Source organism: Stigmatopora argus, chromosome 6 (genome assembly GCF_051989625.1).
Source record: "Stigmatopora argus isolate UIUO_Sarg chromosome 6, RoL_Sarg_1.0, whole genome shotgun sequence".
NCBI lineage: Eukaryota > Metazoa > Chordata > Actinopteri > Syngnathiformes > Syngnathidae > Stigmatopora > Stigmatopora argus.
Window position 1 is genome coordinate 9,043,307 of NC_135392.1, and position 527,176 is coordinate 9,570,482.

Consider the following 527,176-nt stretch of genomic DNA (forward strand, 5'->3'; position numbering starts at 1 on the left):
TGAGGCAGCCAAGGGGCACATATTTTACATTAGGGAAATAATTCATGGCCCATGGCCGTTCTGGACTGAATGACTCTCTGGGCAGAAAGCCACACTGCTGCTTCCAGTATGTTGAGGGTATTGAGTGGTGATGTCTGTGAGGGTGCCAGTTTGAGTCCTGCCCAGCAGAAGGCGCCATTTATTTGTCATCATTCACTTTGATGTCTTCAAATGATAATGGGATGGGGACTCAGCTGTCCATTATCAAAATAATAAATCAAAGTTTGTTTTTTTTCCTCTGCCACTCGTGCCATCCAGTGGAAAAGTAGATTTTTCCATGACCTCATTTATACTGTCTAAACACTATAAAAATATCATACCTGTCAACTTATATGTTTTTTGATTAGTTCAAATGGTTTACGCCGTATAACAAGAGTGTCAAACTCGGGTTGGTTCGCGGGCCGCATTAATGTCAACTCTATTTCATGTGGGCCGGACCATTTTAGATCTAATATCTAGATTTTTTAAAAATTTGATTAAAAGAACTGGATCAAAAGCCCTAAATAATCCGTTATTATAGATCTAAAGCAATGTTTATTTGAGCTTTTTTTTCTTTGTAATGGAAAATGTCTTTTAATCATGTTTTTTATTTCAAATGGAAAGAAAATATTTTTTTTAAGTGGAAAACAGAAAATATTTGTATATTTATTTTTAGATTTTACAAAATACTTTTTGAACTAAAAACACAAAAGAAAACAATGATTGATTTTAAAAAGGGGAAAATCAGGAAATGTAATGTATATCGATCATCATTTGAATTTGATCCTAAAATAGAAACTCATGGTTTACTTTCTCGGGCCGCACAAAATGATGCAGTGGGCCAGATTTGGCCCCCGGCCCGCCACTTTGACACCTGTGTCGTATAACAACTTTTGTATGGAAATTTCTAAGTACGTTTTTTTGATCATTTCAAATAGTTTTTGCCGTATAACAACTTTTGTACGGATTTTTAAGTAGTTTTTTTGTAAAATTGATTCCGTTTGACCCATTTCGGTCATTGGTAGCAGACAAAAACGTCATCATCAATGACTAATGTTGTCATGCTTTAAGTATGATATGCGCACTTTTCAAATGATTTCATTCCATCTTCCATGCTGCTATTTGGTTGCTTGGGCCTATTTTAGCTTAGAAAGATGGGGGGCACCCTGAATTGTTGCCACACAATCACAAGGCACACGGACACAAACAACCATTCCCAAAACGTTCTACCTACAGACGATTTAGAGTGTTCCATCAACTTACCATGCTTGTTACAGATGTGGATAGGCATGAAATGCATTCAATAATCACACCAATTCTTGATTTCCCCCCCTGCATATCTTGGGAAACAAAACACATTAATTATACATGAAATGTTTGATGGAAAATTAGCATGAATTACATCTCACGCATTTGCGAAGGAACAAGGAGCGAATACACAGTCCATTACGGCATAGCGTCAAACTGTGACTCATCATCGTTCATTAGGCAGACTGTCTCAAAGCTTGTCGTTCTTCCCTGTCATGTTACTGTAATATCATCATAACATTTACAATCATAATCCCAGACATGTGTGATGATCAATTATTTATATATACTAATGACTTTGCTATACATCTATTATTCATCCTAGGCTTTGCTCTGTCCTCCTGGATTGAGGCTGACAGGGGGAAATGGAAGGGCAGATGGGAAGGAGAGCTTCATTGTACACTTATGGACGTTGGGGTCCAACTTGTTGAAGTGCCAAAGGATCATCTCATACCATTTAGGACAGGGGTGTCAGACTCGGGTTGGTTCGCGGGCCGCTTTAACGTCAACTTGATTTCACGTGGGCCGGACCATTTTAGATATCATATTTAGATTTTTTTTATATAAATGGATTAAAAGAACTGGATTAAAAGCCCTGAATATTCAGTTTTTTATAGATCTAAAACAATGTTTATTTTAGCTTTTTTTAAAATATATTTTTAGATTTTACAAAATGATTTTTAAACTAAAAACACAGAAAAAAATGATTAAAAAAATTACAATGACTGATTTAAAAGGGGGGAAATCAGGAAATTTAATATACATCTATACTCTTCATTTTTATTTGATCCTAAAACAAAAGTTTACTTTCCCGGGCCACACAAAATGATGCGGCGGAACAGATTTTGCCCCCGGGCCGCCACTTTGACACGTGATTTAGGAGGAGCATGTTTTAAATGGCTAAGGCAGGGGTGTCCAAACTATTCCACAAAGGGTCGCAGTGAGTGCATGTTTTTTTTACACTGATCCAGCACAGACAGTTTAACCGATGAGGTTTCTTCTGAAACCAGCAGCCCCTGATTGAAATCAACTGATTACACCAGATTGGAATGAAAACCAGCACCCACTTCAGCCCTTTAGGACCAGTTTGGACACCCATGGGCTAAGGTGAACATCTTTAGTGAGATCTCAAAGCCTTTTACTTGGGTGGTTTTACTTATAAATATTTGTATCATACTGTATGTGTGTATATATATATATACTATATATATATATATACTATATATATATATATACTATATATATATATATATATATATATATATATATATATATATATATATATATATATATATATATATATATATATATATATACATATATATATACAAAGTCATCATATCATTAGATTTGGTCTTTTTTTCTATGTATGGGAAATTGTTCAACTGATTCATATGAATGTTCCAGAGACCTTGCACCAACAATGGGCCACTGCACCATATGCCGGGAACTAAATGTAGCCGATAATGTGAAGGGCCTTTAAAAAAATAGGAAGAAAAATACACATTTTGCTGAATGTGTATCATATTCACTTAGTGACCTCAAACATGTAGCAAGGTAAAATAGATTGCAGAAAATATATCCACTTGAAAACCCAACTTTCATTCGGTTCCGTTTGAAGTTACTGTTCATATTCCTAAAATCTGAAAACAATTCACCATGACCATTACTTATGCACAAGCATCATAAGGACTAATGGATTTCGACTGATGCGGTTGAAAAAGCGCTGCCATTAATGGAGTCAGTTTTTTGGGGTTGGATGAAGAACAGGATTTTATCTCCCACACATTCATAACTGATCTGCTTGATGTCATTTTCCTCCTAATATATCAGTTTTGTCATCTTGCACACAACAGAACCTCTCAGTCTCACTAAATTTGTGTGTTTTTGCACCCAGCATGACAACCAACAGCTTGTGGAATTGTTATTGGACCATTTCCAAGAGCCAAAACCCAAGAGATTCAACAATGAAAACACGTAGATTTGTTCAAAGAGGAGAACTTTATTTACAACCCACACAAGCTTCTGGCTGAGTCCCTGCAGCAAAATCAATGTCTCTGCACCGCCTGTTGTTTTTCAATTTGACGTCACTTTCTTCCACGCCTGTCCCCGAGAAACCACGGGTGCTGCCACTAACATCTTCAAATACTCTTACTGTAAAAGCAGATTCTCCCGATTTCTCATATTATGTTTTTTTCTTTTTGTACACAGGGATGACAAGAAAGAAAATATTTCCCCCAACAATTTTCCAACAACTATATTTCTTTCCCTTGATCCGTCACGCCGCTGACCCTCTTCGATCTTCCTAATCACTTCTCCACATGGTCTACCTGCAGATTGCCACCACCTCATTTTTTCTTCTTTTCCTCACTGCTCTCCGGGCGTCTCATTAAAGGCGCTCTATCTAATGAGATTACGCCTTGGGGATTAATGGTGTGGCTAATTGATAGACACGCAGCTAGAGAGGATTTAAAATCCCTTTAAATCCCCACTGGGTTTATGGGCACTTCAGCTGACTAATTGAAATCACAGGAATGGACACAAATATAGTTGTTGACCTCCCACACACTGCAACTTCAGTGCAACTGAGATCCAGTAATCAACTTATTAGGGGGTCATTTCTTTTAAAAAATCAAGTCACAGCCTGCCACAAAGCCGTGACCGGATGTTTGGTCGCCGGACGTTTGGTCGCCCGGACGTTTGGTCGCCCGGATGTTTGGTCGCCCGGACGTTTGGTAGCCGGACGTTTGGTAGCCGGACGTTTGGTCGCCTGGGTGAATATAATTTTGAGAGCTGGTTTCAACAGTAGATATTTAGATATCAAACTCTCACTCTCATGAATATAATTTTGAGAGCTGGTTTCAACAGTAAACTCTCTGTCATGTTGTCAAACGTCCGGCGACCAAACGTCCAGGCGACCAAAGGTCCGGGCGACCAAAGGTCCGGGCGACCAAAGGTCCGGGCGACCAAAGGTCCGGGCGACCAAAGGTCCGGCGACCAAAGGTCCGGCGACCAAAGGTCCGGCGACCAAACGTCCGAGTACCCCACAAAGCAGTCAAGATTCCAATTAATTTGAAAAAAATGCGGTATAACCTGGTACTATCATATTGTTAGAACCACAACAAAAACAACTCTAAAATAGGGTCTGAAAACCATTCTCCAAGTCTATCAAAATGACTGAGAAATTGCAGACAACCCAAAGATGATAGCAATGCAAAAAACAAAGAGTGTCTCTTATTTAAATTTGCATTCTTGACGCCACTCCAAATGTTTTCTGGACAAACTCATGGAGAGACAGGCTAACATCTGACAAGCGAAACTCTTAAAAAAAAAAAGAAAATGCAAAGACCACTGATGGTGTGAATCTCTGCTCTTCCAAATGGTTTCTGAAAACTGACCGTCTGCTTTTTATAAGCAAATCCAGGAATCAGCAGCAGCTCTGTGACAGCTCAGCAGATGCATCCTGTTTGGCCCTAATGGCTATAGTCTCCATTGGAGGTAATATGCAATAAACCAGAATTATCCACTAAACCCATAAAACATAGATATATTCCAAGAATGAACCAGTGCTTTCATTAACCCCCCCACATTTCACAATGGCAATTATCAGCATGTTCAAGATGGTGCCTGTATTTTTCAGTACCCAAAAATTTCCACTGAATTTGATATCACAGTGCACCTTATTTAGGAATTCTCTATGTGCTTAATGACTTCAAATCTATTTTTTTTTTAGAAACAAACATAAGAAGTATATTCATCCATTACCAAAACCCATGAATAAAACAATATAATAAAATTTACATAAATTAAAAAAAACATACCTGTCAACCTCGCCCAATTGCTCCCCTTATTAATGATTGCAGTTCTCCTTACTACATGATCAAAAACCGTACAAATGCAACGTGGCACATATTTACTCATTTAAAACTTAAAACTCCAACATTTTCTCCCGAGTAGACCAGGTGCCCAATCAGTATGCACTAAATTCAAGATTCTGTAGATGTCGCTGTATGACGCTGACAGCTTGACTGTTTAGGTACATTGCTTGCTGACGTGCTATATTTATATAGTGAAAATGCGGACCTGTGAAAGAGGAATGCGAGTGCGCATATCATGCTTATAGCATGACAATATTAGCTGTGGACGGCGACGTTTTTGTCTACTACCAGTGACCAAGACGATACGTATCCGAGATTTACAATAAACATACTTTAAAAAAATCCTGTACAACAGTTGTTATACGGTGTACGCAATTTGAAATGATCAAAAAACGTAAAAAAGTATGAAACCCACCAACCACAATCTTAAAACATAAGACAAAAAACAAAATGCATTGCACTAATGCACATTACAATCGGCTGTATGATGAAAATAAGCTTGTTCATTGATGGTGCGCCTTATAGTACAAAAACATGTCAAAGTTCACAGGAATATCAAGACACGCAGCTCAGAACATAAAAATCTTGACCTTCCGATTGTTATGTACTTCACCTGTTTGCCTTACTGTATCTTTGCAGAGCTTTTGGAGGACGGAAGATATCAGAAGGAAGAAAAGGGAGTGACTTTGTCGAGAAAAGGAGAAAATAACTTGTCCAGGAGAAGCCCAGCATTTGTCAATTTAGCACTAGAAGGAAACAGAAAGTTATTAATTTGCGGTAAACATAAGTTTGAGATTTTTATATCAAGTGAATAGGCCAATAGGTTGGTCTAATTTTCTGAACACAGAGATTTTATTCAACGATAGTATGTGTTTTGGTAAAGAAAACCACATTTTCTAACTACAAAAGCTCTGGCGTATGCTGCGAGAAAATGTTTCAAGGTTCAGTACATTTAACAAATAAATAAAAGATAAATGAAGACTAGGATAGCCAAAAACCAAAAGCAACAAAAGAAGCAGCAAATGCCAGCGACACTTCAAAAATGTGTATGTTACAGTATTTTTATTTTCTCAGTGTCTTTATACAGAGTATATTTATACAGTTTCTGTTGACTATTTGCACATTCTCACCAATTACTAACAAGTGATTTGAGGAAAAGTTTGAAAAAAAAAATCATGCACCTTTCAATATTCTTGTTGGACTGTAAAAAACGGGAATGTTAAAGGTGTCAATAATGTTTCAGGACTTGTCAGAGTCTTTCTTCAGATCATGCCAACAGAAGCTTTACACTGTGGAGAAAGCATCACAACAACCGTACAGGGCAAGCAAAGCATCTCAACATCAAGGCTCCCTAAAACGTATGAGTCGGCGAAAGGAAGGCAAGCATTGTCCACCAATTTACAAATCCCAAAGTATCAAAATGATGTCACTCACTCGATACCAGTTCCTCCCTGTATTTGTGTTAACGTTAGGGAGAGGTTTGTGACGGATAAACCAAACAGTCCTTGGAGAAAACTAAGCCTTTGGGGGAATTTGTCACTCACCCGAGAGCCATAAATGTGCCCTGGTTGTGCTCTTCTGACCAAGGACCACACTGAGGAGAAAAGAACGGTGGGGTTATGTGACAGGCAAGGTGGATTTTGACGGGGAAATGGGAGGCAATGACAGAAAAGGCTTTCTTCCCTGTACTGCATGAATGGCAACCGATCCTGAGATAGCAGGAGTCTGATACAAAAATCACACCACAAAAGGCACTTTATAAAATGACAGTGCTTCTGTTCTAAGGAAATTCAAGTTGATAGAGTAAGAGTCACAGGGCATCTCCCCGAAAGAAACATTCTTTTCAGTGTGAGACTAAAGCAAGACATGGTTTTCTTTTAAACAATCAATCAAAGCATACGTTCAGCGAGTGCGCCTCTCACGACCGCCTTGATTTGTCCCCAGGGAGTTCGGGGTCCAGCACGGTGAGAGAACAACAGCAAGTTAAAAAAAAAGAAGAAAAGAAAAAAAGATTAAAAGAAAAAACACAATACCCGACAGGTTTGCACTTGAAAAGTATAAAGCCAGAATACAGTTGCAGTGGAATTCATGTTTCCAGACTTCCAAGTGAGCATATACAGCCCATATAAGGGTCCATTTCGCACATGTAGAGAGGCCAGGTCAAGTCCCTGGATTCTACCCGTGCTCTTAGGGTCAGCCATCTAAATGACCCTTCTCTCCTGACTCCTAGCAACAACTTAAAGATACCCCCCAGCGCCCCGCACCTTCCTCTAAACCTCTCCTTCGCTCTCAGTCATCTTCCCCTCCCCCGTAGAGGTCAGCCAGCTTCTTGAAGCGAGGCCCCCAGTCGTTGAGGTAGTCGTAATCCTGATCTCCCGAGCTGGTAGAGTTGAGCGAGCTGACTGATCCGGCAGTTGAACCATTGCCTTCGTAGTCAAACACCAGCAAGGAGTCGTAGGGGGGAGCTGTCGGGTCATTGTCTGCCGCCCGAAGACCCTGGAGACGCCAAAGTAATGATTTTATTGATATACTGTATGATAGTGTTTACCTTGGCAATTGCAGGTAATTCTCAAGTAAAACAGATAAAACCACTCGCCATCAACAACAACAAAAACAGTTTCCTATACCCTAGTTTGTCAATTTGATGTGTAAATAACTAGAAGACATTCCTCACTCCTCATGTCAAATTCTTGACCCATGTTAGCCAAAGTACTGCAAACCAAACAACATTTCCCATAATGCCCTTGGCTACGAAACCCTGTTACATGCAAATAGGTGTATTCACACACGAAGCGAACCGCACCGCGGCTCCATTTCAAGCGAACTGAGACCAACTTTGTGGCGCGGTCTCGGATCGGTTGTTTGGTCCACACAGGACTTTGCTGGTTTGTGTCCAAAAGGCGCGCACCACAGTTTTTTAGGTTTGGACCGGACCAGAGAAATCAGGTGTGAATACGCTTTTAAATTCACCACAAATTTTCTGTCTCCTACCACAAATGTGACGCGCACCCTAGTCAATTTCACACTCACGGGCAGTTTGTTTATAAAATGTTATTTGTGTGTAGCTCTAATGCAAAATGAATAATTTGAGCAATGCTGTACAGTATGTAGCAGGGGTCAACAACTCTGGAGAGCCCCTATCCAGTCTGTTTTGTGTATTTCCCTCCTCTAGCACAACTGAAACAAATGGTCAACTTGTCAGCAAGCTGTTCAGAAGCCCTGATCGATCCTGATTATGTTGAAGGAGAAAGACGTGGAAAACAGACTGGATAGGTGTCTTTGAGGACCGGAGTTGGTGAACCCAGTTATACAGCTACATCATTGGAAAACCTGTCTTGTTCGATTTCGTGCTTGAGCATTACAATGAATGTCTCACAATTGTTAGATTTTTTCCTGTTAATTTTTTGGAATGTCCAGCCATACAAAATATAGTCATTAATAATCCTACATTTTTGGTTTGTAAACAAAAAATAAATAAATAAAGTTTTTTTGGTCCTACGTCATGAATGAAATCTCCAATATCTCCAGGGTGCGGCAGACTGGGTCTGACTGGATACTGCGACTCGGGGATGACAGGCCTCTCATCCACTCTGCGTACTCCCGTCGGCTTATTGATGATGTGGTCCAGAGACTCTGGCTGCTGCAGCTGACTCAGGTCATAGTCCTGGATAAAGACCATGGGGAGAAATATGCAATACTTGCATTAAACTGCTTTACAAATCTGCCCCATGCTGAGATGAGCAATGCAATGAGGAGAAAAGTGATGACGGCCGTTCTTCTTGTGTTGTCTTCCTATTTTGCATAATAATGATATCCTCGGCGGCCCGGTAGGGCGAATGGTTAGCGCGTCAGCCTCACAGCTCTGGGATCCTGGGTTCAAGTCTAGGTCGGTCCACCTGAGTGGAGTTTGCATGTTCTCCCCGGGCCTGCGTGGGTTTCCTCTGGGTACGCCGGTTTCCTCCCACATTCCCAAAACATGCATGGTAGGCTGATTGGACACTAAATTGCTCCTAGGTATGGTTGTCCGTCTCTGGGCCGGAGACAGCTGGGATTGGCTCCAGCACCCCCCGCGACCCTAATGAGGATGAAGCGGTTGAAAATGAGAGATGACATGCAAATTACTGTAACACCAAATAAGTGCCAAAGTCATTTTTTACCATTTGTGTTAAGATTAATGAAGACGCTTTTTAAATGAAACAAATCACCGCCTGACATGATGGCTGATCGTCTCTGAGACAAATACAGTCTTCTACATTTGTGAAGGTGAACATCAAACATTACTCATCATATGCATGCACCCACACTCTTTCTTGACTCACAAACAATGTTGAAAGTAATTGTTTGCTACTCATATCATTAGGAATGATCATAAGTTATTGTAAAGTACTTGTTTTTTTCATTATAAGAGTATGCAGCATAAATCTCTGTAAGGCTAGGTTCTTGTATCATATGTCAGTATAAATAACTAGCTTCCATATCATTAATAATCACATTCATGTCCAATTATCACACAGGCGTTTAAAGATAATTATCCTCAAAAGTAGCGAGGAAAAGGGCATAACAAACATTTATTGTTTGAGTTTTACTTTAGAGAAACACAATAGTACTATATAAGGCTAAAGCAGTGGTGCAACACAGCACACTGACAGAAAATAATGTCCCTATGGCAGTCATTTTTTCCACTTTCTCCACTTACAATATCACTTGTTTCTGTGAATTCTTGACCACGGAAAGGATTTGTGAGAGAGAAAAAAAAGCCCAATTCTGGACTAGCAGCCTATATTTGTGCTCAGGGAGCACATTCATCTTTCTATGTAAAAAGCATTTTCTGCTCTACTTAAAGTAAACATGCAGTCTTGCTGACCTCAATTTGCCAAGTCTTGTGCTGATGTACACCACCTGGGAGTTAGCCTCCCGCTTTTATTCGGGAAGTTAATGGGAGTTTTGTGTTCATCATGTCAAAAACGCCCGTGTCTGATAACAGCATTTTGTGATTTTGGCTGGTGGTGAATACATTCACTACGTACCTGATCCTCCTCTCCTCCCCCTTCCTCGTCATATTTGAGGATATTGTCTCTGACATCGTCTTCTGGGTCAATCAGAAGTGGTTTTGCTTGCTTCTCCTTCTCTCTGCGCTTCATCCACACAACAAACAAGAGAACCATGCCTGCAACGAAGAGGCATCCAAATATTAGCGGGTCCGAAGAATATACAAACACCCAATCTTCTGCGTTAGAAAATCGAAAATAGCATGTCAAATCAAGACCGTGGTTTGAAGTTCACTGGCACACTTGCAGTAAGATCCTTAAACAATACATTGCAACTGCTGAATAAATTGTACTTACTGAGTAGAACAATTATACAGATAAGTATGGCGATGATGGCCCCCGTGCCCAATCCGGCGGCCGCTACTGCCCCCGTGGCGCTGCAGTCCCCGTTGTCGTCACAAGGACAGACTTTAATCCTGATCATAGAGCGGTTGGAGAGTTGAGGGTTTCCGGAGTCAGACACAGTAATGGGAATCTCGTACACGCCGGCCTCCAGGTAAGGAATCCTTAACTTCAGCTGAGCATGGTCACCTGGAAAGAGTTTGAGAGGAGATTGTGAATATCAAGGAAGCAACTTCAAGACATGCTGTTCCCCAAATAAAAATATACTCTAGCAGACTTTGTGTGAGAGTTTTCAGAAGTCATTTGGTTATTTATGATTCAAGTCTTTGAGGAAAACTTCTCCAACATCGCAGAAGAAGCCCACGATGCATTATTTGAAGGGGGAAAATATGTGAGCAGAGTAAACATTTGAAAAAAATGACTTTACAAAACTGGCCCACCTATCGTCAGTAGTTGATCATTTTATCAGTCAGTAGTCATTTTATGAACCGCTTTATCCTCATTAGGGTCGCGGCCTGGGCTGGAGCCAATCCCAGCTGTCTTCGGGGCAGAGGCGGGGTACACCAATCACAGGGCCCAAGGAGACCAACAAACATTTTTGCTCACGCTCATAACTAGGGGCAATTTAGAGTGTCCAATCAGCCTGCCATGCATGTTTTTGGAATGTAGGAGGAAACCAGAGTACCCAGAGGGAACCCATGCAGGCCCAGGAAGAACATGCAAACTCCACACAGGTGGACTGACCCTGGATTTGAACCCAGGACCCCAGAGCTGTAAGGCCAACGTGCTAACCACTCGCGCCACCGGGCCGCCAGACTGAAAGATGAATGAACAAATTAATGAACATGGAGACATTAGACCAGGGGTCTCAAACTTGCGGCCCGCGGGCCAACTGCGGCCCTCGGGACGATAATTTGCGGCCCCCGTCTTAATATGAAAGATCGATTTTTTTTTTTTTTTTATTTATTTATTTATTTTTTTTTTTTTTATTTTTTTTTTTTTACCCCTTTCCCCATGATGGCGCCGTTTAAGTGGCAGCCAGTGGCAGTAGCTCTGTCCACTCATGTTTTTCTTGTTTTACAGCATGTTTTACATGAAAAATTAGAGGGAACATTGACATGCACCTGCTTGTGGCAGGTGTGATACTGGTGTGCCGATAGCGAGCAATGATGATGTCGTGACCGGATGATTCGCCTAAAGACGTTTCGCCGACGGACGTTTGACAGACGGACAGGTCGTACTAGTATTTGTTAGTTTAATGATTAAATACAAATACTAGTATTTGTATTTAATCATTAAATGCTGTTTTCAGCTGGATTTGACCGAATTTGAGAGCATTTTGAGCCGTTTGGCGAATGGACGTCTGTAGACGTTTTTTTGCCTCCATCGCGATATCATCCAGTATTTGTATTTAATCATTAAATGCTGTTTTAGGATGGATTTGACCCGATTGCTGTCATTTTACGGCTCGGTTCTGCTACATCTGCCTGCCCAAGAGTGCTTATTCCCGGACTGCCATTGATGGTAGACGAACATTGATTTTTACTATAATTTGGACAACACCGGCGGCGGGCCGGATTAAAAATCCTAACGGGCCGTATATGGCCCGCGGGCCGAGGTTGAAAAACTTGTACACACACGATCCGGCGGGGCGAGCGTTCGAATCCCGTTTCGGCGAAACCTCCGTTCGGCCGAATGAACGTCCATTCGGCGACCTGCCCGTCTGTCAAACGTCCGTCGGCGAACGGTCTTTAGGCGAATCATCCGAGTACCGATGATGTCGCTCACACTGGTACTCAGTGCGCTCAGGGAGGTTGTCTTTCTGCTCAGACCAACAAAAAATTAGAGGGAACTTTGGTTCGGAGATGAATAAACCAATCACGGTGAGGTATACGGCTCTGGAGGGCTGTCCAGTGCCTCGCTCACTCACTCATTCATTCCTCCAATCAGATGGGCGGAGGAGAAGCCGTGAGGCCGATCACTGCGCTCGGCGCGCACACTCCTCCGCTGCTCTCAGCATAGAACTGAATGAGGCGCTATGATCCGTGATCCAGCCTGTGTCAGTGTCTGTAGCCATCTCCGCGATTGAAACGGAGAGCGAAAGTGCACATGCGCCACAAACCCGCGCGACTGAATGTGAAAGATCAACCCGAGACTCATTCCAAGTGGAAAATCATATTACAGAGCCCCAGAGATGTCTCTTTCAAAGCCTGCCGTGAAGAGAAAGGTCGGTGATGAGCACAGACAGTTTCAAGAAAAGTGGGGAGTGCAATATTTCTTTGTTGAACACAGGGGCACCCCGACGTGTCTCATTTACACTGAAAAAGTTGCGGTGCACAAGGAATACAATTTGAAACGTAATTGTACTACGAGACATGCTGAGGGGTACGAAAAATACCAGGGAGATGAGAGAGCCAACCAGGTTGCCAGTCTTAAAACACGTCTTCTGAGGCAACAGGATCTCTTCAAGAAGGCTACCAAAGACAGTAATGCAGCAGTCAAAGCTAGCTACGCCGTTTGTGAGTTGATTGATCCTGTGCTAAGTGATCCCAAATGGCTCATGGACTTGGCTTTTCTTGTTGATATCACACATGAGCTTAATGTACTGAACAAGAAGCTACAAGGCCAGGGGCAACTTGTCAGTGCTGCCTATGACAACGTGAGAGCATTCTGCACTAAACTTGTGTTATGGAAAGCCCAGCTCTCTCAGACAAACCTTTGCCATTTCCCAGCATGCAAGGCTCTCGTGGATGCAGGCACACCATTCAGTGGTGAGAAGTATGTTGAGGCCATTTCGAAGCTACAGGAGGAATTTGATCACAGATTTGCAGACTTCAAGACACACAAAGCCACATTTCAAATTTTTGCGGACCCCTTCTCCTTTGATGTGCAAGATGCCCCTCCTGAGCTTCAAATGGAGCTCATTGACCTGCAGTGCAACTCTGCACTCAAAGCCAAGTTCAGGGAGGTGAGTGGAGAAGCAGACAAGCTTGGGCAATTTTTGAGAGAGTTGACCCCCAGCTTCCCTGAACTTTCCCGAAGGTTCAAGCGGACCATGTGCCTTTTTGGTAGCACATACTTGTGTGAGAAGCTCTTCTCCACTTTGAACTTCAATAAGTCCAAGTACAGGTCCAGACTTACTGATGAGCATCTTCAAGCTCTACTGAGGGTCTCCACTGCTTCCTCCCTCAAGCCAAATGTGACTATGTGAGAAGAAGCGCTGCCAGGTCTCTAGCAGCAAGGAGTAGGCAAGAGAAGCCGTGTTCAGAATATTTCATGTTCAATGTTCCATTCAAGTTCAGAAAGTTAAAGGTTAAAGAGCTGTTAATACAGACATTTGAAACGGAATAAAAATAATTCATTTTCTCTACTTAGCCAGCCAGTCTATATCTACTGTATGCTCATTAGTATTATTTGGTTTTGTATTACTGATTGATTTATTTTTTATTCATCTTTAAGTTAATTTATTTAATTCATTATTTTTTGTTAAAAAATAAAGATATTTGATAACGTTGGAATGTTTTATCAGTGCTTTTCTTGTGGAAATCCTGATGCGGCCCAGTCTCACCCAGACTCGGCCTCTAGCGGCCCCCAGGTAAATTGAGTTCGAGACCCCTGCATTAGACCCAATGGGAGAACAATTCAAGTACGTGATCAGATTTATCCTCACGGCAACTGTTGTGATACACATCCATCTGGGTGGATTACTTGACAGATGGGTTACTCGGGGAAAAAAAGATGTGACTAGAGCTCATTTGTCACAAATGATAGATCATATGTCAGTGTTGGATGCAACCTGTGTCTCTCACAGCGAGACATTTTGCAAAAATCTCACTTGAGAAGCTCAACGCAACACTCTACCATGCAACGGCAACACACATTTCATTAACATTAAAGCTACATTTGTGGATCTATTGCTACCAAAGTAAAGCACAATCTTATACCGCTAAGTCTGGTGATAGTCCAATTGTGGCGCAAACTGGGAGGAGAAGAAGGTAGGTCAAAACCAAAGGGCCCAACATTCGGGTCAGAGTCGGCGTCCGAAGCTGTAATATTGATCCTCGAGTTGGGACGTGGCCGTTGACACACTTGGGATTCCTGGGGTATCAGCACTGGTGGGTTGTCGTTAACGTCAATAAGATAGATTTGCAGGGTTCCTGTTCCGCTGGCTTGAGGCGAACCTGGATGACGGAGAGAAAAGACAATTTGATCTAATGAGGCAGGAAGGTAAACATCAGAGAAGGTGGCATAATGTGAAATACAAAGGGAGGTGACAGGTGAAATGCCGATGGCACAAGAGAGAAGTATAAGGCAGTTTGGCTTTGGAACTGTTCACTAAACGCACAAACTATGACTTGGGGAACATTTCATGATAAAAATAGACCTCTACAATGGAAGAAGCTCTGAAGCCAAAGGTGTGGAATTTGACAATTTTTCACAAAGACTTTTGGACAAAATTAAGAGGCTTTTAGAGAAACTAAAAGAGGAGAAAAGAATGGTCTTAGCTTTTTACCTGCAATGTACCTTTTTGTTCATTTCTTCCCCCCAAAACATTTGACTTCATTGAATAGTAAATAAAAAGGACTGGCTTGTTAGCTCTTTTCTAGCAGAGCCATGAGGTTAAGGTCAGGGCTGTCAAAATCTTGCAATTCAAATTCACTCAGGAATCCCTCAATGGTCCTTGCTTTATGCAAAGGGGGACTCAGTTATGCCGAATTTATGAACATAGAACTGAGAAAGCCTTTAATTCAACCGCTTCTATGGAGAAAACTCGCAGAACTATTTTCATTTTTTGGAAGGGGAAATATGTGAGCAGAGTAAACATTTTGATGGACGTATGCAAAACATGGAGACTTTGCAAGAATTGGCCACCTATTGTCAGTAATTGATGGGTTTCCTTTAACAAATTTAACGGCAATGACAATGGTAAAGGTCAAGCCTGTTTGAACTGGAATGGTTAGCAGTGATTGATCCTGTTTCAGGGCCACTGCCTGCTCCTCGGTATTGGAATACTATCTCTGTCTATGAAAGCCAAAGGCTGGTTTATTAAATGATATGATTGAACAGTTGGAGGTTTGTAGACGTGTTCTTTAGATTCAGTGTTTTAGCTCAAATTAATGCGTATTCAATGTCAAACTTGAGCATTTTGAGAGGAGATCTTGATCGTCTATCCATATCAATGTCAGCCGAGTAATCCCAACTAGCATTGAAATTGCCTTCCTCCTCGTCAACAATACTTTCGACTACATTCATCAATTGGAACTGCTTAACCAGTTGAACGATTACACGCTTTCCTGCCAAATAGACAATTTGTAAACAGACACTTTGATAAAGAAACCTTTATTCTAATCCAACGCTTGTTGACATTGGGTCAGACTTGCTTGGGTGTTAAATTGATCGCAATTCGACTATTTAACAAGGCTTGGTTAGAACATCACTACCCTGAGTTGTTGTGGAAAAATGTGGACAATTTATGCCTCCAAGTTTGAGACACACCCCGAACTCGAATGTTATCTTGCAAAATGACAGTTTTTAGAATGCCATGGAGAGAAGCAGCTGTCTGTCAACAAGAGCCGTCGGGTGGAAACACCTTCATTATTATTCCATTCGGCTGTAGAAAGGCAGTGTGCGGTGCTTCCAGAGCCAGAGTTCATACTATTTGCTGGAGCAAATATATCATTGAGTCTTTTGAACTGGATGGAAGGGTGGCAATATTGGACAAATCATATCCAGTACTTAAAAAGTGACAACTAATAAAAGTCAATTTACTCTGAAGGCCGTGACATTCCAACATCAAGACATGGAAACTGCTATGTGCCACTCTGTTAAACGAAACAGACCACAGTGCATAATGTTGCTTTAAGCAGCTGCAAACACAAACACACACTCACGCACGCACACACACACACACAAACACACTGTCAGGAATCTGAACTAAAGTACTGAAGCGGAAAAGACAAGTTTCCACCAGTAGCTCATCGGTGTTACAATGTTTTCTCTCTGGGACAGCAACTTGGAGCATATTTTTCTGTATGTTAAGGTCTGTTGCCTAAACACCTGGTGCCGTTTGACGGTCTTGTCAATTATGATTCAATTGGTGCTTTGTAGCTTCCTTTTTGTTTGCCGCTCGAGTCAAATAGGTAAAACCAATTCAAGTCAATGTGAGTAATGTAGTCTTGTTGACGCTGAGCAAAACAATCAATAGACAGATGACACTTTTAGCACGAGTCGGTCTGCTTCATTTCCCCCTGGAATAATAACACCTTACAAAGAGCAGGCTGCTCTATGGTAGACATTAGCTTATTGCACAGCGTTGTGGCGAATGCTGGTTGTTTATGATGACATTCATTTTATTCTTATTTGCTCGTCACATATTTAACAAGACTCTCGCCTGGGTAGGTATAAAAAGTACTACCCATCATTCATGACACACCGTGGCAAGAATTTGATGACATTAAGCTTGCGCCAGAACTTTTTACATTTCCATTTTCTAATATTTCAATTTTTTTAGCAAGCCACATTCGGTGCATATGGGGTACTGCTGCATTATTAAAACTGCAGGTTTAAAATTTTAATGTGCCCCGAGACTTTAAAAACGTTTGTAAATGACCCAATTACCAAATGTATTCATGTGAAAGAAGTCAATAGATTCGGTTTATATGCTATGATGTAATCGTGTACTATCGGGAATAGTAGTTTCGATACATTCAATGTCTAGGCGTAGGGGTTTTAATTCATTTTTGCCCTGAGCCACATTCGAGTTACGATGTTCATCAAAGGGCTGTTATGATATAGTACTGTAACTGTATAATCGCCTAATCCTATTATTACATACACACAGCTGCACCTGCATTTAATTCTTTGCATGAAAGTAAATTGCTTTTTAAGTCATGTCAGAATTGCGGCCAGCTGCATCTTTTTTAAGAGTAAAACTATTGTCCAATACTCTGTATTAGTGTAAGGGATTTGGTAACGATAAATTCTTGAAAAAGAGTCCCCAAAAATCAGTATGGACATTTAAAGAAAGGTAAAAATTTAAAAGTAACATTAATTATTAGGAATGTTAACACATATTTGGTAACTGAAGATACGGCCATCCTGACTTACCAGACTTACCATTGTCGAAAGCCAGAAATGTGGCCTCATATATGTTGTTTTTGACGTACATGGACTCTCGATCAAGTAGCGCCATTGTAGTTATTTGCCCATTGGTTCGGTTAATCCTCAACCAGTTTGCGGGATCTGACAGCTTCGAGTACCTTTGTGCACACACACACAAAAAAAAAACAAATTTATCATTTAGATAAAAGCTCTCCAGTTGATCTTTTGATATAGAACCTAAATGTTTTTGGTCAACAACAACAACGACATGAAAACAAAAACAAAAAAACAACAAGAGTCATTATTTCTCACATTTCCCTTCAGATTCGTAAATGTTTGTATTGAAACATGCAGACAAAATTCAAAGCAACTGAACATCACTGTCAAGTTTCCTTCCATTTTTACCCTCAAGCAAAAAAAAAAAAATCATCTTGTGTCATCACCTGCTTGACAATTTCTGGAAAGCTGAACCTGATAACTCAAATTACAGACGACAAATCCAATTAACCGCAGCCACAAACAGAATTGGCATACAGTAATGGCAGCGGCAGGGGGAGGGATGGGGGGGACGGCAGTTATTTATAGCATTGCGACAAGAGAATATTTGAAACAAGACTATAAACCACTTATGATTAAAACTTCTCTCATAACTAGCATTTTTATTGATATCTGTTTCCGTTGATCATTCACCTCACGGATCTAACCAATTCCTTTTCATTACATGACTAAATAAATGCAGAACAATCTTTACGTTTGGCTCGTTAACCGAAAAGGCAGATGGCTAATGGCCTCAAATCTCTTCTTTTCACACAAAGAAAGCCAGAAGTTTAGAAAGCCAATCTGGCCTTCTCGGCTTATACAAGATCTCTTGTGTTTGTGGGGCTACTTTAGAGAAATTTGGAGTCTTTTTTCTGTGTGCATGTGCAGGGGGGGGGGGGGGGGGGGGGGGGTTCATGCAAAGTCATCCAAAGTAGGAGCAGCGGCAGCAGCAGAAACGAGCCCGCCTAAGCATGAGGTGAGCATCTGTTGGCAAGCTGCTTTGGTGGAGACATCAGCTTTGAGCTGGCGTCAATAACAGTAAGATTCTGACAGAAAAGAAAATGGCGGGGTCATTGTGAGCCATCAAAGGCAGCGCCTCACTCGCGGGGGAAGAGTTTGCGCCACGCATATGCATTGAACTAAAGTAAAAGCGCAACACTTTTTAAAATGCCATGGTTTAGAGATCAATTTCTTTTTCTACGCACACAAAAAGCAAATATCTCTCAGCAATTGTCAACAAATGTTCAAATGTGTCTTTGTCCAAGTCCCTCCATCAATTTAATACTTAAGCGTGTTATGAGAGAAAGAAAATATATTAGTTTCCTAGAATTAAGTTCAAATTTCAAATGAAAAGCATCTGATTAGTACACATAAATTAGGTCATAGCATTGGAAAAAAACAAGAGACAAATTATATGATTATATTATTTTTTTAAATGAAAAAAAAAACACCCATGATTTAGCAGTAAAAAGTCAAAACCATTACAAAAATCTAAATGATCTGAAACATTCATCCCTCATCCCAAAAAACAAACTAAACAACATCTTTTTGGAACCTGAAAAAGATGGCCAAATAAAGAGAATAAATACTAAATCCAAAGAAGTATGAATTCTATTGCAAAAAAACCCTCATAAAAATCTAACGAAACTGCATTAAACCCTTTTATAGCTAGATAAACTTTCAAACTAACTCTTCTAAAAGAGTAAATGCAAATGTGAAGCACATTAATAATATTTTTTCCCCCCAAAATTAAATTCCAAAACCAATTGCACTCTCGCGAAATATTTCCAACATCATGTTTGCCTTTATTTTTGTGTTCTGCATCCATGAAGTTCCTGCTCAGGAATAAATGCGTTCAGTTGCATTTCAGCGAGGTTTCTTGTTAGAACAGGTCATCTGACTGACATTAAGAAAAATCAATGGCATTGGACGGAATTCCCTCTGCTATGGAATGAGGCTGCTGGGCCTTTTAGAGGGAATGTGGGAGTGTCTGGTCTACAGGATCGATGCCTAGGTGGCACAAAGCCTTCTGCGTGTTGGCCACGTTATGACAGATGGAGAACAGACTCAATTAGGAGGACGAGTAGAGGAGAAGAGGGTGGGGACCAGAGAAGGCGAGATGGACAATATCTCGCTCATTATATAATGACCGCTTCACACCACGCTGGACAACTCAGAGGGAAAGAGTTTTTAAGTTTGGGAATTGAGGACCAGCAGAGCGTGTACAATGTTGAAGCACAATCAACTTTGGCCAAAGTACTGCCTGTGGTTATCACACCAGCAACAAACTCATTTAAAGAGGGAAAATCAAGTCAGGTTTCAACCTGCAATTTACTTTGAATTAGGGATTTGGGGGGACTGGGGGGGCTAGAATATCGGAAATCAAAGGTTTTAGTCTACCTAATTAAAATTAATGTGGTGTGTACTGAATTTGCATGCTAGTGCTTCTGTTTAGGGATAGGACAACTCTAAATGACTTTGATTTGAACAATTGTGTCATCATTTACTAGACCATAACCCAAGGTGAAGCTCTGTTGCTCTGATTTTTTTGTTATTGTGGGGAAAGAATGGATATAACATTTAAAACAATTATTTCTTTACTTAAATTTTATATATGACAAAAATTGGTAATTTTGGCAGCGTGAAATAAGTAGTTTATAATGCACACAATATTTACGTGAATATAAAATAATTACATTGGGCAACCATCCGCCCTCCATTTTTAGTTTTTCGGTTGCTGATTTTAAATCCGTTTTAATCTATATCATATCGTTTTCATTTTTGTTAACCTTACTTTATATAGATTTTTCAGATATTTTCTCCCAATAAGTTTAACTTTCCAGTCCTTTGCATGGTTACATATATTTTTCTGAATCAATATCAACATTAGCTTGCCTTAGTTGACTGCTTTTCACATATTTAATTACTATATTAAATGCTTTTATTGCTTTTAAAGCATTCAGTACAATACGGCACGTCAAATTGTCCCTCTAAAAGCATGACATTACAGGCATTTTTTTTGGCCACATACTGTTACTTGAGGGCAATTTTTAAGTGCCGGCTATATAGACCCATTTTGTTAAAAGCATTCATTTGTCATTGTACAAAGACATTTCAAACTTGATGTGTTTGAATTGAACCTTTTTTTGACCAGCGTTCTGAACTGTGCTTTTACAAATGACAAATGATTTTCACTAGGGTTCATATGCAATACAAATAGTGAACTTCCCAGACAAAAGTTGACACTCAAAGTATTAAAGTAATCTGAAAGCCTAATGAGCTCACTCAGACACTCCATGTACTCATGTAGTCTTATTCTTGGATTTACTGGGCTTTTGTTGTACAGTTCATCTTAAAGTAAAATGAAAAAGAAACCACCCTAATCATGTCCTCGTCAATTGGCTGTGGATCCTTTTGGTGTATTTTGACTCTCATGTTTTTTGATTATTTCGTGCTTAATATCAAATGTCATCATACGCTTATTCTTCTCACTACCCTTCATTGCACCGGTTGTCTTAGGACCCATTGTTTTTCTCTTAATTCTGCACTGATTAACGCAAAAAACTGGTCAAAAATGCAACCTGTACGCCCAGTGCTAGTAGATATCTTTGCGCAAGGGTAATGCGGCGAAATCTCAAATTTGTCTCGTATCTCAAGGCAAATATCAGCTTGGAATTTTCCTCGCGTCTCGAATGTCTCATATGTTGGGGCACTTGTATGTCAAGGTATTACTGTACTCATTCTACTCTCATGTATGTCAGTATCATTGGAGACCCCAAACTGTCTATTGGTGTAAAATGTGATTTATATCTTTATGCACAGGCACATACTACATACCTGACAATCTGATGGACGAAGTGGTCTGGGTCCTGAGCGGAAAACACCGTAAGAGTCGTCCCCGCCGGAACACCCTCCTCAAAGCGAATCATTTTAGGGTTAACGGGAAAGACGGGAGGCTCGTTCACATCCTGAACGGAGATGGTGACTCCAGCTGTGGACTGAAGTGATGACTGGATGCCGCTGGCCAAGTGGGCTTGGTTGGAGACCACTACAGTCAGCATGAAGGCTCGGTTCATTTCAAAGTCCACTGGCTAGAAAGGCAAGTAAAGAGTTAGACGAGAAGGAAACTGCAGCAACGGGAAGTGAAAGCGAGGGAAGAATCTACTGTAAGATGAAATGTTTTGACACTCGCCTTTATTACAGTCAGCATGCCTTCATTAGTGATAGGGTTAGTGCGGATTGTGAAATGTCCCGAGGGGTCCCCGCTGACAATACGATAGACCGCGTTCCAGTTTGGGCTGTGAGGCTGATCTCTGTCCACGACAGTCAGGTTGGCAACCACCACATTCAACTTGTTCTCTGGCACTTCTCCAGAAAACTGTATGGGATGAGAAATTGGCTTTTTACACAAAAAGTACATTATTTGGTGTTATATGCATTGCATGGATGGTTTGGCGTCAAAGTCATGTTATTCGCAGGACACATCGTACCAGCTCTGATTTCCTTTCAAAAGCCATTGTTTGTTAATTACCAAATAATCAATCAGTTAATAAATGAATTCACCATGAACAGATATTGTTGACTTAAGAATGGTCTGAATAATTTTTTTACACCTCTTAATAGAAAATAGAAAACTTGATTTTACATTTTCCAAAAATCTTAATTTATTTAGATTTTTTTTTTCTTAAGGGTGAAAAAACACTATAAATGCACTCATTTCTGTCGTTCTCATTTTTTTAACACAACCTAATGCTAGACAAAATGATGTTGCTCGGAGCCCTTGAGTTTTGCACCTGTGATTTAGAAGAAGCAAATCAATTATCTATCCAAATATGGAAATTAGTACCATGCTGCAATCATGGCAACTAATTGTTCACTAATGTTCCTCTTCAAACCGCATTTTGAAAGTCCCTTATGAACTAACTGGAGCAAACTTAGCGACTTGAACTTTTACACGAGGACCCTCATTTCCAACGAATAATCCATATTTTCCCCGGTGAAAAGGTAAACATTCTTATAGAGCTGCCAGCTGTTGTTTACTAGTAATGGCTTCGTCTTTATAGAAGGGATGCAGCATCTGAGCTGCCAAATTCCTCATCCTATCTCTTCTTTCCTCTCAATCCTTAACGTCCCGCTCTGGCCCGCAGTATGTCCTGGGTGATAAGCGCGAGAACTAAAATTAAAAATGCACCATCTTTCCCTGGCCTACTGGCACCCCCATTTCATTTCCACCCCAGGCTTTTAGCACACGCAACTAAAAACCTTTCAAGACTGTTTGGCCATGCTGTCAGAGTGCCAAATGGAAGGTTCTTTCTCCGAGGAATAAACAATGACGCTGACTCTAAGTGAGTGTGGCATCCAAAATTGCCACTCTCTCAACAGAATGCGGGAGTTCGCAGAACAGGCTTTGCGCTTAATTGTTACAAGGGACCCCGGGTCCACTTTGCAAATGGAACAGAAAGACCAGCTGAAGCAAAGTAAATAGGTAAACCCTCATTTAAAAAACATGAAATGTACCGGTGCTTAAAAGGAAGCCTTCCTTGGCAATTGGGTTGTATAAAAATAATACACAAAGACTCTAAAAGCCACAAAATTATTGGATTTAGATTCAATAATTAATTTAAAACATGATCCACCAGGTGGTCTAATCATTCAGCGATTGATTTTCTACACAAACTAGTGCCTGTAAGGTGGTCCATGTTCTGGAGGTGCATGTTGTTGGAGGACATTTTAAATCCAATCCAAAATGCAAGTGTAATCAAATTGACCAAGTCAAAAAAATAAAAAAATATGGGCAAAAAAATCTTAGTGGTCTTCATATTCGTAGTTTTGGTTAAATATCACTCTATTCAACCCTAATATGATCAGAATACGGCACTTATTATTAATATTTTGAATTTTTTTTCACTTCTTTGCTTATTTACATAAGTTTGTTCTTTTGGTTAGCAGTAACGGCTAGATTATTAGTTAGCTTCTTCTCCTAAAAATAAGCTAACATTAGTCCTGTTTTACAACCCTGCTATCTGTGATGATGCCAAATAAAAAAATGAATGAATATCAAACAAATCTCATAATGAATTTTTACCATTGTTCTATAAACTGAGTTAATCAAGCACCCTCTAATTCTGGAATGACTCTTAATATAGACTGTACTGTAGAAAACAACAACCCTTAACACTTACATTTATACCATTCCATTAAATACAACGGAAGATAGTCATTATGAAAGGTAATTCAGACCAAGGTATTTCAGTCCAATTTAGACTATTGTGCCTAACAGTGATGTAAAAAAGCCCTAGAACGGAACGTTCAGGAACTATCTTGTACTCCGCATTTTTTTAATATCACACATCATCTTCATTTTCCTGCTGCTTTCAAAACCATCCCAGAGCGGAAAACAACACAGGAAACTGTGGAACAAAATAAATAAATAAAATGTCCTCATCCTCTTTCAGGTATTTAGCTTCCCTGATGAATCATCTTCTGTGGGGTTTTCTGTATTCATTTGAAGGTTTGATTAAAAGCAGTAACATTGACAGGCAATTAAAATACATTTAATGCATCATTTTTATATATATATATATACTTGAGTCTCCCACGCATGCCCTTGTAACCATTCGATTGAATAGATTCACTAAAGGAAGTCGCTGGCGAGTTCATGTTTTACATGTCATAACTGCTAACAAGAAGGTTCTCGAGTGTTTGTCGATGCGCGGCACTCTAGTCGACTGCTGTCGTGAGAACTGCAGTCAGCGGCGTACCACGCAGATGGAGGGCGGGGCAGTTGTGCGAGGAGTCGGCCGCTGTCTTGTTTGGTGAGCTCGAGCGTGGACATCGGGGGAGCTCTTATCAGAGCACGCGGCTGGAACTGTCCTGGCACGCGTGAGCCGACAGTGAAGCCGGGGGGACAAGAATGACAGTGTCCGATGGAGAGGACGCTTTAGTCTGCCTGTGGCTTCTCATGCAGAAAGAAAGTTCTATTGCTTGACTCTCAGAATGCACCCTATATACCATAAGGGCATGGAGTCTCAAACTTTTGGGCTTGAGGCCAAATGAGGACCATGAGAAAACATTTTCTAGCCCCCATTTGACATCGAATGTTAGTATTTGTGTTGCCAGCATGTATTCTGTGATAGGTTTAATTATTAATCTCTCATCTCATTTTCTGAGCCGCTTTATCCTCACTAGGGTCGCGGAGAGTGCTGGAGCCAATCCCAGTTGACTTGGGGCAGATGCAGGAGACACGCTGAATTGGTGGCCAGCCAATCGCAGGGCATAAGCAGACAAACAACCATTTACGCTCATAACTAGGGGCAATTTAAAGTGTCCAATCAGCCTACCATGTATGTCTTTGGAATGTGGGAGGAAACCAGAGTGCCCGGAGGAAACCCACGCAGGCCCGGGGAGAACATGCAAACTCCACACAGGTGGACCGACCTGGACTTGAACCCAGGACCCCAGAGCTGTGAGGCTGACGCTCTAACCACTCACTCCACCGGGCCGCCCTAATTATTAATCCTTTGTACTCTATTTTTATTTTCCATTCATTTTCCTTACAAGGGCAATTGGGGTGCTGTAGCCTATCTTCTATAACATAATTGGCATTGTGGATAAAATGTCCTACTTTTACAAGGTGAATGCTGATCATTGCCTTAAAGGCAATATGAAGCCATTCATTTCGTAACAGTATAACTTTACTGAAATACAAATCCCGCAGGAAATTCAAAATATGATAAGAATCAAAATCATTTTAGTTTTGGACTCACCGTCCTGACTGTCAGTTCCGGGGGATTGTCATTGATATCCGTAATGGAGATCAGAGCTGTGGCTGTGTTGGACAAGCCAAAGTTTAGGTTTCCCTCCATGTCAGTGGCTTGGACAATTATGGTGTACTGGGAGACTTTCTAGAGGGAGAAGGGTGGAGAAACAAAAACAAGGTTATCAGTAAAATGTTAGCAAACTAGTAGATATAACCAGAATTTGACCTGGATTGCAACGAAACAAAACAATCAATTAAACATCATCTCCGGTGGCAGTGTGGTGACTGTCCATGGTGCTGAAAGTTATAGGCTAAACGTCTGTGTATTTTTGGGAAAAACAATGCTGTTGTTCTAGGTCCAAGTGCTGTGTATCACCAATTAATGAGTGCTGAAGGCAAAATGGAACTCACTTTTACTCTTTCAGGGCAAAGATTATCGCTGCAGTATCTATTTCCGATGTTGTCACGACATGCACACAAACTAGCCACATCCTTTGCCCTAACTTAATATAGAGCGAAATGAAAACTGTATTCATGCTTATCTCTTTCTCATTTCATTTTATATCAATATTTAATTAAAAAACGAAAGAAAGCACATTAGTTAAGTACAGCATCGCTCATATGTTTTTAAGAAAACACCATCACATACTGTAGAAAAAAAACCTTCAAAAATCCTGTTATTCTCTTGGTCACGTCAAAAACCTGACGTGATAAAGAGAAACCGAGGCAACTTTTGGATTCCTCACTCAGCTGTCAACAGCTGTCAGTTGGTGAACGAGGCTCTGTGTAGGCACACTAAATAATGCAATGTTATGTTGCAATCGTGTCGCTTTTCATGTGTACAGCAGTATTTCCAAACCATTCCTAAGCCAAGGCACATATTTCACACTAGCAAAATTAAACAGCACACCGCCACTAAACCTAAACATCTGAACTGACTAATGATCACCCCCTATATGGACGTACTCAGTGGGAAACCTAATACTGTTTAATTCACCTCACAGTACTCACAGGGAGCCTTCCCTATAGTTTGGTGTGTAAAAGACAGCAAAGATTTATTTTACCAACTACGAAGGAGACATATAGTTTCTGCATGTCAGTATATGTCACTTATAAAGGTACGTATGTAGGTTGAAAATAGTATTTATATATTGAGTTTCTATTCTGTTCCATATGTCAAAAAATAAAACAATTGCTTTGTGTATAGTGTGTTCCATAGATTTATTCCGACTTAATCCACATGTCAATGTATTTTCCACCCGAGGCAATCTTTACAGTATAAATGGTTACTAAATGTTCTCTTTCTAAGTATATGTGCATCATTCAACCATTTCCGGTTGCTATGAAATAATAGAAAGGACACCACTTATACGTCACTGGTAGCATACTTTGCTTAGTTTCTGTTCATTCTCCCACCTGACTGCTTTTTAAAACTAGTAATTAAAAGATGCAATTTATTATAGATGCATTCATATCACCGAGACAGTTCGAAAACCCAGCTGAGGTCGTTAGGCATCTCCCTGAGTCATTATGAAGTCCACAAATGCTCATTAATCTACACCAAAGTATCATATTAATGATTCTATTTACCAGACAGCAATTAGAGTGATAACGATATACCAATCAAATTCCTACTAGATGACTGTCTTGACAGTCTCATAAAGATCAGGTCAGATATTTTCCAGCCAAAAACAGATTGCGCTTTAAACAGAAAAAAAATTGCTATGGGAATATTTTTGGACGACCGCCACAAGGTGGCGCGCCCTTATAGACTGAAAAGGACACAATCTAACACCTGCAGGGATTTTTTTTGTTTTGTTTTAAATCTCATCAGAGGGGAGTTGGGTGTTTACGGGCCCTTTTAGTGCGCACATGCATATAGACTAATGGAGCAGTGAAATAGAACAGGTGGGAAACACATGCAAGCCCACACACGCATGGGGCCAAGTGCCCGCTGTTGTCCAAAAGTGGCCAAACAAGCCTGTAAGAGGCTCTCTAATGAGCCCTGTAGAAACACTGAGCATTTCAATTAGTCCAAGACTGCTTTCGCTATTAATCCCAAAGCATTTTGCGCACATGCAAACTGCACTTTAAACCACTGAGATCTGACTTTGGAAAACTACCCGAGCTTTGCACTTTTTCAGCTTCCTTATAGGTCAATTTGAAAATGGTTGATTTTTCTGTTTTGATGATTTTTTTTTTTTTTTTAATTATTTAAGTTTAAGTTTTTGCCGTTCCCCTTTTAGTCACAAGAACCAGGCCACTCTTCACATTTCTTAAATTACTGAACTCGATACGAAGCTTAAGAGAAAATCCACTTGTTCCTAGTGAAATAGTCACATAAGAAGCTCTAAACTGTAATTATAATTGCAGACTAGGTTGACGATTTGCTAAAGACAAGGCAACTTTTCTGATTTCTTACATTTAAGAGTGCAGCTGAGGTGCAGTGGGAGGTCAATCAGGAAGTGTAAAAAGAAAAAAACTCCAATCAGAGTGAGTCAGGTTACCTTTATGGATCTGGTGGTGCAGCCAGTATAAACTTGTTGCTCACTATCAATTTCATATTTGGACAATTGAACACTCCTAGGGACTGCTTTTCTTTTTTACTTGACTGTGATTACACCCGAGTGGTAAAAGATTCCGTCTACCAGGAAAGATCAATATGATATCAACAGAATTCACGTTGTAATAGTAACAGTAGCGGCATATAAAACATGCTGGCAAATGCATGAGTATACATTTACTTATTTATCTTCAAATCTGTAAATCTACCAATATAGCCGAAATGTTTACCCAGTCGAGTAGAACCATATTTCTACATCAAACACATCAATCATTAACTAAAACGTCACAGCAGTCAAATCTGACTGTATTATTTTTTTTTAGAATTTCTACATAGACTACTATGAGAAGTTTCCTGTTATTAATAAAAAATATCCTAAGTGACAACAACAGTATCACCGCAAAATTTTGTCATCTCATTATACTTGTATAATGATAATAAAAGATTTCAATTCAATTAAAAATAGTGCGGCTTTGATGATTAGGGTGAAAAGATGCTGCGTTTGCCCACTTCACAGTGCAGATCTGTGATCTCCCTAAACCACATTAAACCAGATTTACATTTATATGGAGGTCTGCTTGCTGTTTCTTTTATACGGAGAAGATAATAAGACCCATTTGGCTGGACACAAAAAAGGACCGGACCTAAAAAAAACCATTATATTAACATGACAAACAGCCCACAATCTTTAAATAGTGAAAATAAATTTATAAATAAATTATAGAAACTGAACAAAAGTGAAGAAACCTTGTGAAACATACAATGCGTGCGTGCTCATCCTCCTTTAATTAAAGAACAAAAAAAGCAGACTACTGAATTACTGAAATTGATCAAAACAGTAAAGAGCATCAGTGAGAGGATTCTAACATCCTGTTCAATAAAAAAAAGCCTTTGGGAATTAATTGCTTTTCTGATCACATCACATCTTAAGAGTGAAGACGGCACAATATGTTGGTTTGACAAATTGATTAACCCAACTTGAAAGGCATTTGGAATAGCCAAGAAGAATTCATTATAAAATGCGCAAGATTCGCTTTGCCAGGAAAGTAAATTTTTAGTTAGCTTCGTCAATAGTTTGTGTTTATCTCCTTTTTTACACGGTAGGTTTATATTTGCAAAGTTAAGTCATTAAAAACATAGAGAGAAAAAAAATCACTTGTGTTTTTGCTGTCAGGTATATTGAAGTAATAACATAAAACACCCTCTGATCTGGAATGTCACTAATTAAACACTGCATCGAGGTGTTAAATCATAAATACCACCAAAACATGTGACCTTGTCTAAAAATAAAATGAGGAATAGAGTGTAAAAAAATGCTTGCAACAAAGGCAGAAGAAAGTGTGGCAACTTCACAGAAGGGAGAAGAAAGTTTCTTAAGAAAGGTTCAACAGAAAGTTCAGACTATATTGAGAACATATTTTTCAGCACTCTTGATGCAGTGTTGGCTCCAAAATGGCCTCATCCACCTCCATGCATCGTTAGTCCTCATTCAGCATCCTGTTCGCAATTCTCCAGTGGATTCGCTGGCTTACTCCCGGAGCTTGGATGCTCAGCCATGAGTTAACATAACTCTGACTCTCGCAGACAAGCCAGCCCACGGCCCATTTTAAGGATGCAGACTCACGGCATTATTCTCTAGGTGCAATCCAACGGCACTAATAGAGCCAAATTGTGGCAACTCATCCCCTGCAGACAGCACAGGCCCAGGATTCTGGAATAGAGCTGGCATCAAAAGAGTGGACAGTCTGGCAACGTGCCAGATCACATTGTTCCACACCAGACAGTTGGAGGCTGGGGCTCATGGGTATTGAGACATTCTGGGAGAATGAAAGACAACATTTGCCTTTGCCAGGGCATCCTCTGCTTACAAACAAGTGCAATCTCGGCAGATGCTGGACCAAAATGCGTCTTAAGTATACAGAGGGTGCCAGTCTTAAGGATTTAAAAAATAATTTCTTGGCTTCTTTGCCACTAAAATAGTTGAAAATCCGGACAGTTTCCAACTAATGAGTAATACAAATTCCAAACAAGCTCAACGGTAAAACTAACAACTCACCAGGACTCATCAATCCTAATTTGGATCAGTACTTTTTTCTACTGGTATCATTCACACATCCCACGATTGGTTTACCTCCACTACGTGACCGCACGCAAGTTGTTAAATTGGCCTCCCAACTATCCAAATCGCCCCCCTATTTCTCCTGGCGTCCCACAGGGTTCTGTCCTCTGGTCGCTCCTCTTTATCATCTACATTCTCCCTCTCGGTTCCATTTCCCGTAAAAATAATATCCAATTCCACTGCTACGCGGATGACACCAAGCTCTGTAATTCCTCAAAACCAACCTCTGTGATGAGACAGAGGCTTGGAAGTCCCAGTTGGTGAATCACTGAATATATCCATCAAGGACTTTGGGTAGCTCAGTTTCCTGTAAACGTGTGAGTAATCTATCGACCTCCCCAATCTTGAGGGAATTTATTCTATGTTCAATTGCTTCCTGTCCCTATTTGTCAAATAAACGAGTAGAGGCAGGTGGCTATGTTTTAGAGCAAAGCGGAACATCTTGAGCTGAACATCTGCTGCCAGTTTCTTTCAAGAAAAACCACACTGACCTCCTGTCTGCGTTTATTTATTTATTTTGGGCAATGCTAGCAGAACATTAGCTCTATGTCTTGTGGTTCTTTGCACGGAAGATATGAAGTGCAGTGGAAAAAAATTAAAAAGCAAAAACAGGATTTCTTTTCAACAGAGAGACAGTGGTCAAGACAAAGGAACGTCTCGTGAAAGCATGCTTAGCTTCATTAGAACAACGGTGGGAAACGAGTAAAAGCCAGTGCTTTTATTACGTCTAAAAATAATGACAGTAGACAGCGTGAAATAAAATAAAGTCTGCATTACTCAATATTTCACATCTCAAACGCACTCATAAGCCGCTTAGGTTTTTTTCCCCTCCATGCCAAATATTAGCAATAATCTTACAGCAACATTTTTGCATGTAAATGATAAAATTTACATGATACACTTGTGACTCCTAGTTTGTATGTAGCCCCAAACACAGAGACAGCACTTTGATTGAAAATGGATGACACTTTCAGCACTGTGACTATTGTATTTTACCCTTTCAGAAGCACATTTTCACTTTGAATAGAAGTGCTAACCTGTACATTAAGTTCATATCTAATTTGATATTAATTCTAGTAAATTGACACATTCTAGTCTTGAGCTTAGAGAATGGCCAGAAGACCTGGATACAACGACCTTGGATATTCGTTGTAAATTGCTATTGGTTCATTACGTCCCTCTATTATTAACAATATAAATAAAATAGGAATGGATCATGATAGACATTAATTACTGTGCAATGGCCCAGAATATGCTTTGTAAGGTTTCTTTGACCTTAAACATTGTCATATTTTTACACTTTTTGTGCCAAATGAAAGTAAGCCCAGTATAACATATAATAAGATTAGGAACGGTTGAAGTCACCTTGACATTTAACCAATCATTTTTTTCAAAATAGAATTTCCGCAGCATTTCTCTCCTGGGTGCTTAATAGAGAGAGAAAAAACGGAAAAGCCTAACTCGATATGATTTCAAATGTAAAAAGTCATCATACAGTGCGGTGGTGTGACGACCACAAACAAAGTGGAACACTTATTGTAAGCCTGTTGAAAGGAACATGCGGAGGCAGGCATTCAGGTTAAGAGGAGAGAGGCTAAGGGAGGTTATTGTTGGAAATGCTTATTACAATAATTGGTGTTTAGTAATGTGCCAGGGGAAGCGATAAACTAGGCTAAACCCCGTGTAACCCCTAGCTCCTTAGGATAAGAGAAATTGCTGCACCTGTTAATTAGCACATGAATATTCCAATTAAACACTACCATGGTGGATGAAGAAAATTTTAAACGCGAGAGTAAGCAATGAAGCGGATATACTGCAAAAGGTGTCTGGATGATGTGCGTGGTTCACACAAAAAGTAGGCAAGATGGAGCCTTTCTCATTGCATAGATGGAGTGTAAAACTAGCATTCATCTTCTCACGTTCATTGCGTGTGAAGATGTGTGTGCAAATATGCCCTTGTGATAGAAGTTGTTTGTGTTAACGAGCTTGACGGAAGAAGCAGAAATGCTCAGTGGCATTGAGTTATCTTTTTTATGGCCAAAAATGTTCACTCGGCGCGAATATTGTTCCAAAAAATGTATGCCAACACTGGACAAGGAATAAGCTTTGAGATGAGATGTTTTGTTGATTAAATTCAAGCTTTGTTCTTCACTTTTAACTGCATTTTTTTTCTAAACGTGCTTACTTTAAAATATTAAATCCTCTTAATTTCAAATGTGTTGCCTCTCTAGGTTTAGTGCTGAGAGGGACGAGTGGGATTTCTCAGAATATAAACATTATGAGATACAATCAATAGTGCTTTTATGTCTGCTGTAAACTCGCCCAAGCAAGTTATGAGATGAAATTACTGTCATTACGAGTTTAAATGTTCCTGAGATTTGCCATTTAGATTTTCATTACGCTTCTTGCAGCGAGTAACATGGATGAACCCTGAGAGAGTCCGAAAATACGGTACCAAATTTGCTATGAATGTCTTAAGTTTGTAATTTTTTGTATCATTTCAGCATGGAAAATTGTGTTAAAAGTCTTGGTCATGGTACCAGTTGAGTGTGACACGCACCTCTCTGTCCAGGCCAGCTGCAACTGTGACAATATCCCCAGTCTCGCTGTTGATGGTGAACATGTTGGGAATGGGGCTGTGGGGGGACTGCGAGAGGATGCGGTAGCGAACCATACCATTAGCTGTGGTGGAGTCATCCGAGTCACTGGCTGTCACTTGCATAACAGAGGAGCCTGTTGAGAAAAAGATCATGTCGTAAACACCGAGAACGTTCAGAAAAATAGTCAATCCCTAACGCAGGCATATGCCACTTGTCAGAGTACATCAAAAAAGAAGAACTCAGTCAGTTTGCTACTTAAAACTGTCATAAATGTATGTGGGCAAAATATCAAAGAGGAGCAAATTCATTGAGAAACCTTGCAAGAAGTCAATCAGACTTTGGAAATTGCACTGACATACTGTGTTATTTAGAGTGGGTGCTAATACGAAGCACCAAAAAAAAACCTCCTATCTCAAACAGTGTAGCTTTGTCCTCTGTTCATAGGCTAGATATAAAGTGGAACAAATTCCCACCTTTCCAAAGTCTATTTAGTAATGAGCAGCGCATATTCATGCCCCGTTCCCAACATCCATTACTTCAAACGCCACTGCCTGCGTGGCGACTCTTAATGCTCCGATGCGCTTAGCAGATTTTTTTTTTCTCGCTGATAAAATAAACACTGCAATTTAACACAGATATCACAGAGGTGATAAGGTGTGCATGTAGGTTTTGTTATTCACCTCATTACAGGCGCACAGTTTCCTTGGTTCACGGTTTAGGAAATCTAGACTGTAGGGATTTAATCAGACTCCTCAGATGAGATAGAATCACACGGCGTTCAGTTGGTAAATAACGACGGCTCATTTTATTATCATAAGCATAATTGGAATGGCTTTAGACCTCATGTGTGTACCTACACGTTTTTCCTGTGAGGGGACTTTTGCTTCTGCAGCCTTCCTGAGGGCAATTATTGATCTACACGTGCTTGTGAATTGGTCCTCTGCTGTGACCAGGCAATTAGAAACACATCGCGCTAGAACAAGGAGAGATTACCTAGACTCTCTGGCACTGTTCTGGGAAAATGTCACTTTGCATCAGGCTGCCATTTGCCGGCTGCTGTCACTGCTGAGAGTAAACAACAAGCGTTCCAAAAAGGGGGGGCAGTGTAAAAACTGGGACCAAGTCCGAGGATACTTGAGTGAGATAGCTTGACTGTGCAACAGAGGGGAAATGCGCCATTTGAATGATAAAACATCAACTAGGTTAGAATATTGATTAAATGCTGTTTGTTTTATTGGCAAAGATTAAATAGGCAGTGAAAGGGCTCCAAATTTATGACACTTTTCTTTCTACTTTTAAGCACTTTTATGCTCTCATTTCTTTAACTCATTCAATCGGTGTGTTGTCCTGATGCAAAAGTAATTGCTCATTCACTCAAAATCATCAGGCTATTCTTTTCTTGTTTGGAATCGTTTAGTATTCCAAAAGCAGGAATTTGTCGAGCGGGATTTGAAGTAAGAACACAGCATATTTCACTAAATCAGAGATATGCAAACTCTATTTTTCTCTGAGGGCCGAATAAAGCAGAATTGAAATTTGATTGTGAACAAAGGAATGATGTGAGCCTTCCCAATCCAAATGGATTGTATTAATGCATTAATAATCATTCCTTACATGCATTCATTTATACGAGACATACAGTACATATTTCAACAAGTGACTGAAAGGTTGAACCAGTTTTCTTTTAGAATCCAGACATTACAGTTGCACAGTTAAAGTAATTGCTTTTCTATTAGAGAGGCTATCATGTATTATGCAAAAATATGTATAGAAAATGCACTTGTCAAGACTGTCAAAGTCAAAGAAAAGTTAACCGCTACAGGTGTGCCCATAATTGCTTCTAAGCGTAATCTTTCCAGTGAGAGTGTAATTGTGGCCAAGAAATCCATTTCAAACCTCATTAAGTTAGAAAGCAGAATCAGTCATATTCAGAAAGAAAAAAAAGTTGATGGTTGAGTGAATGACAAAAGAAGAGAGAAAAAAAACCCATATTTTCTTTAAAAATATTATTGGCCTCTTCACATTTTGGCTGGATTACTTTTCAATATAATGAGGAGGATTCATGATAGTCCCATCTCATATCCAATGTTGACCGCCATGACCAAAAGGGTTAATCTCTCAACCCATTTAATTCTTTAATTTGAATACTAATATCGCCTTAATTGCTTTTTCTCCAAAATTATTGAAGCTGAACATTTTTCCTGATGGCCAATGCAAATATTATTGGTAATTTTGCCCATGTGACCCAACTTCATCAGTTGAGCTTCATGAGCTGCTTCAACCTCGTCAGCTAGAGTCAACTTCATTTTCCAGATTAAAAGAAAAGATTGAAAAATAAGAGGAGGAAAGCTGGTAGGTAGGAAAGTTATGGGATTTCCCAGCAGTAAAAAAATGGAAGAAAGGCAATGAAAAAGCAAGCAGCGATGGACGATTACAAGAGTACAATAACTTGAATATTGGAGAAGTAGAAATTGGGGTTTAGGAGGGAAGGAAGTTAAGAGAAAGTGCTAAAAAAGTGAATCTTTTGGAAACAATGAGTCATAACAACATTCTTAGAAAAATACTTCAAACTTGAAGAGAGTTCAGTATTATATGGCAGATTTTGCAAAGAAAAATATAGTACATTTTACTTCCTCGTTTCTACATTACGGTTAATTGAAACAAAGCCCAAACCTGTAGTTTCTCTCTCCACATTCTAAAAGAATGCTGATTGGTTGCAACCATGAAGAAAAAGATCACCTCTATGTTTCGAAGGATGGATTTACATGATTGCAAGATTACACTTGTTTGGGGAAAAAGCCAAACAATTTTCGGCATGGAATGCTTTGAATAGTTTTTCATTCCAATCAAGGGTTGTGCAACAACTGATTACAAAAAAAACAGTTGCTCAATGGCATCGGCGAAGATTACAGTGTTTCTGTCTCATCTTGTTGTCACAAAATACCAGCACATGTAAATGCTGAAATTTGAATACAAATTCTAACACTTGGAAATATCGTAGAATGTCAGCGTTCAGAATACATTTTGGTCAAAGATATAATCTTTTATTCAATGGAGTAGATTGTATGCCTTCTTAATTAACACCTATACTTTCTCGCTGTTATCATAATTACTGCGGTGACCGCCCTCAACATCCTCCACAATTTTCACACCTTGCACCAAATGTGTCTGCTATTCAAAGCACAATATAATTACTAATAATTACTTTGTCATTATTCATTCATTCATTTTCCGTACCTCCTATCCTCACAAGGGCTGGAGCCTAACGTAGAGAAGCGGGCAGTAAGTGGGGTACACTCTCAAGTGGTTGCCAGCCAATTGCAAAATTCATTATAAGAATAACTAAATAGCAGGGTGACCCTCATATCTTGCATTTTGCAACGTGTAGTACAATGAGTAATTAACAAAGAAAAATGCTACTCATTTGTTTTGATAATTGATCATCGTGTAATATCTCGCAAGATGCAACGCTTTAAATGCATTTAGATGCATTTTTCAAAATATGTCCCATGTTAGCATTGATTAACAATAGTTGATGAAAAATATATGCACATTTAAAATGGAAACATTTGAGATCATGGGTTTTATTAACCCTTGACATTTTGTGTGACAAATGAGAATCCTTTTTTGGATAAAATAATCAACTCAAACCCATTTAAGAATATGTACCTTCATTTTTAAGTGAGATTTTTGATTCAGGTTCCCTCAAATATTGAAAATCAGTGATTTTACGTACTCTAAAGTAGACAAAAATAGATGTATACCGAAATTTCACACTTTACTTATATACGTACAGTACATAACCGTCACTACTGATGGCAGTGTTGCGATGACACAATGTGATGAATAAAGCTGGCTCGAATGAATCTTTTCTAATGTTTGCCTCCCTCAAACCAGCTAACACAAAATATTGTATTTTCCTCAACATCTGGTGACAGTAATGGTTCCCTGGAAATCTCGGTGGTGGCTTTCATGCTACATTAGTTTGGGGCATGTGTTGTGGTGCTTCACTGAACCTGTGATAAGTGTGTTTGCAGATGCACAAGCCAGTGATATTGCTAGTATACTTCTGTATCTTCTCTTTAGTAAGAAATGAATGTAATATTTCAGAAAATATGTGTTGCTTGATGCTTAACGTATGTTTTTCCAATGGCAGCATATTTATGTTTTGATGTGAGAATTATCCTATAATCGCAACATTTTAAATGGACAAATACTTTGAGGTGACTCATGTCCTCATGTACCCATTAAATATTGAAGAAGAACATAATAGTATGAACGAGACTAGTTTGTTTCAATAGAGGATAAAAGAAAAACAAGAAGCACTTATTTTTTTCTTAAGAGATGACAACTGTTTTCAATGTGTTACTAAAATAGACAACTTAACTTAAGGTTTACCTCCACAGTGTTCATTTGTTAACATAATGTTTATGAAGTAAATAGTATTCTATCCGGAAGTAAATTACATCTGATCATTTTTTTCTTATGTGGTCATCAACCTTATTTCTTACTTAAATTGAATCAATTAGGGAAGGAAAAACACACAAAACAAGGTTTTAACACATCAGATAGTCAAAGCCTGACTTTGTAGGAATGGACTGAAGTACCTATTTAAAAAAAACATGTTATGATTATTATGATAAAAAAACACATTCATTGAAAATGCTTTCACTTGCAACACAAAATCCCTTTTTCTCATTTTGAACAAAGCAGCAAGCGTGGCAATGATAAAATGAAAAAAGAAATGTCTGGTTGCTCTCTCTAATTAGGTTTTCTGTATATAGATCCACTCTCTACTGAGAAGCAACCCCCACACATACACACACACGAAGCCTTTCCATATTGTTTACACATTCCCTTGAGGTTAAACTTTGCAAGAGAACAATAACTGAACGCTGAGGAAACAAACATTGGTCCTCCGGGTCCGATTGTTAGAACAAGAGTTTGTCCAGTCGAGACGAGAAATCTACTTAAAAATTCTGCTCTCGCGTTTAGCTTGGTACTGACCACTTGCTGTGGTCCCTAATGCTAGAGGAAGTACTTGATCTCTCCATGGTTTGGAACGTTTATAGATAGTAAATGCATGTTTAAAGTATAAAACAAACAGACGCCAAATATCATAAAACATCATACCTTTTTAAAGGTTTTGAGATGTTAACGCGACCACTACTGAATTGAATGAATCGATTGTATTTCTACCAATTTACCAAGTCCATCATTTGTCTGTCCAAAAAACAAACAAACAAAAAGCAGTTATTTTAGTCCATTTTCTGAACCAAAATAAATTGACTTTGGAAGAAAGAAATGTGTTCTCAAACCAAATAACCTTCTAGTTTCATCAAGTAATTTTAAGAATTCATAAAGCGCAAATTAATGAGTGGCGCAGCCAAAAGAACTACCATGCAATTAGATCCTGTTTGCTGGCATCACAAATTACATTTGAAACACAGTTGCTGTCAATAAAAACAGGCAGCGCTTTTAAGTTCCCAGTTTGAAGTAAATAGGCTAACAGAGTTTGAAAATTGAAAAAAAAACGAACCCAAAAGCACATCTTTAAACCGTATTTTCCCAAATTTCCAAAGAATCACGCAATCTTTATATATTTGTCACTCCCATTGACGTGATATACATGCAATTCAATTGGATTAAACGTCGATCATTGTGGAGTCATAAAGTCAAAAGCCCTTTGATTTTGGGTTTTCACCACTATTCTGGTGATACGAGGACATGGTAAAATATTTAAAAGCCTGAATGTGCTCATTTTTCAAATACAACCTCTGAGTTAACCTTTTTTTTTAAAGTTCTGGCCAAGGACACGGCAATCAGATCTTACCTGGTTTGGATCCTTCAGCCACAGAGCCATTGTAGACCTGATTCTTATACTCAGGCCTATTATCATTCATGTCAATCACGTAAATATACAAATCAATTGGGTTCTCCACTTGATTGCCATTCATGTCCACGGCATGGGCTCGCAGCTGTGAATACACATGCAAACAAACAAAGATGCCATCAATAGAATTCCAAACTTAAACATGAACAGAAACAATTCTCAGTCATCCCTCAACAGTCTGTGACAGCAGACCACTGGGGGATTCACTGAACTGAAACCATGCGTGCCATGTTCTCACTCCAACTTTGACTTGTTAATCGACAGCTTCTTTTAATTGGCTAATGCTTTCTGTATCGCTTTTGTCGATTCCACGTCAATAAACAAAGTGTAGGGAATACAAATCAACGTGGCATATATAATAGAAATGTCATGTATGAATTTGTTGAAACTCACATACAGTGTGCACACGCATGGTGGTGGTATATAGAAATCGGAGGGATTATGCGTGGACTGATGTGACAAAGGTAATCATTCACATGATTTGCCCTAATCTTTAGGGCTCCTTTCACACACTTGCTTCTTTCCCATCCTCACCAATAATATCTGACAAGAATTCATGTCTGCAATAGCCACACAGTAACTAACTTTGCTGTGAAACCCATTCCTCTTAATTTAATTCAACTAGAAATTCAAGTCCTTAGCAGAAATGCTCATTACATAAAATAACTGTTCCCTGAACGATTTAACCAATTTACTGTGGCTGCATATGATTAGCCATAGAAGTGTTATGTTTGGCTTTAATGTGTCTGCAAATTAGAGTGCATTAAAACAGGAATCCCCAAAGACAAAATGATTCATTTATCTTGTGTACCGCATATCCAGACGAGGATACACTGTAAACAGCCTACCTTTAATGATTTGGCAAAAAAAACGGAGCGCCCAGACAAACCCACGCAAGCAAGGGAAGGGAAGAACCCTCGATTTAGAGCGGCCTTTGAGGCACTCACCCATTTTTCTCCAATAATTATATTAGGCTCTTCGTCACTGCCTGGTTGCAAAAAGAAAGCTGCATTTGCAGCAAAGAAAAATGAGAAAATTCCTCCCTAACTTAGCTGCTTTGTGAACTTTGCTGTGCTAAGATAACAAACCCTTGAAACCTTCAAGACTACTTGAGCACATTGAGACAAAACATCCCTACAACTGCCAATAAACAGTTATTGAAGGGTATCAAGAAGTGAACAAGAAAAGTGTCATTGTTAGTTGAAGAACCCATTTCCTATTGGGAACCAACTAATCCTGCCGTATATCAAGGACGTTTAAAGGAAGTGTTCTAGAGAGTCGAGTGAAGAAGATAGCAAACTCTTTCTACTTGTATCAACAAAAGAAATAATGAAATAGTCGAGGACGTTGAGGTGCAGTTGTTAGAAAAGGTACATTGCACTACATAAGACCTTAGTGTGCAAATCTAATGTAGTCACTCTACTTTGTTGGCAATAACACATTTCAAAAGAATCCTCTTTAGGATTCATCATGTACCCAATTTTGGGGGAAAATTCATCACCACTGCAAAGTTTTCAAAACCTTAAGACATAACGAAACTCTTAATAACATTGACTGTTACAAGCAGGAAATGTTCTGGCTGATGTCCAAACATGCATGGCATAGTACAAATTGTCACCGAGAGGGAAATGCTGGAGGCTGAAAAATGCCATTAGAGCTCAGCTGAAGGTTTTTCTTTAGAGAACCGTGCACCTCGAGCAAGTATATGGAACATTTTGAAACTATTTCTTGCTACAAAAAAGTTGCTGACCCAATCTTTGAAACAGAGACAGAATACTAATGCTGATGAGGGAGCCTTCTTGATGACCCCTAAAAACATAATAGGCCTCTCTTGGCTGTACCACAGCAGAAACAACAACAAAACCACCTAATCAGTTTTATCAACAGTGAATATGTCATACTACTAGATGTGTGACTTTTTTGTTGTATTCATTCCTTTCTGACTGTCTCTACTTCATCTGTGTTGCTTGAGTATTAAATGTCTGTTATTCAGCATTTATGCGTCAGTCCTCGTGGCTTGTGTCATCTTCGGAATTTGCCCTGGAGATGGTAAAGTGTAGTATGTCTTTTCTCTGTCTGGTGGAAGAAATGTAAATGTGAGCTGTAAGCCCGAAGGAATAAATGCATTTGTAAGGATTGCAAAAGCATGTGTGAAATAACATCGATATTCTAGAAAACCAGCTTGGTATAAGAGGACCATACACTTGAGGAAAAATCCATCTTATATTTGCTCTTTAAAAAAATACACAGACGCACCTTTAACTGTTTTTCTCTGATGTGCATGTGTCTATACGGCTTGTTTTCCAGAAATATTGAGTGTTTACATTATGCTCGTGTAAGTTATAGTGAGGAGGATAATATAATGCTAAACTTTATCTGAAAATTGTTGTTACATTTTCATGAGAACATGTTTCGCAGATTATTAAAAAACTACACCATGAACCCCACGTCTGTTCTTAAGCCCTAAGATCAGTGAAGTTATCGTTTACTAATTCTCAAGTATTATTTTGTCCTATAGTAAAAAAAGGAGTGGAAATAACACAAAGCAATGTACTGGATTTGAGACTCGGTTACAAGCAGGAAATGTTCTGGCTGATGTCCAAATCAGCTGAGTTGGAAAATTGCGTTTACACATAATGTGTTGTGTAAATACCAGTATCATACCAGACATCATCGCAAGTCTGAAGAGGGCTTTTGTGAGTACTTTAGACTTCTATTTTGAGACCCAGGATGCTGTTCTTATTTAGTTTTATTGTGTTGAAAACCTTTTACCACTTCAAGAGCTGTGCAAAGTAATCCTAGTTTAGGGTCACCCTTTAAAGAAGAAACAGGAAACAAGAGAGAAGAAACTGTTTTCTCCTCTCAAGGTCATTGATTTTTCTTCAGAATAATAAACAAAAGTTAGCTTATCTTTGTTTAGGAACTGTGAAAAGGGAGTATTAGTGGTGGTTAAGGGTTATGAGGGTGATAGGGATGTTTATTTTCCTCACGTCTCTTTCATGTGAGTGGATGCTTAGTGTTTGGCAAAAAAAAAACGGATGGGGTTTTAGAGCAGATACGTATAAGTAGTACATGTAATTGTGGTTTCACAGACTGTCACAGAGTTCTCCGTAACATTAAAACATTCAGTGTGCGCTAAATAATTTCTCTACCCCTGGATCTTTCATTGAGGCCTATGGAAATGTTACATAAATTTGAATTTAGTGTGAAACATGAAGTGGATACGCTTGATCTTTTTTCCTGATGTGTTGGTCCAAATCTGGGCTTGATACTTGTGTTATACATCCATTGGATTTACCTTTTGGTGTTCTTTCCTTCGATATAAAAAAAAATGTGTGTTGCTACAACTCAACCAAGCATGAAGAACTAAATGTCATTTTTGCAGTTTTGCTGACTCAGAGGAGCTTTGGCCCACCAAGCTTAAAGCACAGACGATGATCCACTATCTTTACTTCCCCATGGCTCTAGTCTGTCAAAAACAGCAGGCTCTTCTCTCTTTTCATGCGAGTTGCGAACTAACAAGCAAAGTTTGCCCTATAAGAGCTCAGCTCTGCTCGGAACTTGCTGTCAAGTTGGAATGCGAGAGACGGGATAAATTTCCCCTGGGCCAATCGCTTGCAACGTTCTCTAACCCTAAATCATACATCACATCACAAGCAGCATGAGTCCACACAAGTCTAATTAGGAGCCCCATTCAAGTTGAAGACTCTTCAGCCTAAACCGCTCTCTTCTGAACAGACAGTGTATTGTATAAATACAGGGCGACTATTCTTTCCTGAGACCAATAATCTCGCTGTGTTATTGATCCCAGTTCGCTTGTTGTGTGTCATGATAGAACCCGTGACAGTCGACAAACACACGAGTTAGTTCACTGTCCCAAAACCCATAAGGCGACATGGAACTACTTTTAAAAGAGTATGGAAATACCCTGGAAAGTACAAGACACTTTAATCAAGAAGCCAATTCTCTCAAGATTTGTTCAAACGGCATGAGCCTTATGCGCACACTGCCGTCTACAGTTGACAGAGCTGTTGGAGTGATCAACTCTCCTTTATTCCATCGCTCCTCTGAGACAGGCGCATGGGTTTGAATTATTTCTAACAGCAGCATGGCCATCTATCATGCTGACAGGCACACAGGTACCACAGATATGATTCTCGAGCACACCTTGAATGGAGCTGCACCGCTCTTTGGCGATATGTAGTGAAACCTGCAATGTGTGTATACTGACCAATGACCCATTGCTAAAGGATCTCTCTCATGGTAATTCACACATGCACAAAGCTGTTTTGGAGTGGGCGATTATTTGTCACCATTTCATGGGGGTATGTAATGCAGAACCCTGCAGGTAGCATGAAGGGTTACCAGAAAGCTGCCATTGGCATAGGCGGGGTTGAGTGCTCAATGGGAGGTTGCGGCTCTGTGTAAGTGTGCCTTGTATAACAGGGCAGCTGTTAGCAAAGGTGAAAGGGAGAAATTCAACGAGTGGGGGAGAAAACGCAGGTAGGACCTCGACTGCTTATGCCATAAACAAATACACGACAATCATAGCCCATCACTAAGCCCTTAGAGCAGTTATTCTCAAAGAGTGGTGTTCTCAAAGTGCCACCCGTGGAATCGATCCCACGCTGACTGCACCTAAATTAGGCACACAAAAAAACACGCCACCACCGACAATACCATATACACTGACTTATTTTTCTCGATTTCCAAGTGCATTATTAATGGCCAAACAGTTAAATCTGACGCCCCCTAACTTTGTGTCCTACTACACTAATGAAGCAATTTAACACAGTGACAGTGATAGACACCTGTGAATTACACGCATTAGCGTTCACTGCCAGTCTGCCCAGTCCATATGACTGGTCAGACTGGCAGTGAACGCTTATGCGTGCAATTGACAGCGCTGGACATCCAGTCCATTTTCACTGGGAGGGTTAGCAGCCATTTTCAAATGTATGAAATAAATACTAAACAATTTATATGTTATTAAGTCCTGCAAATGTGCCCCTGTCTTGTAGCTTTGTTTTTCTGTGTATGGACATTAATGATGGAATGAAATACAGACAGGAGACTAAATGTGGGGTGACATTTCCACTGATGATAATTAGCTGACTATATCAGTTTGAGAGGAAAAGTCAGTCTGACAGAAAAGACTATTTATTCCCTTACATGGAAGGAGGCTCGCTCCTCTCTGTCCAGGGGCTGTGTGACAAACATGTTGCCGCTGACGGGGTCAATGTTGTAAATGCCACTGGGGGGCTGATCAGCACCTGCGCCAGTGATGCTGTAGCGAATGCCAACATCTTTGTCCTGGTCTGAGCGAATCTGTGGAAAGAGTCAGATAGGAAAATCAAACGAGGGCATTGTTCTGTTTGCAGGAGGCACTGATGGATGGTGCATTGGTGGATTTGCCTGACTTTGCCTCTACAGGAGGTGATGCAAAATCGACGAGAAGTGGCTCTAGGAATGCCCCCAAATCAACACAAAGTCCCCCAGATATGTCTAAAAATGAATCGGACATAACTCAAAATCAACACAGGGTGACTTAAAATTGAATCAAATCAACTGGCAGTAACCAAATATCAGCAGGAAGAGAGACCTTAATATGAAAAAAAAGTACTAGAAATGAAATTTCGTCATACGCAGCTGGTATGATGACAATTAGGCTTTTGACGAGTCAATGATGATGATAAAGCCAATGTCTGATTAGAAATAAATACTGTAATGTAATTATGAAAGTGTAAATTGAAAAAACAAACAAAATTAATTGCCACCATTGTTAGAAAGTGTTGTACTGAATATATATATATATATATATATATATATATATATATATATATATATATATATATATATATATATATACACACACACATTTTTTATTTTCTATTTTGTAAGGTTGAGGATGCCTTACTTTTACAGAATGATAGCTTAACAGCATGGTGTCAAATTGCCAAGAACCACCCCATTTGTCTCAAGCATAGTCTCACACTGCAATTCAGGTGTCATTTTCTTTATTTAACTTTTGGAGATGCTTCAGGATATTGTATTTAGTATTTGGTTCTACAATAAAAATATCAATACTCGAAGCCTTGTTAAAAAAAGGAGAAGGATTTTTATCACTTCTTTCAGTGAGTGGCATTGATTTTCATTGTGGTCCAATAAGACATTTGAGTCACCGTACCTAATGTGTCAAGATTGAATTTACAGTTACTGATGAAACATTCTCACCTCTGCATCTGTTTCTACTAAAACCAGTGAATGAAATGCATTAAACAACAATAACAGTAAAGGTCAAAAGAAATCCACGCACAATGTATGTAGTTATGTTTCATAAAAAACATTTAAGTAATAAAAAAATATATGCAGTACTTATATCTGGATAGCACATCATTTTATTTTACGGTATAGTGAGCGGATAATTTCCTTTCAATTTTCAGATTTTAGCCTCTGACTCATTCCTGTTCTTATTGAATTGATTCAAAACATGTAGGAAAGGAGTAAAACATTTCAGACGTTTTGGGCTACAAAAAGATTTTTTTTTTACAAACAAGAATGATTTATTTTTGAGTTTGTTTTGAACTATTGAATTCCTCTGGCCCATTATTTTGGCTACAATTCAAAGGGAATAATCACAGATTGGAAAGTGAAAGCTTGAATGGGTTTTTTTTCTCTCTATCTTTCTCTTCCTCTCCTATGCAATTTCCTTGGTCTGTGAGGCTGCAGATCATGCATGAAAATGAAATGACTTCATCCGTTCAAGTTTGACGGCAGCTTCTGCATAAAACATCTCTCTGTTTGAACATGATACCCTCTCCTTTAATTTCCACAGTTGTCTTCACAGCCACAGAGCAGAACTTTGATGAAAACCTTTTACAGGTTACAGCATTCTCTCCTCACTGGAACACCAATCCAGGGCCAGGTGTAATGTAAAGTACACTGTCTATCAATCATAGCACCAAGTCCTGTCAACAAGGGCTGCATATGCTGTATGTCATCTCTGTATGCTTCGATGCTACTGATTATATATGTTTTTAACAATCTAACTGCTAATCCATCACAGGCATTAAGTGTAACAACAATTTGAATAATTTTGAACTCCAATAGAACATTTTGTTTCAGAAGGTCAGGGGGAAAATAAATGAAAGTCCATTCATTGCATTGGGTGTCATTCATTTTACAGGCCATATTTTAGGTAATTCTTGCTGAAATAACAACACATTTTTTACAAGATTTAAGTAAACATCATATTTAATATTTCATATCTTTCCCCGCAATTGGCTGGCAACTGATTCAGGGTGTCTCTCTACCTACTGTGTTGCGAAAAATGAATAAATGAATATTTTTCTCTTTCCTGGTTTAGAAGTGCCATTTTAAGTCTTGCAACTCGCTTGAATGCAGACATCAAAGATAATGCAAAGCATGTCACTATTGGCAAACAGATTTGCAAAAAGAGAGAGACATGCACATATTCAACTCAAATAAAATTTGACACCAAATTTACAAATCTTGATTCATTTTCTTTCAAATTTCAATGAATAAAACACCTGATATTCAACACCTCAAATCTCAGCTTTCATTGGGCTAGCGTCAATAATTTTACATATTTGCTTTTAAATTTTGGGACATCCTATGTTTCAAGGTTGACCTCTAAGTTACAATATGTAGCCCCAAAAAAGAAACATTCTCACTACAATAGTTCAAAATTATTTTTTCCCTTTGACTATGCACAGAGTTACTTGTCATTGCACGTTGCTTGAATTCTAAAGTATCCCCAGCGTAGTTGGCATGTTGACGTAACAGTCCTGACCTGCCACCTGAACTCTTCTGCCAAGCCTGCTTGACATTCCACATTACGGTCGCCTGAGATCACATGTCACATTTTATGCTGTATCTTAATAAGGAGAATTTATAGGAATGAATGGAATAAATGAAAAAGCATGACTTCTCTGGATCCAGGGAATCCCATGAGTGACAAGTCTGCAATTGAACTATTAGAATAGAATGCTAATGACAAAAGATGGGATTTTTTTCTTCTTCTCCCCAAGCACTGCCTTTCTTCCATTCTATCACCACCATCCATCTCGAGTTCTCTTTTTTATTCGAGTTGCTCCCGGTGGAGTGACTGGCTACTAATCACACCAAAAAAAAAATAGCGGAGAAAGGCAGATGTAAGGGACTTAACTTGATGTCTGTCTTCCTCAGATCAGACCAGACATCAGATAAGTGACCTATTTGTAGCTCTTTGAGAGTGATTTCCTTGATTACTGACAACCACTGGGATCCTCTGGGACAAGCTATCAGCGTGAGAAGAAAAATTGCAATGGATGGAGGGATAAAGGCAGAGGAAGTGAACGCAGTAAGGCGTTAGGAAAGATTAGAAGAAAATTTATTGTTCTGTAAAGCTCCTGGGGGTTACACAGGACGGAGTCACGGCGAGATATTCACTGAGCATAACGAATTGCTGCCTAATTAATGTAATACGAATGTTCATTCATCCATCTTCCGAACCGCACATCTTCGTAAGGGTTGCGGGACTTGCTGGAGCCTATCCCAGCTGACCTCGGGCGAAAGGCAGACTACCCCCAAGACTGGTCGCCAGTCGCCATAGGGCGCACAGAGAGACAAACAATCACTCACACTGCCACCTCCTCGCAGCACTGATTGGCCAAGCAATGTCACGTGATCATCTGCAGCCAGTAATGGTCAAGCGGGGCATGTTATCGTGAATAGACATGATGAGTCAATGTGACTTAACCTCCGCGTCAGAGGCTCCACCGAATCCCTGAGACCGACTCATCGAACCCAGGTTAAGAACCATTGCACTACACCTTCAGGTGGCTATGAATGTTCATTTTGTCCAATTTTCCTTTGATTGATCTGACCCTGCATAAAGACCCTTAAAGAAAACGACGCGAAATTCCATCAAACTAATTTTGTTAATTCTGTTATTTTTTTTAATAGTACAATGCTTTCAGAGAGCAAAAATATTTCATCCATATGGTCATTGAGGGGAAAATGTGGCACCTAATGCATTAGAGTATTGCGGTCTAGTGTGGGCTAATGGAACATAATGATGTGAAACTGTGAGTTTACACACTTTGGTCATGTAGCTTGGAGATTTGATCTACTATGTTGTTCATTTCAAATGCGATTAGGATACATGAAACACATCCTGCAGGTTTCTAAAGATAAAATAAGAGGGAAAAGGAACCTATACACAGTAGTGATAGCATTGATTCGGAAAAACCTGCAAGACAGTCAAATTTAAATCTCCAAGGGGCTAATATGCATTTACTTTAGCTGTTTTTATATTTTTATTTCCCGTAATTAAGTGCTAGTACTATATTTTATTGGAGATCAGTTTAAAGCTTCTACAACTCACGTTATTTTTGGATGCTTGACAAAACTTGTGAATGTTTTAAGATCCAGCCTTTAACTTGATTTGAAAACATTGCCTTTTATATGTGGTGCTAGAGCACAATTGCTGAAAACTCCTATTTGTATGAAATAAATAATAATAAAAACCTGTGTGCGCATTGACAAAGTGTGTCTGTTTCGTGTCACGCATGTGTGTGCATCAATAATGTTTGTGTTCATTATAAGACTGTTCTTGCCCCATAAATCTGAAAGCTATAAAAGAAATTAGTCACACAAGCAACAGGTGGAAAAATATAAGATCTGAAATAAAAAGAATGTGCTTAAAAGGTTTTGCTGTAGTGCACTGCTAAAGCTTTAAGGACAAAAAAATATTAGACCACGATAATTGAATTCGGAACATAAAAGAAACTGCTCTAAACCTTAGGATGACCACCATTAATGAATTCGGTGGATTGGAAAATCATATGAGCTTTCTTGGAAAATGGCAGTTTGGTACATAGTGTCTCATTTCTCCCCGCTGCTACATCTGCCTATTCCGTGACAAGCACCACGGAGACTGCGACACAAAACGCTATGGCTCTGAAATTTGAGTTTTGCAATGCTGTGATGCATGCTGCTTTGCCCCTCATGTGAAATGATGTGCTCTCTTTACGATTGATACGAAGCATTCCAGCCTGGTAGGCCATCCACTCAAACGGAACAATATTCCATAAGACAAAACCGTAAAGCTGATGGCATAAAAAGCTCGGTTGACAAAATAGAGATAGCCTTCAGACTTAATTTTCCTTGCGATGCAATGACAACTACACATACATTACAGGAGCTACAAAAACAATCTGGGGAGGTATTTTATTGAAGGGGAATGGTGCGGATCACTTTCAAAATAGTCACAAAGGGCGTTTGTGAGACAAACGCTGCGCAGAGCCTGCTTTAATGACTCTCAAATGATCTGTTGACATCCAACATGCGCAGCCTTTTCTGATACTTGAAAAGCAGCGCATTATGGACCAGGAAGAGAATAGAAAGTGACTAATGCTCCATGCAGCACAGCGATATGAAACGTTTTGGCCTCCATTATTAGATTTAGCTGTAAAAGTTGCCACTTTAATTAATCCCCACATTGTACTGTTCTTTCTTACCTTTCTATCACATTCTTATCCCAAGCCTTTATTGAGCACTCGTTTGCTGCCATTGATGCTGCTAAACATCCAATCCATTTGACTCCCAGTCAGAATTAATTTTTCTAGCTCCAAAAATAGCACTGAAATGTGAGCATTTACACAGCCAGTACTTCTAGTTTAAAAGAAGTGGATGTTGTCAAGGCAGGCAATCTGTTAACAATCAATGTTTTGTTCTGTTATTGTGGGCCATGATTAATTTGTTTCTGTTCTTATTCTTTTAGTCATTAAAATGTTTTGTTAAATTACACCCAAAAATTCACTTTCCCTCTAAAAAAGGTTCAAGCTATGTAATTATCAGTAAAATAAAGCATTGGTAATTTCAGTGTAAATGTAGTTATCATAATACCCAAAGTTAGAGTAATTCTAGACGACCCGCAATACTAGCTCTAAAAAGCCGATGAGCTTGATTTAAATCTCTGGCTCGCAAAACAATTAGTTCATGTTTGTTGTGCAAAAAGAAATATTGAACGTCTACAAAAGCTGTTATTGCCCTGGAGTTAAATGTCAAACTGCAAAATTCTGTCATAGTTTTAGTGAAAGATGGGAAAAAAAAGATTTCTGTGTGGTTAACGTGCTCTATAATTGAGTTTCTCTTAAGTTTTGACATTAAACCTTTCAACTTTTAATGCACCATTAATGATTATTTCATCAGCTCCCTTGTCTTATTTTTGATGAGTTACCCTGAGGAAAGAACAGTTCCACAGGTTTTACATTTTGTAGCTTTAAAAAATAAATGAGATGCTTTCTCAAGCATGGCCTTGTGCTCATACATGCGCGTCACTGCCCCTACCTCAGACCATTAACCAGACGATGGAATGAAATGTACGACTGGTTACAAAAAAAGAACCAATTACAGGGAGAACAAATATTAATGGTAGTTAAGAAATGACGAACAAACCCAATTATGGCATTAGCCAGGCAATTTAGAGGAGCTCTGCAGGATGAGAGAATCCTGTTGAAATGTACCAGCAGTCTCTATGCATTACAATCATGGCATTAATTCCCTGGAATCACAGCATGGAAGAAGAATGAAGAAAATAGTATATCCATTAACCTTCTTCTAAAGCGCAACAGAGACATTCCATGTACAATGGGATGGCAATGGAGGATTCAAAGGCTTGCATTTTCTTGCATATAAGCCGCACCGTTAAAATTGCCTTAAAATCGTTGAATTTGAAAATTTCTCACGTATAAGACGCCCCCTGATTCACAATTTTCACCTCCATATTCCTGGTTTAATAGGGAGTACAAATGTGTTACTTTAAAGGGAAAATATTAAGAAAAATCATCGCACGTGGTATTTCTGAGATACTGTATGAATCCAAAGGATCATCTAATGGATTGCACATCATTTGGGTCAATATCATAAAGAAGGTGGGTTTTCTCCGGGTACTCCGGTTTACTCCAACATTCCAAAGACATGCATGGTAGGCTGATTGGATACTTTAAATTGCCCCTAGGTACGAGTGTGACTGTGAATGGTCGTTTGTCTCCTTGTGCCCTGCGATTGGCTGGCCACCAACTCAGGGTGTTCCCCGCCTCTGGCCCGAAGTCAGCTGGGATAGGCTCCAGCATCCCCCGCCACCCTAGTGAGGTTAAAGCCGTTCAGAAAATAATTTTTGAGCGACAAATATGGCTTATGTGCGAGAATATGGTAGTTACAAATTAGGCTGTAAAGTTGCAGTTTCAATTGTTTGACTGCAATTTTCTCCGAATACAAGACAATAAAAAATAAAGTACTGTAGATCACGGGTCTTCCATGGACAAGATGTGAAGTCCTGGTGGCCTTCATAAAAGAATAACAGGGCTTTTAGGAAGATAGGGGATGCCTTTCTGGTCCTGTGGAGCGTTCTTCTTCTTCTTCAAGCTCCTATTTCCACCATCACCCCGCAATCTTTCAACTCAATCTACTGACGTGTTCCTGCTGGAGCAACAGGGCCTTGAAAGCCTGGCCAGTCAGCCGCAACCTGAGGGCAGTTGCAAGCACTTCTGGCATGCCCAAGGCAGACCCGTTCCAACCAATCTTTTAAAGGCCTTACTTGAAAGGAAGGCTGTGTTTAGATGAGGGAGTTGCTCGAGCTGCCAATGAGAGTCCAGAGGGGAGTCTCGGTGGTACAGAGTTGACGGCCAGTGGGATCAAAGTGGTTGACAGTTATTTAGTGAGAGGCTGAGGTTTCGTGTGGACTGCAAGAGCACACAGCGTATACTGCTGGGTTGATTCCAATGGGACAGTCGCTTATTAATTATCTAAAAGGAAATATTGTGAATGATACCAAAAGAAGCTTACAAAGGGTATGTTTTCACAACTTATACCCGTTCGTGACTTACAGGCAAAATGATGGCTTTAAGAAAGAAATTGTGCCACTCTTTGTCCTATTTTAGTCAAGTGAATCAATCAAATCCATTTACAAGGAAATGGATAAGGGAAGTAGAAATCAGGGAAGAATCAGAGCAGCTATTCCTGGAAAGCTTGTTAGTCTAGATGAGCCGGAATGAATGGCACAGATTCTGGAAGGATAAAAACTGAGAAAATGGAAATGGGGCCTTGTCCTGATTCCTACCTTGAAAGGAAAGCAGTCAACAAACTATCATCTTGAACTGAAAGTCAGAACTAACTCTGAGCTCAAATCACAGTCAGAACACTAAAGTGCATAGTGCAAATGGGTGAATATAAAATAAAATAAAAAAGAATTGTTGAAGTAAAGGTCATTTAAGGAGTTTTGGGGTTATGTATCATCAACCTTCTTTAAGCATATAACTAAAATATTGAAGACCAATTGATAATTGCCATCTTTGGTGTGGTGTAGTAAAATAAGATAATTAAATTTGAACACAGATGTTATCATTAAATTAGATTGAACATTTTTCAGCCATCAGGAACGCAAATGACTGTAAGAATGTCAAAACACGCTTCCCTAATTTTAATAACAAGTGAGGAGCTTGGAAGCTTTAGAGCAGTCCCTGAAAAAGAGTCAAATGATGATACATCACACCATGGTTGAGGCGAAATTGCTATGTAAAATTGCTGTGTATACAACATTACTATTCCGCACTTTTGTTTTAAATAAATAGTCAATACTGAAACTGTCCAGTGCATAAATGCCTTGCGTTTTGAGTGTTAAAGGCTAATTCATATTTCAAACTTTGTTTGAGCATCTGTTTTCTTTTGATTAAATGTCACCACACGGGAAACCATTTATTGTGCCTTTGACCCATTTACACCCCGGTTTCATCTTGCGAAATTGTTTGAGAGTCCAATAGGCTCTTCAAAATAATGAGTTAACACACCATGCTGAGTTGCTGTGCTCCTCCTCAGCTGAAAATGTTCAGTGATTTTCTTCAAAAGTGATGGCATGATCAAAGTCATTCCTGATGGATATCATTACTGTGCAATTGAACTCTACCTGAGGGCACAGTCATGTGCAGCCTTCTGCTCAAGGAAAAAGACACAATCACATTCTTCTATCACTTTTCTCATCTCATCTCATTTTCTGTACCGCTTTATCCTCACTAGGGTCACGGGGGGTGCTGGAGCCTATCCCAGCTGACTTCGGGCCAGAGGCGGGGAACACCCTGAATTGGTGGCCAGCCAATCGGAGGGTACAGGGAGACAAACAACCATTCACGCCCACACTCATACCTAGGGGCAGTTTAGAGTGTCCAATCAGCCTACCATGCACGTCTTTAGAATGTGGAAACCGGAGTACCCGGAGGAAACCCACGCAGGCCCAGGGAGAACATGCAAACTCCACACAGATGGACATGACCACCGGGCCACCCTCTATTACTTTTCCTTTATTTAAAATGCCTCAATTGAGTGTGTGCAATTGTTCTAAGGTGCTTTTTAATCTTTCGAGGCATAGTCAGAAGAATAGAATGCTTCAAACCCCAGTCAAAAGCAAGTGGGGTCTTTTGATCAATTGACTTTCCTTCTATTTTGGTTCATCAGTTCAACATAGCGAAGCTGGGGAACACCATGATTGGCCGGAAATTTACACAGGCTGAATTGCAAACAAGAATTACCAAAAAAATGATGGGGAAAAAATTGGTAAAACTCACAATAGGAAAGAGGATCTTAACGGTCTGGGCATGACAGTTTTAGTCTCCAAAGGAATACCACTTGACATCAAATATAAAAGGCTTGGGTTCCTTGTCCACTTACATGGGATCAAACTTCCATTCAATTTCATCAGCTAAAATGATACTTTCTACTGTGTCATCTTTAATACCTTAAGGCGTCATATCTGTCATTGTGTTTTGTTATTACGGCAAATGTATGAAAGAAAAATCATCACATTTAGAGTGTTCTTAGTCATATCATTGTTTGAGCATGAAAGGCCCACTTGTTCTTCCTTTGGATGTTGATATGCCGAGGGAGCAGAGGATTGAGCTTACATGGTGATTTAATTTGTTAGTAGGAGATAAAGCATTAGGGATTCGTTCAAAGTGTAATGTTTCTCCTATGGTGCCTTTCTCCATTAAAATCATATATCTAGCCGTCCGACCATGTATCGTCCATACCAATTATCCTCTGCAGTATTGAATGAGCTTGCTTCCCCAGCTGACATAAAGAAATGAGCGAGCCACTACACCCCGGATACATCACGGTCTATTACAGGGACAATTATGTGCACTCGCTTTTGCTTTTAAAGATATTGTAGGAGTCGAAAAAAACAGGTTTGATCGAAAATACTGTACTCTCGGCTAATAACCTCCCACCTGACACATCAGGAAAACTGCTTTTCATATCCATCTTGAAAATAGCAGGCTGAGTGGAATAGGGAACAATTTCATTATATGTAATGCATTTCTGCTTGTTTATACAGTGGTACTTCGACATACGATCGTAATCCGTTCCGAGACTGAGATCGTATGTCGAGCTTTTCGTAAATTGAGCGAATGTTTCCCATTGTAATGAATTGAAAACAAATTAATACGTTCCAACCCTCTGAAAAAAACACCAAAAATAGGATATTGGATTGGAAAAAATGTTTTATTTCTTCTAATTCGCCATATATTGACAAAGTAATAAATAACGAGTGGTTTAATAGTAATAAAATGTGTTTAATAGAAGTAAAATTAGATGCATTTCGCGGAGGGTAGAGACAGCGGCATTCACGGAGGCGGGAGGGGGTGCTCGGGGGGACTTTGTCCACGGCACTCGTAAATGAACAAACAAATTTAAATTAACTTGGATTAATATATACAGATACACTCAAACATACGTTTAATGTAACTTTCCACAAAACTGAATTCTAATTTTGTTTTAATCTTTTTTTACCTTCGTTTTCCGGGTTAGCGGTTTGCCACGCCTCCACCCTCACGTTCGCTATCGATGGGCTGTTTGCTGTTGTATTTCCTTCAAAATATTCCGAAAATGATACACACAAATGTCCTCACAATAGGATAACGCATGACTACTTGCCAACGAGAAGTAGTCTTGAATGAGCGATCGCGGGAGCTAACAGGCTAAGGAAGGAATAACAGGAAATGCAATAGCTGAGCTTACCCACGTATTGATTGTGGGTAATGAAGTTTTATTCTGAGGAAGGGTGCCATTGCCTATGGGTGTTCTGTGCACGAGTATACTTCATTACCCAGAAAGCCCTCTTTTTGCCCGCGCATGCGCGTTGTGCGTTTCCTGGTCGAAACTCGTCTGAATAAATCGTTCAGTGCTCGTAGATATCTGTAATACACGAAAGAGATGCAGCAAAAAAAGACAGTGCGCTACAATGATAAACAGCCTCTCATGTCATGGCCACCTGGCTTGGTCGCATCTCGAAATTTTGATCGTATCGCGGGTCGCATCTCAAAATTTTCGTCGTACCATGAGCATGTCCTACCATGAGCTGATCGTAGGTCGAGGTACCACTGTATGAGGGAAAATGCCTCCAATGCTGAAATAACCACGCTTTCATGCTTAAGAGTAACCAGCAATTAATTAATTGCAATTAACACTTGAAAGTCTGACCAACCCCAAAAAACAACATTTAAGTGATAGTCTAAAAATATGGTGATAGGCTTTAATCAAAGACAAAATGAATTCATGTTAATCTCTAACAATGAGATGCACAACTCAATTTACTCTGCCAAACCTCTGCAGCAAAGCCCCCCTTTTTCTGGAAATTGACACACCAACATTCCATCAGCACTATCGAGCGCCTCATAAAATTCTGTCTTTTTGCCCAATTGCTCATCAAGTTTCTGCATGCATGTAAAAATAGAAACCCAAAAAGGGAGCCAGTGGAGGTTAATTCACCTTCAACATCTAATGCTCAGGATGAGAAAAGGAGTTAAGGAGTGCTCATTTCTCTGTGAGGGCAGCACTTTCCGGTTCCTTCGCTGGTACTCCATCTTATGTGTGTTTTGTCTGAGTGAGTGTTGTTGAGCTTTAGTGGAAAAGCTGCCCTCATGCCAACGCACTTGGGAAAGGCGATTTCTGTAATGCGCCAATGTAAGCTTCGCTGTACAAATGGGCGTAAGGGACTTTGTGTGGATATTTGTGTGCGTGCGTGTGTGTTTGTGTTAGAAATGCCAGCAGAAAAGCCGCATGTCTGTGTGGGTGACTGATAAGAGACGGCCAGTAAGGAGAGTTTAGAGCAAAAGCTGTATGCCTTCCACTGAAACTTTTCTTATTGGAACATTATCACCAACAAGCAGCAATCAAAACCAGGTTCGCCAAAATGTAGTCCCTCCAAAATATCCATGGAAATCACCTCTAACTTAGACGATCACTGCAAGACTGCTTTATTTCCTACCAAACACAATGAAGCAGTTCAATTGTGGTTGGCTTCTCTGCCGTGTTTAAAATGAATCAAAGCAGTATAACTGCACATTTGACTATCAGTGAGTCAAAATATGCGAAAAGATTTTCTTGCGTTATCACAAGAACACTTCATTTCAATAGGGACTTTATGCAAAAAATGCAGACATCCACGGGAAGAGAAAACTAATTGAAAGTGAGTTTTGGCTTGCTACACTAGGGAGAATGTGGGCGTTTTGATAACTAAAATAATTAATGTGAAAGCTCTTTTATAAGAGAAGTAAAGAAATGTGAAAAATACGCCATTGACTCAAGATGCAGAGGGAAAAACCATTCATCTATTCCTCTGAGACAAACCATGGTTTGCTTTTTGTACATCTTCTGTTCATTTTTCGCAATATGAAATGGGTAATACTGTAATATGTTTTCTGGCCAAAAATATAAAATAAGCACAATGATTTCATTGTGCCAGCTGTGCTTTCATTACATGGACTTAATAGGCATACTGTGAAATAACATTATTAAGTCAGTCCCTGGTGATAATGAAGTAACTGCATCCTGGAATTTATTTGTATTTTGATTTTGAACTTTTGGTATCTTAAAATAACACTCACCCTGACAAGCATATGAGGAAAGGGTCCACGGGAGTTCTCAGGTACGTTAATGGGCGGTATGACCCAGTCTCTCTTCTGTCGCCTCAGCCCGTTACCATAGGAGCTTCTTTGATGTTTGCGGGGAAACTTGATTACTCTGGATTGGGAATCCAAGGCTCTTGATAGCATTTCGTCAATGCCAACCTGGAGAGAAAAGAAAATATGTCTCATTAGGCTATTTTTTCTTCTTTTAGCGTTAGATTTTGCAAAGGAAGTTTGAAAGTGATTTTCAATGGCTCACTCACACGGCAACAATTACAGCAAAAACACTAGGGAGTTAAAAAAATGCTTGTGAGAGCCACATATCATTTTCAAGTAATGGTGTAATCTATTACATGAAGTTGCTGACAACACAGGTGAACTGCATGAAGGGCGTTTTGCGAGGGTTTTTCTGCAATCTTCTGCAAGACTTTTCATCTTTGTCTTCTATTACATTGCAAAATCCAGTAAACATTGTGACATTTAACTGTCAAGGTTTCATCAGATAAAATGAATATTGATTAAATGCTGCTTGAATAATATAGGAAGGGAATAGAAGAATGACATATCTTTTCAGTAAGATTGCTTGTACTTTGATAAATGGCTGTGCAGTCTTTCCTTCAAAACCTGGTTAAAACTAAGCAATAACCTTTGTGTAATAGTTGTCAGTTGATTAAATTACATTTCATTTTGAGATACAGTTATTGATCTCTAAAGCGCACAACAAATAAAACAACCTGACATGGACTGGTTAGCCTGGGTCTGCTTGCTGACATTTTTCATTTTTGAATGAATAAATTTAGGAACACACTTGCAAAATCCCACATTTGTGCATGTCAATGTATGTGTAAATGTTTATAAAAATGACTTTAGGTATGATAGACTAGATGGTGTTTAGGTCGTCTGCGGCACATTTCTAAGATCAATGTCTTTTCTGTGGCGGATGACAAAAGACATTTTCACTTTTACTGTCCAGCGACTTTAACAATGTTGCACGATTAGTCAAATTTTGTTAAGTAAGCATATATTACTAATTTTGTTTTTATGTTTACCACATAATTTTTCAATTTTATTTATAGAAGAATAATTGGTATATTTAAGAGAGGTCCTCCCTGACCCGACTTCAGATGAAGTGGAAGAAGATGAGATGAACTGATAAACATATTAAAAGCCAGGGTATTCTATTGTATTCAATTCTTCACCTAAATTACACTGCAGCTTGTCTAAATAGTATCTTCCACCAACATGGCCATTTATGGACAAGTGAAACGCCCTAAAACAAGAAAATGGTCTTAGTGTCAGACTGCTCTCTTCAGCAAAAGATTGTGTTTTCATCTGTTGATTGGTCATATAGCTGTAATCCACCTAATCCTATTGTAGTCGTTCATAATACACAAAAGCAAGCACGCACACAAACATAACCTTGTAGAAAGGTTGTCGCCACAAGAGAAATCCTTCAGCTAAGCCCAACAGGACACACCCAACACAGTATTACACGTACATCATCTGTGAATTCATTATTTTACTTATATTAATCCTGCAAACAGAGGCAGCCAATGTGCAAATTCTTCAGCCGCGAGAAACCCAAGACATTGGCCACTTGAGCAAACAGGGAATATGTTGAACTGACTGTAATGTCTCACACATTTAGAGTGCAGAGGATTGGGACATAGGGTCATTGTAGGCCAACTCTCTGGACAACCAAGCAATTGAATTGATAGGACGGAAGCAGAATGTGAGGAGATTGGGGTGTGTGTTTAGACCATCGCACGAGGAGCTAGAGGACCAGATGTGTTTCCCTGATAAGATGAAATTGCAGAGACCTATGTGCCAGTAGAATCACTAGTATTCCCCTTCTGTGAGTGTGTCGTCTTGGCAGAATGTACCTTAGCTTGTTACTGTAAAATAACTACATATTAGGGCATCTTTATGAGAGTTTTAGTGTCCAAAATCAATCCAAGTCTACATATCGTATTTCTATTTATTGCCCTTATTATTGGAAATAACTAAGCTAGGCTAATTTAACTCGCTTTCCTGCCATGACTAAAATATTAATGTATTGCAGGTTACATGGTTAGTACATGGTTAGTATATGAAACCTATTGGCTTTTGTCTTCCTGACTGTATCATACTGCTCTATTAAAGTACTGAAGTTACAAATTCATAATTCATCAGAGCATTAGATGAAACAGTAGAAACAAAAAATAAATACATTCATAAACAAAAGCGATGTTTTATATTCACCCACAGATAAGGCACACAATAAAAAAACATACTCAACAGTCTATTCGTTCATTTGTCATTATAATGCAAGTCATTGTGGGAAATCTATCCATTACTATAAAATATACTTGTAAATCCTTTTTTTCAGATTTTATTCAGCTCAACCAACGTACTACAATATCTACTCTGGTAGATGATGATGAAATAATAATGCGTGTCTTTATAGACAATAATATGGACCTTTAAAACACTCAAGCACAAGTACAATTCCAGTCATTTTTCCCTCCCTTCCAGCATTCTCCTGTGCTAATACTATGGTTGGGCTTTCATCTTGTATCCTACTATCAGTATAAACATACCATGCATGACTAGTTGCTGTCTTAGCCACTCAGCCTGGAAATGCTGACAGCTCAGAAGGCCTGGCAACAATGTATTTTCTTCTGATTGGCTTGGTTGCAAAGTTACTTGAGAAATACTGTAGTAAGGCCAAACTAAGAGATTGCTGAGTCAAAAATATTACGTAGGAAAGCTGGGGAAAGTTTTAGGCTACTGATTCGCCCCATGGGATGGATTCAAGCAAGTGGTTGCTCTGTCAAAATGCTTGTGTGTTATTTCAGAAATGGACAACTACTATTGAGTCTCCAGTCATGTGCATGAGCATATTGCTACGCATACATATTGAAGGGTGCGTATGCATGGTTGTGCACACAAGCCATAGAGCCAAATCGTTTGGCCCGTGTTCTACCAAGGGCTTCAAAAAGCCAGAGGCAGCAGGGCCAGCTGGCAACTCTCTGCTGCGGGGTATGCTGCGCATTGTGCGGGATGTTCTACAGGCATGAAGCCCCCCAAGCTGTGGAGCTGACATCTGGAAGTTCTCAGTCTGACAAACAAGTAGAACAATACCACATGAGCTCATTGCTCATTTGCTGCACTGTGCAATATTTGATCTAAGACTTTTAAATGTTTAATTTTATTTTTTTTGTCTCCCGTGTCTTAGCGACATTTTTTTATTTGCTGTCATGTAGGAAAAATAAAAGATCATAGTACAAGTCCTGACAAAGAACATGTCACCCAGGAGATGCGCGTAATGAGAGAAGTATTGAGTATAAAAGGAATGTTAAATTTGTAGTTGCACTTTAAAACACAGAATTCCAACTGAGGTCTTTGGTGCAGTCTGCGTCCATTATTAAGCATCAGTTTAAGACATTAACATCAAAGGTGCATTCATTTAGCACTACGGATTCTAGCTTTTAGTGACCTTGAACCACAGGGTCCAATGTTTCCCCACCTGCCAGCATTTGTAATCTACTTTGCACAGGTGAGACTATCTTGAACAGAGTGTGGTAAAAATGCAAATCAAATAAGCACCAAAACCTGTTCTGGGAACCAGTGGATTTCAGATCCGATGGTGCATAACTAATAGGCTCTAAGCTGGTGGAGAAAGCGAGCCACCATGCCATGAAATCAGTATGGGTTGGAGAGCATTCAATAAGAGCCCCACCTGTGCGGAGTGTGATAGCATTTGTGCATGTACATGGTAGAAAAAACTCACAGGCCAAAAATGTAGAAATGAACACTGGAAAATGAACATTACCGGTGCTCTATTTTCTTTTTATATAACAGGTAAGCAAGAGTTATTTAAAGCAAATGAATGCACTCTCAAGATAGCTACACAACAAAGCTCTGATGAGATAAATCTCGCATGTAATTGGGATAATGTTTCGCTTCACCTAATAAAATGAATAAGCTAGATGAGGCATCCGTTAGCCTTTGTTTGATCTGAGCACCCTCTCAAAAATGTTTGTTTCTACAAATTGGAAACAAGGTAAAGAACATAATGGCCATAGATTGGCAGGTGTGGTCATTCCAGGCTAGCAATCTTGTTATTAAAAAAGTGTAAGCAAGCCATCAGTGTGTAATGTGCCCTTGTTTTAGGTCTCTCTTTTGGCTTTTACTCTCCATTGATAATTGTTTTTTCCAGCGGGCCAATGGCAGAGTCGCAGTGTCAAAGGGTACTTACTATATCTTTGCAGTCAAGTAAAAGCTAACATATCAACTCCTAGCTAGAGTTTGTTATTCAACCCATCTAAATGTTTGCCCAAATTAATTCATGAAGTGATCTTAATGTTACTTTGTTATGAATAATTTCTGGGGTCCCCTTCCCCATGGGATGTGGACAGTACGCCTCAGTATTGAAGCATTTGAACCAGGCAAGCCACCTCATCTAGCTCCTCTCATTGAGAAAGAGCAGTGGCTTTATTCTTAATCCCCTCCTGTAAAACCAACTTTCTCATCCACTCTCTAAGGGAGAACCCAAACACCACAATGTTGGTGTTTTTGTCGCAAGCTTGTCACGGTAAGTGAGGTTAGAGGGCATACTTCATCTTCATCCTGGGAGAACAATGCTTGCAATGTTTACCACACTGCAGATACAACGATGATTCGCTTGTCATTCTCCACACGTGCTAAAAGCAGAGACACGGTACTACTGGACCAACAAACAACTTGTCAATCCAGTTTAATTTACAGTAGTTTGCTGTAAAGACAATCTATTTTTAGATGTACATCCATATTCAAGATCTTATATATCTCCATCCCTGATATAGCTCACATCCTTTATCAATAATTCATTGGTAAAACTCCCACCTGTCAAAATAGAAAAAAACAACACTGAAGCCTGACATATTTTGGTACGTTCTGCCACCTTTCCAATGTGAGATAATGCACTTGTGTTTTAAACTGAGTTCAGCAAATGGTGTATAGACAGTATGTAAAAGGATGTACATACTGTACATCATACCTTTGTCAGGGGTAAAGGGTGAGGATGTCCTGCCGGTGCCAGTTTAACAGTAGTCTCCCAGATGTGTGGCTCAAAGACCTCTCGGGCAGTCACCATGAACTGGACGGATTCCGAAAGGTTTGCAAACTCCTGCTCAGCATACACGGCCCCGTCGGGCCTCACGCTGAAGTTGGGGTCGCTGCTAACAAAGCCCATCTCTCTGCTGTGCTGGCAGTCTTCAAACTTGACTGCAGGGAAACAGAGAGAAAGAGGTTAGAGAATTAGAGAACATCAAAGTGAGATTTACTTCATGAGGGTTTGGCAAATCCTTGACACATTTTAAGATTAACCTGCACCCATCAAAACATATCTTGAAATATCTCATCCCTTTTGCTGTCACTTCTGATTCCTCACTTTGACATCCCTGGCAAAATGAACTGCTTATCTTTTTCTGAACCAGATACACAGGGGAGACTAATTCTCCTTTGTATCATTCTTCTTTCCAAACTAGACAGATAGCAATGTCAAAACACAATTTCTCTCAACTTCTCTGGGGAAGGCATGAACAGCAGGCCCAATGGATATTAAGCTCACTGGCGTGAATGCAGCTAAAGCTTTGCTGCCAAGCACATTGGTATCATGTTTGTTGAGGCACAAGGGATGCCCCCCAACCAATCTCTGAGGATTTACACTTCACATAGATTTTGCAAGGCAGTCCCAAGGTGTCATATTAATAGTACAATTATGTTCTCATTTAATAATGAGATTTGAATCCTCAAAACTTCTGTGTACTGTATTTTCCGACTATAGGTCACACTTTTCTTTCAGACTTTCACTGGCCCTGCGACTTATACTCAGGTGCGACTTATATATATCTTTTTTTTTCCCCTCTGACCGCCAACCACTTGTTATGCTAAGTATTTTTTAGGCTGTAGTTGTCCACAAAACGGTTAATATGTTACATTGTCAGGTACTCATTTGATTGTTCCCAATTTTTCCATTACTTTAATGTATAATGTTGTATAATTGAGGATAAGTGGCACAGAAAATGAATGAATGTTATTTAACTTACACTCCAGTGGAAGTTGGTCTTGGTAAAATAAAAAAAGAAGGTTTTCAACTATCTCAGCCCTGATTAATTACATCATTACTTATTCTGTCAATACAGTGCATGAGTAAATGTTTCATAAACATTGCAAACACAGACACATGAGTGATGATGAGTGCTTCGGTGCAGCTATGCTCAGTGACAGCTGACATGAATATGCCATTACACTACCCGAACGCAGAACTAATTGACAGCATCAGACAGCCACGTCAGTTTCATCCGAGTGCCAAATTTAATCAATACTCAATGCATCATCATTCCATAATTTAAAGTATGGGGCAATGACATGTGTGGTGAGCATAAAGGATGTCTGTTTTCAGCACGTCTGCCCTGTTAAGACAGACGAACACCAAGATAAAACGCATGTGCTGCGATCATATCTCAAAGTGTGGCTGCTGATAAAAAGACAAATTGATTTCATAAATCACCCAGGCAATAGAGCTACTGTTGTGAGCAATGGCAGAGTGATTTTTCAAAAATCCAGTCTGAAGAATTATACAGCCAGCTTTTTATCAAGCCATCTATTTAATTTATGGATCAGCTTCCTGTCAAAAATAGCTCCCAAACAACAGGCTAATAAAGCAGATCGCCGCCATTTCAGCTTAGCATCAAACAAATGATGTTGCTTGTGTTCACCATCTGAGTAATTGCTGCGAAAATGAGACGGAGATAAACATGGTATTGACAGTGTGGGCCTCTGTCTTTGTTAGCAAATGCCATTCGTGTTTTTATTAAAACAACGCAGGCCATTGAACAATGTCCTTATGGGAGTGAAAAGCCGTGCAAAATTATCACTTGGCTTTGAGCCACACACAAAAGCAGTAGGTAATTTAACAACAGGTTGTGACAAGATAACAAAGACCTGCCGAAATTGGCCACAGATGAATTGTGATGGCAGGCATGCATTATGTAAATGGCTTCAATTTATTTGAACTGAGAAGGCTAATTGTTGTCACTCAGACAAGTCTCTTGTGATGCAGCTGGAGCACAGGCGCGTGTCTCTTAACTTGTGTCTTGTGTGTTTTTTGTGTGTCTGTGTGTGTGGGCTACCAGTTAGGGCGTAGGAGTTAGTTCAGAGTACATAGAGTTTAAGAAGCTGAGCCAGAGCGTGGACTATTTTTGTATTCATTCCTCAATACCACCAGCAAGGTCTCCAAAGGTCTGTTTGAAACCTCTAGAGTGCCTTACGTCTTGCTTGCCAGTTGGTATGAAAATATATACATTTGGTTTATACAATACACTGCATTGTTAATTCATGAAAAAATGACGGAAGGAACCAGACCTAAGTTTTCCTGAAAGAGGTGAATGTCTAAACTGATTTTATATCAAGATCTTCTGCAAAAAAGAGGAATGCATTGCTTTTCGTGATGACGAAGATGAGCAGATTCTACCTAGGATGATGTGTAAGAATGTGTTTGCAGCAGACAGCTTTATAAAAAAAAAAGCAAGATGACAAAATAAGTATAAAAAGAAATGCGTTCAATGTCGAGAAAGATGGCAGAGACGTCAACAGTTTCCAGTTGTTGATTGGCTTACAGCTGACTCTATTGACATGTTTCGCGCTGGAACAAAGAAGCTATTATTCTTGCCCTGTGAGTTATAATGCATTTCCAGTGTTGTCACGGAGCCTGGCTTGTTTTTCATTTCCTGCCTCCCAATATTTGTGTTTCACTCATCCGCATTGTTCAGGTCATGATAACTATGCTCATTGTCAGCCAACGTATTCAGGTGCTGTTTATAAACCTATCCATACTTGAGATGATCTGGCTATGTAGGAAAATCTAAAATTACTATAACTATTGTTCACTGAATGTTTTATTTATTTAGGCATTTTTGTTTGTAGTTTTATGTTTTTGCCTCGAAATCTATATATGCATTTTGTCCCTGAAATAAGTATATATTATGTTTTAAAAGGACATACAATAAGTTTATTAGACTTTTATATTTTGTGGCTCCTAAAAAAATAAAATGTCAATAATTAAAAAAACACAAGAAAATGAAACCCTGTGCTTCCAATTATAAAATCAGCAGTACACAGAGACCTTTTTTAAATGTGAAGGGTGATTTTGGGTCCAAAAAAGCCTTCTACAAAAGACATTTAGAAAAAAAGAAAATGGCAGTTGTTAAATAACTCTGAGAGCACTTTAATGAACACGTTTGTGTTTCCCTCTGTCTTGGCGTGTCACTCAAATCTAGACACATGTAGCGGAAAGAAATGGTGGCCAACAGAGCGACTAGCACATTGCGGAGGGGTCTTGAGCTGAGGAGGACCACTAGAGTATGACAGACAACCACCAACTATAACTATATGAAGTCATGCGTTTGTGCTGTGTCTTTGCACATCATCTGCAGTGACCTTTCACAACTGTAATAAATGTAAGCATTGTGTTCCCACCAACACATTCCTGCAACCACACTGAACTTCCTGTGGGGTCATCGACCACTAAAAGACATAATGAAAAAGATGAAAAGGGCCACTGTTTTTAATAAGAAACTTGATAATGGAAAAGAACCACAATAACAAACACATTTATCAAACACTGTACGTAGTTTGTAAGGTACATGACAAAAACGGAATTTTAATAGTAGCCACTCTTAGGTGGCGTAATGTCACCAAAATATGACATGCTCGTCGATAAACAAGCAAAGTTGACTTCAATTTGAACTTCTGTTGATTCGCGTAATCTTTCACCCGAACTGCACTTAAACTGTATTGAATTTGGATAGTGATTATGCTAATGAAGCATGGAAGGTGAATAGTTCAGTTTTATACACTCACTCTCTCTTGGAGAGGTATTGATTCATAACCTTTGCCAAATGTGTCACAAGTTGATTTTTTAAAAGACCTTTTTCCAGCTATCTCTAACTGCTGATATTTTTGGTGTGTTTATAAAACAGTAAGTGTGTCAGAATAATTTGATGTGAATTCTGGTAGCGACACATACAATTTGAATTACTCTAAAATCATTGCAGCCAACAATACACACCTTTTTTACGGATGAATAAATTGTTTCCTGCTTTGAGAACGTGGAAGGGTGAGTGGGAGGTTGCGACATACTTTGCATGCAATTATTTCAATGATGAACGTACGAGTACTATCAGTGTTAATGGTTTTAGTTCCCATGGATGTGACATGTGTACTATAAAGTTCAAAGGTCTAATAAAGCGCCGTGCGGGAGCATCAGCATGCCTGTTAACTGTTTGTTATTAAACAGACTTATCGCATGAACTTTGTCACATTGGGAGTTCAGTTGCCGTGTCTATGTGGCCAACATCATCCCACACACAAATGGCATCCATACATACGTATATATATATATATATATATATATATATATATATATATATATATATATATATATATATATATATATATATATATATATATATATATATATATATATATATATATATATAGCAGAGCATTACATGGGAACGTGCAGCAGTATTTTCAAGGGTAAAAATGAAGCACAATTTGAAAGCGTTATCACACAGCACAGGAAGGCACTCTGTTACCAGCAGAGCTCCTATTTTTCATTTGACTGTTTCATATTTTTGGTCGACAAGTGTTTTTCATCTCAGTATTTAATAAGTTTTCTTTCGCGAATTGGCAATGTGAGCCTCTGTAGGCAATGATGGTGTAGATAAAGCGCTACATAAGTACATGCTGGTTCCCATTCACTTTGATACAAATTTGGTTTACGCCATGGAAACAGAACGCTACTGGCAACTTTAGGTAGATTAGGATTAGACCAGCCCCGGCTCTCCTGTTTATCTCTGCATTAGCCTTCGCTCATGTGTACATTCATTGAGAGGCATTGGGAATGAAAAACGGGGAAAGGGCTGATAAAATGCCTGAGTGGGAGGAAAGCAGAGCGGATGCAATTAAAAGACTGGGTCACTGATTGTAGTTGCAGGCTTCACTGATTGATCTGTTTCTCGTCTCATTTTGTGGGCACCACGATGAAGATTTTCAAATGTGAGAAACTACGTATGTGATCATTTCCAGAAAAAGATGCACATAGTGAAGTTGGGCAGCAAGTATTTATTTGAGACTTACAGAGCAGTAACAACTGCTTAGCTCTGAAAGAGCAACCATTGGGAATAAAACAGGTTTTATTTTGGTCTATGAATATCTGGTAGGTAAAATGTATTAGAATTTTTCTTCATGGCTTTGTCATGTTATTACATGAACTATTATACAAACTATTGATTTTTTTTTAAATTATAGAGCTTTAGACATGTTTGGAGGTGGATGTATAAGTAAGTAGAGGTTTAACAATGTAATAGTCTTGGTATTAAACAATGTATTTGGTCAATTAAGTCCCTAATGAAGGTGCACATCCCAATGTAACAGCTACCACTGCTATATAATGAAAATTCAGAACCAGAAAATGCATTCTAATGTGATATGCTACACTGTTAAACAGTTGTGAACTTTAATGACCACACACCCCTTGAAATCGAGTCTGCGTGCTGTCACGTCAGCAGCTACCCACGCAGGGTGCAAAATCTCAATCAATCCAGAATGTGCATCAAGGAAACAGACAAAGCCTGAAAAAAATCCCAATCGATCCACTCGCAACGTGTTCTATCATAATGAGAAACATTCCTTTTGAAAAATAGCATACTGCAAAAACTTATTTTTTTTCTTTCTTTTTTTAATGTTTCTTTTTTTCAAAAATCCTAACTGGATACTACTCCTTCGGTGGACCTTGCCCCGCAGGCTTATCAGATGCTTTGGCACAAGCAGAGAAGGAGCACCGCTTATCCGAACAATATCTTTTTTTTAAAGAGGCAAAGCGAGGAAACAGCCACAAGGCAATGTTCGTCCACACACAATGTCTGTTATCTCATTGTATAATGTAATGATTTTAAATAGCCCAAAGCGAGGTGGTGGGACACAATTCAGGCTGAATGAACTTTGGGCTGGGATCAAGGAACAAAAGAGGCGTCTGGATAATATCAATGTCTCTCACTGAGCCATATAATTACTGTGATGAAAAGTCATTATTCTCTTGTAAGTACTTTTTTGGAAGTCTCGCACTGCAAAAAAATGTGAGAAGGAAACTTATTTGAAAGTTCCAAAAAACGTTTTAACTTTATAATAGCTGGCATGAGGCATCGGTGCCTTCCATTATAATGAGAGCGAGGTTTTGGGATGGGTGACTCACATATTTTTATATTTGTTGATGACTGCAGTAGCTTTAAGTAGTTCTGGTCATCCTTAAAAAAAGATCTCTTCAGAGACAAGATAAACATTGAATTTTCTTCCACTTTCCATTACTCTCACCATACTGTGGAATCTGCCTTTGTCTGCGATTTCCACCATTTTGCTCAACATCTCTTCCCCTTATGTGCCATTAGCATAACCGTATTTGAATACTTCCCTGGTGATTGTTTAGCTGCTTTGTTCAACATCTTTATTTGATTCCCAACAATAGCTCTAATTAACATTACAAAAATCCACAGAGAAATGAGCAGACATATCTTATTATGCCTGACAGACTATTTAAGGTTTGAGGTGTGTTTGAGGTTGAGGGAACACTTTTTGATAAAAGATGTATGCATGCATCTGAATGAGCTCATTTTTGCAGATCAAATTAATCTTTGGAGAATCAGCATTTTTGAAGTCTGGATGCAACTCAGTCAATAAGGATTTTGTAAGAAATCAATAATGAAGTAGTCTGAGCAATGAGGCAATAATACCTCGGTGTTAGCATAATCATACATATGAATACATAAACTCATGTTTTATGCACTACTGCAAAATCACACTCAAAAAGCATTTTTGTTCTGTATTTTACAATGTCCCCAGTTGCTAGTTTCTGTGATTATTTATTTAGGGACTGTTCCAAAGAATACAATCTTTTTGGGGGATCATGTAAATTGCTGAGCTATTATTTGTTGCTAATTTGTAAGTGTGACACGAAAAAAATTATATAAATTCTTTAGGCCCTTGGTTTATTTTCCGAGATTGAAGTAAAAACGATCATTAGAACATGATAAAATATGATAGCAGATATGAAAACTAATTTCTTTCATTTCAATTGTACTCATATACTGTATTTATTGTTATACTGCACCACCTGTACACATTTTGTGTGTGTTCTGTTAAAGTAAATTAGGGTTATACGCCAGAAACTACATTACGTCTTATCTTGTTTACCTCTTTACTCCAGATCATGATGCAAAAAGCCTGAGATTAGAGTTCCTATTTGTTATTTTTTGATGTTGTTTTTTTCTCCTACTGTGGTTTACTAATCCAGTCTTTCCTCAACCCCTGTGGGGAAAGTGATAGTCTCAGGCCTCCTGTGACAAGAACACAACTAATCTGCTTATCCTTGAGGCCATTTTGGGGTTTGGGTATTTTGACTGCCATGTAGTGTCAACACATAAACAATGGCTTCAGTCGTTATCAGTCATTTTTGCCTCCCAAAAAGAATAGCTATCTCAGGTAATTTGGAGTACATGGGGAAAATAACAAAGAAAAAAAATCACCCCCCAACACAAGCACAAAAAAACTATAAATTCAGGAGTCTGCTTAAAATTGTGCTTCTTTTTGTTTTATTTTACAAACTCAATCTGATTTCTGTGGTATTAAGATTTTAGTCTTTTGGTGATTCATATTTTGGGTTTATGTAACTAGCTGGATTTGTTATAAAGAAATTAAACAAAATGTCCAGCTCCCGCCTGTTTATATCTTTCTTGGAATTGGCTTTTGAAAGTTATCAGAGAGATCTACAGTGATCCCTCAAGCTGTCAATCCTGTAAGAGAGCTCGGCTAAACTTTATCGTCTGCTATCGATGAAAGTAGCACAATAAGAGAGAAGAGAACAGCTTTCCGTTATACTACGAGGGGGAAAGAGGGAATGGGAGGTTGTTCTCCAATGGGCGATGCAGCTAAACCATTATTCTTATCATCAGTGGACAACTCTCTGTGGGGCAGCAGGAAAAAATTCGGAAAAGGTCAAATGCGAGTGTTTCTTTATGTGTGTGTGTGTCTCTGTGTTTACCTCCTCCAAGCATCTATCAAATCAGACATTTCCCTATTAACTGATAATGCCTCATTCATGACCTTGTGATAAAATGACTGGAGACCGGTCATTAATTGATCCAGAAACATGGCATTTCAGTTATAAGGTGAGGATAAGTAAACATGCTATCACAGCAAGGTTCACCGTGGTTTAAAAAAAGAAAGTAAGAAAACAAGATTATACATCTAGTCACTAATGGTTTAACTGCTTCAATCCTCTGATTTATATATAGACAATGTGGGGTCAATTTCTAGTCACTGTAAATACGAAAGGTTATCGTTCTTTAAACAATAGATTACATCGACATTAATCCTCATTTGTTTAGTTTGTCAATAAATGACTTTAAATGAGGGTTAGGGTATTAATTATAGAATTCTTATAGAATATACTATATAGTATTCTAATGGCTTTACAAGGAGGCTATACAATCGTGCATTAACATGTTCCTTCTGAGAATTATGTTTGATATGCTAAATCTAAAATATGGGGATCATTTAATGTCTGCTATTTTTTTATAATTTAAAATAAATACAGGAAAAAACATTAAAAGTTTTTCTCCCGAATGCATCTTACGCACAGAAAGCGAACGGATACTTTTACATTCAAACAAAGTGTCAGTAATAGCATATTGGTTCACATGCCTCTCTTCAGTTGCCACTCAGTCATGGGCTGAAAGTGTTATTTGTTATCTGTGGCCTGTGATAGAGTGGCAACCAATCCGGGATGTACATTGCCGTTCATCCATTGTCAACCGGGACAGGCTCCCAGTTGGATGAATGGTTCAGATCATGTTCTTATGAAGTGCTAAACTAGTAGAAGAATTTGGCAATTAGCACTTGCATGTTCCTGTTCTGCCTCTTCCTAATTTGTTTTGGAGTGTTTGCACTCAAACCTCAAGGGTGAAAATCATTCCAAACCATTTCCATATTTAAGTTTAAAACATGTAAGATCAAGTTCAAAGTATTGTTGTACATGGAAATCCGTAGAGTGAAGATTGTGGGCAGGATGATCTTCCAACAGAGAGAGGGAGAGAGCTGTATTTACAACGGCAAACTAATTGCACATTTATGCGACAGCCAAGTCACAGCTGGGCCTCATATTCGTGCCAGCGTCGGTTTGTAAGTGTGCAAATCGTGGATGTTTTCGGTGCTTAGCCTATCTCAGCAAGCCAACAGCACTGCTTGTGTCATATCCTAGCTTGCAAACCTATAACATATGCTTCGACTTGAGCTGTCTGCTGTGCATAAATCTCAGTCTTGCTTTTGGCAGAGTGGTGACAAAGAGGGATATGAGGACATTCAGTGCAGAATGAAGGATGATGGTAGCCTTACCCCTTGGGGCCATGGCAATGGCACAGCATTGATCCAGTCACTCGTGTGCCTGAAGAGCAGAGCATTTTGGCTTTGTCAGCACTGTTTAGCTCACAATTGCCTGGAAATGGAACTCTGGAGGGGTGCGGGGCAACAAACTGGAGCACCAAATTGCTGTACCCAGGCAGGTGCATGGACAGTGTGGATGGACTGACTACTTCTATATATTTTTCCGTGTAGATGTTGGCAGTGTCGTTTTGGATGTGGGTTTAGTATTTTTGTTCTGCTTTACGTCGTAATAGAAGCTTGAAGACTATTTACCGAGCCTATAAATAATAGTTAACCACTTTAGTCACTTTTTTTTTACATCACTTCATTTTTATTGTATATAAATCTTTTTATATTTATGTGTGCATTTTATGGGGAAGCTTTAAATCTCATTGTACTTGCAAAATGACAATGAAGGCATTAAATTCAATTCAATTCAAAATGCTCACTTATATTAGGGCTAGGTTTTGTTTGTCAACTATGCAAGAAGCGTTGAGTTATTATAATACATTAGTATTTAATTTTTTGTCTTAAGCAACACAATATTATGGTGTAAGTGGCATGTTGACATGGTTAATTTTTAAATGGAGTGACAAAATGGTTGCAATGAAATGAAAATCCAGAGGTATCAGGAATGAAAGTGAAGGCTCAGTCTCAATCTGTATTTCTAGCTTTGCATGGGAGTCTTACTGCAAGTAGCTGTAAGTAGACAATATCTAGTATCTAGTAAAATGCGGAAAAAAAGTTCAGCTGACATTGATTGACATGACATTTTTTTGCTCCACTGTGCTGCAAGGATAAAGTGTTTCAAATGAGTATATTCAAGCAGTGAAATGTCATGACTGCAGTCATTACAGAAAAGGTGACAAACATTATTTCTTTCTGTAATGTTGCGGCCCACCTCTATGCCGCCCCCTCCAAAAAAAAAGTGGCTGATCTCGAGAGCGGCAAAAGGACAAAAAGCCCCCAAGGTTGCAATTATTCTTCGCTTTGAGTGAAAACAATGCTTTTCTTAGGAGCTTATCTGAGATTGTTATAGATGGTGAAAGTGTTGAAATTTGTGAGAAAGCTGAAGAATACCAGCCTTGAAAATGAGACCGGTGACAGGCTTCGTGTTTGCTCATCTTTCATGTTCTCTCTTAACTACCGTATGTCTGTGAGGGAGATGGCAGGCAGGAAGATGGAGAGGAAGAGAGTGGGCAACAGACAGAAAGGTAGACATGATGGAGTGACAGCAAGGCAGCCGAAGCCGAAGAAAAATGGGAACGACAGAATGAGGTTTACAGAAATCAAACCCATTCCACTGAGCTTACACACTCATACAAATACCTTGCAGAGGGCACTTGTAAAAAAAAAAAAAAACTCACTATGATTGTATGTGTTCAGTGCACCAGGCACCGTTGGAGGTAGCCATCACCACCAAACTTGGAGCTCATGCGAAATGTTTCATGGTGATGTTTTTGGATTGCTGTCACCATGACAATCTTTCCTCTTGAGTTATTTTTCTTATACATGTACAGACCCACAGGGGCATTCTCATAGGGCAACATAAGCAAACATGGGAGCGAAGAAAGAAATTGGTAGAAAATATGAAGAATCTCTAATAAAAATCCTAATAAAAGGAGCATCTTTTGTGTGTTTTTATGCAAATGTGAGAACTCTACTTGCCCGTTTGCTCATTCACTGCTCCGTGGTTACTCATAGATAAAAATAAATTGAAGGACGTGAAGATAATGAAGATATGATGGGAGCGGGGCAGCGAACAGTGATCCAGGAATATTGAAATTTACTTCAGCAGCTATTTCGTTCTCTCTGCTCCAATGGCTAGACGTGCTCATTAAATATTCATCTTTCCACTATCACATGAGCGAAGGTTTTGGTAGAAATAAGATTGAGACAGATGCTGTCTGGACTGACTATTGTATTGGATCTGTCATTCTCTAAAATATACTTGTTCCAGATGAAAATTAGAAGACTGTAAAATAGGAATGAAGCACGGCAGTCTGAAGCGAAACTTTCTTACAGCAAAACAAGCAAAATATTTACATTTTATAGAGAAAATGTCATTTTTGGGCGGTAATTGATGCATATTCTGATTTGTTTTGAATTTGCTCAAGGCATGTATATAATTGCTTTTGCTTTTAACAGAAATCTTCATCATATTATCATACTTTTCTCAGAATCCACTTCCTTAATTGGGGATGATAACACTAATAAAGTGTTATACTTGATATGTTACTGACAGTTTTTAGTTACTAATGTAAGACATTACTGCTACTTGCATAAAGAAGGATGGAACATCAATGACATGCGGGATCAAAATACGAGCTATAAAAGACCATGAAATGGTTAAGGGGAGAAAGAAAATAGGAGGGGAGGATTATCAAGATTAGCAAGTGTGCTACGGAGCTTGTTAGAAGATATAAATAAACCACAGAGCAAGGCAAATGGGTGGAGAGATGAGGCCTTTTCATTAAGAAATGTACTCTTGCAGAGCAACTGTAAATACTTCTCTAAAAGTCAACCACATAATGGAACCAATAGATCACAATATGAGCTTTTTCTTGCTCTTTGTTCACTAAGCAAGTGTTGTCTTTTCATGTAATAAACAGGCACGTGGCAAGAAAGAAAAACATTCTGGATGCCCTCCATGGTCACTCTTTGTTTAATGCATCATCACACTCTGCTTTGTTACATTTTTGGCAGGTTACAACACCCTTGTTTATACGATATTTTCTGCCTTTTTAGCCAGATTAGTGTTCAGTACAAACAACAACGTAAAGGAATAGAGAGGGAACATCATGCACCTTAGGGGGTAACAGTAATCGTAACGGAAGGGGGATTGACACCTGCGTGGAGGGAATACAAGAGGCAGATGTGTCATGATTCACACTATGGACAACTTTCTCCTGCTGTGTTGAAAGCTTTTGTTTGAAAAGTATTTCATATGACAGCACCAAATGTGGTCACGTTTACTGGGACCATGCATACACAGTCGCAGCAAAATATATTGACTGGGTTTTGTGTAAGGATATAATGGCGAATCTAAGGTTGAGTCAACTTGGTTCAATTTCTACATTAAGATTCTACCGTGTCACAAAATTAATATTAATACTATCGTTTTGTAATAGCTCAGGGGCACCAAGAGATTTGTTTAGAATTGGCCAACAGTGACCATTTAAAATTTTATGTCCTCTACCATCAGAAAGATAATTGCCCTGGAAGTACCCTTATAGGAAATGCTACATTTCTCTTAAGTGCAATGATCATTACTGAAAAGAAAAAAAAGAATACCAAGAGTTCATCACTGTTGTTTCAAGTTTGACATGTCATTATCATAACTTTGTCTGAAAATGTGAATATGCTTTGTCATACACTTCCCGGCCCTACCAGCTGTCATATCACTTACGCCAGGTGCCCTGAAAACACCCCATTTTAATTTATGAGGGACAGCGCTGCACTCTGGAGTGAATTGCTTGCTCATCAGAGCCACATGCAGAGCTATAGGTGGAATGAAAGTTCCTGGCAGCTATAATGTATGAACTGTGTGAGCTAATCGCTTAACAGTCCCACAGAGAGAGTGTGCTCGCTGAAATCCTGAACTTAACATAGCCCAGTGTGTGAGAGAAAGTGTGTGCAACTGTGCGCATGCAATGGGTAAGACAGAAGGGTTTTGGCAGAACGAGGTCATTCTGTTCTACCACATGGATGTGTGTGAGGATGAAGAGGATTTGCAGTGTGTCTGTGTGTAGATGTAGCAAGTGACAGAATGGTATTCCACAGTGTTAACCTTGTTACATGCAGCTCAGGGATGGGGAAGAATTGTTGAAGTACACGAAAAAAGATGTAATTCATTTGGTATTAATTAGCGATGCAAGATAGTTTGTTAGCTCAACCTTGCTGAATAGATGCAATTGCATTTTTTTCTCAAAGGAAAGTGGTTGCTTTTTGAATAGCAGCAGATATGAAAGAGTTGTATCTACAAATTGGCTGTCCTGAGAAAATCCTTGTTGCTATGGCAGGATTTACTTTAAACTAGATCACATCAAGCATCTTTGGGATAAACTCCAACATATATTTTGAGCTATCTTTGACTTTACAAGAGATTTTCCTCGATAAAATAATCGGATTTCCGCATAAACACTCATTCAAAAACAGTGGAAGCAGCAGAGGCATCATGGCTGATTGTATCTTTTCTTCCCTATGATATAATATTCAGCAGTCCTTTTGTTGTCACTATCTTAAACACTTAGACTAGTGTGAGAAGCATTTAGAGGAGACCGAGGATTATTAGACGGTTGAACAGACTGTGCCCCATGGGTGTGACTTTTGTTCTTTGAATATTCTGGTTGAAGATGTCTTGGAGGTCTGTTTTTATTTGTTGCCCCACAGGGTGCATTTTATTTTCTGCTCAAACAGCCTTTCATTTATCACATCCGGAGCTGAAAAGACACCTGTCGCGTGGCAGGCAGAGGAAGAAGAAAATCGAGCCTTGGGGGAAAGTAATGTGCAATGCGCTATGTCCTAAATATTAATCAGTTGCCTGCTGCTCTAAAACTGTTGAGCGTAGTCTCTCCTGCAAAGACCACGGAAGGATCCGCCCTCCCAATCTGCCATAGGCCACAGAGCCCTTCTTGTGCGGAGGTGACCCTCGTATGTACTACACAGCTCCAACATTCACTATGGTTATTTATGAGCATAAAAAGGTGTCCTTCTGCTAAGACCCTGTGTGCCACCTGTTTCAGCGGCAGCTTAAAGTGTCAACCAAAGGTGAAACTGCAGGAGGTGGTGTGGGGGTAACCAGCTTAGCAAAATGGAATCGAACTTTTGAAAGATAACGACTGCTTATTTTTTGGTCAGTTGAACAAATACATTGATTTAAGTTTGGAAAGTCAAACAAATGATTGCTAAAAACATATTGCTTGTTACATTGTAATGAAGTTCGGAAATAATCCATTTCAAGGTCTGTCTTCTCATTTTAAGTGAAAAGCATAGTTATGCTTCTAGTTGTTCATAAGCGGACTAGAGGTAAACAATCACTACCACATACCACAAAATAATGAACATTCATGGCTAATTATGTATACAAATTTATGCCTGTGAAACAAATAAAAGACAACAGTGAAAATTGGCAACTCTACTCAAAATATATTTTTTACGGATGACATACTGTCTTTGTAAAGACATGTAGATCTAAGGAAATAGCCAAACACCTTGAATTGATTAACTGCTGATTCATGGCTTTACCATTCATTCGTTTGGGATGCCTTTCAAGCAGAGAATTAAGGATCAGTGTGGAAGATTGTCATCAGGGCTGTTTTGATTAAATGTAGAGGGCATTGGCTGGCAATTTCCTTTCCAGGATGTGTTGTGCTGAATCAGGGCTCTCTGAGTTAATTATGCATCATTTTATATTCATGATATCAAAAACCACTCGACTACTTGGGCTAGCTGCAACATATCATCTTCACCCAAAAGGGTATATTTTAAATATTACAGATGGAGAATGTACATTTCATCACACTGTCAGATCGGAAGCAGGCAGCCATGCTTCTTTTAGTAAAGATGGGGAAGTTAATATGACTCGAACATCAGCTCCCCCTGAGGTGTCCCATTTTTCTACCTTGGCACAGTGGCTAAGAGAACTCACCATGAGGACTTTACGTAAAACGGGTGTCAGACATCGATTTCTATTAGGTGACTCGCTAGATCAGCATGTGGCTTGGCCTGAGTCTACATCCGTGCTTCGGTCAAGGACACTATGTGGGAGCATCAACCACACCAGTCTCTGTCCATCAGGCATCAAATGAGCCGCCCCCAGTGGGACAGAGAGATCAGAGAGGAGAGGGGTTCGCCTTTCATCTCTTAGGGATTAGCTCTCTTATGCGGGGCTATGGGGTGTGTATTTGTACATTCTCGGATACGCACTGGGATGAATATCTATATTTTCGCCACAGGCTAAACACTATCTAATTCTACAGCATGCCAACATTGCCCCTAAGGCCCCAAGTATATCAGGCATCGATGGAAGAAGCACTAAAGGAGAAAACATTCCGAAACCTGCCTGCACTGCACTGCTGGTTGATGATACGTCGAATATTTAAACATGTAAAAGCACTCTTCAAAGCTTGCCGATATGTTTGAGGCGTGAGGCCATTTGTACGTTGCAGTCAACACGCAGCAACATGCAAAGTGTTGCCACATGGTGCGGAGAGTTCCGTCATTAAACATGCATGAAAACAGGGAAGGCTTCAGTTGACTGAATCTGCGAGGCACTATTGAAGTGACAGTGCCAGGGGGGGGGGGAGAAAAGGTGAGACAAAGACCTCCGCCTCATGGGACACAGTCCACAGATCGCGTGACAATATGGAGGATTCTGGGCCATCACCCACTTCACATTCAGCAACACCTTTTAAGATGATGCTGTCACAGAGGAATGAGACTAGCTGTGATGCCAACCTATCCGATCTACTAACATGTTGTTGCACTTCTGTCTTTATTTCCTACAGACACAAACATATCCATTTCTCCTCCTTTCTCGAATTTGGCCCCCACAGTCTGACACTAATGGCTACTTTTCACACCCTTTATGGAGAGAGTCTGCTCAACTCCTTGCACTGATACGGGAACAACGACTTAGCTCTAACTGTTCAAAGACGCCTGTCTGCACACAGGGAGGCACTTAGTCTCACCATGGAAGAAATGGCCAGACACACCAAGATTTATGTCCAATTATAAAGATCCAAATAGGAATTTATCACACAGTACAGCTATTTTTCTGAATACAAAACTAATGGCCTTTTTATATTTATAGAATCAGTACAATTTTGGTGATATTGCTGTTTTTTTTAACTTATCTATTCTATACACCCACAATTACAGTATAATTGATGGAACTGAATTAAAGTATTGGGATGTTCTATTTTTTACAAAGACGCTCCATCAATAATTCTTTTTTGCTAAGGAAAAGATTCATTTTCAATATTATTCAAATTTGAAACTATCAGTATATAACTATTTGTATTAAAAGCACTCCTCTTTCATGAGTAGAAAATGTGTTGGTGTGGCTTTAGCAGCTTAACCATAAAGCAAATCTATTGTAAATAAAAAAGTATATTGAGGTGTTGTATGCCATGGAAACCTCCCTTTCGATGTCTTCAAGAGAGAATGCTAGCAGCTTGCTAAAAAATAATAAATAAAATACTTTTAAGGCGTTTAAGACCTCTATACATTCATAGTGTTAAATAAGCTATTTTTTGCCATTCATTAACACTTTCTACTAATAATTATTACTGTATTTTCACGACTATAAGGCGCACTAAAGTCTTAAATTTCCTCCAAAAAAGACAGGGCGCCCTATAATCCAGTGTGCTTTATATATGGAAAAAATAAATAAAATGTGTCATTCATTGAGGGTGCACCTTATAATGCGGTGCGCCTTATGGTCGTGAAAATATGGTATATTTTTATAATAATTACCAGCACATTCATAATATTACGGTTACGGTTGATGCATTGAGAGTGTAAAACCTTCCTTATTTCTTCTAAAACAACAGTTGATTAATGTTTGATTTAGCCTCCATCAGCGTGCAGAGCTAATCTATGGAAAGGTGGGAGAGAGAGCGATGGGGTATTAAGATTAGGCCAAAGAAAAACTGTTAAAGTAGCGTCAGAGTAGGAAACGAGGAAGCAACAACAATGAAAAGATACTCGGGCTGCACAATGACTTTAACAAATCTAAATGACTCACCATAGGACAAAAGGAAAATGTTTTATCATTTGGCTTTTGGAACCATTTAGCCAAACTTCTATTATTTCTTTGGGGGAAAAGTATTTAGACAAAAAAACCAAATCACAGTTAAAAGACTATCCTAGTTTCTATGTTCAACTGCCCATGTGTTTCGTTAGCTATGTTGGCTTGCCTATTGCATACCTGTCAACCTCTGCCGATAACTGCCCTTATAAATGATTATGATTCCACTTACAAACCCCCCAAAAACCTTACAAACACCGTACGAGTCGTACGGTGTTTGTAAGTTTTTTTGGGGGTTTGTAAGGGGAATCATAATCATTTATAAGGGCAGTTATCAGCAGAGGTTGACAGGTATGCATAACACACAGCAATGTTATTGTAGAAAAATGGTTGCAACTAACTGAGGAAGTGCCATTTTGAATATCTTGATTTAAATGTTCATATAATGAAATGAAAGAAAGCCAAAAGTGATCAGGTTAAGATCAATCTCTTGCTACACTGCACACATAAGTCAAGGAAGTGAAAAACCACAAAGACCAAATCCATAACAAAATAATTTCACCTCAATGCGGTCTTCATAAAATGTCAATGACCATATGCTGCTGTGTGTGACTCACAGGTTGCCATGGACATGCTCTTTGGGGACGACGAAGGGAGAGAAAAAAAAACTGCTACAGCAAAATGATTCTGACAGTTGCGTGACAGGGAGGAGAGAGAATTAAAGTTTGTCACAGGTGAAAAATCACACTTCACAAAAAAACATTCATTTTTCTTTGCAAGGGGAATAACTAGTTCCCCAGAACACAAAAAAACCTTTGCAATGTTTTGTCGTGCTGGAGCTATTTTAATGTGTAAGTGCCTTCTTTACTGAAGGTTTGTGCGCACAATCGGACATAAACTTGATTGCACAAGCAAACAGATGTGGCAGCTGTGCCCATTCTCTGAAAATATGCGTCTCTGTGATTTATCAAGCTTGAGACAAATGGTGAAGGCTGATTTTGCATTTTTCGAAAAGTGCCACTTCGGAAAGACTGTTGCAAATGACATTACAGCTTGCAACAATGGAAAAGGGTCGGTAGAGAGAATAGATATTTTCAGTTGGAGAATTTAAAAAAGCATGTTTACCTATTGTTAGGCATGGGTGCAAAAAGTCTGGTTTTATTTCACAAAGAATTTGATTTACATCTATCCTCTACTTTTTAAGGCAAAAAATAACAACAACAAAAAAAGATTGCTCAAAATAGGGTTCTTTCCCTCTATTTGTGATGACAGAAAATGTTTGTGTAAATTGTTTGTGTAACAATAACAGCAAAAGCTTTACTATAGTTTGTTATTGATGTAGTAATTGAATTGAAGATAAAGGAGCAATGCTTCTTTTCACAATTTGAATTGATTTTATACATGATTTAAGATGATATAATTTGCCCTTAGGGATGAATTAAACTAATTTTGAAAACGGTGGCCCATAATAACAACAAAAGAACAAAGAACGAGAACATATTCAGCCAGGCGTGCTCAAGAAAAGCAAATTATTTAGCAAACGCACACACTGCTGCAACAGAACGTGTGCATGTTGAGTGCACAGAGAGGTAGAGCTGATTGGCAGCCAAATTGTTATTGCTGTAACACCAGCTTGACAGGGAAAAGCGGCAAATACATAAGTTAAAAGGCATTCACAGAAATGGCCTCAGTATAGTTTGCATGAAAGCCAGACTATTTTGCACTCTGAGAAGAAGTTGAATCTGAGGTTAGGCATTCGGAAAAATAGAAGTTTTCTTCCTTTTTTATTTCTTTCCTTTTCTCTCTCCTCTCTTTATTTATTTATTTTTTTAAAGAAGAAATTCTCTTTATAGAAACAGGGAGACTCAGGTGTCAATCATCAGCACTAAGCCCACTCTGAAGGCTGGGATTCATTTATGTGCTGGTGTTGGTATTACATTACTTATTACTTATATCTTTAAGAGAAGAGACGTGAATTGGATATTAAATATAAGTGGTGGCAAAGTAGATTCCCACTTTTTCACCAAGAAACATGTCTGTGTCGGGTGAAAGTGATCGGTTTAGAACAGAAAGACTGAATAGTATTGTATATAAGGAAACAGGCTAGGAAAAAAAATCCCACAGTGGGTGATCATGAAATTGAGAAATACTAAGGACTTAGCCATTTTGTGCACACCGTAATGTCCCATAGTGCAGTTATAATTAGACCCAGGAAATGGTGTATCATTAGTCCCAGCCAGGATGTTAAAATAAAGTGCGAGCTAATTGCTCAGGAATATACCGTGGCTGAAATAATAAAGCTGTGTGATTATGAGCATAGACACCATCCAAGTGAAATTTAAATTTTCTGCATCTTACAGCGGAATTGAATAATGATTAACAGAGGTGAGGTGCTAAAAAGCCAGAGAACTGCTATTGTTCCTTACATTACTGTTTTCCAAAGATGTTTACATTTTCTAACATGATCAACAGATCTTACAATGGCTATCGTTTCCCCCTTTTTTTAGATGTTTTGTCAACTTCCAATGGAAATATATTTACTCGACTCCCACCAGCCGTCCAAGATGTGGTAGATAATAAATTTAGAAGGTTTTTTAACTGAAGAAACATGAGCACATTTTGAACATGTCTAACAATGAGTAAAAATGCACTTTAAACCATTAAGACCCATCTTTTGTGCCTTGACACGAGCGTGTCAGCTTTTGTAGGTAAAGGCGGCAGCTAAGCTTGTTTTATTCACCCGGGGCAGCGGGTCTAAACTCAACTTCAAGAGTGCTTTTATTTTGGTGGAAAATACATAAATTGTCTCAATATATGCCCGAGGGTGTTTTGAAAAGCAAATAGCACTAACGTCACTGACAGCATTCGTAAACAGTTCAAAAGTTATAATGGTAAGTCAAAAACTAGGTGGCAAACAAGAGCCTCTCACTGGCGACAGTCTGCTATTTTCATGCTTGTTTGCTTCTTTCTTTCCCACTACCCTTTTTGCGCATACCTATACACAAACCATCTGCCACACAGGTCCTTTGTGACTTTACTTCAAGAGCTTAGTAGTTCGTGCAAGATGTGCTGCTGGAAATAAATAAATAATTAAATAAATAAAGCTTTAATTGGCAATGTTGGGCGAAAGAAGTGCAGGCCTTGCACTCTTCAAGACATGTACCTCACCTGGCTCCTTGTTCCAGTTCTATTCATAGACCACGATGCTAGCCTTGCAAATACAGGCTATATTGTGCGACTGGAGACACTTCACACAATGTGGTTTGTAACACGATGCAGCTTGGCACATTTTCTAAGGCTCTATAGGAAGGCCTAGAAAATACCGTGCAACTATAGCTGGCCCATATGACGATAAAAAAGTACTAATGTAATGTAGTGCTGATCTTTCTTAAATCAAGGAAAGAAAATGGCCATGAGATGCCCTTACAGCAGCAAACCACTGATCTGATAAGTCGCCACATAACACAAACATGTGGTGCATAAATGCAACAGTTAATGGTTGGCTGCAATTGATGGGGAATATGCAGTATATTTCGCCCCCAACACTAGCTGTAATAATCCCGTTCAAAAATTATATATACGTTAATGTATTGTGGACATGCTATGAGGGTGACTGTCGCCATGGTTAGCTAGCATCATACTGCAGGCTCATCAGCAATATATCGTGCGTCAGTCAGTTTATAGTATGCTGATGTGCACTGTGCTGTGGCCAAGAAGGAGTTGAGGGGGTTTCCAATTGCAGTTGATGGGGTTGAACAATTTGCACGGCTGGCAGAAAAACCATAATCAATCCGGAGATTATAGATAAGGACACTAAAACCAGCCAAGCACAGCATTTTCTCTTATCGCAATTACACCTTACCCTCCAGCCTCAGGTAGAGCCAATTAAGCTTGAGAGGATGAGCCAGCAGCCACTTCATATGGAGAAGGCCGAGGAGATGATTTAGAGCAGAAGGGGGCGCAAAACAACACAGGATGCACAGGGAGGATCAATTTACAATGCAGGTACACTGAACGCTCAAACTTGATATTTTTTCAAACCACACAGCTATCGATTTTTCCGAATGACGTATGTGTTGGTGAGTGATGAACAGCACACTGGATGGCTGCACCGACAGCCCAAGGACACAAAGACTTTGACCAAACACTTCCCCCATTTACACTTTCATCACTTTTTCAATCCATTCATTATTTCCCTCTTCTGTTTTCTGTCTTTCATTCTAAAATATCCCTCATTGAATGTGACAACTCAGCAGAGTGGAATATTAGAGGAAAGCCAAGACTAAGAAGGAATACAAATTTCCCTTCCTGTCATTTTCTATTTGATGTAGAAAATTACATTAAGAATAACAAAAAAACAATTGATGCAGAACAACTGTGGCAGTGGTAAACCAAGTTGGTTATGGATGAACATCTCTAGTGCGGGAAGCAAACTTGAACAATAATAGCCTTCAGGAAGGTACAGTGCCCTAGAAAGGTTCCAACAAAAGAGAGGGAGCTAAAATGCAGGAATAAAAATTGTGTAGTCCTTTCTTCTTTTTTCAACAGGCAACGTTCCATCATAAAAAGGATGTAATTGCCTATCTAACTGAAATTTAAAATAAAAAGGGCACGTGGAGCCATGTATTATTATCACTACGTCTTCCAGTTAGCATTACACTGTGAAATATAAGTGTGTAGTCTGCCTTTCGCCCGAAGACTGTTGGCTTAGGCTCCTGCAACCCTTTCGAGGATGGGCGGTATGGAAGATGAATGAATGAAAAGAAATTAACACAGAAAAAGAAGTGTAAAACAAAACAAACAAACAAAGTTAACGGAGCAAAATAGAAAGACAACCTGCGTAGCATGCATTTTTGGGAGGTTTCAAAGTTGGAACGGCGATAATCGGTACGCCCAAAAAGTGGAAAAATTATATGTGAGTAGCTTTCCCTTGCTTATTTTATGGAATTTCTCCTTTGAGAGAATTTTTTTCTAAATGATCGTTATACAGCTCTTCTATTGACACAATTGCCCTCTGGGTCAAGGAAACAGTAGCATCATGAGCTATTGTATACAAGTTGCACATACATGGATGGTCGTGCGTGGTAATTATTCAGGCCTTGACACCACCGCTAGTTGATGGAAGGAGGCAAGACAGCCTTGGAGGCGCCTCTCTCTCCTGTCCTTTCTGTGTCCTCTAACAATTACTTCCTCAGATTTGATCCCAAGCAATCTCAATTCCTCCTGTTTGCATGCCTCAGCCGCCTATTTTAATCAGGAACCTTGCTAAACAAATACCTAGTGTTATCACATCACTTGGATTTGTTGCTTAATCATAAACCACACACCTTCAATTAAACATCCAAACCTCCTGACCCCCACTTTCCCAGGACAAATTCTTTGTAGCTGAGAGTAAAGAAATACAAACGCAAATGACCTTAGTCTTCTTGAAGTGTAAGAATAAATGTTTCATTCAGTATGGTGACTAGGTTGGGTGGATTTGGATAAGGAGGACATTGACGCATGGAGAACCTCCTGGAAATGATGACACTAAATGTAAAGGTGCATGAGGACATGGTTCATATGCTTCAAAGGTTTAATACTGTTTTATAGCAGAAGTATCCAAATTACTCCACAGTGTTCTAATCTAACTGATTCAGCAAGGACAGTTTAATCAATGAGCTTTCTTCTGCATCTGACTGCAAACAACTGATTACACTTTTAAGACACGAGATTGGTGAAAATGCATTTTTTTTTGGTAATCGTTCGGAATAAATACCACTTGCATGCTTGAGGGTGGCTTTGGACACCCACGCTTTATAGCTTGTGGCAACATGGGCAAAGTCTTGCTGGTATTTATTCCAAGGGCTGAACCTGCTCTGTTGGATTGATGTATGCTGACCAGTTTTTCACTTGACCTTTCTGCCTTGGTAGATATGCACCACGCTTAGCCTTGAAACGCTTTGGGATAATTTGTGACTTCTAAGATGACCATGTCATAAACTGCATTAAACATATGGCCAGAAAAATACACTCCACTAACTCTAAAAGATATTGGGCTTAGAAGTCTTGGCATGATGTTAGATCTTTGAGAGTAAGCGGTTGCAACAGTGTTGCCAGTTTGTTTCTGTGCGTGCTTAAATATTTATATATAAATCTTAAATGCATTTGTTGTGTGTATTCATATTTTCATAGATCAAGCTTTTTTCTCTCGAGGATTTGGCTCGTTCGGAAACGCTTACCGTAAAAATGTAACGTTAGGCTCCATCAAGATTACGTTTCAAAGCAAAGCTAATCGTGCTCTTTTGAAAGTTGTTTCCCTTATTGACTTGTTAAAAAAACATAACTCCCACCAATACCATTTTTTGCTCTGCCTATCTCTGTTCTATCTCTGCATGGATATCCCAATAGAACTTCCCTTCGCACATGTTCAATTATTCATCTCCCTCTGTCAAAAATTCAGCTTTGCTTGCACTTGCCAGTATCCCACACAAATTGGCAGGCAGGCTCCTATTTGGCATATGGTGCAGAGCAGCATGGCTTTTTTTTTACGTCTTTTCAGTTAGCCTGCCTGCACTCCTAAGGACACTCAAACAAAACACAATAAACTAGCAAATGCATGGACATTCATGGATGAACTCGCGCGCACTAATGATGTTTTTTTGTCTGTCATTTCAAAGTGAAAACCCACTCTTTTCACATCAATGTTCGTTATTTTTTTTTAGATATAAAAATGTTTAAAAACGACAGCCTAAGAAGTATAATTTCACATTACACATTTGAACAACGTAAATACAATTGTGAGAATTTTCATCTTTTGACACTTTCAGACATTAATTCTGAAAACAGTTTTAAACATAATCAAAAGTAATCTTACTTTATTGTCGCTTCTAAGATTGCAATTAGAGTCAAATCTCAGCCAACAGTTCAACCATATTATTAAATTTCAACGTTTCAGGGCATCTGGTTGTGAAGTGGTTACGATGTTTGTTTTTTCTTTTTACAAAAATAATAATCGCACGTTTGATTAGTATTCTAAAAAAAAAACAAGATTCTTATTCTGTGACAAAGAGAATACATTAGTACTGTGCTATGCTGATGAGAATGACTGAACAGCCTCATATTACATTCACCATTAAGATCTTTGTCTCAGTGAACCGGGTCACAGAAACTTGGAAAAATCATATGCCACCCTGAGAGGTGCATTCATTTGATGCCTGGGAAATGTATGTTGATAATAATTTCTCACATTGTGATCCGATAAATAGTAGCTGTGAATCCAGCTGGCAACTACATGCCAAAAGAACAGCAAATTGTTCAGAACATCATGTTACAGCACACAAGCACCACCACCTGCTATGAGCCAAAGTGTGTGTGTATGCGTGTATGTGGGTGTGTGTTTGCAGACAGGAGGCTATTCCAAATATTCTTGTTGCCCTTGTGATGCCTAATAACCAGAGATTTCAGCTAATACATAATATATTTAAATCTAATTTTATTGACAAATAAGTATGTCTACAAAGCTATTAATTAGAATGCAAACATGTATTTAAAAAACTAAGACTGGAACAAACAATAAAATATTCACAAAGTAATGGAAGGTAAGTGAATTTCTTCCAGGGTAAGATGCTGCCATAATTGTTGTGGGACTCCAGGAGAGCCGGCTGGTGTGTGTTTGGGGGTAGGGGTGAATGAATATAACTGTGTAGTTCAGCACACATACGCACACAACAACAAAAAAACTTAACTACAAATCTGACACATGCAGGCAAGTGGCGGCTCATTACCACTTAATTCGTTGTTTGATTAGTGCCGAATATTAAACTCCTAATTTTATACTGTGTTTATTTGCAGGAATTGTACTAAAGTTACTGTGGGGCAGCAGAATGACAGAGCATTGACAGTCAGAGGGAGGCGGGCCATTTGAGGCTTAGTTCGACTTAGTTTTCATTGTGACACATTAAACATAGCCACTTTGGTCTATTGCCAACTTTTGTTGTTTTGTCTGCTCCACCCTTAAACGTACCTCCCAAATATAAAGTGTGTATAGAACTGGCTTATCAACTACCCTGCACACACTGATGCATGGTAACGTTCCATTTTTTTCTTGACAGGTGGCTGGTTTTGAGAAGATTAACCCCCGAATGTGCTCATCAGTGATACTTTTTATGTCCTCTTTATTCCTCGGGGATAAGTTAACAAAATACTCAAAGACCTTGCGTTAATTAACCAACATGGGATTCATGAAACGCATGCATGCCTCTATGTGTATCTGTATAAAAAAAGATCTAATGACGAATCCAATTTAGTTTCCTACAAAGGGTAATTTTTTCCTAATGAAGTATTTGTGCAATGTGTTTGCAAACTGTGTGCAAAATTGTTGGTTAGGCCACATGTGAAAGTGTTTGTAGGTTAGCAAGTGGTATTGATTCAAAAGGGGTATCATAATTGGAACCACGTGGAGGAATCATCCGGAGACTGAAGAAAAACATATAAATGATCGTTTGTACATGATGTACATTTAAAAAAATGGAAAACCAACAAAAATATGGATTCCGATGTGTCCACAAAAAAAACTTCTGTCACCAAACTAAACTTTTCAAGTTAAAAAAAAGACACAAATTAAGAAACTAAAGCAAGCAAAGCCATCTAACATGGGTGAAAAGAAATTGCCAATGTGCCAATGCAGAGATAATAAACAGTGCACCGTGCCTCAAATTGAAGAGCCATCCCTTGATTGGTTCCCATAACCCTCCTTTCCATAGGGTCCTCAATTAGTTTACATGTCCAGAGGCACAGCGTGTCCCATCTCCTCTTTCTACACAATGTCATGGCACAGTTCACAATTATCTTAAACTCTTGTTAACAACCTAAGGGCCAAATCATTTGTGTTGTGCAAAGTGCTTGCATTAATGTAAAATGTATGCTACCTCCCTTTGAATAACAATCATGTGAATATTGAAGCACTTTTGCTGGAGGCTAAAAGCATCTGAATGGGGGGACTCCATCTTACTGTTAATGCATGTAGGTATTAATTACAATAACTAATAGTGATACACATTGCAGTGAATGGCTTATGTCACAGTACTTTCTGCATCCTCTGTACAATTTATTTTACACATAAGAGACTGCATTAACACTATGTTTCATACCCATTTATGGTTTGGGCAATTACTATTTCTGTTTGTCCAGAATGTCCAGAATGGTGATTTATACCATGTGAGAAATAAAACCCACTTTGCAATCCTACTAATTTGCATGTTTGTTCTAACAGATTGTGCATGCTTTTAGTGGGCGTTCTGCACTTGATTTAAGACTGCAATCTTTTACTAAGAGCCCAAATAGCTGCCATGAACAGAGTGTGGACAGTATTGGCAATAAGTGGTAAAGTGTTAGAAAAGAGGGGTTTACACGCTGAAAATACCGTAGCTCTGATGATTTTCACTATTTCATTATTTGTGTTTATTAACGAAAATGTTCGGAGAGCTGGTCAAGTTGACATCGAGGTCCGGACTGGGACTTAGGTTCGGCAGTTGGGGTACCCATTCTGTTTCAATGGCAAAAGTGGGAGGTATGTATAAATGTCCCAGCTGTGACGAACTGCTGCTGACGCTGCCAGATGTTTCGTTTAAATGTAAAGACCTAAGTAGGAAGATAGGAGATGCTGACACATGCTGCAGGGAGGGTTTTAGGCAACTGAGGGCTCTTCTGTTGGGTTTTTATACCCCCAATGGTAGAGCGTGTGTATACTTTATCTCCTCAATTGACATTTAGCTGAAGGTGTGCATTTGTACGAGTGTGTGTGGCCATGTCTGCCAGGAGTGCTACATCGAGCATACTTCCAAGGGTTCCTATTGCACTTTTGTGACTGTAAATCAGGGGTCTCAGACCGATTCCACAAAGGGCCACAGTGGGTCCTGGTCTTTTTTTCAACCGCTCCAGTGTCGACAGTTTAACCAATGAGGGGTCTTCTAAAATAAGTAGGACCTGGCTGAAATCAACTGATTACACTTGCAAAAGGTGTACGCTTGTTGGGTTTGAACCTGCACCCCCTGCGGCCCTTTGAGGACCGTTTTGAGACCACTGCTATAGATGCTGTCAGACCTGAAGGACGATAGACTGTACAAGCTCAAATGGACACTGCCATCCAACATAAAAACCACCACAACCACCAGTAAAATTGAGTATGTTTAGGTTCCACCAAATAGAGATGCCCTCTAGATTCAACGTTTGCCTTTTTCGTGAAATATATCCACAGTACTTTTATTGAGACAATATAATGCTACTTTTCTTTCTCCCTAAACAAGCAGTTTAACCTTTATGCAACCTTTTTTGTATTTTGCTTAGCGATCGGCAGCATACTGTGATATCAACACCTTGGGCGCATTGAGAATCACTAATGTCTAGTGTGAGCATTCAATTATCTAGCAACACGCCGTTACCATGTGTAGCAGCATCTACTTAAAGTGCAATGTAGAAATTGCTGCGTTTTGTTACTATTAATCCCAAATGCTTGGTGAGAAAGCAAGCTGGTATTTACAGGTACATTCCTGCTACCTACCCCTCTAGCAAAATGATGAAAAACTAATGGAAGAGACACACGGGAGTCAATGAGCGATGGGGAAATGCAAAAGCTATAGCCATTGAGCTAAAGTCTAACACACGGGGTGTGACAAAAGTGCACGCCAAGCGACAATGACGCACACCATGCTCTGCCTGTGTGTCATCGCTTGTCTCTGATTGGATAGTAATTTGGACTGAACTGATGCTTTTTCTGATCAAACAATGTCGAGGCAGAGGGTTTTCTTGGAAAATTATTGGAGATACTGTTTTAGGCTTACTTAATTAAAAAAACATTTTAGTTTCAGCAGTTCTAGAGAAATATAAAAAATGGCAATATATAAGGAATAAATAACATCTTTGTCAGTGTGATCCAACTGGCATCAAGAGCTAGCTCATCATCATCACTTCTAGTTGCAGTATGATCAAAAACATGATTTCAGTTATCCTGCACCTGCTGGCTCATCTGAATGCAGTGTGCATCTAGTAGCCGGAAAGAGAAGCTTTAACGGCAATAACCCAAACCAGATTCCATGCATGCAGGCAGGTGTTTTTTGATAGGCTAATTGACACACTTAAAAATTCACATATAGTTCTGTTCTCTGGTCTGTACTCACGTTCTCTCCATTGAAACTGAATTTTCGTTTACCAATAGCTTGATTTAAACGGCTGCGATATAAAAAGCAAAAAACATGGTAGACAGCCTCGGAGAGATCAAGAGCAGGCTTTAGGGAGAACAGAAGGTGATTAGTTCGATTCTGTGTCAGAGAGGAGTGGAAGTTGGTGAGAAATAAACACGGAATCAATTTTTTCAAAGCCTGTCTGCTTTTTATTCCCCTCTTGCTTCCGTTTCAGCTTTGTGCATACACCAAAGAGAGGTTAGGCGCCCAGAAAGATACAATTTAAACTTGTCCCAAAAATTGCACCTCTGGTTCTTTTGGCTCTACATTGGATTATCACCATCTCGGCCACACGGCTACATCTCCCAACAGTCCCATTTAGGCATTAAGCCAACAAAGAACAGCCCTGCCTGCTCGCCAGTCTGCCTCTGCTTCCTTCTGCTGCTTTTATTCTACTGACAACTACAAGGTAATGGACACTGTGAAGTATTTCACAACCACCTGGGACCCATTCTTGCAGTTATGCGTGCTATGTGTGACTATTAGATGGCAGCTAAAGGCTGCCATCTATCGCTTAAGTATCTATTTGATGATTCCCGCAAGGGAATAGTTCACCGCTAGTCTTAGTTAACCTGTTGTTCTATTTTAACAATATCCCTTGGGTCTCTTTGCAGTCTACAATATGTATGCCAGGAGTCTGTGTGATGTAATATGATATGCATGTAAATAAACTATTTTGCCGGTTCCTTGTACGGTTCAATTTGAAAGATCACAAGAAGATCATGGCGATTACTCGATAAAATTAATTACACCCAATGATTTTCTAGTTTTAAGATATATTGTATTGATGTGGTATTTTTTTATGTAAAGCTTATAGAGGGCCTGGTTTCCTCGCCCTATTAGATGCAACATAGTTTTACACCTATAAATATGCAGTTCTAAATGTTGAAAGACTAAAGTCAAAAAGATAAACATGCTTTAATGTTTAACCAAACGATTTGAAAATGTGGAGGCTATTTGCTACAACTGCTGCAAAATGCTGTCATAATTATAAAACATCCTATTGAGAGCATCAATAAAACCGCCTCTTGCTATATCTTATTCTTCCCTATCGGTCGTATTTATTCTTGTGGGTAACGGTACATTTCTTTTCTGTTTACCAAACCTTTAGAACTGTCGCCACTTATTTTGCACACATCAATATTTTATATAGTGCAGAGAATCCTGCACAGGTACAGCATTATTCCACCTCTCATAGGATTTGTAATTTAAAAAAAATCCAACTTCTGCATTCTCCTCCAGGTTCAGAAACAACAACAACAGAAACAAAGATAAAAAAAACACTCAAGAGAATAAGGGCAGAATTTTGTTTTCTCCCATGCTTCCACATTTTTCTCTGGTGCGTTCCATTTCAGAAACATAAGGAGACCACGTTGTCGAGTCACTGCTCAATTTTCCTTTACAAGTCACAAGTGACAAATATTTCAGAAATACTCCAAAGTTTTACTACACCAAACTTAGTGTTTTACTTTATGTGGTATAGCAAGTGTGTGGGGTTGTGTTTGTGCTTTTGTGTCGACTTGGAACAAATCATATAACCAAGCATCAGTTCATAAAATAAGTGGGACAATGGGCTCTAGCCCATCTAAAAACAGTGGGCTTTAACAGCTCCTTCTGCTTCCTCTAATTTCCATCAGCTCTGACAAGCCCATTATATGACCGACACACTGAAAATAAACATGTTTATGTTGAGTGGAAGTGACAAGCAGTAATCACACCTCTCAATGTTAAGGTAGATATGGACATTGTTAATGGAAAAAATGAGATTCATAGTGACACTACTGTAGATTTTAATTGGGATTTTCCTCCACCACAAAAACCTGCATAAAGAGATCAAATGAAAAAATGCCAGGTGCACTTATGCTGTTTTCATTTAATTGTATTTGTCTGGAAAATGTGGCACATTTTGTTCTGGATTGCAGAAAATTCTAGTTGTAGTAATGCTTTTTATCGTACTGGCAGGGAATACACTAAATTGGTGGTCAGCCAATCGCAAGGCACAAGGAGACGGACAACCATTGATGCTCACACTCATAGCTAGGGGCAATTTAGAATGTCTAACCAGCCTACCACGTATGTAAGAAAACCGGATTACCTAGAGAAAACCCATGCAAGCCCATGGAGAACAAACTCCACACAAGAAAGTCCCAAGATGAGATTGAACCCTCGATCACCGAACTGTGGAACCAATGCGATCACCACTTCCCACCACGTTTAGGGTACTTTTTCAGTATATTAGTCATGTGCTTCCAGGGAATAAACTTGTGATAAGAGGAAGGTGCTCTTTTTCCTCTCTCACGCATTTGAGCTACTCGGCATGATATACTCATGAAATATGAAGTGCAGGACTCCATCTTCTTGCTGCAGGTCATCATCATGTCTCCTCTCCTGTCTGGCAATATGTTTCCTTAAACAGACCCTGGAGGAAGTGCTCATCGAATTTAAAGAACATAAGGATTCAGTGGAGACTTTCGATTCCTCAGTGGACTGTTGAGGACAATGTGACATCAGCAAAGGCAATGTCAACATGGTGCGATTGGCAGGCGCCATTTTTCTCAGGATGATATCTTTATCAGTGGGCATTGTCATCCACTGAAGGAAAACAGCACACGCGCCACATTGCCTGTCAGCGGAACAAAATTCAGTTTCCATGACAACGCCATCCTCCCAACTTTCATGACATTTCTGCCATACAGGCTGACTTAAGGTGAGCTGTTCCGAATATTTTTTGCTGCGGTTTTCAGTTCAGTTGGTGGCATAGTCTTGTACTATTACTGGCATGGTTGTTCTCTTGAATTGTATTCTCCCCTAAACTTGCCCTTTTATTTTCTTTATAGCTAATCTACACTACAGAACTGCAACACTGGGATATAAAATGTAGGAAAGACTGCATGTTTGTATAAAACTCAAGGCAACTTGACATTGGATGGATTTGAAACCTTTTTTGGTTTCTTAACTACTTGACGTTGCTGGGGGAATCACTCCATTATTTAGTCATAAGTTGTCTATTTGCTCTGCTTTGAGTAAATTTTAAACAGTGCATGAAAGTGCACAGTTTGAGCAAAATCTGGAACAGAACCACCATACAAATGTAAGCCAACCCACCAAAACTAGAGACTTGGGACTTAAATTGAAAAATGAGCTTTTCAGATGCCTTTACTGTGCTTTTGAAAAACTTTTTTCATTAAAATGAAACGATAGAAAAATTGAAATCCAATTAAAATTAGTCTAATAATCACATTTTATCTTCTTTAAATTTGAGGAAATACTATTTTTCAAATGACCAAACTTCAGACCATCATTTTGATCATTTAATTAAATTTAAATTGACCCCAATGCCCAACTTTCTAGGGTACAGCTACTATCTGTAATATCAGGAATGTTATGAAAAAAACATATAACCTTGTGCAATGCACAATTTAAATATTTTCTCAATGTAAATTGAAGGATATAAAAGAAGTAAGCTTAAATATAGGATGGCAAACTCTAAATGAAAAATTCCAATAGCTCCTTAGTTTTGGTATTTTGAAAATCTCCTTTAAAAAAATGTTTGAATATAATACACAAATTCCCTACAAAGAACACAGTTTTTCACATTTACATTTCGCGATAAATGTCTAGTTTTGATTGAATGGCTCCCATATTTCAAGAAAAATCAAGCAAAGAGTAACTAAAGTAGTATTAATCTGTTTTATGTAACAAAATAGGTAGAAATGCGAGCAGATAAAATATAATGTGGGGTACTCCAAGCTATTTTCCCCCATGAGGACTGATTAGCAATCTGAAGACAGATTGCGCAATCAACCAACAATGGAGCTTTCAGGCTACCCCGGTGTGAGGGATATGCATGATGCAATCAATAGGTGAATTAATTAGAACACAGTCAAATGAACGTATTGTGTGACCAGAGGAAGTGTGAGACAAGTCAAAATAAATTCTTCAGGTTAGTATCAATGTTGAAGCAAGGTCATGTGGGAGCCTGTAGCATGCCTTCGCAATTTCTACATCGCCGCTCCTCAAATACCCAACGGTTCAATACAACTTGGTGCATGACAGCCATGCGCACGGCATCAAAATGCTGGTTTACAAGGGAAGTTTGTGTCTCATCAATGTGCCTGCAACTCATGCACATTATACATGATATGAAGGCATTTAAGACACTATTTAAGTCAAATGGAACTAAAATGAAAGGCCATGTGTGAAAAAGCTGGCGTGACACTTATTGCTGCTGTGCTGGCCTCTAAGCTTGTTCCACAGTGAGCACAAAGTGGTGGCGGGGAGGAAACCATTATTCCTGCTAGCATGCTCATCTATTAAAAGTAGCAGTGTGTTGCCCTTGTTGCCCGTGGGCTACATTTGCCTCACTGCTAATATCCAACAAGGAGCCCATGAATTCCTTAAGAGTAGACTCAAGAGAGGGTACTCCTTCTGCTGACCTTACCGTTACACTTACTGTGCTTTTTGCTACTCACATAGGCAATATTCTGGGCTGTTGTTTCCCTTCGATCAAATTTTCCATTAGAAGTGACATTTCATATACATCCAGAAGCCCCAAGGTGGAAACACACCTAATATTAAAGGAGATGCTGGCAGAATATATTCAGTGGGTTCTTGCATGTGCATTGTGTGCATGCCTCAAGCATCTAACAAACTCCATTATCAAAATAAAGGCAATTACCCACATCTCTGTATTCAGTGACACTATTAAGCAAACAGCCAGTCATTTATATCAACGGCATGTAAACACCAGAGTGTTTCTGTTTCCATTTCATCATTTGCTGCAAGCATCACCACACAGAATCAATACTGAAAAGTATTCCAAAAAATACATGGTGTTTACGATATGGAACAATTGCAGCGTTCAATTTGTAATTCTACCAGAGCAAGGATGAAAAGACAAAAAAGAGAAGAGGGTAGAAAGGAAAAAGGCATTTCACTTTGGAATAAGATAGTTTCATGCTGGCAGCTCCGAATCAAATATTTTTGCCATTCCCACATTGTATCCGTCTTGACTTAATGAAGTCTAAATGGCAATGATCACATGAATTATCACACGGAATCCCACTCGAGCAAGACCAATCCCAAACCACATAGAGATGCTGTTTGAAATACATTGCAGGGCTAATTCAAGCATATGCGAGTTCGTTACAAATGCTGTGGGCTCTAAAATTGGATGTAAGAATGACAATATTGAAGAGATTGAGGAAATGAGGCAATACCACTCTAACTCCATTTGCTACTACTTTCTGGACGAAGGACCGTCAAAACGTGGCTGTTGCCATAGTATGCCATACTAAACTATGCAGAGCATGGGTGTCAAATGTATTTTTGTCGCACACCACAGTGGATCTATCAAAGGAACGTCATGAATATGAATCAACATGATCGCCTCAAAAATGAAAAACAAATTGAATCATATCTGAAGCCAGTGAAGATCTTTTTCTCAATAATTTTGTGTGATTGTAAAAGAGGTATTATTAATAACATAAATACTTATAATAGCTTGACTTTCCAACAGCGACCACAATCTGCAGTTTTGTTATTTCAACAAAAAACGTGAACTGGATGTATGAACTATATAGCTTTGGGTGGCCACACAAATATGTAGATGTGGCGGGTCCCTTTCAATTTGATATGTGATGTTGCGCAAAAAGTATTTAGTTGCAAATTCATGAGAGAAAACAGTGCTTAAAGCCATTCAGACAGGCTGTACTTCAAACTTTGAAGTCTACAAGAGGCATACGCTGCAGAAAAAGTTACAACATTGCATTCAATTCACAAAACACCTTTCATGGTCAGGTTTTACAGTTGTATGCTTGTTTGTATAAGTTTTATTGCTTATACCTTCACGTTTGTTCAGGGCATTGGTACTATGTTATAGCAATCCATGTGGGAAGGTCAGTAAAAACCATTGCATCCAAATAGAATTTGAATAAAAATAACAGAAATATCAATTGAGTTCCTTATTAAAGCAGAAAACCCTCCAATTTCTCTACATAAGTATCTAACAATGTTCACATATAAGTAGTGTAGAAACTAATATGGCCTATCAAGGCAAGAGATTTGTGTAAGCAATTCAATTGGCCTCCAACTACTCATAAAATCAAGAGACTGACGCAAAGCTCCCTTCTCATTTTTACAATGCAATCAATCACGGTTCAAATTCTCTTACACCGGATGCAAAATATGCTCAACAGTGAATGATAGCTAAACTGATTATTGAGTAGCTCAAGGGTCAAATCAGCGGCCAGCAATTTAGTAAATGAGAGCTGCTTCTTGAGTACTGAGGATACTAACTCCAATTCAACACAACACATAACAGCACATCGAATATCCTTTAATTATATGGAAGTGCTGTGTTTTGTTGTTTCTATCCATCAATGTTTTTATTCTAGCCCATCTGCCTGACAGTTCTGGGATCAAGTGTTCTCCCTGAGCCTGCGTGGGTTTTCTCCGTGTACTCCGGTTTCCTTCCACATCCCCAAATCATGTATGGTAGGCTGGTTGAACATTCTAAATTGTCCCCAGGTGTGAATGTGTGAGTGAATGGTGAATTGTTCGGAAAATGTGGTACCGGTGGAAAGTATTTTTGTGGCCCCTGCTAAAATATATTTTCATTATTTTATCCTGTCTGTAATGCGTGAACTAAGTTAACATTGAGAAAACACTACAACATAAACTTTGCAATTCCCCGGTGACCCTTGTCAGCCCTCTATCACTTGTGAAACAAATAATGACTCAAATATCCCTAAATAAATCATGACAGCTAAACAAGTCAACTGCAGATTTAATGAGATACAGGTATGCTTGAGTAAATATAATGAGATTTGTTAATGTGATTTTGCTCCCATGCTTGCTATTGCACTGAAGGTTGTGGGGTATAAAAGACACATTTTGACACAAATTATTAGCCACACAAACTACTGAGATCCAGTATGAACTAAAAAAAAAGTTGTTTGTCCAAGATTCTAACAATCTGTGTGATTGGTAACTTAGTTGTTAGTTTGCCAAGACATATACATACAGAGTTCTGGTTTCGCTAGTGTTGAACTACCCTGAAGCAAGCTGGCATATGTTTTTCCTTAATGTAGTTATTACTCTGATTCATTTGATATTATATCGTAATGATCATTAATATTTCGGATCAGGAAGCAAGCCATTTATGTTAAGTCCTTAAAGGGAATTTACCAGTTTGCAGCACCAAATTTGGACAAACATTTCAAAAATATCATTCCCAGAATTTACCATGATTTCCTCAATCAGTCAGTAGTACTTTACAACACTTCTTTGGTAGAGTTTGCTTGTTTATACTGCATATCTGCATGCCCAAAGAACAAAGTGCAACCCTGATCCAATTCTGTGTGCCTTCGTCTGATTACGAAAACAAAGATAATTTTTGGAAAGCAAATGAAAGGGAGCCTGGCAATTAGGTATCTCAATTCCACTGATTGGTGATGACAGGGGCAACACTGCGCACAGCTTCATACCCTCAGACATGCACGCAAATCCTGTCACACGGTCTCTTTATCCCACTCGCACAAACACACATACACACACTTGAGAATACTATGCCTCATTTACTGCTATTCTAAATTGGATCTGATACACAATTAATGGTTTAATTGGCCATTGGAGGGGGTTCTCTCCCTGGTGCATCGCTGGTTCTGCTGGGTAGTCTTGCGGGAAAGGCACAATGCAAAAATGATAGACCAGGGTCAATCGAACTAAATAATCCCCAACTTGTTGCCAGACAGAAAAGGGTAATGACTCGTGGTCCTACAGGACATTTAAACTACACATGATTCATTAGTAGATAATTAACTGCTGACGACAAATTTGCTGAACCACTTTAAAATTACAAGCCTGTTTAAAATGCAGTCAGAGTTAGGTATATTTCCTCTAGAGGTAGATACAAATACACACCAAGTCTGTCTCACTGCTAACGGAATACCAATTTTAAACTCAAGAAAGAGGCAACGTAAAGTAAATTAATCAATGATGTACCCAACCATGTAAATGCCTTATATTGTCTATTGATGAAACATTTATACAAAGTAGGCTTCAATAGACGTGAAGCCCAAAAATAAAACAGGAGAACAATAGATCACCTGCCCCCTGCTAGAGTCTGGCTGAATTTCACTGAGTCAGCAGAATTGTAAATGCCTTTCATTATTAATCCGTCCAGAGGTGCACTATTCCAGTCTAGGGAAATGCATCAGCTACTGTATAGTATGTACATGGTGACACTGTCAGTTTATCTGTTTGTGTTTGTCTTTGTTAACACACCTTTAATTATCTTGGAAGCCAACTACGCTAACATCATTGGACAAGGTACTAGGAAGGCACTTCTATTTTTACATTGTAACAATAGTCCAGTTATATTTTTAGTTTGTAAATGGCCTGAAATGCGAGAAAAAATGCTCGATGTGTGAGAGTTGAGAAATCTGCTGTACTATTCAGACATTACTTTTGTAAACTGATGTTAACTGAGCATCCAACAATGCAGTAATGTAGAGTAATGTAATATTTCTTCCTTACTTAATAATAGTAGTAGGCTGCTTTTGGAAGTCATCAGATTTGCGTTTCAGAAGTAAAAAAAGGCAGAGCAAACATCTGCATGAAGTTCTACAATGTGTCCTCTAGAGCAGAGGGGAGGCAGAGCAGATGTCCATTGTTATTTTGGGGGGATTAGTTTTAATGATTCTCTTGCGCTTTTGGGCTTACACTGCATGAGAAAATTAAGCAAGATTTTATTTTGACTTGCAGGCTTTTTTATTTATTTCGTGTCTCATTGGGAGTCTGTTGTGCAAATGGACTTTTGAGTTAAATGTTTTCTTTTGGTTGGCCATATAATGAGGAATTATTTTACTCTGAGAAATCTGAGATATTTTGATAGATTTCACAAATGTTACATTTCATGTTGAAGCGATTGTCATACTATATTTACTATATGGTAGTTTTCTTATTATTATTTTTTTTAAAGTACTAAAACAACAACTAAAAAAGCTTACTGCACTTTGCATCTTCCACCATTAACAATAGGCAATATTTCTACTCTGCAGCACTTGTTACAGCATGGGCTTTTATCTTTGTTGCACATTTTATAGACCAGTTTCCCCTAAGACATAGCATACTTGATGTCCAGTGTAAATTTCCTTTAGCCTGCAGCATGTCAGCCGATCTCCCTGGGTTCAATGCACAGAGTGGGAAGGCAGTCTGCACTGACTGATAAATGGATAGACAGAAAGCTGCATACAAACATTACTGTATAGGTTTTTTGGTTCCTTGTCTTTCTCTGAAACTCCCTCCTGAATTTTGCAGTGCCGGTGTGCTGTATATGTGATCTTCAAAGCTTAGCAGAATTTGCTTACCCCATCTATAACAACGAAGCTAATATGTCTCCCGGGAGAGAGTGTCTGTGAGCATGCATTACAGCAGCTACAGGTAGGGCGAGGAAGTCTGAATCATCTGTGTGGAATTAAAAAAAAGAAAGAAATCCTTCATATGCTCGCCTACGGATCTACTTATGCACCAAATGAGCCAGAACGCATCATTACTAGTTTTGTCTTGAGTGTAAGGAAAACAATGATTTTGATTATGAAATTTAACCCTGGAGAACTTGTGCTAGTCACTCATAAAGGCACTTCACCCTTTTAGTAACCATGGTGAACTCAGGGGTATAGTATTCACAATATCCTTGTTGAAATGGTGCAGCGGTCAATGAGGATTCTCAACAACACATTTTAAGAATGCGCGCCATCTGAAGGACGTAATTTCAAACAGATAAAGTTCTATCATTGTTTCTTAAATGCCATGTTTTCAAGGTTTTATGAATATGATATATTTTTCCTTCACTGTGTTGTATCGGATTGTTAAAAAGTATCAGTGTCACACTGTATCATACCCATAATAACATTGGGTGGACAACACATTTCACATATATTACAGTTGTGCTACCGTACCACATTAAAGGAGGGAAAATAACAAGAAGGAAAATGTTCTGGTGGAATGACCCTGCTTTCTCCAGAGAAGTCCAAATTCTCTTCTGATTTCCTCCATGTCTTGGGAACATAGTGAGTACTTAATCTCTATATGACATGGGTTTCCTCTATCCCTCTCTGACAATAGTCAAAATTCAGGAAGGATTACTGATGAGGTATCCCACAGAGTAGGATCTGAGGATGAGCCCGCCAAAGATACCACCTGCTTACATGGCATCGATGCCAAGCTACCTTTCTTTTATCCTGCATGCATTCCCCTTTCCTCTGTTCTTCCCACTTTCAAGTCCTATCATAGATTTGCAGAAGACTTGAGGTTTTCCGCCGTTGCTCTATCTTTCACCCCGATCCCTCAGCCCGTCGTTTCCATGTCCATCTGGTGCTTTCTTTATCTTTTTTTTCATCAGCCCTGTCTTCCATCCTCCCTTTCCCTCTCGTTTTCAACCTCTATGTCCAGTCACAGGTATGGGTTCTCTCAATTTTATTCCCGCAAAGAAGCAAAACGCAATTCCAACGGCATCCAAGGTAGCAAGTGACAAACAAAGCTCTTGCTGTGGTACTGATGTTTCCGACCTGCTACTAGCACTAAATTTTAGACCTTACCGTGTCAACTCCTCACACGCTGTCACTGACCGTGACCCTTTTACAATTTACACAATGTTCAGCTGTACAAACAAGTTAACAAGAGATGAATTGGAGGGGGAGAGGCACAAAACAGGCACAATTGTAGGTTCAATTTTACTGACCTTAGGTGCCTGGCACAGAATCTGAATTAGGCCTGTTTTGATCATAGTTGCCTAGTGATAGGATTTATGGAAACACAGGCACAACATAAATGGGAAATTAATGAATGTTTTACTTTGACTGATATTGTTGCAATGTATTAATTTTTGGAATATGATTGAAATGTATTTGTTAAATCATATTGCCCACTAAATCAAATTTAAAAATAACAAATTGAAACAAAACTCAGACTAATATTCATACATTTTCTGTGACTGTTTTTTTCCTGGATTGTGATGTTTTTAGCCATTTGCTACAGCCAATTAGTTAACGTTTCTTTCTTTCAGAAGAATTGTTACCGAACATTTATTGTAACAAACTGCCGTTCAATGTTAGAAAGTACTGGTGTGTAGCTTTGAGCGCAATTCCACAGCCGAGTTGTATTCGGCTTTTTTGTTGTTGTAAAAATGATGGCTCCCTGTGGCTTGTAGCAATCAACTCCAGAGTATTCAATATTGTACTTTTGACATAAGTGTGAAGACAAATACAGGAATTACTACATACAACACACAAAAAAAGAAATATGTGGGTGTAAATACAAGTCCAAACACACAAGCAAACTAAATGTTGGTTTCCAAATCAACACATTTTTATGAGGATGAAGGCCCTTTCGTACAAGTGTATGCAATGTGCGGCATACTGCCGACAAATCAAGAAGCATTCATTCAAGTGAGGGGGTGGTAGCCGTGCAAAGGTTTTGTTTTTGTTTAGCGTTTTGAGTGGAGCAGCAATAGTAAATTTGCGTTAGGGGGGTGCTCCCTAAATAGAAATGTGTTCTATTCCAAAGAAGCAACACTCAGCAACATTCTTCTAACTGATTGGTTGAGGGGATATCATGCTATTTTGATAGACGTGTTCACACGAAAGGAAGAGGAAGCCTCGATAAATATGCTTTCTTACCCTGACAGAAAACTTGGGAGTTTTATTTTCCAGCATGGGGTTTATTATGTCAACTTCTTGCGGTCAGGCTACACCGTCCGGAAAACAATAGACTTGCCTACGATTATATCCGAAACGTTGTGGACTTTTAATGGGAGGTGAAATTTGTAAGATTGATTAGAATACCTACGACATTGGGGACGCAGCCAAACTGCAGTGTAATCAAGCCCTTAGTTTCACTAACATTGCAACACTCAGAAATACCTATCAAATGTGTCCATGCCCATCTTAAATTATACTATTACTGTTTTGCTTGGTACTGTAGCTCATGAATGACATTAAAACTCTCCGCACGCTCACCAAAAAAGTGGCGCTCAGCTCAAAGATGAAGATCCTAGGTTTTGTTACATGTGGCCTTTAGTGGAACAAAACAAAATCTTTGTTTTAAAAATCTTCAGACAAAGATATCCATACATCGGGGTCACTTCCCCGCACTTCAGCCCCCCGTTCCTACTATCTATGCCAGCTGCGTGGGGCTCCCTCCGGCATCACTGTGCCTACATGTCTGGCCAGCTGTGGACATTCCCTGAGGCAAAAGTGAAGTGGAAAGGAAAAAAAAGAAGCTGGGGTGGAGTTTAAGAAGGATAAAATGACTGGACAGCTGTGAGAGGACAGCATCTTTAGACATCCATTGCAAAAAGATAAAAGCTTTTTATATAAGTTTCACTCTAGGGTATGACAATGTAAACATGCATATGCCAAAACCTTTTAAATTCATAATAACACAATAGACTGCAAAGTAAAAACGTAAAAACTCACGGCTTCCAAACATCGCCAAATAAAACCAGTGAGCCCAAGCAATACTCTGAGGGATTATTAATGAATGCAATGACATTTTCTTTTAATCACTTCGCCCTGTTAGATGCTGTCCAGCACTGTGGGAGGTGTTTGAGTGCAGGGGCGAAAAATGTGTTAACAATAATGAAAAACATAATGCATCAGCATATGGGGGATGGCGCAAAGGACGATGGAAATAAGCCAGTGCTCCCTAAGGGAAAATACTGCCACGTTAGAGCTGCCCGGGAAGTCCAACTAACATGAACAGGCATTACATGCCAGCCCAGACATTCAGCGGGACACCGATCACATACTGTTAGCATCTTTTACCCGCTAACATGAATTCAGTGCAGGTAGGAATATATAATTTGTAAATGTTTATTGGATATTTTCTCATTTCAAGGAAGCTCATTTATATATGGATACATAAAATATATATTAAAAGCTGTACGTGTGTGTGCAAACAAGGACGGCGGTGATGGGTGTCAAGATGCCAGGTTCCAATCACAACTTTACAATGTCGCTTCAACACAGCAGAACAAAACCCATCCTTGGAAAGAAAAACACTTGCGTGCTAAATAAAAGCATAAACTCCACATTTCTTCGAAATATTAATATCATATCCTTATTTCATTCAATGCACTATAATTCTGTCAAGCTGTACTCTGATAACAACGAGACTACTATTGTGACCATCTTGGAGGTATGCCCATCTGGGTTAAGGCTTAAAGGACCCCGACGCTTACAAAGCAACCCTATCATGCCTCTATTTAAAAATGTCTTTCAGTAAGAAAAGTTTAGCCTCGATAAATTAAAAAAAAAGTGTTCGGATCTGCGGTTGACTAATTACCGATCTCTGTTGTACTGTAAGAGCAAGATTATTTACGATTGGCGGAATAATGGTAACGTCAATAATGATATTGAGCAACCATCTTCTGGTGGTGAAGTCATACCAAAGGTAACATGTTGGCAACCAACAACAACAGCTCGCGTTTGTCTCGTTTTCTTTTCTCCCAGGCTGCCTTCTTATTCAGCAACTTTCAAAAAATTTGATAATCAAAATCTTTCAATGACATGTGCGTCCTAGATTTGCATAATCTGCTACAATGTGCTCCTTGATTTAAAATAGAAGCACTTGGGATTTTGATTAAATCACTTTGTATCTAGCATTAAGTACAATCAGCAAGAGGGAAGAAAATGTAAATTTCTTTTAATAAAATTTGCATGTTATATTACACTGCTAATGTATTCAGCTCTTTGGTGAATAATGTTTCCAAGCTTACACTACTAACAGCCGCTAAAGAAATTGTTTGCCGTAATTAACCAGAAGGCAGAATTAAAAAAGAATTTGTGTTTTGATTGCTTCTCCAAATTAATATATGTTTGCTACATCGCGTCTGATGCTTTTATAGTCATACTATTTAATATCACATTTGCACACACATTCTGGAGTGGGTGTACAAATGAACGGATATACATTTTTGGCTTAGGTGTACACAAACACATAATATGTGTCCCATGTAAATAATGACCATATGTGTTTATTCTGCAAAATGTTAAATACAGATTAGTAGTTTTGGTTTCCATATCCATGTTTACACCTTGCATACAACCATACATACAGCTAACCTTCACAAATCACTGTTAAAAGCATACAAAGCTGTCACTGCTCAAGTCCACTCACTGACGGCAGCATCCATCAGAAGTACTTCTCTATAAAGACAGCCACGCTGACATTAAAGCAGATGGATTTTTGTTCAATCCGCTTAAGACATCAGTCACTAGGGACTTTGTTCCATTTTTTTAAAGAATATTTTTAATGCTTGTGCTTTCATGTATGAGTGCACCCCCCACCGTGTTACAGATATTGAGTCAGTAGACTGGTGCATGACAAGCAGCTTGACAGTTGGCCATTGTTAAATGTGAGTGATAAGCATTAAGTATAAATGTTTCCCATAATTGTAATGAACAAATCCTGGCTTTAGTTTAAAGGTTGAATGTGCAGTGTTGTAAGGCAAAATAATTTATCTGAAAATCACATATTTGTTCAAAGGTCACTTGCGAGAAGTGGACATTAAAAATGTCTTATTGGGGGTATTTGGAAAGGAAATCCCTCCTCCGTACATCATTGTCTATAGGCCAGTGCATGATGTATGTAGTACGTTATACTGAGCAATGTACGTAAATGCAATATAAAGACGCGATTACGCCGGTCCTTCTGTTGGTCCAGAGAATTACAGGACACACACAGTGCACTAAAAATGTATATTCTTCAATTGCTCCCATTGAATTTTCTGGCCTTATTTCAATATGAAATCACTCTTAAATTATCCTATCTTCAAATCTGAGACATCACCTCAAGGCTGAGCTCACATGGGTGTGTTCTGGAGAAAAAAAACATATACATTGATTTCAAAGAAGGTGATTGACAGTCAAAAAAGGGAAGATCTTACATATTTTTTGTACATAGGTAAGTATGATTTAGGGATCTCGAAGGAAGCCACATTTCCTTGAGAAAACTCACAAATAAGCATGTAAACTTTCCTTTGAGACACACATGCTGGGATGTTGTGTTTGCAAGTAGTGTGTCGTGTTGTCTGCATTTCATAGTCATGCTGCACACCTCTATACACAGCTTCTTTTCCTCTTACTGCATGTAGCTACCCCGACTTTCTTCCTAGGGTGGGATGCCTGTTAGCACCAGCAGTGAACAAGCACTTTAGCCTGCCTAAGAACAGGTGATCCTTCACAGACGGAGGATGCTGTACCCAAGAGAGTTCACGCTCTATCGTTTGCATCTTTGGCCCATAAATCTTTTATAAAGGATGTCAGTTTTGCTTACACAGAGGGGATGATAATGCCCCACAGGACCAGGATGGAATACAGGTACAAAAGGCTTTATTTAGTTGAGTGTCTGCATTCTTGTGAGGGGGAGACTAACATTTTCCAGTGTTTTAATTTGGCACAATGTTGTCGTTTGGCCGGAATGTCACCCTTTTCCTATAAATTATTGTATTCACGTGCAAATGAAGTGGGGTACTTGGAAATAGCCTCACAAAGTTGTTGCAGTGTATTATAGGCCAGTGCCATGTTTACCCACAGCCCTCACATACACGCATTTGCGTCTAAATGTGATTTGCTGTGAGTGTGAGCCTATAGAATTTAGTCCCTTTTGACTTTGTTTTGTGCTCGTCTTTTGTAAAGACACGGTGGTCACAGACTGTCAACTTCTCAACAGCAGTAACTGCTTCGGACATCTCTCTTGCTCACTTTTATCTATTCTTTTTTCACTCTCCCAGGCAAATAAAAGCATTTGAAGCAGAAACAGAACTGTCACAGAGACACCAAAACACGTCTAACTCCGTTGAACTGAATTCTAGGGGGCGTAACACGCGATGCATCCTCTGATTACACACGGTTTTGGCGGCACTGAAGTGGAGAACAGTAAAACTCATTTAGATTTGGTTTATTGCTTGATTTGCTTTTAATAAAGTCCCACATTGTGCAAACTTAAAATTCTGAATACAAGCGGTAAAGGCTTGCCTGTTTTTCCTTCTGTAAATGTCAATGTGCATTTGGGCTTGAAGAAAACCAGTGGGTCGTGCTGATAAGTTCCGTCACCCTGAAGTCATTGTTGCCATGTAATTGTATTTGCACAACTTACCTGTTTGCTGGGGGAGCGATACTGGCGGTGTAAATCAAATTATGTGTTTTATTCCGCATCTAATGAGCGATTTAACGATATAAGTGTGTTGGGCTAATGCCAACCGATGGCCATAAGGAAACAACGTCCCACTCAGGCTCACTTGCCAGCCAAATGGATGCCATTATTGGTCGTGTTCTGCATGAGTGGAGATGATGAACAGGAAAATAGTCACAGTGTCTTATGTTTATTTCTTCAGTTTTCAGCTCACTGACTCCCTGAGCCAACACTCCTTCCTTGTTTTGATCTATTCATTCATGTTCTTACCCTGACACGGCATTTAGGAGGGTTTCTTTAGTAAAACGATGAGCTGAATAGTAACGGTCCAGAGTTAATGTGTTCTGTTATTCGTGTAGAATAGTTGTAATTTTAGAAATCAACTTGTTTTAGAATAAATGATGACCATATCAGTTTTAAAAGGCTAAATTGCATTAAAAAATACCCTTAATGAACTGCAACTGAATTAAAAAAATCTTCATGGGAAAATGAAACTACCATGTAATGATTAATATAATGCATACTGAAAGAAAACTATTGCAGAAATTAGTATCCAATCTCGTGTCTCAGAAGTAACTCCGAACTTATCCCTCATTTGTGTCTGAAGGAAAAAGGGAAGTGGCCTCAGTATATCTTTTTTTTCCTGTTGATTTGAAAGGCGAGTAAATGACAATCGATTGGCCAGCCGCAGAGTTCCGTGGCCCGCTAACTGCTAGTCTGGCAGAGAGGCTATTATTAGTATTGCTCAGCATGTCGTGCACGGATCAGGTAAGTGGCTGTCTCTGACAAATGCTGTTTGCCAGCTCAGTCCATTATCTATGGGGAGCACTACGGCCACTGAGTCTCGGTGCTAATATGCAAGGAAATGCTTATCAGATCATATTAAGAGGAGGCCCTTCCAGGGACCAAGGGATGTAATTGTTTTTGACAAGCTGCAGCCCCAGTGCCGTGAACCCTCCTGAGAGGAAATGGAGGCTTCTCTTCACATGAGTGAAAGGAATGGATAAGAGCTGAGCAGGGTACAACATCCTATTGGGTTGGTATCAATAAGGGGAAAGGCGGTCTTAAATGTTTGTGAGGCCCACCACCTCTGCTGATGGAAGGTTTAGCCAGTTTAACAATTACAATTGTGACAATAACTTACAATGTACCACATTGCAATGTCACCGCAGTAGTAAGAGAAGTCAGGTGAATGCGCCAACACTTTCGACTTGTTCGTGAAAGGTCACCACAAGAACTTTTTCCATTTCACCCTTTCCTTTGCCTAAACCAGCTATGGTGTAGGTCCCTCATGTCCTCAACCCATGTGTCTTCTCCCAGGTTGACCTCTATCCCTGTTCACCGACAGTTCCACCGTCAACATCCATTTAACCAGAGAGGCCGATCTCTCCTCTAGATACGCCCAGAGGATGAGATCATTGCAGAGATATTCCAAAAAGTTTTCTGTCTCTCTGTGAGTCTACCCATCACCAAGGAAAACAATACCATAGATATAATTTTCCAAACAAAAACAGTTATAATGGAAGAAAACGATTAATTATCTTTACTCCTGTGGTCAACTAGCATTCTGGAAGTGTAGATTATTCCATCACATTCATAACTGTGAAACACCAAAAATCATGAGGACAGCTTTAGACCTGTTGTCATAAAACCTTATTTCCCTCCACACTCATGTAGACTTCTAGAACAAAATAAACAGCTTGGTCGTTGGGCTTGACTACTCATAAAAGACATTGCCTTAGGGGAGATGGTTTTGCTAATTGCCGCTGCTTTGTACTGGCTATTGTGCACTTAAATTGATAGTATGCGTGACAAAGGACTGAAAGCAATTGCTAGTATTGATAGAAATGATGGGAATAGGTACACTTTTTGGAAGATTCCACATAAATGCTGTCCATGTTTGGTTCTAGCTGTTGCACATTTACACTAAAATAGGAACAGCAGGGGCTCAAATGGAAGAAAAAAAACTCTAAAAGTTGAGGACACTCAGTAGTTGAACATTACAAAACAATGCAGAGGAAGGGAAGTGGAGCTACCCTGAAATAATTGGGGTAGCGACAAAATGTCGATGCTCTAATGCAATGAATTTCTTACAATTTAATTATACAGTATGTATATTGTTACGATATATAGGGGCACAGACCCTAAATTGGTTGCCAGCCAATTGCAGGGTACACCAAGACGAAAAACGATTCATGCTCAAAATCCTATCTAGGGACAATTTAGTGTGATAACCAGCCTAACATGCATGTTTTGGGACATGGGAGGAAACCAGAGTATTCAGAGAAAACGGCAGGGAGAAAACATACAAACTCCATACAGGAAGTTTGATCCCACCGGGGATTGAGCCATCGTTTTCGAAAGAATGAAGCAGGCGTGCTTACCACTCCATCTACCCTGGGCATATGTATACATATGTCTTTTTTACTTCATTTTGGGGCGAGTTACAGATTTGAGCATTTTCTTCCCTTTGAGAAGAAAGTGCATAAATAATCTATCTACCAAATTGGTAGAGTAGGATAAAACAGTGTTCACATATAAAAGTTTTGCTAGTCCATTAAAAGATTCTCAGTACAAATTTTGACAGAGGAACAGCCATTGTTGTCTTGTCAAGATTTCTGTTCATTAAAGGGCCTGTTGAGTCAAGATGGTGTGTTTTACACTTAATATAATTTTTGCTTGGGAAAATTAAACTGGCGTTCATTTTAAATTCTGATTTGGTACAATATGTTTTTGGGTGATTTTTGCTTTACCTCTTCAGACATACAATGCTATAATTAAAAAAATAATAATGATTGCCCATCATGCTGATTTCTTTGGAGAGTTCCTGGAGGAAAAACGTCAAAGATTTCACTCCATGTCTTAATTTATCACAGTTGACAAGAGTCAAAGGCATGCCGCCTCATCAAAGAGATCTGAAACCAATTTAATAGCTGTCATGTCCCCACTAAAATCAGAGTGTTAATTACACCTTATAAAAAGCCTGTCATGTTTCATAATCCCACAAGCGGCAACAATTCAAACTCAATCAGCCACTTAGATCTCGCATCGAATTAGCACAACGTCAATCTGTAATTGAATGGTTGCACAGGCCAGCCACAAGGTTGGCAATTTAATAATGTTTATTATTCCCATCTAGATCTCATATCTGACCTTGACGCTTGTGAGGCTTATTCTTCCTCTTCGCAGCTTGTTGTGAAGGAGCTAGTGAGCTGCCAGAGGACACGTGCCTTTGAGATGCAGATCACGTCAGCTCGCCGTTGGCTGGCGGGCAGCTCAGAAGCGCACTAGTGCTCAAACATCTGACCGGGTTGGTTTTGTTTGTTCGGTTTCGTTCTCTGTGCTGACATGTCGCCATTCATTTCCTGTGTACCACTTTGTTACTAATGGACACATCACCTCCTACCACTTAGAGCAGATTGCTTGCGTAACAGGGAAAGAAAAAAAATATCTTCAAAACCTATTTTCTTATTTGACCTCTTGTTTTCTTCTTTTTTTATAGGTCTCTAAAATTCAGTGAATCTCAAATTTCAAACATACAACAGTTTTTCAACAATTTGTAAATAGATGAGTGTCTTTTAAAGTAAAACACTCATAGGGATTAAAAAAAATATTGGTACTTTGGTATTTTAACTATGCAGAAGTGTAGGAGGAAAAAATCTAATGGGAAAGAGCAATGACAATGAAAAGACATGTCTATCTACTGTTCTATTTACCGACGGTATACAACAGTCCTGTTTAGCAAAGAATATACAAACAACTAACTCCACTAAAGACTTACTTTGCCTGTCAGACCTTTGACAGATCTATGGCAGTGAGACAAAATATTTCAACAAGCATGCATCCTATGTAATAGGAATAAGTTTCCCAGCCTAGCCAGTTGGCTCAGATGCCATTGGGCGTTCACCACTGATAAACTGAAAACGCAATGGAAAACACATTTATGCAATGGTAGCCAAAAAGAACTTTAAATCGCAAACAACTGACTTGGCCAAAAAGTTTCATACAACATCACAACACGTTTTGGGTGCCATCATTCTTCAGCCAGCCATCATAATGTCATAAATCTTATTCTTTCCACTTCCATGAAGTCCAACAGTAGGCCAGCATTATACAGAATTGTGAAGAGAGTGTAGGCTATTTTTCTTCTGTTATCAGTCATACCAAAGGGCTAAAGCATTGTATATTCCTCTGAGAAATAAAGCAGTGATAGATGTGATAGAACAATACAGTGATGCCAAGGGTTCACAAGCAACAGGTTTACAAGGACAACAATATGTTTTGTATTCTTGTAGCCAATGGCCTTTTACTGGGCCCAATGGAACTAAATCGTGGTTGGCTTGACTAAGCAAAGTCGGATAACAGCATACCCTACTGTCCTATATGCCGTCAACCTATACCATTGGCTACATGGGGTTTCCTCTCCCCTCCTGGCATCCCTGTGTTAAGAGTACTTGTAAAAACCTTGCAATGATATTTACAGCTTCTTAGCTCGTGTATTCAATGTTTTGATATCACTAGTCCTCTATGTTCTTTGGTATTTCTCTATTATTTCTTTCTACTTATTCATTAAAAAGTTTGTTTTCAGGCATTTCGACATGCCGTAAAACCATTCAATAATGTAAAAACTGTTATTTTGAAATGCAATTATTATTTATCCCTGAAGGAAGATTAGGTCTGAGCATTCAAACCATCCGTGAGATCACACACGAATGCACACCCTCATGGAAATGCACACACACAGTATTGCAGCTGCAACCTGCTTGCGCTAGAAATGTGGGTCTTGCTGCCTAATGCTCCCTTTACAGTATATTCCTGGCAGCCACAGTATTTCTCTTTTTCTCAGGCCAAAATAGGACGCATATGTAAAAAACAAAATGGAATGGAATGTAAAAACATGGCACCCTTCACCCATATCCTCATTTTAAAAGAGTCAAAACTTTTTCCACAGCATTAATAGGCCATGACACTACATGTAGGTTTTGGCATCATTTGAATTTGGATTGTTCTGATTGCCATTTCGGAAAATACAGTGTGGGACAGAAAGCATATTTTTCGGCAGGTTACCATGCACAATTTTTGGATCCAGTGCCCACCAGCGAGCCACCAATTTTGAGCTATGCCATACTGGTGACATACCTAGGTCTACAATGTCTTGTGTGTCTTGTGTCTGTCTTGCTACTGCAACCAAGAAATTTCCCGAATACAGGATGAAATAAAGTTCTAACCTAACCTAACCTAAGTAACGTTGCTCTATGATGGCCACCAAGCCATTGTAGTCTGTGTTCCTACCCTCTCCCAGAGCATTAGAAGACAATGACCTTTGCCCGGGAGACATGTAACCTAATTGAAAGTGACCAAATGGATACCATACAGTTTAGCTTGCAATGAGAACCATGAGAAAATGCAACAAATGTAAACAAACTTGATGGAAAATGCATATATATCTCTGTTAACTTATTCTAGAGAGACAAAGTTTCCAAGTACTCTGTGAGAGGGTATAAAGCAGTCTCCAATGGCCTAGTGCCCATTTTTCATTATGAAAAAGCCTTAAGAGAATACGTAAAACATGCAAAACCTAGCATGAATTAAGGATTAAAACATCTCTGATATAGGGGAATTGCTGAGTGGATGCACAAAACAGGGTCAATCCCTGAGGGAGTTGGCAGTTACATGCATTGCTCAAGGGTAGACTGGCAGTACTGAAGAAGGAACCTGCTGTCTCGAGCAGCATGTCCCAATTCATGTCACTTTTGGTTTGTGGTGGATCCTTTTTCTTTTAGTCCTTGGTGAGTCTGTCTCTGGTAGCTCTTGAATTAGGCTAATTATTATATGATGTACAAAAAAAAAGGAAAATACTTCGTCTCCAAGTCCCAAAATATCCCATCATACGACCGTGATTCATTTAAAATGTTATTCATTCCAAGCTTCAATAGCAGTGAATGACACACTACAGTGTGTTCTGAATGTCAAACACAGAGAGTTATACACAAAACCTACTCTGATTAATCAGATTCCATTTGCATTGCAATTTTTGGGTAAATTTGCCTGTGATATAAATTCATCGAAAATGTGTCTCACTTCCATTAGTATTTAAAGGCATTTTAGTTATGTCCTTGATGTTCTATAAAGTTGGTGGCATCCTGTCATTTGGACTGATATTTTTCAAAATAGCCCTTCCTATACTCGAGTTTGAGTTCAATTTTCTTCCACTCAGCACCTCCTTCTCCAGTGCATGTAAAGCTTTTTTCTGCAGTTTCCCATTCTCTCATGGATGAAATGAATATCCTGTGCTGCATGAATGGATACTTGCCCACTTTTAAACTCACACTGGCAGCTCCAAATGGCCTGGTCACTGCACTAAATGAACTATTGGGACAAGGTGAAAGCTTCCCATACTAAATCCCATGGGGACCATGCATTTGAATCTCATTTTCACTTTCAAGATTTAAAAAAAAAATGTAAGCTTTGTCTAAATGTCTTTATTTATCATCATTAATACTTGATGGACACCTCTGACAGTGTGTCATTTTTTTAACAGTTGGCTGGCTTTAACGTGCCAAATAACTTATTGACTGAGGTTTGAGGTCAGAGGCAATATGTGATTTGATTGTTTATGATGGATTACCTGAAGGCCGATTTGTGAAAACGTGGCGCAAAACCACAAGCAACAGACCAGATTATTGGAATCATGAGCTAAAAGTTCAGTGGTCAATTAAAACGTGAAAAGCTTCATATGGAATCTAAAGCATTTCTTTGTTTTTCAGCCGTTTCCAGGTCTCACTTTCTGCCCGTCTCTCCTTTTGCTCGGTTCAATGAGAGAGCTCTGGAGGACTACGTTTAGCTCTGCTGACATGAACAATGGCACCATTGCCTCAGCCTCGCTCGAAGGAGCCGCCCGACAATTCACACTGATTGTTCCCAAATTGCCCGGCTAGGAGAATCACCTCTTCTGTTTGAAGCTTTAAAGTGCCTGGGTTTCCACTGGGGCAAGCTTCTCCAATTCTCACACATTTTTCATTTTTCAATCCACCCTCCCTCTTGTTTTTAAGGGTAAGAGATTGAAAAGGTGGTGGTGGAATATTGGTTGTGCTGCTCAAGAAAAATACAACAGCAGAGAGGAACAGTGCACAGTCTTTATTCCGAGGCGGAATTCATCACACTCCTCTGCAATCTGCTGGGACAAAATAAATGTTGCTATCTTGATGTGTTTATGTTCCTACCAAAATATTGTTTGGACTGCCCCACCACCTTCACCAACCGCCTTTCATCAAGCCATATGTTTATCACATTTGTGGCATTTGTTACTTATTATATTGGACTGCTATATTATTAATAAAGTAATATCATATAGTATAATCAAAGTATTGCAATATGTTTTGTGCACTGAATCGTACCACCCATTAAACTGTGGTAACCCAGTGTTCTGAGCGCAAAAAAATATTGTTTGCTAAATCTATCATGGAAATCGACCATTTTTGGATGGCTGCATAGACAATATTCATATCTGTCCCCTTGACCTCTGAACATGCCCTTTCTTAAGAAAGAGATATACAATTTATCTCTTATCTAAATAGCACCGATTAATATCATATTTGCTTAATTTTAGATAACTCAATTAACAACCTTAAATGGAACATTTTGGGGTAATATTTAAAATTCTCTATTTCTTAGGGCTCACATTTTCTGTGGTGTGGCACAATGTTGTGCAGCAGGGATTAGCACTACGCCCACGCACACGCATGTATCTTGTTTGACCTTTGGCCAGACTTTGAACCCATTATCTCTGACAACAAAGAGGTATGGGCGACCTTCCGCGATGAGCTTATCACTGCCACACTATAGCTTTCACCTTGTTCCAAACTTGTCCATCCCTGGACCTCGCATTGACCTCTACCCTGTGAATGAAACGTACACTTTTGAAGGATGCCACTGCACTAATCCTACTCCCTCGCTATGCATCAATGGTTTGCATTTACCAGCTAGTGCAGCATCATTTGAAGATGCTGCATCAGTGATGGGGAAAAAGATTCTGGTGGGGAGGGGCTGCTTTAATGGCACACATAACTATTATACTACACTGTGAAGAGAGATTTGTCGATTGATTAAAAAATCAGGATAAATTCAATGGTTTTTTTTTACCTGCCCAATAATCTAGACAAATTAGGCCATCAGAGAGAGTACATATAAAAAAAAAAACAGGTGCTCAATGAGACCCCCGGGTCAAGGATAAAGTTGTCAGTACAAGTAGTATTCATTAGTAACTTACTGACCATTGCTGTCACGCAAATGCCGCAAAGTGTGAGTGCACTATTGTCATGGTCTTTTGCAGGCGCTGTCTAACCAATGGCAGTGATAAAAAGCTGTTTGTTGGGGCTGTGTCCTATTGTGGCAATTGGATTTCCCGTCTGTATTGATCAGCAAAGAAAAGCTGCAGATGCAGTTGTTTTGCCTCCCTTATTACTCCCTGCATGCAGGGTAACAAAGCAATTTTGCACAATACATGCTTTCTTCTGTTCGGAAGCATAATTAAGAATAGCAGAACAATGAGAAGCATGAATTAAACTATATAGCCGCCAACTTGATTGCACAAACACGAAAGATGATGCTCACGACAGAGATTTTTTTAAAATGTTTTAAACGTGGTATACATTATACTAGTGTTTATTAATGCTTTCACATATAAGCCCACTTAAGAAGATGATCTAAATCGGCATTGTGTCACTAATGGTCCATAAAAATTATATATTGCATTAACACATTAGCTGCCATTGATCACATAATCCATCAAAATATGTGCACAATACAGTGGCTTTCTTTATTTTCATTTGGAGGTTTTTTTTCCCAATACTTAAGCACAGTAGTATTGTTCAAATTGTTCATACTGGAATGTTAGAGTTACATACGCTAAAACTAAACCTTAACCCTTCATTAAAAATAAATCGTATGCTTTTTTTTAAAATCACATCAGCCTACGAGTCTCCAAACTATTCATCTGTTTGAGAAGCGCTGATCCAAAAGATTTAGTCTGGGCTGGCTTTCTCTTTCAAGGTGTTTTCTGATGAATACCGCACTTAGTTATTTTCCCCATCTTGAGCCTCTAATAAGCCCAGGGACATATTCAATGCTCAATAGAGTAGCTGGATTTAAACCAATCTAACAGAGGATGATTTACGATGTAGGACTCGCTGCAGTGCTGTTCCTTTTTTTCACAGACACCACTGTACTGCCAATCACAGCTCAACTACTCACCACGTGTTGTCACTGCTTCATTGTTGTGACCGACTCTAATCTATTTGATTAATCACGAGCTCAATACCTGCACGACACACACAATTTTCTGTCTGTCTGTTGGAGCAATTTTCACGTGGCTCTTCATTTCTATATATAGGCACACACCTATGGAATATAATGAAATGCTTTTAAATACTTAAAAGTGGCCTTCACAACACTAATGGTCAGCATCGGGTACCAGATGTGTACTAGTTTGACAGTTCTTGACATTTTATTAACAAATATTTTACACTACTGCAACCCTTAATCACGGAGAAAGCATATGTTAAGCATGTTTTCAGAATAATGCCCCAAAGGGATTTTGAAAGTATTTGCATAGAATTGAATGAATTATACAAGTATAATAAGATTTAATGTACCGGGTAGAAATAGGGAACATACGTTTATCCTTCTTTTTTGGGGTTGTCATTTGTCTGGAGCATTTTAAATGGGAAATTTACAACATTTGACAATGCTTAGAGTCGCAGGGGTTCACCCATTAATTTTGCAAGTGACACATTTCTACCTAGGAGATAATAATAATCTCTCGTCTTTATTTTCCCCAAGGTATTTGTTGATGCAGCATATGCTTTGAATCTCAGATTTGTTTTATTTTTTTTGGAATGTGGATATTCACTTTTCAAAACTGTAAACTCCAGCTTTGGAAAGACATGCTTATGATTACTACATACATGAGTCAAAAACATGATTTGTATGATGGCAGCCTATGCCACTAAAATCATGTGGTGCTGTAAAATAACTTACAGGGCCTTAGATACAGTGACCTTTTACTAAATACACGTTATCATTTCAAGCAGGATTCTGCAAAAAATATATATATAAAGTCGCCTTTCCACTAGAAGCGAAGGTAAGGTGCCACTTTGACTCTAAAAGCTCTTGAGGGGATATCAGTGTAAAGAAATTGTGTAAGCTTCTTGTAGAGAAATGACACGGAAGAGAAAAGTCACGACCTTTGGTCATGGAGTGTGTGAAGTGGATGAATCTTGTCACTCCAGAGTTTACTTGCTGCTTATATTTTGGCAGATGGGTCGAGGGTACGCTACAAAGTCAAAATTATCATTTAACACTAGATATATAAGACCAGAAACACTAACATTGGAGGAAACATTTTTGGTATTACTTGTGCTCATAAGGTTTGTGGATGAATTAGAATCTAGCCTTTGTGTTTCGTTCTACTATTGTTGCATCAAATTAGTTGGCCTATTTTAAGTATCCTGCTCGGCTTAAGTACTTTTAGGCATCCAGGTTTCTATACGATTTATTTACAAAAAGGATGTCACAAAGCTTGGAGATCCAATTAGTTTCATTAAAGGAAGACATGCTCAAGTTGAAGATTACACCAAAATTACACTGGGTACAGCTGCGTTACCTTGGCACCACAACTACGAAAAATAGCGAATTAGTTAGGCAACCATTTACCTTCATTCTGATTGCATTTACGGTTTATGAATATGGCTGAAAGTTCTCGTTTGCATCCACGTTTACATCCATTTTCTGTTCTTTTTTGCCTTATGCTATTTGTTATTCAGGTAAGCGAATAGTGAAGCATAGTGTCTTTGACTGAGTTGTGCTCCTGGAGAGCGACATTCATTCAAAGCTCGCAAAGGAGGGGTGGGGGGTCCACAAAATGCCAAGCTTTGTTTGTTCCTTGCCTCATCTCAGTGCCTTCCTGCCAATTCCCTCAACTGACCTTCTGGGGCTTCTTGCCACACCTCCTCCCATATGTCTGAAAAAGAAACTCAGCCTCACTCGAAGTGGGGTCACACTTGTTGCTTTTGTCAAATCTTCAACTCACAACTTGAATGAACTTAATTATATACATATATATCACTCTTCAGGCCATCATTTTGCGACGTATATACACTATGTGAATAAATATGCGGAGCTTACATTAAATAGAAGAATGACTTTGCATACTACAATGATTCCAGTATTAAAACTTCACAGCAAGGCATGAAAGTAGAGCGTTAAATTCTCATTCTAGCCACCACAGGATGCCACGAAAAATACTTTTCCCCTAATCTAGTCATTATAGTGTGAACGCAATCTTTGTCACATTTTCATGCAACATAAAGATTTTGGAGCCACAGAAAAGACGGGTGCTTGAAAAATAGAAGGACCAAAATGGGCCGAGAGACTTTTACTCTTTATCCCTCACTTGGTGAAAAAGGAACTGGCTTTCTAACAAGTCATATTGGAATGAGTAAAACAGTGCTGATTCAGTTCATCTCCATTTATTTTCTCTGCCTACCTTTTCCACTAACCTCTGTCTCTTGCACTGCAGCAACTCACTCTACCTGACAGGAGCAGACAGAAGGCTTACAGCTTAGAGTAATGGCGGGCCAAGTGACAAATGCCGAAGCTAATAAAACATTATCGCTCGACCCATCCCTGCTGATTCTACGGTAGTTTTTTTTCTCTCTTCTCTTTTCTTTTCCGGACGTCCGGCTAAATTAGTAAGCCACTATCCATCAGAAAGTACTTTGAGGGAAAAGCAGCTTCATGTCATTGCAAACATTTGTGAAAATGCAACACATTAAAACAAAGGCACAAAGCCATTTCATTGCAGAATCCAAAAACGCCTTGTACATGTGTACCACTAAATCATTCCTGTTTGTCAAAATATGATTGCTTTTAACCTCATTTAGCGCTGTATGCTACAAAAATAATAGATTGGACAAATGTAAATATGCGTGATTTTTGCCATTTGCATCTGTTGGGCTCTGGGGTTGCACTAATATTTATATTAATCTGGCTCTAGTCCTTTTTAATGACTCTTCTGATTTAATGAGTCACATCTCAACTTCATTAATCTTTTGTCACCTACAGCTAAGTGTGAGTTGTACGTAGTGGCCAGAGGAAGCGTGTGATGCCACAGTGTAATTACAAACACAGCATGGTTTTAAATGGGAACTGTTAAATGATTGATGATCAAATGCGAACAGTCACCCACTGTGTTTAAACAGTGTCTTATGCGCTCTTTTAACTGTTTACCCCAGAGTTTGGCTCTAAAGATTTGCTTCTCTTCCACTCTGATATCTGAGAACCTTTTTCTCAAGAGTTCATATCATTCTTTTCTCCGCGGGGGTTGCCAATTTTGGAAGCTGACTTGCCGATGACAAAGACAGACACGGAAACAAGCGAAGTGAAAAAAAAATCACTCTTTTCATCATTGTACATTTGTTCTAAAGGCTGCCTATCACCTATTGTCATGTTTCTTTGAACTTGTGATTGCAAAATTTCGCGTAACCTACGTATTCACCCACCGCAAGCTGAAAGCATTTATTCTCTGTATTGGTACCCTCATTCGTGTCCCAGGGTTACTGGAGTCTATCTATCTCTGGGCAGGAGATAGTCAATCACTACGCATAAGTAAACAAACATTCATCTGATGCTTACCATCTGGAAATCTTCAATCAACCAAAGTGCATACTTTTAAAATGTGTGTGGGATTACCAGTCAGGCACTAGAAAAACTTGGAACTTCTACCTGGGTTTGAACTCCCGACTTGTGAGTGAGTTGTGCTATCTAGTTGCGTATCGTGTTGCTACAATGAAAGCAAAAAAATAAATAAATGAAACAACAATATGGTGGGTTGGTGGTCATATATCCTTCCATCTGTATCTTATTTTTTTGCTACTTAAATACTATGGCTGCTTCAGTTTTGTCCTAATCCTTCGTCTTTACTTTCTCAGTCCTCATGTCATCTCTGTCTGCAAGATCTATGATGTGAAAAAAGGGGGAACACACTAGCAACCCAAGTGGCAGACTAAAGGCCTTTTTATAATCCATACAAATAGGCTGCAAATCGGATTAGGGCGGAGAAGGGAGCGTTTTCTATTGAAAATCTATTTTGTGATAGGGTGGACATTGTATGTACAATGACAGGCAGGACATACACTTCTGAAAAACATGCAAGGCTGACAAGCACGGAGAATGCTACTAATCTACATAAAAGAGGAAGCTCTCCTCTTGAATGCCACCATTGTTACGCAAAATAATTTTCCAGACGCTTAGTGATCAACTGTTATTATCCGAGAGAAAGGCTGAAGAAGAGTGCAGAAATGCTCTACATAAATTGACCAAAAAAGAGGAATAGTCATGATATCTGTGTAACTAAATGCCATGTAGATATAGCAAAGTGAATGTCTTTACTCTGATTTAACAAACTAGGTCACGAAGATTGAAAAAGTTGCATTTAATGCCAAATTAATTTCAAACGAATTGATATTTTTTTTTTTTACAATGATACAGTAGCAAAAAATTGACTAGTGCTCTAAAATGTTCATACGGAGCGAATTGCAACCCACAGTTTCTCAAATGCCTCCAAGCAGTAGCACAGTGCTGCAGCATCCACTCCTCTAGGGGTTGGCCTACAGTAGCACAGAACTTTCAAACTTAATCTGTAGTGAGCTTTAGCAATCACGGCCACTGAGAGTACAGGACATTGTGTGTTGGGGGGGTTTATGTGGGGCATTCATCTGTAAAAGGAGCTGATTATTTGCAATGTGAGTTACTGCCATGCTTTGAATTTATTATTAAATCTATCTTATTGCAATCGGAGCAGTGTGAGTTTTCCATTTTAAAAAATTGGATTGCCTGAATTTATGTGAAGGTTGGTCAAATTTCTTCATCAAAGTATGGCGCGAAAAATAGAGGTAGCATAATTTGTCTAAACGGCAGCACAGCATGATGTTCCTGAACAACATGTAACAAACACTGTGTTCTGTTGTGCGTGTGAGAATAACAGGCTAACGAAAAAATACCCATTCGTTAAGATGCATAAGGTTTTGATTGGACATCAGGTCTAGTTTAATGTTTTGTTGTTTTTTTAATCTATAAATGTATATTCTTAATTTGAAAAAATGCATGAGGTAACTCTTCGAAACAACAATAAAGAACCCTTTCAACTTGATAAGGGGCACCATTGCCTTTATGAAGTACGTCGCATTGAAAGAGTCTTAAAAATGTGACAACTGTCAGTTTTTGCCATTTAGATAATACATGGCAAGACAGTCTAGTTCTCTCTGGTTTGGTTTGGATTTCAAATTCGATGCTTGAGTTGGGACAAACAAGCACCGAAATAATCTGAAAGAATGTAGCACAGCAGCACGTTTGCAATTCAAACATTAGAAAACTATCAATTTGTAGTTTCACAATCATGGCATCCAGTGACCATGACTGCCGTTTTTGCGGGAAAAATTTCAGGAGTATATTTCTTGTGTCTAAAAGGAGGACAAACACAGAAACTCTGAAAAGTTGTGCCTTTTGACGCTCTCTTACGCTTTGAAAAATAATTTACATTGTACATGTAGCCTCTTTGTCAGATATGCAGGAAAAACAAGATGAATGCTCAACACCTTCGAATAGAAGCAAATCCTAAAATTAGGACTGCAAGTAAAATTATGAGACTGGATTTTTTCACCTCTTCTACAGGTTTTCTTTTCCACAAGAAAAGTCCAAAGCACAGATGGCACTAACTCCAATTATGCCACAAATGATTTCCCTAAAAAAGGAATGCTATTCTGAATGCCAGAGTCAGTGAGAAAGCAGAGGCAAATTGAAGCCCTCTTTCACTGTGCTCCTCATCAAGGAAAAAAGCAATTGTTGTGTGTGCACTCCAATCCCAGAGTGACAGCTGGATTCACACAGAGATGGACAAGCCATGCTGGAAATTCATTACCTTACTTACTCATCCTTTCTGTTTCTCTTGCTTTCCGAGTTGATGAGAGATGATTCTCTTGCTCCACCAACTAACCAGGAAAAATAGTACTACTCCAATTCAATTAATGGGTAATGATTGTGTTCCAACTGCCATGGGCTTTAACCCTGAAAGAAATTGGCATTCCTTTCCCACAGTGGCCTTGCCGTTGCGTTTGATAAAAAGGTAGGACCCAATGTATGTATATATACGTCAAAAGTGGCAAATGGTTTAATAATGAATTTAAACGATATTTAAAAGAAATAAACACATTCTTGGAATAGTCTAGATGTGACGTTTGGTGGCATTTAATTTAACCTTTGACTATAAAACCCTTGAGGTAATTTGGATAATAAGATGGATGTATACAAATAAGTACTGCGATATATATATATATATATATATATATATATATATATATATATATATATATATATATACATATATACATATATATATATATATATATATATATATATACATATATATATATACATATATATATATATATATATATGGATCCCATATAAGGAGTCATCCAAAAGGGACTTGTAAAACTGAAACTGGTCTTTCTGTATTCACTGAGAGTTGCTGCATCGACACAATGTTAATAATGAATTCTCTCTGTCCTTCATCTCTTTGTGATTTATTCAGCAAGATATTGATTTAAACAATTGCAAAGGCTCTGAGAAGCCGACAATGCCTGATATGAGCGTTGGCACTGGGCAGCGTGAATACAATTAAGCCGGATGTCCAAAATTGAACTTCTACAAGGAATGGCAGCATCTATGCTAATTGGATGATAGTGCTTGATCTAAAGAAGTGCAAATTAAAAGACATCTGCAGAGGGTGCTCACATCCATAGCCAAGGGAAAAAGGCGGAAATAGCTTCAACTCAAGTTAAAGTGTACAAAAAATAGAAATAAAATGTATTGTACTTTCACCACTTGAACACTTTTTTGCTGAAATCAGCTCACTCTGTAAAATGTTGGCAAGCACAAGACAATTTTCACACATCTTTGTTTTGCTGATCTATAATCTCAAAAAGTCCATCTGAGATCAATCACTTGGCCAAGCATGATGGAGAAGCCTGTCAAACCTCACGGTCCTGGCCTTGATTCAGTCAAACAAATAAAACAGACAGCGCCTTTAAAGAAAGACTAGACTACAAAAAAAAGAAGCTACACCGCAGACATTTCTTTTTCTTGGCAAACCGTAAGAATAATGGAGTGTGAATGTTTGTATAGTGTGTGCGTGTAAATGAAAGTAAAAATGATTTCAAGTCATTACTCTTTTTTAAGATGGATTCTATCCTAGCTTATCACTAGTGTGTCAGAAAAAGAAACACGTCAGCTCAGACGATGTCGACCATATAAATTGAGAACTGCAGGGTTCAGCTCAGCTCAGCTGGATTTGATTAAGCAGCATTTTCAATAAACTGTTCGACAACACTCTACAGCTCTTTCTCTCAACATAACAACCCGAGGAGGCCATTATGCAGCGTTGTCAGCAGTTAACCTTCCAGTTGCGCTTCAAAGCAAAATTCAGGGCCAAGCAGCATGGAGGTAAAACCCACCATGCGCAGCCACACACACACACACACACACGTATACACACACGTACACGCACCTCTGGGAGGCCAGAGAAGGACCAAAGCACTATACTCAGCACAGTCACAGGGCTCACACATCAAACAACTTCCTGTGGCTCCATTCTAAAGCCATGCTGTCTACACATGAAAAAGATGAAGCATGAATCCTACTGGTCTGAATGGTCAGCGAATATCAGAGGGCAGAGGTCTTGGGTGCAGAAAGAAGTACAATAAGCCGAAACCCACTCACCCTGCATGACAAAAAAATCCATCCATTCAATGTTTTTTTTTTACTGATGTATGTATACATATGGGTGTATTTGTGTATGTATCTATGGGTGTACGTAGGGAATAAACATGTATATGCACTGGAAGTATGTATGTATATAGTGTGTGTATGCGTGTGTGTGTGTATGTTTGTGTAAAGTGAGTTAAATATGTATTGTCTGTAAAATTTACAATGAAGCAAAAACAAACATTACTATTAAGTTAGACCTTTTCCAATGTTGCTTTTGAGTAGGAGTAAATTTTGACTTTTTGTCTTTAGGCTTCCTCATACTTTTGAAACCTTCTAAAATAAAAACAAAATAAACAATTTGTTCTTCACCATTCTCCTAGTTATATACTAGAATATCATTCAAGTGAAAAATGAGTCCTGATCTTGAATTTAAAATATGACTTCAAGATCAAGATATTGACAGGGAAAGGAATATTTGCTGGAAGCATGTTTGTTTACCCTGCATTCATTTGCATGTTTATTTCAATCATGTGCCATACGGTTTGTGAATAAATACATATTCAAATAAAATGATCTCCTCACCAACAGGCCATACTTTTTGCCATTAAATATTTAAGGTTCACATTATTTTCATGCACATAAGTGCTTCAATAGCATGCCTCCAATAGAATAACAAAATCACACCTGCGATGAAGGTTTATCAGCTTCCTAGTAGACATAGTAGACATTAACAAAAGATACACACCACATTGTAGGTGTTTTCAAATGTTGGCCTAAACAACAGATGCATTCATATTTTTTGCCTCTTCATCATCATCAAAGCTAAAAATACAACGCAAAAGGACTGAACACACATTTGTTCAAATGACATATGGCAAGGAGGTAAAATTACAAAGCCAATCAATATGCAAGACCATAAAATGCTAGCAAACAGGAAGAAAACTGTACCAATTTAACCTACCTGCAGAAAAGGTGTTAAATAAGTATACAAAATACTTAAGGTTGATTTACTTTTCATGTGAAAGTCTACTTAGTATAAAGTGGTTGTTAGTTTTCTATTAATGCCTAATGTGTTTTATCCATTAAAAGATCTCATGTAAGGCTACATTTACTGTATAAATAGTACTAATGTTTACATTAGATTAATGGCAGTCTCTTGTTAAAACTTTAAAAGAAATTGAATGCTGCAGGCTCAAGAGGTTTAGGCAATCGAATCATGTGTAACAGTCAATGTGTAAATGCCTCCATATTATGTTGTGCCCACGCACAAAAACACAGAGGTGGAGGTGTCCCTGCACCATCAAAAGCTCCATGTGAATGGATGGAAGCTTGGTTCATCTGCAGTGCGTCAGTCTCGCAAGCTGGCAGGTCTCCTGTTCTCCATTCGCTTATTCATCTCTATCACTCACGGCCAACATCGTCTGACACACACAGGCACACGCGCACAGACATTTGGCTTCCAGTCACCCACCAGAACCAGAACAATACCACTTGCAAGACCACAATGTTGTCAATGTTAAGCAATCCAAATCGAAACTAGGTGCACCGCACAATTGCCACAATAGAAAAAAAAACATGTCATTGTCTTTCCAGAAATAATCGCTTCTTGAACCCCAATGAATGAAATGGAATGTACAATCAAAGTCCATTAGTGTTCTAGCAAAAGTCCACGGGGGTGTTTCCCATCGATGTACTGAAAAATGACTAAAGGAGACAGCCTAGCAAAAATATTCAGCCACGGAAATAAATTATGCATACAAATTTGCCACAGGTTCAAAAAATTGCTTTGGCAGTTAGGTGACGCAGGGTGCGGAGGAAGTAAATAAATAATCTTCTTTAATAATTCATTAAAAATCATGTTGCTTTGCCTCCAGCCTTGACTGTATTTAGAATGCAGCCTGCAAGGGCTCTGACTTATGGCTGTGTGTGGTAAAAAAAATAAAATTACAAAAATATTGAAAATAGAGAAATGATGCAAAGAGAAGTGAAATTCAATCCCATAATGATAAAGAGCCTTCAATTCAGTTTAGGCACAGGGTGGTTGTGACACTCACCGTTAAAAAATGGAGACAACTATGCTTGGAAAATGGTGAGAGCTACTAAAAATTTATAGTGAATTCTTCATGCCATTACATTGTATAGGCATGCAATTGCGCAGAGCACAGGATTGCTGTGTAAATAACTAGGCTACATACTGTTTTTCGAAGCTGTGTGATCTGTTTGAAAACTGATTTTACTGTTGTTACTTTAATGTAAGTTTGTTCTTGGTTGCTGATAAAATAATAAACTGTCCTCCCAAAAATGCAACTTATACATACTCCCATGAAAATTATATATTTATTTTTCCCTCTTGATTGTGTATTCTTTGGCTGGTGCGACTTTTACAGAGATGATACCGAAAAATACGTTAAGTCTGTTTAGCAAAAATAGTGAAATAGAAAGACACTTGTCAACATCTTATCCCCTGATTGCTCCACTGCTCCTCAAGTGGGATATCCAATCTCTAGAGTGTGTCGATAAGTTCACAAAAAGCTCCAGGCTCCATACGCTGAAGCTGTAAAGACAGCAACACAGACACAGCAAGACTGCAAATTGGAGCTAAAAGTCTTAAAGGGGAAGCCAGAGAGCAGATGAAGACAGCGAGAAGGTAGAAGAGGGAGAGTTCATTAAGTCAACTGCTAACTTCTCTCCAAACAATGTGACTGAGTCGTTACATAAACGTATGTAAGTTCACATCCATGAGTGAGGTGGTTCCTAGATGTATTTGTTTATGAAATAAAGCAATGGTTTCCAAATGTATTTTACATGATTAAAATTAAAAATTTGTCAGCACATTCTCCCTGCTTCTAGCTGGATGCAGTTCAAACATTCAATGTAATGCAATGTCAAGATTATGCAGCTTCTGCATGATAATGAGTCTGGGGGGAGTTGGTGATTAGAAGAACGTTTTCAAATCTGAATGGAGTGCATGCACATGCACAGGACAAGCGTTCTTATTTTGTATCGTCATCTTAATTTGATGCTAAAGAAAGGCTAAGGGTTAAATAAGTTTGAACCATAAAGCCTTGACTTAGCCTTGACATGTATTAACATTTTGCTTTGATTCCAGGGACTTTCAGAAACATTATGAAGTCTGCTTCGTTTAAATTTGGTGTAAGAATGCATATGATAATGATACTAGTTTGTCAATTGAAAATGAGGTTGAGTCTATGCGGAGTAATAAAGAAAAGGTTACATTTTTTAGTTTGATTTGTTTCTTATTGCATCGTTACCTTAAAATTATAAAGCAACCGTCACTAATTGCAGACTACGATATCCATCCATTTCTCTTGCGCTAATTCTTTTCAATGCTGAATGTGACTGGAAACTATTCCAACTGCAAAATGCAGGCTAGATCACACATTTAGAAGAGACACACTCTCGTTCCCACACCATCATCGAGTGGCAACTGAACCCTCACTGCCTGTGCAGCCAGGCGATTGAACCACAACACTGCGAGTGGCACAACTCAATGATGAACAGTTACAGTAATTCCTCGGATACAGCTTTTGCTTGCGGTCATGTTAGATTGTAAAGTTTTAATTCGTGCTGTGGCATTAAAATATGATGATGTTGACACAAGAAACACCCTTTCATTTCCCCACCCTGTGAACATCAAGAAGCTTACTAGTAGTAAGTGTCATCAACATCATGCTCAGCAGGACTGTCTATCATGTCGTTGCCATCAAAGACATGCCACCATCATTTTAGTCTCACTTTGCGGTGAGTATTTAATATATTCTATATGTCACTTCAACCGTCTTGTTACTTATCTGGCACAGGCCAAAACACTTTTTAAAGGTTACCATGGGAATCACAGAATAAATGTTTCAATGTTAAGCAAGTGTGAAATAAGAAAATCATGACACTTGAATGTTCACCCACGCAGGGCTAGCAGAATATGATGGCCTTACAATGTTACTAGCAGCTACCGACACGACTTTAATAAGCTCTACAGAGTTTTAACTATACCCCAGCTTCAAAAAACATATCACTCATACATAAAAGAGAGGGCCATTGCAGTCACGTTGATGCATGATGATTTGATTTGATACAATGTGAAATAAAAGGAAAAAAAATCTAATCGAGCACTAAATCACCTTTTAGAATCAGGAAAGCCACCAGATATGCAAAGATGGTGCGTGCCCCATTGACCTGCAGAGGAGTAGGCAGCATTCAAACCAGGACATTTAGTCTCTAATTTATAATGGTACCCTTGGAAGGCTTTTCAAAGCTTTATTCTCTGGTTAGAATTCAGATGACTTCATTTAGAATGACTATAGCGTGTTAAGCCAGTAACCTGTAGGTTGCAAATCAAAAGGCTACATGCAGAAGCTCAGACGCAATTTTATGTTCCGAATCCAGCTTTACCTCAAACTGCTTTTAAGACAGACAGTGATAACCACTGAAGTATTCTGTAGTACTAGGAGAAGACATATTTCACTTTTTGTGTGGATTTTGGCTTCTCATTGTCATGAGCCTTGATGCTAAAGTGCTTTGTAAATTTGATCCTCCACTTAAAAGAAGTGTAAATCTTTCACTATCTCGACTATATCTAAAATAAGCACATTCTATTCGATTTTTGAAGTCAGGACCACCTATAAGATACTCACATCTGTTAAGTGTAAGAAATTGTTTTGAGGGAAAAAAAAGCATCGGTCTAACAATACATGAATACTCCATACTTTTGGTGCTTGAAGTGCTTCTTTCACTTTAGAACCTTGACTAGAAAAACAGTCAAGTGAAAGGATTTACTCGAATTGTGTAATTGTGCACCTTATGGGGGAAAATATCCAACTATTTATATAGAAATATAAAAGGTTTCATTATATCCCTCCAAAGTTCAGCTTCAGTTCCGTCCTTCACTTTGCCACGCACTACGTTGGCTGACATGCTGATTTTTTTCCACCCAGGCTAAATTGCTGTTTATGCCAATCAGATCCCACCTATTCTAGAGAGTAGAGTGAGTAAGACAGTCACTTCTGCCCTCACTGCTGTAGTCTAGAGCATCAAAACAATTTATGCAGCAACATCCCCTCCTCCACTTCAATGCTTATCTACTCTATGAGATGGCAGAGTTATTATTCTTATCTGAAAAGCTTGGAAGCTACAGAGAATATGGACAAGTCTTGGCGAATGAGAGTGAAAAGGAGATGCTGAAAGCGACAAAACAAGACAGGAGACAAAAACAGATTCCTCTGAAGTCAAGATCGATTTTTCCAACATCTTCTAGCAACGCACATTGGCAGCAAAAACGAAGAATATTGATTTGTATGTCAATCAAAAATGTAGGTTGTCTCTACATATTCTCTTTTGTAAGTTCCAGGCATCCACGCTAAATGGAAAAAAAAAATCTATTATTTTTGTGCACACAACAAAGGATCGCCAGGGCATCTTTGACATGATAGTTATGTCGCAAGTATATTTCTAGTGGCCTCTTTTTTATTTTATTTTTTTACAGGATGTGTGTTAAGTGTACCGCTGCTGTCCTTTTCTGGAGAAATTTATATAACACATTGCACAAGTGATTAAAAATTGGATTATTGATTCCCATAGACAGCATAGTGTTTGAGAGAATTAATAAAGTACATTTTTGGGGCTAGAGTTTCATACTTTCTATTCAAAAATACAATTTACCACTATTATCAACGTAGTTGTTGTTATTTGTTTTGTAAATAGAGGTATCTCAGAGAAGGTTTTTCTTCAAGTTTTTTTGTGCAATAGGCTATCTTACGTAATGAAAGAGGGCAGTGTGAGTACATTCTCATCCCTCATCTCATTTTCTGAACCGCTTTATCCTCATTAGGGTCGCGGGGGGTGCTGGAGCCAATTCCAGCTGTCTCCGGGCCAGAGGCTGGGGACACCCTGAATTGGTGGCCAGCCGATCGCAGGGCACAAGGAGACAGACAACCATTCACACTCACACCCATACCTAGGGGCAATTTAGAGTGTCACATCAGCCTACCATGTTTTTGGAATGTGGGAGGAAACTGGAGTACCCGGAGGAAACCCACGCACACATGGGGAGAACATGCAAATTCCACTCAGGTGGACGTGACCTGGATTTGAACCCAGTAATAATCTAAAAATGAAGAGACAATGGGCATTCACGGCACTGTAATGTACCTTTAAATCCACCAAGATTAAAAGATAAAATTAACTAATTCATTTTCCGTACCACTTATCCTCAACGACCGCAGGTGCTAACAAACACCTGCAGTTTATGGTGTGGAGAACTGATGCCAGTTGGAGAAATTTGATCTGGATCAAAGTCAAAGCTTTGATGGTGATGACAGAGTTTATCAGCGATATCTCGCAATGTTTACTAGATTATGACTTTCAAAAGGAAAGCAATACAGCACTTGTGCGTCTTTCCCTCTTGGTATGGGCCTTTCTCTGAGACAGTCCACCCCACTGCTTACTAATTAGCTTTAAGATTGACGGCAGGATTACTCTTCTTGTTTATAATCCTTTAATTTCTCTTCATGCTAAAGCACTGGCAATAAACATAAACAAACACAAGAAATCTCCTGCCTTAAGATATAAATATATGCCGTTTGCATTTATTGTAACAGCGATACTTCAGAAAGTGAGGAGATTAATTAATATGAAACACAGAAGAGAGCAAAATATTTTTTTTGTATAAAGACAGTGATATTTTGCCCCATAATTAAGGCAAATGGAATAGGAAGAGGCTTGTGGCTGTACTGGTGAATACTGTGCAGCATAGTATAGTCTTCCGGTGCATTTAACGGGAGCTAAATGAAAAAAAACAATTCGCCGGGAAGTAAATCATCTAGATCAGGCATGGCTACAGAATTTGTGAGGTCTTGTGGCAGCTCAAGGTCAACGGGTGTGACCATAGCTCATCAATAAACTATGACGCTATATGTCACTTGAAGTTACTGACTGTCCAATAAAGGCAGAGGGAGAGAAAGAAAAACATCAAAGAGCGAATACCATCTAGATTGGGATCAAAAGTTTCCCATATAACTGTATACCCTTTTTTGAGTGTTTCTACTTGTTTTTATGTTGTTTAGCTAATCCGGGAGTCATTTGTCAGCTGTGATTTGTTTCGTCTCTACCTGTATCCCTGAATTGGTGGACAGACATTCACACAAGCACTCATACCTAGGAGCAATTTAGAATGTTCAATCAGCCTACCATGCATGATTTTGGGATGTGGGAGGAAACCAGGGCCAGATATTCATATGAAGCAAATTTGATGGTTCATGTATACTATTAAATGTGGACCCTCTTCTTTTTGTCAAAAAATGCCACTTATATTATGGGGAAGCTCGTCATCTCTAGTCATTTTTAAATGATGAAACAGAGATATTCAATAAGAAAAAAGTTTCTAGTGTCATAGCTTAAATTCTCTCTTTTTCTAATGTCTAAAACCTTCCACCTGTGAAGAGGAATGAGGTTTCTGAGCAAATATGAATCCACTGATCCATTGCTGAGACAGGGATCATAGCATAACAATGTACTAAGTATTTCCGGAACCAGGTCGGCATGGCGAGAGACTGGGGTGGTAAATGCTGTGCAATCTATTTTTTTAATGTCACTTCATCTGGAGCACTAAAGGTAGTAGTAAATATTTTATTTTGTGTTGTTAGGTCTGCCTTTTGCCTATACTGTTATAAATACAAATTGACAACTCTCAATGTGCTGGGTTGACAAGCTGGCTGGGGGGACATTAAATAATTGACACAATGTTGCTAGTAAAGTCGGCAATTTGTGGATTACGTAGCTGTGCTTATTAGAAGCAGCCATAGAAAAAAAATCTGAAAATGGTTCTGAGTAAATGAATTACTTAGTCTTCATTTGGGATCACGCTTTCAGTTTTCTTTACAGTTTGAGAAAACTACATCCATTAGGCCAATAATTACCGAGCCAATAAGCTGCTGCTAAGCTCTGCAATAACAGGTCATGGAGACGGGATAGTGTGCCAGTGGATAATTTAAGATGAAGAAAAAACACTTCATCCAGAAAAGCTGGATTATATTTAGATGCATGGAAATCCTATGAGCTAGCAAGGTTATAAACCTTTCATAATGAACTGGAAGATTGGGGGTTTACATTTTTGGTGAAAAGGTGAAAAAGAGCGCAGGGGTCTTCTGATGTCTGTTGTTTGTTTCTATGCAGCAAAAAAGCCAATAGATTTTGAATCAAGTCTACCGATCATTCACATGCACTGAGGTGCAGAGTTCAAATACAAATTGATTCGGGGTTAGCTGCATCAATAGCAAAAAAGCTTTAAATATATAAATTTAAGTTCCATGAACTCACATTTATTCATTTGTGCCACTTTGATAAAAACAAGCTTTATATTTTTTATCCAGGAAACATGAAAGAAACTCACATTTATCCCATTTAATGAACTACTGAGCCTTTAATTTCCTCTTCAACCCAGGACTCTAGTTTTGGCACCCTCACAGCCACCTAGTTTTGTCTTTTTCATATACCGTGTTTTCTGCACTATAAGAGGCACCTAAAAGTCAATTTTTTTCAAAAGCTTACTATCCGCTTTATAACCCGGTGCGCCTTACATATGGACCAATATTGATCCGAAAGAGGTCTCGCCACTATGGTATGCAGCCGGCGACTCCATTTTACCCTGTGCGCGGAGCATTCAAAGCTAGACTGCAAACTATATATAATATATGGATCAATATTGAGCTGCAACAGATCTCGCAACTACGGAAAGCAGTGCGCGCTATAGTGCGGAAAATACGTTAATTGCTTCATGATTTCCCACACAGTCTTTTGCAGATGAAGGCTGAGGGCTGCATTTACCTCTGTTCGATGGTCCCAAACGTCATTTTATTTTATCAACATGTGGTTGTCTGCTCGGGAAAATTTATTGTCATATATCATTATCGAGGTAAATTTACTCAATTTACTGTGAGAAATATTTAAGGCCATAACACCCACGCCTACTCCAAGTACATCAGTTAACACATTTTTCAGAGAGCTCAAATATGGTGCAATACAATATGTAAAATAGTACCAGTTATTCTAAGCATTTGCCATTTTTCAACTACCCAACTTCGTCATTTTAAGCTACTGCAAAACAGGAACAAAAGGACTGTGGTGTGTACTGTATCTTGTGTGGCTTCTTGATGGAATTGGCTACACAAGCATGTCATGAAGCAGAGCATTTGAGGAATAAAGGAACATGGTCTGGTTTGGTAGGAAGGCTATAAGATAAAGAAAAATGCGGTCGCTCATCGTCTCTACCTGTATTCTATCAGCTCACTACAGACTTGCAGTCCTGGCTGCAGAGATGAAACACTCTCTGAAGGACAAGAGAGACCTTCATGAGTCAAAGGCAAAATGGCGTACTGCTTATCACATGCATAGACACATAATCCCCACAAACCTTTACACACACACACACACACACACACACACACACACACACACAGTTGTCTGTACTGGACATAGACTGTAAGGAAGGCCTTTCCCTTACTTGGGAACCTTACTCCTGAGATAGAGCTCCTTGGCAGATTTTTCTTGTGTAGTCTAATTGGGGTCGTGTAGCAAGTGATTTTGTGAGAGCAACTTTTAAGACCAGGACAAAACAATTGGAAAACTATACTGAAGTGTTTCGCTGTTGGGGGCATGATCCTACTTAAATCTATCTTCTACGGAATAGTGCATGTTTTTCACCCTGAAGCAGTTCATAACTGTATGGTAAAACTGCAATAACTCAAAAGCATTAAGATGAGGTCAGTAAGGAAAGGCACTTCATCTCTTTGGATAGAAGTAAATAAAGGGATGAAGCCCACTTGCCTTATCCTACCATTTTACTGTTTAAATCCACTATATACCGGTTTTCTGAATTGACAAAGATTGTTTCCTGCACAGTAAAGCGGTCTTATCTTGTTCTAGTTTGTTGCAAGATAATAAAATAGATGAAAAGACGACTGACTCAAATCTACTCAGTGAGCATTTTTCGGAATATTGTACTGCATGGCTAAATTTCCCTTAGACCTCTCGTCTAAAATATAAATCCAATAGAAGCATGGCAATGAAAGTTTTTGTCACAGTCAATTTTCAATGTTTAAAAAAAAAGTTACATTCTCATTTTACACCAAGCTCCAAGCCAGTACCCCACAAAATAGACTGGTGTCGCAGATCTCCTAGATTGCTCACTTAAAAGCTTTTTATCTGCATCATCAAAACTTCCTTTTAGGCCGTATTCTTTCGGTGACATGAACCGGAAATCCAGCCAGTTGAAATGCATAACCTCTGACATCGCAACAAAGCGCAGCGAAAATGTGAACCTTTTAACAGATAAGTATCTAGACGAACACTCACAGTAAATATCATTACAACCAAGTACGCAGGGACTAAAAATAATGTGACAAACATTTTTCAAAAAGACTGTTTCTAATGAATGGTCAAATATTCTCTAAGGACATTTAAACAACATTTAATATATTTTTATAAAGCTGGAATATAAAGATTGGTATTGCAACAACTTTGCAAGCTGTAAAATTGAAAAGGAAAAATAGGTTATCTAAAAAGAATAATATTAACATTACCATGCATGCAGTATTTTAAGAATTTAAGAAATGGCACATCAGAAAGGTCAAAGGCAGGAGTAAGACTCAAATGAAATGTTAGTAAACATACACCACACGACACAATGGGCTCTATATACATGGATCGTGGTGCTACGCTCAAGAATAAGAACAGGCGCATCTTGACTTTCACAAATGAGCCCAGAACCACCCTCTTCAAAAGCATCTGCTTGCGTCCGTCAACAAAACCGCCAACATCTAAAGTCTAGACTCACGCTGGGCTCAATCGCACAATAAAAGTGCAACAAATTGGTGGAGAATAAGGGTCAATTAGGTATTCTCAGGAAATGCACCCCCCCACACACGACAACAGCTACTCCCTTCTCACCTTAGCATGAGGCTGGATGTGATTGGAAATAGAAGCCTGGTTCAAACTAAGTCTCCTGGGCCACAGCGCTTTCTCCTATCGCTCACTGTCATTTTCTCCTGGGAGACAACTGCCACGGCCTCCAGCGGTTTTGCAACCCCCTCACAAGCGCTGTAGTACCTCGACCCAATGTTATATCATATCTGATACATTTGTTTTCTTGAAACTTGACAGTTTTAGGTTATACGTAGTTCGTTGTTATGGTACTAGTATTAAACAGAGGATTGCTTCCGCTTAGTGTCCGAGAACATCGGAAAAAGGCCTTTGCTATATTGGGCGAGTGAGCATTAATCATTGCACGAGGACTGACAACGCTAAAGCCCAACGAGCGGACGATTTGGAGGACTGCATGGCTGCAAGATAAGTACTAACATACATCATTGGGATAGGGGACTTGTTTGACTTGTTTAAAAATATCTAGAGCAATAAGGACACCTCAGCTCATTTCTGAACGAGCAGAAACCTTAAACCCTGAAGCTGTTGGGGCGGGCGTTATCGCCAGGAGTGACCAGTGGTGGTATTTACGGTCCTTTTCAGCGCTCAAAACAATCTGAATAATAAAATTGTTACAAAGAAACTGGAAGCTATCACTTGTGCTGTAATTCGTGTGTGTGTGTGTGAGAACAAAATTACTTTAAACAAAACCATGCAAACTCATAAGTGGAGTCAAAATGAAATGGTGAATGCTGAATTTTTGTCAATTTTCATTCTTTAAGGGTATTTATAATTTTGCCTTTAGGGAGTTACAAATGAAGGCTTAAAGTTCAACGAATTGCAATACATTTAGACTCTTTCATTTCTACAGAATACTAGTGTACTCTTGAGAGTAGATTGATTTTCCCATTGTAGCAGATTCACCACATAGAAGGCACACACAGGAGAAAATGCAGCATAAATTCTCATGGCAGGAACGAACCTGGCCGTAGATGCAGAACACTGGCTGCTCGGAAATGGAGCAAATGAAAACCCAACTGCATTCCTCCAAAAAAGAATGACACGTTATTAAAATGCCTCATGATAAAATACTTAACTCCTTCCAGGGTTCAACATTCAAAACAGAAACCTACTGCAACTACGAACATTCTGTTGTGTACTGGGGGAAAAATAAATATTCTGTATGAAATGACAACTCTGGCCCTGCTCCAATATTCACGCCTCCATCCAAACGGTGTGGCTTATATTACACCATGACCAGCGCAATCTCTCTACAGGATTGATGAAGGAACACACAACATATACTCCACTTGTGAAAAACCACATTTCTCATAAAGATGATGAATGGGAGCGTCGATAAATGAGATCCAGCAGCAGCGAACATACCTTTGAGAATGTTTTGGCCATGCAGCACAACCTTGGGAACTATCACTGTGTAGAAGTTCTGGGAGAAGCCTGACCGGCAGGGAGGTTTTACGGACAGGCCAGTCTTACTCCCCTGTGAAATAAAAAGGCCTGTTAAGCATCAGAATATTGACTTGTGGCCAATGAGTCATGGAGTCAATTCAGAGCCTTTTTGGGCTGGCATTGAACACATGGTTACGTCAGCTATTGTGAGTGATATGTAACAAACTTAAACCCACCAAGGTGAAATATCCTGCAAAAAAATGGAAATACAAAGATGATCATGGAGCTTTTCATCCTCGCTAGAAAAACTTTTGTCATATTTGCAATGACCAGAAAAACAACAGGGATAATGCTCATTAGTTTATAGTAGATGTTAAGGGAGAAAAAAAGAATACATATGTAAGTGTGTAATTGCTTAAACTATGCCAGGGAAGACTTTACATCAATAAAACTGGGCTATTTCTGAGATGGTACAATCATATTCATGATAGCAGACAATAAAGTCAAGTAAAAGTGCAAAATATAATGACAGCCAAATAAGGTTGTTGTTTTGCAAGAGAGTGCAATTCCTAAATTGACGTAAATTGTGATGCGCTATAATTGATGAAGTGACAACTAACTAAGCCATCATATTATAGATGGTGGATAGTAGATAACGTTTTATTTACAGTAAATTTGTGCATGAAAAAACCTTTCACCTCAGGGAAATGGGTTTGGACATTAACTAAGACTTATCCTACGTCAGGACTGCTGAATCGAGCACGCGTAACTGAATCAACATCCTAACTTTTTAAGAATATTGTTGTGTTTGACACAACAAGGTACATAATCAGTTATTTATTGACCAGAATCCTAACAATTTTCAGCTGTTTACTGAGAATGAAATATTCAACAGTAGTGATTCCCAAAATCGTTAGGTGCGCCATGTGAAATGATTCCATTTCTATCAATTATTATTTAACTACCAATATTCTAGCTCTGTTCATGCATGAAAACCAGTGAGGCACAGGGGTAGGCAGAACATTGAAATGCATAAATATAAACGGCGTATCTTGGATATTTTGGGGTCGTATGCAGGAAGATTATTGCAATGCAAAATATGATGACTTGGATCAATAAGGGTTTGAGAACGGCTGGTTTGCACATATGAACACATCGTTTTATTTTGGTATGGTGTACAGTTAGATACTTTTTACTGGCACCCCAATGACAAAAAACATGGTTCTGTCAATAAAAAGTGCGCATCATTTGTTTGATAAATTTCCTCTAAATGGATGCGGGCACGCAGGTGTAGCTAACAACAAAGTGGCATTCACGCAGCATTTGCTGATTAGTAAGGAAGCCGCACTGAGCGTTTCCCCGACTGGTGACATTCCTTTTAATTAACTAAATTGCAAAAACCCAAGGCGATCTCGCAACATAAAAGTTCCATGCCATGTAATTCCAATAAAAAAACACTACTTTGATGCGTAAAATGCAATTTCCCTAAGTTAAAACAACCAGCGAGAGAACAAGGGAGCCTATTTAAAAAAAATCCACTTTGCAGCTAAACGATGCAAACCCCCATCCGCCCCCCACCCCAGAAACGCCACAAATCGCTGACGACTTTTCCACCCGATCCAACAAACAATCGAAAAACATTTTGCACACCAAAGTGTCTCGACTCTCGCTTTTTTTTTAAAAATCAAACAATTAATTAATTAATTAATTATTTTTTTGCGCAACGTGGCACTGCGGGAGAAAAGTGCTCGTTTCACGGCCACTCTTCTCACTCTCTTCACGCATCGTGTACCGCACCGGTGCAGCACTCTCAAACGAACACAAGAGTAATAGAACACGAAATAATGAACTCGTCTTACCGATGATGCTGCGGCGAAGAGGGTGCACGCCAGGACTATGTAGCCTAGGTTCATCTTTGCACGCCAAAAAAAAAATGTGGACTAGTAAAAGGGAATGATTGTTCTGTAATTTCCGGAGATTGTGTCTTCCTTTAGCGAGTGCAGGCGAGGAGAATAAGGAAAAACAACAACAACAACAACAACAATAACAACAACAACAAAAAACTGCCGACTTGTCTGGGCTGAAGTGCGCCTGAGAGGAGATGCTGAGCTCTCAGATGTGGTGACAGAAAGAGCCGGTCTCGTCGGAGAACCCAAAGGAAAACGTCACCAAGCACAACCCCGCCCACCTACAACCGGAGCAAAGTGCTCAGTTGTGCGCTTCCAATTCCAGCAGATGTCCCGTCCTACCTCAGGCTAAGGAAATAATTGCCATTCAATGGAGTTCTCGGGATGATGTTGTAAAATCCTATTCGGCGTTCATGAAAATGGCATCTGTAATCATTAACACATTATCAAAGGAGAGCTAGGCATGGAAACATCTGCTGTTCTATGAATTTGAATATGATGGAAAAGGCTAATCACATAATGAAATAATCAAAACACTATCGAGTAAATTGGTTCCTCTATAGGTGTCTAAAATTAATAGTCTGCTCCAGGGATGGGAAACTCACTTCAATCTATGGGCAAAGTTCACCCCAATTTGTAAAATGTTCCTTTTTGGGCGAACTGAAAAATAATTAAAGGTCAATTTGGAAAACATTTATACTTAAGATATGCTCGCTGCGAATTTTAAAAATCATTCATTTTCTGAACCGCTTAAGGGGGTGCTGGAGCCGGTACACGGTCGATTGGTCGCCGGTCTTTTGATCGCCGAACTTTTGGTCGCCGGTCTTTTGGTCGCCCGGAAGGTTATTGATAATTACCATTTAAATCGTTGCTCAAATTCCCTAAATACAAACTGCGAATTACTATTTAGTCATACTTAATGCCCTATTAATTATTAGGCTAAAGAAAAGCTCAAAATTTCCCAGACTTTTATTGTTTTTTGTTGGAGAACTTGTTAAGACCCTGACTGACGTAGCTTCTTAAAGGGACAACGCATGTACATACAAACTCTTATACACTCACACGTCGGCTCAGTGAAACTGCTCATGGCCATTGTTGGCTTTTATTGATGCGTAGACCGTGTTGTTTTACCTTGTTTTGTCGCCGGTCTTTTCGTCGTCGGTCTTTTGGTCGCCGGTGTTTTGGTCGCCCGTTGTCGCGGTCCGGGCGACCAAAAGACTGCGACCAAAAAAAGGGTGAACAAAAGACCGGCGACCAATCGACCGCACACGGCTGGAGCCTATCCCAGCTGACTTTGGGCAAAAGGCAGACTAGACTGGTCACCAGTCACCCAAAGGGCACGGAAGATGAATGAATGAATAAACTTCACCCATGCAACATTGGCCATCCAGTATTGGTTGAAAGACATTGACATGGCTGAGATTGCTGTACTACTAAATTACTTCCAACGGCTCTATGACAATATTAGAGCAGAGTATTTTTTTTAAACTTTTTTGTTTCCATTAAACATTACCTTGTAGTTAAACTGTCCTGTCTCTAAAAATGGGTATATATTTAAATTAAATGACAGAATAAATTCTATTCTGGCTCATTAACAATTTTACTAATAGTTATATGTGAAAAATTTACAAGTGCTTTTGTGTCCATTATTGTCCAGGTCTGAAGAATAATGATAGTTTATATTGTAGGTCAGCTAACGGTTGTTCTACGACGTCTTTCCTGAAATAATTGCCTGGCAACTGTGTGAACTATGCCTTTAACTGGTCGCACAGTTTAATAATGTTGACATTTCCGCAGCCTCTGATCCGTGCCTCAATTTCCATATCTAAGAGGTCATGACAATTTAATCCCATCAAAAGGAATAGGACAGTATTGCGGTGTCAATCACCATAGCGTAGAACTTCCAGTGCATATGAGAAGTCTACCCACCCCTGTTCAAATGCTAGAATGCTGCAATACTGCAAAAAAATAAAACTAGAAAATATAAGTCAAAGAATTCTACCACCAATACAGTGATATACTCATTCATTCACTTATCCTCACAAGGGTTGTGGGGGTGATGGAGCCTATCCACGGGTTAAATGGTCCCTGCCAAGTCGATGCATTATGGCAATGAGTGTTTTCATGGTTTATTTTTGCAGTGACATTTTTTTTGTAAAAGAAGCACGACTCCTCGGTTTTTCTGACCTGACACCGTCTTATAGAATCAGGTGGCCTTGACTGTGCTAGCTGATGTTGAGGTAGGAATGGCTTAGAGATGCTGAAGCTGATGCTCTTTGTGTTGCTGCTGCGTGGATGGAGAGCAAGTTGAGCTCTACGGTTTCCTGACCAAGGTTGTATCTACTGCATCTCAAAGCACCTCTTCCCACTGATATTATGATTGAGTTGAAATTACTAACCAAAACATAAAGTTGATCATTTCTCACCAATGCATTTTATGATGTCTACTTTTCTTCTAATTAGATAAAATCTAAATATGATGTTCTTTTAATGAATTTAAAACCACGACCCTCACACAAGAGAAATGTCATCGTATGTATTAAATATAATCCGACAAAAGATTCCCATGCAGCACAACCTAGGAGCTGCTTAACTTGCCTGACCCTCCAGGTAGCACTAAGCCCCAACATTTGACCTAGTACACGGATAATTGGGATATACAAGCAGCGCTGCTACGATGAGGTGACGATCCACGAAGGAGATGTTTTAATGAGCCAAACATCTATTTCAGGGGTCACCAACTCCGGTCCTCGAGGGCACCTATCCAGTCTGTATTCCATGTCTCACTCCTCAAACTAACTTGAATCAAGTGATCAGCTCGTCAACAATGTCTCCGGAAGCCTGATAACGATCCTGCTTATTTGATTCAGGTGTATTGGAGAAGAGAAATATGGAAATGGACATGACCTGGATTTGAAACCAGGACCCAAGAGCTGTGAGGCCGACGTGCTAACCACTTGCGCCATGGGGGCACCCTGTTTGTATATGTATGGATGCAATTATAGATTACAGAAACATAAGAAAAAATATAACTCCAATCATTTACAAATTGCATTTATGAATAATGCCTCTACATTGGTTATACATAAAATGTTAACAGTACTCCCTACATTAATGTCTTCTGAAAGATGAACTGGATTACTTCTGGTAGTAGAAAAAAAACTTGGTGATGGTGTGATTGTGAGTGTGAATGGTCGTCTGGGTGCCTTACAACTAACTGGCGACCAGTCTAGGGTGTAGCGCGCCTTTCCCCCCGAAGTGTTAAGCTCCAGCACCCTGCGACCTTGACAAAGGATAAGCGGTATTGAAAATGAATGAATGAAGAAAAACTAGTTGCTTTCCATCTTTGGAAAGGGGGACTCATTTTATTCCGACACTTGCAGATTCAAAGCACACGCTATTATTACCAACTGTGTCGAAATGCCTCTTATCACTGACCTGAGGCTAGAACAATCAGCCCACACTATGTGTGCAAGTTCTTTGACCCTGGTTTGTCATATGTTATGTCTGTAGAAGTCGTTATGGAATCTTGCTGGAGGTGTTTCTTTTTTCAATAGTTTTTTTTTTTAATTGTGCCAACTGAATGAGTCAGAGCTCTTCACACTTGGCAATGCAAAAACTCAATTTAACGAGTGTACATATAGTGTAAGTACTCAGGTTCAATGCACTTCCAATTCCCTCTGCACTATACACTCTATACATGATAAGATCTCCTTCAATACCACCACAACATATCAGAACAACTGCAAACAATTTAGAGTAAAAAGAGGGTTTTGTCCCTTTGGACCGTATACAGGCACATGCGCACTGTAAGTGTCATGATTAATGAAAGCGCTCCTTTGCCAGGTTATTTATGAAAACAGTCACATAACACAATAGAGATAAAAAGAATACAGCCTACAATGGCACACCAAAATGGGCCACCACCTGAATGCTTAAAGAGAAGCGTGGGTTTAGGTCAGTGGGGGACAGGAGTAGACGTAGAAATCTCAACCAAGTTTGAATGAAGGAAATGTGATGAAGATAGAAACTGGTTGATGTCCTTGGAAGAAATGACTCAATATACATTAAAAGAAGGTACTGTTAAATGATGATTGTTCGACTCCTTGTGCAATGTAGACCCATCACTTTTTCCAGTTCAAAGTAATAAATCTATGAGGGCAAATTGTGACGAATGAGGGTCCACCTTGGACAGCAGCCGGTCACACAAACATTTACACTCCAATGTTTGAGTGTTTGTGGAAACAAGACTATGTAAGGATGACCTTTAGAAACACTGCGATAGCATGCCAGCTGGCACCTCTATGGCATTTAAATTTTTTAAAAGGCTTTATTAAATGACATATTCAAACTGACAGGGGTGCACAAACACAGGTTTCAGGTGGAAGCCAAACATATCTCATCACCATGGATGGTTTTAAGTCCTAAATACATTGATGACTTGAACCAAGGCAGTAAAGTCAGAACATTCCAGTAATATATGAATAAAACGGTTAATAGGCTGCTTTGCTACTGACCTTTATCAGGAAATCAAAGAATGACTCTTGTTTTTATCATTAAACTATCAAAATTAAAAAGTCACTTGCTGAATAAAAGACTTGTAATACTCCCATAAGGTTTACTAGAGCTTGTTCTTCCAGAAAATGCCTTGGGGATGTATAATCATTACACGTTCTATTTTATTTGCTCTTTAATGTGATAAATTCCAGACTACTAGGTGATATGTGCTAATATAAACACAAAAGTTACATTTGCTGCTGCATTTAGTGACATGTAAACACGATCATTATTCGTTTCATTTGCTCTTTAATCTGAGGAATGAATTTACTGGCTGCTCGCTGCTACTATAAACAAATATCAGTGCCAAAACTTATCCTCGCTGCTGAATATACTGATGTGTAAACATGATGAGTGACAACATGAATAATTGGCGACGGTGCATTGTTTGACATGTCATTGACTGCAAAGGATAACAAGCGACTGAAATCTGACATCACATTATATGACTACTTAACCAATATTAATTAGGTGTTGCTTTGGTGTATAAATATAGTACACAGATATATTGTGATAGCACATTAAAGAAACAAACTCATTTTTTATCTATCGCATTAACATTTATCATTACTATTCATTTCAGCCAGGATTTAGATTTTTCAGACACTTAAGTAATTATACTTAAAAAAGGAGTTTTGTTAAATCCTTAGAATAACATAAATATTGAACCACTCTTTCACCGTGCCACCGAGTACTAACTTACGTAGTGAAATACCTATCATCATTATTTAAAAGGTCATACAAACGACTTTTACTTCTTCATAACTGTATTGTTTTTTCTCCTACTTTGAGGTTATTTGGCACCAAGTGGAATGAAAAAAGTTTGTTCCAATGGCCTTGACATATCGCGTTTATTTTCTTTCTTTATCACAAATAAAAGAGATGTGATTATAATGTCCGTCTAATAAAATGTGAAAACACTTAATGGGCGTAATTGTTATCTGAGAGATTATAATTGAGTCCCTAAAGTAATAACACAAACAGGGAGGTGCTTTCCTTCTGATCTCTGAAACAATGGTATTTTGACTCCCATTCCACTCTCTATAGCATGACTGCTTCATGGGTGCACACTCTGGCACAGCGGTAATGGATAATGGACGATGCTATTTCATTTTTATTAGAGCCAGAACATCACACTCACCGCTGGCATTGTCTGTTCTAACCACCTCTGGGCCTACTCATGTGCAACATGTATATTTAACAGCCACAACAACACATACACTTGCATGATTAATAATGACATTTTATACAAAACTTCTCAGGTTTTTCCCTATCAAGGTTACTGTTTTCAGCATGGATTTCTAGGGATGGATTTTTTTCGTTGGGTTGACTTATTGATGTTATTCTCTTGTGGTAAATACTTTCATCTCCTACTTTATGTCTAATAATTTGTAGGGCTGCTTCCCTGCGATTTACTCAAATCAAAATGTATTTCTGACGGTTACAAGGTGTTTTTGTTACATAAAAGTAATCACAAAATTGATTGCTTTTAATTAGATTATGTATATATTATGGGACAATATCCTGTACAAAAGTATTTGATTGCTTTCATATATTTGTGTACATGCAATAACATTTTGGTGCACATTTGTTCGATCTATCAAGTAATATTTAAATAGATATCTGAGGTAATCAATTTCTCTTCTGAAGCTTTCTTTTCTACAAATGTGCTATTATAAGTACTGCTTTTAGATGAAGAATACTTTAGATGTAAACTCAAACTAGCACCTTATTGGACTCCCCATAACATTGCAGGTAGAAAAAATGCAATTTTTACATTATGGACTGAAAACTCAATATTTCATTAGTCTAAATTACAAAAAAATACTAATAAAAAATAGACATCCGGCTGTGGTCATGTGGATAATCGGTCAAAAAATGTGTTCAATTAAAAGAAAATCTCATGGGAACCTACTTAATAAAAATATAGTTAAAGTGAGCGGGGGAAAAAACTTTCCCTTTGTGATATTAAAAGTTAAGCCAATATATTTTGTGTGCTTTACTATGTAGCATTTAAATATACCTCCAGGGTAGTTCTTATTAAAGTATGATTATGCAAATGTATGATTGCAAATATGATTTTTGGATGCAATACGCTTCACATAGTATTCAATACATGTAAATTAATTTTAAAAAGTTGTTTGTGGTGGAATGTAGTTGCCGCATCAACTGTAGCACAAACACATCAGTGTAAAGAAGCAATAACACATAAAACTGTTGTGTGAATAATTCAGTGGGAGAAAGCATAAATACCGGATTAGGCTTGATTTAATTTGGTGTGGAAGCAGAACCTGTCATTAAACAAGCAGGCAAGCAAGTGGAAAGAACCGTCAAGAACGCTTGTTGCAAGGCCTTTCAAGGGAGCCAAATCAGTCCTGTATAAAGATCAAGTACATACTGGGTTTCTTTTTTAACCAGGGCCAGACAAAAACATGCGTACAATAGACCCAACTCTTCATCATTGTTGTGTAAAGAATGGCTGTCTCACAGGACACAAATTTCACAAAAAGATCACTCAGCTGTTTGCCTCACACTGATCTCTTTTCACATTTGCACCCCTCAGGTGAGATTAGTTTCACTTTGATACAAAACCAAATCTGCCTGCATGGAGGAGGTGACAATGGAACACTACCTGACTGAAAAAATTCTATAATTTCAGCGTGTTTGATGGATGTTTTCACAATGCAAGATTTTTTTCCGTTTTGTTTACAGTCAGCATTTGGCTTTATTGATTTCCTGGAAATAAATGTTAGGAAAGGCACGCAAATAACTGAGTTAGCAAAAAATAAGAATGCATGAAAGGAGGTAAATTTGAAAGTTTAACAAATCGTGATCCACTAGCTGATCCTGATTACATCTTCATTTGTGTAGGGACTGTTTTAAAGTGATAAGGCAGTAGTTCATTTATGAGTGACATAAGTCTGAATGAGAGACGATGTAGGCAACCTGTGGGGATATTGGGAGAAATGAGAATTGAGGCTTCGTTATTGTTTGGGCTTTGGGAGCCAAAATGAGAAGCCAAAGCTCAGTCGACTCACATTGAATGCTTGATTAAGTTCCGAGGGAAGACTGGCTTTTGGCAGCTAGAAAGGCAACACCCCTTTTATACATATTCATTCATCATTTTAACTGGATGTTGAAAACGGCAGTGCATAATCTCACCTGAAAGCCTAACTAAGAATTCTTCTTGCAGCATATTCAAATTGAATGGTCATCTTTCTGTTGTGTAAAAAAATCATATAGATATGTTGGACAAAGCTGTCTAGGCTAATATAGCTTTCCTTCCATTGTCAACTATCATTTCAATCTTGTAGTTTCCCGAGAGCAGGCACAAGTCCTTTTATTAACCAGAGTCTGTTTGCAAATATTAACTGTAATAGAATTCAGGAGCCGTCTGCCACACGGCCCTTTGTAGCATACCCCATTGACAAAATGGTTAGAATAGTGTATGGTTGTCATACAGCTCGCACTATTTAAATTTGTTCCGCCCTCTATGTCTCCTTCCAGGTAGATATATGAAATATCGACTGTTCGCATATTGGGCTGCAACCCACAACCCCCATTAAGCCACATTGCTATATTCTGCTATGAAAGTGCTGGCACAGCAAAGTCGAGAGAGGGAGGAGGAGAAGGAGCAGGAGGAAGATATACAATGGGCAAGGATTTCCCAGACAATAACAGCATGTATGCGAATGTGTACACAATGTGGCAAAAGAGGAAGCAGTATGGTAGTCACAAATAATGCAAAAGCACAACTTGTGTGTGTGGGTTTGTAAGTGAGTAAGATCTCGAAAATGGGAGAGAATTAGAAAAAAAGAGAAGATAATTTTTCCCCATACAAAAAAGCAAGGGCGGCTCGGTGGATGAGTGGTTAGCATGTCGGCCTCACAGTGTGGGACCTGGTTCAAGTCCAGGTCGGTCCACCTGTGTGGAGTTTGCATGTTCTCATTGGGCCTGCGTGGGTTTTCTCCAGGTACTCCGGTTTCCTCCCACTTTCCAAAAGCATGGATGCTAGGCTAATTGGACACTCTAAATTGCCCCTAGGCAAATGTTGCTGGCCACCAATTCAAGGTGTCCCCCGCCTCTGGCCCGAAGTCAGCTGGGATAGGCTCCAGCACCCCCCGCGACCCTAGTGAGGACAAACTGGTTCAGTAAATGTGATGAGAAAAAAAAAGCAAAAATGCATGATGTAAAATAAATTGTCCGTAAACCAAGCAAATGTGCAAAAGGTGGCAATTATACATTGTTCATCAGTCAACTACCAACAGACAAATCCTAGTTCTGCCACTGTCAATTATGCTGTAGATGCCATTAACGCAAGAAGAGGGGAAGCTGAGACAAAAACAGTCATCATTGATAATAACATGCTGAATGTCTCATTAAATGTTCTCACAGTGGGACAATGCTATTTTTTGAAGCAGAGAGGCTGATTTCTAGCAGATTTTTTTTTAAATACAAGAAGGTCAACAACAGTAGCAATTCTACAACAAAATAGGCCACTATACATACACAAACATACATTTATAGATCTATCAGAGCTGCCAATTTAATGTGTTAATAACGGTGTTAACGCGCATCCCCTGTGGACTGCACAATTAATTATGGCCTTCTTACCATATGTTGCTTGGACTTCAGGACAACACATGTGCTTCATTGCTAAAACCTTGGCTCTCAGAACTGTGAAAACTATATACTAACCATTTTACCACCATGCCACCCTTTTTACTGATATATGGGAAAAATTGATGTCAATTAATTTTTTGCAAAGGTAAAGTGCTACAACCACCGCTTGGTCCTATGAGGCTTAAATTTGAACTATAAAAAAATTGAACTTAAAATATATAACAATTTTTGCATGTAAAAACCGTGAAATGCCAAAACATGACCAAATATTTATTTGAGCATGTTAAAAATCTAAGACAGATAGATGGGATTTTCTATTAAAAACGGTACTAAACTACAGTCTTGTTTTTTCAGCATTTTTTAATAGACTGAAGGATTCTCAAAAAGGTCCATTTATATTATGCAAATTATGTGTAGAGGAATAATTACGAAATTTTACACACTTATTCCAAATGTTTACTTTGGCGTTTGGTGTTGGCACACTTGAAAATTCATGCACTAATGGGAGAGCCTGTTAACCATGCCACCAATCATCTATCTCATCAGCACTTACTCTGCTTTCAGGAGCAGCAATTGCTTGAAATATCAGAGCTGCAACTCTGGTCACTATGAGAATGGGGCATGCAAGACCTTGGTAAAACTGCACAGTCCTTTTTAACCTTTACTTGGTCCTAACCATTTGTTATGTGCCGGGAGATGCTTGTGACAGCTTTAACTCTAATGTTTGCAAACAAGGGAAGTTGAATAATGATGGGGTCATTTTCCCAACGGTGTTAAACAACCTCATTAAAACAAAAGGGCTTTTATTTAGTCCATTGGAACACACGTTACCACAATGGACTGTCTATTTTTGTTTGGTTTATGAATTAGGATATTTTATGCACAAGTTTTTACATACACTGGCAGAAACAACAAGTTCCATTCTTTAAGAAAATATAAATGATCAGGCAAAACATCTTTTTTTAATTTAATAAAATTTTGATACAAAGGGCCCTCTCTTTCAGCAGAAGCAGCTTGTAGAGTTCTTGTTTCTTTCTTTTTTAAAGTTGAAAATTTTTTCTAACAGATGTATCTTTAAATCTTTATCTTTCTTCCCATGCTGTATTACAAACAGTGCCAAGAATTGTCAACTAATTTATCATCAATACAACATTACATCTTGGCATTTTTATTAAGCTTGATTTATGAAGTTCAACTCTTAAAAACGCAAACTCAAGAATGACACTGCTGCTCTGGATGAAATTTTAATGGGTTTCTAAAGAGCTTGGAATCTCATTGACTATTTATGCTTCAACAACAATCAGACAAGTTCACAAGTTTGGAAACCTAAAAGTCACTCACTCTACTTTTATAGGTGCCAACAAGAGTGTATCCAAAAATGTGCCAATATTAAAAAAAAACACTTTCTAGAGTAAGTATTGTAAGTCCAATACCACAATAGCGCAACCAGAAGGGTAAATATACATTGGACTCTCTTTAAACATACACACATGTATATCAACTGCACGATCCTAAAATTGTAAGCATATAACATGCTGGCAAAGTAATTCCCATCTCAAAACGACTTGGCAAGTTTATGAATTTGGCACCCTAAGACCACTGCCATGAAGTAGCAGTGAGTTCACCAAAGCCAAGGTGGGTCCTGTCCAAATTCCGGCCACTGTCAGGTGTTTATAGAAACATCACTTCATTAGCCAGGGAACATGCCAGACACACATAAGGGCCAACCTTCTGCTCACTGAGCTTCGCCAAGGTTAAATATCTACCGGCAAAGATAGAGATGAAAGAAAAGCTTATGAATAGACGACTGAAAACCTTTAAAAATGTTTTAAATACATGTATGGTGTTCTACTTTGAGCATGGTTTTAATTAGTATTCTATAATGTCACATTTTTGTGCGCACATACGTATGCTGGTATTTCAAGACTATTATTGTCATTTAATGCAACAAGTTCTGACATCACTTAATGGCCAAACATTTCATCCACACCTTCGTAATTGCCTATTAGCACACGCAAAAGAGACAGCCCTCAAGCATAACGTCAAAGCGAAAAAAAAAGGTGGATTTTCTACAGATAAGGTCAAGTTTAATATCTAGTGAAGCACAAAAAAAGAGAATCGTCTGTTGTGGTTTAACCTGCTGTTAGTCAGCCAAGGGTGAAATCGGGATTCAGACATAAAGGGCACAAATTAGGTTAAAAGGGAGCAAGCATGCAATATTTCCCGTTACATTGACATGTTATGGTAACATAGTTTTGACTTCCTGGTATTTTGCAGACATCCTTTTTCGGCGGTACTGCGGATGAATGGTGAGCACAAAGTAATACAGCGAGGAACAGGGCGTAAGAAATCTTTTTTTTACAATTATTCCCAAAAGGAATAATTCAAAAAATTAAAAATTACATTTTTGAAAATATGAAAATGTATTTAGTGATGTCTATGACTGTAATATCAATATAATTAGTACTATTCATTCATTCATTCATCCATCCATCCATCATGTTCTGTGCTGCTTATTGCCACCAGGGTGGCAGCAGATATCGCAGCTAACTATGGGCAGTAGTCCTCATATAAATGTATTTTTTCGAAATCATGGATGTTCTCTTCTGGCTAAAGAGGAAAAGGACCAGATTTTTATCAGCGCAAAGTTGATGGAAAAAATATTGCATCTGTGTCATGATGGGGGTGAGTTAATAATTGCTTCAGAGATTCTCCCCACATCAACTGCTCGCCCAGACACCGAGGTCACTTCGGAAAGGAGGGGATTGGTTAATTTGACTAATTAGCCAGGAAGAAACAGATGAGCTCTCCCATTAGCAGGGTCAACCTCATTTCCCCAGATCCTTACTCTTAAACTGCTGGTAAAACAGTTTCTGACGGAAAATTCTGCAAAGACGCCATCTCGATTTTGGAGGAGTCAGTACAAATACGTATATAGTCTCAAATGGCATCCACAAAGTTTACAAGTGTTAGCCATACACAAGGGAGCACTGCTGTAAAATATATTTTGACACATATCCAAAAATGTACTCACAAGGGATTTTTCAGGGCTGTGCTCGGGGCATAAATTGATATCGGCCCCCCTTGAGAAACAGCTGCAAATCCATCATGCTCATGGCCATGAATGTTCTTTTAAAAAGACTAGAGATGGAAAGATACTTTCATCATTCTGCCTCAATGGACAAGATCACATATTCAAAAGACCATTATGCTTTTCGGGTGAGGAAGATCAAACATCAAATTAAATCCGATTTAGAGCCATTTAGCTATCGTTCGCTGACACAAACCTTTAACTGGGATGTCTTATCTCATGGGAATATACATCATCGTGTCTCTTAGTCATTCCTTAAGATTTCACCATGGAGATCAACATAATTTTCTTAAGTAAATGTTTATTTTGTGTATGTATTGTATGTTACTGACATCATTGTGTGTATTGGTGGTATTTCTCTAGGTGTGGTGCAAGAGTTAATTCAGGCATTTGCATTGTATGGCCTTGTCTAATAAATGTGCAAATGAAAGCATTATTTGCTTACTCGGACAAAGAAACCAGAAGAAGCAGGGGAAAATAACTTCAGGAGGAAATATATATCAGTCAAAAAACCACAAATCGTAATAGCATTCAGACACTAATGAGTTTATCTCCACTATTTTGCTGAATTTCCACACATACATTTGTAAAAATTGTTATTTTTACATTGGATTGGATAGCCTCACACAACCCTCCCATTTTTTTCTTTAGGTCTTGCTCTACAAAGTCTGCTTTAAAATGAGAAGTATGTTCAAATTCAGAAAACAAAGATTTGAAATACTTAACGCTGACGTGCAGTGGTGTATTCTTGCATAGCAAAAAAAAAAAGAAATATGCAATAAACACTAATAAACCTCTGATGTATTTGCATCAATAATCCAAATGTTCTGCAGCAGTGTGAAATGATGAACATTAGATAGACGTATCTAAAACCTAAAGAGATTTACAAAAAAACAAGGACATTTTGCATGGATGCAAACACACCACGAGAGCATTTCGTTCAAGATACAAAAGTAAAATCCTATTCCTCCCCCCGTTGTTATGTATGCTGAAGAAGAACCGTCCAGCTATTACATAATGGGATGTCTGAACCGACTCTGATTTTTCAGCAGTGAGGAAAGAGAAGACACCTTGGGTTCAAAGCAGTTCGGTGCAGGTCACAAGAGCAGAAAAGTGGAAATGAATGAAGACAGTTACTGCTCTCTGCGGTGAGCCCATGACACTGCCAGGGACCCTGTCAGGACTGGTTTGCTGCCTGTCACACAGGACCATAGGATGAGACAGGTAGGTAAAGCCTCAAACAAGAGGGGGCTAATACTTGACAGGTAAAGTCGTAAGTGCAAATCTATTTCAGGTCACAAAGAGGCTACTGGCTCTTCGAAGGACACGTGTCTTTCTACAAAACAGGCAAAGCAGATGGTATTCGGAGGCATCTGTGACAGGGGAAATATGTAGTGGGCAGTATGTGCTTGGATGAACTCCAGAATTGTAGTTCAAAAATTTCTGAGATTTGATGACATTATTAGAGATGGTGTCATGGAGCAGTGCTTTTAACCTTAGTCACCAAAATGGTGCTTGCTCACAAAATGACTCTGTGAAACATTCACGGTGCTATCATGTTTTTTGATTGATGTAATGTGCACTCATAGGTTGAAAACTATGACCTACTACATGCGTCAGATTAGGGATGATGATCAATTGATCTATCAAATTCTATCCAATATTTGGTACTCACAAATATAATCATGCAATTGCAAGAAAGTAGCTCAACCCTTAATATTTCAGGGAGCAAATAGTCATAAAATCTGATCTGATATCTTGCCTTCATCTATTTGAAAGTACAAGGACTGAAATCAGAATCCAGCAATGCGAAATATGTGCCTTCTAGAAATTGCACGTTCCAGTTCTTTTCACACATAATTCAAAAGGATTTGCATCACGATTAAAGAAAGGCCACGTCACAATAGTCTAGATCAATTACTATTACTTGTATTTTATGGATTATGAGCCTAGCGCATGTAACAAGCCAAGATGTTTTATTCCACATTAGCTTGAAAAGAATATCCGCCAACTTTTTAGCTTATGTAATGAAAAAAGTTTCAGTGTCATGAATTTTATCAAGTGCCTTTCTTTAATGGAAGGGTACCAATAATTACGCATGTATATCAGACATCTAACTCTAGCTGTCTCAGCACTCTTGTGTCAATGTAAACGTAAATGGTTCTTGCTTGACGGTTATAATAACAATTCTTGGTTGTAATAGATCTTTTGGAAACTGCAGCTAGTAACGAGCAGAGCCTCCCATGCCTTTATGCAACTATAATCAGAAAGCTAACAATTACTTTTCTATGACATGACAAATCAGCTCCCTTCCAAAAATATTGAAACAGTGAGGCCAATACATTTACTTTGCTGAGAGAAAAAAAAACTTGTAACTGGGTTTGAGATTAAAAGATTAATATAAATCACCAAATCAACACTTGATAACATATAATCTGCACTGGAATGACCCTGGAACTAACTATAAAAGTGCAACATTTTTTTAGCTAGAGTTATATTCTGTCAATTGATGAATTCAAAAAAGGTCAAATTTCTTTTGCAAACATTCTCATAGATTGTATGTAAATTTCATAGTCACAGCCTTCTATCACTGAGAATGTAATTGAGTTCAGATTAGGCAATCAAATTCCATTTTAAATGGGAGTCAGGACATGCTTTCTACCAATAACAGTGCCTTTGATTAATCCCAAATGAAATTCATTTACTCTTGTAGATTTTAATGTTTTAATTATTTATTCTGAACTGTTATAGTTGGTTTCACAGCCCGAGGCACTATCCATGGTATGCATTTAGTAGGTGATTTCACCTGTTCTGCTCATTACGTTTAGGCTACATCCCTCCTTTTCCCCACCAGCCACCACACAGCAGCATGCCTGCAGGATTTGACGTGAAAGCAGAATTTCTAATTCCATTAATCACAAGTGACCCAGGTTCTATAATTGAAAAGCAGACCCACGCCATCACATAGCCAATACCATGTGAGACTTTTAACATAATGTTCTTTCCATCGATGTTAATTTTCCACGTGTTTACATTTTTAATTAACAACACTGTCCTGCATTAGAATCTACCTTTCACACATCTTTTCACTAGGGAGAATGTGAAACTGTCCAAGTCTGACAGGTTATGTTCTGACTGAGAACTACGAAAAATTCTGATGTCTTCTGCCCATGTGCTGCAGATAATATTAAACAGTTCACCACAGGGTAACGCACACACTCGTACTCACCTCACAGAAACACTTGGACAAAAAGGACAAAGTTGTTACACTTGAGTGGGCACTCACACTCAATCCGCACATTTGTACTATGAATGAAAGCTGATATCAGGCTCAGATCGGTGGAAGGTGAGTTAGGGGACATACTGTCGGAGTTCTTTTACCCAGAAGACCTGACGAGAGCTTGGCTGAAAGGGAAGACAGCTTCTCTCAAAATACTCGCTATGGCTTTTTCCACTCTCCCTTGTACACACACATGCACACAAATCCCTGACCTCTGTGGTGTGAAAGGGAAGGGTAGTTCGGGTGCAAAGTAAAGCTCAGGACCTGTCAGACGAAAACGTCCAACACATACTTGACAGGACAGAGGTTCAGACGTCAGACCTCATCATGCAGCCAGAACACGAGGGGGGAAACGTCTCGATTCCGGCAATTCAACAAGCAAACACACATTCAGGCGATACTCTTCTATCCCTGCTTCAAACATGAGCGTCTGTTAATTAGCTGAAGTGTTGGAATATTTTGACATTTGATGTCTTCTATTTTTGCAGGATATTTTTATCTCGGTGTGCACAAATATTGAGGTGAAACCAGAAACAATGCTTCCTACGGTAATACTTGGGGCTTGTCTGAATAGGCATTGAATTCTGCAACCATGGCATTTAAACGTGATTAATGGTGTCCAATCAAGTTGTTGTGCCGCAGTACTTCCTCACACTAATTGCGTATTTGAAAATCTTTTTCATAATTCTTAATCAATACTAACTTTCCCTTTTGCATGTACGTCTCTATAGATCTGATTTAATCAACTTCACACAAAACAAATTTTCTGGGTTCACACAATTAGGACTTTCAAGTCATAAGATTGCTAATCAGCAGTGACTTATGGCAATAATAACCATGCTTCCTCATAATAAGGTCATAAATTCAATCAAATGTCAATTGCCTAATGATTCATCAGTACATACTTCCAATATAGAAGCCATAATTGAAGGTTCCCACAAGTACTGACCTAAGATGAGTGAACACCCGTTTTTCAAACAGCTTTGTTGAGTGCATTTTATTATTGGTATAGTGCTCAACTAACGTATAATAGGGCACTCATTTAACTGTTTGGCTGCCATTCACGGAGCTACTAGCATAAAAAAAATGAATAATTATGAATAATTACAAATGTCATGGCATCTAGATTTAATTTTTTTGTAGAAGTTTAATAACTGTAATTTTCAAAGCCTGTAGAAGTTTTTCTGCATGGAAGGAAATATTTATAACCTGCAAGGCCGCAGGATGTGGGGTTTAACTTTGGCACATTTTCTTTTGAACTGAGACTTCCAAGAGGGTTAAACAGAAAATGTATGTATCAGGTTGAACAAATTTCTTTCAGCTTCATCTTTGATAAAATAATTACTTGTTTCTTCAACAGCCATAGCTAGTGTTTTTGTTAGACCACATACAGTTTTGGTGTGTCTTGGCCTATTCGGTCCAGGGTGATACTGTCACATTGCCCCCTAAATGACCCTTTGTGGTTCTGTGGGTATGGGTTGCCAAGACTTGCTAACCGACAGGGACAGAGATTAGCGATTCTCACTTTTCTTCGGAATAACGCGCCTGTCCCTAAAGAGATGAAATCAGAGAAAGGGGGTCAGACTACAGTATTGAATCTCAGTATATCTATGCTGACGAGAAACCAACTATAATTAAATTCACGACAATTGAATCCCCCCCTAACTACACTGTACAATTTCCCTTCTGTCCAGAACACACAGATGAACAATCAATATTGTGTGTACGGATATTTACTGTTGAACATCATGCATTGAAATGAAATCTTACTGGCAAATGGGGACATATTGTACAGTCTGCATGAAAAAGACGTTTTGAAATCAAATAAAGATCTTGCACTCTTTCTTTGGTAACATCCCTTCAGCTAAACAAACCACCTGCCTTGTTTTTCTTTTTGCCTCCCACAATGTGGCCTCTTGTGGAAAGTTTACTTCAGAACTCCAGTTCATGTTGTAGCTAATATATTGAAATGAAAAAAAGGCCTGTTTGTTTCTTATCATTCATGTTTTTGTCTTCACTTTGGAAGAATAAATATATCAGAAGGCAATAGTGTGGAGTTTGTCAGCTAAGCAGAGCAAGTCTCTTACTCTGACTCACTGTGGTATGACGTGTCTCTTCCTGTTTAAGTGTGCACAAAAAGCACACGATGTGACCTGCAGACTGGATTAAAACAAATTTATTCCTCTAGAGATGACACATCTGCTAGCAGTTTGAAACAGAACTTGCACACAACACTTAGAGGCTCAGTATACATACATTATTGTTTATATGGGAAATTACAAAGAAGCAGGTGTTGCAACTTTTAAAAATGTCTTTTTTCAACTCTAAATCTGATCCTTTAGAACCACTTAATACAAGAGTGTCCAAACGTTTTTGTTCTATGTGGTGTTCTACATTGATTTCAACATGTCAGGTTTATACCCCTAAGATATTGTAGGGGCAATTTTTAGCTGACTAGCTCCATCGAGTGTTAAGGCTAAGAAATGCAACAGAATGTAGGCTGAATTTAAACTTCTTGTACTGGCCACATTCATATGTTTTAATGATTGCTGCGGTCCAATAAAATTGAGGTAACAGGCACCATATGGCCCACTGATTTAAAATGTGAAAAATGTAACTTTTCTATTGTATTTAATAAATCTCCCCAATTGCATATTAGGGTTGAAAAGACAAGGAGTTTTTTGGCACAGAAATAGCAAATACATGACACTCGAAGCTCAGGTCCCAGTGCTCCTCATGTCTACTTCCACCTCCCCGACAGCCTCACTCAACCTGCATCAACCTCCTTTTAGTTCAGTACAATGGACAGTGCTCACTGAACAGCGAGAAAGCACGTCCATGGGATTTAACTGAATCTGTAGGATAAAATCTCCAGACAGCCAGATGATTGATTCCTCTAACTCTAACTCATTTTAATTGCAGTGATGAGGATAATGGTTGATTGTCAATACATAAAAAGTTCCTGGTGATATGCCTGCAAGGGCAGGAAAGAGAAATTTGCTGGCATAAATGCAAGAAAATACTAATATTCAAATGTTTCACAAAACAACAAACCCAAGGTAGACATGACTTGTTTGTTTGTGAAAAAGACCTCAGGGCTCCTTAAAGGAGGTGAGACTCAATGTCATCTTCATCCAACTGACAGCTGCCAAATCAGATAAAACATACTGCACATCTGAATTAAAAAAAAATCCAAATTCACTTTCAAACCAGGCATTTAAAGATTCTTCTATGTAATAATACATTCCTTTAAGGAGTAAAAATTGGGTGGAAAAAAGTAAGGCCTCTTCATTATTCCCGAGATGACAGATTGAAAAGCAGACACTAGTTATTCATTTGTTTGGCCTTCCAAAATAATATTTGGGGGATCTGAACAAGGGTTTTCAGTATGCATTTAAATTCTTAATAAAAGAAGAAATTGTGAGACCTGGATATATTTATATATTGAGCAGCCAGCTATCCATCATTTTCTTCCAAGGGCCAGCTCTTCAGATGAAAGGTAAGTACTAAGTGTTCGAGGTTGGGCTTTGTCAAATGATTTGAAACACACAGTATATGTTTGAAAATTGAAAGCTTTGTTTTCTTAACCTTTGATATAAACTAGCTTGTAGTCTAAATCAAAAGGACTTACTACTTGAATTTAACACAATGGTCACTTGGGTGCACTGGCCTATCCCAGCATCACTACGGGCACCAGGTGGTGGACACCCTGAATCGGTAACCAGCCAATCTCTTGGCACAAGGAGACGGACATCCATTCATGCTCACACGCACATCTTTGAGCAATTTAGAGTTTTTAACCAGCCTACCACTGCATGTTTTTGGGATGTGACCAGAATACCCAAAGAAAACCCATGCAAGCCTGGGGAGAACATGGAAACTGCACGCAGTGAGGACTGACCTGGGATTGAGCCCACAACCCCAGAACCCTGAGGCCAACTCACTAACCACTCGACCGCCAGATGGAAATACTGTATTTTCCATTCAACTAAGAGGTAACTGCTGCAAGACTGTACATTTTAATAAATATACTGTATATGAAGTGATTTTATACAGAATAATCACAATAAAGTGTGGAAGAATCCTTGTTATAAAAAAATAGAATGCTGCCTGTGTTAGTTAGAATCAGGCAATGGGAGGCAATTGCATATGATGAACACCATGGTGATTCTAGCTGCTAAACGCTTGAATGTGTTGTTAGGATTTGTAACTGGGAAGGCAAGGTATTTTTTCTAGTGCCAAAGGGTGTAGTTTTGCGCTGAGAGGATAGGTTTCAGTGCATCTTGCAGTCCAACAGGATTTTTGGGGGGAGAAGGGGGGAGGGCTAGTAGGGTAAACACCATCCAAACAACTGTTCCCCCTGGGCATAGCCAGCTCTCATGATGTTCATCCGGTACGGCACAGGACATACTGTCAGGTTTGCAAATGTTTGCACATGCCAGATTCCTTACTGATATGTATAACAAGATTTACAGTGATCTTCCACAAAGTAATTTAGATTAATTTGGTAGTTCCTAATAAACATTAAGCATTAAAAATAAAATCTTCCGGAGGAGAGTTCTTGTTGCCTTTGTCGGATTAGTCTTAATCAGAATAAATGTTTTTCTAAGAGGAGGAGGGACAGCTTGTAGGGCTTGTGGAAACCGTCCAAATTTACCAATTGTTTCTCCAGGCAGGATTCTATCGAGTACATGTCGTCTTCAAACCAGATGAGGAGGGGATCGATGTGCTATTGGCTCTGTGAACAGGATTTTGCTGCAATTAGGCTCCATTACCAGGTGTCATGCTTAAGATGATCCTATTTTCTTGGAATCAATGAGATAAGCTATAAAAGCAGTGAGGAAGGAAGGGAGCTTGACAACAGAAAGTGCAGCTTTACAATTATCACCTGTAGTCTTCCTTGAGATATGTCTTAGTTTTGCTATTTCTTTCCCCTTTTAGTTTTCATTTCAAATATTTCCTCAAAAGGTAGTATTGGTCAACTGTTTGTGGTGACTGATGCTGATTTTACACAGCTTGGATTCCATTACATTTGATCTCTGGGGGGCAGTTGTGCATTCACTTAATATTCTCTTTGCTAAAATTACATTTACAGTCTTTTTTCCCCCACACCCTTAGGTGAAAGCTTCATTTCCTGGTATGGATGGGGACCATTTCAGATCAAACAGCACACATGGGGGATTCATGAGTCCCAGCTGGGCATGTGAAAAGTCATTAAGTGTCAGCCCTGTCGCTGTTTGGGGGTTGATGCCCTGGGTCAAATAGAGACTGTGACTGTAGATGTGTGGCCCGGATAGACAACAATCATAGCAGACCTAATGGGCAAGACTAATGGTCCGAAGGGCTGGCTGACAGATACTCACCAGTGCTCTCACCTGGGCCCTCCCAGAAAAATATGACACATACAATTTGAATGGATGGCCTTTGAAATGGATTTAGGTGATCATGTATCGTGAGATTGTGTTGATAGAGGATTATCTGATATTATAAAGTGCAAATGTGATCATTCAATGAGGGGCAGGGAAAGCTGTCTATCCGATGGGAGGTTGAACGTTGGTGGCTCGGCAACATGTTCCATAATCCTTATTGTTGGGATCCCAAAAAAGGATCTATTCACGTTTTTCTGCTTGCATTCGTTGATCCAAGACATAAAATTCCTATTCAGGTTGTATCTCCCTTTTTTTGGTCAGGTGCTAAAATAGTAACCAGACTGGGATGTGAAAGAAATCTTCCTCTCCAAAAAACTTCATTCCGTTTTGGTGAGGTAGAAGAACAATCTGTCCTTGCTCACAAGGCATTCTAAATGAACTCAAGTAGAGGTCTGCAAGTGACTGATTCTGATTTAGCTCCAAATATATTCTGGAGTCCCTTTCATGAAAAATGAACACAAAAAATTCTACACTCATACAGCCCCCTAAAAGACCTAGTCACGCTGCCTTTTTAGCCATGTGAATTGCGAACTTCTATTGTTGGGTTTTTGGAGGTCAATGTCTTGTAAATGAGAAAGAGATAAAGGCTGAAATCTGAAAATGGAGTCAGAATTGGCCTAACTGGTTTCATTTTCTGTAAGGGAAACAGTACTTGCACATAGTTACTTATGCACTGGATTCATTCTATGTGGGGACAGGTCTGCGTGTACAAAAGAGACTGGCTGGATCTATGCCATTATGTAAAGCAATTCTGAAAGAATGTTCTTTGATATTCACTTTCCAGCCTAAACTCTATAAGTTTGCGATTCACAAGGTCACATAAAGTGTCGTGGCACGCAACGTTTAAGGAGTCCTATCTCCGAAACCACTTAGCATATGAGTCTAGAGAATGTTGCATTGTACTACAAAACACAAGTATCTCTTGAATAAATGTGAACAGAATCAGAGCCATTCCTCTGCAAAATGTTTATATCTTTGGGGAGTTCATATTGAATGAACCTTTACAAACTGATAAATGAATCCATAAGGTAAAACTCTCAGTAGCAAATTTGTGATATACTGTACCACTAACTATATAGGTGGTGATCAGATAAAACCACTCATTATTCATTCTCAAGATGCACACCAGGTAAAGGAGAATGATTTGCTAATGTCATCCCCTTATAGTGTCTGTGCCTTTTTAACGGTGCTGTGCTATACTGTACGATCGAGTTTTAGATTGTCATAACATGATTGAAGTTCAGGGTCACCTTTCCTGTAAATGCTGTATATATTAGCACTCTATCACTCTTTGTACTGTAAAGAAAATGCTCACAATGACTAACAGTGGATGTATGAAACTAAACTGGCAAATACATCATGTTCAAAAACCATTATTTGGGGCCAAGAAAATTTCAATGCAGCCTAAACTTAGTCTCAGTATATTGGCTTACATGATTTTTGCAGCAATGAGTAGTGTATTAAATAAAGTCTTGCCTTTGTAAGCCCAGCCTCTAATGCTGCGGTCAATTATGCACAGACATTAGTCTGGGAGAAAAGCGACTTGTCCCGTCAGTGAATAACTCCAAGGTGTTTAAATAAATTTCATTCACTTATTGTTGAAGCTACCTGTCTGCTCCCTAACTCTATGGATAGCTATGGATCATTATCAGTGATGGAGTGTTTTTTTTCCTCTCTGCAGGTGGGCAGACGCCTTGTTTTCAGTATGTAAACACGCTAACTCAGCATTTGCGCTGATGGATGGAGCCTGGTTGCAGCAGAAGCATTTCTGACCATGCTTAACTACACCATTGTTAAGGCATTCATCTTGCATGTGTATGCATTTGTATGCACAATGTAACAGATACAAAGACTATAAAGGAGGATCATATTCTGAGGGGTTTCAGCCTATACAGTGCAAACAAAAGCTGCATGTGCTTTGATTAATTACTATATGCAGCAGTGAGGATACAGTCTATTGTTAGGGCTGGACCTCACAGATTGTTGAAGTTTGTTCCAACACCTCCAATTTTATCAGGCAGACTGATTTATTGCAGTGTGCTTACCAGAAGGGGATTTTAAAAGAGGTGATTCCATTCTCCTCCTGTATAAAATTTGATATTACTTTTTATCCCCAGCCACAAAAAGCAAGGAAGGTTTCATGGCATATAAAACGATCAACTTTTTTTCTGGTTTTCCATTATACCAGTATAACTTTGATTAAATATAAGCAAACAAGCTTGACTAACCAACTAAACTAACAGTTATATTTGTTTACTTGTTAATTGTATCATCGGAGGGATTTATTGAGATTGACATTTCAGCAAAATACACCGGGATGGCTAAAATATAACACATGAAAACATTTAAGACATTACATTACATTTAAGACCAAGATAGAGTTAGAATGTTATGAATCCAGTTCAATATTCCTTCCTTTTGAGCCATCCCATTCTTGAGAATATAATATTGGCCATGGGCTGACTCCCCAATGTCAGCATTCCATGAGCTGAACTTCTGTATGCCATTTACTCAACATATAATGTCTGCCATGGCTATATGACTAGAAGCATCATTACCACGTTGAACCTGAACCCTCTTACTCTCCCGAGTAAGGTTATATACATATTCAATATTTCATTGCAAGAGGCTGACCTCAGCAGTTTACTTTAACATGGCAACTCCCAGAGGTTGACTTTACAACTCTATTATGGAAGTCAGTGGGTGACGGCATGAACTGAATTTATTCTCTTATTAAACTTTTTTTCTTTTCTATCTAATTCATTTTCCTTTATCCCACTGGTTTGGCAGCGGGTTATTTTTGTCCTTGACTTAGCAATGTTTTGTTTTCATCAGTGGTTATGTTTCTGTCCCTGACTAAGCAACCTTCTTCTTCATTTTCACCCATGATCATATTTTTGGGTTAGTTTTAAGTTTTCTAGGTATTGTAAAATATTTTGCAGCAGCTACCGTATTTATACTCGGATATAAGCAGCACAACCAGGAAGTATGTCCGTAGCGGTATGGTGTTCACCAAGTCTCTGGTTGCAATAATAGCATGGGATACACATTACTCAGGTATCAAGGCTGATATTTTAACGATCGACCGCAAGACCTTCGATCAGCTTTAACAACTATTGGGATGTGCTGACATTGTAAATGCTACGAACAAATCTATCAAGGCTATTTGCGTCTGGCCAGTCAGAGCACAATTAACTATGGTAAGATGGCAAAGCCCTGATCGAGTAGTAACAGGCAAGTGAGTTTTTTCACGTTTTATGCAAGATACGTTTGACAAGATACGGGGGATGCCCTAAATTGATGGCCAGCCAATTGCAGGGCACAAGGAGACAAACAACCATTCACGCTCACACTAGTAGCAATTTAGAGTGTCCAATCAGTCTACCATGCATGTCTTTGGAATGTGGGAGGAAACCGGAGTACCTGGAGAAAAAGCACGCAGGCTGGGGAGAACATGCAAACTCCAAACAGATGGACTGACCTGAATTTGAACCCAGGTCTCCCCCAGTGAGGCCGACGTGTATGTATTTATGTTAAATTGCAATACCAAACAATGACTTTAAAGTCATACTAATGAAGCTGATTTTAAAAGAAAGTACTATATTGAAAGTTGTTAGGTTTACGTTAACAACACAGATGCCTAAACATAGTAACGTTGTTAAATCTAAACACACATCTATTGAAAGATTAAACATCGATCGATACTGGCAATTAATGTTCCATTTAACCCTAAATACATGCACATGTTTAATTGCTTGGAACATTAAAAAAATCCTTCATGTTAATCTATCCTAAGGGTTCCCAAGAGGACCACTACTCCATTTGCAAAGACAGAAAATGGCTTTGTAGTGTACTAACACGGGTGTAATGAAATAAATAAAATATATCCCCTAATTTAGATATCTGGGGTGACAGATCGATAGAAATTCTTATGGAGGGTTTTTCCATAATATTCGTGTGAATTTTTTTAAGCACATATAGTAGGATAATTTCCGGAAGCGAAGCAAAGGTCATAGAATTCTGCAGTGATCCGAAATAGGCGCATGGCTACCTGTAAATTGGAGATGCCCCAGACAGCAGAGATGGTCAAGGGCTGTGTCAACAGGATTCATGAGTAATGGCCAATCTCATTTAAAAAGCTGCACAATCTGAACAGGAGGTGAGCAAAATGTGTGCAGAACGACACAGGGTGACACTTAACGACAACTTATAAAAAATGAATACTTTTAAAAGTCTGACGTTCCCAAAAAGGATTCTTCGATGCATTAATCAATCAAATCAATCAATGAATTTACGTGTGCTGTCCTTTCTTTCCACTGCCAATTAGTCCCTCTCATTGTTATATTCTTAGCTGTCATGTCTGTATTGTGATTGCCAGGTCCACCTAACATCGATATCATAATGACCAAACTCGTTTTCTCTGCAAATGAAACAATGTGAACCAAATATTCCACTGCCTTTGGGTAGCTGAAATGTAATCAATATGTCACTTCAACCAAAACACATTCATACTCAGTCTGATCATATCACTATGAGTGATGACACGCTTTCGTTTTATTCATCATTTAATCATAGCAACACAAGAAATGGAGAGGAGCTAACAAGAAACATCATTTTGTCTCCTTTGTGCACTCGTAGAGCAATTCCAATGGGAATTGTTACAGTTCCTTGTTATATACACTTTGCCTGTCCTATGGGAGTTAAATTCATTGAAAATGACAGAAATAGACTGTTTCTTACACGAAAACTGCACATCAGCTGGTAGATATTGATAGCAGTGTCTTTCATTGTCTTTAATTCTGAGCACAGTAGTTTTCCATGTACAAATGCATCACACAGTCATTTATGTGTGTTTGCGTGTATGTATGTATATATATATATATATATATATATATATATATATATATATATATATATATATATATATATATATATACATATATTGGATGGCAGATTGTTATTCTTTAATATTTAATGCCTCTATCCTTCACAGATATAGTGCTGCATGTTATTTAATGTTCCTAATGGTATGTGTTCTCCATTGCTGATGTGAGAGTGAGATATTTGTCTAAGTAAATCTCTGCTATCTTTCACTTCCTGGCTGTATTGACCAAAGCTTTGTCTGTGTTTGTTTTCCGCTGACATTGAAAGGGCCATCTCTCAACCTCAATTAAGCATGTCTAACTACCTCAGCTCACTTTTTCTTCCTTTAATTAAAACATTTGTTGCCCCGGCAGTTTGGAATGGCCTCAACAAAGCAGAGGCATACGTCAGTTGGTGGATTATGAGAATCTAACTCGAGACGAAGAAAGGTGCTTAACGGTGGAATTACTGCTGAAATGAGTTTTTAATCACACTGTTAGTGTTGAGGAAATGCTTAGCTGGAAGACAAAGACCATGTAGATTGCCGTCGAGAGGGATAAGACTGCTACCAGAAAAAACCAAGCGGACATTCGTTTTTATTTTAGGCTGCGTCTCCAAGCCGGATATAAATTTAAGTGTGACAACACAGCTGATGATTATAGAATGGGCTTCACAAGAATAAGATACTAAAAGACTACATTTTTTTCAGAGGTATTAACATTTTAAATGTAAGCTCACTCTAGCGTATATGTTGAACAATAATAATGATTCCACAGCCTCACAGGAAATCTTTAGCCTCTCTTAAATAGTGATGAGGTTTATTTAATGAGATACTGAGCAAGGATAAGGAGACGGCCTCCCACTCCTTCCTTATTGTGTTTCAGACAAGAATGCTCATTGTCACTACAGTCTGGAAATAAGGTAATGGAACAGCGTCTACCAAGTTCTATGCAGGGTTACCATGACCCAGTAGGAGTAATAACCTGAGAAGTTTTCTGATTGTGCAAAGCTGGATATTTAATAAAATGGAGACTTGCAAGCTTCACAATTTGTTCTGTGACTTCGACCCCCCTCACCCGCACCACATCTGCTCCTGCTATTGAACTAAATCACTCCTGGTACAGTGAAAGAACGCAATACACCAATTCCGAGTAAATGCAAAAAGGTGTGAAAAAAAAAAAAAGATATTAATCATGATCATTTTTTAAGTTCTACTGTTTGCCCGGCACATGTTTTGTTTTCGTAATATTCACCTACCTGTAGATGTCACCTTTTAATTCAGGATGAGCGATGCTGAGATGGCAGTATGGTGATTGTAATTCCACACAGCATTTTTGAAAAAAATATTATTTCAGTTTATGTGATAACATCTTTAATTCCATTTTGAATAGGTTTATGTCCAGCATAAAATATTCCTTTGTGACTTTAATTACTGCGTGGAGATAAGAGATGGTATGGGAGGTAAGTGGGTGTGTGTGTATGGGGAGGGGTAGCTAAGTCATTTATAAAGATGGCCACAAATGATGAAGCGCTGTGTCTTATCATTTGGGACATCATTTCCTGTAGCCTTCGTTGTTTTGAATTTATCTTGCAATCTATTCAGGGGACACAATGAACCGTAGCATCTTGTATGAGTCGAACACCTTGGCATGTTATAGGCAAGATTAAGGGTAACAATAAACTGTTCTGACCAAATTCGCTTTTGTTACAACAAAAATCTAAAATCACGGTAATGTGCTCAATTTAGAAAGTGAGAGCAACTAAGTTGACTTTTCATTTTAAATTGTATTATAAATCGGGGGCTGTTGTTTAAATCTGCATAAAATTAACATTGTTGTTTATGTGAAAACTTAATTCAGTAAATAACAGTTTGTTGCAGTTGATTGCATGTTTGCAGGAAAAGAAGGATGAAGATCGTGAGATCAAACTACAAATTATTCAGGTAACTGAATAAGTCACAGGTAATTATTATACATGATGTGCTTTTTCTTCCCTATTATTGAAACATATTCATTGCTTCAATTATTGGTCCAGACCAAGATCGCAGTAACATAAAAATGCATAAATATGAGGAAGTAATTCCACAAAAATATGGAATAGAAGTGATGTAACATGTGTATGCTAGATTATTTTCATTTAATCAAACATTTTTCCTAAAATTGAGAACCCTGTAACCTAAATAATGCATGTTTCAGCAACAAGTAACAGCTTTTGCAAACAAGTGTGTGTCACTACTCACTTTGGGATTGGAGCACACGGGCAAACGGCATTTACGACGCTCTTTCCCTCCTTCCACTGCCCATCAACAGGTCATTGAAATGGACACGTCCAGAATTCCTGAAAATGTGAAGATTTAGGATGTTTCAGAATACAAGCTTCAAGGGCAATAGGATTTTTTTTTCAAGATCATGTAATGCTAAATTTACTACAGCCTCTGAAATCCTGTAAGAGATAGCTAACAACCGATTAAAATGGCATTTAAGGTTATAAAAATGTAATGTAAAGAAAGCCGCTTGAGGCCACCTTTAAAGTATTTTTTAACTCAAAAAAAGGTTGACAATGCAGCACAACCTTTTACTCCTACTAACAGGCTCATTGGAAACGTTGTGAATATCAAAACCTCTTGACTTATACCAGGAACATTATATTTACAGTTCAGTAAGTTTTACCCCTACAAATATGATCATATTCATACTGGGGTCAGGTAACAGAGGTACACAGTCGATTGGTCGCCGGTCTTTTGGTCGCCCGGAAGGTAAGTGATAATTACCATTTAAATCGTTGCTCAAATTCCCTAAATACAAACTGCAAATTACTATTTAGTCATACTTAATGCCCTATTAATTATTAGGCTAAAGAAAAGCTCCAAATTTCCCAGACTTTTATTGTTTTTTTGTTGGAGAACTTGCTAAGACCCTGACGGACGTACCTTCCTAAGGGGACAGCTCATGTACATACAAACTCTTATACACTCACACGTCGGCTCAGTGAAACTGCTCATGGCCATTGTTGGCTTTTATTGATGCGTAGACCGTGTTGTTTTACCTTGTTTTGTCGCCGGTCTTTTGGTCGCCGGTCTTTTGGTCGCCCGTTGTCGCAGTCAGGGCGACCAAAAGACCGGCGACCAAAAGACCGGTGACCAATCGACCGCACACGGGTAACAGATACCGTATGACTGTCGGGTAACTCTTGAGAACATTCTGCTGCCTCTCCCCAGCATGGCCAGATTAGGATTTAAGGCATATCTGCACACATTCCCATACTAGTCTGAAGTACACAACTGCTGAAAGCATTAAAGTGTGATTTCAGACCTATTGTGCCTATTTGTGCAATTCTCCCGTTGGTGCATGACAAATCATACTTGTGTCAGCATTTCTTGGATGACAAAGGCATTGGTCCTATTGACTGGCTCATCGTTTTTGAAACCTGAGTCCAAACAAGCACTTTGTGGAAGTTGTCTAGCATTGTATTCATAATACACAGCTGATTGCTTTCAGATCTCCTGAGCCAGATCTGTGAGCAGAAATGTGTTGGCCACAAACACCTCTAATGAGTTTTTTTAAAGAAATTAACTATTTCGGATTGGACTATGATCTCATTATTGCTCTTTAAAATGGAGAAGATGGAATCAAATGATCGATGAGTGAATGATAGGCATTTTACACAAATTTTAGTCCAAAATATTTTCTCAAGGATGTTCTTTTTAGCATTCTTTCAACTGGCACAATCTCATGTTATTTTACAGTAAGGTTAGGTTTTGGAGCTATGTTGAGTTTTTAATATGTTGTGTAGCTTCACAATAGTATTAATAACGCACTTGTCAAGTTTCTACACATCTACATACACATACATCAAGTTTCTTACTTCTTCGATCAAAGTTTTTTGATTGTTTTAACACTACAATGGACTAATCAATTGTGTTCTAAGATCAATAAGCCAGTCTTCCAGTTTCAAGAGTCCCAGTTCACAACATTGAGCTGACATGCAGAGCAAAGCTTCAACAACCCGGCAGGTTTGTTAGGAAAAGGCAATTTGCGAATAAGAAAAGTGCGCTATTATTTTGCTAACATTGCCCCCAGAGACAAGCTTGCGCCAACTCTGATCTTACAGAAAATGGAGCTCAATGAGCATCCCAGCATGACCACAGTGGGATGCTTGCAAGTAAATCGACACAGTGAGAGTAGCCAAGACATGCTTCAAAAAATATTTGGGCACAAGAGCCAGCAATTAAGTAAGTTTTGAATTTTCCATTTCAGTTTTATGTTACATTCTCCCAAGTCCAATATTTGTGCAGTGAATCATTTTAGATATCAGAAAACTTGTGCAAATGAAACAAGCTCTCTTTTGCACTCTGACTGTTGAGACAAGTAAGACTTTAGAGATATAAACACAGTAAATACAGTCTTGTGTTTAACTCAAAAGACTCAGTCTCAAGAGGTGACAGGTGGTACTTTGTTATTGGAAAATCGAAAATGTTCTAAAGCGGACAGTCCATACATACATTGTAAATTCACATGGCAGGTGCCAGTATACTAGAAATCAAACAGGTATCATGTTCTCTGTTAAAAACTACATTTTTAAACATAATATAATATCTGAATCTACAAGAAATTTTGTATAGTAACTGAAACGTCAACTTTGCAGAATATTTTGCATTACGTACACGTTGCAATTCCAATCATTTGGGAGATTTTTTCTACACTATCAACTACCACGACAATGCTGAATAGAAATTGCTTTTCAAAAGCCAAGCTTGCATGAGTCTAACAAGCCTGTCCATGAACAGCATGGTGAAGAACTGGCAGGGGCTTCATCACTGACCTAATGAATAATGTTTTATTAACAGTAATGTGATAAGGTTACCTTTATCTCAATGAAAACCATCAATCTTTACCCTCTGCTGTGTAGCGCTACGAACACTCATTAAGCCCTGCATAGATTTTGGCCTATAAACCAATGGGGAACCGACACAGCTCAGGAAGCAATTAAGACAAAGCTACTTTTGAATCTTTAACATTAAACGGGACATTGCATCATCAAAAATGATTTCATATTTCATGTATGAAGGGTTATAGGTACATTAATTTGGAAAGACATTCATCATTGGTTCGAGTCAAAAGGTGATAAGACATTGTACGTTTTGCATGTAATGAGATGTGATCGCTAATCCTAGAAGCAACAAAATGTCATTTTTGTGGCATTTGCATGACAATAACGAGATGTTCCTATTTTGTATTTAAACACAAATGTTGTGTGGTCATTTTAACATTTTTTATTATTTATATGCTCATTATATGCTTATTTTAAAATGAAAAGGACTATGGGTAGTAGCCCAGTGAAGTACAATTTATACAATTCAGTAATGTACCCCCTGAGTTAAAAGTTGAGTACAACTGAACTGTACTTGATGCATTGTAGTGGATTATATCTACTTTTACGACCCTCTTCTCCCCACGAGGCTCCTGAGGGTGCCAGAGAGAGCCTATCCCAGCTAACTATGGGCAAAAGCCAGGGGACACCCTGAATCGGTGGCCAGCCAATCGCAGGGCACAAGGAGACGGACAACCATGCACACTCACACTCATACCTAAAGGAAAGTGTTCAATCAGCCTACCATGCATGTTTTTGGAATGTGGGAGGAAACCCATGCAGGCCCAGGGAGAACATGCAAACTCTACACAGGTGGACATGACCTGGATTTGAACCCAGAACCCCAGAGATGTGAGGCCGAAGCGCTACCACCCTCTACACTGGGCCGCCCTGAAAACCATTCTCCTAATCCAAATAGATATCCGTATTCTGGGATTCAATTGTATATCATCATCGTGACCTTTGACTGTCAAAGACACAATAATCAAGAATGCAATGTTTGAATAATGTAATCAACTTATTTCTACAGTAAATCCTTGAGGTATCCAAGCCTGTCATGGCAGCTGACAGCTCTGTTGAGCCGGGCGCGGTGCATCCAGCCTGACTGAGTGGCAGCCAGAGGGCTTAGTCTCCGAGGTATATGATGATGGCTCCTCCCTCTCTCCTGCTTCATCTATCAAAGACTTGACACAGGTCAGACAGATTGATCTCTCTTTCACATGAGCCTGGCACCCGTGGAGCTTTGATGAGGCTTGTTTAACAAGCAGCATCCTCACTAGCAATAAAAAGCGCATTTTTCCCCCCTACAGGCGTTCCACACGAGCGCTGCTCAGCGAATATATTAGCCACAAGCTCAAGATTTATAGACGCCACAGACGGAATATATGACTAACCTCGTCGAATTAATTATTCCCAAACAATTTGATATACATCTGATTAATAATTCTGGGACACGAGCTCACTTAGAGCAAGGACTGCTTGTAAAGGTTGGGTTTATCATGTTGACATTTTGCTTCAGTCAGTGTTCGTCTCTCGTTGTCTGTCTTTTGCTTTCAAATAGTGTGTATTAAAAAAATCTTCCCAACAGGCTCTACCTGCCGCACACAGCGGCAATGCACAAATGTGACCTTTCCACCTCGACTTCTTTTTTCTCGTCTTCCTTCTTACTCAATTTGAACGATTACGGTGCCTACACGAACATATTGTTTGTGCACAGTGCTGACAAGTGTTCTTTGGGTGGTGTGCCATGCATGGAGGCACACGCAAATGAAAGGTCAGGCCCATCAAACTCCATCTCTTCTTCGAGCTGCAGAGACACAAGACTAATTCTGCTCTTTGCACAAACAACAGAGACGCAGGGAACGAACAACTCCACTAGATGCATCACTTTTAGCACATTTGAGAAGGTTAAGTTTAAGTTTAGTAAGCAGGTAATTGTGGGGGAAAAATATTTTTGTTTTTGGTTTTGGTTTTATTTCTATTCTTAACATACTATGTTTGAGCATGAATTGCTTCCCTTGTTTTTTTGCCCATTTTCTTTAGTCCCTTCGCAATTCAGCCATCTGCTGTTCTCGTTCTTCTCAAAGTATCAGCCAAATCCAAATGATAGGTTCAAAACACTTTTGTCAGCTAACACAACTGCCGCTTTGCGTTGCGCATTGAGAGACTTCTGCGCATTATATTCGCAAGGATCTCCATACATTACATCTTCTGTTATTGGCATTCCTTGTTTTTATTTTTAGTTTGAATAGATTTATTTTCTGAGTATTCTTTAGATTTGTGACACTATTTTTAAGGATTTAATTAATCTGGCTCGTCATCATTATGTAGATACAACCACCTATTCAGAAAGTTTTTTTCTCTCAGTCAAATGCATTTGGCCGCATAAGATAAAAACATATTTCATATTTTATTTGACTTCAAGTCGGCATGGAAAAAACATCTTTTTACGTAAAATGCCACTGTTTTACAAGGATTAGGGTTAACAATTGTACATATCAAAAAGGCTGTAAGATTTGGAACCAAACTTTAACAATTACATAAAATAGATATGAGAATGGCATTGGTAATACCACAGAAAGTACAATTTAAATAAACTCCCTTCTATTTGTAGATTAAATAATCACATTTTGGCCCAGAGTTGACGCATTGAATACGCTGGTTTCCATTACCTGTCAAATACGCATAGTTTAGTGTCAATTCAAGCTAAATATTTTGCTGCAATGAGCATTTTAAACCCAACTTCAACACTATCCATATAAGTTGGTACATACGACTAGTGTATTTTAAAACAACTTTTTATTTATTTATGAAATTATAATGAATAAGTCATAATCTGTCACTGGTGTTGTGGCGATACACCCACCTGACTTCTCTGCAGGCTTAAGTTCACTTTCCACTCTCTCGCACTGGGAAAGTAAGTGAAAATCTTTCCCTTTATGTTTCGACTAATTGACTGGCCTCTAGTCGACAGTGCCGTCCACCTTTCACCCAAAGTCAGCAGGATAGATGCTAGCTGAAGACATGAACAGATATTAAAAATTAATGGATGACTGGATAATTTTGTAACCCGTCAAAACAGACTTTCCTGGTGTTGTTTGACTTTTTAATATTAAATTCTTTGGGGTGTCTGAAGAATTTAAAATGTATAAATTACCTTCCCACAAATGTAATGAAATGGTTGTAAAAGGTTAACAATCAATAAAGATTGATCCTGCTACAAAGATACATCGACACATGCGCCAAGCTCATTAGGTGAAGTCTTGCTGCTTGTAGCATGTAACATAGGTAAATATATTCTAAACAAGACAATAATCCATATGGCATAATCCTTGTTAATTGACATTGGAAAATATAGTGTGAAAAAATCTAATAATTTAGTATATTTGAGTACAGTTTAGGTGTTAAAACTGAATGTAGAAAACTGACAATAGCAGCAATAGTTGATGTCACACTATTTATAAATTCCATTAATGCATAACGGAGCGTCTCGTGGAATTCTTTCACATCAACTTTGACAAAACAAATGACACTTTTACAATAATTATCTTGATTTGAAGATAATTATCAGTGTGAATTACATTTCTGTTTTTGAATGAAGTAAAAAGCAGAGCCTTGTCAAATAATTCTACAAAAAACTCCTTGCGTGAACATTTTTGAGTCCCCTCACATTAACTTACATTTACCCTAATCCATGTGTGTTCAAGCGTCTACTATTCTGAGCTCAGTGGTGGTAACCTGCATCTTAGGAGTGCATGAAAACGTGCTGAGCCATCATAATTGAAAAGCTGATCTTGCCAAACTTCTGACATTGACTAAAGACTAGGCTCGAAGCCTTGGACCAGACTTATGAGCCTTGCAGATATCAGCTCAGACATGTATAGCAAGGTCGCAGTGTTGCAAAAACACGGCCACTTTGTGAGATGACAATTGACCTTGAAAACAATCTTCAGATTTAAAAGCAACAGAATGACATGATAAAGCCAGCTCCACCGATGCTGAGTTTCACTATGCATTTCATGCGTGTTGAGAAAGTCACATACTGTGTAGCCGAAAACAGTTTCATTCCAACGAGCTGCCTCATGACCAAAATTTACAGCCCACTCAAATTATTTGCCTCTATGTTCTGCAGCTTGTTAGTCCCATACTCCCTTGCACATGAGCAAGCTAAAAGCACGGCCATTACCGCATCACACTCTTAAAGTGGTGGCTCTGACCCATTAGTGTGGGCTAGTGGGAGTAGGGCTGTAAAATGATGATCATGGAGAATTCTATTAAAAGAAAACTGCCGCGAGCATTTGTTAGTCAGAGCGGAGGCGAGATTAAGCAGAATTTGTCCTATGCAAAGGCGTGCGTCAAAATCCCCAAAACATGAGGCTGGGCTATTCGCTATCTTTCAAATGGCAACACTGGGGTCAATTAATCTCAGGTCTCTTCATGAGCCTTGAAGGTGAGTGTGAGATAAGTGCAATTACACTGCAAACATGGGTGCATCCAATTAGTCCTCAAATTTCCTTCCATCATTGCAGCAGACGCAGTGCACGTCCCACAGGGTCAGCCTGTTTGTGGCTTCATTAGCCGGCTTCTAAAAGTGGAAGATGAACGCCTGGCCTAGATCACATCTCTGCACAGATCATCACTACTTTGGACGTGTTTGTCCTTCGAGGCAGACGAAGGTGGTAGTTGCTGAGCAAAACCTTGGAGACGCATTCCATCACTTCTCACATTGCCTGGATGGATTAGCAAGCGTTTACTAGCATTTTGTTATTTTAGGCAAGAAGACCCACGGGAGGTCACAAAAATGTCTGAGCGTGTAACTGTGCCAATGACTGATGATTATGATTCTGATGATGATGATCCTTCATCTCTTTCTCTGAAGCATCTTGAGCCCATCTCTAATTGCTCCCCCATCCTTTCTTCCCGTGAAATTGTTAATGAGAATTTTGTGCATTGTGGACGTCAGGGGTGCAGTCACTTTTGTGTCTTCCAGCGCACAGTGCGTGAGTAATGGGTGTGACTAATGCTGCTTGGCAGCATGCACTCTTCTCCGTCCCTGCCAGCTGTCCCCTGACACCCCTCTGGGTGCATTTGGGTGCTCTCAGCAGGTCTCAGTAAGCACACACATGTGCCACAAGCATGCAGGCACTTCAATACAGATGCACACACCAATAAAATGGACAAAAAAGAGCAACAAAGAGAGAGAATGAAATGGTTTATACCCGTTTTTCGGCACTTTTTTAATTGAATACACTATTGTGACACATCATGGAAGAGCTAAACTCTGTTTTGGGCAAATATTCCCTCATTTTGAATTTTTTGACCCTAACACATTGTGATGGTGGTGGTTTTTCTCCAATTTTATCAGGACTAGACCTACTTGTGGGCCATATTTACTTCCATAAACACACTGTTCCATTCCTTGTTGCTAGGCAGGGGGTAATGTGTTTGTGTGTGTGATTTTCCTGTCTCTGTAAATAAATTTGAAGCATAAATATGGCTGAGCTAGTTCCTTCTTCAGGTGGTACACTGAATATTTTTAAAATTTCCTTGTACAAGCACTGCACTGCCCTTTTATGTCATACCCTTCTTTTATTATCTATCATGGAGATTGGACTTTCTGCTCATTTGGGAAATAAATGAGATGAGCAAGTCAGTTTGGGGATGTTGCTTGGATGTCAGTGCTCGCTGGTTGAAGCAGTAGGAATCTCATTACAGTGGCCTCTAGACCGGCCCAGCAGCTAAGTATATCACTCTGAGTGATTGGAAATTGGTGTCCAATAAAGTAGCACTTGATCTGTGGCCCTCTCCTGGTTCTCTCTCAAGTTTTACACCATAATCTTGAGAGGCTGAAACTCTGATGGATTTGTGGTATCCGTTTAGTTTGTGTACAGATGGCGTTGTACGAACAAAAAGTAATTTGGGTGAGATCATGCACTGGGTGCAAAACTAGTAGTGTTGCAGTTTTACACAAGAATGACGCCTGTAATTACCCCCTTTGAAGCAAAATTGTGACAGAAGAAGTTTGCTTGTTTCTGTAGAATGGTTCAAAGGTGCGGGTACGGATCTTGGTGTGCAAATGCACTGTCATGTTTAGGTGGTCAATAAGTCAAAATTGCAAAAACACAGGCAATTTTTAAACCTGTCTCTTGTGTTTTTTTAACAATTCAATAAGTATTTTCATATTTGACTCTCAACTTACCTGTAAATATGATTTCAAATGTTGAGATAACACATCAGTGGAAAAAAAAAAGTTTAAAGAGTCGAAAAAAATGTGATTTTAAACGATCCAAGTTAAAACAGCACCACTGACAATATATGACTTCTGATTTGCATTCTGACATAGGAAGTCAGTTGAAGTCAGTTTATCTAGCAGTAAATATGAAAATAGTATTTGTTTTCCATCCTCCTACAGAAAAATGACTGTCATAGCAGAGCACTTTTATGCCAGTCGCATAAGGCGGCACATGCTTCACATGCATCAAGAAATTAATTTGGTATGGTATTTACAGGGTCACTCTTGGTCTGTAATCCCATTTGGAGGGACTGAATAAACATATCAATGGGAATTGGCCACAGCTCATTCCAAGGGATGCAAATTGATTCTCACTAGGGTTGGCTTTAGAGAGCTGTTGTGCAGCGTAAGGACACTCCAGTGATGAAAACCTCAATCAGTTTTGTTTGTATCCGTAAGTGAATACATTTGCTCTATGGGTTGTTGAAAGAAATAAAGCAAAATTGTTTTGATTCATTGAAGGAATGCCATCCATTATCTGGGCAACGGCTCTGTTAAAAAGTGTCCTTGCATTTGGGCTTGTGACAGCAAACCAAAAAGTAAGAGAATAATTCCATGCTGCCTCACTGTTTTGAGCTTTAAATCAAAATCCTGGCTCAGGTCTTCCCGTGTAGCATTTGTATATTATAGCTGTTTGTGTTTGCCCTTGCCCCAAGCACTTCAGCTTCCTCCTAAATTACAGAAAACAGGAACTTTTGGGTAATTGAAGAATAATTGAATGTAAATTTACCTGTAAATCTTGAAATTCATATGCTCTGACTTGCAATCTGAGTACCTGCATACTAAACTACTGAGATAGCTCTTCGTGCAGCAAAGGCCGGAGGGAATGAGTTAATTATCTTGGGGTTGTCAGGTGTAATTGGACATACAGTATGGATTTCGAATTTGCTTGCTCATTATTGCAAGGACATTGACTGAAAATACCCTGCTTGATCAAAACCAAGCCTCAAAAATGAAAATCACTTATGGAAGGTGGTTCAAAAGAACCCAAATCCTTTTGAGATTTCGGCAGACTTCTTAAACATATCTAAAAGACTAGAAAATAGATAGCGTCCAGATTATGCAGGTGCGGGTCGTGCTGAAAATGAAAATGGGCGACCTAAAATCAGGAGCAAGTGTTGAAAACTTCTTTTAACTTGACCTGACTTTTTTGGCTAACTTAAATATACCTGAAATTACGTGTTTGATGAGTGTGTTCCCACTGGCAGTGCTTACACAACATGCTGTGGGACAGCAGTCCACAAATTAGCAGCTCACAGGCTTTGAGAGCAAAGCCTCTGCATGCCTAATCAGAGGTTTGGTATGGCATAACCAAGCTTGAGAGACCAAAAGGACACAAAAATATTCATTCATGTTCTGTTATGGCAAAATGACAATCGGATTACAGGTAAAATGATCAAAAATGGGTATTATTTCATCAGATTGATATTGAAATGTAGGCAAAGAAATTGTTGATTTGAACTATCGTCTACTTTCACACAAGTGACACCCTCGACCCAGACTTTTGTAGGCTTTCAAAGATTCTCCCAAATAAGACGGAAATTAATGGGGGTTGTATACAATACACCTAAATTTGGATCATGTAAATGTTATGACTGATGGACTGGATGTAAAAGGAACACGAACATTTTATGGGTTTGTTTATGTTTAATCTATTAAGTTTAGTGTGTTATTGTTCAATAAAATGGAGAGTACATTTTGAAGGTTTGAAGCTGACACTAGCAGCGTAACAGCATTTATGCACTTGCCAGGAGGGCAACTAAAATTAGTCTTTTGACATCCTTTATATATGCAAAAAAAATTAAAAGCATGGTTATTTTTAATATTAAAAATTATTTGGTTTATAATTTCAAAACTTGTAATCATGTAAAATGGGAAATCTTTAAAATTGAATAGTTATTGTAGCCTATCAAGTCATCATATAAACAAGCCAATTTACACTCATTGCCCTCATGTGACCTATTCAAATTTATTCATAGGCCTAAATCATAAGAAAAGAAAACAACAATTCAGGCAATGGCCGTGTTGAAATCATAAATATTTATGTACAAAAAAAGATAATTTTTTCTCCACTGTAGTAAACTGATCAAGGGCTTTCCTGATGCTTTTAAACGAACGTGCTGTCCGCTTGGTGGGTGCACTAAGCCGGTTTTACACAGTTGGCTACCAAGGTCCAAGCTCTGTTCATGGGATACAAAATGGCTCACTGAGATCAGAAGGATCAGTTTGGACTTCTACTCATGGGAAACGAGATGGCTAAGAAAGCAACAGGAAGAAAGAAAGTGAAAGCTATGCTTTCTCCTACCCACCAATCCTTCTTGTAGACCTATAATCTCCTCCAACAAAATAGACAAGACTCAGAAAAAAAAATGTTGCATCCTGGTTGTAAGCAAGACACCCTATTGCTCAGCTCTATATCTTTCTTCTTGTTCGTGCTAAGAGTACAAATGCTCACAACCAAAAGTGTTTCTTCTCACAAAAAAATAGATTCAAGTAAAACTACACATTTTTGGGATTTCCAAATTATAAACGATACCTCAAGGAAATACAACATGGAAACTAGGAGGATCATAGACACTTTGTAGAGGCGCTCGAGGGTGATTAAAGGGTCTAAGTGGCAACCGCATCTTGTCAATTGTGCAGTGTGCTGCCGTCTAAAAACCACCCGGTTCCCATTTGTTTACCGCCCTTGAGCCACAGACTGCTGCTGGTGATAAGAAAATGGTAGAGTCAGGCCTTAAGAGAGGCTATCCAAACCTCATCACTTTTCTCGTTTTATTTCCCGACTTTTAAAGAGGAGACATCAGGTTTTGCAGGCTGTAGCATCCTCTTTTTGAGATTCACTCTCTATATTGTCACTCTTTCTGCTCTGAAATCTCTTGAATTATGTTGCTGAATAAATGTGTTGCTGTTATCATTGAAATAATTACCGGAGCTCTTAAAGCCACTAGTGTAAATGCTATAAACAAGACAGCCCTGGCATGTATTCCATAGCCAAAACAATACTATATTTTATGATTTTGACTGCCTTTGACCTTAAGACATTTTAAAGATCCAAGTAGTCTGTTTTGCATTTCCGCCGGATATAAACTACACAAAAGACCAAGGAAATGTACCTGATTTGGGGGAACTATAAGTCACGGCTGTGTATAAATCCCACCAGCCAAAAAAGATGGATGAATAAGAAATAAAAAGTTACGCTAGAGTATAAATCAGACAGGAGCATTACATAATAGTAATGAAAATAAAATGTAGAAAAGCTAATGGGTGTCTGTTACGCAACATTAATTGCTATTCAGAAAAGCAAAGGTAGACAACACAATCAAACAACTCATCATAACCTGTTAACAAAATTATTAATCTCACATCTGACTTTGTGGGGACGGGGGTCATACATGATGCACCTAAGTATACGTTGCAGGCCTCACCACACTATGAAAAATGTGTGACTTCTAGTCTGTAAAATAGAAAATAAAACTTGACTTCCATCAAGTGAAAATTCCGCATCAATTACTTAGCTGTTAGTCTTATATTGAGTTTCTAAAATGAGGAGAACACCCCACCCCTTATTGATCTCTCTGGGATATACCCTGCCTTTTACCCAATGTCAGCAGCAAAAAGCTTGCCAGCCCTTGTGCAATCTTGCACAGGATAAGCCATATGGTTAATGGATGCGTTCCTTTGCAAAACCACAGACGCTGTCTCTTGTCTTTGCTACTTTGGGTGTCCCCAGGATCAAGTGATATTGTAAAAGCTTACACTGAGGACCTTAGTAGTCCAAAGACCTGAAAATAAATTAAAAATTTTCCCCAGCCAAATGGAGAGCTTATAAAGTTGCTCCAGTCAAAAAACATACAGTACCTTATAGAGAGTATAGTACATAATCACTAACTTAAACTTAAACTTCACTAAAACGTGAATTATTTTTGAATGAGTGGTCCATGTTTGAGATTTGATTTTGTAAAGGAATTTTCCACTCTTTTCAAATTATACATCAATTATCAGAAGTCCTCATAGAATTTGCATATTCTGTAATTTTACACTCCAACACACTCAGTCGTTTAACCTATTTAATTCGAAGTGACCTCAACAAACTAAGCAATGCAATCGGAGATCTCGTGGTACTAAGCTAATTTTGTCTCTTTGTATGTGTTTCCTCATTTCAGCCACAAGGGACCTTTTAATGGTAAATCTCACTCCATTGATTTTTACTCTTTGCTTGTGCCTGCTTCTATTAATAGAGAAGGGTAAAGGAATCTGAAAAGAAGCAGACAGCAGACTCTGTGATGAAAGACTGTTGTGCAATCAATGTATGTGTGAATGTGTTAATTAACTTTGGCATCCCCAGTATCAGCTGTTTCACAGTACATTGCAGATTTAAGACAAAATCAAAAAGAATCCTTACGATGCAATGAGCATATTCTATTTGTACACCAGAAGACAAAATGGGCTGCAGAATATACAACCCCGGCTCTAAAGTTTTTGTCTTCTCCTTTTGTTCTTTCTTTCAGCACGGATCAGAGCTTACTGGCCTAACAGCCTGACCCTCATTATCAACACAAGTAAGAATAATAAGACAGTCAACTAGGCCTCATTAGGCCAATAGCAAGAATATTTATCTGGGTCATAACTACGGGCATCCTGCTCTTGCAAATTGTTTCGCATTGTTTATCAGAATATCCCATCACCCAGGCACCATGTTAAGTCATTCATTTTGTATTTTTATCTTCTCTGCCATCATTGTCTATTCGGCACTTTTCTTTTGGTCATGCATCTTGATTTTGAAGGACTTTATTTCACAGAAGATTTGATACATAGACCCAACACCATTCATTTTAGCCTACCCTTTGTTCTTTGAGCTGGGATACAAGTCAGGGAAATCTTTCACATATTTGCCTGAGATTTGTGAGCTCTAAGACTCAAGAGCTATATGGAGTTTGCATGTTTTCCTCTTCTCAAATCCCATATTCCAATAACACATACTTTCTAGATCCAATGAAGACCCCAAGCAGCCCATCAGACTTATGGAACTGGATGTTTATTATGCTGTATGTGATATGTATACTCTGCAAATGGCTGGTCCAGGATCAATTTTTTTCTCTTACATTCTATGGCTTCATTGTTTAGTTGCAAAGAAAGAATAGGCAAACTGAGGTACGAGGGCTGTTTTGTTTTGGATTGTTTTGTAGGTTCACTTATTCCCCACCATAATGCTGTATTTACTGTTGATACCGTGGTTTAAATGTAAGTACAAATGATTTTCTGTTTTTGTGCCTTGTTATTGACCGTGTATATATATATATATATATATAAATAAGTAAGATTGTAGCCTAATTGCAGCCCCTTAAGGGTGTATGGACTGCTGCAGATGTGATCCACAATTTGCTCCGCTACTATCTTTTCCAAGACTTTTAAGATGGCTGGAAGGATTCTTATAGATATGTAGTTGTAACTTATTGCAGGGTTCCCTGATTTTATGTGGAATAACTGAGCAATTCCACGGTTCAGGGAAGAGACTCTTGTTTATGGATTTGTTTACATTAATGGTTAATGGAGCTTTGAGAGATTCTTTGTGGTATTTCAGAAATGTTAAATCCATATTAAACGCATCTTTTGCTTTGGAGCTTTTGAGACCAGATACGTACCGCTTTATCAACTTGTGACTGCGAAACCATGTTAAGATTAAGAATGGGTTCATTGGTGTTTAGTGGTGGTCTATTTGAGGGATGGTAGATGTCAATTCTTTAACCGACTCTATAAAATAATCATTTAAAGTTGTAGCTATGTCACTTGGATCACGGATTGTTTTATCCTTCAATTGTAGTTCCTTTATTTGTTTGGATCGCGGATTGTTTTCTCTTTCAATTATAGTTCCTTTATTTGTTTGTGCTTACTGAAACTTGATTTGTTCTACGTGCCCCAGCAGTGATGCAGGAAAGCAGCTGCCTATTGACGGATGAGCGTTTGTGTAAATGCAAGCCTATGCAAATTCACGCTCCATTTATAAATCGTCACAAAACGTGGCAAAAAAACAGGTGTATGAGATTTTTTGTCTATTCAATCAAAAGAACACTTGTGTGATCAAAGGTCACTCATGTTGATGAAAACTGACAGACGAATAATATGAAAATCATGTGCACAGTTTGTCGGTTTAAGATTTGCTGAATTTTAAATCGGATTGCTGCCTGTGTGATACTGATATAATGATACTTTTTTACTCTACCTCATTATAGCATATTGAGGAACTCTCAAACATATCAGAAGTGATTGACAACATATCTTGCACTTTCTCGCCATGTAGCAGTCCTTCAACTCTTATCACCTCTGCTTGAGTGCTTATTTTTGCGGAGTCCCAGCTCCTCTGTAAGCGTAATAATTAACAAGCTCCACTGTCTCCCAGAGGAATGGAGCCAACTGGATTTGACCGAAGCTAGTGCTATTCCAGCGTTGACACACAAAGGCCAATCAGCAGCATTTGCTCGGTGGTCCCAAGCCTGCACATAAACGTATGTCGTTCTGCTCCTAGGGACTTCGCATTGATTTTCCCGCCTTATACCATGTATAACTGTGCTCTTTGCCTTCAATGTTTGATTTGTAAATCAGCCTCAGCACACAAAGTAGTGAGGGTAGCAAGTGGGGAGGCAGGCAAATCTCTTCCTATAAAAAATAAACTGAGAGGGTCTATTAGAGTGGAACTTCAGTGTCAATATGATAACATACTGCTGTAGTTAGTCTATGTTGTCAATTCACATATTTTTTTTATAAAACAACCAATTTACTTGTGCTGGAGCAATTCTATCTGCAATGCACATTGCAGAAGCTGAGGGAAAAATTACAATTATTTTCCTTTAACATATTTAATATCCCAAGTTACACAAATATCTTTACATCTGGAAATCTATTTTCAGGAGCTATAGTATTCATTTTTTGCAGACTATTAGTGATATAATTTTATTACGGTGACATCATTTCATGACTTATAATAATCTTGTGCCTAGAGAACACAAGGTCTCAAAGTTAACTGGGGTACATTCTGGCTTCTCTAAGGTGGATCAGATCATAGCCAGCAATAAGGCAAATTAGAACTTTATGCCTTTAAGATATCTTCAGCACTTTGTATGTGGTTAGAATTTTTTGGGGACTGTGAGCCGAGGATGGGACTGTGGCCTGAACAGTACAGTGATCATGAAAACGGAATTCATGTGATAATAATCGGTCCATCATTAAGGGACACAACAGTTTATTTGAGGGTACGGAATCATCAGCTCGGTAAAATTAGTTGCTGGGTACTCATTGACCACTCATCAAGCGAGAAACAAATGCAATGTTTTTGTTTCTACTTCCTCTCCTTCCTGCGATAACATGGGCGCCTCATGGGTCATGCGTCATGTCAGATGCTGCAGCGGTTAGGTTCTGTCAAAAGATTTGTTCTTTTGAAGGAATCGTTCGTGACCGACACACCATTCAACGGCATGAATTTGTATTGCTCAGCAAAAACCGTGGGAGGATGGCATGAATGGAGGTGTGACAGTGGAAGGACACGAGTATTACTCCCAATATGTATTTGTGGGGTTGAATCAATGACTTGACAGAATCCACCATAAGTAAACAGTGCTAAAAGTACTTCTCGTGAGATGGTCGCGGAAGGATACTAAGGAAGCTGGCTTCAATGCAGGAAATAAATAAAGTTCCTTGCAAAGCTATATTTTAAAAAAGTGATTTATATTTGGATTGGGAAGCCTTGGATTCTGATATTTGGGAAACATTGGTTACCCTATCACCAGGCAGCTAATTAACATCACAGAGTAATAGTCATATGTTCTAGGTCTTTAGAATCTAAACTTCCACATGTCCACCGTTATGTACTCGTACTTGATGGCTTCCTACAATTCTCTCCAAAAGCACAACATTAATTTGTTGAAGTCCCTTTTTTCTTTTTTCCCCTCAGCTGAGTCCAATTCCAAGAAGACCCCCAGTATCATGAGAGTGAATTATTGTCCAAACAGATGTGCAAAGGCGAGAGCTAAGCTTTGCTTCAGGGTCCAGTAGCCTGAATCTAATCTCTTCAACAGAACCGCATTTGCATTATCACAATCCCATAGCTAGTGACTGACTAACTGGTTTAGGCCTCAAGAGGCCAGAAAGTTATTATGTAATCACGTTTTGCAATTGGCGTGGAATAACTACAAAACTCTAGTGGAGCACAGTGATGCTTTTCCTCACGTGGCAAATGATTATGTAGATAGCAGACGCAAACAAGCTAATCAATAAATCCCAAATGAATTCAAGTGAGTATATCCTTTTAATTGTCTCCTTCCAGTTTACTTTAATCTATTGTGTTTGTGGAGAATAAAGAGCCAGATGCAAAGGGAGAAAAATCAAGTACCTCGGGCAAAATTGTGACTTTACACTTGAAAGTGTAAAACATTACTTATGCATTAGGTATGTCTTTGAAGAACTCCAAACATGCATAATCCCGACTCCTTCACCCCAAATAATGCATATAAAATCAATTATTCATTTGTGAATGTTTATTTCACTTCAAAAAGTATGACAGAGGCCTTGATGTTGTTGGGAAGAACATGTTCCGGTGTATATAATGCCCTCGATGGAAGTTTGTACTTTTATTACAGAACTGTCCTTGAGCATGAATTTGATAAGTGATAGACCGCCTTTACGATCATCATAAAGCAGGGTGGTAATTAATGAAGTAAACAAGGTGTTAATTTAGCACAACCACAATTATAAGATGTGACAGTTTCCCTAGTTAATATTTATTTACAGTAATATCACACTTAAAGAGCCACATAGAAAAACCTTAGCCTATTCAATTCAATGTGCAATTTCAGGGCTCTCTTTGGTTTTACTAAGTGATTTAATCCATGTAAGAGGGTTACTTGATGGCAGAATGAAGTGGCAACCACCAATGTTCAGATTTATTTTCATTGCTACCTTCGCGACCAAATCCTACAGCTCAATTTTTCAGCTAGCCCAGTAATTAGACCTTCTCGTACACTCCTCTAGTCTAGACTTTTCCTCGCTTCCGTCTAATATGTGGTTTTAATTTCAGAAGTGGAGTTTGAAAAGTTGGAGTCAGACCAGTGGTTGTCAGCGATCAATCATTAAGCTCACTCTGCTTTTAATATTTCTTCCTTTGGCCAGATATGACTAGGGAAAAGTCCTCAGCCTAACTTTCATGTCATTCATTGCTTCCTCCTACCTCATCCTCACTGGCAAGCTGTCTCCATTCTGAAGAGCTGCTCTCTGTTCCAGACCATTCTGGTTAACAGTGCGCTCGGCTTTGATTCCAAACTTGCCCAAGGCCTGGAGAGCCAGTCTTGACAATATCAACACTCCCTCTCCCCAGCATCCAAGAAAGTTTATATTAAAAAATATTTAACTTCATTATTGTCTCCAATCTGTGTTCTGTACTTCTCTGCCAGGCTCGACAGAATAGCCAATAACAAGAGAACAAACCATGAGAGATAAGGCTACAAAATGTTCGTAGTGATTAAAAAACATTGTTCACTTGGAAACATGCCTTCAATGTGAGAGAAAAATGTTAATTAGAAAATTTGCTTCAAACAAAATGTCAACTTCTCTCCCTGAAGTTTTCTTCCATTCTTCCATCTATTTACCATATATGGATATTTTATGGCAGTTCTTTAGCTATTTCTTCACCAGCATATTTAAACATATAGTATGTAAAACCATAAGAGACTTTAACAATTACTTGACTAAGAATATCTAATAAGCTACGGGTACAAAGAGCAAGAAATGATTAAGCAGACATAATTAGACTTGTAAATGATATACAGGGCATATGACCCAGACAAAAAATCCCCAATGAGAAAATCTATAAATTACACAGTGAGACTTATATATACAAATAGAAACCAAACTCTAACTTAGACTGAATAGAATCAAAAGTTGAGAGAAGTTAGACATGGATAACAATATAAACATTATTATGGAGTAGATTTCAGATTTACATAAAACTATCATGATATCCTGACAAAATTTTGCAATTTCAAAGTGCTGTATGTCAGAAGAAAATCAAGGTGATAAAGCATTTGAGATAATTATCAAGTTCAAATGTTGTTGAAAAGGACATACAAATAAAGCGAAATAAAGCTGAAAACGACTGTTATAGATCCGATTTAGTACGAAGAAAGAAAATGCTTTCTTAGTCGCACAAGGGGGCGGACAACCATGCATACTCACACCCATACCTGGGGGCAATTTAGAGTGTCCAATTAGCCTACCATGCATGTGTTTGGAATGGGGGAGGAAACCGGAGTACCCAGAGGAAACCCACACAGGCCTGGGGAGAACATGCAAACTCCACACAGATGGACATGACCTGGATTTTAAACCAGAACCCTAGAGCTGTGAGGCCGACGCGCTAACCACTCGCCCCACCGGGCCGCCTAATAAGAATTGTGCTGAAGTTAAATTAATTATGACATTTTTGGTTCAGTGTGTCTTGAATTTACCTGACAGCGTGATGAGTTGAGGTGGACATGTGGAAACACTGATGCAACTCAGCAGCAACCACTAGCAGCGCTGCAGAAAGCTTACAATCTGTCAACCCAGTCTCACAATGACAACTGATCAGCCACCCAAGTCGTGCCTGCTATGTTGGTGGAGCCAATTTATCATTTTAGTACCATATACTTCAATTAAATGCAACTTTATTGATTCAATCATTGACACTATGGCTTTTTTGTAAATAATAATTTTCATTTAAGTTTATCTGTATCTATCTTTGACTAGACTTTGACTTTGATAGTTTTCCACATACATGTTTCTTTCGACCCTTTGTCTCCAGCATGAATTTTTATGATCTCGTGTTGACCAAAGTGAAGTTCCTCCTCTGAAATTTTAAATGACCTCCAAAATAATTTGATCATGAACTCTTGCTGACAATCACATTTATCACTGAAGTGTGGCGCCAGGTAATGGATATGAACGCAGTGCTGGTGACAGGAGAAGAGAAGGTAGGAGTAAAGGATGATGGATACGGAATTGTATTTTTTTTTTAAGAAAAAGAGTGAAACCTAAATCCCAGCTGAGCAATCAATTCACATGTGCATCAAATTATAAATGATAACAAATTACTCCGCTTTCCATAGACCTAGTAAATGTGATTTATGTTTAACTACCAGCAGTAACTCCTCTCATCAAATGGATCCTGAAGGAGTAGTTCTACCGCCAAACTCTAAACACTGATTACATTTATGATCCTATTGTGGACTGCCTCACATCAACATGAACTGATGTTCCTTTCTGATTGTCCTTCCCACGCTAACATTTTCTGTCTTGTTATTTTCTATGCTCACGCCGGCAATTGTGGCACATTGCTAAAATTGCAAACATGTTCACAGCCTTTGCTTAATGTTCCTTCCAGCAGCATTATATCCTGTGTAGTTATAACATGCCCTTTCAGAATGTTACCTTGTGAAACCTGTTCTTATTACCATCTTCCCATCATAGTTTGTTGTCTTTCAACACATTACCGAAAAAGATGTTATTACAAGAAAAGCAAGCACTCTTGTGACAGGGTTTAAGTTGATTGTTGTGGAGGAAGAACCTGTGTTCAATGCCCCACTGTTGTAGACATTGACCAGCCAGCGTTGACTGATCACTTTTGTATCAAACTGTTTCAGACAATATTTATCTGGATAGATAGTAGAAGATGGGATTTATCACGAGGTTGTTAGAGCAATTGAAAGATTGGTGATTGTTGTTTTTCAGTTTAACCAATATATTACTGTTTAATATCTGTTTTTTGGGAGGGTTTTTTTGGCTAAGAGTAGTGTTCCTCGGTGTGTCTTTTCCTGTGTTTTGTTGGTGTCAGATTAAGTTTTTGCTTCCACTTATCCCCGTCAATCTTTCCTTGTGTCATCCATTAAGATTCTCCAAGCCATTTATGTTATGTCCATCTGTTCCTCGTCGCTCTGAATGTAGTTTTGCCAGATTTCTTCCTGTCCTCATGCGGTTCATTTTTGACTTGGTGTCCGGTTCCTTCCCATTCTGACCACTTTGTTAAAGTAAGTTTTGAGTCCTTGCATTTTGTTTGTCACTTTTCCTTTTTTGTGTGTTGTAATGTGGTAGTTGGTAAAAGAGGGAAATTGAGATTGGGTGTGAACGCTCGAGTCGTTGTCGAACGCTTGAGTGCTACTAGACGTTGCGTCCATTTTGATAGGGAGGGGCGAAAGAATGTACGTCAATGAAAGCCAGTTAGTTAAATGACTGCCCAGTAAGGGTTAAACAAAAGAATATATAACCATAATTTTTACAGAAAAAGGGATCACATTCAAAGCATTACCCATTGCTACAAAACTGATTAATATGAACAAGGAAATCTGTGCAGCACTAATAGAACAATAAAAATATGAATAGATCCATTCCATCAATTTCTTGCTTTGACACACTGCCTGGAGAACACTGAAGTCATTGGCTTAGCACTAGAAAATTTTACACGCTGTCTCATTACATTTTAATAACTTGAACCATCAAATCATAAGAGGGCCATCTTCTTACATGTGTTTTTGTTGTTTCCTAAATAAGTCATAATCCTCAAATGGTAGAATGTGTTAGAGTTGATGGTGACACTTTTGCACGAACATATAAACACACTCACACAATTTAGTTTTCAGGGAGAATCTTCTGTATGCATGGTCACACACGAGCACCATCAGACGTCCCAAATTATAAAACATGCCCCATTAATGTTTAATTTACAACTGTCCCAAATGCAAATTTAAAAGACGCTGGTTAGTTAAAACCCATTATTGTTTTGTGCATTTTAGTAACGTATTAGATAATAGCATGTCACAGAAAGGGCAAAATGCTGAATAGTCATTAGTATGTCTGCTTCAAAGTTGAGGGATTCTAAATTCAAAACAAATTTTAAATTCTAGGTAAGGTAAATTGATCTTGGAGACTCATATTGTGTCTAAACACATTAAATTGTAAATGTAAATACATGAGTCTGTTGGACACTAATCTGAAATCCTCATGTCTGTGTGTCAAACTATTGAAATTATAGTCTTTTTGAAAACATTTGATTTACCTGCATCTCAAACCATAGCCTGATGTGGTTTTGCACATGCCTTGATATATGATCAATAGATGGTGAGTCACATGATCAGTGTTGAATTAAACCCAGTCACCTTTCCAGAGGTGCAGTCAATTAAGTTCAAACAAAACGGACATAAGATTGATTAAGTAGACAGAAAGAGGCCTTTCAGTTGTCGCATTGTGTGTCTTCCCAAAACTAAAAAAAGAAACGGTTACAGTTTTACATGCAACTGCTTCATATTATTGCAATGCATTATTATTCTTGTGTACCCTTCCACAACTCAATGCTGCATTGAAGGTGATGTAAAAACAGACATTTGTGTGGTTTAATGTCCAGACAATAGCAAGAAAGAAACAACAAAATGAAATTGCCGCTCTGGTGCCGAGTATTCATGTGAGCCTCAATCTACTGTACACGTGTGGCAGACTACAAATTAGGAAGTGCTGCTTGATCTAATTAAGAGAGTGTATCATTCGTAGACAGGCCCTTTGGCTTCAGGTTTCTCATTTTTCGCCTGAGAAGAAGACACATAGTGCTAACTAACGTCAAGAAGATGACCATTCCGGAAAAAAAACTGAGTGATGCTGTACTTAGTATTAGTGTGCTCAAGTGCTTGTTCCCTAACTACATGGAAATGGTATGATATTGGCTATGTTTACATTCAGTCAATAACAATTCCATAGCTCTCATATAACAGTACAGTGATTCTTCAAGAACATGGATTGCTATGATCCATCCCCCTCTACCGGGTCGAGACATGAATCTGGGCCACACAGTGCGGCCAGTACAGCAGTAGAGCACAGTAACCATGGAGCTAAAAGCCCAGGCTAGCAGCCTAGCTAATACCCTACCCTCTTGAAAGCATACACACTAAACCTACATGCACCCATTATAACAGCATGGTTCACTGTGATCAAAAAGTTCTTTCCACAGTTTTCTTCCTCAATCTACATTCATATTTCAAAGTCCATTCTGCAGTACAATCGCCTGAACACATTTATGGTTAGATTTTTGTTTTTTCAACGGTTTCACATTAGGTAATTGTCCCAAAGAGGTAATTATTAATACAAGCTGCTATACATATTCAATTTTGTGTCTCTCAGTACATCTTGCAGCGAACAGCAGGCCATCGCCTCAGAGAGTTCAACCGCTTTCAGTTCCTACAAAGCCTTCTTGACAGCTAGTAGTTCTTCTCCACTATTCTCAGTTGCCCCGTCTTTCAGTGTGAGTAAATGAAATCCCGTCTCGATAATATTGTATGTGATGTGAGAGCATGAGATCGGAGCACTTTAATCTCAAAGATACACCCTGAAGGTTTGGGCCTGGCCTAGTCACTCCCTGTTCAAACACTCAAACTCCCTGGAAAGATGAGAAAGAGTCAAGCTTAACCGCTCTCCTTCTATGTCTTTTCCCACCCTGACTGTCACTAAGTCCCAAATTTCACTCAAATCTGTAAATATTTGAGGCACCAAGAGTAATACATTTGATGGATTAACTGCAACTCATGAGATTTGATGAGTAGAAAAAAAATGGGCAAACTCTGACAATGACCGATGCTCCACAAACACTCCGATAGCGTTGAGCTCAACAATATCAACGACAAAGACTCTGTTTATAAATATTTGGGACATAATGCAGTTTTAATAACGTTTTTGCAAAAAAAGATTGATGAGATAATCTTTGAGCTGTGAAATTGTGTTGTCAGACTCGTACACGAGTCTAAACAAGACCAATCGAGAAGACTTTTTCTGAATGAGATACAATCCATTTTGCTGTGGAAATTGAGCAAAGTTTTCCGTACATAATATTATGCATTTAAGACCCACAAGCCCTTCATTTACACCTATTGGCTCTACACCAAACATAGTGATTGAAAAACTGGTAATTTATCATGTGAAAATATTCAAACCAGGATTTTCTTACTTGTTTAAACATTAGTTAAAACATTGTTGTTTTGGTTCTAAAGTCATTGGTACATTCCCATTTGTGACTTGGGCAAAGCAGTCTTCAGTAAAATATTTTATACAAAACAACAGAATAGGCTACTTACCGGCTGGTCCATTTCCTTCTATGTCCTCAATCCACTCAGTTCTCCACTTGGTCGGATGGGGGGAAAAAAGCTTATAGCTGCAGAGTTGGAGCAATTTCCTACACAAAACAAAATCAGATGAAACAATGGAATTTCTTGAAGAAAAAAAACTAAAATGTTGAGTGTGACTTTAAACATTATAGACATTTAAGTGACAGTCAACCAAAGACATTAAAATGAGAAAAATCAATGCATTATTTTTTATTGTAATGTGGTGAACTAAGTGATGTTCGGCATTTAATAGAACTTAAAACTGACATCTAGAAGTATTATCTTTAAATGTATCATCATGGTCTTAGTCAGATGCTCCCTTTCATTTTACAGCAGAAGTCCCAGAAGACACATTTAGAAATATTGTCTCAATAGGCGCTCTTGTGTTTACACATTACATGCTTTTTCATAACTCCATTTGCACACAAGTAGATAAGGAGGCACAGAGAAACTGAAATAGAAAAACATTTCAGCCAAGACAAAGAGCTGCATTAATTAAAATGCAGTATGCATAATTAAAGTGGGCATAACCTCACTTTAACTGCAGCTATGAGTAATGCAAATAGTTCAAAAATAAACCCTGGAGCTCTTTGCCACTCAGACACTATGTTATCTTGAACTGAGGCTTTAATTTGTGCTTTGGAAAATTTAAAAGATGTTCCACCAACGGGGTGTTAAAATTGCTTGGTTTCACAGTGAATTGATTCAGGAGTGTGTGTCTATGTGTGTTTGGGTGTGTGTGTGTGTGGGTGGGTGTGTGGGTGTGTGAGTGTGTGGGTGTGTGAGGAGGGGAAATGGTGGGGAGGCATCTGTGAGTAGCTGGACTCTTTCTTCCGGCTCAGGGTTAAACAGAGTTTCATGAGGTATAGCCATCGGTCTTTGGGGGAAAAGTATTCCTCTACTGTTGGCCCACCAGATCTAAGAGTTGATTAAAATGATTTCTGCTCTTTTGCAGGGGATGCATTCTTTTTATCAACTAACTCTATGACTGCTATCTTTCGCAGTTCAGTCATAATTGTCTTTGCTATGCATTGAAAGAAAAAAGGACCACATTAGCCAATAATGTTAAGTGGCAACATAAATGATGCTAGCAGAGAATTTTGTTTTGTTTGGATCCATTTTGGATTATAAAGGTCATTGCGGAATTTGTGAACATTTTGAGTTCCAAATTCTTGGATGTTGAACCTAATTTTTGTGGTTTCTGCCACCGCACTCATGTTTTCCTATTCTAAAGATGAGTATCCATCTGTATAATCTGCTGTTACTCCTGACCAAGGGAATAAATTTACGTCTATGATAATTAAAATGCAATGGTGACGGGTTGCATGAATGTTGTGGAATACAAGTTCCATAAATATTTAATATTCTAACTCCTATTAATGTTTATTAAAATAAATGTTCCCACAGTTACTGGAGACAGCAATTAATCAAATAATCCTCCAAGCTTCAAATTTTAAACAACTGTTTTCGGTAGATTCAATCTAGTCTTTGAGGGGGTGCATGAAAACAAAAAATTTGAGGAGGTAGTCCAGTTTTATTTGGTATTTTCAAGCGTTCTACTCGATGAATATCTTGTCAGCGTATCACAATTTTTGGCTGATTCTCAAAAAAGCAGTGGATGATGTTGCTGAGTACTCATTTTTTTCTGACCCAGCACCCTCACAGTATGAAGACAAGACAAAGCATAAACGAAAAAGACTGATTTTTAAAACTGTTCATTCGATAAACTCAGTTCCTTCTCCTAATTGTTCAGATTGTTTGAGCAGTAGTCATGCATCTTCGTCCATTCAGCCATACTGAGCCACTTTATCATTAGACATCTGCGGAATGAGTTAGGGAAGGTGGGGGGTTCAATTCACAGTACTAAATTGCATTTGCTGATCATACACATGCTTGACTCGATGTTGACGTATATTATTTTCCATGCTGTTCCCCGGCCCTGTTGGGTGAAACAGTGTCTCGTGAAATGAGAAACAGTGTGACGTTCCTTATGAAATAGTTCAGATTGGCATCATTCATCACCAGGTACTGCTGCAGTAGCATTTTCATGACTGCCAGTCACAGTGGGGTTATTGTTCCCTCTGCAATGGGCAATATTAATTGCAAGACCCTTACATTACAGGCAAGAAACGCCAAGCTATTTACAATGCGAAAGATTCCATAAGTGTTACAAAAAATATATATATGAATGAATGAAGTAACATCGTGTGGCCAAAAAACTGACAAAAACATTTTTTTCTGTTTGCAGGTATCTTGTTTTTGTGTAGTTATTTTTCTAGATGAAAATGGAATACAGACAAATAACCGTTTTAGAAGCTGCCGTCATCGGTTTTGCTGTTGCTTTTTCATCTTAGTGCTTACATTGCACTTCTTTCTGAGTGTTTGTGTGTGTTACATAGAAAATTGTCAGCAGTTCTTTTGAGGCTGACGGTGGACCTTTTGCTTTTGGGAAGCATTGTGAACAAATATCAGAGACAAGTTGTGTTAAGCATCCTTACGTGAAATTTCAAACATTTTCAAAGGGAAGCTGTGGTCAACATTGGTACAAAGTTTTTAGTTTTTCTCATTGTCCTCCTCTCTTGAACACTGTATAATATTACGTGTATTATTATACCTATTTGCCGGTTCATTATAAGTGACTAAAGTATAATAAATGAGAGTAAATGTATATATTTTTCTTGTTTAGTCTGGAGGATGAAAATAAACACACACAAATAGTATCAATTTCCATGGAATATGTCATTTGAGAACAGTGTAGTGTAAATTTCACTCTCACTTCAGTGTATCTTTTAATCTGAGAACATCAAGTTGTATCTGTTCAAGAGGCTCCATCTGACAGCTGGACCAACAAATTACTACTCTTCACATTTCTGAAATCAAAGGACAATTACCCGAGAAATGTGTCTGCTTGTCGTCTGATTGCAAAAACAGAAACCAAAAACTAATTATTTTAATGATTGTCAACATTCCGTCACACCATCAGAGCCACATGTGGGAAATAATTGGCGCGGTATCTTTCAGTAGCAGACACCATCAAGTGCGTCACAATTACAAGAGGTGAAACTATCGAACAACCCTGTGAACTTAAAACATCTAACTTTATAGTGAACCAAGATTCAAAGTACATTGAAAGGATGTCCTCTTCACACAATTCAGCTGTTTGAGTGGGAGTGACACCAGGTGCTCAGACGCTATTCCTTTTTATCATCTTGAAATCTGGAGGCTGGCGCAAAGTAAAAGCTCTAATCAGATGACTTTCTATTGGAAACTAAAGAATCAGACCTTGGAAAGATGTTTTTCATTCACAATGAGGAGAAGTGAACCTCCATACGAATACAAAAGATATTTCACATTTAAGCAGGAATAAGATGTATTCATTGGCATACGTCGCCAAATGAAGAAAAATGGATTATATGGACAGACAACAAGCAATTTCCCATGTGTATTCATTTGTGTTCTATTTACTAACTTTCACTTTAGCATTGGAGTGTTTAGGTGAGATGTGGGGTCATGTGAAGCACCACAGGAACACGCGCTTTCAGTTTGACACCATGAGGAGAACCCAGGCCTCCTAGTTCTTTGTTTAATCAGCTCTCCAAGGGATACACAACCCCACAAAGCCAAGTCTGCTTAAGGCAAAAAAAAAATTCTGAAGGCACAACACGTGCAAATGCAACACACAAAGACAGGCGCACTCGCACAGAACGTCAACCTGATGGTTGAAAAAATAATTACCTTTTGGCTTCTGATTCAAACCAGAGCCACATTTTCATTACTGTTGTTCTGCGTCTTTTTTTTTTAAATAGTCACATTGGCGAAAGTGAAATATTTTCAAATGGGTATAATTTACTGGGCTTGCAAACTTGTATATAGGTGCCAACTTGCAATTGATGGGAGATAATTATGCTATAATTTCATTTCTTGTTTTGCTGGCAGTATTGAGATAATCTACATGCACACTGTAAACTATAACATATAGGGTCAATGTAATATTACTGTTAAAAGCACCTTAGCCATAAAATGCTTACACATTCTGTGGATGTTAATAATAACCACTCATATTTTCTATTTTTTCAGGTAAGACCTTGAGTCAAATCATGTTCGAAGTAATTGTACATCCCTGCAGCTAATTGAACCCATCACAGGGACAAAGAAAGCTTTTCTAAGGTAGTACGAGCAATGTCCAGTCAGTCTTTGCACCGGTTATGTATTACTTCTCAAACTGTTTATCAATAAATAAATTAATCATCTAGACAACACTCAAAATGGTGTTTTACAATTGGCTGTTTGGCAATTTAAAAGGCTATCATGCTGTCACGCAGTTTCATCAAAAGAAATCGTTGCTGGATCAATATTTCACCAAACGTTACATAATTTTAAGTTTTTGAATTGTATGTTTAAGTGTGTGTGTATGTATGTTTTCTCAGCTGCCTCCCTTCCCCACCAAAAACTTTCTTTGCCATGCAGTTAACCCTTCCACCTCAATAGAAAATGTTTTTGCATGTCTTATTTGTTTTAATGGCTTGATAAATAATTTCCTTTTTTTTCCTTTTCTGCATATTTCATACAAAATTGGTATAGTTTTATCATTACCAACAAGGTTTTAGGATGTAGTATTGGGAACCTTGGAACAGCTCCAGGCATTTACATGTAAAATGGCAAATAATAGATTCTTTGAGGTTTATAATGTAAGTGGTTACATTTTTAACTATAAGCATTCATCTGAGGCTAGGTTAAGACCAGTTTCAAGCAGTTTCAATACAATCTGAATGTAATTACCCCAAATGAAAGGCTTTCTAATTGCACCAAAATTGCACAATTTTGGTCCTTGTGCACCTTGTCAGTAGTGAGCGCATACGCCAATGGGAAATAACAGAGTGGGCAGGATGAAGAGGATGTTCACACCATTGGCATACCAAGCAGATGCTGATCAGCATAAGCTTTCGGTTTCCTGCGTAGACCTTTGATGATGAATGCCAGGCACCGCTCTACTGATGGAAACGTCTGCTTCCTGCTCAGTAGACCAGCAAAGGCACTCAATTGAATATAAAAATCCTTATATTAAAGAATGATAAATAAATATTTCAGGTGTTTACTGACAAAAAAAAAGTGTTGCAGCAAACACGGAGGTGATTGTTCAATAAGGAATCCTTTTTTCCGACGACATGTTCTTACTTTCATTGTCTAGCCACACCAATCCAATCGAGTGGCAGTCAATAAAAAATAAAAATCAGGGTTGAAATTCAGGGCTTTAAAATGACCCATGAATTATTAATTGTGCTTTTCTTCAATAGGGTCATGGTTGAGGTGGTTGCCCACCAATTGAAAAACTCCCTGCAATGAGTGCAGCGATGCAGTTATTGTCTATGAAGAAACAGTATCTGGTTGGCATTAGTTATGTATATGTGTAGCGTAACAAAATTTCAGAGCGTGTGTGTGTATATATAAATATACACACTGTATTATGTCTGGGATTTATGCATAATGTACAGTATAACTTCTCACATGTATTATTGTGTGTATTACAAAAAGACTAAAGATGTGCTTTTGATTTCCATCAAATATTTTTCTGTTGCCACGTACTTAGAGCTTTGAGCAGAACAAAGTGGTACATGATACAATGACAATGACTCGATCCTTAAAGCTGACAGGGTCTTAAAAGTTAGAAATGGAATAAAACTGAAGCATAGAGTAGTGAATTATTTAGTGCGGGTGCTGGAGCAAAGATCTGACGACTTGCTCATTTTAGAAGATTAACAGTTGTGCCAAATCACTTGGTTGTCAATCTTCACAGTTCTGAGCCAAGAGGACTATGAATAAATTGGCTTTCAATTTTCCACCGGGAGCTAGTTGTCCCTTTTTTTTCCCTCTGGACAGTACGTCTGAAAGATCTTTTTTTCAAGGGTGTATTTCTTATTCACGAGAATTGATGTCTCTGTGTTTTTTGTTTTGCTCCGTGGCCTTATCTCAGTCATTCGTATTCAAAGAAAACAGTCGGAAACGGTAGTCCCACTGGGGAGAGTCATACACCCTCATCTCATCGTGACATAGTTCTTTATAGGGCCTCATACTCAACTTTAACATCTTTCGCAGTTTGCTCATGTGAACCGTTAATTTAATGCTTCCTTCTTTTTTCCCTCCCTACGTCCCACTTTACTCCTTACTGTCACACTTTTTACTGCCTGCCGTTTACCAGAGGAGCCCACACAGCCAATGAAGACACCTTCAGTCATTAATCTGCCACTGCCTACAGCCTTGCCTTACAGCCACAGATATATGAGCAAGGAGAATAGGGAGTGCAACCTATTGCACCTTTCTTTCGGACTTCCCTTGCTCCGATTCAATGCTACTCCTTGAACTCAAGGCTGTGTGCAAAGGCTTTATCTTGTCTCTTGTTGGTGAAATCATTGCAAGAAGCAAAAAAGCAGGACATTCATCAAAGCATCCAACAATTACGCCATTTTCAAGATGGCGACAAGAGGGCGGACTTAACTCTTTCTATGGCACTCATTTAAATCATCACCTGCTAGTGACAGCACGAGACAGCCAATCCATTCGGACTGGGAATGGGTTAGTCAAATATGGATGAATACCAAGAGTTTTATTTTTTATTCTTTTTAACTTTACTTAATTTTAGTCTTGTTTGTGGTGCGCTTATTTTAACGGACTAAGCCAATAATTTTACGGCATGCCGAACTTAATCATGCATTGGCCAAGAAGCCGCATACCACGCAGGAGTCTTTGTCAACAGACAAACAAACAAATGAACCTTTATAGACTTTTTAAAGTTCAATTAACTATTCGTAATAAATTATTATCTGTGAAGAGAAAAAAAATACACAAGCACAGAGTGAACATATGAGTGCTGATCCCTCCATAAAAATAAGATTTTTTTCCTTTTTATCAGTTTTTATCATTAACTTCTTTTGAGCATCAGGCCTCCCACTTATTACAATAAGAAATGCCTGGACAGACGTAAGACAGAAATCAAACAAAGCATGTTCAACTAATGCAGAGAAAATTCAAAATCCACTGGACATGGGAAACCAACTGTTCAGATCAACAGACAACCAAGTGCAGAATAAGACCACATAAAACCAACCTTTTTCATTACTACTTTGTCAAAGGTAACAGTGAGGTGCCCCTCTTCCAGATGAGTAACCTGACAGACAGAGACCCATTCACACGCATTTTCACACCAAATTTTCTGTCTTCAGTGAACATTGCATACATGTTTTTTGGACTGTGTGAAGAGGCTCGAGAGAGGGCCTCTATTATTTATTAAAGCTGAGAACCGGGGTGATAGTCTAAACCAGTGGACATTTCCAAACCATAAAAAAAAACCTGTAAATTTATCCAAAAAAACTATCAGGATGAAAGAGTTTCTCCCAGATGACATGGGGTAAACTCAGAGTACCTCCTGCACTGGTCAAGCCAATGCAACAATTGCATTATAAGGACGTAGTAACGTTGTTTTACACATACCTGCTTGTACACTCAGGTGATATAGGAATTAAAACTCCATTGCCATGAATTGTCTCAATGCCAATAAAAGACAAGTTGAAAACCAGTTCAATAAATGTGTTAAACTCTGGATGAAAGTGGATTTATTCCGTCTCGCACAAAACAAGAGAAACTCGGAGAACAAACAGTCTTTTTAAATGTCTTCCAGGGAGCAAATTGGCTGCGAATTAAATGTAATGAGCAATTACCTACCCAAGCAACTTCTCTACCGGCCTGTTTTCTCCACTCTGCTTAGTGAATCCTGATTTGATCCTGTTTGACCAACCTGAATCAAAAAAAAAAAAGAAAAGGCTTAGAAGGAAAGACAATGTTTAGTAGAAGTGACCATATTGTGAAAAACAGTGTGTATTTCCCTATGCCACGGACACGGTCCACTCATGTTGTTGGTGGTGTATACTATTTGATTTTGAGATATTCTAGCGTAATACATGCATCCATTTTCGGAGCCTGATTTTTTTTTTTTTTCGTCAGGGCTGATTAATTAATTGCAGACTTATTGTTCCTGAAGGTCTGGAGTGAGGCAGTAGAGGGCACGCAAGCTTTGCAAATCAAAGCCTGTGGCAGTCAACTGCGCTTAATTAAAAAATAAATAAATACAACTTTTTGCTGGGATCCACTTCATCAAATCCAAGCCATTCTTTTCATTCTTGAATTGTGAACATCACCAACCAATATGACAATCTAAAAGTCGCTCTGAATACAGAACTCTAATACATTCCTTAAAATGAAATAAAAATACAGTGGTGGTTTGATTTTCAAAAGACAAAAATATGCATTTACGTCCCTTCTATTACAACTCTCCCTAAGCATTTCCCTTGCCAGGTCAGAGATAGTTACCCTTTTTGAAAGTATGTGTTGCCCTCTGTTTGAACTGACTGCTTGCTTCTAATTGAATCTTGCATTCCCGGCTGTGAGGCTGCACATGAAAGACCGTTCAGCACTGGACAGTAATGACTAAATGTGTTCACAAAGAGAAATATCTAACTATCTAATCAATTATTCACTCACCCACTCTGCCATGAATGATGGTGTTCCATGAAAAATTAAATAGGTTATACGTGTTGCTGGAATGATTGAATTTTATGGTGCAAATTGTTTAAAGCAGCAAGATCTAAAAAAAGATGTAGGATTTTGTTTGTCTAAAAAGAAATCACTCTCATCCCCATTGCTGTTGTACTACATTGTATTTTTGAGAAGATTGTTTTTGTTATATAATGACTATCACAAGATTTTTGTGATAGTTTTTCATGAAGTTTGCATGACTTCCTATTCTTAAGGTTGGTTTAGTTACCTTTCACTTAACAAACATGCATTTTATAATCATTGAAGGCTTAAAACTGGTGACACTCAGGAACACTATAGAAAACATTTACATAGATCAGTTAATGAGGCTACATTATTATTTCTGCAAGAAAAAAAATAAGGGAATATACTACCGCCACCTGCAGATTATGACACACATTCGAAGCAAGGAACATTGTCTTTATTTTTGGAGTATATTTCACTTGGTGCATTATTATTTAGTGACTCAGACTGCACAGCTTGTCCTCACTTATCAAGTACTGGTGGTTCTTGGTCACAGCTTGCCGTTTTTAGGACTTTTGTCAAAGTGAAGGTTCGAAATGAGAAAAAAGAAAGGCACAATCAAAAAAAATTAAGGCTTCATGCTGAGGTTCGGGGGTGAAATCTCAGTTCTAGCCATCAGGTGTTGAATTCACACATTGTCCCATTGATTGTAGTCATTTTTCTCCAGGCAGTTTTAATCACAAAAGGCTTTACATGAAAAATGATTTAACACGGCATGTACATTTCTATGATTGATTGTTCACATCAATTTTTCCAAGATGAATCTTGGCATGCTTTGCAAAGTATTTGATGAAACAGTGATCAAACAGTCTTCGGCTGACACAGAGGAAATATTTGTTACTTCTGTTGATTGATTGTTATCAACATTTTATGATGAAATAATTTCCTCTCAGTATATCTCACAAGGAGTGAAAATCATTCCCTTCTAAGTTTCCACAATCCTCCAATTAATTAAAATGGACCAGTCAATGGCAAAACACATAAAACTACCATCATAACTTCAAAAAAATACAATCTAGCAGGCTGGTTAACGCCCACCATTTTTGTATTATTATTTTTTTGATGCAGCATTTAATGCAATAGCCTAAGACACAGTGTTAACATTAACAATTATTAATGCAATTTATATCCCTACAGATTAGAATTTACCTTTAAAGAGAAGTGACTTCACAGACCTGCGATCAGTTTTCTTCTAGAATCTCTCAACCGGCGGTCCGTCAGGATCCACAAAAAGGAGTGATGAGAGGCTGTTTTCACGCAGTTTTTGCATGTTTTTGGTTGGATTTTTTGTTTGTAAATGCAATTTACAGCAGAGAAGCCCGTCTCACACTCTGATTAAGTGGAGATATATGTTCTGCTTGCTGTAAAGAGCTTTCCAGGGTTTTTACAGGTGCAATTTTTGCAGCTTCTAATGAAAGAAGTCATCCACTGCTCCTAGAGTTTGAGATTTAAAAAAAAATCAATTTTCAGTCCTTCATAACTTAACATCTGTGGAAAAAAAGCTTTTTGCTGGTCCTCAGAATCTTTCGTTTTACATTCTCACAGTTAATAACAACACGCTAGTTAACGCTGAAATTAAGCGGCCTGAGCACCAGCTGTCCAGTTTCTCTTGTTTTTCCCATTTGCGAGGTGAAGTTAAGAAACAGCGCCCCCACACTTCAATGGTGAGAGAACAACACTGCATACAGGTCGACATTCTTACTCAAGTGTTTAGAAATTGCGTTATTTTGTTACATGATGCATCATACAAAATAATATTAGTAAAATTCAAAAGAAAATACACGGAGAGAACGCTATTTGGCAAATATTTAAGAGAGACCCCCCAGATTTTCACAAATCATGTCACCAAAAATTAGCTGAGATGGAAAAATTCAACACACAATAATTAAGAATGACAAAGCATCAATGGACATTTCTTCATTTAAGTGGTGAATTTTATTTACTCTCATATTTTATTCAGGATTTTTGGCATCATCCATAGTGTCAGAGTGGCAAAGCTTACATAGAACAATGCTGTTCTCTAGTGGTTAAAAGGGTTTTGCAACTAAAATGTAGAATAATAATGATAATAATAATAACGTTTCATAAAGACTTTCTCCTGAGCTGATTCCCGTCGTGCACCGTGCGGTGGTTCTGTGATGAAATGCAGTAGGAACTGCAGGAGGCTTGCTCCATCCTGTAAGAAACTGAGTTATAAACTATAGGGTTGCTGTGGCCGCCCCCCTGCTCACAGTGGGCCTGGAAATGACTGCTGTTAAAGTCCAAGCCACAGCAGAGGCAGCAGAGCACCATCTGGAAGGGTTTGCTTTCAGATTTCCAAGAGTTGTCTCTATGTGCAGATAAAGCATGTCGGCGTACTTCGGCGGGGGGAGGCAGGAGGTGGGTGCAGCTGCTGCCCACTTCCATGGGTAGACTGAGGTCGGATTGCCTGCTGAAGCCGTCTTCTTCACGTCCTACATGGGGGTTCTCACTGCTTTCCGTGAGAAACCTCAGAACCACCAAGTTAAGAAAAGCACCAATAACTGTCAGCCCAACTAAAATGTACAAGTAGCTAAATGCCACATACGGGGGCCGCTTTTGGAGAGCATCCTTTTTCTGAAGGGCCACAAAATCCCCCAAACCAATGGTCGTGAGTGTGATGAAGCAGTAGTAGTAGGCATTTAAGAATGTCCAGTCTTCAAAGTGAGCGAAGGCCGCCGCTCCAATGCACAAAGTGCTGATGCAGGCCAGTAAACCCACCAGGACCGTGTTGCCCATGGATACTTCTGTGTCTTGGAAGCCCAGGCTCTGCTTGGCTCTGCGGAGAAGAAAGCGGACAAAAATGTTGATCCTCTCGCCGAGGCTTTGGAACATGACGAGCGTTAAGGGAATGCCTAAGACGGCATAAATCATGCAGAAGGCTTTGCCACCGTCGGTACGTGGAGCAGCATGACCGTAGCCTGCAAAATAGAAAGACATTGATGACTCTAAACTTATTTTGGGAACAGCATTATTAATAAAGATGTGTATCCCAACCTTTTCTAACAACTTTATAAAGGAAAATCTTTGCCAAAATACTCACAAAAATACTAGATGCTTCTGAATTATGTATCTTCTGCCTTCTAGTTGATATTGGAACATTGGTTGGGAAACAGTTCTCCACATTGTTACCCATCTTATTTGTAATTTAATAAATAATACACTTGTATTTAGTAATGGTTTAAAACAAAGAGTTTAATAGTTCTTAAAATCTTGAATTAAATGCAAAAGCCAGGAAGAAAGTTTTTTTAGGTCACTCCACATAAAAGAAAGTCTAATATATTATACTTAGCAACTGAAATATATTGTCAAATTAATAATCTCAAGGTTATTTAAATGTTACCTTTTAGACATGAATATTTACACTGTACCTACAATCTTAACTGCATACAATGTAAAAATAATAATAAATGAAATTAAAGGAACAAAACATCTTATGGCTGTTTCATTGAGATTTCTATTAAATCTTGCAAAAAACAAGTCAAATTGGTTGACTTGAAATTTAAAGGACAAGCCTCTTCACTGTTTTATAGCATTTCCACTTGAGAAAAAAAATAAGAATAAAGTTTCTAGGCTCTTTTAATGTTGTCTGTCACTCAGTACTCACCAATGGTGCTGATGACAGTGATGGCAAAGAAAAAGGCACCGGCTAAATTCCACTGTGTTCCTGCTCGGTGGACTTCTGACTGCAGGACCACTCTCTCAATCTCTCTCAAATCCTCCTCAACCAAGTCATACTTCTTCTTCAGCTCATCCAGCCTCTCATCCAGCATATTTTTCCTGACGACTTCACTTGCTGACTCGAGTGCCTCGAAGACAGTCGCTCCCATGAGTAGATAGAGCATCATGGAGAGGATGAGTGGGATGATCTTAACATTCGTCTTCATTGTAGACTCCAGCGTGTTCAGTGAACCGAACCTCTGCCATCCGCTAATCACATTACTTGCAATTGTATTGCATGTTGTGTGTAAACTTGTACTGATGTTGCCAGTGTTGTTGCCTGAGCTGTACCATTACTCCTACACTTGAACTTTGGACTCATGTTTCAACCTATATTGCCTTTTAGGCAGTTAAGTTTCATAGTGTATGTTAAGTTGTTTAACATGCCATATATTCCTCACTCTCTATATAATACATGCTCGTTTAAAGTGATGTTGCAAAGTGCTCAGAACATGCTACTCTCTAAGTAATCTGTGGAAACCTTTTTTCAAGCACACTTGGTCGCCGAGTGGACCACCAAGCTCTCCTCGTTAAAAGAGAGAGAGAGGGAAAGAGATGGTGCGTGTTATTATTTGTGGACACCCTCTTAAGATTGCAGTAGTTTTCAACTAATTGGGTTCACAGCCTGCTGGACAGCTCCATACTGAGATTTATTCTGGCTTTACAAACTACTTCTTTATGCAAGTTTAAGATGCTTTAATGTAGTGGAGTGGAATTCAAATAACTCGCTAATGACCTGATTAAAAGCATTCATTCATTCCTTCATCTTCCATGTTTTTAGACGAAAGGCAGACTACACCTGAGACTGGTCGCCAGTCAGCCGCAGGGCACAGAGAGACAGACAGTCACTCACTCTCACAATCACAGTGGGGGATCGAGTGGGAATCGAACTCAAACTGCCCACAACAAAGTCAGGCAGAAGAACCAATGCACCGTCGGGAGGCCCTGATTAAGAGCATTTGTGGTTGACTAAAAATTTGACAAGCATGCAGAATTATATTCGTTCTGTCAAAAGTCAGTGACACTAGTTTTAGCCCACCATTTAAAAAGAATGATTGCCAATCGTTAAAATAGAAAGTGATATGCTGACATGAGTTTTTCAAGAAATGTTCAATGTGGTAACGCATGATGCGGAAATTTCTGGGTTTTGTTGATCAAAACTTCTGGTGTTCTCATATACTACTGTGTATATATAGATATATATTCATTATTGATTCTGCAGGACAACTCGTGTTTATCTTCCACAGGAAGACATTACGAGCAGGATGTCCACGAGCTCGAGTCAAGACCCTCATCTATCCAATTGGTGGGAAAAAAAGGCACTGCAAACATATGATAAGATAAGAGCAGGTCATTACGGTGTATATAAAGACTGTCATTATTGGCACAAAGTGGTTATTTGTTGTCAACAAAATTGAAGTTTCCTCGAGCGAAAATGAATAGTGGTGATGCTTGAATTATGTAGCTTGGTGCTTTGCTTTAACATTTGCGGAAGGTCACGACCATATTTTGTATCCAAGTTGAGGTTTGGAAGAAAATATGCTAGTTTTCACTCGATCATTGGATTTTGTCAAATGTGAGAGGCAGCTTGGGATCAATTTCAACTACAATCTGAGGTCCAGGCTTTCATACCGTGTATATTACAACAAATTCCTGTATTATAGTAGAGCATCCTTAATCTAGCAACATGTTTAATTATGGGCGTCCCGGTGGAGCGAGTGGTTCACTAAGTCCAGGTCAGTCCACCTGTGTGGAGTTTGGATGTTGTCCCCGGGCCCGCGTGGGTTTCCTCTGGGTATTCTGGTTTCCTCTGATTGGCCACTAAATTGCCCCGATATTTTTTCGTAAGAATCAATAGGTAAAAAAATGTCAGTCCAATCCATAATGTGAGCAACAATGTTTAATTGAGTTGAAACAAATGATTAGGTATTGCAATGTTGATTGAACCTTTTCTGAACCTGTCCAATAACACTGCTGAGCAGTTTAATTTTCCACAATCCATTCAGAGTATATGGCTTTTATTTTGTCTACTTAGAAAAGTATTAAAAACATCAGTATGTACACAAATACATTTATATTTACACGTGTTGTGATTGGACGCAGTTCTTTCTTAATCTGGGTTTAACTCTGTAGCTATAACCCACACCTCAAACACCTAAAGTAACTTACTTAAATGTCCTTCAGTTATATTTTGCAAATGTGCTGAACAACTTAAGACAGAAAATACAAACGCTGGAACCTATAGAAATGAAATACATGTCATTAATCACACGGATTTTCAGTGGTTTTAAATGATGTCTCCAAGAAACACACTAGGACAATTTTTTATCATTTTCGGCAGTCTTTTCTTTTGTCTTTGATTTTTCATTTTTACCATTTTTGTCTTCTTTCCTTTCTCTAGTTTTGTTTGTTTCTTGCCGGTCTCTGCCACGGTCTCTATCTTGGTCTCGGTCTTTATCTCTATCTCTTTCCTTCTCCCGGGCTCTGTCTCGCTCCCGGTCTCTGTCTCGCTCCCGGTCTCTGTCTCGCTCTCGGTCTCTGTCACGGTCTCTCTCTCTCTCTACCCGGTCTCTCTCTCTGTCCACCCGGTCTCTGTCTCTCTCACGGTCTCTGTCTCTCTCGCGGTCTCTGTCTCTCTCGCGGTCTCTGTCTCTCTCGCGGTCTCTGTCTTTCTCGCGGTCTCTGTCTTTCTCGCGGTCTCTGTCTTTCTCGCGGTCTCTGTCTTTCTCGCGGTCTCTATCTTTTTCTCTGTCTCTCTCACGGTCTCTGTCTCTCTCACGGTCTCTGTCTTTCTCACGGTCTCTGTCTTTCTCACGGTCTCTGTCACGGGGTCTGTCTTTCTCTTTCTCTCTGTCTCGGTCACGGTCTTTATCTCTGTCTCTATCTTTCTCTCCATCTCTATCTTTTTCTCTTTCTCTATCAGGGTCTTTATTTCTGTCTCTATCTTTCTCTCCATCCCTATCCTTGTCTCTGCCTCTATCCCGGTCTCTGGTCTTATCTTTGTCATGGTCTTTTTCTCTGTCCCTTTCCCGGTCTTTGTCGCGATCTCCATTTTTGTCTCTGTCTCTCTCCCTGTCTTTGTCTCGGTCACTCTCCCTTTCTCTGTCTCTGTCTCTCTCCCTGTCTTTGTCTCTGTCACTCTCCCTTTCTCTGTCTCGGTCTCTCTCCCTGTCCTTGTCTCTGTCACTCTCCCTTTCTCTGTCTCTGTCTCTCTCCCTGTCTTTGTCTCTGTCACTCTCCCTTTCTCGGTCTCGGTCTCTTTCCCTGTCTTTGTCTCTGTCACTCTCCCTTTCTTTGTCTCTGTCTTTACTTTTGTCTTTACCTCGATCCCTATCACGGTCTCTACTCCGGGACCGGTCGTGTCTTTTGTCTCGTTCTCGTTCTCGCTCTTTGTCGCGGATTCTCGCCCTTTCACGATCAAAATCCCTTCTGTCAGTGTCCCTGGGTCTGTCTTTGTCCTTTTCCCTTTCCCTGTCACGGTCTCTTCTCTTATCTGTGTCTTGATCTCTGTTTTGCTCAACCTCTGCCTCATTGTGTTTTTCGCTTTCCTTTCCTTTGCTGCGCTCCCGTTCTCGGCTATCGATATCTCTCTCCCTACTTCTGTCCCACTCTCTTTCTCTGCTCCACCGCTTGCTCCTATCCCAGATGGATCTTAGAGAAGGAGGGCTCTCCCGGTCTCTGTCTCTTACGCTTTCAACAGCGAGTTCCTTGAGTCTTTCCTCTAACAATGATGAAGAGCTAGGAACCTGTTCTCTGAGCCCTACGTCAAAGAGACTGAAGAGTTCTGTACTTTGCGGTTCTGAGCCTTCTCGAGTGGTGCTGCTTCTCCTCATGGCTTCGGGGGAATGTCTACGCCAGTAGTCCTCTCGCCGTGGGTCCGGACTGTGCTCCCCCATGCGATTCGGAGGAACAGCAGAAGCCTCTGCGGGGGTCGGTAGAAGTGCGCTATGACGAAGCGGTCTCACGTCATCTGGAAACCTATCAAAGCGGTAACGTTCAGATCCAGCGAAAGGCTGAGACTGATCATGCAGTGCTCTATTCTCCTGTTGTAGAGGAGAAAGAGCTGGGTGCTCGTTCAAAGCTCCTCGATGTGGTGGCGATTGTAGCCTTGGAACTCCAAAATTGAAGTGTTGTCCACTCATCTCCAAAGGTGGCCCTCTTGATTCATCGTACTGGCTGGGTGGAAGCGTCCTGTAAACAGCAGGCTGGCTGTCTTTGAAAATATTCTGAGGATTATTTTGATGTTGGTCCACATGTTTGAATGGGTGGCTATCTTTATTATACTGAGCTCTAGGGCTACGGCTTGGCTCTAGAACCCGGATTGCACTTTGATTGGAACGCTCACCATACTGAGATGGTATGGGACCCCTTGGTCTGGAAAAGTGGGTCAGAGGAGGAGGCCTGCTGTCAAAATGTCCTGGTGGTGGTCCTGTAAAAGGTGGAGGAGGACCTCTGTTTGCAGGGAAATTAAATGGTGGAGGCGGACCGGTAAATCGTGGAGGCGGCAGCTGATTCTGTACATCAAAAGTACGAGGTGGGGGGAATCCTGGGGGCGGTCCTTGTTGTCCAGTATGCTGAGGGGGGATAAGAGGATCAAACATTTGAGGGGGAGGACCTCTCTGGGCGATCGGTGGGTATCGTGGTGGGGGATGTGGTCCTGTGGTTGGTATAAGATTCTGGGGTGGTGGTCTTGAGAGTGGCTGCTGCTGCGGCGGCGGCGGTGGCGGTGGTGGTGGCAGTTGTGCACGTGTCCACTGGTTTTGATAGGGAGGGAATGGATTTGGAGGTTGCCCATACTGACAGGTGTTATCAGATTGAATTGGTGGACCAAGCACGGTGCGAGGATGATGGATAGCTGGAGGGGGTCCTTGCATAGATTGTTGCACTGACATTGAAGGAAGACCTTGCATGGGTGGAGGTATCGACATGGGTGGAGGCCTCATCATGGGATTCTGTCCATGTATTGGTTGATGTGGGAGAAAGTTTGATGGTGGGGGAATGTCAGTTGGCCGTCTATATTTATTCTCAAAGTCCGATGGTGGGGGAATGTCAGTTGGCCGTCTGTATTTATTCTCATATTCCGATGGTAGGGGAATGTCAGTTGGCCGTCTGTACTCATTGTCATAGTCGGATGGAGGAATGTCAGTTGGCCGTCTATACTCATTGTCAAAGTCAGATGATAAATGCCTTTCAGATGGCCGTCTATAATCATTTTCAAAGTCTGATGGTGGAGGAATGTCAGTTGACCTTCTATACTCATTGTTAAAGTCGGATGTTAATATGCGGTGTCGTGGATGATAGGAATGAGTGTCAATCTTAGCTACACTTGGGGTGAGAACTGGGATTGTGGAAGTAATTGAAGAGCTTGGTGGTTCAGTGAAGGAGCTAAATTTTGCTTTGTCTTGGCTATGGTCATCATATTCTGAATCCTCATTACTTTTTAAAATACTTGCGGCATTTGGCCAAATACTGTACTTGTCGGTCTCTATTTCATCACGAGCCGTTTCAGGTTGTTCTTTTTCCAATTTCTCTTCTTTTTCTTCAAGATAGCTAAAGTCCAGATCAGGTTCTAATGTTTCTCCTAATAAAGGAATTGAAACTTCTTCCTTTACACTGTCCATGAAAGGCAATGGCTCAGATTTTTCTAGCTCCATAGGTAATGATGTTTCTGAGTCTTCTGAGGAATCTACATGGTCAGCAACAGGAGGCAAAATGATATTTTCTTCTGATGGTTGTGAAGGAGAATATTGTTCTGCGATCTGTTCTGCGATCTGATCTGAGGGCAACTCATCTTTGCAGAGGGCTTCAGCAGTTGTTTCTGGAACTGGCGGAGATTCACGGTTCTGCCGAGGATCTCTCTTTTGGTTTATTGAGGGTGCAGCAGATGACGGATTCACTAGCTCTTCTACTTTTTTGCCAAGCTGAAGTAACTCACTGCTGCCCACAAGGTTTGGAGATGTTTGTGGGGCACTAGATGATTCAGTGGCTGGCATATCCTCTTCTTGTTTCGGGTATGTGTTATTTTCTTCCTGGGCGACCAATATTTTATCGACATTGGGAAGTTTTTCACATGCAGGCTTTCCTGTTTCATCTGATACAGTCGTTTTGACTTCGTCAAATATTGAATCATCTTCAGGGTCATATGCGATATCATCAATTTCATTTGGTACAATATCCAGTTTATTTACTACTTCAACTGGTTTATTAGGCACACCGTATCCCTTACTTGGGTCATACTCTTCCTCTGGGTCATATGGTCGATCATCTTCATCCTCTTCCAGTTGTTTATCTTTTGAAATTTGTGCAAACTGCTGGACAATTGGATCTAGCAATGTAGAGCGTGGTTTGGCTGGTTCTACGCTTTGTTCAGAGGGAGAGTTACAACTAGAAGGTTCTGAATCATGCTTTTTCTTCCCAAATAGAGTGTTGAGTATGGTCTGAAGAGGAGTGGCAGGAGCCGCAGATGCAGGCACAGAGCTGGATGAGGGTGGGCATTCCACGCCGATGACGGAGGACGTGGGAGGTGCTTTCACAGATGGCAACACAGAAAAGACAGATGAGGTGGCCAGAGAAATGCTTGGCGTTTCAGAGGAGCTGCTAGGTGGTGACCCCGGGGGAGTAGTACTGAAGGGAATTTCCAAACTTTGCCGTGTGCTTCGCTCCACTTTGACTGATGCTGGTAGCTTAGGAGGAGCGTCTTCAATTTCTTTCATTTGTATCTTAGGCCGTTTCTCATCAGTTTCCAAAGGAATTCCAGCACGCTTTCTGTCCTTCTGGCAGATCAAGAGACCCAGAAGGAGGTTGGGCCGCGCTGGCTCAAGTCCTGCAGAATAAACAAGAAATTTTGAAACAAACACATGGCTGCTCTCAATTGTCCACCAAACAAGAGTCAGCTAGCCCTGGAGATATACAATTTCACTTTTCATTCACAAGGTAAAACTATGCATATTGTTATATTGAGAGCATTGGTAGTGAATCCAAACAGTAGAAATAATGATATAATGGTGATACCTAGAAATGATGTGTCAAGCGTTCTCAACATTCACACTATTATCATTTCCATTATATTGTAATTCAGAAAAAAACGTATCTGCTTATGTTAACACAAATCACTAAAGATGCATCCAATGGCCAAAATAACTTGCAACTAACTTATATAATACAGACTGCATACCAAATACTATTAAAATCTCCAGCCACCACAAATAAGCCACGTACATTGGACCATTTGATTAACAAATATACGAATGGTCACATATACTTGAATCGGGAAGAAACAGAAACACTTTTTTCGCCCAATAATCTATTATTTGTTACCGTTTATGCTTCCATAGCATTTGGATTATGGAATATCAAACTGTCATTCATTTTGGGGAACACTTTTGTCCAATACTACCCTCTGCTGTAGACTGAAATTAGTGTCACAATAGCTCAGACAGGAAGATGAATGTAATGTAATGTGATCAAACTTAACTATTGGATTTACTATGTAATGTGACATCGTCGCATTCCTTCTTCCTTTTGAATATAGCAATAGTTCAGAGGCCACAAATAGGAACCCAAGGGAACGAATAATGCTACTGCTTCAGTTTGTAATCTATTGGCAAAAAGCATACCTGGTCCATCAAATGGTAATAGTTTGGAGGGCAGTGGGTCCTTGGAACTCAAAGGAATTAGATAGAGATCTTTGATACGTCGGTTGCTGTTAGCGACCACACCAAATCTCTTCCTGCTGCTGAAGTAACAGAAGAGTGACACATATGCCACTTCTTCTTCCTCTGTAGCTGGCTGGAATCTGATCAAGCACAGCTCCTATGATAGAAAAAGATAGCAAGGTCAATGCAAATCATGAAATAAAAGCTTTAATTTTTCTCGTTACTGTAAACCTTTGTAAAAGCCAACCTTGGATAATGACGTTTTCAACTTCCCAACATAGTCCCACACTGTGCTTGGAGAGATGCGTCCACCAACATGAATAGTGTCTGGCAGATCCTGCATAAAATTGAGCACAGAGCTGTTATACAACTAGACTTAAAACATACACAGACATTCAGACACACACACATACATACACCCACTCAAACAAACAAGATTACATCATTTTACTTGCCTCCTTAAGAAACTCAAAGGATCCCGAAACCAAGTAAGCTTTGGTTACAAATTTGGCCACAGACTGCATGTTGATGAACCCTTTCCAAATCTTTTCTTGACCATGGAGGAAGATAGCGGTCTCTCCCTCTGGAGGAGACTCAGAGATACTGGAAAAAAAGCAATACCATTATAAAAAATATATATCGGCACAATTTATCATCTAATCCAGGTCGCTCCAACTGTGTGGTGTTTCCCCCCGGGCCTGCGTGGGTTTGCTTCCACATTCCAAAGACATGCACAGTAGGCTGATTGGACATTATAAATTGCCCCTAGATATGTGTGAGAGTGAATGGTTGTCTGTCTCCTCGTTCCCTGCGATCGGCTGGGATAGGCTCCAGCACCCCCCGCAATACTAATGAGGATAAAGCGGTTCAGAACATTAAAAAAAAAACATCTATGACTTCAAAACAATGAAAATTAAGATTCTAAGCATTTAAATAATGGCCAACTGTGGAAAAACATTCTAAAATTGGTTTAGCTTAATGAATTGTCTTTAGAGTAACTACCTTGTTTTAGATGGTTTGGACAAGGCTAATGGGGGTGGAGGAGCAGGAGGCAAAGGAAGGAGTGCCTTGGTGGCAAGATCCATAGGATCAATGATGGGAACTGGGAGAGATTCTGAAATGTTGCTTGTTGGTTTTTCTGGAGCACAGTAAGGGATGTTAACACCAGAACCGTGTCTGGCCATCCGTGGGTCACGCCGTGTGATGCTGACAGAAGAAACAGTGGGGGCAATAGCCTGGGGTGTCTGCACAGGTAGGGCCAAATTGGTAGGATCTTCTTGGAAAGGTTGTGTCTGTGACTCTACAAGTACTGGTTCCATCCCAGACTGGTAAGGTGGAGGGAATTGCTGCTGGTGCTGTTGACTGACAGCACTGGCTGCATGCATCTCTTGTCTGGATGCATCAAATTTCTTTGTGGGCTTAGTTTTCTTAGGGTCAAGCTCATCTTCTGTCTTTTGACCTAAATGAAACAATAGTTTAGAGACATTAGATGGAAAGACTGTGGTGCTGATACCTTACAAAATACGCTTAAAAAAGGAAAAACAAGGCCTATACATAGAGACAATCTGATCTTTTATACTTGCCGCATTTTCCGCACTATAAGGCGCAATTAAAAGACCGGCAGTGCACCCTATATATAGATCAATATAAGTTAATCATTGTATATTATTCCCTTCACACACCTTCGTTGAAGGTGCGCTTTATGGTGCGGAAAATATGGTAAATGCTACATTTATTAAGGAACAACACGGTAAACTAAGGCCTTGAATACCAAGATATATTCCCCTAACCATGCCTCATTTACCTGTGCATATTTTACAGTTGAGGTCAAACAAATGAGTTCTGTGCTCTGGTGTTGTGTCTTTAAGCATGCTACTGAAAACATCTGGCATACTACTGCTACCATCCACAGCAGATGGCTGAGGCGCAGCTGACGGAGCGAGACTGGTCTCTTCTTGGTCCTGAGGGAATACAAAAGGTTGAAGTCAAATCCTACAAAGAACAACAACTTTCCAGACAACCACAATTGAATGTAAAATAGGTTTGCGTACGTTGACTGCTTTTTGAATCAAAAGGAATAAGAGGAAAACCAAAAGGCTATGGAAGACCACCATGGTCTAAGGATAGTGTATTAATTTGCACAGGTGAAGAAAAAAGGGTGAAAGCAGAAGACAGCCATCACTTACTACTACAGCAGAAGTGATGCGAGAAGAGGAGGCTGTGGCAGAGATACATACATCTGTATCTGATGGGGGCGGGGCATCCTCCACATCCATGCTATGAGAGTTGTGCCTACTGCTCTGTTTGGAATGACCTGAATGGGACCTTCCACTTGATGACTGAGGATATCAAATGCAATGTGAAAAGTCATCATCATAAGGTTTAAAATAGGAATTGACTTGAAACTTGTGGTTTGAAGGTTTACCTGGGATGGGTCAGACTTCTTCCACTCTGACATCCCCTTGGCAATCATTTCTTCAGCACTTAGCCTTACTAGTCGGAAAGGGGATACATCTCCTCCAATCACCTTGTAGAATAGGCCCTGAAATACAGCCAAGTCATTTATTCTCTCCTTTCTGAATTAAAATACATGTATTTCTTTTGAATGAGAGAAATTTAACAATCACATTGACTTACTTTGTTTTTTGGGTCCTTGAGGTTGAACATGAGTGACCGATACTTGTTTTTGTACTTGCTATCAGTGCTTAGGCAGAGGTTAAACATCTCTTTTTCAATGGCAACTGCGAGCCGGGCAACCTCACTCTCCGTCATTTTCAGATCATCACTGTCACTCACCCTGGCAAAGAAGTACAACATTAGTGTTCTGATGAAATAATTGCCATATATAAAGAATCTTACCTCTTGTAAAGAATGTCTGTCAGAGATCGACGGATGTTTTGTCTCATCTGGTGGTTTGGAGGCGGCGGTACGGGGGATGCAGAGGCCGATGAAGAACCTGAATGGTGAGGCCTCGGAGAAGAGTGACTGGGGGGAGTTGAAGTAACGGGAGATGAGGAGACTCTCGAGGATGATGAAGACTGATGACGGGGCGGCGAGTCTTTTTGTTGAGGCTGCTTCTTTGGAATGGTGAAGTTAGTCTTTGTGACTCTCAGCGCTCCTGTCACATGGATTGGGCCTTGAGGGTAAGGAGATGGGGCAGGGGGCGGGGTGGCAGTGGACGTCGTTCGAGCTTTCTTGGACTTCACTGCAGATTTGCTGGGAGCAGTTGCCGGCCTCTTGGGTGCCTTGGAGCTCCCCGATTGAGGGGCTGGCTTCTTGCCCTTTGGCAACACCTTGGATGATGCCCGAGTTGCCATGGCCTTCTTCGCTTTGGCAGGAGTCTTGGAATCACTGGAAGGTTGCCCATGAGATGGGACGGGTTTATTTGTCTGTTTGTCTTCTTTGGGTGGCACTGCACAAAAAAAAGAAAGAAAAAATACTAAACACTTTAAAAGCTACCAATCACAGTATTAATAAATGGTCACTTCAGCACCATCCAGTTACTTTGCAGATAGCAATTCAACCCATATTTTAATCTTTCAGTAGTTTAAATAAGTGCATTTTAAGCAAGTAATGTAACATGGCTATATAGAGCACATTTGTTGCCAAACTAATGCTTGAGAGATCTAAAAATGACCTAAACATCTTAAATCTCATGAAACACTTGTCCTAATCAAGTTTTGCCTGAACTTGTCATTAATCAATAATATCTATCAGCAGTAACAATTATTAGTTCTGCATTACTGACAAAGCTACACCGGTCCGTATCGTGTAATGAGTTGATATACAAGACTAATAAGATCAAAAAAGGGGGTTGGGGGGGACCTTGCAAAGGACCTAACCTTGAAAAAACTCAGCCACTCAAAATCCATTATATCGACAATGGCAAGCAAAAGCAAAACATTCCCCAATCATGAGTCAGCAGATTATAATAACAGTCATATTTGAAACCCACATGATGGCATTAACATGGTCTGTCACTTAAACCTTATACTTGAACAGAACTCCCTTAAATGCATAGCAAATCACTAGTTTTGTTCTTATACACGCGACATGTCCAGAACTAACTCATTTAACGGAACCAATTGAGCGTCGTCAAAACTGCACAAAATCAACATGCACCAGCTAAATGGCCTGCCATGTCTTTTGTGTCGTCCAAGTAAATATGAACACAACACTGAGGTGTAAGAGATCGCTCATTATGCCAGAAATCAGTGTAGATAATGGGGTGGGCTGGGAGGGGGACTCTTGGTTGAAATCTCTCCTGCAGATAAGCTTCAATCTTCTCTATACTTCTCTCCAGCCTCTCTTCACCACCCTGGATAGGAACTAGGAAGGGTCTGGGAGGTTTCCATTTCAGCTGCTTGCCATCTTGGACATCATCTGCACCATCTCCACCTTGTGTATTCTCAACCAGGTGTAAATGCTCAGATCTTTTAACTTTGGGATAGCCGATAGCAAGCCAACACTGCTCAGAAACTCAATGAAAGATCCCAAAATCTGTCACATCAACTTTTTATTTTAAGACAAGTTTCCTACTATAATTGATGCAATGTATTGAAAAAGTGAAAAAAATATAAGGTCACCATTGTAACCTCGGGGACAGTGATTCAACTTTGTTGAATGTTGTTCTAAACAGGTAACTGCATCAAAACGGATTGGTTCGAAGGGGGGTAACAACGGATTCTAAGACGTACCTGCTGTCGAAATTATTTGTTGAGGTGATGAACCCATGGAGACTCACAAAGCAAGTGGTCCTTTCAAATGGCCCACTCAGACAGAATCTGAATTAACAAACTTAGCATCTTAATTTGAAACACTGGGCTACCCGCTTTTAAGCTTTTCCTGAAAGTGATGGCAAATAATTTTGAGGTGCCCAAACCGCACCAACGTTAACACTCAGATGAACACATCTGAAAAATTCAAAAGGGCAAATTGAGCAGAATAATGGTCACTGCCTGACACGTGTATGCAGTAGCCTATTCCTATTCTTAAATCCCCTGAATACCAGGGCTCAATTTTCCAAACCTGGGCCTCCCTTAGACAATGCTGCCTGCTATCGATAACCTTTACAGCTTTTCAAATGAACCTGATGTTACGGATCTGTCATTTCGTTCTCTTTGAACACTTGACAGTCTCCAAAAAGTCAGACTTACCGTTCCAAGCAGCTGCCACTATTCCATCCCAAGGCAGTCATCGAAATCACACTTTAACAAGTCATGATTAACAACAGAAAAACTCTCATGTCCTCTGTATTAGGTTACACTAGCATGAAAGAACAAACTACTTGAAAAATACTTAACTATGTTAACAAAAAGACCCACAAAGAGATACATACACTTTTTGTTTAACACTGTGGCTGATATGGATGTAGTCTTTTCTGGTGGTACTGCAATGTAATTATGGTCGCTGCACCAGGACGCAGTGGTAGGCGGTGGCGGATCTTCCACGGCGTGTGCATCTTCATCATCCTCATCAGGAACATCGTTGTCATCTCCGTCGCTCCCCGAATCCCCCTTGCTCTCCATTTGGGCCTTGGTCCGGTTGGCCTCTCCCCTCTGAACGGACCAAAGAGATGCAAATTAGGGCAGTTTAGTAACAGCACCCAGAAGGAACAGTCCTACACAGGAAAATTGCATCATGTAATTCTGTTTTTTTTTTTTCCATGATAGAAATCTCATGTATTCTACACTACACCATCTTTCTCTCCCAGACACTGAGGTGCAATCATGCAGAATGACTACGGGACCCTCAATGAGCGCAACATTGCAAACAATGGGCATCTTTTTGTCCCTTTTCGGGGTTAGATCGAAGGATAGATTTAAAGTCTCTTTTCGCCAGTGTATCAAAGATGACAGCGCGCATGATGTCACTCTTTACAGCTTCAATGTGTGCATCATTAAAATTATAACCAATAAAACTTCAATTCATACTGACCGAAGCAGTAATAGATGGAGCGGTAGATTTCAAACCTCCTTAGAGCGGTGTATCAAAGATGACAGCATGCATGATGTCACACTTGTCAGCAAAAAGCTACTTTTGTATGTGGGTTAATTAGTATTCTATTTATTTGGTCATGATTTGAGACACCAGCAAAATGGAGCTGATCCCTGCAGACCACCCCTTGGACTTGTCAGCAAGCAAATGCAGGCGCTTTATTTATGTGAAGACAGTCTGCCTCACCTGCAACTGTGTTACACCCCCAACAAATGTATGTAAGTTGAGATCCGAGTACCGGCCGGTATATCACATTGAATATGTTAAACCCATTTAGGTAGAATGGGGCAAAAAAACTATTTTAAGATCAATGTTCCTGTCCTTACTTCAATTGAAAGTGCATAGTATGATAACTCTTTTTAGATGAATAGAGAACAGCAAAAAGTGAGTCACCAGTCATCAAATTCCCTATTAATGGTGAAACATGCTACACGTATAGATGATAAATTCAAACGGTATTGATTCTTTTGCTTTGGGTATCCTCTTCATTACGGTAGAAGTCCTTATACAGAAAGAAGAAGGCCCCACATATGAAGTAGATGAAAATGTGGACATCGACCAACAGATCAGCACAACACTAACAATAGGCAGTGTGAAAACTGAATAATGGCTATTTATCATTTGCAAGCAAAATGTTTTTCAGGATCAAAGCATTCTTCATCACAAAGTGTATCAAGCCAATTTGAAACAATCCCAAAACAGAGACAACAAAGACTAGTGATACAAAACTACAAGTCATTTCGTGCTTAAAGCCCTATGTGGATACGGCTAGCTTTGTAGTTCACGTGTATAAATATATGGCAAATGCACAGTGTCAAACTGTGGCAGAGGAGTGATATCTTTTTCAAGGCCAGTCAGCCATTGAGCATCATAAAAGTGAGTGTATCTGCTTGAAAATTCACCAAAGACCCGTATATATGTGTTAATAACTTCAAGAAGCTGTACTGCATGTCTTCACAATTTTAAGTTAGTCCAAATTACCTTTGATGCAGAGGTTGGTTTCTGAGCATTGCCCTTAGGCTCTTTGACTTCAGTAAATGACTTCATGGCAGCAGCAGCGTGTCTTAGGATGCAGTCATTTCCACAGTAGACGGAGTCTGGTTGAGCGTTGTTGTCACAGCCGGGACCGATGCATTTTGGGAATGAAACATCCTCCGTTCTCACCGACACTCCACCCTCTCCTGCTTGAGCAGTCGTTTTCACCTCCACGTTTGAAGCCACCTTCTCTTGTTCCATCTCATGCGCTGTTTTTGGCTGTGACTTGCGGCCCGCTGTCTTTTCTGACACCGGCGCCCTCTTCTGGACACCGTGTGGTGGCGTTGGCTGCTGGACTGTCTGCTTCAAACCAGTGCACAATCGCTAACGTTGAGGAGGTGGTTTAAAAAATGACACGCATTTTCTAGGTCATTTCACACATTCATCAAGATTCATTAATGGGAAGCTTTCACTATGTCAGTTATTCATGCGACTGATCTTCAATATATTGAGAGCATGCAACATGAATGTTAAAACCGGGAAAAAAATCAAATTTACAGGTAAGTCAAAGAAATTCTGATTTGTCAAGACCTACCGGCTGAAAGATTTTTATCTTCTTTTTTCCTGTAGGATTTGTGGCTTTCTCAATCCTGCCTTTGATGCCGACGTCATCCAATACTTTGTCATCACTCCCAGACGATGTCGAGTGCGGTTGCGCTGCCGTCGCTGAACCCGCCATCTGGCCCGAGTCGGCAATCATTGGCGATACAGCACTACCTCTGGTCTTCATGTCCGTGCTCAGTGACAGCATGGAGGTGGCTGGCCTGATCACCTGGCTTTTTTTAGCTGTGCAGTTGGGGCAGACATAATCCTCTCCATTTCTCTCCATCAGACGCCCCCGGGCCTCTGTGATGCCCACGCAGTCTCCATGGAACCACTCCTCGCAGCGGTCGCAGCAGATCATGAACCTAGTGAGCAAGAACACTTGTGATGGCAAACTAGTCATGCTATAAATGTCACTGCCCCCTGATAGCAATGTTATTGTCCATCCATTAAAAAAAAATTGTTACTATTAATTCTAAAATTTAATTATTTCAGCCCAGTTTAAGTCTAGAAATATAAATATGATAGGCTATTTAGCTCCTTGAAACATTTACAATACTGTTTACCATAGTTCCCTTCATTGTCTCAGACCCTGACGTGCAGTTTGACGTCAGGAGTTTGAGGCACTCCGATTAAAAGTGCCTTTTATCATTGTGTGATGAAATTAGCGTGGTTTATTTCTGTTAAGTATCAAAACCTTGCGACGCAAGCATTTTGTCGTTTGCTTAGATGGCTAATTAGATTTTACATATAAAGGGTGTGACTTCACTGTGAGCAGAACCCTTCACAACAACACATCACTCCACAAACGACAGTTGACTATCAAATCAGTTTAAATTATAATAAAGTTATCCCACAGAAAAATCTGAGCTGGCTGCTAATGTTTAGCCACAATCATACTCGTATTTTTATCTGTTTTTTAACTTTACACATCACATTTTGAAAAGAAAATCAGATGTGTCCTCATATGCTTTATGGAGGGAAAAAAGCAGAACATACAATGGACATTTACTAGGAACAGCCAGACTACAAATAGAAAAAAAAACCCATGAATTGACGTTCCCCTCCAAAATAGAAAATGTAAATGGGGTATTTGTGAATGCCGCCCACCAGCATGGGATGCCCGCTGTATTAGAAAAGCCATAAAATGTTACTAGTATGCAACAACAACAAGCTAACTAAATCCATTCCGAATGGAAACTGATTGCTAATGTCAGTCCACCTTTCATGCGAAGTTTCTTTCACAGAGCTATTATTTACATATGGACTTTATTCATTTCTACATATAAACGTATATATTTACATTTAGAAAGTGAGAACCGTGAACCCCCCAATGAAGCATTTGAAACGAACCTTTTGTTGTGTTTCTGTCGACAGATGCAATAAAGAGCATTGGGGTCATATCCTCCATCAGAATCACTGGATGAAGACGAGGAGGAAGAATCATCCTCTTCATCACTGTCCTGCTCTTCCTGAGGCTTGCTTTTCTTGCCAACATTTGGCGCAGGATTCGATGTCTTGACGGAGCTGCTCCCTTTTGTGACCCTTTTTTTATTTATGTAGGTTCTTATTGGGCCGCGCTTTACCAACAGTCCAGGGTTTTCCGTGGTGTCTTCCTCATTTTTGCTGTCCTCTTGAGCTGCTTGTTCGACATCCTCCTGGTTTTCGCCGTCTTTATTCTCTACACTCGAGTCAGACTGATGCTGTTCCTTACTGGTGTTTCCATCCTCCCTTTTCGTGACAGCAACAGACCCTTTGTCTGTTCTCCCAGAATCTTTTCTCTCTGGCTCTTCATCTCCGCTGTCCTCATTCTCAGAGCTTTCTTCATCTTTGACTGCAGAACTGTCTTTCTGGCGCGTCCACTTGCCAAGCCTAGTTGATCTTAGAGTCTGTTCTCTCGTGCTACTTCTAGTTCTTCTCTCAGAGGACTCAGGCTTGTCATCAGATTTTGTGTCTGCGTTACCATCAAAGCTGGCTTCAGAGGCAGTTTCTGCATCAGTTGGGGTTTGTGAAGGAGGATCTCCACTTTCAAGGGTCGGAGGAGCACTTTTTCTTAGCACTCTTTTAGTAGTGGAGAGAAATTCCTCCAATTTGTCAGTGCGCTTCGACTGTCTGCCACTACGGCGCACCGGGTAGCGGCTCTCGGGTTGGTCGGTTGCTGTCTCCACTGGCATCTCTCTTTTAGCAACAGTGGACTTGCGGAACGACCACGTTTTCTTCACCTCACAGTTGGGTTTTGAAGATTTGTCTAAGTTTTCTACTGTCTTCTCTGCCACTTTTTCACTTTCTGTTGGGGAACTTTGCTCACTAGGCCGCACTTCTCCATCACCTGTACACAAATCACAGAAGGCTAGGGTAGCATTAACAAGAGGACTAACAGCCACTTCAGAGCTGATTAAAGAAGCAACTACTGGGTGTCTTTACCATTGATTAAGTTTGATAAACTTGGTGTGCTTGGCTAGATTCTTTTCTTGAGTTCCTAGTTGCTTAAGGATTACATAACATCACACCACACTACTGCCCAGTGCATATGAAGGCCCAGCCTTCAATAAGGATAAAAATAAGCTCATTCAAGGTACCTTGAGAGCGGCTATCCATTTGGCCTTGGCTCTGTTCTGGCTCATAGAGCTCAGGGCTCACATTCTCCTCCATGGGTGGAGTCAATCACTACTTTGAAACTGAATCACTACAGTTAGGAGAAGAGCATAAGACAGTCACTAACTAAGTGCAAGCCAGGTAGCCCATATCCCTACGCATCAAAAAAGAATTGAAATCTGCTTCATGCTAATCAAACGATTTAACTTGAAACCATGCCCTGTTAATAGCCAGAGAATATGAGTAGGGCTGAGCGCTAAACGCTTTGCTTTAGGGCACCAAGGAAAGTGCATCAGTCGTACCGTGTATCGAAATCTTTCGATGCCAAGTTGCGGTACCCAAACAGGGAAAAAGAACGTCCGCGTTTACTTAAGTTAGTTTTAGCAGTCACCAGTTAACACCTATCCCCTCTTCCTCCAGAAAATGGCATGCTTAATTTCACTTGTCAAATAAAATAGTACCAAAAGTGCTTGAGAATATGGAGGAGAGGTTTCAAAAGCTCATTACGAGTGTGCCAAAGCTGAAGAATGTTTAAGGACGCACACTTATTAAGGCTTCCTCTGTCATGAGCAATATCCGTGCCGTTTCTGCTTATGTGAAAGGACTCCTATTTAAACAGTTTATTTCTTGCGGTCCCCTGGAATTCACACATCAACTAACGCAAGATAACTGAAGTTTGATGAACAAATAGCATGTAATTGCTAGCAACCAATTCAGGGTGTCCCCCACCTACTGCCCAAAGTTGGCACGGATAGCCTCTAGCACCCCCGTCACCCTTGTGTGGATAATCGGTATGTAAAATGAAAATTGCGTAAAGCAATTAAAATCAGAAAAGTTGGATATATGTAAATATATTTCTTACATTGTAGTTTGTTTAAATTAGAGTCATTCACTCACTGAGAAAAAATAATTGTACAAATATAAAGCTTACACGTTTTGGAAACAAAAATGATTGAAACTGTACCTGTAATTCCTCAACAAAACAAAAACTTCACAACAATCATCAGGATGTGAAGATCTGACAAGGGGAAAAAAATGCATTTTAGAATAATAGCACTCTTTACCTTGTGAGGACATATATTTTTAACATTTTGAAAGTGCACCCCAAAGATCAGTTACACATTGTTTACAAGGTGAAAGAATTTCAAACCGCCCGAATCTAAAACGTGAATGCATTTCTAACCCCATCCGATTAAAGTACTTTCTTAAGAGTGGTTTATATTTTTGGTTTGGGCAGATAGAGGAAAAAAATAACTCTTCATGGTTTCTACTAGAAAACACTGGCGGAATTGATGGACACCACCGAAATGGCACCAGTGGCCCGTGCTGTGCCACGTGACTAAACGTGTTATTATCCAAATGGGCGGACAGGCCTCGACGAATAGACGATATGAATCATATTCGTCATAATCACGGATAACCAGGAAAATGCGGCGATGACGATTTATAAATGCGTAAAGATGTCAAAGAACATGGTTAGCAGCCGTGCTGTTAGCAGCCAATGTTGCGTTATCCTTGAGGGGACGACACAAGGCACGAAAGAGCAATATTCCGAGGTTTATAATTTAGAATCAGGTGAATAATTATTATGGAAAATTCCGATTTTTGTTATTGGTAGTGGAATGCAAGATTTTGCAAGTATTGGCTAAACCGCCTCATGAGTTGTGTTTCGTATCAACCTGAAATGGCCGCAAAGCCTCGGTTGCTAACAGTGTTAGCTTAAGCTACACCGCGTAATATAACGAAACACGAACCTGGTGCTTTTGACAGGCTAAGTGATAGATCACCGTGTGTTAATCGAAGTAGAAAATTTATATATACATATTATCCGTTTTGCAGCATGCAAATGTTGCATTTCACTGAAATTTATTTGGACCAGCTTTCGGCTAGAAAGCGATAGCTCACCACGAGCTTTAACTACCAAGCTACTAAGTCCCTAACTTGGCATATGAGCCCCTTGGATGCACAACTGCACATACGCATCCCACATGAGAGAGAAAATTGGCAACATCTACACATTACAGATTGCTATATGGTGATGAAATCCTATTTTGGTTTAAGACACGCAACCTTGTTATTGCATTGCTGCAATCGGCGTCAACTGAAGGGGAGGGAGGGAGGAAAAACAATCTGCAAATACTAGAGCAGTTACAGACTCGAATGCGTTCTAAAGTATTGAAATAAGTTCGACAAATGAAAGAGCACGCAATATTTTACCCACCTACACGACAGAGTTGCAGATGACGTGCCCTCGTTCATTCTTCGGTCAAGCCTCCATTTTCCCAAATCCTGCTGGAGCTAGCTGACTGCGCCAGATGGCTGACCTGAAGACTGACAGAACACGGGCACCGCAACTCACTATTGCCCCTATTGGCTTGGCGTGAAAAAGGGCGAATGACAATATATTTTTGCTTCAACTCATGAGCAAGCACTTGAAGTTCATTCATTATCTGAATTGCTTATCCTCACAAGGCTCGCGGGGGGTGCTGGAGCCTATTCCAGCTGACTTCTGGCACCAGGCAGGCTACACCCTTAATTGGTGGCCAGCCAATTGCAGGGTACGAGAAGACAGACAACCAACCATTCAGTCTCACGCTCATACCTAGTGGCAATTTAGTGTCCAATCAGCCTTCCATGCCTTCTTTAGAATGTGGGAGGAAACCGGAGTACCTGGAGAAAACCCACACAAGCCCAATGAGAACATGCAAACTCCACACAGGAAGACTGACCTGGGATCAAACCCAGGGCCCCTGAACTGTGAGGCCAACGCCTTAACCATTCATCTGCGGGGCCGCCCAGCGCTCGAATAAATATTGTACAATAATATATATGCTGAATATTTTTTGTTCAATAATTTGCATAGATCTCATTATTATTAAAGCGAAAATCACCTGTATTTTCACGATATGATTTCAGGTGTCTTGTGGTGGCCTTACAGACTGATGTGATTTTGGTGAGTTCATATTTATAAGTTGTATGACAAGGCTGCTTAATGACTCATTTATTTAGTATAAATGGTAAAATGATGTGGCAAATTTGCAAGTAAATTGAGGTCCGGTGCTGTAAAGTATAGTATTGAACTCCATTTTTATAACCGGTTGTCAGTCGCAAAAACATAGATGTTATTGCAAGAAACATTAATATTTGATCAATTTAATAGCAGGCATTTGTTATCTGTAATTTCATTCTTCAATTTGTTTTTTATAGTGCCACATTGGGTACACAATACACCGGTCACAAATCATTCTCAAACACATTGGAAAAACAAAGATCCCTAATAAAAGCACGTCATTGGCCTAGAAGACAAGTCAATCTTACAAGTTGTTGTCAAGGAAGGGTTCATCTTAACTAATGACGTCCACGATTTTAGTTTGCAATACTGAATATAGGTTTGATTCAAAGTCATTGTATTGCATTTTTTCTTTTCATTATGATCCTTTATTAAACATTACTCCTACGAAGTTGCAAGCTATGAGAGAAACATGACTAATAATATTGATGGCAGCAATTATCGCAGAGATGAAATGTGGAAACATTAGCACATTAATTGGTTATTACCACACAATAAAGTATGCCAGTCCTCAAAGGCTCTCCTCTTTATGCATAGCCTTCTCCCATACCCTGAAAAAGAATAGGACCATAGGTGTTACCTGACAGCTGATGAATGTGAAAAATATCAATTATGCAAGCAGGACTAATGGAGTTGTACATTCAGATTTCCAAAAGCTGTCTCATTTACATTCACCCCAGAAGCACAGGCTGATTATTAAATTGTGTGAATTATCTAACACTATATATATTTTAAAATAATATTACTTAATGTGGTGCAACATTTCTGCCACTGGGTGACACTGTGACCCTATAGTAAAACAGAGTTAGAAATCAGATTTTATTTACATTTTAAGATTTGATCTTCCTTCTCTGCTCACGGTTTGCTATTTGAAAGGTCATCCTTCACAGAAACAAGACATTGTTATTGCTAGAAGTTGATTTCTATTGCCATTAGACTCGCATTAAGTTTTCCTGATGCAAAAGAGAAGGAAATTCAGCCCACTGTTCTTTTCTCCTGTGGTGGTCAGTCACATCAGCAAGTTATTCCCAGCAGTATTAAACATTTTTCACTTACATGTTAACAATTTGTCAGGGGTTCCCCTGTGACTAAAAGCGTCACTAGGCATCAACGGGTAACATTGGAAATGCGTTGGGACTAGTATATCTGCTCATGAAATCAAATGTCACTGTGTCACAGACCATATGAGAACAGATCCATACTTCTATTTGGCGCCACATTCAGACTAGATAGGACAAGATTGCCGAACATGTTTGTGCATATTTTACGGTGATGGAGCTCGGCGGTCTTCATTGAACCACAGAGAAGGTTAGGTGTAGATGTCTCCAAGGAGGTAGTGCATGTATGGACATCCATGTTAAAAAGCACACATACATTGGGATACCACAGTACTCCTTGTTTTCTATTAGAAGTGCATGGCCTAAATCGATTTTCTGTATTAATCTATGTTTTTGTCACAAAAACCACTCAACAGTTCTCATTTCAACTGAAACAGGGAACCAGCGGTATTGATCTATACTATAAAGAGTGGCTGGCAGCAAAGATGAAACTACTTCTTCACTGACCTTGTAGCATAGGAAAAATTATTCATAGTGCACCATAGATCTTTTGTACACCAAAGTCCTGAAATATGTAGTTTTTTTCAACTACCAGAACCTTTCTGACAATTTGCTTTGCATACTGTACACATGATCACATTGTGACACATGTAGTAAAAGCTCACTACCAATAAGAATTAATTTGTCTGTGTGCTCTGGTTATTTGTAAAATCACAGACTATAGACCAGTTGAATACAAGCACTTGATTATTTGCTTGATGAGCAGATTGTAAAGGCTCGGCAGTCAAACTTTTTTCACCGGGATGAGTTCTGAATGGAACCTGAGATCCTGCATACTCATCTTAAGAGTGACTGGACGTTTTGTCGACGGACACTTGGTCGTCGGACACTTCATCCTCGGACGTTTGGTCGAACGGACGTTTGGTCGACGAAGTGTCCGTCGACCAAGTGTCCGTTGATGAAACGTCCGGGTACCCATGTTAAGATATTAAACTTTTGCCTTTCTGATGTATGTTTTAAATTTTGAGCTTTATTATGCACACACAGTGAGAACTTTTTGTATTTGATGGCATGGTGTCTTTAAAGAAACAGTTGAAGGAGCGGCCTTTCTACAACTCATGGTTCTGCTCTGCTTTATGTAAAACAGCAACCGCACAAAATCCAATTGTTTGCATCACAGCCAAATTGATCAAAGGAATCAATAGCAAACATAGAAGCCATTGACAGTGTCTCTGCAGCAAAACAAGGATGCGATGTGATCATTCCATCTTGGGATCTTAGGATCAATATGCTACAGGCAGCTCATATTTCATTGACAGTCTAGAAGTGTTGAGCTGGTACAGTGAGAAGAGTGTAGGTGAGAAGAAAACAAAATTACGACAGGAATTCAGATTATGACGGGCCATTCGTTTACTGGGGAGCACAATCAGGTTATATACTTCATACAGTACATACAACTAAATGAAAGATTTAACATTGGGGTAGAGAGTAGTGCAGCACAGCTTTGTGTTCTTCAGGGCCGGCACAACTGTGACAGCTTGTCGATTCAGTGAATTTATAATGAATGTTCTTTTATTCTCATTTCTCCCTCTAACCTTTCTTTTTCTTTACTCCCCTTGCCTTTCCCCCCTTTCTCCTTTCCTGCTGTCACCTTCCTTCCTTTTGAGAATCCTCTTGCTGTGTGCCTTGTTCTCTCCCTCCCTGTCACAGACCCTTGTAGCCCATCTTCTGGAGAGCAAAACAAAGATTGTTTTGAAAGGTGCTCAGTTGCATCTCTGCCTGCTCCTTCTGTTGTTGCGGTGTAACAATGCAAATGTTTGACTGCTTAATGCGCAGCAGTTTTTGCTCGAACCAAGTTTAGCGCACTACTCAGACACACTGACTCATGAATATTATCACTGTGACACAATCAAGATGTTTGATGTCTTTAAACTCACATATTACTGGCATTACAGATGGTGCTGGTATATGTTTGAAGGAAAAAAACATCATTGATCCACGGGGTTGTCAAAAAAACAGAACTCAAGTTATCTAATTTTAATGTACATATGTGTGGGCAATCTGCAGTGTTTGAAATTGCACACTGAAGGGCAGACTTTAAGTTAAAAAATATTACAGCTTGTTATAATTCCGTTCAAAGAATTCAAATTAGAGCAGCCCGGTGGGGCGAGTGGTTAGCGCGTCGGTCTCACAGCTCTGGGGTCCTGGGTTTGAGTCCAGGTCAGTCCACCTGTGTGGAGTTGTGTGGTTGTCTGCCTCTTTGTGCCCTGCGATTGGCTGGCCACCGATTCAGGGTGTCCCCCGCCTCTGGCCCGGAGTCAGCTGGGATAGGCTCCAGCACCCCCCGCCACCCTAATGTGGATTCTCATAAACAAGCGTTTCGTCCTTCAGTTCTTTGAACTTCTGAGTTCTTTGGATTTTCTATTCGCTGCCAAGACAAGGAAACTATGCCCATCCTTATTTTCAGTCTGTAGATTATCAGTTCCAGAAAAACACTACTTCTTTTTCATTTCACTTTCTCTCACGATTCACTCTTCAAAAAGGATTGGCCAGCGAGGCTCATTTACTGTAACCGTATTTGTGCGGTGCTTTGTTTTAACCATACTACTTGGGTTGAATTTCTCCCGTGTATAGGTAGGTGCAGTACGAAATTTCAGATTTGTTTATTTTCTGCACAAGTTCACCTTCAGTCAGAAACTACAATCCAAGTCAGTGGTTGGTACTTCAACTGTTTTTTTTTCATAGTGTATAAGACCACAACTCTCACCTGTGCAGGTCATAAACTTTTGACTCAATAGGTTATCCTCTCAGACAGTGCCAGGCTCGCAAATTTTTAAAAAGGGCAAACTGTCAGCCCATGTGCTCTGTGTTAGAACAATAACACTGGAAGTGTGGCTGCCTCTATCTCTCCCTCCTTCCCACACAGTGGCTTAATCCACCATGCTTGCCCTTCAGTTTTTCAAAGACGGCCTGCGGGCTAGAATTGCCCTTTGCTGACTTGTGGCTGACAGGGAATCAGTTCCCCTCTCGTTCACTCCTTTTTATCTCTGAGATCATACTTTGACTGGGTCGAGATCAATGGGGCTCCCTTGCAAATCTGCACAGACTTCGGGTGCTTCTCATTAACCTTACACAGGGGTGACTGGACACCTGTCATGCAGGAACACTTTGAATAGAATTTTGGAAGTACGGTTAAAAGAAATGTGACGGTTTATGAAAATTCAGAAACACTGGTGTTTCTGCATAATTTGTTCATAAAGTCAAATCTATTGTTTAACCATGTCCAAACCATAGTCTGAGAGTTTAAACTAATACCCAATTTTTTGAGTGGATACATGAAAACAATATCTTTGAAGGATTGGGAAAATATTTAAAGCCAAAGGCTTATGACTTCTACAAACTGATTAAAAAGTCATCTTACCCACTCCCACAGTAACGTGCCGATGATAAAGTGCTCTCTAAATAATGTAATATTTATACTTTATATAAACATTATCCGGCTAAGTAACAGTTATAATTTAATTCAAATAACTTGTTTAAATAATGAATGCACAACGAACATTACAATTTAGATTCTACGTATATAAACTTCCACACCATCCATAACCCATTTTGTCCTGTGTAGAAACGATAAAAGGATGAGAAGGAAAGTGTAAGTGATGCTATATAGGCTTTCTCAAGCTTATTACACATCAGGAGAGCGAGACAACATCCAAGTCCAAATACAGCTGAGGCTCACATTCAAGGGATCCCTTGGAGACCTGCTTCAACAAGATGGATGACGGGCACAGAGCTTCATACTAGGTTCACTCAGCCCAAACATCATTGGGCCCGGGTTGAATAAGGAGGTGGTGGCCCCTCGGCAGCTCTACCTAATAGAAGACGCTGCCTGGCTGACAATGGCCCATAAATAACCCAGTCAGGATGTCATTGGAGAAGAACAAATTCACTTGTACACATTCACTCAACAGCACCACAAAGAGGGCGGAAACAGGAATCTGGATTGACAGGAGGTATGGGGTAAAGTAGGTCATAACAGCACATTGTTATATTCTTTATATGGTCAAGGAATCAGCATAGTCATAGATTAGGGTTTTAAGCATCCATTTAAACCATTCAACAACAAAAATCAAAACACATATTTTTAAATTGTAAATTAATCCAAAACCCGATGTCTTCACCTTGTTTTGCCTGTGCCAGAAGGTTTTCCTGGGAGTTTAGAAATCTACTTCTCAAATGCAAATGTGTTAGAAAAAGAAAAAAAAATGTATTACTCATGTTTGACCAATCTTTTAACCTGTTAAAAATGAGGGCACAAACTACAAGGATATGAAGCCAGGAGCAACTCAAACCTCTTTCATCACACGGGCTGTCAGACAACAAACCCATAGAAAAGGGACCCCATTGACCTTAACTCCTTGTCAAATTGCTTGTGCAGCAAGGGACATGGCAAAGAGACACCTGTCCTGTCATTGAAGAAAGTCTATATGAAAAAGCCTGTCCCCCTTTGGGCACCCAAAGATATAAATTGTACAGTATTGACACAGAAAGGAGAATAACATGTTTCATACAGTTTACTACATTGTAAGTCAATAAAATTTCAAAATTTCATTTGTTTCATGTGTTAATAATTGTCATCCTTTTTTTAATGTGTAAAGCTTTAATAATTTTAACTTAAAACAGATAATAAAAAAGTTTATAATACACAAAAACTTAATAAAATCTGGTTTCCTATGCATGAATGTTGACGCTTGAATGTAGAATTTTGCAGAAATAATAAGTCGGCTAGTTAAATAAAATTGTGAATGAATCGTATTTTCATATTCTGTAACGTAATGACATACGTCACGACGTAATACCAACGTAATGCGTCAAGATGGCGGCGCCCTTGACGGCATGTTTTGTTTGCGATGCCCCTGTCAAACATTTATGAATGTAAACTATGTATTTTGCAAGATGGACGCGAGGAAGAATTGAACGCGGATAATGGAAAGACCAGAATTTGTCGCGTCCCTCGTGGTAAGAATTGCCTTTTAAATTTTTATTCACGAGCAATGTCACTCACTTATTATATATCATCTTTTAGCAGACTTGATGAAGTTTTGGTGACCGACATAACATAGAAATACTGCAGTTTATTGTAAATGCAGCTTTGTAAAATCGTTGCAGTCGTGATAACATCAATCTTATTACCGGGAGCTGCATCATTTTGATTTCGAGAACATTTTCGGTCTTAAATTGAGTATACATTTAGTGGAACTGTATGATTCATTTGATCATAAATTCATAGGGTTTTGTTAAGTAGCAATAGTACACCACCAAAGGAGAGAGTAAAGCATATACTAGACTTAATCCTTTTTTTATTTGGTAAACTGAAATTACGACATAAATACGTCTAAAAAATAATTTCCAGATATGTTATTACATCTTGACATACAAGATCCTAAGCACAAAAAGTTAAGATGAGTCTTTTTTAAAATTGTTTTTTATTATATTTACTTTCTCGCATTTGCCGACAACTATTTGTTTTGAGGGTGTGAATAAGTCTCATGCCAACAAGAGGCTCCTTTGTCTGCAGCCCTCATGGCATGTGGAGGGGAAGATAACAATTTTTATTTATTTATTTTAAGTTTACCAGTATACTTTCTCTTTTCGTCCATTTATTTGTGGTTTTATTTATTTTTCCTATTTTAATTGATTTTAATTTAACTTCCTCGCTGGTTTAAATGGGACACTCTGAATTACCATGTTTACTTGTGATATACGAATAAATTTGCCTTGTGCTGCCTTATGTTACTTAGGCTGGAGGGTGTGCTGGAATGTGTGTGGATCTCACCCTTTTCCCCCTGGACACCATTAAGACCAGACTGCAAAGTCAACAAGGCTTTTACAGGGCCGGGGGCTTCAGGGGCATCTATGCAGGTGTCCCTTCTGCTGCACTTGGCTCCTTCCCTAGTGGTAAGATAGTGATGATGCTGATGTAACCTGCTGTATAGTTCTTTTGACAAGTGAGAGCTATCTCTATACATGGCTACTGGCTACACGACTAGCAGTGCATTATGTTTATAAAATTATATATCTCGTTCAAAGGTCTATGCGGCTTTTCTTTGTTTCAGCGGCTGCCTTTTTTGTCACTTACGACTCTGCAAAGTCCGTCCTAGGCTCTTGTGGTATCCTAAAAGAACCGTCAATGGCTCCAGTCACACACATGCTAGCTGCCTCCTTGGGAGAAATGGTAAGTGTGACCTTGACACTTTTGTCTCTGTACTCTCGTATTTGTCTATATGGTTGTACAATTTTGGCTCTGCACCATTGGATCTAGCTGGTTGAGTTGAACAGGCTTTCTCTTGGCCATCCCTGCATTTACCTCACCTGCTGGGTTAAAAAAAAGACAACCGTGTCATTGGCTAATATTCTTTGCCAGCTCAGGCCCCCCAGAATCTCCAAGAATTGAAGCAGTGTAATTTCCTCTGCCCGTTTTGGGAATACCAGTTCTCAGTGGGCCACTGGTATTCATGTTGACATGAAGCATAACATTGAGGGGTAGGGGGTCCAGAAAAGAGGATGGTCCCTGCTATACCACAGTACAAGATTTTATGTATTCATGACTTTGAGATGGATGTATTGTAATTTACCCAAGTTTTGCATGTTTATGAAATGGTGTTACTCCCTGTGGGTTGGTGTCCCTATGGTGCCTCACACTAGCTTGACGCTCATGGTAATACAAATTCAGTCGGGACTGTTATAACAGAGCCATCTCTGCAGGACTGGATCACCTGGAAATTGCACCTGGTTTCAACTTGGTGTTTCTAGCTAACACCAGATCAGTGCGAAAGTTGAGGCCAAGTTTGGGACTAGCATTTACCCATTTCCCACTGTTAGGGATTTTAGCGTGTCAAAGATTGAAATCCTCGGTGTCGAGGAGAGTAGTTTCTGTATCGCACTAAAGTCTGGGTTTTTGTGCCCATTCTCTTCAAAGAGAGTAATCTTCAGGCTTTGCCATGATGAGACTGCTTCACTGCTTGTCTGTTTCCAAGGTCTAAATGTCAGTACCGTGATGCAATCACAGCCACATCTTCAGCGTTCTCTATTGGTCTGTTTTTAAAGTTATTGCACACCACGCCTGTTCTAAGTATGATGGCTCAATAAGGTTGAGCTGCTGTGGATGTGATGAAACCAAGAGTCATGGAAGTGTCAGTGGAAGAACTGAGTCTGAAGCAAATAAGGAGTTGTGTTTAATTAAAAAGAAAGGGAAATTGAATGCAGATTTCTATACTAAGCCATTTGTTGGTATCTCAAATATGTAAACAAAAGTATGTTTGAAGAGATTAGGGTTAGGGGCATTTGCAGAAGTTGTTGGGAGAAGCTTTCGTGGGTTAAAATTGTGACAGAAAGCCTCAAGTCACCAACCTGCAGTGTCTTGGTGCTTTTGCGACAATGGTGGTGGCACACACTCATAAAGAATGTGTGCGATGATGGTGGATGTCAGGCTCTATCAGGCTGTTATCCAGCCATTAGATCAAATTTATCTTCATTCCCATTCGCATGAGGTCTGGTGTGAAAGCTCATTTGTCAAAGGCAGACGGCGCCCTTTTTCCCATCCTTACGCCTTTCCCAACACCCCTCCATCCCCTTTCTCTTCCCACAAGTGTGGTAGCCGGTGCAGGAAAATGCGCCGTGGAGTCGTCGGTGGTAAAACTGGCAGCTACTTGAAGTTGGCACTGAGAAATAATCCATGTTCGCCCCAGAGCAGCACTGTGCTTTGTGATTTATTGGCTGTTGTTTTAAAATGGGGAGACATGTAGTGTTCTGATACTTTTCCTTTTTCTTCATGACCTGATTATTTTTTTTCTCATCCTCATCTTATTTTTCTTTTTTTTTTCTTCATTTTTTGTATGCATTAGGAATTTATTGTATGAGGCTCAGAAAGGTCACAAGAATTAAAGTCTTAAATGAAAACTTTTTTGTCCCGAGCGGAAAACAGTTCAAGTCATGCCTTGTGGTATATTATAAATAGTTGCTTTAAAAAAAGTAATGGAAATAATATTTTGAAAAAGACAATGCAGCTGATAGAAGAGCTGACGCGGGGTATTGTTGTCCACTTGGTGGTGGTATTGCTCCATGGATAAATTAGTCTATGCCATACAATAGGACATGCTCAAGCTCACCTAATTTTATGCAAAGATGAATCGATCAAACAATGGATGAATTTAGGCTTTGAGATGGTTGTCATGCAACAGCTGTTAAATATAGCTTGTTGTTGTCAGTTGTTCCTTACAATCACATTTCCCCCCCCAAGCCACCTTTTTGTTTGGCTGAAGATAACTGTGAATTGAGTCGTCTAACAGCTGTTTGTATAGCTCTACCCTCACAAGATCCATGAGAGATAATCTTCTCAAATTTTGTTTGGGTTTGGAGCTAAATCAGGAGATGGACCACAGGGGAAGGGTCACAATTCATTTTTTATTGCAACTTCTTGCTTACTCCTTTTTCTATGTAGTGGTAAAAATGACAATCAGACATCTGTTTGACTGGCTGGAGTCACAGCAGCCAGGCTGGCCACCAATGGATCCCTCTCAGATGCGTGATAAGTGTGAAATGAAGTCACCAGGAGGGCAGCTTTGGCTGCCTTTATGGTGATGGCATTCATAGAGCTGTAATATTTACATCAATCACCGCTTGGACATAGACCCCAAGGTGTGTTCATAGGTGTCCCAATTTAGGTGCGTGTTTAAGTGTTAATGCATGTTGTTGATACAGACTATCCGCTTGCTGGCCTTTTTACCTGATGGTGCTATGTCTGCTTTTTGTTTTGCCATGTTAATAGGGTAAAATGTGTTGGATAAAGCACATGTTTACTTGTAACTGCTCTTTTGTGTGGAGCACACCGAGGAGAATGGCATGTACAGCAAAGTAAAATGTGTACAATAATAAATGAAGCAAGGGGAGGGGGAAGAGGACTTGCTTATAACTTGTGATCTTTGTGAATAAAGAAGAGTTTCACTATGTAATTCAATGTGTTCTATTCTATCATGTAGGTGGCATGTCTCATCAGGGTGCCCGCAGAAGTTGTGAAGCAAAGGACACAAGCATCTCCTTCATTCAGCACATACCACATGCTGGTGGTTGCACTCAAAGAAGAGGTACAGCTGGAGAGGCATTTTCGTCATTGTTTCAAAATTGTTCTCTCAATGTTTTAAACATTGACATTGCGAAGTTAGAAGAAAACTATTGAACTATCCATAACCCTAAAAGTCAATCCATACCTATATATGCATTGTAGTCACGTTTTTTTTTCTGATTGACAGAAACTGCTGACTGCCATTTTACTTCCATCTAACACAGGGATGGGCAAAATATTTCACTAAGGGCCGCAGTGGGTGCGGGTTTTCTTTCCAACTGATCAAAATGACACCTTTTCGCCAATCTGCTGTTCTACACGGCAAGTCGGTGAATTGCAGTCAGTCTTTGCAGAAACCTAATTGGTTAAAATGTCTGCAAAAACCTCCAGATGCGGCCCTCCAGATGACCGGTTTTGCCCACTCCTGATCTGTCAGTATTTGGGACCACCGATTGTTAGAATTATTCAACAAGAAATATAGAGAGCCTTTACAAAAAATAAAACATTCAAGGCTTGTTTTGGACTAATTGCAGTATCTGTGTGAAAATTAAGTAGTACATTTTACGTACGTTTCTTCTAGTTTAAAGCAACCTGTAGAAGTTCTTTCTTTCTTTATTCTGTGCTCATTGTGCAAACATTGCTGTGTTTGTACATCTGATTAAACAGGGTGTTCGAGGCTTATACAGAGGATTTGGGAGTACAGTTCTCCGAGAGGTAGGACTTTTTCCTCTCTTTCTCATTCTCTGTTATATTGACGAAAAGTATTTATCACTTCAGAGTATAATGGTATTTCTTTATAATAGAAAATGGTGTACTCTAATTGATTTTTAATTTGGAGAGTTAAACTTGTGTACATGGACTGATTTTACATAACTTGATAGTTATTTGCGAGATAATCATGATTCGTTCAAATCCTTAATCTGACTAGAGTGACATTAAACCCTAATATTGAGTATTTTTGATGCTTTATTTTATTGCAGCATAAATTTTAAAAATGAGGAAAAAATCTTCAATCCCTTTTTAGAATGTTTTCCCGTGATGTCACAATGTCATTCATGCTCTTGTGTGTAGAGATTTTTCTGCTAAATCATTCAAAATTGATTTCCGCTCCTGGTACTCAGTATATGATTAAGAATATAAGAAGGATGTCTGGAACTCAAGAAGTATATATGAAGGTGACACTTGTCTTTCTGGTTTTTGTTTTGTTGTTGTTGTTTTTAGTTTTTGTAGAGGTGGAAGAGGGCGTAATCTAGTCCCCTCCGCTGTACTAGCCTGTACTTATTTTCTGCCTCACTAAACTGATGTTATTCACGCAAATTCCATCTGGACAGCTGGGGGGAAAAAGGACAACAAGACACTGTGATTTCTCAGTGGGACTCGGAATAAATGAATACATTTGTAGCCTAGCACACGACCTGCATGCATACTAACACAGGCAGATGAATCGCAGTGGTGGCAGCAGGGATATGTGGCGCAGCAACAGCAATGGATCCTATGTGCTGATTGGCTTTGACATTTGTCAGGAAGGTAATCCATTTTCTCTCCGCCCCCTTCCCAAGCCACCTATCTCTATCCTTTAGCCAACCGACTCTGACAATATAGGTTTTTGTGCTGTTGCTTGTTGCGTTCCTCTGTGGCCCGACAACTAATTGGGGTCCTACCTGTGCTATATATTCATTACATAGCCTTCAGAAAACATTTCTGATCGCCATGATATCCCATTAGGGGATGGAAGACAACCAAGCATGGGATGGAGCTCCATAAATTGGAAATCTGTGGGTCTTGGCTTACAAAGTAACAATAACTGAAGTTTAAGTTGATGGTCAGTGATGTATTTTAAAGGTTGCTTGCTTTCTTTTGCATGAATCATGTACCCTGTTTAACTCAGGTTTGTCTTATGTACATATCGCACCAACCTTATTATGGACTCCATGATGTGGTCGGCCTGAGTGGGTAGCGCATCAGACTCACAGTTTTGGAGTCTAGGGTTCGATCCCAGGTCGGTCCTCACTGTGTGTATGTGTGTGTGTGTGTGTGTGTGTGTGTGTGTGTTTGGTGTACCCACATCTCATCTTTTACTACATTACATCACAACGTTTTGTGGCAATTGAGCCTGCTTTTGAATGTGTATTTGTACTATATATATATATATATATATATATATATATATATATATATATATATATATATATATATATATATATATATATATATATATATATATATATATAAAACAACCACAGAATAAATTAAAAAGTAAATTGGCTAATCTATTCTAAAACAAATGACATTTCATTTGTTGCATTAAATAATTAGGAAAATACTTGTTTGTACCTTTCACATTACCTTATTCTTACACTGGGAGGCAGGCTAAGCTCAATATTGTCCAGAAATAGGTCCAGTCTTTCCTCTTCTTCCTTTCTTCCTCCCTTCAATTCTGCATCACTCAATCACACCTCAGTTTGGAGTTCCAGCTACTTCAATTAATATTTTGATTTAAATCTCTGTAAGGTGACGTTCAATTTTATATAAACTGCACCAATTTATAATAGCGTAATGAGTCGGAGATGAGCTATTTGAGCATTTATTGAAGTTAGCGGATATGATGACTCTCGCTTTAAGTGAAACTGACAGTTTGAGGCACCTTGAACTCCAGTTGATTGACTATTGCGTGCAATCCACCCACAAAATCAGGTTCCCACAATATTAGAAGCAGCAACACAATTCAGAGAGCTATGCGGCATCGTTAACTCAGATAACTAATGAAAAGGCTTTCCTGTGTTCTGTTTCCTTTTCACATAATAGAACTTTGCTTGCGACAAATTCTTAATACGAATCAAAGTTTACCCACAAACAACTTTGACCTGGGACCTCATAGTGCTATGTGTGCAATGTCAGGTGATCGGACCCGGAAAACAGGTTAGACTTACAGTGTCTGCTGCTGTAACTAAAATTACTATTGGCTGATGACACAATGGTTTGAAGCTGAACTTGCAAAACATTTTTTTATCGCAAATGTTAAATACCTGTGCATTATTTATTTACTGACTTTGTCAAAATTACGTTAGTCATCGTGAATCATCTCAGTAACGGTAGATTTGCGGTTTACTGCCCTTTTCTAACATCCTGTCTGTCTGTAAACCCAATGACGCATGCTACTGTGCTACCTTATCTATTGGCACTTTCAGTGGTAAGTAACCAAGATGCCTGAGATGACCTTTTGACTTTTGGTGATAAGGGCCTTCATCTGACTTGACCTTACAATTTGTCATTGGGTGCCATTCTGTGATCTGCACTAAAAAAATTAAGGTGTGGCTAACATTTATTGCACTCATTCTAAATGTGTTCTTTGAATGTTTGCACAGACAGTTTTGTAATTTATCTATAATCCATCCAGATCCTTTTGGTTGCCTTAATTGTACTTTTGACATGACCCATTTAACCAGCAGTAGTGTTCATGAGTTATGCCAGCAGATGCGCAGGCGTTAGATTCTATGCTGTCAGGCCTCCACATGTGTTCTCTGCATGATGCAAATTTGGATCTGGAAGAGTGGATGACTGTTGTGGATAATGCATTTGAAGGCTTTCCCCCCTAAGACCCTTGGATCACACTTGGATCATGTAAAGTCAATTCATCATCTTTGGATGGCTGTAACGCAATATTTTTCTGGGCGAAAGTAATCTAGGCAACACCTAGTCTTTATAATCTTAAATGAAAGAAGGGTGTACCAGGTTTTTGAGACTCAACTGAAGCGCATTAAACTTTGTGGGTCCATTAAAGCTTGTTTCCTCAATACACAGTCATGATACTTGCACACGATTGGCTTAAATAGTAATGGCTGTTAAAAATGTTTGACAACAGCTACTTCACGTATACATCTAAAAAATGAAATTCTCGGTCTCACTTTAGCCCTAAATTGTTAAACAACATTCTTTCTGGTGGGATGGTGGGAATTTTCCCACTGAATTCAACCTTTTCAGTGTGGGTTAAAGGCACGTACGTTTTTGCCATAATCATAAGATTAGTGGGGACATATTCAAATTTTCTTATCAATCCATGTGAAAAACGTTCAGTGCCTTCCTTGTGTTTTTAATGTATGACAGAAGAGTTGCGATAGGTGGACAGGTGTTGATAGTGGGAAATTGGTTTAGCAGAGAAAGGCAGGAAGCTAAAGTTTAAGTGGAAGAAAATTAGTTCTAGATTAGGGAGCATGACATAAAGGGTTGCCCAGTCACATAAGGCTCTCCAGATGCAGCACCTGTTGTGGCAACCGAAGCTGTCCCTCTATCGTGAACCTCTCCAATCCAACCCCTCCTCTTCCTCTTCTAGCAGTATCCCTGCCCCTTTTATCCCCTGCCTCAACCATTATCTTGCTCGCAGGGGCACTAACGACCCAGCAGCATCTGGAACAAAATGCTTGAAAGTCAAGGGGCAAACTGTGATGTCACTGCGTAATGTTCAGTGGAAGAAAGAAATATAAAGTGTCAGTCGCTGCCAGAGCATTACCTGCCTCAGCCCTGGCCAAGGTTAGCAGTTCAAACCAATTCATTTTGTTTCATGGCAGTCTGAGCACAAGTTTGAGTGTTTTTCCCCCCATTTTCTTTCCATTTTATTGTGTTGTTAAAATTTACTTTGGAATAGTCTGAGGACATTAAAATGTGTATTCTACTAAAAGTCATTCATCTTCTGAACCGCTTCATCTTCACGAGGGTCGCCTAAACATTCTCAGGGAAGTGGATATCACATTTTTGTAGTTGCTGTTTTGATACTGGCTGACACATTGTTTCTAACTCTAACAATGCTGCTTCACCTTCTTTTAAGTCACTCCCTTGTCACCTCTTTTCTCTAACAAGTTCCAATTTGTTGTAAATAATACTTCTCCACACTGACATTTGCGGGAAGCAGCAGCTTGAGGCGATTGAGGAGAGTTCTTTGATTAGCCTGTGGAAGACGCATTCTCCATTTTTGCTTATTTATATGCCAGCGGAAAAACACGTAGAGAAACAAAAAAACAAAAGGAACCGAGTGCAGCCCTTGACAGTCAATGTTGTCTGCGGGAATTCTTAAGCAAGTGCAGTTAGACATGTTATAGTGTCTACAGTACATGGGTGTTATAAGGGATCAGATGAGTGATGGGTAATTGCTTTAGGCTGAACACTCCTCACACTTGCACTCTTGTTCATGCTGCAGGAGGATGACCTCTGACCCTAAACCTATGACAAATTTGGGTTTAGCGAAAACATGGCTTAAGGCTACTTGCTTTCCATGTTACAAATTTAAAAGCACAGTGTTTTTAGCATATGTTTTCAGTTTTTTAAATATGGTTTTGTCAAATAGCTTGTCGTGGTTTAATGCATCACTTTTCTATATAAAATAGCCAGAAGGGTAGATTTAGTACAAAAGAAAAAGAAAAAAAAGGCTGTTTCATGAGTGAGCTCTCACCCGAACTTGAATTATACATTTTAAACCTTCACTTGCTTTTTTTAAAATTCAACCTCCTGTTCTTTGGTCCTGAGATCTTTAAATATATCTCTTTATTAAGTAATTACTCCGTCATTATATCTTACTGATACGCCCTAACTGGAATGCGGTAGTGTCAGCATGCTTGTCTGTGACCTGTACAGTAAAAAGTCCAACATGCATTCCTGTTCAAATGCTTTATGATATAAAAATAGTAAAAGCAAGACAAATAACTTTTTTTTTACCATTGATCAACATGAACAAAACAAAAAAAATGGCAGGGAAATCCTACTAGAACATAACATTGTGTTTGGGGTTAATCAGAGCCAGAGTAAAGAGTGATATTTGTTTGTTCAGTTTTTATCCACATGAATTTGAATGTGAATTGTTTTTTAAATGGCCTACATTCATTTGACTTTTTGACAATGGCCATTGCTGATGGCCTCCCCATGTGGTTACCATCTGGATTTTCAACATTTTTTTCTCCTCATGCAGCATTTTTCTTCTGTTTCTAAACTTTAGTTTAGAGATACATTTTATATATAGTCATCAGGATTTGGGAATTTATATATAGTTACTGTATTCAGTTTGTGATGATGAAAAGGGACATCTTACATACATGTTTTACACTGCTTTATGTGAATTATCAGATGCAGCTAATCGGATTGGCTAAAGTACACATTCTAATTAGGAAAGAAGGGGTTGATGCTTTTGAAAAGTACTAATACAGGTTAATGTACATTAGTGATATTTTAATTCTAAATCAACACGCGATTGTTTCAAATCAATTTTGTTAGCTCATTTTCTAAATTGAATTAGAAATTCTTCAAGCTATATAGTAATTCCTTTGGTGAATTCCAAATCCATGGGCTTTAGGACATTTTGACAGATGGATATGCAGTGGTCATTGGGTATCAAGTACTAACATGAGATCCAGCTGCATTCTCCAGCTCATGAATCATTTACTCCACATCTGGTGGCAAGTGTGGAACAGACTCAGCACATACTTGTTCATGATCTGTTTTCAAGGCTTGACTTTCTTCATTTTGGTACAATGCATCAATGTCCAATTTTTAATGGGAATAGAAGACACCCAGAACAATGCACTGTTACTTACAGAACCAAATGGTATTTCTGGTGAAAAATATTACTTAGGTACTTACTTACTTATTTAATATTATTTGAGTACAATAAAATAATCAAATAAATTTAAGATATTTTTACAATTCTGTATGGTATTTTTGTTTGTTAAGGAATTTTGGAGGCATATATAGTTACCTTGTTTTTTCCATTATAGACAATTCTCAGTATGATGCAATGTAGTTCTAAACAAAATAAAACTGAACACTAAAAATTGGAATAATAATAATAATCAACTCCAAATTGTTGCCTTCATATTACTGTTGCAGAAGCAGAGAGATACTTTGATACAACATATAGCAATACAGTACATTCTTCTTAATTTTAAGGTCCATTCAACAATAGCAACAGGTAGAGTTTTCTGCTTAAAAAACCTATAGATGAGATATTTGCGGTCAATAAGAAATATAAATAATGCCACAACTGTTGGCCACGGCTGTCATACTGCGTACAATTGCCTACTTGATTCTGTCTCAACATCCATCATCTTGCCTTGTTCTCTTTTAAAACCTCATCAGTATGCACACGCTGCAGTGTGACCTATTAAAAGTCATTTGTCAAATTGCAACCTACTAGCTTGTCCTGCAATCGGGCTCATGCGAAATATATTTTGACATGTGTTTTTCTGCCCTCCGCTGAGTGCTTAAAGACCTGTGACAGCCTGAAGCTCCTCGGAATACTAATAAAGTCCCCAGTAATACAGTTGGCAACTATGATCTGTGTACACAAACACACAACCTAGAACCGTGTCAGCACAGCGACACCGCCCTCGTCTCTATATGAATCTGATATAGAACCTGACAGTAAGGGCAAGTGGTGCTGTCAAGTTCAATCAGCCCCAAAATGTGACAGCAGGCTTGTATAATGCATAATACCAGCCACACATGCATCCGATGAAATATGATCAGGCGCTGTGACATTTGATTGCAAAAATATAAGATACTGATATGCAGGCTGGCAGATTTGTGAGAGTCGTTCTTTTCTTGCGCAGCCGTGGAATCCTCTCCCTGCAGGCCAGCCGGATAACACAGATGTTTGAGGGCTTTGGGAGCAGATGCCGCTGAGCGCCTGGAACAAAGTTCTTACTATGTAGTGCAGATGCAAAGCCTTGTTTTGACAGGATTTCTGCCAGAAATACAGGCAACTCTATTTAATTGCTCTACTTTTAGAGATGATCTGTTTTTATTGTAGTCCACGCCAAGACCATACATATGATTCGGACACGGGTCAGAATTTTAGCCATACCTGTGGAGGTTCACTGGGGTCTGATCACCAAACTCTCATCTGGCACTTTTCTGATTCTGACAGAAAGCAAGATCATTTCTATCAATTTGAGCAAGGCATATCTCCATTTGCAGCCATACCTTGACCTTGTCATACCTTAAGTGTGCAGTTTACATATATATTTTTGCTTATGTGACATTATTTAATAATCATTTTAGAATTAAAATGACAATTTAATCTCTATCACAATGGTGTAGTCAAATTCCTCTTTGTGTATCATTGCGACAGTTTCTCTATTGTCTGTCTGTCTCCGGCTTGGATCGTTACAAAAGATCATTGCAAAAAGCTTTGGGGTGGTAATAAAAGACAGGTGCACTTTTATTCTTTTTAAAAGTTCATGCATATCTACTCACAGCTGGAAAACAGGGGAGCTATCATTCCTCAAATTTTGTTGGCTGGACACCAACAGACCTACATCAAATAGGATTGTAGATCCTCTCTAAGGAGAGTCAGAATTTTCTTCTGTCTGCCTCTAGAGGACAGAAGAATCAGACTTGAGTGTTTATTGAAGCTTTATATGTCAGCCATAAAAACGTACCAATCCTGCACTGTAAGATGTGAGTATCCTGCATTTAAAAAAAAAACTACACTATAAACTATTAATAATAAATTGGGTAACTGATACAGGTTGTGCGGAGCTCCCTGACTCACCAGTGGAAAAAAAGCCTAAAACTTAATGGAATTGGTGTGTACTTTCACTTTAATCACACTAACAAACACACAGTGAACATCTATCTGCTACACTGACACACAGCTCTCTTAAATGAAGGCAATACCTATTCCTCTGAAAAGACATTTGTTTTAATGAAAAATTACCAAACTGTTACTGACCTGATACTGAACTTGCTTCAGTCTGATTCTCAAAACAAGCAGAGAGTACTGAAACAGTACTCTTAAGACTAACTAATTACATTATTGTGCATGTAAAATCCCAATTCACCTACAGACTTTTTCCAAAGAGAAATAATGCTGGAATTAGATGTAAATTATTTACAAATCTCTTTTTTTAATCCCCTTTCTGTGCTCAGAGAGCAGATGTTTTGTTTGTTTGATTGTAGACAGACATTTGAGTTGACTAAGTCCAGATTGGCTGTTTATATGAGATCAGCTGTTTCGGACCCAGTGTTTAATTTCCTCATTTAATGCATAAACACTAGTGTAGATTTGTCTGATAAAACACATTGGAGCCTGAAGCACAGATGGATCGACGATACCCTTTTCTGTTGTCGAAAACTTAATGTGACAATTTATTCTGTTTTTGCTGGCCAATCTCTCAAGGTGAGAATCTCAAACCCTGCTGTGCTTGTTGGCAGGATGTGTGCATGTACACGTAGTGTACTTAAGCGATCCAACTTGTTATACGTGCTCATTAATTGTTTCCTGTGGCAATACTCAAGCTGCAGACATCAATCGAACCTCCTGGTGGGTAACCTTTCCAGAACACTTGCTGTCCGATTCAATAAATCATCCACAGCAAAAAGGAACTAGGCAGGCAAATATATTAAGCGGGCAAAGCAATGGAGGAGGTGGAAAGAATGGCACAGGTAGCTGCAGTTTTGCAGCTTCAAGTGGAACTTTTTAGATTTTAAATCATCCTGCAGATTCTGTTAAAGATTCAAATGTTCTGTTTTTCAGATTCCATTCTCTCTGGTGCAGTTTCCGCTTTGGGAATTTTTAAAGGTACGTATTGGATCCTTGCTTTGCGTACGTATTCTGTATGTTACTCTAGAACTGTGCCCCTTACTGCATGTATGACTCAGTATCATCACTTACATTAATGATGTTCAATGATTAATACATGAAAGTGAAGTTAAAATGGACATATTTACAGCAGAGAAACCCTTAGCAGCAGTAAAAAGATGGGTTGTTCAGTCCAGGATTAATGGGTTGTTCACCCGACATCATCCTCATTTGCAATTCATCACCAGTGGTGTGCAAATCCACTTCTGACTTTTCGTTCTAAATCTATTTTTTAATGTGTTCTCCCTCCTATGTCCTGGTCCTTCTCCCCTTTAATTACACGGCACTGTACACTTTAAAAGCATTTTTCTCTTTCAAATGAAGGCGTTTTGTTAGGGTGACATCATGTCTCAAGGGGCACAAGAGGTGGACAGTCAAACATTCCATCAATGTTAGGGGCTAATGGCTCAGCTAATATGCACAATACCCTGCACATCTGCTTATGTGTGTGCCTGTGAGTCTGTGTGCACACATGCTTGTGTGTGCTCATTGTGGATACGATAAGTTTTTTTGTGTGTGTATCTTAATTTTTCTCACTTGTATTTTGGTATCCACAAGTGTGTCTTTGTTCTTAGTCAAAGGCCTTCTCTTTCTGGGGACATCTGGACCCACAAGTGGAATTTTACTTACTGTCGTACTAATTTCTCCTCATAAACCTTTGAACCTATTGTCTCCATCACATAAAGAGCCACCAGAAAATGTTTGCAGTCTCTAAAACTTGATTGAATTTTGCTCAAAATTGTATTAAAGAAAAAGATAAGACCTAGCAGTTATCTTCACGAATACTAAAATAACTTAAATATGCAAATCAAATATTTTGTGGAACAATACCACAGCTATTGTGGAACAAACATGACATAGGTCACCCCGCAAAACTACAGCATATAAACACTGATACAAACTAAACAGGTAAAATGGTAGGCAAGAAAATTGGCGCACGGTCTTCACAACATCTGCGCCTGTGGAAAATGTTTCAGTTTTTCTCATTTCTCCTTCTGAGTCTCCAATGAAGCCTGACTGACCACATTGGTCCATTAAAGTGTGTATAGACTATTGACGGTTCATAGCACAGCCAATGCATGATGAGCGAGTGGTACAATCTGAGATACTGACATTTCTTTGGCTTAAGAGTACTGGCATTTAAAAATGACTAACAACGGCTATTCTGGCTACTTCTTGATAATATTGGCTATTATTAAATGTTTTTCACCACTATTAAACTTGGGTAGTTCTTAACATGTCTTACCAATGTAGGCATGAATACATGAATGCTGGCAACATAGGTGCTATGCAATGTTCCCTCTAAGCTGCGCGCGTGCGCAATTGCGCACTAGTCTCGTCTTCTCTGCGCACAGCAAATCATATGGAGCGCACAAAATAAAATCTCAATTTTATTTATTGATTTATTTTTAGCTGTGAGGCCGACGCGCGAACCACTCATCCGCCGGGCTGCCCCATTCATAGATATTAATCATTACATTTTATTATTACTAAATAATTTATGTGTAGTAGACATGCATCTGCTTATGGCAGGTGTGATACTGGTGTGTGCCCGTAGCGAGCAATGATGATGTTGCTCACACCGGTACTCAGTGTGCTCAGGGAGGTTGTCTTTCTGCCCAGACAAACAAAAAAATAGAGGGAACATTGGTGCTATGTGACCTATTTTGTGCAAGATACACCCAAAACTGGTTACACCTCACACTAACGTTTTTAACCACTATATAGTAGATAAATAAAAATCAACAACACCATTGGTAGAAATAAAAACAGAACCCAACCACAGTTAATGGCCTCAGAGTTCACTCTGCTGCTAAAACTCGCTCACTCTACCAATCGACTGTAGGAGTTGGCGGAGAGACAAATGGAGGAAAAATGCAAGAAAACAATTCCAGGCTGTGCAGCATTAAACTAGAAATCTGCAGAAAGGCGATTTTGCATTGTTGTCAAGAGGGAGAATGTCAGCCAATGAACAGCATACCAGATCAGACTTTATGGTCTTGTCTGAACCTGGATGAGTATCAAGGGGGCTGAGAGGGGCCGGTTGTGGGTCCTGCAGCTGCGTGGCCTCCGGAACACTTGGGGCTGAAGTGGTTGTAACGTATCTAGAACCAGACAACTGAGTAACAAGAGAATGTTAATGAACCTGAACTGAATATGCAGGGGTTTACTGTATTGGAAACCTGTAAATGCACATTTTAATTCCACCAAAAACTATCAGTTTTGTGCAAAAAGTCTGGCCCTGACACAAAGGTTCAAAGTTCAAAGAGTTTGTTTAGCATGGTTTTACCTACTGATTTATTCATGAATCTAATAAGTCAGCGTAAATCCTCTTGATGTGGAATAGACTTTTTTGTGCTGACATTTAATGGAATACACATGACACACCCTTGCCTTTAACACAGTCAGATGTCTCCCTTCTCATTTTGTGTGTGTGTGTTTACTTGTTTGTGTTGCACACACTCTTTGGAAACACATGGTCTTTGTGGTTGACACATCTGTATGAAATTGGGGGAGATAACGTGCAACAGATTAACCTTCCTGAAGGAAGAGGTGGAGATGGGATATCTAAAGAAAATAGCAGTAATTGCTCCATGGTCTAGCTCCATTGCGCTCCCTGACACATAATCATACCTCACAGTGCCCAAGGTAGCCCAACTGTCCACATGAATTTTACACAAAAGCTGACCTCATCGTTTGCATTCTGAGGAAAACTGCCCTGTTCTTCCTTTGGTTTCTGAAGCAGCAATTATTTAACTTGAGTGTGTTGCCTACATTGTCAACAGTAATTATGACAACTTTTACAAAGATTACTGCGTTAGACATGAAGTACTACAATTCCACCAGCCATGAATTAGATGGCGTTCACCTGCATAATTAAATGAGTGCCATTAGTGGTAGTGGTAGTTAATAGCAATGATTATGCATTTTGCATGTAGGTATTTTTTGTCACTAAAGTAAAAACAATTATATGCCAAATATAGTCTGGAAGCCTAATTCATAAGCGGTTGGCCAGAGGAAAAAAAAGTTTTGATAATGTTTGCTATCACAATTGCTATCACACAACTATCTTTATCTTTGCTGTTTGCCCTTTTCTCCCATTCCATTACTCTCTCATCCTTTCTAAACAACTCTCTTTCTTGTCTCTCTTCCAGACTCAATGGTCCCAGAGGCAAGGTCTCACACTCCACTCTTGGCAGGCTGCACTATGTGGAGCCTTTGCAGGTGCAGAGGATTATGGGTAGCGCTTTGGGAATAGGTGGAAGGGAAGGGCTGGATGGATAGGTGAAAAGGTGGCTGGGAGGCCATGTGGGTCCTCACAGAGGTGAATTTGCTGGGAATGCTCACCCTTAATCACACAACAAATCCACTAAAAAGGTTGGCATGCCGACAAAACAAGAAGAAATTCAAGAATTTCCCAACTGAAATCAACAAATTTGAAATTTGCACGACAGCAAATTTGTATTGTTAGTTGGGAAAACATCAGCCAGTAAGCAACATACCAGATCAGACTTTATGGTCCTGCCTAAGCTTGGATGAGTATCAGGGGAGATGTTCTGGGGAATGGTTCCCTGCAGCTGTGCGACCTCCTGCGCACTGGGGCCTAGAGTGGTTTGTTCAAGTCAAACTACTGGGACGGTTTGGGTAAAAACAAGATGAACAAGGGAGTTGGAAATAACAAGAATAGTGTCTTCAACTTCAGCAAGCATTGTAAAAGCTTCAGACATTTTTATCTTTTTCCAGTTAATTACTTGGCTATTTTAGTACTCTGCCTTTTAAAATGACCAAAAAAATAGTGACCAAATCAGTGTCTGACAAATACTGTAAGTATTGTTATTCTTTTTGGGGATTGTAGGGTTTATATATAAATTAATCAGCCTGTGTCTCACCATCACGTCACTTTTACCGCAAACACGCACATCTCAGATCATGACCTGATTGTGTTTCAGCATGTATTACTCGTGGGAGAAATGAAGTGTCTGTTTTTTTCACTCTAATAGAGTAGCTCCCAGATGGATAATATCACCTAAAGAACACCATTACGACGCTTCATTGTTTATGGCTTATCTAATATATTACTGTAACTGCGGCAGCAGATATCACCCCTATGCATATTTTACGATATTTAATCTTGTTCCTCTAATGTGGCTCTTGACTGGTATTTGTGTTCTGCTATAGGTGCGGTGGCAGCACTTGTTACCACTCCTCTGGATGTGGCAAAGACTAGGATAATGTTGGCAAAGGTATGTAAATCTCTCTTTCTATCGCTCTCCCTCCCTTGCACGCAAGCACTTTTTAAACAACTGTCAGGTGATGCCGCGCAGGCTGCGAACTGACTATGGTACAAACAGGACACTGAAGAAAGACACACAAATACATGCATCATGCATCTATCATCCTATCTGGACTGTGGATAGTGTAGTGAAGACATTTGTTGTCAGTGTATGGTTTGTGTTAGAAGGGAGTAACTGTAAGAACTGCGTCTGCAAAATTTCCATTTCGGGGCTGCTTGTCTCTGACCAAAAGGTTCAACACATTAACTCCTTACAGAACATCCTCTCCCCCTGGAAGACTCATACACGCATTGACTAGTAGCCTCTATCTTTCAACCCCCTTACTGACTTTTCTTCTTCTTTTTGAGTTTTGGTTTCCTCTAGCTGGGTACCTTTCTCGTGTCTTGTCTGTATTTATGATGGTGTGTTCAAACTTTAATCAGCCCACGCACACGCACACGCACACACACATACTTTGTAGGTGCTTCTTTTATCAAACATGGCATAACTCGCCTTCCACCCCCTGGTTCTTAGGAAATGACATACTGGAATTAAAACAAAAAGGCTTTAGTTTACTGGAAGTGGATTGTTATGAGCTGTCCTGTATACAATATGTTAAAAGCAGCTGCAATTTTCCTCAACACAGCAACCTGCATCACTTGCTTTAACGTTAAGAAAATGTTTTCCTTTTGTCGCATATACAGTATAGCTTTATTTATTGTGTGTGGGATACAGTTTTGTCATTTTGGACATATCTCATTTTCTGAGCCGCTTTATCCTCATTAGGGTCGCGGGGGTGCTGGAGCCTATCCTAGCTGTCTCCAGGCCAGAGGCAGGGGACACTCTGAATCGGTGGCCAGCCGATCGCAGCATTTTGGACATCCTCTTGCTTAAATGGAGCAATTACAGAAACATTTCTTCGAAGAAAACTGGGGTGTAATCATTGTCATCCATCAGTCACATGCTGCCACATCCAAGGTTTTTGTTTTCGTTTTCATATGCTCTCACGTGGATAAAATGTGGGAATCTACCTTTCGTTCCAGCAGATCTGCTTGTCAGGATTCAGGGCAGACGTTCCCCACTGTTTCTTTCATGCTCAGTGAGCCACAAACATACTGACTTTCTGTTTCTCCGCCATGTGTACTGACTTCACCCCAACTGGCCCTGGTCCTGTGGGTCTCTGCCACCCTACAGTGATGGATCCAAAAGGCTTCGGGCGGCTAAGCTTTATTGTGTAAATAAGAAGCACTAGACTGTAGGTGTCTGTGTGTATGTGTTTGCCTGGCCAAATGGCCAACTGTTTCTGAATGCCTAGCTGTGTGTTGGAGTTGTCACCTGGCTGACACAGCTGTCCGTGAGGGAAAAAGGGTAAAAACAGGTTTGATGGAGAAAGCCCAGAGGAGAAAGACTAAACAATGTCTAGAAGAAGCAGGAAGTGAAGCAGACCTTTTTATCCGTCATCATACCTCATTCTGTCTCTGTCTTTCCTAGTCCGGGTCAACCACGGCAAGCGGCAACATCCCACTGGTGCTTTGCGACGTGTGGAAGAGTCGAGGGCTTACTGGGTGAGTGTGCAAAATCCATTTGTGGTTGCTTTAATAGCCAATAACAGCTTTATCATTGCCCCTAAAATGTCCTCTCTGACATCAATTGAGCTCACTTGGCCTCGTCACTCATGTTAGAAAGCGTAAAGTCAAAGCAAGGCCGTGCTGTGAAAGGGAGTAAATGCACAATCACCGCTAAAAATTGAGACGTAAAAAAGCTTTTTGTTTTCTTGGCCTCGTTTTATTCACGAAGGTATTACAAAGGCCAACTGGAAAAGTTGATCTGCTTTATGATGTGTTTCGGTTGCCAGTTGTACAAAAGGCCATTACCATTACGCAACTCAAAGATTCCAGCACAATTCCAAGCAAGGATATTATAGCTAAGGTGAAAAAAGGAACTAAAACAAGTGTCTTTTTACAAAAGAAATATGATACCTAGCTGCAACTACAAACTTATACAATACAAACTAAGATCTAAAATTACGTGTTTGTTTTCGTCTTTGTCAATTAATTTTACACACTGCCTGTGCACTAAACAAGATCCTGGCACGCATGCCTGAAAAGCATGGACGCAATATGCCCCGGACACAATTTGTATCAGAACATTTTAAACAAGTTTGCTGCTATTTGTTGACTTGCAAAAAGTTTCATAACCATACAATTTAGAGACTCCAAATAAATGTAGCCAGATGGGCGGACAGATGTTTTTAAATTACTAAAAATGCAAGCCGATCTTCAATAGTTCGTTCATACAATAAAATTATTTGACCAGTACTTGGGAAAATACAGTCAAAGGTCAAATCCTTTACTTTCTGTGTCAAAAGCACACAACTGTGAGATTATTTGTTTATCCACGTGGGAATTTAACGGAAACAAATTCAAGTCCCTCGATAGCTTTTCATTTGACAGTAGCCCGGATTGTTTCATCACATACATCAGGACTAGTTGGGCATTGATGTTTGAAAAGAATTGGAGTGTTTGTGGGCCAAGTGTTAGTGGGCCCCTACGGAGAAGCCTCATTCCTGTAACAGCAGCCGTAACCTAGCTGTAATGTGAAGGCTCCGCCCCTTCTCTTCTTTGTTTTAATGCACTTGTTGTCGGGTAAGAACAGTGAATTCCCATCAAGACGTCAAGTGAATGAGATGGAAGAGTGGAATCTAAGGAGGCTGTGCCGTAGGCTGAAGGGGGTGCCGTTGCACCGCAGGGCCAAAGGACTTGTGTTTGCGCTCGGGCATGGCTGATACAAATTGCTGAGGCTTTAAAGCAGTAATTATGTTAATAGGCCCAATTGCAGCGCAGTGAAGTTCCAAAGTACTTCCATGTGTGCGGCGTGCCCCAGGGACCTCAGGCGAGAAGGGAGCAGCGTGCCACAACAGTCGCTCTCAGGAACCACAACAGCAACCAAACTAACACGCTTTATTGTGCTCTAGATCTTTCTGTAAACAACTGAGAAGAAAAGAAAACTGCTCTGGCACTCATAATTTAAACAAGTACGACAAAGAAGTAGCTGGAGTACGGTTGAACCAGTACTACGAAAATTGGATATTGCATGTAACACAGTGAGACATGCAAAAAAAAAAAGACATCGACAGCCACAACTTAAAGTCAACAAGAAATTATCTTTAAAATGTGAAGTTTTGGAGAATTTCTTCTCTGATTCACATCGCGTCAGACAGGCTCTAAAGAATACTCTCTTTCTTCTTCTTCTTATTATTATGGTTCTTGGTCTCAGGGCTACTTAATGTGGGATCAAATGTTTTGACAATTTTAACATCTAGCTGGATTTCCACTGCAATAACGGCAATACGACCTTATATATTTCAGTTTGTCTCTTCTTTTCTATTTAAAGCTATTTTTAGGCCTTTTCTTCAAAACTGTAGTTTTGGCTTCCATTTGGGGAATTCCAGAGCGCAGCAGTGGGTTCGACTATGATGTCACAGTAAGTCAGGGTCCGCAGGGGACCTGAGGAAAATATTTAAGCTCTGGTGTCTGGAGTCCACAGGTGGACCCACTCCCAGACAGGAAATGTAATGCTTGAGGAGACAAAACAAGAATGTTGAGTTTAAAATGAGCTGAAACAGTGGTTGGAAATATGTTGCTCTTTGCTTGTTTATCTGTGTTTGTAGTTTTCTTTGTTCGCATTGGCCTAAGGCCTGTAATCCTTTTGAATTTGGTTTGCACTGAAGACAAGTAATTCTGTCTGTGTAAATTTGACTTTGAAGTCCATGCAATTTGCTCTCTTGAATCTGTACATGACTTTACCTCAAACAAATCAGTTAGTCATACATAAACTGTCTTTTTGAGGAATTATTGGAATATGAATTTTCCAGTTGTGGGAATCTTTTATTTTGTAATATCGTTACAACGTCTTTATGCATTTGAATAGAAGACCAGTCCAATATGACTTTTTTTTGCAATTGGTTAACCTTCGGAACACTACCACTCTTTGTGGATTTGAGAGTCAAGACCAGATTGTATCAAGACATATCCAGAAGGACATTTATGGAGTATATATATGTTTATATATCTATACACCTAAAAAAAGAGTGTGTAATAAGGTGCATGGCCTATGTTTCGGGATGTAGGATGACATAGCAAGAAAGGGATGGAAAAATCCCCCAAAAGCTCACGCCAGCTGTGTCTGAGTGCGTGTGTGTGTGTTTGTGTGTGTGTGTCCTGGACGGACAAGTGTTAATCTGTCTCTGACCATAGGTATGGGAGAGAGAGAGAAAGAAACGAAGGGAAAGCAGTCCCAGGCTTGGGGGAGTGGTTAATGCCTAATCCCTAAAACAGCTGTGAGGAATTGGGATGCGCTTTGAGCATCCTTAGGGCACAACAAAAAACACACACAATTACACGCCCTCCAGTAATGAGGAGCGCTGTTGCATTTATATGAGTACAAAATGAACGTAGATGAATTAAAATTCATTGATCCAAAGATCTATTTACACTAATGTATTATGTAATTCTTTTTCGTAGATTGTCACATTAATAAGTATTTTAAATACAAATTTGACATGAACTTTGAACACATCCTGAACTGGTCGCCAGCCAAATGTGAGACATGACAAACAGCCATTTGTAGTCATTCTCGTCAATGATCATAACAAGCTCCTCTTTTTTCATGGAAGAACGTACCAAGTACTCGCAGAAAACCCACACAAGCACAGAAAAAAACCCTACAAACTACTCAAAACCTAAAATACCTCAGTGGTGCCCTAAGATATTTGCTCAGTTCATACAGAACATTTATGTGGTCATGGTTTCGCCTCACAGCCAAAAGGAGGGCTGCTGTGGTCATGTTCTCCAACTTTGTCCCACGTTCCCAAAACACTCATGATGGGTTCAACAATTATTCCAAATTGGCCTTCACTGTGAATCGTCAGTGTTTACGTTTGACCAGTCCAAAGATAACTAAGATAATAAGCTCACTTATGACCCTGAAACAGGATAAGTGATCATGGCTGGGTCGATGTTAATATATATTACATGCACATACTTACTTGTGGGATGAGCGGTTAGCACTTTTGCCTCACAATCAATTGTTTTGGATTTGAATCTTGGGTCAGGCCTTTGTGAGATGTTTGCTTGTTCTATCTGTGACTGTTTGAATTCCTTAATGGTAGGAAAGCTTCTACTCACAGTCTGTAAACACAGTTTAAGTTCACAAGAATCATAAGTCGTCAATGGCTTGATTAAAGTGTGATTTTGACTTGGCCTTTATAAGCAGGGGTCATTTGGAACGGCAGGATCTGGTACGTCTTCATTTTGCCTTCACCGTTTTCCAGGAGTTATTTGGGCTCATCTGGCACCTTAGTGATCAAATTGACTTAAAGATGGGGTCACAGTTGTCGAGTATTGCATTCAACAGCAGTTGTTATTGGCTGTGATCACTAATAGTAGTTGTGCATTTTCAAGATACTCATATTTACTGTTCTTCGTGTTTAAGCGATTAAAGATAAAAACAATAATAAATAAAATTGCTTTTTTCTTCTTCTTATAGGCTGTTTGCAGGCAGCATACCACGGATGACCTTCATCAGCGTGGGCGGTTTCATTTTCCTGGGAGCCTACGAGAAAACCCGCAGGACTTTGCTGTCGTAAGCCCAACCTCAGCGTGGGACTGTCTGGGATCCAGAAAGCGTTGGTGAATGTAGCGCTTCCGTGGTAATATCCAAAGAGTAATAGGCTAATTCATACAAGGGATACATACATCATGCCTTTGACAAGGATAAACTGTCAAATCATTTGATCTTAGAGGATCTCTCTCTCGCCATTTATGGTAGCCGATAAGTTAACATTAATTAAGGGTAATGTAATGGAAAAGGTATCACGTCCAAGCAGAAATATAAAAAATTCTGGTACACATACACACACAAAAACAACTCCGAAGTGAAGGCCCTTGCGTGATACAAACATGCACATTTTCATGTTTTAGACAGAATGATACTGAAGGGAATATACTTTTCCCCATGCATGCTAAATATTCTGCTTAAGAGCAAAGCATAACACTTTAATGCACAAATTATGATGTCTGACAGCCAATAACTCAGTAGGCATTAGGAGAATTACATTTTATAAATTCCTTATTTATGACCTCAGTTATTTTCTATCAAATCCCATGGAAAGAGTCCTACATTGGCTATTCCCATATTTTGGAAAACTTACTGTTTACACTATTTTCCACTATGCTCTGCCGTGTTTTCCATTGTACAAGCATCCACTGGATTCCACCTTCTTATGATCCACAGAATTTAGGTTCATATGGCTCTAGACATCTGTAATACATATATGAATTTCATCAAGTAAAATGGAATAGGCATCTTGAAGGATTTATTTAAATATACTTTGTTGGTAGACTTTCAAGTTATCCCCTAATAATTAAAAAAAAAAAATTATGGTAAAATTGAAACTGAAAGACAGTTATGTTAATGTCATGAATTAATTTAAAGCGTGTGACTTTTTAAGAGCCACGTAATTGGATGTTTAATTTCGTCATTGCCACTGAGCAAAAATTAAAAAAATAACTCATTCAAATTATTTTTTTTATGTAGTATTGAAAATGCTATAGAGTAGTTTTCTTTGGTATCACAACCAATATACAGTTTTTTTTCTAAAATGTGGTGCTTGTGGCTTATAGTCAGATGTGCTTTATAGTCCAAAAAATACAATAATTTTATTTAACAAGCAATTAGTATAAATTATAAATCATATATATTACTATATACATTTTTTATTCCATGTGAGAATGTGATGTACAGTGAAGGTCAATCATGGTTTTCTTGATTTTATGCTAACAACATAACAGTGTGTCTTTCAAAGCATTAAGCCATTTTTCATTTTTTTGTTTATTGTGGACAACCTACAAGTCCTCTTTTTGATTTGCTTCAGTTGTGCTTTCGTTGGAAACTTGATAACTCCAGTTTAGGGACAAAGTGTGTGTGTGTGGGGGGGGGATACAGAAGCCACATGTCATGCTGCTTCTCACCAAGTTGATAGACAGCAATGGTCGGCGTGTGATTGGTAGATGGCGCAGTCTGGGGCGCTTCAGTCCTCCCGTGGCTGACATCCATCTGGAATGCGCGTTGGCCGACCCCCGGTCAGCTCCGACTTGGTCGCTAATATTTTAAACAGCCTGCATAGGAGGGGGAAAATGCCTGCTGTCTTTGGAGCTTCAGGAGACATTCCAGTTGGAAAAATCAGCTACACACGTGTATTTGTGTGCGCTTTGAAGATCAAGGTCTTTTGGTTCCATGTCTGCTATGCATGCTCCATTTGAATTGATGACTCCTCCATAAGCAGCAGGACATGTGATCTGTGCTAACTCGGCTGTGGACCGTGTGTCTCAAAACAAAACACACCTTTCTTTCTGTTTAGAAAAACGAGCAGGAATTCAGCGTGTAAAGCCAAATGTGATTTTATTAGACACTTCAATACTGTGGCAGACACTCGCCATCTTGTAACGCTGACATTCAATGTTTTTTAATAAGTTAACGTTGATCTACCCTTAGTTTGTCCCTTTTTCCCCCGTGACGCCGACTGCAATGCTAACCGGGGGGTATGGGTGTCCCCTTGTTTACCTCGTTAGGGTCACAGTTTAGGGTGCAATTGCATTTGGCTATTGTGTGGAGATTCGCTTTATGGCAGTAACACAATAAACAAACGTTTTGTAAGCTGCAGACCTGAGCGTCGCTTCAAACGACATCCAATTGGAGCTGCTGCTGACCTAGAATTCATGATTCTTGTTTGAGAATATCCAGCTGACAGGCATTGGGTGACTACCAAGTGAGCAAACAACTGGTTTTGAGAACATCCTCCAAAAATGGACAGACTGCCCTCATTGACCCACAAAAAAATCTGTCCTTCATACACATCCTTGAATAATGAAATTAATAGTCATTTGGATGTGAATGGCGGAATCAGCTCAGAGAAAAGAAAACATTCAAGTGCAATCAAGTGTTCTGTTTGCAATAGTGTACCAGTGTCGACAATGTTTTCTTTGAAAATCCAAGGCACCCCAGCTGGCTGTTGGTAAAAGCTGAAAAAAAGGCTGTTTTTTTTTCTTAGTTTTTATCTTTTGAATAAAAATACTATCACTCTTTTCTTTGTCATGCACATAAATCCAAATACTCTTGGAAAATATAATATAAGAAAACTCTTATGTACAGTTTCTGATGTCCCAACACTTTCACGTACTGTACATGGTTCCCTACCTTTATTTGCTTCAAATGCAAGTCACATTTTTTGGAGCTAGAATTCTTAATGGTCACCTCCCAACCGAAGGTTTTTAAAACTATGTACAGCACGTACGCTCAGATGGGATGCCACCCACTCAAGCTCCGCCTTCGAACTCCGGATGCCCCTCCTCTTGGCCTCGTTATGAGGTAGCAGTTTATTTCCCAGTGCAAAGAAAGACAACTAAAAAAGGTCCACGGAGCTACGACGAGTCCGCCGCTAGTCGCTGGCTCTCCCCGTGGGGGGTGCGTGGGTCAGGCGAGTCTTTTAGGGAGTGTCTGTTGGATAGCAAGGATTGCCTGAGCTCGGGCTCGTACTCGCCCGGGCGTCCTCGGTTCGACAGCATCACCGGAGGGTGAAAAGAATCCTCCGGTGACGCGTAACCGGATGCCGGTCCTCCCGTTCTGCTTGCTGTGGAGGAAAAACAATACATTACATTTTCATAAATTAGTTTTTTCAGTATTTATAGTTTTAATTTATTTGCATTTTCTTCTTTTGACAGTTGAAGTCGATTTTGTTTCCCAGAATGGATCCTTCTACTCCTTTTATTTAAAACTTTTGTTTTAATATTGTGCTGCTGGCCGCAGTTGTCTCTAGGGCAGAAAGTTTTGGACACCTGTACTATGTGAAAGTAATAAAAACATTTAGACAAGAATAATAATATTTTGAGCAAGAAAGGGCAATTGCATCAAGCATTAAGATTACCACTGCATAAATAAATACACTTTACACACAATGAGTTCAATGAGTATTTTGTTCAATTCTTTCCTTCCATTGTGGTTAACATTTGGCCGTGTCCTTGGACAACGGTTTCATTTTCTCACATCGCCCATCTTTGGAACACATTTTCCCAGCCCCTGATGTACTGCATTATCTACTACTAGGCGAGCCCTCCTCGAGTGGACAAGTCAGGGCGTGTAATCAAGAGATTGGCAGCAGCACTCGCAACAATGTTGCACTGCGTGGTTCTGTCCAATCAACAGTGACTCCCAAAGACATAGTCTTCCACATGCATTCTCCGATCCCACCGAGTGTCTGCATGCTGTCTTTACCTTTTTTATCGTGCAGATTCGCCCGCAGCGCGTCGCCTTTGTCGGACAAGCCTTGCACGTCCTTTGGAATCCCGTTGCGGAGGGGGGGCGCGCGCTCATTGGCGTGACACTGCGAGTAGGGAGGAGGCGCAGGATGCTGTTGGTACTCGGTAAAACTTGCCGGGGCGAAGCTGTGTGCCTGATAGTCCGGGTCTTTGGAGTAGTGCTCGCTGCTCTCCAAACACTCTGTGCACAAGACCGCAGCATCAAAACCTGCAGGAACACAGAACATTGTGTTCTATGGCAACATGACCGCAAATCTTAAGAAAAGAAAGACTAGATTCCCACCTTCCCTCATAAAAAAAGTTTGTTTCTACTCTTTCATTTATGAACAGTTGGACATCATAAACAACAGTGTTTATACATGTTTGGTGGTGAATAAGTTAATTAAAACATGGGTGAGTAATAATAGGGAAGATGGCAGGCAGAAGAGTCTACCTGTCGAGTCGACGTGCCCATTTGCTTGTTGTCCACCAGCAGACTCAACGCGGATACACACGTCCTGCCGTTCTGACAAAGTACCCTGAGAGGACAGGTAACTCGGCACATCGGGAGGGACGATTGTCTCGTCTGCGGAAGAGCACGCGCGAGCATTGGAGCGTGTGGCTTTCGAACATCCTCTAATTTAACCCTTGAAGCAGGCTCTCACCTGTGTTTGTGACGCTGCAATCCTCACTTTTTTTCCTCGTCTGGTAGATGATGCACACCCACACCAGGGAGGTGACCACGATGCTCGTCACCACGGCGATGACGACGATCCCTACTGTGACCGTGTTCAGGCCCGGCGGCGGGGCGCAGGGGCCGCGGCGTCCAGTGACCAGCAGCTGACTGTGAGCGCGCTCCGTGCCCAGCGTGTTGGACATGAGGCAAGTGTAGCGGCCGGCGTCCTCCAGGGACGCGGCGCCGATGACCAACAAGTGGTTGCCGGGAGTGAAGTGATGACGGTCGGAAGGCTGCACGGGCTGGTCGTTGTGCAGCCACGTGATGCGGGGTGGGGGGCTTCCCAACGCCTTGCACTGCAGGGCCACCGTGTCACCCACCACCACGTTACGATCCTCAAGATCCTGCGCCAAGTGGGGGGTTTCTGCCAGGAAACATAGCTTGTGAAAACTCATGCATCAGTGACTTGCAATCAGGTGAGGCACAGCCTCTCACAATACAAATCTTTGAACATCTTCAGGATATGTTTTCATTGACCACAAAGAGGATTTCTCCTGAGACAAAGCCCCCCAGAGAACAATCATTTTAGTGTTTCCCCAGCAACTACACATTCTAGTGAATGGGACACAATACTCCGGGTGCGTGTGTGTGCTTGTGTCTCTCTTCGCACACCGAGAACTTCCCCTCACAGTGGGAAATACAGATTAAGAGATCTCACTTAACCCACTTCAGTGGTCCGTCCTTCCTCAATCAATCTTCTCTCACTCTCTCCGCTCCACCTCATTTTCTCCACCATCCATACCTTCCCGCCCCCCGGTCGCCGCACGCTCCTCCTTTCCCGGCTCATCTCGGGATCCCATTTTTCTTGCCGACATTTTTCCAGACGGGGGCCCCTCGAAGGCCGCCAAAACCCCCTCCGTGCCAACCCCCTTCTTTTCAAACCCAAACATCACAGATTCAGTCCATCAGCATAGCCGCTTGCGTCTATATTTTGCTTCATTTAGAGGATTAGCCTTCAGTTGCCACAGCCTCAAGTACATTCCTAATGGAAAGCACCACCCAGATCTCTTTTGAGAGCAACCTGATGAAAACAATTTCCCATTTGTTCTTTTCATTCCCATCAACAGAAGATCCTGGCTAAGGATGATCTTAGCGGGCTCGCTTTGGTTTGAACTCACAGCCGATAAACTGAGAGCACTCAGGCCTGCAGTGAAGCAGCCGTGACTGGTCTCCCCCACAGAGGGTGGAGGTGTAGTGGTGGGGGTTGTTTGGGAATGTCTAACAAACATCCCTCTGTGAGTTGCTCTCGCTCCCCCAACAATCCCCTTTGACCCTAAACGCTGACCTTTGACCCATGACCCAAAGCAAGGCCACAGCTGCTGAGGAAAGGAAAAATATAAAGCTGGTCATTCTACCGCTTCCCACATAGGAGCAGAGCTATTTATTCTCTTTGGAGATGTGGGAAAACTATCAGGCCCAACATGAACTCAATGGCTGCCAGGCCTTCCAGTCAAATTTGATTGGACATCTATAGCAGAGGGTGTGTAGGTCTTGTTTTTTGTGTGGACCGTTCCAGCACAGACAGTTTGTTGGCTCAAGTGCTACATTGGGCAAAATATGAGCACAAGTTAATTGATAGCTACTTACCGAGTACAGTCAATGTGGCGTTAGCAGACACAGTTCCCGCTGTGTTTTTGGCCGTGCAGCTGTAGACCCCCATGTCTTCCGGCTTGACGTCCATGATGAAAAACACGTCGTCGTGAGGCATGACGTGCATTCGGCGCTCGCGGGCAGCGGGGAAGTCGGTGCCGCCGTCCTTCTGCCAGGCAATCTGTGGTGCTGGGTGGCCCTCGGCGGCGCACTCCAACCTGGCGTTGTGGCCCGTTCGGATGGTGCTGTCCCTGGGGGTCTTCACGAAGGATGGAAGCACTGTGGACAAAGCAGAAAGCTTCAATCAATGGCGACGGAATTATACACAGGGGAACCTTTAAACACACAGATCACTACAAAATGAGAGATGAGAGAACAGCCAGAAAAGCTAGTGGTAGAGAAATGGCTTCTGTCATGGAGTCGAATTAGGTTGGTTACAAATAGCAAGACAGCAAAGAGTTTTTGTTTAAGTAGAAAAAGGAAAAAAAATGCTCCAAAAATACTGAACTTAATTGCCTTCATGTCAAATGGAACTCATTATAAGCAGATAAGTAAAATGTTGACAAGCGTTTTAATTGGTGCAAGTAATGTGATCACACACATGTGAACAGATTACCCATGGGCACATTTTTGCTCGAACGCCCAGTTTTTTTTTTCCTGGGAGTATTTTCTACTGGATAGTACTAGCAGGATTTACAGCTATAAGAACAAATAGGCAAATAAAAATCCTACCGATGACAATGAGACGGGCCTTGCTTGAGTAAGTGGAGCCTAAGTGGTTGGTGATGATGCACTGGTAACGGCCCTCGTGTGCGAACGTGACGTGCCGCAAGTGAAGGATAGTCGTGTACTCCATCACGTCCGTTCTGTCGGATGTGGCGCCTTGTTGTTGAGCACGCACGTGGGCGAAGTTCTCCGTCTCGGCGTTTCGGAGCAGCTCTTGGTCCTTGCGCCACGCAAAGGTCATCGGCGAAGAGCTGCTACTTGCGGCCGTGCAGGTGAGACGCACGTTGCTGCCCAGAACGGCGACGCTGGTTTCTGGCTGAGCAGTGATCTGGGGTTTGAGAAGGTCATCTAAACATAAAGAAAAGGCAACACAAAAGGAAAGAAAACATGAGAGAGGTTTAAATCAGCTTTTCATCAACAGTATTTTCTTTACTGCAGGAAGCACAATTTTTTTTGCAATGACATCTTGGTAGACAAATCATTTTCCTTGGCGATTATCCTCACAAGGGTCATATGGGTCCTGGAGCCTATCGCAGCCAGCATTGTCACATGGAGTCAAACATATTACTGTAAGGCGAACTTGCAAGTACTACTCACCACAGACAAAACTGCTGGGTGGAGCTTGAAATACACTGGTACCCTTAAGGCTGTCAGGGTGGGCGCAAGTGGCATTAACACCACTCTGTAAACCACGGGTCAGCAACCACTCAGGGAGGCCATGAAGCTGGCAATCACACAAGAAACTGTCGCTTTGGATTACACTGTGGAGAAGAGGCAATAACAGAAAACAGTAATTGTTTGAGAGATTATGCAAGTCAAAAGAAAATCGCAAAAATGTCTATAACTGTGATGAATATCTGCACTAAAATATGTGAAAAGTACTTACAGAGTTTTGATGTTCTTCATCTTAGTGAACGCATCAGGCTGGATGGAGCGGATAGCATTCTGGCCTAAATTCCTGTGGGGATACAGCAGCAAGTCAACGATAATCCTCAACCACATTTGTCACAGTCGTCATATACACAGCTTGGGATCTGACACAATCCAGGTGTGTAGGTTGAAGATGGCTGTGAAAAAGCTTATGGGAATTCTCAGCCCTCGTACAATGCACCATATGTTATACAGCTTTGTTCTTGCTCAGCAGCAGGAAACCAAAGGTCCTAGTTAAGTTTGTGGCAGCCAAACCAGAAAGAGGCACCTGGGCACTTGCAATAGCTTCTCCCTTCACATCACTGGTGTCAAAACCGAGGTTCGGGGACCAAATGTAGCCCACTATCAAAGCAAATCGTTCATTTTAAGATTTTGCAAAAGTCGAGACTTAAAACTGCAAAATGTCTGAACTTAGCATTTTCGATATTATCACTTTTCAGTAAACCCCCCCAAAACTTTTTGGAGCTATTTCCACTAAATACTCCAGTGGAGACTCCGGTATGGTGCAGAATTTTGAAGAAAAGAAAAAGAGAGAGAGCTGTGCTGACACCCCCACCTTTATATGCTAACTATTAAAGTCAGCCTCTCTTAACTGATCCCCCCACGAATAGTGAAGAAAACAAATACATTGTGGAATACTTACAGATGCTCCAAAGACTCTAGGCCAGCAAAGGCTTTCTTTGCCACGGACTTGATCTTGTTTCCAAACAGAGTTCTTCCATTTCCATAAATGAAGGATGTCGAAAGATGAAGAGTAAGAAAGTTTGGCGAGCGAATAGAGACAAGACAGAGAGAGTAGAACACAATTAGCAAAAGTTCATCTGATAAACGGATGGATTTGAAAAATTGAATTGTCTAGAGATTAGCCAAAAGGAAAGCTCTAGTTGTGTGTGTGTAAAAGTGATTTCTTTGTAGTTAAGTGAGCAGCCCATTGCCCGTCTCTTCACAGAATTACTTTTATCTTTAATGGTATCATACAGTATGACCGTACATATTTCAAAGGGGGATCAACACTACCATTAGAAAGGCTCAGACAGTTGCTGTTCTCTTATGGGGAGTCGTAATCCTCTTTTTCACCTATGTAGCTTTTTTGAGGAAGAGGAGGTACAGGTAGTTTGACTATTAGTGATAAAGTCACCATCACTAAAGACTGGTTTCTTTATCGCCCATGCATCCAAATTACTGTACATGTGGTTTATGTAACTCATATTTTTAGACGATGCGTAGCAATGTGTCATTAGTTATAAACTGACAAAGCAAGTTTGGGCGTGCCTGTGCTGACTTTGCTGGCTGTGCTTGATTTTGTTTTTCATCTTTTGCCTGTAGAAGCTTAACTCAACAGGCTTTGGATGCAGCTGTACACCTTCATTGACACTTGACAAAAGAGGTAGGGGTCAAAGTGGGGCGTGTGAGGCATTTGATTTTGATGACTGAATACAGCCCACAATTTCACCCTCTCTCTGGTCCCAACAACAGAAAGTGTAGAAGCAGGGGCAAGAAGAGCGCAGGCGTGGAGAAGAAATGAAACTAAGCCTATTGGGGTGCGAACCCCTGCCAGTGTGAAGAAAAGCCTTTTCTCTTCCTCTTTCTCCTTTAACAGTGAACACACTGGGAACCATCTTGGCTGGACATCATCTTTTCATCCAGCAGGCTGATTACTGGGCATTAGTGCTCAAAGCCAGGACCAACTCCATATCCATGGAGACTGCTTAAGTCATTTCTCTAAATTTTTACACTCAACTTCTTGCCAGGTTTAGAAAACTTAAGCATCCAACATGAAAATGTGAGAGCCTGATTTAAAAGTATAACTTTACTTTTAAATGTGTGTGGCAGCAAGTTTTTTTAATGAGATGACTGCTATTTTCTGTCTGGCCAAAACTAAAGTAAAGAATGAGAAAGAATAGAATGAGAATTAAAATTGAGGAAAGAAACTCACAGCTTGTTGAGGCTATCCAATCCTGCGAAGGCTCCGTTGGTATCTTCTATTGTGCCTGAAATGTCGTTATGGTCCAGCTCCCTGTAGAGAAAGAGAGAAAAGAGGGTAAGGATCAAAACACAGGAAGCGGGGAGGATGAGAAAAAGTTTTTCCGCCAACACCAAAGCCTTTCACAGACTTGGCAAAGCCTCCACTGGCAGTCATGGGTTGCCCCCTCACCGATTTTCTACCCAGATACACACACATACACACACCTGGCCAAAAGATCCCTCCCGCTGCTGTACTTTGCCAACAAGCACATTCTGTCCTTAGCAAAGCAGAGTAGTGTTGTAATGTGAGTGTTTACGTCACGAGCTGACAGCCACGGTGGGTCTGTTTGTCTGACAGCGGCAGGTACATTATAGCACAGCTAAAAGTCTTGATGTTCTTATACACCAAGCTTAGTTGGCTGGGCAGGAGGAAAATATAATTTGTAAAATAATGAATTCATTTTAGGAGTTCCTTATGACTGTCCCAATACTAACAACGCCAACTATGAAGGAAGGGAAGAAACACTGGTATAGAAAAAAACAACTTCTATACTAAATCATCTTTCATACTTGAGACCAACGACACGTCTTCACAATAACATATTACCTCTCCTTCCCGTTTTTGACAGCCCCCCCTATTGACCTTGTTCCCCCACTGGCCATCAAATAGGAGCTGCCAATTTCCTACACTTTCTGGCTGGCTGGATGTGAATGGCTGTTGGCTTGTTAAAGCAAGGCCAGTGGTGGGGGCTCAAAAGCAAAGGACCACGGTAGGAGAGAGTGGGGGCTGTACGATGGGCCAACAACTCCCGTGGCCGAATAAGGGGACATGCAGTCTTGTTTGGAGCTTTCACACCCCGCTGCAAGCTCCTGTTCCATGCCAACTCAGCCAACGACGCAGGCCCAATTAAAGCTCCCCCAGCTAAATTTCGAGGCCCAGTCTATGACCGCTCTCCCCTCCACTGATTAGATTAGGTCTGCCTCAAAGACACAGAGTGATGAACGAGTGCAATAAAATGGCAGATAAACTGTCAATGAATTAAAAGAATTCACTAACAGTTTATCTGCTTATCTGTTGTATGGGTTCCAAAGGAAGTGGGTGACAAACTGTTTTTTGAAGTAATAAAAAGACTAGAAAGTTGCCATAGAAACCGTGAACCAGAAACAATTTCTCTAAATAGGCTGGAATGTAAAGGTGAAGAAACTCTGAGCATGGAAACACCTCAGACCATCTCAGATCCGCGGCAGGCACTGCATACTTACAGTAAATATCACATAAACACCTCAGCTCACTACTTCTGAGCGGCACATCTTTGCCTTTTATGCGCAGGGGCAGCACATTTATGTGAGGGGTTGTTGAAAAGGATAGAGACTTGTTAATGGCAAATGATGGGGGGTACACTTACAGAATGCGTACAGCCCTCAGGCCTCTGAAGGCTCCCTCAGCGATGTGGCTTATTGAATTGTGTCCCAAGCGGAGGGTTTGGAGCTCCCCCAGCTCAGCCAGACTGCCTTCATCTAGACGGGTCAGGTTGTTATACGACAGATTCCTGGAAAGGGAAGGAATGAGTGAGACACACAACAAACAGAACCTTGGAGTCAAAGACAGTAAGGGGAGGGCAAAATTGTCCTGTCTGAGGTATGTAAGCAAAACAAACAAGGCAATATTCCTATTGCCACTGTCATTAAACCTTTTAGCCACATATGCTTGCTCATAAAAATCTCCCAGTTCCTGTGTTTTCTATGGCGTTCATGTGTTTTCTATGGTTTTCTAAAGTTTTAGCCATTCTTTTCCAAAGAATATTAAGACCACAACAAAGCGGTTGTAGACCATCCAAAAATTGAGAGCACTTCTAATGAGTAAAAATAAAACATAAAAAGTCTATCTTGAAATCCACTGTACACCAAAAAAAGTACAAGTTTTAGTCACATAGTTAAACTCGAAAGTAAAACCTTCGATCAATTGGCGTATTACTGTCTTAATGGGCCATTGTAGAACAGCCTGCCGCATCAGGGAGGGAAAAAAGACTTTTAATAAAGAATGAGCGACAGGATCAATAAACATATTGCTTCTGATTTGTGTAACACCAGGTTAAGAGTCGGGGTGCAATCTATCCTCGATATGTTTACAGGATGTGGCCCAAGGATATGAGCTTCAAACTATCTAACTCGTAATCTTGTCTAACTGTGACACATCAACAAATACAGAAACCCCGGGCTACCTCGCAGTTAGTAATGCCTCAGTTAAAGCAAAGCACTTTATATCAGTGAAATGACTTGTCATGTCAACAGAGAAGGAAAGGCTTTCAGGTAAGACCTTGCCCCTCAGTTGACAATGGCGGTACACGTGATTCTTCACTGTAATTACCACAAGACAACTTACAGAAAAACACCAAGATAAAAAAAATCCATACTTCAAAACCAGAAAAATTTTCATGATGGTACTTACAGTTCCCTCAGCTTCTGACAAAACTTCCAGCCATCAGGATTTATGCGGGTTATTGAGTTGTTACTGAGGAAAAGCTGCTGAAGTGAGGTCAGGCCATATAGTGAGCCACTATTCACCTCAGTCAGGCTGTTGTAGTCCAGGTGTCTGTATTAGAAACAATCAAGCAACATATACATTTGTCAAACAGATGTGCCGAACATCTTGACAAAGTTCATTTGAGGCTCCTACATGGTTGCAATTGTTTAGGTGGAAAATTACCGTATTTTCACGACTATAAGGCGCACCGCATTATAAGGCGCACCCTCAATGAATGACACATTTTATTTTTCCATATATAAAGCACACTGGATTATAAGGCGCCCTGTCTATTTTGGAGAAAATTTAGGACTTTTAAGTGTGCCTTATAGTCGTGAAAATACGGTAAGCTAAAACATTATGGAGATGTTGAGGAATGCTGCCAAAATCCATAAATAGTGTTTAATTTCGGATTAGTGAAAATTTACTTCACGTGTGTTGGCTTGTGCTATTGTCCTAGATAAGAGCAAGTCATTTTTGGTTGCATATACATACATTTTTGATAATGATGTGTGTTGCATTCAATGTGTTTCAAGTCTTCTTAAATATACTTACAGAACTTTCATCTTAGCAAGATCCCAGAAAGCGCCATCAGTCAACTTGCTAATGCTATTTCTTTGTAGTTTAAGCACTTCCAAGTTGGACAGACCCTTGAAAGTCAAACCTTCTACCTGGCGGATACGATTCCTGTTCAGTTCACTGAAGGTTGGAGAAACACACACAAACACAAAATATTGGATTGGATTTTGAATTATTTAAATACCAGACACACAGATTGGTTTCATCTGTCATGTGACAACAGTCAACCACAAAAAAACGATAATTTATCTCATATGTTGTTTAAAACTGAATTTTAAAAAAAGGAAGGGAACATATTGTTAGCCATGGTTCATAGTATGCCCTATACTATATTGCAGTGATGACTGTTTTGTTATAAGGCAGAATTCCATCTCAGGGGCCACACGCTGTAGCTTTACATTTGGAAAATTCAACTGTACTCACAGCTGGGTAAGCCTTGGGAGCTGGAATGCCCTCATTGGAATCTGGCTGACACGGTTTCGGCTCAATCTCAGGACCTGGAGTGTAGAGCCGAGATGGTCCAGTGCTCCCAGCTCCAATGTGTTGATCTTGTTGTTGCTGAGGTATCTGAGGACGGCCAAACACAGCTGCACACTCAATACTCACATACCGTCTGCTCATGCAAATGGTACAACTATGAAAACCATATGAAGAATGAACAGTAGGAAATAGTTTGGAAAATGATCGTGATGTTACCACGGACTCAACACTTAACTTGCATAACTGCATTTTTAGGTGTAACTTGATGTCCGACTAATACTTACAGATCTCTAATCTGGAGGCCAGAAGGAAAAGAGTGCCCTCGTAGCTCAGTGATGTCATTGTTGCTCAAGTCCAAGGTTTCCAAGGAAACCAGGTCTCTCATCCGTACGCCCTCAATGGTGCGGATTTTGTTATGATGTCTGGGAAATGACAAAAACAGACATTTCTTTCTTTAAAAAAACATACATACACCAATGTTACATTGGTTAAGTGTTATTTCAGATATTTAGAATCTGTAACCAGTAAACTGGTATTCATGGCCTGGATTATGACTGACTTTGTGTCACTTGGGAATTGGGGCCTATAGCAACTGACTAAGTGAGGCGCAGGTTATGTTATGGACAGCCAATCACATACGTCTTGCAAAGAACGATTTATTGCCACAATGACGGAGTCTTGCGTTAACCTAATATGCATATTTTATCATGTGAAACTGCACAATGCACATAAGAAAGCCAAAGGGGAGACAACCACTTAACCTATCTTCCCATTCAATCAAGCAATATTTTAGGACCAATTACATTCTCAGGGTCTTGTGCGCTAAAAGAGCCAAAGAAAGCAAAAAAAAGCAGGTGTTCCTCTAGTCAAACTGTCAAAACAAGGTCAGTTCTTCCTTCCTTTCTAGCCTTCAGCTAGCAGATGGACACACACAGTCATTTATTGGTGGGTGGGGGTTGGGGCATTTGGGGGTCACACCACATTGCCCACCTGAATAAACACATGCAGAAATGATTAAGGATGAACCATGCAAGCACACAACACAAATAGAAAACACACACGGACAGAGTAACACACAGTGGCTACTTGAAGCACATAGCATAGAGGGGAAGAAGTCGGGTAGGAGAAAAATGGGGGATAGTTAAGAAGTGAGGGAGGGTCAACAGCTGGTGACCTCTACTGGGAAAAACAGATCAGCCTCAGACTGGTGGAAGAGATTGACCTCTCTCGTTCGTTCCAGTTTCACCACACAAGGCCCCACCAAAGATTGCTCCCTCCCACGGTCCAAAATCCAGCTGTGCCTGAGAGAGATCGCTCAGCGTGTTTGAAGTCAGGACATACAATATTATCGCTTATAATAACTACACTGTCCGTCATTGGTGGCCATAATTATCATCCAGGCACTGAATAGTCTGATAAAGAGACGCTTGATTCACTTTTGTAGCTTTTGATGTCGAGGAGCTTGATTCATTCTTGCTTTTACAAAATACTTAATTCCAAATTTAATTAACACGGCCCACCAACCATATGACTGGGATGACTATGCATGTTTCTGGCACTTCTTTTGATGTATGAAATGCATCAGTGGTTTACACTACCAAGCTCATTCCTAAATTTCCAGTGTCATCTTTAAGGCCAATTAGTAGAAGCTGGGATTTCATGACAAAAGGAGAATTATTTGAAAATCCAATCATCCACCGACACATTTGATCTTCCATCCTAAACTGCATTAGCGGCTCCTTTTGAACTTGACATGGTGGACAATGTGTACAGTGAAAAAGTTCAGCTGCTTTATGAAATGGCACATATTTTTTCTTGCTGGCTTGTTAGCGTGTAAGTAATTGATCATGAGCTCATCAGATTAGTAATAAAGCACCTTATCACACGGTAAACATGCACTATCATGATGAACTTATCTATTCTGCGATTATTGACGATCGCCTTGGAAGATTGACAATGTGCATGAGACAAAAAGCCTTCAAATCAAATTATTCTTTTGGTACACTTTTTTTTTTACTAAACAGTGATGTCACCCTTATCTGACACATCACCCTTCCATTGCCTTACCCCTCCTCCTCCTCCCCAGCTTGCTGTTACCCATTTTACAGTAAGCTATGTGACGGACAGCTGCAGCTGCAAGTGCTTCAGTGGGCCTTCACTTCAGCTGCGTGGCTTTGTAGATATTTGACCCTCCCTCTAGCCTCTTTTCCTGTCAGGCCCAAAGGCCTTTCCTTGGCAACAGGCTTCAAGTCAGGCCAAAAAAAAGACCCCCTGATTATTTGGAGGTATGTTCGGCGATGGTTTGAGCCAATAAATACTTTCTGTTTGGTGTCAAAAATCCAATTTCACTATTGTAACTGGTAAACGTCAGCGAGTGGCACTGCACACATGCCAAGAATATCATTTAGAAATTGTTTTATATTGATGTAAAATTGGGACAGGAGGAATTATGAGATGCAAGCAGATGATTGAGAAGATTCCTGAAACGCTCAGCACTGAAACAGATATGGATGAGCAACAGTGAAATGGGAACCAGCATCTGCAGGTTATCAGGCGTGAAGAAAATTAAAGCTGTAACTCATGTGAGTAAAAGACTTGTTGGACCTAACAAATGAATGAGTCATAAGACTGTTTGATGATCATAAAATACAGAAAATCCATTAAAATTAAACATACAATGGCTAGTTTCTAAGTGCAAATATGTCATATGTCTCAAGAAAGTCAATAATCTCTGCTGCCGAACGATAACTATTAGCCTTAGGCACATCTGTGGCATGGCTGTAAACACATAGTTATTACACTGACATCCTTAATGGATAATCTTTGAAATGAAAAGTGTTGATATGTATTTAAATAATGTAAAGTATTATAGTAAGAGAACTGGCAAAGTACAGTACTTCCAGAGCCTATTAAACTATCCAGAAATAACTCAGCTCCATTGCAAAGGTTCAGACAGCAACATAGTTATGCAATTTTTACATTCTTAATATACTGCATACAAGCATACGGTCTGTATTTTGCATTGACCACAGCAAACCCCCCACCGTACAACTTTTATACAATGATCATTTTAATTGTAAATTGAATGTAGGCTCAGGATTTGGAGAGCGGAATGCATTAGCACAAGCTCTTCCCTCCCAAATAAGGTAAAAAAATCTTCAGGGAGATGCCAATGCAAGCAGTCCCTACAGGCAAGGAAGGTTTCACAACCCGTAGAAACCAAGTTAGAACTTAACACAAGCAGTCTGTTCACATGACACCAGTGGCTGGATAATAGGATTCTATTTTTTAATGTTAGAATCGTTCCCAAACAAGTCAAATGAAATGTTTTGGTTTTGTGATCCTGAGCCATTCTACTTTTATCAGATTGTCTGATATTGACACTGTTCTAAAACTGACATGTAAAAGCATTTGCATCCTTGACAGATGCCATGAGACTATTTCAAGAGCATTTCAAAGAGGCCAGTGGCCTAAGCATACAGTAACTAAGAGGCAGCTCATTCTGGTAGCAGATTTTAAGTGGGTCATACTCACAGGTAGAGCGCTACAATTTTAGAAGCAGTTTGTCCTAATTCTGGTATGGAGGTCAGTTCATTGTGGTCCAGCCGCCTGAAAAGTAATAAACATATTAGTCTTGAATCAGAATACTTTACAAATTAGCATTGACATTAGATGATGTTCGTTAAATTCAAGCAAATCATCTAAATATTTTAAATGGTGCAAGTCTAAAATAAAATTTAAAGTAATACACAAGTGACATTTGACGGGAAGAGTGTGACTGGCTGGTTGGCCAATCAATGTCAGCAGTGTGTACCCGTCTTGTGATGTAGCGCAGGGTGCAACCGAGCCAAGTCCTCTCATCGCCATATAAAATATTTACAAGCCAGCATTGCTGACAGTATCAGGTGGTGGATGCTTAATATAGAAAACCGCCACTTATTTTCAATCGGACTTCGTTCAAGGTAACACCTACGAGGAATCTGCTAGGAAGTGACAACCACAAATGATATCAAATTGACTGCACCACAAAAAAGCAACTCTAGCCCTCTGTTCCTTCTGCAAGGAAAAATATTTCACATTTCAGGAAGTTCTGGTCTAACAATTTCTCATGTGTGTTGTGTTTGTCCGGCATGCGTGGATACTTACAACTCTCGCAAATTGGTTAGGTGGTCAAACACTTCTAGATTGATAGCAATCAGCTTGTTGTAGCCAAGATTTCTGGAAAAAAAAACAGAAACACAGTATAATGAATTTGCAGTTAGAAGCCTAATTGAATTTCCAGAGCAAGTAAGTAGAGGCTTTTAATTTTGTTATTCATGGTCATTTCTATGTAGTATAATTAGAAACCTAATAAATTCCAACAAGACTAATTCAAAGGGAAAAGAAGACATAAAATCCAGTTGAATCCAGCAACCGGGGCTACATCAATACTATTACATGAGCGACTTTCTCTCCTTGAATAAACATGCTTTTCATCTGCACAATCAATTTGCACTTTAGTCAAACATTAGATTTAATAGCTTGCACTCAATTCACAGAGGATGAATGATTTGTTTAGCAATATAATTACAGACAGCACGAAAGGCAGACAAGTAGCTGCATGTTGGGCACTGACAAGCCAAAATCTGCAGTTCACAGTTAGCGTCCCATGTCCAATTCATCAAATTAATCTCAAGTAAAACCATTCCAATTTAAAGTACTATGTCAGACAAATATGAAGAGCTCTTGTTGGCAGAGCGATGGGTTCAGTGAGAGTAGTGTTTGTGTTTTCTGGTAGGGTTTGGCAAGTTGAGACAAAATGTTATTTTTCCATTATCTGAACCATTTAAGGAAGTTGCCTATTTATTGTGGCTCCCCAGTTTACCAACTACAAAGAGTTCCCTGAAAGTCCAATTTACTTCCTCAAAATCTCTGGACATACTTGTTCTGCATGTATTTTGATTTACAGCTGTTGCAGATGAACATGCCAAGGAACTTTCTATCAATGACAACAAGCAGAAACACTCATCCAGAGTTTCCAATTCCGGTAAGACATTTCAAACACTGCGTTTCGACACTGAATTTATCAACTGTTATTTATTTGGCCTTTTATGGCAACAGGAACACACACAAAGGATAAGAACCTGGATTCAATCAGAGTAATGGAAATCACAAGCCAGGAGCTCATCCGGACATCAAATGACCAACACGAATGTACGTTCCAGCAAACAGCTGAATAAATGATAGAGGATTTGGTGTTACCCGGTCGGGAAAGGAATTCCACTCTGGCTTGCTGGCTGTTTGTTTGGATTTTAAAATGAATATTTTTTTTATTTTTTTTGCTCAGGTAAGGTTGTGTAACATTATGGTCTTTCAAAAGCTGTCTTAGCTGCAGATGGCATAGTACAAAAAAAGCCAAACAAACCAGAATACAAAGGAATAAAAACTCAAATTCCTACTTTATGACTGGTACCCCCAATATCCAACTCATGAATTGTCACCAATGATGGTGACACCGACTACTAACCTAAAGGAATTATTACAGATCTCTCTTTATGATAGAGATTTTCTTTTCATTTTCTGAGCTTGGCTGCAGATACTGACCACATGCACCCATCTGTCTCTTTAGAATGGTGACAGGGTAACAGAAGATTATGTGACTGTACATTATGATTGTTTAATGGGGCACCTCCCTTTGTGGTTTAGATCACAAAATTGTTGTCCTATGAAACAGGAGGCAATTACCTCATTATGGTGAGGCTGAGTGGGGTAAAATGGCTGACTGGCAACTCTCCTTTTGGCCGTCGATACCTTGGAGGCATGTACAATATTTTGAAGTCGCACCCACGCATAGAAAATCGGAACAAGGCCACTCCGCTCTTCTGATATCACTAGGACTACTTATTTACTGATTATTTATTTGTTTGTTGTTGTTATTTGTGCACTAGGTGGTGAAAGCTTTGAATCTCATTATACTTGTATAATTTAGTGCCAAAGACAGCAGCAAACAAACACAACCAGTCTTCTGTCTGTGTATACGTCTGCATTTAGCCTTTTGTTGGCCGACTATAACATAACCTCAAAAGTGTGTTTATCTCTGCTTCATTCAGACTGTTTTATTTTCTTGCCTATCTGATAAGGTTTGTTGAAAATTTAACACCTTCTGTGTAAGAAAACTGTGATAACAGTAGTTTATATCCTTCTTTCTCCCCTCCATTGACTTGAAGGGGGAAATCAGTGGAAAGTGTGGCTAATGCCTTCCAGATAGTGCCCAAGCCTTTGTGTTCAAAAGATTTTACAGTGCAGAGATCAGATGCTTAAATGTCATTTCTGACTGATTCACAAGGAAAAAAACAAGATGCAATGTCAGTCCATATTAACCAGATGGGAAATCATGTATGGTTGTGAAAGGAGATGACACTGATATTTAAAATAGCAAACTAAAAGTGAAGTAAAAGCGGTTCTTCCATGATTTAACCAGATTGGGGGTGCAGATGGTTGTTTGTCTCTCTAGTTCATTGGCCTCACAGCTCTGGGGTCCTGGGTTCAAATCCAGGTCAGTCCACCTGCGTGGAGTTTGCATGTTCTCCCCAGGCCTGCGTGGGTGTTCTCCGGGTACTCCGGTTTTCTCCCACATTCCAAAAATATGCATGGTAGGACGATTTGACTTTAAATTGGTCCTAGGTATGGCTGTGAGTGCGAATGGCTGTCTGTCTGCTTGTGCCCTGCGACTGGCTGGTCACCAATACAGGGTGTCCTCCACCTCTGGCCCGAAGTCAGCTGGGATAGGCTCCAGCACCCCCATGACCCTAGTAAGGATAAAGCGGTTCAGAAAATGAATGAATCGTCCATCCAAATTTTGAACCTCTTATCTTGTAAGGACATTTAAAAAGGAAGTCGAGAGCTTATTGATTATGACTTGATACCTATGTGATTAAAACCCGTAAGTCTGCCAAATGAGTTTATTGCTTGTGACTCATTACTTGTGCGGGTGGTTAGTTATAGTCCAGTTAATCTCATAGTGGAGGTCACAATTTGTCATTTTTAGTGGCCAAGCTGCTGGAAACATATGTGGCTAATTGAAGACATCAGAATCAAACTTGCCCAGTGAAGTAATCTTTCAGAGTGAAAACATTAAATAAACAAATGACTTTCTGACAAGACAAAGATAAAGGAAAATGGCACTGCGCTTTGTTGCTTATTTGGCAATTACACTTTTAAAATCTTTGAGGAAAAAAAAAGATAAGCTATGTGTGAGAAAAGAGGGATCACAGAAAACGGGGAGTATAAAGGATGAGGTCATAAGATGACAAGATGCTTGTTAAGTCAGCAGACTCTCTGGGAGGGTATAAGAGGGTTGCTCGATAGGAAAAACAATCGCACTTTAAACTCTTACTCTGTCCAGGATCCCCATTGTTCTAACATCCAAACACTTAACAGATGTACAGAATTATTAAATGATTCAGTAACGAAATCTACTTTGGGGAAAGACTTTAGGAGAGGAAAATATTTTTTTTACAACACAAAACACATTTTATTCCATTTACAGGATTCCGGTAGAAGTTAAATTGCCCATTATCTGCATATCTATGTATATCAGTGTAGCTGTCCCATCGCGGAAAACAAAAATACATATTTGTTTTAAATGGATGTTTTCCATGACTTGTGTATTTCCAATTACTACCAGTTTTACTTGGAATCACCTGGAAACTAAAAGTAAAGAACAGCTGATAAAATGACAGCCAAAGATAACATCACCAAAACTCTCCTTGATGCTCATACAGTCACTTTAAAATATCTGCCAGGGAGCACGCAAGGGACACAGCAAGGGAAACTATGGCAATAAACAAACTTGGTATATAATCACTCTCAATACCACAGGATTACAATGTGGCCTAGTGTGAAATTGCCCTGAAACCACAAGGGTTATAGGCCCTGCTGTGAGTGCTGCTGTTGTTGCTATGTTCACTGAAATGTTCATCAAGCATGTCTGCATTTATCTGTTGTCCTGATTATTCACCTCGACTGTAAATGCTCCAAGGTAGCCGGGGAGAAAGTGATGGAACTTATAAAAGACCCCAAAATAAAACCATTTCTGATGAATTGGCATTCAAGTAATGCAAATTTGTCTATGTTTTCTGCCCACTGACAGAACTTTCACTAACAAATGAGACATCCTCTCAACTATCACCCTAGAAGAATGATGATCTGAAGTCCCACCCTGTGGCCTCCAGTCCTAACCACCCACATTTAAGGAAACCACCAACACAATTTCCTGAGGACAAAGACTAAAGGTAACTGTTAAAGATGCTGTATACCAGGGGTGACCAACTCTGGTCCTCGAGGGCCCCTATCCAGTATGTTTTCCATATCCCACTCCATCAACAAACTTGAATCATATGATTAATTCATCAGCAAGCTGTCCAGAAGCTTGATTACAATCCTGATTACTTCATCCATTAATTAATGGTAGACCTCAGGGACCAGAGTTGGGCACCCCTGGTGTATACAATACTAATAGGTCTAATCTGTGATGTTTGGGGCCATAGTAAGCAGCAGCAGACCATGTCAAGCACATTAGGGAACTTGGGAAATGCTGGGCTACAAAGCAGATCATTCAGTGTTTGACTTTTATTGGTTTTAGTTTAGACTGTCTTTAAGCTGCTTTTGCTGGAGTATAGTAGTGAACACTGGAAACCACAATAAAATACTTCAAAACGGTGCTTTGTGAACGTAACAAAGTATATTTTCATAGGAAAAATGTGGAAAAATCAAACAGACACTGCATATGGGATTTATTGCTGGGCCATTACCGATATCACGGTCAAAATTAATAATACTCATGCTTTTTCTTATTTACTTAAATTCAATTATGGGGGTGGCGCTGTGAGCAAAGTGCTTTTTATGCACATTACTGTGGCTGAAAATAAGATGAGATGCAATATGTGTCTGTGTATGGGAGGAAACCTGCTTTTAATGTACTGCTCTAGAAAACTAAACGTGACAACAAAGACTTTAAGGAGGAATTTAAATGGATGCAGAGACCTCTTACAGGGTCAGTTTTATAACAGTTTTGATAACCACTTTCTAGAAGACTGAGACTCACTAGGAGACTCTTGACTATTGTTAAGTCTCCTTTACTCCAAATGCTGTCATCAGATGACATGGCTGCTGCTAAAAGGGCATGCATACATCCAGCATATAACCCCAAACCCTCAGAATTTACACCCAATAATATTTGGAAATTTTACCCACCAAGGATTATACACTGTAATCCCAGTTGATGAGACTGTATCAGGATTATCAGAAGATTTACAGGACAGGGCAATCACTCACGACAAACCAAAATCTATTGTCACCTGGTTGGTAAACTACCTTGTTTGTAGGAAGTGAGAAGGTGAAGTTTGTGTTACCTGCAATATTTAATGTGCTTGCTCTGTATGGAATGTAACATGTTCGCATTACGATTGTTCTAATTAGTTTCATTCATTCATTCATCTTCCATACCGCCCATCCTCGAAGGGTTGCGGGTGTTGCTGGAGCCTAGCCAGCTGTCTATGCCAGTCAGTCGTAGGACACACTGAGAGACCACAGTCCCAATCATACCGCCACCAGCGGGAATCGAGCCCACGCTTGCCCACACCGAAATCAGGCGAGTGAACCTCTACACCATGAGGTGGCTGGTCTAATTTGTAATCAAATATAACTTCACTTTGTTCTTGCATGTTTCTTACAGAAGCATCAAGCATCACGTTTCTTCTATTCTTAGAAAGTCCATGCAATATCTTTTGTAAGTATTGGAATTATGATTTCCTGATATTCTCTCCAAGGCAAAGTAGTTAATTTACCAAGGACTATGTTTTGGCAGGTAAAAACTGTGTCCTTGATTAAGTCTTTGTGGTTAGTTCACATAATAAGGGCTCATTCAAGAAGAGAGTTGTTCTCTCGGGGTTGCCTGTCAACATCTGACAATCTCATGTGGAGAAATATGCAAGTTGTGGTTGTAAACTATAATTTACAGCTTGTTTTCCTCTAGATCACAAATCTTGGAAAGAAAGAGGGTGAAAGAGAACACTCTGGTAAGTACTTTTTTAGACAAACCAAATAGAGCTGTTATAATGTGTCAATAGAAGCACCTTCTGTAAAGATAATCAAAATAATGTTTCCATGCAATAAATACATGCAGGACTGTGTGGGCATTGAAGCAGCAAAGTACATTGGCTGTTTTTCCACATTTTTAAGAAGGCTTTCAAAATACTGAACGTGTCAAAAACAGGGAAAGGGATTTAGTGCCTCATTAACCGCGATGAGCACAGCAATTGACAAAGACCAGATAATGGCAGTGTATCATAAAGTTCCCATCATAGGCATTTTATTTAGTTTAATGTAAAAACTAAGTTGTGAGTGATATGTTGAAATGTAAAGGGGGTGTTTAGTACGTGATAACATCCCCAGTCTAGATTTTAAATGGGCATTTATTTTATAAATAAACCATGAGTTATATTATGTAAAGAAATACAAGTTCAGTGAATTTATAGTAATTGAAGGCTTGCACATAAATTGCAATTCCGGGTCAAGAGATCCTAATGTCTTGATGAAACAACGCCCACCTATTTTGGGATTTTGTTGACAGCTGCCTACCTGGAAAAAAAGTCAACTATATTTTATTCTAAAGGAATAAAATAGAGTACAGTTCTTCTCCAGTTGATAAATAACGTTCACTCTTGAATCATTCAATTAAAAAAGTATAGGTTCTGATTATTTAAATCATCTGAGATCTGTTTTTTATATAGATCTAAAACATCATGAACAACACATCCCCCCAATACTTAAAAAAAGCAAAGTCAAACTCTGACATTCAGCTTACCTCCATGTATTGAACTAAATATATTCATCTTACTATTAAATGTGCAAAACAGAGGCCATAAAGTGGTACTACTGTGTTATACAGTAACAGGTGCTTGCTATGCCGCAGGGTTAAATTGTATTTAGCATGCAACTTCATGCAAAATTGAAGATTTCTGCGTGTAGTTGTAATTGAAGTTAGAATCAAATCATTTGAAAGGAATAAAGTCACTTTAATGTAGATTTACTTACAAGGAAACTGTCCAGATAGGCAAATCAACAGGCATCCCCGTCAACTCCAGATTGCTACAGTCCACGGAATCTCCACTGCAGGTGCAGTTTTGGGCACACTGCGACTCGGAACTCGATCCAAGAGTGACAAAAAGTTCGATTGAAAAAAATAAATAAAAAACACTACGAGAAGATCCCAAACATCCCCAGGACGCCGCCATTTTGTATCCAGTTTTAGGAGCGCAGCCGCTGAGTTCTCCTCTCGAACCCGCAAACTGAATTATTCGTCAAGCTTCGTTCAGATTGATGGAACACAGTCTAAAGCATGTTCAACTTTTTGTTTAAAGTCCCCTCGATAGCAGATACACAAGTGAGAGAATAGAAGTCATTTAGGAACTGAGGTGCAACTTTATCTTCGATTTCCGACGTGCGCTTCGAATCAAAGTTGATTCACAGGTTGTTCAGAAACAGGTCAGTATTGCATTTCCACTCCATTCTTGCAATCAAGCGACTATATAACATTAAACGTCACATTCTCTGCTTGACCACGAAGTTTGTGACATGTTTGCAAAGGTGATCTAAAAATAAAAACCTTTAAAGGGCACAGCGTGACTGTAAACTTAGCGTAAACAGTGAGACTTATTATGAATGTAGTTCAACGTCCATCCCAAAGTTAAAAACGATCCAAAAACTTTGTCCACCGTAAAATGACTCCAGTGTTCCTCTCAAAAAGATCGAGGAATAGAATCCAGATCTCAGTCCGTTTAAATCCAACTTTAAAAAAAGGACCCCAAACTCCGAGAGAGAACTCAAATCAGAACGTTAACACTTGGGAGACTGCAGCCACAAAATCCGATTTATAGTAATGGATCAGAAAAAAAACCCATTCCCCTCCTTTTGACCGTGTACCGCCACCATGAGTTTTGTCCTCTGGTATACTTTTCCTTTTTTTTCTGGTTAAGTCGGTGTGGTCCCACGTTGGAAGCACAACAGTGATTCCAAGAGCCTCCCCCAACTCGCTGTAATTTGCTGTTTGTAAATGACGTGTAACGACGCTTTTCGCCGATTGGTTCGTTCGTGCTTTCCACGCACGGCCGAGTTGGAGCGTTTTTCAGCCGCTGTCAGTCAGCAGTGTCGAGGCCCGCCCGAGTTTCCCACCCCGGGGTGTGAAACCTCAAACACCGCCTCTTCTCCAACACTCTCGCTCTTCCTTAAAGGGACCGCCGGCTTTGGATATGGCCGACATCTAGTAGTACTCCTCATCGCTTTCCAACAAGCCATAATCACAAGATTACGTTGTAATTTGGTGTCAAATAAATGATCCAGGGCAGCCCGACGGATGAGTGGTTAGCGTGTTGGCCTTACAGTGGGGGACCTGGGTTCAAATCCAGGTCGGTCCATCTGTGTGGAGTTTGCATGTTTTCACTGGGCCTGCGTGGGTTTTCCCCGGGTACTCCGGTTTCCTCCCACATTCCAAAGACATGCATGGTAGGCTGATTGGACACTCTAAATTGCCCCTAGGTATGAGTGTGAGTGTGAATGGTTGTTTGTCTCCTCGTGCCCTGCGATTGGCTGGACAGCAATTCAGGGTGTCCCCCACCTCTGGCCCGAAGTCAGCTGGGATAGGCTCCAGCACCCTCCGCGACCCTAGTGAGAGAAAATGAGATGAGATAAATGATCCAATCAAACATAACTGAAGGTGCCAAATGAGGAAGATTGTTTTGGTTTAGGAAGTAGAAGTACATATGTATTTATGTTGTTGACTACTTATTTGATGATGATTTATTATTACTTATTTGTTTGTTTGTTGTTATTTGTGCACTTCCCTATTTATTTATGTTGTTGAGTACTTATTTATTTTTTATTCATTCGTTTTCTGAACTCCTTTATCTTCACTAGGATCCCGGGGGTGCTGGAGCCTATCTAAGCCAGCTATTGGCAGTAGGTGGGCGACACCCCGAATTGGTTGCCAGCCAATCGCAGGGCACAAGGAGACAGACAACCTTTCACCCTCACTCTCAACTCAGGCTTCCTACACCAATATCAGGTAAAGGAACAGTACGAATACAGTGTTACCATTACCATTTAGGTAACTGCCCCAAATATAGACGATTTATATACAATACGTATATTACAATATATATTACCTGCTACATATGAGGTGATATTACAAATAGTTGGGATTTTATGGGACTTTGGTCTGCACTGAACAGCATCCAAATGGCGAAAAATTACTGTTCTTATAACTGACCATTCTAATGCTGACATGCTTCAGCACTGCACTTTGTATATACTTTAGTTTTTCTTCATTTTTCTTACTTATGCATTGTTCTGTGTCAAGTTATTATGTGATATCAATAGATGGAAAGATCTCTCATTTAATGTGTGTCAATAATAATGGATTATAAGCATAGTTTTAAAATCTCAAATTGTCCATACCCTGTTATGTGAGTAAGGTAAAACTGCAATAAATCAGTTTTCCTGTCAGACTCCTTGCCCACAAATATTTTTCTCCTCTTCTAACATTCTATCAGGGATTGATGGGTTGGTTGACTGCGCAAGGGAATGGGTGTTTGTTTTGTGTTAGGAGCAGACCCACATTTCATTGCTATTCATCATACTTGCAGAAACATGGATATTCACACCTGCAGCACTTTAGGCTGTTCAGTGGTATGGTCCCTTGTTTCCAAAGAATGAAGATGGTTTCAGATTCCATTGAGCACAGTGGACAAGAGGTGAGGCTTCATATCTTCCATAAGACTCAGGCTACATTTCTAGCAATGAGGGAGGGACATGATGTGGTGTGGAGTGCAATTGTTTTTGAATGACAACAACTTTCACTATTTAAAAAAATCATCAAATATTAAACATCCACACACTTGACACTCCTTTTTTATTGAGATTCCATGCACACACGCATGCAGAGAGGCGCATTTCAGAGCCAGCTTGGCCGCCGAGAGCTTTGCAGAACAGGTTTATTTGCATACACGATTGCAATCTAATAAAAAATTGCACAAATAACCTCAACAAAGAGACACTCCTATTTTGACATATCTTTTGCAAAATGACTGAAGTGGCTCTATAAACCTTCTAGCAATGCAAATTGACTTAAATTTGATGGGAAAACATCACACTGTCTTTTCTCACAAGCATTTAAGCACTAATTTAAGAATTAGTGTTGTTTTCTACATAATATTAAATGCACAGAACTTGTATTGTTGATATATTTTTCACATTGTTAGTTTTGATTTGAAACACAAGAAGAGGTCTTCAATGGCAGTTGTCTCATTGAGGCAGTATTTGTATAGAACAGATGGATCAGAAACTTTGGAATCTATTTATAGGGTGTGATTTATTTGGTGTGTTATTGGCTTTTAATATCTTAGCAGAGAAATAACTAACCTAATCTAGTAGGCCACTAGGTGAAATATCTGATCATTATACAGCTCTGCACTCTTCACTAATAAAATACTATATTTTAGATCAATAGACCATGTAAATTGTGTCACCATACTGGCTCATTTTGTAGTTTTGCCCCTAAATTCATTGCGCAATTCAGTAGCACTATACAACCTTATGACTTATTTGCCCTAAATCTCAGACTTGACACCGTCTTGAAGTGATTGTTACAGATTTATGACCTTTGTGGGCCCTGCAAAGAATTTACATGGAAAGGATTGCATTAACAACATCTGCTACCATAACTTTTTTCTCTCCGCTCACGGACACCACTGGCTTTTGTATTGCTGTGTGAAATTGTGACTGATGAGCTGAGTGGACTCGGGTCTTCCATGACACTGTCCAGTGAAAAGTTAATGACTGTACCAGATGAGCCCTTGAAACTTTTTTTAATGGTAGTTCTTGACACCAACCATATTGTTGTTTTCATAACTGACTATTTTTAGACTGAAGTCTTCTGTGGAAAGTTGGCATAAAAGGCTATATGCAACTCAGGTGCATGATTTTTTTTGAGGGACAGCCAGAGAGACATCACGTTGTTGGGTAGATGGTTGATGGATGTGTATGGTCTAAGGAGGATTCATCATGCTTGTCTCTCTGGAATCTTCAAAGATAACAAACCATCTGCTGCAGCGATTCATCAACAATAAGATGGAGAGGCGTGAAAACTTAGCCAACTGGCCATACTGGGACTGGATGTCTAAAGGGTCTTGCAGCAGTTTGGGGATGCTTTGCTAATAGGGAGTAGAACACCGTTCTGATGGTACTATACTGACTACTAAGACGCAATGCACATGTATTGAGAAAGGTAGATTGATTTATACTAGAAAAAAATGTCAATATCGCACTCATGGGATTGAAATATAAAGTAATCACTGTGTACAGTACATCCATAGAGTAAATCTGTAGGGATACAATGAAAAACAGCACAATGCCCAATGCTAAGGACATCTGTTGCACAGTTTTGAGGTCTTTGGTTTGAATCTGGGTAGTGGCCACCGTGTGTGGGATGTACACGTTTTATTTGTACTGGGCTGCATCTGTTATTTTTCAACAGTTTTTGAATGGAACTTACTAAGATACTCGAGTGTAGCAAACCTACTATTGCTCAAGACTTTAGTATGATGTTGAACTGTTGGGTATTAGTATTACAATTTGCAGCTTTAAGTAATTTTGTGGACAGGAAGCATAATGTAATATCAGGATAAGATAAGCTTAGATAATCATTTAATGATTTGCAGACGTAGAATTCAGATGTTACTGGAGGACACAGCAAATTGTTTGAAAACAAAAAATAACAAAAACATACCTTATTCAGATGGTGTTGATGTGAAGAAGTTTGAATGCATGTTTCTATTGATTCAAATGTGGAAAAACAAATGTTTTCCTTATAAGTTTGAGCCAGGAAGTGAATAGACAATTTCTTAGGAGAGGAAAACATAAAAACATGTTTGAAGAAATGTCTGTTATACGTAATGGCTGTTTGACACCTTGAGTAGAATTCGCAGGTGTCCAATCATTACATTTTGCCAGTTTGCCTTCTCGACGCATCGTTATTTTCCATCTTTCATAACTGGATGTGTGAGCTCAGATCTGCAAGTCTTTTCTGTTTGTCTAATGAGGAAAGTTTTTCCTTGCCAAGTTTCTGTCAAAAGTTAGTGTCGTATCTCAGTGGCAAGCGATGAAAGACACCATTCCACATCCCCAACCTGACCTGTTCTATCACGTGGTGGGCGTGGATAGAGGGGTTAGCTCAGTTTGTTATGCTAACAGTTTAAGCCACAGTGTCAGCCACAATGAAGGTATGCATTGTTGAAATTATGACCAAAATGGCAGTTAATTTCCATGTTTTTTCAGCGGTGTTGACTCGTGTCAACACTGTGATGACAAAGTTAAAGCAGCGAGGCTGTACATGGACCCACAACTCCTGTGTATTTGGCCATGTTTGTTTTAATAAGCCTTGTCAATAGAATATTTCATAAAAGAAGTGATGGCCTGGAACTGTTTTTGTTCCATGCAAGGAAAGGAATGTGCTCGTTTCACTCTTTGAAAGGTGACCTCTGTGTTGTACATCTGCAGAAGCCAAACACCGTTTTGTCTGCCAGCACGCTTTGTTTCTCTGTTTTTACTGCAAATGCATTTGAACTACCAAGGGATCTCACACTGCCTTTGTCTCCCACACTTGCTCACGTAGGACTTTTGTCCACAATAAAATGACTAATCACTCAGCCAATTGCCCGTTCTTATAATCAAGTATGACGTTCTATTGAACTGAATGCTTTCAGACTTTCTTTCTAAATGTTCCAAACTGAATTTGAAGTATACACTGAAATGTTTTTCCTGACCTCAAATTAAATGGTTGGTTTAAACATGGGAAGAGCACATTGTAGACATCTACTCGCAGTGGCTCATGTCTAAATTCAATGAAGACTTCAAAGACATTACTGACCAGAGGTGGATAATTACATTTAATTCAAGTAAGTGGATACCCATTTACTACACAGAGGCCCATTTGGCCTCTCACTTGGAGTGCGTTGTGTATGTTTATTAGCATGTTGTTCAGTGTTGTGTCAAACAATTGCATCGGTGGCACTATTTATCTTCTCTGAAGGCACGCAGCGTAGGTTTACTTGGAAATTGGAGACATTCCCAAAGAACAGGTTCCATCCGCTGCTCTGAAAGGCATAACTATAAATTGAATAGTTCTCAAAGACGCATTAAATAAAAGCTTTATTTATCGTCTCCTTTCTCTGTTGGCTTAAATAAAGAGGAAAAAAACAGCAGGTTAAGACGGACATTCCATCAACGAGAAAATAAAGAGCCTAATCAAAGCTCTTTCTTCTCCAGAAACTGGCCTCTCCCTCAACTAAGACTTGCTCATTAGTAGGGGCTTTGAGAACACTTGTATGGGTATGTGCAGTACAAAGAAAATTGGGGAAAAGGACGATCCCTCCCTGCTCCTGAAAAAAATAGGGCTTCAATGAATAGTGAAGCCTAAAGCGGAGCTGAATGAGGATGTAGGAGTGGGGCTCACTCATGCAGAGAGCTCCCGGCCCTTTCTATACCTGCCTAAGAAAAAAGAGCGACCAGCTGCTTCTGCTGTGCCTTTTCCCTAGCTTCAATAGAGACCTTGTGAAAAGAGCCTAGACAGGGAAGCTGAATAAGAAGGCAGTAAGCAGGGAATGGAACTTAGGGAATGTAGAAATAAAACAACAATAATTTTGGTAAAAAGTAGTATAACACATGGGAAAGGTGCTGGGATATTGTTATGCCCCCACCCCAGTGTGTGCATAGCTTTGTTGCTTGGTGTGGAACAGGGAAGTTATGCAGCTTATTTAAATCAATCATCATGGTAATTAGCAAGTTAAAATGAAGCAGTTGTTCAACCCATTGTTGTGGGAATTGGCTGTGGATCTAGGAACTATGGATTTGTGCCAATTCAAGGTGCAGCTCAAAGTGAAGGTTATTTATGGTGAGTTAACATACCATGGGACTAGTTAAAATACTTAGTTATATCTGTAAAGTGCAGTGGACAAAGTTTGTGATCATCCCCATTAAGACTAATAATGTATATAGATACTGTACAAGAGAATGTTATTGCAGTGGGCGATTGGACAACTGCTATGAAACAACCGCCATCTGCATATGAGCAGCTTTCATTTGTTATATGGAAATCTCTGAAATATTAGTGGTGCAATACATGCTTCACTGTGCCCTTATTATAATTTTAATCAAGCACAAGTACAGTGCTGCAGTGCATTATTATTTTGTTTGGTACATACCCTCAAGCATCTTTTATTTCAATGTTTGTGTTCTGTAACCGCTTGCAGCAGTCAAGTAAAGGCCGCCTTGTTTTTTTTTTATAGTAGTTTTATCATACATGGTGCAGGTCCACACGCATATACTAAAATATCTCCCTCCTTACCACACATTTTTCCCCCATAGGTATTTTCTCACGCATAATTTTGTACTTCCTTCTCATCGTCCCATAATATATATTATGTGGTGAACTGCTCTGCTTACCTGCCTTTCTTTATCCGTTTTATTTATGCCTTGTTTCCTTTTCCTCCCCTCTTCCAGTCATATTTCCCCAGGCCTCTACTGTTGTTAATAGGATAATGACTGCCATGTTATGTGCACTTAAGACCATAGAAGAGTGCTTAGGGCTCCTTGTGGATGTATGAGTATGTGTGTGCCTGCCTTTCCAAAAGGACTGCTTGGTATGCCGGGTCTGTTTAAAAGTACAAGTTCAATTCTTTGCAGGGAACTTAGAGCGAGTCTGCTGAATTGAAGTCAGACCACCAGTGATATAAATCAAAGACAGATCACTGTATAGTTTCTTTCATTTATTCATTTTTAACATCGCTTATCCTCGTCAGGATATGGAGCTGACTTGAGGCAAAAGGTGTCCTGTAACGTAAACTGGTCACCAGTCAGTCATAGGTTTTATGACAAATTAAGTAACGCTTTAAAATTTGCCACCATCTTATTTCAAGAAAAGGACCAAGAGTTTTTTCTTTATGGTTGAAGTATATGCTATTTGTCCAAAGCCGTTGAACACTTGTGAGTCGTGACCACAAGAAATTTCAAATGTATTCTAACTTAGCATTACTAGAAAACCAATCTGCCTCTAATGCTTCTTTTTTTTAAATGCAGTGTTGTTTCCTTCCTCTAACTCACATGTGTCAAAGTGGCGGCCCGGCAGCCAAATCTGGCCCGCCGGATCATATTGTGTGGCCCGGGAAAGTACATCAAGAGTGCCGACTTTCTGTTTTAGGATCAAATTAAAATGAAGAGTATAGATGTATATTAAATTTCCTGATTTTCCCCCTTTTAAATCAATAATTGTAATTTTTTAATACATTTTTTCGGTGTTTTTAGTTCCAAAATCATTTTGTAAAATCTAAAAAAATATATATAAAAAGTTAAAATCAACATTGTTTTAGATCTATAAAAACGGAATATTCAGGGCTTTTAATCCAGTTCTTTTAATCCAGTTATATGAAAAATTCTAAATATTATATCTAAAATGGATGAAATCGAGTTGACGTTAACGTGGCCCACGAGCCAACCCGAGTCTGACACCCTTGCTCTAACTGCTTTCAAAATCCCAAAATACTGCACAAGGATTTGATCACTTTATTGTGCCAGTTGGGCTTTTAAGATAATGCAGACCATAATTTCAGCATGAACAAAGCATTAACGTGTTGATTTGTTGAATCTCATACATATCCTGTATGATGACTGAGTGGTAAACGTAACTGCATTGACAACTGAAGACACATATTCCTCCTTAGGTCATAACAGCCACTGACAGTGATAGACAGTCACTTATTCACGCACTTCCCCCTCTCTATCGAAGCTTCATTCCTACACATATCTTTAACCTTTTGCCCTGTAGACAGCAGAAGGCAATTAGTTCTGCCATCGGGTGCGTCTGCATGTCAAACCTGCCTGATCTTCCCCATTCCTGCATACACAGGTAAAAAACCCATTCGACACACACACACACACACACACACACCTGTACTCAATTTGTTGGGCTTGTTTAACCTTGGGGTCATCAGGAAGACCTGGAGTTTAATAAGATGACAAAATAATAAAATAAATAAATACATTTTCAGGTCATTTCGGAGATAATGTAATGTACAGTGTCTCAAGTTAAAGTGCTATTTTTCTATTTAATCTTATTTTATGTTGTGCATTGTTAAAATGCCAGCACTACATAGATACATATTATCAAATAAATATACATGCAATTCTAAGCATGCCTCCCTTTATGGCCTAAAAAGTCAAAATGATCCGATAAAGGAAATTAGCATCTCGACACCTGTGTTTAGGTGCCAAGTCAAACACGGCAGGGTTTATTCAATTGTACGCATGCATAAGTAGAAATTGACCTCAAGGTTGATGTGCGAGTCCGGTTACTGAAGCCTGGACAATTTCAAGGAAAAAAGATTGATTATCTTGGCTAAAACTTAATCATCTCATATTTTATCTTGTGTTTCTTTAGAACAGGGCCCCTTGCTTTAGAGTCTTCATATTTCGTTTTTCAGAAAGAAACAGATATTAATTTAAGCAGATTTCAATTTATATAATACCTTTTGAGGTTATGTATATGCATGAAGTCATTGTTTTATGATTACTTTTGCAGCTTTCCATAACCCTTAGCCTGCTTTTCCTGATATGTATTGTCTATCACCATACCCAGACATAAGTTAGCAGACAAGCTGCTGTTATGCAATACTCAGCAATGAAAAAGCTAAATAAATGTAATGGAACTAAAAATCCCTTTTTCTAATCTGAAAATAATTTGGAAGTATCACGTAAGATACTATTTACCGTTGTCACCATAAAACATTCTTATCTTGAGTTTATACATAACTAATACTAGATAGTGGGGTGCAATGTACATTAATAAATCTTACTCTACCTAAACTTGCCTGTGGGTTAGATTCTTGAGTTTACTAGTTCAGTGTGCTCAACACTCTAGTAATGGGTTTGCCATTCTTTAATGCATATTCTTTTCATTTTGTCATCACAAGTCCACAGGTTTAAATGACAACTCACTTGATAGTGACAGCAATAAAACATACAGAAGTCAAAGGCAGATTGCCAACTATGTGTCATTGACGAAACTGGCCCCGAGAAGATTATCCTACACACTGGGGATGTCTTTCACGATTACAAGCTGCACTAAGTAGACACAATCCCGTTATACATATATTTAAGCTGTTTAACAAAGGCCAATCTTGCTTGCTCTCGAAAAGACTAATACATGTAATAGAATCCGGTATAAAAGAAAAATCCCTGTTTTGCAAACATTTGAACACTGTCAAGAACCCACCATCGCTGTATCATGTTAAAATAATCCTTCTTTCAACACCTGACTTTTAAACAATCAGAATGAAAGAGAAGGTTACAACTGGAATGGAATGTGGAAACACATTGCAGCACTTCGTCCGAGCAGAAACATTTGATTTGCACCAGGGATAAGTTGTTTGGACAAATCTCACATCCTTAACCAGTTTCTCAAAGTGTGAATAATTATGTATTTGCGTGATTTCTGGGGATTAGGAATCAACAGATGGCAAAAAACATGAAAAAGTCAAATCCTAAATAATTGTATAATGTGTAAACATTTAGTTCTATAACCACACAGAGTCATTTAATTGTTAAAATAGTGTAGATGTCAGATACAAGTCCTTGAACATATTCAATCTCATATTCTATTTCAACGTATAGGGCAAGAACTTTCATTGGTAACTTGTGTTAGGCTCGAGCTTCGAGAACAGTTTACACTATGATGAGGTGAGTCATGAATGCGGAAGTTCCCATAAAATTAATTTTGATACAGGTATGTGGACAACCCATTTCATGGTGTGTAAACAATGCAGTAAACATTAGTAGCGTTAAAATATTTGCTAACAGGTGGCTGATGCTTTTCTCGCCTTCTCTTTGCAGCCTTTTGTACGCAGTTTCTTTCTTCTATTCTGAAATTGTGAAAGAAAATTAGTTTCACTTTTAAACAGACTCACAATGTAATAGATTATTCATCGACTGTTTTCACTAGCTACTTTGTATGCCTTTAAATCAGGACTGGGACAAATGTTGGCGTTGATAAATTTGCCTTCTCCTTATCTGGGATTATTAAAGTGGAATGTGTTTTACTGAGTTTTTCTAACAATTACTACGATGCATTTGTTGGTACCGTTGATGCATGATATTAAGCTTGTAATGCACTTATAATCGGTTCCTTGAGTTGACATTAGGGTGGAGTTTTCCACACTCAGAACACTAATGTGCATTCACACGGCTCAGCTGCAGAGCCAATTGCAGAAAGATGTAATAAGCCATCATTACTTACTGCTGCTTATTTATCTTTAAATGACTATGTTTAAATGTAATTGGTTAGCTTTGCAGTCCAGAAAAAGTGTGCTATCCATGTTGTTTAAATCTCAAGACAATGTCAGTCAACGGTAACTATAATCTTTATGTTTGATGTTTAAATTTAGGTATCGATCCAAAATATCATACCCGTCTATTGGTACCAAGCTTAAACCTTATGAAATAGTTAAACTCAAATGATATGAATGAACTTCGTAACATCTATAGAAAAATCCTTACTGACCATACAATCCATACGCAGGGCTGAATTGTGGACAAATATGTGTAGAAACATGTTCTATGTGATGACAGGTTTGTTGTGGCCCAAAGCCTTAGGCTGGATTTTACACAAAACAATGTTAGCAATGGCCTTTGCTCCACAGGTGCAGCTCTGTAAAAGAAAAACTTTGTGACGTTCAAATGAAAACAAACATTGTGGTGTTCAGAGTCTTTCTTTTCTTAACTGCTGTTGCATTTCCACTGTGCAAGCTTCCTTCACAAAGCTACAAAACAAATAGTGATGTGTGAACAGCAGCAAACATGGCTTGTTGTGACGTGTATGTGGTGACGGACTGACCATGCGTTGTGGACATTCCTGGTTTTGAGTCAGTGGGGGTATCTTATTTTCTTGTCGGGTGAGATGTTTTGAGAAGCCCTTTCCCCCACCCGGTGCTCACCTGTTGAGCCATGACAACCAAACAAATGGCTTCCATTGCCTGCAACTGTGGCCTTTAACCTCTCAGCTTTGAGTTGCCTTGCCGAGGGTGTTGTATGAGAAGCCTTCCTGGTTCAATAAGATCTTTCCCCGGTCGACCAGCTAAAGTGCTTAGCTGTTTAACACCTGTGGCTCCATTCTCTATGTTCCAACACAACTGGTCACATTTTCCGTTTATCCTTAGATCCCTCACGGTCATTTGTCATGTCTCGTTCTTTTGACACATGACGGCAGCTTAAGATTTCCCCTCCAAAAAATGGCAAACTTCATGAAAATCACAAAGCAAATGTACTGACTAGAGCACTCTCAGATCACAAACCTCCACGAAGGCTTCAAAATGTGTCATATGTTAGTTAGATAGTTTATGGGCTGGGAGATGTATCAATGGTTGAATGGAGGAGGTGTTGAATTTTCTGCTCCTGGGAAGAATTTTACTGTCAAGTGGCTTGTTAGTCATTAGTCGTGTTCGTCACGAGAACACGTGAAACAACAAAGCTGGATCCTGCAATGGATAAACTAAGATGATGACATAGCATACTTGTATAAATTCTGGACTTTTCCAAACGGCTTCTCTTGGGTCTCTCCCAGATGTACTGCATAAATGATTGAAATTGATTTAGCATTTCAAGTTCGGCCATCACTTGAGATTTTGTCTTTTAATTCATTTTTCAAATTAATTTAATCACATGTGAAAGTGACTATTCTTTCTCACTTTGAAGCGCACCTGGGCTTGCATTGAAGTCATCAACTTGTGGATATCTTTTTTTCACTAAAAACAACCGTAGCTAGTACACCGCCCTACCATTGACAACTTTGACGAACACTCACACATGCACATAGTCAATCGCTGTATTCCTTATCATGTCATCCGTCACGTTAAACACAATTGTGTGATCCACCATCCTCTGAACAGTAAGTTGAAAAATCTAACTGTTCCAGAAGGCTTATAATAATTGTAACAACTTTGCCAAAATCAAATTTGATAGGTACTTTGTGTGGCATACCAATTGTAATAAGTCATTGCTCATATCAAGCTGCTACAGATGTATCCAACGGCAACGGTTTAGGATTACACATGCTGTTTAAACAACGACAGCACCTGGCTAATATCTGGAAGTAAGTAGAGCATAATACTTTGTGGATTATTCAAGTGTGTTTTTACTCTTTGTGTGCGGGGGCTTGCAGTGGGTCATCAGTTTTGCAACGTTTCTCTAGCTGCTTAACCGATTTGGTAATGATACTGATTCCTTCCGATAACATAGTTAATCACAAAAATGTGCAAAGGTGTGAGAATACGGTCGTACGTTAGATTTAAATATCATACAAGCGCAGCAATTGGGAATGCAGTGTTAAGTCATCATTTATCAAAGGCTTAAAAAAACTGATTATGCTCTCAGTTTTTAAAAATGTGAACATAGTTGATTTCAATATATACAAATTTTCCAAGATGTGTGTCACTTCAGGAGATTAGTTTGGCAATTTGTTTGAACAACAAACCTAGAGCTGCTGCTTCCTACATGTGGGTGACATGTGCCTATGGGCCCCATGTGATCTGAGAAAGGTAACCACAACAAGCATTTTTTTAGCCTCCAACATGTACGTACCCCTGCTAAACTATTGTTTGAACAACAATGTAAAGTAATAAGTAAATAGTTTTTCAATGGCTCGCTCCTCATTTCATGACTTTATACAGGAATAGTTTCGAGGGAAAAAAAATCAAGAGAACAACACTGCTGTGGGGTTAAGTTCAGTACTAATACACTGTCCAACCATTAGTACATCTCAGCAGTCCAAAGGAGAATATGCACAAGACTAATCAATCGCACTGTGGTAGTGAGTAGATGTATTATATTTGGCTTATGCACTCCAAATGCTCAAAGTGAATTCACACAATAGCCATTCGATAAATTGTTGAAGTTTATGTTTGAATTTTCCTGTCATCGCATCAGTGAATAATGGCTGAACAAGCGTGATTTTGGCAATAGACTTTACATAGATATCAATCTGTACACTGTATTTTCAGAGCATTTAAATATTTGAAAAACATTTTCATAATCCACTATGTCCTTAAGGTAAAAAAAACAAACAGTCACAATTCTATCAAATTATTTCAGTATCATTACCAGCTGAGCATAGACCCTAAGAGTAAATCTGTTCTTTTAGCGGAAGAGATTAGGTATTTTGAGAGCGTATTGGCAGTAAAGCCTCTTCATGAATATTTGATGGCTGTGCCACCTCTTCTCAGCACCCCTCAGAGATGATCTTCTGACCTTCACAAAACCCAGGCTAGATGAATTATTGAGAGTCAAGCTGTCAGTCATGAGTGCCGGGACAGCTCAAAGTGGAATGGAGCATGACGATCCATGACTAAATCTCACACGCGTCAACCATGACTCTATCACGTGCTAACAGAAACAATATATATGGGGGGCTATAGATGATTAGAAATATCAGCAAAATATAAGGCAGCTTTTATCTCCTCTGAAGTTGGATGGTGTAGGAATTATTTTGATTTAAACATATGGTCTGACATTTGGAAATAATTACTATATCCTTTTATCTGTGTAGCATGAAGAATTTTCTCATATGCCAAATGTTTTTGTTGTCTACTAAGAAATGTCTGTTTCATATCAACAATTTGCTTTAAAATGCAAAATCCTAACGCATGAGTTTAGATAATAGGGATTAAAATGTGTTTAGCAGATTATCATGTTCTTGTTTGTTTGGTTGGAGCATTCCAGTTTGTCTTACTCCACGAACACCTACCGATGGGTTTGTGTGACATATATAATGCCAGAAATATGTACACATCTGTTAATTTTACAGTATTCAATAACATCAATGTATTACCACCTTGCCTATGAACCCAGTTGTTTATACAAATTTCAAACTATAATCCTCTCATCTCTTAATTATCATTCATTACTCAATAATGTCCTCAATAACCCAGTTTGGTGCATTTGTCAGTATTTCCCCAGACGGGTGGTCCCATAGTCATACTCAGCCCCGTGTAAGTCACATGAATCTATCGCATATGATACTTCCTCAGTCCTTGGCAAAGCACCATGCGATCCCGCATCCAACACTTTGGGCTGATCCCTTTCATCCCCCATGTAGCTTTCAGCACTCCCATGGCTGCCACCTCACCTCCGCCCTTCTTGTGTCACTGGACATGTAGTAGATACCCACGATGGTCTCTGCTCCACTACTGCTAGCAACAGCTGGTCTCAACTTGCTGCTGATCGGCACTTTTTCTTTATTTATCTTTGGCTGGATGGTGTTGGCAACACAGGCCTGAAGCCATCTGCTGTAAACAGCGAGTTTTCCAGCAGCTGGTATCCTCTGACACAGCAATGCCATAAATCTTTTTGTTGTTTGATGATGTTTTATTAAGTATTCTTACAAAGTACTGCCAGTAATGCAAAAATGTTAGCTCATCATACCAAAGGTCTATAAAGTTCACGGTCAATATTGCAAGAGCACTGTGAAAATTGAGGCCATTCTAAAATTATGACCTGGTGTACATTTGTTAGGCATTTTTTTCATTCATTGATTTTCCAAACCGTTTATCCTCAGATGAGTTGCAGGGGGTGCTTGACCCTATCCCACCAAACTATGGGCACCAGACAGGGGAGACCCTGAATTGGTGGCCAGTCAATCGAAACCGGAGTACCCGGAGAAAACCCATCCAGGCCTGGGGAGAACATGCAAACTCCACACAGGTATGTACTAGTAGTATATTTGAATTTGAAGTATTTGAATAACACTGCGCAGTCAATCAATTTTTCACATTAGAGCAACTTCTATGCAAGGCTGACAGCAGGTCCCAAACACAACAAGACAGCAAAACTTAAGTATTTAGATTTTTATAGATGAATTAAATCCAAAAGTCCCTAATTAAATATCTTGGGCTTTTGATTAATATAGAGACTTTCTTGAATGACAGGTGAAATTGCTGTAACTCAAAGGTAGATGCCCATGAGAAGAAGCGGCTGACGGTTGATGCACATAAGATCTTGCTCAGCTGTCATTGTGTAATTGAAAATGAAATAGTAAGATCCTTCCCCTTGGATATGAAATGTGTCAGATTGGAGATAGATTTCCCACAAATGGTCATTGTTGATGATCAAACAGTAATTTGCATGAAGCAGAACGGAAAACTTGTAAAAGTGTTAGGGTGAAAGTTTTGCTGTTCAACTGCTTCTGTTTCTTCCTTTCAAAAGACTTTTTTTAATAGAGAATGGACTTTAACTTGTAAAATGAGCTGCAGGAAAGTTTTCAAAAACACATGGCTGAAGTTGAGCCGTCAAAGCTTGGACTGCTAGAATGTCTTGCTTGATTCATGACGTCACACATACCAATAGTTTTAACTTAAAAGTTCTGTGTGACATTTTTAATAATTTCCAAATTCCAAATGTCTTGACAATAGGTTTTAAGATAAAGAAAATGATCATTTTCACGCATGTGATGATAACAGAGAACTGAGATGTTTTTCATACCTGTAGGCTGTTCTATTAGAAAAAAGTCATCTCTACTACCAGTATTCATTTTCCTCATTTCTAATATGTCTATTCAGTACAATAGGGCACTTAAAGTACATAGAAGGTCATCCGTTCATGAAACCGTTTTCCTTGTGTCAGCATTTTTTGTTTCCACAAAAGGTCAAGTGCATTTTGATCTCTTGTATCCCGAAGTGAAACCTGACAAGTATTTTACATAGCTCACTGCTGAGACTTTACAGGCAGAATTTTATACAGGATCAGCAAAAAAATAATCACCCTGCATCATCATTTTACATGCATCACCATTCAGCCTCATGAAATATCTAATTTCATATTAAATATCTAAATGGGAGTGCTGAATTTGAGTGATATGCGTGTAACAGTGCAATGTTGCCTTCCATTATCATTTGTTTCAGAGAGTTGTATCAGATCAACCTTATGAACGTTCTTGCCATCTTACTTTTTTCAACCTTGTGCTCAACATGACATATACCATTCGCAGACCTTAACAAAAGTTTTAATTTTACCACAATTTCTGTTTGGCGTGTCATCGTATTATGATCTTGTCTGTGAGTGGTGGGATGTTGAGGTGAGTTCCATCTGTGGGGTTTCAGATTTCTGCCTGCGCATGGAAAACGCTTACATCACAATTAGACAGAACACTATCTTTCAGGACATACTCCCAAAGCAAAGCTAAGGAAAGCTGATGACAAAATGCTGTTTCAATTGAAGACAACCAATCGTGAACTTTTTTTTTACATTCAAGAGCAGCACTGTACTTTGCAGTAAATGAATTAGAGGACATTTTACTAACCCCAACACACTTCCAAACACTGAATTTCAAATAAAACTGTTAAAATGTAATTTTTAAATACATACAGTAATTAAACTGTGAATTATTATTCGAGGAATTCATGCAACCTTTTAACATCACCTCTTTTATCATGGCAGAAGAACTTTTGTTTAAATGCTTACAGAATTCCTCATCAAAAGAGAAAAACCTGAAGAATTACGGCAGATGAACCCACAGAAGAAACTTTATATGCTGTTTCTGTTGGAAGATCCAAGAAAGTAAATGGAAAATAGTCTAAAAGAGTTTAGCTGCTGTTACGTTGAACTTTTCCCTAGTTCCATCTGGCTGCTTTGGTGGACTTTTCCGCCATGTTGGGCCCCTGGGATCTGGTGCGCAGTAGAGTGGATGATGCACATGGCCTGTAGTTTGGAGTGTGTGTGTGTGTGTATGTATTTTTTTCATGTGAGTCTGAAGAGGCAGCTGTCCAGCTCATCTTCCCCCCTTGTGGCCCGCCTCATTTATAATTAACCTACATGACCAGGTGGCTATGTCCCTCTGTCCCTGCCAAGGCATGCTTCTTCCTAACCTCTGAACTTCTATCAGACATTCCCCAGCTCATGTTTACTACTTGTGTCGCGCTCGCTTCACCTTAGCTCTAGTTTTGGGACCAGAGTAGATTGAGTTAAGGAGTATGACACTTCTCATGCTAAACCTGTATGCGCATTCAAAATACAAAGTTGATCCAATGGTGAGATGTGAAACTTAGGATGGATTACAGCTTCCCTTTGATCCAAAACTATGTAAGTAGGCGAAAATGGAGGGATGTGCCAATTCTTTAGGATTATGATGTGAGCTCATTGATGCTCTTGATTTACGCTCTCATGGACAGTGGAACTGACAAATACTCATCCCAGAATAGGTTGATGACTGGCATTTTACTTCTGATCATCTTTCATCACCCTCATAATGGCAGGAGGGCAGGACATGGACCGAATGTTAGCAATCAAGACAGATCCAGTTTCAGTTGTGTAAGAGCAATACCTTCAAGGTTTCTGTCCACGTGTTCTTTTGAAAACTACCTAGTGATTAGATGGGCCAATAATGGACATGCAACTAGTGAAATTCTAGCAGAGTCATATTGCTATGGCATATTGCCTATTGCTGCAGTGGTGACTGCGTAAAATTGTCAGCGAGGCTATCCATCCGGTTGAGTTGGAGGCTAGGCCATCTGACGTTGAACAAGATATATGCTGGAGTGCTCACTAGCGATGTGCAGAGCAATTTGAAAGTTTTCTCTCTTTGCCTTTGCCTTGACATCCATTATACAGTATTCAAAGATAAGAATAATTGCTGAACTTGCAATTCTTTTTATTCCTATACTCACCTATCCTCGTTACAGCCTTGCTCCGTTTGGTTTGTCACATCCGACAAAACCCTAACCCTCACCCCCGCAAGCATGCCAAAGGGTGCGCCACGTGTCCCTGTCGTCCTTTAAATGGGTGACAAGACCACTGTCCTCGCCTTTTGGACCAAGGACTGCAACATGTAAAACTCACACTGTTACTCAAGGTCGATGGCAGAACTAGGAGGAACAGGTGTGTGGCATTTCCCTCCAGCTGTCCCCTGTCTCCCACCCAGATACAAACAAATTTCTTTGTAGTCATGTATCCTAACTAGTAGGGTGGTCTCCTTTCAGCGTATCAGGGTTTTCTAAGGTAATGCAACCCCCTCAAAAGGTCAACATGGTGTAAATGAGTATAAATGGTACACCAAGGCCTCAGTTTCCAGGTGTCTATATGTGAAGTCTAAGGGATTATTGTGTAGAAATAGGACAGATTCAATGGGGAAGAGAGCCTTCGTATTCCCAAGAGTCTTAAATGGACTAGCTGCATTGTACCAATGTCTTCCGTTCTTCATCGGTGTCCTCTCCCTGTAGATGACTTCGAGCTGTTAAGGCCCCCACTTAAGGTTGCTGATGGTCCTAACCTTTAGCTATCAGCAAGTGAGGACATAGAAGAGGTCCAGATTATGTGCCGTGATAGAGGAGGTAAAGTAAGAGGGAGGACACACTGTGGTCTCCTCTTCAAAGTGAACACTCTACATTCACGTTTGGTAACATTATACGTTAGACATTCACTCATGATGTGGTGATTATAGCACACAAGAAAGCTGTTATAAGTACACAATTGATGTGACACGCTGAGCCTCAGTAAAAAGAATCTCACAGTCACTTTGCTGATTTGTATCCGTTTTAAATGCAATATGATCTGGGTGAACATAACATCAACGTGTAGACTTTCACTGATTTAAACCGGGGTGGAATTGACATAGACAACAATAATGTTGATGGACCGCCCACACGTGCACTTTAGTCCCCAGAATGGTCTGGTGAGCCAGCATTCTAGTATTGTACTTCACTGAAAGAAAACTCATTTTACTCCCTTTGATAGGCCAAATCGCAACCAAATGCGCGCAGGGACATAATAACCCATCTCTAGTGCAGAGTTTTACAGTCTTTTTTTATATCACGGGATATTTATTCTTGTTGACAGGGTCAGTAATTCCATAAAAGGGAATAGACTGGGAGAGGACAATTGCCTAATTTTCATTAACATTCGTCTTTTTGTGGCTAGACCACCGATGATATGTGCCATTATAATAAGATACTCGCATGATTAATATACCCATGATTCTGGCATACTTAATAACAAATGTCAGCTCACATAAAATATAGCATTTATTTGGATATCACGTTTGGTCCTTTGTAGAAGCAGACTTTCCAGGTGTTCCATTGTAACTGATACATATTGCAGAGCTGTGACCTTCTTATTGTCCCAAACAACGGGAAAATGCAACAGGTTTACTTCTTGTTCTACCTTTAGCAGGCATCAGCAAATATGTCTTCCCATACTCCATACTGAGCCCTAGGCCACTGTAACTACTTTAAATCAAATATTCCTTTTTTAATTCTGTTATGTTTTTGTTCTATCCACAAATGGGTGAACTGTGAGATTCAATAGCGACTGTTGTTCTCTATCCTAATTCAATTACATTACCCCATATCACCATTGAGCAGTCGCCAAGCTTTGGACACAAGTTTGCTAAGTATGAATCAGCTACATATACATTCAAATTCATTCAAGGGCAGAGACCAGCTGTTACCGAAAGCTGTCAAAGCCAACAGCTGGACTTTACAATTCCCTCTATGTGAAATATCACACCACATTTCAAAGATCTGGTAAGGATGATCAAAATCGTGCTTGCTAAAAACTGATGGGAAAGTTCAGTTATTAAAAATATTAAGAATGTATACAGTCTGTCTCTTTTGAGAGATACCTCGCATCTCATACTTGACAATCTGCCCAGTTCAAGTGAAGTGTTGCAATTTCTTAATTCCTGTGGGCTGGTATCTGTGGCGGGGGCTTGGAATGACAAAGTTCGTTGGCTGCTCTCCGAATTAATTTGGGTGTGTTTTCAAAAAGACAGGATAAGCAGGAATGAACCAGTCAATTGCAAACAACTCTGGGTGAGGTGCTATTTTTGACCTCCATCGACAGACTAGATCTAGCTGTCTTCTTAGCCATGTTGCTTTTGGTAGCGTTTTGAAGCATTTGATGCCTTTACGATTGTCCTTATTTCCACTAGCCTTTGTTTTGACATATCAGGATGTGAAGCAGTATAGTAGTAAGGACTTTGGCGAGTAACCAATATCCTCCTTGTACTAAACAGCCTCAGTTGGGGTTGAGCTGGCCTTGAGCTGTCATGGTGAAATGTTTGTGTTTGCATTTGAATAAATCTTTATTTTTATTTCTTTCTTTCTGGTCCTTTTGCTTACTGGTGCTGTTTGTCAATTAATCGAAAGAATTGCCACTTCTGAATGGAATGGAAAGTACACAAAGCATACTTTTATCTCCTTCTGGTGATGAATAGTCAAATAGTCACATATGGAGAAGATGAGGGACAATATGATGGCTGTCCTTCATTGTCCTTGTTTACTCTGTTGTATATTTCTGATCTGGTGTAAGTTTCTGATATTCAAGCCTGCCGGGCTGGCTGAATTCCTTATTGAAAACATATTTTTTCAGATCTGATGGATTATATTCTTTATGGTTTAATGAAGCACACCCTTACCGCCACCATTTCACACACACGTACACACACACATGTTGATGCCCAAAAAGCAGCTGGTTCTACCATGCTCCCAAAAGATCGTGTTTTCTCACAGCACTTTGGTTCTCTGTGGCACCTGTTAGGCCAACCCCAGGCAGCAGATGTTCCAACTACATTCCATCCAAAAAAGCATGACTATTGATTTGGAAGAACTCTCTGCCAGAGCCCTGTGTGCATGTGTGCTTGGAATTATTAAAGTGCTCTGTTACATTCCAGTTCACACTGCTTGGTAATTGGGGTACTGGATATTCTTTTTGGAGTGGAAATATTGGAAGACTGTTTGTTATGGGGGACGCTACTTTTAAGAAGATAGACTTGGCAATCTGCCTCACTTGAAAGTAACTGATCGCATTGCGAAAAGGTTTTTGTGAAAATTTCCAGCAGCCTCTGACAAGAATCGGATGGCAAATAGCAGTTATTAAGATAGACACAAACACTAAATATAAAGAAGTTCAAAAAATCAAATTCAATGGGATATATGTGAAAATAGTAAATGTGGTAAAGTGCTAGAATGCTGAGTTTCTCAGTTCTCAATTTATTTAAGTTTGCATCTTAATATTCCTCATGTTTTTATATGGTCCATCAAGTAAAAATCAAAACAATACCCCTCACATATTTGCAGTTTTAACTTGAATTCTCCATGGCTTGCTACCTGAACAGAATAGATCTGATAAAAGACCTGTCATAAGTAACCGGTCAACCATGCAGGTTTTGACAATCTGTTAATGTCATACCAGGAAAGTTACAAAGTAAAAGTACAAGAAAAAGAGGTGTATAAAAAAACCTTACACACACATGCACAGGAAGATCAGCAATTAAAACAGAGATGAGCGGAGGACAAAAGAGAAAAAATGCTTTTGTTTTTTTTAAAAGCCTCAGAAAGGAGGCCTGCTCCTCAACCCTCATGCTCTGCACCTATTGCCAACCGCCAAAACAGTACTCTTTCAGTGCCATTGCAGCTGCAAGCTCTAAAGGACTAATGACAATTGTGGACCCTGTGGTTGCCTCAGAGATCCGTTCTTCCCTCCCTGACATGCAACTTGCCACAGTGTTCAGTAATAATCTGAATAATGCTGAAAGAAAACAAAACAAACAAAAAAGAAATTACGTTTCTCTCTCCATGTCGAATCATGTTTTCTCACACAATTCAAATAGATCACAATGTTGCTGTAGAATTTGCTACCAACAGTGCAAGACTTTCAAAAGTGTTCACTTGTTATTGCTCTGCATTTTTTCTGTGTGTGTGTGTGTGCGTGAATGACATGTCACATGGACACATTTTAAGAGGCTGTTTGTGCGTGAGTTTTCTGCATACAAACCCCATCTGTTTAGTCGCTGGATGCAGTCTGGGAAAGTGTGTGCAGGCGAAGAATTTGCACACTGCACAAAGGTCCAATTATGGACCCCCACTCATACAAGGAGGATGGTGGATAATGGGGTCTTGTCCATACCCGAAGGAAGGCATGATGGTTTCCTTGCCTCACCTTACCCTTCTGTCCCTTTCCAACAAATTCTTCTCACCACAAAAGCATATGGGTGAACATTCTCGGTTGTTTAATGTTCTAGCAACCTACTCAAAAGATGAATATTGTTTAACCAATTTGACACAATATAGGTTTGCAGTTGTTTACATTATTCAGAGAATGCAGCCGGACAGAAAGAAATGGTTAGGAGGATAGAAAGACAGAAGAAATAGGGTCAGTAGTGATGCAATTGATAGTGATTGATTTGATGATTACTCTTACCAAGGGGACAATCATGTGGGAAGGGAATTCTGGAGGATGTAAAGAGGGGTGTTATATGTAGTGGGGAAGCCTATATTAGGACAAATCAGCCTGCAAATGTGAATGAGTGGGGAAGCCGTCGGACAGACATGGCTCTGCCCTCGTCAATCTGGGGATTCTCCACCCTCGGCCGTAACCAATGGAAGACAGCCCGCACTTTAGGACACAGAGTTGAACCCAGGCCCCCAACAAGCCTTTGGGAATTGGAAGAGGAAGCACACGGCCATGGCCCATACCGCTTTCCCCCAACCCAGAACCACGCTAAAAGAAAAAGTGTGACCCACCTACCATTCTATCATGATGGTTTGACATAACATCTTAAGAGCGATGCGATATCTGGAGCTGATTTATATTATATTATAACTTCCTTTTGTGATATGGGAGAGCCTTCTGCCTTGGTTGAAGGAAAATTAATCTGTTGAATGTCAGGCTTCTGGCACTTATTTAGCTTCACCTCAAACCTGTCTTTACTGCAATACATCTTATTGGATTAGTCAACGTTGGGAGAATGTGTTAGTCATTCTAATTGTGATATTTCAAGCCACCAAAGTCACTCAAGAGGAATGTGGCCAACTACCATTTTATTCTATTTCAGATCACAAAGTGCTTGTTCACCATGACACAATAGTGGTTTAAGATCAACATGTTCTGAGGAAAATAAATAAAACGTTTGGATCAAGACCAGTATTGTTCTTTTTTGAGTAATGACCTAGTCAACAAGAATAGGATTTAACTGAAGGGGGGAAAAAAACAAATCTAAGGGCATTATTGTGAGATTTTTGCATGGCACGCGATAATAAAATCAACAATTTGGAATTGAGGTGATATAAATCCTATATGACATTATTGGATGACTTAAAGCACATTGTTACATCCCCCAAAGCTGTAAATGATTCTTTCAGAGAAACATAAAACTTTTTTTCCACACTTTCAGGTTCTCAGTGGATTCAGTTCCCCAGTCTTTTCATGCGCTATGGGCTGTGCGTGACACCAAGAAGCACATGTGAATGTGAGACTTTTCAACGTACATGCAAGCGTGTCAGGAATGGACTGCACAGACGAAGTTGTGAGTGAGTATGCGACGCATATATGTGTGGGCATATTGGTGTTTGTGTGAGTTCATGTGACACTCAATCATGAGCAGCTGGTGAACTTCTCTCACACACCAGGTGCTACTTGTAGCTCCAGGCTCTGTATCAGCACATAGTATAGCAATATGACACTTAGATGCACACATGCAACCATCTTCACTTTGAGCACACAGCAAGTGTGCAAAGAAATGCTGTAGATAAATGCATATACTAAAACGGAGAGTACAGTGATTGCATGTACATGTCATGCTCATTTAGATGGCATGACTTGATGGTCAAGGGGGCTTTGATGATCAAGGAAGCAAGTGGGAGAGTCTTTGCATCCCTGCAGTGTTCATGGCTATGATGGGGATGCACATGTGGTAAAGGCAACCAATAAAGGGCATTTGGTTGCCATCTGTCTTCTGTGGCCTCTTTGTCAAACAGTTGGCTCGCAGTGTCATGCCATGGACACACAACGCAAATAACCATTAGTCCATAAACAGGCACACTCCCTGACAAATGCTAAGATTAATAAATGGTTACTTTATCAAAACTTTGTATAGATGAAAAACTGAATTCAAAAAGCCTTACAGGTACTCGGTGACCTCACATTTTGTTGTAAGTACTAAATTTGATCATGACAAATTCATCTTTTTCTCATGAGGAAGCAATGTGGCTGACAGCAGAGGGACAAAGAGACGCGCTGACACGTTTATGCTTCTTTGCAGTGAACATAATGTTTTCAACGTCACGTGAACCCCCGTTGGGATTTAGAGATTATTACGTTGTGTTGCCTTCTTTGTCCCCGGGGTCACCTATATGAGGCAGAACTGAGACCCTATGAGAAGCCTAGTTGAATACGCAATCCTGATATGCATCAGCAGTGACAGAAATAATCTCCAGCAGCAAAAATGGGAGTGCTAGGTTATTCAGTATTTGTCAATGTTGCTATGGCGAGAAAGAGGGTGAACGAGATCAGGTGAAGTAGCTTGTGATGAGGCCAGTCCTTTAGCCCCCTTGGGGAGCCCCTCACTGTGAAGCCTATGGTGTTTGAACACCGAAGGTCATGGGTGACACCTGTTTCCCGTCTCATCTCCCAACATCAAGTTGACTTGCCGGGAGAAGTGGGGGGCCTCCCCCACAGCGGAGCACAAAACCTCCTGTGTTCCCTTCCTGCCTCAAGCAAGAAAAGGGGATGGAACCGCCAAGTTTGTCTATCGGGGTGGAAAATTAATTTCCGAGGCGAAAGCAAAGAATAGCTTTTGAGAGGGAAATTAAGTTAAAGCCTCAGTTGACCAAAAGATTTATCCACTCAAGCTATACAAATTAATCTGCCACAGTTGACTAAAGAAATTCTTTAGTGGAACTCACAATGATATATTCATGATAGCAAGGCTCTATAAGATAAAAAGGTACTACAAAATGCACACGAAGATTCTACAAATAAAAATGCGCTTTTCCTCATTACGGTCACAGGTGAGCTGGCAATGCACATATAGGCAAACAATCTTTAACTTTCATAGGGAATTTGGAGGTGTCAATTAGCCTTTCAAATGTGTTTTAGGGATGCTGGAGGAAACTGAACTTTTCTAGTGAAAACCCACCCCAAAAAAGGAGAAAAAAGGGAAGGCCAAGTTGTTTTTTTCCATTAAAAGTCTCATCATGAATCAAAACTGATTGAATGCAAAATGTTAAACATAAAACTACGGACAGTTACAAAACTGGCCGTTGTGGGCTTGCTATTTTTTTCTTTCTTATTTAAATGATTTTGTTTCCAAGACATAGATTGTTATGCATACAAATAATGGTTTGTGTTCGCCCCCCTGTGGAGAGAATTAGTACTTTAACAAGGCAAATAAAATGGGGTGCCCACTGACTGAGAATTTTTTTTGCAAATCTAAATAAATGTTTGTAATTATGTTTTTTTTTAAATAAGGCACACATATTGGCTTACTTGATACTTATTCATGTTAGAATATGAATGGATCCTAGACTTATGCCAATATTCCTGACAAACAGCTCTACCAAATCGTAAAATCATCAGTCTAAATTCACTTTATAAGCAGCAGTCTCCTCCTGTTTAACATTTGTTATTTACATTTTCTCCCTCTGCTTGCATAGGTTCACCAGGACATGCATAGTTCTGCATTACTCATGTCAACAAAATATTTTGGAAAATCCTATGCATCCAGGTTTGAGAGATGGCATGGTTGGATAAATTTGGAGCGGCAGAACTCAAGAGCCTTGACCTGAAACATGTCAAATAACACAGGTTGGCCAAACCCTCTCTTATTCATCATCAATCAGCTAAATATGATGCTGTGGGGAAATGACTTTTGGGGGGGTTTCTGGTGGATTATTTCACATTCTGCGAACTTGACTCATCAGAGGAATGTATTGATTTGGCCACCAACAGCTCATTTATCTCCCACATGCTGAAGTCTCATATGACAGAGCACTTGCATTTTACTCTCCATGAGTGGCGGCCAACTTTAGGCCAAGAGACAGCGTATTAATCAGGTCTCCTCTTCCCCCCCTCGCCCACTGGATGCTCCCACAGAATGGACATCTGCAGCCAAGAAATGAGCCTTGAAAGTGTAATTAATGAGTGCGATGGTGAGATAATTACAGGGAACAAAAATATTGATCCGGGCAGCAAAGTGTTAAAACCGTCTGACCTGTTGAGCCTTCCCTCGTAAAGTTGCCAGAAAATACGGCGAGTGAGGTAATGCAATGCATATTTGTTATTCGTTTCCCCCACTATATCTCAAGAGATGAACAACAATTTCTTTAAACAGAAATTAGTAAAGGACATCCCAGTTTTGAAACTTTATGTGCAATCAGAAATATTTAAAGAATATTAATATGAATTAAAACAACATTCATGTCGGAAAGATAATCTACGTTGAAAAAATGTACCGCTTTAGATGTTATTCTATCTATTTTAACAATTTTTCCGTTTGGGCACACATTGTCATTGTCAGTTGGCATTTGGTAACAACACTTCTTGCTAATAACATTCTTTTTAAACTCAATTAATGCATATTTAATTAATTCTCATTCTCAAATAGCTTCAACATGATACTGAATAAATGGACAGAGAAGCACCAACGTTTTTCAAACTAAAAGCTATTATACTTGAGTCCTTGTTAAAGTACCAGAGGTATAACCATTTTTAATTTCATGTTTAGTGTGGATTTCAGGAGCAAAACATGGTTGTAATGCCTAGAATTTATTTTAACCATTTTATGTGCATCACAGTGAGAAAGAGAAAGAATATAGTAATCCCTCGATTATTGCATCTTCACTTATCGCAAATTCACTACGCGATTTTTTACCGCTATTATTATTAAAAAATATTTTATTTCTTTTTATTTCTTCAGTGTTGAGTCCTAGTAGCAAGAGTGGCTTCCGCTTACGAGTTTCAGCATGTATTTTCACATTTTCATAAATATATATATATTTTTTAAAGATTTAAGTCCATAAAAATGTGAAAATCCACCCTGAAACTCGTAAGTGGAAGCCACTCTTGCTACTAGAACTCAGCACTGGAAAAAAAAGTTATAATAGGAGTAACCCTACTTCGTGATTTTTCAATTATCGTGGCCATGTCTGGTCTACATTAACCGCAATATTCAAGGGATTACTGTATTTGCCTGCCAATGTGCACAACCTCATTTTGTCATTTTTTTCTCCCCCAACCCACCTCACCTTCTCTGTGGAGCTAATGAGGCTGCACGCTGATGACCGAATGAGAGATGGACACTCAGAGTGCACAGTTTATTTTGGTCCCCTGAAACAAAACTTGGCGTAAAAAATGATGTGTCGGTGTGAATAATTAAACAAGCTTCAGAGGCCCACTGATCCATCTGTCCTCAGATCAATAGACGACATACAGAAAGAGCAGGCAGATCCTATGCTCCCAAATGGCCCATAGCCTAAAATGGGGCGGTCTGCAATCAGGAATATGTGAAGAATATTTTATTATAGTTAGAAATGAACCGCTGAAAGGGACTATTTATCATTATCAATTCATCCATTTTATATTTATTGCTAGACCTGCTCGGGGTTGAGGGAAGCTGTAGTCTATCCTAGCTGATCTGGCAAGCATATTTTATCCTTAACTATTGCAATTATTGGCAACGATTAAAACTCATATTCACAGTCACTTAGTGGGAACTGAGCAAATAATGCATACAGGTTAATTAAGTAGACCGTAATATCATCAGTGAGTGGGTGTTGCTATTCCAGTCGGATGTACTTATGATTGGTTAGTCATTAAAGTCTTTAGTCAAAAAAAGTTTGAAAAATAGTTAGCAGAGAAATAATACTTGAATAACTATATTCATTTTTAGTCAAATTGCAGGTATTGTCTTATTGACATATGTCTATCCCTCAGAACAAAATCTATCCTTCCTTCGTACTTCCCTGTAAAAGTTCTCTGTTTTAAAAAGATTTGCTGTTAGTGCTTCCTTTTAGAAGAACATTTTATGAGTACATCAGAGTGCATCCCCATCGCTTAGTATTCAGTATTAGTGAATCTATACTTTTCTACCAAACATTGACTAATACTATACTTGCTCAAGTATGACTGCTTTGTTGGTGGGGATCAAATTTCCATTTTATTTCTGCGTACTGGACATCAAATGCTATACTTGGCTCTTGTGTGGGATTTGAGGGCTTGTTTCTTTCTAATAGATCCTTGACCTTCGCAGCTCCTGCCAGCCTTCTGACTTTAGTCCTTTGTGGTAGCTTCCGTCACTCGAGCTCCTGTAATGCAAATTTCATGTCACAACATCAAACAGTGGATTGATCAAAGGTCAGACCTCTTTTCTGTAGGTGTTTGATATCAAAATTTCTATTTCATCTCCACCTGTCAAGGGCTGTTAGTGCGGAAGCGCAATGAGAATAGGAGTGAAGACCAGGAAAAAAGGAAAATTAACTGCTTAGGACTTGGAAAAATGACTAGGTAAGATTAAAAAATGTAGTATGTATCCTCCTGTAACATAACGTATAATGGTGATATCCGTTCATACGTATGCTGGCTTTTATTTGTGCTGTACATCCTATGTTTCATTTATGTTTTCACTTATATAATCGTTCTGTATTATTGTTCTCTTTCAAAGAGAAATATGTAGACATGAAGGATGATTTTAAAAATGCATTCATTCATTTTCTGTACCGCTAATCATCACAAGGGTAGCAGGTGATTTTAATAACGAGTATAATAATTATTGGAATATCTCTACTGAGCCAAAGGATTCAGGGAAAATTTGGGTGTCCACAAATATGACATAGACACCACAAATATATTAAGTTAAGGGTGAAAATACAGTAGTTGCCATTAAAATGCTATTCCAAATTGAACATATTTCATCTCATATGCAACTACTTTACAGACACATCAGTTGTATAACATATTTACTGGATGATTCATTTTCAACACTGCTTATCGTAAAAATGGTATCTAAATTATTTGGTGCATCTTTTGGACTGGCAGCAAAGTGGGAATATGATTCCACAATTTGGCAGCATCCCTAAAAATCTAACACCAATGTCCAAACCCAAGGAATGTTCATGTAGTGTATTCATTGATGTCCATGCATGGCAAATGTGAGCTCACCATCGGCATGATAGTAAGAAGAGGGAGTGAATAACTGAGACATAACAAGTTGTAGTAAACTTTTTAGTTTATTTATTTATTTTTCTTAGTTTTTGAACTTTTTGTATGAGAATTTGTGCATTTCTATTTTCAGATGATAGATGGCAATGCTGCTCTTCCATAGAAATTCCAGCTTGCTGCTGTTCCCTTTCATCAGTTTAAAAGCTTGACGCAATGACCTCCTCATTGTGTCTAATTTAAAAGGGTAAGCACGTCATCTTTTACTTTCACTTGGGTGTTTTTATATATGATACTGAATAAAATAACACTATTTGTTGTTATTAAATTAAATTGTATTTATTTGCTGTTTTTCGTGATCTATAATCCTGCTTTATTTCCCAAGCGCTAGACCTTTTAAAATTATTGTACATTCCTCAATGTTCATTTCATTTTGTAATGTTATGAGCTTCCACTAACAAAGTATGATTATTATAATGTACTACCAAAGTACCAACAGTCAAGTATGGTGACAGTCACGAATCGATGTTTATTTTAAAATGATTATCATTAATAATTTAAAGTACACTCTTTGACATTATTGTATTTTCACTGCAACCTGCCTGCAGTGAAATATGGATAAGATAACTGCAACCCTATCATTGATAGCGTCTTCATTTTAAACAGATAGAGCACCTGGCCACATTGTAGCTTTCAGAGATAAATTAGTTGCATGGGGGGTAATTATTCTTCCCCAGATACAAATGAAGGCACAGGGGTTATCTCCCAGCTCATGAATAGGCTTTGTTTATAATAGAGAGGCTTCTCATCACCACAAGGAACTCCATTAATTGCCTGACAAGCTTAACCACTACCACACTCATGGAAAAGCATGAGCAGCATAAAAGTGGGATGATTCTGTTCTTTTCTTTCATTGTGTGTGTGGGAGGGAATGTTTGTGTGGGGTTTCAATCTTGCTCTTGCCACCTGCTGTCAGAGGGGGAGACGCTGAGGTGGGTGAGAATTGAAATACTGCTGGAGTTGAAAAGTTAGGGGGAGTAAGATGATGGTAGAGAAAATGCGAATTGGGCCGAGAGGAACATAATCAGGCTCCAAATGTAACAAGAAGACAGGAAGGAGCATGTAGAGACGAGGGTGAGCGAGGATGGGGACAACAAATGGATAAATGGGGGCTATTGTTCTATAGTAATCCTCCCTTTTGTCATTTCATGCACACATGAACAGGGATACATGCAGTATCCTTCAGCCGGAACAACCGAAGCCAAAGAACAGCAACAGAATAAGCCAGGTCAATCTGGAATTGACAAACTTTGGAAAAAAATAATAACATCAGCACTCCTCCGAAATCCTTACGTTTTGATCTGTGCTTGATCTTGACATCTCGGTCAGTAACTTTGCACTCATTTGTATTCCAAGAAGCACTGTAGCAGGCATCAAGTTTCTGTGTAGGGTAAAATGGAGGCCTTTCAAATGCTTGTACAGGATTCTATCTCTTCAAAATTGCTGTCGTTGAAGTGAAGGAAAATTGTAAAATTGATGGTCAAGGAGAGAAGTCAGCTGTTAAAAGCATTGAGTCAAAGGACATCAGTGTGTCCAGGTTGCACTGCTTCTGTCACAAAGTCATTTGGGATATTCTTGACCTCACCAAGGAATGTAGAAATAGAAAGATGCTCAGAATGATTTATCCATAATTCCATAATAAAGCTGCAAGTTTTACACATCAATAACCTTAAATGTGAAATTCTATATTGAAAATATAAATAAATATATTTTTAAGTTTTCAGAAAATATAGCCACCCACATTTAAAAATGAAAAAGGAGTCCTCTATCTTGTGCTTGCTCTCTCATAGCACGTCATCTATCACCAGAAATAATTATACATTCACCTTATAGATAATTGTCTTAGTTAAACAACCTTTCCCTCGCACTGTTACATCTTATCCACTCATTCAGCGACTGTCAAAGGATTAAGGAGGATAAGCACTGGTGAATATTCAAACATTTCGCCAAAGAGGTCTGCCATTTGTCACCCAGTGGGACCCGTGAATAATACATGTGCTTTTTTGTGTCTTGGCACAATAGAGTAAGGGCACTTTCACTGGAAAAAAGTACGACCTAAGTCCAACCTCCTGAGCCTGATATTCCGACAAGTGCCTTGCGAACACTCTTGTTTGTCCTTGCCCCGTGTCTTCCCCTGAGGCTATGCATACAGTCAATCGATCTCCCAATTCTACCCGATAATACACATATCTCCATGTTGATACACTCATTATTTTTCCCTGACACACAGATCAGCACTTTATCTGTTTTCGATCAAATGTGAACTCTTTGCCCTTGTAACATCAAACATTAATGCTAGCTACCTCACGCATATAAAATGATACTGATAAGCGTCCAGGGAATCCAGGGTGACTACTCTCGAAGATGTGGCACTGTTTGCAAAGGAATAACCCTGATTGCACCACCTCTTCAGCTTGGAGATCGGATTCATGAATCCAAACGTTTCAGCAGGTGGTAGCATGAAGCACTGCATCCAACTGAGATCTTTTTTCCCCCTCTGCATGCGACAGAGTGTCATGCAAACACATTTAATGGGCTTCAATCATTCATTCGTTTTCCATAATGCTTATCCTCCCAAGGCTAGTGGGGGGTGCTGGAGCCTATCCCGGCCAACTACGGGCACCTGGCAGAGGACACTGTGAATTGGTGGCCAGACAATCGAAGGGCATGAGGAGACGGACAATCATTCATGCTCACACTCATACCTAGGGGCAATTTAAAGTGTTTAACCAGCCTACCCTCCATGTTTTTAGGATGTGGGAGTTAACCTGAGTACCCAGAGAAAGCCCACGCAAGCCCAGCGAGAACATGCAAACGCTACACAGAAAGGTTCAGACCTGGGATCGAATCCTTGATCTCAGAACTGTGAGGCCGACACTCCGGGCTTCAATCAACAAGGTATGAAATGGGTCAGAAATTGAACAGCCAAAGCATTCAACTGAGAGATACAAAACACGCACACATACACACACACCTATGTAGCGTACCTTGAACTACTATCTGATTTCATATCGTGAGAAACCCTGCCCATAGATTGGTGTGTCATCTACCGTCCAAGGGAGCAGATTAAGTGCTATAGTCACATTTGCTCCTCCGAGCAGGGAGCCCCCAAGACCAAAGAGGCTGCATGATTGCGTCTGCGTGCCTGCCACATAACATGATGGAAAATACTCTCCTGGGACATGAAATAATGTAAAAGGCAAATAAGCCGGAGAAGAAAAAGTCCATCCCCCTAGTAATGGTTTTGGTGGTATCCCAGTATTCCCTGCAATAGAACAGAGTTGCTGGTTGCGCCACCACATCAATGTTGATGACATGTTGAGAGAGAATGATACATTGCAGCACAGTGGCACACATCAGGGGAGTCTTTGAATCCGGTCTTCCTCACGGTGCCCAATAACTTCCTGCTGTGTACCCACACCACAACCCTGGCCCCTGGTTTACCTAACTGCAGTGAAGTGCTCAACGATGCGAGGAACCAACCTTGAGGTTGGTCTGATATTGAAAAGCTCTGTGACAAGCACTTTTTTTGTCTCACAATTAATTAATGGGAAACTAAAAAGGGCAGATGTTATTAAACTAAATCCATCAGATGGACTGGTGGAACAAATGACTAAGCCCCTTAGTGGGGGGTACAAGACCTTGTGAGTGTTTTTGTTTGCGATTGTAATTTGAAGCACATGAGAGACACAATTCCCAGAAAACTTTTTGGATAGGACAAACAGTTTCCTTCCTACGGGGGAAAAAAGATCACGAGTAAGTACTGTGTGAGTATGAAAATATATATATTTTTATACAAATAGTTACAAGACAATATATTTTCATATATACACACAAATTGGAATCACATGCTGTACACTCAATGCACTACAATCCCAGCGACGGCTCTTATAATTTATGCCTCAGAATGTTTAATCTCCCAATTTAGTTCTTGTTGAAGCAAATCCCAAATGTTTGTGCTTCGCAGTATTCAATTTTTGAGTTATTACATTATAAATTTGCGGCAAGTCAGTTGTGGGGAGACTCACACCACATCATCTGCTTTTGAGTTCCTTAGGCAAGGCCATGCAGCGGGAACACAAAAGGTAAAGATTGAGGGGAAAAACATTTGGAAAAACCTCTCAGTCGACATGTAGGTCTCCTATTTGTCTTCCTTTGAGTGGCGGCCTGGGGGAGACGGTCGCTTTTTACCACATCTGCAGGCAAATTTACACGAGTCCTTTGAGATGAGAGGAAAAAAAACCTCTATCTCTGACTAAACCACAAATTTAAACTGCAATTTCTTACTGCCCCCTTACTTGTCTTCCTTGGCATTTCATCATGGTGTCCTTTCTTCTTCAGTTTTACATCATGTAGCATAATTGAAAAGATGGGATTACGCCATGTAACCTCAGTCACTGTCTCCTTTGCAAAAGAGGAAAAGATGCTTCAAACAACCAATAGGAAAATCTTCCTTTGTCCTTGTCATACATGAACCAGTTGAAATAAGGGAAGTACCAAGAGATGTCATATAGGTTCAGGTAGTTATGAGTATTATTTTTCCCAATGCAAAGACTAATTTTTGCTCCAATTTAGGGATTGCATATTTTTTCAGTAGAAACCAGAGCAGCATTTTCTCTCCTCAACTTTGTGTAAGTAGTACCTTCTCATTTATTCCCAAAAGAAACATCTTCCAATTCCACTAGGGTTGGCCACCCCATACTGTTGCAGGCTGAAACAGTACTTATAGATTGCACACCGTAATAAATCTCTTGCTTGTGTCGCTGTGACAAGAAAATTCGGCGAGACGTGGAATGTATCAGGTGATCAGTTTCAATGTATCACCGAGACACATAAACCAGATCTATCATGTAATAAATGCGGGTAAAAGAAGCCCCTTTGTCTTATTCAGCAAAGATTTGGCCAATTTCACAGGCTGCACAGTGGCAGAATGAGAAAAAATCAGGTAAGAAAAATGGTGAAATTGCACGCTAGGATTGCAGTTGTAGTTTTATCTGTCTCACTCTTTTTCATTTGACAATGTTATAGTGGATTTCTAATCTGCACATCACTGAAAAGGACACTTACGTAAGGTGCTATCTTCAGGTTCACACCCTGTCACCAAGTAAAAGCAGGGTGAAAAAAGCAAGCTTAAAATGAAGTAAAAGCAGACAAAATATTCTATTTCTGATCTACAACCAGCACGAAAACATACTAAGTTCAGTCAGTACATCAGCATTGCCTTTTGTTTTTATAAAGAAGATAAGATTATTCTTTTTTTAGCCTCATGCCCGTTGGTATCTGGGATAGGCTCCATCACCCATCCCGACTCTTGTAAGAATAAGCAGTTAAACGATGAAGATACAGCCTCACAGTTCTGGGGTTGAGGGTTCGATCCCAGGTTGGCTCTCACTGTGTGGAGTTTGCATGTTCTCTCCAGGCTTCCGTGGGTTTTCTCCGGGTACTCTGGATTTCTCCCACATTCCAAATACATGCATGGTAGGCTGATTGGACACTCTAAATTGCCCCTAGGTATGAGTGTGAGTGTGAATGGTTGTTTGTCTCCTCATGCCCTGCAATTGGCTGGCCACCAATTCAGGGTGTGTCCCCCACCTGTCCCGAAGTCAGCTGGGATAGGCTCCAGCACCCCCCGCGAACCTAGTGAGGATAAAGCGGTTCAGAAAATGAGATGAGTTGCTCATTTACCACTAAACTTTTTTTGCCCTATTTTAGATAGAAGGATTTTGATTGGCCGTTTCGTGGTACTTCAGCTTCTGATTGGCCCCTCCTTGTTTCCGGGGCTCCACTGTGCACTCTGACGTTTTTTTCGGTCTGCCCTGAGACAGACTGGAGAGAATGGCTGCCAGTGCAGGTTAGCACAAATCTTTCACGTTTTATCTACCAAACAGACGTAAATAGCACGTTTTAAATCGTACAATTGGTGGTCGTACGGTTATAGGCTGCATTGTTGGAGATATACGCGACATGATGTGTTGTTGTTAAGCGAGGCCGAGCTCTAGATGACTCCTGAAAAGTGTTTGGTTGTTGCTAACTCGGCTTTCGGGCTAACGTTAGCCTCTCGGCTAACTTTCGGCCGGTTAGCTCACTACCTCCAGCTGATTGTGTAAACACTTGTTCGCGACCACAGACAAAGGTTGAGAAGTTTCCGTCGTCCTTTCGTTCATCATCACTAATGACGGATCCACTCTGTGTTTTGTTGACATGCTTAAGCGACGGGCGCCGGTCGAGGCTGCGGCTCAAGGCGTGCGAAGTTTTTTTTTTATCAGCGAATTTGATCTGGTAATGCTTGAGGGCTAAAGATTAGCATGGTGACTAGCCGCCTGCTAAAAGGCATCGGTGAGTTCACTTAGCACGCTAGCTCCCGTCTGGCCGCTGTGTGTTTTGCCATCCTCTAATTTCAACTCTTTGTCCTGTCAAGTAGCCGGCGTTGCTCAACACGAGGTATTTGTTGTGAAAGTTTTATCCCCCTCCATAAAACGAGATGGGAAGAGGAAGTATGTTTCTGTTTACCACCTGTGACAATAGGATGTTTACAACTGGGGTAGACCATCGGGAAAACTAACCATAAATTCTTTCAAGGAAACATTCATCTAGTGGCGTGCATAATGATACCATTATAACCAAACCAGTTTGCTGCATTGATCATACTCTCTTTGATTATTTGTGTTTGTCTAAATTTTTAGTATTAAAAAATGTTTTTGCCATTTTCTTTAATCTTGGATGAAAACAGACTACGTGAGTATAATCAAAGGAAAAACAACACACAGCTGTCAACATGTGTACCTTTTTTTAAATAAACACTTTGCAGTAAACAGTAACTCAATAACAATGAAATTTTATGAGTTAGGTAAAATATCGACTAATCAAAGCATCACCATACTTACGCAACATCTTGCTTTAGTATATTTTGTAAATGCATAACCTTGTAAAAAGGAAATGCCTTGTTCAGATATTCTGCAGACAAACCTTTGTCTTAAGTTTAGGGAAAATGGCAATGTTTTTTTTAGGGTATACCTTTCATTTGTTTCTTGTATATTAACCTACATGATGTTCTTTGAATTGTATTACGAGGTACCATTGTGAAGTTCATTGTCTTGAGTGATAATTAAATTATTACAAGTTAGATTCAGTAAATTTGCCGATCATTTTATTTAACTAATATTTTACTCAACCGTATTTTACCTTATTGGTCTGCTGAATTTATGAAGACCATATGTTGCAGGTCAGACTGCATTAAAATGGCTTATCCCTGGCATTAAAAGTACACCACTGCTTTGCAAGATGTTCTGCTGCTCTTGAACTCTTTTTCTTCTTCTGTGTTTAGAGGTAGGGAAACTGTTACAAGTTCAGAATGGGACACCTCCAAGCACCAACTACAACGGGGTAGACGCCATACACGCCTGCAATATCCTTCAACAGCTCAAAGCTTTGTACGATGAAGCTCAGCTCACAGACATTGTCGTAGAAGTGGACCATGGCAAGACGTTCTCATGTCACCGGAACGTCCTTGCCGCAATCAGCCCCTATTTTAGGTCAGGAACGAATTTCAAATGATAGCACTATAAATTAATGCACAATTCCACACACCTTGCTTTCTTTGTAATTCAATTGATAATGATGTATCTTACCTCCTTCCCTTTTTTTTAAAAATAGGTCCATGTTCACCAGTGGCCTTACAGAGAGCAGCCAACGGGAAGTCAGAATTGTTGGGGTGGAATCGGAATCTATGCACCTCGTCTTAGACTATGCCTACACGTCCAGGGTCACGCTGTCCGAGTCCAATGTTCAGGCCCTTTTCACCGCAGCCAGCATTTTCCAGATACCTGCTCTGCAGGACCAGTGTGCCCAGTTTATGATCAGCAGGCTCGACCCCCAGAACTGTATAGGGGTTTTCATGTTTGCAGATGCCTATGGACACCAGGAACTGAAGGAACGCTCACAAGATTACATCCGCAAAAAGGTCAGTTGACTGTGAATCGCAGATATAATGTTGCTATTTACTACCGACAACAACACTGCTTTTGCTTACATTTTATGCAAGTCTCAAATTTTGTGTTAATTATTATGTCAGATTTTTAGGGTAACTTTTTGGAATTGTGTTCTCTTTTTGTGTGCCAGTTCCTCTGTGTTTCAAGAGAGCAAGAGTTCCTCCAGATGACCAAGGAGCAGCTGGTCAGCATTTTGAACAGCGATGACCTCAATGTGGAGAAAGAAGAGCACGTCTATGAGAGCATAATCCGTTGGCTGGAGCATGATCTGAGTGGTCGGGAGGCCCACCTCGCAGAGGTGTTTTCCCTGTGCATTCGTCTGCCTCTTCTGGACGATACCTTCCTCAGTCGGATACCGGCACCGTTTGCTTGCGCCCTTTCCCTCTCTAAAGACCCCGTTGAGGCCAAGGCCCGCCTCACTGGCACTAATGGTTGCCCCCAGCGCCTGGGAATGACTGCTTCTGAGATGGTCATCTGCTTCGATGCCGCTCACAAACACTCAGGGAAGAAGCAGACGGTACCTTGTTTAGACACGGCCACGGGGAGGGTGTTCAAGCTGTGCAAACCACCCAATGATCTCCGAGAAGTTGGCATTCTGGTATCGTCAGAAAATGACATCTACGTCGCCGGAGGCTACAGACCGAGCAACAGCGAGGTGTCGATAGACCATCGGGCAGAAAGTGACTTCTGGCAGTATGAACACGCGGGAAATCGATGGCTACCACACGCGCCTCTTTTAAGAGCAAGAATTGGTTCTCGGCTGGTGCATTGCTGTGGCAAACTTTACGCTTTGGGTGGCAGAGTTTATGAAGGCGACGGTCGAAATGCATTAAAATCCGTCGAATGCTATGACGCCAGGGACAACTGCTGGACGGCTGTGAGCCCCATGCCGGTGGCCATGGAGTTTCACAGTGCGGTGGAGTACAGGGATCGAATCTTTGTCCTCCAAGGTATGTTAATCTGTCTTAGTGGAAGGTGCTGTTGTGTACAAAACACATAGAATGCAGCAATAGTTTAATTTAGATCTTCTCACGCTTGGACTTGCTTCTTATAACACTATTCCAGAGTAAGAGAGGTTGGGAGAAACGTGTCTGAAAATCTAACTTTACACTTCTATCTGCTGCATTTTCTTATTAAAATGATATGACTGTGGAAGGTGATGGAGCATGTTTTCAGTCAGCTCCCACTTAATATTCATGCTGTCCACCGATTTTTAATGACTCCAATGTAAAACTTCTTTATGTATTATATACAATGTCTGAGGGAGAAAAAAACATTAATATATTGGGCACAAGAGAGGAATTCCATATAACCTAAGACCCTGAAAGAAATGTTTAATAGTTTACTGTATACAAATGCAGCAGATGAAAAATGCAAATTTGAATTTATAGAGCCCTTTGTAAGGAATAATACAGGCTGTCGAACGGCCAGGCGATCAAATTGAAAGAAAAAACCCGAATTATTAGCCATGATAAATTTTTGATTTGGAGGGGAAAACAGACTAGAATTGCAAACGTTTTTTGGTTAAAAAATCAAAATACAAGAAGAAAAATACAATTCTCTATTTTAAAAGCTCAGGCTTAGAAAACGGAGCAAACATGTTTTAATAATCAGCATGTTTATTGCATAGGGAAACAATCAACCTGATTGCATTAAAGACTCAAAATTCCCCTTTTTTACCCACAGGTGAATATTTCTTCTGCTTTGACCCCCGCAAAGACTATTGGAGTCATCTTTCGCCGATGAGCGTCCCTCGGAGCCAGGGCCTCGCCGCCCTCTATAAGAACTGCATTTACTACATCGCCGGCATCTGCAAGAATCACCAGCGTACGTTCACCGTGGAAGTGTACGACATCGAAAGAAACAGCTGGAACCGTAAAAGGGATCTGCCCTTTGACCACGCCACCAGCCCATACATCAAAGCAATGCTGCTGCAAGGCAAACTGCACCTGTTTGTACGGGCCACGCAGGTCATGGTGGAAGAGCACGTGTTTCGCACCAGCCGCAAGAACTGCCTTTACCAGTACGACGACGAGGTCGACGTATGGACCAAAGTCTACGAGACGCCCGACCGCCTCTGGGATTTGGGACGGCACTTTGAATGTGTGGTGGCCAAACTCTATCCGCAATGTCTGCAGAGGGTGCTCTGATGTAGCTTGGCTTGATCGGGTGAACTGAATTTTTGAGGCGGAGGGAGTGCCGTGGTCCTGCCTTGTGCCTGGTGTTACCTCGGGTTTGCACCACAAAGACCATTTTTTAAAGAAGTCTTAAGTTGTGAAACCTTTTGGTTTGACACGATCAAGACTGGGTGCTTTTAAACATTGCAGTATTTGTTGTTGTTGTTGTTGTTCTCCACACAGCACCAACTCCCCACACTGATGCTTGCTCTAGAAAACCGTACAATGAATCATAAGTGCAATTATTCAACTCGTTTTGTTTTTTCTTGAGCCATGCTGTTATTTGTTTCGACACAAGTGAGGATCTACAAAAGCATGTATACATGGTGTGCACTCTGGAGATATGAATGCTACATCTCAGCGTAAAAGTAAAAGTCTATATATAAATATAAATATATACACTATATATTCATACGGGTAAGATGAATACCATTTCTCGTAATTAGTTTTCTGGCTCTGAGGTTTGTGTGCATCTCCCCCGCTCACCCTACCAAGTCAAATCTCTGAAGCTTCATTTATATAGGTGACTTATTTTGAAATGTAGTTGTGATATAAGGTAGTGTTTTCTAAATGCCTGTACAATATTTTTGTGTCCCCTACTCTTCCGTCACAAGCGTCGTCCTGTCAAACTATATACTATGTGTTCCTCTGGAGCTATTTTTTCTGTTTAGTTTTAGATTCTAGTTGCATGGGGGGCCATGCGTCTCCCGCCCTTTCAATGGGTGTCCATTTTGTGTCACACGTGAAGACAACTTGTGATGTGTAATGTTGAAATATGACCTCTCCACATTGGAGAAATGACAAGAGTGAACTTTGTGTCAACACTAAGTGGAAAGTTCAGACCAACTACCAGGCTTACCTCAGAGACTTCAGAGTTATTCCATTGTGAGGAGAGAGAAAAAATAAGGACATTTCAGGTCATTTTGTGTTAATGAAGCAACAGCATTGAGTTCTGTGTAGGTTGCTTTCTGGACTGTGTTCATTGAATTTGAGGTCTTGTAATAACTGATCTGGATTTTTGGAGTTTTGTAGTAGCAATAATTCTCCGAAATGTGATTAGGCGACGTGTCTATATGGTTTGAGTTAAAGCGTGTTGATCATTTTGTGTTGCTTGTCTTGTATTGACGTCACGAGTTCCACTGGTGAATAAGTGCAGGCTGGATATGACATGGAATTTAGTGCAGATAACTTGAGATACTGACCTGCCTGTTGTTGCGAGGCGTCAGAATCGAAAGATGTTCGTCCTGATTAACAATATCGGACAAGTCTTAAATTGGCATTGCACTGAATCACTTTCCTCTTCAACCGGCCTGCAATGCGGAAGAACCCTACTGGAAAGGCCAAGAATCCGTCTTTACATGCTACCATCAGTGGACTAACATTTGGTGCTGTTTTTTTTTTTTAAGGTTTCTTTTGACAATCTTTCCCAGAATACCACGACAGAGTCGTGTTTCTCTGCCCGTGTGACATTTTCAGTACATCACTGTCAATTTCGTCATGCAAGTTCCTGTGTCATCTTTGCACTTCTACTTATACACTAGTGGCCCACATTCTGAAAGAGCTTCAGCAACTTTACTACACTCATCTGAGAGAATTACATGCAAAGAAAATATTGGCTTAAAAAAAGAAATGACAACAGTGAGTGATATTAATACCAGAGACGCTGACTTTTGTGACTCGGTTCAGAGTGGATTTGAACGCTTCATTCTCACGATTTACATTTGGTGAGCAAGCAAAGGAGAACTCAGGATTTCTACTGAAACAGTACTGTATTTTGATTTTGTTGTGTAATATACTGTACTATAGGTTTGCTGTACTTGCACAGTTTTTAAACTTCATTTTCTTTTATAACTTGAAAAACTAGATGTTTTGTTTTTAGTGGCTTTTCCACTTTTTTTAAAAATGTTATTTCTTATTTAGTTATGGTAGATTACTCTTGTTCAGAGATAACCTGCACGAGTAATACATTTGAATTGAGTTTCCCCTCACTAGTAGTACAGTACCGTCTCACCAAATATAAGCATCACAGATCAAATGACATTTTAACACCAGTTATGAATTAAAGTACAACAAGCTAAGAATGCTCTGTGTCAAAGAGTTTGTGGCCCTTTGCTGCAAATGGAAAGCTCATCTCAACGGTGTACATCTGGGTGCTATTTTAGATCAAATATTCTTCATGCTTTGTTTTCTTCACTTTGCTGGTTTGTCTCTTCACGGGGGCTTTATGGTCTATAGTGGTGGTTGAGCTCAACTGTGAAATTCACTTGCACATAACTTGAAAATAAAAAATAAATAAAACGTGAATAGAAATCTATTTGTTTTGTAGAAGTGTTGTTGCAAAACAGGTCTTCAGGGGCCTACTCTTTCAACAAGTAGCTACAACAGTTCAAATAATTTCCATTTTATTTTAATATTTTTCTTTTTTTAACTGTTCCTGTATGTAATGAAACCTCATGGTGCCATGTCTGAAAAATATAGATAATCTCAACCCAAAATTGTGTACATGTTAGTAATCTTTACGTAGTTTACTGATCTGTGAGTACGGATTAATAAATTGACATCACAGATACACTATCATAGGTAAACTGTAGGTACAGTTTACCTATATTTTTTTTTTTTCCTATCCTGGCACTAGTGGTGGCCTGTAATATGATAACCTATGTAACAGCAATGGATAACCAAAGAATACACTAAAAACATGCCTTATTAACTTTAAAAATGCTTGCACTGAGGAGGAAAAATGTTATTTTTTTATTTTTTTAAATATATACGTATAGTGTATGATAAAAACCCCCAAACATGTTTGACGTAATACATTCTTTTTTGTTTTAAGATCCATATTCAAGTAAATAAAGCTATTTTCTTTCGGTTTAGGTTATTGGCGAAGCCTTTCGTACTCTGTCTGCTTTTACATCGCAAATCATTTTAAACTTTTTGCCGTTGTATTATTTTGTTAAATAAACATGAATAGGAAGTGTAGCGTAGTTACATGAGAGGTAGCTTTTGACTCAAAGAAAACACAGCGAGTGACCTGACCCGTAAAAGTTAACGGAAGTGAAACGTATCACGTTTTACAAAATAAAATCTAAAACAACGTGGCCGCTGACAACCCTCCTCCTGCAAGCCAAGCCGGTTGACACGTGACCAGCACACTACACTGTACGTACTCTCTGTAATCAGAAAGTTTGGCAAACTTGACTTGTTTGCCTTGAATGCAGTAAACAAAAGGTAAGATCTCCATTAAATATATATTTAATTCGGAATTGAAAAGCACGGTTCTCCAAAAATGAATTAGTTCATCTTTAAATCCGAAGTTATTTTGGCTTCTACTCACGACGAGAAGTCCGCGTGGTAAGTGTTTACTCTCGGCAGTAACAATGTCGCTTTTTGATTGAGATCCGTCATAGTTATAATGCGTCAAACCATTAATTATTATGTTTTTTAAAAAGAGGATTTAAAATCTGGAGTTAAAATGCAATAATTCGATACGTTACAGTTCCCATTGATCCGTCACTGTCACATGCAAACTATTATGAAGTCAGAGACCCTGCTGTACTCAGTATGGGTGTATAACGTATTAGTCACTCTAAAGTTGTGTAAAATATGACACAAAATATTACAGTTTTGCAATATCTACAACTGTGCGCCTCTACTATCATACTAGATTTCATTAATTCATATATTTTTACATTTAAACTAATGTAGGGATTGAGACTGCCCAGAATTGGGTCATTTTGGCCCTTATATTTCACACATTGCAAACATGTCTTAAAAAAACAAAACAAATAAAACCCAAAGGATTTTAGTACTAATACTAATACTTTTCTGCTTCTGTCACCCTATTTTAAGGTGGGCGCTAGTGTTTCTAGTGAAAAAGGTTATTCTGAAGATATTCTGTCCCAATCTAATGCAAGTTGATTCATCATTGACAAATCACAAATCACTAATGACTAATATCCATTTTTCAGTAAGCTATTAATTTTCTGTTTAAGTTGCTTGTAATAAACTGTCCCACTCGACTTCAATCATTAAATTTAAACATAACGTCTAATTTGTTTTAAATCATATATAGCATGTAGTAGATTGTTTTTTGTTTGTTTTTGGCAAATGCAAAGAGAAATGCGTTGCATGATTTCATTTAATTTATTTCCACTGTTGCAATTATTGTATAAAATATTTACAAAAAGGACCATTTATGTTTCTCTATATAAATTATTTCATTCGTCAACAGAGCTAAATGCGGATAATTATTAATTTATGATTCTTTGAAATGAATAACATTTGTTTTCCGCTTTCTTTAGGAATATGTCACCTGCACCAACCACTGAGGTGGGCTTCAAGCCCCCAGATGGTGGCTGGGGTTGGATGGTTGTGATTGGGGCTCATATTTCCATTGGCTTTGCCTATGCCACACCCAAAGCCTTATCCATTTTCTTTAAAGAGATCCAATCAGACTTGCAAGCCAGCTACAGTGATATAGCATGGATCTCCTCAATCATGTTGGCAGCCATGTATGCTGGAGGTGAGTTGACTTGGAAAATCAATCAAAGCATTGCATTATTTTCGATGCATCATTACAAAATGGTTGTATTAATCTTTTAAGGATTGAGGTTTTCCCTCTTAATGATATTCCAGTGGAATGTACATTCCAACTTTGGACAATATATTGTTCATAATCACTACACTACACACTCTATTACGTCATTTTGTCGTGTGTGGATTTTATGAGCGCACACTTGAGATGAGATGACATTTTATATTGTCATTAATGGTATATTGTATTAAAATAGAAGCAAAAAAGATGGAAATAAACTGATGAACCTAACAAGCTTTTTTTAAACCATTAAATCATCATTATGGCAGAATCAATTAAAATCTACTATGATGGTTTCTCACAAGTGCTTGCTGAAGGTTAAATCATAAAAAGGTCTTTGCCCTACCTGACCTCAAATCGAAGAAATCAAACAGGTGAAATATTTACCTCACCAGAGGTTTCCTCATATTGTCCTTGGCAATGTTTCACCAATATCACCAAGTGGCGGCGGACAGAGACAAAGCAAATATATCAGTGGCTGATCTCCCAAACGGGGGGCTCTCATCCACCCCTCTCTTGGGAGAGACGTGACAGCCTTTTCCCGAAAATAAAATAAAGTTATAATGACCGAGGAAATGGCAACACTGTGGAAGATGTGCTGTTGTGACCTAGTTCTAATGAGAAGGGTAATTGATTCCCACGCACGCATGATCAACCCTGCGGGATTCATCAAATCTCATTTTGTAATGAAGCAGCATTTGGACTATTCTGATTGTCATACATGTGGCAAAAGGAGGTATTGTGATATTTCTCGTATAGCGTACATCCAAATATATTTTGTTTTATCACGTTAAATGTAATACATTTGGTCTTTTTGTCTTTTCACAGGACCAGTCAGCAGTGTGTTGGTTAATCGCTATGGAAGCCGATGTATAGTCATACTAGGGGGCTTGATGTGTGGGACCTCGATGGTAGCTGCTTCCTTTGGAAACTCCATCATTTACCTCTACTTATGCATTGGTGTTATTGCAGGTACAGTATTTTTTTTTTTTTAAAACCCTAATAGTTGTTTATCCAAAATAGCAGTTCCATCTATTGATTGAGGTGAAAAAACATTTCCTTCACGATGGGTATCCTGAAATCATTTGTTTTACCACTGGTTCTTGGTATTGTGTTCCTGGCGTCTTTCTACCTCCTTTTATAATAATTTCTTCTAATTTGGTAGTTTTCTGTTGGTTTCCAACCCTTATTAGGGTGCCTGTTCCAGTAAGTGAGGGGCAGTTAACTGTGCTCAGAGTGGAATAGGGGCGCTTGGGTAAACAAGCAATAAAATGTACATGGGTTCTGGACAGCGTGGCATAAACTGGCCCACTGTTCTGTTGTTCGACCTCCTGTCAAGATTGTCACATGGGGCTTCCTACTACCTTTAGAGGCTCATTACCCTACCAAGGACAACTATTTGAGGATTAATAAGTGTAGCAATTGGTCCTGTGTGATACCACAGGGCATGTATGTCCTTTACTTGCAAACTTTTCAAAATGCAGCATGTTTAAAGGAATACTCTGTGGTCTCTTGCAGCAAAAAATACCTCATCTAAGATCCCAATAAACTCATTGATTGAGTAAACTTTGGGGATTTCATCAATCTATTGAGAAATTAGATTCATCCTTCTCCCAACTGGTCTGATAAGATTCTCTCACCTTTTACCGTCTTAATAATTGATTCTTTTGAATATCGGTAAATGGCATGATTTTTATGAACATTATTTTTGTCCATTACCTGCATAGTAAATCAGTAAATAGCGTGTTTTGTGAACATTTATGATTAGTTGTGCATAATTCCCAGAAAGTAACGAGAAATGTATCTAATAAACCACATAGTTTGAACCACAACAGAGAAAATACAATTAAAATTAAAAGGACAAATACAGAAAAATCCTACACAAAGCCTTGCAGTGTTAGATCATTTTAAAATTAGCCGTTGTATAGACTAACAGTGACGAGCAACTAATTGTGACTCGAATTAGAATAAGTGCTACAGATAAAGGGATAGATGATCACGTTTAATTAGTATTTAATTAATCAGGATCTAAGAATATGAATACTGAATTTCCAGTGGGATCGGTTAACCTAACTTTCTTTTCAAAGTGATGCATATTAATGAATGTATTGTAATACTGAATTAATCAAATATGTTTGTGTTTATGCTTTCCAGGTGAAGCATGTTGAACTTTCCTCTTTTGTCTCCACACAGGTTGCGGACTCGCTTTAAATCTGAATGCATCTCTTACAATCATCAGTAAGTATTTTTTGGCCAAGCGCCCTCTCGCCAATGGATTAGCAATGGCCGGAAGTCCTGTGTTTTTGTGCTTCTTGGCTCCTCTTAATCAATATTTACTGGACAAGTTTGGATGGAGAGGAAGTCTCCTTATCCTCGGGGCTCTGATGCTCAACTGTTGCGTCGCTGGAGCCTTGATGAGACCAGTTGTTTCCTGTCCTATATCATCCCGTGCACCAGAATCGAAGATTGAGGAGCAGACAAATAAGGACAACATCAGCCAAGAGAAACAAAGCTGTCTCAGGCGTGCTGTAGATTGGTCCTTCTTCAAAGATCGAGGCTTTATAATCTACCTCATTGGGAACGTGATGTTCATTTTTGGTGCCTATGCACCTATCGTGTTCCTCTCTGCATACGCTGTCAGTCAGGGAGTTGACCAATACTCAGCAGCATATTTGCTCTCCATTATGGGTTTTGTGGATATGTTTGTTCGACCTGGCACCGGCTTGCTTGCCAACAGCAAGTGGATCAGACCAAGAGTTCAGTACTTCTTCAGCTTTGCCATGGTCTTCAATGGCACCTGCCATTTATTATGCCCACTGATCAAAAACTATACCTTTTTAGTGGTCTATGCCATATTTTTTGGTGTGGGTTTTGGCATGGTTTTTGCCCTCATATTTGAATGCCTGATGGATCTGATGGGAAATCAACGCTTCCCTAGTGCTGTTGGACTGGTCACCATTATTGAGTGCATCCCCATGCTGCTGGGCCCACCCACGGCTGGTAAGTAATATCAAATCTATTTGTACAGCCATGTTGTAAGTGTTCAATGCCAAGTTTCAAAATCTTTCTCTACTTGAAAATTATTTTAGGAAAATTTACAGCAAGATTTTGCATTGAATCCTCCTGAAGTAATGTGACTCCATATGTTATTGGACCCACGAAAAAAAATCCCCCACGATATCTCATTCGTATTGATGATGACATCATCAATTACAAAGCAAATTATCCTCAGTATGCAGATTCTCCAGAAATTACATTTTGTAGTGGGAGAAAAAAAAAGAATTGTGCCCTCTTGACACAAAATGGTTTAAAATCCTGAGAGAGCAATAATAACAGATTGGAAGTGGAACTATACATCAAATATGAGTGCATCTTCTTTGGAGTGGTTTCTTATTTATTGATGCCCTCATCTAGCTTTGCCTATTGTCAGCTCTACAGATTGTAACAATTTCTGTGTAACAATAACAAATGCTTTAAAGAGGCACCGATGCTTTGCAGCGTAATCAGTTGTTTGTACATCAGCCTACTGACAATCCTACTTTGCCTGCGACCTGATTTTTTTAATGAGGTGAAAATGTGTAAACCTCGCGTCCTTTCTCTTCCAACCCTGTTCTGGAGCTTTTCTATGAAAGACCTCCTGCACATTTTGCATTCTCCTCCAGAGGGCACAGTCATTACACCTGCCCTAACCACTCTGTTTATTACTGCCCCTGCAAACCTTGGGTATACACCAATTATGTGTCATCATTTTGCTTCTGCTGTTAATGATGTTCCATTCGGTCTCCTGTACCAGTGCTGCAATCAAAATGGAGTGCATTGAAAAAGATGACAATGCCAGATGGACCTCATTAATGTGTTGCCAAAGGGACGCTTATTTTTGTCCATTCACCATATGACAGCTATCAATCAGATGGCACAACCTCCAATGTGATGGTGGAAGTTGATTTTCATGCAAACTTCTGTGTTTTAGAGGTTAACTGTACTGTTAAACGTACTTTTTAAAAGTCATGTTGACAGGCTGACCATGCAAACTGCCATTAAAGAGTAAAGTTGGGTCTACGATTTCGATTTTAAAATGACTAAAAGAACCCTCTGCCAGTATTCTAAAAAAATGAATAAAAATGTCATTTTGTTGACATGGACTGAGAAATACCCCCTGCAAGTTAGAGAGATAAACACCTGTCAATTCATCCATGTCTGAAGGTGAGCCTGCTCTGGACTTGTGGAGACTTAAACCTAATCCAAACACAGTTGTCATTTTTCTGAGGACTTGACCTTCATATTAGTAGCTTTTAGAATGGTCTTATCTACTAATTCGTTTTGGAGGCTCTTGCTAAATTTGCCCTCTGAGAGACATATAGAAATGGCCAGATCAAGTGGAATGTATAGTCTGTATTCATTTTCCAATGTGACATCCCTTAAATCTTTTAAATCATACAGGTAGATACTACATTGTTTGTTCAAAACTATTATTCTCTCGATGAAAAAAACTGTTAGGTTGTGTGTAGTATTTTGATTTCAACACTCACTATCTTGTTTCTTTACAGGGTTGCTGGTGGATGTATTTGGTGACTACAAGTACCTCTTCTTCTTGTGCGGCACAGTCATTGTTACCGGTGGGATTTTTCTTTTCATTATGAACATTTACAACTATCACATGCTGGAAAAAGAGAGGAGCCACCAAAATGCAAATAACATGGAAGACCACGACAAACTCGAGGAGCTAGACACACTTAATCACAGTTTACCTACAAAGCAGTGTAAAGACGTAAGCGAGCCAGCATTGTCTTGAAAGATCGATTTAGTAATTGCAATTAATTTCCGTCTTATTTGCGTATCCTCTTGTGCGTCAGAGATATGTTTCATATCTAGGGAGTTGCTGGATTTGGCCAATTAGGCATTCATGTGAAAATGCTTTTAATCTTTCTAATTATTTTATGGGCTTGCTAGCGCTTCTGTGAAGCCAGGATTGTGTGTGTTTACACTAAACACAAGCTTGCCAATTGGCAGTTAGTGCACTGTTGTTTACGTTCCCCAATTTTTCAAACTCGGTTTTTAATTAATGCCCCTGGGACAGTATTTATTGAATTGAATTAGGCTTTATTGTCATTGTACATTCATACATACACATACAAACTTTGCATATTGTACTTTGTACAACGAAATGCATTCCAGGTACAGGCCAGCCGGACAGTTATAACATATATACATCCATTTTCAATAGTGCCAAGCTGCCTGCTGATTCGCCATTGGGCACTCTGGAATCAGTAAAACATATTATAATATAAATATAATATAATTTAAAAATACTGACGCAATACAAATACTTGACAGAAGTGATAAAAGTATTTCAGCAAGCATATGTTTTCCAATTCCATTCCATTTAAATGTAATACCTCATTGCAGTAAAGCAGCAGCAGTTATTTTATCTGATTTTGTGGCTTTGAAAGGGGAGTTTAAGTTGAGAAACTTGAAACAACTAACAGGTCACACTACAGTAGATCTCTTTTCAACTTTCAATATGCTCGAATGTCTTTTGCAACACAGATGTAATGTAACTTTAGTAACACTGGAAAACTAATCAGGCATTTGCCAATCTAGCTATTTTGTTCGTTGTTAAACCAGAAATGACTCTCTGATGGATTATTAATATATACTAATATTTTAGGTGGGCTCCCATCTACTTGACAAGACTGTTAACATTAACGCATAAATGGTGACTACTGTATTTTACGGACTATGAGTCACAGTTTTTGTAGTTTGGCTGGGCCTGTGATTTGTATTCAGGTGTGACTTATATGGCCCTGCTGCTATAGTTATTATAGTTAACCAAAATACTGTTAATATGTTAAATCAACAGGTGCCTTTTTTGCCTGTTGTTTCCTATTTTACCCCATTAATTTAACACGTTTGCTCTTACTTTTGTGATGAATTAAATAATACCCAAAGGTTTGACTGGAGATGGCATGTCATGTAGTCATTAGAATTTTTTAAAATAAATTTTGGTTTGTTATGGATGACTGATGGCCCTATTTTTTTAATTTCTTTTTTACATACCTCGGCCAAATATATTCTTATGTCATGTGCAACTACTGCACATCCTTACAAAATTGCACTGAGCCCTCGTCCTTCACTTTTTAGAAATAGAACTTGAACATGTTATCAGACATGCTCCCTATAAGAAAACTTTTTTTCCCATTCTTAGTGACTAGTCTACTGTATGTATGATTAGATAGTGTGTGTGTATTTGGTTGCAAAACATTACAATTAAAATAACAGGCATTTTAAAACATTTGTATTTCATTTATACATATCAAACGATTCATCTTAATATTTTCATGATGTAGAATCTTTTAAGGAAATGAAAACAAACAATACTGCGCATTGTTTCCTGCTCAATGTGCATCGGAAAATTGAGTAAACAACCCTTCTCAGAATAGGCATCTTCAAGAGGTGAAGTACTGTATACTTCCATATGAAACGCATTCAAACTAACATCAGCTATGTAATTTTGCAGTGTGGGTGCTTTTGTCCAATCTTTCACAATTATGTGACTAGGGAACAAGTTTGGAAATGTCAGCAGCTTAAGGGCATGAGCAGCTAATGAGGCGAGCAAGGCCTGGATGTTTTGGGCTGGTTGCACCAAGCTGTGTCGAGCCTCACATCTGCATAATAGCGGGTCACCTAAGTATGGATGTGTGCATAAATCAACGCAGTGTGCTTTTTTTACGCCCAGTCCGAAGTATCAGGCCAGATGCATAACAAGGACCAAACGTTACTGTATGTCAGTTCAACGTTACGAGTGGAGTGGGTTGCCAGATGAGGGAAAGTGGATCTCTATGTTGATGATTACCCTTCCTTTCTCCTGACCTTTGCATCTGTAAGAGTCAAGTCTGGCTTGTTTACAGTTGGTGACTGACCATATGAAATGGGAGCGCTTTTACACAATCGGGCCGTTGGAGACAAGCAGTGGAGAAAGGCTGTGCTCCCACTGGACTCAAAGAGCACAGACATCTATCAGGAGAAGAAATTGAATGGGACTTGGAGAGCAACAGAGATTAGATAGGCCTCGAGTGTTGAGCAAGCACAAGGCGCACCAATGTACTGCTTCCTCTCACTGGGATGAGATGAAACTTTGCGAACACGGTGCAACAGGCACACGTTGAAAAACACGTGCACACAAACCGTGGCCTTTGGGGCTAAAGTAAAAATGTGATGCTCTGTTGTTTACTTAGGGACAATGCGCAATAACACTCCTCCCCCACCATTATACAAAACAACTGACAATGTTATTTACACAATTGTCTTGCCAAACACAATGTGCAAAAAAATTCAATAGTGTATATCCTCATTCTTGGATGTGATAATTCAAGCATACATAGATTTTTGATAGTTTTTTTAATGTTACATATAATATTTTAGCCTATTTTACTCCGTTTTCCAATTTTATACCCATTAATATAAATTTGTCAATTTACATTACCGGCACAATAGGTGAATAATAAATGATTTAAACAAGAGTTTACTGTTGGAACATTTAGGGGTAGATTCCGAAAAGATTACACTTATTTCCATTATTTTATGTGTAGGATTATAGTCGCCCTCTTGAATTTATAACCTGAGGCATTTTCTTCCAGAAAGCTGTAAAACTATTTTTGTTTCCTGAAATGTATACAAATGGTCATTTTATTTTAATAAGGCGTCAATATTTCTCTTATGTAAAATAGGTGCTTTCACTCATTGACGGTTACTATAGTACATGATTGTAGTGCTTATCTAACCTCTTATCAATATGATTATAATAGTGTTACATCATGGGTCAAGAAACTTTTCTTTTCTAAAAGCACAATACATCTTGGGTATTAATTAATACAAAAGGATACTAATCCGATAAACATATGCAATAACAATCCAATTTTGTACCCAGGAAATGAAGTACAAGCACACAGGAAAATAATATCGGTGAAGTTAATCAAACAACATTCATGTACTGTACGTATACAGCCAAACATTGTTCTCTTATCGGGCTCCTTTGTTAAAACTTATTATAAAAAGCAAAACACATCTATCATCATTTAGTCGCAGTACCTCGCATGATAAGTGATGAAAGCAATTGTGGCTTAAATGCAAATTGGTTGAAAGTCAAAATTGCAATATTTACTGAAAATAACAATCTTTGCTCCATGAAATTATGTACGTGTTGATACAAAGGCCCTGGGAAAGATTTGTCGAATTAAGAGAATTTTCATTGTTTGGAGGAGGAGTAACAAAGTCGCTAACATCCATCATTCCTACTGCGTTCCCGACCACTGAGCAGGGGAGGTAATGAATGTAATTTAACGTAGATCTATAATTAATATGCTATCTTTGGGCAGTGTCAGTGTGCCGAGCCAGTTGATGGAGTGTGTTTATTATGTATATATGTGTGTGGTCTGCCATAAGAGGGCATCAGGCCACTGACATGATAATTCACTGAGCATCACTCCCGCAGTGCTGAGGTCAGATTTCTGCAGCAATCTGGGGCACCGCATGCCTCGGCGCTCCCAAAGGTGGAATACCATATTATGTCCTCTCTCATTATTTACTTCCTCGCCAAGTGTCCTTAGGAAAGGTGAGAGTCACTGAGTTTGATGCTTTGGGTTTGGCTGTATCTTTTGGTTGGAATAAATTGGGACAAAATAAAGTGTGGTTTAATGAAATGAGGCTAAATACTACAGTATTATAGATATGGAAATTGATGCCTCTAATGAAACTGAATATCTGGTGTGGTTACAAGGTACTCTGACAGAGCAGATGGTGTCGTTATTAGTTTTGGAAATTAGTTTTGGAAGGCTATTATAATCACGATGGATATAACGTCTTGTAAACTTGGGGAAAAAATGCTGATGGCTCTCCAACATTTCACTTGAGTATCTTCACACAATTAGTATTTTTGACATACTTTGATAGACTGGTGTCAAAAGAGAAGGAATTATGGCCGTCAGATGTCAAACATCGGTCTAAGGCTCATTTGGGGCATTCAAAACAAGACAAAATTAACATGCTGTCCGTGCATGTTTGTCTCTTACTCATTTCAATGAACATGGACAATGATGGATAGTCAAAGTGAATGCAATTTTTTCCTCAATTAAGCAACGTTTCATTGATACATTATTCATAAAAATTCAATTCCCCTCTCATATTTCCATTTAAACTATTACCTACCTGTCTGTACTTATGTCCATATCAAAATACTTTGCACCACCTAAGTGATAACTTTTCAGGAATTGGATGCTGGCAAATTACTGAACGAGTTTTAATTTAAGTGAATCAGATCAAATTTAAGTTTCTCTTCCATTCCCCCATCAAATCTTCCCTCTTACACTGTGCCATAATAATTCGCCTCTTTAAAGATTTTGTCAACAGATGTAGCAAAGGTCTTCAGGTGTGTCAGACTTGCGTCCCCGTGTCTACATTTAATGGCCAACATATGGAGAGGAGGCAGAGGCGAGGGACAGGTGCTGAACTGCTTGTCCTGTTGACCCTGACGGCATAGCAGACCGCATCAGGACACCTCATTCGAGTAAGTTTGACATTGTGTATGCACTACATGCTGACAAATGCAGAAAAGAAAGAAAAAGAAAAGGATTAATCAAATTTAATGTGGGCAACAATTTTAATGACAGCTTCAATCCCCTGATTTTATGACTCACAATCCAATCACAGCCAAATACTTTTATTATTTTTTACATGTATTTTTAAACAGTATCATTTACTCAGGATAAACTTCATTCATTTGCTACTTTTGACATCCGGAAACAACCTACAAGAGTGAAGACCATCTTTCTCTGATTATTATGGTATCTTTTAACCCCTACACTCACTTCTGAATTTTAATACTTCCATTGCATGCTAGGGATTTTTTTTGCATTCATAAAATAATGTACAGTACTTGCTATGACCTTGCAAATTCACCTTCTTTGTATATTCTCCTCTTTTTCTGGTTTATGTGATTCTGGCTGGCAGATAGATGCAGAATTTGATGATGGGACTACGGAGATGACTCAATGGCAACACCTCCAATAAGGCCGCAATGTAAGTGTTTAATTAGATGAGCCACAATTGTCTCTGCGGAGGCCTTTTCATTACCTCAATATGTCATATTGTGCATACGCTTGCATCTCACACACACGCACACAGTGTTAGGCCGAGAAATGACTGACTAGAACGAGTACAAAAATGGCAATCACGCCAAAAGGTGGCCACTGTGACACCCAGAGCGCTACCTTCTCACCCCATGGAGTGTTCATTTCCCTCTTTACTTGCTTGCTGAGATTTCAAGGTGCTTAGACAGCTGATTGCTGGGTGACTTTGGCTAACAGAAGTGAGTGGCATCTGTTCGGTCCAGTCTGCGTGCGCCATTAAGCCAGCTGGGTGTATCACTTAACCGTGTGCGTGGGGCGCCTGGGCCATTAACACACGCCAACCCTGTGAATGACTGCGCTGCCACATCACGCATGCCAGGACATCATTTAGCAGCGGCAGAAGAAGACGACTGTGAGGTGAGACAACACACACATAGAGTAGTGTCTGATAGGTATTTACATTTGATATAAATTGTGTAAACAGCTAGTAGAGATTTAGTTGCCAGATCCTTGCTGAGCTTACATACAGGAGTGTATGGGAGGTTTATAATTAGGCAGAGGGAATATTAATGGTGTGGGAAGTTTTAAATTTAAAAAAAGGTTCCTGCCTCGCGGAAATTCACTTAATACGGGTGGTCATGGAACCGATTAACCGCGAAAATCGAGGGAATACTGTATATTCAATCCAAAGGGAATCCAAATATTAATCAAGGAAATCAGCATCACTTAAAGATGTTGCAATGTTGGCCCTACATCTTTTTAAAGATTAATTAGTGTTGAGTTCCATGTGGCCTCCTGCTGTTTACTATTACAGCTGCTGCGAGCCACATTTTAATTATGATTTGAATTTTCTTCCAGTTAAAATCAGCTCAGAATTCCGTAGTCTTCAATGAATTTAGACAATCTCCAAAAGTGTCAAATCCTTTGTGTTATTGGAATTGTGAATTATCTTTTTTTTTGGCTTGACTTTAGTAATCCTCAACTAAAATTCCTTGCTTCTTGTGTCAAAAAATAAAAACTCACAATCTGACAGCGCTCGCATTGCCAACAATGTTAAACATGTAGATGTTGCCACGACAAAATGAACACCCCCTTGCATGCATACTCATGCCCACACTTTCTGACACTGCCTGCATTTGCTTTTGTGTTATGCGCTGCCCGCCGGGAGACTTTAATAAGCACGCCTCGGCCTGCCAGGATCCCCGGGGCACTGTTCAGAGCGTGAGGTGGCATCCCTAGTGCCTATCTGAAAGCTTTCCGGGGAGAATGGAGCTTCTCCAGGGGGTTCCTGAAATGAAAGCCGAATGTCTTGATGGATATGGATGAGTAAAAATCCTGCTGTCGTCCCTCTTTGCATTTCCAACTCGGTGCTCTGAAGCTACTTCATTAAGGACAGCATGACCTCGTCTTTGGTGACCTTACTCCTCGACTTCGGCGGTGGGGCGTTAGAGTGCGGACTACATTGTAGGTGGTCCACGTAGGCGCAAGTGATTGATTACGTTTTTACAAGAGCAATGTAGAACGAGAGCCAGTAATTGGCACGGCGATTTGTGTTTCTTTTTTTCTCATTATTTCTGGTCCTCAGCGTATTTGATTTATATTTCCCCTCACTCACATGGCAAATGATTTAAGAAAGCCATTTCAAAGCCACTGGCAATGAGTTCAACGTTTCAGGCCAGTAGAAGTGCAGGGTATATCTCCACAAGAGGTCAGTGTTGCTCCACTGATGACTTTCCTGCCATTCCCTTATCTCTCACGTCGCCCCCCTCCTTTGACCATCTTCAGCTTCTCTGGATCACACTTGAGGTGGTGCATCTAAGTCCTACTTGTGTTTGGTGTTAAATCACAACATCTCTCTCCCTCATTTTCTCCCTAAAAGTAGCTGTTGTTTGCGCTCAACAATCTTGTGCGGTAATTGGATTTGATTCTACTCAGTCTAATGACCTGGGGAAGAATACAAGACAAAAGATGTGCTTTAAATAAGGAAAGACTGCAAGCACATTAAGAAAAATTAATGGAGTTACTCGATGGGGACACTGACAGGATATTGACATAGATTAAGACACACACGAGGGCATGGAGATTAAAATTTCACCATCAAAGGATGCCTCTTACACCATATTGATTAGGGAATGTGTTGTTCTCAAGATTTAGATTTGATTACTGCTGACATGGAGGACTGCAGATGAAACACAAGGCGGGTAATGACCACAATGCCTTTTGCATATTAAATACAATACTCATTTTATCAGAGGAATTAATAGCGATGCACGGTTATGAAATTCTTGGCATGAACGACCAGTTGGATTTACATGATTTGCATGGAGGTAATTGGGATGAAGTGTGTGCTACATGGATGTTTTAAGTTAATTCTCCCAGTGTGCATTACTGCTATTTCCTCCAAGGACTTCTTTGGCCATGCTCCGATTAAACTGTTAAATGTAGACATTTTGGCCTTGTTTAGAAAGTGGGGAACACATTGGAGGGATTTCACAGCTCTTGCAATTGCCAACAGTAACAGATGACACAAACGTCAACATCAAGAAACATTTTCCCTTTCCCCTACTTTGTCCGATATCTGACTTTGAAACAGAAGACATGCCGTCAGCAATCAAAGAGGGATACTATTAGTGAAGTTTTTATTTTTTTTAAATTTTGTGCTGTTTGTGTAACAAACAAACAAAATGTGTTTCCTCATTGGTTTTGGGACAATTACATTACTTGTGGGATGAAACTAGAAAATTATTCACCGGGTGGGGGGCAGGAATCTTTTTGGAAGTGGCAAATATTTAACTATGTCATTAGTACATTCTGTGGAGAATTATACAATATTCTGCGATGATTCAATTCAAGGCCCTTCCATCAATTTAATGCAAAATCAGCTCAAATTTATCTAAAACGATAAAAAAATACCAATCAATATCAAAATTTGATGATGAAACATCACTTTTTAATTTTTTTTGTCTAAACACAACAGCACAAAGTTATAATTATTTAGCATTTGATCAACTTAGTAGATTCAATTGTGCTCCATAAATGATTATATTGATTCACATCCATTATTTTTTTCAACCCCAGTATCAGGATATGGCTGATATTGACCAGAATTTTATGTATTTTTGTGTGTCATTGTTGTGTAGCATACTGGTGGCTTTTTAGGTGGTTTATGTTTAGAGGGGAGCACAAAATGAGCTGTAAAGTCAATTTTGTGATGAACAGGATTAGCTTCAATTATACATTATAGTAAAAATAGAGTTACAACATTGTCATTGTAGAGCATCAATAGCTGAGAATACTAAATACTCATCACCTCCAAAGAGATCAAGCTGCCTGAATTTCCTGAAAGCTCACTCAGCCCGTATCATTCCAGCCTAATCCCCCTCTAAAGCCTTACAGTATTTAAAACCTACCCACTAAATGTTCTATTCTAGTGAGGTTGAGTGCGCACTTTTGTGTTTTTGTGCCCTGCGGTGGGGCAGTGCGTCTTTGTCCTTCCTCTTCTACCCCTGCAGATGAGATGAGTGATTCTGGGCTGTGGGGGCTCTTCCCTCACTCTGTGTCATTTCCAGGCCAGCAGGCCCCCAGGGATGCTCCAAGTTCTCCACCCAGCAACACCTCCAGCTCCAGCGGGTCTGTGCCACACATAACGCATTGGCTCTGTCACCAAGGCTGCTTATTTTAGAGCAGCTTCCTTGGCTCAAGACAGAACACTCACTTTATGTAAATCATATTAATGCTTTTGCAAGAGTTGGGAGGGGTGCAAATGCGGAGAAGGATTTCAGGTCTTGTGCCAGCAGTGCCACAAGGTGAGTGGGACAGTGACAGGAAGTCGACAAATAAGAAGCGGTGTAGTCTTGTGGTTATGTTGCCACTTTTTCAGATCAAGGGCAAAAAAAACCCAAATTCAAAACCAGACAAATGACATTCAAATAGTGAATTTAAAACCTATGCCCCAAATTATTTACATCTCGTGCAATATACAGCACCAGTTACTTGAAACATTCAGTGCAATATTACAAACAATAGGTTATACCAGTGGTGTGCCGTCAGGGCCTTCAAGGCCTTCTCTGCTGGCCTAAGAAATATCTGAATCACAGACTGATGTTAATTATATTTTGCCCATGAATACTTATTAAATAATTCCAAATTGTCTGTTAGCTTCCTTTCATTGCTTTCCCCACTGATTGCACTGCTTCCAGATGTGTGTTTTCATATTGAATCATTTAACCAATCACATTTCAGCCATTATTTGTTGCCAGGGTCAGAAATCTGGCTCAAGATCTCCACAATCAGTTCTGCAGTCTCTGCTGCATTAAACAAGCGTCGATAAGACTGTTGCTTTAACCAATCAGAATTTGATTTGGTGATACCTAGGCCTTCTCGGTAGGCGTAGGGATACGTCATTGCCTTGTCGCAGGGGTAGGGATACGTCATTGCCTTGTCGCTGGCGTAGGGATACGTACGGCATTGCTTTTCACCTATGATTGGCTTGTGGTAGAGTGGAGTAGCTAGAGCCTACGCCGATTGTAGACGCAGACGATTTAATTAAGCGCATGCGCAGTAACCATTCCTTTTGAAACGCCATTCACACGCTGGTGGTCCACAAGCACGTCAACTAGGTAAGGAATATAGCAATTTTATCACGCTATCGGGAGATTTTTCAGCAATCAATTGAGCCCAAAACGCCAACAAATATCTTAGTTTAATGCCAGGTTTAGCACACCGTCGACAATTTAAATTTGTGCTTCTTTTCCTCACCGGCTGTGTGCCGTATGTTACTAGTTAACATTAGCGTTAGTGTCACGATTTGACTTAAAAAGTATGTTGTCCGTTTTCTCCATTATTGAGTCGTCTGGCAAGACTTTAAATTTAATCAAACAACGCCGAGTCATCAACCGACAGTTTGCTGGGTAAATGCTCACTCTCCAGAGGCACGACATTGCGAGTGCTAATCACCCCTTGCCGATTTGTAATTGTTCTGTTTTTACAAAAAATCACTTATACACAAAACTGTTAAGCCAACTTTCTCCTAGCTGTTAACGTCAGTCTGTATATTTAATCGCCATATACAAAACTATTAATCCAACTTTCTCCTAGCTCACTGGTGTCAAAGCGGCGGCCCGGGGGCCAAATCTGGCCCGCTGCGTCATTTTGTGCGGCCCGAGAAAGTAAATCATGAGTGCCGACTTTCTGTTAGGATCAAATTCAAATGAAGATTATACATGTATATGATATTTCCTCATTTTCCCCTTTTTAAATCAATAATTGTAGTTTTTTAATCTGTTTTTTCCTTTTTGTGTTTTTTGTTCAAAAAGCATTTATTAAAATATAAAAATAAATATATTTAAAAAATTCTGTTTTCTACTCTAATATTGAACATATTCCCAAAAATATTTTGTTTCCTTTTGAAATGAAAAACAAATTATTATAAGATATTTTCCCTCATGAAGAAAAAAAAGCTCAAACAAACATTTTTTTAGCTCTATAAAAACTGAATATTTAGGGCTTTTGATAGTTGTTTTTAAATCCAATTAAAAAAACAAACAAAAAAAAAATCTAAATATTTCAAAAATGATCCGGCCCACGTGAAATCGAGTTGACGTTATTGCGACCCGCGAACCAACCCGAGTTTGACACACTTATCCTAGCTGTAAATGTCAGTCTGTATATTTAATCGCCTTGTCTGGAAAAGGAAAAATAGCACTTGGCACTCGCTAACTAATTTTCATTCTTTATCTTGATCGTTTATTACATTTCTTGTAAGATTTCTCTATCCCGTAATTGTTTGGCAACCCCCAGATACCTTGGTTAAATCAAGTTTTCCCTGTTTAGCATCAAGATAAAACTACTTCCCCCAAAAAACAACTAAGCCTATCTGTTGAATCTCCAGGCTCTATATATGCTAACTTATGCTTTTTTGTGTGCAAGTTTTCCCTGTTTAGCACCAAGATGCAGCTCTTCTAGCATGCCTGGAGCACTCTTGAGGTTATAGAAGAGGAGCCTTGGCCAGATCAAGGTAAAACTACCGCCCCCCCCCAAAAAAAAGTTGAATCTCCATTCTATATATTTTAACTTTTGCTATTTTTTTGCATGCAACATGCCTGAGAGATCTTCCTCGCAAGTTGCCCACTTGAATCAAACGGTGTCTCTGTACTTCTGAAAATCCAAATTAAATAAAAGCCTAAATCATCATGATGTTTCACAGGCCATTCATTTCCACAGCTCTTTGACTAAATCTTTAAGGTAAGAAGGATCTCAGTTTATGTTAGAGCAGGAATTCTAAGTATTTATTCCCCCAGTTTTTTTTCAAATTTTATTTTCTAAGTGTATATACCCCCAGGTTTTTAAATTTTCTTTCTTCTAATTTTATTTGTGTATATACCCCCAGTTTTTTAAATTTTATTTTCTAAGTGTTTATTCCCCCAACTTTTTAATTTTCTCTTTTAATTTTATTTTCTGTGTTTTACCATGTTTATTCCCCCAGCTTTTTAAATTTCTTTCTTTTAATTTTATTTTCTAAGTGTATATACCCCCAGTTTTTTTAAATTTTATTTTCTGTGTTATACCATGTTTATTCCCCCAGCTTTTTAAATTTCTTTTAATTTTATTTTCTGTGTATATAACCCCCAGTTTTTTAAATTTTATTTTCTGTGTTATACCATGTGTTTATTCCCCCAGCTTTTTAAATTTCTTTCTTTTAATTTTATTTTCTAAGTGTATATACCCCCAGTTTTTAAATTTTATTTTCCAAGTGTTTATTCCCCCAACTTTTTAATTTTATTTTCTATACTTGTTTTTTTAATTTTTATTTTGTGTTTATTCCCCCAGCTTTAAAATTTTATTTTCTAAGTGTATATACCCCCCATTTTTTAATTTTCTTTCTTCCAAGTGTTTATTACCCCAGCTTTTAAAAAAAAAATCCCAGGTATTTTCCCATTTTTTTTCTAAGTATATACCCCCAGTTGTTTTCCCTAATTTAATTGTTAATTCCCCCAGCTTTTTTAATTGTCTTTCCCACCAGTTTATTTTTTCTTCCAAGTGTTTATTCCCCATTTTTTATTTTCTAAGTGTATTTTACAAAAATTAATTGTAAGTGTAAAAATGTTTTGTGAACCTTTAACTAAAATGTCTTGACAACAGGTGGACAAACCAGAGAAAAGACTACACCAATCAACACTTCAATGTAATGCCAACTATGTATACTAAAATTCAAATGTTTACCTGTAAATAATTTTTTTTTAACTTGGATTGTTACCTGCATTTTTTATTAGATAAAGACAAACACATGTATACATTTAAAAACTTTTATTTTGAAAAACTTCAGAGATTTTCAAATGGACAAAGAAACTCCCCTTGGCACCAGGTGGAAATCTGGAAAATAAAAGGGGGTCAATACAAAGTAAAACACCATTCACAAGGTCTTACCTTTTATTTTGAAAAACTTCACTGATAGGTTTTCGCGTGACCACCAGCACCGCGAAAAATGGTGCTGCCGCAGCCTATCTGTACATAGGCAGGAAACCTTGTCCCCCCTGTGGAATTCTAGAAAACAAAAAAAATGGGTCAATACACAGAGTTAAGTAAAAAACCATTCACAAGGGCTCACCTTTTATTTTGAAAAAGTTTGGAGATAGGTTCTCGCGTAACCACCAGCCCCGCGAAATGGGGGGTGCCTCAGGCTATCTGTACATAGGCAGGAAACCTTGTCCCCCCTGTGGAATTCTAGAAAAAAAAAAAATGGGTCAATACACAGAGTTAAGTAAAAAACCATTCACAAGGGCTCACCTTTTATTTTGAAAAAGTTTGGAGATAGGTTCTCGCGTAACCACCAGCCCCGCGAAATGGGGGGTGCCTCAGGCTATCTGTACATAGGCAGGAAACCTTGTCCCCCCTGTGGAATTCTAGAAAACAAAAAAAAATGGGTCAATACACAGAGTTAAGTAAAAAACCATTCACAAGGGCTCACCTTTTATTTTGGAAAAACGAGGGGGGTGCCTCAGCCTCTGTACATAGGCAGGAATTCTAGAAAACATAAAGGGTCAATAGATTAAATTACATAAAAAGAAATACAGACTATGGCCTAATCAAGTCAAATTTAACTAAAAAAACTCATACATTTAGCTTTTTTTCTATAAACCATCAAAAGGCAATATTAGACATATTCCTGATGGTCTGGTTTTCTTTTGGTGTGCTGCAGAAAGACTAAAAAATGATCTGAGTCTTTAAACGCCCATATCTAGTCTATTTTTCATGTTTTCCTCCACAAACAAATAATCAGGATTTTGATGTGGTGGGAAATGTAGAAAACACAATGGACAGGGGCCCACAAGGTACAAATTACACAAAACTAATAAAATAAAGCCTACTTCTGCCTGGAGTTTTTCAGTCAATTTCAAATCCATTGTTAAAAAAATAAATATCCAAAAAGCTTGTTTTTCTCTTATGCTGAGGATTTTTTATTTTAAATGAGTCAAAAATGACACCTGTGCTATTGTTGAATAAATGTCTCTTAGGTTTTGTCTAAACCACATTTAAAACTAAAAATGAAATGGTCAAAGCCCTGAGGTCTTTAAGAAAGTTAACCGGGTGAAAGTATATAATCTATTTGAGTGCGCAGATTTTTTGTACCAATTACCAATTTCATCATACGCAGTTATCTGGGTATGATGATGACAAAGCCTATGTTCGCTTATTATTACTAAGTTCAGAAAGATGTGAAACTCACAAGCGGAAGCTACTCCTACACTTGCCACTATAGTCTTTTTTTTTTTAAATTAAATTCAATAGGGATGACCCTACTTTACAGTTATTCCATTTATCACAGCCATGTCTGGTCTACATTAACCGCGATAATCGAGGGATTACTGTTTATTCCTTACACGTCCACTAATGGCATTTGTGTGGGTGACTAATCCACAGGTTTTTGCTATTAAAAAAACACCAAACTAGTTACTGTTTTCATTCAAAAGTTGAATGTATCATAAAAAACGAGCCAATTGCGCAAAGCCTTGAATACTGAACGCTGACGTTTAAATATTACACGGATCGAAGGATTACCGTTTATTCCTTACACGTCCACTAATGGCATTTGTGTGGGTGACTTATCCACAGGTTTTTGCTATTAAAAAACACCAAGCTAGTTAATGTTTTCATTCAAAAGTTGAATGTATCATGATGATAAACGAGCCAATTGCGCAAAGCCTTGAATACTGAACGCTGACGTTTAAATATTACACGGATAGAGAAAATCGGAACTACGCATTTAAAAATGACTCACTTTGTTATGGCGTCGACAAGATGCCCCTTTCTGGTCGTTTTGGCCACATTCTTGAAGTTTCCCAGCAGTCTGTGCTCGTTGAGGAACTGAAACACACAATGGAATGATTACTTTTTAAAAAAAGAGCGATCGCTAACGCAATGTAGCCAATTTGTTTGCAAACATTTTGCCGTCTGCACACACATGGGGCTAGCTAGCTAGCTACATCACGTCAACGAATCATGCTCTTATCACTCTTAAGACGAGAACTGGGGCTTCGAAATCCCCAAACGACAACGTACCGAATGTGCTGCATCGTCCTGTGAGAAGTTTGTCAGGCTTTCTACGGCAAATCGTCACTTTTCGGCTGCTCTCTCTGCAGTGCACGACCGTGCTGCCTCCTAGCTAGTAAGACATTTTGGGTTTGACGTCGGCTATTTGAACTCTGACCTCGGCCACGCCTATTAAAGATACACACACACAAAATATAAATTGTTTTCATAATAACGTGCGTTAGTCAGCGCGTGTGTGTGTGTGTGTGTGTGGGGGGGGGGGGGGGGGGGGGGGCGCTGTAAATGCTTTTTGGTTGGACTTTAATACTTAAAAAAATACATTGTTTTCATAATAACATGCATTAGTCAGTGGGTGGGGCGGGGGCGGGGCTGTAAATACGTGTTGATTGGGCATTCATACTTAAAAAACACATTGTTTTCATCATAACGTGCATTAGTTAGTGGGGGGAGCTGTAAATATTTTTTGGTTGGGCTTTAATCCTTTAAAATACAGTATTGCACATTATGAACATTGTGATGACAAGCACTCTAGTGTTTGTTTTTTACTTCTAGACATTTAAACAGTTTTATAGCCATAAAATAGTTTTTGAGGGTTGGATTGATACGTTGAAGGCGCTACGAGAAAATGCACGGACCGTCACTGGGTTATACTATATGATTTATAATACAAATCACATTATAAAATACGATTTGATGTAAGATACATGGCATACACTACACAATATGCGATACCGTATGGTATACGGTGTAATACGCAATGCAATATTTGATACAGCAAACTATAAGATTTATGAAGGAATTTAAGGTCGACACATCTTTTGCATTTATTTCCAAAAGTGTTATTTGGATCTCTGAAAGAATTCAGCTCTTCTCATCTTCAGAGTAAAATCAATTCATGATTGAGACAACCAGCTGGTTAAAAGCATGTCAGTATGATGATGAGTGCTGAGAAATTCGTGTTTGAGAGCACTCAGGACAGCAGGGGACGCGACATTGATCGCGGAGGAGGCGATACTAATGAAATCGATGCGGTGCGCTGATGTGAGAATTAGCGGAAAGTCGAAGCTAGCATCTACGTAATTCTCTGACGTGCGTTAGAGGCCACACCAGGTTCTTAAACTCACCTTTGGCACTTGCAAAACAGAGTTTAACTGCTTAATGGAAGCTCATTAATACTGGACACGGCTACTTTGTATTAAAGCTTCATGATAGGCCTGCTGGACTGAACTGTGCTCTTAGGAAAAAAGAGAAGAAACACAATTACACAAAACTGCAAACACTTCAACATTTGGACGAGTTTAGACGCTTTATGTAGTGAGGCCTTTTTTCCTTTGAACAAAAAGTATCACAAGGCTTTTACCTGTTAAAAAATAACCATGTTCAGTAAGGCCATTTTTTCTTAAATAAAACAGTTTTAATTTTTATTTTTTTTAAACAATGACCATGTGTAGTAAGGCTTTTTTCTTGAAAAAAATGACCATGTATAGTAAGGCTTTTTTCTTGGAAAAAAAGACCATGTATAGTAAGGCGTTTTTTTTTATAAGACCATGTATATACTAAGAATTATTATTATTTATTTTTTAAAAAGGCCATGTGCATAAAGGCTTATTTTTCTTTATAAGACCATGTATATACTAAGAATTATTATTATTTATTTTTTTAAAAGGCCATGTGCATAAAAGGCTTATTTTTCTTTAAAAAAGCCCCTGCACAGCAAGGGCTGAAACTGGTATTAAACCCACAATCTCAGAACTGTGAGCCCAATGAACTAACCATTCACCCACCCGGCCACTTACTATTATAATGACTTGTTAAAAAAAGACCATGTATAGTAAGCTTTTTTTCTTAAAAATAGATTCACATAGTGAGGGGTGAAGCTTGGCTTGAACCCACAACCTCAGAACTGTGAGACCAATGCACTAACCATTCTCCCACCTGGCCACTTACTATTTTTAATTGACTTATTAAAAAAGGAGCAGGTATAGTAAGGCTTTTTTTCTTGAAAAGTAAGACTATGAATAATAAGGCTTCTATTTTATTACATACCCATACATAGCAAGGGAGAACATGCAAACTCCACACAGGTGGACGTGATCTAGATTTGAACCCAGACCCCAGAGCTGTGAGGCGTAGGGATACGTCATCGCATTCACAAACTATGATTGGCTAGTGGGCGAGGCCAGAGCAACCAAACCCTATCCGTAGCGAGCTGGACAAGCAGATATACGTACCATTCATAAATAATATTTCAATTGTATGAGGTTACTATTGATGCTTTTTGTATGTGTCGCATTGTTTTCATAATAACGTGTTTTAGTCCGATACACGTTATTATGAAAACACTTTATTTTTTGTGTGTCTATTTTTTAATAGGCGTGGCCGAGGTCAGAGTTCAATAGCTGCCATTCTTCAAAATGGCGGATGAGCCAGGAGCCAGTAGACTGAAGTTGCGATTTACCGAAGAAAGACCTGATAAAGGACAATGCAGTGCATTCGGTACGTCATCATTTGGGGATTTCGTAGCCCCAGTTCACATTTTAAGAGTGCTTTTTGATGGGAGCATGCCTCGTTGGCGTGATGTAGCCCCACATGGTTGGAGACAGAAAAATGTTTGCAAACAAATTGGCTACATTGCGTTACCTCTAGCTCTTTATGTTTAATAAGAAATCATTCCATTGTGTGTTTCAGTTCCTCAACGATCACAGATTGCTGTGAAACATCAAGAATGTGTCCAAAACGGCCATAAAGGAGCAGCTTGTCGACGCCAAAATGAGCTGTTTGTCAGCAAAGTGAGTCATTTTAAAAAAAATACTAGTTTCTATTTTCTCTCTCCGCGTAATAATTAAATGTCAGTGTTCAAGGCTTAGCTCAATTAGCTTTTTTATTATGATATATTAAAATTTGGAATGAAAACACTAACTGATTTGTTGTTTATTTTAAATAGCAAGACACCCGTATGGTTAACTCAAACCCACACAAGTGCCATCAGTGGAGATGTAAGGAATACACGGTACACTTGTAGAATGAATATACTTTTACCCTGGGCTTGGACCTTTTTATTTTTAAATATCTTGACAAAGCCTAAGTGAGACATTCATTGAACAATACCCCAGGGGTCATTTTTGACTCTAGTTTAAACATGGTAAAATAACCATTTTCCTTAGTGTAACTAACTGTAAGAGAAACACGGACGCAATGATGACTTTTTGGGATATATATTTTTTTAAATGAATGGGTTTGAAATGATTGACTGAAAAACATCCAGGATTAAATAACATGAATGTGGGTCATTTGTGCATGAAAATGGTTAAATAACCAATCACACTGTTGTGTTTTGTAGAGGTTTAAAGCCACAGAGATGGTGACAAAGCAGGTGAAAACTGAAAAAATCGACAAAGACAAAGAAGTCAAGGCATAAATTGTGGATGAGGTAGGGCCTAAGTGTTTCAGGTTATTTCATTTTTTATTTTCATGTCATGTGTACTAAATCTACTCATTTTGTATCTTGCCTCGCAGGGTCCACCCAAGTTTACCAAATCAACACTAAAGAAAGGGTGACAAACAGCAGTCATTGACACCATCATCCCCTCACTGGTACTTGTCGTTATATAGCAGAGTTCTCCAACTCCGGTCCTTGAGGGCCCCTGTCCAGTATGTTTTCCATATCTCCAACCACATCTGAATCAAATGATCAACTCATCAGCAAGCTGTCCAGGAGCTTGATCACTATCATTTGATTTTGGTGTGATGGAAGACATGGAAAATATACTGGATAGGGGCCCTTGAGGACCCCTGTTATATAGACTCTTATTTTTGAGTCTCTCTGCAGCAGACAAAGCAAACCAAGCCACCAGAGAGGTATGTCAAATATTTCCATTTTTTCACCATTCTGTGGCTTTAATGTCGGGGGGTTACCCTGAAGACCATGTATACTAAGGATCTTTTTTCTTAAAAAAGGACCATGTACACTAAGCTTTTTTCTTTAAAAAAAAGTATACTAAGGTGTCAAAGTGGCGGACCGGGGGCCACATGAAATGGAGTTGATTGCGGCCCGCGAACCAACCCGAGTTTGACACCCCTGATGTATACCAAGGCTTTTATTTTCTTAAACAGACCATTTATAGTAAGTAAGATAATTTATAAGGCTATTTTTGTGTTTAACCAGCCTACCATGCATCCTTTCAAAATCTGGGAGGGATGCAGAGTACCTGGTGAAAGCCAACTCAAAACATACAAACCTTGTTTTCTTACATTTAACTTTATCTGGAACATTTTGAAGAGAATCTGCCAGACAAGGTGTGTGTGTGTGGATGGAAACAGAGTGTACAGGAACGGTGTGATGCTCCAGCGTGTGCAAGTTATCGCTGTAAAAGCTCTTGGTCTCAGTGGAGACAAAGTGGAGGAGCTCAGCATTCGATCATATAGTGTCAGCACAAAGACAAAGAGTTGCCTCCGAGCAAACACAGTCGGTCACAGGTGAGTCCTACACAGACACACACACAGACACACACACACACGTACACAAAGTGGATACGAACTGTATCGTTGAGTAGTCCGTGAGCTAAATACACTCACCCAGAAATGTTGGCTTCATATAGCGGTCCACAGTGCCCTTGACATGGTCTCCAAGCCTGGACACTATTAATGGTCACAGCAGCTATTCCTCACATTCTCCCCAATGCGTTCTTCCGCTCACTAACCTTTTCTGTCCTACTGGCTTCTTCTGCCCTGTCACAGTGCCCGGTGTGCCATCCTGGGTTTCAAGCCAGAAGGAAGTGTTAAGTGTGCATAATACATTTGTATGAAAGAACAACAAGTTCATTGTAGTTGGGGTTTTCAAGTCAGAGATTAAAACCAAAATATGGTTACATAATGCCACACTGCTTATTATAGCACTTTGGATTGTCTTCATCCTTAATCCCAGACGCTGTACATCTTTGCTGGCACCGCATCTGTATTTTACAGATATGAATGAAGGCCTTGGGAAATATCTCCTCATGGATTTCAAGGATGGTTTTTCCTTCTTTCTTTAAGCACAGCTCAGCAAAAAGCAGCCCAAGTAGACAGGGGGCAGATTTAGTAGCTCAAATCCCCATAACAGGTCAGAGTATTATTATACTTTTATCCTGTGTCCCTATTTATGGTGTATTTGAAATTTATGTTCAGATTTTAGTCAACTGATTACTTGGGTGTTTTAACAGATGCAAAACCTTCACAGGATTTGATTTGGATTAAAACTTGCTTTGGAATAAACCCCCCTAAAAGAAAGTAGTCATTGCCTCTTTGTTGTAGACTAAACCCACACCAAGTAAAATCAAAACAAATCAAACAATCAAAAACACTAGAGAAATGTACGATTTAAACATTAAAAAACAAACTCACAATCCTGTTAACTGTTGTGTTGACAACAGAAAATGCCTTTTCTCCTGCCGTGTAGCCCACAAGTTGACAGCGTATCCGATGTTGAGCGCTTTGCCAAGTGCTTAACATTGCCAACCTGTAGCTGTTCTAAATGCAGCAAGCATTCACAAACGCACTGGAGTGTGTTGCATCCAAAATGGTGAACAAATAACTGATTTGCTTGAGGTTTCACCTGATGCTGGATGAGAGATTTATGCATAATGGTTGCCATATGGCTACCCTAGATGGCAGTTTTTTTTACAGTATATATCACATGAGCTGTATATCATCTCCAAATCACAACACTAACAACTTTGAAATCTAGTCCTTAAAATCCAAGTCTTAACACTGTTTATGCAAGCATGCTCAGTAGTGGTAGTAGAAAGGGCAATTGAGCAAACCCTAAGCGCAACCCGTTGCATTTTTCAACAGCACCAAAAATATTCCAGCGCCGCATACTAATGACGCATCGGCTTATATTCACACCTATCCAAAGATGTACACAACACAGCTTCACACCCCAGAATAAAGAGCAATTGGTAAATCTTACAAAGAAGAGTTGAAGGGTTTTCATGTGTAAAGCTTTGGTCACCAGGATGCCCTTGGAGCCATGTTGGAGCCAGGAACTGTCCTTCAGCACCGAGACACGGCTGCCCTCTTCTTGGATGTAGTGATTCGCGGTCAACGATGAGTCTGCCCAGAGCCGAGGGGGCTGCACTATGCTCCCTCCTCCTGCCGCTGCTTTGATTTCCAATATGTCCTCCCATCACCGCAGATGGCTACAGAGGAAACATTTCCTCAACCGAGAGTGTTAGTGCGGCCCCTGGGTCCTGGGGCTGATGGGGCCAGAAATTGGAGAATAATGTGCAGTAATACAATATTTGATGGGACTCGATGGGCCAGAGATTGTGAAAACTGCCACAGTGGACTATTCAAACAGCTCCATATTTTCTCATCTCCTTTCCGTCTCAAGTGAGTCAAACTGCAATAAATACATACAAATTACAACTGACTCCAGAGTAATGCAAAATAAAATTCTAATCAAACAATTTCCAATTTCTTTTGTCTGCTTTCAATAAAAAAAAGAAAGATGTAATCATTGCCACACTAATAAGACTTAAACGACAAGGTCATGACAATGCAAATGCAACATTTCTGCTTCTCTGGAGTCAAATTAGTCACTTGTTTTGCACTCCTAAACTCCATTCAGTCATCAATCCATCAGCAATAACATACAGCCAATCAGACTTTCCCTAACAAGGCATACTTCTACTCTTCCTTACAGGTGCGTACTTTTTCACTGTCCAATTGGCCAAGTGATGTTTGCAAAGAGTGGAAAGCAAAGCATTTTATGTGTCCAGATGGTCAGAACTGGTGCTGAAAAGCACGCCAGCGGAAACCTGATGACTCATCAGAGAGTCACAGTGCGACAATCCTAATTTCATTGTTAATTTACTGTCATGCCTGAGTTTTGGCTCAAGCCACGTGAAACTGCGAACGCCTTGCCCTTGTTAAACCGCTTCAGCAGCATGAAGCCTGAAAGGAAGACCAATGGAAGAGTTTAGACTTCACGCTTGTAATGAGAGAGGAAATGGAACATGGGGAGTTTTGGACAAGGTGCTAATTGAGGAGTTGATGCTCCATCTGCAGGTGAGTGCCATTTTAAACAGATGATGCAAGGCTTTTAAACATGTTCACAATGGTTGACTGTTTTTCCCTCTCACTACAAGAATGAAGCCAAACTGAGAAAAAGGCCATGCATATTTTTTAATGTAATGTCTCGATGACAAGTCAGGCTATGAATAAACTCATAAAATAAACAAATATATAATGCAAAAGCCAAAGTCCACAGGATACTCAAGACACCAATAAAACATTGATCCTCCTCATACTACATGATGGGATTTGTGACCACTTTAGAGGATATTTTTTTTAGCTTGACACAACACACACAAGACTCACGTTTTTCAACTGAAGCCAGCAGGAAAGAAAAGCTGAAGGGAGGAGTGTGTGCGAGTATGACAGTGGATCAATAGTTGTGTTTGTGGCAGTGCTCCCACAGGAGTGAAGCAGTATATGAAAAGCTGCATCTGATGGCTGAAGGTCCCCTCAGAACATTCCCCATGCGTTTAGCCTGCAGCCAAGGTTAACCCCGGCACAAAGACGCCACCAAACCGCAGCCTGTTTCCCCGGGGCTACATACGTTGACATGGGCGAGGGCTCGCAAGTGGGACGGGCTTCTTTCTTTTTCTTCATGTACATACAGTTATGTATGCATGTACGTACATACATACGTATATATATGTATATATACGTATGTATGTATATACATACACATATACATACATATACATATATATATACAGATATACATATATATACACATATATATACACATATATACACATTTATACACATATATACACATTTACACACATATACACACATATACACACATATACACAATTATACACACATACACAATTATACACACATATACACAATTATACACACATACACACATATACACACATATACACATATATACACACATATACACATATATACACACATTTACACATATATACACACATATACACACATATACACAATTATACACAATTATACACAATTATACACACATACACACACATATACACACATATACACACATTTACACACATATACACACATTTACACATATACACACATATACACATATATACACACATACACATACATATAGACATATACACATACACATACATATACACATACATATACACATACATACACACACATACACATATATATGCATATGTGTGTATATGTATGTAAATACATGCATGCATGCATACATACATACATACATACATTCAGTGCACGGGGGTGCGTGGCCATTAAATATAACTAGTTAGCCGTTGGGAAACTGTTATTGAAGTCATTTTCGTATATTCCTATGCACTGTTAGCTCATGAAGTAGCGGCAGCTGGTGAAATGGCTTTGGAATAGAAAACGATGAGAAAGAAAATGAGCTACTCCCTCACCGTGCTAAACACATTGTAAGTAAAATACAATAAAGGTTACGTTTTCGTAATTATGAGAGGACCGCTGTAATATATCGCAAATTAATTTCCAGTTTATTTCTGTTCACTAACATTAAAGTACCCCTATGAAAGGGAGGCACTAACTGTGGGGCCATTAAGCTATTAAATTGTGTACTTAAAGCAGTGCAATCCATAATAGATGGAGAGTTCAGTGCACCCATGGTGAGAGAAATGTGGATGGAAATTATTGTTTCTCTTAAGCTGAAGTAAACATTTTTTTCACCCATATTCCGCCAAACAAAAGCCTTTATTTTATTTTATCGTGTAGTAGTGATGTGTGCACTCCTTTAGTGCACTCATCTTCTACATATACTGGCCCTAACAAACCAATGCGTGTGCTGTCGCGGTCACAGCGGAATGATGGAATGCTAATTGGCATGCCACTACTTGCATTATTCATGCATCTTAATTAGGGAGAAGAGTTCCTATTAGGCTTTTAAAGGCGTCCGAATCACTTGGCGCCTATTTGGCATCAAGCCTGGCGTGTAAGTGTCAATATATGCACACATGCACACACATTATGAGGCAGCACATTGCAAAGATTACTTTGATGCTAATTGATTTATCCTTCATTCACCTAAAATGTGTCAAATGCAAGCGGAAGAGCAGCAAAGACGTGTGACCAAAAGCAATAACTACAATCATATTACCCAATTACTTTCTTCAGAGGGCAGGAGATTTTTAACTCTAAAAAACAAAAAAGAGAGAATGCAAAATGCTAATGACCAGCGCTTCTGCGGTGGCAGCTACAGAGTATATGTTTCATTTTTAGTAGTTCCATTTTATGTTGGAAAACAAATAATTTTGTAGCTTCATAAAATTGCTGTTGGAACAAAGAACAAAACCTCAGTGGCAGTTTTCTGGGTAAGGAATTTACACTTAACTGGATGGTTTTGACCGGTCGTTTGTTTCAAAATAAATATGAATGTCATTAATTGTCCACACTTGTACCCTCTCTACTATAAAAATGGTATCCTTTCAAAATGTGGGTAAATAAGTAACTCCTTCACTGGGCGCTGGAAATTAATTAACTCAGAGATTTAAAAAATTCCCAGCTAAATCATGAATTTGTATTTAAAATTACACATACGAGTGCCCCGACATACGAGCACTTTGAGATACGAGTAAAATTCCCAGCAAATATTTACCTTGAGATACGAGACAAATTTTGATATACGAGCATACAGCCAGGGGGCTGGTGCTTCTTATGAGAACTTTTTCGCCACAACTCCCTCATGTTAAGATACCTTCAAACAATGGGCAGAGCGTTGTGGGAGCTCACTAGCGAGGAAGAGGTGGAAGGGGAGACTGCCTCCCTACAAAGGAAATCAAACATGTTAGCGAAGCGGCAACAGTTTTCTGATTTTATGGAAAAGAGGCACCCAAACAGGTTGGCAAGTGGTCATGCGTTATCCTATTGTGAGGACATTTGTGAGCGTCAGGGTTAGTTCATTTAGTTCATTTCTATGGGAAACGTTGATTTGAGATACGAGTAAATCGACATACGAACTCAGTCCCCGGAATGCATAAAGCTCGAATCTCAAGGTACCACTGTATATAAAACATATTTTGCATATGAATCAACATCTTAATGTTGACTTACTTTTTCTATCCATGTAAATAATGAAGCTCACAAGCTACTGCTATGACATTTATATAAAAATAATGCAAAGGAAGGGAGCAAAATATGAGCCCATTCATTGGCAAAAAGTCAGTCACTTACTTTTAATTACCTTCTGACATAAATCAGGTAATTCCGTCTCAACAGCATGTTAACTAACAATCAATGAATTTCAAAATCTCTAATAAGGGCGCCCTTATCAAAAGTTGTAGTCAGGCTTGCCCTTCTATTGGAATCGATGATTAACCAACACACAGCAGACTGTAACAGTGAATAAATGCTAAAAAAAACCCAAAAACAAACAAGATCATTTTGGTCAATATCATAGTTTTCATGCTTGTCATGAGATACATACATTAGTTGTGAACTGTTATATTTTAGAGGTTTGAGGCTGTTTCGAGGTATCGTATTAGAAGACTAAGGCTTGTCTAGGTTTCTTACATTAATACTAGTATTCATTCTTAAAAACACCATATGACTCCTTCTTGCTCCAACTTAACATATCAGGTTTTCGTGTTACTTATGTGACCCGATGGAGGTATTAAAAGCTGGAAGAGCTACTATGAACAAGTTTCCACTCAAGGCCCAGACCCCAAAAGCATCACCTGCCACTGAGCTACTGTCGCATGCATCTGCTGTAGCTCATTGGGGAAATTAAGTACCTAACGTAGCATATGTGTTCAAGTAATAGGAAAGTCATTTATAACTTGAGGATATAATACATAAATCATAAACTCTTTTCCACAGTCAGTTGAAATGATCTGCCTGCATGTGCCATATTGAAGAATAATAAAAGGGAAACCATGCATTTGGGAAAAAAAATAGAGAACAAGATAACAATGCTCGTACTGAAACTAATAAAAAATAAAATAAAACCTGAACTTTCGTCCAGGGTAATAGTATTGCACTCAAACTAACAAACCTGACCTAAAAACCTATTTAACAAATAAGATCTTTGTTTGTACAGCAAATCTGCCAAAACTACATTGTTATTATATATTATATACATTATAATATAGGGGATTCATACTTAAACATACTTTCAGAGGATGTCTGATGACACGTGCATTCTCATCAGTTGTTTCAAGCTGTGTCAACGTGGGTTAGCTAAAACCAAAACGTGAGTAATAGCTGATTTTCAGTTTTTTAAAATTTATTTTCAAGAATTAACTATGGAAAAAAGGAAACAATTTGTAAAGCATTGAGAAATGAGATAATCTGGAACTATACTTTTGTATGTGTCACGGGTAAATGCCATTAGGAAGATGGGCCACAAAATCAGAAAATTCTTTTTACCAACTACGAAATTAGATTTTTTGATGTATAGGTTGTCTACACACCCCTTAAGAGTATAAAATCTGACTCAGCAATTTTGTCATCGTAATGTTAAAAAAAGGAAAAAAATAATTAGCCAAAAGAGTCAGAAATCTATTTACATAACCAGGGTGCAAGTGGCGATACAGTCAAGAATGTGTATATTGTTAAGGAGGAGAGCTATACAAGCGTAACAGCCTGCTACTTAGCATCATGATGGAAGTAGGAAGGGAGGGCTGGTAATAGAAGCGGTGAGCCAAAGCTCCACGCAAACTAGAAAGTGAACTCTGCTGGTTTGCATAATTTAAGGTTAATGAGGAAAAACAGCAGATAAAATCTCTCATTTTATGCCGTCTGGCATTGCTCTACTGGGGCGCATTTCATTAAAAAGGCATCAGAAGCAGCGCTTTAATGAGGTGTGAATTCATTCTGGTTTCACCTCCTTTTATTTTGTGACATCAAATATGGACGCAGGTGTAAATTTCCTTTTCAAGGAGATGCTCAGGCGTATTTAAGTGCAACTTGTTCGACTTCTAACAGCTGTATCGTACATAGATTTATCCTTACCTAAGCACAAATCGTAAACTAAGTCTATCTGAAGGACCGCAAAATGTCCTCTCGTCACGACGTTCCAATGCAATTTACAACGTGAATTACTTTCAAGTCATCAGTGAGCAAACACACGCGTGTACGTGCGTGCGTGACCTTTACGTCCCGAGAAGTCGCAAAGAGTGTTTTAGATGCAAATGCAGCCTTTTGCCCTTTACCATCAGTAATCCTCACATAGGTAATTGGACACAGAGCTACGCAGCACCATCTCTTCCTCTAAAATATCCAACAGTCTCCATTTGCATGAAGCGTCCCGAGAATCAGTCTCAGTAACGCGGCGCCGCTTTGAAAAATGAGTTTTTAATCTGAGAGAGAAGATGAGTTTCTGACCCGCACCTGTTTGTTTTGCTATCTCCTTTTTCTTCCCTGTCGTATAAAAGTGACCTGCGGGAAAATTTGGAGAGGCACAAAGACAGCCAAGCGCCTTAAGTACTGTCATTGTGCATTCATTAATATCCCCGCATCTGACATGGCGGGGGAAAATGGTTTTTTTGAAAAAGGGCACTTGTCGTGGTGGCCGAGACTCACTAACAGGCAATCAGATGGGATGACAGCAAGTGTCAACTACTTTGTGTGTGCGTAGAGACATCGGAGAAGGCGGGCGTAGTTATTCTTTTCCCAGTGCCCTCTATTGACCCAACTAATGGAGAATTTTACCAGGGGAAGTGTTTGAAATATTCCTTGGTTGAGGGTAATGTGTTCATCTAAGGAGTGTGTCATGTCAACATTACACACTGTCTCTCACCAATGCATGCATAGACAAAAAGCATCAGCTTTTCTACAATGAAAATGAGGCACTAGTAATAAATGTACTGTATTAGAATGTTTACAAATGGATAACACACACTTACCTGACCAGACCAAACATCAAGCAGCGCCAATGCAAGCAAGAGCTGAATAGAATATTCCGTGTCACTAGTGAAAAAGGAGTTAAAACATATGCAGCATTAGGCTAAATTTTAAAAACGCCATTATGATTCAATACTTTCATTGACCATTTTTTTGCGTAAATTATGATTATTTTTCTTATAACCTTCACAAGGCACTAATTTACCTGACTGGCTGCCATTGACAGCACTACGCATTCAATGTATTTTGACAGCGAGGGGGTAAAATGAACGACGTGACCGGCTGTTTGGTCGCCGGACATTTGGTCGCTGACGTTTGGTCGCCCGGACCCAAACAACGGGCGACCAAAAGACCGGCGACCAAAAGTCCGGCGACCAAATGTCCGGCGACCAAAAGTCCGGCGACCAAAAGTCCGGCGACCAAAAGTCCGGCGACCAAAAGTCCGGCGACAAAACAGTGTAAAACAACACGGTCTACGCATCAATAAAAGCCAACAATGGCCCTGAGCAGTTTCACTGAGCGGACGTGAGTGTATAAGAGTTTGTATGTACATGAGTTGTCCCCTTAGGAAGGGACATCAGTCAGGGTCTTAACAAGTTCTCCAACAAAACACAATAAAAGTACGGGAAATTTGGAGCTTTTCTTTAGCCTAATAATTAATAGGGCATTAAGTATGACTAAATAATAATTCACATTTTGTATTTAGGGAATTAGAGCAACGATTTTAAATGGTAATTATCAATATCCTTCCAGGCGACCAAACGTCCAGCGACCAAAAGACCGGTGACCAAACGGCCGAGTACCAATGAACGAACTGAGAGGGTCTGGCAGGGATCGAACGAACCCTCTCAGTTCAAATATATCAAATGTCTGTTGTTGTCAATGGCCAGAGATTCCAGTTCAAATAGATTGGATGTTGGCGCCGTCAATGGCAGTGAGTAACTGGCAAAAAGATATAAAGATAACATGATTTCCTGGAGAATTTCCAATTTCACTCTAATAAAGAATGTCCCAATTGCTCATTTTCCCTGGAGAGGGTGCTGCTTAACGAGCCTGTGTCTCAGCGAAAACAAACCCCGGGAGGTCAAACAACTCACGGCAAAGTTCACACAATTAGTCATCGTGTTACATTCAGCTCATACCAATTACCAACAAAGCGAGTATCCCGACTTTGCTCTTTCGAGGAAACGTACCTACGTCCTATCTTATCACAACAAGCAAACGCAGGCGTAAACGTTGATTTTCGGAAGATTACGTATCTTGGACCTCGTTGTTTATGTGGGTAAATCTTGTGTCAGATAGTAGGTCTGTGTGTGAAATAGAGCGTAACTGTATTCCACTCGTCACTGGCAAAATCACAGGCGACAGACCATTTTTCCGAGCGGCTCGTGCTGCCGACCGAGTCATTGACTGCGATTGCACCCGACACGCACGCACAAGCTGGTTTAATTTATTCCATTTTAATATGAGATGTTAGAGGGAATGTTACCGTTATCGCTGTTAAGTGTCAAAGTCACCTTCACTATATACACACAAACATGGCTAGGATGATTCCACAGTTCACAATCTCACCGTCACATCAAGACAAAATACACAAAAACAAAATAAATTGTCTCTGCTTGTCGTAATCGGGTTTTTATTCTTCTAGTTAATTGGAACTTCAGACGGGGCGGCTCAGCAGCTGGAGTGCCTTCCACTGGAGAACCTAATTATGAAGTGCTTCCAAACCTTATCCTGTCATCTAGGATATTCTTTTAATCAGGAGTGTTTGCCTTTCGGAGGTTGCATTAAATGAGTTTTTAAAACACAACAAACACTCAAACAGAAGCTACACGTCTGTCCCGTGGTCTCGTTGAGTTTCAGATTTTGCCAGTTAACTGTGAGGCACATATAGAAAAATGACCATGACCAGGAATGTCCAGGAGTGTTCTATAATCTACAACTTCTTGCTGCCTGAACTGTATATTTTAACTTTTTTTCTTCTTCAGGAAAGTTTAGTATTATGATTATCTGCTGTGCAATGGAAATATGATTGGCTAAGTGGAAAGATAAGCAAAAGTAAAGGGTCATTTTCAGATTCCTGAGCGAGCAAACTGAGTTTTCCATATTGAAAATAATTATCGACTGAATGTCGCTGTAGACCGTGACAACGTCTGGGACACAAGGTGAAAACAAGAGATTGTCACGGCAAAAATGAAGATTGTTGAAGCGCGATTATTATTTTTTTTTTACCTTCTTAAACCTGTCTACACCTCACTCCAATTCTGGCAGTCAAATGTAATTTAAATCGATTCCAACCAAGTCTTTCAGTTATGGACATCTGCTGACAGCCGTTTTGGAAAGAAGCGTGATATCAACACATAATTTCTCGAATTTGGCCCTTTTTGCCATGCTGCACTGTGTGACTTTTCCCGAGTGTAAACAACCAGCTGCTATGAATACACTGAATACGCCCAATGAGTGGTCGACAACTAGATAGAAGAAGGGAAATATTGAGCAAAAGCAGGTCCCTGACGGAGAGTCAATAAGAACTAGAGACGAGTCGTAGCACACACAGCATTTTCTTAATGAACCTCTTTGTTTGACTTCCTTTTTTTCGGCAGTCTGTGTATTTGAAATATACTTAATCATTGTAAACAGCCTTTTAGGGCAAGTCACTATTTTGGTGAACAATTAAAAACCCAAAAATTAAATAAAAGACCGCATATGTGGGTGAACATCACATTTTAGATCATGTTGCCCGCAATATTAACACTTGATATACCAGTGTGACATAACCCAAAATATGTGAAGGTCAGATCTAGATTATATTATCAATACAAATAATTATTTGATTCTCATGTACTTTTTAACAAGTAGATTGGACGTCGAACCCCTTCAGCCATGGAGTTCTCCCATAGCAGATGTTTGTATTGTTTTCATATGGACTCTTTAGCACAACAGTTTTTCACACAAAAAAATGACCCAAGCAATCCAGGAAGGAAAATAAAAGTGCCTCTGGATTATTGTTTAATTAGACGAGCAGTCTTTGCTCGAAAGTGATTTTAGGGACATTGAAAGCACCACCACTCAGCCCCACCTACAAACAATTTAATGCACTTTAAAGGGTGCTTGACAGACATCTCCAGACTGACCTCCAAAGCTTCTTTACCCTCATCTATATTTATATGATGGAGCGGTACTAATTTTGCCCAGTAAATCAGTGTGCACATTTCATTGTGACCTCCAGCTTGACACTGAATTAAACAATATCAGAACCCGAGAAGGCTGCTTTAACAAGCCTTAAATTCCTCCATCCAATCCATCAGCGGAGAGCTTTCTGACACGCGGCCAAGAGCATGAAATAAGGCAATTATTGAAGCCTTCAGTCTATTTCTACGGCTTGCCTGGCAGGTATAAGGGAAGCTCAATGAGCCTCACACGTCATCAAGTTTGCGTCTTTAGATGACTCTTCGATAGGGGTGATGGAAATTAAAACCTGCTTAATAGATTAGGTCTGTTCTTACAGTTCACTTTGACTTCCAAAATAGTTTCTCACTTGCGTAGCGTGTTTAATGTATGTTTAAGGTCGGTGTGTATGGGCCCAGTGAAATGAAAAGCACGTGTCTAAGTGCCCATTGTGTTTGGCATCAGTGTTGGTCAAGATTAATGCAATTGAATTAAAAGCCAAAATAAGCGTGTGTCTTGTGTAGTAAACCATGTTGATTTTTATTTTGCCTACACAAAGAGACAAACATTGAATGAAAAGAGATTTGTGATTTTGTTTTATATAGCTTCCAAACTGCACCAAAAAACTAACAAACCAAAAACAAAGTTTGAATGAAATTAGGTACTAACTACTTTTTGTAATATTATATTCATATGTTTTATCCCATTAAATATTGGTCATATTAGCCTGTTCATCCTGCCGTAGAAAGGATTTAAAAAAAAATACAGACAGAAACGATGGACATTTTGAGAGTTGTCCTAATATAACATCTGAAGTTGTCCTCTACACATACTTAGGTGAGATTGTTTACAAAATTCTAGGCTGAGATTTACAATGTTCTTCAATCTACGGTGAAGATGCAGAAAATGTACTTCATGTGAGAGACACAGATAAGGCATTGAATGGATGGACGCAATAATGGAGACAAAAAGAGTGGAGAATAGCCTTGCATTGGCTGCTACCACTAGCGTTGTCTTTGAGGAAATCCATTAGCACTAAATTATCAAAATGGTATTGCTGGCATTTGACCGCTATCACAGATAAAAATGAATCATTATTTCTTAGAATGAGTCCTAAAAATGCATCTTCATGAAAATGACTTATCTAACAATATGACCAAGCAGAGCAACACAATATGTCTTTGAAAACGGAATGTTAGGGCTCTGTCTTATCTGTTCCTAAGATCGTTTTGCGCCGATTTGCTTGATGTGAAATGAGAAGTAATTCATTTGCAGAGTAATTAATGACAGTGAGACAGGTGCCAACGAGAAATGTTGGCAGTAAATCAGCATAAAGGCGAAGAAATGACTGGCTCTAAAGTTTAGTAGCTCATAAACCATCTGATTATCTGGAAAGGTAATGACAATTTTTGTGCAAAAAACCCAAGGAGCTCTTACCCTGAGGTCAGCTCTGTGACTAGAACATAACACAGACAAGATAAGATAGTAAGGCCACCTGGAGGTTGTTAAGGAAGATAGATTGGACTTTTCTACTCCTTGATGGCGGCTACTGCTTTCTTGGCAGCGTCATCCAGGTTATCTGCAGCCGTGATGGGCAGGCCACTCTCACTCAGGATCCTTTTAGCCTCTTGCACGTTGGTCCCTAAAAGGCACAAGAAAAAAAAACATCAGAAATGGGAGGACTACTCAGAGCGAGCCGACCTCCACCTAAGCAGCAAAATTGAAAGCATCACTATATAATTTTTTAATCGTTGACCATTTCTGTTTAGATCATATAATCATCCATCGCAAAATTGAGTTAAATAGTAGTAAATGAAAAAATAACCGAAAAATAGTGATCAATTTTAAGCCAATTTTTTTTTTTTTTACCTCTGTCACCTTTGATCTCTTTGCCCCAAAATGTAATAACCTCTTCCGTTTCATTTCCTGCAAGTGTGATGGTACTCGGTCGTTTGGTCGCCGGTCTTTTGGTCGCCGTTTTTTTGGTCGCCCGGAAGGTTATTGATAATTACCATTTAAATCGTTGCTCAAATTCCCTAAATACAAGCTGCAAATTATTTAATCATACTTAATGCCCTATTAATTATTAGGCTAAAGAAAAGCTCAAAATTTCCCGTACTTTTATTGTTTTTTGTTGGAGAAATTGTTAAGACCCTGACTGACGTACCTTCCCAAGGGGACAACTCATGTACATACAAACTCTTATACACTCAGTGAAACTGGTCAGGGCCATTGTTGGCTTTTATTGATGCGTAGATGGTGTTGTTTTACCTTGTTTTGTTGCCGGTCGTAGATCGTGTTGTTTTACCTTGTTTTGTCGCTGGTCTTTTGGTCGCCCGTATTTGGGTCCGGGCGACCAAAAGACCGGCGACAAAAAGATGTCGACCAAAAGACCGGCGACCAATCGACCGCACACGAAGTGTGATAGTAATCCCTTTATTTGCTCTTGAGTTATCTTGAGCACAAACATACTTGTACATACATATAGGTCATTTATCTTTTTTTCCTAGCCACTCTCTCTCAAAAACCCAAACAAGGGACTGTGTGGAACATATTCTTGCCCACTGCACAGAAAAATGGCTTCAGAAGGCCACACCATGACCTGATAGGACCTCAACAAGTAACAACGGGGGAATCCGCACAAATGACAAATGGGTGTAGTTCAACTGTTTTGTCTATAAACACTGCCACTATTTGTCTGTTTGTGCTCCGCTGGCTGCAACATGGACAGAGGGTAACAGATGCTGTCTGACATGGTGGCCCGGGACTGTTGTACGGCAGCATCCGAGCCGAGAGAGAGACACACACACACGCGAGCGTGCTCACAAATTGAGCCACACACGAGGCAGACACTCTCGAGCGGCTGCCTCTGAGCGCTGCTCTCTATGAAAGCAAAACACAAAAGCTGACAAGTCTGTCACAACACAAGCGGGGGGTAACGCTGTGGACGGAAGGACACAGCGAGCCAGCGAGGGAGCCCGCAGAGCATCAGTGAATTAGATAGAGGCCAAAGAGCACAAAGGTTAAATAAAGCAAAAAACAGCACTGGTGCTGTTAAGCTGAGGTGGACAATGCAAAAAAAAAGGCTTATTTGCACACTGTGATCCAAAAAAGGGTCTCATTTGGGTATTCATTCATGTTATTTTGTTGTTGAAATGGAGTCGTAGAACTGTAAAATCTAAAATATGCCAGTTTTGCTTTTTCAGTGGCTAAATCTGAGCCAGAAAGTTGTTGGAATTTGAAAAGAAGACTGCTTTATTCATTATACATATTTAAAACTGATGTATTTGTTATTTATCCGTGTTTAAAAATATTTTTTTCTCCTGCACAGTTTGACGACAACTACAAATCTTGTCTGTATAATTTATAAGTACTTACTAATAAACGTGTTGACTGCTGGAGTAAGTACGATTGTTCTATAAAGCTATTTGCTACTCCCCAGCTTTCATTTTTATTACCTTATTCTTGCAGGTTTCATATGACCAAGGTGATGAGTATAAACACTCGCGTGGTCTCGCCAACTTGATCAATAGGGTTTTTGTCAGGAGTTGTATTACCAGAGCCCCTTAACGCCTCATATTATATCTCTTCAGTTCAGTCGGATGAGTGATTCCAAACACTGTGAATTGCAAACAATCAATTCTGCAGTGTAATTAATTAGCATTAAGAACACAAAGCTGTCTTGCTTAGGGAAACAACCGGGAAGAAATGGTGTCGGACAATTTGCAAATCCACACAAAAACCCCCACCATATTTGATCACTGAGTGGAGGTATTTTTTTGTTGTTGTTGAAATTTTAAAAGACCCTAGTGGGTCTGGTTTTATATTCAGTGGATGGAGCATACTGTATCAAATCTGTCATAAGACTAAAGCCAATTTGCTAGCCAAAAAACACAAGACACAAAATACATTTGTTATATGGCTATTCTATATCACACACCTAATGTTATGCATTTTCTGCACAGTATTCTTTAGCCACTGCCTTAGCTGTGGACTCCAAATGGGATAACAGAAGACACGTTTACAAGAGCAGTATTTTGTGAGTGTGTTTTCCAAGTCAGCTGATCACACTTCATCTGTAAGTACTCAGAAGCACAAGCACAAGTAGCAGCAAAGGCAAAGGCAACCCCTCTGAGTGTGTTCTTTGGAGTGTTTCTGGGGTGTGTGGGCTTCTGTATATTACACACTATGTATATGTGACTAAAGAGAAGGGTGTCCATTCACCTGCAGCCACTAGGTGCTGCTGGAGACCGACTCTCATCAGGAATCTGTCTCCAAGTAAATTTGCACAAGAATGCAAATATGATTGATTTTTTTTTTTACCAGTACAGCCCTTACTTATGGTCACAGCATGATGGAGAATGAATATAAAATATTTGTAAGGTGAGATAGCGTAATACCAATTATTGCCTTTATTTTGGACAAGCCAAGGATAGAATCTCAAATCCCCACAGACACGAACGACGCGCCTATAACTTTTCAAGTCTTCCTAAGCTACTGAATGATGCGCCTAGTCAGCATCCTTAAAAGCCGGCTTGGTTTAAAGGCTTTAAGTGTACCGTTCAAGCCACTACAGAACAATACTGAGCTGTTCGTCTTGTGATATATTGGCACTTCACAATATATTGCTGTTGTGACTAGGCTGTAATTAGCAAGCTTACGAGACTTTTGTGGGGATGCCACTTTAATGTGTGAGTCAATTACAGGCCGCCATATTTCAATTTCAATTGGATAATAAGGTAGGGAGCTGTGCCAAAGATGGTGGAGAGGAGTTTTGTTGACTAGGAAGCTCCTAAGTGTGTGTTGCCTTCTGCTTTACGGAGTGGAAATGACAAAGGTTTGAAATTGATGATGAGGAGACGTCATATTTGTTTATAGAATTGAACAGGGATGCAAAATTATCACACATCTTACAATTCATTATACCACAAGTGGTTTTTACACCAAAAGGTTATCGGCACACATTAACCACACCAACATTAAAATACAGACGAGTAAGAGTATCAATTAAAAGGCACTCTTATTTCTAAAATTGTAATACTATAAGAAATATGTAATTAAAAAAACATCTAATCCCGATTTAGTAAAAATATGTAAGTTTAGAGTAAGATATATTCAAAATTTTACTTGAATCCAAGTTTTTTTTTAAAGTCCGATTTGAATGGATTCACCCAAAATACAAGTTGTGAATAAAAACAGAATGCAGTCATGTGGAAGCGCATGACGGCCCAGCTTTCCATCAAGAACTTTGAATTGTGATTCGTCTGTCTACTGATAGTTTTTCCTCTGACTCTTAGAAAACACCTGATTCTGGGAAGTCTGTAGAAATGGCTTCTTTGCACTATAGAGTTTTAAGCTGGCAAAGGCGATTGGCACCGTGGATTGCGTTCACCGACAATGGGCTCCGGGAGTATTGCTGAGCCAATTATGTGTTTTCCTTTCCAGAAGCATTCCTGTTTGTGTTGCAGGGCCTGGCGATTACAGGCATCCCATATGTTTTTTTGGCCTTAACCCTTATGCACACATTCACATCATTGAATTTAGTTTTTATTCACAATGTGTATTGCATCCATACATTTTTGAAATCTGGTTTGTATAATGTCGAAATCCACTCAGGCACTTACTTTCATCACCTGGTGTCATCATACTTGTTGTGATTGAGTGTTAATACTTATAATTATCAGTTGCAAGCAGCAGGAGTTTTCGCTTTGCATCCAAAATGTTTGAAATGTGCTCCTCCCCATGACCGTCCCTGGAGCCAAACATCAAATATGCTCATCAGAATGCATGCTAGATACTTGCTAGCAGTGCAAATACATTTTTCTTTTGATGTGCTGCCAGTCATTTACTAGCTTTTATGTTGCCTAATATTTTTTGGACTCTTATTGAAGACAAACACAGTTAACAACGTTAGATTGAAACTGAACATAGGGCCATATTTACATCTTAAATGTTAGGATATAAAACAGTGATAGCATAAATCGAATACACTGAGGAGTAATTATTACTCAGGATCTCCTAATGCAGATTCTTATTTAATTTTTTATTTCCGATCTGATTTTTTTCGTTAGTTGAGTCTTTTATTAGGATAGGTATGACTATTACTCAATTGTCAGTTACAATTATTAATTTCTAAAGAAAAGTTTGTTTGCCTAGCAAAATCCAAAACTCCAAAAATAACTGTATCGGATCAGGACATCACCAGTACGTACAGTATTGTATCCAGAAATGGTATTGGTATACGTTTGGAATGGATTTAAGTTTTTTATGACAAATAATCTCAAAGCCCCTTTCAAGAAGAAAGCAATTTTGCAGTTTGACAGACAGATAGGAGAAATTAATAGTCTAGGACCACAGCTAAGAAAAGTCTTTACCTTTGTGGTGTACCCTCAGGACTATTTGCGTTTTGTTCCCTTCAAAGTATGGCCAACGAGAGCAGCGGAGTTACATCTACTCAAGCATGTGCGTGTGAGTGAATATATAATTTATTATACTTCTTTTGCAGTAAGTGATCAGAGGCAGTCTAGTTAGATGCTTCCACACAACAAAAACAACGCTTACAACTCATTCAATTCTCTCAATCAACTCTGCTTGCATCACAACCACCATCTGCTCCACAAAAACACTACACAACTCTTGGGCCAATGCAGTCATGCCAAATCATTTAAAATCCCTTTCCCAATTAAAACTATGCCAGTTAATCCATTCTGATCCTGTTGAAGAGCATTGGGTTGTGCCCACTGCCCCGCAGCCAGCCTAGAGAGCTGAGCTGATTGATTAGCAACCAATCTTTTCTACAAGACTGATACCCTAGATATAATAACCCACAGCTAAAGCGTGAATAAGGCCCAGGCCAAGCAAACATGGTTAGGCCAACAGCCAGCAGTAACCTTCTGGAGCTGGTGAGTCATCTTAGATAATAAGGCTTGGGAGTTGTGTGCTGAAAAGTCCACCTGATGTATTTGTTCTTGTATTTCTCTTACTTAACACCCTGGGCACTTTTTTCAGGATTAAAGCAGTGTTCCAAAAGAAAAAAATCAAAATCCACTTTTTGTATGAATGGAAATACAATTGGATTATAAAGCATGTAATGACATGATCCTTTACAGTAAATGAAAAAAGACAGATGTGTATCTGTTTTATTGTTTTAAGGTTTAGAATACAAAATATTTATTTTCTGATAAAGATTTTCCATATTATCATATATAACATATTTTTATATTGAAGCATCAATGGCCCCAGTAAACTGCCATAGTAACCCATGAAGGACTGGCATAATACTACTATTAAATTTTTAAATTATCTTTATAGGTATCTGGCCTTGTTACAGGTCTACTATGGGTAGGTAGAACCACAACAAAAAGACTGTAGTATTATTTCTCAGAGGAAGGTACAGATATAGCTATGTTTCTAGGAACAGTTTGCACTTCTGTAAAACCAACACTACAAACCCTTTTCTAATCTGAGGACACAAGTGGGAAATGATGCTACACACTCTCTCCTTGTGTTCTTAAGAGTCGCTCTTACCATCATATTCTCCACACACTCACATTCTCCAAACTGCACAGCTGCCCAGGTTATATTAGCATACACAGGTTGAAAGGTGAGATATCAATGCTGTCTCTACTCTTATTCTGGCCACCGTTAATGACGAGTGCGGCAGAATGTGACACAAGAGAAATGCACTGCTGTTCGTACTGGGACAGCTGCGCTGCAATGAAGATGAATACGCTTGTAGAGCTACAATAATAATGGTTTCAAAGGTAAAATCAAGGTGAAAAATAGGTGAGCGTTAAGATTCATATGCACGCTCTTGTTGAACACAAACAACTGACTATACTTTGAGCATTAAAAGAGAAGAAAATGGGCTTATTAATTATGCTGCATTTTAAAACCTATTTCCAACACGTCGCTTGAATCAACTTTTCTTTTAAACACTTTTAAAATTACATTATATAAGCAAGCGAAGGTAAATGTGCTAACATTTTTTTTACTATGCCAGTCCACTGTTGGATGTGTATGTGAGAAGCTCCTTCTCCATTTCGACAGAGATTGTTGCCGAAAACACAATGTAAGCGCAGAATTACAACAATACATCAATTGAAAATAGCTGGAAGAAAGATCTGGGATCATATTGTGACTTCAACGTCATCATATTGTAAACAAACGTCACAAGGCCATCTAAATAATTTTGAACCCACTGCTTTGAATTATTTCCTACCTTCAAGCCTGACCACCAGCGGCACCTTTAATTCCAGCTCTCGACAAGCCTTGGTGATACCATTGGCGATAATGGCACAGTTGACAATCCCACCGAAGATGTTGACTAGGATGGCCTCCACCTGACAGGTAAAAGAATGAGGGTATTTCAGAGGAGAGCATATTCATGGTCTCTACTTTAGTAATATTTGCTGTACAACCAAAATAATAAAGAAATCAATAGCTATTCCAGTATTTGTGAAAAATCAGTAATTCCATCTTCATCAGAGTCATTTTGGCACACAGGTTTGTATTTCTAGTGTGAGCACAGTTACTAGATATGCTGTATGAAAAAGGAGGGAATGACTTGGGAGTCTTTTACTGCCCATTTGGTGTCTACATTTCTTAAATCTCTTATCAAAAACAGACAAAGCCGTTTTCACCAACTAGGTTGTTGGTAATTTTGATAGCAGAGTTCATCTGCTTGTAAAATAAAAACAGCAGCAAGTTGTATCAATATATTGAACAAACAAAGAAAGCAAGTTTGTGCATTAAAAGTGTGTGATTACACCTACGATCTCAGACTTGATAATTAGCTTGGCTAGCTCACTAGAAAAGTACACAGAACACACAGGATTATACCTCCATGCTGGTTTATAATCACTGCTAATCTGCTATTGCTGATTTGCAAAGAAGTGTTTGTGTCTCGTGCGTGTGTGTGTTTGCATGCTGAGAATATGTGCTCTTTCTGCGTGTGATAATGAGGTTTACTGGGACAGTAGCTCAGGAACTTGGATAACTAGAAAAGTGACAGTCAAAGTATCGTCATTTCTGAATTTTGTGCCGCCTCCACCACTAAAACTCTGACATCAGGAAAATTGTTATCTGACTATCATTCAGTGTCATTTTTAAATGCTGATGGGCAAAAGTTAGAAACAATGAGAACTAAGCCCTAAAACCAATAATATGAGGGGGAAAAACACCTTGATTTCCGTTCCTACTGCAAGCGTGTTAGACATTTTGAATGTGTATTTTTCAAGGTGAGGCTGCAATGAGAGGTCATGGGCACAAGCAGTCAAAATTTGGATAATAAGATGCAGCCTTTTTTTCCCCAGGTCTAAAAGTGGTAAAACGTATGAAATGGTGTGGATCAGTGGGAGTGAGCATTCAGGACAGGACCAAGGCAGGGCAGTTAATTTATAAGGACTAATGCTATATTGCCACAAAGTCCATACTGCTAAAATCAGTAGACCCACCCCTTCTTCTCCTCCCTCTAATACATTTGAACATCTGGCATACAGCAGTAAATACAGAGTCAGCATTACTGCTTCCACCATCCAATTTTACATAGCTAATGTTTCAAAAAGACAGTCTATATGTACCATACACCTGAAATATTGAGATTTATTAAAATGACTAGGTTTAGTGTACATACACATTACACTTACAGACTGCCACTAGGAGGTAGCATAGATTCAGAAGCATTTTTTTATTTATTATTACCTCACTGAGCAACGTTCTGCTCAGTGAGTGTTTGCAACCCATTTTTCAATTCTGTCTCATTTGGGAAGAACCATATTTCTTCCATTCATGCGTCTCCTATTGACATCAATGTATATAAATGATACATAGGAAGAGATTTATGTTGCTTGGCACAGAGGTAAGTTCTGTTTACAAAAAATATGTATGTGCCAAAGACTTACTGCAAAGTTTGTGTTTTCTTATTTTATATATATTAGACAAGTAATTGAAACATTTAAAGTAAAGATATTAAAACATAGGGATATATATATATAATAAAAAAATAGGTATATATATAATAATAAATAGGGATATATATAATAATAATAATAACCAATCAAATTTTGGAGGAACTCGGTGCACCTGTGGCCACTTTAGTTACGCAAGTAAAAAGCTTCAAAGTCGAGTTCTCAAAATTTCTGGCAATTTAATGGCTATTTAGCAGGGAATGTTACCATGACACTCTGCTTCCTACCTGGATGCCATCTACCCTTATCCAAATTTTTACTAGAAAGGAACATTGCTGCCAAGGTATATTCAACACGAACTGGAAAAAAATGAGTTAATTTTAGTTAATAAATTCCACACAACAATGTACGGTATTATATAACCTAAACAATAGGGCGTAAAAAATAACGACAAATCAGTGCTATGCCAAGCACTGCCGATGTCATTTTGTGCATCAGTGATCGTCTGTATGACCTTCACAAACAAAACATTAAGACTTGTGAAAGAAATCATATTGTAACGAGACTAATGAGGGGAAAAGTCTGTGTACTTCTCCCGCTAGAGATTAAACTCAAGGATGCAACATAAGTATTGTGTTGGTTCTCATTCTGCCTGGCTCCTTTCAAGTGTGGTGCAAGCGTTGCTGAATTATCAGTCAGATACACATTTTCATGCCCATATGCCTGTTAAGCACGCTTAATCTCTCTGCAGGAAGGGACCAAAAACGGAGCGCATCGTGTTTCTTTTGTTACCAGAAAGCAGATAGGGTTCGAGAAATTGGTATATGTGTCCCCCTGTGGCCTATTAAGGTCCATTGTTATGTCTTATCTTCAGTAGACAGCCTGTACTGTCACCACGTTCCCTGGCAGACCTTGTTTATTTGTTTTTGATCAACACTATGCCCTAGAACCACAGGTTAACATGCAAACTTTCAAAATAAGGCAGTAATGACACCATGCAATCATCCACCGTGGAGCTGGTTTTACTGAGCAACAATTAAGTGCCCTTGGTCATTCCTGGAAAAATTCTTAGCAGAGGTGCCAACTATCCCTGAATTTCCGGAGTTTACCCGAAAATACAACGCAAACTCCAGGACCCCGGACAACCTCCCTAAATCCCGGAAATCCCCCCAAAATTGTCACATTTCTTTTAAAGCAACCATTCCGGAAAGTACCAAATTTCCAATTTAAATGCCTTGAAATTCACACCATCACTATGGCTTCCGCCATCTTGATTCAACTGCACTGTAAACTGTAAGAATTGGGTAACACAGCGTGGTGGAATTACTGACAGTAAAACGCACATAGAAGGACCCAAACACAAAGATAAACGTATTTTCATTATGCTGTACTTTTTCAATACTTTGCAAAAATACAATATTCCAATTATTGTAAAAACATGATAATGACAGTTTGATTTGAATTGTCCTACGTTTTTTTTTATATTAAGCATGAATGGCATTCATTCCGGAAAGTCCGGAAATGGGAAAAGGGTACTCCTGAAATGGGGTCGACAGAGGTTGGCAGCTCTGTCATAGTGATTGGCAAGATTGAATTCTCATATGAAATAAAATGTTCTTCATTGTTTTTTAAAGTAATTTTGGAAATGGTACAACCTACAAACTAACAAATGAATTTACCGAGTGCAGACCTAGGAAGGAGCAAGAAAAAACGAGGTAGGCAATGAATGTTTTCTTTCAATTACATTTTTGATTAAGATTTGTTACTAAAAGATGACAGTTGTGTTCCCATTAAGTCAATTAATGCAGAGGAGGAAAAGCAATACATGCACTGACAGAGTTTGCCGTGCTGAAATTTCAGCAAATGCAATACACATTCTGACACAGGTGGAGTAAGAGCGGGAAAAAATACATTAATTTTAATGAGGGAAGCTATTGTGGAGTGGATACAAGCCACAAAACATTTGTTTAACAAGCACAAACACACAAAAAATGTTTTCTGCATGGTTCTTTGTGTCAACTTTATAACTCAAGTCAAATGGTAGCAGTATGTTTGTCACAAATCTCAAAACATAAATTGCTGTTAACGTCTGTAACAGCAGCTCATCATTTGGACTAGAGAAATAACAATGTACTCCTGCATTCAAACCCTTCTATACGGCTACCTATTTCTACTCATCTGCCATAGATTGATTGACTGTGACATATTTGTTTCTATACAGCATATAACACTGTCATTTTTATTCTGAAAGGTGAAATCCCTCAACAGATGTAGTAATTTAGCAGATAAACTGGAGCCATATTATTATGAATCTAAATTCAATGTTTATAAATCCATCCTTCATAACTAACGCCTCAGTTCTTGTTAGTGTATTGCAAAATGTAGCAATACACTAACAAAAGGCTTAAATATATATAAAAATAAATAAAAAAGAGACAGCAACCCTGCGCATGTTGGGGAGTCATGGTAGTAGCAATATTACGCGTTGGTGTTGATTTTCTTTAGTAAGAATTCAAGCGTTCGTCTGGCATTACACCAAATCCAAGTCAAAAGGCGTGCGTTAGAAACCGGGCAAAAAGAGAAAGTGTAAATGTTCAAGAAGGATATTAAAACAAGTATATATAGGGAAATAAGGGCCATGAAATAAAGATGCTCCTATGACACATTCCTTATGAACCCTTTTAAACATGAACCTCTACAAAACTGAAAATCTATTACGCCGGTGCAAATCTCTTCTTAGGGTTAATAGAGAAAAGAAGAGATTAAACAAATAAACTCAGGCTGCGTGAAAAGAGGTTCTTTGGATTTTTGGAGTGAGGCGTAGTGAAACCAATGCAAGAAGACGGATGGAGAGGAAAGAAGACGGAGAGAGGTGATGGGAAGCGGTGCAGTCCTTGACTTCTATTGAAGACTAAGACCAGCCCTGGCAAGGAGGGATAAGAGGGAAATAATTATCTGGCCTACTGAAGCATGACAGCTCTTTGCGGGTCTAGAGAGACAGACTGAGCATTATGTCAAAGATTGGCGATGTCACAAGCAGAGATACCTCTTGACAGACAGCGGCAGCTCAAGTTTTACTCGACAGTAGGAAAGCTAATGCAACTGGTGACTATTACTTGTCTTGAGCAAAGCCAATCAGAGAAAGACTTCGATATTGAGGATGTTAGGAAGTTGAGCTATGCTGAATTTTGGCAGTGTCAGCGAGCTCACTAATACTATTGTGTTTTGACAAGCAGTGTTAGCTTGTGTTCTTTTCTGTACAGAATTTAATTTTTTTACAATATTACTTTGTGTGCCAGCACATTCCAAGTGTAAACAGTCTTGAACAATCTCCCAAAAATTATTCTAATGGAACATAAGCAAATGACAGCTTGCTGGCTGCTTCTTTCATAAGTTGACCATAACTGCCAAGTATCAAACATGATCCGTTAACTACAATCTCCCCCTTTGGAGCCAAAATACTGAGTGCAAAGACCACATGCTTTTTCATAAAGCCAAAGAATAAAATTAATAAATCACCCTGTCAGTTTTAACACAAAGGTTTTGACCAATACCGCTGAAAACGGTCATCTGGTGTGGGCACATAATGGAATTGCAACCATTACTGTTGTGTACAGATAAAGTAATTGAGAGGTGGCACTCATGAGTGAGAGGAGACAGACTCCTGCAGTCAACGGGATGTGTGTCAGATGTCAGTGAGGCTCACCTCAGGGTATGAAGAGGTCCCTGGTCTAAACACACAGGTACACACGGAGCACACATTTTGTTGCGAATTGGAAAGAACAATTGGAGTAGGGCAGGTAGGACAGACATATTATTCATCTCCAGAGGGTATCATGTCAGTGCTGACAGGCAGACATAAATATTCGTCAACCCCTTCACTGTGGGTTAATAGTTGTCCATCAGGCAGCCGTGAGGCACTTGGGGGCTATGGTGGTAGACCCACAAAATATGGACACCTTCATTTAGCGAGCATTAGAGCAAGGTCATTTATGGAGATTCGATGTAGGTGGTACATTCGTTGTGAAAATTGCTTATGTGCATTACATGAAAGCAAGTTGGTGGTTGGGAAAATGGCACACAATTACATCAGAGGCAAGATAGAACAAACTGGCAGCTAAATATAAAAGAGTCAACATTCTCTGCCTTGTTGCTAATATTGCTGGCCGACCCAAGTTAAAATATTGTAATGTATGCACACAGAAGGTCAATTAACCAAATAATTCCACTTGAGATTGTACCATGATCCTGGGAGCCAATGAGACACTGAAAGGGCAGATGGGCGTATTTTGCAAGGCAAATTATTGGCAAACTATTTTCTCTTAAACTTCCACAGCATTCGCATGTTGATTAGCAGTCTCAACTTTCACTAGCAAACCAATATATTTTGTATCAGTGGTCACCTACTTTGGGCTTCAGGTAAAACAAATTGGATTTTACAATAACATCTAATTAATTTTCAACACATGAAAAACAGCACATGATGCTGTTGAGAAAACTATTTTCCCATTCCAATGTGTGCTAACAGTCCCTTAACAGTCATTGCTCATTTCTCGTTTAAAAAAAAGGGTGTAAAACACAAGTTTAATTGCATCTTAGAGTAGACAGATCTTTTTCAGTTTCAGTAGCAGTGAATCATCTATCGTTAATGCCGCGTGGTTGCTAGTCAAACAGACAAATGAACAAAAAAACTTGATGGCGAATCTCCCCGGTGCATAACCAGAAAAACTTCACACAATCACTTCAGAGCTGTGATTAATTAGCGACTTAAGGCTTAACATTTATAAACAATGCTTTCTGAGTGTTGAAATCTATGAGAAAAAATAGTCCATAATGATGAATAAGCAGCAAAATATAACTAGAAGGAGACATACTTTTAATAGCACGGTACGTGTCTTTCTGGTACATTGACTATACTGTCTTTGAACCTCACCAATGAGCAAACTACAGCAATTACTGAAAAGGCATGAGTGCTATTCTGACACAACTCTGCTAAGGACTCCAACATTTGGATGAATTGATTTGCTTTTCTAAGTACACATGCCAGGCTCTCAGGTAATTCTATTCACTTAGTGAATTTTAGTTGAGTGTACGCAAAATAGTCAGGTCTAGCAAAGCCTAATCAAGCAAGCATTACTGAAATTCAACTTGCCAAAGCGTGGTGAAAAAAAATCTGTGTAGTATGTATACTCGGCACCTTTGTATCATTAAACAACATTGTTGGGAGGGAACAGTTGGTTTCAACAATGTTTTAAGGTCTTGACAAATGGAAAAATAGATCTTCTCACATGTAAATGAGGGGAATTTTTAGATGTCTTTACGGTAGGAGTCTAACAAAGATGACATTTTGCCCCGAAGACATTTGATGGAGCTCTAGAGAGCAGAACAGCATATCAATTAGCCATTAAGGTTTTGCTCAGGTATTAGAGGGATCAGCCAGTCCAATAAAAGCCTCAGGGGGGAGAAAAAAGACCCCGAGTAGATTTTAGATCAATGGAGGTCTCATCGAGCACCTTAATCTATGTCAAAAAGGCGCATGAGATGGAAAAAATAATGTGACCTTTGCACTGTAGGTGGTTCAGAAGGATTTTATACAAGATTTCAAAATGTTCATTTCATTTTATCAAATGTTTTTTTGCATATTGTGGTTCTTTAGACTAGGGCAACATATAATGGATTCCACACTCTTTCTTACTGACCATTCAACTGGCCATTGAGTAATGTATTTTAAATTTTAATCATTTAATTCCTGATGATAGTGCATATTGAACTAAAAAAAGAGAAAAATGCACATGCTATTTACCATTCTGAAGTCTTACAAATGTAAAATTATGCTAACCACAGTATAGTAAAACAATGAATTATGCATTTACACTTAGGATGATACAGTAGCAAACTTGCATTTGGAGAATTACTGCATGAGTGCATATATCTGCAATGGGAATCTCTTCACATTACAAGTAACAGCTAGGTTTACAGTCTTCATTTCACCCTTCTCCGTGTTTGACTAATTTGATAAATTTATTGTCAATTTAGCCCCCCGCCCAAAATCAATCTGCGAGTGTTGTGTGCTGCTTTTCCAAGTGACACACAATCAATTAGCAACTAATCAGCCCTGAAGTCAAGACAGAATATTTTATATTTATGTAATTGTTTAGAGCCATTTTTTTAAATTTTAGCCTCTCAACCTAAAGCTGGTATCGTTTCTGTCGAACTATCCTGAAAAAAGTTATCGTTATCTAAAACTGGTGTCCACCGATGGGCTATTTAAAACCACTATCTTCAAAACCACACACATTGTGTGGCAGTCAATGACTGTGACCACATCGCTTGGTGTTAGGCGGCCCTTACTAGTATTCCAAGTGAGAATGCCTATAAAATTACCTCAAATACATTAGAGGCTGACTGCCAAAGCAGTAAAACTTCCATTAAATCAGTTTACATGGGCCATAAACCTTGAAGTTCTCCATTGCTGCTTCTAGCAAGTCAGTGAAAGGGTGCCATGCGTGCCACCCCTGCCGCCACTTCTACACACGGTCTCTTTTTCTTCTTTAAGAATAAACAGGGACACTCCCATCTTACTACTCTATCAAGCCACTGCCCCACTTACCAGTCAACAACAGATGGCTTGGACTGGCTGTTTGTGAGTAAGTGTGCGTGAGGGCATCAGTGACAGCAAATGGAAGTCTTCTCCTGCAAGATGAGCTCTAGTGATTACAGGCAAAGACAGTTTTCTAATTATTCTGTCAAACATCAATCCTGTGGGCTGATGCAGGCCATCCTGTGTCCTGATGGACAATGAAATCAGTGTAAGACCTCTGACTCTCCCACTCCCACCATTTGGGCTCTCCTTTCCTCCCGTTTTCATGACTTTTAAACACACGGGCTGTCTTTGCTATGAGTCTTTTTGTTTATAGAGGGCGCTCAATTAGGTAAGATTTACACTGCAGGACCAACTCCCACATCTGAATTTTCCTTAGGGCTGTCAGTAGTATATAGTTACATGTACAATAGACTTGTGATATATCATATTTACTCGCTAATACGCTGCATTTGTCGGACAAAAAATGATGACTGAATCGAGGGTACAGCTTATATGCGCATAAAAAGACGACATGCACAAAAGTGCAAGGACGAAACGCCATAACGCAAGACAATGCGGCCGATACGGTCGTTTATTTCAAAATAGAGAAAAGATAAACAAATCAAAATTTATAAATGATAAAAACTTATCTTGCATAAAACGTGAAAAAACTCACTTTTGCCTGTCACTACTATGCGAGAAATTGTAAAATTCAACAATTTTAAGGGTACGGCTTATACGGGAGGGCTTGTACAGCTCTAATACCTCTCATTAAAGGTTTCATTTAATGGCCTAAAAAATAAAATTTAGGTCTGAAAGAAAATATTGCATTGATACATGTATTTTCATTGCCGCGTTGAACACAAAAATTGTGCAATCCACGATCCAAAAATACTACCGTATATAATTTGTAAAAAATAATTCTCTTTTCAATATGTAACCTTTCGCATTCTATTGAATAAAATGGTGTGAAGAAAAAAAAAAAGAAAAAAGACCGTGGTTCATAAGTATTGTATTCCTTTTTGTGACAATGTTAAGTTTATCTGATGCAAATCTGGCTAGCTGCAGCCTCCACTGGTTATAGCAGATACTGGCTGAGATAACAACCGCACTAAGGCATTCAGCATTGTCTCCCTCCGTAGTGAACATGGCAGATTTTTCTAGCATCAGATTGTCACGTCAATCCAGACATCGAACGGAGATCACACAGGCAGATACAAATGCTTTGTTCTGGCTCTCGCTTATCAGAATGCAGGGACAGTAATATATGGATGAAGGAAATGTAGAACAACAAAATAGGCAAGATAGATGTCATAGTAATATGTCTTCATCCGGAATTGAATAATATAGAATATTGAGATTTAAATGCACTCACCGTTTGCAGTGAGTTATATTAAACCTTAAAGGCCATATGTGCAAAAGAAAAACAACTTTGCTGCGGCACCAGATTCGAAGCTTTGGCTCGTTAAATAACAGCAATTTTGCAACTTTGGCGCTTAGAGGGTTAACTCAAGTCTTGTGTCTATGCAGTTCATGTTACATTCTATCCTGTTCTGAAACATACAAAGGAAACGGCAGAGGTATATTTCTTAGTAAATATCAAGGGCCAATGCTACAAGCGAGTCTCATCATCTCTCCATTATGCAAGATGATATAGACATCAGAGACTCAAAGAAGAGGGTAACATTGAATCAGGGTTGGAAAATTCAATTAGGCGGAATAGAATCCCTTGTACTGTGGCTCTTACAAAACACCAAACATCTACAATTTGGACATGGGAAAACTGAAGACAGAAGGTCATGGAAACTAATTTATACAAAGCATCTAGTTAACGGCTCTCGTCCGTTTTTAAATATACCAACGCTAGAAGGGGAATCCTACAGGCAGAGCTTTCTAGCAAACATTAGGTGTCAACCTGAGCGGAATGTTTTTCATCAATGTTCTTTGCCCTGAATTCTGTTAATGAAGCGATTCATACTGTGCTAAAATAATGAACTTTGACCTGTTAAAAACAACATCCATCCTTCCTTTTCAAAGCTTCTGAGAGTTAGTTTGCAGGGTATTCATTTTTTACCCAGATAATTTATTTTCCAGGAGCATTAAATTGCTCTCATAACAGTTAACTTGCACTTCAATGAGGCAGGCCTAACTTCAATAAATGGTTTCAAAATATACCCAACAGTAATAGCTCAGTACGACTAATGAGGGTATAGTGTTTATGGTGTCAATAGATGGCCCTGTGAACATGAATGAGCTCATCAATCTGATGTTTGAGCATCTTCAATCTCAGTTCATGTGAAAACATAAGCACAAGGGTGTGTAATGGGGCAACACTAAAAACCACACTACTCCTGCAAATATTTTAGCACGATAGAAGATGTGTTTGTGAAGGAATGCTTCCCAAAATACTGGGATGGAACCCACTTTGGTCCTCAATATGATAACAATATTGAAGGCCTTATCAATAGGGATTAGATGAAGGACTCTGCAGTTATTTTTCAGCTTTGGTTAAATTTGAAATATAAAACCGAAATGACGTAACATTTGTCAAACAGTCAGACTGCTGTGACAAGGGTCATATTTAACTGACACCTGTATATGACATGAAAGGACAAGTACTTTTTCTAAGAAGAGGATTCCTCAATGGAATAGCTTGTTAGACCTAAAATGCAAATAGAGGATAGAAAACTGAGGAAATGGTGGACGAATTGCAATGACGACAAAGTGTGGCACACGGTCGAGGCCCTGTTTCAACAAACCTCTGGGGTTTAATTAAGAGGATGTTAAGAACCACTGGTAACAAGCCAATTAAACTTTCACTGAATGTAAGATAAATATAGAATTTATCTTCCATAAAAAAAAATAAAAAAATAGTGTGAGCTTGATCAAAATTGCACCCCCGGCATTTACTGTATATAATTTCCAACACACGATGTACACCACAACAGAATGGCAGCTGGACCTGGAATACATGTGATAGTTGGAGGTAACTGCTTTGCAATGCTGTATTGCAAAGACACTAATGGCAGTGAATTCTAATTTGCTCCCTTGGCTTCTCCTAGTTAGCAGTGTAAAGTGGATGCAAATAGATCCTAGATCTTGTTCCATTGCAGTGACTGAAAAGGTATCTATGAGGTAACATCAAACTGAGCGAAAAGATTGGTATCACGTATTCTGAAGTCTTACAGTACACTATAAAGTACTGTATATATTTCTTCATATTCCACAATCTGACTGCTCGACTTTATAATAATACTCAGTCACAGTCATGTTCCTCCCCCATGGAAACAAAAGGCCCAATTTAATGACAGAGCTGTGCCCCTTGGCCGAAAAGTGTGAAGTAGGTAAAGCAATATCAAAACACTCCTTGTAGCATAAGGAGAAAAAAGAGTGCAGAGCTCAATTAGCTGGCACTCCAATCCCAGATCCTATATCGATGTCTCACAGGTAAGGAATGTTGGAGAGGGAAACACTCAATCAGGCATGCCTTTCGGAACTGTTTGTTGATGTGTGAAAATCTACAGGGTCAAATTGGAAGAGCGACATGATGCAGACAATATACTAGCAGTCCATGGTCTTCATGGATAAATGATGGTTAAGTAATGTGCTGTCTGATGATGTTGCATAAAAACCAATAGATCTGGTTTGAAAAATACACTATATAAGGCACTCGCCTACCCATAAGCAATGGTGAAGGAGACAGATGAGACATAGGTTCTCTGAGGGCCAAATCAATCTGACAAGACTTCAGTTCCCTTGCAAGTTTTCAGACAATCGCTTCACTTCTTCAAATTAACCTTCGGAAGACGAATGGAGGTCTGAATGTGTAGTGACCCTATTGATCCTTTTTAGCCCAGCCTTCCAACAAATGAATGTCAGTATGCAGTACCTTATAACTAACTTCTCTGGATTTGGGGGGAAATATGATTAAGAAATTGGCCATTTAGTAAGATTTAAATATAATAATTGTATATGTCTTAGCTATAAAATTCTAAGTTAATGATAACTTTCTAAAAACCAAACATATGTCTTGGTAATGTATTTATGATCAAATACTGGCTGAATATGATTTCTGTTTTCTGCCTATTCTGTTTTTATTTAACAAAAAAATATAGATTCATGGGAATTGGGGTTGTATATATCATATCTTATCTCTGCGTCCTTCCTCACTGTCTGCTTCTGATATTTTGTTTTGGATTATTTTAATACTGTATTGTCATTCATAAATTATTATTTTAACACTGACTTGGTTCAAAGAGGACTACCACAGTAAATAAGACTGAAAAACTGTTTTTATGCTCAGATTTTAAGGGAGGAAAGTATTAATGTTGTGTCATCCTGTGTTTAAATCATTCGCAGTGCTTTGCCATGACCATATGATAGCTTGTTGATTTTTTCTTTTAATGCTATGGGGTACGTCATCACAGGTTTTCCCAGAACGATTTTACAGATTATGGTAGAGCGATGGAAGCTATTATGTTTTTGTGAAATGAAACATGCAGCAGCATATTCTCCTTTCAGCACAAAACCCCACACAGCAACTGCATTGTTGTAGATTGTTGAACAGGCTAAATACATGTAACCTCCATGGCCAGCCTCACATTTAGTTTTTGTCTAATATTCTTGTCACTGGGACCGAACTCAATTATCCTGCTAAGGTTAGGGGGGACTCATTTGATTTTTTTCTCCTGTTCATTTTGGGTTAGCCTTTGTGTTTATAACAAAGGGGACCAAGCGCCTCCCACAGGCTTGCCGCTTTATTTATTTTCAAAAGAACCAGCTTGTGAATAAAGTTACCGGATTGTAATATGTGTGGCGTTTGACAGAGAATCTTAATGTTTACACTCTCATGTGTGTGATTAAGGCATGTTATTTCCATTGCAAGCTTTCCTTCATAATGTTACAATATAACAACACATCATGCGAACTAGGGCATTTCATCTGAAGGCTGATGAAATGGTCAAATGCACCTGGTTCTGGTTGCAACCACTACTTTCTCACCATAATTAGATATGGCCTTAGGTAGCCGTATGGGAAAGGGAAAAAGCAGAAGGTGGAGGATTTAGCTAGCAGGCATAGACTTGAATAGGGCTCCTCGCATTGACTATAATACGATTTAACAAGATGAAAGTCTACAGTAAAAGGGAAAAAAAGGAAATAATAAATGGGCAGAAGGCAGCCCAAAAAAAATTAAGATGGTTGGTGAATATGCAGTGGTGCATCCCTCTAGCTCAATAGGTAGGATTCAACATGGACTAAATGTTCTTGGACTGAAAACGGGTTAGAAATATACATTTTGATGGCTTGGGTTAAAGGCTAGAAAATGTTTGTCATTGTTAACAAATGTTACTCCTTAAGTATATAACATTTCCTGGAGGCTTGAGAACAAAATAGATCTTGAGTTGGACAAAGAAGTCATTGCTATATGTCACTTTCTTTGCTGGACAGGCACAGAGCAATAAAAGGCTTATTTGCTATTTTCTGCCTTCACCAGCATTTTGCCTACAGGTGAAGTGAAGTAAACCTCCATGCGTTCAGGAATTCTGTGCACAAACACTCCAATATGTGGTCACGGAGGAAGTTGGGCAATTTATTGTTGTCTGGTAAACAAATCCTTCAAACATGCTAGAGGCAATAGAAATACAAAGCTGAATGCTCTGCTGACCCATGCTGCACAAAATGTTACAGTATGACTTGACAACGACCATGGTATTTTCCCCTCCCAATAATTCGGAAAGTGTTTTCCTATTTTTTTCGCCCCTTCGGGTCCCCTGCTTCCATTTGCATTCAGGAAATAATAACGGTCAGCGCAATAAATGCTCTTATGACAGATGGAACAGTGCAAAAAGAGAAAGGGCCTTTGTCATCTCAGGCCAAGCATCTTCCATTTAGTATCATCAATGCACTCACATCACATTTCTCTCTTCTCTGCACAATGAGCCAGAGACATCGAAGCAAGGGACACAGTTGAGGTGTTTGGGGGTTTCAAGGCAGATATAAAGTGGTAAGACGTGGGAATAAGAGTCAAAACAAATGTTATTGTGGAAGAATAAAGAATGATTCTATGATAATTCTACATTATAGTACTGCTGTAATTGATATCAGTAGTAATATCAACATATAATTAGAATATGGAAAAATATAAGTAATTCTTGAACGTTCGCACATTTAATGAGGAGGTACATTGTTTTTGTGAGTTCAATAAAAGTACACAAAACCAAAGACAGTACAGTTAATGGATGGATGGGTAGATTACCATACTGAAGCTGAAAGATAATTATAACCTTGTGACCTGGTCTCTAATTGTGTGCATGTTTCTTCTACAACAGACAACTTTATGAACAGGCCTTAAATGAGATTAAAGACTGGAGTGCGGCCTATAATTCAACTTATTTTTAAATTATCCAAGAATCAGATGTGAAAGGACCTAATAGGGTCAATGACTATCCTACTTACAAAAAAGTGTATAAAAGTAATGTTATTTTTAATGTGCTGTGATTAGTATTTTTTTTTTACCTTTGGGTCAGCAGTAAGAAGCTTAAAGGCCTCATACACCTGTGTCTCTTTGACTCCTCCTCCAAGATCGAGGAAGTTGGCTGGCTTTCCTCCATGAAGATCAATGATGTCACATGTGGCCATAGCCAATCCAGCACCGTTCACTAAAAGGAGATTAAAAAGAAATCAGCATTATATTGGAATTATGAAAATAAATTCAAATATGAAGGACAACCAAAAGCAGTTTAATCTGATTGTCAAAAAACTGGTTGTGGAAGGGCTGGCTTGGGTCTTGACAAGCAGCCAATGGAGCCTTATTGCAACCATTTCCTATTACCATTCATGATGTTTAAATTTCCGCATCCCATTTTATTATAGACTTGAATTATAGACTTCTGAACATCACCTAACAGTGCTAAAAATTTAATTGGGTTATTATTTAAAAAAAATAAAAATAACAGTAAAATGTCTCTGCAGATGAATGGAGTTGAATTCAGTAACCAAGTGACTGAGGATCAAATACCTGCCCAACCAACTCTTCTGTAAGGCAAATACACAGTAAATACATTATACACAATATATAATCATATTTTTAATATTTTATATGGCATTGGACCTCCAAATTCGTATTGTTAATCAAACTAAAACAAAAATCAAAAAAACATATTGAGCTGTATATATTTGAGTAACCAAGAGCGCAAAGTGGAATTATGTGTTCATGAGAGGGTAAGAAGATGGTGTACCTGTTGGTGCTGCTGTAAACTGAAAAAGCATTGATTTATGACAATTATGTGAGTCTTTAATGAGACCGCTAACAATCCAATTCACGAGAGACATTCTGGGTGGATTATCACTAATTAGAACACATTATTTACGGTGGCATCCCTTCTGGAATCATCAGAAGGTAATGTGGATTAGAATAGTGCCCAGAGTGTCTTTACTTAAGTAAGGACTTCACCGTGTCCCACAGGAGCTAAGATATACAGTGGAATTAAAATGTCTTTCTAGCACAGTTCCAATGTCATGTTATTGTGAAGATCATTATATTTTCTTTTTCAACTTAAAAAGAGTGAAATATGAGTATACAGTTGTACCTCTACTTACGAAATAAATTGGTCCCCACAAAAATACCAACAAATTTGTCTCGTTTTTTTCTGTTTTGTGCTGTTGGAATGGTGGCTGCTTCCTGCTCAGCTGCCTTCTCGTTGAATTCCTCGTGTATTTCCGAGCATTGCATTAACTCCTGCTCCGTTAAGAGTAGTAGAGTACTCGGCGGTCATAGCTTACTCCAAGCAAAACTTCAAGCCCGTAACGATGAACGGCGGTAAAAAAACCCATAAGAGAATCTTGAAACATGAAGAGTTGTTGTCAACTGCGAGTCCATCAAGGCACTTCTTAAGTTCAAGCAGACAACGGCAGTCAAATAAACATTGAGGGTTGTTGTGAGACAGCCAATGAAAGCCCAGTAGAGTGTAGGGAAATTAAAGCAAGAAGCAGTGCATCCACGAAAATTTCAAAATAAAAAAAGATGGATATAGGAAATGTACTCTCGTTTTCGTCGCTTGGATCTGTTTTTCATATCTTGAGGCACTCATTTGCATCTCAAAAGGTTTTGCAACCTGAAAATGTAGTAAGTAGAGGTATGACTGTATATACGTACGAGTCTATCAGATATTTTAGTGATAAACCTTGATGCATCATTTATCTTGATCTAAGTTTTCATATAGAAATACGGTTGATTTCCACTGTATTTGTATTATGTAACAAGGCAACACATTTGGAAACTATGTATGGAAACTTTGTATCTATCTGCAACTCACAACTAAACATACTATATATGTAGATTTTTTTCCATACCAAAGCAGGCAATGTTTCCATCCAGACCAATATATTTGAGATCCCACTTGGCAGCTTCCATCTCTGTTGGGTCACTCTCAGTCATGTCATCCATGGCAAAGACAGCCTTTTGACGAAACTCGGCATTGTCGTCAAAGTTGATCTTAGCATCGAAGCAGACCACTGGTCATGTAAGAAGAGATCAGACAAAAGTAAGGGCTTACCATTGTGACAGGAGAAGACAAAGTACAGAGGTGTCGCATGCAAACAGGTAATTATGAGAAAAAGAAGACATTTTTTAAAATATTTGTGGCTCGTTCGAACACTATTTCATAGGTTAACTTAATAATCAACTGCTGCCTCAAAAGAATTGACCATTGCAATAGAACTCCTGGATGCAATATTAACTCCACTTAAAATCTAAAACAATTTTCAATTTCTTGTCTGTACAGAGCCTCCCACTCAAAATACCTGGTTCTGAAAGGAGTTATTCTTTTTCAAATATTCAAGGATAACAACACACATTCTTCCTTAAGCAAGTATGTGAATGAAAAAAAACCCTAATGATTTTAGGGAGCCTAAATGCAACCAAAGCAATAACTAAACCTATTTTACCCTATGAAAACCATCTTCGTGTTTCTGTGTCACACCTGCAGAAATACCATTTCTAATTTGTAGCGCAAAGTTAAACCATAGCCTCAAAAATCTTCAGTCAGGAAAAAAATAATGACAAATATTTAAATGTCTTTTAAAATAAGCATTTTCTAAAGCCTATGTGCATCTTTCAGCTAGTCCATATCCACCCTACACAAAATAAAGACATTGAAATATACATTAATTTGAATAACAAGAGAAGGTACCTTGTCCTTCAGGAGTCTCTCCAAGAGGGTTGACTTCAACTTGAGTGGCGTCGACTTTCAAGAAGAGATCATAGAGCCTCTTAATCTGATCTGCTGCCTGTAAAGTCCATTGAGGAAAGTAATTACCTGATGGTTCGGATCTGAGCAGCCGGCCCGACCAAGACCAATCAGCCTTCCATATTCACAACAAAACATGGCAGATCACCTTCACTGTCACATTGTCTTGAGTTTTTTTCTTTTGGATACTCAGATCAAATCTATGTTGATCAAACATCAACAAATATAATTTTAGACAGATGAGTTAGTATGCTCATCACAATTGTTACTAAATGCGGCAGAAGGGCCAAGATTTGATGGGATATTTACGACAAGTATATTTAAGATACGATTGCTTTATTATACTCAACAAAGTGGACCTAATAAATAAAATAATGTTGATTGTACAGCCAGATGAAAATTAAAGTGTGTTATTTACTTTTAGTAAACTCAATTACATTTATTTCTATCTCTAAACAAAACCAAGGGAAAAGAACCACGAGAAATGGTACTGTTGTACAATTGTCTTTAGACACTTTGCAGCACACATCTTAAAAAAAAAAGAATACCATTTTCTGTCTATAAATAAGCATGCAGCGGTTGTGTAAACTGGGTATATGGAAAAAAATAATTATATATCATTGTGTCTGAGTCATACTGTATTGCGCTTTCATAAATACCTCATGTTGATGATTACCTGTCTCTGCAGAGTTCCTTTGAAACCCAAATTAGCTGCCATGCGAACTGCCTGGTCGTCTTGTACACCATCAAATATATCTATGGACTCCTGTTCGAGTGGGAGTGAAAAACCTGTTTCATTAGCTTGTTTTTTAAAATGAATGTGCTGTACAAAAGTTCGACAACAATGTCCGAGTCTCATAGGTTTATATTTTGTAAATTTGTACATATTATCACTTTGATAAAACAACTCCAATAATAAAAAGAGTTCCTTGGTTAAGAATTCTTTAAATATTGCCCAGATTAAGCACTGAGGATGAACATAGTCTTTTCAAAACCTTCTACGAGGACATGACTGCAAAGCTATTGGCGTTCACTTGACTAAGGTTGAGGTGTATGTATACTCAGAAATGTGCTATTACACCAGTATGTGCAAATGGCCCATTTAAATTTAAAATTATTTTTTTGATTATTCTTTTTGAAGGCTTTTTACTACAATAGTATGTGGAGTGTTCACCACAAATGGCGTACCTTAAAGATGAGTTCTGGGGTGCTGGCTGCTACTTCCTCAATATCCATACCTCCCTGGGGACTTCCAACCATAACAGGACCATTACAGGAACGATCCATTAAAATGGCAAAGTAAGTCTCTCTGCTTATGTCCATCGCCTCAGCAACCATCACCTGGACATAATTAAAAGTAACAAGGTGGCTGTTGCACCAGTCTAGTTGGCTAGAATAATACATCTGTGATAGTATGCTGTTCATTGCTTGCGACTGTGATTGAGGAAGGGTAATAATTTGCCGACCCCATTAGAGCGTGAAAAATATAATATATACAATAGTTAATATTGAATATTCACAGAAGGAAAAACTGGCATAATCACTTAATCACTTGAAGCAAACTAAGCTAAAAAAAGAGAACAGTAAAGCAGGCATGGCTAATTGGGAAAAGCAGAAGAGGAACATAGGGAATTGGTTAGATTAAGGGACAGTATAGTTCTCTTTTTCTTTTGCTTCCAAACTATCAACTGGTAAAATAAGATTAATTGCCTTATCTACCCTCAGCTATTTTTATCTGGTCAGTCCTTCTCACAGTCATTCAACTTCCAGTAGACCTGTACATGTTGCGTCAAAATAAAACAATCTGGAATCCGCTCTTTTTGTTCTATATGGTCTTATTCCACAGCAATATTTCACGCATCTCCCATCAGCTCTGCTCAACCCTCTATCATCACTGACAGCGTATCCATGTAGTAGATGCAATAGTACTTCCCAATGCAGGTCGTTCTGTGCTCTGTGGTGCAGTAAGGCCTGAGAGTGGATTCGAGCTTCATTGGAAACTTGACAGCTAAGCTGTGGCTGTCATATGATTGGCCAAGCTTAGACTAAAAGGACTATTCTCACTCAGCCCTTCAACACCTGCCAGTGGCAGATCTTGCCTGGTATTGCCTAAAACAGTTTTTAATTGAATTTGAATGCAGTCTAGTTTAGGGAAAGCAGGTCTGAAGCTAAGAGCCCTGAAAATAATTAGAGTAAAAAGCAGTGCCCATTTGTTACAATTAACAACAACATCAAAACAATTTATTGTATTGAAGATATCCCTCTTAAAATTTTTACGTGGATATATTAAACACTTGTTGAAGAGCACTATTTAAAGACCAAATTTGCCATTAAGCTCTTCCTTAGAGAAGAGCATGTTGTACAGAAATTAAGGAAACTTTGGATAAATTTGGAGAGATTCAATAAAGTAGAAGAGTGCTTAGCATGCCCATCTAACCACACCATCAAATTACATATTATTGGGTATGACCCCCCAAAAAAATCTTCCAGGGCCAATTTACCGTTTTTACTTTCACCCCGTCTTTAGGTGTCTGCTTGGTCGTCAGATTGAAACCAAGCATCTTATTGGCCAGTTCACCAACAACTGCTGGGCTGGTGAAGATGAATTCCAAAATGTTAACACGGAAAATGAAAACATAGGAAAATATATATTTGTCATGCATCAAAATAGAAGTTTTATAAGTGTAAGAAATGTTCCTGCTGAAGAAAAAAGATAACGATGGGCATACTCACTCCTTTGTTAGATGCACTCCACCTTTGAGGCCACTGTCAAACACACCTTTTCCTCTCCCACCTGCGAGAATCTGGGCTTTTAAGACAATCTCTTTGGCATCTAAAATACAAACAATGACAGAATGTAAGGTGTAGGTTTAGCACTTTGAATTCTTCTTTGCGTGTGCAACACACTTTGGTTCAGGGATGAAAAAAGACAAATACACTTGTATTCAAAACACAAATTAGTCTTTCCATACATAAAATCTGACGTAAAAATGCAGTTTTGTATATTCCAGTTAATATTCTGAAATTAAAGCACTTAAAAATGAAACTTTATCTTCCTGTCATATAAAATCTCCCAACAATACTTTGCTGTCACGACAAGCTGTAAATTTACTATGCCTCTCAGCTGCCTCTTCAGCATGCCTCGTACAATATCCTCATGTAATTTGATGAAAGATGGTTCTCGGCAAGGTTATTATTATTAGCTAAGATGGGTTTACTCATTGACAAGCGGCTCTGCAGGGTTGGCAAAAAAAGTGGATGGCTAGATGCACACCTTCACCCTGCAGGTAAGAAACAAGCTTAACCAAAGGAAAGAGAACATGAAAACACAATCCAAGAACCTACAGGGTCTCCAAAACCTCTGCAAAAATGGTTAAAAACCAGTACCAAGTACAATAGGAATATAGTATTGTGGGCATGAGAAGCAGAAAGGGACCACACTAGAGACAACCTCTATAAAGGGGTCACAAGGCAAATAGGAATACAATAGGAATAAATTGCAAACTGATATGTGGTGTTTTCTTAAAATTTCATCTGTGTCCATCAATTCAAAAGGAACTTACATTTTCCGCCAGAGTAGATTTCACTGAAACTTTAATTTTAACAATGAATGTGTGCTCATAATACCAATTTACATATAATCATGGTGTTTAGTTTAGTTTTGAGGCTCATTGGTTTAATTATTAGATGGTACATAGATTAGATGGTAATACAGTCTAACACCATTGAATTTGTGCTCGTACAAATAACACGGTCAATTGAAGCTACTACAGTAGTATTGTACAAAATATGTTGCATTGAGAGAAATAAATTAAAGTATGCTTAGGCCTATTACATTTATGGAGTGATTAATTATTCCTCACTATTGTGCAATGTTTATTACTATACTGGCACCAGCAAGTCCAGAAAATCTTAATGGAATGTGTTTAATGTGGTAAAACTTGGAGTTTGGCTTATTTAAAAACAGTAATAACAGATGCATTTTTTCCTTTAAGTTCAAAGTTTCCCTTCTTATTCATTTAAAGCATTTACTATTCTAAACAAAGTCTCACATACACAGCATTAAATTAAAAAATAAATATTCTTGTGTCATTGTATCACTCTAATAAGGCTCTCTCACTGCAATGGTGCAAAACAATGACTGATCATTTCAAATGTGAATTTAAACACAAGGCCGTTTTGATTAAAGTCCACCTCTCTTTGATACCCATGAAAAATACACATCATCACCACATGCATCACTTTCTTTCAAGTTGTATTAAATATGATAATTGATTTTTGCTAAAAGAGCAACAGTGTTTCTAAATATATTTCAAGTAACATTTTTCCAATTTAACTCATGCATCCATTGTTGTGTTGGCATGAAAGGCACCATTGAATCAAGGATGAGCCTCCAGTTTACTTCGACTGGCACATTAATATCATGCTAATTCGATAGAAGAGGATGGGTGTCTAAAATAATTCCATGTCTCACCATCAACGTGAATAGGTTAGAGTGCGTAATGAGGAGGTGGAAACACTAAGCTGCTTACGAAAATCATCTCTATGAAAGACAGGCAGCTTTACCCCTGCAAAGCCTATTTACAGCTGTTAGGACAAATTACAAATTCATGGCTTTTTCAGAACCACAGACTTAAAACCCAGCAACTTCATGCTGTGACATCAGGTCCAAAACAAGTCCAGTGAACAGTGTTTGCGCATGCATGTTTCTCTTTATGTCCTTGCATTAGAGAGCTTTGCCTGGCTCAAGAAATGTAGTAATTGTGGATCCTCCAAAACTCTTCCTCCTAATCCCACATTGAACACAATGGTTGAACTGCAGAATCATTTGTCTTGATTTGTCACAGGTAAGAACTCCTAAGCAACAAAAGCTCATCTGTCCATCCAGAGAGTTAAAGGAACGTCCTGGTGGAACAGAGAGTGCCATCACCGCACTCATTTATTCGCGCTATTAAGATAACGCTGCTGTCCTTCTGTTGCTTTACCTGGCTGAATAGGCCAATCGTCATTTCCAGGGGGAGATTTTCATCATTTACGTGTGAATCATAAAATGGTGTCCAAAATGAAATAGAGATAACTAGCTGTCGTCTCATTAAAAGGGCACAACAGTCGGCATCAGCTACACAGTCCCATAAGAAGCACAATGACACACATACACACACACACCAACCAACACATTACGCACAAAGCTCTAAGAGGGTCATCTTATCCCTCAGTACTTCTGACAAAAACGGGCTGTGGTTAAGCCAATTCAACTCAGCACTAAACACAACTGTCAGCACTTTTCACAGTTACATTGCCTTATTTTGAGAAAGGAAATAATGAAAGTACCCGATGGGAGTTATGTTGAATTCTTTAAAAAGCTGCAAAGTCACTGAAACATTCAATCGGGTCCAATGTTTGTAGTACTTGTATATAATCAATGAATTAGGTGAAGGTGAGGACCAGAAGCAACCAATTGAAAAAAGAAGACTTTGCATTTTCATTTTGGAATTACATTGAAAGAAATTGGGGGAGAAAAAAAGATAATGGTGGATATAAAGTTCAATTGTATAGTAAAAAGGTTTATACTGTTTGTATTTCAAATATACTTTGGTAATGGTTTTGGGCAATTAACTTCTGACAGACAGAAGGCTAAAAGTGTCCCTGTTGTGTTCATGTCCCTTTGGGGCATACATTACAAGCGCTTTGATTTCTTGACAGCTTCATGTCAGCGTCTCCCAGTATGGGTCCACAAAAATTAAAACGATGAGCCATTATTGTTTGAGTCACCCATCTGCCAAAAATGTTAATACTCCCAGGAGAACTTGAAAAGTGTCATTAAAGTCAATTGGAGTCAATGAATCGTGAAGTGTTTTACCTTTTAACTTGTATCTTCATATAAAACTTTCTTTCAAGGTTATGGCATTTTATGTTTTGTTTCTAGTGGATATGTGCACTACTTTACCCAGAACAATAAACAAGATAGAAGTAGAAAAGGATGGTTGCTATTATTTGTGATGATACTCATTGAGCACAGAGAAAATAAGCTAGTTTGACACAGAAATGACCCAAATTCAGGGGGCTAGAGTGGTTTCAGTTGGAAGCAATCTGGGGAGTTCAGGACGCTGTTAGACCACAATATAAACAGACTTTTAAAAATGTTTTCCCTTAAAGACGCACAAGGGGGCAAGGGAGTGTGGCCTGTTTGAAATTAGTTATATTGATCATGGTGTGACATTGCACCGTGCTATATTATGCAAGTACCTGCCACTTTTTGTTCTCCCTTCACCTCCACAGTTATAAGCTGTCACACAAGCAGTGTTTTTGTCACTTTGCTTAACTTGCTTGCCAGTCAAAGTTGGCCTGCTCAACTGCTTTACCGATCATCTTTTTTCCCTGTAACTTTGAGCTACTGGCACATGTGGTTCGCCATCCAGTCACCTAAGAGGGACTTTGCTGGGATTCTTCGCCAGCCAAATTCAGTCTTCTCAACTGGTTCTCGACTCTTTATTTTATTTATTTATTTGTTGTCTGCTATATCAGTGGTCCCAACCTGCCGGTCCGTCAGAGTAAAAAATATTAACGTTTTCAATCTTGCCCTCCTACTTGAAATGAGAAAAGTTGTTGTAGTAATAATAATAAAAATAAATTATTGCTAGAACTTGTTTTTTTGCCGTCGCGGGTGCCGTTCGTGCACCTATCCCACCCTCACATAATTTTGTCTTAAGTTGTCGCCCTCCTCATTAGCCGGTCCGCAAGAAAATAGAAAGAGCTTTACTGGACGGTCCGCGGTGAGAAAAAGGTTGGGGACTGCCGTGTTATATGATGGTGACCTCAATCTTGCAGCGCCATGTGTGTGTTTCGGTGCCAACTGAGTGAATCTTTTATGTAAGTGGAAATAAAGAATATCTAAGCATTTTGAGGCCAGGAAGTCTCGGCGAGTGCATGACTAAAGACTGAAGTATGCCTCTTAAGGAGCATGCGAGCTTGCAACCCAGCTGAAGCAGTAGGCAAAAGCACGAATGCTTTTATCTTTATATAACTTTGTAATAGCAAAGCTTGCCGTCATTGAAAAATGATTGCTGGCCGTGACGCCACATACTTCACCAGTGATAAATCACAGCAGAGTTGAAATTTAGATAGTGGATATTCAAGTTAGATCATGCCAGCTGCATGCTGGATCATGTGCTGAGTGGACAGAGGGAAAAAAACTAAAGGAACTTGAGAGAAAGAAAATATATTTCTGTGCATACAGGTGCATGTGTTTCAAGACTGTCCTAAAATGTATTTGAAAACTTTTGCAATAAAATTACTTAACTGTGCTGTCACTTTACAGCATGTGTGACTTCTGCATGCATACGGGACACAATTTAAATGGAAAGAAGAAAAAGGGAAAGAAAAGTCATGTGACGTGAAAAACGGAATAAAAGAGGCCGTGAAAAATTAATGCATGATGAAATGCATGATAAAAAAAAACAAGAAGGTACACTCATCAAGCTAAAAAACAAAACAAAACAGAAACAAAAACAAAAAAACAAGCAGTGGTGCAATAGTACGAAATGTGTAAAACACGATTAACCTTATTTAAACTTCATCTCCGATTAAGCACAATAGTTCATGTCTTGTAGTAGGGGCATGAGAGCAATGCAATAAATAGCAATGCTACTATACAATGTGATTTCACTGTGTTCATCAATGAGACTACAGGGTAGTTCAAACTACATCATTTTAAAAATATGTAAGTCGCAATTTTATAAAGGACTTTAAATGTGACAAAATAGAATAGCAATCGTAGTGCCTGTATCATTTGGAATGACAGACATACACAACAAATTTGTATCTACTACTTACTGAGTCTCTTTGCAGCCTCTAAAGCCTCAGAGGCAGTGTCAGCTACAAAGAAGCGTTGGACAGCCACACCGCACTCTTGCATCAACTTTTTGCTCTGGTACTCTTGAAGATTCAGCCATCTTTTAGGACTTGACCAATTGCACTGAAGATGATACAAGCAAGCAAGGTGTCAAGGATGAGAGAGTGTGATTTTTCTGGCCAAACAAGATAAAATTGTGCATATTAAATCTAAAATCTGCACACTCTCGAATGGGAACATTTCCCCTATTCTGTGCTCCCTGTCTTAATTTTACTGAGAATTGCACGGATGACATATTCGCTCCACTCGCTGACTTTGTCATGTCTGCTTCCTCCAAACGTCTATTGTTCTTCTTTTCTAGTAATGAGGCGTTAAGCCAGGTTGAGTACCAGGACAGCTCCTGAGATATTTGCACTATCAGCAGACACAGACCCTGTCAGCTCCAGCTGCTGTTGCTATTAAAAAGAGATTGAATTTTAAATGTGATGGGCAGACAAAGCCGTGCCGGCTTTTCGAGTCCCTGCAGTGTTGCTGAGCATAGAGAAGATTTGGAGAGTGAATTCATGTAAATTTGCCAGTGACAACTTTATACAGTTATTCATCAGTAACAACCTTACATTAACATTTGACTAGATTAATACTTTTTTAAATCTGTGATTGGTGGGGAACCATTTAAGCATGTAACCCACCTCCTGCCCATATCAAGTAAAATAGGCCAACTACGCCCACAAACCTTGTGAAGTGAAACAGTACAGATAGTTGCTGGGTGAATAACATTATTTCTTGAAATACATGGGGTTGGCATTGTATGTGTCAACTTTTTTTGTTGAGTAAGAAGTCCAAACTCTATTCATTTTCTTCACTGCCAGGCGATCCAATTATTTGGAGGTATTATGAAATTTTCAAGTGACCTGTATCAGGTCAGCAAGAAATCCTGCACTCACTGTGGCCCTTTGTGGAATAGTTTGGAGACCACTGGTATAGAGCAATGTTTTGGAAATAAACACGAATGAATCAAAGTTTCATATTACGGAATGAAAACCTTCCGTTTTGTGTGGTGGCTTGAAAAAGACGAGGCTGAAAACAAATATCTTAAAGTTGGGTCCACTTGTGATCAGTGTTATGCTAAGAGAATGAAATTACCTAGATAAATGAGAACAGTAGTATAATTATTAATTTATACTGAGTATGTAAACTGACCGTCTGTCTTGTTAACAAGGCTTGAACAGATGGCAAAAATCATTTTTATGTGCGGCAATGCGTTTTATTCTGTTACCATTACAGCTGTGCAAAGACAGACACAGCTCCACCATGACTGTCCATCAGCAGCGGAGGACATATGGCTTGTATACTAGATCTGAACATCATCAATTACATTACCTTATTAAAACCTGATTACTAATGGTGTTAGGCAAGAACATTTCAGTGTTGTAACTTTTGTGAGGGAAAAAGTGAAATAGGTCCATGCATTCAATGCAAATATCATTGCCTACTTACAGCTTCAGCTTTCTTAAATCGCTGCCATAATAAACTTTTCCGTTCTGGAGTCATGGGTAGTTTACTGGTTGTAATTTCCTTAGACGCTTTTAGAGGAGCTTGCTACCCTGTTAATGATTTGAACTTAAAGATGACTCAACATTTTCCCAGTCCAAAAAGATGGGCAGAGATACATGGGCAGAGAATGAAGGTGTCTCAATGAGACTCAGTCTTGAATATTTTACACAGAGGTGGAGAGCCCTCTGCTTGCAACAGCTAATGCAGGGACTTCAAACAACAGGCAGCTTCTCATTCCATCTCGGCAAGATAACACATTTACATTTCCTACCCGCAAGGGATAAAGTTTGCTCTAACTAGATTTGAATACTGCTTTACCAAAGTTAATAGACATTTCATGAACTAGTGATGTGTTAAGTTTTGTTTTAAATAAATTACATGTGCATTATAATGTCAGAGGATTCTCACAATGGGAATGTGAATCTTTCACTCTTAGCAAGGAAAAAAAATGACCCATTGCTTACTTTTATCGAAGGAAGACAGTTTGTTAGTCACACTGTGATGTTTGATGGCAGTAGTACTATGTGACTGTACTGCACTCTTATACAAAAATATTTCTATTGCTTGTGGCATTAAAGAGAATAATATCCCAGAAATTAATAAATCCGCACCAGACCACAAACACTTACAAAGTCCCGGCACTATAATTGTATTTGAAATATAATATGAGGTCCACAAAGACTAGCCCTCAAAACGTTTTTGTCTTGTTTAAATGAAAAGGTAACAAAATAGCTTTTGACTCCCACATGAACAGTAGATCGGCTCACATCTGTGCCACAAGGGAATAAGTCCCGACAGATATATAAATGCATTGATATTTTTTAGGCAACATTTTCATATATTATCTAGACGGCACTTTTTCTGGTCAGTACCTTTCTATTTCTCCTGTTATCTTTTCTCAAGTGTGCACCGTTAAAATAATACTACGCAGACCAAAGCTTATTAACTAGGCTAATTAATTAAATACTTCTAGAAACAACACTCAGGTCTTTTAATTCTCAGGCCTGTCTGCTAGAGATTAGACCTGGCCTACCAGGATACAAATCTATCTGATCTAAATCCAGGAGGCCACGCTCTACCGCTCCTGCCTCTACTCATCTTGCACTACTTGTATTTACAGGTCTTTCACAGACCGATGCCATTTTTCTCTTTACCCTAATGGTTTGCATGTGACTTTCATTCTGAACAGCAAAGGACACAGAACATCACTGGAAGAAGGACTTGGTGATATGGCCTCAAATGTATGTTCCACCCATCCATTTTTTTACTGCAGATGCTGCAAATAGTATCAACTCTTGAACTGATGCTTCATTCATTCATTCATTCATTTTCCAAACGGCTTATCCTCACAAGGGTGACAAAGGGTGCTGGAGCCTATCCCAGCAAACTATGTGTACCAGGCGAGGAACAGCCTGAATCAGTGGCTAGCCAATCATAGGGCACAAGGAAATGGACAAACATTCTTGGCAATTTAGAGGGCTCAACCAGCCGACCCTTAGGATGTGGGAGGGAACTGGGGTGCTTGATGAAAACCCACGAAAGCCTGGGGAGAACATGCAAACTCCACACAGTGAGGATTGACCTGGGATTGAACCCTCGAGCACAGAAAAGTGAGGCCGTCGCGCTAACCACATAGTCGCCGGGCCGGAACTGATAGTTTCATTGTATTAGTTAGTTGGTGGGGGCTATCTTAGCTATATTTTTTTTTATGTACTACAAACATTAGTAAATAATTGTGATGGGACTTTCCACAACTGCAGTTTGACATTGGACTGCTTACTCTCTGTGAAATATGACACTTTCCTCTCCTGATGTTGCAGGATGCTGTGCTGAATGCCGTAATAGACCTTCCAAACAAGTCTATTGGGAAGGATGTCCGCTATACAAAAGGTGCTGTTTTTCACTGTCTCTCATGGATCAGTACAGCTGTGACAAGGACTTGGCAGTCTAATGCAGATACTGCCAAAGTATTGCCCTTCTGTGACTTTGTATGAGAATAGCCATTCAGAGACTTTAAAAGAAAGACACAGATGATGACCCAGCATATAAAGAGACTTTTGTTATTGTTTTTGTTAATGTTGTCATTTAATCTTAACTTGGCATGATAGGCCAAAGTCCACCTCAAAGAACTACATTTATTGTTATATTATTGTTATATGATTTGTTGTGAACACTGCAATGAAATAAAAACTCTGTAAATTAGAAACTTTAGATTAGAAGTTTAAAAGAGTAGAATTTTTCCATCACAAACGCTCCTCTGTAAAACTAGGTGGAGGAAATGGCTCTATCTGTCTGGGGATCATTATTTCGATTTAAGAAAGACATTATGGCAGGAGCAATTTGAATTCGGAAGTCCACAATAAAGTTTTTGAGATCCTTAATAGCGGCGCAAGAAATGCACCAAAACAGCAGTTTGTCTCAGCAGCCAGATGTCACAAAAATAGAGAACTACAAGGGGCTGTGATTTCTTCCAAAATTTACAATAGATGTAATGTTTTTTTGCTGAGAAAAAAATGCCCTACAATACGGGTGGCCAACTCCCGTCCTCCCGTACTCCTTTTCGGTGCCCTCTTCCATTTAATCTCTTTACGGTGGAGCCCACATAAGCCTATTGTTCCCCCACTGTTTTTTTATTTTCCAAGCACAACTTGTTTGCAAAATATCCTATCAAAGGTTCTATTTATTTTTTAATTAATGAAATGTAATTTATTTCAAGCCACCAGATTGACTAGTCAGCTATCCTGTGTAAACTTCATATCTTGCCAGTTAGGTGGAATAAGATTCCAATATCCAGTGACCGTAAAACGAACAAACTGCATAGAATAAAAGAGAATGGATGAATAAAGAAAAAAGGATGACATTTAAGCCTATATGTAGAGGAGTGTAGTGTTCATCCTTAAACCAAAAGCACTACAAAGACCAAAGTACAATCCCTGCTACAGTGCAGTACTGTGACATTTTGTAATCACTCCCTGAATGTCAAGACACTTGCTGCAGGTCTGCTAAAAGCAAAATTCTTTCACAGATTAGATGTTACTTTATTCTCATCTTAATTTGACTTTTGTCAGAGATGACTTTTTACACCAAAAATGCAGTAGCTTTGCACTCTTCCTGCTAACACTAAGACGCAAATAAAAAGTGCTGTCACGTCATGAATTTGTCTGGTAGAGCTTTGTAAGCATTTTTACTGTTGATATGTACGTGCCTACCTAAATCCATTCTAATCTAAGTAGACACTGCTCATGCGGTCCCTAATTAAATTAGAGATATACATGCCGCCAGAGAGTGATAACTTTTGGATTTTTTTTCCTTTAACAAAATTACATTTCATGTATGTAGTTTGAATAAAAATGAGGCTTATCTTTTTCCCCCATAGCATCTGTATGAACTACTCACTTTCTCACATCGACGTCATCAGAAAATCCTGGACAGAAATTAACATTGTAAATTTAAGATTTTTTTAATTTATCACAAGTCATATCATCAAAAGTTTTACAAAAATCGCATTTTGTTAAAATAATATAACCTTTGAAAATTTGGTTTTTATGCTTGTTAAAAAATCCCTATTTAAATTGTGCTTCTTGTGCTTACATTCCCAGCAAAAATGGATTTTAAAAAGCTCCTTAAAATGTATGCGCTGATATCCAAATACTGTTAGGTAAAGATCATTTTTACACTCCATTTTTTTGTGCATGCATAAAGTGCGTGAAATAAGGATATATTGGTGGTTGGCCTGCATTCCTGTGTGGTATTAAGTCCAGCAGCAGTTAGGTAGGAGTGAGTCAGGTTTTCCCCAGAGTGCAGTTGACGATAATTACTGTAGAGAGAGTGTCTCAAGAGACAGTAAGCCAGCTGCGTCCCTGGCTCCATCCCATCCATATGCCACTTTATCATTGAGGGCATACATGTAGCACATGGGCTATTCATTTCTTGTCAAGACCTCATCCGCATCATCATTTGACAGTTTGATGTTATGAATGTCACAAAACTTTCATGCCATTATAAAATGTAAATAAATAAATAAAAACTGTAAAACTAAGCAAACCTCGACAGCTTCCATTCTGCTAAAAACAGTTTCCATGCATGAAAGAGTGGGGACAAACAGATGTGTGGACTGGCACTTTGTCAACAGCATTATTATCCCCACTAGCCATCTAATGTATGTGCTGTTTAGGATTTCGGGACCTTAAAGGAGAAGTAAACAGATAAATCCATCATTCATTCATCTTCCATACCGCCCATCCTCGAAAGGGTTGCAGGGGTTGCTGGAGCCTAACCCATCTGCAGAGCTGCCAACTACCCAAACACAAAGATAGACTTATTTGCATTATGCTGTACTTTTTCAATAGTTTGCAAAAACACAATATTTCAATTATTGTAAAAACATGATAATAGTTTGATTTTAATTGTCCTATGTTATTTTTTTAACGTTTTATATCAATTTTGTTCCGGAAATGGGACAAGGGTGCTCCTGAAATAGGGTCGATAGAGGTTGGCAGCCCTGCATCTGTCTTCGGGGGAAAGGCAGACTACACCCTAGACTGGTCGCCAGTCAGTCGTAGAGCACACAGAGAGACAGATGACCATCCACACTGCCAATCATACCACCACGAGCGGTAATCAAGGCCACGCCTGCCCGCACCAAAGTCAGGTGGAAGAATCACTGAACCATCGGGTAGCTAAATCCATCATGGTTCACTTTTATTAAAGAGTCATCATAACGCTCTTTGCTGCAGATCAAAATTAAAGTGAGCACGAACAACATTGTGGGTATGTCATTCCATACTAAGCAGGTTGAGTAGGAGTAATCAACTTAACAGTAACTATGTACAGAACAAATAAGAACAGTTTTGGTTCAAAGTGCAAATCAGTTGACAATTGGTCAAAGTGCAAAATTTGACCTTTACACTTCTCTTCTCTTTACAATTCTCGGCTTGAAGCTATCACACAAAGGTTTAGCACAATTGATCACTAAAATATGACAAGGTCACTGAATGTGAAGAACGATGAGCGCACATATTATCAAGAGTGCTAGATATTAAACGCACGATTTAATTATAATTTGTTATGATCTGCTTTAACGTTTTTGATTACGCAAGCTCTTGTAATTGCAGTCACGTATCGCACCATTATAGCAACCGAGAACGCGCACGAGATGTTAATAAATGAACTTGATATCTGACTGCCACACTGTCCACTTTACCTTTATTACCCTATTCCATGAGCTCCGCTAACATGCTATATATAAATGTAGCGAGAGACCTTGACTACAGGCTGATATTCATCCAAAAACTAAAAATCAGTGCAAAGCTGCATTCTGATGAGGAGGTAGAGACAATACCTTGATTCTGTTCAGAAATAGATGCTTTGACGTGGATGCCCTAAGAACCCTCGTTGCAGCCTGGGACGCCATGGATGTCGCCATGTTGACACGGAGTGCGCGTGAAGATGGCGTCACAGACACGCCCCCGTTTCCAGGGCAACTGAAAAAAACAGTTCACAGGTTGCGTATTCAATTTGGAACTACTACTACTACTACTACTACTACTATAGTTTACTTTCGACTAATGGTCGCGTGTTTAACTATCAGTCAATAATGTGAGGATTAATCTTGGGAGAAAAAAATAAGTACAAATGTAGTAATTTATAAATTATATACTTTATATCATATTTTGAATAACAGAATGAAAATGCTAGGTGAATTATTCACAAAAAGGGAAATTAATTCATTTTTATTGCACACACTAATGACTTTATTTATGTATACTATTGTTTGAGTTCATTTTAAGAATTTGGGAAGTATTTAGACAACAGACTTTAGTAAACAGACTAAGCGATTTAAGTGAAAACTGTTTTCAGGCTAGAATGAGAATCATGTTTGAATTGGCTCAAGGGGTGCAATGTTTTGCAGATGTTTACACATAAACATTTTATGAAAAATATAAAGGGAAATCTGTAAATTGCAGCAAGCCAAAAAATTTAAAAAAATAGAATCTTATTTTGTTTTTATTTAAAATTAGTCTATTAGTGGGCTGTAAAAAAACCCTCAAGTACCCTTCATTGTCTCTTGTTTTTGAGCATTTTGCTCCATTCATTGTGTGACCTTGTGTGCAAGGTTAGGGTAGAGAATCGCAGTTCCTAGCTTAGAGGTATTGGCATAGAGTCTATGTATAAATTGCAGGATGTGTGGGATGATCTTTTCAGAATAGCTAAATAGGCCACTCAGACAGTTCTCCAGAGCCCTCATTACATGGCACATCTTGAAAGGGCATGGAGGGCAAAGTGATCATAAAGAGCAGTGATTATGGCACAGAACGAGAGATGAGTTGAAACCTCTTGGAATCAGCAAATTTGGATAGATAAGACAAGAGGGAGATGAAGAGAAACATGGTTAAGTGGGACGTTTACAAGGATACTATTATAGTGTATAAATCTTTAAAATAACAAATTAAACAAAAAAAGGTATTTTATTAGTACAAAAATGAGCAAATGCAACTAAAATCATTTCAGGCCGACACTTCTAGTTCTCGCTAATGAAGATCCAACATTATACAGGGCGTTCTGACACTTTTTGTACGATGTATGTTGTTGCCTGGTGTAAAAAACACCTTACAAAGCAATTAGTCATTCAGTGAAGAACTTGGCGTACCACAAAAAAGTTTACTAACTAGATGTATTTGGCAATTTTCCGTGTGGAGATGAAGCTGTTGACATCCTTGTCAGAAAGCCAATCCACAGCACATCATTTTGGTCTAATTTGAGAGATTGTTTTTGTTTCTAGGGAGACACAGATTATTGTTCTGGGTTAATCAGTTTTAGCTAATAGTTCTTTGAAATATATTACAATTGAAATCTTTTCTTGATTTAAAAAAGAAAAGTTTCATTTGGTATATATGTAGGTTGATAGAGCAGTGTATGTTTTCCATGGATTTAAACAAAAACTGAATCAGTGAGAACAATTCTGACCACTTCGTTAAACATCAGTCCACTTGTCTCTAGAAGAATCATGGATATTTGGAGCCTATCCCAAATAAATAAAGTAAACCCTTGACTGGTCGCCAGCCGAATGAAGCTTTTTAGCTCATTTAAAACAATTGTCACACACTCGTTCTTTTCCCGCATACAATTGTGTAGCTCCAGTCCATACATAAAGTTTGACCCAATTCTTTTGTACCATTGTCCCTTTCCTCCCTTCCCTTGAGAGAGAACACAATGTCTAGGTGGGGATACTAATTTGTGGTTTCCCCCAACAATCTATCATCAGTTTACACTCAGCAAGGAGTCATTACACCAAGAGTCAGAGCACCACAGCTCCCATCAGGCTCTACAGTCAGAAATAACCCCTCAATCACACTTAAATGGCAGCAGGGGAGTTCAGAAAACAACAGACATGGCTCACAGCAAGAAGCCCCCAACCTTACCCAGAGTGTGCAAGAGACTGTCAATCTCTGTCCCCTTTTGCACCCCAATATCAAGTGTTTTTCATTTCCACAGCTTTGTGAATGATATTTTAATCTCAACAGTGCTTCAGAGCTATTTATCACATTTCAAAAGATATGTGGTCAAAGGACACCATTATATATATATTGTAGCTTATGATGAAGGAAAAATAGATTTATTTTTTAATTCATTGTCACCTTATTCCATGCCACCGAAAAACAATAGAGTCACATGATAGGTTTAGCACACAAGTTTTTACCCCTTCGTCATGCAACCCGCAAGTGGGAATCAAACTCGACTCACTGAACCATCACTCAGGTCAATTACATTACCATATGACCCATACTGTCCAAATACTTTAATTATGGTACCTCAGTTAATAATATATATTTGATAACACAATGGATCAAAGCGCAAAGGCAAATCTATTTTACTGTAGATTGCAGAATTTAACAACTCGGTGATCCTTCGTGCGTTGGGCTCTGTTTACAAATAGATTCATGTGGCTTTAACTAGCTAAAAGACTTGACACTACACACTTAAGAGACACACTTTAGTTCATATTTTAATAGAATACCAAATGAGTTGGCAGGATTGAGAAGTACTGCTGAGTCAACCGCAAAGACTGCAAGATCTCAGACCACAAGCATGGGCTCCTTGACAAGATAAGAAATTTAATAGTGGGGAAAAAAAGAGGAGAGGAGAAAATAAAATAAAAGTGATCGTCAGGCCACAAGATGGCCATTGCCATCATGTATTCAGCACATCTCTATTTAACAGATGGCAAACATATTCCGTCATCATTTTTTGTGCAAACCTTCAGTTCCCAATGTCATTTCTTTATGCATATGTATGATTAGGGCCTTTCTTTCATCCTTGAGTCCTCCTCAGGATTTTGAGATTATGACAGAGTAAACATTTTTTCTCTGTTATGAATACATATTGAGTTCCATGAACCACCCATTCCAACCTTTACACACAGTAACCACTGAAGAACAGGACACCTGTGACGCTTGTCTAATTTTATGTAGTTTTAAATATTTAGTTTAGTTGGAAACTTTTTGTGTAAGTGTGAAATGTGCAAACAGGACAGAATCAAGAATAGCGGTTCACTTGTACTACTTCTTATTGTTAAGCCATTGAGGCTTCAATCTTTCCCATGTTGTGTCATTCTAGGACCCCAATTATTGATTTATATACATTAATATTAATTAAGTATATTATTAACTGTGCCATTAAGAGTTGTTTTTTTAGTATCCCTTTAAAATCAATTCTAATCAAATCCAATGCTACCAAATTCAATGCAGAAGTCACAGTAAATCATACTGCATAAAGTAATGGTGGTGTCATGGACTCCTCCTCAACTCTAAGGTATCACTGTAAAAATCCCCCCGGCCCCCACTCACACTCTGTATGAACAAAGTGAGGCTAGCAAAACCGTGGAAGTTCTCAGATGTGCAAATGAAAGAATAAATGAAGCCAGATTCCTTCACAAACTTGACAGCCTGTGCCTACCCACCTCTCTAAGTGGAACTAGATCATAGTTTAAAACTTTTAGCTGCTCCTCTGCTTCTGGCCTTTTTACAACACAGCTCTTGAATATCAACAACTACATTTCCTGTGACCTCCAAAGAAGCAGTAAACCTCTTTATGTAAACTAAACATTACAATTCAAACAGACAAACAGAATTATTCACCTAGAACTAGGAAGATGTTTTTTCCAGAGCGCCCAAAGAACAAACACATAATTGTATTACCGCTATAATGCAACAAAAAAGTAATAAATGTAAGTTCTCTGCTACCATTTTGGCATCTGAAGTCATGATTATTGCAGCAATTGTAATATATTTCCAAGTTTCTTGGTGCAGATTTGGAGTGATACTGACAGTTTCTATTACAGTTTGACATACGTAAAGTATACCACAGAAAAGCGACTCATTCAAAAATACAAATTAAGATACGCAAAGAAAATAGAACTGTCTTTAAACATGCTGAATGAAAAATTGAGTATTATATAAATGTCTTTATGGAGATCATCTGTTGAGTCCCGGGGTAAGCATGAAAAATGCATGCAGGTGGGAAGGTAAGAAATGTCAATAGAGGAATCAAAGCAATCAGGAGGCTGCTGAAGGCGATATTGGTGTGATAAATCATGTTGTTCCTGATGGAGGTCAAATAAGTGTGAGAAGGAGGAAAAGGGTATGAGTAGAAGAGCTTTGCGCATGCGAAGGCCCAGCTTGCTTAATCACCACCCAAGAATACCATGAAGATGGACTTTGCAGCGGTTCGATTCAAAGTGCATTATTATGGTTGTGTGTGTGTTTTATTATTTGTGCTAATACCACTTTCTTGGGAAAAATGTTGATAAATACACTCCTGCAATAATAGCCTAGAAGGATATCATTTTCATCAAAAAGCTGACACATAGCCTGAGCACTAATGGATGATGATGATGTTTATTTTGACAATCATAATTTAGGGCAGTAAGCAATTTGCACTTTTACTAGAAGAAAATAGTTCTTTCTGCGCATTGACAAATGGTGATGGAGCCCTGAGCTTCCCACTAAAAATCATATTTGGCTATTTACCATGCTGCCCTTTAAGACTGCAAAAAGAAATAATACTGAAACAATGTGATGTAAATATAAGTCACCGTAATGGGTTATACGCGTAGTGCCAAAGTAGTCTGCCACTCCGCCATAGTGGCTAAAGGATAACCAAGGCGCAGTCACATGTGAATATAAGAGGATAAGAGAGAGGAGGAAGTTGTCTGAGGCTCCATTAACCTTGTTTGTGTAAAAGCACCTCCACTCGCCCAAACATATCCCACATTGCATGAAAGACCTCAGGGAACCATACACTAATTAACCTTGTGGAGACACCCACAGCAAAGGATGCTGGGGCCAGAATACTAAGGAGGCCTTTTCCTGGTCATTAGCAAGAAGATAAACACATCTAATTCTGAAGCACCTTTTTGACATAAAACCAATATTTGTCCAAATCTGTGAGGAGTGCTGAAACTGATTCTTAGAAGCATGTTTTAACCCAATGGAAACTATAGTTGCTGAATTATTGTCTAATAAGTGGATTGGCACTACGTGATGAGTCAGTTAGAAGATTTAAAGTTGAATATCGCTAGAATTTTGAAGAAGAAAAAATAAAATAGATACTTTTGCCTTCTTCATCTTGCACAGCAACTTGGTTAATTAAATCCCTAAATAGCTTGACAAACTCAAGGTGTCTGAACCAGAAGGAAGAGAATGCTTGCAAGGAAGCAAGGGAAAGTTAAACTTCTCCCTGTTGCTGCATGCACATTTCTGCATCGGATCAGACTGACTTTTTCTTTATTCCTTCTCACTCAAGAGTGTTTTATCTACTTTCTTTTTAAGCCTGGACAATGTTTTTGTGTTTGACACATCCCTACCTAACTCACTTTGACTAAATAGTGCAACAAAGTGGTGGGATGTTTTTAGCCAAGGGAAAATCGACAGGAATCTGAAAATTGATTTTTCCATTCAAGGGACATCATGCAACTGAATATCTTGTATTTCTTCTCTAGCTCTCTCTCTGGTATTTTATATCAAATCTCTATCCACAGAGAAGCAGATGTCAGTTCTGAAAGTTATTCTGGCACTTAGTCACATTTCACTCGAAGGTCGAAGGACTGAGGAAGTGGTCAGGAAGGGAAGTAGTATGTATGAACACCCCTGACCTCTGATTGATCTAGTCTAGTTTTTTTTATTGTGTCATGCAGCATTGTTTATTGCCAGGCATCTGATATCAAGTCGACTTATTTAGAGTCAGGAGACAGCATGGCACGTGCTCAGACACCTTCTGGGCTTCATGCATAATGCTCTTTGTGCTTCCTGGGAAGGATGGACCAGTGACAAAGAGGACTGAGTTCCTTCCAGAATCTTAAATGGTTTACGCTCACTTTCTTCCTCTTCTTGCTTTGCTCGGTCTCCCACTCACTGGTAACAGCACAAATCATTGATGTGTCTCCTTGATTTGCATGAAATGAGAACAAAGGAATCACATTTATCCTTAGCTTGCTTAGACTGTTCATTTCTCCAAATGTATTTTACGCTTTTTCCAATATGTTCCTCTACTGTTCTCTTTTTATCTCTACTTTTTATTTATATTACGTGAATATTTGACCTGTGCCAAATGTGTTGATTCAGAAAAGAGATGGACTTCTGTGTATTCATACACAGGCAGAAAGAGATGCAGGAAGAGAGATTAGTAAAGCGTAAAATAGAGAATGGGCCCCTGGCGTAATGCAGTTATGATTATGAACTCAAATGTATACTGTTTTCAAGTGTGAAATATGATCTTGGTTCATGAGGACATTATGAACAAGAGGTATACTCTCAAAGGTTAAGTTAGGTTAGGACATAGAGACCCTAAGGGCTTACTTTTAGACCAATATAGTGTCAAGCTTGGATTCATTGTGTGTCAGACTCATGTACCCCGAGGAGACAAGATAAGGGAATGTTTCTTCATAGTCCTAGTCATTTGCATTTCAGGATGCAGTAATTCTATTTTAATTAAAGAAACACTCAACTTTTGAACTGAATGCACATCATGAAAGATTGTGAGGTAGGATGTCATCCCAAAGTGGGAGCTGTTTCAAACGGACAATTTCAGCCTTTTTGTGTTTTTACTGTCTGTAAAGTGCCAAAGAACCAGTACTGTTTTAGCACTCGTTAATAATAAGCACTGTAAATCATTGTAGGTAATGAGTAGCGGATGGTCATTTTGAAACAAAATTGCGGTGGCCAAAAAGTTTCAGGAGAACTGCATATTCCGGAATACTTTGGGGAAAAAAAAGAAGAAAAAAAAAACAATACAAGTTGCCGCATCATGACACCCAATCGCTACAACATCACTGCCAGTTACCACAACACAAACTACCATTGCCATAACCTGGACCAGGCAAACATTAGTGCGTGGCTAAAACCTCAAAAGCCATTATGTTTCATTTAACAGTCTTTCAAGGTTTGCAACTTCAAAATATCAATAGCTGGCATCATTTTTAAAGACTTCTGTTGTTCATGGGATTGTAGCCCAGATTTCTACACCCTATGATGATTTTGGAACGCTGACAAACACCTCACAACAGAGTCATATCAGCTCCCTGCTGTACTGCCTAAGGCATTCTATGTGAATGGTTCAAAGATCATGCTGTTCTGGGCTCTCAGATGATCCGTTACGTATCAGCAAGTGAAGTACATCATGATTTTATTTGTGAGGCCCCTTACTGTCATGTTTTGTATTGAGATGCAAAAAGGTGCTATTGTGTTGTGGAAATGAATGGTTCTATGTATGTGAGAATATATCTGACTTCCAAGAATGGTTTGTTAAAAAATACACTGACAAAAAGATTTTGAAATCCAAAAGAGACAATTGCGTAACTCTTTTCCTGGCTTGTATTTAATCGAATCTGAGATCTTTATAAGTTGACCCTTTGTGCTCAATTGCTTTGTCTGATTTGTCACCCTTCAGATATTTTCTAAGCGAAGCAAATTTCCTCTCTGACATAGGGCGAGATGGATGCTGATGTGCGGTCTAATAATCTCATCAGACACGCTGTTCCACCTCAGCTTCTACTTTTCACTCCCCTTTAGCACCGCTATGATTAGGCCTTGGAATTGAATTTTGTGCAGTTCTATCATTTTTATGTTGTGTTATGTTTGTGTTCCACCGCACTCGTTTCACCTCCCTATTCATTTCTCTTCACATTGCAGCGCATACAAACATTCTGTTTGTGTTCTCTTCTAAAAATAAGTTTTATGCCTATGATGAATATATACAACTTTAATTATGCCGTTTGCGGAAATGCATTCCATATCTTTATTTTTGATTAAAGTAATCCTTTAAGTAGTTACTGGTATTGGCTGTTGCGTAGGTACATTGCTAAAATTCTACTAAGTAGACTCCTCAATCTGTAACCCCATGCATTATTAATACAATATAGATATAAACGAATAAATAATATACGAGCTAAAATGCTTCCAAAGCAATCAAATGAATAACCTAGATAGCAAAAGGTTTAAAGCACTTAACATACCAAGTGAGTAGAAAGGCCCCAGTAAAGTGGCCTGTTGTTGGAGGCAAGGTTTTTAATTACTTCGCCATTCCATTAACATTTGTCTAATATAATTCTAAGCTTGTTATGGGTTACATAGGCACAAATGATTATAACATACTTACCATTGCTTTTGTTTTACAATTTATCTTCTGTTGCATTTTCATTATTAGAAGAAAGGTGAGATTCACCAATAATAGCCATTTCTTTGTTGCCAACGGCCTCATGCAGTATGACTTGATTGTCCCCAAAAACCATGAATACAATAATTAAGCTTATTTTCTTTTTTTTGCTGCTCCAAATATGTCTTTAACACATGTTTGTCACTGCCCTTGTGTCAGTCATTGTTCAGTAGTTGGAGAAAGTGTCTTCTTTCTCACATTTCCTACCCATGGCAGTTTCCCTCAAGGGAGATATACTCATTCCCGCTTGTTGGAGAGAGAGCAGAGGCCAGAATTTACTTCCCACACAGACTGAAGCATATTATACACAGGGGCCATAGAAACTAGTAGCTGATCTTCATTCGACCTTGTTTGGACTAAGTTTCTCTCAGCTAGATGACGATGGTCGAGAAAGAAATATTCAGTGAACGGTGCGACATCATGATGACACCCCTGTAGCCCCTGGCAGGTAACTCTGGGCAGCTCTGATGCCGACAATAACACAAACATCCCTTCAGGCTGGATGAATGATATTACATCATAAGTTCGCACACAGGTGGCACCCTGTTGTGCGTCCTATATAAAGCATTTAAATACAGTAGGTGAGTCAAGCTGTGAATAATGTGACATTCTGATATTTTAGCAATTATAGGTCAGTTACACAGCCAAGAAATTTAAAGATTTTGCAAGCAGTTTTTGTGAGCTATGAATAGCCCAAGTATTATTTCTGCATTCAATTCATTTCTTATTAGAGGAAAGGAGTGATAGTTCTGACTTTAAAGTTAAATGCAATTCAGGAAAAAAATGTGTTCACCATTTGCAAACTCAACTACCAAACTTGCAATTTCATTTTCTTGTGTAACCAAACCTGTTTTTGTTCTTTTCTTCTTTTCTATTTGTGTCTTTCTATATCACCTTTGTGTGTGTTTTGAACATAGACAGTGTTGCTCCAGGCATTCAATCACTTTTCTTGACATGTTCGAGTTAGCATTTTCATATAGAATTGAAAATGTATTTTACTGTATATATTTATGAATGTCTAAATCATTTTTAATTTTCTCTCATTGAGTTCATTCAGTCTATCGAGTTGGACAAATTAGGTCACAATAATGTGGATGTGTGAAAGTTAGAAATAATATATTTATATCTTTGTCTCAAAATCACAAAAAGTGTGGGACATGAGCAAGATTGTCAAGACATTTTAAACACTATGCATATGTTATACCATATAAATATGTATAAAAATCCAGCATTTGTATGCATGAACAACTTACTGAATACCTGGGACTGAAAGCAAAGATGGTTATCACGTCCTCAAACTACATGAAAAATATGCTTAGTGCCGCATTACCATATTTCTCTGATAGAGGCATTGTGGAGAGAAATGGCTAGGAATGGAGTTATGGTATATGGGACCCACATGACTCTAAGGAGGGCTAGGCGGCCTGCAGAACAATTTCGAGGAAATTGGGTGCTAAAATTTGATTTACAATATACCTGAAAGGTTGGTGAAAGGACTGCATTTGTAATAAATCAGATTGAGCATATAAGCAATAGTTGTGTTTGCTTTGTATCAATATTGTTGTTTGAGAAAGAAGGAACAAAGAGTGAGGAAACATTCGTTCATTTTCTCTACCACTTACCCTTACAAGGATCGATGAGGGTGCTGGAGACTAACCCAGCCAACTCTGGGCAGCAGTCAGGGGACACCCAGAATTGATTTCCAGCCAATCTTCCACCATGCTGCCTGTGTAGAGACAATGCTTTGTAAATCTTCTCTTTTATTTATTCATTTTTATTTTACTTACAATCCTTGACTTAGAGAGTATCAAATATTTTCTGGTTTTGAGTTTTTTCAGTCAATTATTACTTAAGCTTCCACCCACAGGAATTGTAAATGCTTCCACTGATGGCTCTAATTATTTTTTGACTGTGGGTGGTGATGTCACTGTGTGAAACATCCACAACAGTTTCTTCCATTGATTTTTCAAATGTTTTTTTAAACACATGGATTTCCGACATGAGGACAAAGGAATTCTTATAGCATTTGAAAATGATAGCAAGATATTTTATCATTATTTACCATAGTTGCAGTAAGCAAGTTGTAAGTTACAATTGTCGGTGGCAGTTTTTTAATTTATCAGAAACCAAGAACAAACATTATATGTAAAAGTAATGAAAAAAAATGAAAAAAAGGGAAAAGCAGACTTAATTGTTACCTGTTAATGTAACAAATTAACATATTTTTGGATAACCCCAGTCTAAAAAAGACAATATTACAAGCTGTTGGCGGTCAGAATGAAAAGAATAAAAGACATAAATCGCACTTGAGAATATACGCAGGTGCAGTCAAACTATTAAAAAAGGTGGAAATTATAGTCCGAAAATACGAGATATGGTTCTCTATCTGGCATATTATATCTCCAGAGAAATGTATCCAGAGGATGATCGAGTCATCTGAGTGAGAATAGGATCATTGTGACTTTTTGTAAGTGCTTTGCTTTGTGATTCACCTCACTTTCTTCACTCCAGTCTGCTCTACTGTGAAATCCTTCACTCAGTCACACTTGACTTATTTTCTTGTCGGAGAGCCACAAGTAAAACTGGTCCTGGGGTGATCATTTTTATGAAGTGGGTACGGGGATGTCTTCATTAAACTAACCTGATTACAGACTACCTATTTGCCTGTGTGAGCGCACACTGCAATCTGAAAGAACACCTGGGCTACTAGGTGACGCAAAAAGGAAAGCATGCCAAAGTACTTGGCAAAGCCCCAAAATGAATTGGGGTGAGTGAACAATTGCGCTCTATCATGACCTTGGGGAGAGGTGAACGCTGCTTACTGCTCCCTTGGAAACCAAGTGAATACAGTCTTTTATCACAGCCTCACTATGAAATGTGTAGGATATGTTAATCCTTCTGGGACGGGGAAGAGGAGAGCCAGGTTCCAAAGGTGCCAAACAATGGTGTTTGGTGGGGAAAGAGAGCATGAAAGACACACAGAAGTGAAGAAAATTGGTTCTGCCTGGACAGAGGATAGCATTCAAGGGAGAAAGAGACTTTGGGAGGAAGACAGAAAGGTGACAGGCGTGTGCCGACACACGCAGACGTCAGAGCCAACAGAAGAAAGGAGATGGAGCCACTACACTCACATGGAAAGACAAGGGCACATTGACGTTACAGCTGAAAGCCTTTCAGATTTTGTCAATGTGACATAAGAGCGGGGCATCATCTATTTTTTTTCCAGAAACAGATGACTTGTTCAAGGTACGTGTTACAGACATGTCAATTGACAATGTCGTTGTGGCAGTACTGTGCAACTGCAGCGTGACGATTGCAGTCGACCAATAAAATCATTTGACTACAGCAAAGTCACATCCACATGTCATAGTTAGCAGATGGCTGGAGATTGCTCATCAGGGAAACGATGAAAATGGTAATGTAGCACATAGACGCTTGGTAATGTTCTGATAATGGGGCTAACTATCTGTGTTATGAATGAAGTAGAGAGTCGACACTGTCATTTGTTGCAGATTTAATGGAAGCCTTAGGACATCCAGTAGACTGAGTTTCATTGAAGTGCTGAGAGGGGTTCTGGGGTTCAATTAATGTACAAGTATGGGAACAATGAATATTGGTATTTTACCATGTGTCTTCCATCCATCATTTATCCAATTCATGCTGTTTACTGGAATGAAGAAACTGAAATTGTATTACATGAGTTACCAAAGCAAGTACGTACTATGTTTTATGAGTGAGAGACAAAGACAGAGTGAGGGGAGAGCCCATACACAAAAGTCTGATGAAAGTGAATACCCCTCTCCAGTCATGACAGTCACCTCACACTGTCACCATCTATTGAGTAAGTAGAGTGAGAGGCGTCAGGGATACACCAGCATCTGCAGGACCACCTGCTTTTTATCTCAGTACCCAAGTCATACGATCCCCGGCCTGCTGTACTCCTGCTTCATCTCTACCTAAACTGATCAGTATGCATATTGATGCATGCTGCCCGCCTGCCAGGAGAAGAGTAGAAAAGGCTATAATCTATGACTGCCATGAGGACTTTAAGGAGCCTAGTTGTTACCTCCCATTCCGTATAAATGCTCTCACCACAGCCGCTTCCCCATAGTCGTAACGTTGGAGCTGTCAGTAGGCAGAGAGTTACGACCTTAGCACAGAGAGGGCATTTTGTCACAGAGATGAAAAGTGGATAAAAAGAATGTGGGCAGTGGAGGACTATAAACCTACTTTATTGCATTGCAGTGAGTTGCTTTCACATGCTTTTAATTAATGATACCGTAGCAGACCCGGCGCTATTTTGTGGTATGTGAGTTAGAGTACTCTGTATCGAGATAGATCCAGACCTACTGAGCTGTGTTAGTGTTAGAAAGACAGATGATGGTTAAATAGATAGTGTAGATGGATGGATGGATGGGTGGTTGGATAGGATGGTAGGTAGGTCAAGTTAGCTAAGGCAGACAGTCAGACGGATGGACGCACATGTACGTGCATACGGACAGACAAATGCTAAGTGGGAAAGTCTTTACAATGACAGTACTATGTTAAATTTAGCTTTCGATTTTTCTAAATCTTGACGCCGCCTTTCAATGCGATTGAGATCAATTGCCAAGCACAGTATCTTTTCACCCACTCATCTCAAAGTATTCTTCATCCCTAGTTTTGCTTAGCCATACTGCTTGCTTAACAAGTTTCCTATGTCTCTAATTTGTCGATGACCATTGTTGATCTCCTACATATCCTTGCCTCCATCCTTTCTCCCATATGTCTCTTCACCCACTCATGCACCTCCTGCAATCCAACCTGCTCTGCACCCGTGAACCTGCCTGCATTGTGCCGGTGCTTTGCGGGCCTGCCTACTCACTCATCTGGCTGTCTGCCTTCCATCTTCTTCAGCAATCCTTCCACTTTACTGTTTCCAGTGTTACCAATGTAGGTATTGAATTTTATTCCCCACCTGAAATACCCCTAAAGGAAATTACTTTGCAAACTGGAAGCAAAAAGTGTTTCGACAGTAAAATGGAGATAGCACCAGAGACACATTGTGGCATTTTTTTTTAAGTACATACAAATAAAACAATAAAATAATGGGCTTTTTTCACAAACAGCAGCTTGAAAGATTGGCAAGGGCAATAAAAATATACAGCGTGATTAAAATCCATAGAAGGAGGAACAAATGCATTTTTAATGACTCATCACAAAAAGAAGCAATCTACTCTCACAAGATAGCTCTAAAAATGGATTACTGGTTTTCCAAACTAGAATGACCGCCACTCTCAACTGTGTTAGTCCTTGGTGGTGGCTTATTTATTATACATGTATCAGCTCAATGGGAAGAGTATTCCCCTGCTTATCAATGTTTTATTTGATCTCTAACATTTTATTTCTTTGACCTGGTATCAATTTGTGCCATGTGTGTGCTTGAAATAACAAAGAGAATTAGGCTTCAATTCTTTGGCATAAGCCCATACATGTAACATAATAGAACTGCAGCAAAAAACATTTCTAACAGTTATTGTCAGCCATTGATTGGATGCATAGGAGTCTCTGTGAGCACAGACAGGCTTTAAAACTGCCGGGGGTTCTTTTTCTTGTGCCCAGGGGATAAACCCTTAGAAATTAAACCAAAAACTGGATATTCTTTCTTTTTCTCTCTCTCATACATACATACACACACACTGAAGGAAAAAATGAGATCCGGCCCAGGACACAGCAAATTGAGAATTCTTGAAAAAGGGCACACACTTCTGAAATAATCTCATGGTTTCCAGTTTTCGTGGATATGGAAGAGGTTTTATTCTGATCTTGCCTTTTTTCACCTTTAATGATGATGGTCACCTATATGGCCCAAATATTGAATAGCCTTTTAGCAAAGCTTTTAGCTTCTTTTTTTAATTACTGAGTTACCACTTTAACTTATTTACTAACTTTCGGCAATGCTTTTAGCAAACTATTCTCCTAATCTATGTTAATCCATTTTAGTAAAGCTTTCAGTAAACCCATTTTGCAGGAGCCATTTCCCAGCTGCAGTAACTTGTGCATTGGATACATTAGTACCATAACATGGCCAGATTTACCATTGGACCTTAAATACCGTAAGTATGAGTTAGTAATGTTTTCCACCAATCAATCCACCAATGGACAATATTTTCATAGACAATTTGTGTCCTCTGTTTTATTGCACAGCTGCTATTTGAACATACTCCATTTAATATGATGAGAAACCAAATATCAGGACCATCACTACAGCAGCAGAGATGGGCGCATACTCTAGCCAGATTGTTTATTTTTATTAATACATTTTATTGGAAAGCACTTTGTCCTTTGAGGGCAAGTAGGGTAGTTAAGAGACCGTGTTAATGGGCTAGGGATATTGGTTGAGGAGTACACATAGCTTTGGCCCATGAGACACAGTTCAGTCCTGACAAAATCACCACTTACAAGTTATTAGTGAAGTTAACTTTCATAAAGAAGACTTACACAGTCCAATTTGGCATTAGCAGAATTCATTCATTCATCTTCCATACCAGCCATCCTTGAAAGGGTTGCGGGGGCTGCTGGAGCCTAACCCAGCTGCCTTTGGGCAAAAGGCAGACTACACCCTAGACTGGTCACCAGTCAGTCATAAGGCACAACGAGAGACAAACGACCATCTGCACTCCCAATCATACAGCTACCATCGGGAATTGAGCCCACGCCTGTCCCCCGGAAGTCAGGCCAGTGAACCTCTACACCACGAGGCATCACCATTAGCAGAATTAATTTCTTTATTTTAAACCCTGATTAATGCACATGGTACATTCCACATAACATCACACAGCTTAAAATAAACATTCATATACTTATAGCGGCTGCAGAATGCTCCAAGGTACCAATAATTTTCCATCAGAAAACCACCTTAAGGGTGAAATTAGTCATGTTAATATAATCCATATTATTCCGAACGATGGCAATGAGAGTGCAGCAGTTTCGCAAACCAAAGTAGGATAACCGACCATCCATTTTTAATAAATTCATGTCCAGATTAGACATGGAGAAGGGCCGAACATCTCAGCATTTACTCCCCCTTCCCTCAATCCACATGTGAAAAAACAAATATATATTTTTAGTTTAAGTAAAGATGCCAGTATGCTGGTGTTCCCCCTATTGTAATTTATTCTAATGCTTATGCCTATTCAAATCAGCAAACGAATGCACAGGGCGCAATGGCTAAGGGCAATGGGTCTATTTTACTCCAAAACATGAAACTATTGGGATTGTCCTGTTTGTAGTGCATATGTTAGAAAGCACTAGAGTACATTTGTTTCCTAATGTTATTCATTTGCAAATACCAGGTACATTTAAAAGGTACGTTCGCCTGGCCAAACATAATGATTCCTGCAAATAACCAAAAAGAGTCATAACATTTTACTTCCAACAACTGCATTTTTAGGACTTTTGTTTCCCAATATATGCACAATTGCTGTACCCCTAAAGCAGGTAAATAAGCGATCTGGCATGAATCACTTTAAAGCAGTCACAAAAGGCAGCTAGCTTTTAGGTTTTTGTCAGGATGAGTGCACATGTTTTAATCAAAGGCTCACTTGCTTTGCCCCTGGCTACATCTGCCAGTATACCTTTTTGTCAAAGCAACATAGAAATATACATGAGAAAGGATTGACAATGGATGAAACAAAGCAATGTGACAGGTTTAACCCAAAGGCATGATGGGAAATCATGACTGTCTGGAGCATATACCACCTGCATATGGAATATGTCCATAGTATCTTACTAAACATAGGTTACATATAATACAGTGTGGCATGGTGACAGGTGGTACCCACACATGCCTGAAATTTTGCATTCTTGTTCTTAAGTGGCTTTTCTTCAAGACATCAGTGTGCCAGTTAGTCACCTCTTTTTAAAAAATGATCCACTCGGAAACCAATTTTCAAACATTGCAAACCAAGACCGGAAGAAAAGAACAAAGGCATCATCCCTTTTGCCATGAACTTTTTACACAGTTATAAATACATAGTGGCATTTCATGTAGTTATTCATCATTCCCCATTTATGTTGTTCCTTCAGTAATGATCATGGCATTTCTTATTCTAGCATTGACACTTGACATCATTTTGCACATCACTCTATTAAACACTGTTTTTGATTAGTGTTACTTTACCCTCACTCTCCTTACATTGCTTAATGATACCTTGTACATAATTTATTTATGTCCTTCTCATTTTGTTTTGGTTTCTGATCTAGCTGTAGAAGACATTTTGACTCAAACTGCTATTAAAACATTTCTTGTGTGTCTCAGACACTTCTGATTTTGCCTCCGTGTACTTAGAAAGATAATGAGGTCTAATGTCATATGAATGGGTTTGCATAAACAACCAAATGCTGCTAAATGTCAATGTAAGACAAAAAAAACTGACATTTAGCAGAAGTCCTTAATCACTGAGCTTAACTATAAAGGACACAACGAGGTTGATGTTTTTCTCATTTTTAGCTAGCGAACAACAGATCTATCTTGTTTCTTATCTATTCATGCATGATAGTTACAGGAAAACATGCCTGACGTTCATCGATCCTATACTTCTAGGCCAAGGGGCAGAAATGGCTCTATTGTATTCCACCGAAATGGCCCTTTCATCTTCCAAGTGTTATTGACAGCAGAAAAGCAGAGGCGAAGGCAAAGGGGGGGATAAAAAGGGCTTACTCAAGTGCAATCATTTTACTAAATACACAATTTTGCACTGTGTACGGCTTCAGCTTTACAGATATCTATAGATGCACTCACCATGCCACTCAGAGGAGTTCAATAGCATTAAAATAAGAAATGTTTTGATTCCACGTACGTCAGCTTGTGTCACCTAAAATAAACGATGTCCAATCACATGAATAATCTTGCTGTTTAGTTGTCACAACATCATAGGACAGTTTTGGAACTTACACTTGATTTGATTTTTGACACATCCTAAAAAGACACAAACATGCACATGCGAACAGAGCAGTGTGAGATTCATAGCCAACACAATCCGAGCCAAAACTCTTATCAGTGATATAAACCTGCTAAACTCTAATCCACCATGCTGCCAAACAGTGATGGTTAGAGCATCTGTCATGTATGTAAAAGGTGCTCTGGCAAGGTTATTATGCAGAACTGTGAAAGTGATCTTAATTCTAAAAGATCCTGCTCGTTTCTCCAATACAATTGTATAAAGAGTTCATCCACATAAATTGTAAGAGTCGTTGTCTAAAACACTAGGAGAACACATCCAAATATATGCAGGCAAAGTGTTACCAAATATGCAGGACCTATTTATGTCAGTGAGCATTAGTTCATCCCACGTACAGAATAACATTGCTGCTGCTTTGGCTGTTTTTTCTCTACACTGACGGGCATGCTAAACATTTGACATGCACGTAGACAGGCCTAACGGTCAGAGGTTTGGATCCTCGTGTAGACCCTTATTGCAGTCTATGGCTTCATTGTTCCCTAATAGTCAACATCCAAGATGAAAGAATCTCATTTGTAATGACCACCTCAAATGATCCGAAACTGAGCGACACAGAAACAAGACGCAAACATCTACTGAATGTAGACAGCCGTGTTCACTTTTGTTGTCTTGCTGTCTTGGAAACCCGCAGTGAAGCAAACATCAAGCTGTGTTTCCCAACACAAAGTGCTTCTGACACCTTTGGCACTGAGTATGACTCCTCCCATTCTGACAACTCCAAAGAAAATGCAGGTGATCAAAATGGAAATTCAGGGCGTACCAATTCAGTGACAGGCGAAGGCTGTGTGAATTTTCTGCTAATGATTTAATGATTTATTACTGCTGCTCCATGATCACACTGACCTGTAATATTTCGGAGGACTCTTTCAGTACATTTATGTCCTAAATCTGACTTTTTCTCTTGACTTATCGACACCTATCGAAACATTAAACATCTTTGTATTTCCAAGAAGTGGCCATCTGACATGCTTGCAGACATGTTATCAACACTCATTCATCATTTCTTTTAAATTAAATGTGTATTTTGTGATCAGCCTTTGCTTTTTGATTTGCCTTTTTTTTATTTGACAGCTTTTGTTTATGTTTTGTTTTACATTGCAGGGCCCACTTATTAAATACTTTTAGCAAACTAGCTTGCATTCATTTATTCATAATCATATGAAACAATGAAAGTACCTTATCAGTCATTTAGCCTATTTCCAAGATGATGCTTCATGTGTTTGTAGATATAACTGTTACATTTTATGCGTTTGGGTGGTGGATGTATAATATTATATTCACATTTCTACTTCACGTCTCCAGCTGTTTCACACTTGACACTATTTTCCATGTGCCAAAAGGCAGATATCAAAATCTTTACCCTTTTGATTTATGTAGACTGAACATTTTAGAGAACAAAACATCCATAGACGGCTTGCTGCCTCAGTACAATGAATTCACCCTCTTTTTGAAAAGGTCATTAATGATGGGCTTTGGCCCCCTCGGGTTGAAACGCCGATATTCCTGCATAGGGCAAACAGGTCTAAAATGGTTCCTGCAGTGCCTTTCTGTCAAACCCCAGAGTCTGTCACTGTATGAAAAACATACAAAAAGCAAATCATGTCACCACTCATTTATTTTGTTATTATTATAAACACCTGAAGCCCATAAGCAAAAAAAGAAAAAGAAAACGGGGAAGAATTGAGTCAAATGGAAAGCGAATAGAGAAGGGGGCACAGTTGTAGTTAGCTCTTGCTGTGTTGCAAACTCGAATAATATTACTCTCTCATAGATATGTAGAAAAGGGGATTAAGAAAAAAATCTGTAGATATAGGCCTGGGTAAGTCAGTTTTTTTGGCAGCAAACTCTACTTGCACCTGTTCTGATTTAAAAATACTTCTAAAGAAAATATATGGTATAGGCTCAACAGAGAGATAAAAAATATAATAAAATTATAGCTACCGGGAGAGCAAGCCTGAAGTCAATTTATTACTGTTGACATCTTGGACAGCTTCTTTTAGTAATCTCTGACCAAGCACATCCTGGTGTCATAAAATTATCAACGATTCTTAATGCCTTGATGGGTTTATTGAGTTCTTTAAAAGATATACAAGCTAATTTATACAGGCATCAGGACTCTCATAAATTGTTACAACTGGTCACAGTTGTGGATCATCATGATAGTCATAGTGATGCTCTTTGTTGTTGTTTGCACAGGCGGTCTAATATGTGTTTGTTGAATTTGATCGGGGCACAACAAGGCGGACATCTGTTTTTTTAGTCATTTACATAACAGCAGAAGCATAAAAACTGCTGAATTGTTATATAACTTTCCAGATTGAGGAGATCATCAGCATTAGTGTTAACATTAAATGATTCCCCCGACTGATATGCATTTGTAGGGTCAGACAAATGATTGATCAGGAGTTATGCTTTTTACAGTATATGAGTGTTTCTGGTATATTTATAGTTTGGGGGCTATTATTACCGGCTGGGTTGATAAGGGTGCCCACGTGCTTTCAAATGTGCCTCCTAATATACATGAAACTTAAAACTACCTGGCCAAAAATACATGAAAGTCAAAACTACCTTGCCAAAAAATGCCCCAACTACAAAAATAGAGGCCGTGGTGTTGGAACGCCTATAATCCGCTTTTCTGTGCAAATGTTATTCATAAAGATGTCAAGAACTGATTGGTGACATGGCAGTTTCAAGACCATCGGATCGAGACCATGAAATCAATTATTAAAAAAGGTGAGAGTGATTTACATTGGAGCAGCTGTATGAGGTGGAGGGCCAGGAAAAGGCTAAGTATATCAAATCAGGTGAAGAATGAGACAAGACAGCACCAGGGGGTGAACTACAGGATGGGAGAAAACAGCATTTCAATTACATGAAAGCAATTGTTTTTATCTTGAGTGCAGGTTAATGAACCTAATTAGTCTCTGCAGCATGAACCCTCTGGCATGTCAGCTAATCGCTAGAAGCTTTAGATAGCGCCAGTCAATTTTAGCATTCCAGAGTGTAGGAGAAAACAAACAGTCTTATCGGTCCAGCAAGCAACACGTTTGGGGTTTTATATCAACGGCCGGACCTCTTTTTACAAGCAGTTTTCCAGCATCGCACTTTTGTATGAGAGATCAGCAATATCTGACAAGCTTTTGCACCCTTTGTGATAGGTAAATAAAAATAACTTATCTAAATTCATGACCATAAGGTCTAATGATAAAATAGCTGTTTTTTTTTTCATTTTATTTATCTGGTTTAACTAAGAAACTACTGTGTGGCTGGTATCGCTAAGAATATTAAGGTAAAAAGAGGGGGCGCTGTCCATGGTGCTGAACATGTGGTATGTTCATTGGAGAAAAAAATGGGTCAATTGAAATAGTAGGTTTCTTTTTTTCATGACATTTCATAAAATCTTGATTTAAAAGCTTTTAAAAAAGAACATTGAACACTCATAAATAATAAAGCTGCTTTTGTTGCAACATGAACATATCTGCATTATTTTTCTTACACTTAAATAACCAACTTGAATGAAGTATAAAAAAACAGGTAGACATAAATTATTGAATGCTTAATCAGGGAAGAAAGCAATATATGAGTCATCGAGATTTAGTGATTTGGAATTTGCCAGAAAAGGTCAGAAATTTGCGATCGACAATAAATTGCTCGCAGGTTGATCCACAAAGGAGGATGTTTTCACCCATTTTGATAATCGATTGCAGTGAATGTTGGGGTCAACATGGCTCTTTAAATAATGAACACAGTGTATATTAAAATAACAGTTTTCTTATATGACAGACGGTGCAACACCTTATTGCTATTCATATTTTTCCAATTCCCACTTGATGTGAATAAATAGAGATGTTACATTTTACCAAACTGCCTGTGCCTGCAGCCATTATATTGTAACTGATCCTACAGCTCACAAAGATACATTATTCATATTGTAGTTGTCTCCATAACAGGCCAAAATGTAGAAAAACTGCACAGTCCAATCGTAGAAATGTGAAACTTAAAATAGGTCAGAAATTGTGTTCAACAGAGCTCCAATATGCCAGTGCTTGTGGGTGTAAGGCTGTCAGTGGAGCTATGAATTCATCAGCTAGTAACAAGCATGATGATTGCCCAGCAGCCAGTGTCAAGGACCAGGTCAGCCGACGGAAAACTGGAAAAACAACACCAACTATATATGCACAAATGCCGGACTCAGTTTCCTTTTAATAATTAAAAAGTTTTGTCCTGTTTAAACCAACTTAGTTACTCGAAAAAAGATTTTCCTCCTAGAAAACAACAACAACAAAAACTCAAGGAGAGCTGAATATTTATTAACGGATATAAAATAGAATTATATTATGTATTATAACATATTATATTCAAAAAGTTTTCAATTCAATATCTGCCAATACATCTAATGAAAGCTGACAACAGTATATATATATATATATATATATATATATATATATATATATATATATATATATATATATATATATATATATATATATATATACACATATATATATACACATATATACACAAAGTACAACACATTTTGCTGCACAGCAAAACTAACTGTGGCATTTGTGGGCTTTTGAGATCATTAATGGCAGATGGAACCAAAAGTGCCTTATTATTCTTGGACAGCACGCCTGCTTTGCAAAAGGAGTGTGTCAATGCAAGTAAAGCTAAACATCCTCATTGTTTGTGTGAACTCTTGGTATCACCAGAGCGACTTGAGACCCTTAATTAAATCTTCAGCGTCAGGAGGGGAAGAGCTACGTTACTGCTGACATTTTAGCTTCGATGATAGGGAAACCAAAAGTGTACAAATTCTATTAAATTCGATTAAGAGTGCAGGGTGAAAGGCAAAGAATATGGGTCACCCCAGGGAGTCTTGAAGTAGTATTTCTTTGGCCTATAACATCCTCTTAGTGGGAAATTCAATCTGTTTCGCTCCTTCAGTCCTGCTTCAGTATAATCTGACTTTAGCGTAACGTAATAAAACACAATTTAATGTGAGATAATATCAGTATTGGGCAGGATATTGGGAAGGATGAAGCTTCTCTACCCTGAGGCTACATATAAGTAAATTGTAGCTACAATAAAGTGGCTAAAGTACTGCAAAGAATTAAACGTAATAATTTAAGATCAATCTTACATATGAGGTACCGTTAGGGACATATTTTGAAAAAAACGTTGCTTCTCTTGAATCTGAGAGCAGATTGACCCTCCTCTCTAGTACACTCAGAAGGCTTTGACAAACTTGGGTGGGGAACACGGTACACAGTCGATTGGTTGCCGGTCTTTTGGTCGCCCGGAAGGTAAGTGATAATTACCATTTAAATCGTTGCTCAAATTCCCTAAATACAAACTGCGAATTACTATTTAGTCATACTTAATGCCCTAGTAATTATTAGGCTAAAGAAAAGCTCAAAATTTCCCGGACTTTTATTGGAGAACTTGTTAAGACCCTGACTGACGTAGCTTCTTAAAAGGGACAACGCATGTACATACAAACTCTTATACATTCACACGTCGGCTCAGTGAAACTGCTCATGGCCATTGTTGGCTTTTATTGATGCGTAGACCGTGTTGTTTTACCTTGTTTTGTCGCCGGTCTTTTGGTCGTCCGTTGTCGCGGTCGGGGCGACCAAAAGTCCGGCGACCAAAAGACGGCGACCAAAAGACGGCGACCAAAAGACCGGTGACCAATCGACCGCACACGGGGAACACTACTCTGTAACACAACACACACTAAATTCCCATTTTTAACAAGTGTGACCAACCCAACTGTCCTGATATCCATGTGAAGTTACAGAGGCGTATCGAGTAGGAAATACCTTGTCAACTTATTGACATGAGGCAGGGTACACACAGAACCACCAATAATTGCCAGGCAGTTGCCAGACATCTTGATACTGTGTTAAAAAAAGAAAGAAAGTACTTATAGGTACAATTTTCAGCATCCGCACAGGGGTAAGCACAACTAATTCCCCCTCACTGGTTATATATTAAAAAGTTCAGGCTTAACTTAAAATAAAATGGGTTGGGTGGTTCTTGCAATTTTTCAAGTCCTGGACAGATTGATGCCACATTTACTATATGAAATATAGCCCAATAAGATTTGGCTGTAAAAATGGCGGTAGTTCTCTGTGACTTGTGCTCTTTGGAGCGCAGAGCTGTCATGAGTTTTTTTATTGGCTTGTTGAGGATTTTGTGTAAACGATAAATGAATCTTATGAGTTCGTATACAAAAAATACTTTGTTCACACTGTATACCATCAACCTTTGCCATTCTTACATTCAATAAAACAAAGAACCCCCTCTGGCTGTGATCCATCATGACAACATATTTAATGTAAGTTCCTGCTAAAGATATTGTTTATTACGTCAGTCATGTATCCGCTTGACAGCCACGTCCTTGATATGCAGATAAGCCTCTGATGTCAGTGTAGCAGGAAAATGAAGTAGTAAAAGGATGTAAACCTAAGTGGAGAGTCACTGTGTTCAGCAGCCCAGATTTCTCTGTGTTGTGCCATCTGACAGCCGATGAATGTCAGAACCCTCTAATGAGATGAGTTTGTGATCTCTTTTAGCTCACGGGCGACCTCCGTTTCCCTTTTCAAAATTGCTCCTAAGCATCAGTTTTATTAAAAAGCCTCTCACTGAACAGTTGAAATAACATATGACGGAACAAATGACTAGATTCTTTTTTTTTTAAAGGCTAATTTTCAGTGTGCCAAGTTGTACACTTTAATAAATTGTGTATGTTCCTCTTTTATTAGTATTATTTTTTTAACAAAGATCCCCAATGTAGATTTTTGTTCCCGGGAATTTCTGACTAACAGGTATGAAAAATGACGCATTTTGATGATAACATGTAAAAGGGATTTTGAGTAATTTCAATGCCTTCAGATTTCCTCCATACCTTTACAGATCATGTTGGCTGTAATAAACAATGAAAAGGTTTTGAGCCTTTTGGCTCAGCATGAAAAGCTGGGAGGGAATACTTTGAGAGATGTCAATTCTGCAATTCTGCACAGCTAACGTACTGTACATTTTACAGCTGTGAGGGAAATGAATTTATTGGGAAGAGATCTTGGATGACACACTACATTATCGATGGTACATTAATTATTCAGGCCGCATGTTGGGAAAGTATATTATTCCTCAAGGAACATATGTAGCCTTGCCAATAGGCGTTGATTATATAAATAGGACATATGAACTGGAGGGGGGCGAAATGTATAAATGTATGTAATATGTAAAAAATATATAACTACCAATAACTACCAAGGACCTGAAATTTATGGAAAGATTAGAGAAATGTGGATGATGGAACCAGTAATAGATTAATAAAAACATACATTAAATTAACAAGTATTGCTCATTTCCATGTGCTAGAAAACAAAAAATTGCATCCTCAATCACAATTGTGGTATAATGGATTATATTAATAGGGGTTAACCTTGTCAAATTCATTCTTGAACATTGAGCACTTTATATTACAAAAAAAAATCCAACTTATGCATTCACGCTGATGATTAATGCATGTTAAACACAACTGTAATTGCTCACTTGTACTAAAAGGGTTTGTTGTGCAAATGTGGAAAAAGAGAATATAAACATTAATGTCAATTTCTTGGATAAGTAATTATGCAAAGTAGGTTGAATTCGTCAAAAAGCCCCTATACAACTTGTTACATCTTTTCTCCATGTTTGCAGAAAACTGGGGCTATCTCCCTTATCAACCTCGACATCAAATTCATCCCTTTTAATCTAGTGCACTCAGGTTCCGTGGCTTGCTTTAATAGAAGAGTCAGGACACAGGATTTAGCAGGAGATTGGAGCTGATTACTACCATGTTCTGTTCATTTGCACAGGGCCTAGTGATTTGACTCCTGACCAGTGATGCATTGGATACACAAACATTTGTAGCCAACCTTTGTGTGACCCTTTTTAGAACTCTAACAATGGAGGAGCTGCTCTTGTGTAAACAGTATGGAAAGGGAAAATAAGATGAGAGGCTCCATTGAGATAACGTCCAAAGCCTTTCCATTTGTCACGTCAAATGTTTGGGTGTCTTGCTACCATTCAACTTTCTCCACACGTCAAAGACGGCTGGTAGAGATTCACAAGTCAGTGATGCACAGTTTATTTCAACTCCATCATTAAGCTGCCAAACTAGACCAGGAACGGATTTATGGCTACAGCAGTAAAAAATGCTGCCTTTTATGCTGAGTTCATAGATTTGCCACTTTCAGCATTGTGCAGTTACCTATAATTTCTGAGACAGGGCATTAGATTTCACTCATAAATGTTTTAAAATCCAGCAATATTTATACTCATCTACTTTAATGGCAAATCTATATTAGAACCATTAGACGTACATTAGCGAGTGAAGTATATTTGACCTAATCCTGGTCCACGTCGAGAAGTCAATGCCTTGCATTAAGGCGGCCTTAATAAAATCTATGGCCTAGCGATATTTTTGCACAAGTCACTTGAGTACTACTTTCGAAGCCCACTCCTTCCACTTCCCGCTAATTGGCACATTTATAACTTGAACATGATCCCTATGTGACTGTTGAACCTCAGGGACCCAATCAATGTAGCCAAACAGAGAGGACACACTAAGAGTTAGAAACTGAAAACAACATAAAGATCAAATGTTATCACAAAGGAGAATAAATGAATGGAAAAAATAATACACAGCGAGTATCAATTAATTTGATCTAATATTGCTTCCTTTCAGAGCAAGGTTTGTGCACACAAACATGTTTCAAAACAGCTCTACTAGTCACCTACAGATGGAGAATTTGATTCAAAGTTCATTTTTTCTGTCCAAACAAATGCACAAAAATTTAAGAGAGAGAAAATACACGCAAAAATGGATACAAAAAGAAAGCAACAAAAGGTGTTTGTGGCTAAAGGTCAACGTCGACGGAATAAAAACCAGAGGGTAACTGAGGCAATGAGAAAGGTGCTACAAGAGAATGTTTCAACTACAACAAAATAGCTATTAGACTACACACACTACCTACACAAGCCAGAGGTTACCAACACGCACGCACGCACATAGACGCAAGGTCAAACAAGCAGTAAATAAATAAAAACAAGATAAAATAAATTCTAGCAAGGAATATAATGAGCAACGAAATTTCAAACTTCCGAATATAAGGCAACCTATCAGCTCTCTTTTCTTGGTTGCCCTGACTTTAAATGCTGTCCTGATGAGATATGCAATCCGATGCAGGTGTAATGCAGGGAGCTCCGCCCACCGCAACACACCTGGGCTCTACAATGAAAAACTAAAAGCGGGCCAGCAGCATAAAATGGCAGTTAACCAATACACATGAAGTGACAATGACACATAATATAGATAAACTATCTCCTATATTATACGAATATTATATTATATTGTATAAAGATAGATATATACAAATAAAATAGGTTTAAGACTATTAATTGCATGAACAGACCAAAGAAGACTGAAAAAAAGTTGAACAGTTCTGATAAAATATATGAAATGTGTCATTTTATCATGGTTAGGTTCCAAGAAAATGTTAAAAGAAGCAGCTTCCTCTTACAGCGACACTTTCAAAAAAGGAAGATGAGAGGATATATAAGTTTAAAATACAAATGTTTGCAGCAATTTCCTCCCCACAAAGTTTTACTTGGATTGCTCGCAAGGTAAGTGGTTTGAAAAACTAAATGTCTACAATTGAAATCCAATTTAATGGACAATATTGACCCATGTAAATCACACGTAAATGGGATCCATCGTGGCCAGGTTAAGTGAGTGAGTTGGCTACAGCTCGTAAACGGGTGGCCAGTGCGAATTGGGATGTCGAAAGATTTGGTCCCTGTTGCTTCCCCCTCAATAAGTTGTCCCGAGCATGAATATTAATAGAGACTGGAGAAGAGCATAGAAGTGAATGGCTTTTTTACCTGGCCCTTCGACTGCAAAGCTCCCTTAATGGGTTCAGCCTGACTAGATTCAATCATGTCTCTTGATACCTTGTGAAGAGGATGTAAATTGTCAATCTGACCTGTCTATTCGCCTGTCATCCCTCGCCATTTTCCTGCAATTTTCACTTCATCTCATGTGATCATTTTTCCACAATTCAACTTATTCATACTTTCAAATTTCTCATTTCTCATCAAATGCATACAATTACACATATCACACATTTGTCATTTGTAAAGTTGATGCACAGCCAATATTCAGTAATTCTATGTATGAAGTTATGGTTTTGACTTGATTCATTTTTTTGGCAAAAACAGCCAGCATAATGAATTCTGACTTGCTTAAGGGTAATATAATTACTTCATTGCCTCCCTTGAATCATATCTCAAATACTGCAAATGCTAAATCATCACTTGGGCAACAGGTGGAATCAGCTTAATTTTGGAAATACTTTCTCAAGAGCCTTATTAGTTTTCAATCAATATTGCCAAAACACAACAGAGACGTGCTGTGCTTTTCAAGCAGGCCAGAAAAAAAGGAAAGAGTAAAATCATTAATCCAGTCGTATTCTGCTTTTCAAAACTTCCAAATTTGTGGATGTCCTAATCAAACTCATGCAGAGCTTTCTGAGTAACCACACATTCCTCTCTATCAAAAAAAGAACAATGAATTACTGCAATGACTAGAATATTCATAAATAATTTGTTTTTGAAAGGTAAAACGCTCTCCTAAACGACAAGCATTATTGTAGGAGTAGGTGACGCATTGGGGCTCAGTTAAGGGGCCATTGCCACATGGAACGAGAAGGGTACAGTAAATAACCAATAACTTGTCAAAGGGAATGGATTGTTGTGAAGAGAAGAAAATCCCCATGATTGCACTACTTCATGCATCTTTGGCTGTTTTCTGCTATTCACCTGTGCACTCTTTCATGACCCTATCCTTATTCTTCCTTGCTTTTTCAATTCACCCTTTTTCATCCACGCTTGACTGGAGAGTGATGGCTGAAATGTTAGTGGAATTAGATGCCTTACTGGCAGTGCTTTACCGTGAAATTTGTAAGCGATTTTGTTGTGCAAGTTTGATTTGAAGAGATCACTGGCTGACCAACCAACCGAGTACTACCGTTATCATTTATTTATCAACTTATTTATTACCTATTTCTAAAATGTCTTTTCCTGTGTCTGTATTCTCACGCTCTTGCTACTGGGTGAAAGCTTCAAATCATATTATACTTGTATAATAACAATAAAAGCATTCAATTCAAAAATTCAATTCAATGTCCGTTAATATTGCATGAAAACCACCAAAGTCTGTGGAGTGAATAATGGCGTGTTTCACTCCCATTTCTCAATGCGTGTTTAATCACTGGCTCTGTTGCTCTTAGCGAGTCTCCAGTCTCATCAGATGAATACTAGTATATATTGAAAAAAACATTTTCACAGGTGGTCTCTTTGGGCAAGGAACCAAATCATTTGTCCCTGTTCCAATTAGAGTAAGAAGGAAAGGACATCCTCATTGGTCTCATCATTTCTTTTGTTGCCAGGATCTCTTGGCGTGGAGTCATGTTGTAGTTAATTTACTCCTCAACCAACTCGACACAAAACCCAGCTGGGATGAGAATTACTGACCTTCTTCAAACACAAAACGCACCCAAATTATCTACAGGGTTTCCAATTAAACAATATGCATTGTAAGTATGGGTAAACCGAGCCAAGGACTTCATTTTATACTGGAGGTGGACTGCAGCAAGGATCATCATGGATTCCACTCTTATTGGAAGCCCAAAATGTAATTTAGGATGGTTACATGAATAATCTTTTGTTAATGCAAATATGAGTGTTAAGGAATGTTTTTCATTATGTTTGGCCAATGTTTGATTTGTGACTCTTCCTTTCCAGCTGGTTAGGTGTGGAGTAGGCTCCTGCCATGGCAACCATGCCAACCACGAGAATAAGCAGTTTAGACATTTCCCCCTATATATCTGCACACGAACACAAGCTCTCAGTAAAAGCCAATCTAAAATTAGACAAATGAATCAGGATAAAGGTCATTTCTCAAAATTAAGATGGGCTGTCATTTTGTTAGCATAACATTTGCCAAACAACAAATATATAGTAATGTGATCAGAAATCAACACCTGAAGGTAAACACAAGTAAACAAACTGCTGCTCTGATTGAAAGGAAATAAATGACCTCTTTTAAATTTTCATTCATCTGTCATTTTCTCTTTTTCTCCATTAAACAGCGACTAAGGTACCAATGCTTGCACTTTCAAAATGATTTACCCTAATTTCTGGAACCATTCCCTGTTTCACTGGATAAATTTACTTTCCTCTAAAGTGGTTGATATAGAAAACAGAGACCTTGTCCAACACTGCTCATCAAACTGATGGAGTATATTTCAAGCATTCAGTTAAACGCAAGAACTCAGATCTTTACTTTTAAAAAACATAAATAGCAGAACAGTGGAGAGTATTTAGCACGTCACAGCTCTGAGCTCGAGGGTTCAATCCCCAATGTTTTCTCCCCGTGCCTTTGTGAGTTTTCTCTGGGCGGTCTGTTTTCCTCCCAATTCCCAAAAACAAGGCAAGCCGATTGAATGTTCCAAGTTGTCCTTGGGGATGTGTGTGTCCACAAGTGGTTGTTTATCTCATTGTGTCTTGTGAATGGCTGGCACACAATTCAGGGCGTATCTCTCCTCAACTACCCCCAGGACCCACGGGAGGATAAGCGGTGTGGAAAACGAATAAATGAATGGATGAAAGAGTTGCAGTTGAAAGTACTTTTACGAAGTATAAAAAAATCCTACCAAACAAAAGTTGTAAAAACATTTCCACAGATGGTGGAAAGATTTTTCGCATTTCTGACAAATGTGCTTGTAGCTACGACACCTTATAAAACAGAACAGGTCTGTGTGTGGGGTTTAATTTGTATTTTGTCCCTGTGAAACAGGTCCAGAAATCTATTGGCTGAACTGGAGAACAACAAAAAACAAAGAGGGGGGGAAACAGACTAATGAATAGAAGAACAGGAGCGTCCAGGTCCAAACAGAGAGTTGGCCAATAAGCGTTCATCTGTGCTTAAGCAGTGGCCCAGTCTGAGGCAACAGCTGTTTGGAAATGATGAATGTCCCTCAGGAAGAAAATTGGGAAGAGAGGAACGACAACCCAAATTGCCAGTGGAATGACTGTCCTCTTCTATTGTCCTGACACACGCTGTTTAGTCTAGTGCTGAATAAAATGAAAGAACAAATCAAATACGTAATAAGCAGGAAAAGACTGCTTCGCCCAAGTGGAAATCCTGTTTCTCTAATTGGTATTAGAGGTGAGATCCTCAGCTCGAGCCGAGCTCGACCTGACCTGACCGGACCTGAATTTCATGCCATGGACTACGGGTCGTGCCTAAAATGTCAATCATTCCTTCGGGTTTGGGTCAGGTCGGGCCAGACTTCTACTAAAACAATGTGTGGTCTCTCTCTTGTATACAGGGATATTCCTTATCGAACCTGAATATCTAGTCATTTCCACATCTTTCGAGATATCCACTTTGAAAAGAGCTTTTACTTGTGCTCTTTCCAAGAAATCTTGGCTCACGAAGTGGAATTGTTTTGTGCTTTTTTGCCCCCCTTCAGTGCAAAGTCAATGATGGATATTCATTCTCCTCAGCTTTTTGGCCGTAAAACACCAACCCACTATCAACACTTCAAAAACTGGTAGAAACAGCATAGCCAGCTGCTAATGGACCGTTTGCTGATTTCAAAGGTCTGATGAGGCACTCTGCCCCCTATTAAATGTCCGGAACATATTTCACTCTCGAGCCTCAAGTGCTACAGGGTGATGACAACGAGGGGCATATTCACTCATCCTCGGTCCACACCCTCTTAGACTTTATTGCACATGAATAGACTTAAACATGATACAATGACCCGATGGCTAAACTTGCATGTCTCATATCATTGCAGATGGAGCGCTTGGATGTAATGAAGGGTGGGTTAATAAAGCATGCATCATCTGCTGATGAACATTTGATACAGAAGTGGGTAGTTTTACTTTAAGGCATGCGATTTGATTCAACTCTCTCAACTCTCTCTCTCTTTCTCTCTCTCTCTCTCTTCCCAGCTGGGGTACGTTGTAATACACATGCTCACTCACACAAGCGCTCTGCCTCTCTGATACAGACTCTCTATTAGTAGCTTGGAGAGAGGACTGAGGCTCACAGCTTCTCAATGAGGAGACGCAGCCAAGAGAAAACAGAGCAGTCATTCCTCGGGAGCCTTCCGCTGCATGCGTGACAAGGAGCGTGAGGGTGGGGGTGTTCAAAAGAAGCTCCCAGTCATCACAAGATAGGAGTTCTACTTACAGAGAGCAAGGCAACGGCTAAGCCAAAGGAAAGGAAAAAACATCTCCACGTGTGAAGCTGATACAGCAGTGACATGATGAGCCGCCGCTTCGTCCAACCAGTGGCTGACACAGACCTGAGGGTGCGCTGGTTTTGGTGACACTTTATGTTTCCAAGGAATTCTAAGGAAGTGAGTGGTGCAATTGCAGAAGAGGGACTATCCAGAAAAGGAAAGCCTTTGTAAACTGAATTGTGTGCTGGGTTTGGCTTATCCGGAATTTCAGGCAGTGATTTCAGGTTTCCACAGTATGGATGAATTAAAAGACGAGTGAGCCCACTGGGAAGGCAGCCATTCCAACCGATTCTTGGTCCTCCTGAACTTACTGCTCAGGTAAGACTGTGAATCCAAACTCTGCATTTTAAAATGGGGGGCCTGGGGTACATTTTATTGGTCTGGAACTTTGTGAAACATTTTGGCACATTGGGCTCTTAGATTGCTGTTATTGCATAAAATTGATGATCTCATTCCTGGTGTTTGTGTTGTTGTTTTTTTGTACGCAAAGTCAATTTTAACATGATGCTTGTGAATGTTTCTAAAAATGCCTAAACTTCAACAAAGTCCCCCATGCATCAATTTCATTAATTCAAAGCAAGTCCACAATTTCACCCTGAAATGAAAAGAACAAAATCTGCACTCTGGTTGCGGTGAGACGCTGCCTGCTTAAAAATGTCTTCGAGTAGGCTGCTTCTGTTTTACAAAATATTTTAATTTCTCTGCGAAATTTATGATCCCAAAATACATAATTTTACTCCCACCTCCTTAGCCAATTTTCTTCAATGGGTAGACTAATTGAATATCTTTAACCCAGTTAATTTATATTTTTGGCGAAATCAATAACATGTTTTTTTAATTAAAAGAGCATATTCATTTGCTTTGACTTAATCAACAAAGATTTTCATGTAATCTGTAAGACCAATTTTGTCATTTTTGAGTCATGCTTTTACTTGAAGCTGTATTTAAGGGTTGAGTTTAACTTCAAAGTAAAGTTTGTATTTTTTTCAAAGTTTGTTATTGTCCTAAACTTTGTTAAACATCAAAGAGTTTGAATATCAAATGAAAACTTTCAGATTCAAATACAATTCATATATTGTATATAACATTCTAGACTGCACATTTAAAAAAAAGACAAACTTTTATGCCATATATTAGGTCTACTTTCCTAGTATAATACAGCATCCATTTATTGTACTTTCCTGGATTTATGTTGGCTTGTAGAAGGCCCTGGTTTGATGAATAAACAGACACCATAACAACAATATTATCAATATTTGCGCAATATTATTATGTTACTAAACAGTACTAGGTCATACGTTCAGTAATAATGACCTACAATATTTCTTGTTAATGTAAAAAGCGGGAGAGTTAAATGTATAGTAAAAGGTATTAAAACCATTGCTTCATTGACCAGTCAATAACCTTTGTCAAACACAGTTTGTGTCAAGCGCGCAATGTCCAACTGCAGTATACTTAATGGTAACACAAATTAACAAGACCTGGAGAAGAGAGGTTTATTTTTTTAGATCAGAGCACAGCAGTGTTCCTATATGCCAAGGGAGTGGTTTTAATTAACAAAGCCTGATGAACCTTGTTATTCTATCTTTTCCTCCTTTATGATATGAGATAAATGTGACTCAGTCACTCAGCCCCGAAGGACTAGATGTTACGGTGTCGTATACGGTTGAATGACTCATTGCTGACTGAAATATGGATGTATATATTTCCTTCTTTTAGAAATCCTTGCCTTCTGATCACTTTTGAGTTAAACTCGAGCAAGGTCCCGAAGGCCCTCAAAATAATCAGTGGAATGCATTTACCTGTCCCAGGAATCGATTTAAAATGGTTGAAAGATTTTTTTAATTGCACGTATGTAGGAGTGTGGATGACACTTATGCATTTGACTAATTAGTAGAGGGTTTACTCAACGTCATCAAGGATGGTCTCCATTCTGTGACACAGAACGAGACGAGATGTAGAGTATTTAAAAAAACTATTACTACAATGTGAATACGTTATATAATAACTAATCAATGATCCGATGCATTTAACAATGATGCTTGTTTTCAGTGATTTACATTATGATTAATGAGTGTGTTCTGACCATAATATCTTCCTAAACAAAATCTGAAGATTATTATTATTGTTATTATATAACAACTATACTTTGTGGTTGTAAATCTGTTTTCTGCAGTATTTTGGGCAATAAGTTACCTCTGATACCAAGAAGAACTGATCTTTCCGGTTTATAAAGGCTCTGCTGTTTCCTGCTAAAGTTTTAAAATGTCCTTTTTACCTCTCAGGATTTTTGGATATTGTTGGCATGGTAGCTGCTTGTGTCTCTTTCCAAGTCAGATCACTGGTAGAGAAACGTAAGCTTTTAAATCAGCTAATTTGAGCTCATAAACATGCACCCATACACTAAACGGCACAAATATATTTAGTAAAGTGAAGGCCTTGTTATGGTTTTAACACCAAAATTAACAGTGTTTCTTGAAAGTCACATTGATGCAAACATTTCTGTTTCATGTTGCAAAACAAGTAAGGTTCGAATATGGACTTTGTTAATGTGTAAAGGTGTGTAAATGAGCCTAAATGAGTGAATGGTGATGCCGTTACCTTGGATAGCCTGGAGTCACAACAGAATTACATTAACCGAATGTACCGATTATCTAATGACAGACAGGCAAATCTAATTTTATGACCAATATTATAGCATCAATCCAACCCAATGGCTTCTGTATTACAGCCAAGAAATCACAGTTTTGTTGTCTAAAATTCAATTTGCTTGAGTGTGACACATTGTGACATTCACATTAGCTTCTTAATTAGTGATGATGGGCAAATGACAAGGCTCAATGGGCCCTCACTCAAGGACCGATACAAAACAAGCCTCTCTTGATTGATGCAAAGTGTGCATGTTGTCAATATGCACAAAGATAAATTGTATAAATATGCCCTCCCCCAGAATGTCCTGTTTTCTGGCCATGTGGGTCAGCCTCAGTTTCCTGTTGCTGTGCCAGGCTACACTCTACCAGACCATTCAGCAACACCATGTGGCCCGGCCTGGTCGCACCGACATTCTCACCCTGGGTAAGTGTACAGCTTTGTCTGGTGTGAGTGTTACAGCACAGTGTTGGTTTGGAACATGTGACTTCTTCCACTCAGCCAGACTTCTCTCAGCTTTAGTTGTGTAAAAGCGACTGCTGCAATATGTCAGGATGATTTGCAACAGTTGCGTACCATAACATGATGATTCACCATGCTTGCAGCTATACAAAAAAAGCAATGGGGACTGATGACTAATTGTGCCTTTAATTTGTTTCGGATGTACTATGTGCGAAAAGATACACACTTTGACACCGTGTGTTGCAGGATACTCTTCTATTACTGCAAGTTTGTGGGCAAGTACGTGATTAGGGGTGAGAAATTGGTGACAATTGTGCCCTGTGTCTTGTTGCCAAATGACTACAACAAGCTAGAGGCAAAAACCCCTATTAATGTGCAGGTAGCCATGGGAGCTTTGATCTCTGTGCCTGGGATGGAAATGACAATTATGTTTCCCTCTTTTGTAATGAAAACCTTTGGCAATTAAGCCAGACGCCTTCTGCACTGCAGGGGCAACTGAGGAAGGAAGCAGCCCCGGCAGATTTAATTCTCTGATTATGAAAAAGCTTACCAGCATTGGTAATGGTGTAAAAGGGGGTGTTATGGGTAAGGGGAGCTTCTTTAGTCGAAGGCAAAAAGGCTTTCTTTAAGCCTCTAACAATGAGTGTTTCTTCCCTTGCTGAAGCGTCAGACATTAGCGGGGATTCTCTCCAGAAACTGTTAAACAGACGCTATCTTCTGCTTAGTTCTCCCTGTGCTATGCATTGCATTTGATGCACAGGAGGAACAAAAATGAAAGAAAAAAACAAAGCCAAATCCAAGCTCGTTTTAGAATCCTAGTGACTTTAGGCAGCATGTCAGAAAATTGACTTACAGTAGATCTACTATGGAACAGCTGACACCCAAAAATCCAAAATATGGTTGGAGGCTCGCCACGTATTAATTGGAACAAGGGGTCGACGGATGAGCGACAGAGAGATGTGAATGAATATTAAAAGAGTGTTTCTTTGCCAGCATTTGTTCCTCTTTTTTTCATTTGTGCCAAATCGGATTTTTTGCCAAAAATGCACAACGAAGTCCAAGCCTCAGTAAGTGTCTTGTGAATAATGCAATGGTCCCAGAGGGAAACAGTGGGAGAAAAAATAGTCAGCCTTTCTCACCTCAGCGTGGATCTAGAGAGTCATCCAAGATGGTCTCGTGTCAGAGCACTCTGGAAGTTTCTTGTCAGGCTCACTAACTGCATCAAAATGTGAAGACGAGTAGGCTTCCACACACCCTGTGCACATTAATGCAGAATTTTGACATTTCCATGGATCCACCCGAGGATATCAGAGCTTTGTTCCGGACATATTTTGATCTTTTTAAAGATCAAATTTGTTATATATATGTCATTAGAGAGGGGTGAACTGTAGAACATAATACCCAATAGTATCAGAAAAGTACTGCATGCATAAACATATTTTTTAAACTTCAATGCAGAAATGGAGCATCCATATAATTTACCCAATCACATCTTTTATAAAGGCAGTGTCTATCTTCTTTATTTTTTGTGTGCCACAAACCAGATGCTTTTTTTTCCCAAGGTTGAAATGTTATGATGAATATTTGAATTTGAGTTGATTTTCTAATGAGTTTCTTCCCAGTTTCACTGAGGCCATAAATAGATGTGAGAAAAACAGATGCCTTCTTGTAAAACCCTCTTTACTTTGACACATTCTACAGTGGAATCATTAATTTCTGTTCTACACCATTGCTAGTAATGTATTCACTCACTGGACATGACATTAGATACATCAATATAATATCTAGAAAAATATTTAAAAAAATAGCTTAGTGGATAATTTGCATATGAACAAGTCACTTCCTGTCAAAGTAGTGCATTTTGCACCATTTGTCACCTCCATGGAAATATGTCTGGAATCCTTCTCTACTCTGAGAAGTGTTTTTACTAGACCACAGATGCTGCAATTATAGGACCCTTTTTTCTGAGTGTCATAACCTGAAAGAGTGGAAGAATTTCCTCACAAATAGAAAATGCCAATGCTTTCCAGCACTCAAATTAAACAGTTTCTTAATTAATCCAGCTACATTTAGTCCATATTTTGCATGGTTAGTAATTGTCATGTGTTCTGCTAGGCTACGTCTGAGTCAAAAATGGACGTTTACTTGGAGTTTGCCAGTGAGCGATGAAAGTGCCACAAAGTCCGGCAAGGAAATTTTCTGCTATGTAGGACCTCGAAGGTTATAAGTTTCAAGAATTTTATTTTGTATCAAATAATAATGCAAGAAATTTGCCTGCACAATAGAAACCCAAGTTTGCAATAGGACTTTATCATATATATTCCTTCATTTTGCATGATTATCCTAGGCAGTGTTGTGTAGTACTGGCACCTATCCCAACTGACTTTAGGTGAAAAGCGGATTACATCCTAAACCGGACACCAGTCAGTCGTAGGGCACACACAGAAACATTCACACTCACAATCAAATCATGTTCAATTAAATCGCAACTGGAGAAAAAGATGTTCAGTATTTTTTCACTTACAATTATTTACGAAGGAAAAAGTCCATTAAAATAATCTGTTGAAGCTAGGATGGAAATGTTCCCTCACATGTACTTTCTGCTGTAATGTCGTCTGAGGCCTACAGTGCCAAAGTATTACTGGATGAATGTTTTGCTGTGTTGTGAAGGTTGACACTACAGAATATGGAACCCTTAAGTCATTGGTAGCATGCAAAGACATGACTGAAGACGTGCTGCACACAAAATATGTCACTTAAATCATTGTCATGAAAATGTAAAAGGTTAAACAAGTTTAAATTTGAAATCCCCCATGAAGAAATTAACACACAGTGAGAGAAGAGAAAGGTTGCGTGATTATCTGAGGAAGTGTTGTCAAGGTCATGTTGAGCTGAGAGTAAATGTTGTCTTGTCCTGTTGAATAATGCTTGGGAAAATCACCCTATCCATCCTATGCAAAAACACGCTGACATTGCATATGGGCAAAAATGAGTTCAAGATCTTTTATTTTTTGCAATCCCAAATGTTTCCATGACAAATGGGTGCACTGAGGCAGAGATTGAGTAACCAGCCGCCTGACTGCTTTGTCACCTGTTCAGGAAGCAGCGCGGCTCTCTTTCTGGCCAGCCTCTAACCTCCCTCGCGTCCTGCTTGCCTGCCTGAAGATTGATGGCGGCCTGATTCTGTGCAGCCAATTCGGCTCTCGAAAGAAATAATCCACTTCATTGACAGATGAGTTGAATGTGACATGACACACACACGCCCGGCTGACACTTTATACTCCTGCTAGAGCAACGTTTTCGAGTGATAACTGCTGAGAAACACTAGAAACCCAAGCCATGTTCGACATCACATACTATTAAATTATATCAGAAGCCTGTAATTGTGACCAAGTCTTATTGTACAACTGTCAGTGCCGCAAAAAAAACTAATTCTAGTTGTCATTTCTTCACATCCTTTACTCAAACGTCATGGTTCAATGAAAAAAAGGAACAATGCTCATTGTTAAACTAAAGAATGCATACAAATGGCATATCCGCTGTGCATCAATACCCAGAGGGGCTGTCTGAAGATAACGGCATTTTTAGCTGGTGTTTTATTTTATTATGAATCTGACAGTTCAGTTTACGAGAGTCTCAGATCTAATAGACGAGCATTATTCCTGGTCCGGGTGCAGCTGTAAAACTGCCCCGTAACTCTTTTGAAGCAGCATGGTGTAAATGTTTTGTTAACCATATTTTGTTCAGTCTGTATTTATTTCGATACATATTACAGGCCCAGTTTGTTTTTACACAACATACATATATCTTGTTGATGGGGGAAAAAGGGGACGCAAGGTTGAAATGACATCCATTTTGACTGGCAGCAGCCGGCCTGCTAATAAAGCCAAGAAAGGGTAGACATCAAGAGGATTCTTATGGCATAAACTGTAAAAGTATAATTAAAAAATAACTGGAAAGCTTAATGAGTGTGTTTAATGTGTCATGATGTTAGTGGTAAAAAATAAAAAATAAAAACAAATCATGGGAACTCTGAGGTCATACAATTCAGAATGCGACCCTCTTTCATCCTGAGGTTGACAAAACCCCACATTTTGACACAGCATTCCTCATAACAATTACTATTAGTGAGCATGAAATTATTAATTTTCTGTGTCAGGCCGTTAGTAGCTTTTTTCCCGGAACATCTTTACAAAAAGGACTGTCCTTCTGCTAATTGATGTATCTTTTTAAAACACATTTCAAGCCTTCTTGTTACCAGTTCAAAAGCTGTAAAGCTAATCTATGGTTATCTGTATTTATTTCACTCAACTTTTTTTTTTTATTTTTATCAAAAGGCTGCCTCTTTCCTGACAGATACGTAGATGAATGTGAAACCCTGATCGTTAATTCAGAAGCTGTATTTTGCCTAACAGGGGTGAATATATACACATTCCTCTTCATTTTGTCATCATGTTTCGAAATGCAAAGAAATCTTTTTCCACTTAGAGCACATTTCCACAGTTGACGCAGATTCATTATTACAATTGCTGTGACTCAGCTAAAGAAACATACACGTGTCCAAGGGCTTTTATTTTATCGTGTTGTTTTGCAGCCTCTCCTATGGAGATGTTGGAGTGTTTCTGAAATCATTCATACAGTACCCACAAGAACATCTTTCCACATAAGCTGTCCGAGGTTTTGCTAAGCCATTAAATCATCTTAATTTCCATCCTCATTATAGTGTGGGGACTAATTAGTGTGGTAAATTTATGGCTCAGCGAGATTAAATTAATTTCTAACGTGAATAAATGCTTAGGTTGTCATATTTTTATGGTATTCGTGAAAATAAAATGATCTGACAGGCACTTGGAGCTTGGGCATGAAAGATGAGCGACATGACATAATAAATATTCTAATATACAAAATATAATGCTGAGATGAAACCAGATTTATTTAAAGTAAAAGACATTTTGGGGCCAAGTTTAGCTAATGTAATTTACATTTTAATTTTGCAGTTTTTTTTAAACACTTTCATGTTTGACAGAATTAACTGCCAACATTATGCGAATATGTACAACTGTGATTAGGTAGGATATGTATGAGCAGCTTTTTTTATTATTTATTTTTTTATTTTATTTTTATGGCACATCTTTGCTCACACTCCCACCCACTAATGTTGCTTTTTCCTTAAACACTTAACAGGACTCAAAATATAAACATGGCCTTACAGATTTAGCAGCGTAAAGAAATCAGATGTTTAAAAAAGAATATAGCTGGTTCACAATATTAATGGCATTATCCTAGCAATACTGAATAAAGTCATTCATTCAAAATATTATAACTAAGTAGAACATTGGCATTTGTTTAACTATAAACTGCGTCACTTGTTCTAAATCAGATACCTAACTGAAAGATTGAATTTAAGAGGGAAAAGAAAGAAAACATAATATATTTCATCATATTTCTTTAAGTGTGGCTATATTTTTTATGTCTAGGATAATGTTCACTATTCGTTTTATTTCTCCATAAGCCAGGTGAGATAGATAAGAGTACTGGAAATTTTGGACTATAAGCCATTATTTTTTAATTTTTTACAGGGTAAAGTATTTTGGTTTAAATATTCCATAATATGAACAAATACGGTTATCTAGTAAAATATGGTTGCTGAGATCTATAGTAAGGTGCGCCTTATAGTAAAAAAAAACTGCAGCACTTTTGCCAAGCAGAAATCCAATTGCAAAATGTATTCTTTTTTTTAATCTATTCAACCTATAATTTTCTATGATAAATTGTGACAGGTTTTTCTTTCTCTCAAAGGAAGGTTCTCTATTTCTCAAATAATACATAACATTTACTCTCATATGTACATGACAACAGGGAAGAAAATGTTAAGAAGACTACTCAAAACTCATTTAATGGTTTTGTTTGACTTACACTGTCCTCCAAATGAGGTAAAATTCGAATTACTATGCACAATCAGCTCTGAATATTCTACTCATGGCACCCAAAAGGGTACTTGCACACATTTGGTTCAAATCACCAAGCATGATAATGTTTCTCGCCATGATTTTTGGCTGTTGTCAATTGCAATGTCAAGTTTCTAGTGTTTTGAAGAGTCACTTAGTGAATGGAGAGTCATTCAACTCAGCAAGGCCGGATGGGGCACTTGAATTAATGGCTATCTAATTCTATCTCATTGGGTACTTTGTTTTATAAATGCTCTTCAAACAGGCGATAACTGTGTTTGGTTTTGGTTGAAATTCTTAAAGTGGAGAGATATTAGAATGCCTTTTATTGTCTCTGCATTTTACGACACAATGGTTTCAAATATTTGTATTGCTTTAGTCCACCACATTAGGAGTTTTTGGAAATATTCTACTATCAATAATGTAATACCAAAATATTAATATCAAATCTGAACAATATTATCTTCGTGAACGCAACATTGTTGGAACAACCATACCATGCTTTGACCAATCCCAGACCTTGCATTTTGCGTTTTTAAACGCTGCTTCATCAATGGAGCAGCTACACTTGCTTTTTTTCAGCTAACTGTACACTGCTCGCTAAATTGAGGATCAGTAGAGAGCTAATCAACACCCTGTGATCTCTCCTTTTCAATCACAGACACATACACATGCACACGAGGTAATGAAAGCAGCCTTTCACAGCAAAACTAGGCAATAACTACCGGATCACTCAGGTGCCAAACAGCGTTCTCGCTCGGCCTCCCTGCCCCGCAACCTCCTTCCATCCCTCTCTGCTATCAGCCCCTCAGACGATTCGTCATGGATCAGATGAGACAATTTGTCATGGATTAGTGCACTTAAATGTCTGTGTGATAGTGGAAGCAGTCACTGGAAAAGCTCAGGAATCCTATTACACTGCATTTTATGGCCAGAAAGACGGCAGTAGGAGTAGAGGTTGAATTGGCACTTTTCTAAGCTCGTGTTCCATTTCTCCACTTTTCACATCATTGGGCATTATCAACGAGATATGCTCCATCAAAAGGACTAAATTGGGAAACAGGAGCAATTGACTTTTCATTGTATCAATATACATGCAACATTTATGACCGCTGTCGATCAAGAGTCAGGTTTAAGAAAAGTAGAATAATAAAAAGAGAATATTATTATTCTTATTTGAAGCATCTCACACTAGCATCAATTAAATTATTATTTCATTTGTTTAGTATGAATGATGCTAAACTCTAGCGTTCAGGTTCTATTTTAAATTGTATGTGCTTTACTACATAATGTTACTACTGTACCATTCCCTTTCACCTCATTTAATTTTCATACAGTGTCATAGATCATTACCATCTTTATTTATACAATAACATATTCAGGTTCTCTCTCACCCATGTGTCCCTCAAGCCCTTCACAACTCTCATTTTTAAAGGGAAATAGCAAGCTTATGTTAATGGAGTAAGGGAACCAGGTAATTGTGATGCAGCAGTGCTACGCAATGGCATCATTTAAATCCACTCTAGAGGGGAAAAATGGGCCTCATGAGTGTTTTGTTTCTGGCCGACTTACTTTCTTTTTATTCACTCTATGGCAGTCAAATTAGATTGTGTTGACTATCTCTCTCATCCGACTATCATCCGATCATTTCACGTGTGTGTGTTTTTTTTTCTTTTTAGGGAGGCGGGGGGCAATCTTTTTTTTTGTTTATCTGAGAATTTTACACAACTAGCAAAAAACAAACAAACAAAAAAAACATTTTCAGTAACAGTTAGTGAAAGCTTCCAGACTGAATTTCTTATCGAGTAGACAACCTTGATGAAATGATGTCTCACTTATGTACACTTTGTGTAGTCATGTCTTTTCATTATATTTAGGTAATTTTAGCTTCATGTAACCAACGTGTTGCCAAGGTGACTTTGGTCCATGTAGATTCTTAATTCGTACCTCGGTGGGACAAAAATTGATTATTGGGTTTGGAACTATGGAAACACAAATTCGATTTGCTGCATAGATCTCCACTTGTCCATTGAGTGATTGAAAGTCTGTCTAAATTCTCCACCTGGGGTGCTCTGTTAGTAACGGCTTAGTTCTGTTTATCTTCTCTGATATGCCTGGATGTGTATGTGAACCTGCTGTGCTGAGGCGAGCACATATTGTCTTGGAAAAATTGCCGTCATCAGGGCTTTAAAAAGACCCGACTACACATAAGATGAACACGGCCAAGTACCTGAACAAATAAGAAATACTATAGGCCTTTTACCTGCTGGTATTACATGTGCCATTCACTTGCACAGTCCTTGGACACAATGGTGACAGACTGTGGAAAATGTGAGAGGACAATTAGTATCCAGCAGTTTTGCAATGTGTCTTCATTTGCTACAGTATCTTCAGCACATGTCAGCTTCACTGAGCATGGCTCAATGCCCTCATACCTTCCCGCTAGAGAGGGAGAATGAAGAATGAGATGGCATCTACATGTGACTGTCTGTAGCGTAATGACCCAAAGGTGCTTTTTCTCTCTCTATGTCCTCCCCTTCAGGCTTATTGACCCTCGCAAACTGTATTAGGATTTTACCAAATATATCTGGTTTTCAAAAAAGAAATACAAAAATACACAATACACAAAAGGCATTCCGTCCACCGCAAAAAGTAAGAGTGGACACACATCAATTCTGTATGATTTTGTAAGATTTGCAACAAAATTACCTGTTATTAAGTGTGTAGAGTGAGAATAGGAATATTACTTTCTGTATGAAAAACCCTATTCACGCATTGCTTGAATAGGGTGTGCGGTATTATTGAGAGCTGATAAAGTCAAATAGCTTCAATTGTGCAGTTTTTTATAATGAGATGTTTTTTCCAGTCTGTATGGATTTCCCTGAATAGTAGAAATGCATGATAAATGTTGTTGGAATTTAAGTGTAAGAAAACTGGACCCCTATCGATCTAAGAATTATACAGTTTCTACAAAGAATGAATGTTTTTATCAGGTAATTTAAGGTAGTATTTTGAGCAGAATATACACAGGGTCTTAAACAGTCCTAAATCCAATATTCTGAATTTAAGGCCTTAAAACGTCTATAATTCTAAAATGTCATACATGCAACTACAATTTTGAAAGCTCTATCTAAGTTACTTTTATTTAAAACACGCATACCATTTCAGTCCCACTGCACTTTAAGAATGTATTAAACATCAGGAGATATTGCTGTGCGTGCTCAGTTCTGTGTCGACAGTTTAGTTAGCATAGCAGAACCAAATTAGCGTACTTTCACCCACGAGTAAGTGCAAGTTTAATGATCTATGGCCTCAGGATGAACAGGTCATGGCACGGTTGAAGGTTGGAGGAAACGCACATAAAGCATGCGGTTCTTTGTGCAAGAACACTTGGAACATTGAGTATAAAGGAATTCTAATCCCATTGCAAATTCCAAAAGCACAAGGTGGTCATATAATACCAGCAGCAAATCCTGTCCATCAGTCATTTTTGTGCCACGTCAGGAGTCAGAGTATTGAGGCCCAATGCGACTCACTCTGCTGCACTCCACTCGACTTCCAGACCGCATTTGGGTCTACGCCGACATTACAAGCGGAGATAGTATGGACTTTGGTGAATAAATTCATATACTGTGCTAGTAATTAAACTTTTCGTTAAATCTTTAGTACTTTTTCCTGGTATTGATGAGAAATAAATTGTATTCATTACGGTTTTAAAAAGACTTAAATTTGGATTTCTGAGACCTACAGCAACTCTGTTTGAGAGTTAATTTCAGAAGTGAACTTTTACAGTGTCAAGTAATGTAGTTTGTCAATAATGTACTGAGCTGATATCCTGAGGCACCTCTTTCTTTCAGCTCTAATAAGCTTCTGCTTTGACAATAAAGTGAACATGTGATGGGCTTGACAAGCAATCACAGAATCTTTCTACAACTAAAAAAAGTTTGAATAAAAAAAAGAATGCATTTTTATTATTAATTCCATAGTGGAGTTGAAGCAAAGTTTGCAAAACTACACTTTCATCTATGGCACAGTATATTTATATAATATGTTCAACAACTGCTGGTAAAAGCTATTCATAGATGAGTTTTTCGATTGCCAGAAGCAAGGATGAGATGGCTGGCCTTGTAAATGCAATAACCATATTGGCTTTTTTTACCCCCAGTAGTTTCTTTCTTTAGAAACTGGGGGTTTATGCAATAACAGCCCAATGGTCATTTTAAATGATCAGTGTGCATCAAATCCATGTATAATTCAATGTAATATCAATCTCACATTTTTTCCAGGGTCTCAGAAAAAACGGGATCCTATTGCATCTCAGATCAAGTGAAAGTATGACTACAACTTAGACTGGTCACCAATCACACAACACAGATGTGGACAAACACACTACGACTGGAATCAACAAGAATCACTTCTTTGCACCTGTGTGAAGCATCAGTATACTGATGGAATTTAAAAAAATATTTTTAATTGTACTTTTACTAGTAACAGTTTCAGGGAGAACAACACTATGAAAGTACATCTGAGTGTTAAATGTGCTAAATTATGAGTTGCTTTAACACTCTTGTAGGAAATGTGACGGTGTAAGAAACAATGGTAAATGCTAAAATTGGTGTAAAAGGACACTTTCTTTTCTAAAGAAATTACAATATAATAAATTGAACATGATTTCTTTTTCTGTTGGTGGATGATATAACACCACCTTGAACGAGATGTGAGACATTGTCCTACCATCAATAATTTTGTAGCTTGGCACAGTTTGATAATTACAAATTCTTAGTAGTTTTTCTTAATGAATAGGCAAATTCATGTTGCATTCTGATAAATTTGTAGACTGAACAGAATAAAAGACTGAAAATATTTCATCTCATCTTAGTTAACATTTTTCTTGAAATTATAAAATTTCATGTCCCATGTTTGAGTCGTATTTATGTACAGTGCTGACAACATCCACATAGGATATATAAAAGTATCCATAATAAGTTTGGTTCCCCTTTAAACACAAGTTGTTATTAGCAAAAATCTAGAAGATGGCACATAAGATGTTGGAGATCAAACTATCATTTTAAGAGTTAAGTGAAATAGGAAAACACCCAAGATAAACAGATACACCACTTGAGCCTAAAATCAATGATGGCACAATTGTCCTGAACTTGAGAAAATAAAAGCCTGGTCAACACCAATAAAAAGTGGAGCAAACGTCTTGAGTGTTCCTCTACTCAGAGGTCTGCTGTGCTAATGTTGGTACTATACTACTTTAATTGAAGGGTGAACACAGGTCTTACAAGCTTGCAAGAACAAGCCATGTCATCCTGAGGTGAATTGGTAGGAGATGAGCACAGAGCTCATAAGTCCCCAGTTACAACCGCGGCCGCCTTTGCCAGAGAAGTAGAATTAGATTTCTTGTATATAGTATTGAAGCACTAAACCAGAGCTATAATACTTTTCATGAGTAACTGAGTCTTAAAACAGCAATATGACTGCCATCATCCACATAAGAGTAAACAAATCAACAGCCTGGGTAAAAAAGTGGAACTATGGCAATTCTTTGACAACACAAGACAAACACCCCACCTCAAAGCATAAAAATGCACACAGAATGGAATACCCGGGTTGCCCAAATGTTTGCGTGCCACTGTATACATGGATGGGACTTATGAGGAATATAGGTACACACTGTATAGAGCGCTACTAAATACTGTCCAGTGGGCCTCCAGTTGCCCCAGTGGTCACGAGTTTAACAACCCTGATTCAACAATTGAGTCACTAAAATTGATGCTTGTTTTTATCTTGCATTATTTTTCTCAGGATAGCTGTGTGCCAAGTTATATCCTCTATGAATGTACTGTATTCATAAGCCTTCTAGATAAGGAAATAGAGAAATATTTATCAATAGCTATAAAGATGTGCAAGCCATTGTCAGCGTGAGTCAGCTACCTAGATTCTACCAGAATTCAGCCCGACAGATGGGAAATAAAATACAATTTATTATTTTCCCCTTCAATGGTATCCTATCAAAGAACACAAATAACATACCACCAGTGACACAGAGCGGTTGTGGAAACATTTCCTGTGGCATGCATACATATACATATACATATACATGTACATATATATGTATATGTATATATATATATATATATATATATATATATATATATATATATATATATATATATATATATATATATATATGCGCAAAGTACAATGGTTGGTCAATCAATGCATCAGTGATTGGCCTTCAAGTCAAGTTTTGACGTTGTAATAAAGTTATCCTGCCAGAAATGTTCGATACAATAAAACACGAGTGAATTGCATCAAGTATACGCAGAAGTGACAAGAAATGCATACTTGCTAATGCTGTAAAGTTCTCTCGCGTTCTATTTTAGAATAATTGTATTGCTTTCTTCCTTTTCGTCGCAGGGTGGACATATATTTTGCAGATCCCATTCAGCCCTTTATCCAGTCATACTGCCAAATCCATTTTTAAAAGGTTAGACAATAATGGCATGAATTCCCTCCTTATTTTCCTCCCACTTCTCAGATAGGAGATTATACATTTCTCCCCTCCACAACAGATAGAGACTAAGCCATGGTGTGTAATACCGGAACTAGACTTGCACAATGGCTGACAGCTCTACTGGGCCGGCGTTTTGAAATTGGGCATTTAAGAGACAGACCACGGTGAAATTTCTGCTTTACAGAATCAGTAAACATTTACATTATAGTGAACTGCACCAAGTGTCTTCCATCACCTAGCGATGAAATAAACACATTTTGTCCTGGATTTTAAAAAGTGCTTTTAGTTTTATTAAGCTATTTTTCAAGTGTCCGTTACTCCCAGAATTACACTAGACTCCATTTTTTTAAAACGGGACTGAGCACAGAATTTCTGTGATATCACTGACAGACACGAGCCTGACAGCAACAATTATGATTTACATATTGCTCCAAATAGGATTTATTTAATCTTTTTTTTATCTTAAAGTGCGATTGTTGGTGGAAAAAACGGATTACCTTCATTCTATATGCGCTTAAAACCGTGAATGATATAATTTACGTTCCCTGTAAATCATTGGATACAGAAATCAGAGACTTCAGTTTTGTACATTTTATCCAAAGCTTACTACAACCAGTATATCAATCCAGAATGATCTGGTGCATGACATGCAATGCAATGGCATTGGTGTGTGTGTGACATCACACACTGTGTTAAGTCTCTTCTATGCCACTATTGATTTATCACTGTGACTGTCTTATCTTTGCCACTTAAGTGTCTCAGATGTATTTTCATACATGCTGTATTATTCACAACATTCACCAAAGGATAACAGATCCACACATCAGTCTTGAACAAACTCTGTAAAGCTATATTTACTAATGTTGTGGGTGTAATTTGGCACAATTGTTTATCAGATCCTCCTTTAAAACTAGTGTTTCCAAATCCAATGAACCATGTCTTAATTGACTTAAAACAATGTCTCTATAGGGTACATGATTGATGATTGAATCCATGAAGCATGACGAAACACATGGTCAGATAGGCTACAGTACAGTGGTGTAGATACTCTCTAGATTCCCTCTGTTGAGGATGGTTTAACAAAGTGGCGTAACATTTGTAAACTGCTGGTGGGGGGAACAGTCAGATTTCCTTCCTCTTTTTTAAATTTTTTTAGTAGTAGAAAATGTAAAGTCAATCCAGTAAAGAATCATATCAAGGCCATTTGAAATTATATTTGAAGACTGGATGGATGGTGTTTTTTTCTGTAAAAGACAATGAATTGCTAAAGAATCTAGGCCTAAAACTATAGTTTGTACCATTCTGTGTGAACTTTACATCTTGCATGATTAATTAATTAATGATGACATGAGTTAGTATAAATATCTCTCTGAAAGACTTGCTCAAAGAATCTAAATACACAAATTACTTAGCTACGAAAACAGAGAAAATAAAAAAAAATGTGCTGCGTGCAAGCAAAGCCACTGGGTGATAAACATGATGTCTGTCCCACCAAACACGATCGAGGAGATGAAGCTGTCTTTGTTTGATTCTCAGAAAAAGAAACAAGAAGGCAGAAATATATTGCAAAGCTACAGAAATCGAGTGTACGCCTTTTTCTTAGCTACGTTTTACCTGTTTCTAGTGAATCAGCATTTATGTGCTGTAGGCGAGTGAAGTGACTGATGTTACGTTTGTTGCACAATGGCTGTGCTCAGAAATTGAGTAATTTTATGTGTAGAAATAGTATATTCTCTGTTGTCATTGTTCGACAATAGGAACTTTGTGATTTGTATATTAAGAAATTTTTGAGCAGCCCTTTTTCACATGAAGGTTATTTATAGACTGTCCTTTTTCTACATTTGGGGATTCTCATGAAGGTTCAGCAAGGACAATATAAGTTACCCGACATTGTTTTACACAGGGGGACCATGAACTATTTATTCATTCATTCATTTTCTCAATGCTTTATTGTCAGTAGGATCGCGGGGGGTGCTGGAGCCAATCCCAGCAGACTTTGGGCCAGAGGCGGGGGACACTCTGAATCAGTAGCCAGCCAATCGCAGGGCACGAGGAGACGGACAACCATTCACTCTCACACTCAGACCTAGGGGCAATTTGTCCAATCAGCCTACCATGCATGTTTCTGGAATATGGGAGGAAACCGGAGTAGCCGGGGAGAACATGCAAACCCCACACAGGTGGACCGACCTGGATTTGAACCCAGGACCCCAGAGCTGTGAGGCTGATACGCTAACCACAAAGCTACTTTTTATAAAATGGTGCTTCTTGGTCACTTGAACACTTTTCAGTTTGTCTGCATTATATCCTGTTGTCACATGACCACTCTCCTGATGGTTTTAAACAACTACAAGTCATTACTTAGTACAATTTGGCAAAAAAGACCAACACAGGTGACAGACTGTGTCATTGTATCACTCTCGGTGCTTAAAATGGAAATGAGAAGTAGAGGAAAACTAACTCATCTGTGGCAAAATGATTCATCAGTCCTTTCTCAAGGTTGATAACATTGCCTTCAGTTTGTGTAGGCAAACAGTTTGACTATTTCTACTGCTATAATATCACCTGTTGTAAAATATGCCGGAAAATAAAACAAGCAAAACTTGCAAATTATATTACTTTGTAAACTGACAAGACAGTGACTTCTCATATATTTTGCCTCAAATACAAGACAAACAATGTTTAGCCTTGGCAAACGGTGGTACTTTGAGTCCTGTTATCCTTCAAAGCACTTCCAGTAATTTACAGAAGTGAAGCAGTAAATGATTTATCACATAGCCAATTTAGCTTCCCACTAAAGATGTTTCGCGGAAGTGTTGACCACGCTATCAGTAATTCTGCAGCGTAATTTATTACCCATGCACATATTACTGTCTGCGTAGTAATGTATAAACACTGAGAATTAAGAGGTGATATATTATGAAAAAGTTAATTACTCAGCAGATTAGTCAGTGCCAAAAGCATTACACTGCCTTAGTAGTTCAACCTTTACTACACAAAAGTCACACATCCTTTGTTATAACAGACCAATCACAGTTTTAGAAGAGTAATCAAACAATGAGCTGCCTTCTCTCCCCTCTCAGAACAAGGCAATTCTCTATGGCCTGCACCATTACGTTTGTGTATTTTGACCTTACTTCACGCTTCACTTGGCTGGAGCACTTAAAGCCAGGCTTAACCCCTCATCCATTGCCACAGTCTATCTCCTGTGAGGGATTGATTTTTCATGTTTGTTTAATTTCCTTTTACATCTAGGTACTCAAAAGCGGAGTTGAAATCTTTTGTGGAAATGCTGTTTTTTCAAGATTACACATTTCATTTTAATAAGGACATCATTCTCCCACTTGTGGCATACCATGACACTTTCATTTTTGTCAACTCTGCCTTGCACTTTTCCTGTTGTTCCTGTCTGTTCCCCAGGGTAGAAGTGTATTATTTCCATACTTCCATCTGGCAGCACTTCATCGGGCAAAGATACAGACGATACTTTGTCAGGTGTGAAAAGTGGAAAAGCTTTGCGCGGGTGATTAGCTATGTGACACAAAGGCACGGAGGCCAGTTTAATATATTGGAGTAAAACAAACCCTTAACAGAAACATAAATCATTGTCATCCTTTGTTTAATTTCTTGCTGGGTTTATTTCTTACCAGGAAATAGAATAATACTGTAGATTACTTCAAGAAAATGGAATTGCCCCCACCCCCATAAATTAAGGGCATGATTACAGTTATGTTGATACCATGTCTCCTTTGTCACTATAGGATACCAAGTTTTGTCTTGGCTAGTCATACAAGTAGAGAGGTGAGACTCCCAAACACTGTCAGCAAGTCAGTCTGATGGTAGGGTAGGTAGATGTGTGAACAAAAAAAAGTGTACCACTGGCTTCTCTGCTCTCCTGTATCATTATGATCAAAAGCACTCATCAGATCAGACAGAAGCCAAAGAAGCCCTGAACTCATACTGCAAAGGTCACAATTTCTTCTATTATTCATCAAGTCAACCTTGCTGAAGTTGGCAAAGAAAAGATAGTGATAAAGAGATTGCTTTAAAAAGGTGTCCCCCCTCCTTCTTCACAAAAGTATAGTGCTATTGTAGAACAGAATCTTTTCATGTGACAAAAGAGCATAATCACAGCCAAATAAATTGGTGAGCAAGAAAAGGAGGCTCAAAGGGCACATGCCCTTTTCTTGTATGATCTGAAGAATAAGAAAAAAAATCACTCTTGGAGAGCGATATAAGAATTCATGAAAATATCATCATTTACAATAAGTATACCACACTCTGTTCTTCACACACTAGAGACCAGTTTTGAATTCAGAATACATATGTAAGATCTTGATCTGGTTTCAGATTGGGCTCCAGAACCCGGTTATCTCTTCCTATATAGTAAAGTATGAGCTATTTATAAAGTATTGAGTTGAAAAGCTTGAAATATAATGACAGTAAATTGACAAAATGTTTTCACTCTCCATTGAATTGTAATAGCTTCTTGCAGATCCTTCTCAAATCCCACAATCCCACATTCCTATAGGAACTTTGAACATCAATGTAGGCAAGTCTGGTATTATTGACATATTATTTGAAAATATGTCTAGGCTTTACCATTAGCCGCGAGCAAAGCACTCCCAAATCAGTGACCCACTGCATTCCAGCCTCCCTAGAAATCTTGTTGCCGTCGCTGCTTAGGGAAATACTTCAGCGAAGCAGGCGAGGGGAGATCTATAGCTCAACACATATTACTTTCTTCTCCCAAACCTCCTCTGCTGTATTCTGTCAACACGCCACCTCCGCAGAACAATGAGAATTTTCTGTGATCCCCCGTTGCGCAAAGAGAGCTCGCTCCCCCACTCAGCTTATTATTCTTATTTTATTATTTTATTTTAAAACACCGTACCGTATCAGCAGAATTACTGCGGCGGTTCTTTACTATTGCTACAGCCTTGGTAGAGTGTGTCAAGCCTACAGGGGTTTGTGGCTTTGATCTAATGCACAATACCAAGTGTAAGAGGGAGGAAATCACGCATATGTGCTCACACACCAATACGCAAATGAGAACAAGACTCACATGCACCAACAAATGATCACACACACACACACACATACACACAGGCTTTGATTATAGCTCAAGGCTTTCTGTGGCTGTTCAGGAGAGGTGACCTATCTATGGTCTAGATTGATAGAGGGAACAAGGAGGCTACTGCTTCTAAACTAGAGGAAACCAATACTCTGCTCATAGACAGAGGGGTAATTATGCTTAAAGGAGGATCCATTGACGGGAGAAGCCAATGAGGTTCAGCAAGACTATGCCGGGAGGGAATAGATGTCAGATTTCCCTCTATGTTACCAATTAAAATTTAGCCGAAAGGATTCTAATGTGCCCTTATTTCATGTGTGTGAGGCAGGCTGAGCATACAGTATGGGGCTTACGATAGTGCACAAGGGTGTGGTTGACTTTGAATAGATCATTTGCCACATGAAGGTAGTCAGTCTTGTGGTTGTGGCGCACAAACATACTGTGTGTGTGGGCACGATTGTTTACTGAATCCACTCCAAGACTTGTTGGTGGTCTACAGGCCATGCATTTTTAATGGTACTTTTACTTAATGATTCATAACTGGCATTCAAACGGGTCGACGTTTCCTTGCCTCTTATACACTCAATAAATTGGTCCTTGGTTTGGTCTAAAAAATAAGTTTTCCTTTTTATAGTATAACAAAAATGAAGGGTGCATTAATCTTAGTTAATCCTATTGCTAAACAAATGTTGGAAAGTGTGATAGCCCCCCCCATTGTGATCTGAGTTGTTGTTTGGCCTGAAAAGTGGTGCTACTCAAAGTAAGAAAAGAAAAAAAGCCATGACCTTATTTGCTGTAATATAGAGTTGATCATTTAGGGGAAAATTTGGGGAATTCTCTCTCCACTCAATGACATATTTGATCTAAACATACAGTATCAGAGAAAGCCCAGGTTTGAACCAAGCACATATGAACTCTAAGGTAGATATGTGGGAAAGGTGTTTTTTTTTACACTGTGCTGGAATCCATTCGCAGTATATAAAACTTTTGCCCCTGCTTCACTGTATTATCGAGCAAAAAATGAGCAAACAATCATCCCACTGTTTTCCCCCTGCAAACATTTCATAAACCAGGGTCCAGTTGTTCCTCCATCACCCCAAGATCTGCCTCATACGCCAAAGGTCACATCTTCTGAGAATCTATTAAAACTACTGGCCTGAAATATCTATTCCACAGACAGTAGACTGTTTTGGACATTTCTTGAGCTAGAGGGATATGTTTTGGAACAACAACATATTAGAGGAAAATAAATCAAACTTAATTATGTAGAAATAGCACATAAAGGAAAAATGTTCAATGGCACAGATGGCAATGTATATTTCCATCTGTTGTTGTGAGGATAATAATTAAAATTAGAGCATAGGCCTTATTTTCTGTGTTCAAAAAGCATCATGAAAGAGTTGTTTTGCTGGAAAAATTGTGACTTTGGAGCAGTTATTTATTAGCACTTATGAGCACATTATTAGTCATCTTTATTTACAGTCTTTTATCCCAGTTAAATGTTTTCTAAGCAGGACTAAAAAAAAGGAATATAACAAAAAATGTAAAGTCCAATGAAAAATAAAGCACTATAGCACCTAGCATAATTCGAAAAAATCGTCCAGTGTATTTGGAGTTTACTAAAAATTATTTTGCAAATTTGCAAATATTTTGCATCTGAATAGACCCACTTTGCATAGTTAATTAGATTAATATTCATATCATGATAGCATAATAAGTTACATTTTATCACAATGCTTTTTCTGACACACATGGCGATCTTAATCGTACCTTTGCTGTCACAGGATTCATAGGTGTATTATATTGCGGCTTACTTGTCGTATAATTATGATTTAATATGTTGTGCCTATTTTCTGACAAGATTACAATTTTTTCCTAAAATTTGAATGATTTTCTTCCCCGCTTGGAATATCTTTATTCTTCTCAGTGCGGTTCAATACTCCTTTTTTAAATTACTTTCCTTTCTTCTTGTCTTTTCTCCTTATTTTCCCTTATGCCTTCTCAACTGAACTGTGGATACAACACATGGTTATTAACTACAGGCACGTTCCCTATAATAAACTCCTAGAATCAGACACAATGTTTTCTTAGGCATGCAATCATCCGTCTTCTTCATCTATCTGATGTATTCCAGCCAGCAACAAACACCTCCACACACTCTTCATCTCTCCATTCACTGTGGGGGTATATTATGATGAGTGGAGACATGTGCTCAAGGCCACCCAGGGCCTTTTTTCATCTGGAGCCTGCCACCGCCTCTCAGTTACAGCTGGCTTGTAAGCAGTGGTGATGGCAGTGGCAATTTAGAGTGATCAACCAGCCTACCCAGCATGTTTTTGGGCTGTGAGAGGAAACCGGGGTACTCGGAGAAAACCCACACAAGTCCGGGGAGAACATGCAAACTCCACACAGTAAGGACCGACCCCAGGACTGTGAGGCCGACACGCCAACCACTTGGCCGCTGGGCCGCCATGTTGATTTATTTTTTATCCATTTGTTATTTGCAAGTTACTTTGGGGTTGGACAACCAGATGTGACTTTTCCTCTTCTCTGACATTGTCTGTCTGCTGCAGCCTACGCAGTCATCGGTGGATTCTTGTCTGAGCTTTGTCTCTTTATTCAGTTGCCTGCGGGTGTTCCCGGACAAGCTACTGCTAAGACTGTAAATGCGCTCACGACTAGTGTCAATTTCTCATACTATATGAAGAATAAAACACATTGAAAAAAAGCTACCACTTGCTTTCCAGTAGGTTGACATAGGTTAGTTAAGCGATTTAGTGCCATGTTGTATAGAGAGGAATTGCTCTGGTTTACCAATGACCTCCCTTACCACAGAGTACTCTGTCTAAATGGATGTACCGCCCAATGTTTAAGATAGCATGATGTTAAGAAGACACTTGGAACAGGGAGGGGTGTAAAGTTAATAGCCAGGGGTGGTTTTGTGATGTTGCTCTGCAGAGAGACAGCCCTCTATCTCACTTATTTTCTGTTTGTTCAATTTCTTCTGTGTACATCAGTGCACCTGGGGATCTGACTGCAACTTCCCAATGCTCTTCAGTAGCAGTCCTCGAAAGATAATAGCCAATCCTGGTCCCCACACTCCCGAATCAGGGCCAAGAGACGTTGCGCTTTGTGCAAGATTTCCAGTGAAGGAACCTGTGTCCCCAAGACTCCCAGCCATTAGAAAAGCAGACGCATCACACTTAGCTAATGCCGCATAGGATAAGATGAACCCTCTCTAGTCTCACACGGAGGCTGTATCAATTTAAACACAGTTTTCGGCTATTTTGTTCTTCGGTCTGATTAGAATGTGGATAATTATATTTATAAACCGCACTATAATTACCATAATTACAATTATCTACAGTGAAATAATCTCAGCTCTACAGGACTGGCTTCCAACGAGAATTACTAATTGGTAGTCAAAAGTATTTTAAGTCCTGATGTTTGTTGAAAGTAAAAAGAGGATATGTGGTGGACAAAATAAAATCAATTCTGACGGTAAAAATATTGAACCATGAACAACTATGTAATGAAAAGTCCTTAATAAAACACCCAGTAGTGCTGCTACTGATGTTAAACTGTAAAAAGGTGTGAAACAATCTACTGAGTAGTTGATCCAGCCTTAATGGTTCCTTCTTCATGTATTCTTTTTTCCCAACTTAAGTATTTTCTCCTTGTATTGTGGGAAAAAAATAATGGAAAAATGTCTGATTGGTTATTTTCAGACTGCTACTTTGACCAAAGAACATAAAATTTGGATTGGGCCCCATGCTCTAGAGGATTTATGCTTGCTTCACCTCGGTAATGGTTTAAATGAGAAAAGCAGGAATTCATGTGAGTAATGTGAACAACAAACTTTGCAACTTTGCATCATTTAACTACTGAATGACTGTCAGGGCTTAGAAATAGAAAAAGAAAACATGGTTGAGCTTATTTAAGTTTCGACAATGTTTGTTTCAATCAGATAACACGTGAATTGAATATAACATGTAAACATTAGCTATTTAAATAAATAAATGCTTAATGATTGCATTTTGCAATTTCATTTGTAAACTTTGTGCAGCCTGAGGTGTGTTTTACAGAACTCAAGGGTATCTTGGCTTTGCTGCGGCAGAGTGTGGCTGAGCAGACTGACAGTTGTAGGATAAGGTAATATCCCAAGGGTACACTCTTTCTGGTCAAAGAGGAAAAGAACCGCAGGTGAATCGTTAGGAAACTTAAACCCTTATAGCCCAAGTACAAATCAATAAACAGAGCTGCTTGTAAGGAGGATGCAAACCAAACATGCTTCGACTTCCCGATTGCCATACTATCAACATTTCATAATGATGTGATGGCAGAGCAGTATGCTGGGATCACCACTTTGCTTATGTCTGTCATGGTCAAGATATATGATCTGTTAAAGCTCCTCAGAGATAAAGACAAATACATAACTCACATCCATACTCTGGCATGTAAACTGAAGGGATAAAATTGCGCTCAATAGAAAAGGACACCTCTACTAAGACTGCTTTGGATCACAATCAAAATTTAATTAACTTATCTTGTGATAATAGCTACATGTATCACTGAAACCCATTTTACAGTACTATTTTATTTATAGATGTATTTATTTATTTATAAAAACATATTTAGGTTCTCGAATTAAACTTTCACCTGAGACAAATTCACTTCTGGAATGATGTTAATTGCGAAAGGTTCTGTTGTCATTTTAAGGCTCCATCTGATTATAGATTACAGGCACTAGAAATCTTTCTTTATAAAGCTGTTTACCTCGTGTAGGATTTTCTTTTGCTAAACCTTAATTGCACCTTGATTAGTATATAACTCATTTCTGTCAATCTTATTAGAAATCACATTTAGTCAGCAAAGGTGCGGAACCTGTGCCTTCGCAGATGTAAAAATAACTTGTCGTAATTTAAGCATGGAACATCATAGGCACTAATTCAAACGCATATAGGAGACAAATCACTAATAATGGAAACGATAGTTTAACAAATCACAGTGAATTATATTGTTTCTGCAAATTATTGCTAATCAACAACACTTAAACCCACTCTTCTGGAAAGGTGACATTACAGCAAGGTTTAATGTTGTAAAAGCTATATACATGTGAGGGAGGAGATCAGGCAAGTGGATTCTATTTAATAGGTCCCCTCACCAGCTAATGCCCCTTACATGATAGATTAAACAAGGAGGCTCTTGGTGATGGGGAGATCCAAACGATCGTGAGAGAAATCAGAAGTAGGGAAGGGTGATATAAAGATAGCAGTGGTGTCCCGACACAGCAAGTCTCACTTTCATGACTTCGGTAGAATCCCACTTTGGATGCAAAAAGGCTTCATAATGTTAGCTAATTTGCTTCGCAACATGCTGAACAAGGAATGCTTATGGGCTGCACCAATAACCTATGTTAGGAAGAGACAGCTTAAGTCTTTTATGGTCTAGTCGATGTGGCTCTTTACAGCTACGACTTCTACCTCAGTTTCACATTTGCCTATTGAGAACAGTCATTTGGAAGGAATTGATTGGGGGTAGTAAGTTAGACACAATCAAACCTGGGATCGTAAAGAAACAGATGGTACCGAGCTCCATGTCCCTTTCACTACTCTTAACTACAGGGGTGTTAAATACGACCACACTGCTGTATTCACATTACCGTGATTCAACATGAGAATTGGCCAATGTCAAGAGAAAGTTAAACATTCTTTTCAGTGTCATTAGATTGGCTGGCACGGTTGTGGAGTGAAGCACCAAATGGGTGCATTTTTTTTCCATTATTGTGGCTTTAATTTCACTTGCATGATGGTGCTGCTCTTTTAGCACCTCGGAGCTAAGTAAGTTAACTTTTCCTGCCAAAGAGGGGCACTTAACATTGACATGCACATGCGGAGGTATTTACCGCTTCATTTACCACCAAGTGGACATGCTGGGTGCTCTCTCCAGTGATTCTCCTCATGTGTCATCCCGTTTACACATGCATATTCATGCAGCATACTTATGCATGCTGTCTTTCTGGCTTGAAACATTGCAAGCCAGTCGTCCGGTTACTATCTTGTCATGTGGCTTGCTATGCACTGGTTCGTATTCACTTGGTGAATCTGCCCGTCAATTCTCAGCTCATTAAACACTCCTGTCTCATGCGTCATAACAAAGTATATTCACATATCTGTGAAAAACATGAGCACATTTACAAGTGACCATACATGTAATTAGAGCAGATTATTGTCATATTGCCGTTATTACATAAAGTTAATAAGTTATTACATTTGTTCTGCCACTACCGTATTACCATATATGCAAACTCTCCTTGGTTTGGCATGATGATTTGTATAATTTAGACGTCATTTGGAATTTATTGTGAAGTTCTCTCCTTTACAGAACAGCCTGATGATTACTTATTGAGATTCATATTTTCCTATAACGCCAACCCATTGCACGCCTAATGTCACAATGGATTAGGAAGATTAAATTCCACATTTGTGATTCTGCTACTCTTAAAAAATAAAGAATTATTTGGAAGGCAAAGAAAAATTACCAGCTTGGCCATGTGCTAAAACAAGATTTTGGTGTGGTTTAGAACCTCTGTGATAGTGATTTATGTTAGTCTTTCTTTCTTGTAGAATAAAACACAAAACATTTTCGGTACGCACTTATAGTTTACCTTTTCTTCTTGTGAAATTAATTACACTGCTCATAGGTATTTTTCTCAGTCAAGCAAATACACCACCAGCTACTATTTAAACTGAGTCTTAAAGCTAAGACTGCTGCTTGTGTGATAGCTTAAAAAGAACTATGTTTTGATGGTCAAGCCTTGGAAGTGTAATTAGGGAGACGGTGGAAAATTATGTTTTTCAAAGCCCATTTTGCTTCAAAGAAAATCATCTGATAAAAAAGGACTCTATTAATTTTATAGTGCAGGGATACTGCAGTGAAAAAAGCAACCATTTTTCAGAGTACATACTGCAACCTCTGAGCTCGACTCAATAAATATTGCGTTAGGTCCAGTGTTGTGTAAATTAGAATATGCAGAGTTAATCAAATAGAAAAGCATTAATAGAAATAAATGTAGTTACCAAGATCAACTATGGTTTACGTCAAATACGAAAGAGAAAAAGAAAGATGTATTATTATGTTTGAGACCTATATAAATTTCCTTTATGTTCTATGCTCAAGTTTTATAAGTACCAGAAGAGTGCCTGGCATTCACAATTGAAGAAATACAGGGCCATATAATCAGAAGTCACATAGTAAACACTATTTTATCACTTTCCCCAAAAATATTTTACCAAGTAAAACATAACGTGTCACAGAAATCCTGCATGATTCAGCAAACAATATTAATCATTCAACTATTAAGTCAATCAAGGACTTTCTGTCTAAAGTAAGAACTGCATAATGATGAATCAGGCGGCTGTAATCAAATATTTCCCAATCTTTAAATATTCATTTGCCTTAATTCCTCAGACTAGCGAGCATTGTGTAAAATAAATGGCCCATACATCACGGAATACCCAACCATTGCTGATGCTCAGCTTCACAATCAGTTAAGATGAGGATCCGCAGGAGATTTACAGACATTACACCAGTTTAACAGTGTGCATCCTTTCAAGGCTTTTCATTTTATACTGTAATTTAATGATTCAGTGCCCATAGAAATAGCAGGAGTGCTATTGAGAGGAGCAACATGTCATCACAAATATATTGCTTGCTGTGGAGGATTTGCATTGAGAAGTGGAAGGCACAGATGATTCAGAGATGATTGATTATACATATTCAGCATCTCAAGGACTGTGCTGTAATTACAGAACACACCTGCTCTTTAAACTGTGCAGAATATCTCGATTTATTCTAAATGAGTGGTGTTATCACAATGGAAGGCTCCACTTAATAGCAGGTATTGTTATAGAAGCACCCCCTTCAGCTATTGGAAACTAACTAAACAATACCAAAATGATGCACGACTAACTTATGAACTGCAAAACGGAAAGGTCCATTGAGAAATTTTCCTTTTTTTTCCCCACCCTTTGTGCTATGTCCTTTCCTTCCATTAGCTGCTATTGAGAAAAACAAAGTGGCTTCAAGCTCACAGTTTCATACTTAATAGCTAATCAACATTGCTGTTCAGTAAACACATATGCTAGCACGCATCTGTTTTATAGAAGAGACAGGTATGTATTCCAAAGTTAGATTGAAAATACATTTAGCTATGATAATAAATATTAGGGATGCAAAATTTAAATTCTTGGGTAAAACCGAAACTGTATACAATGTAACCAGTATGGTCTAAAACTAACACGTCAATGCAGCTCAGTTAAACTTTATTGCACACTATTTGTATTGTTTTTATATACAGACCAAAAACTGAAAAAAGTTTGATGACACATTGTCCGTCAAAAACATTGCTTTTGCCATTCCCCTAGCTAATTTCGCTTGGCTAAAGTATGCTCAGATGTCAGGTCAGAGGATGATAATGAAATCTGTCACAACTTCTGTAAGTTTGAGGTGGCTCAGGGGCTTTAACCCGCGTGAACTGTAATCACTGTAACCTTTTGAACCAAGCTTTTCAAGAAACGAAGCACTGTGCTCAATGCAAAGGACGTGTGATCCGGAGCCAAATGGTGGCTTGGGGAATCGGTCAGTGATTACAGTAAGAGGCCCGGTCCTTTATCGATCCCTCAGTTCAAGGCGGGGCACTTGAGTGACTGGAGAGCTTACAAACAGCAAGATCCAAAAATGGAGCTGATTCAAGGAAACAGGAAGCGATAGAGGGCAAGGAGAGGCCAGGGACACCAAGAAGCAGAGGGGCGTATTATAAAGTATTTTTCTAAATAAGAAAAGGAAGTGCCATGTCAGGGAGCATTTTATACTGACCAAAAATGTCTGAAGGTAACCTACTGTAAACACCCCTGTGGGTATATTTTTCTTTTTGGTTCACTGGTAACTTTGTAGTTAAATAAAAACATAATGTATATTCTACTTGATCGACTTGTATTCTTCATGTATGGCTTCCATTAAATTAAGATTATGCATACTATTCATTCATTTGCTGTATCACTTATTCCCACAAGGGTCGGCTGGGTGCTGTTGCCTATCCCAGCCAAATGTGGGGAGTAGGGTGTGGACACCTCAAATTGGATGCCAGCCATTCGCACGGCACAAAAGAGAAGAAAAAACATTCTTGGTCACACTCATACCTAGGGACAATTTATAGTGTTCAACCAGTCTACGCTGCATATTTTTTTGCGATGTGGAAGGAAACAATTGTATATGGAGAAAAGCGAAGCAGGCAGGTAGAGAACATGGAAACTCCATACAAGAATGGCGGAATATATATTTTTTCTTTCTTAATAGAATTTTCAATTTACAAGTTCACCTCCGAGTTTATATTATTATTTCTTACTATACAAAATGTTCTGCTTTGTATATTAAACTTCACACATCCCACAATCAAGCCTGCACGATGAATCAGTGGTGTTTTTAAAATACATTGCAGTCACACAAATTGAAAGTAAGGTCTTGTGAACTCCCATTTTTTATTTGGCATCGATATCTATATAACTTTTAATCACTTCTCACATACAAGAAAAAAAAAAATGAAGGGTGATAGTTGTCCGGCTGGGCAGCTCTACCAAATAAGAGTCACGTTGTTTTTCTTTTTCTTTTTTTTTTAGGTAGTTTGCAACCTAGACTTGGACCTTCTCTATAAATTCACTCATGCTTAGCCGGTCAGTCCGAAATGATCATGATCGGTCACTGCTGCAAGGAACATACACAAAGTGTGGGTTTCTGCGAAGCAAACTGCATTGCTACTGTTGGTGCAAAAACCCCTTTACAGTAGTGTAAAGACAGCTTGAAAAGGAAACACTAAATGAATATTCAGGCCACTCGCCGAACTGCCCCACTTTTCACAGCACTTGTTATTTTCCTTTCATGAGCCCTCTTCATTGTTGTCCCTCTGAGCCATTTTACCCCTGCTGAGCTAATCACAGGTGGACTCTCCAACAATATACCTGCAGAGTATGGACTGTAATTTATCCAAACACTCACATGCTGTGCACCCACACAGTACCTCTACTTGCAGAGGTTCAAATGACACTTGTCTGAACTCTCTCTCACTTGGTGTGATGAATTAATGTACCATATGTATACTGCCGTGGAAAAAAAAGAAAAAAATGAACAAAAATAATAATTTAAAAAAAAAAATATTATATATATATATATATATATATATATATATATATATATATATATATATATATATATATATATATATATATATATATGTATAGAGTAATCGAGTAAAGGGTGGCTACTTTGAAGGAACTGAAATATACTGTAAAAAAAATGTTTCCAGTTATTTCGCCAAGAAGCAGTTCTCAGAGCTCTCATTGTTAGGAGGAGATTTTTTTTTAGTTTATCGTCTTATTTCATTTAATGCCAGATGAGATTAGTCAAATTGCATGGCAGCAAAAGAGCTTCGCTGCAGTCGTGAGAGCCAATGTGCAGCTGAGGGGAAAATGAAGTGTCAAAAACTTCATTGAGCAAATGCGTACCGTTCACTCAGTAATTATGTTACAGAAAAAAAGGGAACCTGCAGTTAAAAAAGTGTGTCTACTGTAATTGTTGTTTGTCCTACAGTACATAAACACAGATACTATATTTATATGGTCCTATATCATTGTATTTTACAGCAGGTTTTTTTGAGCATTTGAAGCCACTGTATGTTGTAAGTTAATAGTTCTATAAGTTGGTAATGAAATATTTGAATCCAGCCCGGAAATTGAGGAGCATCTTGTCGAAAGAACCGTCGCTTATTGATTAGCGGAGCCTGAAGAAATTGCTCTTGAATAAGAGCTTGCCATCTCTAGTGGCATGGGATTTGGAGGTTGTAAATTTCATATTCATACAACCAAAATATCATCTAAGCAACAGCCTATCTCAGCATTTACACACATCTTATAAAGAAATTTAGTTTCAGCGTTTGCACATAAAACCCAGTTTGCATAGCAAGTTATTAGTCATGCAGTGAGAGCAACATCAAATTATGTATGTGCATGCAGGCTGAATTTCCTCCATTATTAATACCAGTTTTGTAGATGTGCATTTTTTAAATATATAAAAGTTTCCTTGCTAATGCTTTAAAAAGGGTCTGATTTACTAAGAACCCTAATAAAAGGTGTTAAATTGTGGGTTGTTGGGCATGATCTAATAAGATTGTGATTTGTTTAAAAGTGATCCAAATAGCACGCAATAAATTGCATATTTACTTGTTTTTCCTCCTTGCTGTAAATGTGATGCAGACAGAGTTTTGTACTTTTGTTCCCCTAAAACTTAGATCACTTAGTCGCTGGATACCCAAAGACTCTAAAAATAAGCCATTGCAATCTGTATCATGAGTAAAAAAACTTTTTGCATATTCTAAAGTAATTTATTTCATATACGCCTCCCATAGCAAGCACAATGAACAGTGTACCATTTTTTGGCAAATGAAATCCTGTGTAGCATATCTGTTACCACATCTGTTGGTGTAAGTATGTGTAAGCCATTCCTAAGTAGGGGAGTGTGAAGTACTTCTCCTCTCTTTGCAAGGCTTACTTTACTATCACTCCCTATCCCCCAACACTGCAAAGTGAAGTATGCCATACTTGGGAACACATTCTTATGAATTTGCCATCTTGATCTATATCTGATTAATTTTATGCCTCCCTGGAGAAAACAGAAGCAAATCCTGAAATTGTAAATTGCCATGGTTGTCAAACAGCATTGCCAGTGTTTCATCCTTCTGCACACGGAAAAAACGGTCTGAAGCACAACCACATTCAATCCAAAACCCATGGGGATGCTAAATTTAGGCTCCACTTTCCATATTTCTTTTTATCAACAACCATTGCCATCCCTTCCTCATCGTCAAGACAGATAGAGGGTCATATCAGCTACTGTGTTTTGAAGGCAATGCATAAATGGTGTAAAACTGTATCATGAAAAGGCAATTTTTGTCAAAGTTTAAATCTATTTCCTTGCATTATCTCCTCTCATCTCATTCTCTTAACCAATTTATCCTCACTAGGGTCACATGGGTTACTGGAGCCTATCCCAGCTGACTTTGGGCCAGAGGCGGGGGACACCCTGAATTGGTGGCCAGCCAATCAGAGGGCAAAAGGAGACAAACACACATTCACACTCACACTCATACCTAGGGGCAATTTAGAGTATCCAATTAGCCTACCATGCATGTCTTTGGAATGTGGGAGGAAACCAGAGTATCCGGAGAAAACCAACGCAGGCCCGGGGAGAACATGCAAACGCCACACAGGTGGACCAACCCGGATTTGAACACAGGTCCCCCACTGTGAGGGCGACACCCTAACCACTCAGATGCCGGGCCGCACTCCTTGCATCTAGTGCTTTGTGCCTCTAGAAATTAATGGACGTTATTTGGTCAGTTTTAATTTGTTACCGAGTGTCAAATGTGAAACTGCAACATCTTGCTTGAACTAAAAGTCTGAGCAATTTTTACAAACCATGTTAGTAAGCTGTCCACTATTGTTTGTGAGTGAGAGAGGGATACTCTAACTTACAATGTATGAATAATTCATGTTTGGCTTGCAAAAATGCATTCAACACATTATGTATTCATATTTGGCCAATGAAGACAAAATCCTGCCAAACTGCTTGAGGCAGTAAAAAGTGTTGTCTGCACGCAGCTTGGAAAGTGCAGAACATTAAAAGGAAAAGTACTCTATGGGCCTGGTGCTGACAGGGGGGGTTCTCAAAACATATAAGAACCTGAAACTAAATGGGAAACAGAGTGCAGTATTATTCATTGTTTTCATAGCGACACAATCTCAAGAGAAAGATGCTTTAAAAGTCAACTGCATTAGTATTTACGCCATCATTTCTGTAAACTTGATAGTAACAAATGGAAACTCTGAAATGAATCGAGTATATATCCTGCACATTTACATGCAGTTTGTTTCTCGGTTTGTAGAGAACCACCTTTCTCCCTGCCCTTCCAAGTATAGATGTGTCATGACATTTTAGCTAGCAATTTTGAAAGACACCTTTCATTTGAAGTCTATGATGTATTCTACCTATGGAAGACAGACATTTTTATGACACAAGTACATTCAAATCTATTTCTGGTATTCTGACATCAAGTTATTTATTTTCCCATTTCAGAAGAAAGACGCATCCTCAGAAGATTTGATTGAACTTGAGGTTTATCGTGCCGATGTACAACAAGGACGTGATTACTTGTATTGATTCAACTGTCATACAAATATGGTTCAGTACAGAGAATGCACAATTAGGAAACCAATTAGATCTTGGTGAAGCATTCAGCTTGGTCACATAACATATGAAAGCTGCCTGATGGCATTCACAACTGAGAACTGAGATCTGTATCTTGAACTGTACATGCAAATCATAATATGTGATGTGAACAAATTGAAAAGTTTGGGGTCCTACCACTGTAAGTGAAAACCTTGTAATAAGTCCAAATTTAAAGGTATGCCAAGAAATCCTAAATTAGTTTATTTTAGCTGCAGCGCTGAGAAAGATCATAAATTCGCAATGGAATATTTTAACTCTCCTGTCATTTACTGACCATGTAAAAAGATTGCAGGTATACAGTATGTCTACCAAATTCACTGAAGGGTCAAGTTGTTATTGTGGAATGAGAGCTAATTAATCGGCCTGTGCATACTGACCACAGTCAGGTTGACCTACGAAGAGAGCATTCTAGAATGGTATGTTTCTGCCAAAACAATGACTGTAAAGGGCAGATCTTTCATGTTTTCGTTGATGATGGCCTATAAAAGACGCAAGGTTTGCAAATAAAGATTTGGGTCTCGCCCTGTCTAAACCAGAACGTGCCTGAGCGTGCAGTCTGTTCGAACTTCATTATTTTCATCTATGCTCTTTCCTGCATTCTGAGTAAAAGACACAACTGGCCCCAACACAAATGCGGGCTCGGTGCTCTCCGAAATGAAGAAAAGGCTGTGCAAGCACTTCTCAAGGATGATCTGGGTGGGAGCTGTTCCGTTCCAGTTCTCCTTGATCGCAATCTATCAGGGACAATTAGCCAGGTTTTAGTGGGCGATTGACTCATTTAGGTGGGTTCAACCAATATCATGACCAATCTAGGGTGATGGTTAATTCTAAAACCAGACTGGGGCGAGTTCATCACCATCTTCAATTGCCCACTGCACGCAGCTTATTATTCATGCTGACAGTGGCAAATCATTTGGGAATCGAGTGAAATGTTTATTTCTTGCATGCTCATTAAAAAACTGTATTAATTTAAGAAATGGAATTTAATCAAGATAGTTAACTGAGCGTACTTTTATACAGCACTTTGTATTTACCATGCAGTATCCAAACCCTCTCATTAGGTTATTTGAAATCTATTGAACTGGAGCAGGGCCGTCTGATGGTGTGGTGGTGCACTCGCCTGACTTCGGTATGGCCAGGCGTGGGCTCGATTCCCACTGGTGGCTGTTCGATTGTGGGTGTGAAGGGTAGTACTGGTGACCAGTCTAGGGTGTAGCCTGCCTTTCGCCCGAAGACAGCTGGGATAAGCTCCGACAACCCCTACGAAGATGTGTGGTATGTAAGATGAATGAATGAATGAATGAACTGGAGTAAATTCTGGCTCACTTTGGCTGTTGCTTCTACCTTCACGAAAGTTGTTCTTTCTAATTGAATACTGATTACATTAATTAAGTTAATGCTACAATTCTGAACAGAACATGTTCCCTTTATTTTTGTTCCTTATGATGTTTGACTGTTTTCATTCTGATATGAGGGTTACAGCACTTCAATATTTACATACACGATTTTGTATGTGCCCATTCATATTCACAAGTTTTAATGTGTACTGCTACTTGCTAAAAAAACATAGCAGAGAGCAGATTTTACCATGTGAAAAGAAGCAGAGCTACTATGTATTTTCATTTAGTTGGTGCCTTATCTTTCTACTGTTTATCTGCATCTCTTTGGGGGCCTTGTCTAAGTTCCTGCTGTGTGTGTTTGCGCTTGCTAAGTACCAAAGTGAGAAAGCAGGCAAGTCGTTGTGTCAAGGGCTGTGGGGATGTTCAAACCCTCAGTCAGCGTGTGTGAGATGCACATGTTAGCGTGGCTTGACTGTTTTCCTGTTGTTACCACTATTCTATGAAGAGGGAATGGGCGGCCTTTGGGTTTTGACGTGACGCAGGCAAAACAGAATGTATAAATGGTCCCACCAGCTTTCATCCCGCCCAACGCCCCAATTTCTCCCTGTTGCCACCACTACACCATGCTCTAGATAGCTTGGAAAGACAACAGATTACAAAATAAAGAGGCAGATACACAATGAGCAGAGAGTTACAAGTCCCTGCTTCCGTGTCTAATCAGCTGCAACATCTGAAAACGGGACAAGACTTTATACTGCAAACTGGTTACTCGTCAATACTGTGAAAACCAAAAACAGGTTTTAATGATTCCACTTTCTTTCATCTGATGGAAGAGCTGGTGATTTTTTAAACAGTCATTACATGTGATTGGCATAGATAGATGATTATCTTTACGTTGTATGGAATAAAGGTGTCATTCTGTATTTATACTGCGTCTCATTAAAATGAACACAGAACCAGCATTGTCTCTATGACCAAGACTTGCTGATGATGAACAAGGAAATCCTGTTGCTAGAGATCTTCTTTCAACTCACAAAGATTTCAAATGTCAGGGCATTCTCTCACTGTGAAGACTGATTGGCAATGGTTAGAAGTTTATCCTGGCAATCAGGCATTTTTGTTTGCCTATACATGTCATCTGGGGCCACACTATTGACATAGTTACATAATGCATACAAATAGGAATACTAAAATGTTTCAATATACTAAAAACCATTAGAAAGACACTGCAAATATACTAATGAACATGGGTACTATAGGCCACCATTTATTTATAAATCAGATTGTTAATTTGGTCCTCGGTCAAGCCTATGGCACAAAAAAGTACTACATCTGCATCCTAGCTAATTGAACACATGGCCTATAAGAGGGCACAGTTAGGTGATAGTCTGATAATCTTTATGTCTATGTGCTAATTAATCAGCAGCGACCACTCTCAGAAGTGTTTCTAATTAATCCATGCATTTATTCACACTCACTCATCCCCTTTATATGATCTCCCTGTGTAAAAATAGTAGTCCTTTTTTCTATCATCTTTAATTTTACTAACAGAAAAGCATCAGCAACACGTGCCTGATGCAAATGGCTTGTAAAATAACAGTTTAACTTTTCTCAAGACACATCAATTCCGATCCGTTCGTTCCGAGAATATGTATATTTGTAATTTGTCAAGGAAACCAGTATTTTGACTGGTGATATGTGAAAATTGCGTATCAGTATATAAAAACTCATTTTATAACTGTTGGCAAACATAATGTAGTTATTTTTATCAGTTGTGGTTGCAATGATGCTGGAGGATGGGGGTGCAATAGAGTATTATGTCTGCATGAGAATCCATTATGTAAGATCCAGTAATTCACTTTGAGAGGTGATCTATAAATATAATTGAGTTAAGTTGAGTCGTGTTCTTTAAAAATATCTAGGCTGGTAAAATAATAAAATAAAATAAACAATACCAATCCCATAAAGGTCAGTTTATTTTTCTCGGCTGACGTGGACAGTTGCCAGTTTGTTCCTTTTTCCAAATGTCAGTGTTCTTTAAACTTTTAGGAAACATGTCTCCTTATGAAAGCAGCATTCCTAGTGATTTGATATAATAGGGCGACACTACTGTGGTTTTCTGCCTCACAGGGGATAAGTTCAGGGTTTGCATCTAAGCTCTGGCCTTGTATGGAGTTTAGGATCTTCTTCTCTACTTGCAAGTGGACGACTTATACTTCTATACTTCACAGTTATACTGTTTCCACCCACGTATCAAAACCAACTAACTGGAGAGAGACTGAGTCTTAGCCATTATTTGGTTGTACTCCCTTCTGCTCATCTGTGATACTTTAAGAGTTCTTTAAGAACTCATATGGTTGAAACTTATTCGAAACGGGTCATGTTGCTTCATGCTTAAAGCCTTGTTTTCCAAAAACAGTGCCTCATTCATCATTTTCGTATGATATAGTAGGCACGTTTTACATTATGTATTGTCAGCCAAGTGGTTGCAGTGCAGGTTTGTTGCCACTAAAAGAACAACCGGGGCCTCTCTTGACTAAAAGGATTTTTTTCCCTTCACTCTCACCGGTTTGCCTTTTATTGGAGTGCTATTTTAATCTTCTCATCGCATTCTGGCACTTTGCAAAAAAGCCCTTCACTTTACTTGTTAATCATTATTTCAACTAAATGCTCAAGTATCAGCTTTCATGCATCACATTTATTAGCTGTCTTAAATAATCCTTCCAATATGCCCCATCCCAAAATGATGGTATTCATCTTAAATTGCAGTATAGCCATCCATCCAGATGATAGTTTGGGGTACTTGAAACTAACTTCAATGAGTCACACGGAGCCGGGGGGAATATAATACTTTGTTTCAAGCTGCCTGTGAAGGAGTTTTTCCTCCTTCTCAGTGGAAAGGAATCGCACAGTTTGAATCAAGGACTATGTGCTTCACCACATACTATACAGTAAACATGTAGTCAAGGTGGCTACCCCGTAGGGATCTGGTTGGACTATCGACAGGATGGATTAGTCTTTGCCAACTGGGGATAAATAATCACTCAAAGCATTAATTAAAGCAATAATTACATTACTCCCACGGTGAGGAACACCACATCTCACAAATTCATTACAGTGGCGAATAAACAACGCACTTGAAGGACATGTAAAGAACAAAAATATTGATGGTTCATCTGCATTGACTCTGTTCATTCTTTTTACATGAAGCCTACACGACGCCAGGTTAAATAAAGATGAACCCACAGTCCAATCCATGTTGTATCAATCCCAAATCACAGTCCAAAAGCCTTGGATGGTAAATTAATCTGGTGGATTTTTAGAATATCAATATCTATGCTCGACCTGGTGTCAAAAAAAACCTCTGGCTCCCATTCATTGTGTGTTCATCAGCTCATTAAAGTCAGCGCCATTCAGAGACGCGAGTATATTCAGCACTTTAATAAGGTCTTTGTGGGTGAAAGATATGACTTGACTTTGACGCTCCAGATGAGAGCACAGTACTTTGAAACTACGGGAGCATGTGTTTGCTAACAGGTTCACTATGTATATGTAGCCTGTAGCAACTAAGACTAACTGGGCTCTAGTAATGCATTTATCACTGAGTGACAGTTAAGCTGAGGGAAAAGGGTTTTCCGGGCACCCATTGATAAACTGATCGGATTGATTTATGCAAAAAGTTCAGCACATGTGTACCAGTCTGTTTTATATATATAGTGTATAACCTTGCTGACATTGCTACATACTGTATGAGTTTTCATATATAATGGAGTTCTGGTTGGCCAATTGAGGCCTGAAGCTATGCTTTTATTTATATTCTTGAGGTCTTTGGAGAGTTTCTCAAGTTGTTTCTTAGTGAGGAGATCCATCAAGCTGACGGAGGAAAAACAGCAGAGGAGCAGGAGTCAATTGGTAGCACAGGGCACATCAGAGGAAACAATAGTTCCTGAATTATTGAGTCCTTCCTGTGCCATCAGCCATTTGCCCTGGGCCTAATGGGTCTCTAAAAGGTAGGTCTGAGACAGGCCAAATAGTCTTTTTTATGGTAAAAAAAGAAAAAGAAAATCCCTGCCTTTATGTTTTTTTAGATAACAGCCACCATCTTGACTCAGAAAGCTTATTAAGCCAAAATTCTTCCTAATGTAACCGCCTCGTGGTATGGAGGTTCACTCGTCTGACATATGTGCAGGCAGCTGCGAGCTCAATTGTCGCTGGTTGCGGTATGACTGTGAGGGAGGATGGTTGTTTGTTTGTCTGTGTGCACTACGACTGACTGGAGACCAGTCAAGAGGGTGGTGCCTGTTTTTCGCCCGAAGTCAGCTGGGTTAGGCTCCAGTATGGAAGATGAATGAATGCATGTACAAATCGTCTTAATGTTTTCCTTACATTCTCATTTTACGTGTCTTACATACGACAAATACGTCTTACATTTTAGTTTACCACTTCATAGAAACTGTTTTAAAGTGTGTCTTTTTGCCCAAAAACCATGATTGGTGAAATAAGCAAGCATAAGTGATGGTCACTATAATGCTAGCAGCAGAAACTACCATCATCATCTCCCTGAGCGAGTTTAAATGTAAACACCCACATAAGAATTATCGCATCATCCATTCAAGCAATCAAAACACAAATTAGGCAAACGCATGAGCTTCTTGCATTTTTTTGTTTTTGTAATAAAATTAACTCCCGGTCAACATTATTTTGCACTTCCATTCCAATCTGATACTCATATTAAAAATGACATTTAAAAGTACAGGCTCACAAAATGAATTCCTCATTAAATGTTTGTTGCTTTTTTAAGGTAATTTACGCCACTCTCCTATTACAACAAACAATCCATGATAACAAAAATATATTCAGGACATAACACTTAAGTACAGTGATCCTTTTAGCAATGTAAGGACACCATTAGTGTGGCAATAGAGGATACTACAATACAGAATTGCCAGGCAATATAAGCATTGAAAGGATTTTTGTGGCACCATCACCTTGAATTTTTATCCATATTTATTGTGCTTGATCAGTCATCTATGCTGTGCTCTCTGGCAACAAAACTCAAATGTTAGAATAATGAGTCTGTCCTGTGACGTGGCCCAGAATTTGACTGACATGACATTTATTGTCCAGGAATGTGTTGGCTTGCATTCAAAACAGTGCAGGTAGCTCTTCTGCACAAAAGTCAAGGTCAAATAAATATTTTTAATCAGTGCACAAAATATTTGCATGTTCTCTTCTACAGTGAATGTAATGGCAGGCTGTGGGCAGCAAATGTCTTCTTTGCAAACCATATCACTTGGCACACACTTAACAAGAATGCAACTGTGTTCGCAAAGTGTCGGTTTTCGTGTGAACGCCGTCAGGTCATTCAAATCAACACATGCAAAAGGCGAACATGTTTTCCATTCATATTTTTCCCATTGTATTAGCAACTCTAATCTAATTCTAAAATTCAATTCAGTCTGCCATTAATACTTTAGCTTCTTGAATGCAATCTCTAATGGAGAGTGGTTAAAGGGCTGGAAATTAAATCTGAATTCATCATGTGAGCCAGTGAAACAAGTTCTTCTTAAATGTTACAGAATTACTCATCTGTTTAATATTGAACTGTGTTTTAATTCACTCAAAGTGGACTCGATTAATCACTGATATCGTAGGAATGCTACTTGCCATTGAGTTCAATTGGAATTTGAAGTGTAGTGTCAATAAGCCTTATATGTTAATGAATAAAGCAAAACTTTGTTTGCACATTTTTAGTTTTGACCCAAAGATAGACCAGAAATTCAGTGGCTATTGGTGTACAGATGCTGATTTTTCACATCTAGAGGAGTCAGGAGAGGTAGTTGCACATGCAAGGATGCCAGCTGGATGCCTCACTCACATCCAGTTAGTAGGAGACTTTGCTTGAGGGAATGGTTAGCCAGTTAGAACAAGAAACCTTCAGCTAGGATTGGAGTTTCTATTTGGGGAAAGAAACATTTTTCAGTCTGCTGACAATGAGAACCTGAGCTTTTTTCTTTTCTATTTTGGTAAATTTATTTTTAATTTATTTAGTTATTTTACTATGTATTGAAAACAGTTCATGCTTTCAAAACAGTTATCCACTACAACTAATTTTGGGGATTTCATTATGTTGTAATGATTCATATTTGCTAACAAATCGGAATTAGTTGCCCTTACAGCCTGACGAGGAGTGGTTAGGGCATTGGCCTAGCAGTTCTAGGGTCGTGGTATAGCTCAAATTAGCCCATTCATGGGTGAACTGTTCAATGAAAATTTGACATCACTCTATCAAGATCCAGTGAAAAAGGGAGACTTTAAGAAAACTCCTTTAGCCATCTTGCAGTGCAATGAAGCGTTCAAATTAGCTCATTGTGGCCCAACACCTTGCCAGACCCTTGGATTTCAATTTTTTACAACACTTGGCAACATATTTCATCATTTTAGACTCTGTCGTTTCGGAATCACAAACACCTCCCGATAAATAATTTATGAATGACTGGTATAAACCCATTAGTCCTACACATATTTTCACGGAGAGCATCGGTTCCGAATTCCAATGCTACTCAAAGCAGGCTTTTTTTATATTGCATGCAGTATTTATGGAGTAGAAAATGCTTTGTGAAAGAACCTCCGAGACACCCTTTGCTCAGGAGAGGGGCTTTTTGGGAACATCCCTTTTCTAGAACCTGTTTTACGCATCGTTTAACTGTGAATGTGTTTATTTCAAGTGAACTCAGCAGTCTTTAATGATAATTTGCTTGCTGAAAATTCGAGTATGCCCACATTGCATACACATGGATAACCTCCGTTTTCAAGACTCAAGATCATCCGGGGCGTAAACAATTATAAGGGACCGTGTTCTTCAGAGTACGTGTCACATTACATTTGCACTGACAGGAACGAAGGAGGGAAGTGAGGACGGAAATGCTGTAGGGATTAATGTTAAGCTCGGGAGCCCATTTCTTCAAGGCATTAGCTGCTTGCTGAAGCGCAGAAGGCCTGACAAGGAACTATGACACGGCACGTTGAGCCATTTGGGGGGCTTTTACAACTGAATACATAGGCATTTCATCAGACCCAGATGTAGTTGTCATATAGACCAGTGTTTCCCAACCTTTCTTGAGCAGTGGCACATTTTTTTGCATTGAAAAAATCCCAAGGCACAGCAGCAGCTGAAAATCTTTTAATTTAAAACTATGGCACCTACATTAACAGTATGAAATTGTTCTCATCAAAGTTCTATTACCAGAAATCGAATAAACCCCCCAAATTATTCCAAAATCATTTTTTTACACTGACCTAATGTCACCAAAAGTAATTTTTTTCATGACTTGTCATTTCTCATGGCACACCAGTGAGCAGCTGCATAGTGGTTGGGAAACACTGATCTTGACACTTGCCCACCTTGTCCAAAAATTGAATAAATGGCCATTTGCATAAGAGACAAAGAGGTGGAGAATCTCTACTTTTCACAAATTGTTCTGTTAAAGTCATGTTGCCAACTAAACAAGAGCACATTGGCATGGCATTTCTGTTGAGAAAACACTAAAAGCCAACAAATTTTGAAAAGGAATTTCTTTTTGAGGAAAAAGCTTAAATGAGGTTGGGCTGATATTCAATTGCTTCTTGGTCCAGGTACAAAGTTTTCAAAGTTCTTTTGAGTAGTTTTGTGTAATCCTGCAGACACAAGTAACCAAACACACTCACACACCTTCATAGCTGAGCCAACAAAGTATGTCATCCTTATTAACCATGAGAAGTCACATCCTCATCAGGGCCCCAGTACGCCGAATATAGCCGTTGATAAATGATACAGCAACGAATAAATTTACCCACTCACACGTGCATTTAAATAAGTTTGTCCTAAAATATTGGTCTCATTGAAGCGACGGAATATTCTAAAAACAGGCCAGAGGATTTCAAATTGGTGCTCTAGCTGTGTGACCTTTGAGTGACTAGAATACATGCAGACAGCAGAGTAGAGTCTGATGAATAGGTTTGGTCTTTTCCCAGCTGGGACAGCAGATGCTGAGGGTGGAAACAGAACACACTTTTCTATCCTCCTGCTCTCACTTTTTCCTGCCTTTTTGTAATTTCATGTTGGCTGTGTTGGAGGGGGAAGGCGGACGAGCTTTTGTAGGTGTCTGCGGCCTCAGAGATGACACACTATTAACTCTCCTGGCGTTAATCTTAATGGTTCACGCTAGAGGACTGTACGCAATCCATTTTAATGCAATTAGCTCTTGCCAGGAAGGATGACTTATTCAATAGGGCCATAATTGCTTCCTCACATTTTTTATACTCTGTTCATTCTTGAGAAATAATTACTTTCATATGTGGTTAAATACATTGCGCCACTGACACACAGAATATGTGGGCACTGAGACACTCCTGTGGTCCTCAGACGTGAGCAGTCAAATGGAATTAAGTTGACAAGCAATACATCACAGAACTTTACCTGATTATTAGATGAGAACGTATCAGTGCCCAGCAATGTGTTTCGTCAGGACTGACATTTACGCAGAATTATACCACAGCAACACCACATTGGCTCTTTGTGTGAATGTTGACTTTCAATGTGCAACATTCCGTTAATAATTGCAAAAAAACACAAAACATTTTTTTCTAAATAGCTCTAAGCACACAATGCCTTCTCTGTATTCATTTATTGTTGCCTATTTGCATTCATGCAATTTAGTTTCACGTTACCTATAATTATAATTTTATTAAAAACAAATCTCCAGGCAGTCAAAGTGTTAGCACCCTATATTTTTGTGCTATTTTCATTTTAACAGTTTGTTTCCCAAGCCAACTGTGGTTCTCGTAAGCTTTGAAATCTTAGCTTGACACTTTCCTGACGCCATGCAGGAAAACTGTATAAAATCGCAATTCCATGTTGTTGATTGTTTTTAAGTCATATCTCACTATATATTTTAAATTGGATGCCAAAATCTTAAAATTCAAGTTCAAATGAAGCATAACTTTATACGGAACCAAATACTGGCTCCCTAGCTTTTGGTAGATATGACTTTTTTTTTGCAAGACCATAAACCATAATTGTTCTGCCATTTGCTTTGTAGTAGTTTGCATGGAAGCCGGATATAGAAAGCCCAGTGAGGCCAGTGATTAACGAGTGATCATGGCTGTATTAAGTAAAGTCCTGGGCAATACGACATGAACAGGCACATAAGCCCAAACAGCCACCGCCAGGGAGATTGTTCCTTTGCTCCAAAGTCTATAAATAATGAAGATGAAAGTAAACGAGGGCTAGAAAAATTAAAGTGTGACTCTGAGCAGCCCATGGTCCCCCATCAGGGCCAGGGGGAGTAAAGAGTGCTAGTCCACCCACAACCTCCCCCAAGTTCCATTTCGACTTGATGAACGCAATGCTCAACTAATATGTACATCCTTCACTTCTTTTAAAGCTTTTATTTTCGCAATAGTGAATGAAGGAGAATTTGAGCACTATTTTAAAATCCAATGGTATTTTGCATTCATTCAATTTATGAATTGTATTCAAACTATCAGTCCTTCAAATGTCCTATTTTTTTTCAACAATCCCCAATTTGCTGACATGGTTGTCAGAGGTCAGTTATTGAATGCCCCCAAGAGTAGCATGTGCCCTTTATGGTGGCTCCTTGCCATGCCCCGCTGCCATCACTGGCAGCTGCATGTCCAGATGTATTCACAAGTCCTCAAAGCTTCCCTGTGATAGCTGACTGGCAACATTTTCACTAAAAACTCAACCTGTTTTTATAGTGGTTTCCCAAGAGTATTGTTAGAAATGCTGACCATTGCAAATATGATGTATAGTTTTGACTACACAAGCTTGAAAATCCCAAGACAGAGTGAATGTCAGCATTGTCATGAAAGACCTGCAGGTGGAGGTCATTGATAGTGGCCTGTCATAACCCCAACCATAACATAGACTAAAAAATGTTTAGTATGTAGATATATTTGAAATAATATTTCCTTTAACGCTTGAATAGTTAAGACAATAGAGTGCTAACTACTCACAATTGGTAATGAAAAGATTGGTGCCAATTTTAAAGAAACATTCTCTTAAAAAAAGCTTTGTTAAACCTATACGATAAGCCATATTATTGTAAGCACCTATAATAATGATTATATTACTGGTCAATTAATCTTAACTGCCATTTAAATTTTAACGGTGACGTCTATGATGGCAGCTAATCTTCTAACATCTCTGCTATTAGGGGGAAAAAATGTCCAGAAAAAAATTTAAAAATGATTTACATATTGTATAATTTCTCACAAGGATCTGTGCAACATTCATAATAGCTGGACAACATTTTCAATAAATTAATAGGGAAATTTTGTTAGCACCCCAAATGGACAACATCTCCAAGTCTCCTTAAACAACTTTCTGAACTATTTCTCCATATGCAACATCATCTATGCGTAACAAGAGCAGTGTTGGAACACCTTGTATAAAGATACAAAAGCTTAATATAATACAATACAAATGGGAGCCCAAATGATTATTCAGTTTGTTAAAGCACTTATCTGAATGGCTGCTGTACAAATACAAATCTCTCTCATAATTTAAAAAGCTGCCCATTGCATCTCACACTGCAAATTGGCGCAATTATTTAGTATGAAGAAAAATATGTCATATACAAAAGTTTGAAAGCACATGAAAAGCTTCATTTTGTAAGCGCCGTTACAATAGAAAACGGAAGACTATCAAAAATTTGTGGGTGCCACCTCATTTATAAATGATCCTGCAGTGTGATACAGCCCCAGGACAAAAAGAGAGTGTTACATGTTACTGTCTAACTGAATTTCACTGACATGGTGTTAATATAGAGCAGACTGGACCTAACAGTGAAGAGACTGGTGTTGAACTCCACTGTTGTACCTTCAGGCTGGAAGTCTTAGCGTGACATCCATTTCATTGAATTGGTGCTGCAATAATTACCATTTCATTTCAGCACCTGGGTTTTTACATTTTTGACACTTTAATAACACCTCTTAAATAGTCTGACATTTGATTGTGTGTTTGAAATTCTCTTGGGAGACACACTGGGTTGAAGGACATTTGTAAAGATGCTTGATAAATACAGAATTAATTCATTTATGAAGATTTCAGGTAGGGTAGACTTTGATTAAGGCAATGGTAAGAATTTGGCATTGTAACAACATGGAAAAAAATCATAAATAAAATGTTGGAAAAGTCCTTTAGTAATATGTCTGTCATTATTAAAAACATTATTTCACTTTGGAATCAAAAAGTAATTAGTTCTAGTTTAATGATCCATGCCACGTCATCCCTTTACTTTGATGAAATCATGATTACTGGAACAAATATTGAAGGAGCTATTTCTGCAATCTTCCATTTTTATTTTTCCTCATACTACATTTTTAATATCTGGAGCCACTCTCTATAGTCACACTGGCAAATAATGAAGAAAAAAAGTGTTTTGATGTTATTTTATCGTATCCTCCAAACTAAACAAACAAACCCACAAATCAAAGTAACACCTTCCCTCACAACTGAGCTTTAGAATTTGTCGCACCAATTGAGTGGAAGAATAAAGTTGTTGTTGTTGTTGTTGTTTTTTTTAAAGAACAAATCTATCGCCAGATATCTCACAGAAGAGGGCACTGACCAAAATTCAGCTTATTCCCCATTGCCGTTAATTTCTACATAGAGCGAAATGAAAGATTCTGTTGAGTTCTGTCCTCTGTCGAATTTTGACAAGCTGATGCACACCAAGAGAGAGGTAGCCCATTAACCTTGCCCATCCTTTGCCGCAGGGCATCCTCCATCAAGGTTGCCCTTTCACCAGGGGTTTGACAGGTTCACTGTTACACCTGAGCCGAGCAAGCCGCTGCCGAAGATGGAAAAGTGCGAAACCCAGTGCTTTAGTCAACTGCAGTAGGCATTCATGCAGTGGTTGTAATAGCTGAACGCCCACCAGCTGACCATTTGAGCTGACAGCTCTCTGGCCCAAAGCTGGAGGAGGGATGACAGTATTGTGTTTATAATAGGACTGTATCAATCTATTTCTGAGTCATCTACTTCTATTATTTCTCCTATGACAACAATGTTAAATTTTATTTGGAACGTGACATGACACCACAGGATTTGGCTAATGAGACCTACTTAGCATTACATTCTGAATGCTGCATGATTACGGCTTGAATGATCACGTTTATGTTGATCAATATTAAAATTACTGTTATTAATCACAATCTTATCCATCATATTATGTCAAAATCTCTATTCCAGATTGATTACCTTTCAAAAAATAAATACATATATAGTTTTTGATGAGGTTTGAATGTTTAATATTATCTTTTTAGAATTACTACATGATAATGAAAATAGTCAAATTTACCTGACTGAAGAAATGTGCTATCATCTTTACGTGATTTTGCCTAAGATGAAGACAAGATGTGAACAGACGTTCATTCAACCATAGCCAATAAAATGTGTTGTAAATTAAGTTGTATCCTTTTTATGCTGTACGTTTATAAGTCAACAAGTGCCAAACTATAGTCGGGATATGATGTAGTAGATGGGCTTGAGGGCATTTTTGTGGATTTACGTTGACCTTGACTTTTAAATAAGAACCCTTGGTAGCAAGTTGTTCGAGGGCTACCATGAGAGGTCAACAATATGCTCAGAAAACATTTTCCTGCACTACCTCTCTTTACTATCTACAAGAAACAGAGAGACAAAAGGCCATATTCTGAGCATGGTGAGTCTTTTGCTTGTCTTTTGCTGAAAAGCCGCAAGCTGGATTTCATTGTTTAGGCTATTTTTGTTGTACTAGTGTATTGTGATATGTTTTCCATTCTGTTGAATACTGTAAATATATGATGTGATAATTATATGCTCTCAAAGACAATAATAGCTGTGAACAGCTTACCCATCCATATGAGTTCAGTGTGGCCTTTCTTTGGTGACAGTATGTTTTGTTCCTTCAGTTTTCACACTCACATCTCTCAGGAGTCTGTGTGCATTGGCACGGTAAGATTGTCTGTAAACGGGCTGCCAGGCTTGCCTGGTAGGAGATGGAGGAGCTGTTATTCTGGCATTGGCCTGAATAAAGGCTTGCCTGTTCATCATAACAACTTTCCAGAGACAATGAGGATAGGATATGTAGCCAGCATAAAAGGGAGCTGTTGAATATGGATGGAGCGGCGTTTAAAGAGACTTTGTGAGGTAGGAAAGACCCTCACAGGAAAAAAATGCACCTACCGGCAAAGTGACAACACACGCAGACTGCTGCTGGGCTGAGCCCAGTCAAGCCTCTCGGCCATGCAAATTCCAAAAACAAACTGATTTTCTGTGTGCTCAGGGCATCTCCATACGTCTCAAAGTCTTTAGGTAATTTTAGTCAGAATTCACATTGCAGTGTGCAAAAAAAAAGTCAACCTCAACTTTGGCTGTTGTATAGTTATCAGAAATTAATAGAAAGTTTCATACCTAAAAAGAAAAGGTTTCCACAAAAATCCAATGACTTAAGGACAACAACAGAAGCACTTCAACGAGGCCTAAAATTAACTGGAATTAAATATACCAAAGGATAGCGGGCTTAAAGTCTCTGTTAAATCAAGTCGAATAAGAGTTGATAGAATCAGAAGGATGACATGGAACTACAAGCCAAGCATAAGAACAAAACATGTCATTTAGGTTACAGAGATCTGATGAACTGCATTAGTGTAAACAAGCTGCAAACCCTGCTCCATTTAATTGAAGGTTAATTGAAACTCTTGACCCAGAAATAAACGCTCTTCATTCATTAAAAAAAAGAGCTAATCAATCAGTCCCACTTTAAAATGACCAACTTTTGTTCTATACAGTGGCATTTATAGCTATAGATTCCTGTCGCAAAAGATCTTTAAACACACACACATTGGAATTAGTAGGTATTTCAATAGTCAGGCACCACATTTTTCATTAAAATAGCCAAAGATTCCATGTATGACTGATGTGTTTGACAACACTTTCCATGAATCACGACTCATTCTCCCTTGTCATCGATCAGCATCTTGGTGTGACAGCAGGAAATCACATCATATTACCCGTCACCCGCTAATGTTGTTAGCGGATATTGTTCTGTGACGAGGTGTGGACTTGTTCAATATGATTAGGCTCCATGATGAATTTGCCCTGTTATTTGGAGACTGTTAACTGATGACAATGATTGACCTGGCCTTTCGGGTATTTATTGATGTTACTTGAGCGTTTTTCCCCGCTTCATGTCTGGATTTGGATGATTGTGAGCTTCGAGGCTGAAAGAAAGGCTAAAGTTTGACTTTAATTGACTTCATATTTAAAGGAGGTTGACTTTTCTACGCATTTATCAAACAAACACCCATTGGTTTGCGAATTGTCGCATCATATGGGAAGTGAAACTGACGTAGCCTACCTAATGTGACAAATTGTTATTTCGTATTTACTTTTAATGTGCATTAAAAAAATACGCCGTATTTTTCAACAATGTCATTAATCATGACAGCATTTTTTATTTGTGAATATCGTGGGCTACTTTTAAGTTCATGTTTGCTTAATGATGTTATTTGATTATGACGCAAGTGGAAAAATGCTGTCAGGTTTCTCAAGTTCAAAAACTTTGATCACAAATCTGCACATTGTCGCAAGCTGTAAACGTGTGCTTTAACGAAATACAAACCTCCTTGAGTTCTTATTTGGGTCACACGAAAATGGAAGTCAATACATAGAGGCCGAGCTAAAGGTTATATTTATTAATATTTTACTCATCCATGTGCACTGACTTAACAGTGAAATATATACCCCAGGACAGACAAGAAGCAGGCTTGGTTTGGTAATTTCCACCCACGCCTTCCCATCTCGCAAGTTACACAAGGACACGAACTCCCTATATAAGTTTTTGAGTGTTACGTTCAAGCATTTCGTTGATCTTGAAAAGTAGTTTAACTAGGCTCCAAACTACCTTTCACTATTTCTCAATGGAAATTTTGAATATTGTGATCAGTGCATGACTATAGCTGCAGCAATAATATAATTTTGGAGGAATACAATTGTAAAGGTTTTATGGACTGCCATATAAGTGCACAGGTCCTAGTCAATGCTGTCTGAGATTTTATGGGTTGAGGAATCTGTTTAGCAGCGACTCTGTAACTTGTCACAATAAATCGGCTTTATTGGGCCGGTAACTCCCCGTAGTATACGTTTTGCATATAAGGTTATGTGTCTGAATGAAAATAGTAGGACTTCCCACCTTATTTTCAATTGCCATCACGTGGAACACGAATGCATTTAGTGCCAACCACATGGGGTGTGCAGCACTCAATAAAGACATTAAGAGCAGGAAGCGTTTTGTAATTCATGCAAGACTTGACGCATCCCTCTGGATGGTGTTTTTCCTGTCTTTGCTCTCCTCTGCTTACCTTTCTTTTAATCAGCTTCACTGCATGGTGATTGAATCATACATTGAACTTCAAAAAGCCACAACTACATAGGAGAAACCAGTCTTGCTTTTTTTCTCTTTCAAATATTTCAATCTCACGTAACATATATGGAAGGAGCCGAGACAATTGGAGCAGTTAGAGTGGGCTAACTGAACGGGTACAGTGTGTGCAAAACTGTACTAGAGCTAATGTCTGTAATTGCTGACCGAGGTTACATTACAAAGAATTCAGTTGAACTTTTGTTTTTCACCAATGACTTATTTTCTGAACCATTACACAAATCATACAATGAGCTGGATGACAATGTTGAAAATCATAGCACTCTCTCATCTTTCAAATTGGAATATCTTGCACACTTGAGGGCAGCCTAATTTCCTTCACTTGGTTATTTTTCCCCAAATTAGTTGGTCGCGTAAATGGCAACAGAATCCCTGTTTCTAATCACATCTGTGCTTAGATTTGACTATATTATCTCGTTACACGGAAAGGTCAAGGAAAATCCACTCTCAAAACAGCGTACTGTTCTAAACATTGTTGTTATGAATACTAACAATATTATCTTCATTTCAGTAAAACTAGCTCATTGCAGGCCAAACACCGCAACGGTTTAAGTTTTGCCAATAGTAGTTTGCGCCGTTAACCTATTACAGGCAAACCTTTTAAAGAGTTTGCTCCAGTCAGACTGTGACTTTTCACTTTGATTATATCAAATAGCAGGTTTCAATTTGCAGTCTATCAGAGATTTCACCAGGTACCGACAGTACATCTTCAAAAGAAGCCCCTGACAGGAAACACAGGCCAATGAAAGCGCACACCTTAGTGGATGGGCGAACATCTTAATGCACTGAAGTGTTCAACAGCAGACCAAACAGACCAAGTTCCATGCCCTCCTACCTATCTGTCAAATTAGAAATATCAGACAGACTGTCTCGTATTCAAGGGTGCTTTTCATGTGCTGTCATGCGATCTTAGGACACCAGAACTTCAAGGTTAGTCTCCTCTGGAAGACTGACAGGGCATCCTAACTTGCACTCTTAATTCCTTAGCCAATATTTCAGGCACCTTGTGCATATCGAACAGATTCATTTGATTATTTTTATCAGTCCTAAAATCCAAACATTGGAAATGAATGTTCAAGTCCAAATGAACAAGGAGGATTTGCTGCATTTGTTCTGGAAACTACCAGGCTGTATAGTATCTTGCTTAGCTCTTGTCATCAAACACCATCAATTTAAGTTGAACTGACTGATCTCCAACTGTTCTCCATCTGTCAAAACACATTTCGAAATGCGTGACGACTGAAGATTAGATGTGCAGCAACAGAGACCATTATCTTCTACATGTGGTTTGATTAATTGTTTTCCACGAGCATCCAAATCATTTGAATTGACCACGTTATTCAAGCCATCTTTACCTCAACTATGCACTTGCTATTAACCTAACCCTTCTTCTGTCCATCATACTGTTTGCCATTCTGTCAATTTAGAGTGCAAAAATAGAAACACAGTGAAGTTGTAATTTAGAGACACATATTGACAGATGGGGTTGGAAACATGGTCCTGTGCACGATTGGGTGATGCAAACTGAAGCGAACCTTCAGTCTGATGTGAGAATGATACAATACTCACTGCTTTTGCTGTGTACATTCGCTTCTTTTTAGTTTAGTGGGCTTTTTCTAATGGATTATTGGGTAGCCACAATTGCAGATAAGAATCACAATTTAACGTACTATATATAGAATATTCTATTTAGTTTCTACTTTTTTTGCAAGAATAAAGTATGTTTTATACCTAACTAATATTCCACACCACCATTATATTTTAGTAAATATTGCATTTATGTATTGTCAATCACAGGAAGGTGCCATGTTGTGGAAGATTACCTCTCCCAGCAACCAAATTTAGATGTGACAACTATGATTACAACCGATGAGTGTCATGTGACTAAATCCAGACAGCAGGTTTGTGCGGACTGGGGAATTTGCAGACAGTCAGATTTCCACAAATTTTTACCAAAAAAATTACCTATACGGATTTGGAACCGTTTCAAACTTTAGAACAAATTTCAAATGTGATTATGGAGGGGAGGGATATTTTGAGACATCTCATACTGTGTTCAGTTCCTATTTTTTTACTACTCTGATTAAGACTGGCAAACTTAGAGTACTGACAAGTTCTGCTGAAATCCGCTGTGCCGTTTACTCCCTTGGGTTGCTCACAGAAAAGCTGCATTGATGCATCGCTCCAAAAAGACAGCAACTTCAATTAACCGGACGGCATCTACTGTAAGTTAAATCTCTCTCTCTGACATGATTTGTACTAGTGTAAACGTATTCATTATTAAGTTCAAATCAGTGAAGTCTTTCAAAAAGTGAAGGGGACATGTCTCCAGTGTAACAGAAGCCTGTGTCTACTGCTGCCAAAAACAGGTTCATTTCTCACTGAGATGAAGGGACAGACATGTCTTTCAACCTGAATATGCTCTTCCATGCTGAGAACAAGGAACACTTTGAGTATTCAAGCGCTAGAGAGAGAGCAAGAGAGAGAGACTAAACCTATCGAGAGAAAAGTGAGTGAAGCAAGGGCCTGCTTTGTGAGCCATTTGATCACACACTGTGCTGCGAGACGGCGGTGATGCTCAAGCTCAGCGATGCCAACTGCTCAGAGGAAAGCGTCCTGTCGAGTGCTAGTGTATTGCCTGCCACTCTGAGACGATTTGAGGTGACACAAAATGAGACATTTTGCATAATGCACTAATGCTCAAACTTTTCTTAACTTCGGTTCCACCGGGCTTTACGCTTCAAGACGTTGGATAATAGTGCCGAGCCGACCTGAACGGTCCAACTGAATTGGGGTTGAAAGTACAATTTAACACAGCTTGGATTTGATCAGTCGCAACGGACAGAAGGAGATCTCCCACCGAGAAAATTGTGTTTTGAATAATGACTTACACGACAACCACTTACTCTTGTCTGTGTTGTCATCCTGTTTACGCTATACGGAATATCAATCAACTGCATCTGTCCATGTCTGTCTGACAAACATTGAAATATGCCCTGACAATTTTTGCTAGTTGTCCTTTTGAAATAGAGATTATACTACTAACCAGGGTCCTCAACACATAACCTTCATTCAGCAACTCACAAATGTGTTTTAAAAGAAGAAAAAAGAACAAAATCTGAAAAGGTTAGCGAGTGCTCTTAAGCCTGTCTCCAAGTTGTCCTTCGTCAAGGTGAGCTCCCCTGCACCATCATAATTAAGTGTTTGCCGAGGTATAATTAAATGACGACCTTTGGCCTCAAATGAGACCTCTGGTGCATATTAAGATGGGATGTTTGGATCTATTCTTACAAGTTCAAATCCAGACATACACACTCACTCACACACACGATAGGCCAAGCCTTTTAATCATCACTCTTCCTAAGTCATTAAAGACCACTCTCCTCCATCACCTTTTGATTTCTACTGCCCATAAGTCTAGGGATTACCTCATTTATTTTTAATTAATTATTAGAGAGCACCACTGAGTTGGTGATAATGAGGCAGGGGCCAAATACTCTTCAGGGGTTAATGCAAGGGCCTTAGTATAGAAAGTTTAGGTCATGGCTGAAGAAGCAAAAAAGTAAATATACAATACCAATTATTATAACAATTTAATTCTGCAGTTAGCCCAGAATGGGATTAAAAATGCGGCTGGATAGATGAATGAAAAATATCCTGATTGATAATTCTAAAGTGTCAACTAAGCACATGCACAAACATAAATAATCCACATGCATAAGATAGAGCACATAGTTGAAGTTACTTCTGAGCTGGCCTTTGAATGCGCTCATGATGTAATAAATTGATGTAGGGATCACTTTCATAGATAATGTCACATGTCCAATTAACATATCCTGCAGTAATCCTGTCTTTGCTTGAATATTATTAATTACAACCAACATCATCTGATTATATGTGGGAGATCCAGTATACCTGCAATAAGTACATGTGGTCAAGAAAATGGACAGCTAGAAATAATGATAATATTTTGAAGAAATTAACCTCAGGTTTAAGTTTTATTTGAGGTTTTTCAGTTTTAAACTCACCAAAGCTTGATATTAATTAGTACGCATAGTGCTTCCCAGTTCGTTAACCTTGAACTAAAGTCTCGATCCTATATTAAAGAGAGAGGGGGGAAAGCACCTCTTAATCTTGGTCGCAAGGGCGATCAATGCCATTAGATTGTATTTTCTCCTACTAACTTATCTTTCTCTCTTTGTATGCTATATTTATTTGAGAGAAATGGGAGCAAGTGAAAGCTCACAAATATTCGGCAGGTTTTAGTCGAGCACCAATTAGCCGTAAACCACACCATGCTTTAAAAAGAGATTTAGTGGAAATTTAGAGGGTTTGGGAGTGATGTGTTTACCCCCGCAGCTCATTCTTATTTAGCCAAGACAGAGGAAATACTTCAGTGACATATTATATTTCATTCTACGTCTCCTGCCTCGGTCCACTACTATATGGTGTGCCTGCTGTGCACCTCCGATAAATCACTTCCAGCCATCTTATTACAAGAAATGAAGGAATTTATCTTGGTGACATTTGGCTATTGCGAGCCTTTATCTCCCTGATTCATTAATACTGGGAAAACTGTCTGCTTTGATTAGGGAAGTGTCAGTAGTGTTCTTGCCACCTGCTGTTCTAAATGCTGAAAGATCATGACTACAAATCTGAGCCTGTCATCTAATCAACCAGACAAATTAACTCATCTCCCACATATTTGTTGCCTGTTTCATTTTAATAATCTGTTTGCGATTTCATCTATATTCCAGCAGTTGTACAACAAAGATGACCTAAACGAATAATGACTTGGATTGAAGAACTAACATTGGGGAAAGTTGTCGTCTCCAACCCAACAACTTCAGGAGATATTAAGACAGAATTAAAAATAATTTTAAATTACTAGTTATACACAACTACTTGTATATATTAATGAATACAATACTTTAATTCATTGAAAGATTTTGCACTACTTTTAATGAGACAGTCTGGTTGACAGGAGTGGAGAATTGACTTGCATTGGAATAATGGGGAGTGAAAAAGTACCCTTCAGGTGTGCCGGAAGGCATCAATAAGACCTCCTCAAAATATATTTGATCTTTTACCTATTTCCTACCGCAAGAGAAGGAGAATTTATTATGAGAAAAATGTTTTCTATGTAAATAAAGTATTTGGCAAAATGAACAAAAACTGCATATGCCTACTAATTTGAAACACAAAGTAATAAGGATTTATTTATTTTTGTATTCAGTAGTGGTAGAAAGACAATAAACTGGAGCCCCATGTGATTTTCATTATTTCTGAATTAGCCTCTTTCATTGCGTGGTGTGATTGTGAGTGCGAAGGATTGTCTGCCTCGATGTGTGCCCTACGAATGCCGACAGTCAGTTGGGATAGGCTCCATCACCCCGTGACCATGACGTGGATAAGCCGTGTTGAAAATGAACAAACTTAACTACTTTTAACTTGGATTTTTACTCCCCGCGACTCGCCACCCCTGGTTTATCCACATAAGAAAAGGAAATACAATAGTTGTTAAGTGGAGAACCATTATCCTCTGCTCTTTTAATGAGCGTGATCTACCCGCTGTGCTGCATCTTGTTCTATTTGGAGGTTTCCTAAAGTGTTCACCACTTTTAAAGGGAATGACAAGACCTGCTTGGTTTATCAAGTCATTCCTGAGCAAAATGCCCTCTTTCACGCTAGCACTTGCCTACAATATTACCATTAACTGTTGCAAAATGGCTCCTCCCTTAAATTGCTCAGTGGATTTGCAAGGGGTAAAAAAATAGAACCTTTTCCCCTCATTGCCTTCATTTACTTTATCTGAGGCCTCAAGCTGATGCAAACCAAGGTCCAAACATGTTGTGCCAAGTGCCACTTGGGATATCAACAAATAATTCCAAACAGGCCACATGCCAAACTTGAAGGTGATTCATCAACATCGAGCAGGCGGATATGGGTTTGTTGAACAGAAATGGCATCTGACACAGTAATGACTCTTAACAGACAAACATCTTGTAAGCACTTTAATACAGACTGCCACCAGGTCTGCTGGAGTCGAAGGAGTTAGGGATTATTTCCTCCAAAATCTCCAGATTTTGAATTGGAAATGTAGGAATAGAATTAACTAAGAATAAACTGATTCAAACATTTAACAAAAATAGCAAATGGAACTACTTGGAGTTTCATACGATGAATAACCATCTGTTGTTGAGCTTTGAGAGCAGCTCCCTGATTTGATTTGTGAGGGGGGAGCAGCTTGCAATACAGCCATAACAATCTATTGTGATCAGAGTACATAGGTGCTGACACATTAGGGTAATAGAGTTGCCATTAATGCACAAATTGCACAATTATGCAGTTAATAAAACATTATGTCAAGACAACAATTGGAATTCTATCAATCTCCATTTCAAAACATCAAGGTGGGCTGTATGTAGACTGCTTGCTACAAGTACCACAATATTATTTCTGTCCATGCATGTCATGGTTGAGTTAGCCGTGCCAAATTTAAGACTGTGTACACCCTGAGCCGCTCTCATATTACATTACACATTTTAAATTACAGTAATATGGTCATTTTGGGCTTCCAGCCAGTTTGCTTATTGCGTGCTTTAGATTATTGTATTTCATTGTTACTTTAATAAAGCACTTGAATCCTCTGGATTTCAAGTGATTCTAATTGGGCAACCTTCAATTCGCCCATGATTTTACAATCAGCGGAGGCAAAGGTAAGTTTGGACCCCGAAGCTGACGACTCAAAGTAATGTGGCGTGTTACAATATTTATTAAAGTCAAAAACACATACGGACATGAAAAGGAAGTATCAAACTCAAACAGGATCTATGATAAAAAGTTCAATGGGGATGTAAAAAACCCTAAGGTAACTGAGGCAATGGGCAGAGTGCCACAAGTATAGCAACAACTAAATAAAAACAAGACAAACATACATCTAGCAAAGAATAAGAACTAGCAAAGAACACGAGATTTCAAAATGGCAAGACCTTATCGTGGATCGCCTGGGCTTAAAAACTCTGAAACTACTGATGAGATTGGGCGCAGGTACGGCAAAGGAACTCCGCTCACTGCTACACACCTGGGCTCGGTAATACAAGGATAACTAGACCAGCAGCAGAATGTAACAAATGATTTCAATTGCTAGAGACCTGCACATGATTGAACTACACTGTTCTTCACATTGGGGGAAAAAGTATGCAATGCCCTCTTTCCATGGAAAACCTCAATAGACCAAGGGATGGTTTACAATCTAAAGTTGTCAGATAACATACGGGTTTGGAATGTGAGAATAAAGGTCCTCTGAAATGCCACAACACATTGCTTTAAAATGATAGCAGACCATATTTGAGACACAAATTCATCTCAAGAAGTGATGTATTTCTCCCTACCCTCTAAAAAAACTCGAAACAAAAAATGACGTCAAACCCTAAATGAGCTGGTACCATTTGCAGTCGGCTAGTATGCTATGTAAAATCATTCTATTCGATTGTTCCCATGTGATCATTTTATCATTCTGTCAACATGTGCCAGCTAGTGCGGCAGTAGAAAGCTAGGAATGACCATCAATTTTAGCTGTGATGTCACACCCCGATTGAAGTGCCAAATGTTTTCTACATGGAAAATTTCACGAGTGCAGTCATTTTCAATTTAATCAAAAACAAGCAAGTCGAGAGCAAATTCCACACAGGAGTTGAACAAGAAACCTCTCGACTATGCAGCGGTTTGTGCTCACCACTCGTGCATCATGCTGACTTGGAAGATATATATGGAATTTTATCAATGTTTGAGAATTATATTTCAAGTGACATTTGAGAAAACATAAAATTTATTAGCCCTAAGATTAAAACATTTTGTGTAAAGGTTATGCATTTAACTCTAAAACGCTTCATGAGCACCTCTGACAAAACTGGCATTCATTGAAGATGAGGCTCCATTTTTAGTAAATGCCAGCTTTGTCAGAAGTGATCCAGGAAGCATTTTACAGTCTCAAATCATTTTTATAAACACACAAGCAGGGGGTATCTTTAAAGAGAAAGTGAGAGAGCCAAAGACATTCTGAGATCAGCTTGGGAATGAAAGATAGATATGTCGGCATCAGGGTAAGGAATGAGATGCTAAGCGAGATCTTTAATCGGCCAACCTTGGAGAGAGATGGGCGAATGGAAAGATGGGTGGTCAGTTGACTGGGATGGATGAAGGGGAGTAGAACAGACCCTAAATTCTTCATTGCCTCTCTAGACAACATGTCTGACTGACAGGCGGCAATCACTTATCTCCCAGTCCGGATTTGCAACAGCACCAACACAATCAGCAATGAAATGAAGCTGTAAACTTTAGTGATGAATAATACAGGCCATCCTCAAGCTGACGCCTTTGGCAGTTAATGGCTCAAGTGTATCTCTTTCCAAATTGATGAACTGACCTGTTGTGACATTACAGTACAAGTGCGGAATGAAAAGTAGATTGTGATGCTTGATTTGAAAAGGGAAAACCCTTTAAAGATATACTCCTAACAATAAAATACGTACATTAACAAAATCAATATGCGCTTCAAGAGGGATTTTTCTAGTCTCTCATTGCACACTGCGTGAGTTGCATTAGCATTCACATTGAGTTCAGGCCCACTTTGACGTGTACCCACATGCTTTCACATTCCACCCTTGATTAATTGATTAAGTTTACAGGTAAGTAGGGGGGAAAATCGATAAGAACGTCCAGGTTATCATTTAATTGCAACTTCGTCTTTCCCTAGTTAAAGTACAATAAAATGCCTCAAGTGCCAACGCTGTAACCAAGATTTATTTTAGGCCTTTCGTACTCAAGTCATTATGCCATCCGTATGTAGTTGTAGGCATGAGTAATGATTCAAACGTCCTATTTATGACTATTAGAGTTTGGAATAAATACAAAAGTACCAAAGTACCGGCTTCTTCCACATTAGTTTTTCTGTTTTTGTGTAAGTGACTTCTCCAAATTTACATTGACTGCATGGTGTACTTTGAGAACATAAAGACTAGTAATCCATGAGACATTACTCAGAAATGGCAAGCATGATACAAGATTCATCTTACTCTGCAAGCCTGCATTGGACAACAAAAGCTTTGTGTCAGGGAATTAAAGAATAAAGCAGATTATGAAGCGTTTGGCAAACATTGTGCACCTGAAGAAAGATGGATACATGTGAGCTACAAACACATATATATATACACACACAAAATATATATACGTATATATATATATATATATATATATATATATATATATATATATATATATATATAATCTATATATATATATATATATATATATATATATATATATATATATATATATATATATATATATATATATTCTTTTTTTCCCAAATACCCCTCTCGAATCTTTGTAATATAATCCATTCAGAGGCCATAACACTGCGTGCCAACTCGGCCTAGCTCTTCTCTATTATAGTCATTTGTCATAGCATGGTTCATTCCCACAGGTAGCTAAATTGGTTAAAAAACCCATTTCAGTACACCGTGACATACAATATCAAAATAGATTATCATTGCCTCATGTCAACTAGCCCACAGTTAATCTGCTGCACATTGCTCCACTTCGCTATACTCTCTGTAGTCCCCTTTTGAGATCTAAAACGTCTATAGATTCTTGTTCAAAGAACAATGATGAAAACCATGAATAATAGCTGCTGTCCCACAAAATGGCTATAAACCACAATGGGTGGGCAAATTTTCTGTCTTCAATTCATGCAGAAAAGTTCTCTTTTGGTAGAACGAATTGAATATTAAAAATTTTGGATTTTGAATACAAATGTGTCCAACCAACATGAATATTAATTAACTGCAGCAGCAAGAACGGTTTTGGTTAATATTTGTGCGTGTTTGTCAGTGTTGTCTTTTGAAGGACTAATTCGCTTTTACTAACTGCAATACTATATTCCAGAAAGATTTCCAGATTATCACCATTGCCAACTTTCCAAATATTGATGACATTTTACACTGGGACAAAAGTCCATTATGGTGTTTGATAGAAAAAGCCTATGAAAAAAAATAAAACAGAACTTAAATTTCATGAGGAATCACATATATACATATACATACATACACACACACATACATGACAGCTTTATGGGCCTCTTTTCCCCACAGTCAGCACTCTATGTCCTTGCCGCAACTAAGAGCAAGGTCAGCTTCTAAATGTCAGATTCGACAGGACCACTTCTTCGTGTTTAGCACACAAATTTTCACGCTTTTTCAGTCGCACTTAGACTGATCATCTTGTGGAAGTAGTCTTCACTAAAGTGATCGATATCGCATCTGCTCATGAATGCATCATCCAAAAGCCAATATCCATGTTAATAAGATGGCAAGTGATCTGAGCAGAAAAGGAGAAAACATGTAATGGAAGGTGCAATGTGTTCAAGTGTCAGTTTTTTGCAAAGAGCCGTGACACATTTGAGCAATACACGGCTGGCCTCGAACAAAATGGATTCCCAATTACAAGATCAGAGTGCAGTGCTTCTGAACTAGTGAAATCAGGTTTAGTCACAGATAAATGAGTGGTAATTTTAGGTTCAACTGGTTTTAACATACCTGTTAACCTCTGCCGATAACTGCCCTTATAAATGATTATGATTCCCCTTACAAACCCCCAAAAAACCTTAAAAACAACGTACGAGTCGTACGGTGTTTGTAAGGTTTTTTGGGGGGTTTGTAAGGGGAATCATAATCATTTATAAGGGCAGTTATCGGCAGAGGTTGACAGGTATGTTTTAATGTTATGGAAATGATTTTGGGGTGCCTTCATTTGAGGAAATAGGCAAGGCTGGTAGACACAAGAGGTCCGAAAAGGGAGATGGAGCTGAGCCAGATAGAAAATTGAAATTGTCTCTCAAGTTAGTATGAAAAGGGTAGAATCGAGAATGGCTGTGGCAGATTTGTGAACAGCTTGATTAAGGCGATGAGGTGCAAATTGAGCAAGTGTGGCTGTGCACACCTGTCCCCATTAACACAGACACTCCCACGAAGAGTGCGATAGTTAGTGAACTGTGGAGAGTATTGTAGAGTGAAGATGTTAAGGCTTGCAGCTCATCAGGTGTGGTAGGCTACTGTTAATTGATCCATCTGTTTCAAAATCAATTGTATGTAATGGACATAACAGATTATGTCCAAAGACTTGGAATTATCTACTATACTCGAGTATACTGAATTGAGGCGATACAGCCGTTAGGTTTTGTTTTCAGTGCATTTTGCTAACACACAAAACGTTTTAGAGAGGATAGTCAACCTCAAGAATTAAATTGCCAACTTTTCGGCTAATGGACTACCAACTGAGCAATTAAAATATAAAATGTAATTAATTCATTTCTCCAATGATTCTAATATTTGGTGCTCAGTGTTTAAATATTTATGGATATAGTGCACCCGTATTTAGTCAGAGCAGGACAACATTTCCATCAAACAATGGGCAATTGTGAAGATTAAATGGACATTTAGTCAAAAGCTACTTTTCTCCGCAACAAGATCTGTCTCAAATTCGCCCTTGTGCCCTAGTATCCCCTGCAACCAAGTTTAAGCTCCCTATTTATTTAAAATATGCACATACATTTGCAAAGAATTACATTATATTTGGTGTGTAAATCACCAGCCTGAACCAAAATGTGCTATTTTTGCAGCAGTGTAATGACCGTGATCTATCGTCACTATGATTTCTATGTCAATACTCATTCCTGCTCTCTTTTTTTTTTTTCAAACATTCCAGTCATGTTGGATTTTATTTTTATAGCCCAGTATTCCAAATTTACAGTGGGTGGCATGGTGGGTTTTATTGCATCCCCTGTTGCTAGAACCTTGATTTGGAAAGGGAAACACCCCCCTAAGGCATGAGGTCATAAATGTTTGATAATACCAGTCTGCGTCACACAAAACTATCAAAAAAGTTGTTATAGCTCTGGTTTCAATCCCTCTGAAAAACCACTGCGCTTTCCTTTTTGCTCTCTCTGACTTTTTGGCATAGGTGAAAAAAGGGGGGAAAAAAGAATCAAGCTTTGTATTGGATCATTTATGCATGCTAAAATGTTTTCTTCAAGCGAATTACAGCCTCTAAACTCTAAAGGGTACTCAGTGCTGTCATTCACACTGGCACTTTCAGTTTATTTGAAATTGACCATTTAATTGCTCATTTCACCATCCAGCTCTATTTTACAGTGCGCAGTGACCTGTGTCATATGCACTTTGGATAGAGTTCGGGACAAACCAACTCAGCTATGGGATGTTGTAAAGCATCAAGTCGTTGAGGCACCGTCATAAACATGTTTGCGTGGAATTGGGAGAGAATTGAGACAGAAGTGAGAGAACAAAGAGACTACAAAATTTCAAATATAAGTTGTCATAAATTTGTATCATTCATCTTTTTTTATCAGGGGAAAAATATCACATTGCTCAAAATTCAGGTATCAAATATGATACGTCTGGCAATGTAGGCAAACAGTAAACTCATTTCTCTGGATCAGTTCTGCACTTTTTCCAACTTCACTCTCCTGTCACCGCAATAATGAATTTGCAGTATAAGTGATAGCATAGTGGTTTTCGCTCTTTATCTTGATCCACCATTTTAATATGCAACATAATTTAAAGTAACTGCCATATTCATACAAGAATACCCGCATACCTGAAGACCATCGAAGTAGGTTACATCCTGCATATATTAACTATAATCACCACCTTTCTGCGATTCATCTGTGCGGAAGCTTCAGAGACTTTTTAATGTGTTTTCAACAAAGTCGTGTTCTGTTTTTGTGTGGCTGCCAGCTATTTGTTTTCTCTACTTTCCTGACCAACCGCAAATTAAATAAAAGCTAGAATTGACATTTAAACAAAAGTAGCCCACCTCGAGCTCTCATTCACATGGCTAGAACTTGGCAGTGGGTCCACTTGCCATGGGCCTGGACGAGTCCATGACACAGAGCGTTATATATGCCAGGGTATTACAGAGCCCTTCTTAATCCGCTTTGTCACACTGTTCCCTCTGGACTGGGGTAATTTCATGGTGCTGAACTGATATTGATAGAGCTTTGGTAAATGAGGGACACGGCAATCGTTAACTTTAATAACCATAAAGATGTGAGCAGTGCAGTCGCCGGGCCCGCAAGAGGAAGCCCATACAGGTGATTAAGAATCGACCTGGGCTCTGGCCAGCATGCCCTTGCATCGCTTATTTATACTAATCAAATTATCTGTATAAAAAAAAAAACTATAATCACTTCCAGTCTTATTAATGCTTTATCATAGCTTCACTTGATCTCCTGGAGTTAATTGTGCGTCTCCATTATTTATTTAGATGAATGCAGTAACAAACAGTATTTTCTTTAAAAAAAAAAGGTTTATTTCTATTTTATTTCTCTCAAATGGGGTGACTGAGGATAAATCCATTATTATACAGGAGCTCACTTGAACACATCATACAATTTGTTTCATTTTGTAATTTTTCAGAGGTCATTACTGGTAATGTTACACGCAAAAGTGAGTGTTTCACCTTTTAAATTGTGACCTTGCTAATGAGAGGTATGATGTTATTATTCAGTTTTGCTGTCATCTACAAGGTTGGACAATTGGTATTTCTATTATTGATGTTAAAATCAAAAACTGGACTGGAGTATTACCTATTAGACCTCATATGTTACGGTCTATTAAACCAATTTAAAATGTCAATCAGTAAACATGCATTCAATCTCCACAGGGCTTATCTGATTTTTTTTATCTGAGCTCTATGCCTGGCATTTCTCATCGCTGTTTTCAATTTATGTACATTGCGGTCCTAAGGTGACACACATGCATAGAAGATCAATAACAAGAAGTGCTAGAGTAGGGTGTATACGTATCATACTCAATGCCTAACATGAAGGCATCACTGTCCAACGATTTGTGTTGAAGCCTAATGAGTAAACAGATGTTAAGGCGTAGGAGGATGAGGAGACATCTAAAGACTGACTTGTTATTGTAGCTTCCTAAAGTCACCTTTCAATTGTTTCAATCCCCAAAATGCTTATTAAATGTTACATTTCATTGCACACCTCTGTCCATTCCACACCCTATTTTACTTTTTACTCGATATAAATTGGTGTAGTGCAGGAATTACTGAATTGTGGTCACTGGATTGTTCAAACGATAGTCGCATTCAGAAAATTCCAACCCATGTGAGAAAAGCCCTTACGGAAGTGAGCTGGATCTGAAAATACCAGATTTCATAGACATTACTCTGCATTTCTTCAAATTGTTACCAAAGACAGTTAAGAGGAAAAGGAAATTCCAATTTATGTTATTTTAAGATCCAGTCAGAACGTAGCCATAGGGACAGACCACCACCAACAAGAAGACTTATATTATTTCACGCTTGTCTGTGTCATGTGGGGGCGACATGCGGTTCAGCAACTTGCTCAAGAATACTTGGACATGGTCACCAGTGTGACGGAATCAAACCCACAACCTCTGGGATTGGGGAGCGAACACTCCATCACTGATATGAATCATTCATTCATTCTTCTTCCATACCGCCCATCCTCGAAAGGGTTGCAGGGGTTGTTGGAGCCTTACCCAACTGTCTTCGAGCGAAAGGCAGACTACACCGACACTAGACTGGTCGCCAGTCAGTCGCAGGGCACACAGAGAGACAGACAACCACTCACACTGCCACTGAGTGGGAATCGAACCCAGACAGCCCGCACCAAAGGCAGGCGGAATAACCACTGCATCATTGGGTGGCTCGAATATGAATCATTCACATAGATTTACTCCTAATTCCTTATCATCAGTGTCAAATTGAAAGTCTTTTGTATGTGTCTAGATCTGTATAATCTAAATTCCTCTTTAAAATATTCTTTGCTGATTGTAATTTGAGTGCGTTCCTTTTTTCCAGCAGCAAAATTTAAAATAACAAGGACTAAAGTTCAGTTAGCATATGCTGTACTAAAATACCAATAGTTTTCCTTCTGCATAGATATAAGTTACAAATATACATTTTGTTCCATCCTCCCTTTTCCATAATTACTGAGGAGATGAGTGTCAAACGTCACAGCAACACAGATAAATTAGAATTATCCAGTGTGGTCTATTTCTACTCCTCCCAGGGATTTATCTTCCTACACTATCCATTTTGACTGGTGATGTTACACAAGTAGGCATCGCTAAATGAGGATTGGGTAATTCCTGATAAAATATACATGTGTATTAGCTGCCAAGAGGAGGAACATGAAAAGTTGTTTTCTGGCATTGCCTGCAAGCAGCTCATTTGGAATACATTCAACAATGCTTTGTTGCAAGTTTAAACATTATCCTAAGTAATCGGGGGGAATGCTCTTGAAGTTCCATCGTGCAAGCAAGTAATGGATAGAGAAATGCTTTTCAGCTTCATTAAGCATATGCATATGTATGAAGTGGGCCGGTAGTGCAGGCTCACCCTTCTTCATTTTTTTCTCCTGGTACACATTTCACATTATAGATGTGATTTACCCGACCATTGATTTAAACTATGCATCTAAAAAGACCAAACCACGTATCTGCTACTCTGATAATTCAAATAGACTAATCACAATGGCAATAAATGTATTCTGAAACGAGATGAAAAGGCGGACACTGAAATTATTGCAACTTTTGTAACCATACAAATCCCAATTTAATTTCAACACACGGTTATAACAGTAAATGTATGAATTTGGATTGACTTGGATTAGTTTTGCCATTAAAATCTAGAGCATAAATGTATATTCTCCCAAACATCAATTTTGACTTCTTGAGACAAGTTAAGTACATTGTTACTGTCACTACAAGACTGAATTATTGTTCTTTTTGGTGAACGCACGCTTCTAAATTTAGAGAATGTATGATATTGTATGATGGATTGCCTAGATTTACAACCTTAGCCCATTAGACGTTTTTAATTGGCTGTTGGAATAAGATGAAACCAATGAGGCATTGATCTTCTTAAACATAATCACCTCATCCAGTCATTCAATGGCTGCTGTCACTGTGGGGCCACTGAAAGAAAAATGACTAGCCAATGGTCCCATCGATGCCCTTCACTTCCCCTCAGTAAAGTCTGAAGTGCACAGCTACCCACTCCATCTTAGCAGTTTGGTTTAACACCTTTCACTGTCTCACAAGGTCAGAGGACAGTATCCATCTCATGGGGTGACAGCATAAACAGTGTACAATTAGTGTGCAAAAACAAAAAATCTAAGTAAACACTCCAGTATGACAAATTCACTAACTACATGGTGGACATGTTTTTCCTGCAGTTAGCATGGATCGCCCTGTCTAAGAGGCGTTGAAAATAAATGGTAACATTTTATGTTAATGACTACATTTTATGAACTTTGCTCTTGTGTGAATAAAGAAAATGTGTTTGGAAGACACTATTTGGTTCAATCTTGTGTATGAGTTCTCTTACTTTCTGAAAAGGATCAATCAAAATTCAGCTAACTTTTAAAGCATGTCTAGATCACATAAGATTGTGCATCATGTTTTATCCAGCGTGAATAAATTCGGCTATTTCACAAATCAACACAGTAAACAGAGTGAAATCTTCAAATATAGGAGTCACACTTAACAAATCAATGCGGCATCAGCCACCCAAAGTATGTTTGGAGCTTTGCTATCGATTTTTCTTCAATTTTGCTTATTTATTCTAACGCTTGTTTATACAGTCTCCCTTTTGCTCTGTATGAGAGTCATGGAAACTTGAAAGTCTCCCACTACAGTATGTGTTTGCTGCTCATATACTCAGACGGGATACCAGATTTTACAAACAAGAAATGTCCTTGTATGGCATTTGCTTGTCAGGATGTGTCGCAAATGACAACCAGCTAATGTAAAGAGAATTAAATTGATGAGGGAATGAGGGATGTCTGTGATAATAATCAACAAAACATCCCTAGAAAGTGACGTAGAAGATGTGAGCTTTTGCTGTGCTCATGATGCAATGGATACTCCTAGCTTACTCAGCTTGGACTGTAAAGCAAGTGCGCAGTCTGACCAGTAAAATATTCAACAAGCCCAACACATGGTGAGTTTGGAGCCTAACACTCGAGGGACAGTTTTTCCCTCCTACTTTTAGAGGCCATGTTGTGCCTTGTTCTGCCCAGAAATCCTTAACAAGTGTTGTGAGAGGTGCATTAATAGTGCATGACAGAGCGGTCCAATGGGACTGCAATGTTTGCCTCTTAATCCAAGATTCAGTAGCCTATGGTCTGACCAGGGCAGACGTTGATGGAAATGGAAGACGAAAACTCAACCCAACTTGTGAAATCTGCTTGAAGGACGGTTGTGTAATTCATTTCAAACATGTGAAGAGCCAATTTCAGCCAAAGAAACACACTGCTTGTTGTCAGTGAGTATAAGTGGGTCTTTTTACCACAATAGTGTGCCCTGTAGAGAGAAAGTAAGTGACACAAAAGACTATTTTCAATTTGTGTGCTCTACAGTCAGTAGATCTGAGGGGATACATATAAATCCTGTTATTTTAGCCCCTCTTCGCTGGGATGGGTTCCACTTTAATTGTTGGACGCAGGTGTCTGTTCCAGTGGCTGTCAAGAAAAGATAAAGAGTTTTTCCTAGGGCGCAAGCAAAGGGGATTGCAGTGATGGAGGGTCCCTTTCCTGCAGCTCCGCTGCCTGCATTAGCTCGTCGCTTTATAATTGTGTGAAGGGGGCACTTCCAATGGCTCTCTCATTACTCACTGGCATGGCCGCTACCTGGCAGGGAGACACACCTCGTCCTCTAGCGTTCTCTCGCTTTCTTCCTTATTCCACCATGTCCCCTCGTCTTCATCACTCCCTCCCATGGGCAATCCCTCTTATTGTTGTTTTGACCCGGCACCCCCCATTGGCAGATATCACCATTTCTTCTAAGAATATTCTTTTTGACATCCTCCTTTGTCAGCTGCCGTACTATTGTGCTCTACCTTTACACAGAGCGATGTAACCTATGCCTTGGAGTTAATGTTTTAGTGAGGTCTAGCGTGTTCGTGATTCTCAGAGGGCAGGCATTCAACTCTTATGACTCACCGGTAGCAGGGAATTTCTAACACATTCACTTGCTACTTCATTAGTGGCATATACTATGTAATTAAATCAGATCAGATACATTATAGATGCATCAAAATGCTAACATGTGATAGAGGTAGCATTGCAATATTGATGTTGGTTGTGTGGTTGATGTATGAGACATAAGGGAGGCAAATGTAGTGCAGGGTTGAAAATCCAATGTCTCTTCATGAAATATTGTTGCATCAACTGCATTTCTGATGCGCTCGTACTATTTTAGCTCCTTTATTGAGTCTAAACAAGTAAATATGGGCAATTTACTGTTTATCCAAAAAACCCTATTTTATGAATAGGTAAGTCAAGTAGAAAACTTTGATGCAAATGTTCCCTGCGATTGGCTGGCCACCAATTCAGGGTGTCCCCCGCCTCTGGCCCGAAGTCAGCGGGGATAGGCTACAGCACCCCCCACGACCCTAGTGAGGATAAAGCGGTTCAGAAAGTGAGATGAGATTGTTCGTTCATTCATTCACTCACTGAGTTATGAGCAAACCCAGCAGTGAGCGAGATGCAACTCAACGACTCAAGGGCTCATTTTATACATATACAGTACTTCCAATTATCTATCTGCAATGCGTCAGACCTTGTATGAGAGAGTATGTTTTTCGAATAGTTTTTTGTTTGTTCTGTATTCATTTGTTATTGAATTTTTCTGATGCGTAATTGTGTTTTTCTTGTCCATATGTCCACAGAGGGAGGTACATGCGAGGTGATTGCAGCTCACCGATGCTGTAACAAGAATCGCATAGAGGAACGCTCTCAGACCGTCAAGTGCTCTTGTTTACCAGGCAAAGTGGCAGGGACAACACGCAACAAACCCTCCTGTGTGGATGGTGAGAAAATACTCGGACTACATACATTTTTTTCATTAATGACAGCAATGCGTAACAAATACTATATCTATGTAGATGCTTAGGATTTTTTTACAAGACTAAAATCTTGACAGGAAGTTAATAACCAGGTTCAGAATAAAGAAAAGAAGGAGATTGAATACAAGTATTGTTTTTACAAAAGCAAAAAATGCTTAAAAATAGACTACTGCACTGCACAAGGGTGGAATATTAAGACAACAGATGTGAGGGAGTCACAGAGATTAGCATCAAGGAAAGCACTTATACAGTTCGTAAATTGTTTTTTTTTTTCTGTGATAATAATAAATATACATTCAAGCATTAGGTTCAAACCTTCATGTGACCAATGCAGAGTTTGTGAACATCTGAGAAAGGAGCATGTCGCAGATCACGTTGCCCAAGGCAGAGCAGGCTAATGGAAATGAATAACTGATAAACAAGTCAGAGAAGCTCTAGGCTAGTGCACCTGAATTACCTCAGCTGAGAAAAACAATCAGGCACCTCTTTGTGCTGGGGGGTTTGTCACAAACCTACTGAGACTGAACTGCGATTCTCTCCTCACACTGCAAAGCCTGTGTAATGTTCCTCTATCGCAATCATTTCACCTCAATCCGAGCATGAGATCAAAGTCTTCATGCTTTTTGTGGAAAAAAAGAGGCCAAAAAATATCCTCATTAATAGGTCTGTTACATGAAGGGCCAGACAGAACCATTCAATGAGATCTGCAGGGCTGGTTAGCCATTTGACATTTCGGATGATAAAGGAATACAAACTCACCATGAGATCAGGCAAATGTATATAAAACCCATTCTGTGTTGATGAAAAGCCCAGTCCTTGGGACACTGATCTTTACATGCAAACATTTACTGGGAATATTTAGCTTTTAGATGAATAAGTTGTCTCTATGTTGTGCCTTGATACTCCCTTATTTTTCCTGTCTACTTTGGACTTTTAAGCCTATTTGATACTGAAAAAGTTTAAATCTGTAAGCTTAAATCAGCACACATTACAAAGATGAATTAAAACCTTAATTTGCAAGAGTCAAGAAGCCATGACCTGTCATGATAACTATTATTATTTTATCCTTCTTAGAATTATTTTTAAAATATGAATCAAGCCTAAAAGCCTGGCCTTCAGTACATCTTCGACCTTATAGAGGGTAGAATAATTTTAGCCATCGTCAACTGCACTTATCCTGTTCTCAATCTGAACTGACCTTGCCAGACTTCATCTTGGTTGATAATCCTAAATCAATCCAATTTGCACTGCACACTTATCCGACTTGCATGTATTTAGAAAGTGGGCATTTTCCTGTCCGTCTACATTAAAAAAAATAATTCCCAATAAGTGTAATTTTGTCCTAGAATCCCAAATCCACCCAAGCAAAACAAGCAATCAATTCTACTTACATCATGTTGTTTGAAATAAGTGAAAGTAGACAAATACTTCTCTTTTGCAACATGATCGATATATCTTCACTCAGTTACTCCCCATTTCATTTATTAAAGATGTTTGTACTACTTTCATCTCTTCCACTCCAGTCTAATTTTCTAAAGCAAACTTCAAAAGAAAATATGAGGCTCCACACAAGATGTGTGAATCAATCACAGTAGCGGAGAATATTAAAATCACTGAAATCAAATTCCGTTAATAAAAACAAACATAATTAGAGGCATAATTAATCAATCCAATCCAAACATACTATACGTTTACCTTGTTGATCAAACAACTCCCCCTAGTTGTTAAAATCATAACAATATGTACTCTTCCCAACTGGGTGGGGGCCCTTAAGCCAGGCATGATCTCCAAGAGAGAAATTCGGTAGGGGGAATAAAGTGTGTAAAGCAAACAATCAAAATGTTGATAGATCTTTTTTCCAAACATAAAATCACAATTTATCATAACTGGATCAAATGCAGTAAGCGATACCACTTTTTGACATTCAGGGGAACATAAAGACAGTGCAGTGCTTATTTTGTCATTTCATTCTCAAAATGATGTGGTTCTTGCCTCAGATGTACATCACAACAGTATACCGTGAATACAATTCCATTATGGGAAAAATGAATTTCATTGCTGTGCTATCTGAACAACAAAATGCGTGATTACATCACGCAGAGGGCTACATTTTTTTTCCACAGTGTCATGGAGAAAGTTTCAAGTTAAAGTTGAGTAACTGAGACAAATCAAACAGTACCACACTAAGAAGATTCAGGCCACAGAAGTAGAAGCTATTGTTAACACTTAATGCCTCAGTGGGTGAGGGTCCCCCGGCCAGAAATCTTCAGTCAGCGAATCGATTAACAAGCACTTATAGGTGCAGTGGTGATAAAAATGAAAAAGACAAGGCAGTGAGCAGCAGTGCAGCAGTACTGATCACAAATAAGATGACCTCAAATCCTAATGAAGGCAATTCGTGAAGGAACCTTACGTTCAACCATGATCATCTGGTGCCAAAACCACATGGGATATAAATACATCTGTCACATATTGATATAAAGACAAGCAGTTTTGATCCGTTAAAGAAAATAGTTTTCCAGACACTGTTCCCTTAAGCAAGTGCTCATCAGAGTTGGTAGAGTGAGTGTAATGTCCCAGATGGAACTCTTTCCCAACACTCCAGTTGTTATTAATGTTCCATCTAGAATGAGCAACGAGGCTGTAAGGAGCTTCATCTTATCACCCCACTGGGGGCCACCTGCTATCACTGCACCATATACAGATTACACGCTTGCACAGATTAACAATTTTAGAAAAATGAAATGCTATTATTCAAAAAGAGGCTGTTTTCAGGGATCATTTGTTCTGGACACACAAGCAGAGCCTAGAGGAGAGTGTTTGTCTTTATCTTTAGCCAAATGCACAGTTTCCCTAATGAGCTGTTTTTATCACTTATGAACATCTAAATCCAACATCAAAGCACATGGTAAAGATAAGCATAAATCTCATTGTGCAAAGGCTTTAGAAAAACGAAAGAAAATCTGCAAAATCTTGTCGACAAGTCCACTTAAAGTTTTTACAGGGGTTATGGGCATTGTCAGCTATTGGGTCCCATAGGTAATCAGCAAATGTGGGTGTTTTATAAAAAAAGAATCAATAATTTCCATAAACTAATGGAAAACAACTACCAAGTACCTGTTTTCATTATTATGTATATATATATATTTTTAAATTCAGTCTTAGATTTTGTGTATGTGTGTGCGTGTGGGTGTATTGTTGTTGTGTTAGTGCAAGGCTCAAAGAAGAATCATTTAAAATATTAGTCTGGATGTGTCTTACCTTTATCTTGATCCAGTAGAAATTCACACAATATCAGTTATGAAAGCATCAATCCAGTCCATCCAATCCCAAAATTCAGATTATTTCCTTTCCTTGAAAACACAGAAAATAACAAAACATACTATATATAATGAAATGTCACTTGCATTTTCTATTATTACCTCAATATCTGACAAACCATCAAAACACATATGTACTCACTTTAAGATACCTTGGTCTCCAATACATGTGCTAATATAAGTAGCAGTAGTATTGCCTATTACACTATATATAAAGAGGAGAAAAAACAACTACTATATACTAGCTAATGCATTATTTTAAAGCAGGGGTCACCAACTGTAGTCCTTGAGCACACTTTTGTTTGTTTACTATCTCCCTGCTCTACCACACCTGAATCAAATGACCAACTCATCAGCTCTCCAGAAGCCTGATAGCAATCCTGGTTACATGATTCAGGTGTGTTGTTGAAAGGGCATTTGGAAAACAAACTGGTTTATAGAGTCTGAAAAATGATGTTGTGTTGTTCCTCCAAAATAAAAAAATACAATGTCAGGATAAGAATTTTTAACAGTACCTTATCAAAATACTACTAAAAATAACAATGAAAAGACATCAACCAAAATGTTCTTTGAAAAATGCTTAAAGTTAGACATGCAAAGCTACAATGCAACAATTCAGTTAATAATTAAACAATGTTTTCTATTGTAAATATGGCACTGTAGTAAATTACAAGAATTCATGTGATCATTGGAGAGAAAACATGTTTAAAGATGGCTTCACAGCCGTCAGGTTCTGTCTTTGACATTTGGCTCTGCGGTAGGATTTCTCAGCATTCACACACAGTTTCTGAGGGAAATTTCAATTCCTTGTTTCAGTCGCGATTGAAGCATTTTGGCTGAAGATGCAAAGATGTGACGACAGCGTGTGTGGGGAAGCATCACGCTCAGTAGGGGTCTGCTGTCAGATTATCCCTGTAGTGGGAATTGATTATTAGCTCTGACAAGGAGAACTATGTCCCAGTTATGTCACAACCAACGAGGCTCTTGGTGAAGAACATCCTTTTTAACAAGTCAAACGCTCATATCTCTGCAGCTTGGCTGATCGCCACGCTTATCCCAGTGTATATGGAATTTAAGCCCCCAGCCATGGTTTGGACACCCTCTAAAAGGTGAAAATTGCTCACACGCGCACATTAATCCCTCGCACGGGCTGGCGCATGTCCTTACAGCACACATGCAACATCGCAATGTTGTCATGTAGCTGCTGTAGCAGTAAAGTCTCAACAAGAGGCACATGCAGATGCCTGCTCATCGCTGATCACTGATGGGGAATGAACCCTTCTGTTCTGCCGCGGGTGCATATAGCCGAGCATGACAGGTTGTCATGGTACATTTAAGATACATCCAGGGGGAGACACACATGAATGGTAAGTGAAAGGAGGAAAAGGAAATACTACAAATGCTGTATTGCTGGTCAAGCAGATGGTGAAACGTTTGTTTGAAATACAGTAAAGCGCAAAGCACCAGCGCCAAAATAATATTCATTTATTTCTTCCAAAGTGCATCGTAATCACATGCCTGACAATTTGCTGCAATTATAGACGTTAAATGTTTTTAGAACTTGGAAAATTGCAGCTTTTGCTGATGAGAATGAGCCAATTATGGACTCCAAATGGATTGGGTGAAATATTTCAGTCATTCTTTAAAACACACACTTGCGAATGCACAAAGATTGGAAAACACTGAATCTTCATGGGTCTAAGAAATGCTTGTAGTAATTTGGGGATGAGCATTATTGTAACACCAGGTTATTACAGGATAGAGGAGTGGGTGGGTGGTTGTTCCGGTTATCCTCAATTAATTGATAATTGAAAATGACGTGTGACACAAATGCGTCGTCCCTGATTTTTCATTATTCCAATCACAGCATGTGCCCATTTCTTTTTTTTTTATCTTTCAAATGAAATAAAAGTCTAATAGCTGTACGTACCCCATTTTTACAGGCGCTAAAGTTATAACGTGAGGGAAACATCAGTGGTTCCTTGTTTATGGCTCCTCTGAGGAGTCTCTCCAATACTACATGATGGAGGATATGTAAACAACTCCCAGGGTGATCTAGAAGCGTGGAGCAATGAGAAGGGTTGCATTTAATAGACAAGCGATCCACACATGCACTGGCAAGTTAGGAAAATCCAATTTTGAAGCAATTTGAAGCTGTTTTTTTTTATTAATTTTGTGTAAAATTGCAGTCAGAATCCTCTGCCCTTTCCTCATTTGTAATATTTTAAATCTATTATGCTGCCTTTATTTTAGTAGTTATTAGTCCTTCCCTGAAGCCACAGAATGCCTTGAAAGTGTGTTTTGCTTTGATTTTCTTACCTAGTCGCTGGTTGTTTTCCAGTGTTTCTTATCTTTTTTTTTTTTACTACTGGGCAAATAGTTTTAGCTCCTGTTGGCCTGCTACTTGCATGTCTTCCAATTAGTTTCCCTAAGCCTCTTATGTTCTGCTACAGTGATGTTAATTGTCTTGACACTTTTTTTGTGTATAGATCCTTTGTTTGTTGTTGTTATTGTTGCAATTTGTGGTGAAGCTTTAAATATCATTATACCTTATAATGACAATAAAACCATTCAATTCAATTCAAAATAGGGCATGCTTTCTTACATGTCTGCCCACATACAAGTGATTTGACATTCTTTCTGTTCTTTTCATACAACACCTTACAGCATTGTGTGACACGTATTTATGGAGTGAAATTGTACCTTTTGGAGGGAATTTGTACTTTTTAATGGTACCTTGGGAGAATGCCACTTCAATATCATTGTAGGCACGGTAAGTGCAGAAAGACATTCTAAATTGCAAAGTCACAGTAGGTAGTGAGTGCCTTGAACTTATTTTGGCTTTGAGAGCAATTGCCTGAATTGCCCCGAGCACAGGCTATGTTATTTCAGTGACATTAATGCTGTTCTTTTACACTTTTAACTATAATTGAAACTTCACTTGATGGAGAGAGAGAGTTAGAGAGAGAGAAGGACAAAGCCCTGTCTTAAATTTCTTGTTTTGGAGCAATTCATTTATAGGAAGCCAAGCGTGCGCTCCGCAACGTGCCAAGTTAAAAAGACATTAACTATTCATTAAACCCATGGTCACGTAACCTCATTTTGACACAGACAGAAATCAATTCTCCTTGTCACACTTGTCGATGTTCAAATATTCTGTTACCTGGCGGAAGGGGGCAAACTGTGATGGACGTACGTCCATCAGAGCTCTCTCACCATTGAACTGACAGATACACGTTCTGGTATTTTCTGTGGACTAATAAACTTTTGTCAAATGCTGGCAAAATATACTACAATGAATTGAATGACCAATTAAATGTAAAGCTCCAAACAAGAATTAATTAAAATACTAATTGGCCATAAACATGTGTCTTTCAATTTGGATGGATAATTGGGACTTCACACTACAATGATTCAGTTAAATGCAATCATAATAATGCTTTAACATAAATGTTGATTATGTAAACCTCCTCTAAACTGCAGCAATGGGAGCCTTGTTACAGTTTCCAATTTCTATTTTTAATCAAGTATCAACTACTTGAGCAACATGTGACTTTAGACTGAGAGAGTCTTCTTACTGCCTTCACTGGGGCTCCGTAGCAGTACTGTATGTTAAGTGATGATACTTCTTTCTTTGACTGTAGCTTGCAGCAGACTGTGCAAGTTTCTCCAAGACTAAGAGAGAGCTCTCTCACATCAATTGTTCTTACCTTGAGCCACTGTTTTTTGGATACTTTGCTTGTAATGGCTACTGTGTATACTACAGTAGCCAGTTAGTTCCACAGGCTCATTGTACTTTTGGACCACGACCCCCACCCTCCTGTGTGCCCACGAACTGGGCGGGATAATCAATTATAATAATAATCATAATGAATAGCGAGAACCCTACGTGCATTTGTGATATATTGCACTTAATACAACTTCAATTGGGTTTTATAAAGCCCTTGAGAATAAACAGATTTCCATTCAAAATATGTTTCAAAAGCAGATTTGCATTTTCTGTTACTTGTGTTCCATCTGAAGCAAATAATATGAGTAACTATAATAGGCTTTTTCAATTTCAAGTGGAATTAGCAATCACATTGTTCAATAAAAATGCCCCAAAGTTGGCAGTATAATGATATGCACGTTGCCTGTGTGTGCTCTCTTGGGAGGAGAGGCAGCATTTAATGCATCAGTATCATTTGATGCAGCTAAGGAAACATTTATCCTCAAGCTGTCTTTCATTTTTGCTTAACAAGGAGATAGTGCATAGGGTGGGTTTTGAATCCTACTGTTGTGAAATGTATATTTTTGTCTGAGAATTAAGATGGTAAGTAAACATGCTAGTGGGACTATTGGATAATGGAGCAGCATGAGCTAATTAGTGAATAACGTAAAAATCCATGGGGAAATCCAAAGGTCTGATTCACAGCTGCTTTGCCTCCAATCTCATTTAGACATTCAAATACCCTCCAGCGATCATGTTTACCGTTTTCTGTGTGAAAATGTGATTTTACGTTGCGACTGCTTGCAGCGCATTTGCTTATACGTATTCTACCGTTAAATGGTGACCTAGATGGTTGGCAACATTGAGTGTTATCCTGTCAAGAAAGATGAAAAAACGATCATGCTATCACGTCAAATGTGATTAACTGGGCCAATGATAAATCAACATAGTTAGACATTCAAAATTAGCTCATCAACCGCCAAACTGGCGTGAACCCAGAATGGAATGTCTAAAAATGCACTTTACTGTTGAATGGAATCTAACCCACTCTGTCTTTTCACATCTTTACTAGCATCCATTGTAATTGGGAAATGGTGGTGTGAGATGGAGCCATGTCTGGAGGGAGAAGAGTGCAAAACTCTACCTGACAATTCAGGATGGATGTGCTCCTCTGGGAATAAAATCAAGACCACAAGGGTATGACTTCAAACGAAAAAAATCACAATTTACTCACGTGCACAAACATACACAAAGGTAGAAACATTTTCTATATGTATATGTATATTTGGCACAGGTCAACTGTCAGTAGCATGTAAACAATAAAGCAAGTGGAATGGTTCCCAAAGGAATTCTTCTAATAGAATGCATAGAAACTGCTAAGCAAGGTGGACTGTTCAGTGTGCGCAACCTATCTGAGCGCCTGTAGAAGCAAAAACAATCATAAAGTGGTCAGCAAAGTGGGCAGGACCTTAGGCCGCTCTCCTTTCTCAGATAAAGTTAACAACCACTCTTCCTCATTGCTGCCCTTTGGCGAGCTCAGCAGCTGCTGAGCGCCGCATACAAAAATAATGAAGGGAGTTAAGTCCACCAAGCCAGTACATCGGCACACCAGGATAGGTTGATCACCCGATTTGTATTCGTTTTAACAACTCACCCCCTGCCTGAATGCGATCACGATCTTTTTTTTTTTAAATGCTGGGTGACAATGACTTTGAATAGAAGTAGAGTCTAATTTGACAGTAGGGGGGAAGCTAGTGAAGGTTACAGTATACAGGGCTTCCCAAGGTTGTCTGGCAGATGTATACAAAAGCCCCAAGAGTTCTCAGTAGGCATAAAATCTGCAGAAAGGAATAGATGGGTCTTTATGGCATGCAAAGGTAGGTGAAGTTTTTTTGTTGCCCTCCAAAAGAATGCATCTTAATCTCAATTTTGCTCTTTGATAGACCTTACCTATTCTTTGAGGTTTTAAAAAATATTGATGAAACTACTCTAAATTGTATGGGTGAAATGGCTGAATGAAATCTTCCAATTGGTAAGGCTTGAGGCTGCTTTTGGATCCAACACATACACATTTGTCCTTTTTCTTGACCCTCTCTTTGCAGAACACCCAGCCATACTCCCCTTTTTAGCTTCTGGAAGCAAAATGCAGAGGAAACGTCTACCGAAATTGAGCTGCATTCTTGCTTCTGTAAAGGTTAGTCTATCTCAAGATGTTTTTTTTTTGTTTGTTTGTTTTTTTTCTTTCTTTTATTACCAACGTCAGGCACTCGAACGTGGGGCGAAGTCATCTTCAACGACGTCTCATTAACCCAAATACTCAGCGCAAAATTATCAAGTGTGTTTACATGCTGCGCATGATTAGGCAGGCGTGACAGAAATGCGAAATGTGCCACCACCCACAGTAAATATGTGCACCAGTTGCATATTTAAGGAAGGTAGACACATTTCCATCTTTAAAAAACACAATGCGCCAAAGCAAAAACCTCTATTTTCCATCTGTTGAGTGCATATTCCAATGGCTCATTTCTTTCTCTTTGTTCCATATGATTTTGCATTTGGCTCTGGTCTGCCAACAGTTCCTTGTACCGCTCCGCCAATCCTATTTGAAACTAGTAATCTTTGACATGCTACTTACTGTTCTGTGTGTACTCCCAGATGTGACTGCACACTACAGTTTGATGTGGTCGATAATGTAGCAAATTGACTTTGTTGGCCACCTTTACTTGCATGTGTACTCAACAACCCGAAGCTGGAGTATTTCATTGCAGAGGTTTGGCATTTGCCGAAGGCCGCTAAATTTACCAAACGGCTTTCATGGGTCTCATTGGAGTAGCTATCAGCACAATACATAAACCACGCTCTCCAGGAAAGGCCTTTTTATCCTGCACTCTGCTCTCTTCTTTGATCCAAATTCCTCATTCACCCTTGTCTGAAACCAAATGCTTCCATTTGTGTTTGTTCCGTCATAAGCTCGAAAGCCCACAATACAGCATTTGTTTCTTTTCAGAATAAAACCGACTAGTAGGTTAGCATTTTTCTCTGGAAAGCCTTATTGAAACACAATGCTGCAGGCACACGAAAGCATGCATGCACTTCCCGCAACCCATTTTATAGAAATTGGCATGGACTCTTCAGAAGTCAGGCAAAGCCAGTGCCTGACATCCATCTTTCATCTTCTCTTTCTTTCTGTCTTTCAGAAAGGGAGTCCACTGCCTAATTATTTCAGTCAATTTGTTTTGCTACCAAACAATTATAAATCTCAAGAGATTTCATTATTATTATTTTTTGTGATGGTACTTGTACACAACACAACCTTGATCTGACTCACTGTACAATACTTTACAATCATAATTAACATAATTTCAAGGTCTTCTGAGAAACAAGTGGTGGGTCATTTTTTTTCTTTTAGGTTATTTGCTATTAACTTACTTGCTTATGACTGGTTGCCTCCTCGATGTCTTGGCACATTTTGAGGTTTTAAAACCTGGTTGATACACTCCTCGTCAGAAACCTTTGTTCCTAGATGGCAATGTACCGCCTGTTTACCGGTAGTACGTGTTTACAGTGGTTATCTGACATTGTGATACCACTACCTCTGTATGTTGGCTTTTTTTATTTTTGAAACAAGCAGCACCTGGCTGGACTCAACTGATGACAGGTCAACATTTTGGTGAAAAGGTGTCATTTGTGGGAATGGTTTGACACCTGTGCTGATTATTTTGCTGAAATGACAAAAGTAAAAAACAGCGTGACATATTTTCAGTAAAAAAAATAGCCTTGGTAATTATTCATGGCTCTTACTAACTACTACTACCAACTGTATGGAGATTAACAGCCAATTTAATGACTCCACTGAATGCATGAAGCTTGGTAAGACTGCAATATGTTTGAAATTCACCCACTATATAGATTATTTTCTGAGGCAAAGGACACCTTTGTCACATATACCACCCACAAGCTTGTAGGTTGAAGTGACAGCATTTGCATAAGACTCGTCTAGGCTAACGAATCTCTGGTGGATCATATCTAAGATAAAGAGTAGGCTCTAATGTCCAATGCAAATGCTGATCACACAAGATAACAATACTGCTTTAAAGAGCTAGAATGGAGATTGTATGTCCTGGTAACTTGATTGGAGGGGAATCAAAGGGGAAGATACAGCTGCAAACTGAAAAACATGTTTTTTTTTTTTAATTATAAAAACAAAATACTACAAAGGATAAGATAAAAAGTGAAAAAGCAAATATGCACATAATATCACCAGAGGAAGCCACAACATGAACTATAAAATATCTGAAGGAAAGCAGCTAACTAAATACAAGTAAAATAATTAGACAATGAGAAAACCTGGATTAAATGGATAATGCTGGGTTAAGTCCAGAAATAAGGCTGATGACTAACTGACGAGGAACCTAAATGAAGTGGTTGTGCTCATAAATAAATGAATCATAGATATATGATATGCACGCTTGTGAGAAATATGTTAATTCTGCTTACTGATCATACTAACATTTGTGACATCCCACATAAAAAGATCAATCGTGACCGGACGTTTCGTCGAAAGACGTTTGGTCCGCGGACGTTTGGTCCCTGGACGTTTGGTCCCCGGACGTTTGGTCGACCGGACGTTTGGTAGAACGGACGATATATGTCCAATCTACTTAAATTGTGTGGGCTGGAAGTTTTAGCCCAAAAACAACCCAACTCATTGGCCACATGTCACCGCCCGGTCGAATGGAAAAAAAGACTTTAAATCAAGAGTGTTCACGTTTTTCAATTTCCTACATATCACATATGAAGCATTTTCTGATAAAATGAGTGAAAACAACTAAGATGCTGGATGCCACAGGAATGAAACTAAAAAGAAAAGGACGTAATGCATGAAGACGCCGTATGACAGTGACGTCACTCTAATAACTGTAGTTTTCTGGCCAAGGCAAAGTGAGATTAAAAGTGTTTTTTGTTTTGATCCTTTTTTGTTTATTTTACAAAGAAAACGACTATGGAATGTGGTTTAGCAAAGTCCAATCTATCAATTTCAATAAAGTAAACCCTACATGCCTTTAAGGTAGGGTATACGAAAAATAAACTAGTCCGAGTTACAGTATAGTTTGTACGTAACGTATGGACAGCATGGAGTCATGGTTAGGTTTTTATGAGGACATGACCTTGTATACAGTATGCACCTCTGAATGAAAGCAGCTGTACGTTCTCCTCCAGTTTCTGCATGGCTTCCTTTCTTCTAAGCTGTCTGTTTTTAGTAACAGCAGAATCCGAGGTGAGATAGGGCTCTACAAAGCACTAAACAGTTCAAAAGACTCCCGTTGTTTGTGAGACACACATTCGAGCAATTCCTCAGGGTGTAATCCGTGTGTACTTTCGTCTTTTTTATTCCATCTAAGCACATGTGTATTTTCTTTCCTTCTCTTTTCCTCCCCTGTGTTACAGATTCATCCCAGGACCTAACAACGAGCTCCTATCCCAAAACTCTGTGCCAACCTTTTCCCCTCATCTCCCCTTTCTCCTTCTGACGAGTGGTGTAAAACTATTACACCCATGGCTGGTGACTGGATTACCTGAGAACACAGAAAGGATATCCTCTAAGATAAAACAGCTTTGCTCGTGTGGTGCCAAGGATTTCCAACCACACTAATCCCCTGTTTGATCAAGGAGCCCCGTGTTGGTGAATCTCTTCATCCACACAATTGTGGCCAGCTTGCCACCAACTCTGCCCCAGTTCCTGTTTCCTCTGTATGTCACTCTAAAACTGCAGCAGGGTCATTTTGAGGCTGTTTGAACATTATTTGAAGACTTTCGCCTCTCCTGTTTAACAGGTAAAGGCACCTAGAAGCTCTAAGGACCTGAACATGGAACTAAGAGCGAAAATACAGGATATTATGCTGACATCCTTTTCTTTCTGTGTGGATATCTACCTTTGTGTTTGACTTGCTTACAAGATGGCTATTGCAGGAATTACCTAGGAGTGAGAAAGAATCAGCAGCCTGTTAGGAATTCATCAAGATGCTCTTTTTTGTGTGTGACCTGAAGGTGTGCTCTTTTCTCTCGGCCTCACCTTTGTGTTTAATGAACATTTGATTTGAATCCTTGACCTTAAAGGCATGTACATTCAACAATGCTAGTTTTCTTTGTAAGTTGTAAAATCATGTATGTCTGTGTGTATATAGTTATGTAAATGAAAGACATATAAGACAAGAGATCCAACAAACAGAAACATATATTTAAGACTCTTTTCGGAGCATCACAAGCACACAATGGTATGTTGTTTTCTCCCTTCTTAGTAAAAGTGCAATTCATACTTGTGGAGAGCCCTACATTTACGTGTATAGGAAGAGTTCCCTGTGGTGGAAGAAGTATCATGCCAGCTGTAAAAATAATTCTTTGTCAGTGGTCATTTTGCAGTGATGCAGCTCAAACCAGAACATGCTGGCATATGTAGATGAGGAAAACACTGTATAGAACTGCCTCACAAAACCAACATAGTCTGTCGTTTCGACTCAGATTGGCACCCGTTGTAAAAATAACTGCAGGATAACTTGATTTGGAACATTGTGTGCTGAAAGTGGTCATAAGTAATCTGTGAACGTTTGCTGTGTAGATGTACAGTACACACATCAGACTGTGACTAACCAGGTGAAATATTCCAAAACACAGAAGTTATTGAAAACTGCAAAGATAAATACTGCTATCCCTCAGTAGAGATACGAGTACATTACAAGAGAGCCTCATGAGAAATAAAAGTGGTTTTCTATGCTGATTTGTAGTCTCCAGTTCCATTCTTGTGGTGACTAATTTATGGGGGAAATGACTACTTGCTATTTTGTCATATCTTGTCATGTATATGATGCATTAACATTGTGAATAGACTTTTTGCCCGAATGAATACGCAATCAAATCCAATACACAACAAGTATGAAATGTGTCTTCCAGGCAAACAAACATGGGGTAAACACACAAACAATCCAGCAGTGCTTCATTTATATTATTCCCCTGCTAGTAGGCTGAATTTATTAATAATACATTCAATTCATCCAGGCAATTAAAACAAAGATTTCCAATATCTTTTCGAGCCAACTGCAAGATAATTTCAAAATTGAGCCCTTCCTTCTCTGCTCATTTGAGAGGTATTTCTCCTAGTGGCTGTGCTTCTATGCATTTATCATTGCCAAATATTTGCAGTTTCACAGAGCATACAACCTCACTCAAATGTTTTTTTAAAAACTCATGAAAAAGACAAACAGGACAAATTATGAGTGCGTATTCGAAAGTTGATAGACTAAGAAATGTTTCCCTATTAATGACCTTTCTTTGTGTTTTTTGTATTAGAAGATTAATTTGGCCACTGGGTCTCAGTATGACCACTTTGCCAGTGGCTCGCAATGAGGATTATGCAAATGTTTGATCCCAGTGTAAAGGCATTTTTCTGCCCTTGCAGAACTTTTAAGTGAATTTTTGCTTTGAGGCAGAAAGTGTGTGTGTGTGTTTTCCTCATCTTTTACTTTGTACAATTTTTAGCTCAATGCACAAAAGAGTAACTCTTGCTGTTGAGGGAGGCCCTGCTCCATTTAAGGCAGAGTAGATGGGAATGCAGCATGAATAGATAACAGTAGATGGTCCTCCACCTTCCATCGAAGTACAAATGGAATTTCAAAAGAGTGGTATCTATTAAGACCCAATGACCTCCTAGGGAGACACTGAGTTAGCTGCACCCTCATCTCTCTGGATAGCTAATCAACGACTGACAGCAACGGGATCCTTTTAGCACGTAAATCCTAAACTATGTTAATAGTTATGTTCCTAACTTCCAAGGGCATTTCAAGTGATGTCCTATGCAGATATTAAAAGCTTGATTTGCCTTAAGGGCTTTTACAGCCTTCTTATTCATCGCTAGACTGTCTGTTGGCATGTTAATGCAATATTTCTCAACAATTTTGCATAACTGTAATTTTGGTAGTATGTTGGCAATGCAGTGCTGAGCAATTATAGTTATTATGGTCATAAGTCATTGAGAATGGTACCTGTACAAAGAACATTCACAGGTCTCTAGCAAACAGAAATCTTGACTAAATGATTGCTAATGTGCCTTCAATAGTAGCAATTTACCTTATTACTGAAAAGCTTTTTGTCATGGAAATTAACATCTTCATTTAGTTGACATCCAGTTCAAGGTGCACTGTGCCTCTTGCCTGATATCAACTCTGATTGGCCCCAGCTCACTTGCAACTATAATGAGGATAAATGATAGAGGAAATAGATGAAAATTAATTACAGACTTTTGCTTGATTGCCACCCACCATTGTCGAAGTTAATCACTTACATCGCTTTAAACTTTCTTTGAGGCTAGTTTCAGGCTAACTCTCCAAATCTACAGAAAAAAAACAGCCACGGTCTGGCTCATGTGCAAGACACTTTATATTGTCTAATGTCTTATGATAATAATACATAAAATAGTACAATTTAGCCAACATGATTTCTTAACTTAAATGAACTATTCATATTTTTTTCGCTTATAACATCATGACCCAAATATAGAACTTTGAATTCCTCAGAGATTTCACGCAAACAAATGATTGGAATGAATTGTTCAATTGTTTATTGTTTCTCCTGAGCTGAGGCTTATGTTTTCAAGGAAGTGTGTGCATCAGCTTTGGCGTTGGAAAACTGTAGTGCTCTCTACTGCATGATAGTACATCCTTTTCAAGCAGAGTTGCGCCGTCGATTGAGCGGAGAGCATTGTGCCTTGTGCAAAAACCTGTGATGCCTCATTTTCCGTGTACTTTGTCAGAGTGTCACCGTGTAAACGAGCCCTTGCGCAGACAAGCGATCCTAGCATGGACATCTATACGCACAGTGATCAGTTGGTTTGTTTTGTCTCAAAGCATACTATCAAGACGGTGAGCAAGAAACTTAAGCAATAGAAATATACACTAGGAGAGTCTGACAGTTGGGGGCCCTTTGGAAGACCATTTGGTAAGACCCAGGGCCCTTTGAGTACATTATAAAACCTTGCTCATTTAGCTTGAGTTGATCTTTAAGTGGTAATAATTGAGCAATAGCTTACGGGGAAGCCTGAACTCTCCTAGATCCTGCTGTGCCATTACAAACGGGGGAGCCTAAACCCTTGCATTAGCAGTATCTTCTCTTCTCCTTCTTCCTAATTATCAGTCAAGACAAGGATTAACATGGAACACATGAGATACCAATTATAGTTGGCAAGAATTTGCATTTGATCAAACTAGCGAGATTCAAACTTTAGCTCCCGACATTTGAAATTGCTACAATTATATTTCTAAAACTGCTCTATCTGGGCTCTAATATTCCTAAATGTTCTCTACCATTTAGCATTTGATTTGTTGTCATTTTCCTGTATTAGTTTGAAATGTTGAATATTACCGGTATTTGAAATAAAGCGTCACAGTGACTGAGTGGTTAGCGCGTCGGCCTGAAAGTTCTGGGGTCGATAATCACTGTGTGGGGTTTGCATGTTTTCTCCAGACTTTTTTTCATGGAGGTCAGAGCATTGCAGACAATAACCGTAAAGCTTTCCATGCAGTCGTCTACAACAGCAAAATGGCCTTCAGGCAGCATTCTGCTGGAGACAGAAGACTGTGCTTTCAGTCCAATCCAACCTACGCACGATTCACAGTGAACCCACTGTCCAATTGAAAGTTTTAACAATGTACAGAAAAAAATGACCTTGCCTACATAATTCAACTGCATGTTTTTCTTCATACTATTGGTTTTTTTACATTGGGAAAATTTAAAGAAAAGGTACAGGTATTATGGAGTTCATAAAGGTCCTGATTGGAGGACAATGGCTGATCTTTCTCCTCTGTCTGCATGCCTGTGAGGTGGTGGCAGGATTTCTCTAATAGTTCGATTTGTGCCGAAATGGCAGACATGTCAATGACACACTGGAGCGCTACGACATTCTTCCAAGTCTTCAACAATGTTCCTTGATAAAGACACAATCATGACCATGCATGCTCTCTTTGTATCCACAGTGCCAAGAACACTAACAGTTGTTTCTGCTTGAATCTGGTTCATGTTGCCAAAGTGACTTTTCATATGGATTACCATAATCTGCTGCACAGGTGCTTATATAATTACATCTGAGTAACAAATCAATGTTAAGTAACAACAAGCGCAGAAACACACAGAAGGGCAGATAAACTCCTTTATCTCAGTCGGCAGTGAAACAACCCCTACTGCGAGAATTTAATGTCAACACGAGAACACAAGCCAAAAGCAATTTAAATCTTATTCCCACGACAGTACATGGGGTATGACTGTCCGGAGCATTGCTGTCTTGTATTACCGTTCCGCACCTTGTTTTTCCTAAAGACATCAATCCAAATTGAATAGTGTTCCTTCCTCAAAATGCTAGCCATTGATTCTCACTGGCACTGAAGTACTTCTTACTCCCCAACCACGGAATTTAATTATTTATTTTAAACTGCTGTGACACACTGATTGCCACTCAGAATGTAAATGGTGAAACAGGTCAAGGTTTGGTTAATTATGAACTCTGCTAAGGCTTTCTTGGGGCACATTTTGGAATACGTACAAAATAAAACCTCTTGAAAAACAGTCTGCCACCTTTCGCTTTTTATTTTATTTTTACGCCCAATTTCAAAGTATGCATCGTAAAATTTGGATTGTACTGAAATAGGCAACAGCAGCACAAAGAAATGTATTGTTGGTATAATCTATTGTCCTCCAGATGTTGTTTTGAATATTTTAAGAACAAATATGGAGCAAATATGGATTTTTTTAACTCTAAGATTGAAACTACCTTTCTTTTAGCAGACTGCAAGGTGGGATATTTCGAAAGAAGATACAGCTAAAGCTGACTTTGTCGATGTTGTGTACTCCGACTCATTCTTCCCACCTTTGACACTTATACAAGAATGGCTCATTCAAATAAATCTATCCTAAACAAGATTATCACAAAAATCTCCGATACGCTATCCTGACTACCTGCCTATTGTTTTATTTCATGTTTTATCAGGCAGGTCACAGCTCTCCACTGTATAAATCCCAATCCTGTCTGCTTGTTTGCCGTCAATTATGAATCAGGAAGAAGCCGCTTACTGACAAACAAATGGGACAGCAAATAAAAACATGACACATTTTTTTCTTCTTCTGTTAATAGCATAGAGTCTTGAGGTCAGCTATCTATTGAGTGATATTATGGTTTTGTATCTAGTCATTGCAGAATTCCCACAACAAATCCACTTTTCTATGATCTAGTAGTTACTTTACTTTGATTCAGAATGTTTTTTTCCATGATACCTGAAATTTTTTAGAATTTTCAGCGGTTTACACATCATAATTTTGACCATTGTTTCTTTGACCTTGGTGAAATAATGACTATTGATTTCTAATTATTATTCAATAAAAACTACTCCAAGGAACATTATGGTAGATCATGAGGGAAAAACAATATTTCTTGAGGTCAAGTGTGTTGAATATGAGTTGGTTTACCCTGTTCAAAGGACAATCATATTATGTTATCATACATTTTCAGTGATGTGACATTTGAAAATCTTTTTATGTGTTTGTTTCTGCAAGTCTCACACATTTCGATTTTGAGAGTGCCGTCTTCTATGCAACCTTAAATTAATAATTCCATCGTACAGTGTAACATAATGTCCCGTGTAAACACTGTACCCCATAACACAAAACAGTGTTGCACACCATCGATTTTAGTAAATGTCATTTGGACTCTTTGAACTCTGACTGCCTGACTTAATATTGAGCTAGGTATGGCATGAATACAAATCTCCCTGAGGGCATGAATTGTGTACAACGCAACAACAACATTGAATAACACAAGGTAACACACTAGAAAAAAGAAAACGTTCTGAATTGTAAATACATTTGAAAGGAATACATTTGAAAGGTTTTTCAGGTGAGAAATAGACGCTTATAGTCAAAATGCTGCAGGCCGATGCAGGGGACGAGTCCAATGCCACTGCTCTCCGTGGTGCCTTTTTTTCCAAGTGCTCGGAGCAAAAACTATTTAAATTCTCTCAGCATCTGAAAACCTTAGTAAATGAAGGTCTGGACTGTGTCATCGATTAAACTGCACATACCTTCTTCTATGATTCATATATAGAGTGTGTGCACTCAGCCAAAAAATCTATCTTTTTAATATGAGAATCTGCAGAATTGTTTTGACTTAGGATGTAATGGTTCTTTCAATGTTGGCAATTGCACTACAATCCAAGTGATGAAAGGATATGAAAAAATGGCCGTAAAATTAAATGGTATTTTTATAAAGCCACAGCATACAGTAAAGCCAGCTATATGTATTTTTTCTATTTACAGGTGAGTTGGAGTCCATTCTATCTGACATTGGGTGTGAGGTGGAGTAGAAGTGCACGACTGGTTGCCAATCAGTCAAATGGCACATACAATTCATATTTTATTTCGCACTATGAGCAAGGCAACGATAATCTAAACTGGGTTTTTAAAAAGTACAAGGAAAGGACTAGAGAAGTTTACTGTACTATTTTATACAAATAAATGTCATATATTTAAGTTGCAAAAATAAATACGATTTATTTCTGAGGTTAAAATTTTGATCGTCGAACAATGTAAAGAATTAATCACAGACAAAAACTGCTTTGAGCGAGTGCTAAATTCCACTGAGTAGGCTTTGCCTGAAAGCCAACCTTTGGCTTTATTGCATTAATCACACTTTATGATAGTAAATGAAATCCATTTAAACACTCCCGGTTGCACAAATCATTTGTGTAGCCAGGTTGAAAGAGTTGGGAGTCAAAGGTGGCATAATTAGACAGGACAATTCTGGAACCTCATACAAGTTGTAATTAAGAAAATTAATAAGGTGTCAGCCCCCTTTCACATGTTGCCCCTACTGATGATTAATCACAGCCAGAGCTAATTTGATTTGAAGCGAGGAAAGGGATGACTTGCTAAGTCAGTTAGGAGAGCCCAACTCAACAGTATTTGATATAAATAAAACATGAATATTTGGTGGTCCTGAGGAGCAAACATCCACTTGGAATCCCTATGAAGTGATCAGATTAAAGACATTTCAGGATTTATCCTCTTCTATCTTGCTACAAGGAGAAAGAAAGTGGTGTATGTGGATGAGAATTTCAAACATATTTTACCATCTGTAAGCATCCCACATCTTATTCCAATGTGGTGCAAGGATGTATTTTCTGGTATAAAAATGTGTTTATTCATTCATTTTATGTACCGCTTATCCTCACAAGGGTGGCGGGGGGTGCTGGACACTATCATAGCTGATTTCAGGCACCAAGCGGGGGACATCCTGAATTGGTGGCCAGCCAATCGCGGTAAAAATCTGTTTGTCCCATAAATTTACATTTCAGTTCTTACACAAGTAAAACGGAATTGAATGTTTTTATTTATTAAAGGAGGATAAAGATCCGGACCTACACTACTCCATGAGAGTAATTGCCCTCTAAATCTAATAACAGGTTGACCACGCTCGGTATCAGCACCTGCAATCAAGCGCGTGCGATAACTTGCAATGACTCTCCTAAACTAGATACGCTCTGATCCACCTCTTAGCAGAATTATTGTAATTCAGCCACATTGGCAAATATATGCTACAACAATTGCAATCAAGTGAGGACTTTGAATAGGCCACTCCAAAGTCTTTTATATTTTTCTTCAGCCATTCAGTGGTGGACTTTCTGGTGTGTTTTGTTTGCTTGATTTATTTTTATTTGTATTACCAATCAAACCTTCCTTTTCTTTTTCAATTCAATATTTTTTCTCATGAACAAAACTGGCCTTGATTCAATTTACAGTATAGATTGAAATAATAATTACTTTTAAATGTTACTTTTGTATTTAAAAATAGTACACATACTTTAAAAATAACGAAGAATGGCTATTGGTAACCCAAATTATTACGCATATATCAACTGGATATTGTACTTAAAATCACTCAAGTGCACAAAGGAGATTACTTGTTGATCCAAGAATGCCGCAGTAAAATGTGGTTTCCATGTTCTTCCATGCATTCCCTACAAAGTAATGACATGCTCCTGATAATATAGTTTGTCTCCTAGGGGGATGTATACTATCAGTTAGTGTTCACCAGTTTTAAAAATGTCTCTCTTGCCTTTGAGAAAATATCGATAGACCACTGGTTACAATGAGTTCACCATCATTATTCTTCCTGACTGGACAAATTGTTGTCTCACTCAAATGACATGGAGTTCCTTGACAACATTCCCATGGCAGCTAGTGTACGATAATGAGGACATCTGTGAAGCTCTTTTGATTGGGGTACCAACCAGAGTGATTAAATACTGAAAGCACACCATTGAAACAAAGTAACACTGTTTTCTTATTCATGGCTTGTTGTCTTGTGTTAATTAATGGGTAATAAATTAAGAAGAAAAAAACGTAAACTATTGAGAATGGTGGATTATCTAGATTACTACTCTTTGGTTCCTCTGACATTAACTTCCTTGTTAAGATCTCAGCAGACTTAAAACAACATGGGACCTGCACACTTCAAGAAGAAAGGAAAGTTTTGCATTTTAAAATAAATGTTCTTCCTGAGACACACCCACAGGAAAATACAATGCACCCAGCAAGCAGAACAGCTGTGAAGACATCTGTTGTAGAGAAATCATCTCGACAGGTTTCTTACCAAAGCAATGCTTTTAGAGTGATTACTCGGCTGCAAAAGCTGTGGTCAAGCTCTAAATAAATGATACATCATTCTGGCTGACAAACTGATATGGAGTAAGGCCCAGAAACGCTTTTTGAACTTGTGCCTGGACTGCATCCGTCAACTGCATTCATCATTAGCAGAGAGCCTTAGCTGTAAGCAGGCCACATCATTACCAAGTCTAATTGGGTCCAAGGTCTTACTTCAGACAGACTCTTCAGCACATACACCAGGACATATTTAAAAACAAGAACACACTCTTTTCCAGTACAGCTCGTGGCGTGGCAGTGAGATAGTATTTACCACACGACATAACTATTTACCACACGACATAACTATATATTCACTGCCGATCATAATTAGTACGTTTTGGTTTATAACTTTTTTTAAAGGTTGAACTGTTGGGAAATTGCATGTACATAAATACACTGAGTGAACAGTACAGTACATTTTCTCATTTGAAATTACAGTATAGCAAAACTGGCAGTAGTCTGAATGAGTGGTTAATTTGCCCACCTCACAGTTCAGAGATTGAGGGTTTAATCCTTGGGATATTCTGACCCCAAAGTGTGGATTTTGCCTGTCCTCCCCTGCCTGCATGGATTTTCCTTGGGTGGATTTTTATGATGTGTAACAATGGAAAAAGAAACATCAACAATATTGGCATATTTGCAGAAAGTAGACACAATTTGTATGAGCAAACATTTTTAAATGCCATCCTCTTTTAAGCAATTAAATACAAGCATTCCAGAGCGTCATTGCTCGCGACGTCAGTCTACAGCTCTGCTGCGCTAGAGTGCTCTTATTCATGTAGTGGATGTCTTTTCATAAACAGATTTCATACCTGGATTTATTCAGAAAAAAACAGCATAAAAAAGAAAAGGCTGCACCACAATGTTTGGCTTCTGCTGTATGAACATGAGGACCAGGATTTCACTGCCACTCTCTGCCAAGCCAAGGAGGCAGTGTTCTTGGCAGCCACAAAAGCGGGATAAAAGTAGGGGGTGGAAGTCAGGCATTATCAATTTTTGCCCATAGAGGTCAACTTGAGAGATATTCATGGCTGAAAATGACAAACACAGTCTTTTTTGGCGTCCTGACACATCCTGTCCCCCAATCTGTAGCACTGTGTCTCCAACACAAAGGAGCTTAGGTATAACGGATGTCCCATTTGTCCCAAAATGGCAGCGCATACGCGTTTTGCCATTTTCTACGGCAAAACATTGTTTTCCCCATAAATGCAGTTCTAAGAAGAAATCTGTGTCTTTTCATGTTAGGATTCATTGATCGTGCAATTTTCACATCAAGGCCATGCATACTAAAGGCTTCCTCTTTCTAAATTTTCATCACAATGTGAATAAAATGTTTTTTGTTCTGTCGATTTCTAATTTGATTTACACAGAATGAGCAACAAAACTATTGTCTGTTTTTACCTTTGCTGAATACAGAAGCTGACACAGTAAAAAGGTTGTGATCCTAGAATTAGACAAATCAGTAAAATTTCTACAGGTTATTCTGACACACTTTGGGATCATTTTAATGATGACTGACACATCAAGGAGCTAATGGAGATGAAACAGCACGTTGAAGTGCCTCACACTCGAGTCTGTTAGTGGGATTCCTGAGGTCCTCAGTGTGACGCTCTGACATCCCAGCGGCAGTGCTTACTCTCTTAGCGGGAAGTCTGATTCACCAGCTCAAGCAGGTGGTGATGTGAAAATAGCCAGTGCCTGAGACAGAACTTGGCTACATTACATCTCGGACTTCATCAAAGGCAAAGGCCTGGGAAGTGAGCCGAGGCACAGCTGATGAGAAGGGCCACGTCCCTATAAATGCTGACAGTGTTGACATGACAGCTGTGACAGTTAAAACAAGGTCCAGAGAACCTCCGTGAAGGACTATGTATACTGCTAAAGAAAAATTCCACCTAAAGTGATGTGTGGTTTGAAAAAATGTTGATTTGCCCCAAAATGCAATTTTTTTTGTCCTCATTTATATGTTTTCCTCAAACCTCCCACAGAACATGCATACAATATTAATGAAAGACCATCAACTGCCCACAGGTGTGACTGTGAATGGCTGTTTTACATCCCCTAAAACTGAATCGCCACCGATCTGGCATGAGGAAATCTGGCCATCCAGAGTGAGCCTTAATAGACTCACAACCCTAATGAAGACAAGCATTAGGAAAACGGGTGGGTGATTTTCAGTAACCCGAGATGGACTTATTTCAATCAATGAAGGAAAAGTGAAGGAAGCGCTGACTGTGTTTATGTAATATATTTGGAGAGGAAAACATATAAACTGGCCCTTTTTAAGAGCAAGGAAGAGTGAAACATGCTTTGCAACTTGACAATGTCCAGCCTCATCCCCGATACATTGTTCTCTCTGCCTTCTTCCCTGTCTCATGTAATAGACAATCTGCCATGCAATGGATATAATTGTAATAATGCAATTTGGTTTGGAGGCGGATTGAGAGAATAATTGAAGTCAACCCCAGCAAAGTGACAAGCTGATGATTTAGCATGGCCACTGGCTATTGTGAGAAGCGGGCGCTTTCAACACTACTGCGCTAATTTCCTCTGATGATGATCTTAGCGCATTCGCCTCATGTCAGCACAGGGGAGTACGCGGCCATGAGGCGGACAATGATGTAAGCCGCCCACCCAATGCCAAACAAACACATGTCTGTTGTCGGGGAAAGGCCACCCACTGATCCCGATTAGTTGAGACGTAAAACGAGCACAAGATACAAAAAATACAAAATAAAAAACCCTTGTCTGGTTTTTGATAGGGAACCAAAGAAGACTTGCCAAGTGCCATGCGGGTATAACAGTGCATTTGTGAACATTTGTGTCAGCTGTTGTATTTGTTCTTAAGAACATGACGTTAAATGTTGCATCAAATCCACCAAAAATCAAGCCAATCTCTCGTTCATTAAGGATTCTGACATGTGCAACCAAGATGTCTATGAACCCCTGTGATTGATAAAATAACTACAGTTTTAATTGTGAACACATAGTCAATCTTTTTTACAATGTGTGGCTAAAGATATAGCAATAAAAATACAAATTGTTGTGGATAACTAGAGATATTCTTTTTGTTTAACCAGATTGTTTGAAAGGGTTCTTGACCCATTACCCACACTGGAAAAGACTAATTCATGGGACAGTGACAGGCTAATTTCGCCCATTTACGTCACAAAATCACAAAGTGGGAGTACACAGGAAAGGATTCACATGTGAACATGCCATCCCCAGGGCAGGACATTGTGGGGGCTTGATAAAAGACATTTTCAGAGGTTAAGGCCAAAAAATATTTTTTCAAACCTCACTCACGCGCTACTAAAATCCCTCAAAGCCAGATCCTCTTACAGCCTATTAATTATTTAGGCTACCTCTTTTGTACAACCATTCCTGTTTACAAGCGCTGTCTGGCCAATTGTAACTGTTCGCATGCCTGCTGAGCCTCCATCACAACACGGTGATTACAGAGCGATTTAGCTGTTTTAGACTATCAGGCGCCTTCTTCACACCACTCACATCTGTATGATTGGACGGCTGGGGGGTCTGCCATTTTAGTATGAAGACAACCACAGAGGGTGACAGATGAGGACAGAGTAGGTAAGAGAGGAAAAATAAAAATGTGTGGATCTTGCTGTATATATAAAACCAAGTTTTGTCTACTTCTTGCAAATATGCCAATATTGTTGATGTTTCTTTTTCCATTGTTACACATCATAAAAATCCGCCCAAGAAAAACCCATGCAAGAATGGAGAGGACAGGCAATATCGGGTTCATAATCTACCAGGGATTAAACACTCAATCCCTGAACTGTGAGGCGGGCATGCTAACCACTCATTCAGCCTTGCTATACTGTAATTTCAAATAAACCCTTTGAAGATACATGCATACAAAAATGTCCCCCTCCACACACACACATATATATACTGTCTCTAGTTCTCACTCTCCATGCTCAAGTGTCGCAAGAGTAGGTAGCATCAGCTGCAAGCAATTTGTCATATTGTTGAGAGAATGCATGTAATCCTATACACTGCATACATACACTTTCCTCTATTCCAAGATGGAGCGCAATGCTTCTGTGCATTCCGCATTCAGGTTTTTGTGATGTAAAATAGGTTGTATGAATTGCTTGCAGTGTTTCCAACCTGCCCGCACAAAACACACACTCAGTCACACACAGACACGGAAAGATACCTTTCGGTTGTATAGTAAAGGTGCCCAGCTCAAACAATGATAGAAGCTTGTTAATATGCATCGGTGTAGCTACCGTATTCTCCAAACACAAGCACGTGCACGGCAGGGCTCCCCTTTATCAGTTCTTTTCACATTGGCACTGACACGTGCACTGCCAAGGCTGCTAGGCTATGGCCATGTTAATGTAGCCAGTTAGTACAACAAAGACTCCGGTCAATAAAGCCTCCAGTGGCTAATTGCTTGGGAGAGATAAGTGAGTTTGACGACACAGCAAGGAAGGACTCGGCGAAAGGAAGCAGCTTGGAGGAAGATGTTAATGAATCTCTTTTCACTCTACCATCAATATCAGCCTTTCGCAGGCCTCCTGCAAATGACTGTTAATGACACTTTTGATTGTTTTCACTTTTTTGGAGCTCAGTTTCATTGATTTTTATTCTGTGTTGTAGTGTTTTTGTCACATTTAACACAGTGTGAGAGAGTGTGGCTAATGCAATTAATCTTCACACTTTCACCTGACGACAATTTGCAGAAGCGAATAGATTCGCATGGCTGTTATTCCGTTACAGTAGTTGCACTTGAACATTGAATGATGGGGCCAACTGAATTATGGTCTGGAGTGAATTGAGTGATGATAAAAGGTCTGTGTACCATTAAATTAGGTTTAGATTTAGATTGGTTTAATGAGGCTCCCTGTCTTCCTGTCCACAAATCTGTTCGGTTCAGTGTAATAGAAGACAGCCACACGCGGATGCTGGTTATCGGCTCTCAAATTGTATTTATGTAACCAATAATTTATATTAGCTATTTAATTTACTAATTTGACACGACTATCAGGATGTTAAGTCATTACACGCACTGGCAGGGAAAAATTAAACAAAATAATATTTTCTGATAACTATAAAGTTAGTCTCTCAGTCGCAATTTCACATGTAAGAAGTAGAGATTTGTACAGAAACATATGCATAGATGCACCAAAGAATTTTCAAATTCGTCAAAGAAACGAGAAACCGATTTTTAGATGTGGGTAAATGACACAATGTTATAAAGTTTGAATAAAGAGTTTGGAGTATTTCTATTCAGATCTGAGAAATGTACCACGTGACAGGAAGGGAGAAAAAAAACTGTAATCGAGCCATTTTCCAAAATTCCTGGGATTTTTTGTGTGAATTACCGTTGATTGATGTCAGAAAGTTATTGCGCGTTGACTCTGCTGTCTGTCAGATGGGCTTTTTCATCGAAGGCAAGCATTACCTGGATACAAATTGGAAGAACATGTTTACAGACTACTGGAGCTGTTAAAAGAAAGAATGCAAGTGCCTTCTTGGGAACCTTAGCATATAAAGAGTTTCTTGAAATAATCATCCCCTGTCCTTTCTTTCAAACACTAACTCGGTATCGCTTTGATTTTGTTTGTATTGCTGATTTTGTAATATCCATTCTCATTACCATGTTATCCTGCAGTCATTTTCAACATGCTGTATGTTCTTCTCTGTGGGTTCAGGCCTCTGGGTCACACCATACACCAAACCATGTAGATAAAAGCAAACAGTTTCAGTAAATAATACACAGATGCATTTCAAGCAGTTCTATTTTTAGCACATGGAAATAGCAATGGTAAGCAGTGCATACAATATGGACTATATATATAACTTAAACTGCAGTACCTGGAATTCACATCCTATCAAGGGTAAATAAGTTAATATGATATGCCATCGGCTAATCAACAAAAGTGTTGTTCATCTTTCTAACTTAACTGGCAAAATAGTAAGGCATGTGCATCCTTTCTGCTGCTGTTCTTACGTCCCTGTATAAATGTTCTAAATGTATGTGTGGTGAAGAC

At 39.0% G+C, this 527,176-nt stretch overlaps 9 protein-coding genes and 4 long non-coding RNA genes across 28 annotated transcripts; 7 read left to right on the plus strand and 6 right to left on the minus strand.

Moving 5' to 3' along the window:
* Positions 1–6,251: 6,251 nt before the first annotated feature.
* On the minus strand, positions 6,252–199,756 carry cdh4 (cadherin 4, type 1, R-cadherin (retinal)). Of its 3 annotated transcripts, XM_077603427.1 has the most exons (21): positions 199,303–199,756; positions 197,260–197,332; positions 189,514–189,611; positions 170,951–171,100; positions 165,455–165,552; positions 137,325–137,653; positions 135,445–135,556; positions 61,652–61,878; positions 56,611–56,793; positions 43,841–43,996; positions 38,609–38,753; positions 32,736–32,908; positions 25,501–25,638; positions 21,927–22,112; positions 21,572–21,825; positions 17,702–17,853; positions 14,539–14,775; positions 10,550–10,783; positions 10,232–10,371; positions 8,704–8,868; positions 6,252–7,700 (listed from the first exon to the last, which is right to left on the minus strand). In XM_077603427.1, the coding sequence occupies exons 6-21, from the start codon at positions 137,376–137,378 to the stop codon at positions 7,494–7,496; spliced, it is 2,763 nt and encodes a 920-aa protein (XP_077459553.1). In that variant the 5' UTR covers positions 137,379–137,653; positions 165,455–165,552; positions 170,951–171,100; positions 189,514–189,611; positions 197,260–197,332; positions 199,303–199,756; the 3' UTR covers positions 6,252–7,493. The 3 variants fall into 3 exon arrangements, with proteins under 3 accessions (XP_077459553.1, XP_077459554.1, XP_077459552.1); XM_077603428.1 differs by lacking the exons at positions 165,455–165,552; positions 170,951–171,100; positions 189,514–189,611; positions 197,260–197,332; positions 199,303–199,756 and having other exon boundaries at positions 17,711–17,853; positions 137,325–137,701; XM_077603426.1 differs by lacking the exons at positions 165,455–165,552; positions 170,951–171,100; positions 189,514–189,611; positions 197,260–197,332; positions 199,303–199,756 and having other exon boundaries at positions 137,325–137,701.
* A 479-nt stretch (positions 199,757–200,235) lies between these two features.
* Positions 200,236–202,058, minus strand: LOC144075200 (potassium channel subfamily K member 3-like). The gene is made up of 3 exons (XM_077602017.1): positions 201,779–202,058; positions 200,811–201,092; positions 200,236–200,561 (listed from the first exon to the last, which is right to left on the minus strand). The coding sequence occupies exons 1-3, from the start codon at positions 202,056–202,058 to the stop codon at positions 200,236–200,238; spliced, it is 888 nt and encodes a 295-aa protein (XP_077458143.1).
* Positions 202,059–203,776: 1,718 nt separating this feature from the next.
* LOC144075339 (uncharacterized) lies at positions 203,777–222,082 on the minus strand. Of its 7 annotated transcripts, none has more exons than XM_077602257.1 (17): positions 221,938–222,082; positions 220,681–220,734; positions 219,701–219,807; positions 218,475–219,450; positions 217,114–217,486; positions 216,525–216,902; positions 214,885–215,104; positions 212,406–212,958; positions 212,184–212,343; positions 211,972–212,088; positions 211,733–211,885; positions 211,351–211,507; positions 210,549–211,005; positions 210,002–210,149; positions 209,794–209,883; positions 209,508–209,703; positions 203,777–208,714 (listed from the first exon to the last, which is right to left on the minus strand). In XM_077602257.1, exons 3-17 carry the CDS (start codon positions 219,771–219,773, stop codon positions 204,204–204,206), a joined length of 8,562 nt encoding a protein of 2,853 aa, XP_077458383.1. In that variant the 5' UTR covers positions 219,774–219,807; positions 220,681–220,734; positions 221,938–222,082; the 3' UTR covers positions 203,777–204,203. The 7 variants fall into 7 exon arrangements, with proteins under 7 accessions (XP_077458383.1, XP_077458385.1, XP_077458384.1 ...); XM_077602259.1 differs by having other exon boundaries at positions 216,525–216,878; positions 218,475–219,471; XM_077602258.1 differs by having other exon boundaries at positions 216,525–216,881; positions 218,475–219,471.
* Positions 222,083–228,715: 6,633 nt separating this feature from the next.
* slc25a26 (solute carrier family 25 member 26) lies at positions 228,716–253,300 on the plus strand. The gene is made up of 10 exons (XM_077603945.1): positions 228,716–228,863; positions 229,646–229,802; positions 229,961–230,079; positions 232,883–232,987; positions 233,632–233,679; positions 242,486–242,530; positions 245,746–245,815; positions 246,770–246,834; positions 248,356–248,429; positions 252,412–253,300. The coding sequence occupies exons 1-10, from the start codon at positions 228,831–228,833 to the stop codon at positions 252,509–252,511; spliced, it is 816 nt and encodes a 271-aa protein (XP_077460071.1). The 5' UTR covers positions 228,716–228,830; the 3' UTR covers positions 252,512–253,300.
* A 1,008-nt stretch (positions 253,301–254,308) lies between these two features.
* Positions 254,309–277,741, minus strand: lrig1 (leucine-rich repeats and immunoglobulin-like domains 1). 2 transcript variants are annotated; one of them, XM_077602265.1, is made up of 18 exons: positions 276,824–277,741; positions 269,894–269,965; positions 269,282–269,356; positions 266,032–266,169; positions 265,691–265,834; positions 265,244–265,387; positions 264,614–264,757; positions 263,571–263,714; positions 262,136–262,216; positions 260,843–260,914; positions 260,156–260,227; positions 259,867–260,030; positions 259,276–259,617; positions 258,541–258,822; positions 256,883–257,317; positions 256,672–256,803; positions 256,195–256,419; positions 254,309–255,553 (listed from the first exon to the last, which is right to left on the minus strand). In XM_077602265.1, the coding sequence occupies exons 1-18, from the start codon at positions 277,021–277,023 to the stop codon at positions 255,345–255,347; spliced, it is 3,075 nt and encodes a 1,024-aa protein (XP_077458391.1). In that variant the 5' UTR covers positions 277,024–277,741; the 3' UTR covers positions 254,309–255,344. The 2 variants fall into 2 exon arrangements, with proteins under 2 accessions (XP_077458391.1, XP_077458390.1); XM_077602264.1 differs by having other exon boundaries at positions 256,195–256,446.
* On the plus strand, positions 266,724–275,402 carry LOC144075343 (uncharacterized). Its single transcript, XR_013300542.1, has 5 exons — positions 266,724–268,329; positions 270,696–270,773; positions 270,848–270,940; positions 273,879–274,020; positions 275,249–275,402. It is a non-coding gene; the product is annotated as an uncharacterized LOC144075343 (long non-coding RNA).
* LOC144075342 (uncharacterized) lies at positions 275,439–301,225 on the plus strand. The gene is made up of 5 exons (XR_013300541.1): positions 275,439–275,805; positions 278,702–278,849; positions 279,430–279,537; positions 292,440–292,585; positions 301,047–301,225. It is a non-coding gene; the product is annotated as an uncharacterized LOC144075342 (long non-coding RNA).
* A 4,838-nt stretch (positions 301,226–306,063) lies between these two features.
* On the plus strand, positions 306,064–319,340 carry kbtbd8 (kelch repeat and BTB (POZ) domain containing 8). 2 transcript variants are annotated; one of them, XM_077602267.1, is made up of 7 exons: positions 306,064–306,154; positions 306,942–307,052; positions 309,619–309,763; positions 314,190–314,397; positions 314,519–314,825; positions 314,984–315,803; positions 316,540–319,340. In XM_077602267.1, exons 5-7 carry the CDS (start codon positions 314,523–314,525, stop codon positions 317,001–317,003), a joined length of 1,587 nt encoding a protein of 528 aa, XP_077458393.1. In that variant the 5' UTR covers positions 306,064–306,154; positions 306,942–307,052; positions 309,619–309,763; positions 314,190–314,397; positions 314,519–314,522; the 3' UTR covers positions 317,004–319,340. The 2 variants fall into 2 exon arrangements, with proteins under 2 accessions (XP_077458393.1, XP_077458392.1); XM_077602266.1 differs by lacking the exons at positions 306,064–306,154; positions 306,942–307,052; positions 309,619–309,763 and adding an exon at positions 312,617–312,716.
* Positions 319,341–320,120: 780 nt separating this feature from the next.
* Positions 320,121–327,881, plus strand: LOC144076244 (monocarboxylate transporter 2-like). The gene is made up of 5 exons (XM_077603922.1): positions 320,121–320,258; positions 321,332–321,552; positions 322,453–322,596; positions 323,818–324,624; positions 326,172–327,881. The coding sequence occupies exons 2-5, from the start codon at positions 321,336–321,338 to the stop codon at positions 326,414–326,416; spliced, it is 1,413 nt and encodes a 470-aa protein (XP_077460048.1). The 5' UTR covers positions 320,121–320,258; positions 321,332–321,335; the 3' UTR covers positions 326,417–327,881.
* A 9,548-nt stretch (positions 327,882–337,429) lies between these two features.
* LOC144075953 (uncharacterized) lies at positions 337,430–339,167 on the plus strand. Its single transcript, XR_013300690.1, has 2 exons — positions 337,430–337,991; positions 338,889–339,167. It is a non-coding gene; the product is annotated as an uncharacterized LOC144075953 (long non-coding RNA).
* On the minus strand, positions 339,039–353,705 carry LOC144075952 (uncharacterized). Of its 5 annotated transcripts, XR_013300689.1 has the most exons (12): positions 353,685–353,705; positions 351,052–351,120; positions 345,998–346,050; positions 345,873–345,935; positions 345,549–345,780; positions 342,422–342,531; positions 341,307–341,465; positions 341,026–341,111; positions 339,715–339,770; positions 339,534–339,649; positions 339,355–339,470; positions 339,039–339,290 (listed from the first exon to the last, which is right to left on the minus strand). It is a non-coding gene; the product is annotated as an uncharacterized LOC144075952 (long non-coding RNA). The 5 variants fall into 5 exon arrangements; XR_013300688.1 differs by lacking the exon at positions 353,685–353,705 and having other exon boundaries at positions 351,052–352,219; XR_013300687.1 differs by lacking the exon at positions 353,685–353,705 and having other exon boundaries at positions 345,873–346,050; positions 351,052–352,221.
* A 4,174-nt stretch (positions 353,706–357,879) lies between these two features.
* Positions 357,880–502,995, minus strand: suclg2 (succinate-CoA ligase GDP-forming subunit beta). Its single transcript, XM_077602209.1, has 15 exons — positions 502,845–502,995; positions 502,644–502,735; positions 433,842–433,957; positions 407,843–407,946; positions 397,852–397,993; positions 390,938–391,079; positions 385,838–385,937; positions 385,606–385,696; positions 384,293–384,445; positions 383,781–383,870; positions 383,048–383,144; positions 382,209–382,370; positions 380,373–380,515; positions 365,587–365,707; positions 357,880–359,007 (listed from the first exon to the last, which is right to left on the minus strand). Exons 5-15 carry the CDS (start codon positions 397,933–397,935, stop codon positions 358,895–358,897), a joined length of 1,296 nt encoding a protein of 431 aa, XP_077458335.1. The 5' UTR covers positions 397,936–397,993; positions 407,843–407,946; positions 433,842–433,957; positions 502,644–502,735; positions 502,845–502,995; the 3' UTR covers positions 357,880–358,894.
* On the plus strand, positions 429,346–513,186 carry tafa1b (TAFA chemokine like family member 1b). 2 transcript variants are annotated; one of them, XR_013300537.1, is made up of 6 exons: positions 429,346–429,909; positions 432,542–432,666; positions 499,206–499,346; positions 507,484–507,608; positions 508,514–508,605; positions 511,860–513,186. XR_013300537.1 is itself a non-coding variant. In XM_077602211.1 (5 exons), exons 2-5 carry the CDS (start codon positions 432,543–432,545, stop codon positions 511,875–511,877), a joined length of 408 nt encoding a protein of 135 aa, XP_077458337.1. In that variant the 5' UTR covers positions 429,346–429,909; position 432,542; the 3' UTR covers positions 511,878–513,186. The 2 variants fall into 2 exon arrangements, 1 of the variants encoding a protein (XP_077458337.1); XM_077602211.1 differs by lacking the exon at positions 508,514–508,605.
* The last annotated feature ends 13,990 nt before the right edge of the window (positions 513,187–527,176 follow it).

Excerpts from the sequence above, each read along its gene's own strand:
- slc25a26 (XM_077603945.1), top strand. The coding sequence starts at position 228,831 with ATGGAAAGACCAGAATTTGTCGCGTCCCTCGTG. Across the intron at positions 229,803-229,960 it reads ACTTGGCTCCTTCCCTAGTG|CGGCTGCCTTTTTTGTCACT; the intron begins GTAAGATAGTGA and ends TCTTTGTTTCAG. Across the intron at positions 230,080-232,882 it reads CTGCCTCCTTGGGAGAAATG|GTGGCATGTCTCATCAGGGT; the intron begins GTAAGTGTGACC and ends TCTATCATGTAG.
- lrig1 (XM_077602264.1), bottom strand. The coding sequence starts at position 277,023 with ATGGCGGCGTCCTGGGGATGTTTGGGATCTTCTCGTAGTGTTTTTTAT. Across the intron at positions 265,835-266,031 it reads GGCCTCCAGATTAGAGATCT|ATACCTCAGCAACAACAAGA; the intron begins GTAAGTATTAGT and ends GGCCGTCCTCAG. Across the intron at positions 257,318-258,540 it reads CGCCACATTGACTGTACTCG|AAACCCCCCACTTGGCGCAG; the intron begins GTAAGTAGCTAT and ends GTTTCCTGGCAG.
- suclg2 (XM_077602209.1), bottom strand. The coding sequence starts at position 397,935 with ATGGCGACATCCATGGCGTCCCAGGCTGCAACGAGGGTTCTTAGGGCA. Across the intron at positions 385,938-390,937 it reads AGAGGCTGCAAAGAGACTCA|ATGCCAAAGAGATTGTCTTA; the intron begins GTAAGTAGTAGA and ends TTTGTATTTTAG. Across the intron at positions 359,008-365,586 it reads GCTGGTGGTCAGGCTTGAAG|GGACCAACGTGCAAGAGGCT; the intron begins GTAGGAAATAAT and ends TGTGCCTTTTAG.
- LOC144075339 (XM_077602256.1), bottom strand. The coding sequence starts at position 219,773 with ATGGAGGAGAATGTGAGCCCTGAGCTCTATGAGCCAGAACAGAGCCAA. Across the intron at positions 215,105-216,524 it reads AACCAACCTCTGCATCAAAG|AGGGGAGAGGCCAACCGGAC; the intron begins GTAATTTGGACT and ends TGGTCCGTTCAG. Across the intron at positions 210,150-210,548 it reads TCCAAACCATCTAAAACAAG|TATCTCTGAGTCTCCTCCAG; the intron begins GTAGTTACTCTA and ends CTTTTTTTCCAG.
- LOC144076244 (XM_077603922.1), top strand. The coding sequence starts at position 321,336 with ATGTCACCTGCACCAACCACTGAGGTGGGCTTCAAGCCCCCAGATGGT. Across the intron at positions 321,553-322,452 it reads GGCAGCCATGTATGCTGGAG|GACCAGTCAGCAGTGTGTTG; the intron begins GTGAGTTGACTT and ends GTCTTTTCACAG. Across the intron at positions 324,625-326,171 it reads GCTGGGCCCACCCACGGCTG|GGTTGCTGGTGGATGTATTT; the intron begins GTAAGTAATATC and ends GTTTCTTTACAG.
- tafa1b (XM_077602211.1), top strand. The coding sequence starts at position 432,543 with ATGTCCTGTTTTCTGGCCATGTGGGTCAGCCTCAGTTTCCTGTTGCTG. Across the intron at positions 432,667-499,205 it reads CACCGACATTCTCACCCTGG|AGGGAGGTACATGCGAGGTG; the intron begins GTAAGTGTACAG and ends ATATGTCCACAG. Across the intron at positions 499,347-507,483 it reads CAAACCCTCCTGTGTGGATG|CATCCATTGTAATTGGGAAA; the intron begins GTGAGAAAATAC and ends CATCTTTACTAG.
- cdh4 (XM_077603427.1), bottom strand. The coding sequence starts at position 137,378 with ATGAACCTAGGCTACATAGTCCTGGCGTGCACCCTCTTCGCCGCAGCA. Across the intron at positions 56,794-61,651 it reads ACCCTTTACCCCTGACAAAG|GTTGGCATTGACGAAATGCT; the intron begins GTATGATGTACA and ends TTTTCTCTCCAG. Across the intron at positions 43,997-56,610 it reads TTCCTCATATGCTTGTCAGG|ATTCGCTCAGACCAGGACAA; the intron begins GTGAGTGTTATT and ends CTCTTTCCACAG.
- LOC144075200 (XM_077602017.1), bottom strand. The coding sequence starts at position 202,058 with ATGAAGACGAATGTTAAGATCATCCCACTCATCCTCTCCATGATGCTC. Across the intron at positions 201,093-201,778 it reads CACTGTCATCAGCACCATTG|GCTACGGTCATGCTGCTCCA; the intron begins GTGAGTACTGAG and ends TCTATTTTGCAG. Across the intron at positions 200,562-200,810 it reads AGACTGGACATTCTTAAATG|CCATGGAAGTGGGCAGCAGC; the intron begins CCTACTACTACT and ends ACCTCAGTCTAC.
- kbtbd8 (XM_077602266.1), top strand. Across the intron at positions 314,826-314,983 it reads AAGATTACATCCGCAAAAAG|TTCCTCTGTGTTTCAAGAGA; the intron begins GTCAGTTGACTG and ends TTTGTGTGCCAG. Across the intron at positions 315,804-316,539 it reads TCGAATCTTTGTCCTCCAAG|GTGAATATTTCTTCTGCTTT; the intron begins GTATGTTAATCT and ends TTTTACCCACAG.